The 509,818-nt window shown below is 38.4% G+C and overlaps 5 protein-coding genes and 3 pseudogenes across 58 annotated transcripts; 4 read left to right on the top strand and 4 right to left on the bottom strand.

Annotated features, from left to right (window-relative positions):
• The first annotated feature begins 34,829 nt into the window (after window positions 1-34,829).
• Window positions 34,830-35,193, top strand: LOC101328564 (cytochrome c oxidase assembly protein COX20, mitochondrial pseudogene; annotated as a pseudogene).
• A 2,617-nt stretch (window positions 35,194-37,810) lies between these two features.
• On the top strand, window positions 37,811-73,810 carry SPATA7 (spermatogenesis associated 7). 14 transcript variants are annotated; one of them, XM_073800160.1, is made up of 14 exons: window positions 42,398-42,451; window positions 44,344-44,439; window positions 44,691-44,767; window positions 47,890-47,937; window positions 51,021-51,171; window positions 54,236-54,369; window positions 62,575-63,050; window positions 64,189-64,255; window positions 65,926-66,041; window positions 67,570-67,623; window positions 68,979-69,056; window positions 69,332-69,388; window positions 72,770-72,827; window positions 73,090-73,810. In XM_073800160.1, exons 6-14 carry the CDS (start codon window positions 54,316-54,318, stop codon window positions 73,669-73,671), a joined length of 1,542 nt encoding a protein of 513 aa, XP_073656261.1. In that variant the 5' UTR covers window positions 42,398-42,451; window positions 44,344-44,439; window positions 44,691-44,767; window positions 47,890-47,937; window positions 51,021-51,171; window positions 54,236-54,315; the 3' UTR covers window positions 73,672-73,810. The 14 variants fall into 14 exon arrangements, with proteins under 14 accessions (XP_019775171.1, XP_019775155.1, XP_004316128.1 ...); XM_019919585.3 differs by lacking the exons at window positions 44,691-44,767; window positions 51,021-51,171 and adding an exon at window positions 37,813-37,987 and having other exon boundaries at window positions 42,377-42,451; XM_073800158.1 differs by lacking the exons at window positions 44,691-44,767; window positions 51,021-51,171 and adding an exon at window positions 41,796-41,820 and having other exon boundaries at window positions 42,377-42,451.
• PTPN21 (protein tyrosine phosphatase non-receptor type 21) lies at window positions 68,710-159,047 on the bottom strand. Of its 14 annotated transcripts, none has more exons than XR_012329880.1 (23): window positions 158,712-159,040; window positions 154,176-154,557; window positions 129,408-129,577; window positions 125,854-125,951; window positions 124,535-124,602; window positions 123,668-123,738; window positions 121,557-121,644; window positions 121,079-121,167; window positions 119,251-119,338; window positions 118,421-118,500; window positions 112,729-112,789; window positions 110,198-110,282; window positions 104,583-106,006; window positions 99,270-99,407; window positions 98,180-98,401; window positions 95,368-95,496; window positions 94,944-95,178; window positions 94,339-94,499; window positions 92,991-94,123; window positions 86,450-86,669; window positions 75,688-86,090; window positions 74,919-75,013; window positions 68,710-74,146 (listed from the first exon to the last, which is right to left on the bottom strand). XR_012329880.1 is itself a non-coding variant. In XM_019919552.3 (19 exons), exons 2-19 carry the CDS (start codon window positions 154,353-154,355, stop codon window positions 93,995-93,997), a joined length of 3,516 nt encoding a protein of 1,171 aa, XP_019775111.1. In that variant the 5' UTR covers window positions 154,356-154,557; window positions 158,712-159,040; the 3' UTR covers window positions 87,529-93,994. The 14 variants fall into 14 exon arrangements, 5 of the variants coding, with proteins under 5 accessions (XP_019775111.1, XP_019775118.1, XP_019775123.1 ...); XR_012329883.1 differs by having other exon boundaries at window positions 68,710-75,013; window positions 92,991-93,068; window positions 93,876-94,123; XR_012329878.1 differs by having other exon boundaries at window positions 68,710-75,013.
• LOC141277936 (HIG1 domain family member 1A, mitochondrial pseudogene) lies at window positions 135,817-154,167 on the bottom strand (annotated as a pseudogene).
• A 5,467-nt stretch (window positions 159,048-164,514) lies between the features above and the next one.
• On the top strand, window positions 164,515-202,820 carry ZC3H14 (zinc finger CCCH-type containing 14). Of its 25 annotated transcripts, none has more exons than XM_073800145.1 (18): window positions 164,515-164,673; window positions 165,157-165,199; window positions 168,641-168,721; window positions 170,145-170,259; window positions 172,721-172,761; window positions 173,235-173,430; window positions 173,785-174,214; window positions 174,754-174,914; window positions 175,311-175,411; window positions 176,647-176,802; window positions 189,785-189,859; window positions 194,528-194,687; window positions 195,653-195,885; window positions 199,348-199,468; window positions 200,374-200,510; window positions 201,037-201,125; window positions 201,947-202,053; window positions 202,542-202,820. In XM_073800145.1, the coding sequence occupies exons 1-18, from the start codon at window positions 164,638-164,640 to the stop codon at window positions 202,546-202,548; spliced, it is 2,289 nt and encodes a 762-aa protein (XP_073656246.1). In that variant the 5' UTR covers window positions 164,515-164,637; the 3' UTR covers window positions 202,549-202,820. The 25 variants fall into 25 exon arrangements, with proteins under 25 accessions (XP_073656246.1, XP_073656245.1, XP_019774834.1 ...); XM_073800144.1 differs by having other exon boundaries at window positions 201,034-201,125; XM_019919275.3 differs by lacking the exon at window positions 168,641-168,721.
• A 148-nt stretch (window positions 202,821-202,968) lies between these two features.
• On the bottom strand, window positions 202,969-365,611 carry EML5 (EMAP like 5). Of its 4 annotated transcripts, XM_019919245.3 has the most exons (44): window positions 365,356-365,611; window positions 333,495-333,654; window positions 324,970-325,068; window positions 323,083-323,151; window positions 321,494-321,679; window positions 319,450-319,585; window positions 317,947-318,148; window positions 301,588-301,725; window positions 293,643-293,899; window positions 292,320-292,532; window positions 285,952-286,119; window positions 285,169-285,275; window positions 284,534-284,652; window positions 282,981-283,167; window positions 279,962-280,067; window positions 278,460-278,553; window positions 277,371-277,471; window positions 272,597-272,799; window positions 271,487-271,598; window positions 270,279-270,406; window positions 265,800-265,941; window positions 254,559-254,711; window positions 253,700-253,831; window positions 252,551-252,639; window positions 251,582-251,758; window positions 249,341-249,542; window positions 248,511-248,637; window positions 245,505-245,519; window positions 243,774-243,782; window positions 241,885-241,963; window positions 240,634-240,763; window positions 238,264-238,362; window positions 225,493-225,513; window positions 219,592-219,765; window positions 218,572-218,780; window positions 214,798-214,955; window positions 213,279-213,393; window positions 210,990-211,178; window positions 210,644-210,816; window positions 208,825-208,987; window positions 208,409-208,512; window positions 207,493-207,646; window positions 206,943-207,043; window positions 202,969-206,653 (listed from the first exon to the last, which is right to left on the bottom strand). In XM_019919245.3, exons 1-44 carry the CDS (start codon window positions 365,550-365,552, stop codon window positions 206,617-206,619), a joined length of 5,934 nt encoding a protein of 1,977 aa, XP_019774804.1. In that variant the 5' UTR covers window positions 365,553-365,611; the 3' UTR covers window positions 202,969-206,616. The 4 variants fall into 4 exon arrangements, with proteins under 4 accessions (XP_019774804.1, XP_073656244.1, XP_019774810.1 ...); XM_073800143.1 differs by lacking the exon at window positions 243,774-243,782; XM_019919251.3 differs by lacking the exons at window positions 243,774-243,782; window positions 245,505-245,519.
• Window positions 365,612-400,652: 35,041 nt separating this feature from the next.
• On the bottom strand, window positions 400,653-402,246 carry LOC101316914 (elongation factor 1-alpha 1 pseudogene; annotated as a pseudogene).
• A 3,431-nt stretch (window positions 402,247-405,677) lies between these two features.
• Window positions 405,678-456,655, top strand: TTC8 (tetratricopeptide repeat domain 8). Its single transcript, XM_019919518.3, has 14 exons — window positions 405,678-405,843; window positions 420,929-421,049; window positions 422,148-422,211; window positions 422,326-422,485; window positions 422,699-422,788; window positions 425,440-425,484; window positions 430,185-430,270; window positions 438,019-438,106; window positions 440,448-440,558; window positions 448,884-449,023; window positions 450,364-450,538; window positions 450,852-450,974; window positions 453,755-453,838; window positions 456,027-456,655. The coding sequence occupies exons 1-14, from the start codon at window positions 405,730-405,732 to the stop codon at window positions 456,141-456,143; spliced, it is 1,518 nt and encodes a 505-aa protein (XP_019775077.1). The 5' UTR covers window positions 405,678-405,729; the 3' UTR covers window positions 456,144-456,655.
• The last annotated feature ends 53,163 nt before the right edge of the window (window positions 456,656-509,818 follow it).

Raw genomic sequence — 509,818 nt, 5'->3', positions numbered from 1 at the left:
GAACTACCTCTGCTTCCCTTGTAAGTTTCTCTACTTGGAAATCTTTTTTATTGAGATATAATTGATATATAACATTATATTAGTCAGGTGCACAACATAATGATTCTATATTGATTGGTATGTATTGTGAAAAGATTACCACAAGAAGTCTAGTTAACACCCACCACCACACATAGTTACAAAATTTTTTTCTTGTGATGAGAATTTTTAAGATCATCTCTCTTAGCAACTTTTAAATATACGATACAGTATTGTTAACTATAGTCACCATGATGTATATTACATACCCAGGACTATTTTAAATTTTAAGAAAATATTATTTAAGCTCCTATAAGGCATTGTGCCAAACATTTTACCAAAAATGTGCAGAGCTAGAATCCTGCTTATTATAAAACAAGTTTTATGGTGATTCCCTCTCTCTGAATTAACGCCAAAGCATAATCCCAGGTAATTTCTTTAAAGAGATGGAGCTGGACTTTTTTTTGGTTTTCCCCTCAAATTTTTATTTTGAAAATGTTCAAACGCACATAAAAGTTATAGTTGTCTGATAAAAACCATAGTCTCGGTGTCCAGTGGGAATCCAATCAAAGATTTCATTTGGATGTTATTTCTACTTAGTGCATTTTATTCTAGAAAAGTCCGTCCATCTTTTTTTTTTTAATGACATTGATTTTTTTTTTTAAGAGTCTAAAGTCATTTGCTTTCTGGTAATGTTTAATGTCATGATGTAGTTAAAGATAAGTTGGGTCAAAGGGAAAAGCAAACAATTTCCTGACCACAGCAGGTCGTTAAAATAACTCAACAACTTCTAGTTGAACTCAGTGTCTCTGCCAATATCCATGGAATAGAAGGCAGCAATATCCCCGCTCACTCAAGTTTCTCCCCTAGACTCAGCCCTAGCCTTAGTCAAAGAAGTTATATTTGTTTCTCATCCCCCAGTAGGCCATGTTTCAGGGATGAATGAGTGTTTTCACACATCCACACAAAGTTGACAGGCACATATGGTGTTTTACTGAATTCAAAAACAAGAACACAGCAAGGTTACACACCATAGTGAATAATTTTCATGTCATTCTAGGAAGGTTTTAATGTGAATCAAAATTCAAGGCATGTGGAAGGCATGCATGCTTTCAAATAACCTGTTTATTTATGGGCGAGTCTTATTCCCAGAACCTTTAAGTTTGGCAAAGCGTTGAAAATCCTTTAGAAGGACCTACTGTCTCCAAATATTGACAGACGCTTCTCCCAAGAAGCCAATGAAAGGCCTGGGATAGTCTGACTGATGGAAAAGGTTTTGCTCAGTAGGGAATGGGACATAGTCTCAGGGTCCAGTGGGAATGTTTGAAATACATTCATTTCATTTTTGCTGCCTTTTTTTTTTTTTTTTTTTGGCAGTACGCGGGCCTCTCACTGTTGCGGCCTCTCCCGTTGCAGAGCACAGGCTCCGGACGCGCAGGCTCAGCAGCCATGGCTCACGGGCCCAGCCGCTCCGGGCATGTGGGATCTTCCCCAACCAGGGCACGAACCCGTGTCCCCTGCATCGGCAGGCGGACTCTCAACCACTGCGCCACCAGGGAAGCCCTTTTGCTGCTTTTAAAGCAAGTATTTGTTTGGTTGAAAATGATTGGAACAAATGTAATGTTAGAACTTTCCTCTCCTACCACTATGTCATCTAAATGTTTGCTGAATCATAGAATCAGATTTGGAAGAGGTCATTTCAAGATACTTCCTAGTTCACCTTTCCACCTCTGAATAGGATTCCAATTTATATGACCATCCAAGATTTCTACATACAGCTAGTGAAAGTGATTCCAAATTCTGTATTGATAGGCTTCCCCCCAATTTAAGAAACTTTGGTGAGGTCAAATCTTTTCTTACTTCCAATCGAAATCTCTCCCTTCCTTAAGTTTTTCAATAAGTGAGGATGAAGAGCAGAAAGACCCTTGCAATAACTTTTATCTATTAGAGATTAAATTGTGCAACAGCCTCTTCTTCATGTCAAGTAATTTTTTTCACCCCTTTACCAAGACATGCAAACCTTTGGCCAACTCATACTTTTCTTAAAAGCATCTTTTTCACTACAAGTGTCAGAAAAGAAAATCAAAATCTCTCTAAGCCTTCCTGAGTTTCCCCAGCTATAAAATAGGCATAAGTAATGAGTACAAAGTATTTGGCCAACTGACGCCAATCCTTTTCAGTAGGAAGTACAACTAAGCAAGTGAATTGTGCCAAGTTTCATTCAGTTTCTTCATCTATAAAATGGGACACTAAGTATCTGGCTAGTTCCGCCTACAAGGTCACTTAAGGGGATAATAAATGTGAAAGTGCTTTGTAAAATGTGCAGGGATTCACAGATATAAGGGATCATTGTTATGATTACTGGTTCCATAAGGTTTTTCTTACGCTATGCCAGGCCCATAGCAAGCACTTTTTAAGATCACCCCATTTATTTCTCATAACAATCCTAGAAGATGGGTACTCTTATCATCATGATTTCATTTAAAACAATGCCTGACATGTATTAGGTACTTAAATATTTGTTGAGGAGGAAATTGGAACTTGGAGGGGCTAGTGGCTTATCCAAGTAACATGGCTAGTTGAAGATGGAAGTAGAAATCAAAGCAGGCCCCCACCCATCTCTAAGTCAAAGTACCATTCCTTATGCAGAGCTAGTTACATAAAGTTATTTTGATCTCTGAAGTAGAGTCAGTTCCACTTGAAATTGCAGCTGAAACTGTCTCTACCTTCCCATCCCCAACCCCCCACCCCCCCACCCCTGCTCTTTAGCATCTCCCCACCTTCTGGGTCCCTTACATTCTTCACCCTATCAAAGTGTGCTCTCTTTGCTCTCTGAAAGAGCTAATGAATGTTCTTCCCATCCCAGAACTATTTGCATTTTAACAGCAGGTGAACCTTTAAGCCAAAGTAGCGAATATGAATCTTAGATCATTAGCATCATCAAACAAATAAATGAAGTGTTGGCAGAGGTGAGCAGGGAGGGAGGTGGGAAAGCCTTTGTTATGTCCCTGAAGTTACACCAAATGCATGGCCACCTTAAAGTATTTATTCGGATAAGCAGTCTTGTTGGTATTACTTGGACTTTGCTAGGTCTTACCCAGTTCTCCACAACCACACGATGTTGGCTGGGCTGCTCTACTCTTTCAGTGGTCGATTAATAATGCTGATTATAGAAAAGAGGATCTCTGTCCAGTTCATGCAGTACTACTATATTTAGACTCTGATAATATGTCATTTAAAATAGCTCTCTAATGTTACTGACACACACTGAAATATTGACCCACTTGGACCTGCGAAATAATTAATGATATGCACCACTCTTTTCGTCAGGAATCAAAGTTAAGCTGACAACTAATTTCTAGGAGTCTTATTGTATCTCTTATGGAAGATCATTCTGTCTCATTTATTTGCAAAAATGGGGCGTTATTTTTCAAGAAGAGGTTCCAAAGAGCTGTATCATCAGGTTCCAAAAAGTTGTAAGTGACCATAATGTTTAGTTAGAAAGAATGGAACGTTTTTAGAAAACCACCATCAATTATTACCCCACTATCCATCACACCATTGTAAAATCTTGGCTCGTCTGAACTTACTAAGTTAAATCTGCCCCCAGCAGCATCCTGGAAGAGTCAAATATTACATTTGCTGGTATATAAACAAGGTCACTTCAAGTCTAGATGGACACCGCTATCCTACCTGGTAATTAGCCTGTATAAACAAGGTCCCTACTAGCTTATGTGGCAGCTAGAGAAAGGTACTCCCTCCAGTGGAAAAAGCACCATGGCATTGGCTTGATTTTCAGACAGTACCTTTGTTCAAGCCAGAAGACACTCCTTGGAGTACAGGATGAGGGCTGGGGAAGACATACTGATACCAGGAAGCCCGGTAGTGTATCCAGAACTTGGAATGGATTTCAGCCCCCACTCACCCATCAGCCTCGTGCCCGTATGCAGTGCAGAAACCACACAGCGGTATGCTCTTGCCCTCTATATAAGATACATAGATGGATACAGTGAGCAGGGTTCCAATTACTCAAGATCAATTTTGGGAAAAACAATTTAAGTACTTCGTCACACATGAATTAAAATTAATTTTAGATTAGTTTGGTAGGAGAAAATGTATTATTATGTTTATCATTAGACATTTTCAGCTTCTCTTGTTTGCCTTATTTGTCTCAGTTTGTAGAAGACCAAAATATCATAGCTCTGCAACATCGTAACCATGTTCTTTCTTGAAATACATAAAATTAAGTTTGAACTTAATATTTGAGTGATGCCTCCATTGCTTTTGAGCCATGAATGATGGAAATAATAAATTTAATTCTAAAATATCAGGGAGGAAGATCCACACTCTACCTCTGACCAGCTGGGTAACTTGTTATCTTATTGGGAAAGCTACTGAGATGATGTGAAGTTCTTAAACTTACAGTGATGTTTTGCTTTCCTCTACTCTCTCCCTAGAAGATAGCATCATCTCTTACTTTCCTCTTTGGTGCCAAGACTTTTATTTGTAATACAGACACATTGGTTATAGAGATTGTTTCTGGCAAATAGAATTTTAGAAGCTGACATCAGAGAGCTCATCTATTAATTTTTTTTTTTTTTGGCTGTGTTCGGTCTTTGTTGTGGGCAGGCTTTCTGTAGTTGCGGCGAGCGGGGGCTCCTCTTCCTTTTCACTGTGGTGGCTTCTCTTGTTGTGGAGCTCGGACTCTAGGCGCGCGGGCTTCAGCAGTTGTGGCAAGTGGGCCCAGTAGTGTTGTGGCTCACGGGCTCTAGAGCACAGGCTCAGTACTTGTGTTGCATGGGCTTAGTTGCTCCGCGGCATGTGGGATCTTCCTGGACGAGGGCTTGACCCCGTGTCCCCTGCATTGGCAGGCAGATTCTTAATCACTGCGCCACCAGGGAAGTCCCTCATCTATTAAATTTTATATTCAAAAGATGGTAACCCGGAGTTAGTGCATTTATCCATTCTTCTGCTCCTTCCCCATGGAAAGCTACAGATCCTTATAATGGATCTGATATTCTCAGTGATTCCAGTCCATCAAACAGAGATGCAGTTGCTTTAGAAATTTTGAGCTTATTCCAGTGAGAAAGCTGAATCATAGAATGTAATCAATACTCCAAAGAAGATATACAGATTGCCAACAAACACATGAAAGAATGCTCAACATCACTAATCATTAGAGAAATGCAAATCAAAACTGCAATGAGGTATCACCTCACACCAGTCAAAATGGCCATCATCAAAAAATCTACAAACAATAAATGCTGGAGACGGTGTGGAGAAAAGGGAACCCTCTTGCACTGTGGGTGGGAATGTAAATTGCTACAGCCACTATGGAGAACAGTATGGAGGTTCCCTAAAAAACTAAAAATAGAACTACCGTATGACCCAGCAATCCCACTACTGGGCATATACCCTGAGAAAACCATAATTCAAAAAGAGTCACGTACCACAATGTTCATTGCGGCTCTATTTACAATAACCAGGACATGGAAGTGACCAAAGTGTCCCTCGACAGATGAATGGATAAAGAAGATGTGGCACAGATATACAATGGAATATTACTCAGCCATAAAAAGAAATGAAATTGAGTTATTTGTAGTGAGGTGGATGGACTTAGAGACTGTCATACAGAGTGAAGTAAGTCAGAAAGAGAAAAACAAATACTGTATGCTAACACATATATATGGGATCTACAAAAAAAAAAAAAAAGGTTCTGAAGAACCTAGGAGCAGGACAGGAATAAAGACACAGACGTAGAGAATGGACTTGAGGACACGGGGAGGGGGAAGGGAAAGCTGGGACGAAGTGAGAGAGTGGCATTGACATATATACACTACCAAATGTAAAATAGATAGCTAGTGGGAAGCAGCCGCATAGCACAGGGAGATCAGTCAGTGCTTTGTGACCACCTAGAGGGGTGGGATAGGGAGGGTGGGAGGGAGATGCAAGAGGGAGGAGATATGGGGATATATGTATATGTATAGCTGATTCACTTCGTTATAAAACAGAAACTAACACACCGTTGTAAAGCAATTATACTCCAATAAGGTGTTAAAAAATAATAATAATAGAAGGGATTTTAGAGATCATGTGGTGAGAGCTTTCCAACTCACCAGGTGACATGAAGCAGATTCCATGGTCCAACTGCTGCTTCTTGAGATCCTGTTTCAGTGGGTCTAAGGACTGGGGATTTATCTCTTTACTAAGAGCCCCTGGTGACTCTTTCATGCAAAATCTGGGAATCTTTGACATCCTGGAACGCTTTGTTTTACAGATATGGTGATGAGGTCCTGAGAGGTAAGGTGACTTTCCGAGGCCAAACAGCTAGTCCATGATAGAGTCAGGACAGGAACAGAAATCTCCTGAGTGGCCTCAAGGGGCCTCATAAAATGGCCTAATGTATTTGACTTAACACTTCAACCATGGAGGGGGATGGGGATTGTGAAAAGAAAAGTTTCATATCTGAAATTTCAGTTATCCAGAACTCCTCATTTCAGAAGCATTCTGGTTAATCAAGCACGTATGACACCTTTGTCCTTTACTTGGTGAACACATTCCTCCAACCTTTTCTTTGACTGGTCCCATATGCTTCATATGGTTTACGGGCCTCCCTTCATATAGGTAACCTTAGACCTATCAACACCTGTGTCTTCTTCTTGCCTCTTGGTCAGTAGTCTTCTTCTCCTTAAAACTTTTATCAAACCAGGCATTTGTCCCTTGACTCACAATTCCTCCCCATACCATTCACTTTATCATCCTTTCATTTTTACTGCCCAATTTCTCTAGTTTTCTGTGTCTAACTCTAGTGCATGCTTGTTTATATAAGTACTAAGTTTCATATATGAGACAACTGTCATAGAGTGGAAAGTCCACCGTGATGGAGAGCAGAGCCACTCATTTCTAGTTCCCTCTGTCACTAGTAAGCTGTATGACCTTGAGCAATTCACTTAGCCTTTCTGAGCCTCTGTTGTTCAATGAAAGGGTTAAACTCTGAGCTTCTGAGTCCTTTCTTTCTACATGTCTGCTCCATCTCTTTAAGAAAGGAAGGAACCATCTTTTCTCAATTTATTTTTCTCTCCGCACTGAGCCTATTTCATAAGACTACCTAAAGTGCGCAGTCACTCAATAAATACTTACACTTCCTCCCTTGGTCCAGTTTGACTTTTCTTCTCCTGTCACAGAGTGGTGCATGAGCCACATATATGACCACAGCTGACCTTTGTTTTTGTCAAAGACTAGATTTTTTTTGTAAATAGTACAAACCGTGTGTCTTTCCATTGTCACCCTTCCTTCCCGTGAAATGGCACGTCCTGTTCCTTGGCCCTCCATGTTTGCCATTAAAACAAAACATTATTTCCACATGTCCCTTGTATCTCACAGATTTTTTAGATGTTATGTTTAGCACTTCTGATTTTTTTAAATATATTTTTCCATACTATTTATTCATATTCCTGGTGGTCTGATCTGATCACCTCTTTCTTTAGAATTTCCATTTGCAGTTAAGTCTCAACGCTACCTGTGGTTTGGGTCATATTGGTTTACGTTTTTGGCTTTGTTTAGAAGTTACTTGGTCTCACAATCACAACCATAAGCACATTTGTTTGATTTGATGATTTATTTATTTATTTTTAGAAGAGTAGCTCTTAAAACATATGGCACTCTATCACATACAAAATTGCTCTATTCAGTCTATTGATCCACATTCAAAAGTAGTAATTTTAAACATACATGAAAGAGGACATAAGTATGGAATGATGGACAGTCACTTGGAGTTCAAAATAATACACAGGATTGTAGGATAAAAATATGTGAGATTTCAGGACCTTGGACAGTTAAAAGTACTCTTGCTGTAATGCTTGATATCACCACATGAGCAAGCTTGTGGTACATTTGAAAATTTAAAAGGTCATATCAGACATGGTACCGTGAAATTTTTGCTTGTATTTTTTTCAGATGCAACATAAAGGAGACTGTCCAAAAGAAATGTAGAGAATGGGTGCCAATGTCGGGTACTGTTTCCCTATGCTTTCCTCTGACCTTCTCTTTAAAGCTAATATAACAGGGGGACTTCCCTGGTGGCACAGTGGATAAGACTCCAAGCTCCCAATGCAGGGAACCTGGGTTCAGTCCCTGGTCGGGGAACTAGATCCCACAAGCATGCCACAACTAAGGAGCCCACCTGCCACAACTAAGACCTGGCACAACCAAATAAATAAATAAATATTAAAATTAAATTAAATTAATATAACAGGAAAAATGATTACTGAATATTTTGATGCATAAAGTTATTTGAATTCCAAGCTGAAACCTAAAGATGATCAAAACCTAGACAGTGACAAGTCCAAATTGTTGGGCCACATTCTGAAACTTAGATACTAAATCTATAATTTCCTCTTTATTTCCCCATATGTATTTTGAGAAAATACAAGGAACAGGCTTTTAAAACTGAGCATGGGTGATTTTCTATGTCTCACGTCTTACAAGAAGAAAACAAAGATTTCCCTGATGAAAGCTATGAAGCCCAGGCTCTATCCTCAGGTACATGAGAGTGAACAGCTTCAAGGCACTGATAGAACTGTACACCAGGGCATGGTGGTAGAGTCACTGCAATGCAGTGCTGAGTGGCTTACACAACTCCTCCTTAGATAATTTGCCATTTCTTTTTAAAACGTAAGCAAGCACTTTCAATTACACAATTATGAAGAACTACAGGTAAGCAGTATCAGAAGCCAAAATGTTCAACTTCACTACCATCCAAGAAATGCAAATTGAAACAACAATGGGATGCTGTTTTCCATCCCTCAGGTTGGCAGAGATTAAAAAGATTTCCAGGGATGTGGGGAAAATGAGCACATTCATGCACTGCTGGTGGGAATGCAAATTGGTACAAGTCTTTGGTAGGGTGATTTGAAAATACGGATGAAAAGCCTAAAAAATAATGATGAAGCTATATAGTTAATAACATGAAAACAGATTCTCAATTCATTGTTAATTAGGAAAAGTGGGTTACCAAGGTATATAAGCACGTATTTATGGTATTTAAACACGCATTCTAAAAGGACGCAAACCAACATGTCATTATCCTATAGGATAGGATACCTGGGAAGGTAGGGAGAGAGTATTTACATTTTGTTTCCATGTTTTCCAATGTATCTGTATTCAAAGTAAATAACTGAATCTGTTTTTAAAATAACAATGTATTCAATTTTCCATAGAATTCTAGTGGTAAAGACTGCCTAGTTTCTCCTTCTTAGGGATCTACATTTGGTGTAATTGGCTGTGGCATGTTTAAGATACTAAAGGGAGGCCAGTGGGGCTGGACAGTTGTGGTCAAGAAAGTGAATGGCCCCAGAGAAGTGTAGACAAAGAGTTAGGGTCTGAATTACTCCCAGCTTTGAAGCCTTGGTAAAGACTTTGGATTTTACTCTGGAAGCAAAGGACCACCATTTCAGAGACATAGCAAAGAAGGGGCAATGATTAGATTTGTGAAGTTTTTGTTTTCTTTTGCTTTCAGTTACTCTGGCTTCTCTGTAGAGAATGAAATGAAGTGAGGCAAGATTAGAAGCCAGGAAGATCAGAAAGGAGACCGTTGTAGAATATGATAGATGAGATTAAGGCATTAAGAGTGTAGGATGGAAAGAAATAGAAAGATTTGATTTAAATTTTGGAAGTAGAAATGACAAAACTTACCTATGCGGTAAGGTAGAAAGGAAGAAGTCAAGGGAGTCTCATACATTTGAAATTAGGGATGACTCTGACAGTGATTCCTTAATATCAAATTTAGAAAGACTAAATCTCTCTTCTTGGTTATTAGTTTTCAAGTCTTTTTATTGAAGTATGTCATTATAGTGGATTGAATGGTGACTCCTAAAAGGATAAGATATATACACATCCCAATCCTAGGAATTTGTGAATGTTACCTTATTTGGAAAAAGGGTATTTGCCGGTGTAATTAAATTAAGGATCTTGAGATGTGATCATCCAAGGTTATCTGAGTGGGCCCTAAATCCAATGACAAATGTCCTTATAAGGATGAAGCAGAGGGAGATTACAGACAGAAGAGATGACAGTATGACCATGGAGGCAGAGACAGAGTGATGCAGCTATAAGTTAAGCAATGCTAGCAGCCACCGAAAGCTGGACGAGGTAAAGGATGGATTCTTCACTAGAGGCCCTGGAGGGAGCACAGCGCTGCTGGATTTCAGACTTCTAGACTCCAGAACTGTGAGAGAATACATTTCTGTTGCTGCAACCCTGTTTGTGGTAATTTGTTAGGACAACAACAAGAAACGAATAAAAACACAGATATAAGCATACAGTTTAATGAATTAACACAAAGTGTTCATTACTCTTTCCCACTTAGAAAAATGTTTAATTATGGAAACTTTCAAACATACCCAAAAACAGAGAGAGTAATAAAATGCACCTTCATGTTCCCCAAACCCAGTTTCAAAAATCATCAACACACAGCCAATCCAGTTTCATCTGCACTTCCACACACCAGTCTGTGGCTGGATTGTTTTGTAGTACATACGGTTTTTTGTTGTTGTTGTTGTTTTGCGGTATGCGGGCCTCTCACTGTTGTGGCCTTTCCCGTTGTGGAGCACAGGCTCCGGGTGCGCAGGCTCAGCGGCCATGGCTCACAGGCCCAGCCGCTCCGCGGCATGTGGGATCTTCCCGGACCGGGGCACGAACCCGTGTCCCCTGCATTGGCAGGCAGACTCTCAACCACTGCGCCACAAGGGAAGCCCCAGATGGATGGTTTTGAAGCAAATCCTAGTCATCGTATTATTCCATCTAAAAATACTTCCTAATATATCTCTAAAAGATAATAACGCCTTTTCATCATAAGCAAAATGCCATATATCACCTAAAAATTAACAAAATATTCCTAATAATATCAGATATCTAGTCAGTATTTAAATTTGCCCCAACTGTCTCATATATGGTTTCTTTTTTCAGTTGGCTTGTTTGAAATAGGATCCAAGCAAGGTCTGCATTCTGTATGTGGTTCATATATCTCTTGTCTCTTAATCTATGAGTTCTCTTTCCTCCTTTTCTTTTTCTTTCTAATTTATTTGTTGAAGAAACCAGGTCAGGTTATTTGTACAGTAGAATTCCTTGGATTTTAATCCATTCCTGAGTGTCTTCAATAGCTGCCTATCTCCCATGCTTCCTATAACTAGAAATTAGATCTTGAGCAGAGTCAGCTTCAATAATTTTGGCAAGAATACTTCATAAGGGAGGTTTTGGATTTGCATTGCATCACATTAATGCCCCCGTGTCTTTTTGTGTGACGCTGAAATTGATCCATGGTTTCAGGTGTCGTCAACCTGACCTAACCATTATGAAGTTTCCCAATAGTTTTTGCCCTAATTGTTTTACAGTCATTCGTGATCATTGCCTAGAATCATCATTTGGGGTTGCAAAATTATGATATTCTAATTCTATTGCTCTTTTTGCATATATTAGCTGGAACTACTGTATAAAGAAGAACTTTTCCTCATAAACTCTTTGATTACCTTGAGGTATAGTCCATACAAGACCCAAAAGATGCTCAATTCTTTATGTACCAGTTTTCAGAATAAGGAATTGGCTCCTTAGCATCCTCCTAAGGATGGGGAACCCAATGGGCTTTGTTCATTTTGTTTTGTCTTGTGTCGTTAAAAGTCACGAATTTTGTTTTAGTTATTAGTTTATTTTTTGGGGGGATGGGGTTCTAGCCAGAAGACATAAGTGTACTATTTCCTGTGTCTCCTGGGAGCCAGTGTCTATAAGTGAATCCTAGACCCATTCACTCTTATATCTATAGATGCATCACTGGTTTCAGCCCCCTTTATAATAGAGGAGGAAAGAGAGGGCCAGAGTGGCCTGGCATTTGCCAAAGTAATTCATTTGGTTAGTAGCAGGGTCCAGGTGAGATTCCAAGTTCATGCTGTTTTCCACTGTAACTTAACTAAGAGGGTTAAGCTGTTGAGATTGCTAAGTATTGTGCTGCCAGAAGCAGAGTAACCACAATAGTAAATACATTCATCTGGCCGATGAGGAAGTAAAATTTATATACCTTGTGGTTACAGGTAAGACTTCTTATTGTGGTTTGGTCAAGAAAGTCAGTAAATGTCAACTTGTGTACCAAAAAAGAGATTCGAGGCAATTGCTAAATTAAAGGACTTGAGTTTGGTTGGGAGAAAAATACTTTTCTATTTGGACACTGACAATAATCTGTTTTGCTTACATCTTAGAGCAGAACACAAAGTAGCATAACTAGAAACACAGCTCCCACAGTTTGTTCAATCCAGCTTTATTTTAATTTTATCTTAATTTTTAAAAACAATTCTGTAATTATTCTGTAATTAAATATAATATAATATGCAAATCTGAAGTCCCAAATTCACAGCTCATTATTACATGGATTCAGATAGAATATAGTTCAAATTATGTTTCCTTCATTAAAGTATAACTAAAATATAAATATAACTGATGACAGTCAAGTGTAATGTAATACTCCTGGGGTTGTACAAGATGGGTCAGCTCTTCTTCCTAGTGCCAGACCTATAAACTAAGTGATTTCAGTAATCATTAATTGGGCATTTGTTCTATCATATAAGAATTGAGCCTGGAGTCTTTTCACATACAAAACTGTATTTGAAATCTACATGTGTCCTTGAATTAACCCTTTATATTTTAGTATATATGGTAAATATGATAATAGAGTTGAAGAATTTAGAAAATTTTAACCTGGGGAAGACTAATAATTGCTGTTTTTTATCTATTGTATCAACTTCAAAATAGAAAATGGAGTTGATGCCTTCTTTGTGACTCCGTACAAAGACCAATGTGTGTGAAACACATTGACATATTTTGACTCAACAATGTCACAGGAAAGAGAGCTGGAACCACCTTCTCTTCATTCTCTCCCTCGTAATTGAAGCATCCAGGGAGGGAAAAGGAATACACATGCACCTTCACATTCTCAAATCAATTTATTTTTATTTCTAGAAAACTCTGATTTTTACAAAATAATACTAATATAAAGTTTCTCTTCTCTCCCATGACTCTGCCCCAGAAATCTTCACTCTTTTAGCAATTATGTTTCTCTAACAGCTGGTCTGCATCTCTCTGTCCTTTCTCTAAGTTTTCTCTTCCACCTTGTTTCTTCCCTTGCTGCTTCAGAATTCCTGGAAGAATATATAGAGGAGGCATCTGTGCCCCAGGATTTGCAGGGAAGTATTGTAATAAAGCAATGGTTCCCTAGTCTTGGAGTTTGTTTAAAAATACAGATTCTAGACACCATCCCATATCTAGGATCCGGATCTCCAGGGGTGGAGTCCCAAAATGTGTGTTTGTAACAAACTCCCCAGGGAATTCTGATAGTACAGGTCTAAGGACAGTTGTCTGGGAAGCACTCTTCTGAAGCACAGTGATTTTTCATGACCATGGACAGGGGCACACATTTCTCTTTTCCCATCTCCCCCCACCAAATAAACCCTAACCAAATATTATCACTATAATCAACTTTTAACTCCATGCACAAGCCCTATAAGCAATTTTAAACCCTGGTACCTAAATTTTAAAATGATTATTTAAAACAGTACTTGCGGAGAGAAGGCTTTGCTTAAAACCATATTATTACCTTACTTTTTATATCACATGTAACGTTGAAAACCCCAACAGGGCCACATATTCACATTAGCTAGGGCTCTTTAGGTCTCAAGTGTCAGAAAAACAATCCAACCCATCTTAAGCAGACAGGGAATTTACTGGCTCACACTACTGAAAAGTCCAGATGTTATTGGCTTGATATAATGGGCTCCCATGTCATTCCAATTCCATTTCTCTATATCTCTCAGCTTCACTTTTTCTGGGCTGGCTCTGTTTTCAACAGGATCTCCTTTCAAGGTTGCAAGGTGGTCATGGAGGTTCTACTTCACATCCTCGTAAAGTCACTTCCAGCGTGGAAGAGGATTCCCTTCCCTCTGCAGTCCCAGCACCAGTCTCGTTACATGTCATTGGTTCTGATGGGTCACATGGTTGTCCTTGAATCAATGACTGCCCTGAGAAATGTGGTGCTTATTTGGCCAAGTCTGAGTCAGTGGCATCTGCTCTCTGCTGGAGCTGATGGTAAAGTCAACACATATGGACCTACTGTGACCAGAGTGGCTCTCAAAAAATACTGGGTGCTGTTACCAAAAGGAGGGTACTGGATGGCCAAAACTGGCAAATGTCCTCCCCAATATTTAATGATCTCAAGGCTATTTTGACTAATGAAAGAAACACTAGTAAGTTGCAGGATTTTTTAATCTTTTTATGAACTTCACCATAGATGTTTCCCAAAATGAGACCTCATGGTCTATTTTAACAAGTTCAAAGCAAGATTATTATTGCCTCATGTTTTGGGTGTTTTTTGGTCCTTCTGATCTTCATATTCAATTTTAAGCAATGATTCAAACAATATGAAAAACTAAACATAATATAGATTGTAAATGTAAAATGTCATTAAATAATGATGATGCATTTTTGGGTAGCTGATTGCATATAGAACTTTCAGTTCTGGAATAAGGTTACTTTTTCTACCCAAATGTCATTAGAAACTTTCTAGACCTGAATATGCACTGATCTAAGATTCACAGTAAACAGAATACCTGAAAACATTTTTTTAAATCCTAGCATAAATATGAACACTAAAAATCACATTGTACCTAAGAAAATCAAGAAATTATCCAGTACCCATAAGTAACTCCTACAAATCAATAAGAACAAGATAGACAACCAACTGAAAATTGGGCAAAAACCCTGAACAGACATTTCACAAAAGAAGCTATCCAAATGACCAATACATGTGTGAAAGGGTGCTCAACTTTTTAGTTATCAAGAAAATGCAAGTTAAAAGCATAATGTGATACCACTACCCACCTGCCAGAAAATAACAAATGTTGGCGAGTATATACAGCAACGAGGATTCTCATCAACTGCTGTTGAGAGTGTAAATTGGTACAACCATTTGGAAAGCTAGTTAGCAGTACCTATTATGTGCTTGTCCTATGACATAGCAATTTCACTCCTAAACATGTACTCAAAAGACATGATCAAGAATGTTCATTAGGGCTTCCCTGGTGGCGTAGTGGTTGAGGGTCCGCCTGCCAATGCAGGGGACACGGGTTCATGCACCCGGTCGGGGAGGATCCCACATGCCGCGGAACGGCTGGGCCCGTGAGCCATGGCTGCTGTGCCTGCGCATCTGGAGCCTGTGCTCCGCAACGGGAGAGGCCACAACAGTGAGAGGCCCGCGTACCGCAAAAAAAAAAAAAAAAAGAATGTTCATTAGAAGCACAATTTGTACTAGTCAAAACCCAAAAACTACCAAAATGCCCACCACCACCAACAGTGGAATGATTCAGTAAATTGTATAGCTGCGCAATTTAATACTCTGCAGCATAATGAATAACTAACATGGATGAGTCCCACAAACATAACGTTAAATGAAAGAAACCAGCCACAAAAGAGTACATATTGTATCATCTCATTTATAGACAAGTTAAGACCACACTAAACTAACCTATGCCATTAGAAGACAAGATACCAGTGACTGGAGGGAGGACAGTGCCTGGAAGGCTTGGGGGTTTTCGGTAATATTCTGTTTCTTTATGAGTACTGGTTACACAAGTGTGTTACATTTGTGAGAATTCAGATAGCTGACATTTATGTGCATTTCTCTGAATACATATTATACTTCAAAGGTTAAAATAAAAAAGGGAAAAGTCAATTGTCTCCAGCCTGTCATTTCCAGCCTATCATTTCCTTCCATTACCAATCCCCCTCACGTTTTATAAGTTGACTTGCAGTCAACTTGAAAATACTTGCTCTGTTTTAACAAGTGGTGGGTGGTTGATGTGCTTTCTCTATAAATAGTTGGTAGAGTGGTTTTGGAAGTACAGTATAAATGTTAGTTTTAAGCATTTGGGGGTGTGCACAATACTTTTTCCTCATAGAGATGACATTATTAAGTCACTTTTACTCGGCTTTATTTTATCTGTGTAGCACAGCACTGCAAGCACCCATGACTGCCAGCTGCAGGTTATACCACAATTGATTCCTATGCAGATCTCAGCTACTAGAGATATTAAGGCAAGAATCAGATAAAGTCTTCATTGCTGGCCTGAAATCTTGTTTGAAATAATGAAGAAATTCTGAGAAGATGTGCTGTCTTTTTTCATACTATTACTATTTCCCAGTAATGGTTTATATCTAGTAGATAAAGAATAACCAATGGTCAGGTTTTTATAAAAATCATTTTGGAGCCCAAACTCCAGCTTCCTCCACAGGAACCCACAAGTCTTTGATCCAACCAGAGCTCTTCTCAGTGTTGCTACTTCCTCTGTAAGTAAAAGCAAGAGTTCTGCATAAATACCGAGAGAGGCTGGATTAACACTGAGAATAAAAAAGTTATCCCTATAAGCAGCATTCTATTGTTCAGAATAATGGAGTTCGTGGGCTATGCGAAGCCATAAAAAATCCAAAAGAATGTAAAAACTTTTAAATTATGAAATGATGAGTTAATGGGTAGATATTTACCCAGCAAAATAAACAGACAAAGCAGCAAAGGGAATGCGTCAAGCAGTTAATCGTTTTATTGTAAGTTATAACCAAATCAACACTGGGGAGAGGACTCACATCAGTGTCCCTGAAGGTCAGATATCAGGAGACTCAAGACAACAGTGCTTCTAACCCATAATGTTAAAAATAATAATTCCTATCTTTTGGAAGTTGCTATGCTTTGTTTTTATTGGTGAAATATGGAGAGTCCAAACTTCTAAAAATGTTATGACATTATTTTTTGAGATTTCTCAGAACTCTGGACTTTTAAAATTGAATAAGATATTAAAATTTATCTTTTATATATCTTTGATATGAAGACCAGTTGTCCTCAAATTGTGCTCTAAGGAGCCCTAGGGGCTCCTACTTAATATGTCAATGGTGTCCAGGGATTAGTTGGAGAAGAACCAAAAGAAAAACACTCAGGACACTCCCAACCTTGGGCCAACATTAACAAGTGGAACTCCACTTTTCTGGGTTTCACAACGGGCTTCCACCCGGGTTTTATTTAAAGAAAGCATTCAACGATTTTAAAATAAGAAATAATAAAAAAATTTTCAGTAGACAACTCATCTGGTCCAAGTATTCTCAAAGTTGATGAGTTTACAGTTAAGGAAACTGGGGCTCAAGCAGATTAAGTGATTTGTCCCAAATCTCAGAGCCAACCAGGGGCAGGACTGTAGCTGGAACTTTTGCTTTCTGATTCTGATTTGGATGGACTTTCCAAACTACCAGTGCCCATAAAGAGCCTCTGCAGTTTCCAGAAAGAGGGGTTGGAAATCTTGAGTTGAAATTAGTTCATGCTTATTTTTCCAGCCTTTATGGATTCCTTTAATGTCAGTGTTAAAGCCCTTGATACAGAGACCATCTGCATTTTTTAAAATTATGTGTAGCATGCTACGTGAAATAATATGGATAACAGAACCGGGGTAAGCTATTAAGAGTCCATTGCCTGCTTGCTCCAAAGTGCTATTTGCAAATAGAAAAAGAAATTAGCTGCTAAAAATGTTTAATTGGTTACAATCTAGAATCCTTCCAGAGTAAAACTGCCATGGGAACTGACTAGCTGATTTTTAAGCTTAAAACAGACTTTTAAAGTATATATATATATATATATATATATATATATATATTTCAGCGTTTTTTAATATCAGGGTTTTTGTTCAAAAATGCTACATAATTGGCTTCCCTGGTGGCGCAGTGGTTGAGAGTCCGCCTGCCGATGCAAGGGACACGGGTTCGTGCCCCAGTCCGGGAGGATCCCACATGCCGCAGAGCGGCTGGGCCCGTGAGCCATGGCCGCTGAGCCTGCGCGGGAGCCTGTGCTCCGCAACGGGAGACACAACAGCAAGAGGCCCTCGTACTGCAAAACAAACAAACAAACAAAATGCTACATAATTAGACACCAGCTTTCTCTGTGTAATGCGAGCTTTATTTTCTAAAGAGAATCTACTCATTTCTTTTTTCCAGTTTGTAGCCAAAGGGTTAATTAAAAATAGGAACCTCTTTTATAGCTGTTACTATAGTCAGCTCCCATTCAATCTAAATATACCCATACCCTTGCATTATTTTTAACCCTACAAAGCTGAGACTCATGTCTATCCAAATTAAGGGTAAGCTTAAATAGCCTGTCCTCAGTTGAAACTATGGCGACCAATACACAGTACACATCCTGCATCTTGCCCAGTAGTCCTTAAAATTCTTTTATCACAAGACAGGAAATCTGTTTTGTTTGGTTGTCATTTAAGAACAGATTTACACTACAGGATAGTCAACCATCTGCTCTTATTTAGGAAAAAAGGGATTTATGATAGGATAAGCTTTAAAATTACAGAGAGACAGAGTCATTTTTATTTATTTATTTATTTATTCACTGCCTTATTTCAAAAAAAGATCTATGGTAAGTCCCAGAACTTCCAAAATGGGAGATGAAGAAAATGAGAAGAATGATTGGAGTGTGGGCTTTCTACAGTTATGACCATGTAAACAAATGGTTTGTCAGTCAGCTAAATAATAAAATTGGATTCTGCACAGTGACACTGCCAAGTGGCAAAATTAAATTGTGAAATATGAACGAATATTTACTTTTCTGACTTTTGTTTCAAATTGAAAATAACTTTATGATTTTTTTCTGATTGTAAAGTCAATACATGCTTAAGTAGACAATCCATTCATTTTAGAAAGGTATAAGGAAGAAAGTAAAAATCAGCCCAAATCATCTGGAGGTAACTGTTTAAAATTGTGGTGACCCTCCTCCAACATCCCTCTGTGCATAGACACATGCATGCCTTAATAAATCTATATAAATAAAGTGGTATTCTGCATGATGTTTTGTGACCTGCTTTCCCACTCAATTCATTGCAAAGATCTTTCCATAACAGTTAATATGGATTTGTTATATATTCTACCACATAGATACACCAACATTAATTTAAATAATATCCTTGTTAGGAATATTAAGAGTGTGTCCAGCATTTTTGTATTATGAACAACATTACAATGAAGATTTTTTACATACATCTTTGTGCAATTGATCAATTATCTCCACAGGATAAATTTCTAGATGTGAGATTGCTAAGTCAAAGGGTATATATATATTTAAATGTTTGGTCCATATCATCAGGGCTGCACCCTGGAAAAGTTGAGCCATTGTATACATAAACAAGGCATGAGTGTAAAGTTTCTCTACACCCACACCAATATTGGATATCTCATTCTTTATCTTTTCCTATCTAATAGGAAAGAGATCATTATATTTTGATGGTAGCAGCTCTTCTCCCATCAATTCATAAATCTAAGAAAAGGAGAAATATAATTCAATTCAATGAGATAATTTAACTATAATAGATGATTTTGAAAGGGTCTTCCAAATTTAACACTGTATAATTCTACAAAATGTCCTCAGTTCACTCCTCTATCAAGCATCTACTATAAGCAAGATCCCAGGGGAAGAGAAGCTAACCTAGAACATCTAATGTGTATGAAAACAACCCTTTGAGATCATTGTTTTAATGCTCATTTTATAGAGCAAAAATATGTGAGTTCATAATGGGTTAAATAAAAGTAGAATCAGAGCAAGTTATCTGACAAGAAAGCTGAGGGTGTTTTCCCATATCATGCTGTATCTCACTGGGGTTCCTGTCCTTCAGGAATATACAGTCTACTCTGAGGCAGGGGTGGGAATTGTAGGACAGACCAGACTCACATAAAAATAATTTTAAGTCACATCTTGTGATAACTAAGGTCAAGCCCTTGTCTTCCTCCACCCACCCCTATCACCAGGTTGTGTCATTCCCTTAGCATTCAAAGTGGTGCCTTATGTATGATAGATGCTCAATAAATATTGTCCATGCTCCTCCCACTCTGTCTGACTAGTCCAAGAGGGTTAAAATTTTCTCATTGTGGATAGGGTGGTCCTACCATATGATAGTTGACCGACAGCTAGCAAGCTCTTAGTCTCGGATTGGTTGTAACACCTAATTGGTAGCCCCCTTCCCCTACCCAGCCTGACCAGGCTTGGAGCCATGAGCCCATAGAAACAGAGTGAGATCCAGCAATAGAACACTCAGCTCCGGGGCACAAGGGAGGCACATTGTACTCAAAGTTCTGCCTTTACTTTCTATACAATCTGATTAAAATATTATTATGCTTTATACTTTTGACATTTTCTCCCTGGCCCTTTAACATTTTTAGAGTGTCTTTAGACTTTATCAAGATTATTATCATAATTATCATTATTGCTATCAATCACTAGCCATGGGTAACTCACATTTTCTATGGTTCGATGTTGGTTTAAAATGGAACATCTCAATTACCACAATTCTAACTTAGTTACTAGTTCTGAGAGCTAACATACAGTATGAGAGACAGGTCAGAACCAAAATATTACTGAATTCTTATTGGTTATATTCACTTGGGGTCAACAGGTCCGAAAGTCAGTGGCTGATGTGCATTCACAATGGTCTAGGATCTAGACTCTTCATAACCATTCTTGCAAAGAAATCATATAATGCATGTTTCATATTTCACATAGTGCAAAATAGCTTTTTAATATGCTTTGTGTAAATATATGACAAGCTGCAATTCAATGGTTTCTGCAGATTAAATATCCACAAAAAACAGCTGGAAAGACATACACATTTCCTTTGTAAAGATCACATAAACCTCACTTAGTGTGTAAAGCTGGGCCATATTTCCAAACAATGACTAAGTGTTCCATGTGCCTTGGTTAAGCTGAGGAAATGTTGATTTTGATAAATGCCTATGGTTTTTGCAAGTTCTTCAATATGACAAGCCTTCGATGGTGGTCTACCCCACTGTAAGATTAACCTCTGTATAAGAGAGCACCATGGGTAAGGACACGGGCTGCAATGACAGCCCATTCCCAGGGATAAAAGTGGGCCTATTATATTTGCTACAATAGACTCATGCTCTCCTTTCCAATTTGCCATCTTTTTACCCCAGACAAACGTGTTATTATTCAACAACAAAGGGTCTGACAAAATGCCGCAGAGCTCATACTACAGAGTTACATAAAAGCAGGAGATGATAAATGTTAAGTACATTCTGGCTTGATTTGTTTTAAAGAAATCACTTCTAAGAAACACTTGGGATCAGTACTTGCGGTATTAGAGATGTGTCCTGACAGCTGGAGTTTGTTGGAACATGGGTGGCTTTGTTCTCTTTTATGTGTGTTTATGCCCATGCATTTGTTGTCAGTCACTGCTCATGGAGAGGGCAAAACAGATGACACAACAGAGCAACAGCTAAGAGGTGAGAGATTTTCTCTGACTAATGCTGAGGAGGAGGGTTGGCTGCCACTAGTTCTATTTTTAGTAGTTGCTGCTGTGATAACTTCTGGAATTCCAACCTGTCCCTACAAATGACTTCCTGTTTGGGCATCAATATACAAGTATACAAGCAAACCCATAACCTCTTCTTCCTGTGCACATAGCTAGACTCTGCTTCCCAGCCTCCCTTGAGAACAGAGCTAATGGAATGTGAACAGAAGTAATGAGGGCCACTTCCGGGCCGGGCCCATAAAAATTTCCGTGGGTAATCCTCCTCTGTCTTCTCTCATCTGCCAGCTGGAAATCCATGCCCAAGTAACCATGAAGTCATCTTGGAAGAATGGTGAAGCCTCTGGAAGCCAGATCCTTGAATGATTGTTTGAAGGTCAGCTGGCTAACATCAATACCCATGTCAACTGGAATTTACAAAAAGAAAATATAAATGTCTATAATATCAGGCCCCTAAAATGTGGGTGGGAAGGTGAGGGAGGTTTTTTACAGTAGTTATCTTACTCTGACTAATGCAGCATGCAAGAGCCTAGGGAAAGTAAATGATGCTCAGTCTGAACGTGCCTGTTCTGACCTCCTTTCTGGTCACCTTTTCTTTGACCTCCCCTTCTGCTTGCTCTCTAATAACGGACCCTGAGCTAGAGAATGATGGGGAGAAACATGTTAGGTTGTCCCATACTAGCATGTTAATCTGACTTTGGAAAAGACACTATGAAGATAAGAGAAGAACACGTATTCTTGAGGAGAGAAATGCTATCCTAACCAACAAATGTGTGTTGGACACATTCTCTAAAGGATTCATTCTGCTAGGTACTAGGAATACAAAGCCCTCATCTCCACCTTGGAATTAAAACAAAAACAAAAGATACGGTCATATCTTTCTACAAGTTTACAAATTTGGGGGAAAAACATGACTTCAAAGATAGTTGGCTAATGAAAGAAGATATGCTTTAGAGTTGAACAGAACTGACTTGACATACCAGATAAGCCACTTATTTGGTTTATGGAAAATGAATCAGTCTGTGCTTCAGTATCCTCATCTTTAAACTAGGATGATACCTGATAAACATGGTTTTTATTTCAAAATAATTTTGAACTTACAGAAGTGTTGCAAAAGAGTTCCCACCTACCCTTCACCCAGCTTCCCCTAATGTCAACAATTCACATAGCTATCACATAATTATCAAAACTAGGAAATTAACATTGGTACAGTACAAATAACTAAACAACACAACTTATTGGGATTTCTCCAGTTTTTCTGGAGAAATGTTCTTTTTCTGTTCCAGTGTCCAATCCCCAGACACCACCTTCCATCTGGTCATCATGTCCCTCAGTCTCCTTTACTCTATGACAGTTTTTTGTTTTCCTTGTATCTTGTGACCTCACCACTTTCAAAGAGTACCAGTCATGTATTTTGTAGAATGTCTCTCAATTTTAGTGTTTTCTCCTGATTAGATTAAGTTTATAGATTTGGGGAAAGAATACCATAGAGGTAAACTGTCTTTCACATCACATCGTGTGAGGAGGTACATAACATCAACAAGACTTGTTACTGGTGATGTTAACCTTGATCATCTGGTTAAGGTGGTGTCTGCAATGATTCTCCAGAGTAAAGTTACTGTTGTTCCCATTCAATAGAAGTGAGTCATCCTTATATATTCTTTGGTAAGGTGTATATTCAGATTTTTTGCCCATTTTTAATTACTACTTAGTTTTAAGAGTTTTTTATATATTCTATATTATAAGACCTGCATCATACATGTGATCTGAAATACATTTCCAAGTCTGTGGCTTATCTTTTCATTCCCTTAAGAATGTCTTTTGCAGACCAAATGTTTTTAATTTTGATAAATTCCAATTTATCAATTAGTTTTTCTTTCATTGGCTATAGTTTGGTGTCATGCTCTGTCAAACCCAAAAATGAGGCAAATTTTCTCCTATGTTTTCTTCTAGAAGTTTTATAATTTCAGGTTTTACATTTAGGTTCATAATTCATTTTTGAATTAATTTTTGTATAAGATATGAGATATGTGTCTAGGTTAATATTTTGAATATGGACACACAATTATTCCAGCACCATTTGCTGAAAAGACAATCCATTCTACATTGAATTGCCTTTGCAATTTTATCAAAAATGCATTGATTGTATTTGTGTGAGTCTATTTCTAGACTCTATTCTGTTGCATTGATCTGTGTTCTATCCTTTCACCAATACAATCCTATCTTGATTACTGTAGCTTTATAGTAAGTGGTCAAATTAGGTAGTATGTGTCTTCCAACCTTGCTTTTATGTGACAGAATTATTTTGGCTATTTTAACTCCTTTACTTTTCCATATAAGTTCCAGAATCAGCTTCTTGAGAGCAGCAAAGAAGAATAAACTGGGTCTTATTTTTTATCTAATCTGACAATCTCTGTCCTTTAATTAATGTTTAGACCATTCACATGAAAAATACATTAAAATTTACCTTCTTACTAGCTGTTTTCTATTTGTCCATGATTTCTTAGGTTTTTTTCCCCTTTTTTTTCTGCCCACTATCAGGTTCATTGAGTATTTTTTAGGATTGCATTTGTTCACCTCTACAGACATTATTTATATCTGTTTCTTAAATGTACAAAAAAGTTCATAGAAAAAGAGATCAGATTTGTGGTTACCAGAAGCAGGGGGTCAGGGGAGAGAAAACTGGATGAAGGTAAAAACTTCCAGTAATAAGATAAACAAGTACTAGGGATGTGATGTACAACATGATTAATGTAATTAACACTGCTGTATGTTGCATATGAAAGTTGTTAAACAAGTAAATTCTGAGTTCTCATCACAAGAAAAGTATTTTTTCTCTATTTCTTAAATTTTGTGTCTATATGAGATGACAGACATTCTCTAACTTATTGTGATAATTATTTCATGATGTAAGTCAAATCATTATGCTGTACACAAACTTATACAGCGCTGTATGTCAATTATACCTCAATAAAACTGGCAGGGAAAAAAGCCATATGCAGCCCCCCAAAAATGTTTAGTGGTTACCCTAGGTTTACAATATGCATCTTTAATTAATGAGAGTCTCCCTGCAAATGTAGTATACCACTTTATTTGTAGTGTAAGCAATTTATAGCAGTATATCCCCAGTGCTTTTCAAACCTAAGCACATGAGTATTGGCAGAGGAGATGCTGTATATATAGATATAGATATAGATATAGATATATCAGTGCCCAAGCCCAACCCAAATTGAATTAAATCAGAATTGCTATGGGGGAGGCCCAGGCATCAGTATTTTTCAAAAGCTCTCCAGGAGATTGTTAATAAGCAGCCAGGTTTGGCCACCAATGCCTGAAGATCATGGGTCACCAGTTGGTGCTTATGTGTGACGTGCAGCCAGGGAATGTGTTTGATTATGTCTGTTGTTGAAAATGCAAAGTACCCAGGCAGTGGTTACACCTGGCAGCAGTACCAGTGTTCAAGCACCTATTGTCCTCACACGTTTATGTCAACTGCCTACTCACTGCAGGCTTTTGTGATTTCTGATTTAGACTGTAACCACTAGAGGACCCTGAACTATGGTATAAGGAATATGTAAAAACATATCTAACAAAAGAGGGTAAAAGAAATCAGTTTCTTATAGGTTTAACACAAGATGCCTCACTCCAATCAGTCAAGAAGATACCCAGCAGAATAATTTACTTCCTCACTCTGAAACTCTTCCATTTTTATAAAATGGTAGTGTCAACAATCTGGATGTTTAAACATGATTTAAGACCATGAATAATTTTCTAAGAATAAAATATCAGTGAAATCACTAACAATAAATCTCCCATCTTCCATAAGCAGCTTGATAGCATGGGTCCTAAAATAACTCCAAAGTTTTAGAGATTTGGTCTTTGTCAGAACACTAGGAAAATGATACTCTTAAAAAATACCCTTTTTTTCATGGAATAAGGACTGGAAGCAAAACTTATTGTATTTTAACTCTTTTATTTTAAAGGTCAGGAAACTGAGGCTCAGAGAGGTGTCTTGTTCAAATTTACACAACTAGTTAACACCATGTAACTCAAGGATTCCCATCTCATGTCTTCATTCTATAATATTTCCATGCTATCATAAGCCAAAGCTTTAGAGATGATAAAACAATTATTCTGGATGACACCAAGAACAGAGAATACAGTGTGGAAAAGGCAACCTTTATATAAAATTTGAATGTGGGTTTTGTTTATTTCAAGTCAGTTCTCAAATTGCTCATATTAGAAATAATGAAAATACCCATATATATAACAGTAAAAATACTGTTATAATTTTGGTCTAATCCAGGTAGACATTTCGAATTGATTGACTATTCCAAGTGGTCAAAAAAGTTACTTTCTAGGAGAATCCATTTCCATAGTGTAGTTTGAAGTCTACAAAATTCTAATTATGTTTGGCTAGGATTACATATAACAGTGAGTAACAGAAAACGCCAAAGTTTAGTTTTTTCTGTTATGAAAGTCTGACTCCAGGATTGGTATGAAACGCCACTGTGTCAGGGACTCATGCTCCTTCTAGTTTGTTTCTATGCTGCATTGCCTTCATTCCCAGGGCCACTTCATGGTCTGAAATGGCTGCTCCAGGTCCTGCCATCACATCCACATTCCAGCCACTGGGAAGAGCAAAGGGAAAAAGAAAGGCAAATTCTCTGCTTTAAGGACACAGCCCTAGTGTTGCATGCATCTCTTCTACTTTACACACTAACCAAATTTTTGTCATCCTCCTACTTACAAAGGAGGATGAGAATTGTAGTTTAATTCCACGTGGCCCAGCTAAAACTTGGCAGTCCTATTATTATACAAGGGAAAATCGCCTATTTGGGATCAAAGTTTGGGATCCCAAACTTTGATCCCTATTTGGGATCAAACAACTTGGCAAAGTTGTTTCTGCTATAATTTGTGAGAGAATCTTGTTTGTCATATATAAATGGAAACCAACATTCTCAATTGCCAGGAAAAGCAAAAAAAAAAAAAAAATTTAAATGACCATGCTGGGAGTTAACGGTGATGTTCCTTTTTGGAACAGGATGGTGTTAAGCGCTTAGTGGAATTTCTTTCCTGGGCTCCCTATACCCAGAACAAAAGACCCAAAATCAGAACAAAAAGTTACAGGTCCCCACATTGTTATTTCTGAGAAATGCCTTTCTTGATGACAGTCAGTAAGAGGCATCATTTCAGCAAAAAGTGTCCTATCCCACTATATTAATTTCCTAGGGCTGCTATAACAAATTTCCACAATCTGGGTAGTTTAAAACAACGAAAGTTTATTCTCTCACAGCTCTGGAGGCTAGAAGTCTGAAATCAGTATTACTGGGCCAAAAGCAGAGTCTCACTACCTCTGGAGGTTCTAGGGGAGAATCCATTCCTTGCCTCTTCTGGCCTCTGGTGGCTGCTGGCATTCCTTGGCTTGTGACTGCATCCCTCCAATCTCTGCTTCTATCTTTACATCATCTTCTCTTTTACTGTCTGAGTGATCTCCCTCTGCCTTCCTCCTACAAGGATACTTGTGATTGTATTTAGGGACCACCTGGATCAGCAGTCCCCAACGTTTTTGACACCAGAGACTGGTTTTGTGGAAGAGAATTTTTCCACGAACGGGGTTGGGGTGGGGGGCGGGCGACGGTTTAGGCCGTAATGTGAGCAATGGGGGGCGGCAGGTGAAGCTTAGCTCACTTGCCCCCTGCTCACCTCCTGCCGTGCAGTCTGTTAACATTAACTGTCCGAGGCCCAGGGGTTGGGGACCCCTGACCCAGATAATCCAAGTGAATCTCCTCATCTCGTTTCTGCAAAGACCCTTTTTCCTTATAAAATAACATTTATAGGATCCAGGGATTAGGACCTGATATCTTTGAGTGGCCATCATTCAGCATACTACATCCACCAACAAGAAAATGTGAGGCTGATTGGAGAAAAAAGAAGTCACCTTTTGGTGGAGGGCATTTCTTATAAGGAGAAGCCATCCCCTGTCTCTCTTCTTTGTCGCCAGGAAAGGAAAAGCTGCTCCCACCCCACCCCACCCCCCGCTCCCACTACCGGAAACCAAGGGAGGCAGATCCCAAGAGAATCATTCATTGGTGAATTCATAAGTGCCTACAGAAAGGGTATTCTGTAAAGATGCAGGCGTACAGAATGGACTTGAGGACACGGGGAGGGGGTAGGGTGAGCTGGGACAAAGTGAGAGAGTATCATTGGCATATATACACTACCAAATGTAAAATAGATAGCTAGTGGGAAGCAGCCGCATAGCACAGGGAGATCAGCTCCGTGTTTTGTGACCAACTAGAGGGGAGGGATAGGGAGGGTGGGAGGGAGAAGCAAGAGGGAGGAAATACGGGGATATATGTACATGTATAGCTGATTCACTTTGTTATAAAGCAGAAACTAACACACCATTGTGAAGCAATTATATTCCAATAAAGATGTTTTTAAAAAAAAGCAAAGAAAGGAAAGGGGTATTCTGATTCCACTCTCTGGTTAAATGTCTGTTAGCCAGTGAATCTGCTCACCTGCCCCTGTGATCCAGGCAAAAGGGAATGAATTAAGGAGACAAAGCAGGATGGAGGGTAGTCAGACAGACAGGAGCATGCACTTCTCCCATAGTTCTACTTGCCCCCAAATACAGAAAAGGATCCCACACTCACCTGCAAGTCCATGCAACTGGAGTCTATAGTCTGGCTGGGGATTGCTACAGCAGGGGCCAAACAGGCAGGTGCACTGAATCAGTGGGGAAGGATGCAGCCAGATGGGATTCATTTGGAGTCAAGTATTGCAGCATATTACCAGCATCTGAGGAAGTTGCTTGGGACTAAAATGCCCTCAGAAGGGCATATGGGAGGTAATTCCCTGGAGGTCCAGTGGTTAGGACGTGTGCTTTTACTACCGAGGGCCCGGGTTCAGTCCCTGGTTGGGGAACTAAAATCCCATAAGCTGCACGGTGTGGCCAAAAAAATTAAAAGGCATGTTGGAGCCACTACTCCTTCACATTGAGCTCTTAGACGAAGAGCTAGAAGAACAGAGACAGCCATGCAAGAAGAGAGAAATAAAGACATTCCTTTTGCCTCTCCACCTCAGTATCAAAGGAACCAGGACAAGAAGGTAGGGAGAAGTGGTGTATAACAGCTGATAGCATTTTGAGCACAAAATGCTACAAATACGTATTAAATGCTCTGTTAGGACTCACTCAGTGCAAGTGCACCTCCAGTACCAGCCCCTGGAGCCCCCAGTCTAGCCAGTTCTGGGAAAGGCGAAGGGAAGAGCCTTAGATCTGACAAAAGTTACAATTTATTTAAAAAGCAGAACTGAGTCTTAAAAACTGATCATGCTTTTAATTACCAAAAATGACAAAAAGCTAAAGAATCAGGCCAAAGTGTCTGTAAGAGCCCTTGTGACCCAGTGGGGAACGAACTTCATTAGAGCACAGGTGAAACAGTGACTGGAAAAAAATAAAATTCTTCTATGTTTTTACCCCCAAATGAGTTGAAACTCCCCAATAAGCCAATTGTGTCCTTTAATCAAAATCACATCAGAGAATTAGCCTATGCAAATCTGAATGGATCCTTGTCTATCTAGCCTTTCTCTTTTCCCTATGGAAGCAGGGATACCTTATAATAAGCCAATGCTTCCCTCAAATTCCCAAACTTCAGTCTTTTAAATGCCACCCACGACTTTTGCCATATTGTTACACCATCATACTATTATTTACTTTATAGCTTTCCTTTGAATTTACTCACTTTTTAAGTTAAACATTTTTAAAGAAAACTAATACCTCAATTATAATTGGAAGGATGGTAGTAATTGCCATAAGCACAACAAAGGCAAAAAACGATTCCCTCAAATGCTATGGCCTGAGCTAGAGCTTCAGTACTTGTTAGAAAGAGAGATTAGCAAAGGTGAGAGGAGCTAAAACCACACTAGTCTCAAATTGAGACTTTCTTCTTGATGTGCTCAGGAGTGAAATAACTTTCTCCTGGGGCAATTCAAAGTTGGTTAATGGGGCCTTCCTGGTGGTGCAGTGGTTAAGAATCTGCCTGCCAATGCAAGGGACACAGGTTCTAGCCCTGGCCCGGGAAGATCCCACATGCCACGGAGCAATTAAGCCCCTGCGCCACTACTATTGAGCCTGTGCTCTAGAGCCCGCAAGCCACAACTACTGAGCCCACGTGCTACAACTACTGAAGCCTGCACACCTAGAGCCTGTGCTCTGCAACAAGAGAAGCCACAACAATGAGAAGCCTGCGCACTGCAACGAAGAGTAGCCCCTGCTCACTGCAACTAGAGAAAGCCCATGCGCAGTAACGAAGACCCAACACAGCCAAAAATTTAAAAATAAATAAATAAATTTTTTTTTTTTTTTAAGTTAGTTAATGGGCTTCCCTGGTGGCACAGTGGTTGAGAGTCCGCCTGCTGATGCAGGGGACATGGGTTCGTGCCTGGTCCGGGAAGATCCCACATGCCGTGGAGCACCTGGGCCCGTGAGCCGTGGCCGCTGAGCCTGCGCGTCCGGAGCCTGTGCTCTGCAAAGGGAGAGGCCACAACACTGAGGCCCGCGTACCGAAAAAAAAAAAAAAAAGTTAATGATGTGACTGAGACATGAAATGCTAAAATCTCAAATGAGGGGAAGAATATTCTGGAATATAAAGATACTGTCAGTACACACCTGTCTCCAACATCTTGCTAAGCAGCTTTCACAATTACTTGGGAATTTACACTTAATATGATGTATTAAAAGATAAGTCTTAGCATTTTAAAGCATGAAATGCCACAAATACGTATTAAATGCTCTGCTATGACTCACTCATTGCAAGTGACGGCAAAGAATTTATTGGCTCATATAACTTGAAGACCAGTTCAAATATTCAATACTTCAACCAGAGCTGTATTTGGGGGTTCAAATGATGTCTTCACAGTCTCTCTCTCTCTCTCTCTCTCTCTCTCTCTCTCTCTCTCTCACCGCCATACCACACTTCTCTATCTCTTTATCTGTTGCACATATGCTTTCCAAATGAAGCAACATAGCTGTCAGCAGCCCAGAACTCCACCCAGCTGAGCAGACCCAGCAGAAAGAATCAGTACCAACAGCTCTAGCAGCTAAGTCCTAGCAAGGGCACTGATCAGATGGGATGCTGACTAGGGTTCCACACCCACCTTTGAATCAATCCCTGAAGCTAGCTGGCTGGATATATTCCAGCCAGGCCGGGGTCACATTCCCCCTTCCTGTGATAACAGAGGGGCAGGAGAAGAGAGGGACCTGGAAAGGAGAGAGGATCAAGACAGTATTACCCAAAGGACAAGGGATGCATTTCCCATTGGAAGAAAAGGGAAAGGATGCTGGGCAGACACAAATAACAGGTGTTCATAACAAATGCCTTCTTTGTGCCATGCATATTCAATTTGAAAAGAATGTAATAAATCACTTAATAATAATAACATTTAAAAACAAAAAGAGTAAATGTGTGTTGAATGGCTACTGTCAGTCCTCAGCTCTTGCCACTTCCTTGCACGTCAATCCCTACTTCAACAGTCAGCACCTGCACCTTATTGCCTAGAGCTTTCTCTGAATACTGAAACCCACCTTACCCGCCCATGGGGAATTAACCACCCACGGCCAGTAGCCCTTAGACAAAGACTGACAATAGGTGGTAGATAAATACCCCAGCTCCCCGACCTTCAGGGAGGATAACTCTGAGGTGTTCTGTACTGTTTCACAAGAGTTCCTCGACCACTTGCTTGATAGCATCTCTTTATGGCTTCCTTCCCTTCTCGTGTCACTTACGTACCCCCCTACTGGTGTTTACTGGATGACCTCCTAAATAAACTACCTGTACTTGAATATATGCCTCAGGGTCTGCTTCTGGGGGAACCTAAATTATGGCACCCAGGCACTGTGGAAGGCCTATTATATTATCTTGTGTCACTTCACAACAATCACATGAAATAGACACTATTATTGTTATTTTGCAGATGAAGACATGCAGCCCTTGGTCAAGGTTGCAGAGCCAAGAAACAGCAGACCCAGGACTCAAAAGTAAGTAGATTCCAACACACATTTAATGGCTATTCTATGTTACCTGACACTTTATAATAGCCCTGTAGATGTCTAGCTTTCAGTGATTCTGTTCAAAGCAGGTAAAATCCAGAGGATCACTGAAGGGGTTGCAAATGACCTGGAGAAGGTAAGGTTGTGTCCTGTAGGCTCTAAGAGGGGAAATGTGAGCTGAAGAGCACGGGCCTTGCACATAGTAGGTGCTCATTAATATTAGTTGAAATAATGCATGGCAGTTTTTAGTTTACAGGAAGAGTCACGAATGTTATTCTTTTCCGCCATCCTTGCAAAAGAAAAGCTACCCCTTCTGAGGGGTTAATTCTCCAATGAAAAATGATCCCAAACTCCATGTGAATGACAGATTATCTCCGGATTATGGTAAAGTAAACATCTCCAGGGTAGGAGAAAACTGGGCTCAACTGAGCTCACTTTCATTTTGGAAGACTCATATATGCTGGTCTTTTAGAAAAATGTATGACTTTAAAATATACCTATTTGCATTTCTCTCAGACAGCTTAAGTAAGTACAGGTTTGCCTAAGACAAAGGACTTAAGCAAATTCTCATTTACCTTTTCCATTTATGCGTTCATGATTGCACAATAAAAGAAATTTTCCATTGTTTTAGGTAGTAGACGCATAAAAGAGCAAACATACATAATGAAATGTCACTGAGATAATTGTCTGGTTATCTGCCTGTTTCTTGATTTACTGGAATGAGCACTAAATCCGGAGTCAGAAAGCTGAGTTGCATGGGCTAATTACATGCTCTGGGCTCTAGCAGTCTTTTCTGCAAGATGAAGCTTTTGGCTTGGTGATTACTGGCATCCTTCCAGCCCCCCCATTCTCTGACATACAAGGAAAAGTATTTGTTTACTGCCAGCCTTGTTTAGAAAGTAAATTAATAAGGCTCAGTGCATCACTTATTCTACCTTATATGTCCAGTTATCTTACGTAAGGATCCACTCTGCATGTTGTAAAAGAAATCTTTACAACAGAGGGAATCTTTCTGTGCCCAGCCCATGACCAAAGTTTCTAGACTGTGGCTTCACTGTGGGAAAGGTCTCCTGTATTCATTTCTTGACTCATAATGTTTTTCTTTAATGTAAAGTTGCCTATGGGTATAAACTTCAGTGGACACAACGTTATATAACAAGAAGCTGTTTTCATTACATATTTTCATAATGTTGGAGAATTTCGATTTTTGTTTTAAAACACGAAACACAATGAACACTGAACTGTTGTTTGCAGACCAGGAAATGGAAGGACTCAAAGAAGGTAAGAGAAACCTTACATTTCAGCCAAGCAAGTCAGAGATTGAGCATGTCTGACGGGGTCAGTAACCCATCCCCATCTCCATTGTCTAAGCTTATTTGCTCAAAATTATAAAGAAATAATTAATGCAATATAAATTTAAATATTCCCGAATGTCCTTCATTTCTGTCCTTCATTATGTCTGGAGTGGAGATTGAATCCCTTAGGAAAACTAGGTAGGGCATTATAAAAGGATGGTTTTCATTGGTGGCTTACAAACTCAGGGCTTTTTTTAACCGATTTTATGTGGCTATTTGCTATTCATAGATGCACCTATAGGAGCTTTACTGCAACTTCCCAGAAATCCACTAATCGTTAAAACTCCAAACTCTATTTTTTTAACTGAAAGAAATAATATCAGGATAAACTAACAGCTCGGTTATGTTTTTTGCTTTGCTTTCTTTTTAGCGGTGAAGCCACTTGTAAACAGAGAGTGCATTAGGTGGAGATTATCAAAACTTCAGTCTGAGCCTCCACCCAGATATATTGTGGGCAACTGATTGGCAGTGGAAAAATAGATACAATGCTCTTCTTAAGCTATAGGGACAGGTTACATAGTAACCATAGAATGTTTAAGTTCTGTTCACAGAGACTTCTCTTAATTGGACAGAAAGATTTAAGAAACACAGCTGGGGAGAAATTGGAGCTGTGGAGGACTATTACAGTTACTAGCCGACTTAATATCTGCAATTCTGGCAGCCTTTCCAAAGGGTCACGATATGAGTGATTCTTTTCAAGAAACAAGAAGCCAGCTAAGCTACCTCCAGAGTCATAATTTTGTGCTCTTTTAAAATATAGGAAAAATGAAAATAAAGTGTGGAATGGAGCGTAAAAGTGCAGTGAACTCTGTGGTGTTACAGCTCTGATAAATTGCTATGGACAAGATGATATTTGTGTTCAGATATCAGAGTTCTTTTTCTTACGAGAACTCAAAATGGTCATTTGGGATCAGTTTATCCTATTATCACTCTTTTTTTGTCTATCTGTCCTTTTTTTCTATCTGTTAAGCACATGTTGCTTTATAGAGATTATGGTCATTACTGTTCTCTCCAGCTTTAACAGTAAAATTAAGAAAACTCAAGTTATAGCTTGACAATGATGAAGATTTTTTTATTCATGAAGGGCCTTCAGATAATACAGTAATTTCTTCCTGTGCTCAAGAAAGAACTCGGTATATATGTCACTAACAATTATTGGAGAAGCTCTACCTTGAAGTCACGTTTCAAAATGCTTTTCACTCCTTACACTCCTTGAGTAAGATTTGTAAGTTAATGTTGCCTCCTATGGCTTGACTGTCTTCCTCATAGAGATGCAGCTTAAAACTTTCCTAAAGCCCCCTCTAGTGACAAACAGCAAGTTAATCCATTACTTCATAACATGCTAATACCGCCAAGCTCTGAAGTTCCATTTTCTCATTTACTTATTAGATGAATGAATAGCTAGAGTATTTTGATTGGAGAATGACTGAGAAATAGTCAATAGCTCAAATTTCCAAGGTTTCCACCAAAACCTAAGGGATTTTGTCTTGAGACTGGGGCCAACATATAGGGCACATTGATCATTTCATTTCATTTCTTTTCTCTGCCCTGATAGGTACACCTTAAAAAATATTCCCTAAAAAAAGTCCTTCATTTTTGTCCTTCAGGGACTTTAAAGATGAAAATATGTTCATAATTAGCCATTGAATGGGAAAAGATTATCTTGGCCTTTACCTCTTGGTGCTTTCACTGCATTTACTGGATAGTTTTCATTGATGATACTGAGCATGGCCAAGCAGACAAATATAAATTCCAGGAATCCTCTGAATTATGCAAGTAATGGTACTCTATAAAGATATAGATTAAATGTAAATGTAATAATACAATATGTCTTAAAATAATATATAATAAAATAGAATAAACGAACTATATAGTATATGTATTAGGCTATATATTATGGTATGTAATAATACATAGTTTATTTTATTTATATCCCCATTTCCAAAGGGCTTCAAACTCATCTAATTAAAAATAGGCTTGATTGGGGCAAAGGCGCCGACCGTCCCCATGGCGGCTGTGCTGGAGCCCGGGGATCCCAGGAAGGGGAAGCCGTTTAAGCTCCTATGAATTTTAGATGTTGAAAACATTCCCTATGCACGGGATTCAATATTATACGGCTCATTAGGATCTGTTGAGGCTGGCTTTGGACATTTTTTGTTAACCAGTAGAACTAGAAGATCACGTGATGTTGGAAGTAGGAGGTTTTATCTTGGTAACTTTAGGATGCTGGTTCAATTGTAGGTATAATTATGCAAAGCTAAGAATCCAGGAAAGACTTGCCAGAGAAGGAATTAAAAACAAGATTTTATATGAAAGTATCCACCTTGATCCTGAAAGAAAACAAACCAACGGTGGCAGCAGCAGCAATTGAGCAGTCTTGAGCTTAGAAAACCTGGATGCAACTCACTTCAGTGTGAACAAAGCTGAGATCAACTACAGAAAGCATTTTATGTACCATAAGAAGTCTTTCAATCAAGTAAAGAAAGTATGTGTAAGTTGCAGTCTTTTTTACACATGTATGAATATTTACAAACTTATTCTGGCCCTGTATCTACTGTCAGTATAACACACAGTGGACTCATCCTTAAAATAAACCTCATGTTTAATGCTTTAAAAAATAGGTTTGATTAAACCATTAAATAAGAGTAGAAGAATAAAAGCCACCTGCCTAATAAAGGGAATTAAAGAGATAAATAGAAAAATAGGCTATGAATAGTTATTGCAACTGAGCACAAGTCTTAGTTTTGAGCTGACAAGCTAAGACAAAAAGAAGAAACTCAATAATAAAAGTAAACATAGCAATGCATTAAGGGAGAAAATTGTTTTCCTTCTAAAATACAGATACAAGCCTCCAGATATCAATAACAAAAATGTACCATTGGAATGATTTCTTAACAATGAGAAATTCATGTTTAAATACTCAACAAAAGGTCTTCGGGAATGTCTCTTCTCCAAGACTATTGCAACTGGTGGTGATTCCCCAGTGGAAGCGTGTTCCTGGAAGCTAAATCTACAATAAGCCCATATTAGCTGCATGCATCTGCCTATGATCATGGGTTATCTCCTGGGAACAGCAACCAGAAAGGATCTTCTCTCTCTTCTTTATACACATAGAGTGAAAGCCAAGGACAAATTAAAATGCACTTATGATAATATGTTCTCTGCTAAAATTGGAGAGAAAAAGACCCTATTATCCACTTCTTGAAAGAATTGGAATAAAATACTTAAAAGAAAAATAATGAAATGAGGATGGCTTCAGCTGAAGTTGGATAGCAAGCAATATAGTCTTCAGAACCCTCTCCCACTTTGCTGTCCTCGCTTAATCGTGGAGGCCCTTTCCTATCTGAAACTCAAATTTACTTTTGATACCCAAAATCTACTTTCACAAGAGAAGCTGGCATCACCTTTGTGTGAGTCAAGTCACTGTGCTGCTTCTCCCAGAGGCGTTTGCCCTTTATGTTTTGGTTGTAATTCAATCTAACAAATGCTTACTGGAGGCCTATTATATGCAAGATATTTTCCAGATGCTATTAGTGGAATAAAAGGTTTCATGTTTTTAGACAGGAATTTCAAGCATTAATAAGTAGGTAGGCAAGAGTGTTTTTGTTCTCTCGGTAACAACTGACTCTCTACCCCTGCACCCTTCTAAATGACTTCTGCTGTTGGGGACCACAGAACCATCACACACACTTCCATATTTCTCAGATTTTGAATCTAATTTTCTCCTTTCCCTAGAGTCTTAGAGAATCAGGAGTTCAGATGAATTTCTGGCTTATTCCCCTTTCCTTTTCATAGTGTTCCTGACTTACTCCCTTATGCCTGAATTACCTGATACCCAAGTTCTTCCAAGACAAAGTCTTAGAAGAGAGAAAACTTTTATTTTCTGAACATCTCATTTTGCCAGGCACTGTATGTGTTAATCCTTACAACTACAAAGTTAGTAGCATCTCTTACATCTTAGCAAAGAGGGGCTTGAAGCTTGGAGAGGTTTGGAAACTAATTCAAGAAATTTAGGAACTAACTGTGGCAAAAAACTCACAATTAAGTTCCACATATCTGACTCCAAAGCCAGTACTTTTTCCATTACAGCAGAGGTTGGGGGCACGTGTGTGTGTGTCTGTGTGCGGTTTTGCCTCTCAGGGGAACTTTGGCAACAGCTGGAGACATTTTTTGTCACAACCAGGGGTGGAGTGGGTGGGTTGCTACTGGCATGCAGTGAATAGAGACCAGGGATGCTGCTAAACATCCTACAGTGCACAGGACAGCCACCCCCCAACAAAGAATTATGAATCCAGCCCAAAATGTCAGTAGAGCTGCTGCTGAGAAGTGACACATCACTATGCTCCACACCCCATTCTGTTCTTATTTCCAAGAATTCAAAAGTAACTGCCTCAAAATTAAACAAATTGTTCAAAGTCACGGATAAATCAATGCCTGTTCATGTTGCAACTCTCTTCCATCATAAAGGAAAACACATTGGCGCCTTAAGATAAAAAAGGCGGAGGGTGGTGGTGGAAGAGGATGGAGGAAGCTCAGTAAGCAGAAAGGAAATGCAAACTGATTACTGGGGTTAAGAATTAAGATATAAATATGTAGATGTTTTTCATCCCCAGGATTTTCACTAATCCAAATGTTCACGTACTGCTTGGAAATTTAATTATTTGGAGCTGGTTAAATGTTACCCTGACCTCAACCAACAATTGCGTTTGACTTCCTTCCGGGACCCAAGGGACATGGACGCCAGATGAGACTACCATCTCTTCCCTCTCTTCCCGAAGGGATGAGGCCTGCCAGGCGCTGGTGGCTCGACTCCTGACTGGCGGCCGCTCTGTAGACTACTAGCAGAGATCCAGAGCAACAGACTGGCGCTTGGGGCTCTTTCCCTGCCCAGTCCGTCCACCCTAGCGTCCTCTGCGGCGGGGGGCGGGGCTGCGGGGCCGCGGGAGCGCACGTCCCTGCGCCGTGACGTCACAATCCCGGCGCTTTGGAGCCTGCACTTAGCAACCTGCTTTGCGTCAGTCTTCAGCTCCTGCCGCCGCCCGTGGCTTCTTTCTCGCCAAACGTCTGCTGCGGGGGCCGGCGCGGCCCCGGGAAGGACCAAAGGGGACCCAGCGTGTCCCCACGGCGGCTGCAAGAGGATCTAAGCATGGATGGCAGCCGGAGAGGTAAAGGGCAGCTGTCGCGGGCGACCGCCATCTCGCGTCGACCCGCTCTCCGACCCTCGGGTCTGGGGTCCGGGTAACGGGCCGCGCGGGACGAGGCCGCGCGCTGGGCGCTCCCCGACCCCTGCTTAGTCGCCGGTGTTGACCCGAGTGTTGCCCCGAGCTGCCCAGGCCTCTCGCCCGGGATGAAGCCCTGCTTGCGGGATTCACAGATCCACTTCTTGCTCAGAATTTGTTGCCCTGACTCCAGGAGGCCCTGTCCCCTGAATTCGGGGTCGGAGGCAGAGGAACCAAATGTGGCCTTTGGAGTCAGACCTCCCTGGGCCCAAAATTAAGCCCCGCTGCACTCCCGAGGGGTGAGCCTCAGTTTCCTCATCTCGAACCATGGGTGGTGGTAAAAACACCCATGGATTTTTTTTTACATTAAATGGGTAAAAACACCCATTTAATCTTGAGGATTAAATGTGGATAATACATACAAAGCTCCTGGCACATTGTAAGTACTCAGTAAATACAAAATCCTTCATACAGTAACCCCGTCCCCGCCCCCCCGAAAAAAAACACCATTGAGTAACCCAGGGATTCTCTAACTTTAGTGCGAATAGGAATCACCTAGGAATCTTGTTAAAATGCTGGTTATGATTCAGTAAGTCTGATGCGGGGGGGGGGGGGGGCGGGGCTGAGATTTTACATTTCTAATAAGCTTCCAAATGATGCAGCATTGCTGGCTACAGTTTTAGGAGCAAAGGACTAATCCATGCTCACTATGTATACCTGCCCTTGACTGAATACTCTGGGTTAAAATGTACATCACTGTGGAACAATTTGAGCCATATAACTTTAAATTTCTAGGAGTCAGCCCAGTCCAAATAATATGCATCTTCGCACTTTCTGAGCGAGGCAGATAAGGCAGTCTTCAGACCTCTTCTCCCAATTCAGTGTTCTTATCTATTTTAAACTGTACCTTTAAACCAAGCTGCTGGATGGTTCCTTGCAACAAGTCTTGCTTTGAATACAAGTGCACCTCTATTATGTAATCATTGATCAAAATAAGTGCTGTTCTAAATGTAGGAGATAACTATTCATTGATCACCAAACGGTATACTCTGACACCTTGCCACCTAAGTTCCAGAAAAAGCAAACGAAAGTGCTGTTAATGGTTTTCAGAAGTTTTACCACATAGGCTAACATTACTCTTGCTGTGTACCAGAAACTATTCCCAAGTTAACGTTTTTCAATCCACAGAACATCTTGTACATAGGTATTCTCATTTTACAGTGAAGAAACTAAAAGATCATAAGTAACTTGCCAAGGTCACAGTTAAGTGGCACAACAGGCTTTGAACGCAGGTGTGATGAATGTGAAATCCGAGAGCCATTGTTTTACTTAACTATCCCATGGTAGAAGTGGGAGCATGGGAAAGGATATATGTAAAATTTAGAATATAATAGACTTAGTAAGACTTAGTGTCAGTATTTATTAATTAAATTATTTTTAAAGTCAGGCTCATGTCAAAATGTAAAAAGGTTTCTATTTTTATAACTTACCCAATTTAATTAGCTTCATTTTTAGGACATTATATAATATATAGTATCAAACGTTGTTTTTTATTTTGAGTTTTTAAACAAAATGTAATATTCAACAGAGATCTAGGGTAGTCAGTTCTCCTATACCATAATTATTAATAGGAAACCATAAGTAATTTTAGCCAGAGCTAAAATACTTAATTTTAACTGAAAGTATTGCACTTTCTAAATTTCTTTGATTTCATTAAGAGGTTACCTTTGATGCTTTCAAGAGCACAAAATATTAAGACATCGAACGTTATAATTTATCTTTTGTCATTTATTCTCTCTGACATTGTGCTTTCTAACTTCTCTAGATATACCTGCTTTTTCTTTTTCTGTGAACTGAAGGGAAACACACATACATTAGAAAGGAATTTGGAGGGAATAAACTGCATACAGGGAATAAACTACATACTTCTTAGCCTGTTTCACTTGATATAGTAGCTTGGAGCATGGTTTGAGCCCTAAGCAATTTATATTGATCAAGATAGTGTAATGGTTGACTCAGAAGCCAGACTGCCTAGGTTCAGACCCGAAATCTGTCACATAGTAGTTGTGTAATCTTGGGGAAGTTACATGCGTACCTCTTTGTGCTTCATCTATAAAGTGTGGATAATGATAGTACCCCTCATAGGATTGTTGTAAGGATTAAGTGAATTTGTTTCTACAAAGTGCTTAGAACAGTGCCAGGCACAGTTAGCGGTATTCAGTAAGTTAGCATTTGACTACAGGTGAAGAAGCCCAACTCAAGATGGCTTAAGCTAAAATACGACTTTTTGAGTTCATGTACGAATAGGCTAGGGAGGGTAGAGCTTCAAACATGGTTAGATCCCGATACTCAGACGATGTTACCAGGGATCTCATTTGGTCTTGGTTACACTTCCCTCTGTGTAGGCTTCGTTCTCAGACAGGTTCCCATTGTGTTGTGCAAGATGGCCACCAGTAGTGCCACACTTATTTATGTTCTAGGAATTTCCTAAGAGTTCCAGTAAAAGTCCCATGATTATGTCTCATTGGCTGGACTTGGGTCACATAGTCATTCCTGATTCAGTCATCATTGCTGGCCAGTTTGGGGTGATATGCCCACCTCTGAGCAGTGGGCTCCACTTGAACCAGCTGGGCTAAGAGAGGGGAGGAGTGGTTCCCCAAGCAGGTTGAGGTCCTATTTCCAGATAAAGGGGCATTGGATTCTGGGCAGGCAAAAAGTCAACACTTTTTTCCCTCTGGAGAAATAAGGTTTGCTTGAGAGTTTGTTGGTTAGTTTGCTCTTTTTATGTTTAGTCTCTCTCTCTGGGCAAAAACTATGCTAATTTCATGACTGTCTTCATTACCAGCTCAAGTGGTATCACCTTGGCTTCTCTTGTCCTAAATAAGTTAATAGTTTTCCTTCTGGCTCTCTGGCCTATGATGTAGAAGGAGCTTCTTGGGTATTCTGATCTCAGATTGTTTTTTGTTTTAGTCTGTTCTGGCAGGCTTTGTTCTCTGATCCTAGACTTTAGTTCTACTATCTCGATAACTCTTTTTCTATTTTCAAACATCATATTTCTTCCAGACTTTGTGTCTTCCCCACACCTTTATAGCTTATAAAAGTTCACCTGATAGCAGACTGGCCATTTTACCCACTTAAAACATGTCTTGGGATACACTATATTTTGCACGTTAAATTCCATTAAACTCTGTAACTCAGCCTTCCTATCTTGGAGGTTACCCCTCAAAACACAATCACTTTTTCGGGAGAGAAGTTATTTTGTGATAAAGTATATATATAATTTTCTGACAGCCTATCTGGTCTGAAACATGAGACACTGACTTTAGGGGACAGAGTGAGTTTTCCATCACTAGAGGTGCTTTTAAATATAAGATGTTTAGGGACTTCCCTGGTGGCTCAGTGGTTAAGAATCCACCTGCCATTGCAGGGGACACGGGTTCGAGCCCTGGTTGGGGAAGATCCCACATGCTGCAGAGCAGCTAACCCCGTGGGCTTCAACTACTTAGCCTGCACTCTAGAGCCCACGAGCCACAACTGCTGAGGCCACATGCCACAACTACTGAAGCCCGGGTGCCTAGAGTCTGTTCTCCGCAACAAGAGAAGCCACCGCAGTGAGAAGCCCACGCACTGCAACAAAGAGTAGCCCCCACTCGCTGCAACTAGAGAAAGCCCATGGGCAGCAATGAAGACTCAACACAGCCATGAATAAATGAATGAATGAATGAATAAATAAATAAATTTATGAATATAAGATGTTTAGATAGAATCCAACCAAGAGGGTAAGTGGGTTGGACTAGATGAACCTTAAGACACCTTTAATCATTAAGTTCTGATTCTGACATTTTTATATACTTATATATAATAATATTATACTGTATAATTTATAATTTACCAAATTACTTTGTGAGAGGATTACTTAAAGTTATTTTTAAGGACAGACCAGCCTATGATTAACTGAAATAGTTAATCATATGTATCAACTGAAAATCTAGTTGTGTTCTGTCTCAAAATCATTTAAAAACCAGTAGGTCAGTGATTTACTGAATAAAGTCAGTATATATCAAATAACATAATTAATGTGTTTATCATTTTATCCAGTGAAACTTAAGCCTCAAGGCACAACTGTTTTGAAAATTACTTATTTTCCTAAAAGAGAAAGCCTTTTATCTATGGCCGCCGAATTTTTGTGTGATATATCATTGCTGGTTAGTAATATGATTGAATAAAATTTTAAACAATTTTGGTAAAGATAAGTTTATTATTTTTTATGTGTTCAGTAGTGTCTTTGTGAAAGTTGTGTTTCATTTATCCTAATTCATGTTTTTTTGTTAAAAGTCAGAGCAACCTCTGTCCTTCCCAGATATGGTCCACCCTGCCTATTTAAAGGACACTTGAGCACCAAAAGTAATGGTAAGTGAGGTACTTAAAATGGTAAAAGATTGTTAAAAGATTGACCACGTGTGTTTCCTTTATTTGTAAATTATGTAACATGATGAAAAAATACTTCATTTAATCAATATTTGAACTTCATATTATCAATTATAATTACATATTATAGGAATTCTTGAGGTTAGAGAATTTAGGAGCCCATCACGCCCTGGATGTGGACCTTGCTACCTTGTGCTCCCTGCTGCAGCTCCAGCCCAGCTCTTCTCTTTGCTGGCCAGCTACCCTGGCTGAAGGCATGCCTTCCGTGTTAAAATGGTGATTAGCAGATTGTTAAAGACACAGCACTGAAAAGGAAAAGCTGTGCAGAGGAAAAGAGCCCTTGAAAAATGCATTTTGTATCAGGAGCAAACACTTATCCAACTGGGCCTCTTTATCCAATTGGACTTCTAGATTCCATGAAAGCGGAATCTGTATTCTGTAGATGTTTTCACATTTTAAAGCCTTTAAAGTAAATTTTAATGTACATTTAAAGTATTTTTATAATTATAGCTTAAAATGTTTTAGCCTGGGTTTTTAGGCAAAATACTAATTGAAAGTCTTTCTTTCCTTACTTACATGAAAAATCCTTTATACTGATCCTCCAAATGTGAAAGAAGAATCATTTTCTGTTACTTCATTTATTTCTTTGTAATAAAGCATATATACACATAGAGCCAGAATCATAAACTTTGAAAATCAATTTTTAAATAAAAATTTTGAACTAGTTTTAAAAGATACATACATAGAAAAGCAGGATAAAGAACAATACGTCGTATACTAACTTTTTTTTAAAGAATATATGTGCAGAGCTGGTATAGGAATAGTGATTGTAAGTATGAGGTTGCCTTGGTTCACATCTAAACTGCATCCTTTATCAGCTGTGTGACCTTGAAGACCTTACTCACATCTCTCTGCCTCAGTTTGCACGTCTATTAAATGGTGATAATAATGACTAAATGAGTTTTTACAGGTAAAGAGCTTAGAGCAATATATGCATGGTACCTATTCAATAAATGTTTTTAGTAGTAGTTGTAGTATTAGTGTCAAGATTATCATTATTGTATATACTTTTATTATGCATAGAATTTCCTTGGAAGGAAATTCTGCCCTAGGGGCCAGGGCAGGAAATTCACTTCTTTTTCAATGTCTCTATGCCATTTTAGCTATAATTTTTAACCACATGCATGTATTCTCAAAAACTTTTTAATATTTAAAAAAGTTATGCCTACATTTACATTTTATACATTTAAACTAATATATACATGCTTAATTCTAAGATTTCTTTTAACAGTTTAGAGGAGGTCAAGAAGTTTAATGTCGTCCAATTTCTTTGTAATTATACTTGTCTTAAGATAGTCCTAATACTTCAAAAAGAATGCAGTAAACAGATTTGTAGGTCTTGTTTTCAGATGTAAAATTAGAAGTTTGCATCTCAGAATAGAATCTTTGCCTAGAGTTTCGGAGTTTGGGATTTGTTTGATTTCCCAGACTCCATGTATTCAAGTGTTAACAATGGTAACATTATTTTATCATCAGGCAAGCAGCTAAACGTTTTTAGTTATGAGATTGAGAGCTGTCGATAAGAAATAGTTTTGCAAATGTAATGGTAGATTATATTTCTCAGTCTCTTCCCAAAACTCTCAGGCTTGTAAAACTTATTCCTAGAAAGGTTTGAACGCAAAGTAGTGAATAGCTCGTTATCAGTGCAAGGTGACAGCTAGGACATATTCAGCATCACAGATATGATGTCAGTATCTCCATGGTTAAACTTCAGAACATTTTATAAAAAGGAGCTTAATAATCAGTAACTTGTTTTTCTCATGATGACTTTTATATTTTAAATATATAACGATTAAATATGTTTTAATTTTTAGCTTTTTGCACTGACTCCTCCTCTCTCAGACTAAGTACCCTCCAACTGGTCAAGAATCACATGGCTGTTCACTATAATAAAATCCTTTCAGCCAAAGGTAAAAACGTGCAAATGCTAACTTTCTGTACCCAATTTAAACCCTTCTCAGCTTCACTTCTAATTAGTGTAAATCTGTAGCAAAAATGAATACATTATATACCCATGGGTTTGTGTTTGGTGTAGTAAGATACCAACCACAGACTCTATATACCTAGCAAATTCAAAATGCCATTTTTATTAACTGTATTTGAATGTAATATCTATGTTGTTTCATTTTACCTGTTATTCCTAATATATTTTTGCGATTAGATGCTGATCTTAATATAACAAAAGTTTATGATCTTCTCTTCTGTTTTCAAATTTGAAGAAGCTACACAGAGAAGATGGTAACTACAATTTTTTTCTTTTTGTCAGCTTTATTGAGGTGTAACTTAAATATAATAAAATGAACTAATTTTAAGTGTACAGTTGAAATTTTTGAAAAATATATACATTTTTATGATCACCACTACAGTCATGCTATAAAAAAAGGATGGGCTAACTACAGCTTGCAGGCCAAGTCATCCTGCCACCTGTTTTTGTACAGCTCCTGAACTAAGAGTGCTATTTATATTTTTAAATGGTTGAAAAAAATCAGAAGAATAATATTTTGTAACATGTGAACGTTACATAAAATTGAAATTCTGTCGTCCATAAATAAACACAGTCACATTCATTCTTTTACACATCGTCTGGTGGCTTTTACACTAAAAGGCAGAGTTGACTAGTTGTGACAGAGGCTATATCACCCTGCAAAGCCTGTAGAATTAGCTCTCTGTTCCTTTACGGAGAATGTTCACTGACTCCTGGTATAGAACATTTTCATCGTCCCAAAAGGTTCTCCCTGGTCCTTTGCAATCACTCTCTTCCCTCCAGTTCCTGGCAACCACTGATCTCCTTTCTCTCACTATAGTTTTGCCTCTTCTAGAATTTCATATAAATGGAATTATACAATATGTATCATTTTGGGTCTGGCTTATCTCAATTAGTTAACACTTTTGAAACTAATCCATGTTCAGTATTTCTTCCTTGTTATTGCTAAGCAGTATTCCATTTAATGAATATACCACAATTAGTTTATCACTTCATCAGTTGGTGGACATCTGGATTGTATTGACTCACTTTTGGCAATTAGGAATAAAGCTGCTGTACACATTCACATAGAATCTTTGAATGTATGTTTCCATTTCACTTGGATAAATTTATTTGCTAGGAGTGGAATGGTGGCGTAATATGGTAAAGTGTATGTTTAACTTTATAAGAAACTGCCAGACTGTTTTCCAGAGTGACATTTTTCATTTCCATCACTTCCACATCCTCATCAACACTTCCTATTGGCAGTCCTAGTGGATATGTAATGGTATCTCATAGGGTTTTAGTTTCTATTTCCCTAATGTCTAATGATGTTGAGCAACTTTTTTTTCCCTTTTTTTAATTGAAATATAGTTGACATACAATATTACGTTTCAGGTGTACTACATAGTGATTCGACATTTGCATACATTATGAAATGATCACCAAGTCTACTAACCACCTGTCCCCATAAAAAGTTAATTGCAATATTATTGACCCTATTCCTTATGCTATGTAGTACTTATCCGTGGCTTATTTATTGTATAAAGGGAGGCTTGTACCTCTTAATCCCCTTCACCTATTTTGCCCCCCATTCCCAGCTCCCTCCTTTCTGGCAACCACTCATTTACTCTTTGTATCTGAGTCTTTTCATTTTGTTTGTTCGTTTTGTTTTTCGGATTCCACATATAAGTGAGATCATACAGTATTTGTCTTTTTTGTCTGACTTATTTCACTTCTCATAATACCCTCTAGATCCATTCATGTTATAGCAAAAGACAAGACTTCATTTTTTATGGCTGAGTAATATTCCATCATATATGTACACCACATCTTCTTTATTCATTCATCTATCAATAGTCACTTAGCTTGCTCCCATATCTTGGCTGTTGTGGATAATGCTGTGGTGAACATTGGAGTGCATATAGCTTTTTAATTACTGTTTTTATTTCCTTCAGGTAAATTCCCAGAAATGGAATTACTGAATCATATAGTAGTTCTATTTTTAATTTTTTGAGGAACCTTCATACTGTTTTCCATAGTGATTGTACCACCAGCAGTGCACAGGGGTTCCCTTTTCATTGAGCAACTTTTCTTATGCTTATTTGCCATCTGTATATCTTCTTTGGTGAAATATCTATTTAAATTTTTTGCCCATTTTTAAAAAATGGATTGTTTGTCTTCTTAGTATTAAGTTTTGAGAGTTCTCTTTATATGAATATGGGTCCTATGTCATATACATATTTTGCAAATATTTTCTCCCAGTCTGTGACTTGTCTTTTCATTTTCTGAAGTTTTTATTATGAAATAACTTTAGGCTTACAGAAAAGTTGCAAAAATAGTACAGAATGTCAAAGAAACCCTTCACCCAGCTTTTCCTGATGTCAAAATCTTCCAAAGCTATAATACAATTATTAAAACCAGGAAATTAATATTGACACAATATTATTAAATACAGACCTTATTTGAATTCCACCAGTTTTTCACCAGTGTCTTTTATTTTTTAATTTTATCATTAGAAGAGCTAAAGTTTTTAAATTTTGGTTCATGTTTTCTGAAGTTTATATTTTAAATGATTAAAAAATCTAAAGAAAAATATTTTGTTCTATGTGAAATCAAGTCCAGCTTTTCAAATTTTTAATAGTTTATGCTTTTCATATCCTGTTTAAGAAATCTTTGCCAAATCTTAGGTCATTAAGATTTTCTTGTGTGTTTTCTTCTAGAAGTATAAGTTTTAGCTCCTACATTTCAGTTTATAATCCATTTTGGGTTAGTTTTCTTATAAGGTATGATATAAGGATCACTTTTTTGCCTATGGATATCTAAATATTGAAGTACAATCTGTTGAAGAGATTGTCCTTTCCTTATGGAACTGCCTTGGCACTTTTTAAAAGACAATTGACCATATGCAAGAGTCTGTTTCTGGACTTACTCTTCAGTTCTGTTGATCTGTTTGTCTATTAGAATACCACACTGCCGTCATCACTATAGCATTACAGTAAGTCTTGAAATTAGATAATGTAGGTGCTCCAATTCTGCTCTTTTATTTTCTCAAGCTTGTTTTGGGACTCCAGTTACAAGTATGTTAAGTGAGTGATACAGGTAGGTTAAGTCAGTGATGCTCTGCACATTTGTTTTCCAGTCTTTACTCTGTTTCATTTTGAATATTTATATTGCTGTGTTTTCAAGTTCACTAATATTTCCTTCTGCAGTATCTAATGAGCTGTTAATCCCAACCAGTATATTTTTTATCAAAGGTATTTTTCATCTCTATAAGTAGAATAAAAATCAAAACAAGGAAGTGCAAGTTCTGGAACTTTTTGTGATTTTCGCATTTGATATTTATTGTCATTTATAAAAATTAAGAATAATATTAAACAACTGATCTTTCTTTCAGCTGCAGTAGACTGCTCAGTTCCACTAAGCATGAGTGCCAGCATCAAATGTAAGTAATTTTTAACATATTGACTTTAAAAAAAAAATTATGGTAAACTACACATGACCTAAAATTTACCATCTTAACCATTTTTTTAACTTTATTTTTTTAATAAATTTATTCATTTTTGGCTGCATTAGGTCTTTGTTGCTGTGCATGGGCTTTCGTTTTAGTTGCAGCGAGCGGGGGCTACTCTTCGTTGTGGTGCACAGGCCTCTCATTAAGGTGGCTTCTCTTGTTGTGGAGCATGGGCTCTAGGTGCGCAGGCTTCAGTAGTTGTGGCACATGGGCTCAGTAGTTGTGGCTCACGGGCTCTAGAGCGCAGGCTCAGTAGTTGTGACGCACGGGCTTAGTAGCTCCACGGCATGTGGGATCTTGCCAGACCAGAGCTCGAACCCGTGTCCCCTGCACTGACAGGCAGATTCTCAACCACTGTGCCACCAGGGAAGACCCCATCTTAACCATTTTTAAGTCTACAATTCAGTGTCATTAAGTACATTCATATTGTGGTACAACTATAACCACTATCCATTTTCAGAATTCTTTTCATCTTGCAAAACTGAAACTTCACACCCATTAAAGAGTAACTCCCCATTCACCCTGCAACCATCGTTCTATATTCTGTCTCAATGTTACCTAGTTCCCTAGGTAACTCATTTAAGTGGAATTATCCAGTGTTTTTCTTTTTGTGATTGACTTATTTCACTTGCACAGTGTCCTTAAGGCTCATCCATGTTGTAATGTGTCAGAAATCTTCTTGCTTTTTAAGGCTGACTAATATTCCATTGTATGTACTACCATATTTTGTTTATATGTTCATAAGTCAATGAACAGTTGGGTTGTTTCCACCTTTTGGCAATTGTGAATAATTCTTCTATAGACATGGATGTACGAATATTTGTTTGAGACCTTGCTTTCAGTTTTTCTGTGTATATACCCAGAAATGGAATTTCTGGACCATATGGTAAATCTGCTTTTAATCTTATATTCCCAATTTCCAATTTGAGGGTTCCAGTTTCTCCATGTCCTCCCAACACTTGTTCTCTGTTTTTTTTGATAGTAACCCTCCTAATGGGTATTGACATGCTGCATTTTGAGGAAGCATTTTCTAACTTTTAAAAATCATCCATAAAAGAAGCTTGTATTGTATTTCTCAGTATAAGAACTTACAGTTGAGCCCAGGCTCTGCCAGTAAATCACTGTGTAGCTTTGGGTAAGTAATTTAACTACTCTGAGTTTCATTTTTCCTGTATATAAAAATTCGGATAGTACTGAAAAGCTTGGCAAGGTTTAAGTTCTAGAATTCTGTGATTCTCACTGCCCTCAGCTTGTTAAGATTACTGAATTAGGGACTTCCCTGGTGGCGCAGCGGTTGAGAATCCGCCTGCCAATGCAGAGGACACGGGTTCGATCCCTGGTCCGGGAGGATCCCACATGCCACCGAGCAACTAAGCCTGTGCACCACAACTACGGAGCCTGCGCTCTAGAGCCCACAGGCCACAACTACTGAAGCCTGCGTGCCTAGATCCCATGCTCCGCAACAAGAGAAGTCACTGCAGTGAGAAACCTGCACACCGCCATGAAGAGTAGCCCCCGCTCACCGCAACTAGAGAAAGCATGCATGCAGCAACGAAGACCCAACGCAGCCAAAAGTAAATAAATAAAATAAATAAATTTTTTAAATTACTGAATTATTCATTAAAAATACCATAACTGGCACTTTTCTTCAGATAAATATTATCTACTATTTGTATCCTAATAGCTAACTGATAAACATGGTAGTTATTTGTATCTGAAAAGCTATTGACATATATTATTATAGAATCATGATATATCTCCCCTTTGTATGTACATACATATGGTATGTACATAGAAAAATATTTCTATTTTTAGAAATCTTTACTAAGGAAATAATCAGACCACAAAATTTGAAATTCCTATTTTAAAATGTTCTGAAAGATACCATTTAAGACCTTTTGAGGCCTTTGAGTCCAATCAAGAAATGCATACTTTAAAATAGCCAAAGAGCACGGATATCACAGCCTGTGCTTGTCTTATTGTAATTATATAAATATCAAATATTATAAACTTTAAGTTTAGTATTTTCTTAAGCTGCTGTTTGAACTTAATTGTTATTTACAGTTTGAGAGAGAACTTCTGCATTAAAAAATAAATAACAGCTTCAAGTAGTGCATGCTAAGTGATAAATGAATGAGAGCATAGATAGGAGAATGCCCCTTATGCGCAATCTGGGAAAGATCACAGACAACGGGATTGGTCGTACCTATCTCTGATTGTACATTTTCGTAGTGGAACAGATAGGAACAGATGGGACTTAAGCTGAGCCAGTTGCCACCAGTGAGCATAGTGTCTTTATCAGGCCCTGTGCTTGGCACTTTGTATTCTCTCTCTTCTGTGACCTTTATGTTTGCAACAAGCCTTCATGTAGGTTCTCATATCTTTGAATGAGTCTTAGGATTCGAATAATTTTATAAGAAGGGTAAAGGCATTTTAGGCAAGAGTACAGTGTTGAGTATATATTTTTAAAGACCAGTTTCACCATAGCACACAAGCTATATGGGCTAGTCATTTTATGTCTTTCCCTCCTCTTTTGTAAAATGAAAGATAGATAATCTCTAAGGATCCTTCCAGATTTTTAATTTCTATGCTGTATATTTCTCCTTCTGTATCATATTAGTAACTTTTTATAGCACAGAAAACTGGTTCAATATTTTTAGGCTTTCAAAATCTGAATCATTTGAATTAAGGTGGTTTTACCCAGTTGACATTAGATCAAATAATCTTCTTTAACTAGGCTCTAAATGGGAAAGTTTTGCTAAATTTTCATACTGAACAAATTCCTGAACAATAGATGTATAAGACAAGATTATCTCTTTTTTATTCAGGTTGTGTAATTAACAAGCCTGAATGTATGTATTAATCCTCTTACTGAACCAAATTCACCAATTTAAAATCCAAATTCACCAATTTAAAATAATCAGGCATTTTGCATATTTTGTTTAGTACACTAGAGTTTATTCAGTGACTAATTCAGCAATTATTTATTGGACACCTACTGTTTGCTTTTATAGACCTTACATTCCAGTTGAAGGAGACAAACGATAAGCAAATGCAAAGAAATGAGTAAATATAGACTATATCAGATGGTAATAAGTGCAATGAAAAAGAATGAAGCAGGATAAGGGAGATTGGGACTTTGGAGAAGAAGGCCTCACTGATAAGGTGAGCAGAGACCTGAAAGAAATAAGGGAGAAGCAAGTGGGTAAAGGAGGGAAGAGCAATCAAGATGGAGAAAACAGCACGTACAAAAGCCTTGACATGGCATTGTGATCAGTGGATCCAGGGGAACAGCAAGAAGAGCTGTATAGCTGGTGTGAAATAAGCCAGCTGAAGAGTGACAAGCGATGAGGTCACTGAGATGGGACAAAGAGGTGCAGACCACATAGGGCTATGACTATTTGCAAGCACTTTGGCTTTCACTCTAAATGAAATTGGAAGCCATTGGAGGGTCTTGAGTAGAGGAGAAGGAACAGAGCCAGTTTAACTTTAAAAGCATCTTTCTGGCTGGTGAGTTAAGAATAGTCTATAAGGGTCAGTGGTAGAAGCAGAATGACTAGTTAGGAGACAGTAATTCAGATGAGAAATAGTGGTGACTTGGACCAAAGTGCCTGTAAGTAGAGGGAATGTGAAATGGCTGGATTCTGGAAATATTTCAGATGTGTGTCAACAGTATTTACTGATGGACTGGATGTAGATAGAATATGAGAGAAAAAGAAGAGTGAGTCAAAGATGACTCCCGATACTTAGAGTCTGTCAACTAAAATGACAGTTACAACTTACTGAAATGAGGAATATGATAGGAAGATATTTAGGGGAGGAAGTGAATCAAGAGTTAAGTCTTGGTCATTTTAAGTTCAAAATAAATACCTCTTAGAAATCCAGGTGGAGATGCTGAGGAGGCAGTTGGAATACAAAGTCTGGAGTTCAGGAGAGAGTTCGAGGATGGAGATAAAAATTCAGAAATTGACGGCATATAAGTTGTATTTAAAGAATTACTCCTATTTTTTGTTTTTAGAATTTAGACTTAGCTAGTGCTTATTTATCCCATGATATTTTCTGCTTTCAGTCAGTTGAGACAGGAGTTTTTCTTTCTGGCCATGTAAATGAAGAAAATTGTGATGGCTAGAAGAATTGCAAAGATTGTAATCACCAAACCAAAGTGTAATTAATAATCATTACTTTGTGTGTTACAAAGCTGATGCTCATTATAATCAGTATGAACTAACTTAGAAACAGGCTTTATAGACATATTTTAAAAAAGAAAGAAATCTGTGGTTTTGATTCATCTCTGTTTTTATAAGATATACTCTTCTGTCATAGCAGACAACTGACTTGATAATTTCAGTCTTTATCAAAGCTAGAATATCTCTATATACTTTGTTGAATTGTCTAAATAATGCCATATTCTAATGCATTAGAAAGACTTTTTTTTTTTTTTTTTTTTTTTTTTTTTTTGCGGTACGCGGGCCTCTCACTGTTGTGGCCTCTCCCGTTGCGGAGCACAGGCCCCAGACGCTCAGGCTCAGCGGCCATGGCTCACGGGCCCAGCCGCTCCGCAGCATGTGGGATCTTCCCGGACCGGGGCACGAACCTGTGTCCCCTGCATCGGCAGGCGGACTCTCAACCACTGCGCCACCAGGAAAGCCCGGCTTTATTTTTTATAGCAGTTTTATTGGCAAATAATTTTCATACCATAAAATTCATGGATTTTTACTAAGCTTACAGAATTGTGCAATCATCACTACAAACCAGTTTCAGAATATTTTCCTCACCTTAAGAAGATCCCCAAAATGATAGCTTTGCAGCTGCTTCCTCATCCCACTCCTAGCCTTGGAAGCCACTAATCTGCTTTCTTTCTCTATACATTTGCCTTTTCTGGACATTTTATATAAATGGAGTCATATATGTGTTTTTTTGCATTAGACTTTTACTTAGAATAATGTTTTTGAGATTAACCTATATGGTAACCTAAATCAGTACTTCGTTCCTTTTTAATTGTTAAATAGTATTCTGTTGTATGGATAATACCACATTTTGTCTATTTATCAATTGACTGACGCGCTGTTTCTGTTTTTTGACCATTATGAATAGTGCGCTATGAACATTCATGTACAAGTCTTTCGTGTGAATATGAATTTTCATTTCTCTTGGGCATACACCTGAGAATAGAATTGCTAGGTCATATGGTAAATTATACTTAACTTTTTAAGAAACTGCCAAACTGTTTTCTAAAGTGGCCATACCATTTTATATTCTCGCCTCCAACATAATTAGGATTTCAGTTACTCCATATCCTTGCTAACATGTTATTGACTCCTTTTTTGATTATAGCCATTCTAGTGGGTGTGAAGTGGTGTCTCATTATGATTTTAATTTGCATTTTCCTCGTGATTAAGGATGTAAAGCATTTTTTCATATGCTTATTGGCCATTTGTATATCTTTAGTAAGTGTCTTTTCAAACCTTTTGCCCCTTTTTTTCCCCCTAAATCAGGGTGATTTGAAACTTGAAATTATCTTGTTCATTAAGTTGATATAGATTCCAATTAAAAAGTATATGTTAAATTTTAAATTTTACATGAAAATACAAGTCATTTTACTTATGGTTAGCCTTCTTTTTAACACTGAAACTTGACTAGCTTTCATTTTGCCATTTTCAGTCTTTGATAATGACTCAATACCTGACTTAATGCACACTAAAATGTGAAACCCCCTTTTTCGTTTGTATTTTCAAATGACTAGCAGTTAAGAAAAATGGAAATCAGTTATCCTAATTAAAAATAATGTTTTAAAATTTAGTGTCATTTTTTTTGACTCATATAAAGCTTAAATTTTTATAGCATATGATGGTATTGACAATAATATTTCATTTGCGGGGGAGTATATGGATTAATTCAAACTCTGCATTTGGTGATTACAGTTGCAGACAACACGGTCAAGCATTTCTAACCTTTATATCTCTATGTCTGCTAGGAATTGCTCCCTTGAGCCCTTAGGCTTAATCAATTTGTCATATCTTGTTTCTGCTCTTTAAGTAGTCAATCCATTTGAAGTTTCTATGAATTAAATATTTGTTATCTTTATACAGAAAAGTATATGGATTTTTATTTACATATCAGTAGTATAAACATTTTTAGCAAGAAAAAAGTGCCCTTTACTAGTCGTCTAACACCAAAAAATTAATTTTTCTATTTTATTCTGTATTTCAAAAGATTTTTTTCCCCTCAGATGCAGACCAACAACGAAGAGAGAAACTCAAAAAGGGATTAGCACGGTGTGAAAGGGAATTGAAATTAACTAAAACTGCAATGCAATCCAATTCTAAAAGTAATTCCAAGTCATTATTTAACACTCTACAAAAGGTAAGGTAGTACTTTTACCTTTTAAAAGTAAATGTTTCTAAGATACTTCATTGGTGGTGGAACCTGACTTTTTGATAATGTTTACTATAGGTCAGAATTGGTACACTTTCCTGTAAATAGCCAAATAGTAAATATTTTAGGCTTTCCAGGCCACAACTATTGTGTCTCTGTCACAACTATTGTGCCATTGGAAAGCAGCCATAGACAGTACGTAAATGAATGGACGTAGCTTTGTTCTAGTAAAACTTTATTAACATATAAGGTGGTGGGCCAGATTTGACCTGTAGGCTATAGTTTGCTGACCCCTGCTTTAGGTTTTTTGTGATACCCTTTATCATCTGATTAAGGGAATTCTTTTCGATTCCTAGTTTGCTAAGAGGATTTTTTTCCTTTCTCATGAATGTGTGTTAATTTTATCAAATTCTTTTTCTGCATTTTTTGAAATGATGGTACAATTTTTCTTTTTAATCTGTTCAAATGTAGTGAATTATAAGAGAGTTTCTAATGTTAAATCAACTTTGCATCCCTAGTATAAACACAGGTTTGTCATGATGTAATTCCTTTTTTTATACATTACCAGATACAGTTGCTAATATTTTGTTTAGGGTTTTAGCATCTATGTCCATTATTGATATTGACCTGTCATTTTCCCTATTTTCTGCTATGTCAGGTTTTGCTAGCCTCATAAAATAAACTGGGTGCTATTTCCTCTTTTTCCATGCCCTAGAGTAGTTTATGTAAGTTTGGAATTATTTGTTCCTTGAATTTGATGGAACTCAGCACTAAAATTATTTGGGCCTAGAGTTTTATTTGTGAGATTTTTGACTGCAATTTTTGAAATCATTATAGAACTGTTTTCATAAGTTGTACATATGTAGAAGGTTGTCCATTTCATCTAAATTTTCAAATTCTTGGCATAGACTTGTTCATAATATCTCTTAAATCATTTCATAATCTCTATTGAATATGTATTAGTTCTTCTTTTTATCCTAATGTTGTTTATTTGTGCCTTCAGTCTTTTCTTTATTATTCTCACCAGAGATTTGTCAGTTTTATTAATCTTTTTAAGGGCACATCTTTTACTGCATTGATCCTGTCTGTTGTACTTTGTTTTCTAGTTGGGTAACGTTCATGCTTTATTTTCCTCTTTTGGCTTTCTTTGAGTTTATGTTACAGTACTTTCTTCTACTTTTGTTTAGTTTATTTTCAGTCTCACTTCTTTCATAGTATGAGCATTTTTAAGGCTATATATTTTCCTTCAAGTGCTGCTTTAGCTGCATTCCACAAGTTTTGATATGTGGTATTTTTATTATGGTTCAGTTCAAAGTATTTTACAGTTTCCATTATAATTTATTCTTTAACTCAAGCGTCTTTTAGAAGTGTTTATTAATCTCTATTTTTTTTCCTGGTTTTCTCTTTGTTACAGATTTCTAGCCTAATTGTATTTTGATCAGGGAACATCTGTGTGATATCCATTTCTTGAAATTTGTTGAGACTTGTTTTATGGCCCAGTAGGTAGACAGTTTTTTTTTCTTTTATTTGTTTGGACAATATTTTGTAATGCACTATGTCATATATGTTTGAAAAGAAAATATATTCTGTAGCTGTATGTAGTATTTAATATATAGTGTATGCATTAGATTAAGTTTTATATCTTTTAGGTGTTCAAATCTTGTTGATCTTTTTGTCTAATTAGTCTATCTTTTATTAAGAGAAATCTTTCACATGATTATATATTTAGCTATTTCTCCAAGAATTAGTACTAGCAATTTTTGTTTTATATTTTTGAGTCTATATTATTATATACATACAGACTTAGAGATGATATATTTTCTTGGTGAATCTAACCTGTTGTCACTGTGGTTTGAACTTCTTTGCCTTGATGCTTTTTATAGTAAAGTGTTTTCTGATAGTGATATAGTTAAACCAGCTTTCATTTCATTAGTATTCCTTTGGTATATCTTTTTCCTTTTTTTTTTTTTTAACGGTACGCGGGCCTCTCACTGTTGTGGCCTCTCCTATTGCAGAGCACAGGCTCCAGACGCGCAGGCTCAGCGGCCATGGCTCATGGGCCCAGCCGCTCCGCGTCATGTGGGATCTTCCCGGACCGGGACACGAACCCATGTCGCCTGCATCGGCAGGCGGACTCTCAAGCACTGCGCCACCAGGGAAGCCCCCACTTTTTCCATTTTTTAATCCTAATATTTTAGATAGGTTTTAGGTGGGTCAGATTATTCACTCTGATAATCTTTGCCTTTTAAAGTGGAGCATTTAGTATGTTTTCATTTCTTCTTTCTTCTTGTGTACTTTCTATTTGACCCACAGTAGTAGGCAGGATTCTAAGCCCCACAGTGATCCCCACCCTTAAATAATCCCCTCGTCTTGAGTGTAGGCAGTACCTGTAACTTGCTTCTAACCTATGGGATGCAGCAAAGGTGATGGAATATCACTTCTGTAATTGTTATGTGGCAAAGTGAAGGGAATTTCCCCCTGTAGATTGAGAGAAAGGAAAAATTGGTCTGAGAGTAATTTCTGCAGTGGGTGCTGTTCCCCTCCCCTAGCCATGCCAAAGAAACAAGGGAAGGGGGAAATTTTCTCAGGATTCTTCCTGCTCTTCCCTGAGAGCTTTTGGCGGAAAAGCTCTTTCCTAGAGGAAAAGCCTGCAAGAGGGTACAAACTCCCCAAGTCTCAGAGGCTTCATACTCTTACACTAGTCCACACTCAGTCCTTAGCAATTAGCTAAAAACTTCTAGCATAATCTTCTTACCAGTTTATATGTCATTCAGCAGCATCTGTCCCAAATAAGTAAATGCTTAGGTTCTGTTTCTCCCTGCAGGTACCTATATCACTGTGGATTTTAGGTTAGTTGTGACCTTAGTTCTCTCAATAGTTCAAGAAAAATCATTAATTTGCAGTTTGCCCAGCTTTTTTTCTTATTATAATGGTGAGACCTATGCTCTTTCCATTTCTCTCCATCTGTCAGCTGAAACTGGAAGTCTTTTTGTGTGTGTGATGGTCTCTTTTTAAACTTTTTAATTTTGAAAATTTTAGCATCTCTAAAAATAGAGTGGTATAATGAACCCACGTGTTCTTGTCCCCTAAGTGCAACGATGATCAATTCAGGGCCAGACTTATTTCATGTATATCCTCACTCACTACCTGCATCCCAGATTATTTTGATGCAAATACCAGATATATAATTTTATCTATAAATATTTCTGTATATATCTAAATATTTAAAAGATAGACCACCATACCATTATTATGCCTTAAAAATTAATAATTCCTTAATATCATCAAATATCCACTGTTCACATTTCCCCATTATCTCTCTCTCTTTTTTTTAAGTTTGTTGGAATTGGAATCTAAATAATTTCAACTAATTGATACATTTCTTTTAATCAGTAATTTCTCTTTCCCCCACCTTTTTATCCCCCTACAATTTATGTGTTGGAAAAAACTTGAGTCATTTGTCTTGGCTTAAGGTTTTTGTGGACCATCTGGGTAATGCAAATTTAGGCTGCAAGCTTGTGTGGAAGCAGCATATGATTTCGCATTCTCAAAGGCCACTGTTCTCTCAGTGCCAGTGTTCAAGATGGGCAAGTTTCTTTGTAAGTCATCTAATTGGAGGGTCGCCATTGAGAGAATCCCAGATTCATGAGCATGGTCTCCTAGACTGTCTAGATTAGGCCCTGAGCTTTGTTTTCTGTCCCCTAGCAACTGTGATATGGAAAAACTATTGCCTGTTGGTAAAAGCCGTTTCATTTTTGACTCCAGCTCTTTCTATTGTACATGAAGATGTGACATATCAGTAGGCAGGGGTAAAGACTAAGGGCATTTGTGAATTAAGAGTGAACCTGGGGGAAAAAAAAAAAAAAAAAAAAAGAGTGAACCTGGGTCCTTTTTCTCTGAGAAGTGTGGCAGAGCCATAGACCAGTTTTTAGTTGGGAAGTTATGTCATCATATTGACACTTTACAAAGACTACACTGGCAGCAGGGAAGGACAGACTAATTGTGTGACAGTTGCAGTATAGGGAAGAAATGATTAAGATATGATCTATAAGACAGCAGAAGGAGCATAAGGAATATATATTTAGGAGACATTTAGAAAGTAGAATCCCCAGGACTTCGTGACTGATCAGATGATATGAAGAGCAAGAGGCAGGAATTAAAGAGGTTTCCAGGTTTCTGGCTTGGGCAACTGGGAGGTTTCCAGGTTTCTGGCTTGCCCGAGTTTACTTGTTCGGACCTGTTTAATTTGAGATGCCTTTGGAACATCTAATATATTCAGTAGAGAGCTGGATATAAGTATCTGTGTCAGGAGAGAGGTCTGGGCTGAAAATAGATTTGGGAGTCATCAGGAAAGCTGTAAATATGTTTAAGAGTCCCCAAGGCTGTTTTATAGATAAAAGGACTAGGAATAGAGCTGCTTCCTTTAGAATAAGCCTGCTATACACTGTACCATCTGGGAATCTGTTCATCAGTATTTGACTCATGTATGTATTTTCATTTTCAGTGATGGTACTTTTTAAACATATTTTTTAAATATGTTTCTATTATCTAGCATTTTGAATATAAATAATTCTATTTTGAGGTAAGGATGGGATTTGTTGAAAACAAAATATATAATTAAGTCTGTAAACGGACGATTTTTTCCTTCAGTCACTGTAACCCTGTAACTTTTTGCTTCTAAAAATATAGTTCATTTATGCTTTTATATAAGTATATTTTTTACTCCATTTAGACTTAATAGTAATTTGCAATTTGCTTACATTTTTTATAATACTTGATGATAAATATTTAGATACATTCAAATTAAAATTATTATTTGGGGCATAATATTTTGATAATTGGGTGGGTTTATGATTAACAGTTACCTGTAGTTATAATCTGCATTTACTGAAAAGTTTGCTACAATTCAAAAGAAAGTGGTAACTTTGGCCTCTGGACATATTAGCTGTTTATATACGTGAGACCATGTAATCAAAAACTTTTTCTTTAACTGCCCACACTGTAATATGGGCTACTTATTTTCTCTTACATTTTGACTTACATGCTATCACCTCAGACACTTTTAAGTCTGCACCTTGTACCTCACACACAGTTATTCACCACTCACTCACATCACTGGTGCAGCACATACCCTGTGATATTAAGATTAATTGAATATATGAATGTGATTCATGTTCTTAAATAAATCTATTTTAAAAGCACTATAAAACAGTGAAAATCAGAAGCTATCAGTTTCTTTTGTAAAATACAATTTGAAGCTTTTTGCAAAACAAGTGTTAATCAAAATTTTAAATAAATTGTATCTATCCTGTTCTGCACTTGAATTGATTCCTCAACTGTTTTAAAACCTGACAATTGGAAAATCTTTGTATACCATTTCTTCTGACATTATCCCTGAAAAAGATTGATTTAATACTCAGTTATTCTGTGGTTGTAAAATTGGATAGGTATTTTTGACATAAAAACATGTATGTGTTAACTGTCAATGATTATCACTTTACATAAATTCTTAAATCACAGAAACAGTTTACAACAAATTGCATTAAAGTGAAAGTGGTCAGATTACCACCAGAATTTTTGTTCCATTGACAATAATTGATGAACACTTTTCTGATTTTAGAACTTTACAGTGATCTGCTATTTTAATGTTGGTGAATTTACCAGTGTGTTACACATTTTCTATGAAAATCATATCCAAGCTTTCTGATATTCGTAGTTAAAAATTATATAATCTCAAAAAAGCAGATAGGTACAGTTGGTTTTGCACTGTGTTCTACTGGTTTCCCAGGAAAGAAGAAGTAGGATACAGGGTAGGAATTATAAGATATAAAGATACAGAAAAGTTTCATGCCTTCAATTGATTCAAGAGCAATTTTCCCAGCCCATTTCAGACAGATGAGAGTATATTCCTGCCTTTAAAGACTTTCTTTGGTATTTCATTTTGTTTATTAAATAACCATTACTGGTAAGAATTTTCTCACAGGCAATCTAATGCCTTATGCATTTCTGCCTGCTATGATCCCAATTTGTTCTGTTCCCCAAGTGTAAATAATTCCTGTGATTATTATTTAATAGCCCTAAAAGATTTTTCAGATCATACTTAGAAATTGCTTTCCGGAGAGCCAGACTCCTCTGGTACATAAGCTGCAGTGTGAACCTAGTTTGGGAACACTTTTTACAACTAAGGTGTTAAAGTCCTTAACTAAACACTACCCTAGTAACTCACAGTTTAATGCCAAAATACTTAGTTGCTTTGAGTAATTCTGCTTTATATTTGGGATAAAGTTGGAAAGCACTTGGAAAGGAAATAGGTGACTTGACCTATTTTAGGCTGTAGTCACCATATCTAGTTATCTGCAATTTCCTTGCTGAGGTAAATCAATATGTAAGTTAGCTGACTTGTTCATTACCATGAAAGGAGTTAAAATCAGCTTAAGATTCCTGGTGGTGTAAAAAAAATCTAAAAATGTATAAATTTCAAATGAGTCTGTAAAATAGATAGTGTGATATAATGGGAAGAGCATAGGTTCACCTGGGTTCAAATCTATGAGACCCTGCCCCTCAGGTTCTTCATCTGCATAGTAGAGGTACTAATTGTACCACCACCCAGAAGTTGATGTGATGATTAAATGAGTCGTACGTGTAAATTAATTAGAACAGTACCTTGCACATAGTATGCACTCCGTATGTAATAGTAGCAGTGGTAATAGTAACAGTTCTTACTATTCCTCTTTTATTTCTACTCAAAGGCAATAACAGTACCTTGTGCACAGAAAGCACTCAGCTCCTTTCTTATTCAGCTTGCTTATCTTCCTCTTGTTTTCCTCCCCATGAGCTTGTAGGACAGATATAACTGGCTAAATCCCAGCCTTTTTCACTGCAGATTACCTTCCATGTAACTTCTGCTCTACCATTTAATAAAGTGCCTCAAAGTTCTGTAAAGGATACACAGGTGTCCCTAAAGTCTGGAATCATGGACAAGGCATCTAGTCTATGGGCACCTAGTCTGTAAAAGAATAAAATATTACCTATACTCTTAAACCTTATGAATACCCTGTAGAAATAGTTCTTCCAAAGTTAAACCAAACATATATACAATGGAATACCACTCAGCCATAAAAAATAATGAAATAAAGCCATTTGCAGCAACAGGGATGCATCAAGAGATTATCATACTAAGTGAAGTAAGTCAGAAAGAGAAAGGCAGATACCATATGATATCACTTATGTGTGGAACCTAAAATATGGCACAAGTGAACCTATCTATGAAACAGAAACAGACTCACAGACATAGAGAACAGACTTGTGGTTGCCAAGGGGGAGGGCAGGTGGGAGAGGGATGGATTGGGAGCTTGGGGTTAGTAGGTGCAAACTATTACATATAGAATGGATAAACAAAAAGGTCCTACTGTATAGCACAGGGAACTATATTCAATATCCTGGGATAAACCATAATGGAAAAGAATATTAAAAAGAATGTATATATGTGTATAACTGACTCACTTTGCTGTACAACAGAAATTAACACAACATTGTAAATCAACTATACTTCAATTAAAAAAAAATTTTTTTTTAATGGTTAAACCAAAAAGAAATAGAGCAGGCCAAAATGCCTTCCTTTCAAAGCTTTCCCCACTCATGAGAGGTTGAGAAAGAAACATATGAACTTCCCTATGGCATCAGCCTTTCTTAATTATGTTTAAAATATCAGTTACTTAAATCAGGGCTCCATACATCTATACATTGTGAAGAGAAGTTCCTTTTCATTCCTTCAAAGCCTTTAAGTCACAGAGGAACTGCTGGCACTGAAGGTGGTCATGACAAGGCAGGAATGGGTGGATGCTGCCACCAGCAGTGGTTGAGAAGGGGATTAGTACTCACGATTGGTTTGGAAACTCAAAACTGAGATCTACCTCAGTACACAGGTTCAAGACCACAAATATGGTTATATGTTATTAATCATTTTTTTAGTTTCAGAAAGAAAAATGATTGCTATTGCTTATATTTAGAATTACATTTTTATATATTAATAATTCAAAAACTTGAATATAACTTCAAATACAAATTTTCAGGAACATACACACTATATTTGTAGAGCCCTGAGGCTCTACATTTTTTAATGTGTAATCTAGAGATCCCCAATTATCTGAATTTGTAAATGTAACTGATCACTGTTAAACCAAATGTTCTTAGCCTCCAGGAGAACCACAAGATGAAGATGCTATGTTAATCGAACAAGTGAACAGATTTCCATCCTTTAAAAGGTCACCAGTAACTTCTTCAGAGCGACTACACTTAAATCCACCTAAATCCGATAAAGTCCTCACAAATGGTACTGAGAAGAACTCCAGTTCCTTCCTGTCCAGCATGGATCACGCTGCCTCTGGGCCCAGGAAATCATCCTCTGGAACCTCCTACGGCAGAAGGCCCCGGAGCACATCCCTAAATTCCCAGCGGTTTCAGTTAGTAATTTCAAAAGCACCCAGTGGGGACCTTTTGGATAAACATTCTGAACTCTTTTCTAACAGACATTTGCCATTCACCCCACGCACTTTAAAAACAGAAGCAAAATCTTTCCTGTCACAGTATCGATATTATACACCTGCCAAAAGAAAAAAGGATTTTACAGATCAGCAGATAGAAGCTGAAACTCAGACTCAATTAAGCAGGTATGGCACAACAGCCAATAGTAGATCCTTCAAGATGTGGTAGAAATTAAATAATATTCCTTACTTTATATCATGTACCCTATGTGCCACACTTAAGGTCTGGTGGTGCCCTTTTGATTAGAATGAGGTTAATGTGGCTTTTCCTTCTGCATGAATCACTAGAACAACTATCAGAGTAATTGTTGAAAAAATAAATAGCTATTAAACTTGTCAAGCTCCTTATAAACATGAATGTTACGTATTTTAATTTATTGTTTCAAACATGGTACTAGAACTTTTGTATGTTTTTAAATATACTTTCAGAGAATCCGTAAAATATGTCATCAGACAGCATTTGTGTAAATATGTTTATTGATTTATGTTAGAAATGGCAAAACAATGGGCTATATTGGGGGAGAAAAAGCAACTGTTTGTCTAACTACCCCTATGCTTCCCTCCCTGCAAATACTCAGCAACAGCTCCTCAGGTATAATGTAGGCAATTGGGATAATTTCTGGAAATTAAGTATAATTTGCCTCAGTAATATTTTCATATACAGTAGTGCCTGGCACATAATGAATATTCATTAAAGGTTGCCAGATGGTTGAAGAAAGAAACAAATCTTGTAAAGTATTGAGTGTTAGCGGATTTGTGATTGTTTTTCCTAGTGTTATATAAATGAATACTTATCTGGTGCTAGGTTTTAATTATTTTTAAAAGTAAAAAACAATTTATGATTAGTATTCTTTTGTCTGGGTAAAGATAAGAGGTATAGTAAGATCAGTCTGTATACATTTAAAGAATTAAGGAATTAAATCTAATGATAGAATTTTTAAGTGAAGAAGAAATGAGGGAAGCAAATACAACGAATACTTTTCTGATTATATTTTTGACAGCTTTTGAAGATAATGCTTTCCTCTTCCCTAGTCCCATTCTGTCCAACTGAAATCTAGCTGCTATTCAAAAAAAGGAAAAAGAGGCATATGTAATCCAAACCATATCTATTTCCCGATTATATAATTAGAAATTACACATTCTACAAGAATAGATGCATTTTATCTCTCATGTTTGAAGTTTATTTTTTTCTAGCCAGTAAAGCTTATTACCACAGTGTTTATACTTTGAAGATTTAACAATAATTTCTTTTAACATATTACAGCTTTCAATCTGATTTTGAGACAGTTGAGATTAAGAACTTCACAGATTCAGAAATGAACATAAAGCAGGTAATAAAAATGAGATTTCTTTGTGTCCTACATTAGAATTATAGCTGCTTTAACAGAACATGTGTAGCTATTTGGACTGTGAAGAATAATCTCTTGATGACACTTATTGCATGTGATACAACCAGTATACAGAAGTATTGCTTGTTTACAGATGGTTATATGTCTCTGTGAGCGGCCAGGTGGATCCTGCCCAATCCGGGAAGTCATTGTTTGTTGGCAACTTTTCTAGGTGGTTGGTTGGCTGGCTGGATAGACGGATGGATGAGTAAAATACCTTATATGTTCTTTTCAAAGTTGCAGGCTTGGATCACTAAAGGAGCCAGAAAAGTTGTACAGAAGTTATTTTAGTTTCTATGCCTGTATTTTTTTTAAAGAATTGCCACTGATTATATTATTGGAAATAATACATTTTATAAAAACAGATGGATATCATTCTCCTGTGCTTGCTTTTACTTTTTTCTAGACTGTAAAGATCTTTTTTAGTGTTTGTATTTTGAATGTTTAGCAATCATTTATTTTAAAATATTACAGCTTTAAGTCTGACTTTGAGATATAAACTGATTATTTTTATTTTAGGGGTATTAATCATACACTAATTTAAATTTATTGTTTGTGAAAAAGGTTTGTCTATTAAAATGTCAAGCAGATTCAGGGATAATATAAGCATACTCAGCTTCCCTCTTCCCTTCTGAAAATGGGTAGCGGATCGTAGTTTTCCATCCCAGCCATTAATAGCTGTTTGACATAGGGTTCTGCCATTTAAGGCCCAAGGACAAATCAGTTCCTCTGAGAGCTGAGTTTCCACCTCTAGAAAAACTGTACTTAATGTGCAGGATCATTGGAAGGATTAAATGTTGTAGGTAAAGTACCTAGTCTGACCCGGGCTCAGTAAATGATGGCTATGACTAGCTTGAGATTTAGGAAGAGGGTTTTTAGCTCCGTAGATAACTGAATAAACTAAAGCAGAAGTCCGTTTTTATGACATTGTGCTCCGAATGTTTATCTAATAACCCTGTAAGAAAACGGCATGTCCCCTTACTCCATAATCAACTTGAGGAAGCTAGTAAGAGTATTAGCTACAGTAGATAGACCATCCTAACAGCACTTTTAAAACGGTAAAGCACTACACATAAATTAGCATTCTAAAGATTAACTCAGATAATGCAAGTAAATGCTTGACACAGTATCTGGCCCCTCATAAGCGTTCTATAAAAGTAGGCTGCCATTATTTTTGTTTTTTTCTTTATATTGTTGTTCATACTGCCGGAGCTACCACTGCTTCTACAATACATATTTGATAGGTAGGCATTTGAAACAGATGGGCTATTTGAGTTTCTGAATAATTGGCTATTTTCTCTCAAGTTTACTTATTTGCTTGGTTTCTCTTTATATGTTTATTTGTGGTATTCTTTAATGTCATTTAAAATATTCATCATTAAAATATAAGAAATTGTTTGACCTTTAAATAAATTTAAGAAAAAAGTCTTGATTGTATGAAAAGTGAATTCTGAAACATCCTTTGTCCTAATATATCAGTCACATTTATCTACTGGGTATCTCTGTGCTCTTTCATCAACTATTTTTGGAAATTTCCTGTTTTGCTTTAGTTCTGCTTTCATAATGTATTTTTGAAGCAAAATAAAGATTTATTCTTCTCATTGCATCCCCAGGCATCTAGCTGTATGTCGTATGGTACCAAAGGAAAAATAACCCCTTTACCTTTACAAGGACATGAATTACCATGGGATGAGGTTAAAGACAGTGCTCTTCAGTGCTCCTCATCAAGGTATTTCACCTGTTTATATCTAACTGCTTTCCTGTGTAACAGACGTACAGACTTTGCAACATGAGGGGACTTCCCTGGCGGTCCAGTGGTTAAGACTTCGTGCTTCCACTCCAGGGGGCGAAGGTTTGACCCTGGTCAGGGGAACTAAGATCCCACGTGCCGCGTGCTGTAGCGGGGCGGTGGCAGGGGACAGACACTTCAGACTTGGAAACATGAGTACTGTTTTAACTGAATGCTGTCCCATCTGTTTTGGTATTACACAATTCAGTGGCCCTGTTAGTTTTACTAAGGAAGTATTACAAAGTAGGTAGTCACTAAAAGTGTAAATGAATTCATTTTGCTAATTCATTAATAAAGGGAAAAGGGACACAGGCTTGTATTATTTACTATCCCTCTTCATTATGAGAAAGGATTTTCCCCAAGACAGATTCTCCAGCAGTGATGCTAACCAGTTTACATGGCACAGATAGTACTGAAGAACCCTACCATTTGAGGATTCAGCATTTGTGCTTTTGAATATTCGTCATGTGCTAGTGCTTTATCTGTCCGTGCTTTGTAGAGGAGGCACTATTTTTTAAAATGACTCCTCATGTTTTGGAATTACAGAACACTGCGCCTAAATAAAAATGATAGGTTAGCAGGTAGTACAGAACCTAAAAAATGCCTTTGATAGCTTCAGCTGTCAAGTGCATTTCCAGTGTCAGAGTTTGGATAATGAGATGAAGGAGGTGGAAGGAAAAAAAGACTAAAGAGCAAGAATGAGACATCCTGTAGCAGACTGGAAGCAAGCACACACAGCCCTTCAGGGCCCAGGTCTTCCCTCAGGCCTTTCCTTAGGGAGATCTCACCTGGAAAGGCTTTATGGGGGGAGGGGGTGGCAAGGAGGTTTATTGCTGACTTCTCTGTCTGGAAATTCATGATGCTTTAGTACTCATAACTTAAGATACTCTCTTGAGCCAGTTGAGCCAGTCTTCAGTGAATATAAAGAATAACCTAAAGAAAGGGATAGTTATCTTTCCCAGTAGCTTCTATCTAAAAGAAGTAAAGTAAAATATTATAATTGAATATACCTGAATAGGAAGCTTGGAATTAACTAATGATGACATAACTGAATAATGACAAAATTTATCATAATTAACAGCTTAAAACTTTTTTCTATAGGGAGATATGTTTCCAACATCATTTATGCTTTAATCTTAGTCAAACTAATTGTTTATACAAGGTAAGTTTCATAGTACAATTTTTAAAAGGATCATGAATTTGTAATTATAAGACTAGTTTAAAAATCTCTCTTTGCTACTTACTAGCACATGACCTTGGCAAGTTACTTAGCCTTTCTGCCCCAGGTGAATTGTTCAGGAAGTGGAAAAAATAACACCTACCTTATATACCTGACAGGGTTTTTCTGAAGATTAGATTAGATAATGAATGTGAAAAGTGCTTTAAAATTCTGAAACATATTATTACTACCATATTACTGTATGCCAAATCATTGTTTTGTTCAAACACTCTAATTTTCTCTTTCCAGGGCAGTATGTCAATGTTCCCTGCAGCCTCCTTCAGGGAGAAAAATCTATTCTGAGTAAGATATTTTTGACTTCTTCATTCTGCTTAGTGGAAATGAAGAATTAAGACTCACACAAATTATTATTAAATTAGCCAGGATTGAACACTAATCTTTCTTTACAACCAGCTTTGGGGTTCAGTCGTATAATGCACACCAAATCTGAGAGAATGACCAGAATTTTCTGAAATAATTATTAATCACTTCATCTTTATGTCCAGTAGAAATTTGTCCCTACGTTAATAATACTTGCTATTTTTTTTATAATTAGTACCCATAATTTTTATTTTTATAAATAAAAATAATAAAGATGAGTTTTAGAGAAATGTAGGCTTGGTAGCTCAGGATACCATTCTTGGAGGTTTCTTACTTCACCAGTTTTTTGCAGATAAAAAACCCACTTCTGGGTTTGAATGTTGTTTTAGTTAAGCTGTATTTTTTCAGGGAAAACAATCTACTTTTATAGACTTTCATTTATTCTCAAACTTGCTGCCTGTGAATTGGTTTGAAAGTGTAATTTTTATGCAGTATTTTAATCTTCTATTTGATTTGCTAATTAACTCTTTCCCTTGTATTTACTTTTTCAGTAATTGAGTAGTTGCTTGCTATTTACATTTTCTATCATCACTGATTTTTAGCTAATTAAAATCAAACCTATAATAGTACCCTAATTTTCTTGTAATAACTTGTAAAATATAGTTAACTCAGAAGATAATATAACAGAGAAATGTGTCCAAGTAATTAAAATTTATTACTGTATATACACAGATTTTTCTTTTAGAATATTTTTCCTCATCTCCAAACCTTTTGAGGAAAAAAAATAATTTTTTCTGCTCGGTAAATTTCTCAACCTTAAAACAGTATGCTCTCCTAGGAGCAGGAGAGGATTTCATCGTTGAAGTTCCTGTTTCTCTGGATGACTTTCTTCCTTCCCTTCTGCCATGCAGAGGGACTCACACCTCTGCTGCTGGACCTGGTCAGGAGCCAGAGGAAATTTAAAATGCTTGTCAAGAACACGGGCCCCCGGTGGGTCACACCTAGTTGCCCTCTTGGCGCTGCCCCTGGTTGCTTTCTGTTCTGCTTTTTGTTTTGTTTAATCCTTGCTTATTTTTTACTTCCTGATGAATGTTTCAGACATCTATGAAGTTTTACTCTATTAAGGAATATTGTCTCATCTTTAATATCAATAAATATCCTTGCATAATTTGAGAAGGTAGATGTAATGTTCATTTTATAATATTCCTCATAATAATGTGAGATGGAAGTACATTTGTAATAGTACAGATATTTCTAATTAGGTACTCATGTTTCCTATCATTTTCAGAGTAAATAAGCAGTGATTTTTTATGCTGTATATCACTTTGCCTTCACAGTGAAGAAGAACTGTTGTATCTGAGTTTCATTGAAGATGTAACAGATGAAATTTTGAAACTTGGTTTATTTTCAAACAGGTTAGATTTTTTAAATTGTATTATAGTGGTTGAATGATATATTAAATACTCTTCATTTGGTGTTAATTTTTTAAAGTTATTTCCACATATTAGGAAATGAAAATGATATTGCTTTCTTAGGGGATCATGTTCTTATAATTGTAATTGTTCTTATAATTGATAGTAAATTATAAAGGATGTTTAATTCATACTCTAAGGCGAGTTCACAGTTTGGGGAGGTAGAGAAAAGAATAGAGAGTTTGTTCATTAAATACTGTCATATCTCTTAAATACAGAGAACAAATTGCCAGAGGTGTGGCAGGAGGGGCAGAATGGTTGAAGGGGGTCCAAAGGTACAAACTTCCATTTATAAAATAAACAAGTCATGGGGATATAATGTACAACATCATGACTGTAGTTAATAATATCATATTGTATATTTGAAAGTTACCAGGAGAATAGATCTTAAAAGTTCTCATTACAAGAAAAAAATTTTCTGTAACTACATATGTTAACAGATGTTAACTAGATTTATTGTGGTGATTATTTTACAGTATATACAAATATCAAATCATTACGTTGTACACCTTAAATTAATATAATAATATGGCAATTATACCTCAATTTCAAAAAAATTTATCACAAAGAAAAAGAAATGGTATCCATATTTTTTGTTATAAATTTATTTATTTTTGGTTGCATTGGGTCTTCATTGCTGCACGTGGGCTTTCTCTAGTTGCGGCGAGCGGGAGCTACTCTTCATTTCAGCGCACAGGCTTCTCATTGTCATGGCTTCTCCTGTTGCGGAGCACGGACTCTAGGTGTGCGGGCTTCAATAGTTGCAGCACACGGGCTCAGTGGTTGTGGCTCTCGGGCTTCAATAGTTGCGGCATGCGGGGTCAGTAGTTGTGGCTCACGGGCTCTAGAGCGCAGGCTCAGTAGTTGTGGCGCACAAGCTTAGTTGCTCCATGGCATGTGGGATCCTCCCAGACCGGGGCTCGAACCCATGTCCCCTGCATTGGCAGGCAGATGCTTTTTTTTAAATAATTTATTTATTTTTATTTTTGGCTGTGTTGGGTCTTCGTTGCGTGCAGGCTTTCTTTAGTTGCAGCAGGTGGGGGCTACTCTTTGTTGCGGTGTGCAGGCTTCTCATTGCGGTGGCTTCTCTTATTGCAGAGCATGGGCTCTAGGCATACGGGCTTCAGTAGTTGTGGCACGTGGGCTCAGTAGTTGTGGTTTGTGGACGCTAGAGCACAGCTCAGTAGTTGTGGCATGCAGGTTCAGTAGTTGTGGCTCACAGGCTCTAGAGCACAGGCTCAGTAGTTGTGGCGCATAGGCTTAGTTGCTCTGCAGCATGTGGGATCTTCTCGGACACAGGTTCGAGCCTCCTGCATTGGCAGGAGGATTCTTAACCACTGTGCCACCAGGGAAGCCCCTGGTATCCATATTTTAAAGAAAACCATAAAACTGTCTTTATTCACAGATGACATTGTCACCCATGTAAAAATCCCATATAGTCTACAAAGAAACAAGCCAAAAAAATACTGTTATATCCGTTAGTTTATAATAGACTAGTAAACTAAATTTTGCTGTTTCTTTGCAAAGATCCATCATCTCTTTTTACTATTTGAAACTGTCATGAGAATCAAAAGCAAGCTTTTTTTTTGTTTCAACTGTTACTAGTAAGGTGAGGACAAATTAAAGGCTACATTTGCACACTGTGAGTGAAAGGGGAAGTTTGCAAAACCGGATTAGTATTGTATATCTTAAGGAAACTGTGTGGTCCTGAGCCAGCTTATACATTTATTTAGCTGAAATTCATTTAGATAAAACTTTATGATATGTATCATAGGACCCCATTATGTATATGCTACATGCTTTCCCTGTCATAATAATATGTGAAGTGCAGACATTTTTAATGAGTTATTTCTATTTCTATATGAAGTTTCTTAAAGCGAACATTGTCATTATTAGTATAAAAAGCTACACCAAAAAGACATGAATTTTTTTACAATAATTCTGTTTACCTCTTTATGTTAAAAAGGAATGTTTGCATAATGGGTGTAGAGTTTTAGATTTGCAGGATGAAAAAGTTCTATTGATCGGTTTCACAACAGTGTGAATATACGTAATGCCACTGAACTGTAGATTTAAAATTGGTTAAGATGGGGCTTCCCTGGTGGCGCAGTGGTTGAGAGTCCGCCTGCCGATGCAGGGGACACGGGTTCGTGCCCCTGTCCGGGAAGATCCCACATGCCGCGGAGCGGCTGGGCCCGTGAGCCATGGCCGCTGAGCCTGCACGTCTGGAGCCTGTGCTCCGCAACGGGAGAGGCCACAACGGTGGTAGGCCCGCGTACCGCAAAAAAAAAAAAAAGTTGGTTAAGATGGTAAATTTTATGTGTTCTTTTTACCACTACCACAGCAAAAACATTGATACCAACTGTAAATAAAAACAATAAAGCAAAGGTTAGAAGCCAAAACAAAAATGGTTGGCATGAAAAATGTGTATTTATGCTTAAAAAACTCACATTTTTCTTTTAGATTATAAGGCTGTTTATTATGGCAATTTTTATAGTAGCACCAAAAAATGTAATCAACCTACATGTTGAATAGTAAAGGTTCAGCTGAATAAATTGTAGAATATAATAGTAAGTTCTGTTCAGAAATTTTAAATGATGTTGTAGAAGTGAATTTATTGATGCATAAAGATGTTCAAAATATATAGTTGATTAGAAAAGCAATATAGATATCAAAACAGTATGTATTGTGTAATCCCAATTTTGGTAAAGAAATATATATGCATAGAACAGTGCCCAGAAGTGAATGGTCCAAACATTATTGATAGTTTTAAAATACAGAATACAGATTTCTTGGACTTTTTAAACATTTCAAATAATTCAGAAAAACTAAATCTAAGATTGGCTTATAACTTCACTGAGAGTAACAAATGGTAAAATGAAACCGGTTGATGTACTCCTGTGATAGCTAGACAAGCATGGTGTAGTTGAAAGAATGTGTCTGGAGCCAGACATATCTGGGTTTCATTCTCTTAATTGCTTGTGACCTTAGGGGAGAGTAAACCATCATCTTAGACTATGTCGTTTTCTCATCTTTTAAAATGGGTTTTATAATACCTTTGTCTCCCAGTATTGGTCATGATCAGAGACGTATAATGATTATTATTTGTCCAGCACAAATGTCTAACACTTAGTGGTGCTTAATAAGTGATAACTTTAGGTTTTTATGTGAATTTACTATGAGTGGAATTTTTTTCAAGTACAATTTGGAAGCATTGTAAGGTAACTCTTTACAAAATTCTTTGTAAAGAATTTTCTTTAGGGGTTTGCTTTTGGGGGGTTGTATATGTGAAAGAGAAAGAGGGGGGAAGGCTTTTGATGTTTGTGTATGTGTGTGAGAGAAAAAAGATAAAGAACTTTTTGTGTGGGGGGGGTGGAACGTCACTGAAGATATTTTATTAACAGAAATGTAAGTAGCATGCAATCTTTTTAGAAGAAACATTGGCATCTGTTACATAACTAAAACATAGCGGAAGCCATACTAGCTTCCAAATTGGAGAACTTGACAGAACAGGGAAGGATTAGTGTTTATCTCTGGAAAGAAAAAGGGTAATCTAAAACATATTTTCCAACCTTTAGTAGTTTATTGTATGGCTATTTTATATTTAGTTGATTTTCTGATTTTGAGACATTAACATTTTTATTTATCATTTGTAGGTTTCTAGAACGACTGTTTGAGAGACATATAAAACAAAATAAACATCATTTGGAGGAGGTTTGTTGTCTTTAGAACTTCATTAGAAAATTTCTAATATAGAAAGAATTTTAAAGTTTTACCATACTCTCAATCAATGCATTAAGAGCAAGCACTTTTTTTCCCTTGTGCTTTTATGTGTACTCTGGGGGTGAGGGGTGCGGGCAGAATGTGGAAGAAGAAGTATGAATCCTGCTGAGGTTAGCAGCACTGCAGACAAAAGTAATTCAATTTGACTAGCTTAATTAATATTATTATTCTTGTTTTTTTTTTTTAACTCCAGGAAAAAATGCGCCACCTGCTACATATCCTAAAGGTGGACTTAGGCTGCATGTCCAAGGAAAACTCAGTAATGCTAGATGATGTTGGTATGTTGCATTTACTTGATTTTGAAAAGGCTGAGAATTCAGAACAAAATGAATATAAAAATGAACAAGATTTAGCCATTCAACAGGAACGTCAAGAATACCAAAAAGCTTTGACTATGTTATTGTCTGTTCCAAAGGATGAGAACAAGATAGTCTCTTCACCAAATGAATTTTTCCTGCCTGTCTATAAATCACAGGATTCAGAAGGGGTTATAATTCAACAGGTAAATGATGAAACGAATCTTGGAACTTCAGTTTGGGATGAAAAAAATGTAAGTATGTCAGACAGTTTACTAGACCAAGAAACTTCTGTGAATGTCATTGAAGGAGACAAAGACAATGAAAGAGTCGAGACTTCAAATGAATTGTGTTGTTTTAGCACAGCACTCTCCCCGTCTGTTCAGTTATGCAGTGTCAACGATGGTAACCAGGACATGGAAGGACCAACTCTCAAAATCATGGAAATGAGCATTGAGGACCGATCTTTCGATGCTTGATCTTCATTAATAAATATCCCAAATGGCCAATAATTCAACATTCCTTTCACTTTTTTTTACTTTTTTTTACTTTTTTATATTAAGATTTGTTTGTTTTCTATGTTGTATAATAAATTACTGTACATTTAGCAGCTTGAAACAGCACACATGTATTATTTATCCCACAGTTTCTGTGGACCAAGAGTCTGAGCACAGCGTCGAGGGGTCCTGTGCCCTTGGTCTCACAAATCTATAATCCAGGTGTTGGCTTGGGCTGTGGTCTCATCTGGAGGCTGGACTGGGGGTAGATTCTGCTTCCACACTCTTTTCAGGTTGTTGGCATAATTTCTTTCCTTGTAACTTTAGGTTTGAGGGCTTTAGATTCTTGCCGGCTGCGGCCATTGGCCACCCTCAGCGACTAGAGGCTGCCTGCCATTCCCTGTTACTTGGCCCTCTCCATAGACAGCTCACAGCCTGGCTGCTTGCTTCTCTAAGGCTAATAGGAGAAAGAGAGAGACTGCTAGCAAGATGGAGTCTCATAAAACATAATCATAACATGATCACAGGAATGATTTCTATCACCTTTGCCATATTCTTTTGGTTAAAAGCAAGTCACAGGTCCTACCCCCACTTAAGAGGTAGGATACAAGGGTGTGAATGCCAGAAAGTGAGAACCACTGGGGTCTCCTTAGGATCTGTTGGCCACAATTTCTGAAGTTCCTTTATAGGGGAACATGTTTTGCTCAGACATAAGTGGTTTTGTAGGCAGTGGGAAAGGGCCTGTGATCTGGAGTGGCTATTGGAACATTAAGCCTCGTCTACAGTATCTGTAATTTTCTTTCTTCTCACTCTCCTGCATTATCTAAAGTGTCAAGGCCTTTCTAGTTATCAGTGAGCTAGGATGGCCTGTCAGCTATCTGAAAAATCATCCCTTCCTGTGACGGAAAACGTTCTACCAGAACTAGTCTGATACCCTCCCCTTGCCCTTGTAGTTCATGAATGGGGTCCTTACTATTCCAGTGTGCCTCAGAAGACTCATCTTTACTTATGTCTTTTCAACCACTCACGATATTGTAACTAAATATTTGAGTGCCTGTTATATACGAAGTTTCGTGCCTAGGCACCGTGGGGGGTAAAAAGATGAAACAGAATAATGATGATAACCCAAGTGTTCTTCTAGAAACTTGGCGATTTCCTCCAAGTACTGCGTTCCTCAGGCTTTTATCATGCCTTGCCCACACAAGTGTTTCCCAGAAGGTGGTGCCTACCACTGGAGATTTAGAGCTGATTTCTGGTGGTAGATGGGTGACAGGTTCGTCTCATGTGTGGGAAGCTGTGTTCAGGATCCAGGCTTAGGGACTACCTGCAAAATATAATATGCAAGTACATGTCAAGTACTGCCAACTTTTTCCATCGATTTTCTCTCAAACACTGAAAATCATGATGCTCTGTTCTGTGAATAGCCGAAGCTAATATAACATGGTGGGGCTGGGTGCCCAAGCCAATTCTGCCCCAATATCTTGTGCCCCGAGTCACGCTGCTGCAGTCCTTCCTCGGCTCCACCTACCCTCTGCTCTCACCTCTGGAATTCTTACCTTACCCCCTAAACAACCCCTCCTTTCCCCACCCTGCAGTCCTCTTTCACCGGCTAAAATATCCCAGCAGTATTCTTGGCTCCCAGCCTGGGTCTTCCCATCAGTCATACTTCACCCCTCTGCTTGCTTCTTGGACTCCTCCTTTCAGGCCCCGGGGCTACTTTCTTTAGTCTCAGCCTCACTCTGCCACAAACCCCCCACGCCGCTATCCATGTAAGTACCTCAGGTTCACTGCCCTGGTTCAGATTTTCCTCCCTGTGCTGAAGCTGGCATCCTGTTCAAGGCCTTCTCAGTAACTACCTTCTTGCTGCTCGTCCACCCTTTGGGCCCCGCTTCAGACTACTGTTGCCTGCCCTGCTTTGACATGTCCCGTCTTCTCTACCATCCAACTCTGGGTACAGCTTTTTGTTTCTGGGGCCATGAGCCATCCTAACTTTTATACCTGTTAGGGTATCCTGTTGTTATCCTCAGGTTTTCCTGTAAAATTTAAGTTTAAAGAGATGAGTTGCTTTAAAAACACATTAAGAGTGGTTCTCAGATGGTAAAAGTTGTGTAAAGGTAGGAAGTGAATGGTAAGTTTAGGAAACACTGGCTTAGACCCGAAGCAGACGTTAATTTATATCTTTCCCTCTACTTCTCCCACAGCCCATCTGACTAGTAGCATCATGATGAGTGAGCCTTTTGAGCCAAACTGCTCAGGTTTGATCCTTATGAGCTGCGACTTTAAGCTGGTTACTGAGCTTCCTTCTGCTTTTCATTTGTTGGATGGGAGTACCTAATTATAGAGCCTTCATCGCAGGGCTGTAAGGAGTTAAATAGGTTGTATAAGAATTAAAGACTCACAGGCTGTTATTATTTTAAAACAGACCATGTCACTCCCTTCTTTAAAAAACAAAACAAATCTTTGAGAGTTTCCTCTTGCTAACAAGAAAACGTACAGACCCCTCTGAATTTTTCATAAAGTCATGTTTTCCTCCCAATTCATCTCTTGCCATGTTCTCCCAAGCATCCTAAGTGTCTGTCACATCTAATTATTTGTTCCCTAAACATACAGAGGTTTGTCCTCTCTCTCTATGCCTTTGCACTTGCTATCTGCTCCAAATATCATCTCCCCTCTACTGCCCTTGGGAGCCTTTGACAGCCCAGATTGAATGTAACACTGAAACCTTGAGTGATAGTTGCAACAAATGTACCCCCTGCTCTGGGTGAGATCTTTCGTACCTACCATACGAATTATAATATTGTTTACGAACGCACCTGGTCTCTGTCTAGACTATGGGCTTCTCAAAAGAAAGGACCTGTTTTCTCTTTGGATCCCCAAAGCATGAATGCATTTGTTCATGGAGGGAGATAGTTTGACCTTGAGGGGATGTTTAGCTCCAGACAAGGTTATAGGGAAAACAGGACAGATATTTTCTCCTCTCTTTATACTCAGAGTGCCAATTTCCCATAAAGAAGGAGCAATGTAGCAAATTGCTAAATTACATGAAAATTTCCTCATTTTCTCACTTTTAAAATGGTTTAAAATATAAATTAGCCTCTTCCTGAGAAGCCTTAAAAAGTTACATTTTTCCCCATGAAGCCAGTTAGAAAAGATCAGAATAGATTTTATGGGGCAAGATGACAATTTGCCAAGTGGATTAATTAGCTGTGTGGTTGCCAATGAATTACTTTATCCTGGGCCTTTGTTTAAAAAAGTTTGGATTAGATGATCCAAAGATTTCTCTTAGTTTTAATACGCCAAAGTTAGTCTTAGCTTAATTCTTAGGGTCTTTAGAAATTATAAGTGAAATAAATTACACCTAGAAGTGGAAATTCCTCTTCACCCTTCACGTGCTAGTATAGTTCTGGAAAGCAGTCTGCTAAATTGATTCACATTTTGGTGGTAGAATATGCCACCCAGCATGATACTTTTCCCAGAACTTTTAAAAGCAGCAGATGCAGCCGGTAATGGCATAGCCCCAAAAAGCAAATCTGTATGTTGAATTCCAAGGCCAGGAAGAAGATGCTTTTGAATTGGGATAAGAAAAGTTTTGCTCCGAAGCCAACCTTGTTGCCTTGAGAAGTGTCTTGTACCAACGTTCAGGTTTTGAGGCAAAAATGCCTAGCAGTGCTGGGTGCGAGTGTTCCATACCTTCCAAGATGTTAAAACCGGTGGGGTTGAGATGGGCCAAGATGGCAGAGGAGAAAGACCCTGAGCTCACCTTCTCTCATGGGCACACCAAAATTACAGCTATTTACAGAACAACCATGAAAAATACCAGAACCTACAAGAAAAGATCTACTACAACTAAAGAGTAGAAAGAATCACGAGATGGGTAGGAGGGGTGGAGTCAAGTCCCATATCCCCAGGTGCGCAACCCACAAATGGGAGAATAATTATAATTGCAGAGGTTCTCCCCAAGGAGCAAGGGGTCTGGACCCCACATCGGGCTCCCCAGCCCAGGATCCTGCACCAGGAAGATGAACCCCCAGAACGTTTGGCTTTGAAGGCCAGCAGGGCTTACTTGCAGGAGTCCTAAAGTCTCTAATTTAGTCCTAGAGTCCTAAATAGAGACACACACAAAATCTCACATGCTCCAGGACCCAGGGAAGAAGCAGTAATTTGAACGGACCCTGGGTCAGACACACCTGCTGCTCGGGAGAGTCTCCTGGAGAGGCAGGAGGCAACTGCAGCTCACCCTGGGGACACAGACACTGAAAGCAGCCATTGTGGGGAGCTTTTTCTACCACCTGGACACTGGTGCCAGCCAGCACCGTTTTGTCATCCTCCCTCTAGCTTATTAGCCTCAGGACACAAACCTGCCCCTGCCCGCCAGCCTGTAGGCACTTCAGGCCAAACAACTAGCTGGGCAGGGACACAGCCCCACCTACCAGCAGATAGGCTGCCTTAAGATCCCCTGAGCCCACAGCTGCCCCTGGACCCAGTCCTGCCCACCGGTGGGCCCAGGACCTGGCCACACACACCAGTGTAAAGGCAGTAGACCTGGAACCCCCAGGGACCCACAGCTAGAGACCACAGGACCAAGCTCCATCCACCAGTGGGCAGGAAACAGCACCAGAATCCCTGACCCCACCCACCACTGATCCTGCTCTAGCCTCAGGACCAGCCTCACCCACCAGTCACAGGACAGTTATAGCCCCACAGCCTCTGGACCCAGCCCACCTACCAGGAGGCCAGCACCTGCCCTGGGACCAGCTGAGACCTGGCCCTGCCCACTAGTAGCCCAAAACAAGCTTTGGGACACTCGAGACACCGTAGCCAGCTGTGTCAAGAAACGGGCCCACCCACCAGTGGTCAGCCACCAGCCCTGGGACCCCTGGGCCTGCAGCCAAACCTCAGAACATGACCCTGCTTGCCAGTAGACTGGTACTAGTCCCAGGACCAGGCTTCACCTACCAGTGGGTGGGCAACTGCCCTGGAGTTTCCTGGACCCGTCTTCTGCCCACCAGTGAGCCAACACTAGCCCTGGGGTCCCCTAAGGTTCTGCAGCCAGCTACCTCGTGACTCAGCCTGCCACCCAGTAGCTGGAAGCCTCTGCTCAAAGCAGGGCCTGGCAACCAACCAGACAAGGGTCCAACCAAGCCTATCAGAATGCCCACAGTAGTCAGTCTGCCACAACAGAATGACCCGCATGGGGGCACCTGTAGAGTATATAGATCTGGTGATGAGAGGGGCATGCACTACTAGGAGGCATAGGACATCTGCAACAAAAGGCCACCTGTCCAAAGTCGGGAAACATAACCAACCTACCAGATACACAAATATAAAAAGAGCAAGTTAGGCAAAATGATGCAACAGAGGAACATTAACAAATGAAGGAAAAGATAAAATGCCAGAAGAATTAAGTGAAGTAGAGATAGGCAATCTACCTGAGAAAGAATTCAGGGTAATGTTCATAAGGATGATCAAAGAACTTGGAAGAAGAATGGATGCACAGAGAAGTTAGAAGTTTTTTAAAAAGAATTAGAAAATATAAAGAACAACCAAACATAAATGAAAAATACAGTAACTGAAATGAAAAATACACTTGAAGGAATCAACAGTAGACCAAATATGGTATGGAGGACTGGATCAGTGAATTGGAAGACAGAGTAGTGGAAATAACTGATGCTGACAGAAGAAAGAATGAAATGAAATGAGAACAGTTTAATAAGAGACCTCTGGGACAACATCACATGCACTAAAATTCTCATTATAGGGGTCCCAGAAGGAGAAGAGAGAAAGGGGCATAGAACACATCTGAAGACATAATAGCTGAAAACTTCCCTAACCTGGGAAAGGAAACATACATTCAACTCCAGGAACCACAGAGTCCCAAACAGTATTAACCAAAAAGAAACACACCAAGGCAAATTGTAATTACAGCAGCAAAAATTAAAGGTAAAGAGAGAATATTAAAAGCATCAGGGGAAAAGCAGCAAGTTATTCAGTACACACAAGGGAACTCCCATAAGGCTATCATCAGTTGACTTTTCAGAAGAAACTATGCAGGCCAGAAGGGAGCGGCAGTGTATATTTAAAGTGATGAAAGGGAAAAACTTACAACCAAGAATATCCTACCTGGCAAGGCTCTTGTTCAGATTTGATGGAGAGATCAAAAGTTTTACAGACAAGCAAAAGCTAAATGAAATCAGCATGATCAAACCAGCTTTACAAGAAATATTAAAGGGATTTCTCTAAGCAAAAACGAAAAGGCCACAACGAGAAACATGAAAATTATGGAAGCAAAAAACTCATTGGTAAAGGCAAACATACAGTAAAGGTAGTAAATCATCTACACACAAAGCTAGTAGGAAGGTTAAACAACAAAAGTAGTAAAATCATCTATAGTCACAAGCCACTGGGGATACACAAAACAATTAAATGTAAAGTATTATATCAAAAACGGTAACATGTGGGAAGGAGCATACAAATGCAGTGTTGTTAAAATGCATTTGAAATTGAGCACGGGGAGGGGAAAGGGTAAGCTGTGACAAAGCGAGAGAGAGGCATGGACATATATACACTACCAAACGTAAGGCAGATAGATAGCTAGTGGGAAGCAGCCACATAGCACAGGGAGATCAGCTTGGTGCTTTGTGACCACCTAGAGGGGTGGGATAGGGAGGGTGGCAGGGAGGGAGACGCAAGAGGGAAGAGATATGGGGATATATGTATATGTATAGCTGATTCACTTTGTTATAAAGCAGAAACTAACACACCATTGTAAAGCAATTATACTCCAATAAAGATGTTAAAAAAAAAAGAAATTGAGATCAGCAACTTAAAACAATCATATGTATACATAGATTGATACATATAAACCTCATGGTAACCACAAACCAAAAATTTATAATAGATATACACCCAAAAAAGAGGAAATAATCCAAACACAACACTAGAAATATTCAAATCACAAGAGAAGAGAACAAAAGAAGAAATGAACAAAAAAGAAACACAAAAACAACCCCAAAACAATTAACAAGATGGCAATAAAAACATATGTATCGATAATTCCTTTAACTGTCAATGGACTAAATGCTCCAATCAAAAGACATAGAGTGCCTGGATGGATACAAAAACAAGACCCATACATATGCTTCCTGCAGAGACTTACTTCAAATCTAAAGACACACACAGACTGAAAGTAAGGGGGTGGAAAAAGGTATTCCATGCAAATGGAAATCAAAAGAAAACCAGGTAGCAATACTTATATCAGACAAAATAGACTTTAAAACAAAGACTGTTAGAAGAGACAAAGACATTCCATAACAATCAAAGGATCAATACAAGAAGATATAACAATTGTAAATATATATGCACCCAACATAGGAGCACCTACATACATAAAGCAAGTATTAACAAACATAAAGGAAGAAATGGACAGTAACACAATACCAGTAGGGAACTTTAACAATCCACTTACATCAATTTTCACTTACATTGAAAATCAATAGGAAAACACTGGCCTTAACACATTAAACCAGACGGACATAATATATATAGAACATCCCATCCAAAAGCAGCAGAATACAGGGGACTTCCCTGGTGGTCCAGTGGTTAAGAATCCACCTTCCAATGCAAGGGACATGAGTTCGATCCCTGGTTGAAGAACTTAGATCCCACATGCTGCAGGACAACTAAGCCCACACGCTGCAGCTACTGAGCCTACGCACTCTAGAGCCCGTGCACCAAAACTAGACAGAAGCCCATGCACTGCAATGAAGAGACCACGCGCCACAATGAAAGGTCCCATGTGCCACAACTAAGACCCAATACAGCCTAAATAAATAAATATATTTTTTAAAAGCAGAATACACATTCTTTTCAAATGCACATGAAACATGCATCTCCAGGCTAGATCATATGCTAGGCCACAAAGCAAGCCTCAGTAAATTTAAGAAAATAGAAATCATATCAAGCATTTTTCCAACCATGATGCTATGAGTCAGGAAATCAACTACAAAAAAAAATTGCAAAAATACAAACACATGGTGGCTAAACAATATGCTACTAAACAACCAACAGATCACTGAGGAAATCAAAAAATACCTGAAGACAAATGAAAACACAATGATCCAAAATCTATGTGACACAGCAAAAGCAGTTCAAAGAAGAAAGTTTAGAGCAATACAAACTTACTTCAGGAAACAAAAATATCAAATAAACAACCTAACCTTACACTGAAGGAGTAAGTCCTTCAGTGTAAAAGAAAAAGAAAAGCAAACAAAATCCAAAGTTAGTAGAAGGAAAGAAATCATAAAGATCAGAGCAGAAATAAATGAAAGAGAGACTAAAAAAAACAATAGAGAACATCAATGAGATGAAGAGCTGGTTCTTTGAAAAGAAAAACAAAATCAATAAACCTTTAACAAAGCTCAAGGGAAAAAAAGGAGAGCCCAATCAATAAAATTAGAAATGAAAAAGAAGTTACAACTGACACCAGAGAATTACAAAGACCATAAGAGGTTACTACAAACAACTATATGCCAATAAAATGCATAACCTAGAAGAAATGAACAAATTCCTAGAAATATACAATCTCCCAAGGCTGAACCAGGAACAAATAGAAAATTTGAAGACCAATTACCAGTAATGAAATTGAATCAGTAATGAAAATAACTCTCAACAAACAAAAGTCCAGGACCAGACGGATTCACAAGTGAACTCTACCAAACACTTAGAGAAAAGCTAACACCTATCTTTCTCAAACTATTCCCAAAAAATTGCAGAAGAAGGAATGCTTCTGAATTCATTCTATGAGGCCAGCATTACCCTGATACCAAAAAGGACAAAGATAACAGACACACACAAAAAAATTACAGGCCAATATCACTGATGAACATAGATGCAAAAATCCTCAACAAAATACTGGCAAACTGAACCCAACATCATGTTAAAATGATCATACACCATGATCAAGTGGGATTTATCTCATGGATGTATGCTGGTTCAATATCCACAAATCTATCAATGTGATACACCACATTAACATACTGAAGAATAAAAATCGTATGATCATCGGGCTTCCCTGGTGACAGAGTGGTTAAGAATCCACCTGCCAATGCAGGAGACATGGGTTCAAGCCCTGGTCCGGTAAGATCCCACATGCCACAGAGCAACTAAGCCTGGGCGCCACAACTACTGAACCTGCACTCTAGAGCCTGCGAGCCCCAAATATGGAGCCTGCGTGCCACAACTACTGAAGCCTGTGCGCCTAGAGCCCATGCTCTGCAACAACACCGCAATGAGAAGCCCATGCACCACAACGAAGAGTAGCCCCCGCTCACCACAACTAGAGAAAACCTGCACGCAGCAACGAAGACCCAACACAGCCAAAAAATAAATAAATAAATTTATTTTTAAAAAATCATATGATCATCTTGATAGATGCAGAAAAAGTTTTTGTCAAATTCAACATCTATTTATGATTTAAAAAAAAAACAACAGAGTATAAAGGGAACAACATACCTCAACCTAATAAAGACCATATATGACAAGGCCACAGCTAACATCATACCCAACGGGTAAAGAAGGAACATACTGCAACATAATAAAGGCCATATATGATAAGCACACACCTAGCATCATGCCGAATGGTGAAAAGCTGAAAGCATTTCCTCTAAGACCAGGAACAAGACAAGGATGCCCACTTTGGCCACTTTTATTCAACATAGTATTGGAAGTTCTAGCTACAGGAATCAGATGAAAAAAAAAAAAAAAAGAAAGAAAGGAATCCAAATTGGAAAGGAAGAAGTAAAATTGTTACTGTTTGCAAAGGACATGATACTACGCATAGAAAACCCTAAAGACACCACCAAAAACCTACTAGAGCTCATCAATGAACTCATTAAAGTGGTAAGATACAAAACTAATATACAGAAATCTGCTTCATTTCTATACACTAACAATGAACTATTAGAAAGAGAAATTATGGAAATCACAATTGCAACCACATCAAAAAGAATAAAATGCCTAGCTAGGAATAAACCTACATAAAGAAGCAAAAGACCCATACTCCAAAAACTATAAGACACTGATGAAAGAAACTGAAGACAACACAAACAGATGGAAAGATATACTGTGTTCATGGATTGGAAGAATTAATATTGTTAAAACGACCATGCTACTCAAGGCAATCTACAGATTCAATGCAATCCCTATCAAAATACCAATGGTATTTTCCACAGAACTAGAACAAATAATTTTAAAATTTGTATGGAAACATAAAAGACCATAAACAGCCCAAAAATATCCTTAGAAAGAAGAACAGAGCTGGAGGAATCATGCTCCCTGACTTCAGACTACACTACAAAGCTGCAGTAATCAAAACAGTATGGTACTTAGGTATAAAATAAGCTACAAGGATATATTGTACAACACAGGAAATACAGCCAATATGTTATGATAACTATAAACAGCATAACCTTTAAAAATTGTTAATCACTATATAGTACAACCATAACTCATGTAATATTGTAGAGCAACTATACTTCAAAAAAAATCTTTTTAACATAAACTGTATGGTACCGGCACAAAACAGATACATAGATCAATGGAACAGAATGGAGTGCCCAGAAATAAACCCACACACTTATAGCCAATTAATCTAAGACAAAGATGGCAACAATATATATTGGAAAAAAGACAGTCTCTTCAATAAATGGTGCTGGAAAAACTGGACAGCTACATGTGAAAGAATGAAATTAGAACATTTTATAATACTATATACAAAAATAAATTCAAAATGGATTAAAGACATAAATTTAAGACCCTGAACGATAAAACCCCTAGAAGAGAACATAGGCACAATATTCTTTGGCACAAATCGTAGCAATATTTTTTTGGATCTAACTCCTAAGGCAAAGGAAACAAGAGCAAAAAGAAACAAATAGCACCTAATTAAACTTAAAAGCTTTTGCACAGCAAAGGAAACCACCAAGAAAACAAAAAGTCAACCTACTGAATAGGAGAAAATATTTGCCAAAGACATGACTGATAAGGGGGTTAATATCCAAAATATATAAATAGCTCATATAACTCAACATCAAAAAACCAAACAACCTGACTAAAAAATGGGCAGAAGACCTGAATAGACATTTCTCCAAAGAAGACATTCAGATGGCCAACAGGCACATGAAAAGATGCTCAACATTGTTTATCATCTGAGAAATGCAAATCAAAACCACAATGAGATACCACCTCACATCTGTCAGAATGGCTATCATCAAAAAGACCACAAATAAGAAATGCTGGTGAGAATGTGGAGAAAAGGAAACCCTCCTACACTGTTGGTGGGAATGTAAATTGGTGCAGCCACTGTGGAAAACAGTATGGAGGGTCCTCAAAAATTTAAAACAGAACTACCATATGACCCAGCAATTCCAGTGCTGGCTATATGCTGGAAGAAAATGAAACACTAGTTTGCAAAAATACAGGCACTCCAATGTTCATAGCAGCATTACTTACAATAGCCAAGTTATGGAAGAAACCTAAGTGTCCATCGACAGATGAATGGATAAAGAAGATGTGGTATATATACACAATGGAATACTACTCAGCCATAAAAAGAATGAAATTTTCCCATCTGCAACAACATGGATGGACTTGGAGGGTTTTGTGCTTAGTGAAATAAATCAGAGAAAGACCAATACTGTATAATATCACTTATATGTGGAATCAAAAATTACAACAAACTAGTGAATATAACAAAAAAGAAACAGAAACAGACATAGAGAACAAACTAGTGGTTACCAGTGGGGAGAGGGAAAGGGGAGGGGCAAAAGAGGTACAGGGGATTAAGAGGTACAAACTACTAGGTATAAAATAGATAAGTGGGGACTTCCCTGGTGGTGCAGTGGTTAAGAATCTGCCTGCCAATGCAGGGGACACAGGTTCGAGCCCTGGTCTGGGAAGATCTCACACGTCATGGAGCAACTAAGCTTCTGTGCCACAACTACTGAGCCTGTGCTCTAGAGCCCGCGAGCCACAACTACTGAAGCCTGCGCACCTAGAGCCCACGCTCCACAACAGGAGAAGCCACCGCAGTGAGAAGCCCGTGCACCACAATGAAGAATAGCTCCTGCTCACCACAACTAGAGAAAACCCACATGCAGCAATGAAGACCCAATGCAGCCAAATAAATAAATAAATAATTTTAAAAATAAATAAAAGGGGCTTCTCTGGTGGCGCAGTGGTTGGGAGTCCGCCTGCCGATGCAAGGGACACGGGTTCGTGCCCCGGCCCAGGAGGATCCCACATGCCACGGAGCGGCTGGTTCCATGGGCCATGGCCGCTGAGCCTGCGCGTCCAGAGCCTGTGCTCTGCAGCGGGAGGGGCCACAACAGTGAGAGGCCCACGTACTGCAAAAAAAAAAATTAAATAAATAAAGATAAAAATAAGTAAAAAAATTAAATAGATAAGCAATAAGGATATATTGTACAGCACAGAGAATATAGCCAGTATTTTCTAATAACTACAAATGGTGTATAACCTTTAAGAATTGTGAATCACTGTGTTGTACACCTGAAACATACAATATTGTAAGTCAAGTATACCTCAATTTAAAACACTAAAATTAAAAAAATATTTTAAAAAGGTGAGTTGACCTTCATTTTACCTGCAAGGAAGTTTAAACTCTTTTATTAGTTTTCTATTGCTGCTCTAACAAGTTTCACAAACGTAGTGGCTTGAAATAAAACCCCCATATTTACCAACTTACAGTTCTGGAAGCCAGAAGTCACGAAATCAAGATGTTGCCAGGGCTGCATTCTTGGAGGCTCTAGGGGAGAATGTTCCTTTTCCAGTTTTTAGAGGCTGCCTGCATTTCTTCACTTGTGGCCCCTTCCTCCATCATCAAGCCCAGCCATTTAGCATCCTTAAATCTCTCTCACCTCTGCTTCCATCATCACATCTCTGCTCAATGTGACCCTCCTGCCTCCCTTGTAGAAAGAAAGACCCTGTGGTTACTTTGGGCCCACATGGATAATCCAGGACAATCTCATCTCAAGAACCCTGATTTAATCACATCTGCAGAGTCCCTTTTGCCATGTAAGATAACATTCACAACTTCAGGGGAATAGAACATGGACATCTTTGGGGGCCCATCAGTCTACCACAATTGTAAATATCATTAACCTAATAAAACTTGCCTAAATAAACCTTAGTGCCTATTAATTGTAGCCTGGTTATGTAATGAATCCCAAGTTGTGGTCTATATTGAACATCTACGGCTTTTTAATAACTAAAGCAGTAGTTCTCCCACTTTAATATATATCAGAATCATCTGGAGACCTTGTTAAGGCAGATTTCTGGGTCCCATGCCCATAGCTTCTGATTCAGAATTTTCAGACCTGGGATGTACTTCAAGAATCTGCATTCTAACAAGTTTCCAATGTTGCTGGTCCAGAAACAACCCCACTAATAAATGAAGTGGACATTCAACCAATAACAGTAAGTTTCACTACAGGGATGATAGTGTGAGGAGCTCTGCCAACCTGCTGGGAAGTACATAAATATTTTTTCTTCAAATATATTAATTGTTCCACAAATGTCCTGATTAATGAAGTTGGCTGTTTTGATAAGATGCATTCTAACTCGTAAGTGATTGATGATGGTGGAGATGTGTGACGACAGACTGACAACTACTAAAAGAAACATCTATTGTCTGGAACATAATTTAAAATAACCCACTGGGGAAATGGGACTAATTATATGCCTCTTTGCGATCAGATCTAAAATTATAAAACAAAACAAACAAACAAAAAAAGCTTTAATTGAACTATTCACACACAAATCATATCTTGCTTCAATATTTATTTTTATGGCAAAAATAGACTATAATATATTCATTTCACATATATTACATTCATTCAAACTTTTTTGCCCATTAAATGTACACACTTTTATAAACCAATGACAGTTTAGAAGATTTAAGCTCTTCTGATTATACATTTTTACATTATTGATCATCAGACAGTAGCACATAAAATTGCTTTTTAAACTAGAAAATACTAGATAACTATGTATACAACCTGATTTCAAAAAGGTAGAATTCCCAGTGCATTGTTTGAATTATAGGGCAACTTTCTGAGGAAATGTATTTCATAAACATTTTCTCCAAATTTTTAAGTTTCTTAGGACTATTAAGTCATATTTACCGTTGGAATTTTTATTTAAATAGACTTGTTATCTAGATATTCATTTTTAAACTATGCTTTGCTAGCATAGGGTAGGGCTTGGGTTGCTTCAGTTTTTAACAAAGAAATATACAACAAATTTATGTTCTGTTGCAGTGTAATTCTTCATCTGAACTAAATAGCATCATTAGAATTCAAAATATCTCCCTCTTTTAAGCACAAAAGAGTGAAACATTAAGGTGTTTTTATAGGAAAATATTTAACATTTGCATGATAAAAACTAAGTGTTTTATATTTTAATATAAAAAATTACTTGAGAATACAGTAAAAAGCAAAAATATATTCTAATGGCCCAATGCCAATCTTTTGAGTAAGGTTTACTGTGCAACCAAGTTTTCTTAAGGCTTAATATTTCTAAAAATATTTTTATCTTTCTCATTTTCAATGTGTTGTTTAGAAACTGAATACACTGATAATTGTGTAATAGCTCAATTCTACAACAAGAAATTAAGCTGCTTACTTTTAATATAGAAATGAAAAAAAATCTAATATGGAGAGTCTAAACTGATACTAACAGAAAATCTTCAAAAACATTAAGAATCATCCCTGTACAATAACTACTTCAACTCCTCTATTGGGTCACAAAACCAAACTATGCAAATAAAACCCACTAGAGCACTACTAATCTAAAAGGTGTCACAAATTATAGCATTTTTTCCTTCTGTTTTTTTATTTCACCTTTTTGTTTTGTGGGCTTAAGATTTTGTATTACTTTTAATCTTGTTTTTATTAAATCTGTCTGGAAATAAGTTTGTCACCTCTGGAGAATATTTACTTTTTATCAGGTTATTTGTTAGACTGAACCAGTGTGGTATTATTCCAGTAAAACTACAAAACCATTAGATCCTTTTAGGACACTTAACTCTAAGATTAAATTACATTTCAATAAATATTACTATAAAGTAAGTAACAAAAGATTTGTCTCATTCAATGGTCCATTACTTTCATGTGATTTCTAATAAATTTCTGGAAAAAAATGTTTGGACAGTCTCACCATTTATGATAGCAGTCTGACCTGCGATACTTGCACTCTTATGAAAAATGAGTAACTGAACTTGTATTTCCCATTTACTTGTTCAGTTTTCCTCAGCTGATAAATGAGCAGGTGGAAGTGAAAAGCCAGTTACCATTAAATCTGTACTAGTCTCATCAACTTACCCCCAAAAATGAGGATCGACAGGTTCATGTTCCGGATAACCCAGATAATCCAAGCTTCTGAATTTCTTTGGTAGCACAGACCTGTTCCTAAGAGTGAATACTGTACAGCTTTTCTTCACCAAGCTTTTAGAGCGTGAATTTAAACTACACAGGAGCACTTAAAATGTCGGTAGTGACAACCAAAATTAAGTACTGGTCTTCATACACAGTTTAAAAACCCCCTACCAGTTCAGTTTAAAATTGCAGATTTATTACACTGGAATCATGTACTGCTATAGCCAGTATGGGTACACTATATTATAGATTCAAAGCCAAAGCATCTTCGAGATTTTAAATGGTCCTTTTATATGACACACCACAGTCATATTTAATGGAAGGAATAATGATCAAAATATCTACCTAATAAGTAATTTTCAAAAATTTGGAACAGTGGGTTAGCCAAACTGTTAGTTCTACAGGTAGTTCAAACAATTACTCCTTTCTTATCACTCATTTATACTTATTTATAATATTAAAGGATAATTTAAAATAAGTATATGGTTACTACCTTTCTTAACCCAGCAACATATTGGACAAAGTTCAGATTTACTCCAGTTTTTTAAAACTAAGTAGTTTCATTTAAACATTTTTGGAAATATGATGTGCAGCCAGGCCCTAATCATATACATGTGACCTAGAGATACTCTTTACATGGGAATATTTGCCTTGGAACTGCTGCTTCCTCAGCTGGGTGCTGCAGACCTTATACTTCCTTCTTGATCCATCTTCTACTTCCCATTTCAGGCCAGTGACAATCCAAAGGTAGATACGTAAACGGAAACAGGAAAGGTACGGGGAGGCATTGCCAATTCATCCTCCTTCACCCCGCCCCGCCTCACAGGCAGTCTCAGAGGCAGCATCCCTGCTCATCTTCATCATATATCCCATGCTGTTCCTTACTCTTCATGTGCCACTCAAGTTTCTGAGGCAAATGATGGGGCGTTAACGTTATGTGGAATTCTCTCATGGAACACTGGATCAATCTGACTCCAGTTGCTTGCTGAGGCCCTGTCCCCACTGCCCAGCAGACCCAGAGAGAATGCTTTGTGCTCTCACCAGCAGGGTGCAGTAGGGAGGAAAGCTGCTGTGTATTTTTCTTAGAGTACGGACGACGGGGAGGTGACCACCACTGTCTACCTTTCAGAGCCCCTGTGGTTTAAATAAGCTTTGGGAGGGCAAACCAAGAAAGTTGATACTGACTTATAGCAACATTTCCCCTTGTAAACAATACTCTCAATAATTTAACATATATCTGACCTTTTAGAGCATTAATTCTTATTTGGGAACTACCTGAACTATATAGAAAACTATGCCACTTTAACAACCCAAGGACCCCTTCAAATGTGTTCTGAAATCCTCTATCCACCCACCCCTAACACATGCAAACCTTAAACAACCAGACTTCCTGATTTTTCCTCATTTTGTATAAGTAATTATAGCTACTTAGGGTAAATGGAGCCCTTATCTCAGGAATTTGAAAAATTCATGTTCTTTCGAGAATTGTTTTCCCAGGCAAATTCCTAAAGTATCTATTCCTCTATTTTTGAAATGTCTATCCCTCAGTTCAAAAAAAGAGCCCCCTCCAATTTAGATTATTTTAATAAACTTTAAACTGGAAAGAGATGGTTTAGCTTATTCCACATGAAATCTTGATGGAAAGCAAATTCCCTAAATTTACATCTAAAAGAATTCCTTTAAAATGTCTGATTTTTTAAATGATTTACAATAAACAGTAATTCTTTATATTTTAATACATGTAAAGTTTCATATTATGTATAATATGGACATTTATATTTTCTTAATGTTGTGAACATTAACTTATCAACCCATTTAACCCATTATCTTTCTGGGAATTTCTAAGGAAGCACAGCTTCTGTTTTAATCCTGCCAAAATGTTTTAAAGGCTAAATTCTAGGGTTTTCTGAATATTTCACAGTAGATGTTCCAGAAGAATATATGTAATAATGATTGCAATTAACATTTCAAATCATACTCTAAAATGAATACTTCCTGTGTTCAAAACTACCAACTAGAGTATTTTATCAAAAGAGTCCACTAATCAGGAAAACTGATGCCAGAGATGCCAACAATGATCAGTGGAAAACACTGGTTTATAACCTACTTTTTGTGAAAATGTATATTTGGGTAATGTTGATATGAAATTAAGAATATCAACGAACTAAAAGACACTAAAATACTGAAGCACTGTGTAAGTCTGGCAGACAGAACATCCTCAACTCAGACATAGTTGAGCCTATGGAAACCTCATTGTTCTACAGTTTGCTCTTGAAAATCACATTACTTCAAAGTCTAGTAATGTAGATTTATTTTTATTCAGAAATACTTTCATATTCACTAACTGTTAATTAAAAGTTTAAAAATTCAAAAGGGACACAAAAAAATTACATGGGTCTTAAAGCTATGACAAACATGCAAGTTTTAAGAGTGACATTTACACAGTGTAATTTAGCCCTCATAAGTAATTTTCTTATAATCAAATTATTACAACAGGAACACAAACATACCATATATTACTCTTTAGATTTTGTTTTACAGTATGTTCTTGTCAATGGGACACTTCAAAATGTTTAAACCTGACAGAAAAGCATTTTTTAAAAAACGTACCATAGAAGAAAAAAAGCATCAGAAGTACTCTACATGGTGTGGAGATGGGAAATATTACAATAAAAAACTCTTATTCCATTCTCCTGAGGAGCTCTTCCTGAATATTTGCACTTGGGTCTATTGTTCTTTAAACAATTCTAGATTTAAGATCAATTCTTTGTTCCCAAGTGAGAAACATGCCCACTTTCAATATTCATTTTCATCAATACCGTCTGAATTTTCCTCTCAGGTGGTTGGTTTCTGGGTCAGAGTTCGGCAGATACACACACTGTATAAAGGAAATCCTGATTTACAGCTAATGACACACACTTAGCGGTGACAATAATGAGTTAAACTGCTTTAGGAGTTAACACGGGAATCAGAACTATCCCTAGGATATTGTAATTTGGGGAAATAATCCTGGATTTGACATTTCAGAAACTCTATGTTGTGGAGACGCAGCCTCAAGAAGGAAGAAAGAGATGGCTGCTCAGCTAAACGGACCAGCTCGTCCTTCCTTACCTCTTCAGCTCCCATGTGACCAGGCCATGCCAGCCTGGCCTGGTCCTACCCCCTGGGATGCGCCTACATGGGACTGGGGGGAGCAGAGCTAAAGTTGACCTCAGGTGTGAAGTTAAAGGATTAAGGAGCCAAAGTTCCGGTACATCTTGAACACCACAGTCATCTCTGGGGGCCCCGCAAGTCTGGGCCGTGGTTTTGGGAGATGAGGTAAGACTATTACTAACACTTCCCTTCTTTCAACAAAAAGAAAATAAAGCCTCTTCAAGGCTTCTTTTTTTTTCCGGTACGTGGGCCTCTCACTGTTGCGGCCTCTCCCGCTGCGGAGCACAGGCTCCGGATGCGCAGGCTCAGCGGCCATGGCTCACAGGCCCAGCCGCTCCGCGGCATGTGGGATCTTCCCGGACCGGGGCACGAACCTGTGTCCCCTGCATCGGCAGGAGGACTCTCAACCACTGCACCACCAGGGAAGCCCCAAGGCTTCTTTTAATCATCACATAAACCTGATTTGTCAAAAAAAAGAAGAGAGGTGCAGGTGGAAGAACTTCAAGGAAACAGAGCGAGTCACTGCCAGTGATGGGCCCTGAATTTCCTGGGGATACCTTCCTCGGGAGGTCAGCCCCCAGACTCTTCCCAAGCCCCCCACTCTCCATGCCAGCATCTCAGTCTGAGTATATAACACTGCATTTTCTGTAAAGACAAAGGCAGCTTGCATTTACCATCTTGCATGTACACTGCACTTACTCTTGTCCTAGTCATCCTACATACTCATTCCTGATCTCTTCCAAAACACTTTCAATATGTCCGTGGTTACTGTTTCACCTATAAAGCAACACATATATTAAAAACTCAGATTTATTGTTTTCAACAACAAAAAGTGCTTAAAACCATCTTATGCAACTGTTTTTCACTTCATTTTCAACCAATAAAATCAAACTCATTTGGGTTTATGAATAATACTGAAAAAAATAGTGAATCTGATTATTTTCATACATTTTAAATAATGTGCCTTCATTCCCAACTTTAACGTACATTAACTGACTCATCTCAGTACCTTAATGAGCTGAACTCTTGTTTAGAAAATACAGAAGGTACAAATATATAGAATTTTTAGGATAAAAAATTTTCTGAATATAAAAATGTTTTCTATGTTTCAAAATAACACTTTTAGATTCTTCTTGTAGCTTGGGGTTTGGTAACTACATTGTTAAGTACCCAAGATTTTTTTAAAATAACAAAAGATAATAACATAGTTTTAAATACAAAGTTATATAGGAACTACTCACATCTGTGGATCATCCCCATGGAAAGTTCAGTTTCTTAATAAGAAAACCCCAAATATTTTAGTCATAAAATAAAATTCCATTATCAAAAACTAGTTTAAGATAGAAACCTATACGCCTTAGTGATTGCCAGAATTGCCCAGCGTAGCTTCAGCGAAATAGAGAATTATCTAGAAAATACAATCTCCAAATGTGTGCAAGCACTGCAAATCGGACAGATCAGAGCAGGGCAACGCCCTCAGAACCAAGTCCTTCCTCTTCGGCATCTTTCCCAGGTTAAACCCCCTCTTCAGCCTTGTGCTCTGCATACTTCCTTCCATGTGCCACCATGCATCCCGTCACTTACGTCCTGATGTAGCATTCCGCGTGCACCGAGTGGAGGAGAGAGCATGAGTTCGGCAAGCACTTTTTTTTTCCGCTGTAAACGCTTCACATGATCGGGTCCCCGTAGGAAGTTGTGGGAGCTTATATGAGCCTTGAGCTTTTCAGGAACTGAATGAGAACTCGGTATACGAAAGTGTACTGGCAGAGGGTCTGCACCATCATCATTCTCTGTTGCCTCAGCATGTCCAGCACCCGTGGGATGTCCAGCACCTAGATTGAGAGAAGTAGTGATGAGGGTAATGCACACCCTGAGGGGGGGAGCGAGCGTCCTAGCAGAAATGTGGCTTCAATCAGAGCATTAGCATCTTCAATAGAGAATCCCCGAGGACGTTTGTTCAGAAAGAGCTGTCAGGTCACTAGGTCCCTCTCCTCCCTGGCCTTGTGCCCAGCCCACCTCTTCCCTCATCAGCAGGGGAAATAAGCACCTCGTTGTGTTCCAGACAGGCAATCATGATCTCTGACAAAATAACGACGCCAGTCCGTCCCACGCCAGCGCTGCAGTGGACCAGTAACGGAGGGTTGGGGCTTTTTGGTTCACTTGTACTATTTGTATGGCGTCGAACAGACTGGATCTCTTCAAGGTATGCTGTGAAATATCAATGAAACAGAAAAATACAAAGGGATTAAGGCCTATCAAATTGACAATTTTCAGATCATCTCCACTGACTGAGAAAACTCCAGATACAGAGCACCAGGTGCCAATTAACCAACCCCAACTATTAACTGACAGTGTGATCTTGGGCAAGTCCCTGACTCCTCCTGGGCTTCCGTTTTCTCATCTACAAAATGAAAAGGAGGAGAAACTCTCTAGGAGTCAGTAATGGCATTCTACTCATTACCAAATTACACTTTAAAACCTCTTCTGTTAAGCCTCCCCTAAACACTTGAAATTTTTATTTTAAAACAAGCCCACAGCTTACATGGGACAACATAAAGGAAATACAGGAAATGTTTCAGGAGCTTAAGTCTTCCTCTCTGTGGTGGATTTAACAGCTCTGGCAAAGGCTGTGCTGGGAATGAAGATCCTTACATAAAAATCCCTTGAGGTCCTCTGGACAGCCATGCTCAGGCCAGTCTGTGTACTGGAGATGCCACACCGTCCTCTCCTGCCCCGTGAGAAGGTGCTTCATCTTCAAGCCCGTGGTGGCATAGCAGCCAGAGTCTGTGCGGAACCGGGTGGTGATCTTAAACCTTCCATAGGTGACAGTGTTGTGCCTGGAACCAAGGCGTGGCCAATACCTAAAGCTCTTCTCCCTTCCACCCTCCTGTTAGAGACAAGTGCAGTTAAAACACAATACAAGAGCCAGCAAAGGATGCCCCTCACAGAGAGCATGTCTGAAACTCAGAACTGCAACCTTACCCTGCCCTTTTTTCTAAAAGTCAAGATTACACATGATCAACATAAACTGTTTTTCTGAGGCTGAGAAAATCAATTAAGAGAAATGAGTACTTACCTCTTCTGCTGTCACCATTGCTATAATTGCAATTCCCTGTTCCCACACCATCTGCCAAAAGTCCTGACAGGTATTTTGTAATGGTCCCTGAGTGGCAATATAATCCCATTCAATTCCACTGACAGAGACCTGAAATTAGAAAAGGTTTTAAAAGAAATTAATATGTATGTGTATAATACATGTATATACATTTGTTCATGGTAACATGAAAAAAGCAAACTGAAATATTCAGCAGAATAAAGAAAGACTTTTATCTTATTCTTTTTCCTTATTAGTGCCATTTCCATTACTGATATCTTTATAAACGTATGCGCTATGAATTCACATAATATCTATGTGACCTAGGGCAATTTCCTTAAGCTCTCCAAATTTCAACTTTCATCTATACAACAAAAATATTCCCTACCCTCATGTTGTCAGGATTAAGCGAGCCAATATGTATGGTGCCCTGCACATAATAGGTTCTTAATAAATTATTGTTATTGCTGCTGTTAGGTTCTTCTCATAAAAATAATATCAACGTCATCATATCCCAAATCTCAAACACAATTTTCCCTCGTGAAGTACTACACACATTGGATCAAGTACTAGCAATTGAGTCAAAACCTAAGTTAAACATCAAATTTCTAGGGGAAAAAAGTCTTCCTGCCTAAGGAGTTCACCTCTGAACTTCTGAGTCAGGATCACCCTCCATACTAAATTTCCACTTAGGATTTAACCTCCTTGAAAACAGTCTAATGTAATAATTACAGGATTTGTAGTCAGGAAATCTGGGTTAAATCTCGGCTCCCCCACTGCTGAGTGACGACCATAACCGCTTTCCGAGTGCCCCGAGTGTAAACCCTGGGCCACGCACCCTTTCCACTCATGCCCCCATTTAAGGCTGCAGCCTGAGTCACACCCCCATCCTCCCACTGGGCCCGTGGTGGGTGACCAGGCACCACAGCGAACAAGAACCAGGGAGGAAGGATCTGATGGGGAGCAAAATGGGGGAGGTCTGCACTTCCTTATTCAGAGATAAGTACAACGAGGTCCCACACTGCTAAGTGGTCGATCCACGAATTCTGAAGTCAGACTCCTTCCACTGTTCTTCGGGCTGTCTCTGAAGATTCTGAAATACCACCACAGAACCACAATGTTATTCAACCCTCATCCACCCAGTCATGGGAGACTGGCTCAGCTATTCCAAAGAGATGCTCAGTTTTTAAATAACTTATGCCCATGTTTAAAAAGCTTGTGCACAAATTCCCAAAGACCATCAAGGGCTTTCACAGGCAGACTGCTGGGCCTCTACAAAGTCTTAAGTGTGAAACGGCTCTCATCAAACATCACTTGCAAACTAAGTAAAATGTGGGAAAGAAGGAAAATAACACCTGCCCATAGACACTTACTCATTCACTCACTATAAGGAAATTTCTTCTTCCCGAAACAACGAACTGACTCTCCAGCCAGCATGGAGAAGACAGAGCATCTGGCTTTTCTCACCTTCCTGTTGTGAATCATCACTTTTTCCATTTTAATGGGTGTAACGTTACCCCAGTTAAACGGCATTATACTGTTTACAGGGAAAAAGCAGCACTGCTTAAGAACAAAATAATGTTTAAAAATGATTAAAAGAGGGACCTCCCTGGTGGCACAGTGGTTAAGAATCCGCCTGCCAATGCAGGGGACATGGGTTTGATCCCTGGTCCAGGAAGATCCCATATGCTGTGGAGCAACTAAGCCCATGCGCCACAACTACTGAGCCTGTGCTCTAGAGCCCACGTGCCACAACTACTGTAGCCCGCACGCCTAGAGCCTTTGCTCTGCAACGAGAAGCCACCGCAATGAGAAGCCCGCGCACCACAACGAAGAGTAGCCCCCGCTCGCCGCAACTAGAGAAAAGCCTGTGCGCAGCAACGAGGACCCAACACAGCCAAAAATAAACTAATTAATTTTAAGAAATTGTTCTTATAAAATATTTAATGGCTACAAAAGAAAATAAATGATTAAGAGGGACTTCCCTGGTTGTCCAGTGGTAAAGAATCCGCCTTCCAATGCAGGGGACGCGGGCTTGATCCCTGGTCGGGGAACTAAGATCCCATATGCTGCAGGGCAACTAAGCCCACGCGCCACAACTACAGAGCCCACACGCCCTGGAGCTTATGCACCACAACTAGAGAAGAGAAAACCTGCACGCCACCAACTAGAGAGAAGCCCATGCGCCACAATGAAGAGCCGGCGCACCACAACAAAAGATCCCGCATGCCTCAACGAAGATCTCTCGTGCCGCAACTAAGACCCGACGTGGCCTAAAAAATAAAAATAAATAAATTAATAAATTTAAAACTGGGAGAATGCTAGAAAGGCTGGAGGCACGGAAGTACTTAAACTTGTAACAATCTTAAAAAAAAATGACTAAGAGAGTATGCAAAGAGTGCAGATGGTACCACCATAAGGAAAAGCTTTGGTAAACACCAGACACTTCTTTTACATAAAAATGCATGTAGGTATGTGATAAGGGAAAACTAGCAATTCAGTTGCACTTGAGAGAATTTATGAGCTATAAAGAGGTCCTCAGATTTAGAAGCACAAAGTTCTCAAGTCAGACAAATGAGTGGTCCTGGAGTCCTGGTAACAATGCTGGGCGCAGAGGGATCAAACACTGTGTGTCCAGCTTTGGTGTATGGATTTCCCAACTTACAGTACAGTTTGTCCCAACGATTCAAAACTAGGATGTTTTTAGAAAACAGACATGAATACAATTCTTACCATTCTCCTAATTTAACTGGAAACTTCACATCTTGTGTATCACTCTAAGCATTCCCCTCACCTTAATATGTGACGCGTTGATGTAACCGGTATTGTTTTCTTTGGTTGGGACCAGTTCCACTCTGGCGTCGTCATAGGGAAGAACATCTTGGAACCGATTTCTTTCTGCATTTTCAGGGAGTCGTGCTGTTGAGCACTCCCCATCAACGAGCCGCTTTTTAAGAATTCTTTCATATTCTGTGAATACCATTCCTTGTTCTAACCGCTGTTCCAGAATTTTACACTGAAAAATAGAAAGTGAGGAATAATATGAATACAGTCCCATGCCACAGCTGCATTTTGACCGTACACTTGAAATCTCATTTTCTTTTTCAAGTCCAGTATTACCCAATATTGAAAATTCTAGATGAAACCAAAGTTAAATTTAACAAGTCATAACAACAAAAGAACAAATGAAATAATCTTATTGGTGAGAAACATGATGCAAAGTTCTGTGTAAACTTGGCCTAAAACAATTCGTTGAATTCATCTTCTCTAAATCTACAGTCAATTATGTGACTCCCTAAGAATGGAAAATTCTCCTGGAGAACAGTAAATCCTGAAGTAGGATAATCAATTCCAACCTCTATGAACAAATGCTGCAATTTTATAATATATATAAAAAACACAAAATATTATTGGAAACTATCTCCAGGATCCAGTTGTAAGCAAATTAATTTCTGCTTAGCATAATTCATGCCTGTCTAATTTTGATATAATAGAACCTCATAGCAAATACATCTCAGTCACAAAGTTTTGAAAAATTCAGTAACCGTTCACTGTTAAGTTTTCGATGTAATGAAAGCAGTCGATATCTGCTTTCCTTCCTATGTGTACGCATTTGCACATTTCCTCTAACTTCATGGCCAGAAGAAGGTAAAGAACAGTATTCAGAAACGAACAGACAAAAATCAACATTTAGCCTGAAATTATCTATTAAGACGTTAGCTATAAATTTGCCCCAGTTTTGAAGGCCAGATGACAAAATTCCTAACACTCATTTATAATTATCAAATGTGTTAGAAAATTCAGTAAAATCTCAAGAAGGCAGTTCTGCAACACTGTATCAGCTGTTCCAGGGCAGGCGTGCAGACCCGTGGTCTGGTACGTACCCTCTCATCATTCGTGGCTCTGGCAGGCACCTCCTTTCCTTCATCAGGCAGAGGCAGTCGAGACAGGGAGAGTCCATTTAGGGCAGCCAGTTTGAGAGGACCAATTTTTTTTGCATCTACTCGGCTCTTTTTCATTCCCTACAAAAATATTTATATGTATATATCAAATATACACAAATACAATCCCTTTGAAAAGAGATTTCAATGGACTGAAGACAGTTAACAGAGGGTGGGTTCTCCTAAACCAACAACCACAGGAGAGCTTACATTCCACACACACACACACACGTTTGTTTCACAAAGATTAGGAGGAAGACATTCCTTTTAAGGCCAAAGCCCTGATAAGTCTTCCAGATATAAGGTTTTGAAATGCAACTGGTTTCAGGGCTCTGTTGTAATGAAAGGTGAGGCTCCAAGCAGACAGCATTCCTTCACAGGACTCCTCCTCCTATCAAACCGTGACACACACACAAATCAGCTGCAATCCACAAAGAGGGTTTTAAATGCAGTCACCTCATTGCAATAAGCTTTTATACATTTTAAAAAAATACCAATTTGTTCTTTTTCAATGTCTTCTCTGGTGGCTCTGTTGTATTCTACATTCTGTTGCAGACTTGTGTGACCTGGGTTAGCTCACCACACCTCTGGTAAATGCAGTTAGAACCACCACATTTTTAAATGAGGAGAACATCATTATACCAAGAGAGGGTACAAGAGAGGGCACAGACGGAATTCTGTCTCCTGAAAACTGGTGTTTCCTAAAGTTATTATTAAAGCCAATGATTTTGCTCTCCGAGGCAAACGAGCCCAGGAATGCCAAGTCTTCTTCAATAGTCTACACCTCCTTGGAAGCCATCGTAATTATCACGACTGTAGCCCTAATTTGACAGAAATGGTTTTCTCAGTTCTATCTCATAAATGAAATCAGCAGTTCTCTTCTGTCTCATAAATAAAATCAACTTTACTGCAGCTCTGTCAGCCTTGGAGAGAGGGAGGCTACACAGACTAAAAGGTTCCTGCTTAGGCTAAAATGTCATGATTCTCATGTGTGCAGAAAACAGTGGCGTGCAGAAAGCAGGTAAATGTTTAACAATGGACTTTGTGGCAGGAGAGTGGGAACAGTTCTGATGTGTGAAGTTTGCCAGGTTCCACGGTACAAATACTCCCATCACAGCTAATTTCAATCTGCCAGTGGAACATCAGAGGCCTCACAAGAGCCTGAAAATTTAACACTCAGCTCCCACCAGCCAGCAGAGGTGGCTCCAGCACTGCTTGGCCTGAAAATGACTCAAAAGGCCCCAGCACACGTGTGCTGGATGATTGGTAAGGTCAGTTCTAAAGCCAGTATTTTTTTTTAATTTTTTTAAAAATTTATTTTATTTTATTTTATTTATTTTTGGCTGTGCTGGGTCTTCATTGCTGCGCATGGGCTTTTTCTAGTTGCAGTGAGCGGGGGCTACTCTTCGTTGTGGTGCGCTGGCCTCTCATTGTGGTGGCTTCCCTTGTCGCGGAGCACGGGCTGTAGGTGCGCAGGCTTCAGCAGCTGTGGCTTGCAGGCTCTAGAGTGCAGTAGTTGTGGCGCATGGGCTTAGTTGCTCCACAGCATGTGGGATTTTCCCGGACCAGGGCTTGAACCCGTGTCCCCTGCATTGGCAGGCAGATTCCTAACCACTGCACCACCAGGGAAGCCCCAAAGCCAGTATTTGAAGAAAGGGTCTTATAGTCAAAACTCACTTCAAATACCCCTTACTTAGCCCTCAGAGTACAAGAGCATGGTTTCAAATGTACATAAGACTAAGGGTGAAACAAAAACTCCTTATGCAGATGCACAAGCACTCAAACCAGTCTACCTTTTCCAGATAGCAATCAAGTCGCCATAGGTGGAGATGGGTGGAGAATTCTAAAATGTTCCTGCTTCTCTGCAATTTATTTCACTGTTTTTAATACTAAACCTCTAGAACCATAATTCATATTAGTATATTCGCTTGCTGTAACAATTAAAATAATGGCCACCCTGAGTTACTATGAAGGGGGTCAGAGGATTAGCAGGGGGTTGGACTCTTCAGCTCTTGGGAAGCCAGTAAGTTAAATGTATGATGCCACCTCACAGTAATAAGTTAAACTTGACTGAGCATTTTCCCCCAACTCTCTGGGGTCATCTCGGTTACAAATGAGAAAATGGGAGTCAGAGAGATTAAGTTGTTTGCCCAGTGTCACACAGCTGCCTCTTTACACATGGCACATAGGGTCAACACAATGAAAACCGTGCATTAAAATCAGTTATGCTGCATCATAGAATTTAGAAAGCACTTTTCATGCCTAACCCTATGTGGGACCTAACACAACGCCACAGCAGACAGAGGAGGGGTGACCGTCCTGTGTTACGGATGGAGAAGCTGAGGCCCTGGTGTGTGAAGGGCCCGGCCCACTGGGCAGAGAACTAATGAACGGCAGGTTCTAGACTCAGACCCAAGTTTTCCACTCTTAGGTCCTGTACCTTTTCCTGGGCCACAGCTGCCATTCACATTCCTTAAGTAGGGAGATCCCTTATGCGAAAAGAAGGGGTAAAAAAGGATAATCCAATCACATAATCTCACTAATACTATAGGTCTAGAAGTCAATGAGGGGGAAATTTTGTATTTTTAGAGAACCAAACCGATAAAAGTCCTCAGATTTAGCAGAATTCGCTGGGCCGTTCAAAACTACAGGGACAATAGCCTTGAACACTGGACTCTACTCAAAACAAGTATCATTCGGGGAAAGACTCAGGTCACACATAAAAACTATGTTCATGATGTAATCAGTGAAGAGTGTCAACTATGAGAGGGCCCCGTCCAGCTGGCTCAGGACTCAGGCAGTTACTTCGGGAGACACGTCCACACCCTGTCCTGCCCTGAATCACTGATTGTGAGCCCATGCCCTCCGCTTCAGCCGACCTGAGACACTGGCCTTTACTGTCAGACAGATGAGTAAGAATGTACTCCCAAGAAAAATTTAAAATAAATTTACAATTCCAACCCATTAAAAGAAAACACGTTTAAATTCACGGCACTACTGTAAGTAGTTTGAGCCTGTGTATACTGATCTATTTCATAACCACTATAATATTGTGTGAACTTTCCTCCTGCTTATGAAGATGTTTGTAGCATCTTAGAAGATCTAATAATACACTAGGGCAGAACCACATTTGTGACGCGCCCTCAGGTCTGAATATGCCCACCAGCAAAAATGGGGGGAGGAGTCCCTAGCTGCCAGGACACTGGGAGCAACTGGGAGACAGAATGCATAGGCTAATTAATCACTTTCACTTGGCAGGAGCGCAGGGCACAGGGAATGGAGCCCTGGGCAAGGAGGAGCCTGAGCAAGGAAGCCAGATGACTCAGAGTGGACACGCTGACATGACAATGCCACAGATGCCTGGGCAAAGCTGAGGAACTCAGAGTTAAAAGGTTTCAGTGGAAAGACAGAGAACAGCAAAGCTTAGACAAGCAATTATTACTTAATAAAATATATTACTTCGATGCAGAACAATGTAGAAGATAGGAGAACCAGTTGCGGAGATAAATATGGGTTTAAAATTTCAGTTCGGTCACTCATTAGCTGTGTGACCTTGGGAAAGTTACTTAATATCTCAGAGTCTATTTTCTCATCTGTAGAAACAATAGGCCTGTTGTAAACTGGACATGGTAAAGCAGATGGCCTGCTCAGCACATGGTAAATGCTCTGGGAATGGCAGCTAGAGATGATGTTATGCTCTTTTATATTTTGCCTCAAGTAGATAAAAAGTGCTTAAACCACGGTTATTTATCATCCTGAATATTAAGGAGCTGCATTTTCTACAAGGGACCTTCCTTGGGTTCTCAGTTCACTCAGTCTCTCTTTTAAAGAGACCTGGAGGTAGGAATGTAAATTGGTGCAGCCACTATGGAGAACAGTATGGAGGTTCCTTAAAAAACTACAAATAGAACTACCATATGACCCAGCAGTCCCACTACTGGGCACATACCCTGAGAAAACCATAATTCAAAAAGAGTCATGTACCACAATGTTTACTGCAGCACTATTTACAATAGCCAGGACATGGCAGCAACCTAAGTGTCCATCAACAGATGAATGGATAAAGAAGATGTGGCACATATGTACAATGGAATATTACTCAGCCATAAAAAGGAACAAAATTGAATTATTTGTAATGAGATGGATGGACCTAGAGTCTGTCATACAGAGTGAAGTAAGTCAGAAAGAGAAAAACAAATACCATATGCTAACACACATATATGGAAACTAAAAAAATGGTACTGATGAACCTAGTGGCAGGGCAGGAATAAAGATGCAGACGTAGAGAACACACTTGAGGACATGGGGTGGGGGAGGGGGAAGGGGAAGCTGGGACGAAGTGAGAGAGTGGCATGGACATATATACACTACCAAATATAACAGGGATTTCTAGTGGGAAGCAGCCGCATAGCACAGAGAGATCAGCTCGGTGCTTTGTGACCACCTAGAGGGGTGGGATAGGGAGGTTCAAGAGGGAGGGGATATGGGGAATATGTATACTTACAGCTGATTCACTTTGTTGTACAGCAGAAACTAACACAATATTGTTAAGCAATTATACTCCAATAAAGATATAAAGAATAAATAAAGAGACCTGGAGCTCTTGGGTTTTTTGTCTTGACAAAGTGCCACCTTCCAGCTCCAGAATCACCCTCCAGCTCTCAGAGGTCACAGCCCAGCAGTTCAAGCTGTACCCACACAGACTGCGACATAAGGAATACATTAGGGACACTTCGGGGAATGCTTCCCTCAGACCCCAAACAAGCAAACTGAACGAGAGCAGCCCTAGACCCTGCACCACAGCGGGGTATTTTTACGGGTGGCTGACAAAGCAATCCTGGCTAAAGTCGTGAAACTTTTACTCCCTTTTCCATCACACTGCATTACTAAAACTTCCCATTCATTCTTTCTCTTCCATTCCACAGAGCCTCCTACATTTACCTTTCACTTCACCTAAGTTATTACCTCCAGCAAAACCACGAAAATTCTAATCCCTCCCCATTATTTCCAGAGATACTCAAACTCAAAGTATTACAAATAAGACAAAAACTGGGCAAAATATGTGTTGGCTTGGGGGGGGGGGGGAGTTGAAACAACTTAAAAGGAAAAAGGCTGAAAAACATCAGAAGTAATGAGTGAAAGAAAAGATGGATAGAGGGCAGAAGGCATTGAGAAAAGTCAGGTGTACAGGGCATCGTGCTGGGTTGGGTGACCCCGCCAACCCCCGCCCCCCACCCCGCACACTGAACGGCTCACCCCTAACGGCGGAAGCCCTTCAACGACATTCTTCTTTCCGGAGAGGAGATCTGACACCGGCCTCTTCTTCAGGGAGTCCCTCCTGGCGCGGTACCTCCCGGACGTGGTGAGGTCGGACTCGGACATGGAGGGCGTCAGCAGCCCGTCCCTCCTGGGCCGCGGGCCTTCCCCGGGCGTGGGAACTGGGCTGCCGGCCCTCCCCTTTCTCTCGGCCTCAATGACGTGGGCCTTGGGCTCAAGGCTGTGCGTGGGGCCGGCGGCCGGGGGTCCGGGCGTGTGGGGGCCGCTCCGCGGGGCTTGCTGGGAGTAGCTGCCCCGGGGCGCCCGCACCTGCGCCCCGCGCCCCTCCTCCAAGTCCTCCTCCTCCTCCTCGCTGCTGTGTATCAGCATGGTGGCGTCTGAAAGGGACTTTTTGTGACCGTATCTGCTCTGCTGCTCATCGTCCTCTTCTCGCTTTGTCCTTTCAGTGACGACGTTTGGCTGGGAGCCCGCGGAGACGGCCCGCGGAGCCACGTCCGCCGCTGACGCCGACATGGTCCTCTCCTTGAGCCGCAGGCCCTCAAAGCCGTGGGTCAGCCCGGCGATCTCAATGCTGTTCCTCTTCTGGAGATGGGCGTGCCGGGCTGAGGTCAGGGGCTCGCTGACCTCCTGCAGGGAATGCGCCACCGGCAAGCTGTCCTCCTGGAACGTCTGGACAGAGTGATGGACCCGCCGGGTGATGAGATCGGGGTTGCTGCTGCTGATGTAGAGGTGGCGGGACAGGTCAGGGGTGCTGTTGGCGGGCCTGGGGTACGGGTAGGGGGGCGGCGGGCGGTACACCTGCGTCCTCATGATGTTGGGGGCTGGGTAGTCCCGGGCCTGGAGCTGCACGTTGGTCAGCTCGGGCACGCTGACGGCACCCACCACCGGCCGCCTCTCTGCGGGGTATGGGTAAGGGGCCTGGCTGTGGAAACTGTAATTCAGGTTGAACGGGTAGTGGGCCGACGGGGGGGAGCTGAAGTGCGCGTGCTCCCGGATCTCGGGCTGGCTGTAGACCAGCGCATCGGGCCTGCTGTACGCGTACGAGCTGCCGATGTTGAGGTTTCTCAGCGAGTGGCTCTGCCTCTCGGCGGGCGCCAGGCCTCTGTGGAGCTGCTTCATCACCGTCTCATAGTCGGGGGTCGGGCGGTAGGACGGGGGGATCAGGGCGCTGTGCCGGTGCGATGGGACGTAGTCAGGCCTCATGATGTCACTCCCGGTGATGCTTGGGTTCGAGGACATGGGTGAGGGCTGCAAGTAGGGCTGGGGGTTATTTAAGGAGCTGGTGCTGTGTGCACTGTAGACACTGCCGTTGCGGAGGCGACCACTCAGGTCAATCTGGGCTCGATCCAAACTTGTCTGAGAGTGACAGTAGTATCCATTCTGGTTGGTCACAAACAGGTTATCTGGGGGGAAAAACAAAACATTTAAAATGTATATTTTAGGGCTTCCCTGGTGGCGCAGCGGTTGAGAGTCTGCCTGCCGATGCAGGGGACACAGGTTCGTGCCCCGGTCCGGGAAGATCCCACATGCCAAGGAGCGGCTGGGCCCGTGAGCCATGGCCGCTGAGCCTGCGCGTCCAGAGGCTGTGCTCCGCAACAGGAGAGGCCACAACAGTGAGAGGCCCGCGTACCGCAAAAAAAAAAAATGTATATTTTAAAATGAGATTTTCTGAATGTACAAAAGTGGATCAATTACTCTAGACAAATACTGAGACAGGCCCCGAACGTTGATGACATTCTCAGCGTACCTCATGAAACTCCACCCTGAAGTGACCTGGCTCTAGCCACAGCTCTGAGTGACCCTGGACAGGGGGTTTCTGGGAGCCTCGCCTCCTCATCTAGAGAATGGGGATGGCCCTGCCTACTCTAAGGGTGGTATCCAGGATTTGACACCCAATAAAGAGCAGCCAAATCTAAGTCCAATATTGAGAGTACAACTGTGCCACAGAACACTGTCTTTTTCTGAAAGTCAAAAACGTGTTTTACTAGAGACACAAAGCAGGCTTTCTGGAAGTCTGGGGGACTGCAGGCAGAGATACTGTTCAGGGCTTTGGGTCTCTGACTCTGCTTTCTCCCCTCACTGGAGATGTGGCCTTGATGATGCTGAGCTAGTTCAAGCACCAACTGTCTGTAAACAGTTCCTTCAATGAAACTCTAGGCGGGCTGTATAGATTCTTCCACAGTGAAGACACAAAAGGGCAACAGTTGGGCAGGATCTGAGCCTCTTCAGGTCCAACAGTGTCACCAGTAGCTGTATACTCACTAGGGGCCAGAAGCCAAGAAGAGCCTTGCTAAGACAGCCACACCTGCCCCCTGCTCCAGCCCCCACGCTGCAGTAAGACTGGGGTCCCAGCTAGCAGAATCTAGCTTGGCTGTGTGTGTACCTGGTCGGGGCTGGTAGGAGGCATGCTTCTTCAGTCCAACCTGTAGTTCACCTGGAAAACTAACGAGGGTGATTTCTAACCATCAGAGAACAGTTGCCATCGAAAAGCATTCTTTTTTCGATTCAAAAGCCTCTTGGCGGTTTAAGTGCCAAATGATTATCAAAGTGAACATGCCACAGCCTCGTGTGTGGCACATACAGCCACAAAGGGATGGGCCTCAAACGCACCACTGTTTCTTCCTATGGACACGCAATGCTTCCTTGTTCCTGTCCATTTCCCGTATCTGGAACACTCTGCAATGTGCGTCTACGGAGTCCCCTCTACTCACTGCTGTCACAGCTCAGCCTCGTTCAAGCCCGTCCAGACTCGCACAATACCCGCCGGCCTGGCCTCCCCATCTCCAGGCTCCTCTGGGTACTCCATGAACCATTCATTTACGAGTCTGTATGTGTGAAAGACTATGCTAAGAACTAACGGGGGGAAAATGACTGGAATCCAGATAAATATAAAGGGAAAGGTGTGTACCCAAATCACCAGGATCCAAGGAAGAAGCGTGACAATGAAAGGAGATAAGCGTTACAGGAGTCTGGAGGAGAGGAGGATCGCTTCCAGCTTGGGCCAGGCTGACGGGACAGGGAGAAGACCAAGAACAGCCCCCCAGGGGATATAGCCCTCAAGGGGTATGTGGGTGGGGTTTCATCAGTAGCCGGGCTCTCTACCTCTGAGTGCGCGCGGATCACTCAGATCCCACCCAGCAATCTCCAGGCTCCCTTCTCCTTGCCACCGTGCCCAACATTCCAGATGGAAAGGGACCCCAGCCCGAGTCCCTGGGGCAGGCTGACGTGGAGCAGAGCCCTCCTGCCAGTGCACAATGGACACGGGTAACCTGAGAAAGGTTACCTGTGTAAGCCACTAAGAGTTTAGAATTGGTTCCCACACGGCAGCCTAGCCCATCCTGACTGGGCGGAAGCATGTGGGCAGGAGGGTGCATGGGATAAGGACCCTTGTGGGTGACAGAGCAGTGCGGGCAAAGCTGGGAGACAAGGCACAGAGGGTGTGCTCGGTCTGGCTGGAGCACCAGGTAGCTGGAGAGGGTAGAGAACAGTGGGGAATAAGACAGGAAGAGTAGCATGAAGAAACATCACAGAGAACGTTGAACACTAGACAAAGGAACGATCGTCAGGGAGATGGGATAAGATGAGCCTGGCTGCTGAGTGTCAGGTGAACCAGGGCAAGTGGGGATTGAAGACTGAAGCTATCAGCAGCTATGATGCAAGAACTAATGAGATGTTTAAAAAAAAAAAAAAAAAAAGAACTGGATTAGCAGCAGAGGGACAGGGCGAAGGGGACATGGAAGAGGTGTTACATGGAGTTCATCAGAGGCAATAGGGTTTGCAACTGTCGGGGTATTGAAGGCAAAAAGAGAAAAGAAAAATTACATGCAGTTTGGAATCCAAGTAACCAGGAGGGTGACTTCGTCGTAAAGAAGTAAGGAACTTGGGCAAAGGGGCTTGTGGACTAGAGTGATGGGCTCAAATGCAGGATGTCAGTCTTCAGCAAGCTGTAATGGTGGATAATATTCACTGAGTGCTTCCCACTCAGCCGGTAGCCCGCTGAGGGCTCACATGCAGTAGCTCCTTTCACTGCCCCAACAGTTGCCAGACAGAGGAAATGTGGGGCTGGAGCATAGCAGTGATGACGGGGTGGGAAACACAGTCATCCTCGCTGAAACCCGAACCATGGATGAAACGAGGCTGCTGCAGAAGCCCGCGGGGGGAGAAGAGGCACTGGGCAGACTTTGGGAGCAGTGAACACCGATGGTACAGGAGGAGGGAGAACCCAGTGCAGGGAAGAGAGGTCTGTCAATAGCCTAGACTGCTGGAATCGGATGGGAAGGAGAATGTGCGGGGCTCTGGGGACCTGTGAGAGGGCAGCTTGAACAGAGTAGCAAAGGTAGGAGAAGTAAAGAGGTAACCAGGAGGCAGAAGGAGCACACACGTGTTACTCTCAGAAGTGGGGTGAAAAATGAAAGAAAAAAATAATTCAAACTGCAGTTTGAAGAGAGAAGAGAGGAAAAATAGTAGGATGCTTACAGATGGAGGAAAAGGGATGAACAGCAAGGAAACACTAACAGTGCAGAGAGAAGAGCCTTTTCCTGGAAGTGGGTGGGAGCTGGGGTCACAAAACCAAAGGAGGGCAGTGTGCAAGGAGGAGAAGACCGTGAAGAAGGTGAAAACATCCTCAGGGGGACACTCTGGGAACCCAGAGCCCAATCCATCCCCTCCCACCCACCCGTCGCACTGCACGGAAAGTCTCATCTTACACACAAGGCCCGGCACCAGCAATGCGTCACCACCCACCTTCCAGTCCCTTCACACACCATGTTCTACCAGTTCCCTGTGGGACTGAGTCCAGCCACCCTCTTCCTTGTTTGTGCCAATGCATTCACTATCCACACCCCCTTCACAAAACCAGGAGCAGCAATCCCAACAGGAACCTGCCTCTCTCTACATATGGAAATCTACCCATCTTTTGAGGTCCAAAAAGCCTTTCTCAGTCTCTCCAGCATGATGAGCAATTGCTCGCTCTCTCTCATCACAACAATCATGTTCTCTTTGTATTTAAGTTATTTGTGTACTTGTCTTATCCTCCACCATTAGAATCCAAGCTTCTTGAGATACGGAATTACTTCTCTGCGTAAATCCCCTCAGCCTTTATAGCAGAGCCCTGTGGGCAGAGTCTGTAAAATGAATGCTGGAGACTTAGCTTCGGAGGCGCTGTTTAAATACAGCTCCCTATACCCATCATGTGAAAGAGGAACGCAAATAGATAAAAATAAAATGTTTAATACTTTACAGTGGGAAGGTCTCAGGCAGGAAAAAACAAAATGAGCTTGGGACATCCCAGAGCTGGAAAGCAAGGAAGCACTCAAAGGCTACTGGGGTGTGTTAACAGGACACGGGAACCACCTTGAAGGAGTGCCCGTGGGCCAAACTTGAGCATCAAAATTTGATATTGAATATTTTCCACCCATTTCCAAAAAACTGACTTTATAATGGCAGCTTCTTCTATGAATCCAGGTTGGCTATAATCATGACAACAACTTTGGATGTAACTTCAGCCAAAAACTATCCTGGCTTCAAGATCTCCAAGTCCTCATTAATTTACTCATAATAATTTTGTAAGGCATTTCAGAAAGAGTGTACTTTACCTTGGGAAGAAGTGTATGGTTCTGTATAATGTCCATTATAATGCAGCTGGGGTGGGGGAGGCATCACATAGGGCTGGGGTTTAGGCTGAGAAATGGAAAATTGGAAACAGCATTAAAACACATTGCCTATATAATATGTGTACAGTAATTTTCTGCTGGTTTCTTTCTCTCCATTAAAAACTTCTAAAGCAGCCAAACGTATTATATATGAAAAATAAATATGAAGACCCTATAGCTCTTACCATATCTATCATTTTCAGTGTTTCATTTCAGTGTTTCATTTTCAGTGTATCATTTCAGTGTTTCATTTTCAGTGCCAGAATGGCAATGCTAAGCCCTATGCGCTGATATCAGACATCAGACAGCACAAGAAAACAAGCTGTATCCAAAAAGTTAAGAGCAAGAAGGAATAGACAAAAATTTCCTGAATTCTTATATAAACAATTGAACATAAGAAGCTTATATGTAGTATATTTAATCTTATTAGGCAAAATCATCTAGTATTTTAAATATCTACTGATTACTCTTGGCTAAGAGTCAAAAAAATTTTTTAACATCTTTATTGGAGTATAATTGCTTTACAGTGGTGTGTTAGTTTCTGCTTTACAACAAAGTGAATCAGTTATATATATACATATGTTCCCATATATCTTCCCTCTTGTGTCTCTCTCCCTCCCACCCTCCCTATCCCACCCCTCTAGGTGATCACAAAGCACAGAGCTGATCTCCCTGTGCCATGCGGCTGCTTCCCACTAGCTATCTATTTTACATTTGGTAGTGTATATATGTCCATGCCACTCTCTCACTTTGTCACAGCTTACACTTCCCCCTCCCCATATCCTCAAGTCCATTCTCTGGTAGGTCTGTGTCTTTATTCCTGTCTTACCCCTAGGTTCTTCATAACCTTTTTTGTTTTTCCTTAGATTCCATATATATGTGTTAGCATACGGTATCTGTTTTTCTTTCTGACTTACTTCACTCTGTATGACAGACTCTAGGTCCATCCACCTCACTACAAATAACTCAATTTCGTTTCTTTTTATGGCTGAGTAATATTCCATTGTATATATGTGCCACATCTTTATCCATTCATCCAATGATGGACACCTGGGTTGCTTCCATCTCCTGGCTATTGTAAATAGAGGTGCAATGAACATTGTGGTACATGACTCTTTGAATTATGGTTTTCTCAGGGTATATGCCCAGTAGTGGGATTGCTGGGTAGTATGATAGTTCTATTTGTAGTTTTTTAAGGAACCTCCATACTGTTCTCCATAGTGGCTGTAGCAATTTACATGCCCACCAGCAGTGCAAGAGTGTTCCCTTTTCTCCACACCCTCTCCAGCATTTATTGTTTCTAGATTCTTTGATGATGGCCATTCTGACTGGTGTGAGATGATATCTCATTGTAGTTTTGATTTGCATTTCTCTAATGATTAATGATGTTGAGCATTCTTTCATGTGTTTGTTGCCAATCTGTATATCTTCTTTGAGGAAATTTCTGTTTAGGTCTTCTGCCCATTTTTGGATTGGGTTGTTTGTTTTTTTGTTATTGAGCTGCATAAGCTGCTTGTAAATTTTGGAGATTAATCCTTTGTCAGTTGCTTCATTTGCAAATATTTTCCCCCATTCTGAGGGTTGTCTTTTGGTCTTGTTTATGGTTTCCTTTGCTGTGCAAAAGCTTTGAAGTTTCATTAAGTCACATTTGTTTATTTTTGTTTTTATTTCCATTTCTCTAGGAGGTGGGTCAAAAAGGATCTTGCTGTGATTTATGTCATAAAGTGTTCTGCCTATGTTTTCCTCTAAGAGTTTGATAGTTTCTGGCCTTACATTTAGATCTTTAATCCATTTTGAGCTTATTTTTGTGTATGGTGTTAGGGAGTGTTCTAATCTCATACTTTTACATGTACCTGTCCAGTTTTCCCAGCACCACTTATTGAAGAGGCTGTCTTTTCTCCACTGTATATTCTTGCCTCCTTTATCAAAGATAAGGTGACCATATGTGTGTGGGTTTATCTCTGGGCTTTCTATCCTGTTCCATTGATCTATATTTCTGTTTTTGTGCCAGTACCATACTGTCTTGATTACTGTAGCTTTGTAGTATAGTCTGAAGTCAGGGAGCCTGATTCCTCCAACTCCATTTTTCATTCTCAAGATTGCTTTGGCTATTCGGGGTCTTTTGTGTTTCCATATAAATTGTGAAATTTTTTGTTCTAGTTCTGTGAAAAATGCCAGTGGTAATTTGATAGGGATTGCATTGAATCTGTAGATTGCTTTGGGTAGTAGAGTCATTTTCACAAAATTTTTAATATGAGGTTGGACCTAATATTTAAATATGTATAATATAATAAATATTATATATATTATATAAATATTAGGCTTAAGCTATGGAAAATCACCATTTCTTTGGTCAAATATCAGCACACTTTTGTGGTTCAAACTAAAAATTAACAGTGCTAAAAGCATATTTTATTAAGGAAGATGACATCACTAAAAGAAAAAGACCAACTGTATTTTTCCTTCTTTCTTACCAGAGACATCCTCGAAGAAGACCTCCTCCTAATTGGGTTCACTATGACGGTCTGAGTTTGCCTGTAAAATAAGACATGTCTTTGAGAATATATATATATATATATATACACTCATATATACATAACCTTCCTAATTCTACCAAAATAAGTTAATAAGAAGATAAAACAATAAATCTTCTAAAGCAAAAGACAAACTAATCCAATCATAAATTAGAGAAAAGAAAGGAGATTTTCTGTCCTTACCTGGGGCCTCGGCCCTTTCCTGATGCCCAGATCCCTCTGACCACACTCCAGGGTTTGAGCCTCATGGGGCATCGGTCACCTGGACTACCAGAGGGATGGGCAGCAGTAACTTTCCCTGGTCCATTTGGGTGGAACGTCTGGAGTGACCAGAAGCAGAGGGGAAAACAGGCCATGCCAGAGGGCCGCAAACTCATCCCAAGAGAAGCAAGATTCAGTGCAAATGCATCTCTCCTGTAGGCCTGGCTCAGCACTGACCACCTCCATGAAGAGATAAGGTTATAACTTTGGAAACTTAAGAATCTATATTTCCTCTAAGGAACTAAGGTAGGGAAAGAGAAACAGTAGGAAAATTGGTTTGGTGGGCCTGTGATAAATCCATTCACTTTTCTCAGCAAGAAACTTCTCTCTGGTTTTAAGTGTACTTTTTAAAAAGGAATGAGAATATTCAGGAGTGCCGACTAATATTTATCAGATAATCTGAGATTTTAAGATATTCACAGCAAGCTCCATCTTTGAATGAACGTAGCTCACAAACAAACAGAAAAGTCCTTTGGTAATTCAATCTTTTTAACACAGAGGTAGACATTTTTTTATTGTTGTTCTTATGTGTGGTCAGTTACATTGCAAATAAGATCTAGGAACCTAAACACATAGGATTCTTGGCTGTGTTGATGATCTAATTTTGTCAAAGCACTTTTTGAAAAAACTTTGACCATTTGTTCCTAGCTCATGAGCATGTGACACATAATTACTAATTACAGAAATATTTTGTGGGCTTCCCTGGTGGTGCAGTGGTTGAGAGTCCGCCTGCCGATGCAGGGGACGTGGGTTCGTGCCCCGGTCCGGGAAGATCCCACATGCCGCGGAGCGGCTGGGCCCGTGAGCCATGGCTGCTGAGCCTGCGCTCCACAACAGGAGAGGCCACAACAGTGAGAGGCCTGTGTACCACTAAAAAAAAAAAAAAAAAAAATTTTGTGACCCTTGGTTATAGTGTTCTAAGGACTAATTACTGGAAAATCCACAAAGTAAACACTAGCTCCATTTAATCAGTAAATTTACCATAATCTCAAGCCTCATGTCTCATAAATTAACATTATTCTTAGCACTCTAACAACTGATTTCCTATATTCAAACCCTAAATATTAGCTAACCTTTACAAGATTTTTGAGATTAAAAATATTTTACTGATTATTAGGAGCTTATCAAGTAGCTACAGTTGCTTTTAAGAGTTGACTTTTTTTGATTAAATGCTTTCTTTAATAATATCCTTTTATTATCGCTGGAACGTATTAAGATTGTTGATGAAGAATAGATGTCTCAAAAAAAAAAAAAAAAAAGACGTCTCTTTCCCAAAGGATGTTCCCCATTCTGCCAGTAGTTATTACTTAACAATAATAAAATGGATGTTAATTCCATTAGACTGCAAAAATACCTGCATCAATTGGTAAAGCATTATATATTAGTAAAGGAGGAGGCCTCCTTAGTGGAACAAGTCAGGAGGGTGTGTCTGGGCCTTTTTTTCTTAAGCACTCCTTAACTGCACATTAATATATTCTTAAAATTCGTGTCCAGAATCTGAAGACACTGCATTTTGTAGCCTTGAAATTTTCTTTCCCTTTATTCTCCATTGTTTAGGCCAACTGGGTCCTTTGAAGTTTACATTTAGTCCAGAGACTCAGTAAACTGACCAAACTTTTAAAGTACTATAAATTCAAAATTCACAGATGGGGAGAAAGGTTGCTGATAGAAACCTCCAACACCATGTCCAGGATTGCCCAGCAGAAACGAGAATAAACTTAAGCGTGTTAAACCCCAAATCCAAGGGTGCACAGCTTAGCAGCACAGGTGGCAACTCCCACACTCGGGATCTATTTTGGCACCTTGCTGGTGGCACCCAGGACGGAGGCGGCACTGCCCCCCGGAGAGGCCACTTCTGCTGAACACCAACTAGTACGTCTTCCGCCTGCCAAACCGTGACGCAGGCAGCCACACCATCGGTTCTAATATTCTAACCTCCTCTTTCTTCCTGCCAACATTCTTATAAAGGCAGTTTGCTCTGAGATCAGCTGTCCTAAACTTAGTACACAGGAGAAAATGGTGTAACTGTTGGTTGTGTTTTGGGGCAGTTACTATGCTGATGGGTGCTGCTAACACTGAGGCAGTTGAAGAACTTAGGAAAAAAAAAAAGAAAACCACTGTAATGCGTGTACTGGAGACGACAAAATAAGAAACGGCTGCTAGCCCAAGTAAAACAAATGGTATTACTTACTGAAAACAGTGCTGAAGGCTATACCTGATTACCTCATGGGATCCTAACACCAACCCCATAAAGGAGGCCAGTTATCCTGATTTTACAGATGAGGAAACTGATCCTTAGATTAAGTAAATTGCTCCTGGCCATGTGGCAAATAAGCAGAACTGGCACTTGAACCAGGCAGGTCTGTCGGACTCCTGAGCACAGGCCCCTAACAGCTGACTATCTGTCTCACCCCCTCCCAACCTCAACAGATTCGTAGGCTCCATGGAGGCAGACGACACACCGTGGTACCACTGGTGCCTGGCACACAAGGAAGGTGCCAAATGTTTGCTGAATAAATGAATGAAATAGCGAGTGAGGACTGAAGTCGATGCTCATGGCTAAGCATTTCCAGTTGAGCTGTAAAGGCTGTGAATTGCTAAGAGTCGTCCGACTTTCGCTTTGTGAGCTTTCTTTCCTATATATTTCTAGCTAGTGCAGAGGAGTGCGCTTTGGATGAACAAAAAATATGTTGGATGGTGGAAATACCTAGGAAATGTTGATCTTAATGACCTTCCTTTAACGGGATAGGGGTCACTCTCTTCTGCCAAGCCTCTCGCAGTCTCTTCAAACCCTGCAGTAGGCCTCGAAGAAGTGGGGCAACCCCATCCCCTTCCAGGAGGGCCTCCCCAGTCCATCTCCTGATCACAGAAGTCTCCAGAACAGAGACCAGCTGCCGTATTCACCCATATTCAGTTTACACGTAAACTGCAGGGAACACAGACCAACCCTCTGACAAGGCTCAGCAAGCAGCCCACTGGTGACAGAAATCCAACTTCCCCCTCTAGAGAAAGTCTGTGGAAACTTCTACCACTTGGCTTTGCAGGTTGGGGGATACCAACCTCCCCTTCCCCCGCTCCCCCCAGAGAGGAGAGGGAAAAGCCTCCCATACCAAGACCCCTCTCAAGAGTCCTCTTCCCTTCCAGGCTCTTCTCATATAAATTCAGGAGGTCGATTATAGCATGACCAGTTCTGGGGCTTCATGTGGGGAAGAGTGCGAGAGAAGTCATTTCACCTAAGAGATTGACATTACCTCATTTAATTCCTATTCCAACCCTAAAGAAATGTTAAGTAAAAGCCCCATTATCCCCATTTTATGAATTAAAAAGCAAAGAGATTGTTGTTATCTAACATTTTTAAGGCTTGGGTGACATAAAAAAGATGATTGTTACCTAATGTACTTTGAAAGTGGAGAGAGAGAGCAAGACTGAAGATGGATCACGTCATTCTATAAATTCTAAAATAGAGTCATCTAGGTCAAGATTAGAGGACTCACATGAGGCCACCCCAAACACCATTAGACAATGTATCGGGACTGAGGAGCGGGGAAGGGGACACTTAGGAGCAAAGGCCTCTTTTCTACGCAAGCAGAGTCCATCTCCTGAGCCACTGGTCACCCCAGCCTGAACCTGATGTCCAGAATTCACTGCCCAGTTCCAGGCCTGCTGCGGTTTCGTTAAATGCCCATCTGGACCATGGGAACGAGTCTATCAATACTTCAGAATCATTATCACTTTAAATGTGACTAAGCACAGTCTGGATTGAGAGCCTTAAAAGAAATGACCATAAAAATTAAAGTTATCGGACTTCCCTGGTGGTGCAGTGGTTAAGAATCCGCCTGCCAATGCAGGGGACACGGGTTTGAGCCCTGGTCCAGGTTGATCCCACATGCTGCGGCACAACTAAGCTCGTGAGCCCGCGTGCCATAACTACTGAAGCCTGCGTGCCTAGAGCCTGTGCTCTGCAACAAGTCACCACAATAAGAAACCATGCACCGCAACGAAGAGTAGCCCCCACTCTCGGCAACTAGAGAAAGCCCGTGCACAGCAACGAAGACCCAACGCAGCCAAAAAAAAAAAAAAGGCGGCTTCAGCAGTATTCCAGACGAGAACTATGGCAGCCAGCACTAAGTCATCAGCTGAAAGAGTTGTACAAATGGTCAGATTTAGATATGTTTTGAAGGCAGAATTTGCAGAGCGTACTGACGAATTGGATGTGGGATGAAAGGGCAACAGGAATTAAGTAGTACTTCTAGGTTTGGGGCCTGAGTGGCAACAGGAATTAAGTAGTACTTCTAGGTTTGGGGCCTGAGTGACTATGGTGTGCCGCCATCTGTCGAAATGGGGGACAGTAGGAAGAAGCAGACTCGGGGGCAGGAAGAGGAGCACGTCAAGAGTTTGGTTTTAGGCATATCAAATTGGAGAAGCCTGTTAGGCACCCAAGTAGAGATGTCAGTAGGGTGTGCAAGTCAAGTGCTCAGGGGGAAGACAGGACTAGAAATGAAGTCGGGTGCACTTTAGTATATCAATGCTGCTTTGAAGCCTGGGTCAAGCCAAATCCCCTAGAGAACAAGTGTAGATGAGAAGAGGTCCGAGGATTAAACCAGCAAAGCCGACTGAGAAGAAATAGGCTTAGAAAGAGAAAAAGCAGGAGAGCGTGGGGTCCTGGCAGCCAAGGAAGAGCAGGGAGCAGGGGGGAAGGGATGAGCAGAGCTTCGGTGCTGCCCAGGAGTCAAGTGAAAGAACTTCCTGAAATGACCACTGGGTGAAAGTCACTGTCACTCCGACAAGCGGCATCAGTGCCGTGGCAGCTTAGGGGAAATGGAGTGGAAGGAAGGCGAGAGAGCAAGATTATACAACTCTTTTGAAGAAATCAGCTGTAGAAGAGAAGAGAGGTACGGCACCGTGACTAGAGGGCATGTGGAACGAAGGAAAATTTTTAAGAGGTAAAATATTACAGCATGTTTGTATCCTGATGGGAATGATCCAGCAGAAGGGGGAAACCCATGTGGGCTAAGGAAAACGTACATTTAGGAACAAGGGGTATAAATTCTTCAAAAGGCTTGAAAAGCTGAATAACCTTTTTTTACTCAAAATGTTGATTAAAAAAAAAATTCCATTTTAGCTTTCATGAATTAGAATAATTCTAGTTACTAGCTGAAAGAAATCTTAGAGGCATATCTGTAGTTATTAGAGGTTGGTCCAAAGCTAAAACTGAGAAATAAAATTTTGACATCCAAAAGTAAAGAGACTATTATAAAAATGATATCTTTTCCTTTTTTAAATTTGCCTTTCTAGATGATATACTATAGTTTGAGATGAAAACTTCTAAGCTTATCACCTCCCACAGTTTCTGTGAGCAGGGTATACTTACAGGCTGCACTGATTCAATCTGTAAAACTTGTGTCGCGCAACACAGAGTCTCCACACGTATTTTGCTGTTTCCATGTCTTCCTAGCAAACAAAATATGCACAAAGTAAACAAAAGCACATCTACAACCTGATACAGAGCTTATCTGAGAACAAGACAGAACTGGGTGACATATTATTTCAAAGTCACTTTCCACACATTGGGATTCTCTCATTTTCTAAAATTGCACCCCTCATATGAATGCTGTAATTAGGACTCAGATTATGAAGACAAACAAAAAGCTGCTCAACGGTGTGATTCTTACATTAAACAGTTTCAAAATGACTTAGAAATTTTAAAATTATGAAAATGTCCACTTCTACTACTGACAATTAGATACTCAAAGACATTTTTAAATAAAACGTTTTTATTACTGACGACTAGATACTCAAAGACATTTTTAAACAAAATGACTCAGTGACTTATTGCTTTTGTCAAGAGAGTAAAAGTAACTGTGAAATTGTATTTCTAAAGAGCTGTTCACTTATCAGTGGAAGTTAAGATACCAGTGTTTACTCTCTCCCATACTTAATAGTCCCTTAAATTTAATTTAGAGATCATAATCAGATAGTATTTATCCAAAGACTCATTCATTCATTCAACAGTATTTACTGAGCAACTAATTTTTGCTAAGTACTACTATACAGAATGTTATAAAGTAGTATAAAATTTTATGTTTTATAAAACTATGAAATACTATATAATTTTAATCCTACCCCCCCCCAAACCCACATACACACAGAAGTGTTAATTTCAGGAAAAACATTACATACAGATTCCTAATGTTTACTCACAGTCTGAAACTGGATGGTCTCCTCTTTATTTGACAGCTCTAATGCAAAAAAGGACTTATTGTGGGACATGTTAGCAATATCATGCCACCTAAAGAACAACAAACAGCAAATGGCAATGTGAGTGCTCAGGTTTTTTACTAAGAGAATATATGAGTTTTTCCTTTTTGAGCTTAATATGTAAGCTACTATCTGTTTATCATTTTAGAAAGAAAACAGTGGTTTTAATCAGCTCGCGTGCATTTTCTAATTGAAGTGACAACAGCTAGTGGCAAGAAGTAAAAGCATGTATACTAAAATGAAGGCAGAGTATTTAAAAATGTAAAATCTATTTATCCTCATTGGCTGCACTAATTTGATCAAATATCCCACTCTCAGCTGGTTGCCAATGCCTCCTTCACTCATTCAACAAACATTTTAAAGGATACCCACTATGATAACACCAGAAATTGTGTTAGGTCCTAGGATACTAAGATCAGTAAGGGACAGTGCTTCCCTCAAAGGGGCACAGATGGAGGGTAGGGCTGATAGAGAACACAGAAGCAGACAAATACTGTTAAGTTCTGCAGGTATACAGGGCAAAATAAGGCACAAAACTAGAGGAGAGCTGCTCTGAAAAGCTGGTGGTGCAGGGTGAAGATAAAGTTCCAATCCAAAGAGTGAACTATTCTGGGTGTGTTCACCAGGATTCAAACTCCGATTTGGAACTTTCTAACTCTATTTTACCATGTTCAGATTTTATATATTAATATTCCATTTTATTACGTAACTGTATAATTTTATAAAAGGTAAAAATAGGTCTGGAAGAACAAAATCTATCCCTCTTTATCCTTCTCCATTATATTAGATTTATTTAAATTTAAAATAAAATTCATTTGTAGTAATTTGGTGCTTAACCGTTAAACCTAAAGATTATTAGCATCATATTAAAGAAGGCAATTTTAGAATTTCCTATCCAGTGAGATAAAGGAAGCCAGTGGGATGTCTCCCAATGTCAGGGCCCTGCCCTTCCGGTGCAGACCAGATCCATTTCTACCCCCTACCCTGCAGCTCAGCATGTCTGGAAGACGATGAGCAGCTTGGGGACATGAGAGCAATCGCCAAATGGGAGCCACCTGACCCAGTGCAGTACAGCCTGGGAGTGGGGATCTACTCCCCAAGCCGGGTACACGCTCTGTGGTCCTAATCACCATGGAGGATTCAGGGCCCAAAAGACAGTAAAGCAAAGGAAATGAAGGGTCAAAGGATACTGAAAAGGAAATTTAAATCACCTGAAATCTCATTGTTCAGAGCCAGCCACTGTTAGCACATTGCTATATATCCTTTCTGTCCTTCTTACTAGATACATTCCAAGATTTCCACAAATGGATAGTATCACTTTTTTATAATCAAGAAAAGAAAAATCAACATTATAAGAAGTAATTGAAATTTCTTTAGATGTTGGTATTTTAGGAATTTTGGTACAAACTAGAATCAGAGAAAGGCCTAGAGTTTCCACAAGAAATAGCCCTGGAAACCAGAGCTCAAATGAAAAATTCACACCAAGACAAAGAAGGACCTTCATATGGTAAGAAAAGGGTCACACATTCTTAAGCATTTCATAAGCAGGCCATCGTTACAAGCACTATTTTCTACAATTTGGTTTGAAGAAAGTATCTTATAAAAAGAACCATTGCAGTCAGGTGCTGTTTTATTCTAGGGAGGGCATATTTCCATGTTCTAGTGAGGCCTTGGGAGAGATTTACTTGTGAGTGATATAACTAGCACAGGTACTAAAAAATATCACCAACAGGAGCCACAGAAAGTGCACAGAAAGATGTAAGAAAAATACCTAAATATCACAGGAGGCCTTCCATTCTTATGTTTCACAAAGATACCTTCGAGACACGCTCCGATGGATATGTCGCTGCCTTGGCTATCCTAAGAGGAGAAAGCGGAAAAGGAAACTCGGGCAGCAGATGCATAAGAACCACAATGACCACACCTACTTCCCTACGCTTGTGTCCCAGATAGGAAATGTTCAGAAGACCTATGCTGAAGGCAAAAAGTCTGCAAGGTATAAATGTACCTACCATCTTGTAAATACATATGAAAACAGAGTTGGGCTCCTTAAGGAACTCTATTTCAAGAGCACTTCCAAGAACAAAGCACAAAACAGGAATGTGTTTTACTACAAAATTTTGGTCACAAGGACCTCAGCTTTTACGTTTCTTTGGCCTTTGCACAGCAGGGCAACCCTGGGCTTCCCCGCTCTTCTGGCAGAATTACTAAGATGCCTTTGGCAAGCCCAGTCTTCGTGCCACGCTTACCTTGGCAGGGTAGCTCTCTTCTCCATAGCCGTCCATCCTCTCTATCTCCTGCATGTATAGCATTTCAGCATCAGGAGCTGTCAGCCCTCTGCAACCCACAAGAAGTTAGTCAGATTGTTCACAAAACTAAAAAAATGTTTTACGAAAAGCTTTTGTAAAAAAACTACATATCAATTTGTCATAAAACAGTAGAAACATTTCAAGTTTCTAAGCATCTGTGATTAGTTATATCAATGCATCAGTATTTACTGAAAACCGACTGCATGCAAAAGCACTGTGCTGAATGCTGAGGGTTAGTTATGTAAGATCCTACCCCTTGTACTTTAGGCAGGTAAGGGGAAAGGCAGGAAATAAAACCACCACCTAAAAAAATCTTCAGTGAAAGCTAGAATTCTTTCTAAACCACCAAAGTATCAGGCAATACTAAGCACTGTGTGCTAAATTGCAAACGGTAAGTGCTGCAAGTAAGGGTTAGAAGATGGAAATCCTTCTTAGCTCCGGTGACAGAATTACAAGAATGGGTGTGTAGGTAGGAAGGCACTCAACTGCATGGACATGTGCCTCTCCAGCCTCATCTTCTGCTGCTCTCCCACACCCACAAGGCACCCCACACTGCGACCATCCCAAATGCAGCATTTCTTTGAATATACCACATTCCCTCATGCCTCCGGGCCTTTGTACATGCTAATCCCGCTTCCTGGTATACCTATCACCCACTTGTGTACCCGGTCAATCCCTAATACCCTTCAAGACTCAGCCTACATGTCACTCCTTCTTTGTCACCTTCTGTGACTGCCCTGAGTCTAACTCAGATGCCCTTGCTCTGGGTAGAACCACCACATTCTGTGCACACCTCTCCCCCGTACCCATTATCAGTATTACTATTACTATTACCATGGGCTGTCCTGCCTATCCCTTAAGATGCCAAAGCAGGGAATACATTCTTTGATGGCAGATCATCGTTCTATTTATCTTTGTGCCACAGCATTGAGCACTCTGCCTCATACGGAATAACAGCACTAAACTATCTTTTCAGGAGATGCACAAATGAATGAGTGAAAATAACAAAAGATAGAGTGATGTGTGCCTGAGGGGTTAATTATGCTGAAAAAAAAAAGGTTCATTTGGACAGCAGAAGGTAAAGCTGGAATGGCAGGATTTAACCAACTTGTGGGAAGCCTTTAATCCCAGGGGTAATGAACTTAGGCTGGGGGAAAGCAAGAAGAGATTCATGAACATTTGAGGAGAAGAGGGGAGACAAGTCAAAAGTGATATTTTAGGAAGATTAATCTTTTGTGAGTGACTGTATGGATTTGAGTGGGGACAGATTAAAGGCAAAAGGTTATTTTTAATGGGAGGGGATGAAGAATAGGTTATACTTAGACAGACCTGGGTTCAGATCCCACCTCTACCACATGTAACTTTGGGCAAGTTATTTAGTCTTTGTGAGCTTGATTTTCCCAATCTGTAAGGAGATAGTAACATTTACCTTAAAGAATGGTTATAAGAATTTAATGATATATAAAGTACTTGGAACTGCATGGTATTTGGTTTAGAATAAAACCTAGCATTCTCTAGGACAGGGTTTTTGGACAACACATACAGATTCACTCTCAAAGAAAGTCACTTTCTGCCCAGAAGCAGGGGTCAGGGCAATAAGCACCACAGCTCTCAGCAGAGCTCCCCCAGAAGACAGAAACACAGCTTCCAAAGGTGTAAGGTGGGGGACTAGGGGAGCGGACACAAAAGAAAATATCACATCTGCCACATCACAAAAGAAAACATGTCTCCCTAATCTTGCATTAACCTACACAGGACCGAGTCACCACCAAAACCTTTAAGACATGGGATGAAGAACTGTCATCCTTCAGTGACTGCAGCTTTCCACCTCCTCAGTTTCATCAATGATAAAAAATGAATAATAAATGAGTTAATACGGGTAAGTGCTCATAAGAACACTTGGCACGCTGTGAGAGCTCTGCAAAGGTTGGCTCCTGGTAACTAGCAGTAGTAGCAGCAGCAGTAGTAAAGTTCCAAATTTAATGGTGTCGATGCATGGTTCAAATTCAAACAGGCATTAGCTCTAACCTATTTCCACTTCTCAGCGTTACCTGTATTTCTGATGCAGTAAGGCCACTTTTTGGGTTGCTTCTTCCAATACTTTTTCATCTTGTAACCACTCCTGGAAAAAACATACTGCAGTAAGTATGTAAACAAATCAACCAAATTTCTTAGAAGGAACGTTACTGACTCTTGCCACCAGCAGGCAAAACTAGGGCTAGTGTTAATGTGTGCGAGCTTTGCTTAAGGACATAATCATGATCTTTCTAAGGAATTACGTGGCTTCTGCTCAGGAGCCAAAACACTTGCCCTGCCTTCTCAATTCATCCCAGAGAAAGTTTCAGATGAGTTATTTCAGTTTGGTAACATCATCAGCCAGTTCCAAGCCCAGCACATAACACCTTGTGCATTCCCTGGCTGGTTGTGTAGACACTCGGAAGAGCGTACCACCTCCCGTACTTGTTCCAACACACAGTTTCCCTGTCAGTTCCATCAGTAGTGACTTTAAACTGTAGAAGGCAGTGTCTTTTTGTCATCTACTCTTTAATTTGCTGATGAGAAACCAAATCCATTTCAACATAACTCTGTCAGGTTTTGAGCCTTCAGTTAAAAGCAAAACCTCTATGTGGTTCCACAGAAGTTGGAAATCTGTCCCTCTCTTTAGACTCACAGCCAAACACAAAATGAATTTCTCTGGCTGCAGTCCAATGACCACAGACCCTTCTGTTTCTGTGGGTTTACAAGGACCAGAAGACAACAGGCAAAGCATTTACACTTGAGCTGTTTATAAGAGGAAATTGATTTTTTAAACTCTATTCCTGCCTAGTAAGTCTACTATATGGACTTCATTTCAGGGAATATTAAGGGTATGGAAATAAATTGTTTTTAAAAAGGCCCAATGTCAAAAGAATTCTTACCACAGGAAGCAAGGCAAATTTCTGAAGAAAGTCCTGGGATTCATACTGATCAAAGTCACCAAAATCAGCTATATAAAATGACAAATATTCACATGTCAGTTATGCTTAACTGGAAGCAAAACATGCAGAACTAAATTCAATATGCAGTATAAAGATGGTGTGCTTATGATTTAGAAGTCAAATTTGCCTTATAGCTTATAAAGTGTATACTTTAAAAATACCTTTTTAAAAACATTAATTAGGTAGACTCATGTGTCTTGACTTGGAAAAAATGCCTTTTAATAAAGTGAAAAAAGCCAAGTTACAGACTATATATAAACCATCTCTTTTTTTGTCATTAAAAAACAAACAAAACCTACTTTGTAATCCTGTATGCTTACTTATGCACAGAAAAATGTCAGGAAGAAACCAAACCATTCATGGTAGTGATTATCTCTAGGGAAAGGAACTAGATCATCTGAATATGTTACAGCAAGATGTATTTGTTTAGAAATTTTTAATTGTTCAAAACATTGATAGTTCAGCAAAAAGCTTAGGAAAAACTAACTCTTAAAGCCAAAGACAACACTTAGGAAGCTTCAAAGTACCTTGAACAGGAATGTGGCTCCATGTGTATCAGGCATTTATTTGTCTAGAAATGACATATGTCTCCATGCCTGCTAATATCTGATGGAACTTTATTAATGATGCTTCTGATTAAATTTCAATTCCCAAGAGTAAATGCCAGTTATCATTTGAAATAATGCCCCATCAGAAGTCTTTCCAAAGTATATTACATACATGTAAATACATATAGATTAGACATGTGAAAAATGACAGTTAATTCAAAAATACTTGTGAAATGCAGAACTATCTATTATGATTGATGATATTCTATAACCTAGGACAACTGAGAAACCAAACAAATGACGTACGCTTAGAGTATAAGCGAACGTAACCTCATCAACCACATTGATCTTTCTTCTGAAAATATTAGCTAGCAGCAGATCAAGTTCCTGAACTAAAGGAATACACAGCTTATTAAATGCTAAACATGTGTGTGCATATGTGTGTATTTCCTCTCTATTTTTGGTCTGTGCGCTCTGTTGACGTAACATGCTTAACCTTCCAGAAGTCTCGTATTTCACTGAAGTAATCCAAACTCATTTTTTTCCCCACAAGGAAGCCCCTTAGATAACAGAATATTCCACTAATATAAAAAACTGCTTTATAGTAGTTATTTTCTATAAAGTCAGTTACTTTAAGAATCCCTTGCTGTTTCTGTTTAACATACATTTTAATCTGATAGATCTATTATATGATCAAGTGCCATTATTTACCTTGAACAGCCAAGCCTGCTAGCTGAATTGCTTGTTCTAATGTACAAGGAATGTTTCCTTCCAAGATATCCTTCTTCAGCTGCAGATAATACTGATACCTATAAAAAAAAGGTCAATTTTTAAAAGTCAATATCAGTATTACCTCCACTTGAGACACAATGCATTTTATCATAATTTGGTAGAGGAGCATAAACTAGCCAAAACCTTAAGCTCAGACGATTTCGAAGAACGACAGGAGCATCCTTGACCATATCTATACCGACACACACACATACACACACACACACACACACACACACACACACACACACACAATATAATCAATTTATTGAGTCACTTATCCTTAATTGTAATTATTTGAAAGCTACAAGCTACAACCATCGAGAAGACAGCTGGTCATCTGTCTTATACCCTGTAAAAGTCTCTAAGTTTTGTCCTTTTTCATTGGAGACATAGAGAATCAATGGCCAATTTTTACTTTAGAAACTGACTCGTAACTTGGTGATGTAAGACTTTCCTAGCCCTGGAGAGTAAAGCCAGAAAAAAAATGGTTCCGGACATTTCAGACCAGCCTTATATTAAAATATTCTTTGATGAAATACCAAAAAGAATAGTTTCTAAAATGCTTTCTTAATATTCTTGGGATGTGGGTTTACTTCTGTTTATGTTGTCAATATATAGGGTATTAGTTACCAGCACAAGCTTTAGTCAAGCAGACCTAGGTTAAATTCCAGATCTCTGATTTAGCATTTTGCATGAACTTGGGCAGGTCATAATCTGTGGGTTTAAGTTATCTCTAGTAAAATGAGGGCACTGTCACCCCTTCACAAGGCTGAACATGTCAAGGAATATATGTAAAGCTCTCGGCATAATACTAGAACATAGCTGGTACTTAATAAACAACTGATACTATTATCAGCAATCATCTACTTCCAGCCAGCCAGCGGTATTTCATCTGTATCACTTCTCCAATTCCATAAGCTCTATAGTGAAGATTTATTCTGCCTTCCTCTTATTTTTTCACTTAGGTAATTACTAGGGCCTACTATGCATCAAGCATTGTTCTAGATGCTGGGGATACGGTGTTGAACGAAGATCCAGCAACTCTCTGCCAATACGGTCTATAGAACCATCTTGAATCCAGAATCTCTTCCAGGTTTGACATCTGTGAAGTTCAACCCAGTTACAGTTCACATTTGAATTCCCCTGAGAGCCCACCCTTTTAATCATTTCGTATGTCCTTACATCATCCTATTTTAGCTACCTTTGAGGTTTCCATTCTTTGTTACCAAAAAGCTTGACCAGAACACCATCCTTTTAAACAAGGATTTAGATCCCACTTATCCCCTTCCACCTGCTAGTAGAACCCACAGACTTCCCTCAATCAGCAAATAGAATGCTGGTAGCTCTGAGATCTTGTCAAAGAAGAAACCTTGAAACATTCTCCCAGGCAGCTCCTTTCAAACACCTAAAGAAGTCTATCTATTGAATATGCTGTCCACATATTCCACTCTAAATATTCTTGGTTCTTTCCTTAAATCAAATCACTGGAAAGCAGGTCCACCCTCTAGACTAATGCCTAGATTATGGCATATACATTCCTAACTGGTCTCCTGCCTATAGTCTTGTCGCCTATAATCTACCTTCCATGATGGGTGCTTTGTAAAATGCACATTTCATCATTCCCGTCCATTAAAATTCAAAAATGTCTGCCCCTGTTGATCTATGACTTTATGACTAGGACATTCCTTTTTTCAAGTCTCCGTTCTCCCCTCGAAGTAATGTCTGAAATTTCCTGAAAACATCAGTTGCTTTTACTATCCCCCGACTTTGCACAAGCTACTCCCTCTAACTAGAAAATTCCTTGTAAAGTCAAGTGAAAAGTCAACTTCTTTACACCCTGTTCATGTTCCCCACATCCCACCCCTAGGAATCCAGTGCTTTAATTAAAGCATGTATTATCATAATATACTGTAATTGTTCATTTACATAGACTGTCAGTTCTACCAGATTGTGAGCAACTCCTCCAGAGTAAGAGTAAAGTATATCCATTTATATATTCATCTCCCACAGTAACCAATATAATTCTCACATACCATATTATATCTTCAATAAATGTTTAAATAAATGAGTCAAAGTGGTCAGTTGCTATTTATTCCTCCTGGCTTCTACTTCTCTCTTCAATATTTTTGTCTCAGATTTGTTTTATAGCCAGTTCATGCTTATCCCTACAACCTGATTCTAGCTCCTTTGGCTATCCACCTTCTTCCAAAAATTAACTCTGAACTCAGTACTTAAAAAGAATATTCCACAAACACAGGGCAGTACCAGGTTCTTACTATCTGCAAGGCATTGTGTTAGATATTATGCGAAAGGCAAAGTTAAAGAAAACATGGGTTTAAAATCTAAGGAAAAGACACGTACAAACATAACTGTAGTGAAAGGCTGTGACAACTGCCATCGTAAGTACAAGCAAATTCTAGAATAGTCTGGAGGAGGCAAGACTCATTCCACCCTGAGGGACCACAGAAGCTTTATGGAGGAGGTGCCTTTTGAACTAAAATCAGATGAACAGGATTCCAGTACATATTTATGAAAGAAAGGTCTTGGACACAAAGGTGAAAAGGCATGCAGCATGTTCAGCACACTAGAAGTAGTCCAGCTTGGCTCGAAAGTAATGTTAAATGGGGTTAAAAAGATAAGGTAATGGTGGATTTTGAAGAATGTGAAAGGCAGGCTCAAGAATCCATATTTGGTATAAACAACAAGGTCCTACCGTACAGCACAGAAAACTATATTCAGTATCCTATGATACACCACAACGGAAAAGAATATTAAAAAAACAATGTGTATATATACACATATATGTATATATAACTGAATCACTTTGCTGTACAGCAGTAATTAACACAACATTGTAAATCAACTGTACTTCAATTAAAAAAAAAGAATCCAAATTTGATCCCTTGTTTTTTCTTTTGTTATTGCCAAGAAAAAAAAGAACATTTAGTTCCTCTATCCCACTCCTTAATACATTCTACCCTTGCTGCCTTTGTCCCTTTTAAGTGCACTTATTGGCCAAACTTTTCTGATCTCAAACACCTCCGCCACCTCCCCTTTGCCCCACACCTATGTACAGAATACTATGGCTACTGGTGTCAGAATTAGAAGGACCCTTCTACACATTTCCTTGAGGAGTAAACGCAGATTTTGTGACAATTTTTTTTAAATCTCCTCTCTCATTTCATTGTTACAAAGGTCAGAAAAAACTCAACAAAAACATTAAAGGTGACATCACTACAAGAAGAGTTCACAGCCAGGGTAAAAACATCATTTTCCTTTGAGTCATTCCTTCATACCCAGTGAACCCATAACTCATGCAACATGCAGTAAAGCACTGTGACACACCACATACCAGCACCTCCACGTAATACTGAGGCTAAAAATGCAGGGGCGAGAGGGCAAAGTTTAGCCTTATCTCCTGACTCCAACCTTAATTTCACCTTTTTAATTTCACTGGATTTCCTAGAAACAAACAGCACATTATTTCTTACCTGGTAATCTCCTGCTGCAGCTGTGAAACTGAAGGCACATAAAACACCACTCCAAAATAGACGGTAGGTTCCAATGCATATTTATCCAGCTGCTTCTTTAGAGGTTTTTCCAAATCTACCCACCGGCGCTGGTTTTGCTTGTTGTAGTACCAGAGGCTGAAGTAAGTGATCTGGAAAGAGGGAGAATCACTGAAGGAAGCAGAAATGTACAAAAGGATTTAATTGCTCTAATCCATGACCTGGGACCAAGTGACCATCTCCTATTGCTTCTCTTCTCAGAAAGGGACCACAGCAAAAGCCGAAGGGGGGAAAAAAAAAAAGGAGGCAAGACCTATCTCTATCTAGATACTCATTCAGGAAATAGAGGCGAAAAGTCGGTTACGCTTGCAGACTGTTTCTTGAACCCTGCATAGAAAAATGTCTAGACATCAGAATGCAGCAGGTGCTACAGGATTTTACATAAGTTCAACAAAAAAACGTAACATGTTTAGTTTTTAAATTATCAAAATACTACATTACCGTAATTAATATTTTATAATAAGCATAACTGGGGTTTGACCTAGTTGAACTCTGACTAGTGTTAATCCAACTTGTCACTACGCTCAAATTTGGCATCTATGAATAAATTATTTCATGTAAATACCAAAAATTCTAGTAATAAAGATGTAATTGCAACTTTTCTTTGCCCCCTGCAACGTTCACTAGATACAAATTTAAGCAACTGTAATGCTGTGGAGGTAAATACACACACACACACACACACACACACACACACACACACACACCCCATGAGAAAAGCTATATACCTAAAGCAGTAAAATAACTTAAGTGTCTTACTCGGAGGTTTAAGAAAAATGCCCAGATATGAGCATTCAAATCTTAGTTGCTGTGTAATAAACTGTTCTAGTAAATCAATCCTAACCCTGGGCCTTGTCCATCTGAAAAAGTGCTAATGCACTTAAGGGTTGAAATGACAGCCTCAGGCCACTGCTAATATTTACCTCAAAAATCCATTTACAGATCAAGGCAATGGAAAAATCACTGCTTTGTTCTAGATTCTTAGAGTAACACTGTCAAATAGAACTTCCTACGATGATGGGACTGCTCTGTATCTGCACTCTCCAGTATAACGCACATGTGGCTACTGGGGACTTGAAATGTGGCTAGTGCAGCTGAGGCACCAAATCCCCAATGTTACTTAATTTTAACTGACTTAAATAACCGCAAACATCTTGTGGCCATTATACTGGATAATATAGCTTTAGAGCAACAATAAAACAAGAACTAACACTCAGGCCATTTCTTTAACCTGTAATCCTCAAAAAAATAAGTTTTTAATTTACAGAGAAAAAGTGACCTCAATATTCAAACATTTCCTCAGGGGGCTTCCCTGGTGGTGCAGTGGTTGAGAGTCCGCCTGCCGATGCAGGGGACACAGGTTCGTGCCCCGGTCTGGGAAGATCCCACATGCCGCGGAGCGGCTGGACCTGTGAGCCACGGCCGCTGGGCCTGCACGTCTGGAGCCTGTGCTCCGCAACGGGAGAGGCCACAACAGTGAGAGGCCCGTGTACCGCAAAAAACAAAACAAAACAAAACATGTCCTCAATATTAATAATTTCATCTTACAAGTTTTTACAAAGAAAGAATCATACCTTTAAAATGAGTCTATTAATCAAAGAAACTCAACAAGAGTGAGGAATGTATCCATTTTCCCTTTATACACAAACAGCTAGAATAGTGCAGGAATTCAGTAAATTTTGAATGAAAGAATGAATGTTCTCCGCTTCTCAGTTGCCACCCAAGTCAGCACATACGAATGGAATATTTTGGACATCTACTATGTTGGATCAGGTTCTGTTCCAAGAACTACAACAATATCATAGATTAAATCACCCCCATTACCTTATCAAATAGATACTTGTTGTGTGTGTTAAACTCTAAAACCAGTGTTTCTCCAAGTGCTGTCCTTGGACCACCTCTACCAGAATTACCTGGAGAGCAGTGAGCCCTACAGAGCTATTAAACTCTCAAGTAATTCTCGTACCCTTTAAAGTTTGAAAATCACTGCACTACAGCACACCGCCCCCCTCCAGTGTTATGTAGGAGATAGTCATATGAACAACCTATCCTTGAAAAGCTGTGTGGAAATCATTATTTCTGAAAATCCAAACACACTGTAATACAGCACAAAGTCTGAGTCCTACTGTTGTTATTTTCTGAAGTTATGATTATGTTTATAAAATAAATTATATGTTACCTGTAGGAAAAGAATAGTATAACATTTTTGGAAAACAGGTACTATTCCTATTCCTTCTTTCTTCTGAACTGCAACTTACAGAAAAGAAAAATCTGGTAACAGAAAGAAGATGTTGCTAAAAGTCCAAAGTCCTGGGTTTAATTTCCAATACTTGCTCACTGTGAAGTGGAAAAGTCAATCAGTACAATTCGGTTTTCTCAAGTGTAAAATAAGGTAATACCTCCCTCATAACTCCATCATGAGACCTAAATGTGAAACACATATGAATGCATTTTGCCACTAGAAAACCACTATATTTATAAAAGATTATTTAGTTTCACCCACTCTGCTAAACACCAACAAAATCGATTAAAGACCCTGACAAAAAAAAACTTTTCTAATTACATTTATTTGGATTGATTACAACACAATACATTTCTGTTCATTGTATTTATGTTTTGTGTTCTATTTTAGAACTAGGCTGCATGTACCATGTTTGGTCTATAAAACATACCACTGCTATGCACTTAATTCAATAAATATTTATTTTTTGCCATAAACACAGAAGACTGGATATTCTTTAGAATCTAAAACTGTTTTGGTCATAACGGTATATCACTTTTAATCAAAATCAAAAGGTCTTAAAAATACTCTTTGTAAACATTACTCTTCCCTTTAAATCTAGTTGGGCCTGAATCCTCCAAACACAAAAATTTAAATAGAATTATAAAACTATAGGTTTATTACATAATTTGTGGCTGCACCTTTTGTGAACCGATCACGATATACAAAAATATCTGAATAATCTGCTGGCATTCTAAAAATAAGCACATTCTAGAAGAAATAAACTCTTAAAAATCTGCTAAGTTTATTTATTATAGCAATGCATTTATTATGCCACATATGGATAGAAAATCAAGAAGTATATTTGTAAAATTGCATCACAATTAGCTTTTTTATTTACAAATTATATACCTTATAAAGGAGTATCAAGAACTTTGTGCAAACAGCTGAATATAGATTTGGCAAATTATTTATTGATTAGCTATTTTAGTCATAGGAAAGTCTAAGATTTTAGACATTTGAACACTAACCCACTTTATGTTGTAGTAAAGTATTTGCTTTGGTACCTGTCCCTGTGTTCAAGTTCTCTCTTAAGTGGTAGTTCAGGCTAGCCAAAATAAAGTTTATATCTTGTAAATACTTTCAAGGAGGTATCATATTTCTAAAATTGCTCCAAGAAATGTTTATATACATATGAGTAACTAAAATCTCATAATATTATAACCCTTGGACTCAATGCTTTCTTAGAATTTCTACACATACATACTGAAATAACAACATCTGATTCCAGAGATTTTATAATATAATATGGTTTGTTTCTAAGATGAGTACGTAGAGTTTGAGCAATAAAATGTTGTGATTAAATTTCCTCAGGCATAGAATTTTCTGTATAAGTCCACTTTGGGGTACTTGTCTTGGATGACAACCTTGAGAAGCTGGATAATTAATTCTCTCCCCCCACAAAAAAAGTTAAACCTATCCATAAAGAAAACAAAGGGGGAGAGGGAATCAAAGACACGTAGAGAACATTTCCTTCCTCATTCTATAGGCCAGCATTATCCTGATACCAAAGCCAGACAAAAGACACCACCATAAAAGAAATCTATAAACCAATATCGCTTATAACAATAGGTGCAAAAATCCTCAACAAAATACTAGCAAACTGAATCCAACAGCATACTGAAAAGATTATACATCATGACCAAGTGGGACTCAACCCAGGAGTACAACATAAAACAATCAATCAATGTGACATATTATTGACATGAAGGGAAAAAAACAACCATCTCAATTGACACAGAAAAAGCATTTGACAAAACCCAACACTCTTTCATGATCAAAATACTCAAACAAGGAATACAAGAGAACTTCTTGAAAGCATTTATGAAAATCCCCAGCTAACATCACACTGAATGGTAAAAGATTGAAAGCTTTTCCCCTAAGCTCAGGAACAAGGCAAGTATGCCCATATTCAACACCACTAGTCAACAGTGTACTGGAAGATCTAGCCAAAGCAATTAGGTAAGAAAACGAAATAAAAGCATCCAAACTGGAAAAGTAAGAAGTAAAACCATCTCCATGCACAGATGACATGATCCTATATATTTTTAAAAATCCCAAAAGAGCCCTTACCAAAAAAACAAACAACAGCAACAAAACTACTAGAGCCAATAAACTCAGCAAAGTTGCAAGGTTCAAGATCAACATGCAGAAATCAGTATGGATTCCATATACCAGCAACGGAAAATTCAAAAAGGAAATTAAGAAAACAATTCCATTTATAATAGCATCCAAGAGAATAAAATACCTAGAAATAAATTTAACCAAGGAGGTGAAAAGATGTGTATACTGAACAATACAAAACATTGCTGAAAGAAATTAAATGGAAAGATATTCTGTGTTCACAGATTGGAACACTTAATATTGTTAAGATGGCAACACTACCCAAAGTGACCTACAGATTCAAATGCAATCCGTATCAAACTTCCAAGAGCCTTTTTCACAGAAATGGAAAAGCCAATCCTCAGATTCATGTGAACTGCAAGGGGACCCAAATTGGCAAAACAATATCAAAAAAGAACAAAGTTGGGAGACTCACACTTTCTAATTTTAAAACTTACTACTAAGCTACCATAATCAAAACAGTGAGATACCAGTATAAGGAGAGACGTTTAGATCAGTGACATAGAACTGAGTCCAGAAATAAATCCATGTATCTATGGTCAACTGATTTTCAACAAGAGTACCAAGACTATTCAACGGAGAAAAAAACAGTCTCTTCAACAAATGGTTCTGGGACAGTTAAAGATCTGCAATCAAAAGAATGAAGCTAGACCCTGACCTCACACCATATACAAAAATTAACTCAAGCTGGATCAATGACCTAAATGTAAGGACTAAACCATAAAACTCTTGAGAAGAAAACATAGAAGTAAACTTTCATGACCCTGAATTTGGAAACAGATTCTTAGATATGATGCCAAAAGTATGAGAAACAAAGGGAAAAACATATTTGACTTCATCAAAATTTAAAACTGTGTGCATCAAAGAACCAAATCAAGAAAGCAAAAAGACAACCTACAGAATGGGAGAAAATATTTCCAAATCATATATTTGATGAGGGTCTAGAATCTAGAATATATAAAGAACTCACACAACAACAAAAAGACAAACAACTCATTTTTAAAAACAGGCAAAGGACTTCGATATTTCTCCAAAGAACACAAACAAATGGCCAAGAAACACATGAAAAAATGCTCAATCACCAGTAGTGAAAACCAACCCAGAACCACAATGAGATACCATTCCACACCCATTAGGATGGCTATAACTTAAAACAGAAAATAAGTGTTGCTGAGGAAGTGGAGAAATTGGAACCCTTGTATATTGCTGGTAAGAATGTAAAGTGGTTCAGCTGCTATGGAAAACAATTTAGCAGCTCCTCAAAAAATTAAACATATAATTACCATGTGACACAGCAATTCCACTCCTATATATTTTCCTGAAAGAACTAAAAACAGGCACTCAAACAAATACATGTAAACACATGTTTATAGCAGGACTGTTTGCAGTAGCCAAAAGGTGGAAACAAGCCAAATGTCCATCAGTAGATGAAAAGATAATTATGGAATATACATACAGTGGAACATTATTCAATCATTTTTTAAAAAAGTAGACACATGTTACAACATGGATGGACTTCAGAAACATTACGCTAAGTGAAAGAAGACAGTCACAAAAGGTCACATGTTGTATAACTCCATTTAAAGGAAATATCCAGAATAGATGATCCATAGAGACAGAAAGTAGACTGGTGGTTGTGAGGTGTGGAAGTAGGGAGGAATGGGGAGTAACTGCTTAATAGGTAGAGGATTTTCATTTAGGGTAATAAAATTGTTTTGGAACTAGACAGAGGTAGTATTGTGAATGTACTAAATGCCATTGAATTGTTTACTTTGAAATGGTTAACTTTCTGTTGTGTGAATTTCATCGCAAAAAAGATATTTTTGAGGATCAGAACCACTCAAAATCAAATACACAATTTTAAAACTTTATTTTTAGATGTTTAAATACATCATATTCAGTGTATTTGAAAAAGTCTAAGGGGAAAAAAATGAACCAGAAATAGATGAACCTAGCTACGGGTTAATTATATTTTCTACTTTCTAATATCTATACTTAGGTCAAGATTTTGTACAGTTTGACAAATACCTGGCAAACTCAACTATGTGAACATAAATGAAAAACACAGAATAAGCAAGAATGTGTTTGAGTAATGAAAAATTTGTCAAAATCAAAGCAATAAAAGTATATGCCCTTGACAAAGAAGAAATTTCTCCTTCCTCTTTTACAGAACTTTTTTTTATTTTATTTTACACATACTTGTAATGAGTTTAGTAATCTGGTTATCCAATTAAAAGCAGATTAAAAGATGACAAATTACTGAAATCCCCTGGCAGTCCAGTGTTTAGGATTCTGTGTACTTTCACTGCCCTGGGCCTGGGTTCGATCCCTGGTTGAGGAACTAAGATCCCATAAGCCTGCAGTGCAGACAAAAAAAAAAAAAAAAAAAAGACAAATAAAGGGGAAAGACTGGTTAAGTAGCATGTTGGCAACAGCAGGAAGTGATGGATAACACTGTTTCACCAAGAGAGAACACATACAAACAAAAACCCTTTCAAAGGAAGTTAGAAAGAATTACAAAGGCAAAGTAGCCTGGAGTTATTTTTCAAAGGAACAAATAACTCTAAACATTAATTAGTCATGTATTTAATAACAACCATTGTTGCTAAAAATTAGTCAGTGTCCTTTTGTAGACACTGAGGGGTAGAGAAGTTTATAAAGTTTTCTAAAAATTGGCATTATAAATAGTTTGAAAAATAAAATAAATAAATTTATTAAAAAAGGAGGCTTCCATGGTGGCGCAGTGGTTAAGAATCCACCTGCCAACGCAGGGGACACGGGTTCGAGCCCTGGTCTGGAAGGTTCCCACATGCCACGGAGCATGCCATGTACCACAACTACTGAGCCTGCGCTCTACAACCCGCTAGCCACAACTACTGAAGCCTGTGCACCTGGAGCCCATGCTCCGCAGCAAGAGAAGCCACCGCAATGAGAAGCCCACACACCGCAACAAAGAGTAGCCCCTGCGCACCGCAACTGGAGAAAGCCCGCGCACGGCAATGAAGACCCATTGCAGCGAAAAATAAAATAAATAAATTAAGAAAAAAAAAAAAAGTCTGGACCAAATCGTTCTCCTTAGTTAAAAGGCAAAGTTAATTATTTCATTTCCCAAATATAGTTAGAAAAATAACTTATTTTATATACAGCTTTACAGTACTTGAGCCAACTGTGGTTTCATTACTTCACTTGTAAGTTCAACCATATTTTCCAAAGCCATGAAAGATATTTCCGTTTTTTGCTGTTTGGGGAACTGCTGTTATTTCTATTGATGTTTCCTCCCGGGGGCTACTGCAATTCCCATAGCTGCCACTAGCACGGTGTAGTGCCAAGAGCACAGACTTACGGTCCAAAGGCTTTCGGCTTCTGAATCCTGGCTCCACCACTGACCAGCTCTTGAGCAAGTCACTTCCTCACTGAGTCTCAGCTTATCCATAGGGAAAATGACACGGACTCTGCCTTCCTCAAAACGTTGTGGTAAAGTACCTTTGCAAGTTTTAATTGTGTTGATAAACTTAAAAGCACTCAGAACATTTGCTATGAGTACATTAAATTTAGCAGATAGGATCTCTTTAGGTGTGTCTGAGAAAGCAGAACAAAACTTGAGTCAGTTATGCTTCTTCCATGAAAATAAAAATGTCCAAATAATCGTCAAACTAATGTCTTCCTTTTATTTAAAGTTACCAGGACCTTTTATTTATTTATTTTTTAAATACAAAAACTTTGGTACAGACAGGCTCCCCTGTGTGCCTTAAATTTCAACTATTACCAGTCATTACTTGATCTAGATGTTTCCTCAGAATCATGTTTTCTCTTCCTTGAGTCCAAATTTTTGGGGTTACGCACATCCTGTATTGTTTATGGGCTTGGTTTAATTGTAATAAAAATTTCCCCATAGCGGGGCTTCCCTGGTGGCGCAGTGGTTGAGAGTCCGCCTGCCGATGCAGGAGACACGGGTTCGTGCCCCGGTCTCGGAAGATCCCACGTGCCGCGGAGGGGCTGGGCCCGTGAGCCGTGGCCACTGGGCCTGTGCGTCCAGAGCCTGTGCTCCGTAACGGGAGAGGCCACAACAGTGAGAGGCCCGCGTACCGCAAAAAAAAAAAAAAAAAAAAAATTTCCCCATAAACCAGCCTTTAATAATTGGCTTTTGGGGGACGTCCCTGGTGGTCCAGTGGGTAAGACTCCACACTCCCAATGCAGGGGTCCCAGGTTCGATCCCTGGTCGGGGAACTAGATCCCACATGCATGCCACAACTAAGAGCTCACATGCCGCAACGAAGATCCCGCGTGCCGCAACTAAGACCCAGCAAAAATAAACAAATATTTTTTTAAAAATTTTAAGATAAACACTAATAATATTTATATGTAATATAAATATTAAAATAAATATTTAAAATAAATGAATAAATACTTAAATAATTCTTTTTAATGGTTTTTGGTTCATGCCTCCCACCACTCCTAACTACCCAGTACCTTTCCCAATAAGAAACTTTACCTCCACTTGGCTTCTCTTTCTCACAGCTCTCTCTACTCCCACTGTGACTAAATCAAGCTGACTTGACCTGTGGGGAAACTCATTCCAATTGAAGCCTCTCAATATCTGAGTCTTCTAGCATCCTCTAGATCAATCCTCAATTATCACTGAATAATTTTTGTGAAACTTCCTCACTGTCATGTTTATATTCACCCTTTCCTATTTTGTTCTGAACAAACATATCAGGAGTTTTCATAAAGTTATTCAATGATTTTTCCATAAAAACAAAAGTTGCACAGTTACAAAACTTGGCTTCTTTCCAGACACAACATAGTTGACTTACTTTAAAAGAACTAACATTTACTCTGAAAACAAGGTGATTTTGATAATTCAGCTTTCTGTTCAGATGAAAAGACAGTTTACAAATTTTAGAGCTTGGATAAAAGGTGCAGTACCCCAAATCACAGTCATTTAAAGAGACACCAGCTATTATAAGTAGGTCCAAATCCTGTCAGAATGTAAACCCTTTCCAAATCCAAGTCATTTCTTGTCTAATTATTTTAAGAGTCTTTTTAGTTGTACTATTTTTAAAGTAGAGGGACATACAAATTAGCCAAAGGGTTTTTTAAGCCACTGATGCACTGAGTTTGATAAAAGTTAATCCCATATAAAATTGCAACTATAATTTTATCCCGATGCTTTTCTTAGACTAGGCAGAAGTCAGAAGACTTTTCATCAGGAGGGAGATGAGAGGAGACAGCACTAGATAAAGCCTATCCCTGGCAGAGATCATCTAACAAGGGCAGTTAACAAGTATTAACCTAATTCAAGTCTAGAGCTTACCTCTACACGGTGTGTGCCATAAATAATGAAGCACTGCACTTCTTCCTTTTGACAGATACTGTGATGGTCACAATGCCTCAAAGCACACAGTATTTTTTTTTTCTTTTCTGTTTAATTTCAATCCATTTTCTTCTATCATTGGTTAAATAATACATTACCTATTTGACAGTCAAGGTTACAATATACAATACCACTGTACTCTACACATATGAGGATTCAAGAAGATGACAATCAAAAGTACATCTTAGTCTTGAAATTATACTGAAACTTATTAAACTGAAGCCCAAGTAACTGAAGTCCTTAAATGACCAGATTTTGTTGTTGTTATTGGAGCATTTAACTTCCAGGAAAAAAGTAAAACGGTAAGCCAATTTCTTGAAAGTCCAGGACATGAACTGGGATCACTATTTACACAGAGGACTGCTCACAGCTTTGCTACTTACCATCCTGGACAGTAAGATGCTATGAAGAAACAATGATCCTGAAACACAGTAAGATCACTCTTCAAAAAATATACTTTCTAAGAAAAATGGACTAAAGTCTTAGAAGGATTCATCTTTTCATTCAATGAATATTGATTGAATACCTACTGTGAGTCAAACACTGTTCAGGGTGGTAGGGATACAGCACTGAACAAAAGAACACAATTCCTGCCCTCAAGTAACTTACATTCCAGTAGGAGGAGAAAGACAAGCAAAATTATCTGAGAAGTTAGATACTGATAAATGCTATGAAGAAAGATATTCAATTATAAAATTAAAATGTCAAACACGTTTTGACAGAGTAAGCTAGAATTAAACAGGAAAATTTAGTACATATAACATTTTACTGCACAAAAATGACAGAAATAACAGATGTTACTGCACACACTTTCAACATCAAAGGTTGATGTTCTCTATTTGTATTACCACATACGAGGTCACTTTGTTTAGGACCCACGAAACTGAGGGTAAAACAGAGCCTTCCATTCTTCAATCATTTTAGTTAACTAGTTTGTTATATTGCAGGATCATGTCTTATATGCCATTCCAAGAAATGAATTAGTTAGATTTCTTTTTGTTCAAATCTCCTAAATTTGGGCCTTTGGGGGCTTGCTTATTAGCTTAATTCACAAATGCTTGTGTTTTAAGGCAATGAATAAATAGTAGCTGTTCTCTTTTTATTGAGAGGACAGTGAAAAAAACCAGATAACCTCAGTCTAATTTGGCCCATATTCCAGTTTTTAGATTTCAATTAAGTCACAGGAAAAAAATACTTTTCATGTTTTCTTGAACTCAAGTCATAGTTATTCCTTCTATCTTGTCTCACCATAGACAGTTAGGAGTGTGAGCAATATTCTTAGAAGTTGGAACCACACAATATAAAAATGAAAAGAAGGGCTGAAATGGGTATATTTAGGAATAGCTGCTTATTTTTCTGACATTCACTTTTCTCAGGTTAAAATTATAGCTGTTTTATGTTATACAGAAATGGTTATGGGGAATTCCCTGGTGCTCCAGTGGTTAGGACTCCGTACTTCCACTGCAGGGGGCACAGGTTCAATCCCTGGTCGGGGAACTAAGATCCCAGACCACACATGCTACAGAGTGTGGCCAAAAAAAAAAAATTATAACCCCCCAAAACTATAAATGAATATGGGCCTTATACATTTCAAGAAAGAATCTAGTCACATTTAATATCTATTGCCTAAAAGAATATTACCCAACATATTTTCCATTGCCTTAAAAAAATATATATATAGCAGCTCCACTGTTCTCAATAGTATTACCATGAAAAAGCTGAGGATGATAAAATCAGGGAAATTACTTTCGTGGTTAAAATCCTAAACAGATACACATGAAGAAACTCATAGACTTCTGTTACTAAAAGCTGTATTTGTTTTTTCTTCATGAACCAAAATTTGCAAATCATGCTTTCATCATACAAGAAATAACTTTCTATCCCACATATTTACGAGGTGGTTTTCTACTTATAGCAAATACTTCTTCCAATACTCCAAGAAAAGAGTAAAACTGTTTCCCTTTTTAACATACAAAAGCTACTTCCCTTTTCTATCAGTAATATAAAGTTCCATCTAATAAAGGCCACACTTAAGGCTTTAATGGATTTGCTTTTATATGCTCCTCATTGAGGATCAAGGAACAGGGTGGGGGGTTGGAGGTACATAACTCAGAAACATACATTCGATATATTTTAATTGTTTAAGTACCATAACACCAGTTACATTTTATTAGAAGTTCTACTTAAAAATACATAAGATATTTTCATTACACTTAAAAGTAGAAGAGGATGAACTACCATTAATATGTATGTGCTAGCAAGGGTAATAGGAATTATTCTCTATTATTCTATATCCAATTACCCTATATTCAAGGTATATAATGATAAAAGTCTCAATTAAAAAAACCAGATGCAAAGGTTAAATGATAGAATCATGACTTGCAGAAGAGGAATTAAAAGTGGAATAACAATTTATAGTGGCCCTGTCCCCATGCTCATAATTCACAGATGGTAGAACGGAAACACTTGGGTGGTGTGAACTGCCGTAACGGGTGGAAATAATATCTGTGTGCACAGCAGCTAAATCACAGTGATCCAGTTCTATCAATAAAGGCAGCAAGTGCTTCAACAGGCTCACTGGTTCTACCACTTTTTCTTGTCTGGATGCAGATTCTGACTCTAGAAGCTCCCAAGTTCATCCAACAGCAGTGCAACCAGATCTTGCTTTGGAAAATGTCTCGGCAGGGAACTCTCCTGGGGTGTATTTCATCAGACTGCTACTTCCAACTCTGCCAGGAAACAAGCTCGCAAAAGGCTTCCTATCAAACAGCTCTGCCCTCAGCACTTCAGACATTCCCAGCCGTGTCTTGCGGCCTAATCATGATTCATGTTCCTTCTCAGACTTATCTTTCTTTGCCTGATGTGGCTTCAAAAACATATTTTAAACAAAATAAATTGTAGTAGTAATTAAAATAAAAGATAACAAATCTCAAGAGTACTTTAAACAATCTCCATCAGATATGGGAGGCTGCACTGTGCCAGGCTGTCCTTAAGGGCACACACTCCGTGGCAGGCCACCTGTCACTGGCCCAAGGTCACATACCGGGAGGAAAGATGCTGATCAAGAAGGCAGAAGAAGGGGCTTCCCTGGTGGCGCAGTGGTTGAGAGTCCGCCTGCCGATGCAGGGGACACGGGTTCGTCCCCCGGTCCGGGAGGATCCCACATGCCACGGAGCGGCTGGGCCCGTGAGCCATGACCGCTGAGCCTGCGCGTCCGGAGCCTGCGCTCCGCAGCGAGAGAGGCCACAACGGTGAGAGGCCCGCGTATCGGAAAAAAAAAAGAAGGCAGAAGAACTAGTCCCGTTGTGGTCTCTGCCACATAACCATGAGCAAGTTACTTAACAACTCTTTGTCTCTGTTCACCATCTGTAAAATTAAGATGGATATGAGTACCTCACCCATAGGATTGTTGGGGATCAAAATAAGCGAAAACATTAAAAACACTTAAAACAATGTTTCATATGCAATAAGTGCTCAAGTAATATTAACTCTTATTATCAGAGTTTAAGTCCCCTTAAACAGTATAAAATTTCATATTACATCTTCTGTAGTATAGAAAATTCTACACTTAAATGCTTCCTTCACTAATGGGGCTTTCTCTTTGGCAATTTTTCTTTCTCTTTCTTTCCTTTTAAAATAAATTATTTTAAAAAAACACAACAATTGTATTGCTTTTCTTTAGAAAAATGGCAATGGCTCAAAGGAAAAGTAGAGCATCGTTGAGGGAAAAGTGTTAAACCTGCAGCTGAAAGACCTGAACTCTAGCTGGGGGCTGTCACTTACTAGTTGCCCCAGCCAGGCCCAGGGGGTACTGTAATGGACAGTGAAGTCTGCACTCTAGCAATGGGTCACAGATATTGAACAAATAATAATATGTAGTTTTAGATGTAGTCTTCATTATTAAACATGCTTTACTTTTCTTTCTGTTATCCTACTGCAACATAGAATGTAGAAGTGTTCTTTTCCTTAAGTCACCATTCAAACATAAACCTGACTTCAAAATACGTGCCAGACATAAAAGTACAAACAAATATGCATTTGCAAAATATGGGTGAGAATTAAGGTTATTTTCTAGATGATTCATTCCAAACTCTGGGAAGAAGAGAAAGGGTATTATAAGGAATATCTTTATTCTCAGTGGTATAGCTGTGAACTTAATTGGCTGACTTAATGACAACACTTTGAGTCATTTTTCTCCAATCCATCTTTCTCAGTAAATTATTCCAGCCAACGAACAAATCTACATGATGCAAAAGAAAACGGAAATGACTAAAGAAAAATAACTCTATACTACAACAAGTGACCTGCACCAGGACCTCCCCTTGGTCTGGACACTGCCCATCTTTGGTCCACTCCATCTCTGAGATGGTGGGAGGAGGAAGGAAGTCAATTAACTCAGGATTAAATTAAATATACGTAAAGCATCTAGTACAGTGCTAGGCACCTTGTCAGTACCCAACAGAAAGCTACTGTTACTATCCCGTATCATATATGAAAGAAACAAAATCCAGAGAAGTTGGTTTCCTTGGGCCACACAGGTAGTGTACAGGGATTTGAACCCATATTCAATTAGCACCAAAACTCCACCTTGTTGCCTACAAAACCCCGTGCTTTGCCAACTGCAGTTGAATTTGATGGTACAAAGTTCAATCTGCTAAAAATCCACTTGATATCGAAATTAATTTGTCAAGTCAAAGTCTGAGCCGTCTAAATAATTGTAACATGACTGAGCAAAGACAAGTTGTTTTTATATTCACAAGGAAATGAGCTGTTTCCACCCAGCATGAAATTACTTGTGTATTTTCTTAGCCTGCTCAGTTAAAGCTTGTTCAAAATAACACACTCTGTCCTATTTATAAATAAAAACTCTGCACACCTGTTAGTGATTTCATTTGGATGATCTATATAAGGTGGCACAAACCCTTGATAGAAGTTATTTCTATAACATGCTGCTACTTCTCATATAGGATTTGTGACATGCGTGTTTCTGCTAGTGAAATTAACATCTTTTTCTTTTTTTTTTTGAAATTAACATCTTAAGCTGATTCTTTTTTTTTTTTTCTTTAATTTATTATTTATTTGGTTGCACTGGGTCTTAGTTGTGGCAGGCGGGCTCCTTAGTTGTGTCACGTGGGCTCCTTAGTATGGCATGGTTGCAGCATGCATGTGGGATCTAGTTCCCTGACCAGGGATAGAACCCGGGCCCCCTGCATTGGGAGCGCAGAGTGTTATCCACTTCACTAGCAGGGAAGTCCCTTAAGCTGATTCTTAAGAATGTAAATTGCCTCTGGGTATCCTGTCAGTTCATTAAAAGATAAATCCAAGTGACATTTATTTATGAACAAACTGCTTGGAGAACCAAATAGGAAAATATTTGCTAAACCAACATATTGTTAAGGCAGTGATATGAGCAAAGGCTTTGTTAACAGAAAAGAAAATGCCATGTTCAGGTAGGATGTGTGTCTGACAAGACAAATGAAGTACAGCGCTCAACAACTGGCCGGGGGAATTGGTTAATGCGTGAAGGAAATATGAGTCATCCGTTCATTCACTGGAGAACTGTCGCATACCTACTGCCTAGGTGGGCACAAAGGTGCTGTTTGGTAGGGAAGACAGACTTGGATCTACCATCAGAGGTACAATAAAGGAACGACCATTCACAACCTCCTCCCTTTCCTCCTTGAAGGGAGATTTTTTTTCCTTAACATTAATTGTCCAAGTGAGGAAATGAATACCCCACATGGCCTTTTTTGAGATCTAAAGATAAAGGCCATTCAAAACAGGCATTTGGGGCTTCCCTGGTGGCGCAGTGGTTGAGAGTCCGCCTGCCGATGCGGGGGACACGGGTTCGTGCCCTGGTCCGGGGAGATCCCACGTGCCGCGGAGCGGCTGGGCCCGTGAGCCACGGCCGCTGGGCCTGCGCGTCCGGAGCCTGTGCTCCGCAACGGGAGAGGCCACAACAGTGAGAGGCCCACATACAGCAAAAAAAACCAAAACAAAAAAAAAAAACAGGCATTTGCAGGGGAAGTGGGGGAGGAGTGATACTTCAGAGGCAAATTATTTTCTTAAAAATATGAAGGTCTTGAATTTTTCACAAATCTTCCATCCTACCACCACCTTCACTCTGGAGAAAATAAAGATTAGGGAAGAAAGATCCTGTTAAGCCGAGAGAAGGGGAAAGATTGCCTCTTGCATGAGTACAAAGCCTGAGCTCATAGACGACTGTACCCACAGTCAACTGTACCCACTGTACCCACAGCCTGAGCTCATAGACGACTGAAAGAGGGGTGTATCCAAGACCCACGTGAAGTTGTATGCAAAATTCTGCATTTTGATCACAGTCTCAAAGGGGTCCATGTCATTTATAATTTTAAAAGTTAAAGTTCAAGCAGAAGTGACAGATACAAACTCAAATTCTGGCTCTTCTGCTGTATGATTGCCCAGATTTGCACAGCAAATCACCCAATTTTTCAGAACTTCTGTTTCCTCCTTTTAAAATGGAAAAACAATGCCCAACTCATTGTGAGGATTAAATGAGATAAGGCAGGTCAAGCTTCCAGCATGACAATGTTCATCCACCCGCGAGGAGGACAGCAGAAAGCTGTTAGAGCGTCTAGCATTATAAGGAATTAGATCTGGAACCATATACGCCAAGAACAATGGACAGAACTTAGAGCCCCTAAAACACCGTCAGTTCCCCATGTCTGCCATTTTGTAACAACTCACAAACCTCCCCATATGAGCAAATGCATCTCAATTCCATATGGTCATGAGACCACACTATTTTTTATTTATTTATTTTTGTGTGTGTGTTCACTTACTTTAATAACACTACATTTACCATGTTATCACCATGGAATGTAAATTCAGGTTAGACAAGAGAATTTCACAAGTACAACAAAGCATTCTGTAGTATACCAAAGTTGGTATAATGTCTGACCAAACCAACTTGCTCATAAATCACTTCCATTACAGGCAATTTATTTAGTTTAACATTTATGATTCTTTCAGAGAAAATAAACAGACTGCACACATTTAAAAAGTATTTTTCATTTACCTTTGCATTAGCACTTAAAATACACACTTTTATTTCAAAATGCCATTTCAAAATTATTCTACTATAACAGCAGCAAACTATAATTCTGCAATTACAAAACAGCTAAACGGGGATCTACAGTTAAGTTACTCTCATGTTTACAACTATGATTCTGAAACAGATACTACTTCAAAGCAGCTGTTACCAGCTCTTTAGGTTTGGTTTAAAAACACACACATAGTTGCTGGGAGGTTTATAAGGTTGTATTCCGTGCACTGTTCTGAAAGGGTTCTTCAAGAGCCAACCAGACCTTAAAAACAGTACTCAGTCCACAAGGCAGTAAGAAAGAGTTAAATTAACTGGGGTAAATAGGACTCCTACATTACATCAAAAGCATATGACAGTCTGCAGCAACTGGGAGCATTTACAGGTTTGGCATGTTGTCCTCTTTACAACTAATTTTATCAGAAGAGTTTAAGAAGGTGGACATTGTACCACTATCAAGTGCATTTAAAAGTGACATGTTTTTGTGCTCATCTGACTCCCCTGAATGACCTAGCTAGTGAACTAGCCACTAGGCAAATCAAGCCTGCAAGAAAGGAAGCCAATATTCAAATTACCATGTTATTGTCCGACCCACAGAATTTATTTTCAACATAAACATATAACCTCAGTATGAGATGTCTAACTAAAGCAAGCACCACCAAGACCAAGACAGCATCTCCTCTTCTAAGGTTTAGGTTCTGCCCAGATTTCTTGATACATGGAATAGCCCATACCAAGAGTCACTGCTCCCACAACAAAGCCTTGGGCTGCCACACGCATGTGGATCAGGTGAACAGACATTTTAGTATTGCCCCTGTTCTTCAATTTATATAATCCATATGCAACGATTGCTGCAAAACCTGCCATTCCAATGCGGACAAATGGTGCCTCTCTAGCTTTTAGGGTAAATTTAGATCCCTAATCTTCACCATATGAAGAAAGAGAAACATCTGTGTCACTTGACATAGTGATTGAAGAATCTTCAGACAACGGCACAACGTCGCAGGCTCCTACCGGCTTCTCGAGACCACACTATTATGATAGATCATTGGTGACAGAGATTCAAGGACATCTCCAATGTCTCTTAGGTGAAAAATCCAGCACTGGGAGAAAAACATCTCAGACTATTACCCCTTAAATTTATTAGAAATTAAGTGAAGGTTGAATATTCCATTTCTTTAAGTAAACAGGTATCCAAATTCTATAATACCTTGTGTGATAATACATTATTCTAAAATGCATAATATCTCCATGTTTATGTGTATAGTTCCTCTACTTATATATATGACTAGTTATTAATTATCTAGACCAAGTAAGACAAATAACAGAAAATCTAAAATCAAGAAAAATCCTTGCTCATTTATAATCAGGTTTGGACTTTGGAAAGCTTTCTTTATCTAGGTAGAGAGGCCAATCTAAGATTTACATTTGCTTCAAATGGTCCAATAGATCTAACTCAACTATTTACTGATCCTTGTCTATACGTCAATCTTACCTGTTTTATAACATACATACCTGAATGAATAACTACTCAGCCCAAAGGTTAAAAAGTTTGCAGGTATTATACTCTTACCGTACACATATTTCAGCTATTTTTAGAGTCCAAATGAAAACAGCTAGTACAGAAGGAAATGTGCATGAAATTCTTGAGGTCTGCTCAGATAACAGTCAAGATAGGTCAGTGGATATTTGGAATACCTAAGACACTGATTTAAAATAAAACACTCTGAGGGCCAAGAACACTTTCTAAAGTTGTGCTTGAGAGCAATGGTTTGTATTAAGTGCATGATTCCTCTCTATTCCAACAAATCCCTTAGCCAAAAAATTTCTCCATTTGTCAGAAAACATAAGAACCTGTTCAAAGTTCAGCAGAGAAGTTGACACTCCCCTGATAGAGCAATCTAACCTCAGAGAGTCTCTAAAACCCTTTTTCTAGGTATTTGAGAAGAAGGCCCAAAATGAAAAAGAAAATCTAACGAAGAAAGGTTCTTTTCTACCTCTGTTCAAAGTTGGTAAATGTTCAATTCTCTCCAGGAAATAAAATCATACAGCAAATAAAGGCTGACTTAACTGAACTGCAGTCTGTGCTTATCAGTCTAAATTCAAAACAAGAACCTTAATTTTTAAACTAAGTAGGCACTGATTCAGCAACCATGTACTATGAGGTACAAGGCACTATTCCAGACACTGGTGATACCACAGTCCTGCTCTGATGGAGTTTACATTCCAAAGGATAAAAACTTGACATATGTGTGATGCACTTCAAATACAATTTTAAAAACATTTTCTGAATATCTGTGATAAACCACAACAGAGTAACCAAATATCAAAGCCTATAATTAGAATTTTAAAATGAGAGGCCAAAGTAAGTTTTGTTAGACTTTTCAACTTATTCATCAAAATGCCTTGGAGGGGGCTTCCATGGTGGCGCAGGGGTTGAGAGTCTGCCTGCCGATGCAGGGGACACGGGTTCATGCCCCGGTCTGGGAAGATCCCACATGCCACGGAGCGGCTGGGCCCGTGAGCCATGGCCGCTGAGCCTGCGAGTCCGGAGCCTGTGCTCCGCGAGGGGAGAGGCCACAACGGTGAGAGGCCACAACAGTGAGAGGCCCGCGTATCGCAAAAAAAAAAAAAAAAATGCTTTGGAGGTAATCTTAGGGGTGGCTTAGGATCCATCTCAATTTCAAACCTGTTATTTGAAAAAGTTATGTATGTAGGCCATACATGCAGACAACAAGGACCCTCCTTCCCCTCTACACAAAACACTCAGAAATAGCTGAAAGAAAACTGCCCTCTAAAATTTAAGTTATAAAACTAACACATAATGTGTGTGTTATCATATCATAGCAGAAGCACGATAAAGTTACCTTCAAAAGGTTTCCAGGATATTTTTTTTTTTGGCCACACCACATGGCTTACAGGATCTTAGTTCCCCGACCAGGGATCGAACCCAGGTCACCGCAGTGAAAGCGCCCAGTCCTAACCACTGGATGGTCAGGGAATTTCCCAAAAGGTTTGAGGATTTTTAAAATGTCCCTGTTTCCTAACTGAAGATTTTAAAACTTAAAATAAAAACTCCAACCAAATGTAAATTTAAGCCGAATAAGGACATTAAGATAAAGATTAAGATATATAAGAAATAATATTTTGCAATGAATCTAATTAAAACCCATGACAGCATGATTAAAATGTGATTATCAAATGTAATATAAGATTTTAAAAGAATTCTTGAAAAAGACGTACCCTAAAGAAAAGATATAAGCCTTAATCCAAAATCTCATTAAAAAATTTTTTTTTGTTTAAATCCTAGGGGTTAGGTTGAGGGCAAGAGGGAAGAAACAGAGAAGTAAAACCTATCAGAGAAGTAAAAACTTACTGAAGCTCTATTTGAGGGCAATGAGGCAGTGACATTGTACAAATTAATTTCAGCTGGCATGAAAATAGAGGTTCAAATATGACTGCTAAATTACAATGATATACTAGAAATTTAAGTTTAGCAATGTAAGAAGTGCAATTACCAGTGGCTGCTGTACTTATTTGTACTATAAGAACGTCTTATAAAACAAGCATGTATTCATCTCTTAGTAAAAGGAAGAAACAAAGATATTTACAAAAGCAAGAAAAGAGTTAATTTGAAGAGGTCAGTCACCACAATGTGGAAATGGGAGTCACAAATAACAATAGCAGTGCTGAAGAATAACACTTACTGAGTTTCCTAAATACTAGGTCCTCTATTAAATGTTTTACATTTAAGATTGTATCCTCACAACCACTGTCAAATAGACATTATTATCATCCCCAATTTACAGATGAAAAACCATTGGACTTGGGGAATTAAGTAAGGTGCCCAATGTCACACAACTGGTAAGTGGCAGCTGGGATCCAAACCCAGGTGTTTCTAATCCAACTGGCAAATGTCTTAACCACTCTATTAAACAGCCTTCTCAAGAGGCCAGTAGAGGCAGTGCCCACCCTAGCACAGCCCACAAATGATACACAGAGGAACTTGTCTGGTCCGTGAGGCAGTACTACTCCCCTTATGAAGATATGGAAGGTTTTCTGGGCAATTTCCCTTCTCTGATTCCAGGCTCACCAAGCAATTTCTGGTTTGCTCCAGCTTCCACATGGCCTGCCTGAAGGGAGATCATGGCCTGGCCAGAGGGCACACATTCTTGGGGCCCCTGGTAGTTCCAAATCTCATCGTAAATTACTGAACTTGCAACCTGGTTTTACAAATTCTCAAGGAGCTGGGGTAACGCAGGTCTTACTCTCTGAAACAGGTTCTTAAGGCTGACCACCTCATTCTAGATTGTGATATTCTTTCAAGGACACACCGCCCATGGGAGTAGTTATGCCCAGCTGATACACTCCTCTCTCACCACCTCCATCAACCCTCTCTAACATATACTTTCAAAATTAGAAAGTTTTCTAATTCCCCTTAAATTCTGTAAAGACTCCCATAGCTTCTCTTGAAAAAGTGTTATGAAACTCAATGAATGATATGCAAGGAACTTCAACAGGTCTGAGAGGACGGTGCTGTAATGACCAGCAGTATTTTCCTGCAGGAATCATTTTTCCCCCCATTTTTAAAAGCCACTTTCCACAGTGCAAATATGGTGGGTTTTGAAAAAAGTTGACAATCTAAGTTAACTATATTGGATACAAATATATTAACCTTTCTGTTTGTAGTTCCTTAATGTATTATCAAATACCTCACACAGTCAAAAAACAATGAAGACTGACAAGCCTCATTTAACCACACATTCAGCTTAAGCAATAAAATGTTACCCATATAGTTGAAGCTGCCAGGTACAGCATTACAATGGGATTATCGTATGGCCCTTATAATTGTCATAATAGAAGTGAAATGTTATTCAACGAAGCAAGGAAAGTAAAGATTTTTCCCCCCAGCTTAAATTTGGGCAATAGCAAAGCTTAGCAGCCAAATCTACATGCTATGATAATTCTGAGTTTTCTTGACGGGAGAACACTGCAAGATAACATACCACTCTCTCTTGGTATGAATCTCCTAAGTGATGTATGGACACAAACTAAGAACAGGTGTTGCCCTGACTCAGATGATTTCTAAACAGTCATTGGGCAAGATTAGGCCTGGGCCTAAGCCATCTGTTTACATGCTACAGAGCAGAGCTTCTGGAGCTTTGAAAAGTTTGCTATACAAACTTTCTAACCATGACTGTCCTTAAATGTTGGAAATAGTGGGACGGCCTGTCCAGGGGCAAGAGATTTTCTAGAGACCACACCTGTTCCCATTTAGAGCACTCTTCCCTTCTGTTAAAAATCAGTCTCGGCTTCCCTGGTGGCGCAGAGGTTGCGGGTCCGCCTGCCGATGCAGGGGACGCGGGTTCGTGCCCTGGTCCGGGAGGATCCCACATGCCGCTGAGCGGCTGGGCCCGTGAGCCATGGCCGCTGAGCCTGCGCGTCCGGAGCCTGTGCTCCGCAACGGGAGAGGCCACAGCAGTGAGAGGTCCGCGTACCGCAAAAAAAAAAAAAAAAAAAAAAAAAAAAAAAATCCATCTCATTATATACCCATAGCTGTATGAAGCTGCTTGTTCCTGAGTCTGATAACCTCAAACAAGGGATGGCAATTTCTCTGGGCTTCTTGACTAACAGAGAAGCAAAGCAATGCCTGTGGGTTCAGTTCAACCTGTATTTATTAAGCCCATTCCACGTGTAGTACTTTGGGTACAAAAATAAATTAACCACAGTTCCTCAAGCAGTTGACTCTAGTGGTTGTATGCAGACCTGGTGCATGAGGAAGAAATTACAGGAAAAAGAAACCAAAATAGGAAAAAAGGAAAAATGCGTGAAGGAAGCAAAAAAGATGGAATGGATGCAAGTAGGCAGGACCAGTCACTGAGGTCGGCGCTCCTGGTTTACTTTCTCCTTGGGCCGCTCCATTTTAGTTTCCTTCTAAGGCTCTCCCTCTGTTCAACTCCAAGGAGTATGCTAAATTGTCTTCTTCTCTCATACCCTCTCCCAGGTTAACTGGCCTAGGCTGAGGATCTCCAAATCTCTTTCCTCCAGCCTGGATCTCTCACCTGCACTCCAGACCTGCACATACTCTACCTGCTCAACGTCCCCAGTTGGCACCTCAAACTCAGTACGTCTGAAACTGAACTCACCACACGCCTCTCCCAGCTCCCCTCAAACCTGCTCTTCCTTTTGTGTGTCTTCCCTCAGCTATATAGTCCCCACCATTTACTGGTAACCTTAGGATCCACCTGGACCCCGGCGAGTGCCTCCCCATTACTTGATAGGTAGGTCCTGAATATCTCCAGATGCCACTCACTTCTCTCCAGCCCCATCCAAACCCAAGTGACTATCATCTGAACCGCAACTCTCTTCCTTTCTAGTCATTCTCCAAAGGATTCACGCTTCATAAAAACAATCACACCACACGCCTATTTAAAAACTCTTCACTAACTTCCCCACTACTTTCAGGACAAGCCCAAACCCTTTAACAAGAACCCCGCATGAGGTGGCCCCTGCTCTACAACCTTTCCTCTGCCTGTGTCTTGGGCCTTGTGCAGTTCCTTTGCATAGTCTTTTCCAGCCCTTGAGAGGCCCACCCTGCCCCACCTTCAGGTCCCAGCTCAGACATCACTCGCCCTGGGAAGCTTTCCCCTTTGCTGCCTCTCCCTGCTGTCTATAGCACCCTCTACTTCCCCCATCATCGCATGCATCACGCCTGCTTTCTTACTGGTATCAACAGTAGGGTGAGCTCCTAGTACGTATGAGCTTGGCACTTAATAAGTCTTTAATAAAGACCGATCAAATGAATGGATGTTCACCAGGGGCACAGCTTATCTATTCCTGACTTTTTACGAACTACACCATTAGCAGGATTTCCAGTCAAGGCTACAACATAGGCATTTAAGTGAAATAACCCGTTTTTTTCATCTTTCTCTTACCCCAGAACCAGGCAGCCAAAGACTGGAAGGGACCTGGGTTTAATTAGAGCTCTTTTCTTCACAGGCCTTACACAGCATTTTGAATTTAAGACACTGTATGGGTACTTGAGGACTTCACAACTTCCTACAGACTGGATTAGGGGTTTCCCAGGGCAAACTTCCCTATGATTACTGTAACAGACTATAGTTATTAGAGCTTTGGCGTTACATGCACATTAAATCACAGCCACAGGCACCACTGTTATCCCATGGTTCAGATGAAGGAACCAGAGCTCAGACAGGTCACATAACTCACGTAATGTTAAACAACTAATTGATGAAGAAACCAGAATTCAAACCGGGGCAATATGTCTCTCGAATTTTGGCTTGGCCTGTGCAAAACAATCAATGAATGTTGAATGAATGAATGAAGTCAGTAAACTGTACTAGATCAGGACAACCCATGTGGCATTACACCAGAAGACCAGAACTACTTGGATAATCCAAAATGCATTCCTTTTTTTTTTAACGTGGCTTCAAACAACCATTTTATTTTGCTCACAATTCTGTGGGTCAGGAATTTGGGAATGACTTGGCTGAGTGCCAGCTGGATGGCTGCGGGGGCGCTGAAAGGATCCATTTCCAAGATGGCTTCTTCACTCAGATTCCAAAATGCATTCCTATCTCATTCTGGATAACATTTTGGGGGAACATATAAACATTTTCAAAACTCAGGCATTGGTAATTCTCTTACGGGGCACACCCAAGGAAAGACCTCTTTGCTCTGTATTATTCCTTCCTGGTGGGGAGAAGGGCTTACAGGCTCATACTTTGAGAAGACAGCGCGCACGATAGTAGCTGGAAAGTAAGGAACAAAGCCCGCCCAGAGAAGCCTGCAGCCTTTTCCGGGGCTTACCTCCCGAAGCTCCAGTCTCTGGGCCACAGCCTCTAGGCTCTCCTGGCCAGTGCTCTCCACGGACAGCGTGAACTCTACAAACTCATTGTTGAGCAGCTGGATCCGGGCAACCAGGCAGCTCTTGCTGGATACCGTGTAGCGCCGGGTGCGTTTTAGTTTCAATCCAAATGGCAGTGGCATCTTCTTCTCCCTTCAAGAGTTGGAGGGGTGAAAAGGGAAAAGCACCGCCACCAATCCAGTGGTGGTAATGGCGAGAGAAAGCAATCCTGTCCTGAAGGGAGGAGTACTGTACAGTCTCCGGCTGCTCACCCAGCAGCTGCTGCCGCCATTAAAAAGCAACTGAGTCTCCAAAGACCAGGTGATGGGAGCACCCACGCCAGTGCTGGGGAAAGAGGAACACCGGTTACATAGGCAATAGCAAATCTGGGCTTTGTTTTCAAAAATAAAAATTAATAAAGCTGTATCTAAGCTTTCCCTCTCTTCTGGAAAAATAAGGCATTAGCAGGATCTGGGAGGCAGTGGGGAAGTTTATCATCAGAGCTGTGTTACGCCCTGGGTCAGATTCCACCCCTCACTCAATCCCACAGATAGTAGTGACAACGTGTGGCTAACTTCAGGATTAAATGAGATAATGGCTGACACTACTATAACGCCAAATTTAGTAGCTAGCATTACCGGTCCTCTTTCTATTTTACATAAGTTTTGTTTTTTCATAGTTAACTCTTTTTGGCTCCCCGATACTCCAAATGTTAGGGTTCTTTAGTCCTTAAGTGAGATAATTGCAAAAAACCTCCAAAAGAGCTACGTTCAAGTCTCAATCCCAATTAGGCAAATTCACCCTGAACCCGAATGGAATAATCCCCTGTAACACAGGGCAGCTGTGAGGTTCAAACGAGGTGAACACTTAACAAGCATTTGTAGAACTCTGGTTTATAAATATTTACGTCACAAAATCGATTTATTTATAAACAAATTATAAAAGACCCTACAAATGCTTGTTATCGGATTACTACCAGACGCGTGGAAGTTCTGAAAAGCGTGGCCCTGGTCCCGGCCCCTTTCCGGATGGGGACGCCTAAAGAGGCGGTGCGCCTTCACCTAAGCGGGGCCGCAGCCCAGAAGAGGAGGGGGGCAAGGCCCTTAAACGCCCTCCCGAGTTAATGCGGGGAGGACGCTGCTCAACAAGCCCGTGAGGCCAAGAAGACTAGGGATAGCTCTGGCTCCTCCCTCGTCCTCCCCCCCACGGAAAAGCAGGCGACGTTGCCCGAGCAACCCACAGCCGCAGAGGCTCCGGAACCCTCCGCCTGCGACCGCGTTTCCGGACGGATGCTCTAGGAGAGTACAGGCTCCCGCTGATGCCGGAGGGAACACTTAAAGGACCCGGCTAGAGCCCCAGAGGCGAGGGGGAGGTTTGGGTGGGGTCCATTTGAATCCCGATTTGGAGCTTCAGGACCTCCGCCAAAATACGCGACTTAAAACTTTCTAAACAACACCCGTTGGTGGTACCTCCTGGGCTGAAGCAAACTGGCCTTGAGCGGCAGCTTGGAACTTTTACATTGGCTGGATTTTTGTTCCCCTAAACGAGTCGACAAAATCCCAGATAGTTCCAGAATCCCGGGACGGTTCCCACTCTCCGTTATCTTCTGAACAGAGGCTTCCCCCGAGGATGAATCGTTTGGCAAGGCTCGGCCGCGGCTGGTTACCCTGAACTTGGGCCGGGAACCGCGCGGAGGGGCAAGGGCAGCCCCCAACCCTCTCATCTGGCGGACACAGAACCCAGGCCTCGGGAGAAGCGGCTTTCTCAGCCTCACACTAGGACGGGCTGAGTTGGGAACCGATCCCAGATTCCTCATTCCCAGTCCTCTGCTCTTTTCTGCTTTTTCTACTGCGTGTCAGCCCCAGAGGTGATGGGCACTCAGGGCTGGGGGGTGGCAGAGCTAGAGTATATAGTTTAGCTATTACACTAGGCTTTGCCAAACTTAACATTTTATAATTCCATTCCACAAAAGTGTATTGCGTCTCTGAGTACAAGGCAGTGTAGTGGCCCTTTAGAGAAATCTAAGACGAGTCCTAATAAGCCGTCTTTGCTCTTAAGGAGATTACAAGCATGCTATAATTACATACATGGCTGTATCTCTAATAAGGACCCAACCACGATTTTCTGTTTGTTTTTTGGATTTTGTTTTGGTTTTGAGCTCTGGTTATCTCCAGGTAGTAAGAAAAATAAAAGTTAAAAACCAGGAATAGAGGAAGAAGGCCAGAGGAAAAAAAGAAAACTAGAACTACATAAAGAATTGTGTTAACATTTGTTGTGTACCTTTGTAAGGTAAAAGCACCATACTAAAGGGGGGAATAGAAAATAGATATTACGAAAAGACATGGGCTCCACCTGCAGTTTTCAATGCTCTTTTCTATGTCAGGGTATAAACCAAATAGATAGCTGAGGCAAAATGAAAGAAAAAAAAATCAAGAAATGAGAACTTTAAATAATAAGCTTTCAACTAGAAAATTGCCTGATAAGTTATGAGTGTCTGTATAAATTTTAAAAGATTATATATACATATATATACTAAATACCCTTTCAAGTGATTAGATGGTGAATTTAAATTTTACATAGAAATTGTGATAACTGGAAAGAGGACAGATTAAGTACAGAGGAAAGATGAAAATTTGCATTGGGGGGTGTTCAAATATGGTATTCTCTTCACTGCCTTGAAGGCAGTAGATACTACACTATATAAAACTATGCCTTGTAGGCAGTAGGTACTACACTATATAACTTAATCATTAACTTAAGCTCTGATGAAGCAAACAGAGTAAAACTTTCAGTTGTCCCTGAGTGTGAAATGTTTTACTGCATCAAGGATAAAGAAAAGCCAATGTTTTCTCTTTTTTATTTTGGTAGATGTTATAATGTAATTGAAAAAGCTGAAGGGTGTGTGTGTGTATCAGATGCATTTTTTCCCCAAGATCTATCCATAAGAATAGCTTGCTTTTTGTTTATTAAGACGTGTAAAAATAATGTTCTGCTTAATAATTTACAAAATTAACAATTGACACATTTAATTTTCAGTTATGTGCAGTATTTGCTACCAAATGATGTCATAAAGTTATGAATGTTTGGATAGAGGAGTAGAAATTTAAGATGCTTTGGGGGGATGTCTATTTCGGGTGTAAAATAATATGAAACGATTTGAAAGGTAGTTGGATCTGGAATTCTAACGTATCTAACTACTAAAGTAAACAGAAAATTCATAATTAGCTTTTGAAGGAAAATACTGGGAGATATTTTGTTTCTCTACAAAATCACTTTGTTATGAAATAAAAAACAGGTATATATTAAATTCTGTTCAAGGTTTCAAAAGGCAGTCCGAGATATTTGTGAATTCATTTTAATGTTTTTACATCACCTTTCAGAAGTTCCTCAAATACAGTTTAATTCTGAATCCTGTAGTTTCCCGCCTTGTTGCTAAAGTCCTCACTACACGTAATTCTGCTAATGATGCTTTCAAATAAAACAATCACTAAATGAGTATATGACATTTTTAGAATAATATATAGATCTATAGCATTAAATCAAACGCATGTTTCTCCTGAACAAAACATTTATGCGTAGAACTCGAGAATAAAATGTGCTAGGAACAGCAGACAACTACTTTCAGAGTAAAAATCTATCATATCCCAAACTTAAAAAAAAAAAATCTGGGGCTTCCCTGGTCGCGCAGTGGTTGAGAGTCCGCCTGCCGATGCAGGGGACACGGGTTCGTGCCCTGGTCCGGGAAAATCCCACATGCCGCGGAGCGGCTGAGCCCGTGAGCCATGGCCGCTGAGCCTGAGCGTCCGGCGCGTGTGCTCCGCAATGGGAGAGGCCACAACAGTGAGAGGCCCGCGTACCGAAGGAAAAAAAAAAAAAAATCTGTCAGCAACCATTAGGCATACAGCGCTTGTCACCTGGAGCACACGGAGTGTTTTGAACGTGTTTGCGAGCATATTATTATAAGGCTTTCTCAGCAAAAAAGAAAATTAAGACGGGCATGCCAAGAGCGGCCAATCTAATCAGGATTTGCAGAAACCACAAGTCGGAATTTGTAGACCCAAGAATTCTTTTTTCCAGAGTAAACAATCTTTACTCCAAAACCAAAACAAGTCATCACCACGAAACAGTCCTTCCCTACTCGCCTTCTCGCCAAAGTTACCTAGCAAATCTCGCACTTAATATTCTAAGAGGCACAAATATGCCTAAAACGTTTAAAACTCTGATCCAGAATTAAGCCGCTACAATCAGCCGAGGAGTTCAGAATACAAGTTCAAGACCCCTTTAGAAATTACTCAAGTAGATCAGAGAGAACCTGGAAAAGAAGACTTTTTTCTTTGTTACGCTCCTGCCTTAGGTCTGGGAGCTGGGACCCATCCTCCAGGACTCCGGGGCCGGCCGACGCGCTCCGGGGTCCCGGCTCGCGGACACACGCCAGCGCTCGGCCCCGCGCCCGCCCGCCCGCCCCCCGCCGCCCGCCGGCCCGGGCCCCGCGCCCTCACCTGCTCCCGCTCCCGCATCCTCGGGGCCGCGCGCCCAGTTCAGCGGCCCGCCTCCCAGGGCCCCGCCGCGCGGCCGCCGCAGCCGCGCCCGCACGCCAGCCCGCGCCGCGGCGCGCTCATGGGGCTCGCACGCCTCACTTCCTGTCTCCCCGAACTCGGCCCGCAGAGCATTCCCCCGCGCAGGGTCCCGCGGCAGCCGCGGCGAGGGGAGAGGCCCGGAGAAGGGACACGCCGGCCGGCAGCGCCGCACAAAGAAACCGGCCGGGGGCCGGGGCAGCAGGAAGGCGGGCGGACGGGCACAGGACGCGCGGCCGGAGCAGCGGAGCGGCCGGGGCCGGGCGTCCCTCCCCCTGGGCCGGGCGGGCGGATCCGGGGAGGTGTTGGCTGCCCGTGACCTCAGAGAGTTGGAATGCGGGCGGGGGAGGCGCGGACAGCTGCGCCCGGCCGCAGGGGAGGGGGCGCGCCGCGGCTTTTTTTAATCCTATGACCACTTATTTTAAGAGTTTCCAAATAAAGCAACGCTTTTAATAAAAATGAGAGGAGGGGGATATTATTTCGGTGCCATGTAAAGGGTTTTATTCCCGTGTTGTTCTTAGGTGTTCTGTAAAATTCTATTATTGCTGGAGTTGTTCGTTTACTCTTATACATTTCTGAAAACAGTTCAAACATTCAATTTCTTCCTCCCATGCTTACGTCTAAGGATATAGCCCATAAAAAAAGGAAAAACACTGATTGGTAGTACAGGGTGCCAAAGTCCCCTTCCCCTGAAAAAGGTTATGCCTCAAATAACCTGTAGGTCTTCAAAAGAGCTGTGTGCTTAATGCAGTACAAAGTAAAGCTCGTAAGGATGGGGAACTCCAGAGTCAAAATTGTCTGGGTTCAAATCTCAGCGCCAACGCTTACTTAGCTGGGTCGCCGTGTGCGAGTTTCTTAACCTTTCTGTGCCTGCTCATCTCCTGTAAAATGATAATAATAATCATCACTATCTGGGCTTCCCTGGTGGCGCAGTGGTTGGGGGTCCGCCTGCCGGTGCAGGGGACGCGGGTTCGTGCCCTGGTCCGGGAGGATCACGCATGGCGCGGAGCGGCTGGGCCCGTGAGCCATGGCCGTTGGGCCTGTGCGTCCAGGGCCTGTGCTCCGCGGCGGGAGAGGCCGCAGCAGTGAGAAGCCCACATACCGAAAATAATAATAATAATAATCACTATCCAGTAACTTGTGTGAAATGTTTCATTCTAAGCCCTATTAGCAATTTTTATTATTACATGGTATTATTACACTGCATTATTATTTTTATTACTGCATGGCAACACTTAAGCCAAGGAATAAAATTGTGTCCCTAACACCATCACAATAGGGTGTTTCGCCTTTCCCTGGCATATGGTTTGAGTGATTGGAGCAGAGAAATTTTTATTATGTAAATTTTATTTAAATGATTTTTTTAAAAAATATGTTTCTGGAAAGCTTTCTTATGTTACATTTCATTTAGATCTCATTTTCTTCAACAGTTAACAGACACTTAGTGAGTACTTACTCATGGTCCCTGCTCACAAAGGACTTCTAGTCTAGTGGGTAATAAACCTACACACCGCACATACGCATGACAAACAAGGCCTAAGTGGAAAGCGCCATCCTGGAAGTAGGAGTGCGATGGAAGAAAAACCCTAGGCAGGACTCAGCTTGGGTAATGGAGCTCAAGGCAAATAGGATTACATGTGTTTCTATATGGAAGAAAATCAATCAATTCTGCTTATAATTGAATTTCAACTGGACACCATGAGGGGGTCAATTCATGTGCGAAGAAAAGAGAAAATGAGTGGCTCTCTGGTTTCCCAATATAGAAAAACTGAAATTACGTGTGAGTCTTCTCCATCTCCAGCCTAACATCAAGGCCTGCCACTTCCTCCTTTGAAACATCTCATGAATGCTTTCTTTCCTCTCTGTTCCTGAATGCCCCCCTCCCCCCGCATTCTAATCCAAACCTTCATCCCTCATCATTTTACATCTGACTTACTGCAACAAGGGCGGTCTCCATGCCTCTGGTTTGTGCTCTCTCTTCTTTCCATGTGAATACCAGGCTTACGTCTCCTTGAGGTTTATCACTCCCAATGGACCCCTAAGGCTAAGCTGTTCTGCCTGACCTTTTAGGGCCTTTCTAAATCGGCCTCAGCCTCTTATGACCATCCTTATTCCCCTCTTCTCCCCTACTGCCCCCATCAAACCGTTTCTCCTGGCCCAGAGCACCTCCGCCCCCCCCCCTTCCCTTTGTCTAAGCCTTCTGTTGCTCTCCAAGCCTCAATTCAAGGCTCTGCTTCCAGCACAACTTGCTAGCCACCCCATTCCACAGTGATCCCCACACTTGGCAAGAACGTTAAAAACTGTTTCATGTAGGCTTCTTTTATATCTCCTAGAATTCCTAGGACACTACTGGGCAGAGGGTAGGCACTAAATAAAAACTTGTTAATTGAATCGGGAAGAAAATAAAAGAATTTTAAAAATAGAAAATGATTGTAAAACCCAAGTGATGTTATACACTGAGCTGAACTTCCTCCCTCACGGTCCACAAGTGCCACTTGCTGACCAAGTCCTTAAGCTCTATTTTCCTGCAACCATGTTAATTTGACAGTAACAGCCCCATGACAAGCCACTTGAACAAAGGCTTCAAAGTGTTCGGCATGAAATTATTATTGGCTTCTGTTTGTATGGAAGGAAGTGAGATAATTTATATGGTTCAACCCCAAAAGATACAAAACGGTGCAAGGAAAAGTCTCCTTCTTACTTTCCTGCACTCCTCCTGGGGGTAACTGGTGTTACCATAATACTATGTACCCGTCTACAGAGAGTGTGTAGATGAATAAGCAATTACATATCTGTCTGTATTTTTACCTCCTCTTGCTACCCAGAAGTGATACACATTCTTCTTCCTGTGAAGGTAATTCTCTTTAAAACAAAGTAAAAATTTAAAAATTTCTACAGTGAAAAGATGTTCAATAAAGGGAAAGAAATTGTGGTTTTGGTGGTACACTGACTGATACTTCCTTAGGGGTTAAGAAATTAATCTGCTTTGATACTTGGTGAGTACCCACTATCTCTCACTATATAAATTACCATGATGATGCTGGCAATATATTTGTTCAATGGACAAGAAAATGAAGAAAAGTATGTCAGCTTCCATAGCAAAAGCAATTGCTGTGACTGGAATTCCCAACACTTAAGGGCTTTTGATCCAAGGGTAGACATGCCATGAGATATTCACTAATGAAAAAACTTGTCTATTCAAACCTCATCTCTTGGAAGCCAAATGCTGCAAAGAGAAAGATAAATAAGATGTATGGCCCTGTTCTCAAAGACTCACCATGTGAGGAACAGGTGAATATATAATTCTAGTAGGCAAATACACTTAATGGGTAGATATTCTAAGTGGAGTGATATTCAGTTTATCACTATGATCAGCTTCTGGCTGTGTCTGGAAGGACAAATAAAAAGTTCATTAGGCATTCAAAGAAAAAAAGAGAAAAGCATTCCAGGCTGAAGGACACCCCCAAACACCTCTCTTCTGCCCTCCTCTCCCCCGACACTTGCAAATGATGTGCAGCACCCAGTTGGAATGTTGCCCTGAGAGGAGGCTGGAGATGCTAGGGGGCCAGTGTTAGAAGACAACTGACTCCATGCAATTGGGGTTAGTACTCGACCTCTTTGACTTCAAAACCAATGCTCTTTTTAGTAATCTTCTCTCTTTGAAAAACAGCCCAGAGCCCTCAACTGGGATTCATTGAAATCTAGTCCTCATTGTCTCCTAGAGCAAAATATGTCATTCCTCCTGAACTGGAGAGAACTTCCACGCCGGAAAATAATTCTCATTGTCCTGCTTAGTCTTTTTCAAGTTGAATACCACTAGTCCCTTTAATGGTTTCTTTCAGGCATCATTATGATCATCTTCCTCTGGATGCAATGTGGTTTATGAAGATGCATCTTACAGGGAAGCACCTGTAACAATGTCAGACCACTGAACACCATCGGTTTAGTGGGGTCATCCCCTCTGTGATCCAGACACACTCCTGAGATCTAAATATGCAAGTTCTTAAGCAGCCTGCGAGTCTCCTTCTGCAGTTTTAAATGGATTGTCTTGAAAGTTGCCTCTTTCTTGAATACATTTTAAAAAAAAAGTTTTACCTATTCTGAATACATTTTAATGAAAACATTCTCTATTTTTCATAAAATGTTCTTTCACTATTATCTAAATATTGACTAAGGATTTTGTATGCAGTAATGGCAAAACATGTGTTTGCATTCTTAGTTCTGAAATGGTGGGTAAAGAGATAGAAATAAGGTGCCTGTCTTTTGGATTGTGAATGTTGTTAATGCAGGAACTCAGTCTCACTCATCTTTGTGCTCTGGCTCGTAGCAGAGCATCTGACTCAGGGTAGGCATTTAATTTTTAATCAACAACCACAGTACTGCAATGAGCCAAGCACAGTTTAAAATACTTCCCAACTATGAACTTACCTCATCCTCATAATAACTCTATGAAGGAGAAACTGCTATCATACTTATGTCACAGATGAGGAAACTAAGGTAGAGGGGATAAGCAACTTGCCTAAGGTCTCAGAGAGGGTAGCAGAGCTGGGATTCAAACCCAGACAGTCTGGCTCCAGGGTCCCTGTTCTCAGTCACTCTGCTCTGCTGCCTCTCATCAATGTTGAATGAGTGCATGATCATTGGATTTATCCGTGAGGAATGCTTTTGTAATGTAGGTCATTAATTAATTTTATCCTTCAAATATTTAATAAGTGCTTACTATGTGTCTAGCGTCCCAAAAGAAATTCTGGAGAAATACAGACCTACAAGGAGTTTATAATTTTGTTAGAACAAACGCACATGTGCCCACACACATACACGCAAATGAGATGAACATTACAGAAAGGATAGTGTCATACTAGTAGCTCCCACATAGACGTTATAGTAATTCCGAAGAAAAAAAGGATCCTATGAGATGAAGGACCGTGTGGCCGACAGACCCTAGGTGGCCTCAAGATTTCTGCCGCTGCTGTTTACACCCTTTGTAATCCCCTCCCCTTGAGTGCAGGCAGCACCTGTGATTTGCTTGCAGCTAATGAATATGCATGGTTGAAGGATTTTGCAATCTAATTTTGTAATTAAGACCCTAAATCAGTTGATTTGGGGGTCAGGCCCTGGGAGGCCCTGGCTTAATCAAATGAAAGCCTTTAAAAGAAGGACTGGGCTGGGATCCTCTCTTCCCGGGCTTGATGTAGTGAGCAGCCATGTTGGTGAAGCCCTCGGCAAGGAAGTGTGGGCAACATCTCTGACCTGAGGGTGGCCTCCAGACAACAGCCGGGAGAAAGCTGAGGCCCTCACTCATAAAGCTGCAAGGAGATTAATTCCGCTTACAACCTAAATGAGCTTGAAGGTGGCTTCTTCCTCGGTGAAGCCTCCAGACTAGAACACAGCCTTCCTGACACCTCAACTGCAGCTTTATGAGACCCTGAGCGGAGAATCCAGCTAAGCTGTGTTAAGATTCCAGACCCATGGAAACCACAAGATGGTAAATGTGTGCGGTAATTTGTTATGCAGCAATTAATAACTAATGATACCACTTCAGGAATTAGCAGATATGGGGAGAGGGGAGTCCTCCCTCTACGCTTACTTTGATTCTAAGGTTTTATCGCGGCTCTCCTCCCGGCCAGTAGAGGTCGCCAGAGTGCCGGCTCCCCGGGCCCGAGTGCGCGCAGGCGCAGGCTTAGGCGCAGGCGCGCTCGACTTGGCTCGAGCCGGTGGGGGCGGGTCACGCAGAGCGCGCGGCCGGGAGCGGCGGTGGTGGAGGCGGTGAGGCTGCGGGCTGGCAGCTGGACTCCGGCTCCCAGTAAGCGGAACCCTTCGCGGTGCTGAGCCCACCGCCGGCCCCGGAGCCATGGAGATCGGCACCGAGATCAGCCGCAAGATCCGGGTGAGGCCCGCGTCGGGCGGGGGCGGGAAGCCGGGCCTCGGCGGGCGGGCGGGCGCGCGGTTGTCAGGAGTAACGGGGGGTGTGGGGCCCGGCCTGGACGCCGCGGCCTGCTCGTCGCCGACGCTTTTGACTGGCCGCGGGGTCGGCGAGCAGCGCCTCCTCGGCCAGGCCGCCTCGGGCCTGGGCGCAGCCGCGGCCTCAGAGAGCGGGCTCGCGGCTGAAGAAGGAGCCGCCGGGAATCTGAGGGAGGCGTTGGGGTCCCGGCGAGAGCCGCGCGGGGAGCTGGAGGGGGCGCCGCGGGGGGCGCCGCGGAGGAGGGGTTCCGGGGTGGGACTGGGGGGGCCCGAGGCGTCTCCCCACCCCCACTCGGGCGCCCGGGGGGCAGGAGGTGTGCGCGCTCGCGAAGTTGCCTCTGCGCTGCAGTCGGTCTGTTTTCCCAGGGCCGCCTTTCTCACGCGCACGATGGTTTTTTTCTTCCCTCAGAGTGCCATTAAGGGGAAATTGCAAGAACTAGGAGCTTACGTTGGTAAGTCTTCTGTTGTTAGCCTAATAGACTTTAGAATTTGCAGCGAATTTAATTTTAGGAATGCATTTTTCCTATCATGCCTTTGACTTTGGAGAGACGCCCTTTTACCTTCGAATCTGATACTCCCTGGTTACTTCTTTTCCGTACTATCTTTCCATTGAAAGCTTTATATGCAACATTGTTTTTTTTTCCCAGATCCCCTTCTAATAGGGTGTTTTGAAATCGTTTAGCTTCCTCTGTTGAGGCTCTGTCATATTTTCCTTAATATTTGTCTGATTTCTGTTGTTTTTCCTATTTTCTTTCCTTTCCTCTTGAACTTCATTTTTCAGAATTATTATTTTGCATGTGAATGATGCTGTCTGGCATTTACCTCTCTCGTGGTTCAGTGAGTTTTATTTTCAGATCTCTTTATTTTTCCTGCCCCTTTTTTTCTTACCTCCCGATGGTAATGTGTCTTTTTTCTTTTTATTTTTTTATAAATTATAACTTGAGTGTTTACTCTGGGCCAGGCACTGTGCTTAATTATTGTCGTATATGCATTAGGTCACGATAATCCCCAGGAGAACACTGGAAGGTAAGTGGTAATATCCCCAGTTGTACAAGCAGGGAAACAGGCTTTGGGTGCTTGGCTTGAGCAAGGTTTTATGGATTGAGACCTGCGTCTGTTTGGCTCCAAAGCTGGTGCCTCCTGTAAAAATAATAGCTACCACTTATGATAGTGGTTCTCCAGGTGTGGGAGACCCCAAGGGTCTCTGAAGTCAAAACTATTTTCATATTAATACTGACAGGGTATTTGCCATTTTCACCGTGCTGACATTTGGACTGTGCAAAAGTGGTGAGTAAAACTGCTGGTACCTTAGCCCGAATCAGTATCTCACACCAAACTTTACAAGAAATTATCGTATTCTTCACCACCCTTCCACTTGCAATTACAAAGAAAAAAAAAAAAAAGAGGCCAGTTTCATTTATGAATGTAAGTGATGAAGTAAAATATTTTTTTAAACCCTGGCCCTGACTACATCTTTTTAATATGTGGTGTTAGGAAATAGGAAGTACTCATAGTACTTCTGCCATACTGAAGCATGATGGGTTGTCTTAAGGCAAAGAATTTGTGTGATTGAGTTGAGAACTGACCTAGCCACCTTTTTCATGGAATTTTTTTTTCTTTTGTTTTTTTTGGAACTATTTTTTAAAGTTTAGTTGATTTACAATATTGTGTTAAGTTTTAAGTGTACAGCAAAGTGATTCAGTTTTACATATATATGTACTTTTTTCAGATTGTTTTCCGTTATAAGCTATTAAAAAATATTGAATACAGTTCCTTTTGCTATACAGTAAGTCCTTGTTGCATATCTGTTTTATTATGGTAATTTATCTGTTAATCACATACTCCTAATTTATCCATCCCCCTCCCCCCTTTTACCCTTTGGAACATCATTTTTAACTTCTAAGAAAGACTAACGGGCTAGTTACATAATTTGGATTTTCGGCAGACATTTTCCTGAAAGTGAGCAAAGGTAAAGAACTAGTAAAGTTTGTTGCCAATGACAAAGTTGAGCTTTCAAATGAAAATCAGAATTTTGGAAAATTTGTCTTCCTCCATAAATTTGACAGCGTGGTGATATTAGCAAATGGTTCTTCTATACTGTATAATGAAATGTATCCGTATGCCAGTGGTTTGTTTAGCTCAGTGAACCAGTAATTTTTCAAATGACCAATGCATGAATATTTTTAAACTGTACAGGGATAAGAAAGATCCATTAAAAGTGCAGGATGGATCAATGGATTTTCATGTAACAGAGTACAAAAAGGTCATTGATACAGTTTTTAGATTCAGTATTGTTGCTTACCTTCAAGAAACTACCACTCGTTGAGTTTTGGTGTAGTATCACAGGAGAATATCCACATTATCTGAAAAGGGTACTAAAATACCCCTTTTCCCGTTGCATACCTGTGTGAGACCAGATTTTCTTCACATTCTTTTTTTAGAACAACATAAAACAGGTTTATTGTTTATGGCATAGGTGTATTATTTTAAACGAATTAAGAAATCTAAAAATTCTGAGTTGCAGTTTCTAGTATGGTAAATATCAGTAGCTATACGCACATGAATAAAAGCTGTTTGGGATCATCAGTAATTTTCAGTAGTGTAAAGGGGGGCCTGAGACCAGATGGTAGTTTGCCACATACTAATTATTTGTTGTCAGGATTGTTGTAAGACTAACAGATAAGAAAATTGAGGCTCACAGGTTAAAGATGAAGCTGAACCAGGATTGTTTATTCTTTTATTCATTCAACATTTAATGGATGCCAGCTTTGTGCCAAGAACTTGTTTTGGGTCAAAAAGAAATCCACAGAAAACCTACAGTGAGAACTTTAGTAATTCTAGCACATGAAAACATAAACACATATTACTTGGGTCTAAATTCAATCTGATGATTCCTATCATTTATCAGAAACCTCAAACCAAGAATTTTGAGCCTATTAATATTAAAAACCTGGTTACAAGCTTGACGAAGTCCAATGGGAAGTGTAATTGTAGTAAAGATATCATGTATTTTATAGTTTTCAAAATATTTTCATAGAGTTCTATTTGTACCTGAACACAATGCTGGAGTGGGGATGGCAGGTAATTTACTTTTTTACAAATAAAGAAATGGAGTCTTGGGAGGGCTAAATACAGCTGGTCAGCAGCAGATTTAAGACCCAAGAATTCAGGTCTTCTGGGTCGTTGATGTTTCTATTATGGTTGCTTCATAATAGAAACTTGGTGAGTGAACAGAAGGATAGGAGTCACTCCCGTATGCTCCTCTTGAACTCATCTGTCCCAGCTGTTAACATATTAGCACAGCTTCTCAACTTGTTTGCCTCTACTTCTTGACTGGAAGTTTCTTGAGGGCAGAGACTTCATATTGGTTGTGTCTCAGTGGCCTAGCAGAGCACCAGATATTTTCATAAATGTTGATTAAGTGGGTAAACAGGGATCACCATTAGACTATTTGAAATATACATTATTTGTTTACAGTTAGCTACCTAATTATTTGAATGTATAGGCATCATTGTCCTTCTGAAAAGGGTGACTTTCTAATCCCTTTCTTTGTGCTGAAGTACTGGAAACCTTTTTATGGAAACAATTCTTTAGTAAATATTTGAATATCTATTTTCAAGGCATTGAGTGGGATATAAAGATGAGCAGCTGTTTGTTAAGAGTTGATACGGTTTCATTTGTGTTTGTTTAAAATGGAGTACTTTAGTGAGATGGCAGTTATAATTCAGAGCAGTCTTAAATTCACATTTTAGGAAGTATGAACTTGCAGGAACCGTCAACGTTTTACTGTTTTTCAGTACATAGATTTCAGATGAACTTGAGAATGCTATTAGAATTCTGTAGGAATGTATCATGAACACTTTATTTTATTTATTTTTTGGCCGTGCCACAAGGCTTGCGGGATCTTAGTTCCCAACCAGGGATTGAAGCACCGAGTCCTAACCACTGGACTGCCAAGGAAGTCCCAGAAACACGTTAGTTTTCATTAGATTCTTATTTCTCATTTTGTGTCTACTGAGAGAACGATGTTAGAATTTCTAACAGCCTTGTTGAAATGTAATTGTTATAAACTCCACCTATTTACAGTTTGCTATGTCTTGATATGTATACACCATAATCAAGCTAATGAACATATCCATCACTTCCAAAAGTTTCCTTTTGGGTTTTCCTGGGGCTCTTTTGTATCCTTCCCTACCGTCTGTCCTTGTCCCCACCCTGTACCAGAGCAACTGCTGACCTCATTTACATAAAATTTTATAAAATGCAAACTAATATATAGTGTCAGAAAGCACAGCCTATTTGTTTTCATTACTGACATTATGAGGGAGAAAAACTGTCAAGACTGCCAAAGCACCCCAACTTTGTTTTCCTTTCCTGGGTTACCAATGGCAGCCCATGGTAGGGACACTTTGTGTAAATAAGCTGTGAGGCTTATTTACTAAAGTTGCCAGAAAGCAGTGGAGCCTTTTGATACTTTACAAAGAAAATAACAAATGACTGGCTACTTGTTCTTTTATCTCCTCACATTGAATTGCATGCTTCTAGCAAGTATTCTGATTTCTCTGTTTCCATTTGTAGATAGGGCTTTAGTGTATTTGTGCTTTTCTTGAACTGGATTTTTGATATTTCTTCTTGAAACAAATGTCTGATAGTAGTTCTGAAATGAACCTTTCTGCCTACATAGAAATGTTGTGAATATTTAAGGTATTAAAGAATCTAAAGGAATTTTTTTTGGTAGGGATCAAAGTTCCTGATAAATAGCTTTTGCTTTTGCTTTGGGGTTTTTTTGTTTGTTTTTGGTCCTAGACCTCACCCTCATAATTCACTGTTAGGAGGGTATAAGAATGAAACAGTGAGTTGAGTAGAAATCATTTAACTAATCTTAAGATTAAATTTTTTAAATGATGTATAATTTTGGGGTGGTTTTAGTTTATTTGATGTTGCTGCAAGTTTGTTACCCTAATTAAAATCTGCCTTTACCAAGGATAAAGGTGTTCCTTGAGAAATGAGTGTCATTTTGAAACAGACACGCACAAAACTGAACAAAACTCAGTATTATTCTTGAGAGATGTCCAGTATGCTTTCTGGAAGCTTTTCTGAAGTTAATGAGCATTATTAAAAAAGATTAAAGGAAATGAATGCACTCTCAAGTTTGATACCGTAATTCAGCATATCTAGTTATGTAAATATTTATTAGTTATTCCTAGTTCCTGTTCTTCTAGTAATTGAAATACTTATGGAATAAAGAGAAAGAAAGCTATACTTTTTGTCCAGCATAATTCCACTAGAGCTGACATTCTTAGAACTACATCTATATTTTCAAGCACATCAGCTTCAAGTAAAAGAAAATATTAAGGAAAGCATAAAAAGTTTTTATATACTTTTCCTTTTAAATAGATGAAGAACTTCCTGATTACATTATGGTGATGGTGGCCAACAAGAAAAGTCAGGACCAAATGACAGAGGACCTGTCCCTGTTTCTAGGGAACAACACAATTCGATTCACCGTATGGTATGTTTCTGAATATTTACCCCTCAGACCAAAGTTTGGCTCAAGTCAAGAGTAGGTGTTCTGTCTGAAAAGAGGTTCTTGAGAGGAGAGTCAGATTCAGTGTTGTGAGGCAGGTTGTGAGTGTTGAGAGCACAGCCTCTGGAGCCAGACTGCCAAGGTTGAATCCTGGATCTGCCTCTTTCCTTGGTTTCTCCATCTGCAAAATGGGTATCGTAAATCACCTTTATAGGGTGGTTGTGAAAATTAAATAGCTAATACATGTAATGTGCTCACAGCTGTGCCTGGCCCATAACAAGTCCTTAGTATGTGTTGACTGTAGTTAATACGTTTCTTTTGTAAACTTCAGCATGTTATCATTCCTTTCCCTCCACCAAAACCAGTTATAGATGTTTTTTGGACTGGGTTGACTTCCTGAATTGCTTTCTTCAGTCAGCTAACTTAGGAGGCAAGGTTTTTTGACAAAATTTCAAATCAATTTTTTAGTTTGGAGCTTTTTTTTTTTTTTTTTTGCGGTACGCGGGCCTCTCACTGTTGTGGCCTCTCCCGTCGCGGAACACAGTCTCCGGACGCGCAGGCTCAGCGGCCATGGCTCACGGGCCCAGCCACTCCGCGGCACGTGGGATCTTCCCGGACCGGGGCACGAACCCGTGTCCCCTGCATCAGCAGGCGGACTCTCAACCACTGCGCCACCAGGGAAGCCCAGTTTGGAGCTTTTTGAAGTCTGGAATTTTGAAATAGGCAACTTTGTGTTCAAATATAAATCAGTATTTTAATTTCCAGTGTCCTTTTTCAAACCACATATTCCTTTGGTTGAGAATACTGACTAAAAGCATGAGATTTAATTTATGAAGGCAGGCCAGGTTCTGGTACCAGATTTGAGGTAGAGTGAGAGCTGGGGGAGGGTAACGATGTGGCTGAGAACAGAGCAGGAAGGATCATATAAAGGTCCTCACTGGGAACCACCAGTTGCAGCACAAGTTGATAGATGGAGCAAAAGTTGCATGAGCAGTGGCCTGCTTAATTTGAATGGCAAGAGACTGGGAGACCAGATAGGCAATAAGGAGGAATATGAAACTGGTTAACTTGCCTTTAAACCAAAGTTTGTCTTAAAGGCATTTTGGCCCCAATGGGAAACTGTATCCTTTATAACTCCGGTGAAGCTTTCTTGAAATTCCACACAGAATTCTCTGGGTTTATATTACACATTTTTGAAGAACATTGAGTGCAGTGGTTGTTCCTTAAATGTTTTGGTACATACACTCCTACAGTGTGGGTGACCTAACCCACTTATTATGGTTTGTCCCCAGAGTTTACCAAAAGAAGAGAGATCATGGTGCTTTTGACTGGGGAAATTACCATTATCAAGAGTACTGCTTTTTTTTTTTTTTTTAAATGCTTCAGCGGTCCAGGTACTTGTTTTGTTTCATGTACGTTTTTTATGACTAGACTTTTGGTTCAACATTTGGATCACTTTGAGTCCTAGTAACGTAATATGGGACATTGACCTAGTAGATCCTTTCTCAGATAACTTGAGGGAGTGCTTTAGACAAATTTCTTACATAAGCAGACTGCCAACTGAATTTGAATTTAAAATCACATTAATTCAACTCTTTCATCTTGCCATAAATTTTATTCTTCACCATGTACTGATAAAAGTGATGGTGTCTCTGTTTTGACACTTTGCTTTCTTAAGTGTTCATTTACACCTGCCACAAACAGACTATTCTGATTCTTTGGAGCCCTGCAATAACTGTATCCTAGGGGATAGTGGCATGTGACTGGGTTCTGGGTGAAACATTATTATAATGAGATATTTCCGGTGTTTTTAGGATGCCTGGCCTCCTGGAAGGATTGTAAGACAGTTTTGCCTTGTACATAACTACTAAAATAGGTTATATTATAATTAAGGTTGTGGCTTGTTTACAGCATTAGTTTTGAAAACAGTAGTTATAATGAAGTGATATAGTATATTTTGAGATTATTTTTAAAGTTTTTTCACCTCTCAGGATAAAGTTCTTCCAGGAACCATCTAAGTAGATAAAAAATAAATTTAAACTGTGCTTAAAACAATTTTAATAATGTTACTTTACATTTATGGTATTTTATCTCCTTTTATCTACCTTGAATCTTTAGTTCTTTTGAAACAGAATGATATTCTTTGTGGATCAGCGCTGTGTGGTCAGATGATAATCATTGCCCTTATTTTTGCAGAGGCTAGGTGTTGAAAATAGTGATGAAAAAATAAGATTTTTGATTATTCTACAATATTCATGTACAGCCTTTTTAAAAAAAATGTAAAACTTAATTTTAATACTATTTATCCATTAAATTCCATTCAGTACCATCTGTCAGTGTTTATCTGAAGACTAGATCTAAAATGTCATCAAATTTAGAGTGACAGTTGAAATCCAATGTTTCTTGATTAACAGAAGCTTTAACTTTTTTGGTTTTTTTCTTTTAGGCTTCATGGTGTATTAGATAAACTTCGTTCTGTAACAACTGGTAAGGTTCATAAAGATGATGTGTGAGTGTTTTTGGAATTTGCTATAGCATATGATCGTTTTTCTGAAGTCACTTATACTGCTTTGGGGAAAAAAACCATAAATTTGAAAATGGTAGTTCATTTGAAGTTTTTGAGGAAGCCCACATTTTTATGAATTTAAAAGCAATAAACTTAATATAATTCGAAGGTGATTTGAACAAGGGAAGGGAAAGTATGCAATTTATTCTAAGGAAATAATTATGGATGTGTGCAATGATTTAGCTTCAAGGATATTTCAGTGTTTTATAATTGAAAATTAAAAGTCCAGTAATAATAAATTAGATATATTATTATATCACTATGTATGGAATAATATTCACCCATTAAAAATGTTGTGGAAGAACACATTTATTGCTTTAAAATTGGTGGTGAAGAAGGGGAAGGTTCAAAGTAATAAAAATAGCTTCAAGGGACTGTGTGTTTTTCTTTCTAGACCCCTCTAGTCTAAAGTCTTCCGATACCAACATCTTTGATAGTAATGTACCTTCAAACAAGAGCAGTTTCAGTCGAGGAGATGAGAGAAGGCATGAAGCTGCAGTGCCACCTCTTGCAGTTTCTAGCACTAGACCTGAAAAAAGAGAATCTAGGGTTTCTACAAGTTCACAGGAGCAGAAGGCTACTAATGTCAGGTAAGAGTCTTGTGTAGACCTGTGGGCAGGTGGGTGTGTGTATGTGACATTTACATTAGTTAATATGTCTTTAAATTGCTGTTTTCAGAAATTTTTGGAAATGAGGTGGTCATGAGCAGTTTTTTTGAATAAAATAATGAAGGATAAGTCCAAAGTATGATTACCTTTTATATAAAATGTAGTAAGTCAAAGTTTAAAAAAAAGAATGCAATTTCAAAGTAGTTTTTAATGGACTACGTAAAGGGATTATCCATACTTTTTCATTAAGATGTATCTAAATATCCTTTGAAGAGTTGAAGATACTGCTCTAAATTGGTAACACACCCTTTTTGGTTTTGTTTTCCTTTTTAACAGACAGACTTATGATGATGGAGCTGCAACCCGACTAATGTCAACAGTGAAACCTTTGAGGGAGCCAGCACCCTCTGAAGATGTGATTGATATTAAGCCAGAACCAGATGATCTCATTGATGAAGATCTCAATTTTGTGCAGGAGAATCCCTTATCTCAGAAAAAACCTACAGTGACACTTACGTATGGTTCTTCTCGCCCTTCTATTGAAATTTATCGACCACCTGCAAGTCGAAATGCAGACAGTGGTGCTCATTTAAACAGGTTGCAGTTTCAACAGCAGCAAAACAGTATTCATGCTGCCAAGCAACTCGATATTCAGACTAGCCGGATATATGAAACAGGACGTTTGTGTGAACCAGAAGTGCTTAACAGCTTAGAAGAGACTTATAGTCCCTTCTTCAGAAACAGCTCAGAAAAGATGAGCATTGAGGTTTGTATATACTTTTAAATTCTGACTCATTAGGCTGAAAATTGTCAGTTCTTAATGCTAAATTGTACATGGAATAACTAAACACATACTGCAAGTTTGTTTTAAACTGATTTCTGTGCTGCTCAACATAATACATCAGTCAGATTTTCCTCTCCACAACTGGCTACAGATACTTTACATCTTGTTTACTTTCCTGGATGCTAACAGTTGAGATAGCTTTAACCTTACCTTATCATTTTGCGAGGATTTTAGGTCAGTATTAGATCCTTCACAGCAACTGCCAGTAAACAATTGAGTAACTCCATTTTATTGGTTTCCTCAACAGTGCTATATGTTGCTGTTTATAAATGAATTAAAGCACTGGTTTTTGTTTTAGCTAAAGGTTGGCTATTGGAGATATTACTTGTATTTTTATAAGAAACCAGGGAAATAGCCCATGAATTCTTAATGTGCTTGGCGTTTTCTTGAAAAGAAGCAAGTATTCTGTAGTAGAATTTTATTTTCTGAGACTAGGTAAGTGGAAATTTATCTGATTGCAGGAAGAAAACTTTCGGAAGAGAAAGTTGCCTGTGGTAAGTTCAGTTGTTAAAGTAAAAAAATTCAATCATGATGGAGAAGAGGAGGAGGAAGATGATGATTGTGGGTCCCGTACAGGAAGCATCTCCAGCAGTGTGTCAGTGCCAGCGAAACCTGAACGGAGGTACCCGAACATGTCTACATTAATTTTCCATCGCCTGGTGGAGTCTTCTGGGTTCCTTGAAGAGGGTATCATGAAAATATAAATTTAATACCATGTAAGACTTTTCCATTGGTTTTTGAGCAACACTTCTATTAATGAAAGAGAAGTTGCCTAAAATTGGAGAAGATTGCAAAGAATATTAAAAACTGTAATATGGGTGGGAGGAAGGTTGATCCAAATTCATTATTTTAAAAAGTTATAAGGTTATAAGGTTCTCATCCAGTTGGCATTTCCTAAAAACTACAGCTAGTCTGTTCCAAACCTAAGAGAAGGCTGTAGTAAAGGTATAATGGATGGCTAGCATGTAAAGAACTCAAATCTAAAATTTAATCAGTATACCTTTCTTAACTTTTTTAGACCTTCACTTCCACCTTCCAAACAAGCTAACAAGAATCTAATTTTGAAGGCTATATCTGAAGCTCAAGAATCCGTAACAAAAACAACTAACTACTCTGCAGGTAATTTAAATGTATTATGTTGACATTAAGTAAGAGATTTCTGTAAGTCTTGAGTAAGCTATAGATGATTGCTCCTCAAGTTGTGATAAAATACAGATGCCTGCCAGATGTCAGGACCAAGGTGAGGTTCAGAGAATGATTAAAAGGAGATTTGACCAGTTTGAGAAGCTTTCCCGACTGTCAGTGGAACTTAGTTCTCTGAGCAACTCTAATGCCTTTTACTCCCTCTTTCTAATGTATGTGAAATATATAACGGAAATCTTAAAGGGAGTTTTGATAAATATGAGACTTTTCATATTTATAGCATTAGAGTCAACATTAGATATGAACTTATGTTATTTAAAAGGGAGCAAAATTTGAAAATATTAAGAGCCTGAAATTAGAAAAATTTGTCTAGTATATGAACAGGTTGGTTTCTTTCCTCTCAGTAGAACCCATTACTCTGTGCCCCATGTGCTATAGCCAATATGTAAAATTTTCTGTTAATAAGCTGTGATGATTACCCACTCTAAATTTTTAAATTTTATTTTTGCTGTGGATTTGATGACTGTTCTTTTCGCATTGTTCTGCTTTTCTATTCTCCTTTGCATCTTTTTATATGACCGCTTTCTAAAGTGAAATAAACTGTAAGCTAGCAACTTTTGAGCCTGATCGTCACCTGTCCCCTTGCTTCTCCTCATCCCTAATTTAATCCTGAACATAAACAGCTTTTGGCTTATAGGGTAAGGATTATCAGGCAAAGGCCAACACTTGACATAACAGTTCATCTGTTTACATTTTCTTTTTTGGTCTGTCAGCAATATTGAGTGTTTACAATGATGAGAAATTCAGACTTATCACTGTGACCTTAATTTCCTGCTTTTGTCATTGGAGAGTTTTCCAAGTTTTTTGAGAGGTAGCATTGAAATTCTTTCTTCACCTAGGTTATCTAGATTACAGTTTGAAATTGTTATAGAACCATGAGGCAGAACCCAGACTACATTTGGTTAAAAATGAATACATGTGTGCTGCAGTGTATTTATGGCATGTAGTTTAAAATGTATAAATGTTGTTTACATAAGTATGGGTAACTGAGTCATAGAATATTATAAGGAAAAATGAGGTGTCTATGAATTGTTTCTAACTCCTCATATTCTAAACCCAAGGAGGCATTTATATTTAATGTGATATTCACTGTTGAGTTTTGAAATATTACTTCATTTGGATTTCCATCTTTTTTGCTTTTTATATAAAAGTCTCACAGAAACAGACACTTCCAGTTGCCCCCAGAACTCGAACTTCTCAAGAAGAATTGCTAGCAGAAATGGTCCAGGGGCAAAGCAGGGCCCCCAGAATGAGTTCCCCCATTAAAGAAGAGGAAACAAAAGGAGATAATATAGACAAAAGTCAAGGTAATAATTTAAATGATATTTCATTGCCTATTACACTTTTTTCATGAGGCATTAAGTATTTTCCAGTGGGTATTTATGAAATGTTGGTTATACTATGAGAAAAGGGCTTATTAATAGGCCCCCAAATAGAATAAGGGACCATGAGGAAAGTCTGTACCTACACTTTTTAGAATTTAAATCTTATCATTAGGGAAATTTTTAGTGTTCTCAGAAGTGGAGAGAATAGTGCAATGAATTCCCATGAACCCAGTCACCTAGCATTAATAATTGCTAGTCTTTAGAAAGCTTCTACTTAAAGATACATAGATACCTACATTCTTCCTTTTCTTCTTTTTGTTAATCCTACCCCTCTTCTCTTGAACTTGAAATCTTTAAATCTCCCCTCTCTGAGCATCCTGTCTCTGACCTGCCAGAACTGCCTTATTGTCCCAGTGATACTACTTTATCCCCTTGTGCCTGACATACTTCCAGCTGATCTTTCTGCTTCCTTTCTCTCAACCTCCCACCCTCAACTCTTGCACAGACTCTCCTGTCTGAAGTGTGACTCTGATCATGTGACTCTTCTGTGAGAGCATTTATAGCTTCTCTTCCTACTGTGCATTATCTAGGACTGATGTCATCAGCTTGGCCTTTAGGCAGCTTCTGGTCCCTGGGCCTGCCCAGCCCTTCTCCACTGCTCTCCAACCTGTTTCTTCTGTTCCCATCAGGAAAGAGTCTAGTTCTTTTCCTCTTCTACTGAGATCTGATTAAAAAACCCCACCAAAACTGTATGCTCGTCATGACTTAATACTTTTACAGTGCTGGAATACATTTTTTCATTCCTCCTCAGCTGTGTCCTTTAAATTGTTCCAGGTTCATCTCAAATTTACTTGTTTTGTGAAGCCTTAAGGATTCCATCTTATATTTGTCTGTTCTCTCTTTTTTTAAAGAAGTCTTTGACTATGGTGTGCAATTTGCTGTGTCAGCATTATGTGCAGTTCCAATAAATCATGGACCTGAAAATGGGAAAACCCTTAAAGTAGCCAGTAGGTACTAACTGGGCCAATTTGTGAAGAGTAGTTGGAAACTGGGATTTGAGCTTTAGTAAGGATTTCCAGTGAATTGAAGTCTGTCAAACGGTTTTGAATCTGTGATTTCATGATGGCATTTTTAAGTAAACAGTCGGTCCTTTTGGAGGATAATAGATACTAATTCATTGTCTTGGAAACCAGAGAAATAAAATAATTGAGCATTTATGCTGTCTTTCCTTTAAGGATGGTACCACTGGGTATCAAAGTAGTATAGGAGTTAGTACTTGTTTTTGTAAGTGAAGTTTTATTGGAAGTAAACTCTGCCCATTTGTTTATGTATTGTCTGTGGCTACTTTTATACTACAACCACAGAGTTGAATAGTTGCAACAGACCATAAAGCCCACAGAATTTAAAATAGAAAATGTTTGCTACCCCTTGTGATATAGTAGATGAAGGAAGCATCTTTTGAAATTATTCTAGCTAAGAAGTGAAAACAAAATGATAGAATTCTAGTGGTTTTTCCCAACTAACAGTGAATTAATGAATCTAGGCACTGATAATGGCTACTAAAATGGTTTTTAAAGTGAAAATCAGCCATTTTGTGCCTCCCAATGAAAGAATAAAACACTACCTTAGTCTTGCCAGAGGATTTGAACCTGAGTGGTCAAGCCTCTGATGCAGCAGTCAGCTTGCAGGAAGTACAGAGGCCAGAGGAATATGTTAATTGCTGCACCATGAGTGTGCAACAGGCAAAGTACCCTCTCTGGGGCACTGTATAGGTCAAACAGCCTGAGAATTCTAGATTAAAAGACTTAAAAGACAAAAGGGGTAAGATTAATCTATAGTGTCTAGGTTCATACACTTGTGTGATAAAATCACAAACTGTCGATATTACTATAAAAGGCATATGGTGGTTACTTTTGAATAGGACTGATTATATTGGAGTACATGAAGTGGGGCTTGTGGGGTAGCTTACATAATCTGTTTTCTTGATCTGAATGGTGGTTATAAGGGTGTTTTGCCTTATAAGAACTCATTAAACTCTTACTTTTGTGTGGCTTTCTATATCATCGTTTTGTTTTAAAGTAAAAGTTTAAAAAACTGAAAAGGTATCAAGTATCTCTACTGATGAGGACTGTTACTACTCTTACCGGTACCATTTGTTTGCAAGCGTGAAGTGACACACTGCGAAGTCATTAATTAGTGTGCTTACTCACTGTTTTGTAGCTTTGTCTGTGACAGGGTTTTTTTTTTTTAATTTATTTATGTATTTATCTTGGCTGAGTTGGGTCTTTGTTGCTGCGTGCGGGCTTTCTCTAGTTGCGGCGAGCGGGGGCTACTCTTCATTGCGGTGTGCGGGCTTCTCACTGTGGTGGCTTCTCTTGGTGCAGAGCAGAGGCTCTAGGCGCGCGGGCTTCAGTAGTTGTGGCATGCAGGCTCAGTAGTTGTGGCTTGCGGGCTCTAGAGCACAGGCTTAGCAGTTGTGGCACACAGGCTTGGTTGCTCCGCGGCATGTGGGATCTTCCCTGACCAGCGCTCGAGCCTGTGTCCCCTGCATTGGCAGGAGGATTCTTAACCACTGCGCCACCAGGGAAGCCCTGTGACAGGTTTTTAAAAATCTATGCACATGTATTGGCATGAGTTGTTGATAGTGTTCTCTCATCGCTCTGACCTCTGTAGTTTTACTGGGCTAGCCACCTCAAAATATTTTGCTTTTTCTCTTTTTGTCTTGGGTTAATCTGTCACTAGAAGTGTATTTTGTCAGTCTTTTCAAAGGTTTATCATGACAACAATTCTGGCTTTATTGATTCTCTTTTGGTGTGTTGTCTATTTCATTGATTTCTGCTCTTATTTTTAATATACCCATCTATATTTTTCTTACTAATTTATCTTAGCCTGTCCTTTTTATTTTGCAAATGTAAACATTTAAGCTATGAAATTCTCTTGACGTGCCATTTTTGCTGCATGTCACAATTTTTTTTTTTTTTTGTGGTATGCGGGCCTCTCACTGTTGGCCTCTCCCATTGTGGAGCACAGGCTCCGGACGCGCAGGCTCAGCAGCCATGGCCCACGGGCCTAGCCGCTCCGCGGCATGTGGGATCTTCCCAGACTGAGGCACGAACCCGTGTCCCCCTGCATTGGCAGGCAGATTCTCAACCACTGCGCCACCAGGGAAGCCCTCACAAATTTTGATATATACATTTTTCATTATCATTTGAATTATCTTTAATTCCCATTATGATCTTCTTCGACCTGTAAGTTATTTAAAAGTGTTTTTAATTCATAGTATATGGAAGTTTTGGGTTTTGTCTGTTAACCTTTTTAATTATATACTATGGACTTAGTTGTACTGTGGTCCGATAATGTGATCTGTGTAATACATACTCTTATGAAAATAGTTAAGATTTAAGGCAGTCAGTTTTGTACGTCTTTCATGTGCATTTTGGAAGAAAGTGGACTCTAATTGTTGAATTGAGAATTTTGCATTTAGTAGACAAAGCTATCCAGTTAATATTGTTCAGATCTTGACCTTGCTGAGTTTTCGGTCTACTTATCGGTGATTGAGAGGGTTTTGAAATTGCCTGTCAGGATGACAAATTTGTCTTCATTTCTCTGTACTTCTGGTAGATTTTGTTTCAGTTACTTTGTGGCTCTTAAACTAGGTGCACATATACTTAAAATTATCCTGATGAATTGAATCAGGAAGGTACATCTTCCTGATTAATTGAACCTTTGATCTGTATCTATAATCCTTTATGTACTAAATGATGCTTTTATCTTCAACTCAGTTTTGTCTGATATTAATATAGCTATTTAGTTAGTATTTGCTTCATATATACGTGCTTCATGCATTTTTCAGTCTTCTCTGACCTTGTTAGGCATACGTATCTCTTAACTATCATAAAGCTAGATTACTGTTTTAAAATTCAGTCTGAGCTTGCTTTTATATGAGTTTAAACCATTCACATATATGAGAATTATTGATGGAGTTGGACTAGTTTCTGTCACCTTTTTTTGGTTTGTATTTGCCTGCTTTCATTTTTTGATCTTTTTTGTCTTTTTTAAAGATTCATTAATCACTATTGTAATTGTTGTTGGTTGCCCAGCTCTCCTTTATTTTGTACTGTTTTAAACTCTGTTTCTGTTCTTTTATTGGTTACCACTGAAATTTTACCATACAGATTTAATATTCCAGAAGTTAATATTCTGACCCCATCCCCAAACAGTAAATAGATTTTAGAATACCTTAGCTCCAGTTTTACCCCCTCAGACTTTACATTATGTTTCCAGTGTTTCCATTTTGGCCCTTTTTTTAATGGATAAATTGGGCACCATTACTGTTTTACCCAGGCAGTGTTTGTTCACATTTACCTACATATTTATTGTTTTTTTTTTTCTCATATCACTTGAATGTTATTTGGGGATTGTCATTTTCCAGTATTTTAAAGTATTTTGAAGTGTATTCTTTGGAAGTTTCTTTGGAACAGGTCTGTTGGTGGTAAATTTCCCCAAGAGTCTGTTCACCTACAAGAGTGTTCATTTCTCCTTGTTCTTGTGCAGTAGCTAGCTTTACTGCATACACAAATCTAGGTTAACAAGAGTTATTTGCTCTCATCACCTTGTTTATATTATGCCATTGTCTTCTGGCTTCCATGGTTGTTGAGTGGACTTCTGTTATTCTAATTGTCTGTTGTTCCTTTGTAGGTGATCTGTCCTTTTTCTGGCTGCTTGCAGGATCTTCTGTCTGTCTTTGATGTTCTGCAGTTTCACTACAATGTGTCTAGGCATGGATTTCCTTTTATTTTTCCTATTTGGTATATGTTAAATAAAATTTTATATTTAAAGTAAAATACGGTACATTATGAAATATATGCTCACCATAGAAAATTTGGAAAAACAAAACAAATCATTGCAATACCTGCTGATAGATTAGAAAATAATCAAATAGTATAGAACAATTTAGAATAACAAGTAACATTCTTTGCTTCATTATTTTCCACACTGGTTCTCCTGGAGGCCACCACTTTTAAATGCTTCTGTTTATGACTTTCTTTCATTTTCTCCATGTCTGTAATAATATGCTTATACCGCTGTTTCTTAATTCACCAACTATAGATGTTATGTTTTGATTTCTTGCTACAGTATATCAGTATCTAACTCTCACTTTTCCTTGCCTCCAAGCCCATGTAGTAAATTCACTATTTTTAGTTCATCTACGGATTACTTTTATAATTTTAAGTAATACACCTATTTCTTGTCTGATTAACTGTATCAGTATATTTTGACTCCTGAAAGATAAGGATATTTATGTCCTTTAATTCTTATACATCTTATACATCTTCTAAATTCTGTCACCCGTACTTTTATATTGCTGAAGATCTAATTTACATTTTGTTCTGTTTTTCTAGTTACAGTTGCCATGCTTTGTAGATTGACTGTAAAAGTAGAGAACCAGTAAGCAGTGTTTAAATCATTAAGACTCAAAATGCTTCTCAGGGCCAAGTTTACATCATCTTCTAGAGTTCTTCATTTAGGGGTTCCCTAGCGTTGTTTACATTTTTCCCCTTATGTACAGTGTTTTGTTTTTCTTTGATTCTTCTTTTTTTCCCCCTTCTTGCATTGCCTACCTGTATTATAGTCTGAAGGTCTATCATTTTATACTATTAAATCTTTGGGTTTCCCTTTTTTCTTAGGTACCTTCCTCCTAGAGCCTCTGTCCTCTTCTGATCATCCCACTGGTTGCTCTCTAGGTCTGGTTCAAGGCTGTCATCCCAGGATTTACTCCTCCCCCGAGTTTGCTCTGCATTTCCTGGATCCCACTTTATCTTCTCAGTATAGTCTTCTGTTTTGTCACCACATCATGAAGAAACTTATATGGGAGGTAAATTTTTTGAGCCCTTAGAAATCGGAAGTATTTGATACTTCGACTAGGTACAGAATTCTGATCCTCAAAAAACTTTGAAGGCGTGACTTCATTATCTTGAGGCTTCTAATGTTTATGCTGAGAAGTTGGTAGCCCATCTGATTCTTATTCCATTATTAATACTAGGGCTTTTCCTCTGGGGATATTTAGGATTTTCTCTGTGGTGGTTTGTTTTTTTGTCTTTGTTTTTTTTTTTTAATGGAAGTATAGTTGATATACAGTGTTTCAGGTATACAGCAAAGTGATTGATTTACACACACACACACACACACACACACACACACACACACACACACACACACACACACACACACACACACACTCTTCAGATTCTTTTCCATTATAGGTTATTAGTCTTATGTGTTCTTGATGTCTGAAATCTGCTGTGATAAGTCTAGGTACTAGTTAGTTACTTACGGGCTGGATACCCTGGGCACCCTTTTAATTTGAAAACCCATGCTTTCAGTCTGGGAAATTCTCTTACATTATTTCTATTAAAAAATTGTTCTTTTCATTGTTCTCTTCTTCTGGAAATTCTGTTAGTTGGATGATAAATTTCCTGCCTTGATTTTTCTCCCTTTTCTCTCCTCAATTTTAACTTGATCTTGTTCTACTCTGGAATATTTTCTTGACTTTATCTTCAGTCCCCCTATTTTTTCTTTTTTAAGACAGGCATATTTTTAAATTTCCACAAGCTCTCTCTTGTTCTGTTTTTCATAGTATCTTGTGAATACAGGATCATTTCAAATTTGTCTGAAGAACATAATAAGAGGTTTTTTTGGATTTTTTTTTAGAGAATTCTCTTTTGTCCCCTAATGGATAGTTTTCTATCAGTGTTTGTTTGGTGTTTTTGCACTTTCATTTGCAGGCTCTTTTTAAGAAGTCTGGACACGTGGTTACTAGTATAAGAAAAGGCAGTACGAAGACGTACCTAGTGTTGTGGCATGGGCTGTAAGCTTTACTGTGGGCAGGTTTTGTTTTAAATAAAGCAGATAAGGAGCTGCTTTATTGGTCTTGAAATTGCAGAGGAATTTCCCTGGGGGGCCCTTAAACACTCCCACTAGCTGCCTAGATTCTCCCCATATCATTTGCTGAGTTTATTTAGAAAAGAATATTTTTTTAAAAATTAAAAAATTTTATCTTTTAAATGTTTGTGCCTATACACAATGTTTTCTTCCAGATGTCCACATAGCTTGCTCATCTCTGTGAGGCCTTCCCTAGCCCCCCGAGCCACACACTTCCTACCACAATTTTCCTTTTTCTTTTTTTTTTGGCCGCGGTATGTGGCATGTGAGATTTTAGTTCCCAGACCGGGGGTAGAACGTGTGCCCCCTGCTGTGGAAGCACGGAGTCTTAACCACTGGAGTGCCAGGGAAGTCCCCCAGCCCCCTTTTCTAAAACTTAATTTTTCTCCATAGCACTTATTGCCATCTAATACATATTTTATATTTTCATAGTTTGGATACTTTTATCTAGACTTGGAGCTTTAAATATCATCAACATAAAATGTGTTTTATTTGTTTCTTTTTGAGGCTCATCTCCTTCCCCTCAACCACCACAATACAAGTTCTTTGACTGGGGGGGGGGGGTGGTGGTGTGTGTGTGTGTGTGTGTGTGTGTGTGTGTGTGTGTTTCATTGCTGTTATCGAGCACCCAGAACAGTGCCTGGCATGTGGTAGGAGCTTAGTAAATATTTGTTGCCTTAATGAATGTGTCACTCCTGCTTGCATCTTACTTGTGGTTCTCCCAGTGTCTCATTTATGGCTTTTTTGCTTGGTCAGTATTTGTGCATGTATTTTCTATTTTCCAGAGGTGGTTGAAATCTCATCTGCTATGATCCCTTCCTAACCCCCATCTCTAAATCAGGGATCTCCAGATTTCTGACCATACAGTTTTTTGTATTCTAAAATTATTTTTCAGTGTGTACGCTAAATGTATGTATTTAGTTTACATATACACACTCAAATGCTCTTATTGATATGTATGTTAGAACAAAGTGGATTATCCTCTTAGAGACCCAATTTGGAATCCATTGCTTTATGTTAAGGATTTGTGCCATTTTTAAGTTCTTTACTTCATTTTTACGGACTCTCCAGAAGGAGAGGCTGTAAATGCATATACTTAATATATCATGTTGGACTGGAATCACTGTGAAAGACTCTTAGTAAAGAGGAGTTTTTGTATTCAGAGAAAACAAGGAAAATTCCCCCTTCGTTCAGCCCACTGCCTTCCTCAGAGGTAAGCACTGCATTTACAGACTGGTGTATGTCTGTAGTCTTGGCATTTTTTTTATATGTATGTACATGTCCATCCTTTCTGTATAGAGTAGAATTATCTGTATATTTATATGTACATATGTATGTCTGTATAAAGGAATTACACCACATGATTTTCTTTGTAACATGTTTTGTTCCATTTAATGTATCATAGAAGTATAATAACCTAGTGATTATGAATACAGGCTCAGGGAGAGAGACCGCTTGCGGCAAACCCGGCTCTGCCACTCACTAGCTGACCTTCACCTTTCTGTGCTCTGGTTTCCCAAGAATATGTGAACTTCCTCTGTTGATGGATATTGACGTTGGAATCTATGGAAGGATCTTTGCTTATTTTGCATTCTAAAGTTGGGCTGGGCCCAACTTTGAAGGGCCCAGGCTTTGAAGCCTCAAATGGCCTCTTTTTAGGCACTTTGTTTCTTTGTGACCCATCCCCTGTTAGAGCACTTTTCTACTTTGCTCGCTGAAGTTGTGTTTGCTGCCCAGCTGATTTGCAGGTGGTGCTTGGCTGGGGATTTGCCACTCTTCCTAATATTGACTATACATGTCCTCTGTTAGCTAGTGCTCTTAAAAAAATTCCATGCAACTCTAAAGCCTTGTAAAATTTGAAAATTATTTTCTGTGTAAAGATTTTGAAGAGTTTAGGTTAATTTACAGATGTAATGGAGAAACGAATAAAGATTCTTGTATAAATTTCAGCACTTTTTCTCTGTTCTCTAACTGTGAATGACATCTATTTAACTGGGAAGTCAAAGGCTACAGTTCTTTATACAAATTCTTTTAGAGAGGCTGTGGGGAGTTGTGTTTACCGTCTTGCATCCTTATATTTTGCACAGCTTATTTGTTGGCTTGGTGAGTAAACCAAAGTAAAAACAACCTTTCTCAAACTAAAGCTGTGGAGAGACATCTGTGATCTTGGATTGGAAGACTTTAATATTGTTAAGATGGTGATACTCCCCAAATAGATCTTGAATTCAACTCAATCTTTGTTAAAATCTTTGCTGGCTTTTTTGTAGAAGTTGGCAAGCTGATTTTAAAATTCACATAGAAATGAAAAGGACTTGGAATAGCCATAACTATTGAAAAATAATAAAATTGGCAGACTTATATTTCCCAAGTTCAAAACTTACTACAGAGCTACAGTAATCAAGACTGGCACTGGCATAAGGGTATACATACAGACCAATGGAATCAAATTGAGAATCCAGAAATGAACCAGTATTCTTATGATCAATTTGAATTTCAGTAAGGATGCAAGGACAGTTCATTGGGGAAAGAGCAGTCTTTTCAAAAAATGTTGCTGGACACCTGGATATCCACCTGCAAAAGAATGAAGTTGGACCCTTACCTTACACCATATATAAAAATTAACTCAAAATGTAAGAACTAAAATTATAAAACTCTTAGGAAAAAATAGGTATAACTCTAAATGAGCTTGGATTAGGCAGTGGTTTCTTATGGCACCAGAATCACAAGAAACCAAAGAAAAAAATAGTTAACTTGCACTTCATCAAAGTTAAAAACTTTTGTATTTCAAAAGATACTATCAAGAAAAAGAGAAGACAACCCACAGAATGGGAGAAAATCACATGTCTAATAATGATCTAGTATCAAACCAAGGCCAAGTCCTCATTTTCCCTATCTTTAAATTTCCACCATATCTTATATCAGTACAGTTGAATTCCATTATTACCACACATATATATATACATTTTTTTTAAGATTTTTTTGATGTGGACCATTTTTAAAGTCTTTATTGAATTTGTTACAATACTGCTTCTGTTTTATATTTTGGTTTTTTGGCCATGAGGCGTGTGGGATCTTAGCTCCCTGACCAGGGATCGAACCCACACCCCCTGCTTTGGAAGGTGAAATCTTAACCACTGGACAGCCAGGGAAGTCCCATCACCACATGTGTGTGTGTATATATATATATATTTTTTTTTTTTTTTTTTTTTTTTTTGAGGTACGCGGGCCTCTCACTGTTGTGGGCCTCTCCCGTTGCAGAGCACAGGTTCCGGACGCACAGGCTCAGCAGCGACGGCTCACGGGCCCAGCCTCTCCGAGGCATGTGGGATCCTCCCGGACCGGGGCACGGACCCGTGTCCCCTGCATCGTCAGGCGGACTCTCAACCACTGCGCCACCAGGGAAGCCCACCACATATATTTTTAAAGAGATTTGTCTGTGATCATGGGTCCAATTACCCTCCCTATCCTCTCCCTAGAAAGGAAGTGTCAAGTACTGTCCTATTACTATTTTCAAGGGGAAATGAAACTCGATACTAGATAAAACAATTTAAAAATAATCTGAAGCTTGAAAATTATGGGTAATTGATGAAGGGGCAAAAGTACATTAAGTTCACATCATATTCAGGTATGAAGTATGTCATGCTGTTTTATTGCTTAGTTTATGCTTCAGATCTTCAGTGCTCCTCATATGAGGTAAATAATAGAAAATTCTTTGTGTGTCACATGTCTGCTTCCAGCCAATCAGAAGCCAGAATTATTTTGTGTGTAATAATAGGGTTTATTGTTTAGAGAGGAGCTATAAGTAAGACTCACAGGATACAGGGGCCTGCATATTAGGGCTTCTTAGTTGTGGCAAAGAGAACATTGGTCTGGTTTGTTTAGCATTTTCAGATTTACTTTGGAGCTCTGACTCCAGAAATGTACAGCTCTATCTTTTAATTTATAGGTTTTAAAATGTTACTTTTAATACTTCTTAAAGTAACAGCCTTAGTGATTGCTTTTATTTTTGATGAAAGTTTAATGGGCTGTGAAAGAAAAATTACCAAATACTAAGAAGGAAAGAGAATTTTATGAAAATGTCTTCAAGGTTTCCATCACCATCTTTACCAGTTTTCTTTTCACCTGGGCCAATTGACTTAGGTTCTGTAACAAGTTCCTCTTGTTCACTGAGTGAGCTAGACAATATTTCCCAACTTTTAAGGAAAATATCAACTGATATCAGTGAAATTAAAGGGATGAAAGCAGCAATTTTGACAGTGGAAGCAAATCTTCTTGATTTAAATGTTAGAGTGTCACAGAATGAAGCAAAAATTTCATCTTTGGAGGTTAAAATGAATGAATATTCAATGTTAATATCTGAATGCAGCAGACAGTTTGAATATCTTCAAGAGGTAGTAGATTTTGAATCACAGTCAGGAACTACTGATGTAAAAATAATTGGCTTCCTTAGAAACATTGAGAAAGGTAAATTCCTAGTATGTGATATCATCGTGTAGTAGTTTTCATCTGGAGGCAGCAAGGCACAGAGAACTTGAATTTTTCATGGACCTTTAATGACAAAATCAGACTCTTCTACATGATTTAACTTAGAAGCCTAGACTTTAGAATTCCGTCCATTTTAGTGGATCTCTCTAAAATGGTGGTTTGAAAAGGTAGATGAGTATAGAGAGATGAAGCAAAACTTAAAATGTCAGAGAATGGTCCTCTTTCATGTGTCTGTCTTGTGAAATTACTTGGAAATGTATAATTCTTCCATTGTTCACTGTTTATGCTAAAGAGACCTGTTGTTAGTATTTGAATTCCTGTAACCTAATTACACATCAGTTTCCCAAGCTGTCCTACAGGAATACAATTTGACCAAATGATATCTGTATTTCAGGTCAGCTCCTCAGGATTTACTGTGTTTTTAACCATGATAATTTTGAAAGGAATTAACTTTCTTTTTGCACACCACTAAAATGTAATATAATATAATATGTTTTAAAAGAAAATAGCTGATAAAACTTTGGTAGGTTTTAAAATTTTTACTGAAGTTGAATTTTAATGAAACATGATAGTTGGCAAACAGTTGCCAACTTACATGTCGGCACTGAGTGAGCAGACTGTCCTTGTGAAACTGACAGTAATAGATTTACTAAGAATTAGCATGCGTGCGTCTTACTGATATTTCAGTATTTGGAACCCTATCAATTACATGCCCTCGTACACCGTACTGTAACACTTCTGTTCTGAATCAGCAAGTGAGTACCTAGTATCTGCTGAGCACTGGGCTGGGGAGGTTTGGAGAAGTTATGATATTCTCCCATCACTCAAACTGAAGATAGAAAAATCAATTCTGTGTCTCTGTTTTATTTCATTTTGCAGTGTAACTATGAGGAAATTATGAATGTGTTTAAGAAATAATACATACTCTAGCTGAGCATCTTTTCTTACAGGAGATCCAAGTGATTGTTTACATGCTTTGCTGGTTTAGGACCTGGGCTGTAGAGCTCTGAGTGTCTACTTACTTGTTCATTATTCTTTTTGTATCCATCCAAGCCTGTAGTTTGTCTTTTGGGAACTCTGATCAGATAACTCTGGGGTGTTGTTTTGCACTTTTGTGGGTGGGGGATTGACTTATAATGGTGAGAGCCTAGGTGATTGAGAGAAACACTTCTCATGTTGATCTTGCAGTTGGCTGTTGCCTGTCTCCCAGGACGCAAGCTGAGGGTCCTTGCAGCACCTCCCCCTCGCTTTTGCACCCCCTTTTTCTTTAGCACCAGGCTTTATCTCCAATCCAAGGAAACCAGCTTCCAGACAGGGAGAACCATTGCCATTTTTGATTTAACCTGAGTACAGATTTTTGTCTTACAGACCTTTGGTCTATAAATATTATTAAATTGTATTGTTGAAGCTTTAAACTATTTTAAAGACTTTCAATTAAGAACCCAGAAAGATTATTTTGGTCTTAATTTCTGGGAAGCACACGTGCTGGTATTGTTTGTTTTTTAAGCTTAGTGAAGTTTTAAAATTTGTATTCTAGGAACTCAACAGAGGCAGTTGTTATCCCGACTGCAAATTGACCCAGTAATGGCAGAAACTCTGCAGATCAGTCAAGGTTGGTAATAATCTTAAATTTTCTTTGTAATCTAGCATTTTTCAGTTGTTATTTCCATTCCTTACACCTCATTTAATGTATCTTGTATGTCTTAGATCCTGCCCTAAGATTCCATATTAAGATCTGTGAAAATATTTTAGGGCCAGGAGATAAGATCTGCATTTTCTTCATGCTATGTGGTGTTTGTATTTTTCACCTCATGCAGAAACTTTCTTCCTTTGATGCCATTTCACCCAGATCCCTGCAAACTGTTGGCTGCTCATGCCCCTGCTTTAGGGACCACTTGAGTCCCTACCCTACTCTCCATCCAAATTTTGCCATTGCCCTGAGCTGCTTTAGTGTCCTCTGGCATGTTCAACATTATCTCCTCACTTGTGCTTCACTTTAGAATCTCATGGCCAGGGCTATACCTAGAGCTTACCATTCTTAGAGCCACCGTAACTTGTTTACCTGTCTCCCTGACCCCCAGCACACAGACAGAAATACCATGGGCTACCTCAGGACTGGGGTGAGTGCCTTATTTATCTTTGTGTTCTCAGTGCCTGGCCCCTGCCAGATGCGTGTAAGTGCCTAATAACTGTCTGCTGAATAAATGAAAGGAGCCATTGGATCCCTGGAATCGTTAATTCAGATCCTGTTTTCTCCTGCATCTGTTTCCTGTAAACCTGCCCAGTGTTGGAAGCTGTGGTCCCTTGACCCCTCCCTGTTGGCTCCTAACTGAATTTTCTTCACCCGTGTTCAGGATTCCACAGTCAGCAACTATATTCCCTGACCCTTCCTGGCCTCTGTCTTAGAAAGGTGTGCTTACTGTCTCTAAGGGTTACCTTTTACCCAGATGCCAGATCCTACTCAGTTGACGAACATCCTGGTGTCGCCACACTTCTGTAGCTTTGGGCTCTACCCTCTTCTGGCTTCTCCCTTCTGTCTATAAAGGTGTTGAGGTTTTCTTCATCCTTGATGTTGCCCTCTCATCTCCCCACATTCCATCCTGCTTTCTACATAAGAGTATTTTCAAAATGTTCGGCAACTAAGGTCTGTGTATGTTGTATTTGCGTCATCAACTCTTAAACTTTTTTTGTTTCCTTTATTTTTATCCATGATGCGTGTACAATTTGAAGCATCAAGCAGTTCTACAAGGCTTATGAGTTAGTATATCCTTTGCTTACCTCCTATCACGTTTTTTATTTCTGAGAGCCCTTTTGTTTCTGCATATTCCTTTAATTTATTTTTTAACCTACTGATTTTATTTCATGTATGCAATACTTTCTCTTATTTCTCTGAAGATATTAAAGGCAGTTTTGGACATTTTCCTCCCCTCCCTCCTTGGTCTTGTTTTCTCCAGGTTGTTTGCTTTGATCACTGTATTTCATGACAGGTTCTCAGATGTCTGAGGATCCTTGGTTGACCTACATTTAAGAGTGGGGCACTTAAAAAGCTGGTTGGTGTTTTGGGTTCATTAATTGGGGGATGAGGTAGGGGGTTTTGACTTTTGAATGTAGATCCTGCAGTGGAGAGTGATTTGTCTTGCCTGTTTACTTTGGGGACACCATGATGTCTGTGTCTTTGGGTCTTTTCTATCAGGTTGGTAAGCTTCTCCAAAGAAAGATCTTTCAAGAAATGGAATGGCTGTCAGGGTTCTGGGAGCTAAGTGGGGACAGGGGGCTGAGGGACGCACCTCAACATTAACTACTATGTAATGTTTACTTAACCCACACGTTTTCAGAATCGTACTTCTTTCAACATGGCTGGCATTCATTGGTCCAGAAACCCTCTCTGTTTTTACCTTTTCAGGAGTCTAAAGCTCCACTTTTCTCTAAGAGAGAAGTGGTCAAAGGTTACCAGGAAATCTAACTGATTTTTAAAACTAATAGTATATACCTTTAGTTAATTTTGTTGTGGCACCTTTCTGTCAGAGACCATGATGCTTCATCATAAGCTTACCTAGCAATGATCGATGGGAAAGCACATCTCCAATTATTCCAAGTATCTTTAATATAAAGGTTAGGGGAATAGGTGTGGTAAGGATCAGAAAAGAAGAAAACAGATAAATAAAAGAGAAATGGACACTTGAACCCACTTCTGTTGTACCCTGTTTTCTCCCAACCCCTTCCCAGGGTCCCCTGTGCTGCCACTTTCTTAGCCTTTGAAGAATCTTGGGATCCACATTAGATTGCTTTATTATTGGCTTACGATTCTGCTTTTCGAGATCTACTAAGTTAGTTTTCTACTTTCAAAATATGGTTATCTCTTCTTTTACAATTATTTTCTCTGTGAGTTTTTAAAAAAATTAACCCTTTAATTGACATTTTATTAGAGTTTCAGGAGGAAACAATGCGTGGGTTCAGCCTGTGGTCTTTACCCAGAAGATGTCACTAACTCTCCCATCTGTCTGCCCTACTTGACCCAGGCTGCTCTCGTGAGTCTTGCAGAGGTGACCAGTGGCTCGTGTGGAGTGTATAGCTCTGTTTTCTGTGCACAGTTCTCTAAACTCTGTGGTGTGTGGCACTTGAGTTCCAATGTTTTCTTCCATCTTTGATCCTTTGGCTTCCAGGACTTCACTCTCTCTCTGTTTTTCTACTAATTCCTTTTCATTCTCCTTCAACTCCCCTTCTCCGCTACTGCCCCTTAAAATGTTAACTTTATCCTTTGTCGTGCCCTCAGCATTATTTCCATCTCTACTGTATTCTCCCAAGATGCAGACTAGTAGAACTGCTGTGCCTCAGAAAGAACAGGGCGGTGAGAAGGGGCAGCAGCCCGTGGACTGAACTGCGGCCCTCCTGTTGCTATAGCTCTGAGAGCTCAGTAAACCATCTGAGAGCTTGGAATTGCAAAGTGGTCGTCTGTAACATGGAGGAAAACCTGCTTCCCAGGCTCCCTGTGAGGATTCAGTGAGAAGACGGCAGCGCCAACTATGTGCAGTTTATTAAATGTCCTCATTTCACCTTCAGCTTCGACTCCGCTTCTCTTACTTCTCTCCCCCTCCTGATAGTCTCGAATCTGAATTTTCAACTTCTTTCTAAACACCTGAGTGTCCCACAAAATCCTCAAACTAAAGAAATCTAAAATTGAAATTTATCTTTGCTCTCTTTTAAAACTGTTCTTTCTCCTGTCCTGCTTCAAGGACAAGCCTCTCTTCCTACACTTGTCTTACTGTTTCTCCTGCCCTTGCAGGGGAAAGCAGGTTTGCCTCCTTCCTGGGACAGTAGTTGAAAATGCATCTGCTGTGAAGTCTAGTGCCAATTCGAGTGTGGAATGTGTCTCCTCTTCCTCTGATGTGTGTGAGGAGAGGACAAAGGGTGAGAATCTGGTATTTCGGAGTCTCTCCGTCTCTCTTGGGAAGAAGCCTCATAGCTGAGATCTGGGACTCCAGTCCATTCCTGCCACTGTGTTTTTCCAAAAACCAACTTGCTCATGTCACTTCCCTACTTAGAAAACTCTCTGGATTACTTACTTCTTCTAGACCAGATTCCAAACTCATTGGCACATACAAGATCCTTTACGCCTCAGCCTTCTTGCCACTTACCTACTCAGCCCTCCGCATACCCCTCCAGTCACACCACGTTTCTCACCGTGTCCCTAGGAGAGCCCCTGCCTTTCTCCAGTGACTCTACCTGAAATGCTCTATTCTCCAGTTCTCTCTCCCTCTTAGTTTATTCCTGATCATTCCTTTAATACCTGCTTCAAATGTTCATCCTCTGTAAGCTTTTTTTTTTTTCTCTGTAAACTTTTCCTTGATTTCCCAGCCGGAGTAGGTTACTTTGTATTCTCCCAACACTTTGTTCATACCTCTTTTGGATCACCTTTTGGGGCATGCTGTTCTGAAATTATGTATACATCTATTTTTCTATTTTTTCTTTGTGTACCTAGCACAGTGCTCTCACATGTTCAGTTTGTTCAGTGAATGAACGTGAATAAATATCCTGTGAATTTTGGTTTCTGTTATTTCCCTGGTAATTTTAAGAGAATTGTGACTTACTAACTTCATTCTGTTGATTGCCTATTGATAGGTCAACCAACTGCATCCTGGGCTCCAGGGCTTGGTGTATTGTATAAAGTAGTTTAGCTTAAAAATCATATCGTAGATGATGTGATCTGTGGCTGCTTACATTAAAGGTCAGTTTTCCTTGCTGTATTTTTAACAATGTCAGTTCATCTTAGAATTCCCTTTCAAAGTAGTCCATCTACAACCAGGCAGAAATTATGCCAGTTGTATTCTTTTCATCAGGGTATGTTCTGCTCTGTAAGTGTGCAAAATGAACAAAACAGATTTTAGAAAGATTGTTTTTTTTAAAACAGCCTTGGTATCATTCTAGGGTGCATTAAGAGTCTCTATTCTTTATGTTTTTAGAAAATATTGTTGTACTTAAGTAAGTTTTATTGTTAATAATATCCCATTAGATGCCTCATGGAAGAACCTTTCTATACTGTAGGCAGGAAGTGTTCATTAGAATGCCTTGATAATATGCTGTATGAGGAAAGGAAAACTTGACTTCTTTGAAAAGATGTTTGGCATAGAATTGCAGCCTTATTCCTGAGTAGAACCATTGTAATTTTCCTTTGAAAATAATTACAAATATATAAAAGATTGACATTCTTCTCACGTGTGTGATGTTGGGAATGCAAGGTATATTCAAAAGTAAACATTTGTGGCCAATTTTTTTGGCTCAGATTACTATGACATGGAATCCATGGTCCATGCAGACACAAGATCATTTATTCTGAAGAAGCCAAAGCTGTCTGAGGAAATAGTAGTGGCACCAAACCAAGAGTCGGGGATGAAGACTGCAGATACCCTTCGGGTACTTTCAGGACACCTTATGCAGACACGGTAGATGGTTTCTTTTTCTTGTGTAGCTAATTTGTGTTGATTAGAAGTGGAGGTTAACCTTTAGTTCCCAGCTTCCCCCCTCCCCATCCTAGCCCCCAGTGTAGAGTGCTTTATTGATTCTGTAGTTAGGCCATGTATCATAAGGCACATCCAGTTTTCAAAAACTCCAGTTCATCTTTCTTATTCAGAAATCCATTATCCTGCAAATAAGTCAGTATATGATTTAGCTCTTTTCTTAAGAGATCCTTAAGAATCTTAAGAGGGGCTTCCCTGGTGTCGCAGTGGTTGGGAATCCGCCTGCCAATGCAGGGAACGTGGGTTCATGCCCCGGACCGGGAAGATCCCACATGCCGCAGAGCCTGTGCGTCTGGAGCCTGTGCTCCTCAGCGGGAGATACTGCGACGGTGAGAGGCCCGCACAAAAAAAAAAAAAAAAAGAATCTGAAGAGATTCTTTTCTTTATGCACATTCAGGAAATGAAATTTAAAAAGCCAGGTGATCAAAATCAGGAAGTCTAACCAGAGAGTTAGCAGATTGGGTTGGGGTGATTATTTCCTTAGATAATGGACTGAATGTTCTGTAAAGAAACAAACATAGAGTTAATAAAATCAGTGTAAATATAGAACTGCTGGCTCTGTGTTCTGAGCATAGATGCTGGTTTCTCCGTTTATTTCCATTTGACCCTATGAAGGTCAAACGGATGCCAGGGGTCAGGGTTGAGGGGAGATTGCCCTGAGAGCAGCCTGAAGGGTCGGTGGTGTTGATGCTGCAGTGATTGGCCGTAGTCATTGTGTGTTAGCAGGAATCCACTGATGCTGTACCTGTAAGTCCTACCAAGTCTTTTTTGTTAATGAAGAAACCGCAAACCAAGGAAGGGACTGATAATTCTGTTGAAGAGCACTCTAGGAGGCTTGGCTTTTTGTGCGTGTTTCCCTAATTCTATGGTATTTTCTATCTGTCTGGCAGAGATCTTGTACAACCAGATAAACCTGCAAGTCCCAAGTTTATAGTGACGCTGGATGGTGTCCCCAGCCCCCCAGGATACATGTCAGATCAAGAGGAGGACATGAGCTTTGAAGGAATGAGACCCGCACACCACACTGCAGCCTCACACGAGGGACTCGCGGGTCTCCTCCACCCACAGCAGTTGCACTTGCTGAGCAGGCAGCTTGAGGACCCAGATGGTAGCTTTACAAACGGTGTGTTGGGAGCTCAGACTTTCCCTCCTCAGGGTGCTGTCATTGTGAAGGATGTCTTTGACATGTTTCTCAACCTTGAATGAATATTGGTTGTAGGCCTTGCTTTTATTTATAATTCAGTAGTGGCCTTTTTCCTTCTCTCAGACAAAATGACCAGTTAAATTTGAGACTGTTTGTCCCTTATGTGTTCCATAAGTGGGCTGTTATTCCAGTGCTAAAATGGAGTTCAGCCATGGAAGCCAAAAAATACCTCTTCAATATACTTGTTAAAGGATGAACCATCGTTCTTGGTGCCTTGTTTACCTTTTTTTCCCATTTAGAAACTATACTTGTTACTTTCCACTTGAACCAGCAGTAGTCTCTCGTAATTAGCTTGACAGAAAAGTCAATTTGGATTTCGATGCTATTTCTACCTCAGTGAAATTCCCTTGAAAGGAGTTTCTCACCTAATCTGTCAAAATACTTCTTGGAAGTTTAGAAAAGACCTTATGTTTAAATTAATTGATATAGAGGCACAGTAGTTACTGGAAATCAGGTGAACTCAGTTCAGATAGCAGCATGCTTTTAGGCATTTCTTATCAGTGCTTCTCTCACTGGACACCAGTGGCAGGTGCAGTGCCACTGAGCATTTTCATTCATGCTAGAGAATGATAATCATGCTCCTCATAGCTTGTAAAAATTTTAGGGACACCTTCATTGGCAGGGGAGACAGTTACTGAATCTTAAATATGAAGAGTATCAAAGAAAAAACAATAATGGGTTTTGATATTTTTGCAAAGTAATCCTCTTTTGGTAGAGATACGAAAATGTACCAAATACCTTTTTCAGTCGCTAAAAATAGCCTTCAGGGGGAGATCATGACTGAGCAAAGGAGATGGTGCTGTTATCTTTAACTGAGGGCTTTTTCTGCTGTGAGTCAGTAGTGTAGTGTCATGGTTTTGATTGGTGGAGGGAGTTGAAATATTTGACCTTTCTTTGAAAGGAAGAAAAGTTGTACATGTTAACCAAGGTGGTAAGAACTATAGTAATCAGGCAGTCCAGATTTCTTGATCCTGTATATATTTGTCTAAAATAAGAGAAGATTCTGGTGTTTTTAGTACTTTGGTTTTCAGTTTGGTAGTTTAATTTTTGGTGTGTTAGGGTCTAATTTTGTTTAAATGTAGATGTCCACGTTAGGCTTTATTGGTATACGTGTCATAGCAGTGACAATCTAAATAACATGTTAGTAGAAATTCTTGCCTGGGTTACACAAGTGCTGTGGCCGTTATGGAGACAGCTGTGATGAGTGGTGAGCCTTCTTTACCATTGCTTTGATCTGGGACTCTCAATTTTTCATGGCTGCTCAAAGATGAAGCTTTGTAATGGTAGTTAGGACATAAGTGAGGCTGGAAAAACTCCACAAAGAGGCTCTGGTCTCTCTTGCTCTCCACCTCCAAGTAGGGAGGTTGAAACTTGGTGATTGCTTTTGGTGGCTTCTGTTGAGTGTTTCAAGGAGGCCCCCAACAGCAGCATATGTTTCAAGCCGCTCCCACTGGCCTTCTATGGCAGCACAGATTTTATAGCTTGCAATAAAAAGTGAATTTGCCTCTTAAAACTTAAATAGGAAGAGTTTTAATAGCTTATGAAGTAAATGTTAGGGAAAACCAGCATTGTGACCTTTGTGTATATATGATGTAATTTTTTCATCAGAACGATAAAGTTTCCTTATAAAGTGTTTAACTTCTTTAATATTGCTCATGAGATCTAGCAACTTTACTCCATTTTCCAGCCAACCTGCTCTTGGGTATTCTCTTAACTTCTTTCACATGGTCTGCATTCTCATGTATATGGGTTTAAAGTATGTTCTTTAGGAGGGGATGGTAAAACATATTTTCTCTGCAGGAGTTACGCACAAAAAAATTTAAAAGTGGAGAAAACTCCTCCTTCCAGACTATCATATTGGATACTTTTATATCCTGGAGCTAAATAATAAATTTTACTGTTTTTAAAGTAGCATGGAAAATTCGTCAGGCACAGTCCTGATAGCTGTCTGATTATGCTCCTAGCTGGGCTTCAGGACGGGATTTGTGTGCCTTGTTCTCCTTCATGAAGACCGAGGTTGGGTCACTACAACAATGAGTACTCCTGATACTGGCTGTTGCGTTGTTTGGTTTTGATTGGTTGCCTGTTTTACATTCTTCTTTCCATTAAATCATGAAACTCTTAAGGAAGACATTATTTTCTCTTGGTATAGATGAGGAAACAGTTGTTCAGAGATGTTGGATAACACATGCCCAAAGTGTCTAGTTCAGCCAGTAAGTGACAGAGCCAAATTGCAGCTGCAGGAGGACTAGGTGATGTGCTTGAAGTGCTGTTTGCTCTGATGAACATGAATACGAACCATAATATGTAACACCCTTGATTCTTTGTTTTTTTGGCTAGGGTGTCTTGGGCCAGAAGCTGGCAGCTTATGGCCTTCAGGTGTAATTTTATTTGGTTTATTCTGTGTTTTAAGTTTCAATTAGTTGCTAGCATTTAAAATTTAGATCTCATAGGGGAATTTCTTGGCAGTCCAGTGGTTAGGAGTCTGCACTTCCACTGCAGGGGGCATGGGTTCGATCCCTGGTTGGGGAGCTAAGATACTGAATGCCGCACAGCCTGGCCAAAAAATAAAATAAAATTTAGATATCATATAAAAAGGTCTTTGGCTTCCTGAATTGGGAGGCAGTCTGGCAACACTAGTTCCATTTTCCCACGTCATAGTAGTTGACATTGTATCTGGGACATGGCCTCCTGAGTGGAGCGGCAGTGAGCGCCATGGGTGGTCACACACAGCTCTTTGGGCTGCTCTTCCGAACCTCTGTTTCCTCCAAGAGGCTTTCTGCCATTTGATCACCTTACACCCAGCCAGCCTCACTCTGTTAGGTGATCTGCCAGGTCCCTGTAGGTTATGACATTTGTGACTCATTTTAAGCAAAAATCTTTTCTTCCCTTTATACATTGATGTGAAGTTATCACCTGGACTTAGAAAAGTGCACATACCCCAGCGAGTGGGAATACTTGTATTGAGACACTTATCATCTTAACCTGAATATGAGAATTAGTTCACATTTTTTATCACCTGGTGTGCTCAGTTCTCATTTCATTTTATTGGCTCCCTATTTGACATTCTTTCCTGTTTTATACTTAATTCAGCTGAGATAATTTTGAGAGAATTTTTCGGTGAGAACTTGGCTCTAGTTGCAGCATCACTGTCCACTTTACTCTTCACAGTGAAAACCGTAGTCTACTTCCTAGTAATCTTTTATAGGATTCTAGTATCCGTGTTAGTCAAATTAATTGGACTCATTTATTTTGTGTAACTTATACACGTAGAAGAACATAAGATTGTAAGACTGGGTTTTGAGGGAAATTTATTAAAGGTGCCATGTCCCTGAATTGATCAGAATTAATGAGATCCTTTTAATTTGTTTACCTTTGTAGCTGAGATGAGTGAACTGAGTGTGGCACAGAAACCAGAAAAGCTTTTGGAGCGCTGCAAGTACTGGCCTGCCTGTAAAAATGGGGATGAGTGTGCTTACCATCATCCTGTGTCGCCTTGCAAGTGAGTAGCAGCGCACTAATTCTGTTTTCAGGTTAATTCTAGATACAGCTGACTTTTGTTTGTTCTTTTCTGTGGACAAGTTTGAGTTCTACAACTAAATGCAGCAGTGATACTTACTCCGGCGCTCGCAGGACAGCATTCGCTTGTGTCTGTGTGTATTTGGTGGCGGAGGTAGGAGGAGGCTTCTTTGGGCCTCATACCTTGAGATACTGAAATTCCTGGGTTTCCTTGAGGATTCTGTACACTTAAGGAGATGGGTATATGGTAACCGCCCCAGTTTGCATTGTGTTCACACACAGATTTTAAGACTTTGGGGAAAAAATTAGTTAATAGGTAATGAGAAAATATTCTGGACTTCAGTATAATTTTTGCTTGCTAGCTGGCTGGTTCTGTGGAGTGAGCTTTGAGAGATGAATTTTTTTTTTTTTTTTGGTCCTGTAGGTGGAATCTCATCATGTTTTAACTTTAAGGAAATTTTGATGTGAGAATTTTATGGATGTGCATATAGAGGGAGACCATAGGATGTCTCATTTTTTTTTTTCCTCATAGTATGGTGCCTTGCATATATGTTGTGCTCACATAAATTGAGTTTACTCCATACAGTGTTACATAGACCTTAATTAGAGAGTAAGTGGTGTTTCTTATTATCACAAAAAACCCTTCTACCTTTCATGGTGGCTTGGCTTGAGTTGAATTACCAATTACCCCAGGCTTTGGAATAGACAGTTGTGTCCTGTTTTGATATCTGGCATCATTTAGAAATGGAGTTTCCTTTTTTTTCTGTTACTTCTGTGTTTCTCAAAACAAGTAGTGATGAAATTAGGAGTATAATGGACTCTCTCTACGAAAAACTAGTAATGCATTGAGGAGATTAAATGTGAGTAATATGTCTTTTTGTTTTATAGAGCCTTCCCCAATTGTAAATTCGCTGAAAAATGTTTGTTTGTTCATCCAAATTGTAAATATGATGCAAAATGTACTAAACCAGAGTGTCCCTTCACTCATATGAGTAGAAGAATTCCAGTACTGCCTCCAAAACCAGGTTGGTGACTTTGTGCCCTACTACATTTGGGTGAAAAATGACATTTTGTGACTATAAACTGAATTAAAAAGAAAAACAAGGAATAGTTTCAGAAATCATTGTGCCATAATCAGTTATTCTAACTAATCTTTAAAGAACAAGTGTACCCATCCTATAGTATTCTAAAGTTTTTTTGTTTTTTTTGTTTTTTTTTTTGTGGTACGCGGGCCTCTCACTGCTGTGGCCTCTCCCGTTGCGGAGCACAGGCTCCGGACGCGCAGGCTCAGCGGCCATGGTTCATGGGACCAGCCACTCTGCGGCATGTGGGATCTTCCCGGACTGGGGCACGAACCTGTGTCCCCTGCATCGGCAGGCAGACTCCCAACCACTGTGCCACCAGGGAAACCCTAAAGTATTTTATTTTAACTAATGAATATATAAATCTTGTGTTTTAACTTAAAAGTGGGTCCCATAAAAATATCAGCAGACTGCATTAAAAATTATTTTGCCAAATAAATTTCACCTTTGTCCTTATTTTTGTCAGCAGTTACAACACCAGCACCACCTTCTAGTAGTCAGCTCTGCCGTTACTTCCCTGCTTGTAAGAAAATGGAATGTCCCTTCTATCATCCAAAAGTAAGAACTTTAATTTTCCCAAAAATGAATTTAGTGGTAACTTCTCAATTCTGAGCTTGTAAGGTCACTAGCAAACTATACTGTCTTCCTTCCCCCAGCCCCCAACGTTTAACATTTTTGTTAGAGTTCATGTTATGGTTTTTAAGATCTTTAAGTTATTCCTTAGTTGTCCCTGAGCCCGCGTCTGGCCCATTAGGCCAAGCTGTCTGAACCGATTTAATGTCAGTAGCCTAATCTCTTAGGAGAATGAAGCTCACTTTCACCGGTCACTTTCCATTCTTCTTTGCCCCTGTGTGTGTTCCCCCTCCCGCAGCCCCCATGCCAGAACTGAGATGATGAAATCCAGTAGTATTTAATGATACCATCCATACTTCTACCATGGTTTTAATTGTCTGGGTACTAAAGATTGGTTGATGTGTCTCCAGCTGTTTAGTTGCTCAGCATGAATCATCTTCTCTTTGGAATAGCAGTCTGGAAACCGTACGAAAGGCCTTTACTTCCCCAACTGCAGTTGGGCACAGATGGGGGTAAAATATAAGGGATGTTGAGCAGTATGTGCAAGGTGGTTAGTACATTGATGAGAGGCAGTTTGTATTACATACTAAAGTCCCTTTTGAAACTTAACTTGCTGTTATTCTTTCATTAGGATTTTGTGTCTTGGTGGGGGTCCATTTTTCAGGGCTTCAGTGGTGTATTAAAGCGGAAGTTGCAGATCATCTCTGCTGCCCCATTAACCTTATGGTGGGCTGGTTACTGTCATCTCAGATTGCTGTGTTTTTTGTATTAGCTTTGCAGATGCTGAAACTATTCTCTCTCCTTAGCACTGCAGATTTAACACTCAGTGTACAAGACCTGACTGCACATTTTATCATCCCACCATTACTGTACCACCACGACATGCCTTGAAATGGATTCGACCTCAAACCAGGTAAAGGTTAACATCAGTTTTTCTAATGTCACTTCAAATGCTTTTCTAGTATCTAGTTTCTTAAATTTATAAGCATACAAATTTGGGGGAAACTTAATCACTTTGGTTTTTCTCTGCTGTTCAATTAAGGGTCCTTTGGAAAAATAATCTACTACATAAACCAAATTTTGTTTCATTCAGCAGTTGCTTGTGTACCTAGATCATCTCCACATCAGATTTTTCTTTAACTTCTGAACATACTATGTGAACATAAACTTAAGGCCTTCAAGAGTTATACTGCTTACAAATCTCACATCAGTTTTCTTAGACATTAGTAATTGTAAAACACTGAAAGTAAATTTCAAAATATTTTTACTGTGGCCTGTAAATTTAAATGCATATGTTAGTATTAGAACCAAATATTCATTGTCTGAAAAAACACAACTTCTCTTAACTGATGTTAATTAAAGCAGTTAATTGAAAAAATTTTTGGTTTTTTTTTTATTCAGTGAATGACACCCAGTCCTACTTGGCAGAAGACTGTGGAGTTTGAAAGTTTCCATTACTGATGAAAGACATTCTACAGAATTTGTCAAATCTTTGAAACTTGGAATATATTGCTTTCATAATAATGAAGTTTATTGCCTATCTGAAGTGTCTAATTTTTCAAGTTTGTACGTTTATTAAGTGATTTTAACATCGGGTGTTTTTTTTGTTGTTTTGTTTTGACTATGGAAAGATAGATAGTTTCAGGAGAAGATGAATTCTATTAAAACATTTGAGGCATGTTTGTGTGTGAAACTGCTGTGTTCAAGTATCAGCATTTACAATGTTGGTGATATCATTGTTAGTACTGATAATCCAGTTTCAGGCTACAGCGTTGCTATGTGTGTAGAGAGATGTATGAGGGCATTGTCCTTCTTCCAAAAGTTGGATTGCTGTTTTCTTTGACTCTGAAAACAGGAGTGGCCCAAAGTGTTGAGGTGGCTTAAGACAGTTATTCAGCCTGACTTTTAAAGTGAATTTAGTATGAAAAACATGATAACACAAGCTTCTTGGGTTGACTGACTGCTGCTTTGGTAAATGGTTCCCAAATATCTCAGTCCCTTGCTTTCTGAGAAAGGATGAGTGAGCTGGGGCGTGTAGGGTGAAACAGTTGGAATGGCAAGGGCAAAAAATAGGAACAGTTCCTTAAAATGCCTTCATTTACTGTTAACATACGTTTTTTAAATAAATATTTTGGGATCTACATTATCACAAAATTATACAAAATATTTTTTACAAGTATATACATAAGGTATCAGAACAAACTTTAAACTCACAAGGTTATAGCTATACATATATATTCTCACATTCTGAAAAATAACATTCTAAGAAGTAACTAACTCCACAGAAAATATAGTTACTACTGAAGATAATTTTTTAAATGTAAAAGTTAGATTTTTTTAAATGACAGACTGTATAATTACAGAGATCAGATGGGTAAACTGCAAAATAGGACTAAACTTTTGGAATACTGAATGAAAATAGGCTTTTGTATATGTGGTTTTAAAACTGTTAAGGCAAGAAGTGTCCAATGCTTTAGAATTAAATAACGGATCACTGATTTTAAAGACGATGTAGTTTTTTAAAAAAGTAAAGCTAAAAGTTGGTTAGAAAAGAGTTAATGCAAAAGGGATAGTAAAGACTCAAAATATTCTCAGGACCAAATTAAACTATTAAAAAAAAAGTTCATTGACTTGCTTAGTCATATACCCAAGGGATAATAAAACTACGTATGTAAAAGTCCACGTTTCAGAGCCTAAAACCAGCAGCCTTGTGGCCATCTCTTTTCCATTGAGAGAAGAAAGAATTATCCAGTTATTAAAGTTGCACTTAAAGTCTTTCTTTTAAGTTGCACTTTGCTGTGCTTATAAGACTTGAAACATTAGAAAAAGACAGTGCACACAAGAGCATGCATAAAGCTATCAATCATGTAGTTAGTTAGGCTTGGGTGAAATGAATGACAATTCCACTTCATTCTAAAAAGTTTTCTTCATTGAATTGAAGGTATTTTTTCATTCCAGTGTTAACTTACTTGAGATGCTTTACATCTGTGCAGAAGAAATTTGATTTAAATTGTATTTCCAGAAATTTAAACAGACTTTTTAGTATCATTACTTATAAATGGAGTATAGTTGCATTCTCATAATTTCACTGTAAAGAACGTAACTGGGAAACAAGAGCTTAAAGTGGTTTTAGTTCAGCCATTTTACAGGGAAATAAAAACATGCTAAAATCAGATTGTTTTTTTGCTATTTAATAGACACAGCCTGGAGACACATTTAAGAGTTTTTTCCTTCAGTTGCTATGGCTTATGGGCAAGCTAAGGTTGACTCTAAAATATCTGTTGGGTAACTTGGTCCAAAATGAACCATCATCGAAAAAGATCACCAAAAATAAGGGAACAGACGTGGCTAGCATTCCACAATGGAACCAGGGTGCAGAGGGTGCTCTGGCATGCATCTGCCAGAAACAGGACTAAAGGTGCTAGGAGAAGGCTCAGGTTACAAATTCGGGAGTTTAGTCAAATACTGCACACAGAAGTAATTCTCTGGGTTAAAAAAACATAGGTCATAATCTACATGGCCTACTGTGGTTATTCACCTTCCCGTAGTTGATGGCTGCTATAAGCAAGGTGGCTGTGGGATGACTACTTAAAATCAACGTGACCTTTAATCGGGAAACTGACAACAGTGATTCAGGCTGGCTTATCAGGTTGGCCACTGGGAAGAACAAAAATGCAGTGGAAGCAATTTTATCCTATATAGTTTATTTGCTTAAGGTTATAGTTGAGTTTCTACCCGCACTGTAAAGGAACTGGAATTTCTCTTTAGCCAAAAGCAGGTGAACTTGACTCAGAAGGAAAATTTGAAACTGCAACAGCCTCAAAAATAGAGGGAGAGGAGAGTGTGGTTCATGGGAATTTTTTGCTCTAATTTATTGGCTGCTCCTTTATAATACACGTGAATAGAAACTTAATATTAGTGTTTTCTCAAATTGGGCTTAGTTTAGGAGAATCCATTGATAAGAAAAATGAAAGAAAATGACCTTAATGTTTCAAGCTTCTTAACAAACACCCCAATCAGTCCTTCAGACACAGCTATTCAGAGCTTTAAAACTGGCCAGGTTCAATCACTGCTTAGGCTTTCCATGATAAAATTCAGCCATATCTGTTTTTAATATTTACAAGGTGTTGCACATAGAAAACAGATTTCCAGAAACCTGAAGAAGGGGTCTATTACGCTACGAAGATATTTAACACATTAAAGTAAAAATTATAGGACCAAAAGAGCATCTTAAACTTCTTCATACTTAGAAAAATATATTTTTAAATAGCAGTCTGCATAACTTCCAGTCTTCAGGAAACTACAGATAAGCTAAACAGCAAGTTCCTGAATGGCAAGTACTGATCTTTGGCAGCATTTAAAGTGAATAGGAGTAAAGATCTAAGAGTTCAGCCCCAATCCACCAAAAAGGAATTTTTATAGACAAGTTTTACAAGTGGACCTATCTTCATTCCTTTTGAAGTCAGCCGATGGGGTGACATACATCTAACTAAACAAGTTTTTCCAATAGAAAAAAAAGGCTATAAAAATTTTATTTCAAGAGTTAACTAAACTGTATAACTTCGTAAATGTGAACTTAACGCTTTAGTTTACATGTTAAACAATGTTTCTATTAGACTACATCTTTAAATACTCAGTATTCTCTGCCAGTTAAATACTATTGCTATATAAAACCTTAAACTGTACACCACTGGAAATGACTGTTCATCATACTGCTTTTTCATTAATGAGGCCATGATCATATTTTACTCTTTCAATTATAGGGATGAATTCTGAACACAAGATTGACAGCTCAAAAATGAAAATGTAGCGATCATACACTACTAACTTTGGATTTGTTCCTGAATTTAAAATTTCCAGGAGAAAAATGTCCCTTATAAACAGGACTTTATTAATGCTTAAGAAGCATCATGTTCTCCAGTAAAGCCTGTGTGTGTTTTCTTAGGGAAAATAATGTTTGCCTTTTAAAACCTGTGATCCTTTAGGGTGATGGTGTATTTCCTTATGTGAACACAAGGATAAAATATTTTATTAAACAGTTGAAACTTGAAAATAAAATATAAATTCTAAAAAGAAAAAGCTTTGCTAAAAAGAGGAAGAAAATTATCCAAGTTGCATTTTTAAGGTTTTGGTTCATTTCTTTGAGGAGCACTGTCTCCCAAACCTCCCCAGGAAGTCTGCCAAATCTGCATCCTCCCTAAAATGGGGGGTGGCTTTTACCATCAAATAGTTATTCAGTCCCTCCTTGAAATGTAATTATCTGGCAGTGTATGGATTATGGACAGTTATTTAGTGCATGTAACAAATATTTTGAACTTATCAATCTTTCTACTTTAACAAATTTGGATAAATCCCTGTTACAGTCTTAAGTTAGCACCACATGACCATGCAGCGTTTGGTTCTGGTTTTTTCCTCTTGTGTAGTTCTGCTTTCTCAAGGCTGTTGCTTTATGGATTCTTCTCAGCGTCCATATCTTTCAATGAGGCATATGTACACATTTCCAGACAAACAAACTGCAATCAGAGAAAGAACTGCAGTGAGTTCACTATATTTATAGATTTTCAGAACAGTTTACAATGTTTTAAATTAAGCTTTCAAATCATACATGTGTAAAAACTTTACTCTTTCAACTCCTTTTATTCTGTATTTACATAGTATGTGACCCCAAGGAGCCATATGGTTAGGCGACCTTTTTATGATGACTAGCTGAGTCCACAAACTGAACCTGTCAAAGAAATAGTAATAATCTCTTAACTAGTAAAAGACAGTCCCTGCTCTTCGTGGGCTGAGAAAGTTACCAACCTGCAGTCATCACCTCCAGCACTAATAACATGTCGATCACCACTGGTAAATCGAATATTTGTCACATGGGGTGAATGACCCAAGAACCTTTTGTGCTTCGCCTAAAAAACAAGAACAAAGCTCAGGGTGTGTGATGAACACAGAAGTCAAAGGTTCTTAATCAGGAGCTATTATCTCCATCATGAGTGCTGTGGAGAAAGCAGTTTGGAGCACAGCTAATGATGAAATGCTTTCTCAGAATCAGTAATGGATCTGCATTGAAAAGCATTTGAAATTTGGTAACTGATTAAAGGTTTGATAAAAGACTAATCACAGGATAGTCTGCGAAGATGGCGCAGCTTGGGGGCAAGGGGAGATAATTTCTAATAGCTTTTATTTCAGAGTAATGGATTTAGGAAGTTTGGAGAAAATTTTAGAATCACAAATTTAAAAGTATTTTCAAATCATGAGACAATAACATTTTAGCTATTATGTGGGAAAAAGTACTAATGATCAGAAGTCTAAATCAGGAGTAAAGTTGCATAAAATACTAAACCCAACGTAAACTTACAAATTTTTCAGGACATGGGAAGTCAAATAACTTAACCATGCCAAAGTCATCTCCTGTTACAAGGCTGATTCCTGAATGAGAGACGCAGGCACAGGTGACATCGGCTTTCTCAGCATGTCTGGACCAGATTCCCATAACTTCATCTCCTAGAATGCTAGAGAGAAGGAATAAAAAAATCCACCATAGCACACACAGGTTTACCATACTGAAAAAGTTTCTTGGTACTTAACCTCTGAGTACCTAGTTATGTTATTTAAACACAGGGATAAGTTATGACAAGGTGTTACCTTGTCATAAGCCTGAACCTGCCGGGATGGCACTCCCTCACCCCCGATACACACACCTTTTCTCAATGAAGTTCTATAATTTTAAGGGTTTATAGATTAATCCTTTATAAAGTCAGTTAATACTTTATGATAACTGATAGAACTATCTTAAAATTAAAAGTGTTGATGGCATTTTTCATTTTCATTGATGGTTATGCATGGTTATCTGTTCTACAGCCAGCAAATTTGAACCCATTTTATAAGGTTTCATTTCTAACAGCTGCTATCAATAGCATTCCTTTAGACAGGGAAATAATACAGTTGCCTAACAGTACCCAATACATGTTTTCATTGTCTGTTATTAAACCTACTTATGTTAAGGAAGTATCAGGGCATCTTTAAAGTCACAACTTTGATTTCCTTTAATTAAAAGAACTGATAAAGCATAGAAATATATTTGATCAAAAGGGGTCCCAGCATGAGTAAGTATATCATTGTCTTCTTAGGAAGAATTCAGGATGGTAACAAAAACTTAAAACTCAATTACTGTTCCTTAGTGGGAATGGCTCTAACTGTTCAGAAATAGGATTTTCCAGTTTTCCTTGCTGACCTTCAGTCAGCTCTTCCCTTCTGATACATGAAATATTTACCTAGTCCATGTAGCCCAAGTAATTCTGTCAATGGCAGCCTGATCCATAAGATGTTTTCCTGAAGGCACTTCATAGACATGCCGTTTATAGCAACCAGTGGAGACCTTTCATAATATTAAAATGGAACAATTCCATCATGTGAGAGGCAAAATCCAGAAGTAGTTTATAGTAAACTGGCAAAGTGCTACTTGATTTACATTTCTAACATAATATTAAGACTAAAACATGACTACAAAAATCTGTGAGCAAAAAAAATGAAGAAAAGGACTGGTAAGAATAGATTAGTAAAGAATTTATGCAGAAACAGTGAATAGTAGTGAATAAAAGGCAAGAGTTGAGAAGCTCTGGAACTGAGGAGTTTTAAAAGCACTCACTAACAAAATGTAAAGACTATTCGAATAGTCTTGGTACTGTACCTGGAGATGTCTGCTATCTGCAGAGAAGTCCATTTGAATGACAAAGCTTGGAATGTCTTTGCAGTAGCTGATTCTATTAAGGGTGGGACCCAATGTTAGGTCATAAAAATCCACTGAATTCTCACTGGAACCCACTGCCAGAAACCGGGAATCTGGACTAAATCTGAACATGTAACAAAAGATTCCATGTAAAAATGCATTAGACCACATGAAATAGTATAAACATTTAAGACCACTGACTTTTCAGTTCTCAAAAATAAGTATTTGAGACAAATAATGTGTGATATGGCCTCAAACAGATTTACCTGATAGTCACAACTGTGTACACTGATATTTGTCTGTGTTACATAAAACAGAAGGTTTATATTTTACTTCAACATTAAGTGGTTCCTGAATTTTCATCTCCTAATTTCTTTAAAAATAGCTCAGTTTTTTAAAAGCCACTAACAATTTACATATATTCCTAAATTACATAATTCAGTACGATAGGATCCTTTCATCTGGAAAGATCATATCTTAAGAGCAAGGGACACAGACCAGCTTAACTCATGTAACGTTATTAGATGAAGTGATACTACTTGAAGCTTGGAAGAAGTTATTTTAAAATAATAAAGTACTATTTGCCTATCGATGATGCAAAGCAGTATGGGACAGTTCAGTTTTTTGAAAATACTCCATAAGTCTTGCTGATGTACCTTTGGGAAACTGGAGAGCTGAGGGAAGCCATAATTACTGTTTTATATACTGAAGATCTGAGGAAGGCTTCATTTGTAAAAACGGTTTTACTGGTGAAAACAGTGCAAGCTTTTGACAGACCTGGATTCAATAATCTATCTTGATCACATAGAAGTGCTCAGTAAATGGTAACCACTGTTAATATAAGCTTAAGCACTGAAAAAGGCTCAAGAAAAGTTTTAATTAATTCATAATCTGGGGCATAGATGTTCAATGACTATGGATTAAATGAATGAACTATATAGTCAGTGGAGATGAAGAGAAGTAAAAGACGTTTGGGGTTATAAGTTTAATTTTTCAGGCTTTCTAAGAGATGTTTGGGGTTATAACTTTAATTTTCCAGGCTTTTTTGGGGGGGGCTGCATTGGGTCTTCGTTGCTGCATGCAGTCTTTCTCTATGTGGTGAGTGGAGGCTACTCTCTGTTGTGGTGCGCGGGCTTCTTATTGCGGTGGCTTCTCTTATTGCGGAACACACGCTCTAGGCACACGGGCTCAGTAGTTGTGGCTCACGGGCTCTAGAGCACGGCTCAGTAGTTGTGGCGCATGGGCTTAGTTGCTCTGCAGCATGTGGGATCTTCCCCGACCAGGGCTTGAACCTGTGTCCCCTGCACTGGCAGGCGGATTCTTAACCACTGCGCCACCAGGGAAGCCCTTCCAGGCTTTTTTTTTTGGCCACGCTGTGCGGCTTGCGGTATCCTAGTTCCCTAACTAGGGATTGAACCCGGGCCATAGCAGTGAAAGCGCCAAGTCCTAACCACTGGACTGCCAGGGAAGTCCCTAATTTTCCAGACTTTTAAGGGCAGATGGAAGATAATTCTTGGCAGGATGAACTTACTGGACATGTCCAGTGTGACACTAATTCATCAAACATTCCCTGAATACTTGCTATTATAAGGCACTGTGGCTGGTGCCCAGTGGACTCATAATGTGGTAAGGAGAAGTAGCTAAGTATACAGACAGCCATATTTCAGCATACAATTTATGATGTGTTGAAATGCTACAGGCACTAAGGACCTTTTTTTCCAAATGCAAGCCGGGTCATTTAAAGAGTATCCTTGACATACCATTCCATTTGTTGACTAACCTGATATCGTGGATTGCACATCGTCTATCTCTCTTCTTTCCCCATATCTTTAGAGAGCTCACAAGTAAAATAATAAATTCTCCATTTTTCATTCCAATAGCCACCATGTCCCCTTCAGGGCTATAACACACAGTACGAGCAGCATGTCCCAAATTCACTTTGTTCAACATCTTCTGCATAAGAACCAAAAGAATCACAGAGAACTACATTAAGCAGAGTACTTACAAAGTAAACCAGTTTCTCCCCCAAGTTCTCAACACAATGCTGAGATAGTTCTTTAAGTGCTAGCAATTTAGAACTTTGCTTCTTAGAAATTGTAACATCTTTTAAAAAAAATTATACCTACTTTATCAGCGATGTCCCAGAGTCTCACTGTCCCATCTTCTGCAGCAGAAAGGAAAAAATCCCTGGAAGGATGTGTCGCCAGTCCCCATATAGGTCCATCCACATGACCGTTAACTAAAATATTACATGCTGCATTTTTCTCTCCAACTTCAATTATTTCAGCATTCCTTGTCCCTACTAGTATCTTGCCCTGAAACACAAGTGGGGCCAATATATTTAATGGAATACCACAGTTGCTCTTCTTAATAATATGAGAACGACCTTCTGGCCTATGTGATACTGTGACTTAGAATAAGAAATATACAGATCTTCCTCAACTTATGATGGGGTTGCATCTGATAAGCCCATCATAAGTTAAAAATGTCATAAGTTAGAAGTGCATTTGACACACCTAACCTATCAAACATGATAGCCTGGCCTACCTTAAACATGCTCAGGACACTTACTTGAGCCTCTAGTTGAGCAAAATCATCTAACACAAAGCCTATTTTATAATAAAGTGTTGGATACCTCATGTCGTTTATTGAATACTATCCTGAAAGTGAAAAACATAGTGGTCATCTCAGTACAGACAGCATGGCTGTAAGTGAATTGATTTTTGGCCCTTGCGGCTGACTGGGAGCTGTGGCTTGCTGCGCTGCCCGGCATCACGAGAGGATTGTACCGCACGTCACTAGCTGGGGCAAGATAAAAATTCAAAATTCGAAATATGGTTTCTACTGAATTTGTATCATTTTTGCACCATCTTAAAATCGAAAAACTTTAACTTGGGGATGGCCGATATATTTGGTCTGTCCCCGCTTACTGGCATGAAGCTCCTAAAACCCTTGGGATTTCCTAAGTGATGAACAAAAGAGGGGTATCTTTTGTTATGGACCTCACCAAAGGATGGGGGCTGGTTGCCAGGAGACCCAACTATGTGATTAGGGGTTAGGAACTGGCAGTTTCACTCTCTCCTCTCCCCACCTCGGGGATGGGAGAGGGGCTAGAAGTTGAATCAGTTACCAATAGTGAAAGATTTAATCAATTATGACTATGTAAGAAGCCTCCATAAAAACCCAAAAGGTCAGGGTTTGGAGAGCTTTCAAGTTGGTGCACACGTGGAGATGCAGGCTGAGTGGTCATGGAAGTTCCTCTCCCCTCCCCATATACCTTGCCTTGTGCAGTTCTACATCTGGCAGTTCATGAGTTATATCCTTTTACAATAAACTGGTGATCCAGTAAGTAACATGTTTCTCTGAGCTCTGTAAGCCACTCTAGCAAAATAACTGAACCCGAGGAGGGGTCGTACAACCCTCTCTAATTTACAGGCAGTGGGTCAGAAGGACAGGTAACTGACTGGTGTCTGAAGTCCAGGAGGAGTTGTTGGGAACCCCAAGCTACAGCCGGTCAGAAGCATAGGTAAGAACGTGGCATCTGAAGTGGCGGTGAGGGGAGCAGTCTTGTAGGATTGAACCTTCAACCTGTGGAATCCAATCCCTTCTCTGGCAGATACTGTCAGAACTTAGTTGAATTTTTGGACACGCTGCTGGTGTTGGAGAATTGTTTGGTGGTGTGTGGGAAGCACCCCCAAACTCAACATACACACATTGGATTTGGGTCCAAAACCAAAATAACATACTTTCAGAGAATTTTTTGCTTTGACTAATTTAGTAGCAAGCCAGCCATTAGCTCATGCAAAGCTTTCTATGGCCAGAGGCGCATCTGCAAGAGCACTGAGCCAGGCTGCATGTGCAAGCCCACGCTAAAGATAATACACCTCGCTTCTCCAGTCATCAAAGTTTTGACTTTGACTATGATATATTAGTCTGAAGATCTCCAAAGAGGTGTAAGTGCATTGGGATACAGGAAGAAAGTATTGGATTTTAGTTAAAAATAACTATAAGTAAAAGTAAGCTTAACTAATATTTAATACACAGGATAACACATGTATGTAATTTATAAATACACTTATTGTGAGTGCATGCACGGTCAAATTTTTTAGAGCAATGTGTTTTTTTAAACAAATGGAGACAGCTGCTTTAATCAAAACGAGTCAACTGGCAAATAAATTTAGCTGTCTACCAGAGTTGAATTAGCAGATGCAAGAAAATAAGGAGGTTTAGATACAGTGCTTAGGAGAACAGCTTCCTGTCTTTCTGCAAAGAAAGCAGCAGAGAAGAGGCAGAGGAAAAGCGGCAAGCAAGTCCATCTTTGAGTTATTATTCATCAAGTTGCGAAGGTGAGAGAATCACAGGAATAACTGTTTTCTACTGTCTGCTGCACTGTAATGCCTCAAGAAACATCTTACCTTGCCTCTGCACACAGAACGGACACAATCTGTGACTTGTCCTGTCTCAAGCCTGAAGGCGCGGCATCGCCTCAGTTCCTGATCCCACAGTTTGACTGCTCCTCCTTCTTTTGACCTAAGAAAATAACAACCCAAACCAAAAGAAGCATTTATTATTGGCTATTACAAATAATTTTTATTATAAACAAATACTAAATTATAAGCAGAACAGAAAAAGAGGCTCCAATCTTATATTCTTCTAAACTTTCTATGGCAATTTTTAGATATAGTGTCTCAAACATTCAGTTTAAGCAAATTTTATTTTATGAACACTTATTTTTCTGACATCAGCATAAGTTTACTTAGCACCGCCCCCTGCTCATACATCATATATCCTCTCTCATAATACTTCTTGACTGAGGAAACGTGCAAAATGGATTTTTTTGGCTGTGCATGTGGCTTGTGGGATCTTAGTTCTCCGACCAGGGGTTGAACCTGGGCCACAGAAGTGAAAGTGCCAAGTCCTATCCACTGGACCGCCAGGGAAGTCCCCAAAATGATTCTTAATGTTAAGAGGATAATGGAAATGCAAGGCTAGATAATAGGATTACAGATGCTGTGCTACAGAATATATTTTCAGGGCCAAAAGAGCAGCACATTTCTTTCCAACCATTATTATTAAATATGCTACTGAACAGTTTAGTAGGTTACTAGTGAGTAGGAGTGTGCAAGACTAGATGAGGTGTGGAAACACGAGTGTCAGAGTAATATGCAAAAGATAAATATAGCCCATTTATGTTTTTTTCTCTTATACAGTCTTCCTTTATGTGAAAAGCAAAAGCTGCTGCATATTTGTGGTTCTTTCAGTGCTGTATAGGAATGTACTTACTTCCTGGTCACATATACATTCCATTTTAACATGCATATGAATATGCTAGTAGGAAATCAATGATAAGTATCTGGTTTCCACTGGGAGATTTGAAAACCACTCAGAAAAAGACCTCTCCTCACACATTTTGAGGTCTTGTCTTAATTTTATCTAACAAGTTTGCCTCAAGCAAAAGCAAACACGGCAAAGTTTATTTTTAGTATCCTCTCATCCTTTTCTAATACAGCAGTATGAATTTTATCCCTTAGTATCCAGTTTGAACCAAAAAGAAAGCAGGCAGTCGAGATGCATCCTGAGTCCAATGGCAAAGATTCCCCCATAGATCACCACCTGCCACTCAGCCAGTATTTATACAGGCAGAGAGGCATTAAGAAAATCAATTCCTAACCTGCAAGATAGCTACCTATCCATACCTCAGAAAAATGATCACCCAGTTGGAGTTTAGACTTACCTACAATGTGAAAAACATTGGGAGGGATTTAAGACCAGAAATAAAAATCAACAAGCTGGTGCATAAAAGGCAGTAAAGGAGAAGCATATGAGGAGGAAGGTCAGAGGATAATCCATGTGGCCTAGACATAACTAACTGCAAACCAGAGGCATCACAACGCATGAATATTCAGTAAGGCTGTGAAAAGAAAGAGGACTCACGGCCTCTCCTTGCCACCAGTGACAATAAGTCCGTCTCGAAGGGTGGTGTACATGGCAAACACAGGCCCATTGTGAGCTTTGGCCACGATTCTGCACAATATGTGGTCTTTCCACACACAGACATCTCCACTGATGGTACCTGTAAACGTCAAGTTATTCTGAAAAGGAGTGGGGAAGGGGGAGATAAACTCATGAAAAGTTCAAATAGAGTTCAAACAGCAATTCTCTATGTAAGTGTGAGCCTATGTCACTTTTTTTTTTTTTTGGTAGTGAAACAAGTTGTTTATTAGGAGGAAAAAGGGTACGTGTGGAGAGACACATGGGTGGACTCAGAGAGAGAGTCACGCTATGTCACCTTTTTGATACACAGAGCATGGGTGGCGGGAAAACAGTAGAGTCAAGAGTCAGAAAACCTGAAATCAAGGCTTAGCTTTGCTAGGGCCATTTCCTTTTCCAGGTCTTTTGTTTATTAGCTGGAATAACTTTGGTCAAGACTTTTAACCTCTATGAGTATCAACTTTTTCAGTGTAAAATGAGGGATCTCTAAATCCCTAAGGTCTCTAAGGTCCCTTCCAATTCAAATATGCTGTAATTCTAGTTTATATCACCTCTTTGGATTGCTTCCCTCTAGCTGCCCAAGAAATAACTTAAAAGTCATTAGTAACTGAGAGTAAAAAAAAAAGAATAGGAATAGGGAGTGAAAATAACTTTTATTAGGTTTGATAAGGTATTTTGTCATGGAAAGTAAAACTATTATCTGTAGCAAAGTTGTAGTTTTTCAGAAATTGTATATGAAAATTAATATTTGCCATGATTTCTTAAAATCAAAACAGCAAAAGTTACTGCCTTTCTGCAATGAATCCAAACTAATATAAACGTGTTAAGGCACCGAAAGCTTAAGAATGACTGAGGTGCCTGAGAACTGCAGTCCTGATGCAGTTCATTTATGCAAAAGCTGGAGAAAGCAAATCCTGCGTTATGTGCTAGTTTCGTCTCATTTTAGCTTCACTTTTAGAGCAACTTGTATAAGATCCTTCACCAAAAACAATATGGAAAGAACCAATAAGAAAATAAGATTTTGGATTGTACCAAAAACAGATTTTCTTGAATCTTCCTGAGAATACTAGTTTGTAGGCTTAATTTCCCTACAATTTAATATTACTTCAAATTCTTCAGCATTTATACTTAATCTCTGTATCTTTTATTTGGAAAAAAATGATTACATTGGGTTGGCCAAAAAGTGCCTTTGGCTTTTAAGTAAAAATAAAAGACACATTTTTCATTTTCACCAAGAACTTTACTGAACAACATATTCACCTTTTTGTTCCACCACCTTCTGCCATTTTTCAGGCAACTTCATAATTTCATCTTCCCAAAATTTTTTATCTTTTTGAGCAAAGAACTGTTCCAGGTGCCTTTTACAGTCTTCCAGGGAATTGAAATTTTTCCATTAAGAGAATTTTGCAAATACCTAAATAAATGGAAATCCGAAGGTGCAATGTCTGGTGAATACGGCAGATCAATCAGAACTTCCCAGCCACACTGTAACAGTTTTTGCCTGGTCATCAAAGAAACATGTGGTCTTGTGTTATCCTGATGGAAGATTATGTGTTTTCTATTGACTAAGTCTGGATGCTTTTCGTCGAGTGCTGCTTTCAGTTGGTCTAATGGGGAGCAGTACTTGTTGGAATTAATCATTTGGTTTTCCGGAAGGAGCTCATAATAGAGGACTCCCAATCCCACCATATACACAACATCACCTTCTTTGGATGAAGACCGGCCTTTGGTGTAGTTGGTGGTGGTTCATTTCGCTTGCCCCACGATCTCTTCCATTCCACATTATTGTACAATATCCACTTTTCATAGCCCATCACAATTTATTTAAAAAATGGAACACTGTCATTATGTTTAAGTAGAGAATCGCATGCAGAAGTACGGTCAAGGTTTTTTTTCGCTTAACTTATGTGGAAGCCAAATACCAAAGCGATTCAAGCTGGTGCAAATGATTTTCAACACTTGATTTGGATATTTTCAGTAGTCGGCTATCTTCCTCGTGGTATAACGTTGATTGTTCTCAATTAATGTCTTGATTTGATCGCTATCAACTTCAACTGGTCTACCCAACCGTGGAGCACTGTCCAGCGAGAAATCTCCAGCACAAAACTTCACAAACCACTTTTGACACGTTCGATCAGTCACAGCACCTTCTCCATACACTGCACAAATCTTTTTTTTGCATTTCAGTTGCGTTTTTACCTTTCTTGAAATAATAAAGCATAATAGGCCAAAAATGTGGCTTTTTTCTTCCATCTTCAATATTAAAATGGCTGCACATAAATTCACCAATTTTGATGTCTTTTTTTAAATGCACACATGTGACAGCTGTCACATACAATCTAACAAAATTGTTTCTAATGACGTTAACGACATCTAAGTGCTAATAGAGCCATCTTACAGAAAAAACTGAACGAACCTTTTGGCCAACTCAATACTTGTCACATAGGAGCATCTTTAATTCACGCCTTATCTGCGATTGGAATGTAAAAACTAACATTTTACTTCGCCTGCTCTTTTCATAGCCCCTAGCATAGAGGATGCTCAAAAAGGCTTAAACTGAACATCAACCCATCTTGTTATATAACAAAACATTCGCACTGATTGCACTGTTGCTTCAAACATAAAAAGTCAATTATGACTAATATTCTTTTTTTTATGAAAATATTGAGAAGGTTTTTATTTAAGCAAAAGAAAAATGAACATGCAATAGTACCACTCTTTTACTTATAATTTCTAAAGGCTCCTCACATATGACTAACAGTCTAATCTTCAAGTTTATTTTCTATTGGGAATGGGCAATTGACTAAATAAGGAATTTTATACACAAAGATTAGTTAACGTACATGGGCATATTAAATGTATGCAAACGCTTGAATGCATAAGCTTTTCTTCTGGAAAGAATTACTGGTCTTGTATTAAGAATCTCCACAATATTTAACTGAAGTTTGACACGGCACAACCAGCACTTTCAATGGTCTCAAAAATGTAAGTGTGCTTTAAGAATCTAGAATTATAATTTTCTTCCTTCGGGTATTACATACCCACATAAACACTTTAGTAAGAAAACCGACTTAGTTTTTTGATGCACCAAAGGATTTAAAAAGCCTGGCCAGGGCAAGGTATTAAAGGAAAGAGATGTGTCTTGTAAACCACAAGCCCAGGTGGAATGGGGGAGGGGAGGGGAGGAAATGGCTCTTGAACACTCTTTCTAGTAAACTAGACCAGGAACTGGGCTCGCCTTCTTCCCTTTAATGAGAGACACTGGCCAAGAGCACTTCCAACTACATAATAAGCAGTGAGTTAAGATGATAGGAAGCAAAGGAAATCCTAAACCAAGTACCACCTTAAATACTAGAAAAATCACGTTTCATGATTTATCTTTCTCCTATTCTGACAAATTATTATTAGGACCTAGGAGATTCAGGGTGACAGTTATAAAATTAATGAAGGTTTTTGAGAATGGCAGTGGCCCAAGGACTCAGATGTTTTATAATCCTTCTCCCTCGTTAATTCTCTTTCCCAGTCCCTGATTTCTGAAAGTATCAGAATTTGAAAGCTGAAATATATGCATGACCAGGACATATGTAAGGATTAGGGGACTAGAGTGCCATATAAACAACATTCATGTGGTTCATCTATCGTAAGGCAAGAAAATTCAAACTCGTCCAATTTGGGTAATTCACAGTTACACTACCACATGCATTTTAAGAGACATACTGCACCAAATGCAACAGCAAGCATGGTCTGCATCCGGGCATCTTGCAGTGTGCTCAGTAGCCCTTTTTTGCTAAGAAGAGCTCTTCCTGCCAATGTCCAGAACTTAACATGCTTTACTCCCACAGAGACAAACTGGGAATCTGAATCTGGTCGGAATTCTGCCACAAAAATACGTTGGTTGTGACCAGCTCTGCTGGCAATTTTGGCACCTGATAAAAAAGATACAACAAAATTTTCTAGGTTAGTATAAGAACTAAGCTAATTTTTACAGGATCAAACGGTTATTGAAAATATATAGTTCAAAAAATAAATGCTTATAAAAAGAGAGAGCAGGGAATTCCCTGGCGGTCCAGTGGTTAGACTCAGCGCTTTCACTGCTGAGGGCCCCCTGATCGGGGAACTAAGATTCCACAACTTGCGCCGGCACGGCCCCCCAAAAAAGGGAGAGGGCATGTCCCTTGCACTGCTACCTAGCAATCACATGACATACAATTAATAGTGTAGAGGCTCCTTTTTACATATTTTTGCAAGTGATGTGTGATTTATGGAAAGCTTTATTATAATTTAAGGGGCATTTTAGAAACCATATCTTATTTTTTTCTGTGTAGCTCTATGAATTTCACTTTTTTATAATGGCTATGTAACTGAAAAGTTTTGTCCGAAATGTGTTAAAGTAATATTACCCTATTGCCCTTCCATTATCACTTAACAATATAATTCACCGCATTCTCAAGTAAGATCCTCTATAACCAAATAATAATTAGCAAGACACTTACATGCATAGTTTCTTACTGAAAGAACAGTGAATCATTTATAATATTAATAACTTTCATTAGTTTATACTTTGTTTACAATTTCACTGGGTTTTGAAAGTAGAACATACCTACAACTGTGTATGGGTATTGAGTAAGGCTTAATAGTGAATAATGGTTTCAATCACCAAGTTAACACAAATATGAAATAGAAAATTCCTATCACCCCATTTTTATTTTTTAAAATTACAAAGAAAAAAATTCCTACCTTCCTGCCATCTCCAAATGGTAATTGTATGTTCTGGGTCTAGCCCCACAGATAGCAAGAGTTTTCCAGTAGCACTGAAACTAACTGAACACACTCCCTTTGAATGGTAGCATCTTAGTATAGATAAAGTCTGCTTGTTCACTGCATCCCAGATGTGGATAGAAGGAGCTGTAGCTAAACAAAGATAAAATCCCAAAGTTGTAATACACCTATTACAAATGTTTCCATTTCTAAGGCTGATGCATACTCATCTCTGAAACACAAGAGAAATATGTACCAAAGAAAGACTGTACTTAATAAAAAATAGCTCAAAACTAAGACTGAATTAAAAAGAAAGAAAGAAAAGGGAAGAGAAAGGAAAGGAAGGGAGAAAAATACAGACTACTTCCTCAGGCTATAGTCCAACTTGCACTTTTGAGAAAATAGCATTTAGACAAGCAAATTAGGTAATCATAACTTTAAACAACTTTTCAAAAAATAATGTATGTTTTAGATACACGTTAAATCTTTATATAATTATGTGGAGAAATATAAAAACATTATACACTTATGAAATACCAGGATATATTTATTACCTATTTATATGAAGGAGAGAGAGAAAGTGAATACAAATTGAGAAAGGCAGTAGGTAGGAAACCATGTGAATAGATCACAAAGGAAATCTTCAACTGCATAGGCATATATCTGGTAAAAAACTAAGTTCATATCACTTTATAAGACAGTAGTTTTGTTTTTTTTAAACAGGATTTCATGGAAGAAATTAAACTGCTAATCTTTTTAAAAAATTATATTTGTTGTTTTTTTTTTTTTTTAGATTTTTAAATTTATCTTGTCCAGCCTTTTTCTACTGCTTAAAATGTCTTCCCAGTTCTCTGTATTTCCTAGGTTAAAAAACCATAGCTTTGGACTGTCCTTTTTTCAAGAACTGCACCCTATAAAAAGGAATAGGTAAGTTCATTCAGCAGCTAATTCAGTCTCAGAACATAAGTACTTTTAGTAAAATAATCAAAATATGGAAGAGCATTTGCTTCAAATTATAAATGTGATTATAAATTTAATCTCTCCAATGATGGACTCTGCACTTAGCACGAATCCACACTCCTCTCCATGATCGGCAAAGCCCTACATGACTGACTCCTGCCCCTCTCTAGGTTCATCTCAGAGGCCTTACTGCAGTCACACGGACCTTCCTGTTTCTTGATTCAGCTTTAGGGCCTCCCCAGGAGGGAGTTAACAGACGCAGGACTGAGGTTACTATCACTAGAATGGCCAGCTTGCTAGTGTGTGAGAACTTGACTTTTGAAATGTTCCCTATGTTGATAAGGTTATTTTGTCCACGGGGGGCACTGAATACCTGCTTTCTTCTGGGACTATGGTATTTTACTAGTTGTGGCTTTGTGTCTATGTGACCAGCCCCCAGTAAAAACCTTGGTCTCAGAGTCCTCAGTGGGTTTCCCTGGGCAGAAACACTGCACCTGCATTGATATATCTGGCTGCTGGTAGAAGAAGCAGGTTCTGTGTGACCCCTGGAAGAGTGTGTTTTGTTTTTTTGCGGTACGCGGGCCTCTCACTGTTGTGGCCTCTCCCGTTGCGGAGCACAGGCTCCGGACGCGCAGGCTCAGTGGCCATGACTCACAGGCCCAGCCGCTCCGCGGCATGTGGGATCTTCCCGGACCGGGGCACGAACCCGTGTCCCCTGCATCGGCAGGCGGACTCTCAACCACTGCGCCACCAGGGAAGCCCTGGAGGAGTGTTTTGGAAGAGACATAGAAAGCCTGTGCCTCTATCCTCTAGGCTCCACCTGATGTGTCTTTTTCCCTTGCTGATAATTGTAATAAACTACTGCACCGTAACTATCTCTGGGTCCTGTGATTCCTTCTAGTGAATCACTGAATGTGTAGGTGGTCGTAGGATTCCCAAACCAGGCCTCAGCCTACAGCCCCCAGGTCACCCTTCAGGTATCACTGTTTTGTATCATTCTTGGCCTAGCTAAATGTTACCACCTCTGAAAAAACACTCTGTTTTGTGGCCATCGCCCTATTTGTTGTTTTTATCACATTTATCACCATCTTAGATCATGTTATTTAGGAAAAAAAGTACTTATTTATTGCCTGTCTCCCTCTAAAGCAGAAGTCAGCAAACTTCCACTGTAAAGGGTCAGAGACAAAATTGAAGGTATTATGCAGGTACTTGTGTAATAAAACAAATTTTCACAAAATTTTTATTGATGAAATTCATTGAGTGAATTTTTTTATAATATAGATCTACTAATGAGAATGAAATTTTTTGGGGGGGATAATTCACTTAAGTAGGGTTCAAAATCAGAGTTCTTTATTTTTTAAAAAAAATTACAAATGTTCATCTGATAATGATCTATAATAATTTTCAACTTTGAAAATGTCTCACACAGATAGGTACTGTCAAATATGAATATCATCCAAAAGCATATGATTTTTTTTTTTTTCTTTTGCGGTACGCAGGCCTCTCACTGTTGTGGCCTCTCCCATTGCGGAGCACAGGCTCCGGACGTGCAGGCTCAGCGGCCATGGCTCATGGGCCTAGCCGCTCCGCGGCATGTGGGATCTTCCCAGACCAGGGCACGAACCCGTGTGCCCTGCATCGGCAGGCGGACTCTCAACCACTGCGCCACCAGGGAAGCCCCAAAAGCATATGATTTTAATTGAGCATATTAATCACTTGGAAGGCATTCAGAAAATTCTATTAGAGTCTTATCTTGATATTTGCATTTTAGCATGTATTACATTGCAGAATAATAACTTTAAATTGAAGGTTAGGTGGAAGTTCCTCAATTGTACAGTTAAACAGATTTTTTAAATATGGAAATTTTCTCTACGCTTGTATCAAGATCTAAAAAATGCTGCTGGAACTGTAACTTGAGCCCAGAAAATACATTTGCTGCAAATTTGTGTGGGAATGGGAATCTCAGTTCTCATCTTAATTTTTGACAGTATGAGAAGCATATAGTGAAGTTTGGTGTTACTTGTGATTCAAAGATTAGTTGCCATCAAATGACTTTCCTGCAGTATAAGTTTCACATATAAGCACTGTAACTGAAATTGCAGGTTGTAATTGTAATTTCCCTGTTATTTCAGGTTGAATCATTAAGAAACATTATCAAGTATGCAGCAAAAACTAATTTCCAAAGCCACTGAGTTTTCCATAACAGAGACTGAGGGCAGTTCTTCTCACTCAGAAAAACTTCAGTCCTGGCTCTGAGCTACAGAAATTGCCAAAAAAACAAAAAAACCCAAAATGTTACCACTGCTAAACCACTGAACTGCTGTGGGGATAGGGCAAGTCAGGACTTTCACCTTCTATTTCTAACATAAATTAACAGAACTGATGATGGTTAAGTCTATGAGAGCAAACAAAATTAACTGTTGACTCTAAATAACAAAATATTGAAGTTCAATTACACATGATAGATTGAAATATTTTCCACAAACCACCTGCTGACAAAGAACACAATGAATAGCCATAAATGCCTTAAATGATTATAGAGGCAAACTTCAGTCACTTAAAAGTCTGCACTGATTCCTCAAATAAACAACTGGCAACATTTGTCACCCCATCAAGAGCCAAGGGAAACCATTAAAAATCATCTGCCTTTTTTTGGCTTTGTTTTTAGTGACTAGTGATGTTGTTCCCAATGTCCTCAGTTCTTTTAGCAATGGTTTTTGCCAAAAAGCTAAGAGTCTTAAGTTTATTTTCTCTGGACACTTGTCGTTGTAATCAAACATGATTTAATTAACTCACAGTAATAAACAGCTTTTCTTGATTAGCTAACAAATGAGTCATTCAGAACCTTAGGTTGTAGCCACATTTTATTTTATTTTATTTTTTGAAGAAATTCTGTTGTGATGAGATATTGTCTTAAAGTTGCTAATTTTTTCTGATTTTTGCTTTCCTGTGAACTGGGAATACTGTGATAAAGTTTAGTGTGAAAATGTTGACATATATTGTATTCTTTCAGCACAGCTATAGTATCATTGCATAATAAACACAATGTTTTACCAACTAATTTCATAACAACATAATCCACACTTCACTGTGCCTTTTGAGTTTGACATTTGAAGTCTATTTTCCTTTCCTCTCTCTTGTTTTGACATGATAGATATACCCTGGTTAAAAACCAAAAAAATGGCAGCAATGTGGATGGACCTAGAGAGTAGCATATTTAGTGAAGTAAATCAGATAGAGAAAGACAAATACGGTATGACATGACCTATATGTAGAATCTAAAAAACAATACAAACAAATGTATATGTAAAACAGAAACAGACTCACAGACATAGAAAACAAACCAGTGGTTACCTAAGGAGACAGGAAAGAGGGGAGGGGCAAATTAGGGGTATGAGATTAAGAGATGCAAACTGCTTTGTATAAAATAGGTAAGGATATACTGTATAGCACAGGGTAATTATAGCCATTATCTTGTAATAACTTTTAGTGGAGTATAAGCTGTAAAAATATGAATCACAATGTTGTACACCTGAAACTAATATGTACATCAACTATACTTCAATAACAAAAAAATGTTGTGGAATAGCAATACACGTAGCACTCAAAACCTGTCAAGTTTTAAAAGAGAATCACTGCAATTTGCAGTGTGCTAAGCAGCAGTGGAAAGCAATGAGAGTGTTGTAAATAGTCTCTGTTGCAACTACTCAACGCTGCCATTAAAGCACAAAAGCTGCCATAGACGATATGTAACTGAATGAGCATGGCTGTGTCCAATAAAACTTTATGGATACCGAAATCTGAATTTCATATACTTTTCATGTTTTGTGAAATTTTATTCTTCTCGTGTTATTTTCCAACTACTTAAATTAATAAAAACTATACTCAATCATGGGCTGTACAAAAACACGTGCTGGACCCGATTTGGGCCAAGGGCTGTAGTTTGCTAACCCCTGCTCTTGAGTGTAGACCAAGAGAGCAAGGACCTTGCCTGTTGTGTTGAATAAATTTGTAGTTAAATAGTCAAATCACAAAATCATGCTTTACCCTGGAGGAGGGGAGGGAAATGGATACAAATCACATAAATTGGTATAAATCAAATAAATGTTTTCTTATCAAACTGCTAATTCTTACTATATTATGTAAACTGAAATACAGTTGAAAAAGCCTAGTTATTATAATATCTAAAAACAACAGGCATGCATTGTTCATCTAACAGCTTTTTAACTTCACAAAGCCACGGTCAAAATCAATAATAGGGCTTCCCTGGTGGCGCAGTGGTTGAGAGTCCGCCTGCCGATGCAGGGGACATGGGTTCGTGCCCCGGTCTGGGAGGATCCCGCATGCCGTGGAGCGGCTGGGCCCATGAGCCATGGCCACTGAGCCTGTACGTCCGGAGCCTGTGCTCCGCAACGGGAGAGGCCACAACAGTGAGAGGCCCGCGTACCGCAAAAAAAAAAAAAAAAAAAAAAAAAAATCAATAATAAAAAGTTATTTTCAAATCTTTAAATGCTCTGTTGATCTAGTATGTGCAATAATTAAGATGGTTACATAAAAATAATAAATTTTTAAAAATTTTATTTCTAGGCAATACAATTTATTGATTCATATTTAAGATCAAGTTTTAGCCCCACCTTTATTCTTACCAGCTATGTGATATTGGCAAGTTAATATCTACTATGAAGAATTCTTGTGATGACTTACAACAATGCTGGGCACACTAAGAAGGTCAAAATATATTACCTTTTTTTTAAAAAAAACTTATTATTGCAGATAGGGCTCAGCATCATGACATTAAAATGCTGTATTCTTAATTTAAAAGAAATCCAAAATAGGTTCAAGTATCTTATTACTCTATAAAAATTTGGGCTATCATTACTTAACAATATGACTAAAATAGAAAATGATTAATTTCCTTACCTGACATGTCTGCTGAATCACCTATAATGGAAATATAGCAGAATAATAATTATCCATAAATACTATAAGCAAAATTTGTAAAAACTCAATTATCATAAAATGATGATTTTAAGTAATTTAAATAACTGTTATATAAAAATTAATTTTATTATGCAAAATTGAGTACACTGTAAGTAAAGCCACTAATTTCAATTATATATGCATATTAACATTCTATGCATATGACCTTTCAATCTTTGGATCAATATTTTCTTTATATATAGTGAGTCACATGAAATTTTAAATATAACAACTTAAAATAATATTGATATGGTATAAAATTGATATGACTTTATTTTGGTTTAAAAAATGCCCTGTTAACAGATCCTTTGGGCTTTAATGGATCTCTACATGCAGGGAAGAATTAGATCTAAACCTTCTGAGAGAAATGATGGCAAAAGTTAGCATGTAACTCAAGAAAAAAAAAAAGCTCTTAATTCAGGTCACAAATTAACCCCTTTCTTATTTTTTTTAATTAAACATTTTCTGTATGAGTAAAAGATTACCAAAAAAGAAAACACGAAACTCATTATATTTGCAGTGGAAATATTTATTAACCACAATTGCAGAAGCAATAGTCTATTGCAAGAAAGAAAGCAGAAAAATTTAGCAATCTTTTCAAAATAGATGATTGTTCTGTGCTTTGGTAGAGCTTTATATCCCTATGAAATAATTATTTCAATGACATATGTAGACCTATCGTATCCTGACCTGGAATACGAGAGAAAAGGTAATGAAGTACTTGACTCTGCTGAACAGACCAGTCAGGATATACCACTTTTAGTTTTGAACATGCTCTGATAACAACCAAATGATGAGAGGACTTGAAACTATGTCACATGAAGAATGGTTTAAAGACTGAGGGTGTTTGGTTTTGGCGATCAGGCTTATCCCAGAATATCTGCAGGGCCTGGGACAATTAAGAGTACAGATAAAGATCTAAACATCACAGGTCTAAATATTCTGGGTGCCCCAAAATGAGGACCAGTGAATTGCAATGAAAGAGAAATAAATTTTGGTTCTATATGAAGAAGCACTTTATAACAGAGCTTCCTGGGCTTCCCTCGTGGTGCAGTGGTTAAGAATCTGCCTGCCAATGCAGGGGACATGGGTTCGAACCGTGGTCTGGGAATATCCCACATGCCATGGAAAAACTAAGCCCATGTGCCACAACTACTGAGCCTGCACTCTAGAGCCCACAAGCCACAACTACTGAGTCCATGTGCCACAACTACTGAAGCACGCATGCTTAGAACCCACACACTGCAACGAAGAGCAGCCCCTGCTCGCCACTCGAGAAAGTGGCGCAACTTGAGAAAGCCTGCGTGCAGCAACGAAGACCCAACACAGCCAAAAAAAATAAATAAAATAAATAAGTTTATTTAAAAAAACAAACAAACAGAGCTTCCTAAGGAGAGGTTAGGTTACTCTGTTAGGCATCAAGTGATAATGGGGTTCAAGCACGTGTAGGAGGATCCTTAATCAAATATGTAAAAAAGGAAATTCAAACATCTAATGATGGACAGCTAATGATGGATAAAATGATATATTTGGCTCTGAGATTCCAAGAAAAAAGAAAAGTTTGAATGTAACTGGCTAAAATACCACAAAAGCAAATATTTCAGTTCCTCTATGATTTATATGACTTTTTAACAAAGAGAACCATATGCATTTTAGAAAGTGTTTTCGTGCTTTGTGGGTTTTAAACAAGCCTGGCATGCAAAGTACCTACTGATTCAATTTTCTTTAGGTTCAGAAGAGAAAAAGTCTCTTACTCTTTGATCTTCTCTTGAGTCTTTCTTACACTTAATTAGGCATCACTAAAGATTTTTATGTCTTGTGGAATGGTACAAGTAGGGCAAGGCACAGAACTACATACATGATCTAAAATCCATCTCTGTACTGGCTGAACTTTGACGTGGAAGGAGAAAGAGGGGGAGATAATTAGCCATTCCACATTCTCTATAGTGTTGCCTTTCAACAAAAGGGAAAGAATACAAATATCAAATCATGCATTTGAAACTAACATAATATTTTATGTCAATTATATCTCAATTTTAAAAAAGGAAAGAAGTAGAGGTCAAATTTTATGAAAGATTAATTTGTGACATTTCTTAATCAAAAGAGAAAACTATAGCCCTAATATGTTAAACAAAGTTGCTTTTTTTTTTTTTTTTTTTTTGCGGTACGCAGGCCTCTCACTGTTGTGGCCTCTCCCGTTGCGGAGCACAGGCTCCGGACTCGCAGGCTCAGCGGCCATGGCTCAAGGGCCCAGCCGCTCTGCGGCATGTGGGATCTTCCCGGACCAGGGCACGAACCCGCGTCCCCTGCATCGGCAGGCGGACTCCCAACCACTGCGCCACCAGGGAAGCCCCCAAAGTTGCTTTTTTAAAGGGAGAAAAGGGGAAAGAAAAGGAGAAGGAGCAAAGCTGGGAAATGGAAGAACCATGCCTTCTAGGATTCCATTCATAGAATGTAAATTCCACTAACAGAGATTTTGTCTTTTTGTAAGCTGCTTATACCCCGAGCACCAAGAACAATACCTTGCACGTGGCAGATACTCAGTAAATTTGTTGAATAAATGAACTTAATAAAAATTAACTGATCAATAACTATATGCCAAGAGGCACTAAACATGATGCTTTCATGACCAAAATGGTAACTTGGTCTCTCATTCCTCATGCAAAGTGAAAAGAAGACTTCAATTTCAAAAACTTAGTGTGAAAATGGGCTAGATCTACGTATTTATATTCAAAGATTAGAAAGGCTGGATCAAGAGGCAGAATAGAAGGATGTGGAGCTCACCTTCTCCTACAAATACATCAGAACTACATCTACATGTGGAACCCTTCTCACAGAATACCTGCTGAACACCAGCAGATCTCATAAAACCAAAGTTGCAAGAAAGATCACCACGTAACCAGGTAGGATGAAAGAAAAAAAAAAAAAAGAATCAGGACAGGACCTGTGCCCTGGCAGAGAGCTATGAAAGAGGAAAGATTCCCTCACCCTGGGAAGTCTCTTCACTGGTGGTGAGATCAGCTGGGACAGAAAGGGAGCTTCAGAGGCTCAGAGAAGAGTAGAGCAGCCGGTTTACAGCAGGCAGAACAGATAGAGACCAATACAGAGGGTCCTGGCCACCTCCCTGCCCTCCCCAGCCTGAGATGTGCATCTGCTGGTGTGTGCGGGGGTGCTGGGCACTGAAACTTGGGTTTCAGAGGACAGATCTGGGGAGAGGACTGGCATTGGTTGTGTGGAGACAGCCTGAAGGGGCTGAAGTGTGGTCCAAGCCACAATCAGGGGTGTGCGCAGGAAGGAGCTTGGGTCTGCCACTGAAGTCCCATTGTTAATGCTCAAGGGGAGGGGCAGGGCCCCTGCCATAGCAGCCTCCCCTTCTTGGAGTGCTCGTGGTGGTGCAGCTCTGCCTCTTTGAGCTCTGGGAGAGTGTAAGCACCAGAGGATTGTCCATACTTGGAGGCAGGGCTGAAATCCAAACCGATCCCCAAGGGCCGTGTGACTTTGGAAGCAGCGCTGAAATCTGAGTGTCCCAGAGGTTGTGGGATCTGTGAATTTAGGCACTTTGTAAACTCAGTGCCCGTGGGACATCCGAGCAGATTACTGGTGATCTTGTGGATGGGGCGGGTCCAGCGATAGTGGCTGTGGGCTTTTCCACAGTCTGGGCTGACTCAGTAGCTCTACAATGGGTCCAGGTGCAAGACTTTGGCAGTCCCGGTACCTGATCTCAGCAGTTCTGCACCAAGCGATCTGCGCTAGTGGCTTTGTGAGCACAGCACCTGAGGGACACCCAGGACAACTGCCTGAATTCCCACAGTTGAGGTGGGGCCGAGGGCAGTGCCAAGTGTACTTTGTGAATCCACACAACGGGTGACAGGCAACATCACAGAGCGCACTTCCTGGTGGACAGCTCCTACAAAGCAATACTCAGTGGCTCCTCTCCCTGCTCCAGCCCTGCCTACCTCACACCGCAGTTCAGAAACGGATCTGGGGGTGTCTACTCCAACAAGTGGGGAGCAGACTTTGCCCCCAACAGGGCTGTGACAAGCACAGACCAAAGAGGAGGGCCCATTCAACATCCAGTGCAGGCTCTGGTCACCACAACAACAATTACACCCCCTATCAAGGGGATAATGGTCAACACACACTGAGGAAAGATGTGGCAGGTATCCATACTAAAAACAGCCCTCGCACTAAAAATATTAGACTCATGGAGCATACACAGGGACAATTCCACATAAAAAGAGCCCTTCAGGACCACAGTAGATAGCTGTTTCTCTTAAATTCATAAAGCCAGAGAAATATGAGTAAAATGAAGAAGCAGAGGAACCACTCCTGATTTAAAGATCAAGAGAATTCCCCTGAAAGAACAAAGAATGAAGCAGACCTCTCCAGTTTACTAGACCCTGAGTTCAAGAAGGAAATAATGAAAATACTGAAGGAATGAAGAAGGGCTATTGATAGAAATGCAGATTACTATAAAAAGCAATTAGAAACTATAAAGAGGAGCCGATTAAAATTAGAAAACTCATTTGCCAAGACAAAAGCTGAGCTAAAGGCAATAAATAGCAAACTGGATAATGCAGAAGAATAAATAAGTGATCTGGAAGACAGAATAATGGAAATCATCCAATCAGATCAGCAGACAGAAAGACAAATGAAAGAAACAATGAAAGCAATATACAAGACCTATGGGATAATATAAAGCATCCCAATCTATGCATAAGAGGGATCCCAAGAAGGAGAAGAAAAAGGGATTGAAAATATATTTGAAGAAATTATGGTTGAAAATTTTAGAAGGAAACATATATCCAGGTACAGAAAGCACAGAGGGTCCCAAACAAGATGAACCCAAACAGACCTATACCAAGACATATTATGACTAACATGGCAAAAGTTTAAGACATAGGGAGGATTCTAAAGGCAGCAAGAGAAAATAAAGAGTAAATGACAAGGGGACACCCATAAGGCTCTCAGCTGATTTCTCCACAGAAACATTGCAGGCCAGAAGGGAGTGGCAAGATGTATTCAAAGTCCTGAAAGGGAAAAACCTGCAAAACAGGATACTCTACCCAGAAATATTATCACTTAGAATAGAAAGAGAGATAAAGAATTTCTCAGACAAGCAAAAACTAAAAGAATACAACAATACTAAACGAATCCTAAAAGAAATATTGAAAGGTCTTCTCTAAATAGAAAAGAAGCAAGAATCTACAGGAAAGAGAAAATCACAATTGGAAAGTAAATCAAATAAGCCAACAGACAGATTTTTAAAAAATCAAAAAACAATTTGTGAAAGCAATAACTACAATGAACATCAAAAGGATAAACACAAAGATGTAAAAGATGACATCAAAATCATATAATGTGGGGAAGGAGAGTAAGAAATGTAGATTTTTTGTAGATTGTTTGTTTGTTTGTCTCAAAGTCTCTTTATTCCTTTGCTCATTCTTTATTATGAAATGCTTGAGACATGTCAAGTGGTTTTTTTTTTTCTTTGTGGCCACACTGCACAGCTTTCAGGATCTTAGTTCCCTGACCACAGATAGAACCCAGGCCCCTGGCAGTGAAAGCACTGAGTCCTAATCACTGGGCCACAAGGGAATTCCCAATTTTTTTTTTTTAGAATGTGTTTGAGTCTATAGAACTACCAGTCTAAAGCAAAAAGATATAGTAATGAGTTATCATACTTGAGAAACAGTGAAAAACAGAGTAACCACAAATCAAAAACATACAACAGTTTCACAAAAACCAAAAAGAAGAGAACATAAGCATAATACAAAAGAAAATCATCAAACCACAAAAAGAAAACAAAACGGAACAAAGAAGAAACACAAAAACAACTGCAAAAGAAGGTTTAAAATGGTAATAAATACATATCTATCAATAATTACCTTAAATGTAATGAACTAAATGCGCCAAACAAAAGACACAGAGTGGGGAGGGGATAAATTAGCAGTTTGGGATTAACATATATACACTACTATATATGAAATAGCCAACAAGGACCTATTGTATAGCACAGGGAACTATACTCAGTATTTTATAATAACCTATAAGGGAAAAGAATCTGAAAAAAATAGATATATGTGTATGTATAACTGAATCACCCTGCTGTATACCTGAAACTAACAAAACATTGTAAATCAATTATATCAATAGTTCAATAAAAAAAAAGAAAATCATATGTACTCTCAAGTACAGCTGTAAATTAGTAATTATGCTCCTAAGCCTGAAAAATCTCAACCAAAGCCTTAATACAGTGTGAAAAACATAAGAAAAGTCTCCATGATACTAAGAAGAAAAAAAAAAAGGACACAGAATGGCAGATTGCATACAAAAAACAAGAGCCTACAATATGCTGCCTACAAGAGACGTGAAAGTGGTTTCAGGCGAAGAATACAATAAGTCCCCTATATACGAACAAGTTTTGTTCTGACAGCGTGTTCGTAAGACCAACAAAGTTAGCCTCGGTATCCAACTAACACAACTGGCTATATAGTACTGTACTGTAATAGGTTTATAATACTTTTCACACAAATAATACATAAAAAACAAACAAACAGAAAAAATAAAGAAGACTTTTTTAATCTTACAGTACAGTACCTTGAAAAGTACAGTAGTACAACAGCTGGCATACAGGGGCTGGCATTGAGTAAACAGGCAAGAAGAGTTACTGACTGGAGGAGAGAGAGGAGTTAGGAAGGAGAGAGTAGAGCTGAAGGATCGTCAGCAATAGGAGATGGAGGGCAAGCTGCAATTTCACTCACATCTGACGCTGATGGAAGGCATGTTCGCATCTTTGAAAGTTCACAACGTGAAGGTTCGTATATAGGGGACTTACTGTACACATAGAGTGAAAGTGAGGGGATGGAAAAAGATATTTCATGCAAACAGAAATGACAAGAAAGTGAGGAGAGCAATATTCACGTCAGACAAAATAGACTTTAAAACAAAGGCCATAAAAAAAGATAAAGAAGGCCACTATATAATGATAAAAGAATCAATACAAGAGGAGGATATTACACTTGTTAACATACATGCACCCAATATAGGAGCACATAAATACGTAAAACAAATACTAACAGACATAAAGGGAGAAACTGACAGGAGTACAATAATAGTAGGAGACCCCACTCACATCAATGGACAGATCTTCCAGACAGAAAATCAATAAGGCAATGGAGATCCTAAATGGCACAATAGACCAATTGGATTTAATTGATATTTTTAGGACATTACATCCAAACAGAATACACATTCTTTTCAAGTGCACATGGAACATTCTCTAAGATTGACCACGTACTAGGACACAAAACAAGCCTCAACAAATCTAAGAGGACAGAAATTACTTCAAGCATCTTTTCTGACCACAACAGCATGAAACTAGAAATCAACCACAGAAAGAGAAACGAGAAAAAATGATTACATGGAGACTAAACAACATGCTACTAAAAAACCAATGGATCAATGATGAAATGAAAGAGGAAATTTAAAAATACCTTGAGACAAATGACAATGAAAACACAATCATACACAATCTATGGGATGCAGCAGAAGCAGTTCTTAGAGGGAAGTTCATAGCATACCGGCCTTCCTCAAAAAACAAGAAAAATCTCAAATAAACAACCTAACCTACCACCTTGTTCTTTAGAAAAAGAACAAACAAAACCTAAAGCCAGCGTAAGGAAGGAAATAATAAAGATCATAGAGGAAATAAATACAATAGAGATTTTAAAAAACAATTGAAAAAAATCAATAAAACCAAGAGCTGCTTCTTTGAAAGGGTAAGCAAAATCGACAAGCCTCTGGCCAGGCTCACCAAGAAGAAAAGAGAGAGGACCCAAATAAACAAAATAAGAAATGAAAGAGGAAAAATAACAACCAATACTGCAGAAATACAAAGAACCGTAAGAGAATACTATGAACAATTATATGCCAACAAATTGGAAAACCTAGAAGAACAACTTTCTGCAAACCGAAGCCCAGGACCAGATGCCTTTACTGAGGACTTTTACCAAACATGCAAAGAACTTATACTGATCCTTCTCAATCCCTTCCAAAAGACTGAAGAGGAGAGAACACTCCCAAAGCCATTCTATGAAGCTATCATTGCCCTAATACCAAAACAAGACACAGACAATACCAAAGAGACTTGCCTGGTGGCGCAGTGGTTAAGAATCCACCTGCCAATGCAGGGGACACAGAATCGATCACTGGTCCAGGAAGATTCCCACATGCCGTGAAGCAACAAGCCCGTGTGCCACAACTACTGAGCCTGTGCTCTAGAGCCCGCAAGCCACAACTACTGAAGCCCACATGCCCTAGAACACACGTGACACAACTACTGAGCCCACGTGCCACAACTACTGAAGCCAGCGTGACCTAAGGCCTGTGTACTGCAACTACTGAGCCTGTGTTTTGCAACTACTACAAGAGAAGCCACTGCAATGAGAAGCCCACACACCACTACAAAGAGTAGGCCCCGCTCACTGCAACTGCAGAAAGCCCGCGTGCAGCAACCAAGACTCAATGCAGCCAAAAAATAAATTAAAAAATAAATTTAAAAAAAGAGACAATACCAAAAAAGAAAACTACAGGCCAATATCTTTGATGAATATAGATACAAAAATTCTCAACAAAATATTAGTAAACTGAATCCAACAACACATTAAAAAGATCATAGGCCTTGATCAAGTGGATTCATCCCAGGGTCACAAGGATGGTTCAACATACACAAATCAATCAACATGATACACCATAACAAGAAAAGAAGGGAAGGGGAGGGGAGGGGAGGGGAGGGGAGGGAAAGAACAGAACTACATGATCACCTCAATAGATGCAGAAAAAGCATTTGATAAAATGCTTTTGGATGCTTCAACATCCATTCATGATAAAAACTCTCACCAAAGTGGGTATAGAGGGAACATATCTCAACGTAATAAAAGTTATTTATGACAAACCCACAGCCAACATAATACTCAATGGTGAAAAGCTGAAAGCCTTCCTGCTAAAATCTGGAAGAAGACAAGGATGCCCACTCTCACCACTTCTATTCAACACAGTATTGGAAGTCTTAGCCACAGCAATCAGACAAGAAAAAGAAATAAAAGGTATCCAAATTGGAAGAGAAGAGGTAAAACTGTCATATGCAGATGACATGATATATATAGAAAACCCTAAAGACTCTACACAAAACTACTAGAACTGATAAATGAATTCAGCAAGGTAGCAGGATACAAGATTAACATACAGAAATCTGTTGCATTTCTTACATTAACAACGAAATATCAGAAAGGGAAAGTAAAAATGCATTAAAAAATAAATTTATTTATTTATTTATAGCTCATTGGGTCTTCATCACTGCGCATGGGCTTTCTCTAGTTGCAGCAAGCGGGGGCTACTCTTCTTTGTGGTGCGCGGGCTTCTCACTGTGGTGGCTTCTCTTGTTGCAGAGCATGGGCTCTAGGCGTGCGGGCTCAGTAGTTGTGGCTCACAGGCTCTAGAGCACAGCCTCAGTAGTTGTACGCATGGGCTTAGTAGCTCTGCGGCATGTGGGGTCTTCCTGGACCAGGGCTTGAACCCATGTCCCCTGCATTGGCAGGTGGATTCTTAACCACTGCGCCACCAGGGAAGCTCATAAATTCTCTTTTAAAATTGCATAAAAAAAAATTACTTGGGAATAAACCTGACCGAGGAGGTGAAAGACTTAATATGCTGAGAACTATAACACACTGATAAAGGAAATTGAAGATGATTTAAAGAATTGAAAGATATACCATGCCCTTGGATTGGAAGAATTAGTATCATTAAAATGGCCATACTACCCAAAGCAATCTACAGATTTAATGTGATCACTATGAAATTACCCATAACATTTTTCACAGAACTAGAACAAATAATCCTAACATTTATGTGTGACCATAAAAGACCTAGAATTGCCAAAGCAATCCTGAGGAAAAAGAACAAAGCAGGAGGCATAACCCTCCCAGACTTCAGACAATGCTACAAAGCTACAGTAATCAAAACAGCACAGTACTGGAACAAAAAACAGACATATGGGTCAATGGAACAGTACAGGGAGTGTAGAAATAAACCCACACACCTACAGTCAATTAATCTTAGACAAGGAGACAAGAATATACAATGGAGAAAAGACAGTTTCTTCAGCAAGTGGTGTTGGGAAAGCTGGGCAGCTGCATGTAAATCAATGAAGTTAGAGCACATCCTCACATTATACACAAAAATAAACTCAAAATAGCTTAAAAACTTAAATATAAGACATGACACTGTAAAACTCTTAGAAGAAACCACAGGCAAAACATTCTCTGACAGGGCTTCCCTAGTGGTGCAGTGGTTGAGAGTCCGCCTACTGATGCAGGGGACGCGGGTTCGTGCCCCGGTCCGGGAGGATCCCACATGCTGCGGAGCGGCTGGGCCCGTGAGCCATGGCCGCTGAGCCTGCGTGTCCGGAGCCTGTGCTCCGAAACGGGAGAGGCCACAACAGTGAGAGGCCCGCATACCGAAAAAAACAAACAAACAAACAAAAAAACATTCTCTGACATAAATTGTACCAATGTTTTCTTAGGTCAGTTTCCCAAGGCAATAGAAATAAAAGCAAAAATAAACAAATGGCACGTATGCAAACTTATAAGCTTTTGCATAGCAAAGGAAACCATAAATAAAATGAAAAGACAACCTATGGACTGTGTGAAAATATTTGCAAATGATTCGACCAACAGGGCTTAACTTCCAAAATATACAAACAGTTCATACAACTGAATAACAAAAAAATGAACAACCCAATCAAAACTTGGGCAGAAGACCTAAACAGACATTTCTCCAAAGAAGACATACAGATGGCCAACAGGCACATGAAAAGATGCTCAAATCACTAATTATCAGAGAAATGCAAATCAAGACTACAATGAGGTATCACCTGATACTGGTCAGAATGGCTATCATCAAAAAGTCTACCAATAATAAATGCTGGAGAGGATGTGGAGAAAAGGGAACCCTTCTACACTACTGGTGGGAATGTAAATTGGTGCAGCCACTATGGAAAACAGTATGGAGGTTCCTCAAGAAACTAAAAATAGAGTTGCCATATGATGCAGCAATCCCACTCCTGGGCATATATCCAGAGAAAACTCTAATTCGGAAAGATACATGCACCCCAGTGTTCACAGTAGCACTATTTACAATAGCCAAGACATGGAAGCAACTTAAATGTCCATCAACAGATGAATGAATAAAGAAGATGTGGTATATATACAAAATGGAATACTACTCAGCCATAAAAAAGAATGAAATAATGCCATTTGCAGCAATATGGATGGATCTATAGATTATCACACTAAGTGAAGTAAGTCTGAAAGAGAAAGACAAATACCATATGATATCACATGTGGAATCTAAAATATAACACAAATGAACTTATTTACGAAACAGAAACAGACTCACAGACATAGAGAACAAACTGATGGCTACCAAAGGAGAAAGGGGGTGGGGGAGGGATAAATTAGGAGTTTGGGATTAGCAGATACAAACTACTATATATAAAACAGATAAAAAACAAGGTCCTACTGTCTACCACAGGGAACTATATTCAATATCCTGTGACAAACCATAATGGAAAAGAACGTGAAAATAATACATACATTTATATATAACTGAATCACTTTGCTGTATACCAGAATCTAACACAACATTGTAAATCAACTATATGTCGATAAATAAATAAATAAATAATATTCAAAGATTAGAATATTTTGTATATAACAGGTGAAGTATTGGTCTACTTTCTTTTTAAAAGTAGAAAATTTTACAGAAAGGAAGATTACAAAGGTCTTTGTGGCATAACTGTAGAACTAATTGATCCAGAGAACAAGTTTCTAACTGATCAATTTAGTAATTTATGAAAAATAGAGATATTAGAAGCAAAAATTATCTTATTCAAGAAGAAAAAGACATCTGGAAAGCTGGCTTAGCAATTGAGGCCCACTGAGATCCAATAAACCCAATGATTTTGATAATTTTTACAAATTATACCAGGGTTGTGACGATGTGACTGACCGCGTCTATTATGTAGTAGTCATAGTGATCAATGACTGGTAGATATGTCCTAAAGAGACCTACTATCCTCTCAACATTTTGCTTGTGGAGTTACAGCCTTCGTTTAAGTTTTCTATAGAGTTGAAAGAAAACAGCAAGATAGGGGATTTCAAAAATAGTTGGCAAATTAGATCACTGCCAAAGAAAAGGGCAGAAGGGCTCTACTAACATGGAACAGACTCGGCTTCTCTCTTCTTTCTAGATTATGCCCTGCTGAGGCAGATGTGCTCCCCCTCTCAGTCCAGTTACTTCTCGGCTCCTCTTATTTACCATTCTCTCCTCAAGTTCTTCTTTTCTGCTTTATATGCTATTGAATAAAAACTTTTTGCTCATCAGAAATTTCTGCTACAGGACTAAATCCAACTATTTCAACTACCACAGAATAGCTTCTTCTTAATTCTGAACCATCTGAGCCAACTCAGATAACCCAAGTGAGAGAAAGGTGCCTGGAAGCAAATAATATGGTAAAACTGAGTATCTGCTTTATGTATAAATGCATTTTGAACAATACACAAATATGTTTTAGTTTTTTCCTAAGATATTAAATTAATTTGAACAAGACAATTACTTAAAATTGTTTCTTTTTAAAATATAGAAACATACCTACTTGGCCAGTTGCCACTATGTTGATAAATTTGGGGTGCTGATTTACAGTGAGGCACAGAATATCATCATTATGTTCCTGATAAAAACTCTGAGTCCCTAGAAAAAAAAGAATTTGAGAATTAAATCTGAAAACTTTAAGGTGAAATAGTCAAATGCACTTACACAGAGTAATAAACTGCTGTGTTTAACTTACTTGCTTATTTAACACACATACATGCATATATTTTTTGTGGCCGTGCCGTGCGGCTTGCAGGATCTTAGCTCCCCGACCAGGGATCGAACCTGTGCCCCCTGCAGTGGAAGCGCCAAGTCTTAACCACTGGACTGCCAGGGAAGTCCCAACACATATTTTTTGAGCACAACATATACACTTCATCCTAAGGATGGAAACATGACCAAGAAATCCTTAAAGTAACGAACCCTGAAATGCATAAAACCACGTAATACGAGGTTGAAGACATCAAGTGGCACAAGAGAGTTAAAGATCAAAATGCTATGGAAATTTGTAGCAGATTCTTCTTCTTACGAGCAGATGGCACTTCTGGACTGACACGACAGATTCTGTAAATGTGAATGTGAGTGGGGAAGGGCCTTCCAGGGAGAGGGATACTTGAAGCAAAGGTACAAAGGCAGGAAAGTACTGGGTATGCATATAGATGGCTCATTTGGCTGAAGTGTAGGGTAACAAAAAAGGAAAGAAAGAAATAGGTTGCGCAGGCAAATTGGAACTAGAATTACAGAGCATTTTGAAAACAAGCCTATTATTAAATTTCATACTTATTCTGTAGTCAGTGGGGAGGTACTGAAGAATCCTGATCAAAGAAGTAATGTGATTACTCTAGCAGTAGTGACAGTGAAGAGACCTTAGCAGACTATGATTGTGCAGGAGGCAGTAAAGGTAGGCTTGTGCAAGTAAAACGGAGGGGTGGGAAATGAGGTCAGGACGGTAGACTGGGTCCAGATGATAGAGTACCATCAATACTAGGTCCTCCGAAAAGCAAAACAAAACCAAAGAAAACATTTTTAAAATGTCATTTAACATATCTAACATTACTTTAAAGGAACTTCTCGAAGTGAAATGGGCTTCATATTTCCCAGGGCTGAGAGTTCAGTTAAAGGAACAAACAAGTAATTATATGTGCTGTTGGCTAAATTAGTAGATCAGCTAATAGGTCAAGACTTCTTAGACTGTAAACAGAGCAATGTATCTCCATAATGGTGAGGGGCCAAATAACCAGGACTGGAGCAGGTGCTTAGTCTTCCCTCTGCCATCTCTCGCTACATCCCATCATTAGAAAGATGATTAATTAAAAATCAGGAAATTAAAAATAAAGAAAATTACAAGTGTAAATATGAAAGTGTATTTATACTTTCATCCCTATGTAATTTGTCTTTTGTTATCGTCCCTATTCTCTTTGAAGGATAAGTGAAGCCTCAAAGAGGATTTTCTTTCTAAGAGGTATTTTTTTTAAATGACCCAAATTATTAAATGGAAAATTGCCATTGATTTGTGTAATACTGATAAATCTTTTTCTTAGGGCAACTAAAACAGAAATATCATATTAATTATTAATACTGACCAGGGGTTGGGGGATTATGACTCACATAATCCACTCTACCTAATTAGAATGAAGCTACCAGAGGAAAAAGCCAGAAATGTTTGGACTAGATAATCTATATTTTTACTTCTAACTTTTAGACTTTTATGACGTTTACAACTATATGTAATAAAATAGAATTCAAAATTAATACTATTACTAGTAGAATTATCACATCATTGGTCATCAAATGATGCTCAGAGAACTTTCTTTGCTTTTCAACAATCCAATCAGTTAAAGAGAAATCAGGAAATATTTTCTCATTTTCTTGAATCTAACAAGGTATCATCAGTCAAGTCACCGGCAAGCAGCTTTCTTAGTTAACCTCCTCGGCTTTCCGAGGGCTCAGTGTGAACATTGCCACTCCACCCCGCTCCCTAGCAATCACTCATCCAACGTGCTGCTTTCAGTCACTAACCGTCAAAGACAACCATCCAAACCATCCACTTATGCGTTTACGTTATGGGGAAATAGAATAAAGTCACAAACGGTTTCGCTATAAAATGTGCTTTCAACATACAGTAATCCTTTACTTCTCATCGAGATCTTTGAGCACTTTGCGTTATGAAATCCTTTTTTGCCATGTTAAATGTCTTCAAAACTGTAAATTTGTTACTTAAAATATTACTAGAAAGTTCTACAGTATGAAATATTTATATTCTAGATTCACATATTTTAATTATTTATATTTTTAACAAAGAGTTTTAAGATGCTAAATTAAAAATTCTAAATTTTAAAAAGTGGGGAATGGAGAATCAGGGTTTCCTACCTGTAGCAATGTTGTGCACAATTCCCACGGATGCAGTGTGATAAATTATATCATCACCATCATTTAAATAATGAACATTATTCCTACAGTCTCTGCCTCGATAGCCAAAAACAAGCTCCAACACAAGGTCCTATAACAATGATAAAACCATTATACAATTCCTCATGTCTAAATGTTCACCATTATTTTGTTATATAGAGTACTGGTGTCTTCAGTCAAAATGGAGGATGCATTTTTGATGTTTTACAAATTTCAAACACAAAATTAACCTAGATATACCTCTCTGTGTAACCCGTTTTGGGCAGCTGAAACACACATTCCATACTTTTCTACATAAAGTCATAAAAATGAAAGGAGAACCACAAGGTCATCTGATTCCAAGAATTTTAGTTCTTGAGATTTCATGTGTTAAACATTGAGATACTTCTTGTGTCCAAAAGAAGAATATTTCGATTTGTGTTAAACTGTTAGTCAAAATATTTGATCTGCGTACGTAACTCAGGATAACTTATATCCAAGTGATGTACTTTCAAGGATCCAGACAGTCTATCAGCTTTGTGCACTAAGCAGGCTGTCTCTGATAACTCATGCTAAAGTTCTAGCAGATAATTCTGCTACTCCAAGTGTCCATTTTATTTTCACTGACCCTGTGAGGCTGAGTGGGGTAGGAAGTACAACAATCACCCTCCCACAGCTTTATGCCTTGTTGTAGACCTCACTTAGCACAGTTTGCTTGTTGCTGCTGATACTGAGATTATGAAATGCCTTCCTTTTTTGCTCAATTATTGTGCAAAGGTTTCTTTGCTTTGAAGCAGAACCTTCATTAAACCCTACAGTGAATACATCACATGGAGTAAAAGTTCCTGATTTGGTGTAAGCATTAAACCTTTAACTTATAAATTCAAACTGCTAAGTATAAGACACTGCCAAAGTGCCTATGCTTCCATAAACCACAGATCATTTCATACATTTACATTTAGAAGTTCTCTGAGATACAGTTCAATTTAGGGTATTATTCATAGAAAACTAAAAGAAAGACTAATAAAAAAAGGAACAGGATATCCATCCAAGACTCAGATTTGACAGTTAAGCAATCAATTTTTACAACCAAACAAAAAAGAATATTCATCAGTACATTTATTTTCATAAAGAATAAAGAAAAGATTTAGATGTTTTCCAAAAAGGAAACAAACTAAACCCTGTATACATTTTAAGGTACCAATTAACACCGGGGAGTGGGATTTTCCTCACCTCTATGGGTCTCTTTTTCTTGCCGACATTGTTGGTCTGGAGTTTCACTGGCTGTGGCGGGGCCCTGCTCACAGGAGGCCTGAAACAGGTAAGTGGGAAAGAGGAAAGGAACCCATCACTGGCTGCCTTCACTGGGCTTCTCTCACCTGCCCTCCAGAGGCAGATGTCTCTGACACACCTTCACAAAAATGAACCCAATCTGTGTTTCTCACTAGACTCCACCCTCCTTATCTTGATATCTTCTAAAGCAGAAAGGTGGAAAGAAAATATTAGAACTTCTATTCATTTTTCTTTTAACTTCTTTGGTGTATGCTTCATAAATGTAACTAATATAATAGCACAAGAACATATAGATGATAAAAATATACAAATGTTAGTTTTACACACTCAAAAACTTCTACATGGTGTACATTATCAACAAAGCCTAGATTACTGCTCTAAAGTAAGCTACCTCAGTATCTTTCACATGGCAGGTACTCAATACATTCTTCTTGAATTTTGAAAATATTTGTATAAACCTTCCATACTGTTGGCAACATAAGTCATGTGTGAGTTCAAATCTGTACTCTTTACCTGCTCCTCTGTGCCCTTTATCTTCTCTTCTTCTGAAGTCCCTAGTATGGTTATGGCATCACCTTCAGTTAGTCAAGCAAGACATTTTACAGTTACAAAGCACTGTAAACCATACAACACTCTGTAAAAGGTTATTACTATTGTCTCCAACTCCTTCTCTTCCCTTATTCTCACTATTAACTACATATTTTTCAACTTTACCTACACAGTAGCTCTCAAATCTATCCCTCTCCTTCTCTGTTTCCATCACTAGTTCAGGATCTATTTATAATGAATGTGTCATTAGGTGTATAGAGTTCCCATTTTCTATTATTTAAATGTGGAGACTCTTCCCTAAAAAAAAACCCTTTGTTTAATTTTTTAAAAATCCACACACATCATTTAGTTTAGTTTTAACTCAGAGAGCCGTTATTCAAATGTTTAGTAACCTAAATACTGAATCTAAATCAATCATATATCAACTTCCTCTTTCAAATTTTAATATTAATTTTGTAACAACTAAATCAGAAAATGATGTAAATTAACTTTCCAGTGGAAAACATTCCAACGTTTCTGAATAAATCCATAAAATTAAAGGCATAACAATATATTTGCATTTTCAAAATGATTTTCAAATTATACATCTATAAAAAGTAAATGAAGTGTTATATCTTGAACATGTAATATAAGAGAAATGTGTATTTTCATATATAATGTGAAGCAGTACGTAGAAGTATAGAAGCATGACTGGTGACATAAAAGTTAAATGCACTTGCAACACTCTATAAAGAACTTTTCAAATTATCACAAAATTTTTTGGTTTCAAACCTTTTTCATATACTTTTTTGAATATCTGTATGTAATAAATATAACTCACTTTATAATATTTAAAAATATTTCTGCTAAAATCATTTTGAAGAATGACAGAAGCTTTGGCTTTACTTCCAAGTCAATTTTGTTGAACTTTATTCAACATTATTGTCTGAGAACTTTAATAAATGTATAATTTTTATCTATAAATCCTGTAAAACGGTTAAGCATATTTTAATTTTTATAAAGATAATTTATATAAGATATATTATTGCTTGAAATTCTACAACTTGGAAAATTATACAAGTTGAATGAATAAAGTTTTAGTAAAGCAGTTACTTATATAGTACAAATCCAATAATTAAGATGTAGTCATTTCACGCATACTGATTTCAAAGGAGAAAAACATGGAAAACTGTGAATAGAAGTAAAGAACACCAAGTAACATAGCTTATTAATGGTAAATATGAAAGATAACAAAGATACAAAATTGGGTCGCATAGAGCATAGCAAAGAGAGAGGATTACCTGGAACCTCTTTCCAGCAGCAGATAAAAAAGGGAAAAGATTACAACACAGATTTGCATTTAAAATAGTAGTACAATATTTCCTGTAATAAAATATGTTTACAAGTTTAATGCAGATAAACTATATTGTATATAGTAAAGGGCTATTGTTTTTATTTATTGCTATATATAAGAAAAGGCCTAGGCTTAGGGCTACTGCATTCATGGCAGGGAAATCAGAAGAAAGAAGATGAAAAAGAAAAGAATTCAATATGTTCTATGTTGTAAACATTAAAGCTTGCCATTCTTATTTTTCCACAGTGCAATCTGAATTTCAAACAAAATATTTAAGCTTACTTAATGTTTATTAACTTAAATGGCTGGTAGCACTGGCCCTGCTATTAAGGACTGCCTAAGGAACCTAACTAAGCTCCCCCTCCCCTGACCCAAAAGGGATTCCCAGTCAGCCAGTCTAACCAAGTAGGCAGAGTGAGTCTCGGGACCATGCTGGATTTGGGACTTTTCTAGCAAAGGAAGTAACTTAAAAGAAAAAAAATTCCCCTTAACAACATAATGACTGAACAGAACTGGAAGGGATCACAGAAGTTAATCTTATCCATCCTCCCAGTGAAAACAGGAATCGTCTTTACATGTCTAGAACATCCCTTCATAGCACTGATGACAAGTGGTCATTTACTAAACTCTGCATGAACACTGCTCGTCACAAGGAGGTCACTCCTACAGAAGTCATTCATACCTAAGACAGCAATTATATCTCCACTTTGTTTTCTTTTTTTGAAACTAGTGATTCCCAAAGCGATGAATTATTCTTTGTGTAAAGTGGCCTCCCAACATTCCTTTACCCTCTGTTTCCTTCTAGATCACTGTAAACTGCCAATGTCCCTTTAAAATGCAGAGATCAGTCCTGAATAAGCTACTCCAGATCTGACGTTAGGTCTGAATGTTGTATTTCTTTTAAAATAGTATAAGATTATGAGGGCTTTTTTAGAAGTCACATCACAGTCTGGACTCATACCTTTGCACACATCACCTCCTGCTTAAAACAGATAATGAAGTCCTGATATCTGCCAAATTAATTAAGGAGTGCCTTATATTTGATGTGTTGTACAATCTGATCTCAAATCGACTTTTTCATCCTATCTGCCAGCATTTTCCTACTGGTACCTTTTTTACTTCTAAAACAGACTAGGCTTTTCCATATTGTCCTGTTTCAGAAACTGTCTGAAGACATTTTTATCTCACTAAAGGTAGCTACAAAAGCACCCTAAAGAGTCCCTTCTTGCACGTATCATTTTATTAAACATACAAATATCATTACTGCCCATATGTGAATGTTTTGAAATTAATGAATACATTAAACAAGCATTAAATGAAGCTAACAGGTTTGTTATCAACTGAAAGAATTTTCACTGATAAATATGTGTGACTAACTGTTTTTATGAGTCTTTGAAATTTAAGGAAAAACTAAACTATTAGAGTATAGGAGTTTGTGAAAAGTCATTTGTAAAAACACTGATTATAATGAAGACCCTCATAACAACACCCACATATTGTATCTATAAATGCAACTTTTCTGTAGGATTTGTCCTATTTCACTTTCTGGTTCTTTCTCAACAAACGTAGTTCAATGTTTTATAGGGGAAAAAAACAAAACAAAACCGTAAAATACCACAAAGACCAAAATAGAAGAATAAATTTTTGAGTAAAGTATTTTCTTGAACAAAATACTTACCTTACTACTCCCTGCCTTCAAAAGGAGCAAGAGGAAAAAAGTAAGGAGATATACATGAAAACTGATGATGAATAAAATGTAGCAGTTTACTAAACAGATTAAAGATAATATGTCAACAGAATTCTAATGAAATACAAAAAGGCCTAAATTTTATGTCACATTGTTTTGAATATTTTTATTCAAAAATACTGGAAATTTGATTGACAAGTAACTACTTAAAATACATAAGATTAGCTATAAAAATATTTATAGAAAAAGAAAAACATAAAATTACTAATGTCATTTAGGAAAAAGACTCCATGAAAGTGTCAACTAAATAAAGTTGTCAAACTGTCATCAGAAATATTTTCCTTTTAAGTGGATATTTGACAAGCATCTGTTTTGTTTAAAAAGTGCTTTGTTTTGTATATGACAATATACTTTATTTAAAACATGAAAACAATTATGTATACAGACCATTTTATCTCCTCACAAAAATTCAAAGCTGATGAAAAGAAATATCTCTTCATTTTTATCTCCTTTGATTCCTGCATTTTATGAAAATGAAGGCTCCTAACTATGAATCACAATAATGACTTCTTCTGCGTTGGCATTTTCAGAAGAATTTAGTAGAGGTGAATTGTAAAATAATTTGAGGACAAAATGCAAAATAAAAAATAATTTTGAGAAAGTTAGCTATAAAAAATGCAAGCTAACAGCAAAGATTACAATTATGACAGTGTCAACCATTCTTTGTGAGCAGTAAAATGTTTCCATCTATCAGAACTCAGGTCTCTTCAGCAATGAAGGAGGAAATTTAAGTGTTTTACCATGAGAGATGGCCTACAGATTAAAATTAGGTCACATTTTCTGACATACCAAATTTATCTGATAAGTGATAATATTTTCTTCAAAAAATCAATATAATAAATGAAAAAGATTAATGGGAATGTCTAGAGTTCCTTCTTCCCTATATTACATTTTTCATTACCTGTGAGGTATAATTTCTTTTAGGTAATATTAAGTACTATACTGCAAATATTCTAATTATGAACATCTATATTTGCATACTGATATGTACTCTTCTGATTAATAAATATATAGGTAGTGTTCATTACTTTGTGGATATTTAATTTCAGTACCAAAAAGAAAAACTGTTAGAGAGTTCCCTGGTGGTCCAGTGGTTAGGACTTGCCACTTTCACTGCCGTGGCCCTGGGTTCAATCCCAAGCCATGCGGCGCGGCCTGAAATGAAATGAAATTCAATTCAATAAAAAGGAAGTGTGTCAGTATTAACCAGGTATCTCCTTAGGTTACCTTGTATTTTATTCCAAGGAAGGGGCGAGTGAAGACTTACTACTTAAATTCTTATATACATTATTTCATTTCATGAAGTACTCCATAAATTGGGGATTATAATGCTTATTTTTCCTTTGTGGAAACTGAGGCTCAGAGAGAATGGTTTCTCAAGGTCACACAACTGGCAAATGATAAAAATGAATATTTTAACCCATTTATCTGATTCCAAAAACCATGTCATTTGCACTATATGACGTAGCCTTCTACCAAGTCATTTCAACCTTGCTCAGCTTTTAAAAAACATACCTCTAGTTTAATAACTTGCCTCTTTATAAGTGATGAATAAACAGATAATCACTGTCTACCCTCTTTCTGTAAGGTGACCCCCCCATTGCTATTATCTGAGGTATACCACCATCAGCAAATGGGGCACCTGGAAGAGGAGCTGTGGAGGCATCATGACCTCAACCTTCTACCTAGAATTTCAGTTCAACAGCATCTCTAGTTCTCCCCCCTTTTCCATCAATAACATGTATCTCACCCTTCCAACTTCATTCTTTTCCCTGGATATTAAATCCATAGGTGCAAACTCAAATTCCTCTGCCAATGCTTTCTTTTAATATTATTTCTATCTAGCTGGGCTCCAATGGTCTTTAGCACTATCCTCACTAACTATACATTCACTTGAATTTTCCACAAATTCTGTTCACTGTGAATGAATTCCCTTTCATTTTTAGCTTTTCCCTCAAATACTAACTTTTTATAATAACATTTTCCTCACCACAGCTTTCTACAGAAGAGGTCACTGCTGTTCCTACCTCCCACTGCTTCTTTGTTCTTCAATGTAGTTTCTGAATAATTTTTCCTTTATCATTTCTTTTTTTTTTTTTTTTTTTTTGCGGTACGCGGGCCTCTCACTGTTGTGGCCTCTCCCGTTGCGGAGCACAGGCTCCGGACGCGCAGGCTCAGCGGCCATGGCTCACGGGCCCAGCCGCTCCGCGGCCCGTGGGATCTTCCCGGACCGGGGCACGAACCCGTGTCCCCTGCATCGGCAGGCGGACTCTCAACCACTGCGCCACCAGGGAAGCCCTCCTTTATCATTTCTTAAAACCTCTTCATTTCTGAAATCCATGCCATTCACTGATCCATATGCCTCTTTATTGCTTTCTATCTTCTCTAATGATTTTAAAAGCATCAGGCTCACAGTTTCTCTCTTTCCTCATAAAACTGCAGTGCACATAGCCTTACTTTTGATTTGCTGATTCTAGACAAAGACCAATAATTCCCATTAGAGACAAGCTATACTTCAACTTGCCTTTTTGGAAAAATTTTAAAATAATGACTTTCTATTCTTGATCAAAAAGGCACATGGATAAAAAGGCCTTTTAAAAATTTAATCATCTCTCTGCTCATGTGCTTCCTAAAACATAATAGGTATTGGATTCATCTTGAAACCCTATCACATATATTTATAAAAGTTAGCAAATAAGATTCCTTTAATCACATAGACTTTATATGTAGCATCATTCCCTAAGCTACTTGCAAAAGACAGTGTCATTACCAAAAAGTATTTAAGGACAAACATGCTTTCTAAGAGGTGCTGGGAACTGTAAAATGCAAGAGTACCACTGTTACTGAGTTTTTGCAAAAATTCATTCAGTTAAACAATCAATTCAAGTTTTAATACCAATATCTTTTTCTTCATCTAGTTTTAAACTTGATTGTTACCTCTCATCAACTGAGGGTTCTTTTTGTTGCAAATGAGGCTTGATTCCAAACACTGGGCGAATATTTGTTGATAAGGCTCTGATGGTGTAACTGATTTCATTCTCCCTTGTGACATCACTGTCATAGCCTAACATCAAAATATAAGAATTATTCTCTATGTTATAACTGAGGAGCTCACGTATGATCTTAAAAATTGGATACAAGGATGTTCAACAATATGAAATAAGTTTAATACACTGTGTTATAATCAAATTATGCAATAACATACAGCCAGTAAAAATGATGTAGAAGAATATTTAATGATAAAATTCTCAAAGTATTGCTAAGTGATAATAGCAAGCTACAAAAAATAAACTCAATATGATATCATTTTTGTTAAAAAAATATAATGTATATAAATACACATACCCCTATGGGTATACCCCAAATGTTAAACAGAGATTACCTCCAAGTGGTCAAATTATGGATGCTGTGTTTATTTTTTATTGAAAACACACTTTCTAATTTTTCTGTAATGAGCTGGTATTACTGGTATATTAGGAAAAAACCAAAATTAAAGTATGAGGCTCAATGCTATAAATTTATTTTAACAGTACTAATTTAAAGTATGATTATCATTCATTGGTAAATGAAGAATATCTAAGTTATTAGTATATGACAGCCTGTTGTTTTTGATTCACAAAACAAATTCTGTTGTTAAATAGACCGAAAGGACTAAAACCACAATTATTCAAGTATTATTATTACTTATTTAACTTCCACAGTTTAAATCAGTTGTGCTAAAGTTTTTCTATGTTTTCGTTAAACTAAAATATTTTAAAATGACATACCCCCATCTTCTTCAGAATCTATATCAGATTCTTCACTATCACAAGGCCTTTTTTCTCGATATCCCTCCATTTCATTTGTCCAAACCATTAAAGACATATCTGTACCTCCTAAGGTAACCAACATGCTGTCATCAAAAGTCCAGCGCACATTTGTGACATGTGTACTATGGGCCACATACCTCTTAAACTTTCCAAATTTTCCCTAAAGGTAAAAAAAAAAAATTCAAAAAATCTTTCTGAGAAATTTTATTACTTGAAAACATTGTTATAATTTTGAATTTATTTCTTAATCTGTGATTGGAAATTAATCATTACAAGGCACCTTGTAAAAAAAAAAAAAAAAAGAAAATACTGAAACTCACTAAAATAAAAAATAACAATTCCCAAACCTGATGAGGACAGGATAAAACGAGTAGTTTTGCACATTGCTAGTACTATGGGCATAACTTTTTTGGAAATCAACTTGGCATTCTACATTGAAAAGCATGAAAATGCTGACCTTTGTCTCACCAATCCCTCTTTAAGAGATCTATGCTAAGACATTTTCTGTGCAAAAAATAGTTGCTACAGTATTTACTTATAGCAGTGAAACATTTTAAATACCTTAAATATTCAATAGAGCAATAGCTAATTACAGTGGATATCTTTGGAATAGTACATATCTGTTAGAACAATGGCTAAGCAGACATATTGTTGGAAATAGACACAATAACTGGGAAAATCAGTATATAAATGCCTATGTACATAGAGCACGGCCATATTAACAAAAAGTAATTAGCAAACATTTTGGTATATACCCAAGTAAATATCTTTCATCGTAGTTCATTACTGTTTTTGTTTATAAGCAGATGTTACACATAGGAATGTATTTTTCTTGTAAATATGAAGAAAAATCCAAGTTATAGATACTGGCAACTTTTAAATCTAAACACTAGCATTACCAAATTTCATAAGTAAATTTCAGATCAACATATCATAAGCAGGTTTTAGATGGACATCTTTTCAAGGGTGTTAAAATAAGAAATGTCTTAAATATACAAAACACAGTAATAGCTAAATCAGTGAATTCTTTGGAAATGAAGACTCTTAATAAAAATTAGCTGAAATAGAAGGTGAATCTGTCATCAAAACACTGTAAGAAGGTAGCTTCCCTAAGATTTTGTGGTTCTTGCTACAGTAAGGTGAAGAAGGAATCTGCAGACCAATATCCTAGAACGTATTTTTAAGGTTCCTATACCATCTAGAATATTGAGAATGATGTTTTTGACTAATAAATGTTCTATTGGAACACATTCTTATACAGAAGGTACTACTACTTAAGTGTATCTAAAACAAGGATTTGTGAAATATTTTCTTGGGTGCCTGAGTTCTCTACAGGAATTTTTAAACTTGTGTTTTCATTTAGATGCTGATCTAAAAATATTCATATGAGCAGTTAATTAAGACCACCATGCACTGAATATCACGATTTCAGTGCCATATTTCAAATTTATATTTATGTTCATGTTGGTACTAGATTACAACATATATTTGAATTTGTGACAATTAAGAAATAAATGCATCTATACTTGATATATGAATTTTATTTTTGTGCTAAGTGAAAGCCTAATGTTTCCCAGTGGTTTGAATAAAGGAAAGCAATAAAAGAATTTAGTCATCACACAGCACACAGTAGCATGGGCATGCACATTCCAAAGAATCTCTACAGTTTGGTTTTAGGAAAATAACATCACTCATTCACATTAAACCAAAGTTATTTTGACTTTATAGGTAGTGTCATTTATAGTATTTTGTATTTAATTTGTTAGAACATTTTAAATGTTAAAGTTGTAAATATCAAAAGTTTATATTTCCTGTTAATGGTATATATTTAATCAAAAGAATACTAAAATTCTTTAATATTAGGGCTAAAAGAATGTTTCTTCTAAAAGGGCTATGGATACTCCTCAATACTGAGAAACTGTACAATATAATATATAACTTAAGGTATAGGATCATAAATTATAATACTACTTCATAAATTATAATACTACTATTATCTATAGATAATACTTTTTATCTATAGATAAAAGCTATAAATATGATGTCAAGAATAGGAAACGTAATTCTGAACCTTTCATATTACAACATTACATATTCCATGTGTAATATTCATATTACAAAAAGAAATGCTATGAAAGGGCATTACTTTAACCATTTTTATAATTATGATCATTAGGAGAATTAAAGAAAAACACATACTTTAGCAGGATATCTAAATAACTTCACAAATCCCAAATCATCCCCAGTAGCTAGGACTGTTTTGTCACTGGTGAGGCAAGAGGCAGTTACATCTGTGACTTCTCCAATTACTGGCCAAATTCCCTCACAACATAAACCAAGCACACTTGTCCATGATGCCCAACCAATTTTTTCCACCTAAAAAAGAAAAAAAAATGCTCTAAGGTTATAACATCTAACCCTAAAAAATTAACAACAAAAAATCTGAATATTTTTCTTTGTAATTAATATATGTCACAAATAAATTAAAAATTTTAATAAAAACAGTTAAACAAATTAGTAGCTGTCTTGGTTTTGTAGCTTCCCAAGTCCACTAGTTCCTACAGAAAAATTTTAACATAACATTATTCAAGATGTATTTATTATATATCCACTGTGTATTCTAGATGCGGAACGTACAGTGATAATATATGACTTTTTCTGCTTTTAGAATAATCAAGAAATTTATTCTTACACTTCATGTCTAAACTTCTACTAATAGTTTATAAGCATATTTTCCAATTAATCATTACTGGAAATTAAGAATTTTACTTACAGTCCCACTCCTTATTAAGCTACTTTCACGTTATATTTGTTTAGCTTCTCTTCCTTGGCCATGTCAAAAAATTTTGCTAATATATCAGCCACAAAACCAAACCCATTTTTTTCTTTTTTTTCCCCCTCAAACGAGAATTTGCCAATAAGCATCTTAGGCACATGGGTTCCAAAAGATTTGACAGACATGCAGTACTCCAATCTTAGATGGCATGTCTTTTACATGCTATTGCATGCTTCTTATCCTTTGAGGAAAGTAATTAGAGAAGAGCTAGACATACAAGCAAGCAATTTATTTCTTTTCTTAATATAGAATCTCTTCCTTTACCCAGATAGGCATCAGCTTTCTAACCACTTTCTGTCATATCAACATTACAAGCACTACTATCTTCCTACCTCTCCACTGGGGATGGTTTGTTTTTTCCCTCTGGGAGCTTCAAAGAATAACTGTTCTTTAGCACCAGTGTTGACCTGTAAAAGCTTCCCTTAAAAAAAAATTTTAAAATATACACATATATAAAATATAAATACATATACAGTTAGTATGATATTTAACTTTTATGGGAAAAATTAAGCTTAAACCCTCTGCAGTCAACCATATATATAATAACGTAAATAAACTCATAAATGGCTTAATTTGTGTGTGTGTGTGTGTGTGTGTGTATATGTGAACTATTTCTGTTGTTATACATCCCAATCAATATGGGTTATGTAATTGGTAGTGCCTTTGCATATTCCTACTCGTAAAAATCCTAGAAATAAAATTTGAAACCTTTTTTTAAAGAGTATTTTGTTAAACTACATTTGGAAAAACTTTAATTTACAACACGAGATTTATATAGGTGACTATCTGAAACAAAAATTCCTAAAATGGAGCACTGAAAATATTTAGCATTTATCTAAATTATTAAACATTGCCATATGCCACGCATTCTGCTAAAAAACAGATACTCATTAAATTCTGTATGTTATACAACTATGACAATTTTAGGGAATGTATTTTATTGCTGGGAAAATTACATTAAAACTGGGAGTTCCCTGGTGGTCTAGTGGTTAGGATTCCAGGCTTTCACTGCTGTGGCCTGGGTTCAATCCCTGGTTGGGGAATTGAGATCCCGCAAGCCGTGGGGCGAGGCCAAAAAAAAAGTGGGGGCAAATACTGTTACTAAAAAAAAAAAATCCTCATTAACATAACTATTTTCCAAAATTTCAGTTACTATTTATATCAAGCTTATCTGACAAAACCAGGACAAATGACTAAAAAAAATTTGTATAATATTTAAATTACTTTACAAATTAAAGAATTTATCACTTACTGTACTATCATCTGAATTACATTAGAAGTATTGCAAAGTCTAAACTCACAGCATTCATCTTTAGGTGTGAAATAAAGTAGTGGAAATCATTTTGAGAATAACGTTTGTTTTTCACAATGCTTTGGAACTCATCATTTGAATTCAACAAGTTGAATTACTTGTTTCTCCAAAATAGCTATACTAAGTCAAATGAAACTTTTATCAAATAGTAAGTTATTTAGAATCTTACCTCTAACATCCCAATCAATATGGGTTATGTAACTGGTAGCGCCTTTGCATGTTCCTACTCGTTTACTACTCATTACGTTGTATATATCTATAAAGCTATCATGTGATGCTACAGCAAGATATTTCCCAGAACCTGTAATAGAAACATATTTGCTTGAAATTTTCTACCCTTAGAAATATTTTTTACACTCTACAACTAGGGTCAATTTTCTTAATTTTTTTTTGGAGGAACTCTTAGATGTTTCCTAAGTTATAACAAGACATATGAGTCAAACGACAAATGGTAACATTTTCATGTATATTATAATTAACACAATTAAATAAAATTTTAATGTAGTGAGGTAGTTCAGTGGAAAGAAAATATCAAAAATTATATACAAAGTAATTTTCATATTCTTTGCATGTAACCAGAAAAAAAAAGAAAATCTCTAAATTTACAAAAAATATAAGTAAGCCAACATAAGTAAATTTTGCCTTAACATTAGTAATCCTGTATTATAGTAGGTTTTGTCATTGGTAATGAATATATGGAAATTGAAGAAGCAAAATTCATGTAATTTCAAACGCATTAAGAATATAATGAAAACAGTTATCCAATCTGTCTTACATTATAAATGAGGAAAATGAAGCTCAAAGAAATGCCTTGGCCCAAGTCACACAGAAAATTTAGGGACAGAATTGGCACTAAGCCAGATATTTTGCCACTGATCTAATATAGGGCTTTTACCTCTCATTATACTGCCTCTTCTAGTAAAAAACTAAAATTCTGAGATAAAATAACAGCTAATAAAAATCACACATTGATACATTCACTGCCATACTCAAGTTAATAATCAAGTATGATTTCAATGAAATCTTACCTGGTGAAAATCGAATATCTGAAATAATGTCTTTTCTGTGGTGAAAAGATACAAGATCCTCCAGAGTATCTGCATTTGCCATTAAGAAACTTCCATCATTGAGACCTACAGCTAAAGCTTTACCATCAGGAGAAAAACAGCAACATCTCCCACCTAAAAGAGAAAGAGAGCATGTATCAGGTAATTTTCTTTTATTAAAAAAAAAGTATATGCTTAAGGAAACTTTAATTCAAGAGGATTCAAAGAGGATTCCTATATTTATTTATTTAGGATTCCTATATTTATTATGGTTTCTAATCAATATTAGAAAGAAATAAAGATGCAGATAATAAAGTTTTCTATTGAGATCAATGGTATGGCATTCCAAGCGTGAGTTAATACAAACCATTTCCTTTTCTGAATGTAACAAAAGTGAGTACTGATATTTACCTTAAAAGGAATTAAGCTGATGAAAAGAATGAGAGATGACTAACATAAAAAGTCAATGATATATGTGGAAAAGTTGTTGTTCGGGGAGTTTGCTACCTTAGTAGTTTCTATCCAACAAAACAGAAATTTAAGAAATAAGGTCATCTTTATAAAAATGTTTTCAAATTAAAAAAAAATCTGACAATAGGCAATTATCAGTTTAAGCTCGGAAGATTTATACATATTTCAAAACTATACATGAAGAAATAGTGATGTTAATATTATTAATTTAAAAAAAATAAGGGTGAATGCTGTATTGGCAAACACAAAAAATGGGCTTAACTTGACGGCAAGGGATGTAGCAGGCATATTCAAAGCCCTAAGGCTTTTGAAGTCTTGCATAAAGTTTGGAGTGGGAGGGATAGGGTACACCTGTTATAGAATGTAAAGTTATAGAATGAACTGAGAATAAGCAGTCATGTAATTATCAAGCATACATTAGAAATCTAGGATGTGATTTCTGATACTTAAGCGTCAAGAGATGATGGTGACCTGAAGCAGGGTAGCAGCAGTGGAGGTAGTGAGAAATGGTAGGATTTGTATATATTTTGAAGAAAGAGATGGCAGGACCTTGACCAACTGGGAGTAAAGTAGGAAAAAGAGAAAAGTAGAGGCTATTTTTTCGTTTGATTGATGATGTCATTTGCTGAGATGGGAAAAACTAGGGGAGGTACAAGTGTTTGGTTTTGTACCTGTTATGAATGCCTGTGAGAAGTTCAAATGAAGACATCAAGGAGCCAGTTTGATACATTAATACTTCTCTGGAGTTCAAGGGAAAAGATATATACAGGCTAGAGATATACATAAGGGAGGTAACAGCACACAGATAGCAGTTATAGCCATGAAACTGGAGAAGGCCTGATATTAATTTATTGCCTCTCAGCTCCAAATCCACCCTCCTTGTTCCTGCTATGTGATTACTGGAGCAGGACCCTATGGACATTTTTCCATTGCTAGTTGACTTGGTTTTGGCCAGTAGAGGGTGCTGGAGGGTTCCTGCAAGGCCAAAGAAGAAGGAAGGGACTTTTCTTCCTTCTGCTGTGCTGTAACCAGTGGATCAATTAGCGGACAGGAACTGGGGGAACAGGGGGGTTTCTCTGCCATCATAGCAGATCTCCTAGATCAGCCCTCCGGCAAGTTTCTTTTCCACTGGCAGGTTGTATGTTCCTGAGGCACCTACGCCCTCTCCAAAGAGATCTGAATCTCAGCCTGGGGGAAGAGGGGAGGGTCCACCCTGTAAGTTCATTCCTTGATCACCATCCACTAGCCCTATGGGTAGTAGCTGCTTTCTGCATCTGCTACTTCTATACCCCTTAGAATCCTCTTTCACACCTTTTAGTAGTTAAATCACCGTTCATTAGCTAACACTCCATATTAAATTTTCCCTGTTCAAATTACTGGGGTGGTTTCTGTCTCTGATTGATACAGAACTGGTACTGAAGTGGTCACAGGAGACAGACCATTAAAGATGGGGTTTGCAGAACTGGTTTAGTCATGCCTTTCTTTGGGCTTGAGCATAGTGCTGAGCCCTTGTCAATGGGAAATGGATGCTAGCAATCCAAGGTATGCACTGGCATAACAATTAACGAAGCTATCTCCTGTGGTTGACTGTGAAGTATCCACTGAAGCTGAGTGCCCTGGGAGTCCAAGCGGCTGCTGCCCTTGACCATTACAACAATAATGGTGACCACAAGTTCTGTGTTTGTACAAAAGATTACACTGAATACACAGAGCATTTACAGAAAGAAGTAACAAGCGCAGGTTCTTTTAAACTCTCAGCACGAGTCATGGTCTGAGTAGAGAACTTCCAAGACAAACCTAGAAGAATTTCTGACAGGGCTGATATTGCTGAATATTTACAATGTCAATTGAATTCACACACTCACCAAGTTTTCTTGTGTGAAAGTTAGGCCGCTGATTGGGAAGAGAACCCTTAACCGTGGAGTGGGAGCATCTGGCTGGACTCAGACAAAACTGAGAATCTTGAACTTCTGAGTTATTTGGAGTTTCACTGGCCAATGCAAATAGCTTCCTCTCCAGTGTCTGAGAAGACACACCTTCTGAAACAGATGCCTTGCAGAGGATGCTTAACCTTCTGAAGAACCATCACAATCATTCCTTTGCTGTCACTAGACCCCTAACTCGGATCAAATCTCAGCATGCCCTAAGGCAGAGGTTGGCAAACTTCTTAAAGGACCAGAGAGTAAATATTTTCAGCTTTGCAGACTACTCAACTCTGCTACTGTAGTGCAATAGCAGACCTAGACAACACATGAAAGAATGAGCATGGCTGTGTTCTGATAAAACCTGATTTATAAAATCAGGAGGTGGGCTGGAGTTGATGTATGGGCTGACCTCTGATATACGGGAAGAAATCCAAAACCCTAGGGAGGTAAGAATGTTGGAGGAGATTTTTCACATGCAAACTGCATACCCTCCCATCAATTACAACCCTTGAAAAAGTCTAGAAAATAGTCCCTTCATGAAAGCACTGAGAAATACATTAATTAAGGGCAGCACCTGCATCACTGAAAAGCTCTGTGACTGTCCTCCCATAAAGGTCAGGAATGGGAAATGTGACCATTAATATGGGCTCCCTGATTCAAAAGATAATCCTGGAGAAGCAGAGGTCAAGCAGCAGCACTTAACCAACAAAAATAAGGTAGATTATTTTATCAAAAAGGGCAGCAGGGATGTACTAATAACCAGAATGTGCTGGCCTGTGGAGATTTCTGTTGGTGGCTAATTAATCATGGTGTCTCCAGGAACAAAATAAGTAACTTACTAGATTAGTGTTTGATCTATAAGTAGGAAAAACTCCAGACCTGGTGGCTAAAACACCTGACTTAAATCACCACAATGGAGAGTCACAGTTTCTCAACCAGTTTTCAGACCTAAGCCAATTCATATACTCAGAGCCCCCTGATTGAAGGAGGGCCAAGTTCCAATGAGGAAGAACCCTGTAGCACTGTCACAAGTGTATAACATAAATCTTTCTCCAAGGATCTGTGGCCGCTTAGTAGAATGACTGTGAACTGAAGGAAAGGAAAGATCCAAACTTTCAGGAATTACTGGACATGGGCTCTGAACTGACACTAGTTCTTAAGAACACTAAAAGCTGCTGTTGTACAAGCAGTAAAAGTGGGGCCTTATGGTGATCATGTGATAGATGGAATCTAAGTCCAATTTTGAATCATAGTGGACCCAGGTGGTCTGTGGACCCCACCCAATTCCTGAAGTTGAATAGATATACCTGGCAACCTGCAGAATGCTCTACAGCTGGCTCTGTGATCCATGGGGTAAGGGTCATTACAACAGGAAGAAGTAAGTGCAAACCCCTGGAAATTCCTCTCTACTAAGACAACCAGAAACAAAACCATAAGCCTGAGAATTGCAAAAATCAGTGACATTACCAAGGACGTGAAATATGCAGGGGTAAGAATACCTATCACATCATCTTTGCTTGTTTGGTCTGTACTGAAATAAGATGGATTTTAGCTAATAACTCTGGATAATAAATTTAATCAGGTTATGATTCCAATTGAAGCTACTCTTCCAGATCTTTACTAGAACAAATTAACACAGTCCCTAGCATTTCGCTGCAGTTATTGCCCTGGTTAATGCTTTTATCTCCATACCAATTTGTAAAGACCACCAGAAGCAGTTTGCTTTTACCTGGCTTGTATCTGTGGACACCTTCAAATCCTTGCCTCAGGGCTATTTCAACTCTCCTGTTCTTTGCCATAATACAGTCCACAGAGATCCTGATCATCTTGACATTCCATAAAACATCTCAATGGTCCACTACATTGATGACATTATGCTGAATGGATCTGGGGAGCAGGAAGCAACAAGCATAATACTTTAGATGCCTTAGTAAGACAGAAGTGAATCAAGAGAGTGGCAGATAATTCCCACAAAAATTCAGGAACCCTGCCACCTCAGTGACGTTTCTGTGGATCCAATGATCTGGAATATGTCAAGACATTCCCTCCAACTGAAAGACAAGTTGCTACACCTCCCATCACCTACCACGAACAAAAGGAGCAGAATGCTTGGTAGGCCTTTTGGAAAGCAACACATACCACATTTGAGTGAGCTGCTCTCTCCATCTATCAAGCCACTTATAAGCTTCCAGTGGGGACCAGAACAAGAGAAGGCAAGCTGATCTTCCACTTTGGTCTTATGATCAAGCAGATTCAATGATACTCCAAGTGTCTATAGTAAATAGGGATGCTGTATGGAACCTCTGGAAAGCTACCAAAGAAGCATACTTCGGACTGGGAGAAATTCCATGCCCTCCTTTACAGATAACTATTTTCCTTTTGAGAAGTAGTTTCTGGATTGCTACTAGGTCTTATTAGACAGTAAGTAAATGCCTAACTATGGAATATCAGGTGACTGTATGTCCTGAGCTTTCTTTCATGAACTGAAAGCTACATGACCAACCTAGCCACTGACTGGGTGTACACAACAGGAATCTGTCATCAACTGGACACAGAATAGAAAAGACCAGGCTTAGAGAGATCTGGAAGTTACAAGTAATTTATATGAACAACAGGTGGCTCAGAATCTTTCAGCAATAAATCCTATAGTGCAAGGCCTCTTCTCTCTCTCAATCTACACCTATGGCCTCATAGGTGTTCATTATGATCAGCTGACTGAGGAAGAAGAAATCCGAGCCAGACTTACAGATGTTCCAACACAATATGTTGGTACCTGCCTGAAAGCATCATAGCCCCACTCAGGGGTGACCCTGAAGGACAGCAGTAAAAGTAAAACTTCCCAGTGGGCAGCCCTTCAAGCAGTACATCTGGTTTACCACTTTTGTAGTGAGAGACAACTAGATAGACAGATTTACACTGATTCATTAGCCACTGTTAACTATTTGAATGAACACTCAGGGATGGAAGAAACAGGATTGGAAGATCAGAGACAAGGAAATCTAGAAAATAGATTTGTGCGTAAAACTCTCAGAAAGGGCATAGGCTGTGAAGATTTTTGTGGCCTAGGGAAAGCCCAATAAGGGCATCCACTGCAGAGGAGGCTCTCAATAATCAGATGGTCAAAATAATATGCTCTATGGACATCAGGCAGCCTCTTTTCCTAGCCAGCTAGCACTTGCTTAGTGAGCCAAAGGTGGCAAGGACAGAGTCTATGCTCGGGTTAAAAAAACATGGACTTTTCTTTACAGAGGCTGATCTTGCTACCACTACTGCTGAGTGTCCAACCTGCTAACAGTAGACCAACTGAACCTCTGATATGGCACCATTCCCCAGGGAAACTAGCCAGACACCTGGTGGCATGCTGATTACATTGGACCTCTTCCATTATGGAGAGGACAAAGAGTCATCCTCACTGGAATACACATCAACTTTGGATTCACCTTCCCTATTCACAGTGCTTCTGCTAGCACCACCACCTGTGGACACACAGGATACCTTATCCACCATCACTGAATTCCGTGTTTCTGATAAAGGAACTCATTTCAGAGCGAAGGATGTGCAGCATTCAGCTCATACCCATGGAATTAACTAATTTTATCACATACCCTCATCACCCACCGAGGGCTACTAACAGAATGATGGAATGGCTTACTGAAAACTAATTTATAGCACCTTTTGGGAAACAGTATGCTGAAAGACCAGAGTTTTGTCTTATAGGATGTGGTATATGCTTCACAGCATAGACCATTATATGGTGCTGTCTACCTCACAGGCAGAATACATGGGTCTGGAAATCAAGAGGTGGAGGTGGGAATGGTTCTTCTCACTATTATATCTAATCATATCAAGTATTTTTGCTGTAAGCTTCTTTGCCATAGACATTTTGCCGCAAACATCTTTGGTACATAACTAATTGACTGTGAGGCAATTCTGCTGTAGAAGATAAAATAACTGGTTGACAGTTTGGTTTGACATATACAATACAAAAAAATATGTATGATGATGATTTCTTATTTTGAAACACACTACATTGGAGGAGAAAGAGGCTGAGGGCCTAGAAGGCACAGAGTTGAACCCACAATTCCTATGGAACTTTATAATGTCTATCAACAGGTGTGTGACAATCCATGCTCATGGATTAGTAAAATATCTACACTACCCTAAGCAATCTAGAGATTCGATGTAATCCCTATCAAAATTCCACTGGCAGTTTTCAGATACAGAACTAATAATCTTACAATTTGTATGGCACTACAAAATACCCCGAGTAGACAAAGCAATCTTGAGAAAGAAGAACAAAACTGGAGGCGTCACACTCCCTGATTTCAAACTATAGTACAAAGCCATAGTAATCAAAACAGTATGATACTGGCATAAAAACAGATGCACAGATCACTGGAACAGAATAGAGAGCCCAGAAATAAACCCATGTGCACATGGTCAATTAACTTACAAAAGAAGTCAAGAATGTACAATGGGGAAAGGAGAGCTTCTTCAATAAACTGTGTGGGGAAACTAGAACAGCCACATGCAAAAGAATGAAACTGGACCACTATCTTATACCACACACAAAAATTAACTCAATACGGACTGAAGACTTGAATATAAGATATGAAACCACAGAACTCCTAGAGGAAAACTTAGGTGTTAAGCTCCTTGACATAGATCTTGGCAATGATTTTTTGACTGACAGCAAAAGCAAGAACAACAAAAACAAAAATAAACAAGTGGGACTACATCAAACTATAAAGCTTCTGCACAGGAAAGAAAACCATCAACAAAATGAAAAGGCAACCTACTGAACTGGAAAAATAATTGCAAATTATATATCAGGTAAGGGACTAATATCCAAAATAAATAAAGAACTCATAAAACTCAACAGCAAAAAAACCACATTGATTTAAAAATGAGCAAAAGATCCGAACTGACATTTTTTCAAAGAAGACATACAAATGGCCAAAAGGTACATGAACTGATACAGAGAACAGATTAGTGGTTGCAAGAGTAGTGGGGGGTGGGGGTGGAGGAAAAAATTCAGGTTTGATTATAGTTAAAAGCTAAAGTCATAAATAAGAGTTTTTAACAGGAATTTTCCAATATGTCATTATACAGAAAAGTGCAAAGGCTAGCAAATATTTGGAAAATACTGACTTTATACACATTAAGAATTCAGACATTAATTCATGTTGCATATTTATACTTTGGTTATCCTATAACTAGTTACCATAAAATTGGATAATTTGGCAAAATTTTCATAGGATAGTTTATATTAACTATAACGACTTAGGGCTTCCCTGGTGGTGCAATGGTTAAGAATCCGCCTGCCAATGCAGGGGACACGGGTTCAAGCCCTGGTCCGGGAAGATCCCACATGCCGCTGCCGTGGAGCAACTAAGCCTGTGCGCCACAGCTACTGAGCCTGCACTCTAGAGCCTGCGTGCTGCAACTACTGAAGCCCGTGCACCTTGAGCCCATGCTCTGCAACAAGAGAAGCTACCACAATGAGAAGCCTGAGCACCACAATGAAGAGTAGCCCCCACTCGCTGCAACTAGAGAAAGCCCGCATGTACCAACAAAGATCCAACACAGCCAAAAATAAAAATAAAATAAAAAAATGTCTTAGTTATAAAATGTTAAGCCTCAGGACCATAATCCTTGCATGTTCATTTTCTGAAGAAAACAGTATTTACTTACTGAATGTTTGAAAGAGATAACTGTGTTTTATAATATTTAAACCACTATGACTTCAGTATTTTGTTATAATTACGTCAACCAGCATGTCCCTTTAAGGTTATGAACCATACATGTCCCTTCAAGGTTATGAAAATCCACTTGTCTTCCTCTTGAATTAATGATGATGAAGGAAAAATGAAGTGAGTATAGAAGAATATTTAAAAACAAAAATACAGAATCATGACTTTTCTCTACAACCTAATATAAAGATCTACTCCTAGAAGGAGCCAGTAATACTGGTAGACATTTTTTCTGGTCTGATATAAGTCCAAAGATTCAGGAAACACAACAAATCCTAAATAGAATAAATAAATAATAAACCACATACATGCACAATGTTATTAAACCTCAGAACTGCAGAACGATGTAAAAGAGAACAATGGAAACCATAGGAATAATAATTCTGAATCAAGAACTCTAGAAGCAGTTAAATTAGCATTCAAGAATGAGAGTAAAAAATGAAAACATGTTCAGCCTAGTAGTATACCAAGGGCAGGGCAGTGGAAACAGTTCCCCCGAGGGGCAATATATTGCCAATCAAAAATTTTAAAACAATAAAACTGAATAAAATTTCTTTTGCTTTTAAAGAATTGCAATGTCAGTGATAAAATATTTCTCCTGCCGAAATAGACCACTCCCACTGTCCTAGTCTTATATGCCACTGGTTCATCCAGAGGAAGATGAGAGAATTTCCAACAAGTCCTTATTATGGATATTCTAAAACTGTATTTTAGAAGAAAATGACAAAAGAAAAAGTTTGAGATACAAGAAGAAAAGGTGAACAAAGAAATGCATAAGCATAGATAAATCTAAGTAAACACTGCATGAAACAATAATAATGTCCAATTGAAGGGAGGTTAAAAAAACAAACAGAGATCCTCAAAAAGTTACACTCCTGGGTATTTATCCGAAGAAAACAAAAACACTAAGTCAAAAGGTATATCAACCCTCATGTTCACTGCAGCATTATTTACAATAGCCAAGATATGGAAACAACCCACGTGTCCACGAATGCATGAATGGATAAAGAAAATGTGGTATAGATATGTCTGTATGTATATACATATATATGCATACATACACACTGTAAGATTACTCAGCCATAAAAAAGAATAAACTCTTGCCATTTGCAACAACATGGATGGGCACTGAGGGCATTATGCTAAGTGAAATAAATCAAACAGAGAAAGACAAATACTATATCCCACTTATATATGGAATCTAAAAAAAAAAGCTCAAAGATACAGAGAACAGACTGGTGGTTGCCAGTGGGGGGTGGGCAAAATGGGTGAAGGGGGTCAAGAGGTACAAATTTCCAGCTATAAAGTAAAGAAGTCATAGACATGTAATGTACAGCATGGTGACTTCAGTTAGTAATACAGTATTGCATAGCTGGAAGCTGATGAGAGAGTAGATCTTAAAAGTTCTTCTCGGGCTTCCCTGGTGGCACAGTGGTTGAGGGTCCGCCTGCCGATGCAGGGGACATGGGTTCGTGGCCTGGTCCGGGAGGATCCCACATGCCGCAGAGCAGCTGGGCCCGTGAGCCATGGCCGCTGGGCCTGCGCATCCGGAGCCTGTGCTCCGCAGCGGGAGAGGCCACAGCAGTGAGAGGCCCGTGTACTGCCAAAAAAAAAAAAAAAAAAAAAAAAAATTCTTCTCACAATAAAAAAAAATTTGTAAGTATGTGTAGTCATGTTATTATGGTGATCATTTCACAGTATTTACAAATATTGGATCAATATGTTGTGCACCTGAAACTAAAGTAAAGTTCTATGTCAATTTAAAAAAGGAAAGAAAATCTGATAGGTAATAAAAACAAGTATGTTCCAAATCTGACTGGTCAGGACTTCCAATGGACTTGGGAAGGAAAGAATCTTTTGACACAGTGGTTTTCTGTGCACAAAGAGGTGTGACTGTGGTTTTGAAATCTTACTATAACCCTTCACACTGAAAGTTCATGTACACAACCACTGGTAATTCTCCCTAGTCTTTCAGAAAAAAACAAAGGAATACAACACACACACACACACACACACACCCCAGAGAATGAAAATGTTGAACATCAATAACTCAAAAAAAAAAAGAAAAAAAAGGGAAGGACAGTGACTAGAGCGCTAGAGTTCCAGAGATTGTGATTAACTTCAGATTTTTAGTTAAGCATATATGTTAAATATTTAATAACAGCACTAGAAAAAGAGAATAGACTTCTATTGACTTAAAAGTCAATATAAGGAAGCAAAAATAAATCAACTGATTGAATTATAACATGTTACCTAACTTCAGCTTGGTCTTTACATTGCTAGCAATTCTTACTTTCATCTGCTTAAGCTATCACATTTCTTTCAGTCACAATTCCCAACTTTTTCAGCCAGAGCTCCTCCTACAATATCCTCATGCTATAAAATAATATTCCCTACCACTTTACTAAGAAATTTGAAGCGGGTGGGATAGGGAGGGTGGGAGGGAGGGAGACGCAAGAGGGAAGACATATGGGAACATGTGTTTATGTATGACTGATTCACTTTGTTATAAAGCAGAAACTAACACACCACTGTAAAGCAATTATACCCCAATAAAGATGTTAAAAAAAAAAAAAGAAATTTGAAGCTATTGTGTATCCTCATCTGGCCTAAGTTAATAGTAACAGTCTTGCTCCAACAATTGAAGCTCCTGTCACTCTATATTGATAGGGTAGCCTCATTTACCTCCTACAAATGTGTTCAGTTCTGTTTCATCCCAAAATATCCTCCTCTCAACTCTGCTACCCCTTTTTAAGTTAAGGCCTTCCTGATTTCTGATTCTGAATTATATATAATCCATAGTCATAAAGGGTAGAAAACTTAGCTTCTGTTTTCATCCTATATTCTTTTTTCCAAAATGATATTAAAAACTGACTCAGCGTAGGCATGATCATAGTAGGTCCCATAAAGTAAAGACCAGGTATAATTAATTTTCTTCATATACCATCATGAGCAAGTAGACACAGAATAAATATTTTAAGTCTTTTTTATATATTTACTATTGCTTTCTTACATTTGTGAGGGTTAAATAATTGTGACAATTTGATCTATGCTCAAGTCTGAGAGGCACTTACCTTTTTTAAGTTTCCGGACAGCCAACATACAATGACTAGGAGAGAGATCCCATATTCTTAAGGTCTTATCATCACTTACAGTAGCACAGATGGGCAGATAAGGATGTGTAGCCAAACCCCACACCTCTCCTTCCATGTGTCCCTGTAAATAAAACATAGTTAAGATCAATTTAACCTAAAGATACTTGTATTTAGAAGAAAACTGAAGACAACATTCAATAATATATAATAATGATAGGATAATGAATAATAGATAAATCTAATAAAACTTTTCTCTTTATCTTTGGAATACACCTTAAAATAACTTCGTAGCAGTTTTATCTCCACAGTTACAATATAATCAAGTTGCTGCTGAAAATTAGCTTCAAAATCCTACAACATTTAATGCAGAGAAAATAGGAATTGGCTGCCCTGGAATGCTAATAATTGTCATACAGGAGGGACTTCCTGCATGACAAAGCAAGGGAGTACTGCAGACCTGTGCACCAGTGAAACTGGTAGAAATTATTAAAAAAAAATTAAGTCTCTGGAAATGGTTTCAAGGAAATAGAACAAATGAAGAAACATTTACTCAAGAAAATCTGCTAAAATTCAGTAAGAACAGTGAGTTTGCTGTATTTGAACCGAGACACCCCTTTTCTCCCTCTTCCCCACTCACTGACATGAAAACTCCATACCAGATTGATGTAACCAAGAACAAGGGTTGTCTCTCTCCCCAGCCACTAGGGGAGCTTTCTTCCCAGAAGGGGCAGGGGTCAGCATTTCTCATCCTCCCCCAGCTACCTGCTATTGAGGCTAAATTCTTGGTGATTGCTGCTGCGAGGTGGGAGCTCCCTCCTTCTATCCACCCCCTATTCTGAGACGGAGGCTCTATCTTAGGTGCAGTGGCCAGTAAGAATACTGGGGCCTCAATGTCAACTCAAGAAGACCTGAGGCCACTTGCTCCCTCCCCACCAACTGAGCACTGAGATCTAAAGCAACGGACACTCAGAAAAAGGAAGCATTCCACTGTTTTCACCCTCAACTACAGAGCCCTGGATCAGAAATTTTTCCGGGAGAGAGAGAGAAGCAAGCCATAAAACAGCTCCTAGCCTCTTTTCAAAGCAACTGATTTCATTTACTACAACGTGGAAAAGTTGAAGCCTAAAGGTGCTCTTGAAAACAATGGAGGTTGTTATGAAAGTTAATTGGGAGGCAACTGACAGACTCACTGGACATGTCTAAAATGAAGGCCAGCTAGTCTGTCTAGGAAAAACAGGAAAATCTCATAGACAACAGGAAGAGACTGCTTGACTTCAGAACAAATCTCAAACAGTAACCTAGGGAACTGTCCCTTTTAAGAAGCCTGAATTTGATTGGTTTAGCCTCTAAAGGAATTTATTCTCCAGGAAAATGCTGGAAACAATAGAGTAATCAGTGAGCAATTAATAGAGTTTAACAGCTGGATGTGGTTAGGGAAAGAGGCCATCAAAGAGGACAGAATACTTCCTAAATCATTTTATGGAGCCAATATTATCCTGATACCAAAACCAGACACATCACAAAAAACTACAGACCAATATCCCTTATAAACATGGATGCTAAAATCCTCAACAAAATACTAGCAAACTTATTCCAACAACATATAAAAAGAATTATATACCATGACCTAGTGGGATTAGTCCCAGGAATGAAAGGTTGGTTTAAAATCCCAAAATCAATTAATGCAATATACTAATTGCTTTTGACAAATGACACAATCTTTTTTTTTTAGCATCTTTACTGGAGTATAATTGCTTTAGGTTGTTGTGTTAGTTGCTGCTGTATAACAAAGTGAATCAGCTATACATATACATATATCCCCATATCTCCTCCCTCTTGCGTCTCCCTCCCACCCTCCTCATCCCAGCCCTCTAGGTGGACACAAAGCACCGAGCTGATCTCCCTGCACTATGCGGCTGCTTCCCACTAGCTATCTATTTTATATTTGGTAGTGTATACACGTCCACGCCACTCTCTCACTTCGTACCAGCTTACCCTTCCCCGTCCCTGTGTCCTCAAGTCCATTCTCTATGTCTGCCTCTTTATTCCTGTCCTGTCTCTAGGTTCTTCAGAACCATTTTTTTTTTTAGATTCCATATATATGTGACACAATCTTTTATGATAAAAATAAGCAACAAACTAGGAATAAAAGAGTAATTCCTCAACCTGATAAAGGGCAAAGATGAAAAATCCACAGTTACCATTATACTTAATGGTAAAAGACTGGATGCTTCCTCCCTAAAATCAGAAACAAGACAAGGATCTTTACTCTCATTACTTCTGTTCAACATAGTACTGGCAGTTCCAGGCAGCATAATTAGGTAAGAAAAGGAAATAACAGGCATCCAGATTGGAAAGGGAGAAGTAAAACTATCTCTATTTGCAGATGACATAATCTCTTACAGTATACAGAAAACCCTAAAAAATTCACCAAAAAACTATTAGAAGTAATATGAGGTAAGTTATTTTAACAAAATAACTACAAGACATGTACACTGAAAACTATAGAACATTGTTGAAAAAAGTTAAGGAAGATCTAAATAAATGGAGAGATCCACGTTCATGGATCAGAAGATTTAATATTGTTAAGAGGCGCTAGTCCCCAAACTGATCCACAGAATACTGCTGCTACAAACATTGTTGTACGTGGTTTTTTTTGGTATATACATGAATGCACTTCTAATGTACATACATTCCCGCACTTTTAATTACTATAGTTTTATATTATCTTTATTTCTAGCACAGAGAGTTTCTCAAAAATTTCTTGACTATTTTTGAATAGTTTCTCTTCTAGATGATTAAACAAAATCTTTCCAGAATTTGTGAAAAATCTCATTAGGATATGGATTATGATCATACAGAATTTATTTACAACTTTTATGCGTTTAGTACAATTTTATAGTTTTCTTAACACACGTCTTGCATATTTTTAGCCATCTTTATTTCTGGTTACTATATAGTTTTCTTTGTGAGTACCATTTTGTGTCATATGTGTTAGCTGATCATTGCGATATGTAGAAATACTACTGACTTTTACATGTTGACTTTGCATATATGCAATTTGTAGGACTCTTTAATTAGCTCTAATAATTTTTCAGTTTATTCTCTTGAATATTCAAGGCATAGGGTTATAATATCCGCAAATACTGATATCCATCCAGCGTCATCCATTTGCTTCCAACATGTACACCTTTAATTGTTTTCTGTTTTGTTTTGTTTTACTGGACTGGCTAAGACCTCACATACAATGTTGGACAGTAATGGTGAGACCTGGTATCCTGTCTTGTTCCTGACATTTAGGAGAGAGTAGATATGTGAAATCTTAAACTTTATAATAAATATTAAAAAAATAATGTCATTTATGACTTCTAAAAATCTCTTCTTACAATTATGAACTTGTATTTTTGAATAGGTCCATCTATGGATTCATCTGTAAAAGTGTATTTGTGTTTATATTTTCCAAGAGACCATAAATACGTTAAACACCATGACTCTAACATCTTTTTACTTTAAAGGAACATCATGTGACTGAAATTAAAGAGTAATACATGAAAGTTTGACAGTTAATTTAATATAAAATGTTTTTTTATTTGCTTACAAATTCTCCTTGTTACATCAGGATATTATGTTAACCTTAAAGCATGTGCAATGTTCTCATCTACATGTGCTCTTTGGTGTCTTAACAGGAGTGAAGTGGGGGGTTGGAGAAGAAATCAGTCTGTATTAAGAAAGAACATAATTCTTTTTCAGGGTAAAAGGCAAACCCAAAATGTGTTACTATACAGAGTTGCATGAGGACAATTTTTCATTAGAGTAAATACTACTTCACCTGCTGTGTTTTATAGTATCAAAAACCATAATATACATAGGAAATGTAAACCTGAAAAATTAATACAGCATTCCTGATGGAAATGTTAAGGATTAGCTAATCCTGCTGTTTTATGTTATATTTCTGCCACACAAAGTGTGTACTTCTGGATTTTCAAAATCACTAACATATTTTCATGGATAAATGTTTTCAGCAGTAAAATTTTAGCGTACATTCATTTTTTACTTTTCTAAGTTAGAAACTTGAGAAAGAATGAACTAAACTGAAGAGTTTCATAGGAAAACAACTGCCTTAGGGTCAACAAATGTACTTCAAAGAAATAAAATTAAATATGAAATAAATGGACTGGGTTAAATTAATTACAACTGGCTTTTCTTTCCATTGGTTTCTTGCTTTGCAATAAGAAATTACTGAAAATATTGGCAATTATTCTACATGATAATATGCATATTATTTACAGATACTACTCATTTAACTATGATTAAATTTATGTTTTGTAAATATTAACATTAACAAATATTTCCCTAAATAATTTAACATTATTTTTCACCACTGCCAACTTCTGGCTCTTATGTATTGAATCAACTGTATACAAAGGGAAAAGAAAGCATATTAACATTTAAAATTACCTGGACCAGAAGTGTTATTGGGCCACTTTTATCCACTTCTAGTATTTCACCATTCTTTGTACCAACTAAAAGATGACCATGTCCTAATGATATGGCACGTATAGATGGGTTATCTTCCAAGAGAAGACCTAAAATGTTAAACGGAGATGTTCTTCTAGGTATGAAGTTACTATAATACAAGGGTGTATATATTGCCAATGATGCTATTTTGACAATGCAAATCATGTTACACGGTTGCTTTCTCCTATATTTTAAGTATTCTAATAAATGTACCACATTTTCCCCAACCATTCAATTTACTAATCTCAAAAGTAAGTACCATTTATATGCTACAATTCCATGATTCTATATTATTCCAGATCCCCTACTACCAGTCTGACAGCCGTTTATTTTCCTTTTACATTTGCTCCTCATCCACCTCCTGACCCTCTTAGAGCATGTACAATATTCTGGTTAGTAATTTTAATTCAATTTGATTTAAGATTAATTCATTTATGTTTACTGTACCCTAGGCAGACTTCAGAGATATACTGGTAAACGTGATAGAGCCAAGCTTCTGCCCTCACAGAGCACACAAAGAGGAAAACAGACCTTGTGTGAGGAGCATATTGAAAATGGAACAAAAGGGAATTCAACCTTTTGTGAGGGGGAGAGGGGATGGGAGTGTAAGGAATCATTCTAGAAGAAACGGTGTTTGAGATCTGAAAAATGAGCATATGGTCAAGAAACTGGAGGAAGCAGGAGGGAGGAGAAAGGAAAAATTCTAGGCAAAAGTGACAGCATACAGGAAGGCCTGGAGGCCAGAGACAGAGTGCTGTAGTGCCTTAACGCACCATGAGAAAGGGTAAAGGAAGAAGGGCCTGCAAGGCTAGAGAGGGAGAGTCAACAAAACACTAAGATGAAACAAAAGGCCAAGTTTGAAAACAATACCCTGACTGGTGGAAAATGTGACACTCACATGGCGATTTTCTTTGAAAAATTAACATTGATAATCTTGTATTTGTTTATATATTACTATGCGTATCACTGAAAATGGATTTTGAAAGGACAGCAATGATTCTGGCATCCAGTTAAGTCGCTTCTCTTACTGAACTCTGATGCCTGTCTAGTAAAGAAGGAAAAATATACCCTACGTGCTCCACCTCAGTGCCCACCATGTTAATAAGCAATTAATCTTTTTTCCTACAAATCTCAAAATCTCAAATCACCTTTAGATCCTGGGGCCAAAGCAGCTCTTTTTATAGCATAGGTCTTGAGACATCTTTCAAAGGAGTCATCCCAAAGAGCTACTACCCCATCTTTCCCTCCAGTTACGAATCCCTACAAAAGTAAAAGTTTTAAGTTAATGAAGATCTAAATATTTAAAAAATAATAACCTTCTTTTATATTGAAAAACTCTGGAGGAAAGAATATTTATAGCCAAAAGTTACAGCTTGTAAAAAAACAGAAATTAGCATAGAATCCATTATGTTTTTTTAAACATCAACATAGAATTTGCAAAAATATTTACCATGACACAAAACATTCTACTTTTAGAATAGGACTTTAAAAACACAGTTTGCAATTTAGAACCATAAAGTAGCTCTACCACTTTCAGCACCTTCTCCTGGAGGCTTCATAATCCCATCCTTTAAAAAGAGGGGATAATAATAATAGCTACGGGACTTCCCTGGTGGCTCAGTGGTTAAGAATCTGCCTGCCAATGCAGGCGACACGGGTTTGAGCCCTGGTCTGGGAAGATCCCACATGCTGCGGAGCAACTAAGCTCATGTGCCACAACTACTGAGCCTGTGCTCCAGAGCCCGTGAGCCACAACTACTGAGCCTGCATGCTGCAACTACTGAAGCCCACGTGCCTAGAGCCTGTGCTCTGCAACAAGAGAAGCCACCGCAATAAGAAGCCTGCGCACTGCAACGAAGAGTAGCCCCCGCTCGCCACAACTAGAGAAAGCCCACACGCAGCAACGAAGACCCAACACAGCCAAAAATAAACAAATAAAACAAATAAATTTATTAAAAAATAATGACAGCTACCTCACAGGATATGGTGATAACATATAAAGTACCTAAACAATTTTTGACTCAGAATAAAAGATTAATAAATACTAAGTTAAACTTTTTTTTAATAACAGCAGACCTATTTCACTCTGGGTTCAGGAGTTTGAAAAGAGGAATAAAATACAGTCAGGAAGACTCTAGCTCACATATTATTATTGGGTAGCTCAGCTAAGTAGAAAGGTAGTGTCCCTGTACTTGTGAAAATGTTCTGCACTCCATGATCAAACTATGTTTAACTTAAAATTTATTTAGGTTACTTACTTTTTCCAATGCATGCATACTGAACACTGGTCCATCATGTGCTTTAACTGTCTTTACAAGAAAGATGTCTCTCCAGATACACACGTCTCCTGTGGATGTTCCAGAAAAAGCCATCTCTTCAGTCCATCCATATACTGCACACATCATTGTGTCATTTTTCCCTGGTGTGCCTACGTAGCCTTTTCTTCCAATCAATCCTCCCCCTGGTTCATAAAAAATATTATGAAAGTACCACTCTCAAAACGTATAAAATTCAAAGCAATAAAATTTCTTTTCGGCTGTTTTTCTTGTTTAAAGAGAAAGACATGTAACAGTAAGGAGAGTTAAAAAGAAAAATAAAGGTCTCTCAATCAGTGACTTGGGCAACACCTTGCTTGGCTGCGGTAGGCATACCCATGGCTGCTTTCAGGTCATAGCTTTTTGGATAAACAAAAATATGTATTAAGTCAGTTTAAATCAGTCTTTTGATTAATTTTTTAAACATTATATTATGACATATTTAATACAAAAAGTAAAAAAAATACAATAAGCTCTTCTATATCCATTATCAATTTACATAAAATTACTAAACAATCAAAACGTATGCCAATCCCATCTCCCTTCTTCACCCGCTACTATTCTGAATGTGATCTTGATTATTCTCACACATTCCCTTATACATATTTTACTACTCATTTTTGAATTCTTAGGTAACACGTCATTATTTTTCATGTTTAAAATTGTCTATAAATACATATCCTGTATGTATTCTTTTGCAACCTGCTTTTTTCACCAACAATTTGTCGTGGAGTTTTATACATGTTGATTTGTACCCCTAGAAAACTCATTTTCCTGACTATATAGCATTCCATTATATAAATACAACATTTTCCTATTAATGGGGACTTAATAAAATTGCTTCCAAGATTTTGCTATTGAAAACAATGCTGCTTTAAACACTGCTGCAAGGGCCTCTTCTATAAAAGTGCTAGAGATTCTCTAGGAATGCCTAGGAATGGTCATAGCGTATTTGCAAAAGGAACAGCATGTAGATGAGAGGTATCATCTCTATGACCAAATCGTCCTCCAAAGTCGATACACCAACATATACTCCCATTAATAGTGAAAGGAGTTCCTGTTGTTTCCTACCTTTCAGAACACTTGGTATTATCAGACTGGGGATGTGAAATATCAACTGAGTTTTATTGTGGTTTTAATTTGCATTTCTCCAATTATTCATAAGCTTTATCATCTTTTCCTATTTTTATTGGTCATTCATTATCTCTTGATATCTTTTGCCCATTTTTCCAAATGAACTCATTCACTCATTCATTTATTCAAGAAATATATATAGATACCAGACACTATTTAAGGCAATGGGGGCAGAGCTATGAACAAAACAGACAAGACAACAAAATTCCCTGCTTTCATGGAGCTTCCTGGTGAGAGACAGTCAATAAATATGACAAATAAGTAAAATGTGCGGGATGTTAGATGATGACGGGTGTTATAGAGAAAATGTAAGCATAAAAGGGAGATAAGAAATGAGAGGGGTCCATTTTAAGAAGGGTGGTTAAGAAAGGCCTCATTGAGAAGGTGGTATCTTCATGAAGACCTGAAGGAGGTAGCAAGAGCAAGCCATGCAAAAAGAGCATTCAAGACAGAGGAATCAGCAAACGCAAAGGCCCCAAAGCAGGAACGTGACAAGAATCTTCAAGGAACAACTAGGGAGGCCAGTATGGAGTAGCAAAGAAAGTAAGGGAGGCAGTAATGGGAGATGGGGTCAGAGAGGTCAAAGGCAGCATTACAGACCATTGTAAGGATTTAACTTTTACTCTTTATGAGATGAAAAACATTTGGGTGGTGGAATGACAAGACTTGGCATATTATTTATTACCGGGTTCATTCTGATTTCTGGGTTGAGGGTAATTTGAATAGTGGCAAGGACGAAAAGAGTTAGAAGGCTATTTCAAGCATCTGGGCAAATGCTAAGGGTGGCATGGGTCTGGTGATAACATAGAAGATGATGAAAAGTAGTCATATTCCAAATGTATTCAGAAGATTGTCTTTTCTTAACATAGCAGCCAGAGTTGTTAGTGCACTTGGAAGGGCAGTTAAGTCAAGTGGTGAAGGGGAAAAAACAGGTTAGACTTCTCTCAAAAGAAGGAGAAGATAACTCACAAATTTAAAGTGTAAACAACTGTGTGGATGTGTTTTAGTACATAGGTAAGAAGAGAAATTGATTAGCAAATGGAAGGTAGAGCTCAAAGAGTAGTTTTGTTTGGTTTTACTTACTTAAGATGGAGAAATAACACCACATTTATATACTGAAAGGAAAGAGTTGGTAGAGAGGGAAAACTGATAATGCAAGAGAGAAAGGGAAGAAGAGTTGGAATGATGCCCTTGAATAGCTGAGAAATGGGATCTAGTGCACAAGTGGAGGGGACTGGGTTTCACTAGAGCATAGATTATCCATCCAGAGCAGGGTCAGCAAACTATGGGCTGTAGGCCAAATCCTGCCATCACCTGTTTTTGTTCAGTGCCCACTGGAGCACAGCTGCAGTGGCTACGTTGGTTTTCTTCTCTGCTCCCAGAGCCTGCCTCCCTGACTTTTGGCTGCCAACTAGCAGCTGCCTAGGGCCCGAGCTGGTCACCATCCACAAGTTGAGGACTTTGCTATGGAAACTTCTGGGCACCCAGCAGTGAAATCACAGTCCAGGAGTTGCCTTGCCTCTGGCCATCTGCCGAAGTTGAGAAGGTAGAGTTCTCCAGGAGGAGAAGACACACTAGAATCAGTGTGTCGCTAGGGCAGAGTGAAGCTGACTATGGTCTCCCCCGAGTCCAACCTGCAAGTCCTGTTCACTGCAGCAGGCTGATCTTGGAGGGAATGTCTCCAGTTAACGGCAACTGGGTGCAAACTGGGTACGGCAAGGCAGGAGTTCTCTCTCTTGTTCTCTAAGTATCTATATAATATTCTTGATTTTGTTTCTGTGTCTGGAAAGTCTAAAATATTTACTATTTGGCCATTTACAGAGTTTTTCACCTCTGGTTTAGATAATCATTATTGAGTTTTCTGATACACACAGCATAACATGTTTGTATTGTACAAGGTCATACCAGCCATGGAATAGAGTTCAAATTCCTTAGAGATTAATAATTCATAACTTGCAATTCTCAAAGGCTATATCTGGGATAGGAGGTAAGAAGCTCCCTTTTAGCCTTAGTCCTAAGTCATCTTTAACTTAGTTTACATAAAGCTATGCATTTAGAGGGCAGACAGATGGCATTTATTCAGATTAATAAAGTGGTTACTTATTTCCCAGTTGACTACTGAACTCTGGATCAGAACCTCAAAGTGAGGAATGCTGAAATGCACTAAAGTCTTAACATTTATCCTTTTATGGCTCAGTTTCAGGTCTACTTTATGTCAAATCAAAGTTAAAGAAAAAAGTTATTCAATTGCAAATCTTTTCACTTTAAGGCTATTTACTTTCTTTAAGTCTCTTATTTCAGACAAACTTATAGTTGTTTTTTTTTCCAAAACCTCAATAATAGCATTACTTGCTGGGTATTTGCAAGTCCAAGTGACTAAGATACTCAAAAGTTTCGTTTAAATGAATGGGAATGAAAATGACAAATGTGAAGATACTTCTTTTTACTTTGTAAATGTATATACACTATGATCTGATGAGTCTGTGATAAAGTATTAAAACAAGTCTGAAAATCGACTCATGTCCTATGTAGTTTACAATTTGAAAGTTAATTCAACTTGGGAAATATCTTCACTAAGCCTATTCTTTTCTAACCTATGTCTCACTTCTCTCTATAGCTATGTATTTTATCTGAAAGGTTTAAGTGTACTAAGACTTTGTCAAATTGCTGGAATTTATAAGTATGCTATTCGATTTGGAAAAGAGACTTTTTAATTTTAAAATATGAACTTCTACAGTCACTAATTTACTAAATGACTAAAGTAATATAACATTCCATTTCTATATCATTTTATAGCACATAAAGAATTTTGACACAATTTCTCATTTTTAGTTTAGACTAAAACACATGTCTTCAACAGAAGAACGAAGTCTGGACATCACTTGATTAATCTCATAAGTTAAATTCTTTTGCAAATATGAATGCTATATCAATGCAGCCAATAATGATAAAATAAATCTTAACTTTGTTTAAAAAGTATCAAGACAACTGTGAATCATTCTTTTAAAAAAATAAACTTTTCACTTTTGAGAATTTTAGATTTTCATAAAAGATGCAAAGATAACACAGAGTGTTCTCATATACTGCTCGCCCACCCAGTTTCCCATAACATTAACATCCTACAATACTACAGACTACTTGTCAAAACTAAAAAATAGACATATTTGATATATTACTATTAACTGAACTCCAAACTTCATTCAGATTTCATCTATTTTTCAACTAATGAAACTTCTGTTCCAGGATCCAATTTAGGATACCACATTGTACTTAACGCCAAATCGCTTTTAAAAGTAATAGTTTCTACCAAATGTAAAATAGATAGCTAGTGGGAAGCAGCCGCATAGCACAGGGAGATCAGCTTGGTGCTTTGTGACCACCTAGAGGGGTGGGATAGGGAGGGTGGGAGGAAGACGCAAGAGGGAGGAGATATGGGGATATATGCATATGTATAGCTGATTCACTTTGTTATATAGCAGAAATTAACACACCATTGTAAAGCAATTATACTTCAATAAAGATGTCAAAAAAAAAAGTAATAGTTTCTTAAATTTCAAAGGAGCAAAAAGAAGCACTTCCTTACCTGCTCTACGCCAAAATTTCATGTGTTTAATTCCAGCAGTAATTAATTTATCAGGCACGTACGGGTTCATCTTTACAACAAAAATCTTATCTTTACTTCCTCTGAAATAAATACCAAAATGTTTTAACTCTGAAGATAAATCTCTCCTGTAATAACCTTTTGCCTAATCCAAACCCTATCTTGATTACTCCATTACTAAATGCTTGGCCCACTTGTCTCTTAGGTTTAGGCTACGTAATCATGCATTTGTACATTTGTTATTTTGTTATTATTTTAATTTATTAACTCCTCTCAACAGAATCTTAAAAGATAGGAACCGTGAGAACTGAACTTCTTTTGGATAGCACCAACTATAGTACTGTACATAGAGAATGCCATTTGTGGCATGAATGAGTTAAAGAAAAAAAATTTTTTATGGTACTCTGTTACAGCTTAATATAGTCTTTCCAAATACAAAATCCTCTTAAACTATCTTTTATTTGGGTCCTGTCTATATACTCTGCAGAAACCATTTATCTATATTTTAAAGTGCTTTTATGTATCACTTTAGGGAATAGGAAGTTAAAAAAATAGTCTCTGAAACTGTTGACTATTTCCTCCTTTAAAGCAATTGCTAATATTTTTTAGTATTATAGAAATAATAATGCTCACTGTAGAAAATTTAGAAAATGAAAACTATAACAGAGAAAATAAAAATAATCTATAATTTCTTTGTGATACATGTGTGTATGTATCTCCTTTCACTCAAATATATAAAATGAGTATTTTACCATGTTTTCAATGACTACAGAATAGCTTATCTTACAGTGGAATTCACTCTACCTATAAATGGAGATTTTTGATAATCACTACTTCGAATATCATATTACAGTTACATTAAAAAGTGTGTGCACAAGGGATAAACCTACAATGAATCATGAAATCATTTGTCTTTTTACCACAATTATACTATTTATTCAATGGTAATAAAGACGGCAACAATTTAAAAAGTTACGTTTGCTTGATTTCAAAACCGTTATAAGTAAAAAAAATTTTAAGTCCAAGGTAATTTCAGTATTTTGCCAATGTGATATCAAGTTTTTTCCCTACCTTGCTATCGAAAGTTTCTCTCCTTTTTTCCAGTCCCATAGCACAATAGTGTGGCTATCATCTATTCCAACTGAAGCCAAACGTTTCCCATCCGCTATGAAAATTAATCACAGAGATAGACTGATCATTAACATTCAGAAGATAAAAAACACTCAGTACATATTCTGATACCACAGCACTATATTTAAATTTTTATAAAATAAAATATTGTTAAATGTTAGGCATGCATACAGCTATGAAACAAAAAGCAGAATTTATAAGGAAGGGGAAGAATAGTGTCTCAATGCATCTAAACCTATCTGCTGACTTCTTCCTCTGACTTCACTTACCTCATCTTCTACCAGCTTAAGACAGGGGAAAGGAGGAAGATAAGAAAAGTAGAAAAAAGATATTTAAAAGATGAGAAGGAAAGGGAAAACTAAGAAAGAAGGAAGGAAGAAGTGATATACGCCAATGAATTTCACCATAGGAACTCTACTGTGATATAAGAAGTCATAGGGATTACAAAAAGCGAATCAAATGCAAAAGACACAGGTTACAAATACATATTGCTGTTTAATATGACTGTTTGTAGTGAAGGTCAATTATTTCAGTTGTTACTACCATCAAGCAACAAGTAATGACTATTAGACAAGAGATTGCGCTAAGTCAGTCATGCTGGCAGGTGTGCATATGTTTATAGGTTGTAAAGGCAATCTATAATAAAACATTTGCCACTCTGCCACACTTTTTGCAAACCTCAACTAGTATGTTATCGCTACCAGTGGTATTTTTCTTGCTGACTCCTTTACCATTCAGTTTCTTCACCTTTGGCAGATTTTAATATGTGTATATACAATTCCCCCCATAAACTATAGCAATTCACTATCACTTCAGTCAGAGCAGCAGGAAGCACAAATTTACTGTTTCTTAATATAAAATTCTCTATTAATGGTATTTCCCCACTCTTCCCAATCCATACCCCAGCTTTCACTGTAGATCTACCTGTAGTTGTTAAACTTTTATATATGTAGCAAAGAGTTAACATGATCTGAAATTATTTTGATAAGACAGATTGGAATTGTCACTTCATAGAAATGTTATACAACAAATATTTCAGTTCTCACCTCTTTCTTAGCTTTCACCCTAAACATTTTCAAAGTTTACTCTGTGGCTGCAAAACATTAAATGAGATCAGGGTTTGCCCAAGGTTGGAAATACATACCACTAGTGGTAACTGAGACGGTTTCAGAGGTTATGTAGACAAACATTTTTTATTTTAATAGAAACATCTTTATAACAATGGGTATTAAAATTACATTTCATTAAATTATTATTATAAAACAGCTAGCAAACCCACACTTTCAGAGCCTTGATTGGTTAGGACAACAGTATGCACATTTGATAAAAAATTGTGAAGGTCACTATTAAATGACAAGTTTAGGCAACACTAATTTAGACTAAAATGCCATGTATTGCCTCTGCATTTTGATCATTCTTACTGAGACAGAAAACTGCCTTACCTGAGAAATCAACAGCACAGACACCATATTGGTGGTAGCCCTTTAATATCGACAATGGTTTAATGGTCTCTGTGTCCCATATGTGAACTGAGGGATCCCTACCTACCTAAAATAGAAAGAATTATAAAAGTCATTTTATGCAATTAAATTGTTTATTTTCATATCTATAAAAGGAAAACAGGAGATTTAACAACCTTTGTCATATTTGCTATAAATATTTATCAAATAAAAAGTATAAAGCAGACTGTATACGTGATCAACATTTTTCCCTTACATTTGTCGAAAAGCTAATGAGACTAGGCTCAGTGTTTCAAGGAATGTTCTACAACTACGTAGCTCCTAAACCTTATCCTATACTTCATCAATAAAGATAATGCTTACCAAGCATCTATTATTGGCAGCATTACTATGCTAGGTACAATGAGCACTAAGACAATTAGACAAATTTTGCAAACTCATTGGGAAAATGAGATATTTTCCGTTAAAATATGAACATCTGGTAATACATGCTTAATGGGGATGAAAAGGTTGTAGAGAAAATCTTCATGGAAGAGATGCTACTCGACGTGGGCCTTCAAAGAGTGTAGGTCTTAGATAAAAAGAGAAGCAAGCAAGTATATTCTAGGCTAGGATAATAGTGTAAACAAGATACAGAGGGGTTAAAGCGCCAAACAGGTTAACACAACTTAATTCTTTATTCCTTTAGACTCAAGTAATCACTTTCTTTATACAGATTAAGAGATATAATAACTTTGCTTATGAAAGCAACTCCTGAAATAACTAACATAGCTGCCAATTACTGTTAATTTTGAGATTGGTTTTATATAAAGACATAACAAAAAACAATACTGCAATCGATCAATATTTCACTAAGTTATTAACTGCTTTCCTCTGTCCTGTCATTTGTCTACAGATCTACTGTTTTCTATATAAGCTGGAGTTCTAAACCATTTTGAGTTACTTTTGGTTTAGGTTTCTCCCAGGTGATATGAATTGCACCAGTTAATAAACTTTTTGTTTTTCTCTTGTTAATCTGTTTTTTTTCTTTGGCTGTGCCTCATGGGTTGTGGGATCTTAGTTCCCCGACCAGGGATCAAACCTGGGTCCCCTGCAGTGGAAGTGCAGTGTCCCAACCACTGGACCACCAGCGAATTCCCCTAATCTGTCTTTCTGTTAGAGTTCTGGCTAAAAGTCTAGCAGAGGAAGAGGTCATTGGGTATCCAGGGATGTCCTGTGGGCATACTGACTTATAGTTTAATTTGGCCCAAACTCCCTAAAATTCCAGAATTATGGTAGTAAATGACCAGTTTTTACAGTCTTCATTCCAGTAGTAGCAGAATAATGTCCAAACTCCTTGCAACAGCACAATGGGTACATAATCGTGTTTTAAGAGGAACCATTTATATAAACTAAAGGTGAAAGTAAATGGTGCCCCTGAGGCCTCTGCCAGCCCATTTAATTAGTTCTTCCGCTAATGTCCATCATGCACTCTAAGATTTGAATACTTTGCGTTGCTCACAGTTATTTAAAGAAGTTGTATTTTTATTTTTTTATTTTTTCCCCCACTGTTACACGTGATATGACACACTTAAAATACATTCCCCAACCTCCCCTCTATCAGGTAAACTACTCAGCTCAAATGTCATCTTCTCTATGAGGGTTTCCCTGATTCCACTAGGCACAATATATCAGTCCTTTATAATATTTCAAGAGAGCTTTATACATATCTCTAGCCTAGTGGTTCTCAGCAGGGGGTGACTTGCCTCCCAAAGGCTGTCTGGAGACATTTTTGGTTGTCACAGCTGGGGTGGGTGGTGTTAACTGGCCTCTAGTCCGTAGAGGCCAGAGATGCTGCTAAACATCCTACAATGCACAGGATGGCATTATACACAAAAATGCAATTATCTTTACAATAAAGAATTATCTGGCCCAAAATGTCAACAGTGCCAAGGTAAGAAGCCCTGATCTATACTTATGACACTGTATCACAATTTTCTTGCGTGTTTGTCTTCCCCCACAGAGTATGAATGTTTTACCATGGCAAGGTGTTTTATTTATATTCCCAGAGTCTTTCCTGGTACACAGCACATGCTCTATGAATGTTTCTGAATGAATAGAAGAAAGGAGGGAGAAAAGGAGGGAAGGAAAGGAAGGAGAAAAGGAAAGAGTCAGGGGAGGTACAAACAGAGTGAGGGAAGATGGGAGAAAGAAAAAGGGAAGAGCTTTCTCTCCTTTCAGGGAAGCTACATAGGATGATGCAAGTTTCCTACCCCCACCCTCAATATATCCCAGAAGGTATACTTACACAGTATTTAAAGCCAAACAGACTAAGGGCTTTAGGCTTTACCACTTATTAGCTGACAGATCTTTGAGAAAATTATCTAATTTCTTTAAACCTAAACTTCTTCATTTATAAACTGGGGGAAATGGTTTTACTCTCATAGAGATGAGGTGAGAATAAAATAAATATACATTAAGAAACTAGTAAAGTGCTTACACACAGTGAGAATTTATAAATATCACCCTTTCCCTTCCTTCTCTAAGAATATCCATATAGAGAGGTATCAGTTATGACTTTTCTCCATGTTTTCTACTTTGGTAAACCCGAATATGTTACTATCATGATTGTAAAATAAAAACATAGTCATCCTGTTTGTCACAGAACATTTCTTAGATAACTTATATTATTTAAAATAATTAAAAAACCAGATTTCTAGTCTTTACGGTTTTTGTAATTTTTACTCATAAATTTAAAAAATTAATATTATCCTGACAGAAAGGTGTCAAGCCAGAGCTCATAGTTCCAAATTCAAATTACAATAAGTAAAACAATAAAACTCTAAGGAAAACTATAAGAAAAAAGTTTTATTTGTAATATGAAAATAAAATCCCATTCTAAAGAATTCTTCATTTCCTAGAATACAAAAGATAAGGAAAAAAATGGACTAACTTAACTTTAAACCCAAACGAAGGTCTAACCTATCTGGGCTGTTGTCGCATAGTCTTTCAAAGGACCTACCTGGCCTGTTGCCACATAGTCTTTCACAGGATGAATAGCCAGGCAGAGAATATCATCATCGTGACCCAGGTAAAAGCGCTGTGTGTTCTGTTGTCGATTATAAATGACACCCACTGCTGCCACATGGTACACAATTTCACCAATTTGAGTATAGAACAGATTACTTCGACAGTCATACCCTCTGTAACTAAATATAGAAAAATCATATAACATTAACTTTGGCCTTTTACTGATAAATATGGACTATACAGAGGACATTCAATTTCCAGCTTTACAAGATACTGAACAATTTTAAAAAATACAAATATCTCAGATCCCATAAACTTTTGTGAACTGCTCTGATTACAAATAGCTAAATCCAAGCATAATACTAAATTTGTATACTATAAAGCAAAAAGTTGCTTTTTTACAAGTGAAAGGGTATAGAAAAGAATATATATTTGTATTTGTTTGTACTATATTATACATAAATATTTCTGAAACTAGGTAACAGTGATTCCCTTTGGGTGGGGGGGAAATGATGGCTGGGAGGGCAGAGGTAGGAAGATGATTTTCAGAGTGTATCCTTTTATACACACTGTTCAACCATGAGAATAAAATATATCAATATATATTACAAAAATAAGTTTTAACAACAATTTAAAAATATTATACACATCCAGAGAACAAGTAGTCAAATCCCCTCAAAAATGATCAATATAGATAAAATAGATAACTAATAAGGACCTACTGAATAGCAGCACAGGGAACACTACTTAATACTCTGTAATGGCCTATATGGGAAAAGACTCTAAAAAAGAGTGGATATATGTATATGTACAACTGAGTCACTCTGCTATACACCTGAAACTAAAACGACATTGTAAATCAACTATACTCCAATTAAAACACACACACACACACACACACACACACACACAAAATGCTTCCAAACAAACAAACAAAAAGAAGTACTGTCTATTTTAACACTGGAAGAAAAATATTTTTACTAAATAAATCTGTTTTTTTTTCAAATTCTTGAAAACATTATAAGCCAGGTAAGACAATGATTACTAGGTGAGGGGAAGGAAAGAGTTGGACTGGAGACTCTGTTTGTCCTGGGATAAAATGTGAGATCTGTATTGCCAGATATTCTAAGAGAATCCAGAAACTGTATTTTATTGAAATTATAATATATAGGCCAAAATGCTTAGGCCAAAACAAGCCACAATATCATTATAAATTAGACATATTTAGGGGAGATGATAATCTCTCACATTTCACTTATTTTGTTTAAAGAGATCCATTTCTATAAATATAACACTAAATTTTCATAAGACAAATTAATTTTTTATTTAATAAATACTTATATAGTGCCAGAAAACATTCTAAGTCACCACAAGTATTGACTTATTTACTCCTCACCAGAATCCTATCAAGAAAAATACTGTTATCTCCATTTTACAGATGGTAAAACAGAAACACAGAGAGGTTAAGTGTCTTGCTCAAAGTCTCATAGCTAGTAAATGTGAACCAAAATTCAAACACATAAATGAAAAGTAGTCGTTTTGTACCCGTGAACAAAGTGTAATCGAATACTATTTCCTGGAGCCCGCTCTCTTCTTTTAGAAGTACCACTTTTTTGTTTCTCTTTGTATTGTTCTTTAAGCTGAGGTAGATCTTCCGTGTAAACCTTTAAATAATGTACATAAGTAGAAATATTCTTAGAACACAAATTTATAGAGGTGTTATATATTCCTAATGTAACTTCAGACATTGTGGTTACTATGATCGCTAAAGTTTTAACAACTGTCTTCAGTAGGAAGATTCTTTATGAAATTTACTTCCTTGGAAAGACAAACGTATTTACATTTTCTAAGTATCACACTGACAAATACACATTTAGTTTCCATGAAATTTTTATACTTCGTAAGAGAGTATTTTAAAGGAAATAAATGGAAGTGTACTGCGACAAAAAGCACATATAATATATAATACAATACAATACAGGCACAGTTAGTATATCAAGCACTTAATATAAATAACATTTTACACAAGTATACTTTAACTCTTAAAGGGGGAAACAGCCATACATTTCTTGGAAAATTAAAAACTGCAAAAGATAACAATAGATGAGTAAACAACAGGGAGCAAGATAAAGAAGAAACTAGAATTTTTCAGGAAAAAATCACGTGGTAATAAAAATTACCTGCCGACGGTAGGTGAGCTGTGTCTCTTGTTCAATTTCAGAGTCCAGTTCTGGAACATCAGACAGATCTGAATCTGATTCATCACTATTAGAGTCAGCCAGATTTTCTGTAATTTAAAAAAATGAAACATTACCTGTTTAAAGAAGATTCATTTTCAAAACAGCACAATAAAATTAATGATTAAGAGCTGACTGTGCCAACTGACATGGAGACAAGCCATAAAACAAGCAAATGAAATTACCTATTCAAGTGACACAGATGTCAGTAAACTGTACTACAGATTATCTTCCTCTCCACTCACTGCAAACTCAATAGTTCCTTTAAATCCCTTCACTGGCTCCCCAATGACCGCTACATCAAATTTAAATGTCTGTGCAAATATAAGTGAATATAACCTATAATTAACATGAAAAATAGCTAGAAAATACCATAATGCAACAGATGAACTGACATTAGATAATTTTTCTTTGTCAAAAAAACCATACTGAAACCTAGATACCCATCTCCCAGAGAATATATTAAATGTTTGTTTTACTAATGCATGTTTTTTACTCATCATTTGATAGACGAAAGTGTAACCAAAAGTACTTTGTAGTCCATGCTCTGTGACAACTGAGTTTAAACATATAGACCTAATATTTTATTTAAAATTTCCACTAATAATAATAATCTATACTGTTAACATACGAGGCTTGTGTATGTTTCAAGAGTAAAATTGTTATTTGGGGGTTACTGAAGAGTTATTTGACAGAGAAATTGTTTAGGCAGTGTGTTCTACTCACCTTGGGGTGCTATGTGAAGAGCATCTTTTAGTTTTCTTTCAGGAATAAATTTCCACTGAAAGACAGAGTGATCTGCTCCACCAATAGAAATAACCCACTGATAATCATGTGACCATCTGACATTAGTTACATGAGCTGAATGGCCAATGTATTTTTTAAACTTGGCCCCTATAACAAAAATATACCTTTAAATTGATAAACAAATGCCAATACACACACACAAAAACACTATAAACAACAATTTCTATACCTGAACCAATGCATCCTATTTCTATTACCTTAATTATGATGAACGGGGAAAAATGTTAATTCAAAAATTCACTGAGTGAACAAATGAATGAGTGTACATCAAGGGACATAAATCTTTGCTCTACTGATTCACAATATAATTTGGTAAGAACAACAAGAGCTGTGAAGCATTATCTTACTGCTTTGAGAAAAGCCTGCAGCTACAAGGGGATCAATTGTTTTTATATTCAGATATTTGAATGTTTTGGCCTGACACCTTTGATCTTAAGTGATATTGACCAATCTCCTCCCCCACTATTCTCAGCCTTAGCTGCGAAGATCCTTTTAAAGCTTAAGCCATCAAGAAAATATTAGCAACATATAAAAAGGACTACACACCATAACCAAATGGGATTTATGCCAGGAATGCAAGGTTGGTTCAATATACAAAAATCAATCAATGTAATATACCATACTAACCAAAATAAAATACATCCAGTTGTCCCAACAACTATCTTTTATAGTCATTTTTTTAAACCTAAATATTTGGTATAATGTCCTTCAATGTGGGTTTGTCTGATGTTTCTTCATGATTAGATTAAGATGTGTTTTTTGCACAGGCAATGTTGTGTCCTTTTGGATACATCATTTTAAGGGGCACCACAGTTCTATCACTAGTGATGTTAAGTAGCAGCATTTGGTTAAGGTTTTATATACCAGACTTCTCCAACTGTAAAGGATTTGTTTAACTTTCTGGCTAATTTTTAAAAAATCTGTGCAATGATAGGAACCATTTTTGTGGTTCTAAGTTCAGAATACATTTTCTATATCTTGCTTAGATAAACTTGATATTTGGCAATATGTATATGTTCCTGGTAGAGTACACTAAACACAATAATGTTTGGTTTCATTTTGATAATGTTTTAGAAGTTTTATTTGAAGCTACAGAAGGCTTGTATTTCAGGATGGCAAAGATCCATCAATTACAAACTGGAGAAAAACCTTCACCTTGGCCATGAATTTAGGGATAGCCATCTAATCAAAGCATAAAAGATGTGACCCAAACTATATAGATTACAATTTACTGCTACCTGACAGTAATGTTATTTTTTTAAGAATCAATTTTTTATGTAGCTTAACAGAAGTCAGTAACTTTCTAGATGGGTAACTTGCCACAATTCACTCCACAAGTCCAATAAGGTAAGATTTAGTCCCATCCCTCTTATAAGAGAATGCATTATTTGCCTGTCAAGAGGACTCTGGCTATTACTTCCTTTGACGGGGCCCTGTACATACTCTTAGGCAACAGAGAGACTTACAAGGTAAAACCAGAAATTTCAGCAAATAAAATTCCAAGTTTTTAAGGTGTACTAATTTTGTTATGTTTAGAGCAAATGAAGAAGAGTTATCTGAGCACCTATTCTAATTGACTATATTGGGTGATAGTTCCAAGAGAGGTGTAGATAATCCTGTAAGGCCTTCCAAATGATTTTCTCTGTGACTTTTCAAAGATCAATTCCTCTGGAAGAACCAAGGCAATTCAACAAGAAAGCTATGGAATAAGTCTAAGGGAAGCCAGTTATTTCTAATCAAAGTGACTTTATTAATAATTATTCAATAGCCAGCACTGCTTATCTAACTATGATAAACAGTTTATCTTAAAAGTAAACCTAGATATCACATCTTTTAAGAAGTGACCATGACTCACCAAGACCAATCATATCCTCTTATCATGCTTCCAGAATTCCCTGTTATTACCCCATGTATTTATAACACTCAAATGTAATAGTCTATTTACTTGTTAACTCCTCTAATAAACTATAAGCTCCTTGAGGGCAGGATTGTATCTTGTTTATCATACATCCCTAATGCCTGATACATAGCAAACATTCATTAGGTATCTGAAGAAAGGGAAAGAAAGGAAAAAAAAAAAGAAAGATCATATTTTCCCTTACTCTGCCTATACACTTGAGTTGAAATGCTAGATTGTAGAGGAGGGAAGAAGAGTAGTGAAGGAGACTGAGAGGGCATGAACTCCAACACTTACAATTCATTAAAGGGGACAAAAAGTCTGATGTAAAGAGTATTGGAGTTGAAATCAAAAGACTAGGTTTGAGTGTCGTCTTGACTACTTAATAGCACAGGAGCTTGAGCACATCAGTTAACCTCTCTTAGACTCCATTTCCATTTTAGTATAAATTGGATTATAAGCTCTCAAGGTCCCTTCATTATTAAAAACTGACATATGATAGGAAATGATAAAAGAACATTTAAGGTCTAAACAGTATGTCATCAATTAGGACTAACATCTCAGAGAAAAGATTTATCAAAGCAAGCTAGAATGGTCATAGAAGCATTCCTAATTTAAATGAGAACAGAATGATAATTCTTGGTGAGGATAAAGCAATAGACTGAAATATTTATGCTTCAATGATCCCATGTCTTTTCTAATTTATTTTAGGGTATATTTTAACACAAAGTTAATATGAGTTATATCTCTTCAATAAATTGTAGCAATATGACAAAAGATTTTTTTCCCATTTAACAATGTTTTGATGACCTTAAAACTTCTAGATATAAAATATATGAGAATATCTTTTTTGACCCTAGTAAAAAGTAGAATTCCTTAATACATAAAACAGCATTGTTCAGAAAAAAAAAGAGAAACTGATTTGACTACACTGAAATAAATACTAGTCAACAAAAGACATCATTAAAAAAAATAACTAACAAACTCAAAAAAAGGCATCTGTAATCCATAAAAATTACAAATCATTTGTATCTATAGTATATAAAATTATTTCGATAAAACAATAAAAGAAATAACTCTAAAACATAGGCAAAAGATATGAACTTGTGTTTGATAGAAGAGGAAATGCCGAGAATCAAAAAATATTGGAAAAGATGGTCAATCTTATTAGTAATTAGATAAATGTAAATTAAGACAATGTGACACCATTTACACCAACTAGATTTACAAAAATAAAAAGTGTGGCAATGTCAAGTGCTTAAGAGGATGTAGATCAACAGGGTTTGTAAAATGGTATAACCATTGTGGAAAACAATTTGGCATTTTCTTATAAATTCTCTATGACCCAGCAATTTCACTCCTAAGTATACATCTTTGGAAACTTGTATATCATAGCAAAAGACTAAAGAACCCAAATGTCCACTGACAGGAGAATAAACACATGAACTGTACCACATTTTCACAAGTATTTTACAGCAATGAAAAACAAATACACTAGAGCTACATGCAACAATATCTTAGAAATCTCAGAATCTTAGAAAAGCGGTGTTGAATAATTCCCCATCACAAATCTGTTTTATTGTTTGATATTTGTTTTTCCAATGAATTTTCTTCTGGAATCTAAAAAATATTTTTACCAAATAGAAATGTTCATTTGTCAATAAGTACTGAAAGAGTCTTGGCAATTATTAACAGTGATGAAGGTGTCAGATTAAAGCAACCATGCCCTCACCTCTCCATCCTCCCCCACCCCACCTTCTCACCCACCACCACAGCCTCTGTGCTGCTGCCTGGGAACAGTCTGATTATTTGAGAGATTATGGTCAAGAGCAGGAGAATCTAGAAAGAAAGAGGATAACAATGGACAAAAAAAAAAAAAAAAAATAAGAGGAGTAATACTCCTTTGGCCTGGGATTTGAGGGGGCTAAATGTGGAAGAGGAACATTCTGGGCTAATCTCACACATTTTGTGCTGCAATTACAATGATTCTATAACGTAAGCTACTTCTATTATTTAACTTCTTTCCACATTTTGTAAAAGCTTCACTTCTTAGAATGTAATGGATATTACTTAAGTGGATATCTAAAATACATTAATACATCAGACACAATCCTTTCTCAAACTTAAGTTGGATCAATAGTACAACTTACTGTAATGAAATAATGTACAACTTCATAACTAATCTAAAAGAAAGAGAGTTTTTCTAGTAATACTACTAGCTTTATGCAACTATGTAAATTCAATAAATACAGAATCTTAAAATACTTCTACTAATCTTTGTCTTCTTCTCTCCCAATTACCTACCAATAGTCTCAAGCTGACTCACAAGTGCCTAGAAATAAAAACCCTTACCATAAAATAAATGTCTAACAAAAATCTAAAAAAAACAGAAAATAAGAAAAACAATTTATATTCTTGAAGCAGTAACTGAACAAGACTAACTTCTCTTAAAGACTTTGGTAAAATATTCCTACAGCAATTCAGAAGACTACTACACATTTTGTAAATGAAACAAAATTATTGAGCAACAAAAATATTGTCTTCCCTGTTGCAGAAGATAAAGCTTGTGAGTAAATCCCATGCATTTGACTATGAAAACTCAGAAAATTACTCTTTTTCTGCAGAGAGGTCAGTGTATGAAACAGTGAGTAGAAGCAATGTCTAAGATTAATATCACCATGATTAATCTTACTAAATCTCACACCTTCTAACTAGGCAAGTATCATTTTGAGTCACAATACAATTTGTTGTGCCTGGTGACTCTCATGTCCTGGCTATGTGGTGGGATCCAGAAATACGGTACTTCAATTGCTAGAGATTTGTTAGCCTTTATTAACACCCTTAGCATTACTTATGGAGGTACTTTCACACGCACCTAGGAAGCTGACATGTTGCAGGCAGGAAGTGACAACATGGCATAGCTGGCAGGATCTGGAACTCACCACTTTACTGTAGAGGTATAGCAATTAGCAGTCTAGACTTCTGGGAAACTTGCACCCTTAAGTTTAACATCAAGGGGACTACCTAAACTATTTGAATAAAACTATTTCTGCTGTTTCCAAAATTACCTTTTTACTAAATTGCATTTTAACATTTGTCCAACAGCTTTTATTAATCGGGTGAAAATCATGACTGCATCTGCTATAGATGTTGATACTCTATGAATATACTCAGTGCACCTAATATGAGGCCCTATATTATGAGAGAGTTCTTTGAAAATTAAATCTCAGAAGAAACTTGGCTTTCTCTGAGTAGTAATAAGTATGCTTTTTTTTTTTTAAATAGCTAAAGTGAAAATTATTTTGTGCCCTGCTTTATTTTATTTTTGGTTTCCAGGAAGCTCAGATTCAATTTTGATGTTTGACTACTGAAGAAGAAAATGTCAAACATTTTCTTTATCTGATTTTAATATAGTATTTCTATTTATACTTCCCCTGGTATGAATTATTTACTCATATAATTATTTTAGTACTTATGGACTTGTTATAAGCTGACTCAAATACTTTCTGGAACAAGGCATGGAACAAATAAATGACTAATAGAGCATTTCATTTAATTATTCTCAGGTCTATTAACAGAATGATTAATATCATCACTTTAAAAGAGGTCCAAGAAAGAGAGGTGATACATATTATATATAGAAAATAACCAGTGATAAGACCCCTTATTTTTCTCCCACCCCCAGTTATGAAAAACAAATGTCAAAACAATACATGTTAAGGATTTTAAGCAAAAACACACTCTCAGATAAAAACCAACAAACAAACCAATAGATTCCAAACTGTGACCTGTACTCGCACAGCTGACTACTTCATCAGAATTCTTGAGAAAATGACATAAGAAAAATGTCTCCTAAAAGATATATGTTCAACAAGTTAAATGATTAAAGATAATAAGCCATAAGAAAAGTATAACTATCACTGTATATCCCAACTATATGAAGCAATTCTGGAAGTGGGGAGAAAAATGATTCTCTAAAAAGAAAGAGGTAAAGTATTAGCCCATTTATAATATATGAATTCAAAAATAATTTTCTAATAAAAACTTCATATCCAAAAATAAATGTAACATATGACAATAATTTCTGAATTATCAAAATACTATAAATAATTCTGTTCATTTTCATGAAATCCTTCACCAAACCAACAGCACCTCTCACTGCTGTGGCCTCTCCTGTTGCGGAGCACAGGCTCCGGACGCGCAGGCTCAGGGGCCATGGCTCATGGGCCCAGCCGCTCCGCGGCATGTGGGATCTTCCCAGACCGGGGCACGAACCCGTGTCCCCTGCATCGGCAGGCAGACTCTCAACCACTGTGCCACCAGGAAAGCCCAGAACTTAAGTCTTTTATAAGACAGAGGTTAATTAATAATATTTTGAAAGAAAAGATACCTTTTCTTAAACAAGGATATCGAAATAATTTTACAATTCCATAGTCATCAGCTGTAACTAAAACTTGGCCAGTATAGTTTCCATCTACTGAGTTTATATCATTGATATCTGAATACTTGGGCCAAATTCCATTTACTTCAAGGCCTGAAACACATGTCCATGAAGCCCAATGAACACCTTTTATTTCTTCTTTATTTGTCACTTCTTTTCCTCCTAAAAATAAATCACAGTATTAATTTAAGAAGTTATTTCTTTTGATTTTTACTCAAGCATAAACTGTACTGATAACATGGTAAACTCCAAAATTTAAATATCTTCTCCATCCTGTTAAAGGATAATACATGAATAGGTAAGTGAATATAGTAAGGAAAGGAGGAAATTAAGTGCAAGGAGTTGTTAAAAAGCCATTACCAAAATTATGCTGATTCAGGGACATACAGATTTGATGATGATGTAGCTTAGCAGGTTCATGCATGTGGACAGTAAAACTGAACCCTATTAAAATCATGCTACAGATCAGCCACAATGGGGTAAGTTAGAAGGAAAAGTAAAAGCTATACAAAAGTGGCAAATCAGGTATTGAAAAAGAAACCTAAGAAGATACACGGTTGAGAAAGATAACTGAAAGGATCGCAAAGGAAGGATGAGTGACAAGTAATACATTTATGTTAGGTAATAGGACTTCAGGATTCAGTCAATCTTCATTACATACAGATTGTTAATGAAAACTTTTGGAGCGATGCATTAATTTAAATATGCAGCTACTCTTGTTAAATAAGTTATTTTAATATAGTGACTAATTCACTAAGCATCATACTAAATAAAGGGCTGAGAGATAATATTTTGATGGTTGTTTTTATTCTTCTCTTTTTAAATCTTTGATAAAAATTCTGTTTTTCAAAATTAGTTTGTTAGCTATATTATTATTAATATTTGCAAAGTCTGAGATAACAACAAAAACCCAACTTATAGTCAGACATCTGTATCAGCTGTATTTAGTTAATTAGTTGTACCCATTAAAAATGGCATTTTGACTTTCTAATATACACTAGGACTTTACCATATACTACTCATATGGCATGGACTTCAACATAAAATAGGTCTTAGCTCCTCCAAGCAATTAAGTTTTAATTAAGAACCAAAAGGATTTCAAATGATAAGGCAGCCACAGAGAAAAGATCACAATGCCTGAAATATTAGCTTGTATCTTCTTTGATTTCCTATAATCAAATGTAACTTACACTCTGCCTCTAATGAAATTCTAAGATATTTTAAAGGAACTAAAAATCTACAAATTATAAATAATTTATAGGAAATTTTTACCTGGCATCCTATAAAAAAGTCTTTTACCATTCCCATCATTTGTTTGTAAATATCTACTGTCTGAGGACCAGTCCAAGTGAGTGATGAAACTAAGTGATCCAACACATTCCCCACATTTTTTATAACGCTGAGAAACTCCATAAATATCAACTGAGCTGTCATTGCATCCAACAGCAAGGTAAGTTCCATCTGGTGAATATTTTAACTCATGAATTGCCTCCTTCCGATCTTTAATATGTACAACTTCCGTCATATCTCTGTAAAGAGAAAAAAAATGAGATCATAAACAAAGAAGTCACTACAGAATTAGTTCAGTTTTCAAATGTGTCTAAAATGACTGTGAGGCTGTATCAAGTATTTATAAACCATAAAACAAATGTAAATGAGACAAGTAGTATTAACTCAGGAATAATTTTGCCTAACAGAAATATATGAGGACAATATATGCTGGAAGTAGAGAAAAATGCTAAATTTCAGTTCCTAAATTACTTAATTTTAAGTAGTTCAGAGATTCATACTAAATTTCTGGAGTCATACAATAAAGGAAATAAAGCCATGGATTTTTATGACAAAGTTCCTTATAAGTACTGAGTTTATGAAAAATGCTTAATTATAAAAGCCATGATTTTCAAATTAAATTTTTGTAATGAAGCAAATGCACAAAATTGCATGCAGGAAATAAAGAAAGGAGAAATTGATTTGTATTATTTTAGTAATACATTTGAATATATATCTTTACATAGATACCACTAGTTACTTTTATTTCAACCTCTTTGACCTTTTTTAATAGAATACAAATTCTTCCCAATTAGCGACCATGTCAGCCAGCAAAGTTAAATATTTTTAATGATGCCTTATAACTGACTTTCCAGAAAAATAACAGGTACTGGTAATAGCCATAAAAATGGGTAAACACTTAGTTAAACACTACTGAGTTTCCAAACATGTGGAGTTGGTGGAGAGGTGGAGAAGAGAGAGGCAGCAAGGGAGAAGGGGCAGGAGGAAGTGAGAATTCTATTTCTAACTAGTGCCAGGGACTTTTTCCAAATAAATTTTGCATTACCCATCTGAAACGTTATCAACAGATAATTCAAGAATAAAAGCTTAAATGGTTATTTCCCAATTTTTACAGTTTCTAAATGGACAATTTAAAGCAATAAAACTCATATTTCTTTCAGTAACATTAAGTATTTAACTGTTTTAGGCACATGACACACAAAGATGAACTCATCTTCTGTGAGAGACAGAGATAAAGTAATTATACTTTATAATTGAGAAAATGTAGTGAGTGCTCAAAAGGTTATGTGTGAAGTTCTATAAGAAACACTGAAAAATGGTTAAGACTAAAGGCAGGGGACTTCCCTGGTGGAACAGTGGTTAAGAATCTGCCTGCCAATGCAGGGGACACGGGTTCGATCCCTGGTCTGGGAAGATCTCACATGCCAAGGAGCAACTAAGCCCATGCACCACAACTACTGAGCCCACGATCTAGAGCCTTCGAGCCACAACTACTGAGCCCATGCACCACAACTACTGAAGCCCATGTGCTTTAGAGCCCGTGCATCACAACTACCGAGCCCACGTGTCACAACTACTGAAGCCTGCGTGCTCTAGGGCCCACGTGCCACAACTACTGAGCCCACGTGCTGCAACTAGCCACCGCAATGAGAAGCCCACACACCACAACAAAGAGTAGCCTGGCTCGCCACAACTAGTGAAAGCCCACGCACAGCTACAAAGACCCAGCGTGGCAATCAATCAATCAATAACTAAAAGACTAAAGGCAGGAAGGGACCAAGGAAGAGTGATACCTATTTGAGCATAAGACCTGAGGGGCTGGCTAAGTATAAAAGATTGAAGGTTTTCCAGAAAGAAGACACAGCATGAGCAATGCAAATACATGGCACATTTGAACAAGGTGGATACAAGATAAGTGGGAAAAGCAGTGACTTGATGGGGTTAAAGAGATAAATTGAGGACAGTGTGTAACAGATCTGATACATTGCCAAGGAACTTGGGCTTCACCCTGGTGTTAATCATATAAAGAAAGAGACGAAAATCATCCCCTTAACTACAAAAGGGAATCAGAACAAAACAAAACAAAATAAATGAAGGAAAAAAAAGTACTTTTTAAAAGAGCTTTCCTGGTCAACGTCACTTTTGCCTTAGACCCTGCAACTTGCAAGGTCCTCTTCCTAAGCACAGAATAATGTAGCTACTTCTACCTTTCCCAGTGACTTCTTCCTTTCAGTTTTAATTTAAATCCATGCATCTTACCTCCCTTTCTTCATACCATTCATCCATCCATCCACTCAGCCATCCATTAGTACATCCAGCCATTCATCTATATCTATATGGAGCAAGATTTTTAAGAAAACATCTAAGACACTATTTGAAAGCTTTTCTTTTTTATACCTTCTTTATTAAAATATAATCATTCCAGTATCAATCATGAACATTAGTTAAAATGCTCCTGGAAAATTCTTCAGAATTATTTTGGTAATTTTTTTACAGCTTTTTTGTTCTAGGGACTTAACTGCTCCCAGTTAACAAGAGAAATAAGTGTGGATATCTGAGGTTGTCTCTTGCTTTCTACCACTGTGGCCCTGTCCACCAACCAACACACGCACACAGAGAAGAAACCAACAGTGAGGGAAAGAGATTCTGATTGACTGGTTTTATAGTATGTATTACGTTATTACATCAACACTATGAATTATAACTATCTTCTCTGACAAAGTTTCTTTGACAAATTTACAGGTAAGAAGACTATTATTAGATGAAAATGTATTGATTTCTAAAAATTCTGAATTAAGTCTTCTGGGAAACTGGTATGCAAATTCTGTGATTTCTTTAAGAAGCAGAGGGAGGTCAAAGCCTGGGAATACTCATTCATTAGCAGTCTGTAACACATCACAAAAGTAAAAGTACACAATATTAATAGAGCATATATACTGATAGAGCATATAACAGAAGAACCGTTCCTAGGTGAAGGTGTTAGAGGAAACAGACCAAAAGAAGTGGAGTTTAAACTTCATTCTGAGCAATTAATGGGACTTAGCTCAGCAGAAGACAGGAACTGGGAGGAAAAAGCCTACATTCCAGCAGAGCTAAAACTATGTGAAATTGCTGATGGCAAGAGAAAGCATTCAAGCTCAGCTTGAGAAGCCCAGTACAGTGGTACTGAAACAAGCAAAGGGGGCTTGATGTGAGCCAGAGTCTCGCAAGGAAGACTAAGGGAAAATTATAAAAGTCCTCATACATCTAAAGATTTTTGGCCTTAACTTGTAAATATAAGCTAGGGTGGGATGAATCAATCAGATCACTAATCTGGTTCGAGAGTAAAAAACAAATTGAAGGAGTATAACAGCAGGATTAAGACCAATTAGAAGACTACTACAGATGGTGGTTGCTCAGACTTCAGAAAGAAGTGAAATGATCTGAAATATACAGTATTATACAATCCATACTATTATATTTAGTACATGTTAAAGATATTATCATTCTAATCTTATTCACAAACCTTAACTAAAATGCTCCTAGACAATTCATCAGGTAAGTAAAATCAACAGGATGTAGTGATGGATTATAAATGGTGGTTACCTCCTAGAGAAATGGAAATAAAAACAAAAATAAACAAATGGGACCTAATGAAACTTAACATCTTTTGCACAGCTAAGGAAACCATAAACAAGACAAAAAGACAACCCTCAGAATGGAAGAAAATATTTGCAAACGAAGCAACAGACAAAGGATTAATGCTCAAAATATACAAGCAGCTCATGCAGCTCAATATCAAAAAACAACCTAATCCAAAAATGGGCAGAAGACCTAAATAGACATGTCTCCAAAGAAGATATACAGATTGCCAACAAACACATGAAAGAATGCTCAACATCACTGATCATTAGAGAAATGCAAATCAAAACTACAATGAGGTATCACCTCACCCCGGTCAGAATGGCCATCACCAAAAAATCTACAAACAATAAACGCTGGAGAGGATGTAGAGAAAAGGGAACCCTCCTGCACTGCTGGTAGGAATGTAAACTGATACAGCCACTATGGAGAACAGTATGGAGGTTCCTCAAAAAACTAAAAATAGAACTACCATATGACCCAGCAATCCCACTACTGGGCATATACCCTGAGAAAACCATAATTCAAGAGACATGTACCACAGTGTTCACTACTGCACTATTTACAGTAGCAAGGACATGGAAGCAACCTAAGTGTCCATCGACAGATAAATGGATAAAGAAGATGTAGCACATATATACAATGGAATATTACTCAGCCACAAAAAGAAACGAAATTGAGTTACGTGTAGTGAAGTGGATGGACCTAGAGTCTATCATACAGAGTGAAGTAAGTCAGAAACAGAAAAAATATGCTAACACATATATATGAATGTTAAAAAAAAAAAAAGGTTCTGATGAACCTAGGGGTTGGACAGGAATAAAGACACAGACGTAGAGAATGGACTTGAGGACACAGGGGAGGGGGGAAGGGGAAGCTGGGATGAAGTGAGTCAGAAGCATTGACATATATACACTACCAACTGTAAAACAAAGAGCTAGTGGGAAGCAGATGCATAGCGCAGGGAGATCAGCTCAGTGCTTTGTGACCACCTAGAAGGGTGGGATAGGGAGGGTGGGAGGGAGGCTCAAGAAGGAGGGGTATGGTGATATATGTATACATATAGCTGATTCACTTTGTTATACAGCAGAAACTAACACAACATTGTAAAGCAATTATACTCCAATAAAGATGTAAAAAAAAAAAAAAATGGTGGTTAGAGAGAGAGAGGTATCTATGATAATGCCTAGGTTTTTGGCTTATACAAGAACATGGACAGAATAGGGCCCAGAGACAGAAGATCAGTTTGGGAGGGGGGATGCTGGGTTCAGCTTTGGACATGCTGAATTGCAGATGTCTTTGAGATACCCAAGTGATGTTAAATAAGCAACTGAATATGCATGACTGGAGTTTAGAGGTGATAACAGGGCTAGAACTATGCATCTGGGATCATCATGCTATGGGTAGTAACTGAAGCTACAGGCAGGATGCGATTACCTAGTGAGAAAATACAGAGTAAAAAAGAGCAGAAAGCCTAGACTCTGAGCTTTGAGGGACTTCAATTTTACTGGGTAGACAGAAGATAATTAGCATATAAAGAAAATGGAGCCAGAGGCTGCAAAGACAAAGAGAATTAACATCTAAAGCCAGGGAAGAGCATGTTTTGAGAAGGAGCAAGTTGTTCAAGGGGTCAAATTTACTGCTGAGAATCAATTTAGATGAGAACTGAAAAATATCTCCTGGTTTTAGTTACAGGGCACTATTAGTGAGGGTTTTCCAATTTAAAGATGAAGGCAAAAGCTATATTGGAATGGGGGTAGAAAGTTGATAAGTTAATTGGAAGGAAAGAGAGATAGTAAAATAGGCAGGTTTTTGAGATTTTTACTGTGAAAGAGAAGAGAGTAGAGATGTGATATAACCAAAGAGGGCCTCAGGCTCGAGGTAGGAATTTTAAGATAAGACATATTTGAGCATGTTTTAATAGTGCTCTTGGTTGGGGCAGAGAGACAAAAACACCTTCGATGTGAAAAAATAATGGACATAAAAGAGTTACTTTTTGAAAGCCAGGAAACAACTTTCAGAACTTATTACTCCCATGAAATGAGGCAGACAAAATATAAATATGTTGAAAAAAATTAAATGAATGTGTGATTAGTTAGGGGAAAAACTGTCCTAATCCTTTTAAAGTTGATATAACTCAGCAGTGACACTGTCAGAAAAGACAACTGGCTAAAGACTGGTAGAATCTAAAATGGCAACGTTAATATTTTTACAACTAAAGTCTACCCCATACACTGCAGGAAACCTTACTCCATCTTCAGCATAATTTATTAACCATGCTCACCAAGCTCTTCCACTGAAGTCTCCCTAATTACTTATGAGAATGAATTAGCGCCTCTGAAGAGTTTGATGTTGATAATACCATGCAGCCCACCACCAAAGTTTTATATGTATTCATATGTATCTTCTAATTTGAAAAATATTTGCAATTTTTCATTTGACTCCATGATATTAGTGTTTGTTTTAATATAAAATTATTTAACATTTTTATCACAAGAAAAAGAGACGTTCTAAGAAGTTATATGATTTTGCCCTGGCACATCACCTTGTACCCCAATTTAAGAATCAGTGTGTTAGTTTCTAATCTATGCTATGTTCCTCTAATCATAACATAACCACTCCTGTGAGGGCACTTTACTACTGCTATACTTATAAATTCTGCTCTATGATACAGAGAATATACACAGCGAACCAAGAAGAAACAGTGACCAGGTAAATTAAGAAGGATTAGGAATATTTTTGAGGGAGTTCCCTGGTGGCCTATTGGTTAGGATTCCAGGCTTTCACTGCCATGGCCCAGAGTTCAATCCCTGGTCAGGGAACTGAGATCGCGCAAGCTGTGTGACGCATGCCTCACTTACCCCCAAAAAAGAATATTTTTGAGTTGCTAAAATACTGACTTATTAGAGATAATTTATTCACCCAGTTTCTTGCATACAATAATTGAAAGGACAAGTAAATGTACAAACGAAAAAATAACAATCACTATTTTTAATGCATACCAACTATCTGACAGAAATTCCCAGGTGTTTTACATGCATCTTAAATTCTTGGTTGTAAAACAACCCAAATGTACTTAATGACACTGAGTTTTACACTTAAAAATGTTTAAAATGGTAAATTTTATATTATGTATGTTTTATCACAATAAAAAATTAGATTAAGAGAAAAATCTCAGCATATCTCATTATAGAAACCTGTCCCAGAAAGAAGAGTCATATCTATAGCAGCTCAGAAGTACAAGAGAACATGATGTATCTGAAAAAATGAAAGATGTTTTATACATGCTAAAAGAAAGAGACTGCAGTAGAAAGAAATAGGCTAGAGAGATGGGCAGGATATGCTATGTTAAGAATTATGAACTTCATCCTAAGGACAGTGCGATGCTTTTATCATACTTTAGAAAGACGAGGGATGCAAACAAATGTGTTTTAAAGGCATCACTATAACTGTAGAGTGTTAAAAAGGACTTGAGGAAGCAAAATAGGAGGTAAGGAGACCAGCTGAGATGCTATTCCACCAATCCAGGTAAGACATGGCAAAAGTTTATAAAAGAGTACAGTGGTGAGAGTGGAAGGAAGTAGATTAATTTGAGAGCTATTCAGGAATTAGGTTCTCCAGAATTTAGTGATTAACTAGACATGAGAGACAAAGGAGAGAAATGAATCAATGGTTTCTGGATTGGGCAACTGGGTGGATGGCCCTATGATTCATTAAACTGGATGTGGAAAATTTCATAGATACTTATCGTGAACACGTGTGGATCTACAGCAAATTTTTAAGTGGCTGTATAGAATTCAACTGAATGCAATAATCCAACATATCTACAATCCAACAAAAGATGCTAACTGCTTTAACAAATTCTTTAAACTTTTCTAATTACCCAAACAAAGGGAGAGATGCAGGCATGTTTTTCAAAGCATAGATCTGCAAATGACAACAAAACCATTCACTCATTTTTAACAGTTTCAAGGTCTCATTCTCCCTCTTCTATGTCAGAAGATCATTACTGAAAATCAATACTACCAAGAAATGGAAATCAAGACCCAAATTTAACTCAAAATTTTAGTCATTAATCTACTAAGCATTCTTAATCCCCCAAACCAAGGGTTTTGAGTTAACTTAATTTTCTGACAAAGCCATTTTTAAAAACATATTTTTTATACTTAATGAAACTAATATTTGAGAAAATGTATGTTAATAAGAAGGGAGGGGGGTTAAAGGAAATGGGTAAAAATAAGTACTATGCACTCTATCTCACTTAACAGAATTTACTCTCTCTTTCTACTTCTACCCTATTACATACCTTACTCTAAGTACAGTGAATGAGCCATCCTTCATTCCAAGGGCAAGATGGATCCCATCTACATTTACAGCTGCACAACGAATTGGTTCTTCCATATTACACCTTGCTATTAGTGCATGATCAACTAGGCTCCATATCCTGTAACATTTAATTAAAATAAAAGAACAGTTAACTAACATATGCTTAAAAAATGATAGACTCTATGAAAAAACTGTTGGTTAAAATAATAATTTCATTTTAAGAAGGCAAGATAAACCTAGATTTTTAACTGTATGCTTGTGGCTGGGAATTCTTATCTACGAAACAGAAGTACTCTTAATGCTTAAAATGACAAGGGTTAATAGAATCTTTTATTTATTTATTTACTTTAACATCTTTATTGGAACATAATTGCTTTACATTGTTGTGTTAGTTTCTGCTGTATAACAAAGCGTATCAGCTACATGTATACATATATCCCCATATTCCCTCCCTCTTGCATCTCCCTCCCACCCTCCCTATCCCACCCTTCTAGGTGGTCACAATGCACTGAGCTGATTTCCCTGTGCTATGCAGCTGCTTCCCACTACCTATTTTACATTTGGTAGTGTATATATGTCAAGGCCACTCTCTCACTTCATCCCAGCTTACCCTTCCCTCTCCCCATGTCCTCAAGTCCATTTTCTACGTCTGCATCTTTATTCCTGTCCGGCCCCTAGGTTCTTCAGAACCATTTTCTTTTTTTAGATTCCATATATATGTGTTAGCATATGGTATTTGTTTTTCTCTTTCTGACTTACTTCACTCTGTATGGCAGTCTCTAGGTCCATCCACCTCACTACAAATAACTCAATTTCGTTTCTTTCTATGGCTGAGTAATATTCCATTGTATATATATGCCACATCTCCTTTATCCATTCATCTGTCGATGGACACTTAGGTTGCTTCCATGTCCTGGCTATTGTAAATAGAGCTGCAATGAACATTGAATTATGGTTTTGAATTATGGTTTTCTCAGGGTATATGCCCAGTAGTGGGATTACTGGGTCATATGGTAGTTCTATTTTTAGGTTTTTGAGGAACCTCCATACTGTTCTCCATAGTGGCTGTATCAATTTACATTCCCACCAACAGTGCAAGAGGGTTCCCTTTTCTCCACACCCTCTCACGCATTTACTGTTTGTAGATTTTTTGATGATGGCCATTCTGACCGGGGTGAGGTGATACCTCATTGTAGTTTTGATTTGCATTTCTCTAATGATTACTAATGTGGAGCATCCTTTCTTGTGTTTGTTGGCAATCTGTATATCTGCTTTGGAGAAATGTCTATTTAGGTCTTCTGCCCATTTTTCGATTGGGCTTTTTGTTTTTTTGAGATTTAGCTACATGAACTGCTTGTATATTTTGGAGATTACTGCTTTGTAAGTTGCTTCGTTTGCAAATATTTTATCCCATTCTGAGGGTGGTGTTTTCGTCTTGTTTATGGTTTCCTTTGCTGTGCAAAAGCTTTTAAGTTTCATTAGGTCCCATTTGTTTATGTTTGGTTTTATTTCCATTTCTCCAGGAAGTGGGCCAAAAAGGATCTTGCTGTGATTTATGTCATAGAGTGTCCTGCCTATGTTTTCCCCTAAGAGTTTTATAGTGCCTGGCCTTACATTTAAGTCTTTAATCCATTTTGAGTTCATTTTTGTGTATGGTGCTAGGGAGTGTTCTAATTTCATTCTTTTACATGTAGTTGTCCAGTTGTCCCAGCACCACTTATTGAAGAGGCTGTCATTTGCCATTGTGTATTCTTGCCTCCTTTATCAAAGATAAGGTGACCATATGTGCGTGGGTTTATCTCTGGGCTTTCTATCCTGTTCCATTCATCTATATTTCTGTTTTTGTGCCACTACCATACTGTCTTGATTACTGTGGCTTTGTAGTATAGCCTGAAGTCAGGGAGCCTGATTCCTCCTGCTCCGTTTTTCTACCTCAAGATTGCTTTGGCTATTCAGGGTCTTCTGTGTTTCCACAGAAACTGTGAAATTTTTGTTCTAATTCTGTGAAAAATGCCAGTGGTAGTTTGATAGGGATTGCATTGAATCTGTAGATTGATTTGGGTAGTACAGTCATTTTCACAATACTGATTCTTCTAATCCAAGAACATGGTGTATCTCCATCTGTTTGTATCACCTTTAATTTCTTTCATCACTACCTTATAGTTTTCGGCATACAGGTCTTTTGTCTCCTTAGGTAGGTTTATTCCTATATATTTTATTCTTTCTGTTGCAAGGGTAAATGGGAGTGTTTCCTTAATTTCTCTTCCAGATTTTCATCATTAGTGTATAGGAATGAAAGAAATTTCTGTGTATTAATTGTGTATCCTGCTACTTCACCAAATTCATTGATCAGGTCTGAAGTGGGTCTGATAGGTCTGAAGTGGGTCTCTTGTCGTCACCATATATATGGGTCTTGTTTTTGTATCCATTCAGCCAGTCTGTGTCTTTTGGTTGGAACACTTAATCCATTTTCATTGAAGGTAATTACTGATATGTATGTTCCTATTACCATTTTCTTAATTGTTCTGGGTTTTTATTGTAAGTCTTTTCCTTCTCTTGTGTTTCCTGCCTAGAGAAGTTCCTTTAGCATTTGTTGTAGAGCTGGTTTTGTGGTGCTGAATTCTCTTAGCTTTTGCTTGTCTGTAAAGATTTTAATTTCTCTGTTGAACCTGAATGAGATCCTTGCTGAGTAGAGTAATCTTGGTTGTAGGTTTTTCCCTTTCATCACTTTAAATATGTCCTGCCACTCCCTTCTGGCTTTCAGAGTTTCTGCTGAAAGATCAGTTGTTAACCTTATGGGGATTCCCTTGTATGTTAATTGTTGATTTTCCCTTGCTGTTTTTAATTTTTCTTTGTATTTAATTTTTGATAATTTGATTAATATGTTTCTTGTCTTATGTATTGAGGTGCATGTTTCTCCCTGGGTTTATCCTGTATGGGACTCACTGCACCTATTGGACTTGATTGACTATTTCCTTTCCCATATTAGGGAAGTTTTCAACTATAATCTCTTCAAATATTTTCTCAGTCCCTTTCTTTTTCTTTTCTTCTGGGACCCCCTATAATTCGAATGTTGTTGCATTTAATGTTGTCCCAGAGGTCTCTGAGACTGTCCTCATTTCTTTTCATTCTTTTTTCTTAATTCTGCTCTGCAGTAGTTATTTCCACTATTTTATCTTTTAGGTCACTTACCCGTTCTTCTGCCTCAGTTATTCTGCTATTGATTCCTTCTAGAGAATTTTTAATTTCATTTATTGTTTTGTTCATCATTGTTTGTTTGCTCTTTAGTTTTTCTAGGTCCTTGTTAAACATTTCCTGTATTTTCTCCATTCTATTTCCAAGATTTTGGATCATCTTTACTATCATTACTCTGATTTCTTTTTCAGGTAGACTGCCTATTTTCTCTTCAGTTGTTTGTTCTGGTGGGTTTCTACCTTGCTCCTTTATCTGCTGTATATTTCTCTGTCTTCTCATTTTGCTTAACTTACTGTGTTTGGGGTCTCATTTTTGCAGGCTGCGGGTTTGTAGTTCCCATTGTTTTTGATGTCTGCCCCCAATGGATGAGGATGGTTCAGTGGCTTGTGTAGGCTTCCTGGTGAAGTGGACTGGTGCCTGTGTTCTGATGGATGAGGCTGGATCTTGTCTCTCTGGTGTGCAGGGCTGTGTCCGGCAGTGTGTTTTGGGGTGTCTATGAACTTATAATTTTAGGCAGCCTCCCTGCTAATGGGTGGGGTTGTGTTCCTGTCTTGCTAGTTGTTTGGCATGGGGTGTCCAGCACTGTAGCTTGCTGGTTGTTGGGTGGAGCTGGGTCTTATCGTTGAGACGGAGATCTCTGGGAGAGCTCTTGCCAAATGATATTACATGGGGCCAGGAGGTCTCTGGTGGTCCAATGTCCTGAACTCGGCTCTCCCACCTCCGAAGCTCAGGTCTGACAGCCAGCCAGAGCACCAAGACCTTGTCAGCCATACGGCTATTTTGGACTCAGCCGAATATGGAGCAAAGCAACAAAATGGATTGGATCAGTGACTCTCAATTTTTAGGGCATCAGAACCACTTGGAGGGCTTGTGAAAACACAGGTTGCTGGGCCTGCACCTCAGAATTTCTGGTCCAGAATTTTTCATTCAGACTTTTCTGATTCTGACCTTTTGGCCTAGAGAAAAGTTTGACTGTTTCTGAGCTGTCTGGCTCTGCAGAACGTTGCTCTCTCCCCAGCTCTAGGAATATTCTTCTGCCTTCCTCACTGGGGGCTGTGGGAGGATGAGCTGGGGCCCTGTACTCCCAATTAGCCAGATGAGGAAACTGAAGTTGAGAGCAACCAGAAAACTTGCCCCAGGTACACAGGGTGTAAGAAGTAGACTCGGGTGCCAAATCAAGTCCTCTACCAACAGGGCCACTGTCATGCTGCCTCTTCTTGCCTTGAAGATAATGAAGCAGAGTCTCCGGTCCAGGTGCTCTCAACATCACATTACTCTCTAAAGGCGAGTCCTCAGAACCAGCTCCTACTGTGGGAGCGGTGGGCAGAATACCAGAATCTTTTATTTTTAAGACGATGTAATAACATTAATTTTTTCCAATCATTCATTTTAGGTGGATGATTTCTACCCTGGTTAAAGGCGAGATACATATATAGTATAGTGGTGTATGGTATATACCATATTTAGTCTTTTAAGAATAACACTTCAGATTATGCAAATTTAGTCTTTTCCAGACCCTAATGTTAGAAAACTGTAACAAGAAGTAAAAAATGCCCATTGTTTGAAAGTTAAGTATTACACTTCCAAATAACATAAAGGACAAAGACCAAAATTCTAATGAAAACTAGTAACATTTTAGAAGTAAATTACAACAGAAGTATTTCATATCAAAACTTGTGGGATATAGCTGAAATAGTACTTAGGGAGAAATTTAAATGCAGATATTATCAAAATAAAGGCTACAACTTAATGAACGAGCATCTACTCTCAAAGGTTAGGAAAAGATCAGCAAAACTAAGTATATTTTTAAACATTTTATAGCAGTATCTTATTTTTAAAAATTCTGGGTTTTTTTGCTGTTTTCTATGATTTTGTATATTGTTTCTATATCTAGGAATTTTGCTAAATTCTCTTTTTAATTCCAACAATTTCTCTGTATTTTCCTTTTAATTCTCTACATATACAATTATAACACCTGCAAATGACAGTTGTTTCTTCCTTTCTATTCAAAAATCTCTCTCTCTCTCTCTATATATATATATACATCTATTGAAAATATATACACATATACACACATATACATATACATATATATATACACATATATATATATTTAGGCTCACTGTGCTGACAAACACTTCTAGTCTGTAGCTGAATATAATGGTGAAGAATAAAATAATGAAAAATATAATGGTGAAAGTGGGCACCATTTTCTTCTTCCTCATTTTAAAGGAAAACTTTCAGTGTTTCAACATTAAACATGATACTTCCTGATGACTTTCTATGCCCACAGATTGTGGGCCACACTGGGCCCACTGCCTGTCTTTGTATAGTCTACAAGCTAAGAATGGTTTTGCATTTTTTTAATTGAAGTATAGTTGATTTACAATATTGTGTTAGTTTCAGGTATACAGCATAGTGATTCAGTTATTATTTTTTTGCAGATTATATTCCATTATAGGTTATTATAAGATATTGAATATAATTCCCTGTGTTATAGAGTAAATTCTTATTGTTTATTTTATGTAGAGTGGTTTGTATGTGGTAATACCATACTCCTAATTTGTCCCCCGACCTGCTTTGGTGACCGTAAACTTCTTTCTTTTTTTTAAGTAAATAAATAAATTTATTTATTAATAAATAATTTTATTTTAGTTATTTATTTTATTTATTATTTATTTATTAAATTTATCAAAATAAATTTATTTATTTATTTTTGGCTGCATTGGGTCTTTGTTGCTGCACACGGGCTTTCTCTAGTTGCAGTGAGCAGGGGCTGCTCTTCGTTGTGGTGCAAGGGCTTCTCATCACAGTGGCTTCTCTTGTTGTGGAGCACAGGCTCTAGGTGCTCAGGCTTCAGTAGTTGCGGCCCGTGGGCTCAGTAGAAAACAGAGAAAATTCTCTGATTTATGTCAGAGAATGTTATGCCTATGTTCTCTTCTAGGAGTTTTATGGTATCGTGTCTTACACTTAGGTTTTTAAACCATTTTGAATTTATTTTTGTATATGTTGTCCGGGAATGTTCTAATTTTATTAATTTACATGCAGCTGTCCAGCTTTCCTAACATCACCTGTTGAAGAGATTATCTTTCCTCCATTGTATATTCTTGTCTCCTTTGTTGTAGATCAACCACAGGTGCATAGTTTATTCCTGGGTTCTCTATTCGATTCCATTGATCTGTATGTCTGTTTTTGTGTCAATTGCATGCTGTTTTGATTACTGCAGCTTTGTAGTATAGTCTGAAGTCTGAAAGAATTATACCTCCAGCTTTGTTCTTTTTTTCTCAGGATTTCTTTGGCAATTCTGGATCTTTTGTGGTTCCATATACATTTTAGGATTAGTTGTTCTAGTTCTGTGAAAAATGTCATAGGTATTTTGATAGGGATTGCATTTAATCTGTAGATTGCTTTGGGTCGTATGGACATTTTTAACAATATTAATTTTTCCAATCCAAAAGCATGGTATATTTTTCCATTTCTTTGAATCATCTTCAATTTCCTTTTTCAATATTTTGTAGTTTTCAGTGCATAGGTCTTTCACCTCCTCCGTTAAGCTTATTCCTAGTTATTTTTTCTTTGATGTGATTTTAAATGGAATTTAAAAAAAATTCTTTCTGATATTTCATTATTAGTATAAAGAAATGCAACAGATTTCTGTATATTAATCTTGTATCCTGCTACCATGATAAATTCATTTATTAGTTCTAATAGTTTTTGTGTGAAGACTTCAGGGTTCTCTATGTAGAGTATCATGTCATTTCCAAATAGTTACAGTTTTATCTCTTCCTTTATAATTTGGATACCTCATTTCTTTTTCTTGTCTGATTTCTGTGGCTAGGACTTCCAATACTATGTTGAATAGAAGTGGTGAGATTGGGCATCCTTGTCTTGTTTTTGAATTTAGTGGGAAAGCATTTAGCTTTTCACTGTTGAGTATTACATTGGCTGTAGGCTTGTCATAAGCAGCTTTTATTATGTTGAGATACGTTCCCTCTATACCCACTTTGGTAAGAGTTTTTATCATGAAAGGATACTGAATTTTTTTAAATGCTTTTTCTGCATCTGTTGAGTTGATCACGTGGTTTTTGTCTTTTCTTTTGTTAATATAGTGCATCACAATGATTAATTTGAGTATGCTGAACTATCCTTGTGACCCTGGAATGAATCCAATTTGATCATGGTGTATGATCCCCTTAATGTATTGCTGGATTCGGTTTGCTAATATTTTGTTGAGGATTTTTGCATCTGTATTCATCAAAGATTATCGACTGGTAATTTTTTTTCTGTAGTGTCTCTGTCTGGTTTTGGTATCTGGGTGATGGTTGCCCCACAGAATTAATTTGGGAATGTTCCCTTCTCTTCAATTTTTTGGAATAATTTGAGAAGGACAGGTATAAATTCTTTGTATGTTTGGTAGAATTCCCCAGTGAAGCCATCTGGTCCTAGACTTTGGTTTGCAGGGAGGCTGTTTTTTTGTTTTTGTTTTTACTACAGATTCTATCTCACTTCTAGTGATTGGTATGTTCAAATTATGTGTTTCTTCTTGATTCAGTTATAGCAGTTATGCTTCTAGAAACTTGTCCATTTCTTCTAGGTTGTCCAATTTGTTGGCATGTAACTGTTCATAGTATGCTCTTATGATTTTTTAGTAGTTCTGTGGTATCAGTTGTTATTTCTCCTCTTTCATTTCTTATTTGTTTAGTTGGATCCTCTTTTCTTCTTGGTGAGTCTGCCTGGAGGTCTGTCAATTTTGTTCATCTTTTCAAAATACCAGCTCTTGGTTTTATTGATCTATTGGTTTTTTGATCTCTATTTATTTCCTCTCTGATCTTTATTATTTCCTTCCTTCTGCTGACATTGGGTTTTGTTTGTTCTTTTTCCAATTCTTTTAGTTGGTAGGTTAGGTTGTTTGAGATTTTTCCTGTTTCTTGAATAAGGCCTGTATCACTATGAACTTCCCTCCTAGAACTGTTTTTGCTGCATCCATAGATTCTGTAAAGCTGTGTTTTCATTTTTGTTTGTCTCTAAGTATTTTATGATTTCTTCTTTGATTTCATTATTGACGCATTGGATTTTTAGTAGCATGTTGTTTAGTATCCAAGTGGTTGTTCTTTTCCTGTTTTTCATTCTGTGGTTGATTTCTAGTTTCATACTGTTGGGGTCAGAAAAAATGCTTGAAATAATTTCTATTCTCTTAAATTTACTGAGGCTTGTTTTCTGACCTAATGTGTGGTCCATCCTAAAGAACATTCCATGCACAACTGGAAAGAAAGTGTACTCTTTTTTGGATGTAGTGTCCTGTAGATATTAATTAAGTCCAACTAATCTACTACATCATTTAGGACCTCTGTTGCCTTATTAATTTTCTGTCTGGATGATCTGTCCATTGATGTCAGTGGAGTGTTAAAGTCTCCTACTATTATTGTGTTATTGTCACTTTCTCCCTTTATGTCTGTATTTGTTTTATATATGTAGGTGCTCCTATATTGGGAGCATGTATGTTAATGAGTATAATATTCTCCTCTTGTACTGATTCCTTTATCACTATACAATGCCCTTCTTTATCTTTCTATTTATTTATTTGGTTGCACCGGTTCTTAGTTTCAGCAGGCAGGCTCCTTAGTTGCAGCCTGCCTGGTCCTTAGTTGCAGCACGTGGGCTACCTAGTTGCAGCAGGTGGGCTCCTTAGTTGTGGCTTGCTGGCTCCTTAGTTGTGGCACATGGGCTCCTTAGTTGTGGCATGCAGCCTCCTTAGCTGTGGCAATGTGAACTCTTAGTTGTGGCATGCATGTGGGATCTAGTTCCCTGACCAGGGATTGAAACCGGGCCCCCTGCATTGGAAGGTGAAGTCTTAACCACTGGACTGCCAGCGAAGTCCCCCTATTACGTGTTTTTGATTTGCGGTTACCACAGTGTTCTAGTGTGTTGACTTATAACTATATCTAATTGCTTTAAACTGACAGTCATTCAAGTTCAAACACATTACACAAGATCTACATTTTATATTCCCCTCCCCCACATTTCATAATTTTGATGTTCTATTTTACATTTTCATCCTTTTATTTTACTGTTTATTATAATCATAATCACTTATACAATTTTTTTTTACTGTTTTTTCATCTACATCTTGCTCATTTAAGCGACCTTCAATCCTTACTATATATTGCCTTTCCTATAGATTCTTGCTTCTTTTCTATTTAGAGAAGCTCCTTCAATATTTCTTTCAGGATAGGTGTAGTATTGCTGAAATCTTCTAATTTTTGCTTGTCTGAGAAATTCTTTATCCCTCCTTCTATTCTAAATGATAATCTTGCTGGGTAGAGTATCCTAGGTTGCAGGTTTTTCCCTCAGGACTTTGAATATATCATGTTATTCCACTCTGGCCTGCAAAGTTTCTGCAGAGAAATCAGCGTTATCTTTATGGAAGTTCCCTTGTAATGGACTCTTTGTTTTTCTCTTGCTGTATTTAGAACCCTCTCTTTAACTTTTACCATTTTAATTATGATATGTCTACATGTGGGTCTGTTTGGGTTCATCTTGTTTGGGACCCTCTGTGCTTCCTGTACCTGTGTATGTTTCCTTCTTTAGGTTTGGGAAGTTTTCAGCTATAATTTCTTTAAATACATTTTCTATCCCCTTCTCTCCCATTTCTCCTTCTGGAACTCCTATTATGCATAGGTTGGCACATTTTATATTATCCCATAGGTCTCATATATTGCTTTTTTCTTTTCATTTGTCTTTCTCTCTGCTGTTCTGATTGGGTGATGTCCATTATTCTATCTTCCAGATCACTTATTCATTCTTCTGTGTCATTTAGTTGGCTATTTGTTGCTTCTAAATTGGTTTTTACCTCAGCAATTGAGATGTCCTTTTTTTTTTTTTTTGAATTGTCTATTTTTGACTGGTTTATCTTTACGGTTTCTAGTTCCTTGTTACAGTGATCTGCTTTCCTATCAATAATCCTTCTTAATTCAGTTAGCATTTTTATTATCACCTTTTTGAACTTGGGGTCTGGTAGACTGGTGAGCTCTCTTTCATTATTTGTTCTTTCAGGGAATTGCTCTTGTTCTTTCAGTTGGGAGTAGTTTGTCTGCCTTTCCATTTTACTTAACTTTCTCTGTCTCTATGAATTTAGGAGAGAATGTTATTGACTACAATCTTATAGGGATGTTTTTATGTGGGAGTGTCCCTGTGCAGACTATGTGTGTCCAATGCCTTTGGTGCAAGGGCTGGTTTTGGTGTGAATGCCAGCCACATCTTTCCTCAGGGTATGCTGGCCATTATCCTCTTGATCGGGAGGGGGTGGGGGTGGGGGGGAGGGGGGTGGCAGTTGGTGCTGGAGGATCTAAAGCCTGTTCAGGGCATAAGGCAGGACTCCCTCTCTGCTCCATGGCTATTGCCACCCTGTCTGGGACAGGGTCTGCTCCTCAGTTGTCGGAGTAGAAGCCCTGAGGGTCGGGCTTGACCAGGCTCTGTTGCCCCTGAGTGTGTGCCCTGCCCCAAAGGAAGTGAGTGCTGAAGCGAATGAGGCCTGTGCACTCACAGAGGACCTACATGCCGCCTGTGTAGGCATCTGCGGCTCCACTTAGAAGCAGGCTGAGGTTGCATCCCTTCCTCTGTTGTGTTCATCCCAGATCTAGCACAAGGCTATAGTGTGGAGTAGGCTGGGGGTCAGGGTACTGTGGCTGCAGGAATTGAGGCTGCACTGCTGCCAGAGATATGGGCTGCCTCTGTGGCAGTCTTCTCCCAGGACTTGTCTGCCCCAGATCTAACGCTAATCTGCAGTGTGCAGTGAGTGGGAACAGGGCACTCTCACTGGGAGACCAACTGCTGCATGCTCCTGTGTGTGCTGACAAGGGTCACCGCCACCCCAGGCCCACAGTCTGTCTCTGCGTCTTTTCCCAGAGCCTGGTTGGCCCAGATCTCATGCCAGGCTGTGGTATGGAGCAAGCGGGGCCAGGGTGTTTGCCCCATTCAGACTGGGGAGTATGGTGAGGTGGCAGACACCAGTGCAGGGCTCTCTCCACCCTGACTATTGGCAAGTCAGCATGTGCACGCTCCTTGCAAGTAGAGTCTAGGCTGCTCTAGCCCTTCTGTCTGTCCCAGTGGTTCTCTCAGAAGGTAAGGGGGCTTGTCTCCTCTGCGCAGTATCTTAGGACTGGGATGCCCAGATTGTAGCTCAACCTGCTTGCTCTCCAGGGCAAGGGTCCTTCCATGCAGACCTTCTCCTTTCAGATCCTTCCCAGGGGTGCAGGTCCTGACCTGATATCTTTTTTTTCCATCCTACCCAGTTATAGGAAAATACTTCTTGCAGCTTTGGTTGTATGGGAGTTCTGTCAGTTTCCAGTTAGTTCTCCATGAGAATTACTCCACATGTAGATGTATTTTTGACGTGTTTGTGGGGGAAGGTGAGCTCCATGTCTTCCTACTCTGCCATCTTGATCCCCCTCCTTGCTTTTACATTTTTAAATGGTTGAAAACATTTTTCAAAGAATGACATTTTGAGACATGAGAAAATTATATGAAATTCAAATTTCAGTGTCCATAGATCAATTTTTATGGGAACACAGCCACACTGGTTTGTGTTCATATTGTCTATGGCTCCTTTCATACTACAGAGGTGGACCTGAGTGCTTGCAAAACAGACAGTAGATGGTATGTGACACAGATCACCTTGCACTACTTTGGTGCACTACAAATTGCAGTGACACAATTATAACCTGATAGAATTCTGAGTCCTATGTGTATTGTCACATCATGGCATTTTATTATTTTTTATTTCCAGCAGAAACCCATCATGTCAAAACAAGAGAAAAAAAAGAGAAAAGTGAACTTCGAATGTTGTGTTTTTAAGGCACAGTGGAGTGTGGATTACACCGCTATTGAATTAGATGGTAATGCATTATGTTTATGATGCAATGACAGAGTACTAAGATACATTAACATTACCAGACTAAGCACTCATCACAATATTTTCAACTCACAGGAAAGCAATGGTCAGAAAAATCAGAAATTTAAAATTATAGCAGAATGAGGTTTTACTTACAAAAGTAAGTTTCTGAGTGGCTCATTTGTTAGACAAGCAAAGAAACTGTCTATTGGTAATGGATTAACTAAATCATTTTAGATTGCAGTAGCTGAAGAAATGTGTCCAAAAAAAAAACTTGTTTAAGACAATTAGCCTTTTGGCAAGAACAGTTGCTTAAAGAGTTGAGTGTGTTGGGAATAACACCAACAGTTAATTTAAAACAAGGCAAATACTTTTGAGTGGTTTTTTTTGAGTCTTGATAAGTCAACAGATGTTACTAATACAACTCAGTTGTTTATTTGAGGAGTCAATGGCAAGTTTGAAGTGATAAAGAATTAGCTTCTACGAATAGTTTGCATGAAACAACTACAGGCTAGAATATTTTCAAAGACATTACTGAGAAAGCAATAATCCAATACAATGTATTTTTATACCACATTGGGGTATAAAAATATGTATGGGGAAAAATGGCTTGGACAAATTTACAATTTTACTTAAAAATGTAAGTTGTTTAAAGCCTATGAGTATTCACTGTATTATTCTTTTGCAAGTATTTTGCGCGTGCACACACACACACACACACACACACTTGAATCATGTGTTTTAGAACCAATAGTGTTAATGGTGAACTTCATCTTCTCCAGTGGATTTAACCATTACTATTTCTGAGTTTTTATCAGGAACAGTAGCTAAAAATCCTGACTTGCCCACACAGCAGGTTAATGGCTTAGCAATGGTAAAGTTTTATTATGATATTTTGATCTCAGAGCCGAGACTGAAATTTTTCTAAATCAAAATTGCCCTCAACTACCATTATTATTATTATTATTATTATTATTATTATTTTTTTTTTTTTTTTTTTTTGGCTGTGCTGCATGGCATGTGGGATCTTACTTCCCTGACCAGGGATCAAACCTGTGCCCCCTGCATCAGGAGCACATAGTCTTAACCACTGGATTGCCAGGGAACTCCCTCAACTACCATTATTAAACACTGAATGGCTTTAGAAATTAGCTTTTGCTGCACATTTGATACTGTTTCTTAATAAATTCAACCTAAAATTATAAGGCAAAAGCAGAACTTATTTGAAACCGTTGGAAGGAAGGAAGGGAGGAAGGGAGGGAGGGAGAAAAGAAAAGAAACAACAGGCCCAAAATGGAGTCACTTGTGCTAAGCCTCACATCAACAAACCAAAACTTAATAACTAACCTAACTGCAGTTTCAGCTTCTCCCAGGAGTGGAATTTTAAATCAATCAGTCTGGAATTTCCTATCAACAGTAATGAGGTAATGTGCATGATAGATTGATCACCCCCACCCCCCCACCCCCACCCCCAACCCCCACCTCCCTCAAAGGAAGGTGACCTTGCCTGAAATAATCCTTTCTTTTGTTTTTGACTTTCTTGTCCCACTCTTTTTCTGCCTTCAAAAACCTTCCATTTTGTACAGCTCCTCAGAGCACTTTTCTACTTTCTAGATGGGATGCTGCCCAATTCATGAATCATTTAATAAAGCCATTTAGGTCTTCAAATTTACTCAGCTGAATTTTGTTTTTTAAACAACACTGTGGTAAAGTTATTGGAACTATTAATGTTGTTTGAATAATAACATCAAGCTGCTTTATTTACTTCCTGTGCTATCAAAACTTGAAACAAGAAGTAAGATCTCCATCCCCACATAAATCTGCAAGGGATATTTTTTCATAGCCTAATCTATAGTTCTAGCATGGTGTTTTGGACTACTCCCCTTGGGCAAGCCCTGGTCTTGACTTCTGCCCCTATGCCCCAGTAGAAAGCCATAAACAGCCCAAGTTTAATCAAGGGAAGAAAAATGCCCTCAGTGCAAAAGTGGCTTTGGCCCACAACTGCTCCTAAATTCCCTTTTTTTTTCGCAACTTGTCTGATAGTTCCTTTAAACTGTTCAAAGAACAGTTTAAAGGTGATTTACATTTTAACCAGCATTTTTAGTTGTTTTCAAAGGAAGAGTTCTTTCTGAATAACTTGCCCACCAGTAATAGAAACAGAAGTCTGAGCAACTGCAAGCAGATAGAATAGTGAGTCTCCAGAGAAAGAGAACCAGGCACGGCCTTGACAGGTCATTTTTGGCCTAGGTCATTTTGTGATCTAAGCCTGGCCACACTGCTTGTCCTTGTACAGGTCTCAGTAATTAATGACCTTAAGGAAACAAAAGAATGCAGAATCAAATGACTGTTATCAATAGCAAAGATAATAAATCAATTGTAAAATCTCCCAGTCCTGTTTCAGTGGTAAAGATTAGCCAGAAGTGCTCAACTACCAGATCAACTGGAACCTAATGGATGATGATTTTGACCTTTTCTGACCCTTGTGATTTCAATCAACTAAAGCTTGGACTCTGTTGACTTTTGCCCTAATTCTATGCTGAATTCTCTTCTGCCCAAGCCCCTTCATGAATATATGCCCTTATCTTAAAACTTCCCCAATTTTGCTATTCGGGGAGACACTGGTTTGGGAAAGGTCCCTGGTGTTCTCCTTACTTTCTTCAAGTAATATAAATCCTTCTCCCAATCTTTGGCTTGATTGTGTCTTTTGGTTCGACACCCACCAAGAGGTGAACCCAGTTTACAGGTAACACAGTTACTTTTTAAAGCACCAGTTGTCCTTTTTTCATAGTTATGTGGCAGCTAATGACAGCAGTCCTCCTAAAATGCAAGAAACTAAACAATAGATCCTAGCAAGCCATGTGGGTGAAGTGTAGTCCCACAGAGAGTTTCTATGTGAACCCAGAGCTATGGCATCTCCCACCTACATAAAACTAAGTAACACAGAGAGAGTAAATGGCATGATTGATTAACATACCATTTAAAATATCAGTAGTTATCTAGAAAGAATTAGGTTGCATCCCCACCTCACTTCTTATACTAAAGTAAACTTTACACAGATTAGGAGTTAAACATAAAAAATAAACCCACTAATGTACTAGAAAAATATATTGGAAAACTTGTTAACTTTAGGGAGGATTTCTCTATGCTAGAAAACTCAGAAGTCATAAAAGAAAATGCTGATAAATTCAGCTGCATAAAACAAAACAACAACAAAAACTTCTTCATAGCAAAAAACCTAAACATAGTAAAAAAGCAAGTAACAAAGACATCAAAGTGGAAAAAATATCTCAACTCACATCACTGACCAGTAGTTCCCAAACTTTAGTGTGTATCAGAGCTACCTGGAAAACCCCAAATTGGTGGATTTCTGATACAAGGTCCTGTATAATGCATGATAATTTGCATTTCTTACAAGTTCCCCTGTAATGCTGATGCTGCTGGTCCAGGAATCACACTTTAAAAACCACTCATAGACAAAAGGCTAATTGCTGCTTTCATATGTAGACAGGTATTAGAGCCTATATTAAAATAATTAGAAAAAGACCAATGTACTAATGGAAAATACGCAAAGAGCTTGAACAGACAGGTCAAAGAAAAGGAAATACAACTGTCCTCCAAATGTATGAAAACATACTCAAGACCCCTCAGCATGAGAGAAAAGCATGTTTTCAAAACATAACAAGATATCATTTTTCACCTTTTGGGGTAATAATTAGTGTTGGCAAGGGTGTGGGAAAACAGGCACTGTCACACATTGCTGTAAGGTATGTAAATTGTTATTGCCACTGTGCAAGGCATTATCTACCAAAATTTTAAATGCATATGTCTTTTGAACACTGTGAAGAATTTACCATAGAAATATTCATATTTACACATGTAAAAAATGGCAAAGGTATAAAGACATTTGCTGCAAGCAGTGTATTTAGAAGCACAATACTGGAAGAACCTAAACTCCCATCAATGATAGATTAATTGAATAAATTACAATACACAGTGGAATATTATATAGCTGTTAAAAAGGTAATCCTGTACATTTTGATATGGAACAAACTCCAACTTAGGTTTTTAAGAGAAAGCCCCAAATCTTATAAATAGTTGTTAATTCTATCAATTTTAAGCACCTATTATGTTCATTTGTTACACCATAAGCAGATAAAATTTTAAACTAAGGGTTTTTTTTTTTAAGTTTTTCTTATGTTTCCCTAAGGACAAATTCAAATTCCAGCCTATGCAATTACTTTATGAATTGCTTACCTGACTGAACGATCATCACTTCCAGTCACGGCCAAAGGTTTAGTAGGATGGACGGCAAGTGCCCAAAGTTCACCTTCACAATGCCCTTGCATAATTAGGAAAGGTTTGTTTCTTTCATGCACCACAATTTCAAAAATTTCGCTGTCCTGTGTTCCAACTAGAATGTGGTCACCTCGCCAACAAACACTCCTTACAGACAAACCTAGTCAAATTGAATTGTATTTAAGATCAGTACTGTAATAACAGAATGCCAATCTGCCTAAACCACTGTTACCTTTTATACCTTAGATATAAGATAAAAGGAATCTGAAAGTCTTGGATCCACACATTTTCTTCATTTATCTGTACTGTTTTCTATGTGGACTATTTCTATTTTTATATACTTAATTTCTACCCATCCTTCAGGGAATACACTCTTCTTCCTTACTGGACAACATCAGTCATAGTCTGATCACTTCCTCAGCCAAAGGCTTATAACAACAGTGTGCATCATCCACAGAGTAATTATTCAGAATTAAAGAACTGTATTATTTTTCTCTTATAATAATCTGACTTTTCTCGTGTTTATATTTCATTTCTTCAATGTGCTCATAAAATCATTAAGAAGAGAGACTTCTACTTTTTCTATATACAATCCCTTTTGTAACCTCAGGAAAGCTAGTGTCTTCCTCAGTTTTCTCATCTATATAGTATGGTCAACATTAAGCTCCTGTGTAACTTACAATGTAAGAATCAAATAAGAAAAAGTGTCAAATTATTTTGTAAACTTTAAAGTACAATAATGCTCAGCAAAACTAATGAAAACGGTATAACAGTTAACACTGGATGATTGTTATGTGCCAGACACTTCTAAATATTTTACATATATTAGCCCATTTAATTCTCTGAAATAGCTACTCTTATTCTCATTTTACAGATGAGGTATGCAGCTCAAGGTCACACATCTAATACTTCCAGCCCTCTCTTATAATTCCACACTAGTGTATAATACGTTTACTTTTATAGTGAAAGATTCTGTTTTATTACATCAATTTTTAAAAACCCTCCCAAAGAAAAAATTATCTCCTGATCGCTGACAAATTTGGATGAAGGAAAAACACATATACATGAAATTAAATAATCCTAAACAAAAGTTCCCCTAGCTCTCAACACACTATTTTCAACAGTTTATTTGCTAAACAGTTATATTTAGCGTTCTAATAGTAAAGTATTTTCAAAATTTAAGGTTACCAAAGTAAGTACCTATCACATCTCTCTGTAGGTTCCATTATAACAGGCATTAGACATGAAAAGAACCTCTGTCATAACACTAAACATAGATGGTCTTCAGGCAAAATTTCTCCTCTTCAGCAGAAGGATTTTAATTAAAATGTATATAGTATGAAGGGGCAAATATAAGTCTTATTTATTTTACAAAACATACTTTTAAGTTTACTGAAAGAAACCAACAACCTTGGTATATTTAGAATTTGCCTAGTAATGAGATATTTGTTTTGCTATTACCTTTGTACCCCTGGTCTGTCTCCCTGAGATCAATCACAGTTATTGGTTTAAAAGTTAAATCCCAAAGACGAATACAGCCATCTCTGCCACCAGTAGCAAAGCCTTCTTCACAAGCATTCATGCTAAAAATTCCTGCCTAGAAGAGGGAATAAAATAATTTAACAATATATACTTTTTAAGAAAATACACTATATATGATGGTAGAAATCCACTTAAAAATTTTTTATATGGCATAGGAATAATCAAATACATCAGAAACATAAAGGATAATCTAGAAACAAATCTATGCATATATAGGAACTCAATATGTGACCAAGGTGGTATTTAATGAGATGGGCATAACATAAAAGAAAATTCAGTTAAACCTTATACCATATATAGAAATGAATTACACAAAAACAAAAACATGAAGACCAAATTCTAAACGTAAAAAATGAAACAAATATATTAGAAGAGTCAGAACACTTACGTAACTTTGGGCTGTGAGAGAACTTTTTTTAAGCGTGGCAGGTTACCCACCAAGGCATAAAGGAAAAATTTTCAATTTTTCATATGAGAAAAGATATCGTAAAAAAACAAACTGGGGAAATATTTGCATTGTATATGACTGTCAAAAGGTTAATATCCCTAATATGAATAATATTGAATATGAATAATATTGAATAATAATATTGAATATGAACAAATGAATAAAGGAAAGAAAATCCAACAACAACAGTAACAAAAAAAGAGTACAGGATAAGAAAAGCCAATTAACAGAAAAGGAAATTCAAGTACAGCTGACCCTTGAACAATGCGGGTGTTAGGGGTGCCGACCTTTGTGTAGTCGAAAATTCTAGTAAAACTTAGAATTGGACCTCCACATCCAAGGTTCTCCATATCTGCAAGTTCTGCGGTATCCATGGATTCAACCAACCACAAATTGTGTAGTACTACAGTATTTGCTATTGAAAATAATTTGCATACAAGTGGACCCTTGTAGTTCAAACCCATGTTATTCAAGGGTCAACTCTAGTCAATAAATACATGAAATTTCACAAATAGACAGGAAAGCAAACTAAAACAAATAGTTATTATTTTTCACCCAGAAGACAAGCAAAAATTTCCAAGAGTGGACACAACCTCTGCTGATGAGTATGAGGAAGAAACTGGTATTTTTATATATTGATGGTAAAAATGTGAATTGCCACAACCTTTGTTAGAATCCGCTATTTCTGGTCTTTAGGCATTTTGCTTAAAGCAAGTCCTGCTCTAAGTGGTTCTTTAATATACTTAATATGTAATATATATTGAATAGTGATTCATATTAATATATGTATCACTTTTCTACTTGAGATTGTCCTGCTACCAATATGGCAGCTCTGTGCTCTCTAGCTCCCCTCACTATGTGAGGGACTCAACTGCTAAAAAAGCCCAAATCAAAAAACACTGAAAGGTTTTTGTTTGTTTGTTTTTAAAACTTTTTTTGGCCATACCGCATGGCATGCGGGATCTTAGTTCCCCGACCAGGGATCGAACCTGGGACAGCCAGGCAAGTCCCTAAAAGGGACTAAACACTAAAAGGCTTTAACAACAGCTTTTTTTTCCTGATAACTTATTTATATGAAAATCTCATGAAGTACAAAAATTAAATTCCTTTGCCACTCACTTAATGAATCAATGATATTAAAATTAAAAAGTTAATTTTATCCTAGAGCTATCCCCAAATTTCCCACTGGTAAATTGGCTACAAAAGCACTAGCTTTATTCTAATGTGGTTAATCTAGGATACTTTTAGGTTAAATTTAACAAACTTTTTTTCAACAATGAAAAAGACACCATACTAAAGCAATGGTTTGAACAAAATAATAATTATACTAATTTAATTGCATAATGTTTCTTCATTGAAATCTTGAAAACAAAAACAAATTAATTCAATTGTAATAGTAGTTTTCAAGTTACTGAATTGAACAGAAAGTCTGCTATATTATGGAACCTTTTGTTCTAAGACAGGAAGGTAAGTAATTAATACCTAAAAGTATTTAAAATATTTAAATATACTTACAGTATGAGCTCCTTGTATTGTTCGTATAAGATTAATTCCTTTCCAAACATATATATCCCCATTGAGTGCACCAGAATATGTTAATTCATCCCTTGCACAGGCCAGGCACAATATTGTCTGAAGGTCACCAGTCTTACCAAAGACCCCTCGTTTTGGGGTCAGAGCATTTCCACATAAACTCCAGAACTAAAAAGTACATAGTATAATCGAATTACCAAAGAATGCTCATAATATAACCAAAAACATTTCCAATACTTTGATGCTATATTAGAGCAGCAGACTAGAAATTACCTAAGAAACTCCCTTATGATACAATAGCGTTCAATGTTCACATCCTCATCTTAGTGTTGTCATTAGCTATGTTATAGCAGATAAATCACTGTTTCAATCCTTACTGTAATAAGGGGGGGTTGAACTAAACTATTTTAAAAATATGCTGTGTTTCCCTTAGGTTTCTGGAAAAAAAACTACATAATCTTTTAGACAGATTAAAAAGTTGGGAAGGGTTAGCAATGAAAATGAAGCTAATGTTCATTTCTTCAGTCACACTGGCAGTCACATTTCAAACGCTCAAGAGCCACATCTAACTAGTGGTTACTCTATGGGACAGCACTGATGTGGATTCTAGAACAATGGTTCTTAACTCCTGCTGAGCATCAAAATCATTTGGATAGCTGGGCTTCACTCTCCAGAGATTCTGTCTCAATTTATTTCAGGGGGGGGTTCAGGTATATTGCGTCATTAATTTCCCCCAGGTGATTTTAATATGCAGCCAAAATTGAGAATCACTAATTTAGAAGAAAAAAATAGACTGAAATTGGGACTTACTGAAAGGAAGAGAACCAGCTATACTTATGCACAGAAATCACGGAGATTTTTAAATTTAAAAATCATACATTGATTAAAGCATTCATTAGCTATTTGAATGGATAAGTGATCATTTTTAGTTCTTTAAGGCTTCAGATTTTAAACTTAGATCTTTAGGTCTTAGAATAAGATCTTGAAGATCAGGTAAGATCTTTTAAGTACATAATATTAATAAATCATATTACTTTAAGTGGCACAATTTACTTATTATAAAGTTGAACTTATTCTCTGGGCCTAAATTCTTTATGCAGAACTATCTAATGTGTATACTCCTGCCCTGCCCCATATTCATTTCTTTCTTTCTGCAAACATTAACTTTACCTGAATCCACATAAAAGAACAAAAACCCTCATCATGAAGATTTATGTTTGACTTCCCTATCTTCTTCCAAAAATGAACAAATCATTCCAAATGTGTATCTTTCTTATTTTTAAGCTTTACAAGTAAAGGAACTGCTCAGCTTTGAAAATATCAGAGAGCAACATACTAATCTCTTTTTCATCCACCTCTGTTTCTCTCTGTCTCTCTCTCACTCTGTCTCTCTCTCTCTCGCTCTCTCTCTCTCTCTCTCTCTATATATATATATATACACCCACGCACGTTGTGTGTGTATGTGTGTGTGTGTGTGTGTGTGTGTATATATCCTAAATTGTAGTGTGATGTGTGCTTAGTGGCAGAGAATAAATAATCATGACTATTATAAAGCAAGACCCTTCTAGTACCTTGATATGTTTTACACCACAGCTGACCAGTTTATTTGGCTGGTACACATCCCAAGAAATATCAAATATCTGTAAACAAATCAGATTCATGGTTAAAATACTTATTTCCAGAATCATTTAAGAATCCTGTCCAAAAGCCCAAATAGCCCCAAACCCTACATATCATAAAACAATATTCCTCAATAAATAATAATCAGAACCCTACACTTCAAGATCCTATGAGAAATAAAGTATGTAAATGATAAGGAATAAAAACTATTTCTTAGTTTCTATGAACCATATGAAACTACTAGTGGAATGGAAATTAACATCTCTTTCTAATTTTTAAAAAAAATTTGGTCTATAAATAACAAGAATGATTCAACAGAAACAGGGAATGAGGCAGGTAAGTGCATAATTTCTAAAGAGGAAAGATAATTAAGAGAACATACACAACACTTATACAGCCAGAAATAGAGAACATTTTTGTAGCTTTCTATCACACAGAATTACTTACATAAAAGATCCAAACATTTATTTCACAGTAAAAATTCTGTTTCTAGTTTTCAGTTTTTTTAAATTGTTTATGGGTCAAACAAAACTAACTTACATTTTGGAGATCCCCAGGCTTCATTTTTTTCTAAGGTTCCATAAATTATAAATACACACAAACAATTTTTGTTACAAAATCAAACAAGAAAAAACCCAGCTGAAATAAAATATGCATTAAATATATACTTAAAGATAAATGAAAGAAAAATTAATATTTGAAAAATAATCTCATAACAGATAAAAAACAATTCTGCTATCTGGTAGTCTTTACCATGTTTCTTTGATATCTGCCTGCATAATCACCTAATATGCTTACTACCTCTAAAAATTTACCAAGTGATAGTCTTTAGTGATAATGAAGAAAGAATACATCTTATAAATTAACATTTAACAACTCACCATACATTTAATATACAGATTAAATGAAAAACATACTGATGCACCTTTAAAATACTAACCACAAAAATACTTTTCAAAAATTCCAATGACAGTACCATTTTTCATAGTAATCAGTCTACTAACTAAGTCCAAAGTACTAATGTGTGAAATGCTTTGATCTAAGTACGTCAGAATACACAACTGTCTAATAAAATGTACCTAACACTTTAATAATTATCTAAATCGTGTTTGCGTATAACAGGCCCCTCTGAGAATCTGCTGAAAACCAAGTTTATTTTCCAAAATGCAAATACATTAAAATTTTTTATACAATTTTTACAGATTCATAGATTTTCCCCAAATAGAATCAACGACTGTAGCTCCTGTGTTGGTTCAGGTTAGGTGATTATGCAGACAGGTGTCAAAGAAACATGGTAAAGACTACCAGATAGCAGAATACAGCAGATACACCAAAAAAATCACACATTTTAAAGAGTTTAAGACAAAGTATTCATTATATTAATTTCATACAACTTGGAATAAGGAATGTATTTTTAACAAGTTTCCAAAGTGAAAAATGTTAGGTCTCTAACATAATTTCAAATTCATATGTGCAACAGTATTCACCTTAACTATGATGCGTATGTGATAAATCAAACTGAATAATAAATAGAGCCTAGGCATGAACCATTCAATTTTTAAATTTAGGTTTGAATAACTTAAAACTCATCATTTTTGCCAAAGCAAACACTGGGTTAAAGGTTTTATGCTAAAACTATACATATCAAGTCATGTTTTTGAGTACCACAATACATATACGCATTCTAAAATTTTATGAGTATTTATAACTGCATTTAAAATTTTAAATTACACATGAGCAACTGGCAATAACAAAACACAGAAATATAAAATCTCCTGACTCTTCTCTGGCTTTTTCCCACGCAGTACCCATTAGAAACTCCAAAGGAGAATACTTACTCTATCTGTGTGACCTGGAGCCATAGATAACATTTTTCCTCTTTTCCAATCCCAAACGCAAACTGCATTCTTTGAATCAAGTCCAACTGAAACCAAGCGCTGAATTATGTCCAAGAAGACCAGGGAGCAGGGGGAATAAAAAAGTAAACAAATAAAAAAGGAACCAAATTATAAATGGCAAACAAATTCTACTCATGGGTATTATAAACATCAAAACTTACACACTTATATTTTATAGACCTCATAGAGAAAGGCTGGATGTATTTCATCTTGTTCATATTTGCATATATGTGTAGTTCTTCATATGAGAAACAGAAGAAAGACTTCCATTTCTAACAGTAGGATTGACAGAACACCCTAAACATCTCTCCTGCCAAAAACTAAAAATGCTAGATAAAATTAAAAAACATCTTTTTAAATGCACTGTTGAGCTGTCAAGGAATTAAGAAATCTGAGAACAAAAACAAAGTGATTTCCTATGGGAATCCTGGAAGTAAGAGAGCTCCTATACCCACTTTACTCTAAAGGTATCAGCTAACTCCTGGTAAGCCTAATTTTTGTTCTTCAGGCTAAAGAGGAATAGGAGATAAAGTTTAGGGCCTGCCCAAGGTAGGGATTTGAATTGCAGACATTTGACTAAAGCAGTAACTCCTCAGAGTAAGGGAGAACAAGAAACCATCCCTTTTCAAAGAAAGGGGCAGTGATGCATGAAGGGGAAAAAAACCCTCCTGAAAATATGTAGCCACAAACAACCTTCACATGGTTGTAGGGCCTATGTCCACATGAATCATGAATCCTTCAAATGAAAAATTTCATTCAGAGTGGTCCTAAGGGTTGCAGAGTTTTCAAGCATTTTCAACTATGTGGCACAGGCAAATATAAATCCTATATGGAGGACTGATACATCAATCCATCCCTCGAAGAATTCCTACAAGTAGCAAGTCAATAAAAAATAAACTTAAAACAAACAACCCCCACACCCAATAACCAGAGGAAATAAGGGACCATGAGTGAGAATCAGCAAGTCACCAGAAACAGAACAATCAGTCTTGAAAAGTATCAGACATTGGAATTATCAGATAATATAAAATAAGCTTAATATGAGTAGAGAAATAAAATTAAGGCTTCAAAATATCTTCATATGAGACAAGAATGGGAGACCATAAAAAGTATCCCAGCAAATTTAAGGAAGCAAACAATTTCTAGAAATGAAAAATAAATGAAATTAAAAATTCAGTGGAAAAAAGAAAAAAATACCTCAGTGGAAGAGTTATATAGGAGATTAGAGGGAGATGAAGAGACTGAGCTGAAAAGAGGGGACAGTGAGATGAGAAGTATGAGAGAGGTTAGGAAACATGAAAGATGGCCTTTGGTCATGAAGGAGTATTAGGGTCTGAACTTGCCCCCCTGCCATAAACAACTAGAAAACTGTACAAAATTTATAAAACAAATATTTTTGGACATTCTTAACAGGAAGTGAAGCACTGTAAACCGTGAATGAGGGGGAAGCAAACAAGGTAAGTTCTGCAATTGCCCCAGCCTTCATTTAGGTGGCATTTTCCAGACTATAGCACAGAAAGGTGGAAGCCAAACAGAGCCCAGAAGACTTGCTGATTTGAGAAGACAGAGCCTGAAGTTCAGAGAGGCCAAGATGGCTAGAATTTGCAGAGCAGAAAAAGAACTCTAGAAAATCTGTTTATGGGTCCCCTTGAGAACACCAGTTCTTGCATGTATAAGGTGAAATCCATGAGGCCATGAAAAGAACAAATTCTGAAAAAAAGAACAATTACTGGGGAGCTAAAGCCAAACAATTCCCAGAGATCATAAAGGGTCAGGATCACTCAAATTCCCAATAGCAAGAATGGAGGTATATCCTCGAATTCACCGTGTATTCAGTAGAGATTCCAGGAGGGTCACACCATAGTAGTGAAGTTAAACCAGTGGTCCTAGAGGAAAAGCTACTCTAGCCTTGACCAAAAAAAGCTTGAAAGCAAGCTTTTCAAAAGGACCAAACTGATCGACAAGGAACTTAACTACCTACAAAAACAATGTCCAACATGCTTTAAAGGGATACAACAAAATCCAGCATTCAGAATGTAATATACACAATGTCCAGCATCCAATAAAAAAAATTACTGAACATGTTAAAAAAGAGGAAAATGTGACCAATAACCAGGAGAAAAATCAGTTAATAGAAACAGACCCAAGAATCACAGAAATGATTAAAATTAGAAGATATTGGCTGTTAAGATGGAAATGTTCAAGATGCTCCAGAATTATTTTAAAACAAACACATAAAGAATAAAAAGAGAAATGGAAGATATAAAAGAAAAACATGTTGAACTTTAAATATAAATGTTAAATTATCTGAAATGAAAATTCACTCCAAAGGATTACCAGCAGCTTAGACAATGAAGAAAAAATAAATGAACTTGAAGACACAGCAACAGAAACTATCAAAAATAAAGCACAGAAGGAAAAAGGGAACAAAGTAACAGAGCCTCAGTTACCTTTAGAAAAATTTCAAGGGGTCTAACGTACAGGTAATTGTGATTCTAAAAGGAGAAGAAAGATGGAAGAAAAGAAAAACAAAACTGAAGAAATAATGGCCAAAACTTTCTCAATTTGATAAAAAACATAAACCCACAAATCTGAGACGCTCGATAAACTTCAAGCAGGATAAATCACACACACAGAAAAAACACATCCACACACATGGGCATCAAACTGTTGAAACCAGTGCTAAAGAGAAAAACCTTAAAAGTGGCCAAATAAGAGAGAGAATTTTGGTGTGTAAGGACAAAGATTTAAAAATAATCCTGGGCTTCTCATCTGAAGCTATGCATATCAGATGACAATGAATAACCTCTCTAAAGTGCTGAGGGGGAAAAAAGTCAACACAGAATTATATACTTACCAAAAATATCTTTTGAAAACTGGGTCAAAATTAAGTCTTTTTCAAATAAACAAAAGATGAGAAAATTCATCAACAAATCAGCACTATAAGATATGATACCAGAAGTTTCTTCAGGCAGAAGGAAAATGATACCAAAGAGAGACTTAATTTACACATATCAATGAAGAGTACCCAAATGGTAAATATGTAAATAAGACTTTTCTTACTTTTAATTTTCTTTGAAAACTAACTGTTTAAGGAGAAATCACAACAGTTATAATGGAGTTTACAAAGCATGTAAAATGAATGAAAATGAAAGAAGTAAAATGAATGACAACAATAGCACAATAAACAGAAGGAGAAAAAAGAAATAGCAGAATACATATTTTCCCGTATTTTTTCAAAGTGCACAGGAAACCTCATGAAGATCACAAAATTGTGAATTACAAAATAAGCCTAAACAAATTTTTAAAAATTAAAATACAGAGCATGTTCTCTGACAAAGACAGAATGAAATCAGAATAACAGAAAGTTGTGCAGAAAGTCCTCCAAATATCTGGCAACTATCAGTACAATTCTAAGTAACCGCAGAGTTAAAGAAGAAATCACAAGGACCCACCCACAACACGTACTTTGAAAAGCACTGGTTTAGAAGCAGGGGTAGGCAAATTATAACCCTCAGGTCTGTACCCTGCTTTTCGTAAATAAAGTTCTACTGGAACACAGCCACACCTATTCCTTTATAAGGTGTCTATGACTGCTTTCACACTACAATGCAGAACTGGATTAGCTGTGACTCCAGCTACTGGAGTAGCTGAGACTGCATAGCTCAAAAGCTTAAAATATTTACTATCTGACATGTTGTAGAAAGTTTTGCCAATCTCTGGTTTACAGCACAGATTCTGGTACCAGACTGCCTAGGTTTAAATACCAGCTCCATCTCTCACTAACTGGATGACCTTGGGCAGTTATTTAGCCTCTCTGTACCTTAGGTTCCTCACCGCCTAAATAGGGATAATGAAAAAAAACCTCATAGGGTTAACATATATAAAGGAATTAGAAGAGTGCTTGGCATAATTATATAAACGTTTGTTATCATCATCATTATTATTATGTTCCCATGACCATAATTAACTTTAAGAACCCATGCCCTTCACCCATCTGAATGAGAAATGTCATTTAGTACCTAGCTAGAAAGTTTCCACATAGTAAAATTACTATCTAAGTCCCCAAATGGGTAGAATGAATGGCTTGCATAAAAAGATACAGAATATATTTTGTATCTGGCTCTCCATGAAGTCACACTTGCAGAGAGTCCAAATGAACTAGAGGAGATGATTTGCTCCTCCTAAGAGTCTTTAATATTTGGGAACTAGAGAGTAATCAGCAAATATCTAGCTAAAACAAAGATATCTACCTCTCGCTATAGTATACTATGTAGAGATTAAAATTCACAAGACACGTATAAAGTGAGGAACAGTCAGAGAGGCACTGCCCTTTCTATCAATGCCTCTTCTCTCTGGCTAAGTTCATCACACACAAAGTGAACCACAACTGGTCAAAAGCTTTAAAACTCCATGTACCTCAATAGAGCCCCAGAGCATCTGGCTCTGCACAGGCAGTAACAAAATAGACCTGGGAGCACTTCCTCTGTAGCCCTGATAAACATATCATGGCCAAAATCAACCTCCCTAACAACAGGTTAAGTAACAGCAGAGAGGAAAAGATAAAAATAACTAAGCAAATACTACCCACTCTCTTAGCTTTCTATCATTTTTTACTTCATCATCCTTTCTCACAGGTGAGGAAGAGCATAAAGAAAGTTTTCCAGTGAAAGCAATGCTGGAACCATATCTTAGAAGATAGAGACAGTCGGGTAGAAAAATAAGAGAAAATTCACTTAAGGCCAAAGGATACCAAGATCAGACAGCTCATGGTGCTTTCAGGAAAGAGCTAGTACTTTGGTGTGGCTGAGGGGAGGAGTTGCCAACGGGGAAGTGGCAGGAGACAAGACTGGAGAGGTAGGCCAGAAACAGGAGAAAGAATGAGCTTTGTTTTTTAATGAGTTAGAATAAAGAGAGAACTCAGTTTGAAACATGTAATAAATGGTATATCTATACGACATTCAAGGAGAGTATATGGAGGTGAGGAGAGAAGCTGAGGCCACTGTTAACTGACACAGGAGTTAAAGTCATGGATCTAGTAATCACCTAAAGAGAATAAGTGAAGTGAGGGGGGCTGGGGAAAGGAAGGCTACAGACTCCTAGGAACACTGACATTTAAGAAGCAGACAGAAGGAACAGCTCCTTTCAAGATAACTAAGAACTAACAGTCAGATAGGGAGAAAGAAAACCAGATAAAGAAGGCTCTATCCAGCTTCCCAAATTCCTCCCTGATCCTATTCCCAAACAAAATCTTGGTTGTGTCCATTAATTAAACCGGAAGTATAGCTGACCTTGAACAACATAGATTTGAACTTCCTGGGTCCCCTTACACACATATATTTTCCAACAGTAAATACTACAGTACTACAGGTTCACAGTTGGTTGAATCCACAGACGTAGAGGAACCGTGAATACGGAGGGCCGACTACAAGTTATATGCGGATTAACCCCTGTGTTGTTCAAAGGTCAACTGTATTTATTAAAAAGTTCTAGCACACTAAATACTCAAATGAGAAAAGTATCTTAATAGGCACAACTAGACGAATTCCATGAGTTCCTGCAAGTGTGAAACATATTCAAATAATAGACAAACGTAAAAGATTCTAATATGGGGGTGGGGGGTCCTTGTGATCTCAGTATTTATTAAGTGAGGACTAGTTGTTACAAATGTTACAAAGTAAAAATCACAAATTTTGCAAAATATCCAGGACTTAATGTAGTAAATATTGGTCAATTCATAAAGAAAGCCATCAGAAATTAGGATCTGGCAGAGCAATGGAAAAGATGAAAACTCGAAACTAATACAATAGGCACTTGAGATATGTCTAGATATCAAGAGATTACTAAAAGGTCCTTGGAAAAATCAGTGAACTCCTTTAATATTTTTGCAAATACGACTCTTCATAATCATGTACCAGCATATAATCGACAAAGTTAGGCTAAAAAATTAACATTTTATTCTTAGTTCATTCTATAAATTAGCAGAGTTTTAACTATAACTTAGATTTTGTTAAATATGGGAATGTGTTTTTATAAATTATCATTGTGTTTTCAAGATAAAGTATCAAATTCTCCTCCTCCTACCCCTCTCTACCATTTACTATGAAATTTTAATCTCTGTTTGATGTGGATTTATATAGCCTTTTCATGCCCTAATTATTCTCAATGAGGCAGACTTCCAGTATTAGCATGGATAGTCAATCCATTTAGAAGAAACCCTCTGGGGAAAGAAAATTCAGCATACTACCAACAGGGAGACTCATTCATTGGATAAACCTTAACTGATCATTTACAGTTTCAAATCTAGTAGAAAATGCAAAAATTATACAGTATTTCCTAATTGGTATTTCATAAACAGTTTACAGATATTAGTGAATAAATAGATATGTTCCCAAATATATTTCTTAACTAAAGCATCTTTCATTAACATAATTTCAGAAATACTCTTAACTTAATCTTCAATTGGCAGCAGTTCCTTACAAGTTTTAACTGTACTTAAGATGGATGAATTCCTTCTGAAATATAAACAACCACCTCCTAAGTTCCATGTTTGGGAAGCAGTAGAGCATTGCGGTTAAAAACATGAGCTTTGGAGTGTGACTGACCTGGGTTCCCGCTCTGGCTCCATTTACTAGCTGTGTAACCTGGGGCAAGTTATTTAACCTCTCTAAGTCTCAGTTTCTTTATCTGTAAAATAGAGATAATAATAATATCTATTTCATAGGGCTGTTGTGAGGATTAAATGAGATAATGTAGGCTTAGCACAATGTCTGGCACTTAGTATGTGCTCAATAACTTTTAGCTATTATGTTTTTTATAAGCTTACATTTTAAAGTAGCACATTCTTATGAAGATCTGTGAAAATAAAATGCATGTACCCAAGACTTTTCTTATATGTTGCTTAAAGTAAGCAAAATTTAAAGCTTCAACTAGTAAAAGCTATGGGCATGATTTCTCCTTGTATGTAAGAGAATTTCCTCAGCCATGCAATGCACTGCATTTAGAAAGGGCAATTTTAAAATTAAGAAGAAAACATCTATATTTAAAGTATACAGACATTTATAGTTAAACCATTGTGGATATCATAATACCTTTGGTAAATAATTCTAAAAAACAACTTTGTTGGTTTGTTTCATAAAATATAATTTCCTGTGAAGTAAGCAAAGAGTGTTATTCTCTTCCTTTTAAAAAGGAAAATGAAATTTTGATATGAGGACATTAAGGGACTTGAAAAATAACAGAAAAATGGGAAATGAATTAAGGTTCTGGAATTGCCAATCACTGCTACACAGTGGTTCTAAACCTAGAAACACATTTTTTCCCCAAATGAGAGGTTCGAGTTACATCTTTATAGATCTCTTACCGGACTCTAAACAGAAGGTATATTAATCTATGCTACTCAAAGAAGCTATTTCTCAGAGTTGAAAATAAAACATCTACTGGCTGTCATTTTCAAGTGACTAGAACAAAACGTAATCTGTTTCTGTAAAATATAGATCTACAAAATTAATTTTAAGAATTAAAAAGCAGACAACCAAAATTCTTCTAAAAGTTAAAATAATTTTTAAAGTCTAATTTCACTATAAAACTTTTAAAGACTATAAGTTAACTAAATCTGCAAAACCCAACTTCTTATCACTTCTTAAATATGTTTTAGGTACAACAAGTTCCATGAAAGCACCACAAAAGAGCTGTTGGCTTAATTTTTTAAAAATCGATGACTAGAAGTAAATAATAATTTGCAAATTGATTAGTAAGTGGAACAAAGATTACACCTTTTGTTATGAACTTTGATTTTATATAAAATAGCTCATATTATAAAAACTGCATTATTTTCAATTAAAAATATAATTTTGGGCTCCCCTGGTGGCACAGTGGTTGGGAGTCTGCCTGCCGATGCAGGGGACACGGGTTTGTGTCCCAGTCTGGGAAGATCCCACATGCTGCGGAGCGGCTAGGCCCGTGAGCCATGGCTGCTGAGCCTGCGCGTCCAGAGCCTGTGCTCCACAACAGTGAGAGGCCCGCGTACCGCAAAAAAAAAAATAATAATTTTAATAGAAACCTTTAAAATAACTAAAAATTAAAATGTTTACAGCTCTACTTAGAGAAAGTGAATTTTCCTAAAATATCTTCCATCTTTCCTATTAACATATAATACGTGGAAAAGAGTTACATGTAAAATTTTCAAGAACAACCAGGTAATGTTCCACCGAGTCAGAATCACTTTGGCTCTAATAGTAGTAATTAATTCAACTGAAAAGTTCTTGATACAATGAAATAAAAACTCATTATTATTCTTATTTTTCTTATATATATCTACCACCCACCCCCTCTACCCACCTCCACCTTGAATAAATGCTTTTTGTCAAATGCTTTCCAATTTAATATTTACAGATTTATAATAATTTCTTATAGTATACACTTTAAAAACACAGTTTACAAAAAGAAAAAAAATTATCACATACCTGTCCATCTAAGTCAAATGCTAAGCAAGCTATACCATGTGTATGAACATCCTTTAGAACTGATATGGTCTGCACAGTGTATGAATCCCAAACACAGATATAAGGCTCTTTCCCAACTTGTCCTGTTGCCACCAATACTCGTTCAGGATGCAATGCAAGGCTGCAAAATAAATAAATAAACAGATTTAAAACTGCTTACAGAGCTGTTATATCAATGTGAAAATTAGACTTTAGTTACTTATTTACTTAAAATAATTTGGCCTTAAAATAACTTGCATAAAAATCAATCTTAAGAGTTACTACTTCAGTGGTATATGTAATAAACAATTATGATAGACTTCATAATCTTGTAATATGATATAGTGTGTGTAAACTTTTCAAAAAAAGAATTCTCACAAGTAGTCAACTGAACCACAGCAATGAATCAGTAGCAACCCTACCACGTGCCAACTTCTCATCTGGTATTCATCTCATCTGTTTCAAGCCCTCTCTCCCATTTACTCTTTTATTGTATAAAGTTAGACCAAATGTTAGTGTCCAAAAATAGCACTGAGTAGCCCTCCTATTATAACATTAATATTAAATTACAAATCCCATTTAAAAAAACAGAAAGGTCACCCATAATTCACAGAAAGTAGTCTGTAAGTCTTTAAAAACAAGACAAAGACCAAATAGTTGGTAATGGTTTATGTACATCAGTAGAAGGCAAGCAATGAATATAAATTTCTCCTTGATAAATTATTCCACAAGTATATTTAGATGATCAAATTCTCCTTTGGGAGAAAAAAAAAATCACTCCGAGCATCAGGGTGGAAGATGAACTGAAAGAGGGAAAAGTTAGGAGGGCATTAAAACAGAATTAACAGGTTTGATGTACAGAGTAACAGAAAGGGAACAGTCTAAGATGACTCTTGGGTTTTTGGCTTGGGCATCTGGATGGCCTGGAGTGGTATCATCAAGTCAGGGAATACTAAGTGAGAAATTATGGAGAGAAAAGGTAAGCGGGAATGGAAGGTTGGTTCAACATATTAAAATCAACCAATGTAATAAGTATATCATGTTAATAATAACACCCAAACCCCCACACATGTTCATCTCAATAGATGCAGAAAAAGCATTTGACAAAAATCTAACCTCTTTCATAGTAAAAAACACAACAAACTAGGAATTGAAGAGAATTTCCTCAACCTGAAAGGGCATCTATGAAAATGCACAGCTAATATCACATTTAATTGTGAAAGCCTGAAAGTTCCCACTATAAGTACAGGAACAAGACAAGGATGTCAGCTCTTGCCACTTCCCTTCAACATGATACTGGATATTTTAGCCAGGACAATTAGGCAAGGAAAAGAAATAAAAGAGAGAAGTAAAACTCTCTCTACTTGCAAATGACATAATCTCATACATAGGAAACCCTAAGGAATCCACAAACAACAACAGAATAAATCCCAAGTAGAGCTAATAAATGAGTTCAGCAAGGCTGAAGGACATAAGATCAATATAAAAATACAAATTGTATTTCTATACACTAGCAACAATCTGAAAATTAAATCGAGAAAACAATTCCACTTATAACAGCATCAAGAAGAACGAAACACTTAGGAATAAATTAAACAAAAAGGTACAAGACTTATATACTAAAAACTACACAATACCATTAAAGAAATGTTAAGAAACTAAATAAATGGAAAGAAATCTCGTGTTCTTGGAGGGCCATATTATTAAGATGGTATTACTTCCCAAACTGATCTACAGAGTCAACACAATCCCTGCCAAAACACTAGTTACCTTTCTTGAAGAAATTGACAAGCTGATTCTAAAACTCAGAACAGTAAAAACAATCTTGCAAAAGAACAAAATTGGAAGACTCACACATACCAATTTCAAAACTTACTACAAAACCACAGTAATCAAGACAGTATGGCACTGGCATAAAAACAGACATGCTGATCAATGGAACAGAATTGAGAGTCCAAAAGTAAACTGATATATTTATGGTCAATTGCCTTTGCATTAATAAGAAAGGTCTTTTCAATAGATGGTGCTGGACATCTGAATATCTAGAATGAATCTGGACCCATACCTCAAACCATATACAAAAATCCACTCAAAATATAAAAGCCAAAACATAGGCATAAATCTTACTTAATTTGGATGAAACAAAGGTGTCCTTAGATCTGACACCAAAAGCAGAAGTGATAAAAGAAAAAACAGATAACATGGACTTCATTAAAATTAAAAACTTCTGTGCTTCAAAGGACAACCATCAAGAACATAAAAACACAACCCACAGAATGGGAGAAAATATTTGCAAAGCATATATCTGATAAAGGACTTGCATCCAGAAATCCAGAATACAAAAAAAAAAAAAAACAACCACTCAACAACAAAACCACAAACAACCCTATTTTTTATGTGGACAAAGGATTTGAATAAACATTTCCCCCAAGGAAATTACCAGTAATGAAACTCCCAACAAGCAAAAGCCCATCACCAGATAGCTTCACAGGTGACTTCTACCAAACATTTAGATGAGAGTTAACACCTATCCTTATCAAGCTATTCCAAAGAATTGAAGAGGAAGGAATACTTTCTGAACTCATTCTATGAGGCCAGCATCACCCTGATAGCAAAACCAGACAAAGATATGACTAAACAAGAAAATTACAGCTCAATATCACTGAAAAGCATAGATGCAAAAAATCCTTAACAAAATATTAGCAAACCATGATCAAGTGGGATTTATCCCAGCGATGCAAGGATTTTTCATTACCTGCAAATCAATCAGTGTGATACACCACATTAACAAAATGAAGAATAAAACCCATATGATCATCTCAAAAGATGCAGAAAAAGCTTTTGACAAAAATTTAACATCCATTTATGACAAAAACTCCAAGAAAGTGGGCATAGAGAGAACATACCTCAACATAATAAAGGCCAGATATGACAAACTGACAAATAATATTATACTCAATGGTAAAAGCTGAAAGCATTTCCCCTAAGATCAGGAACAAGACAAGGATGCCCACTCTTACCACTTTTATTCAACATAGTAATGGAAGTCCTAGCCACAGCACTCAGACAAGAAAAAGAAATAAAAGGAATCCAAATTGGAAAACAAGAAGTAAAACTTCACTGTTTGCAGATGACATGATACTACACATGGAAAATATTAAAGATGCTACCAGAAAACTACTAGAGCTCATCAATGAATTCGATAAAGTTGCAGGATACAAATTAACATACAGAAACCTGTTGCATTTCTATACACTAACAACGAAGTATCAAATAGAGAAATTAAGGAAACAATCCCATTCATCATCGCATCAAAAAGAATAAAATACCTAGGAATAAACCTACCTAAGTAGGTAAAAGACCTGTACTTAGAACTATAAAACAGTGATGAAAGAAACTGAAGATGACACAAATTGATAGAAAGAGATACCACGTTCATGCACTAGAAAAACCAATATTGTTAAAATGATTATACTATCCAAGGCATTCCACAGATTTAATGCAATCCCTATCAAAATACCAATGGCATTTTTCACAGAACTAAAACAAATAATTTTAAAATTTGTATGGAGACACAAAAGACCCTAAATAACCAAAACCATCTTGAGAAAGAATAGAGCTGGAGGAGTCAGACTCCCTGACTTAAAACTATAGTACAAGTTAAAGTAATCAAATCAGTATGGTACTGGCACAAAAACTGGCACAAATCAGTATGGTACTGGTGGGATTTGTGCACAGATCAATGGAACAGAATAGAGAGCCCAGAAATAAACACATGCACTTACAGTCAATTAATCTATGACAAAGGAGGCAAGAATATACAATGGAGAAAAGACAGTCTCTTCAATAAGTGGTGCTAGGAAAAACTGGACAGCTGCATGTAAAAGAATGAAATTAGAACATTCTCTAACACCATATACAAAATAAACTGAAATGGATTAAAGACCTAAATGTAAGACTAGATACCATAAAACTCCTAGAGAAAAACATAGGCAGAACACTCTGACATAAATCGCTGCAGTATATTTTTGGATCCATCTCCGAAAACAAAGGAAATAAAAGCAAAAATAAATAAATGGACTGTACACCTGAAACTAACACAACATTGTAAATCAACTGTATTCCAATAAAAAATTTTTTAATTAAATAAAAAAAGGAACCTAATTAAACTTAAAAGCTTTTGCACAGCACAGGAAACCACTGACAAAACAAAAAGACAACCTACTGAATGGGTGAAAATATTTGCAAATTATATGACTGATAAGGGGATAATATCCAAAATATATAAACTTAACATTAAAAACAAACAAACAACCCCATCAAAATAGGGGCAGAAGACCTGAATAGACATTTTTCCAAAGACGACATTCAGATGGCCAACAGACACATGTAAAGATGCTCAACACTGTTAATCATCAGAGAAATGCAAATTAAAACCACAGTGAGGTACCACCTCATACTGGTCAGAACGGCTATCATCAAAAACAACACAACAGGGCTTCCCTGGTGGCACAGTGGTTGAGAGTCCGCCTGCTGATGCAGGCGACATGGGTTCGTGCCCCGGTCCGGGAAGATCCCACATGCTGCGGAGCGGCTGGGCCCATGAGCCATGGCCGCTGAGCCTGCGCGTCCGGACCCTGTGCTCCGCAATGGGAGAGGCCGCAGCAGTGAGAGGCCTGTGTACCACAAAAAACAAACAAACAAAACAACACAACAAATATCGGCAAGGATGTGGAGAAAAGGGAACCCTCGTACACTGTGGGTCAGAATGTAAATTGGTGCAGCCACTGTGGAAAACAGTTTGGTGGTTTCTCAAAAAACTACAAATAAACTACTGTATGACTCAGCAATTCTTCTCCTGGGTATATATCCAAAAAAACCAAAAATATTAATTCAAAAAGATACATGTACCCCAATGTTCACATAGCAGCGTTATTTACAATTGCCAAGATATGGAAGCAACCTAAGTGTCCATTAACAGAAGAGGTGTTTTATACACACACACACACACACACACACACACACACACACACACATACACAATGGAATACTACTCAGCCATAAAACAGAGTGAAATTTTGCCATTTGCAGCAACATGGATGGACTTGGAGGGCATTTTGCTAAGTGAAGTAAGTCAGACAAAGACAGACAAATACTGACTGTATATCATTTACATGCAGAATCTAAAAAATACAACAAACTAGTGAGTATAACAAAAAAGAAGCAGACTCACAGATATAGAGAACAAACTAGTGGTTACCAGAGGGGAGAGGGAGGTGGGGAGGGGGAATATAAGGGTTGAGGATTAAAAGGTACAAACTATTAGGTATAAAATAAGCTACAAGACACGGGGAATATAGCCAATGTTTTATAATAACTATAGAATATAACCTTTAAAAACAAAACCCCATGAGTTCATACTGATACCTCCAATTTTATTTTATTTATTTTTTTAACATCTTTATTAGGGTATAATTGCTTTACAATGATGTGTTAGTTTCTGCTTTGTAACAAAGTGAATCAGTTATACATATACATATGTCCCCATTTCTCTTCCCTCTTGCGTCTCCCTCCCTCCCACCCTCCGTATCCCACCCCTCTAGGTGGTCACAAAGCACGGAGCTAACCTCCCTGTGCTATGCGGCTACTTCCCACTAGCTATCTATTTTACATTTGGTAGTGTATATATGTCCATGCCACTCTCTCATTTTGTCCCAGCTTACCCTTCACCCTCCCCATATCCTCAAGTCCATTCTCTAGCAGGTCTGCATCTTTATTCCCGTCTTGCCCCTAGGTTCTTCCGACCATTTTTTTTCTTTTAGATTCCATATATATGTGTTAGCATACGGTATTCGTTTTTCTCTTTCTGACTTACTTCACTCTGTATGACAGTCTCTAGGTCCATCCACCTCACTACAAATAACTCAGTTTTGTTCCTTTTTATAGCTGAGTAATATTCCATTGTATATATGTGCCACATCTTCTTTATCCGTTCATCTGTTGATGGACACTTAGGTTGCTTCCATGTCCTAGCTATTGTAAATAGAGCTGCAATTAACATTTTGGTACATGACTCTTTTTGAATTATGGTTTTCTCAGGGTATATGCCCAGTAGTGGGATTGCTGGGTCGTATGGTAGTTCCATTTTTAGTTTTTTAAGGAACCTCCATACTGTTCTCCATTGTGGTTGTATCAAGTTACATTTGCACCAACAGTGCAAGAGGGTTCCCTTTTATCCACACCCTCTCCAGCATTTATTGTTTGTAGATTTTTTGATGATGGCCATTCTGACCGCTGTGAGATGATATCTCAATACCTCTGATTTTAATCCAAAACCACAGGGTTCATTTAATAAGGTATGCCTGTAAATAAGGTTCTTTCCTTATTTACAGGCATACCTTGTTGTACTGTGCTTCATCGATAGTGCGTTTTTTACACATTGAAGGTCTGTGGCAACCCTGCATCGTGTTAAGTCTATCAGTGCCATTTTTCCAACAGCATTTGCTCTCTTTGTGTCTCTGTATCACATTTTGGCAATTCTCATAATATTTCAAACTTTTTCATTATTATATGTTTGTTATGGTGGTCTGTGATCAGCAATCTTTGATATTACTACTATGACTCACTGAAGACTCAGATAATGGTTAGCGTTTTTAGCAATAAATTATTTTTAAATTAAGGTATGTACATTGTCTCTTTAGACACATGCTATCACAGACTTAGACTACAGTATAGTATAAACATAACTTTTATATGCACTGGGAACTAAAAAATTCGTATGACTAACTGCTGCTGTTTTCGCTTTAGCAGTGGTCTGGAACTGAACCTGCAGTATCTCTGAAGTATACCTGTATAATTTCTTCCTCCAAGAGTGGAAGGCTTATTAGGCTCTCATAATCTGAAGTCTATTTATTTATTTAATTTTAGTATATATAAAGCTGTTTCAGAATTGCTAGCCCTGTGAGAAACAATTTTACTAACCAGATTATAGCATTATCTACAGTTATCTTTGTCTTCATTCTTATAGTATTCAGTCCAGATATTTTTTCAGATTTTTAGGTTAAGCTTCTCCCTGTAAAGCCCAGCAGTGGAGAGGAGAAAGCTTGTGAAACTGTGGTTGGAATTTGTTTTTCTATTTTTACTTATAGTTATTTTTTCAGTTTTGGTATTCTCTGTTTAAATAATGGTGAGACTAGGGTTTTGCATAGAAACATCATAGTTGTGAAGTGAATTCTGCATTGTTTAGGGAAAAGATTCTGTGAGGTTACTACATACCTGCCTCTGTCCTCAGTTACCTGGAAGTTTGAAAAGTTTTAAATTTAATGAGGCTCAATTCATAATTTTCCTTTCTGGAAGTCACACTTTTTATGCCCTATTTCCTATACTTCTTCTCAGAAATATTATAGTGTTAGCTTTTACATTTAAGATATATGGCTCAATTTGAGTTAAATTCTGTATATGGTGAAATATAGCTAAGGTTCACTTTGTTCCACATATGGATATTTAACTGTTTTCAACATTACTTGTTGAAAAGACTATTTTTTGAGCATATTTTATATGCTCACAGAAATCATCCAGTAGAAAAATCATCAAAAACATTGATACAGGAGACAGAGAGAATTTCTGGAACAGGGAAAAAAGGGTGGGATTTGTGCACAAGTAGAGGGATTAATGTGAGGAAGGAGCTGCATGTATTGCTGATGGATGGGGGGAATCTGAAAGTTCTCTTCTGATAGCTCCAAGTTTCTTAATGAGAAAGAAAGCAGGAGTGTTTTTCCAAAAATCTTGAAGTTAACTTAATATATTAGAGTTAAGTTTTATCCCACATATTGCCTACTAAATTGCAGAACATATAGGGGTACTCAACAATGCTACAGATTGATTTGGGAGAAAGATGGTAGAAGTAACCATTTCAAGGCGTATTCCTAGCCTAAAACATAGGTGACTACCCATCCATATTGTGACATCATCATTTGAAATACATGGAAAGAACAGATTCCTTTTAAGTTCCTTTTCCTATTACTATTCCTGAATATTAGAAATTAGGTAAGAGCACTGTCATCAGATCTGACAATCACATAAGTTATTTTAAGCATTTAATCTCTAAATTTATCATAACTATAAAGTAGTAACACAATAAACAAACATAAAGGGGGCTGTCTCCTTCAAGACAGTTATTTTCATATATTTCCCTTCTTATACACAATTGTGCATCAGTTTCTTTAAATCTATGCTCACAAATCTTAAATGTGCATTTTTACATGGTAACATAGTCCTTTTAAACCCTTAGCTGATAAATTTTGTGTTTTCCTCTCAACCTCCAAGCTCCTCATGAGCACAGTCCTCCACCATCAACTTCCTCCTTTGCAGCTGATAAAGCTGCCTTGTACTCAATGAATAAATATAGATGGAATTAGAGAAGATTACTTTGCCCTCAACAAATTCACTAACCTAAGTGCAACAGTTACAGCTGACTCTGCCCTCCCTCTTGTAAAATGGAAGAAACGTCTCTAACCCACACACTCTGCACTTGTGCTCTGGATCCCGTTCTCTTTACTTTCAAGTAAAGGAAACTTATTTACTTTATTCCTAGAGCTATGTTTTCTGGAATTATTGCTTCCGCACTACTGAGTCATTCCTATTAACACTCAAATATACTTAGTGAAAAACACTCCCTTGACCCTTCACAGTAAAACGCCTCAAAAGAGTTGTCTCAATTTTTCCACTCCCTTTACTTTCTCCACATATTCCAACTAAGCTTCCACCACTTCTCCTTCACTAAAATAGTTGTTTTCAAGGTCATGTGTGACCCTGTCAAATCTAATGGTCAACTGTATGTCCTTATTTTCCAACACTTTTCAACGGTATTTAACACAAATGACCACTCTTTCCTTTTTAGAAACACTTTCCTCTCTAGGCTTTCCTGATTCCATAATCTATTAACCCACCCTTCTCTGTCTCGTTTGCTAGGCCCTATCTTCCACACCCAACCTCTCAATGCGAAAGTGTCTGAGGGCCTTGTCTTGGCTGTCTTCCCTTCCTTTCCCAGCTGATTTCATCCAATCCCATGACTTTAAAAGCACATATATAGTGATAACACCCAAATCTATATCTGCAGCCAACAGCAACAGATGTGTCACGGGCAACTCACACTTAACACATCCAGCATTTTTTTCCTCCTTAATTACCCCCCAATCCACTTCTCATCTTAGTAAATGGCATCACTATCCGCTCAGTTGCTCAGACCAAGAATCTAAATTTAATTCTCACCACCTCTCTCTTTCTTATTATTCATCACACACATTCTATTAGCCTGTCCTATTGACTCTATCATCACCCTCATCTTCTCTGCTACAACCCTAATCTGAGCCACCTGCCCTTCTTCCTCTATTGCTCCCCTTTAGGGTCTTCTTAACATAGCCAGAGTGATCTTTTAAAAGAATATAAATTTCACCTAGTTAAAATCCCCCAACAGCTTCCTATTACAATTAGACTAAAATCCAAACTATCTAACTTGGCACTTACAAGGCTCTACAAGATATACCCTCACCTACTTCTCAAACCTCAATTTCTACTATTCTCCCTTTTGTTCACCACACTCCAGCCACACCGGCCTTTCTGTCCCTTGAAAAGGCCAAACTCATTATACTCGCAAGGTCTTTGTCTAGAATGATCTCCCAAATCTTGCGTCGTTCATATCATTCATGCTTCAGGTCAATGTAACTTGCTTAGAGAAACCTTCCTAGTCATCCTAACATATTCTACTCCATTACCCTATTTTATATGTAGTTATCACTGTCTAAAATTACTATCGTGCACTTATTATCTTACTCTCCTCCACTAGAATGTGTACTTCATTAGGACAGAGGATTCCCCTTTTTCTTCATATTATACCCTAAGCGCCTCGAACAATAATGAGCACACAGCAGGTATTCAATCAGTATTTGTTAACTGAATTTCCAAAGGAGCTGCTAGTGTTAAAAGAAATTTTTAAAAATGAAATAATCCTCAATACAGAAAAATCCTTATGTAGCTTTTTTGTTCTTGAATCCTTATTTATAACAGTAAAAACCTGAAAACCACCTAAATGTCCAACATTTAGAAATGGTTAAATAATTATGGTACAATCACAGGATGGACTCTCATGCAGTCATTAAAAATGTGATTTTTCACAGTACTGGAGAAAAGTTATGCTATAATGTTAAATAAAAAGCACAGAATCCAAGATTTTACATATAATGTAACCTTAATTACTTTAGAATACATGTATCAGACACAATCTGCCAAACTCTCACAAGAAGAAATCGATGATCTCAATAGGCCTGTATCTATAAGTTGAATCAATAATTAATAACCTTGAAAACAGAAAGCATCAGGCTCAGATGGGTTCACTGGTAAATCCTACCAAACATTTAAGGAAGAAATTATACCAATTCTCTACAATCTCTTTCAGAGAACAAAAGCAGTGGGAATGCTTCCTAACTCATTTTATGTGGCCAGCATTACCCTAATACTATAAAACCAGATAAAGACATCACAAGAAAAGAAAACCACACATTAGTACTTCTCATAAACATAGATGCAAAAATCTTCAACAAAATATTAGTAAATCGAATTTTAAAAAGTATAAAAAGAATTATACACGACAACTATGTGGAATTTATCCCAGGTATGATTAAAAAATCAATTGATGTGGTCCATCATATCGATGGACTAAAATAAAAATCACACAATCATATCAATATATGCAGAAAAGGCATCTGACAAATGCCAATACCCATTCATGATAAAAACTCAAGGGAAACCAGGAATACAGAACTTCATATCAACCTTATGAAGAGTATCTACAAAAACCCCACAGCTAACATCATATTTCATGGTGAGAAACTCTTTCCCACAAAGATCAGGTGCAAGTCATGAATGCCCCCTTTTACCACTCCTTTTCAGTACTGTGCTGGAAGGCCTTGTTAATGCAATAATGCAAGAAAAGGAAATAAAACGTATACCGACTGGGAAGGAAGAATAAAACAGTCTTTGTTCGCAGATGACATGATCATCTATGTAAAAAAAATGCAAAAGGATGAGCCAAAAGAATTTCTGGAACTAAAAAGCAACTATAGCAAGGTTGCAGGACACAAAGTTAATATACAAAGTTAACTGCTATCCTATACACTGAGAGTGAACAAATGGAATTTGAAATTTAAAATGCAATACCAGACTCCCTCTTGCGAGAGCACTGGAATCACAACTAACTGCTGAACAATCATCAACAGGAGGACACTGGAATTCATGAAAAACATGCCCCACATCCAAGGACAGGGGAGAAGCAGCAATGAGATAGTAAGAAGGGCGCAACCACAATAAAATCAAATCCCATGGCTGCTAGGTGGGTGACTCACAAACCGGAGAACATTTATACCACAGAGGTCCACCCACTGTAGTGAAGGTTCTGAGCCCCATGTCAGGCTTCCCAACCTGGAGGTCCGGCAACAAGAGGGGGAATTCCTAGAGAATCAGACTTTGAAGGTTGGTGGGATTTGATTGCAGGACTTCGACAGGACTTGGGGAAGCAGGGACTCCACTCTTGGAGGACACACACAAAGTAGTGTGTGCATCAGGACCCAGGGAAGGGAGTGGTGACCCCATGGGAGACTGAACCGTACCTACTTTCTAGTGTTGGAGGCTCTCCTGCAGAGGTGGGGGGAGGCTGTGGTACACTGCAGGGACAAGGACGCTGGCAGCGTAAGTTCTGGAAAGTACTCCTTGGCGTGAGCCCGCCCAGAGTCTGCCATTAGCCCCACCAAAGAGTGGGTAGGCTTCAGGGCTGGGTCACCTCAGGCCAAACCACCAACAGGGAGGGAACCCAGTCACACCCATCAGCAGAAAAGTGGATTAAAGTTTTACTGAGCTCTGCCCAACAGAGCAACACCCAGTTCTGCCCACCAACACTTCTCCAATCAGGAAGCTTGCACAAGCCTCTTAGAGAGCCTCATCTACCAGAAGGCAGACAGCAGAAGCAAGAACTACAATTCTTCAGCCTGTGGAACGAAAGCCACAATCACAGAAAGACAGACAAAATGAAAAGGTAGAGGACTATGTCCCAGATGAGGGAACAAGATAAAACCCCAGAAAAACAACGAAATGAAGTACAGATAGGCAACCTTCCAGAAAAAGAACTCAGAATAATGACAGTGAAGATGATCCAGGACCTCGGAAAAAGAATGGAGGAAAAGACCGAGAAGATGCAAGAAATGTTTAACAAAGACCTAGAAGAATTAAAGAACAAACACCTAGAAGAATTAAAGAACAAACAAACAGAGATGAACAGTAACTGAAATGAAAAATACACTAGAAGGAATCAATAGCAGAATAACTGAGGCAGAACGGATAAGTGACCTGGAAGACAGAATGGTGGAATTCACTGCCCTGGAAGAGGAGAAAGAAAAAAGAATGAAAAGAAATGAAGACAGCTTAAGAGATCTCTGGGACAACATTAAATGCACCAACATTCGCATTATAGGGGTCCCAGAAGGCGAAGAGAGAGAGAAAGGACCCGAGAAAATATGTGAAGAGATTACAGTCGAAAACTCCGCTAACATGGGAAAGGAAACAGCCACCCAAGTCCAGGAAGTGCAGAGTCCCAAGCAGGATAAACCCAAGGAGAAACATGCGGAGACACACAGTAATCAAACTGACAAAAATTAAAGACAAAGAAAAATTATTAAAAGCAACAAGGGAAAAATGACAAATAACATACAATTAACATACAACACATGACAAATAACATACAAACATACATTTGTCATATAAAAATGACAAATAACATACAACAGCTGATTTCTCAGCAGAAACTCTACAAGCCAGAAGGGAGTGGCATGATTTATCTAAAGTGATGAAAAGGAAGAACCTACAAGCAAGATTACTCTACCTGGCAAGGATCTCATTCAGAGTTGACGGAGAAATCAAAGGCTTTACAGACAAGCAAAAGCTAAGGGAATTCAGCACCACCAAACCAGCTCTACAAAAAATGCTAAAGGAACCTCTTCTCTAAAGGGGAAACACAAGAGAAGAAAAGGACCTATAAAAACAAACCTGAAACAATTAAGAAAATGGTAATAGGAACATACATATCAATATAATTACCTTAAACGTAAATGGATTAAATGCTCCAACCAAAAGACAGAGGCTTGCTGAATGGATACAAAAACAAGACCCATATATATGCTGTCTACAGGAGACCCACTTCAGACCTAGGGACATATACAGAATGAAAGTGAGGGGATGGAAAAAGATATTCCATGCAAATGGAAATCAAAAGAAAGCTGGAGTAGCAATACTCATATCAGATAAAATAGACTTATAAAGAATGTTACAAGAGACAAGGAAGGACACTACATAATGATCAAGGGATCAATCCAAGAAGAAGATATAACAATTATAAATATATATGCACCCAACATAGGAGCACCTCAATACATAAGGCAAATACTAACAGCTATAAAAGAGGAAATCAACAGTAAAACAATAATAGTAGGGGACTTTAACACCTCATTTACACCAATGGACAGAATCATCCAGACAGAAACTTAATAAGGAAACACAAGCTTTAAAGGACACAATGAACTAGATAGATTTAACTGATAATTATAGGACAGTCCATCCGAAAACAGATTACACTTTCCTCTCAAGTACACATGACACATTCCAGGATAGATCACATCTTGGGTCACAAATCAAGCCTCACTAAATTTAAGAAAACTGAAATCATATCAAGAATCTTTTTGACCACAGTGCTATGAGATTAGCAATTAATTACTCGGAATAAAACATAAAAACCACAAACACATGAAGGCTAAACAATACATTACTAAATAACCAAGAGATCACTGAAGAAATCAAAGAGGAAATAAAAAAATACCTAGAGACGAATGACAATGAAAACATGATGATCCAAAACCTATGGGATGCAGCAAAAGCAGTTCTAAGAGGGAAGTTTATAGCAATACAACCCTACCTCAAGAAACATCTCAAATAAACAATCTAACCTTACACCTAAAGGAACTAGAGAAAGAAGAACAAACAAAACCCAAAGTTAATAGAAGGAAAGAAATCATAAAGATCAGAGCAGAAATAAATGAAACAGAAACAAAGAAAACAACAGCAAAGATCAATAAAACTAAAAGGTGGTTCTTTGAGAACATAAAATTGATAAATCTTTAACCAGACTCTTCAAGAACAAGACGGAGAGAACTCAAATCAATAAAATTAGAAATGAAACAGGAGAAGTTACAACAGACACTGCAGAAATACAGAGCATCCAAAGAGACTCCTACAAGCAACTCTATGCCAATAAAATGGACAACCTGGAAGAAACGGACAAATTCTTAGGTAAAACCTACCAAGGCTGAACCAGGAAGAAACAGAAAATATGAAAAGACCAATCACAAGCACTGAAATTGAAACTGTGATTTAAAATCTTCCAACAAACAAAAGTCCAGGACCAGATAGCTTTACAGGTGAATTCTATGAAACATTTAGAGAAGAGCTAACACCCATCTTTCTCAAACTCTTCCAAAAAATTGCAGAGGCAGGAACACTCCCAAACTTATTCTACGAAGCCACCATCAGCCTGATACCAAAACCAGACAGAGATACTACAAAAAAAGAAAATTACAGATCAGTATCACTGATGAATATGGACGCAAACATCCTCAACAAAATACTAGCAAACAGAATCCAACAATACATTAAAAAGGATCATATACCATGATCAAGAGGGATTTATCCCAGGTATACAAGAATTCTTCAATATATGCAAATCAATCAATGTGATACACCATATTAACAAACTGAAGAATAAAAACCATATGATCGTCTCAATAGATGCAGAAAAAGCTTTTGACAAAATTCAACACCAATTTATGATAAAAACTCTCCAGAAAATGGGCACAGAGGGAACATACTTCAACATAATAAAGGCCATATACGACAAACTCACAGCAAACATCATCCTCAATGGTGAAAAACTGAAAGCATTTCCTCTAAGATCAGGAACAAGACAAGGATGTCCACTTCTGCCACTGTTATTCAACATAGTTTTGGAAGTCCTAGCCACGGCAATCAGAGAAGAAAAAGAAATAAAAGGAATCCAAATTGGAGAAGAAGTAAAACTGTCACTGTTTGCAGATGACATGATGCTGTACATAGAGAATCCTAAAGATGCCACCAGAAAACTACTAGAGAGCTAATTAATGAACCTGGTAAAGTTGCAGGATACAAAATTAATGCACAGAAATCTCTTGCATTCCTATACACTAACAATGTAAGATTAGAAAGAGAAATTAAGGAAACAATCCCATTCACCACTGTAACAAAAAGAATAAAATACCTAGGAATAAACCTATCTAAGGAGGTAAAAGGCCTGTACTAAGGAAACTATTAAGACACTGGTGAAAGAAATCAAAGATGACACAAACAGATGGAGAGATATACCATGTTCTTGGATTGGAAGAATCAATATTGTTAAAATGACTATACTACCCAAAGCAATCTACGGATTCAATGAAATCCCTATCAAATTACCAGTGGCATTTTTTACAGAAGTAGAACAAAAAAATCTTAAAATTTGTATGGAGAGACAAAAGACCCCGAATAGCAAAAGCAATCTTGAGGGAAAAAAACAGAGCTTGAGGAATCAGACTCCCTGATTTCAGGCTATACTACAAAGCTACAGGAATCAAGATAGTATGGTACTGGCACAAAAATAGAAACACAAATCAATGAAACAGGATAGAAAACCAGAGATAAATCCACGCACCTATGGTCAACTAATCTATGACAAAGGAGGCAAGGAGTTACAATGGAGAAAAGACAGTCTCTTCAATAAGTGGTGCTGGGAAAACTGGACAGCTACATGTAAAAGAATGAAATTAGAACACTCCCAAACACCATATACAAAAATAAATTCAAAATGGATTAAAAACCTAAATGTAAGACCAGACACTATAAAACTCTTCGAGGAAAACATAGGAAGAACACTCTTTGACATAAATCACAGCAAGATCTTTTATGACCCACCTCCTAGAGTAATGGAAATAAAAACAAACAAACAAATGGGACTTAATGAAACTTAAAAGCTTTTACACAGAAAAGGAAACCATAAACAAGACGAAAAGACAACCCTCAGAATGGGAGAAAATATCTGCAAACGAATCAACGGACAAAGGATTAATCTCCAAAATATAGCAACAGCTCATGCAGCTTAATCTTTTTTTTTTTTTTTTGCAGTACGCGGGTCTCTCACTGCCGTGTCCTCTCCCGTTGCGGAGCACAGGCTCCGGATGCGCAGGCTCAGCGGCCATGGCCCACTGGCCCAGCTGCTCCGTGGCATGTGGGATCCCCCGGACCGGGGCACGAACCCGCGTCCCCTGCATCAGCAGGCGGACTCTCAACCACCGCGCCACCAGGGAAGCCCATGCAGCTTAATCTTCAAAAAAAACAAACAACCCAATCAAAAAATGGGCCGAAGACCTAAATAGACATCTCTCCAAAGACGACATACAGATGGCCAAGAGGCACATGAAAAGCTGCTCAACATCACTAATTATTGGAGAAATGCAAATCAAAACTACAATGAGCTATCAACTCACACCAGTTAGAATGGGCATCATCAGAAAATCTACAAACAACAAATGCTGGAGAGGGTGTGGAGGAAAGGGAACCCACTTGCAGTGTTTGTGGGAATGTAAATTGACACAGCCGCTATGGAGAACAGTATGGAGGTTCCTTAAAAAACTAAAAATAGAATTACCATATGACCTAGCAATCCCACTACTGGGCATATACCCAGAGAAAACCATAATTCAAAAAGACACATGCACCCCAATGTTCACGGCAGCACTATTTACAATAGTCAGGTCATAGAAGCAACCTAAATGCCCATCAACAGATGAATGGATAAAGAAGATGTGGTACATATATACAATGGAGTATTACTCAGCCATAAAAAGGAACAAAATTGGGTCATTTGTAGATACGTGGATGGACCTAGAGACTTTCATACAGAGTGAAGTAAGTCAGAAAGAGAAAAACAAATATCGTATATTAATGCATGTGTGTAATCTAGAAAAATGGTACAGATGAACCAGTTTACAAGGCAGAAATAGAGACACAGATGTAGAGAACAAACGTATGGACACCAAGGGGGGGAAGTGGGGGTGGTGGTGGTCATGGTGGTGGGATGAATTGTGAGACTGGGATTGATATATATATACTAATATGTATAAAGTAGATAACTAATAAGATCCTAAGATAACTAATAATAAAAAATAAACAAATTTTAAAAAATGCAATACCATTACATTAGCACCAAAAATTGAAATACTTAGGTATAAATCTAACAAAATAGATACAAAACCTATATGAGGAAAACCACAAAACTCTGATGAATGAAGTCAAAGAAGAACCAAATAAATGAAGAGATATTCTATGTTCATGGATAGGAAGACTCAGTACCACCAAGATCTCAGTTCTTCCCAACTTATCTGCATGTTGGAGGAGGTCATTGAGAGGACATGACCACTGGTTGACCTGAGAAATGGACCCAGGCAATCAGAGGCTCCTTACCCTCTCCATGGGATGTCCATTCTGCCCACTGTTCTCATACAAGGAGCCACTTCAAGGACACAGCCTTGAGGCAGTAATGTGCTATGGAGACCATCTGGACTATATACATGACTGAACCCCCATTAAGGTCTCTAGAAAAATGCTTAAGATTCTGGCGGGTGGGTACGGAGATCTACTTGTCATGCAGCTGCCCAAGACATGCCTTGTATGTAAGTTCCCTTGTTTATTAAAACTGCCACCCTCCAAACTGGAGTGGTCTGCCTTTCTTCAGTCCCTCCTTGCCCTCTATGTATGGGGGCCAGTTCAGAATTTCACTCAGGGAACTCGTGAGGTTGTGAACCAACAATGCAATCTCAATCAAAATCCCAGCAAGTTATTTTATGGATATCAACAAACTGATTCTAAGGTTGACATGGAGAGGCAAAAGACCCAGAAAAGCCAACGAAATATTGAAGAGGAAAAACAAAGTTGGAAGACAGACACTACCCAACTTCAAGACTTACTATGAAGCTATAGTAATCAAGATAGTATGGTACTGGGGGAGTGGCCAAGATGGCAGAGTCAGAAGACCCTGAGCTCACCTCCTCCCATGGCACACCAAATTACAACTATTTACACAGAAACTATTGATGAGAAAGAAGGGAATACTAGCAGAAAAGATCTTCTACAACTAAATATACAATGAAGGAACCACAATGAGATGAGTAGGAAGGGTGGAGATGTGGCAGAGTCAAGATCCACACTCCCAGGTGGATGACCCACAAACAGGAGGATAATTACAACTGTAGAGGTTCAGCCCAAGGAGCCAGTGGTCTGAGCACCATATCAGGCTCCCCAGCCTAGGGGCTTCTGCACTGGGAAGATGAGCCCCCAGAACGTTGGCTTTGAAGGCTAGTGGGGCTTACTTTTGGGAGAGCCAGAGGATTGTGGGAAGAGACTCCACTCTTAAAGGGCACACACAAAATCGCACACACTTCAGGAGGACCCAGGGCACAAGCAATAATTTGAAAGAAGCCTGGGTCAGACTGACCTACTGATCTTGGAGAGCCTCCCAGAGAGGCAGAAGGCAACTGGAGCTTATCTTGGGGACAAGACAAAGGTAGCAGTCATCTGGGGGGAGGCTGTTCTACTACATGGACGCTGGTGCTGGCAAACACCACTTCTGAACCCTCCTTCTAGCTTATTAGTGTCAGGACCCAACCCTATCCACTAGCCTTTCAGCACCAATACTGGAATGCCTCAGGCCAAGTAACTAGCTGAGCAGAGACACAGCCCCATCCACCAGCAGGCTTGCTGCCTTAAGGTCCCCTGAGCCACAGTCACCCTGGGATCCAACACTGTTTGCCAGAGGGCCCGGGACCCAGCCATGCACACCAGTGGGCAGCACTAGCCCCAGAACCAGCCTCACCCACCGGAGGATAGGCAACAGTCCCAGGATACCTTGGGCTCTGGCCCCAGCCACGAGTGGGCAGAAACACAAACTCTGGGACCCCCAGCTCTGCCCACCCGTGAACAGGCACTAGCCTGGAATCCCCTGGGCCTCCCCAACCAGTAGCAGGCTGACACCAGCTCTGCAACACCTAGGCCTTGCAGCCAGAGACCCCAGGACCTAGCCCTGCCACCAGCTGACTGATACCAGCTCCAAGACACTCTGGACCCCTCAGCCAGCTGTCCCAGGATCTAGCTCCTCTCACCAGTGGGCCAACACAAGCTTTGGGACACCCCAGACCCTGCAGCCAGCTATGTCTGGAACTGGCCCCACCTACCTGCAGGCCGACACTATATCTGGAAGACCCCAGCACCATACCCACTCCAGAACCCAGCTCCAACCACCAGTGGGCTAGCACTAGCCCCAGGACCACTGGGCCACAGTCAGCAGCCTCATGACCCAGACCTGCCCACCAGTGGCCAGCATCCTCTACACAAGGCAGTGCCTGGCAACTAACTGGAGTGTGGGCCAGCCACACCTACCAGACTCCCATAGTAGTCAGTGTGCCACAAGACAAGGACCCACACAGCCCACGCAGCAGGCACCCCTAGAGCATACAGCTCTGGTGACCAGGGGGGATTGTGCTGTTGGGGTGCAGAAGAACTAAGTGACAGGAAGTAGGCAATTTACTTTATAGAGAGTTCAAAGTAGTGACGGGTGAACAGAGTGAGAAGTTAAAAGTTTCTAACAAAGAGTTTAAAAATATAAAGAAAAACCAAGCAGAGCTGAAGAATACAATAACTGAAATGGAAAAATACACTAGAAGGAATCAACAGATTAAATGATACAGTGGAATGGATCTGTGAGCTGGCAGACAAAGTAGTGGAAATCACTTAAGCTGAACAGAAGAAAGAATAAAAAGAAATGAGGACAGCTTAAGAGACCTCTGAGACATCAAGCATACTAACATTTGAATTACAGGGGTCCCAGAAGGAGAAGAAAGAGAGAAAGTGGCAGGGAACATATCTGAAGATATAATAGCTGAAAACTTCCCTAACCTGGAGAAGGAAACAGACATCCAGGTCCAGGAAGCACAGAGAGTCCCACAGAGAATCAATCCAAAGAGGACCACACCAAGACATAAAAATTAAAGATAGAGAATGTTAAAAGAAGCATGGGAAAAGTAGCAATTTATGTACAAGGGAACTCCCATAAGGCTATCAGCTGACCTTTCAGCAGAAACTCTGTAGGCCAGGAGGGAGTGGCATGATATATTTAAAGTGATGAAAGGGATAAGTCTACAACCAAGTATACTCGACCTGGTAAAGCTTGTGTTCAGATTTTATGGAGAGACCAAAAGTTTTATGGACAAGCAAAAGCTAAAAGAGTTCAGCACCACTAAACCAGCTTTACAAGAAATGTTAAAGGGACAACTCTAAGTGAAAAAGAAAAGGCTACAACTAGAAAGATGAAAATTGTGAAAGGAAAAAATCTCACTGGTAAAGACAAATATACAGTAAAGGTAGTAAATCAGCCATAGTAAGAAGATTAAAAGACAGAAGTCATAAAATCATCTATATCTGCAATAAGTAGTTAAGGGATACACAAAAGATATAAAACAAAAGATGTAAAATATGATGTCAAAAACAGTAAACATGCGGGGGGAGGGTAAAAATGCAGGGTTGTTAAAATGAGTTTGAACTTAAGAGATCAGTAACTTCAAGTAATCATACATACACATGCGTGCACACACACACATGCACAGAATGCTATGTACAGTGTGGGGAATATAGTCAATAACTATGTAGTATCTTTGTGTGGTGACACATATTAACTAGACTTATCATGGTGATCATTTTGAAATGTATAGAAATATCAAATCACTATGCTGTGTAATAGAAACTAACATAGTATTGCAGGTCAATTATACTTCAAAAACAAACAAACTCATAGAAAAAGAGACCAAATTTCTGGTTACCAGAGGCGGGGGGGAGTGGGGGGGAATTGGATGAAGGTGATCAAAAGACACAAACTTCCACTTATAAGATAAATAAAACTTAATAAAATTAGAAGGAAAAAAAGACAATATGGTATTTGCAAAAGAGTAGACAAAATATATCAATGGAACAGAATACAGAGCCCAGAAATAGACCCCTATAAATATAATCAGCTGATCTTTGACAAAGGAGCAAAGGCAATACAATGGAGCAAAGATAGTCTCCTTCAACAAACAGTGCTGGAACAACTGGACATCTACATGTAAAAAATGAATCTAGACAGAGACCTTATACCTTTCACAAAAATTAACTCAAAATGAATCAGAGACCTAAATGTTAAACTGTAAAATTCCTGGAAAACACAGGAGAAAACCTACATGACCTTGGTTTTGGTGATGCCTTTTTAGTTATAACATCAAACACAGGATCCATGAAGGAAATAACTGATAAGCTGGACTTCATTAAAATAAAAATCTTCTGCTCTGTGAAAGACAATGTCAAAGACAATTGTCAATCCAGACAATACAATATTATTCAGCACTAAAGAAATGAGCTATCAAGCCAAGAAAAGGCATGGAGGAACCATAAATACATATTACTAAGTGAGAGAAGGCCATCTGAAAAGGCTACATACTATATGACTCCAACCATATGACATTCTGGAAGAGGCAAAACTACAGAGTCAGTAATTACATACACTACCATGCATAAGATAGATAGCTAGTGGGAACCTGCTATAAAGCACAGGAAGCTCTGCTCGGTGCTCTGTGATGACCTAGATAGGTGGAATGCGGGGGTGGGAAGGAGGTCCAAGAGGCAGGGGATATATGTATACATATAGCTGCTTCACTTCACTGTAGAGCAGAAACTAATACAACATTGTAAAGCAATTAAACTCCAATTTAAAAAAAGGAAAAAAAAAATCATTTGTTGCAGGGAGGGGCAGTATGTGAACAGGCAGAGCAGAGGATTTTTAGGGCAGTGAAAATACTCTGTATGATATGATAATGATGGATATATGTCATTAAACATTTGTTCAATCCCATAGAATGTACAACACCAAGAGTGAACCCTAAGGTAAACTATAAACTTTGAGTGATTATGATGTGTCAATATAGGTTCATCTTTGGATAAAATGTACCATTCTGGTGAATGATGTTGATAATGGGGAGGCAATGCATGTGTGGGGGCAGCAGAATATAGGAAATCTGTACCTTCCTCTCACTTTTGCTGTAAACCTAAAACTGCTCTAAAAAAATAAAGTCTTAAAGTCTTATGATACATGTATCATAAAGACTTCAAAAAAAATAATCTAAAACACAATAGTAATATCTCTAGGTTACAAGACTGTGGGTAAATTTTTTCTCCTTTTTCTATATTTTTCTATTTTCTATTATAAATATGTATCAATAATTTTTAAAATATAATAACCACCCTCTAAGAGGGGACCTACCAAACCTCTCATATTCCCTATTATGTCAATTTCAGAATCCTACATGGTCTCTTTGTATGCTGCAAAAATTGTCTTTTGCAGGTGCATGTCAACTTGCAATCTAAATCTAACATCCAGACTCCGGTAAAACTTCTTACCATGTCAGTAGTGCCACCCTCTTTGGTGCTTTGTGTGTTATATACATTGTCCACGGGTTAACTAATAATTAGAAAAGTCACACTGCAACCAGGTAATGATGACCAGTCTGTGGACTCTGTAATTAGTTGTCAACTATGTTTTAAGACTTAAAATAGCCTTCCACTTTCCACTCCTAATTGGGAATTATACCCTGCTTCCTGATCAACCTTAATATCTGTAAAAATATGGACACTGAGGTGGTTAGACCTGGTTACACCATCATCTTGTGGCTAATTTAATATTATCACAAGCAACATCATACTGAGTAAAAATTGCAAAATTCTTAGGAGTAACTGCCTGTGGCAATTGTCATTACTCTCCATAGACTGAAATGAATATGTAATGTGAGCTTCCACACCAGAGGCAGTAGTGTCTAGTACTGTACTCCTGACCAGGAAAGAAAGTCCTCTCATAGTAATGAAAAAAAGATAAAGAATGAATGTCCTCTTTGGTTGGGAGGTGAGATAGGTACGTGATTCCCAGGAACAGAAAGAGCAGCAGGATTTCCTCAACAAAGAGACCTATGGCAACCGTGCATCTCAGTTCTTCTAACTGATTTGAGGAACAGGTTATATACATTTCTCTTAACAAAAATTTATTTCTGGGCCTTTAAGTTCAATTAGGTGCTCCTGTTCTGCCACACATTCCATGTTTCCAGCACCCATGACTATGACCTCTCCCTTTCTTGGGCTCCATTGAGAGGTTGAACACCCATCTATACCTTGGCAACGATACAATCCAGAATTCTGACCTCACATCCAACCTCTTTGCTTTGTTTCTATATCCCCAGCCCCTGTATTAAACTAAAATCAGGTATCTCTCCCTGATTGTTAAGAACAAGGTAACTTTTAGAGTGAAATGAGTTAACACCTCCTACAATCACAACCTCTTATTAGCCAATCCAGCATTATGAGCCACCCATCCCAAAACAAAATTTTTTTTAGAATTTAGTGGTGTTATGATGAATTGAGCCTGCCTGTGGCCTCAAAAACCGCTAGATCCAGGGTCCAATGTCCATCTTCAGTCCCATTGCCTATCCCCTCATTCCAAGAATTTTTTAGTATTTTTCTGCCATGCTTACTAATACAGATGGATATGCACGCCAGTGTTGTAAGGTGGGCACTATATTTCCCTTGATCTTTTAATAATCCAATACACAGAGGGTGATATTGTAGACAGGAAATCCAGGATCTATTAAGCCTTTCATACAAGTTCTTGCTGTCTTTGGCCAATATGGTGATACCATGTGCCACCTTATAATTAGAATAGATACCACTGCAGCCAAGGCAGCTTGTTTACACTGGCTAGGTGTAACCCCTTGCCAGTTCTTATACTGTTTCAGAATATTGATTCATACTGAAGACACTTGGAGGACACTTGCTGGCCTAAAGAGAAGCCAGTCAGCTGTCAGTGGCAACATGCAGTCTCAGCTACCTTGCCCTCATTGGACATGAATCTAGGGTGCTATTTCAACTGTCCTTGTGAATATGTCCACTTTAGAATTTCATAGAGGGGGGATGATCTGTCCTTCTGAGGGGCATTTAGATGCTTCTTCAAATATTAACATATTGGATATTTGGTCTATTTCTGACTGCAGATCCTGGCTCCAAAATGGAAATTTATTAATGGACAATCTTGGGCTTTCCATGGTCCAAATCATGGGCCCAAACCCACTACTACTGATCTAGGAGTCTGCTGAAATCAACACCTGGGGCATGGAGTTACACCTCAGTTGGTACCATCCAGGATGCACATAATTTTGCTCATTAAGTGAACCTTCCAGGTCCCCAGTGAGTAAGCATTTTTCCGGACTGATGATGCAAAGTATCTGTCTTTTCATGTTCTCAGCCACTGATGACACGGCAGATCCATTAATGGAAAACAATACAAAGGGTTGCTTTTTTTGATAAAAAATCTCCAAATGGACCTTAGGTAATAGGCCCAAATTTTTAAAGGGGTCTCAATACTTGGTAAATGATCAATATTGTGATATAATGCATAATAGTAAATGAATAAATTTGGGTAGGCCCTGAGTTTTTTGAGTTTGACTTCCCAGCCCACTACCATGGATTACTTCTATATCTAGAGCAGTGGTTTTCCACCCTGGCTGCTTATTGGAATCATCTAGGAAGCTTAAAAACAGAAGCAAACAGCAACAAAGAAACTATACCTGAGACCCACCCTAAATAAATTAAATTGAAGTTTCTAGGGATGAGACTCAGCCGTTGGTGGTTTTATTATGTTTGCTTTAACTCTCCAAGTGATTCTAATATGCAGCCAGGTTTGAAAATCAAGAATCTAGAGCAATGGTTCTCAAACTTTAGAATACATCAATATCACATGTAGGTGATTAAAGCAGATTGCTGGGCCCCCATCTAGATTTTCTGATTTGGTCTGGGGTGAAGCTCAAGAATCTGCATTTCTAACACCTAGTTAAGTGCTAATGCACTGGTTAAATGCACTGGCTAATGCTGCTGGTTAAAGGACCACACTGAAAACCACTGATCGAGAGTGTGCTTTTCAAACTTTGATATTAAACCCCACAACTTTAATATTTTAAACCCAAAACATTACCTGAGAACGTTGTTAAAATTCAGAGTCTAATCCAGTAGGCCTGGGGTAGGGTCTGAGACCTGCATTTCTTGCTGGTCTAAGGACCACATCTTTGAACAGCAGGGATCTAGAGCTGCCATTTTTTAAATAACCAAGCAAACTAGAAGCTGCTGGAGCAAATCTTCAAGGAGGCCAGTTTTGCATACTAATAATGACATGACTCATTTTGATGACTTCTTTCTTTGTTCCCTGATCACCTGAACATACACAGTCTCCTGGACAGCCTCGTGATTACAATGTAATTATTGCAAAACAGCCAACATCTCCACTAATGTGAAGCTCTACTCACCTTACTTGATACAGCTGATCACTTCCTTCTCCCTGAAAAACTCTTTTTACTTGACTTCCATGACCCCACACTCTCTTGGTCTTCCTCCTGCCTCTCTAGCCACTTTTTTGTCAGTTCTTTTTCACCTCCCCTATATTTAAATGTTGGAGGGCTGCCGTAATCCATTTTTCAGATTCTTTATCCATACTCACTCCTTCAGTAGTCTCATCCAGGCTCATGGCTTTAAATACTATCTAGATGCTAATAACACTCAAAGCCCAGAATGCTTCCCTGGATTATAGACATGCATGTTCAACTGCCTAATGTACCACCCCACTTGGTTGTCTATTAGCATCTAAAACAGAACACTTCTAAAAGAGCTCATGATCTTCCCTTTCTCCCAAAACAGAAAATTTGCTCCTGCCAGTCTTTGCTAATTCAGTAATTGGCAACTCTATTCTTTCAGGTGTTCTGGTCAAAAACTGCAATCACCATTGATCTTTCTTTTCTGTCACAATTTATACCTGGTCCATCAGTAAATCATGTTGCCTCTATCTTCAAAATATATCTAATCCTTTCTCACTGCTTCCACTGTAACCACTCTGGTCCAAGCCACCAATATGTCTTAGAACAGTCCCCTAAGTGGTCTCTCTGCTTCCATCCTGTCCCTCTCCCTCAGTCTGTCATCAAAATAGGAGCCAGAGTGACCTTGTTAAACCATTAACTCAAATTATGTCACTAATTTGATTAAATTGCTCCAATGGCTTCTAATCTCCCTCAGATGGGAAAGCTAAAATCCTCTCAAAAGCCTGTAAGGTCGTACACAATCTGTTCCCACCACCATTACTTCATCAGACCTCATTTCTTTACTACTTTCACGTGAATTCACTGCACTCCAGCCATGCTTTCACATTGTTCCTCAAGCACATGAGGCATTCCATTTCAGGGCTTTTGAACTTGATAGTCCCTTTGACTGAAATGTCCTTCCCTCATAGCCACACAGCACATTCCCTCACCTCCAAGTCTCTACTCAAGTGTTAAATGTATACTTTACAGTGAGGCGTTCCTGGCTACCCTATCCAAACACCTATCTAAACTCTTCCCAGTAGTCTCTATCTCACTTTCCTGTTTTTTTCTTAGCCCTTACATACTATATAGATATAGATAGATATACACACTATATATACAAAAATAATAGATAATATGTACACACTATATACATATTTATTATGTATATAAATATGAAATTTACCTTGTTTATTATCTCCCCCCCAGTAGATACAGGTTCCATGAGGGCTGGGAATTTCACCTGCTTGGTTCACCACTATAACTCTAGTGCTAAAAATAGTCCCTGGTAAATACTAATGGGTGCTCAATAAATATTTGCTGAAAGAATAAGTAAAGCAAGAAATACCTATTTTTACACTAAGATGTGTCCCAGACACCAATTAAGAAAGTGTCTTAAGGGACTTCCCTGGCAGTTCAGTGGTTAAGTTTTCGCTTTCCAATGCAGGGGGTGCAGGTTCGATGCCTGGTCAGGGAGCTAAGATCCCACATGCCTCGGGGCCAAAAAACCAGAACATAAAACAGAAGCGATATTGTAACAAATTCAATATAGATTTTTTAAATGGTCCACATTAAAAAAAATCTTTAAAAAAAAAGAAAGTGTCTTAAGAAGGTGGGTATAACCAATTGTGGCAAATGATGATAAATCAAATAAAATTAGAACAGAGAATTGACCACTGGATATAGCACTGTGGAGGTCACTGGTGACCTTGACAAGAGTTGCTAGGGTGAAATAGAACAGAGCTAAGACTGAATGGGAGAAAAAGAACTGAAGATAGTGAGTACAAACAACTTTTTCAGATATTTTCTCTTCACATAAGACGATTGCATATGATGTTACCTCATCTCAAAATGCTATGCCTTCACTCATTTCTTCTGATGACGACTTCTCTGTTTTCCTTAAAGATCCAGACAGCTTACGTATTCTATTCACTAGGTAACATCACTGTAACTGTTATGCGCCCATGTACATACCACTATCCACAGTACACATAGTATTCTAAGTGATTCTTTACTTGACTGATAGTGTCTTAAACTCCTAATACGTTAAAGCTGGGATCCTTCCACAAAGATGTTCAATAAATATTTCTTTGATGAGTGAAAAGACCTTGAAAGAACAGTAAGTTAATAGTTTCTAAGAAACTATTCTTATTTCTTAATAGTTTCTAAGAAACTATTACTTCTTAATAGCTTCAAAGAATTTATTTACCATGTTTTCCTTAATTTATATCCAAATATATTTTACTAGTTATCTATATATTAGACACTATAAAATAATAAAGGAAAAGTTATTATAACACAAATGTAAAATTTGTCTTTTCCCCAAGTAAATAATAAAGATACATTTAATGTACATTTATGACAATTTGAACTATTATTCTGGATAATTCAAACCTTTGACTGAAAACATCTTAATTTTATCTCTTAAACTGTGCAGTATTTGAAAAACAACCATAAATATTTTGATATCCAAGTACATAAAGTGAAATCTTACAGAACAGAATTATTAAATAGTCTGTGAAAGTTCAGGTCACCAATTCTAGTTACTTAAACACAGGGACATTTTACTAAATCTGTATGTAATCTAATACTTTCTGAAGTATTGCTTCTAGATATTACACAATGCTTAAGAAAATTCTGGTATCAGGTTTGAGGGCAGGGTTTCTACCCATTTCTCAAACTGCTTATTTAAGAATTCTATGCGTACATGTTTTGCGATACAGATTGGCAACATGTTTCCTAAACAGAATCATCTGGGGCACTGTTTGAAAAACAAATTTCTGGGATCCAGCTCTAGAGGATTCTAGCTTAGCACATTTGATGAAAAGGCTAGAAACTGGCAAAAAGCTCCTTAAACTGGCAAAAAGCTCCTGATTCTGTTGATCAGTCAAGTTTGGGAAATATTGACCATATATCTGGAAACATTAAGTAGACAACAAGTAGGTTTGCAGCAATTCCTGCCAGACCTTAAAAAGTTGCTACCCTCAACCCATAAACACAAAAAGTACTGATCCACCATGGAGACATCATACATTCTGAAACGCTTTTTCAAGACAATTTTGATTTGTGTTGAATAAATGAAATTTCCATACTATAAATACAGAGCTGTTAAAAACCACTTTTACTAGATCATGATGAAGCTTGATCAGTTTTCTTTCTTCAAAACACCACCTACCACAATTGAAGAGCTACTACACCTTTCATTTTGTCTAAAGGAAAAAAAAGTAGTAACAAAATGCACCAAGCTAACTACATTCCATCAATGGTCTTCACTGGTGATATATGACTTGAAAACTATCAATAACATTCACTACTTCAAGCACAAACTTGTCAAAAATGTGTTGATGGGTAGTATCTAGAAAAATTAATTTTAAAAGCTATTGTATCCTTTGGGAAGACAGCTGGCAAAAGTTTCAAAATATAGACCAAGCTACAGATGTTCATCGTATATTAAAACTACTAGTAGTCTATTTTATAACTTAGTCTTAAGCCTGTAATAAACACTTAATAACTAGAGAATTTTATCAATATAACTTGGGACACAGGAAAAAAAAACCATTAAGAAAGAAAAAGTGACTCTAAAATTCCTGTGTTATTTCTGACAGTGAAACTAATTTCTACATAAGTCAGTAATACTGAAATAAATATAACTAAAGGACAAATTACTATATATATACATACCTAATAAAAAGAAGTAAGACAACTACATGCAACACAGACAAAATGATAAAGTCATGTGGCACCACCATTGGCAATGCCAGATGTAGTAAGATGATAGAACTGGTAAGCAACTGATCATTATTTAGTCTACAACCAATATGGCACCTACACTTTCAAAACCTAAAGACAACGACTTGCTCATTCTGGTATAGTCAGCTGCAGACTAAGTTATATTCAATTAATATGTTTTACCTAAGTTTCAAGCAAGTATGAAAACAAAACAGATGATAAAAACTATACTTTTTACTAATAAGGCTAACGTTACAGCAACAGTTTTCCACCATGCCATCACATTTATGAATATTACATTTTCTGCTGTGACAGAATTGAAAAATTACTGGAGTAGTAACTATATTTGTATTTCAAACACTGAATTGAAACAAATTTGAAAGCTTTGAACATTTTCCTGATCTATTTCATAAACAAGAATGATCTCTACCATTATTGTATGAAACAAAATTTCCAAAACAGTTTGAGTGATTTCTAAGTTATAGTCTTAGTACTGTACTAAATTTGTGCCACAATTTCAGGATGCCATATATTCAGATTTTACTACCCCATTGAAATTTTCAAGAAAACTTTTTATTGTTATAAATTATTTTAAGGGTGAATCCTTTGCATAAAATCATAAGCAAGTATCCAATTATGACAAAAATTAGAGTAATCTCACTTTTGAAACACGTTGAGATACTACATATATGGTTGTGCAACTAGGTATATATTATATACCAAAGGAAGGCAAAGCATCACCTCCTTACAATTTACTGAAACACAATTATAAAAATTCAAGCGGTGTGACATAATATAGCTTCAAATTACTGCTGGAAGAATAAACAAAACATCATTTACCCCATCAAATAAATCATATCTAGTTTCAGAAGATCTTCATACCATATTGCTCTCAACTACCAAGTAGTAAAAACAACAGAAGTGCACCTCAAAATCCTTCACACCTACCTACCCCACCTACTGAATCGAACCTAAGAGACTGACTATCTGGAGGAGGGCTTCTTCAGTCAAGGCTTCTTCAACTATATAAGGCTACTATCCCCTGAACTGTCAGAGAACTAACACATGGAAAAGAAGAGGGAAACGGGAAAGGATCAGGGAAAAAGACAAAGAACTGGGGTAAATTCTACTCTTGGGGTGAATAACAACAAACCGAACACAAAACACTATCTCATTTCCTACTCCACAATCTCAGCTTCTGGTCTCCTTATCTTTACTCCATCTTGCCCTACCTATTGTTTGTCCTAGGCCTCCTTTTCCCTCTTACAGAGCATAAAGGTACAGACTTGCAAAATAGAAGATCTTCTTTATTTACAGAATTTAAGTGCCAGAGTTTTTTGCCTACAAGACATCAAACCATGATACTGGATTTGAAATGCACAATTTAAATCCTGTGGAAAACAGACATGGGGATAAAACTGAGTAACCAAATCCAATCATAGAATCTCTTTTAAAAAACCCAGAAGAAGCAAGCGCAAGTGCGCGCCCACACACACACAAACACACACATAGTCTCAAAATGTTTTAAAACACATTCTCCATCATCAACGACAAATATACTGTGCTTGAGACAATAATCAATGGACAAGAATAATTTCTGCAGCTTTTAACTTTATTTGCCACAAAAGTTCTGCTGAGACACTGATTGAAAATTACATTTCAAATACACCGCTCACTAAAGAAATGTAAACAAGCACTGGGACCAACTTTAAGATGCCGCCCACAAAAGAATTAAAATGAAGACAAAACTGTGATTTAAGTTAAAAATACAAAAGTATATTTATTTAGCATTGCTTTATTGAAAAGGAAACAGAATTGGAAATCAGAATTATTTTTAGCACCTTCCTCGGATCAAACCTATCCCCAAACTGCCTATAGGTGTGCACATTTTAAAGTCCAATGAATTGTCTGAAGGTTGCCAGGGTTTCTTTTCTATCTGCTGATAACAGCAGGGAGTGAAACCTCAACTAATCATTATGGCCAAGAGATGAGAGCCCTCCAGGATGCCATCCTGGGCGCGCTCCCCAGGACCAGCCTAGAGCTTAGGGTACTTTTATCAGTCCTCTACTAGGTAAAGGACTTCCCTCGGGCGCTTTAAGAATTCGTTGAATAAGAAATCAACGAAGGGATTTAAAGGAGTAAAATGCTACCAAAATAACCTTTCGTACATTTCACAAATTTGATGGAAGAAGAAGGGTACACAGCCAGAAAACCGAGCGCCCAGTGGATAAGCGGAGTTGGTGTCACCGCACCGACCGAGGGGGAGAGACTCTAGAACGCGAAGATGGGGAAAGGCATCTAGAACGCGAAGATGGGGAAAGGCATTTCTCCGGTGTTAACAGTGGATTCGGGACCAGATGGCTGTGGATTTCTCTCCCGGGCGATACGCCCTGAAGGAGCGGGTCACGGGCACCCAGAAGGACCGGCAAGTGCAAACTCGGCGCGCGGATCTCAAGGGGACGGCGGCCGCCCCCGCCCCTCCGTACCTGATGATGTCGTCGCTGTGGCCCCGGTAGAACTTCTGCCGGTGCTCCCGCGGGCTGTACACCACGCCGACGCCCGCCACGAAGTACACGATCTCCTTGGCCGCCGTGTAGTAGAGGTTGTTGCGGCACTGGTGGCCCCGGTAGCCGTACACCCACTCGAGCCGCAGGTGGCAGCTCGGGGCGCTCCGGGCCGCCATGTCGGGGCGCCCACCCCGCCGTTCCGCTCGGGCCCGCGGCGGCGGCGGCGGCGGCGGGAGACAGGAGGCGGCGGCGTCCGGGCGAAACAAGCCCTCCCGCGGGCGGCCGGGACTCGCCGCCTGCCGTGTCCTCTAAGCCGCGCCTGGCAGGTGCATGTCGCTTCTCCTGCCGCCGCCGGCGCCGCCTCAGCCCACGGGCGGGAGGAAAACCCTAGCCTCGCGGAACATGCTGAGGGCCGCGGGCGCCGCCGGCCGTCAAGAGGGTGCCGCGCGCCCTCTCTTCGCCCACCTCGGTCGCCTTGTCTCCTCAGGCCGCAGCGCCCAAGCCTTGAGCCGAGCCGAGCGAGGGCCCGCCTCCCGCCTCCACGCCTCCGCCGCCGCCCTGGAACCCAGCTCCTCGCCCGGGTCACCTGCGGCGTTCACGTCCCGCCGCGGCCTCGTCCCACAGCCCGGCGGACCCGCGCCGCGCGCCCCCCAGCGCAGGAAAACGGCGAGCGCGCAGCCTCGCGCGGCTCCGCCCCCTCGCCGCCGTCGCAGCCAACGCCCGCGCTCGCCCTGCCCAACCCTGCCCCGCCCCTCCCAGCGGGGGAGCGCGAAGGCGCTGGGTGCTCCTTGGGTACCGTTGCCGAGTCGCGGTTCCCGTCCTCTTGCTCTCACCTAACGTCTAGTCCCTCTATCCTCGGCCAGGACCAGCGACCCCAGCCGCCCTGACCGCGTCCCGCTTAGGCCCCGGCGGGACTCTGGGCCACCCTCGTTCCCTGCTTCTGGGAGGTCTCGCCCGGGAAGCGCCTGTCTCACAAGGCCCCTGAACCCGGCCAGGGCTACGTTTATGCGTGGAAGAATCAACACTAGGATGTTAACCTCATTTTTTTTTTTTTTTCCTGATACCTTGTGTGCGTGTGTTTTCTAGCTGCTTCGTAGTGCTCACTCTACCAAACACTGAGTGGGAAGAAAACCTGACTTCCTAAGCGCACATTTTCTTATTTGTATACGTGACCTCAAAGCTTAAAGTAGAATTTAAATCGTAAAATGACACACCAGATCCAATTTCTTAAGAAATAGCAGTGGTACCTGAATTTTTTAAATTACTGTTTTGAACACCAATGAACTCGATACTTTTTGCATTGCAGTGATGTTGAAAATGTCTTGAGTCATAATTCTGGAGAATGAGCCTGTAAACACAAGTACTGGGAGCGATGACTTCCTCTGTCAGTTCCCCTCCTCCTCAGTTTTCTAAGTGCCCCCTCTCTCACAGGATTTACCAATACCTGTAAAATAATTTGAAATCCATATTTTAAAAGGTTTTAAATGCAGAATGATAACCATAAGGTTTACAACGAGAAATAATAACTTATAAAATACAAATATGAATCTTTCGTGTCTAAAAAAAATCCGTTTTGATTTCCCTGGGAAATACCAAAACTTGGAAACCTGAGAAAAGCTAGAATAAACTAACATCCTTTTAAGAAATGTGACTGCACAGAGGTGATGATTCCTAGATGGTACACATACCTTGCAATGGATGTTACCCAATCTATGCTTCCTCAAAGATGCAAATTACCAGTTTGAGACAAGAGGATACCTTTTTAGTTTTGGTTATGACTTCTAGTCTACATGCAGGAAAGAAGGGCCATTTCAGAGGAAGGAATTTGCATAAATGTCATGAAAAGTAAACTCTAAAGGAGTGAGTAGATTTGGTGAGCTCCACCAGGAAGGCTGAAAGTAGAAATCCAATCTGGTATAGTTCAGAATAATCATCTAACAGGGTAGTGAGGAGCTATGATGCAGGAAGAACTGACTGTAAGAGATTTATACAATTACCAAGCTTTCAGACATTTTTAAAAGTTTATTAGTTTTGCTATTCCCAGAGTGATTAGCTATAAAACTGTCAATAGAAATAATCAATAAATCAATCTATGATAGAAATAGAAAAGAGTTTTATTTGAGCTAAACTGAGGGCAATAGCCTGGGATACACAGATTCAAGAAGCACCTGAATTGTGTTCCACTGGACTACAAAAAGGGGGTGGCATATAAAGGCAAAAACCATAAAATTACATAAGTTGTTTGTCAAGAATTAGGATGGGAGCTGGCAAGAAGTAAGGGTGCTTGTTAAGCAAGAATTCGTTGGGGTCCGAAATGATTGCAGAGTTACAAGGGGAGACCTTGGGACCATTAGACTGTGGCTGGCAGCCGCTAGCAGATGATTATTTTGAGAATGGCTGGTGGTGTCCTTGAGACTGATACTGTTCAGAAAATTCAAGTTCTAAGAAGTTCTAAGTGATGCACAACATATCTGAAACCACATCCACAATGGCCACCCAGCTCCATTTTGGATGCCTGAACCACAGGTTTTCCATTTTGATTTTTAAATGCATTCTTTTCTTTAATGGTTGAAGCAGATGTACAATGCATGTTTAATAGGCCACAAAACAGACTGTTCTAGTTAGCATAAGGTTTAAGTTAAATCATGTATGAGCCAGAATGACTTCCACATACCTCAGTATGTGAAAATTTCTTCCATCAAAACTCTTGTAATGAGGGCAGCCAAAAATTAGAAGGGGGTGGAGAGCAAGACTGGGGGAAATGTGCCACACTCAACAGCTTGTCTTTGGCTTCTGATAACAAGAATCTTAGCAGAAAGCGAAGAGGAATGCAGATTAGGCTTCTGGCACTTGCTGGGAAGCAAGAAAGAACTCAGGCTTGAGAAGTGGCTCTGAAGCCATTAAAAGGCCTGTGTGGGGTTCCCTGGACAAAGGCACATACAATTTCTCTTTGTCGCATGTATTTGTTTTTTAATAAGAATATGTTTTCTAACTCACTACTGAGTTCCTTGAAAACCCCTGGTGAGAAAAAGAAAAAGTTGTGGCTTATTTAAATTTAAGCAGTGAACTTAGAAAAGATGAAATATTTTGTTGCTGTACAACTGTGGTACATTAATTACTGGTTACATGTAAATTTTATGAGATGTAGGATAATGAGGAATAAGACATACTTTTCTCTATGTTTCGGGCTTTTTCAGTACAATGTCTTATGGATCCCACGATATATATTTAAGTAGTACGCATATTAATAACAGATTGAAATAATTTATTTTTCCATCATCATATTTTCCATTGTATTTTTTTTTTCTTTTGCGGTACGCGGGCCTCTCACTGTTGTGGCCTCTCCCGTTGCGTGACACAGGCTCCGGACGCGCAGGCTCAGCGGCCATGGCTCACCGGCCCATCCGCTTTGAGGCACGTGGGATCTTCCCGGACCGGGGTACGAACCCGTGTCCCCTGCATTGGCAGGCAGACTCTCAACCACTGCGCCACCTGGGAAGCCCCCATTGCAATTTTTAATGACCCAAGGGTGGAGTGTGAAGGAAAATCATTCTTAATTAAACCATCCTCAACTGACAACTCAAGACCAAAAGAGACAGCTGAGGCACAAGGGTGGCTAAAAAGTAAAACATTCATGAATATTAGAGAGGAGAAAAAAAAAACCCTGATTAGTTCTTACCCCTACAACTTTATATATAATCTGTTATTACTAATGTCACATCAAAAAGCTTAATCAAGCTTTTATTGCTAGATGTGATTTCATCATCTGTACCTTTTGAAAGTAATGCAAATAAGGATGCAGGAGAAAGACCCCCAGATTCTACATATCAACAGGTGGGCATTTTTTAGTCATTTTATTTTATTTTGTTTTGTTTTGGTTTGTTTTATTTTATTTTATTGCCATACGACGTGGCTTCTGGGATCTTAGTTCCCCCACCAGGGACCGAACCCCTGGACCCAGAAGTGGAAGCACGGAGTCCTAACCACTGGACCGCTAGGGAATTCCCTTAGGCATTTTAAATATAAGCTACACTACCCATTGGTAATCTATATCTTGAAACTTGAATTCCTAGTATGGAGCCTTTATATTCCGAACATTTGAAATATTAAAGTTCAAGCAAATAAATTTTTTGCTGACTACTACTTTTAGCTACCCTCAGGTCTTTACAAAAGAAACGAAAAGCAAAGTATATAAAGCATAAAAGCCAAAATTCATGCTATTAATTCTAACTAGCTAATTCAGCCAACTTATGAATTATAATGATTTTTTAATATGCTGTCCATAAAAATGTTTCTGTAACCATACCTTTAATTAACCTGTTTTATGTACAGAGCATAACATAGTGCCTGACCCTACAGTAGATATTCCATACATATTTGTCAACCATTAAATACAAAAGAGAATACATGTGTAGTCATAATAGGTTTCCTCTTAGTTTTATTTTGAATAGTTGAAACTTTTGAAAACTTGAACATTTTTCTGATCTTCAATACTGTATTAGTCAGGACTTTTTTAGTTGTATGTTACAGAAACCCACTCAAAATGGCTTAAGATAAAAATGGAATTTTAACGCCAAAAAGGACTGCAACTAGAACTGGTATCTATGCACTTGGATCCTAGGGCTCAAGAGATAACATCAGAACCAGGTCATCAGAATTAACTCAGTTCCGTTTTCTTTTGGGTTGAGTCCATTGCCAGATCAGCAAAATAGCTGCTAACAACTCCAGTTCTACCGTCTTATTCTCTCAGCAATCCCTGTGGAAAGAGTATTTCAGCAGTTCCCCTGGAAACTCCTTGACTTCAACCCCATGGACTCTGATTGGCTGACTTGAGATACATGCCCATCCTTGGATCCACAGAGTAGTGCCAGGTGCGCTAAAACCACAGGAAGCGGGAGTGGGAGAGGGGTGATTCTCCCAAGGAAAATTGAAGTGGTATTAACAGAATGAGAAGCAATGGATGCCAGCAGTGGCTATCCAGGGCTGACTTAGAATCTTTAGTGTTCTCCAATCTCCGTTTCCATAACTAAATACACATGCTATCTAAATTAAAACAAAAACAGGAGTTTGCTAAAAAAAAAATGCAGCTTTAAGACAAGACTTCTTCTAACCAGCTTGTCACCCCAATGCCCTCCTTTTAAAAAAATTCTAAAGTTAGTCCCATATTTAGGGGAGGCAAAAATTACAGATGTTCCCCACCAGTAAACATATTTCCAAATGCCTATTTGATTCCACTTAAAGCCATTCAAAATAGGTGTATAATTGAAATAAAAAAAAAAGTCTCAAACCAAATTATCCTCTTCTACACATCTACACACCTTGCCATCTTCTCTTTCTGTATTAGCAACTTCAGTATTCCCCCAGTTAGGCAGGTTGGAAAGCAAAGCAGTTTTCTTTGGTTTCTCACCTCCATAATCAGCAAGCCCTTTTGACTCTATTTTACAAATATCCCTAAACTGCATCCCAATCTCTATGTCTACACCCTCCCAATCTCCATTTGCCATTTAACTTCTAATTATCTTTTCCCAAGATTCTGAAACCCGAGTTATCTATAAAGATCGTGTATCTGATCATGCCACTCCCCTGTTTCAAGAAACTTTTCTAGAAGCAATGAAGGCATCTTGAGCCTTGAAATATTCCTATCCTTTGACTCAATAATGTCTCATCTAGTTATCTGTCATAATGTAATAATTAAAAATCCAGATCAAGATTCATGTATCAAAACATTTACCATGGCATAATTTACAACAATAAAAATCAGGAAACCTGGGACTTCCCTGGTGGCGCAGTGCTTAACAGCCCACCTGACAATGCAGGGGACACATGTTTGAGCCCTGGTCTGGGAAGATCCCACGTGCGCCACAACTACACAACCTGTGCTCTAGAGCCCGCAAGCCACAACTACTGAGCCCACAAGCCACAACTACTGAAGCCCGCGTGCCTAGAGCCCATGCTCCGCAACAAGAGAAGCCACCGCAGTGAGAAGCTTGCACACCACAATGAAGAGTAGCCCCCACTCGCCACAACTAGAGAAAGCCCGAGCACAGCAACAAAGACCCAAAGCAGACAAAAATAAATAAATACATAAATAAATGTTTAAAAATCAGGAAACCTAACTGTCCAACCATAGGGAAAACTCTAAGTAAATTGATTCAGCCCATATTAAAAATACTAGAAAACCATTGAAAATTAGGTTTTCAAATATATTTTGGCAACATTGGAAATTTCCCATAATGTAATATAAAAATTTTTTAAAATCCAGTTACAAAAATGTACTAATATATACAGAATGAGCCCAGTTATAGAATATATTAACAGCTAAAACAAAAGATACCAAATATTAACCGTTTTATAATATGATGGGTAATTTTTACACTTTTATTGGTGTGTTTTCTAAGCTCTTTAAAACATACATGAGATGAGAGAATTTTATTTCTGAGATGGGAAGAGAATTATATTTGTTTGGGAAAAAATACTCAAATGCATGCTTGGCACAGAAAATGAGATCCCAAATGAGTTGAATGTAGGCAGAACTGTTCCTCGTGAGGAATGAGAAATGATTTGTTGCTCCAGGCAGATGAGAAAGGAATGAAATCAGAGAGATGGCAAAGCTGCAAGTTTTGCCATGCAACCATCTCCAAAGCCTCTCAAAGTTTCTAAACACTGAAATGTTAGTTGTTGTTGTTTTTATTGGAAACTAGAGAAACAGGGCTTCTAATCTAGATTGATGTAGTAGGAAGCAACACCCCATGAAGAGAATTATAAAGTTGCTGGGGAGGCAGTAGGGGAAGCCCAGGATTCTAAGAGGTGGTAAACTTGGGGGTCAAGCCATGTTAAACACTCCAAGTGGCAGGGAAGTCCCAGCTGACATGTCAGTTACACACACCAGTTGCTTCTATAATTAAGAAGATGTAACAGAAGTAATCTTTAACAGGCATTGGGTAGCTTCCAACGGACTACGGAATAAAGGACCATCTCCTCATTGAGACACATGAAGCCTCCAACCTGTTTGCCACAATCATCTCCAGTCAGTTCCTCCCTGCCTTGAACTAGCCCTACTAGCTATATTCTGGTCTTCCCTAAAATTAACCAGACATTTCCAAAGCTCCATGCACCCCTGTGTCATCCATGATGTGTATAATCTCAGCTCTCCACTGTCAGCCTGGCAAATTCCTACTGAAGATTTGAGGTCCAGCTCAAATGTACCATCTTCTTATGGGTTGAACTGTGTCCTCCCAAAATTATATGTTGAAGTCCTAATCCCCAGTACCTTAGAATGTGACCCTATTTGGTAATAGAGCCATTGCAGATGTAATTAGTAAGATGAGGTCACACTGGAACAGGGTGGGCCCCTAATCCAAAATGACTGGTGTCTTTATAAAAAGGGGAAATTTAGAGAAAGACAAATATTGTATGATATCACTTATATGCAGAATCTGACAAAAATGATACATATGAACTTATTTACAAAACAGAAACCAACTCCCAGATCTCAAAATCAAACTTATGGTTACCAAAGGGGATTCACTTCGCTGTTCACCTGAAACTAACAGAACATTGTAAGTCAACTCTACTCCAATAAAAAAGTTTTTAAAAGGGTTAGTGGAGGAATTTGGACACAGGCACCCACACAGGGAAAATGTCACATAAAGATGAAGGCAGAGATCTACATGCCAAGAAATGCCACAACCACCAGAAGCTAGGAGAAAGGTATATAACAGATATATCCCTCAGAGCCCTCAGAAGGAACCAATGCGACCAACACTTTCATCTCAAACTTCTTGCCTCCAGAACTTTGTGAGAGTAAGATTCTATTGTTTGTGCCACTCAGTTTGTGGTAGTTTGTTACAGCAAACCAAACAAACTAATACACACCTCTTCTCTGTGGTTTGCTGTGACATCCCCATCCACTCTCCAGAATTAATCAGCTTTCATTTAAGTCCCTAGTACATTATATAAAATCATACATATTTTTTAACATCTTTATTGGAGTATAATTGCTTTACAATGTTGTGTTAGTTTCAGCTATATAACAAAGTGAATCAGTTATATGTATACATATATGCCCATATCCCCTCCCTCTTGCATCTCCCTACCACCTTCCATATCCCACCCCTCTAGATAGTCACAAAGCACTGAGCTGATCTCCCCATGCGATGCACCTGCTTCCCAAGCTATCTATTTTACACTTAGTAGTGTATGTATGTCAATACTACGCTCTCACTTTGTCCCAGCTTACTCTTTCCCCTCCCCATGTCCTCAAGCCCATTCTCTAAGACTGTGTCTTTATTCCTGTCCTGCCCCTAGGTTCATCAGAACCTTTTTTTTTTTTTAACATTCCATATATATGTGTTAGCACACAGTATTTGTTTTTCTCTTTCTGACTTACTGCACTCTGTATGACAGACTCTAGGTCCATACACCTCACTACAAATAACTCAATATTGTTTCTTTTTGTGGCTGAGTAATATCTCATTGTATATATGCACTACGTCTTCTTTATCCATTCATCTGTTGATGGTTGCTTAGGTTGCTTCCATGACCTGGCTACTGTAAATAGTGCCTCAGTGAACATTGTGGTACATGCCTCTTTTTGAATTATAGTTTTCTCAGGGTATATGCCCAGTAGTGGGATTACTGGGTCATATGGTAATTCTATTTTTAGTTTTTTGAGGAACCTCCATACTGTTCTCCATAGTGGCTGTAGCAATTTACATTCCTACCAACAGTGCAGGAGGGTTCCCTTTTCTCCACACCATCTCCAGCATTTATTGTTTGTAGATTTTTTTGATGATGGCCATTCTTACTGGTGTGAGGTGATATCTCATTGTAGTTTTGATTTACATTTCTCTAATGATTAGTGATGTTGAGCATCCTTTTATGTGTTTGTTGGCAATCTGTGTGTCTTCTTTGGAGAAATGCTATTTAGATCTTCTGCCCATTTTTCGATTGGGTTGTTTGTTTTTTGGATACTGAGATGCATGAGCTGCTTGTAAAGTTTGGAGATTAATCCTTTGTCAGTTGCTTCATTTGCAAATATTTTCCCCCATTCTGAGAGTTGTCTTTTTGTCTTGTTTATGGTTTCCTTTGCTGTGCAAAAGCTTTTAAGTTCATTAGGTCCCATTTGTTTACTTTTGTTTTTATTTCCATTTCTCAAGGAGGTGGGCCAAAAAGAATCTTGTTGTGATTTATGTCATAGAGTGTTCTGCCTATGTTTTCCTCTAAGAGTTTGATAGTGTCTGGCCTTATGCTTAGGACTTTAATCCATTTTGAGTTTATTTTTGTGTATGGTGTTAGGGAGTGTTCTAATTTCATTCATTCTTTTACATGTAGCGCTCCAGTTTTCCCAGCACCACTTATTGAAGAGACTGTCTTTTCTCCATTGTAAATGCTTGCCTCCTTTATTAAAAATAAGGTGACCATATGTGCGTGGGTTTATATCTGGGCTTTCTCTCCTCTTCCATTGATCTATATTTCTGTTTTTGTGCCAGTACCATACCATCTTGATTACTGTAGCTTTGAAGTTAGTCTGAAGTCAGGGAGCCTGATTCCTTCTGCTCTGTTTTTCTATCTCAAGATCGCTTTGGCTATTTGGGGTCTTCTGTGTTTCCATACAAATTGTGAAATTTTTTGTTCTAGTTCTGTGAAAAATGACATTGGTAGTTTGATAGGGATTGCATTGTATCTGTAGATTGCTTTGGGTAGTATAGTCATTTTCACAGTGTTGATTCTTGCAATCCGAGAACATGATACATCTCTCCATCTGTTTGTATCATCTTTAATTTCTTTCATCATTGTATTATAGTTTTCTGCATACAGGTCTTTGTCTCTTTAGGTAGGTTTATTCCTAAGTATTTTATTCTTTTTGTTGCAATGGTAAATGGGAGTGTTTCCTTAATTTCTCTTTCAGATTTTTCATCATTAGTGTATAGGAATGCAGAGATTTCTGTGCATTAATTTTGTATCCTGCTACTTTACCAGATTCATTGATTAGCTCTCGTAGTTTTCTGGTAGCATCTTTAGGATTCTCTATGTATAGTACCATGTCATCTGCGAACAGTGACAGCTTTACTTCTTCTTTTCCTATTTGGATTCCTTTTATTTCTTTTTCTTCTCTAATTGCTGTGGCTAAAACTTCCAAAGCTATGCTGAATAATAGTGGTGAGAGTGGACAACCTTGTATTGTTCCTGATCTTAGTGGAAATGGTTTCAGTTTTTCACCATTAAGAATGATGTTGGCTTTGGGTTTGTCATATATGGCCTTTATTAAGTTGAGGTAAGTTCCCTCTATGCCTACTTTCTGCAGGGTTTTTATCATAAATGGGTGTTGAATTTCGTCGAAAGTTTTTCTGCACCTATTGAGATGATCATATGGTGTTTCTCCTTCAATTTGTTAATATGGTGTATCACATTGATTTGCTTATACTGAAGAATCCTTGCATTCCTGGGGTAAACCTCACTTGATCATGGTGTGTGATCCTTTTAATGTGCTGTTGGATTCTGTTTGCTAGTATTTTGTTGAGGACTTTTGCATCTATGTTCATCAGTGATATTGGTCTGTAGCTTTCTTCTTTTGTGAGATCATTGTCAGGTTTTGGTATCAGGGTGATGGGGGCCTTGTAGAATGAGTTTGGGAGGGTTCCTCCCTCTGTTATATTTTGGAAGAGTTTGAGAAGGATAGTGTTAGCTCTTCTCTAAATGTTTGATAGAATTCTCCTGTGAAGCCATCTGGTCCTGGGCTTTTGTTTGTTGGAAGATTTTTAATCACCGTCTCCATTTCAGTGCTTGTGATTGGTCTGTTTATAGTTTCTATTTCTTTCTGGTTCAGTCTTGGAAGGTTGTGCATTTCTAAGAATTTGTCCATTTCTTCCAGGTTGTCCATTTTATTGGTCTATAGTTGCTTGTAGTAATCTCTCATGATCCTTTGTATTTCTGCAGTGTCAGTTGTTACTTCTCCTTTTTCATTTCTAATTCTGTTGATTTGAGTCTTCTCCCTTTTCTTCCTGATGAGTCTGGCTAATGGTTTACCAATTTTGTTTATCTTTTCAAAGAACAAGCTTTTAGTTTTATTGATGTTTGGTATTTTTTCCTTCATTTCTTTTTCCTTGATATCTGATCTGATCTTTACAATTTCTTTCCTTCTGCTAACTTTGGATTTTTTTTTTATTATTCTCTAATTGCTTTAGGTGTAAGTTTAGGTTGTTTATTTGAGTTGTTTCTTGTTTCTTGAGGTAAGATTGTATTGCTATAAACTTCCCTCTTAGAACTGCTTTTGGTACATCCCATAGGTTTGGGGTCGTCGTGTTTTCATAGTCATTTGTTTCTACATATTTTTTTATTTCCTCTTTGATTTCTTCAGTGATCTCTTGGTTATTTAGTAGTGTATTGTTTAACGTCCATGTGTTTGTATTTTTTTACAGATTTTTTCCTGTAATTGATATCTAGTCTCATAGCATTGTGATTGGAGAAGATACTTGATATGATTCAGTTTTCTTAAATTTACCAAGGCCTGATTTATGACCCAAGGTATGATCTGTCCAGGAGAATGTTCCATGAACACTTGAGAAGAAAGTGTATTCTGTCGTGTTTGAATGGAATGTCCTATAAATATAATTGAAGTCCATCTTGTTTAAAGTATCATTTAAAGCTTGTGTTTCCTTATTTATTTTCATTTTGGACAATCTGTCCATTGATGAAAGTGGGGTGTTAAAGTCCCCTACAATGATTGTGTTACTGTCGATTTCCCCGTTATGACTGTTAGCATTTGCCTTATGTATTGAGGTACTCCTATGTTGGGTGCATAAATATTTACAATTGTTATATCTTCTTCTTGATTGATCCTTTGATCATTATGTAGTGTCCTTCTTTGTCTCTTGTAATAGTCTTTATTTTAAAGTCTATTTTGTCTGATATGAGAATTGCTACTACAGCTTTCTTTTGATTTCCATTTGCATGGAATATCTTTTTCCATCCCCTCACTTTCAGTCTGTATGTGTCCCTAGGTCTGAAGTGGGTCTCTTGTAAGCAGCATATATATGGGTCTGGTTTTTGTATCCATTCAGCCAGTCCATGTCTTTTGATTGGAGCATTTAATCCATTCATGTTTAAGGTAATTATTGATATGTATGTTCCTATTACAATTTACTTAATTGTTTTCGGTTTCTTATTGTAAGTCTTTTCCTTCTCTTGTGTTTCCTGCCTAGAGAAATTCCTTTAGCATTTGCTGTAGAGCTGGTTTTGTGGTGCTGAATTCTCTTAGCTTTTGCTTGTCTGTAAAGGTTTTAATTTCTCCGTCGAGCCTGAATGAGATCCTTGCTGAGTAGAGTAATCTTGTTTGTAGGTTTTTCCCTTTCATCACTTTAAATATGTCCTGCCACTCCTTTCTGGCTTGCAGAGTTTCTGCTGAAAGATTAGCTGTTAACCTTATGGGGATTCCGTTGTATGTTATTTGTTGCTTTTCCCTTGCTGCTTTTAATATTTCTTCTTTGTATTTAATTTTTGATAGTTTGATTAATATGTGTCTTCATGTGTTTCTCCTGTATGGGACTCTGTGTGCTTCCTGGACTTGATTGACTATTTCCTTCCCCATGTTAGGGAAGTTTTCAACTATAATCTCTTCAAATATTTTCTCAGTCCCTTTTTTCTCTCTTCCTCCTCTGGGACCCCTATAATTTGAATGGTGGTGCGTTTAATGTTTTCCCAGATGTCTCTGAGACTGTCTTCAATTCTTTTCATTCTTTTTTCTTTATTCTGCTCTGTGGTAGTTATTTCCACTATTTTATCTTCCAGGTCACTTATCTATTCTTCTGCATCAGTTATTCTGCTATTGATTCCTTCCAGAGAATTTCAAATTTCATTTATTGTTTGTTTGTCATTGTTTGTTTGCTCTTTAGTTTCTCTAGGTCCTTGCTAAACACTTTTTGTATTTTTTCCATTCTATTTCCTAGTTTTTGGCTCATGTTTACTGTCATTAATCTGAATTCTTTTTCAGGTAGACTGCCTATTTCCTCCTCATTTGTTTGGTCTGGTGGGTTTTTACCTTGCTCCCTCATCTGTTGCATATTTCTCTGTCTTCTTATTTTGCTTAACCTACTGTGTTTGGTGTCTCCTTTTTGCAGGCCTCAGGTTCGTAGTTCCTGTTGTTTTTGGTGTCTGCTCCCAGTGGGTATTGTTGGTTCAGTGGCTTGTGTAGGCTTCCTGGTCGAGGGGAATGGTGCCTGTGTTCTGGTGGGTGGGGCTGGATCTTGTCTTTCTGGTGGTCGGGGCTGTGTCTGGTGGTGTGTTTTGGGGTGTTTGTGAACTTATTATGACTTTAGGTAGCCTCTGTTCTAATGGGTGGAGTTGCGTTCCTGTCTTGCTAGTTGTTTGGCCTGGGGCATCCAGCACTGGAGCTTGCTGGCTGATGGGTTGAGCTGAGTCTTAGCTTTGAGACGGAGATCTCTGGGAGAGCTCTTGTTGATTGATATTACATGGGGCCAGGAGGTCTCTGGTGGTCCAATGTCCTGAACTTGGCTCTCCCACCTCAGAGGCTCAGGCCTAACATCAGGCTGGAGCACCAAGATTCTGTCAGCCACATGGCTTAGAAGAAAAGGGAGAAAAAAAGAAAGATAAATAAATAAATAAATAAAAATAATTAAAATTTAAAAAATTACTAACATAAAAAAGTAATAAAAAAAGAAAAGAAGAGATCAACCAAATCAATAAACAAATCCACCCGTGATAACAAGTGCTAAAAACTGTACTAAGATAAACGTAAAAATCAGAAACAAATCAGTCATAGACAGCAAACCTCAAGTCTACAATTGCTCTCAAAGTCCACTGCCTCAATTTTGGGTTGATTCGTTGTCTATTCAGGTATTCCACAGTTGCAGCGTGCCTCAAGTTGCTTGTGGGGCTTTAATCTGCTGCTCCTGGGGCTGCACGGAGAAATTTCCCTTTCTCTTCTTTGTTTGCACAGCTCCTGGGGTTCAGCTTTGGATTTGGCCCCGCCTCTGTGTTTAGGTTGCCCTCAGGCATCTGTTCTTGCCCAGACAGGACCGGGTTAAAGCAGCGGCTGATTAGTGGGCTCTGGCTCACTCAGGCCGGGGGGAGGGAGGGGTATGGGAGTTATAACTGGAATGCAGGGCGAGCCTGCTGGCGGCCAGACTTTGCAACAGCGTGAGGTGCACTGTGTGTTCTCCTGGGGAAGTTGTCCCTGGATCATGGGACCCTGGTGGTGGCAGGCTGCAAAGCTCCCAGTGGGGGATGGGGTGGGGGGCATGTGTATAGCTACCTGTGCTTGCACACAGGCTTCTTGGTGGCTGCAGCAGCAGCCTTAGCGTCTCATGCCCGCCTCTGGTGTCCACACTGATAGCCACGGCTTGCGCCCGTCTCTGGAGCTCGTTTAGACGGTGCTCTGAATCCCCTCTCCTCCCGCACCCCGAAACAATGGTCTCTTGCCTCTTAGGCAGGTCCAGACTTTTTCCTGGACTCCCTCCCAGCTAGCCGTAGCACACTAGCCCCCTTCAGGCTGTCTTCACGCAGCCAACCCCAGTCCTCTCCCTGGGGTCTGACCTCCGAATCCCGCGCCTCAGCTCCCAGCCCCGCCCACCCCGGCGGGTGAGCAGACAAGCCTCTCGGGCTGGTGAGTGCTGGTCGGCACCGATCCTCTGTGCGGGAATCTCTCCACTTTGCCCTCTGCACCCCTGTTGCTGTGCTCTCCTCCGTGGCTCTGAAGTTTCCCTGCCATCCACCCCTCATATCTACCAGTGAAGGGGCTTCCTCGTGTGTGGAAACCTTTCCTCCTTTACAGCTCCCTCCCACTGGTGCAGGTCCTATTCCTATTCTTTTGTCTTTGTTTTTTCTTTTCCCTACCCAGGTACGTGGGGATTTTCTTGCCTTTTGGGAAGTCTGAGGTCTTCTGCCAGCGTTCAGTAGGTGTTCTGTAGGAGTTGCTCCACATGTAGATGTATTTCTGATGTATTTGTGGGGAGGAAGATGACCTCCATGTCTTACTCCTCCGCCATCTTGAAGGTCTCCTAACTGCTTCTTAATCAGTCCATTCTGCTTTAAGTCATTTCTGCCTTGAGTCATGTGTACTTTGTCCAGATGTTCTCAACACCATAGTGCTCTCTCAGGGCTGCTTCCTTGAAGCCAATCATACATATTTCTATAGTAGCACTTACCATACTGAACTTTTGGAAATTGTTTATTTATGCTTCTAAAATGTGTGTTCCTGAGAGCATATTTTTACCTGTTTATCCTTTTACAATCTATAGTCCTCCTTCTTTACTTAGCCACCACCTCAGCCTGGATTCTCAAGAAAACTGAGACAATGATTAAGGAATGGCTTTTTCAGTTGGGAAGGGCAAACCCAGGGCAGTGAGGTTGAGGAAAAGAAAGTGAGGTAAGAAAACTTGAAACAATGTGTAGTACATTACTGCCTGGCTACCACCTTAGAAGATGCCTTCAAGAGACGGAGCAGACCACTATGCAGGTGCATCCACCAGGCACACAGGATTTCCCTTAATGGGCTGCAAGGGCAAAGTGTGGCCTGGAGTAGTCTATGGGAAGAAGGAAGGGGAAGGAGGGGGAATTTATTTGTCCAGCTCCCTCTTGTCTCGTCTTTCCCACTGGTTAAAGTTCACCCATGGGGAGTTGGAGTTAATGCCCACACTTCCAGGTGGCATCATCCAGTTTATTCTGTGATCTCTGGGCCACTGGCTCCCTGAGCCCCATTTCCCACAGGGTAATAGAAAGAGGGCTGCACAGTAACTACACACACAGTGAGTTGCATCACAGGGAGGAATCTCTGCCAAAGTCAGGGAACCTAAATCTTTCATAATGGGCAGTAAGCCTGTTTGCCCTGAAGGGAGGTACCATCTTTATTATACTGGACAATAAACAGACTTACCTTTTGCTCCAAAGGGAGATACTAACTTTATCTTCCAGGGTTGTTCACTACACAAACATCCTTGAGAAGATTGTCTGGAACAAAGGCAGTCAGTGCCTCTGTAAACAAGTCGTGCAGAAACACAGGAGACCCATAGAGCATTGTCCCCTAACACAGATCCAATATGTGGCTGCCCAGTGCTTATTTCCTGAGTGGAAATGCTACTAAATTGTGATCAACATATAAAATACATTTCTGCAGCAACTGCAGGTAATGCAATATAATATCGTCAAAAACAAAACTGGACAGTAGTCAAAGCTGTGAGGACAGATTTTATTCAGTAATACTATTGCAATAGGAAAGAGGGTCCAATGTGAATTGAACTCACCTTTCCTGAAACAAAGGGCTGGAGACTTAAAAGGCTGGGTGTGTTCAGGGAAAGGCACTGCAGGGGTATTAAGGGGGGTTAGTTTATGTGACTAGGACACCTGGAGTTGTTCACTGGAGTTTATCCAGAGGAGAAATAAACATCTACCTTTATGGCAGGAGGCGTTGGTGCAAGGTGAAGCCAGACAGCCACTGAAGTTAGGCGGTTATCCCCAATATGATAGCACTTATCATATTGAATTTTAGGAAATTGTTTATTTATGCAGATGCAGGGACTGAGGATGAGAGAGAGAGAGTTATCTCCCTGGATGTTTACATTTCAAAGAGACAGCTCTCAAGTCTTTGAAGAAACAGTTTTGGGTGGTAGATTTACATCTTAGAGGGCAAAGAAAGGATTTATAATTGCAAACATTCTCAAGTAACTGCTCTAAGAGGGAGTTCAGGGCTCTATCACCAGGTTTTGGCTCGAACAAACAGTAAATTCTCCTGGGAGCACTGATCTTTCTCAGGGGTCTGGGGTCCTTCTAGGGACATGGCCTCAAGCTGCTAGAGCCAAGCTAGAGTTTGTTGTCTCTCTCTTTTTTTTTTGGCCGCACTGCGTGGCATGCAAGATCTTAGTTCCCCAGCATGCCCCCTGCAGTGGAAGTGCAGAGTCTTAACCACTGGACCACCAGGGAAATCCCCCTAGAGTCTGTCAAGTCTCTTAATGCATAGGTTTGGATGGAATTGCTATATGCCAAGAGTTCTGCAGTTTCCAGTATAGCAGTTGCACAACTAGCTACCAGTAAGAAATAAGAAGCATATCTTGACATCAATGTAATAACAGAAAACATGAGAATTTTTTGTTCAACGAACTTTTAACAGAACACTTTCAGGACCATAAATAACTCTATTCAAACAGTGAAGTAACTGTAAATGCTCGCACAGATACTGAAGACATTTTTATATACTGTAGTAGCAATTATTCTGTAATAATTGTTGACTTGTTTCAAGTTGCTTCATGTTTCTAATGCCCTCAAACATCACCCAAAATTCTATTATTTGAAAGCATGCCACAGAAAGAAAAAGGTTAAGAACCACCACCATAATCTTCCCTAAACATAAATTGAGCACCAACGTGTGAATCACTGGGCTTGGTACCGTGAAGGAGTAATCAAGGAGAATGAACTCACAGTCTGTGCTTTGAAGAATTTACTCTTGAGTGAAGAAAACAAGGTGAAGCCATACAGACCTTTAAAGACAAGTGAAAAATATATAAACAAGTGAATTATATATACAAATTTTTAATACAATTAAATGGCATATCTAAAAAATTACAAAAGGATTATAGAATAAACATGCTCTTATCAAGAGAGACTTTATTAATTCTACTCATCATTAACACCTACTACATTTAAAAGATGGATGTAGGGATGATAAGAAAGAAAAGTAAATGTATCATAGTTTGTGCAAAAAAGTAAACTTAGGTGCAAAGTTTCTATGAAAAAATAAGTCTTAAGCTAATTTTTTTTTTCTTTTGCGGTACGCGGGCCTCTCACTGTTGTGGCCTCTTCCCGTTGCGGAGCACAGGCTCCGGACGCGTAGGCCCAGCGGCCACGGCTCACGGGCCCAGCCGCTCCGCGGCACGCGGGATCCTCCCGGACCGGGGCACGAACCCGCGTCCCCTGCACCGGCAGGCGGACTCTCCACCACTGCGCCACCAGGGAAGCCCCTTAAGCTAATTTTGATGTAGGAGAACATTTCCTAGAGAGGCAAATACAGTTTCGTTGTAGATAGGACTGTTCTAGAAAAAGGAGATATGATAATTAGAGCTAAAAGTAGATAAAGCTGGGACGTATAAAGGACAGGACAGTAATAAAATGCCATATATATTTCAAAGTTACAGCCTTTACTGCACTGGGAAAATATTTTGGTCAACAAATGAAATACCGTCTCTAGGTAATATCTTTACATTTTGTAATATTTGTTTTTACTTTAATCCCTGCACCCTATGAGTATTCAATAAATACTTGGTTTACATATTTTGTAACTCTTTTAAACAACTTATATCCATGCAGTATGGTCTGGAGAGGTCAGCTGCCTATGCCCATTCTATAACCAAGTACAAAATACTGGCATATCACTGAGTAGTTCAAATGTTGTTTACTCTCTTATTTGTGATGCCTTCTAGCACATCCTGGTTTATCTTCAAGAACTTGGAGGCTTTAATATGCAAAATACAAACATTGTAGGATCTGAACTGTATGTTGCATTAACTACAATTACTCCCCCTACCATCACCAACCCTAACTTGAAATTCTCTAAAGGTTTCCCACTGCTTAAAATAAATACCCAAATCCTTAGCAAGGCCAACGACCCCAGCAGGGTCCTATCTCTCCACCTCCATTTCAGGGATTAGTGACCTTGAAGTTAAAGCATTAGAAAGTGTCTAAAATGAAGCATAAAAAGAAAAAAAGAGTGGCAGAAGGAAAATGGAGCATGTAAGAGCTGTGAGACAATATCAAATCGTCGAATACAGGTAATTGGAGTCTCACAAGGAGAGAAAACAGAGATGAAGACACATTTGAAGCAATAATTTTCAAATTAATGAAAAATTACAAACCACAGATCCAAGAAGCTCAGAGCATCTCAAGAAGGATATTAAAACATACACACATGTACTCCTGGACATATCACAGTCAAACCACTGAAAATCAAAGCTAAAGAGAAAATTTCTGAAGAAAAAAGATTACATTCAGAAGACCAGAGATCCTGAAGAGTCTACCCAAAAAAGCTACCAGAGCTAATAAGTGAGTTTAGAAGGGTCACATAAACAAGGTCAGTATATTAAAAAAAAATCTTTTTACTAATGGTTATTGTAATTCAAAAACAGTTTGTTAAACTTTTTTGATGAAGGTCTTTGATGAAACATTCATTAAAAGCAGTGTGCAAGCAAATAGTCAACTTTGCAGAGGCATAATTCCTCTAAGGCTCTATAAAAATTTTAGGTACTGTAATTTGGATAACAATAACAAATGATTTAAAGCAGTATTTCTCATTCTGGGGCCTTCAGATCATGAGAAGTCTGTGAAAGTAACAATCTTTCAACTATAGAAAGGTAATTGTATACTTTCCAGCACAAGCTAAAATATCAACTTGTTTTGGACTGGATCTCACCTTGGATACAATGGTTACTTAATTTCAATAAGAAGTTTTTGTGTTCTAATTTTTAATTTTAACTTTGAAATAATTTCAGACAGATAGAAATGATAAAAGAATTCCTGTATATTTTAATATTTATCCATATTCCTGATACCCTGAATATTAATTAGCACTTATCATATTCTCGTTACCATTCTGTCTCTCTCTCTCCATATGTGTTTATGGAAATATGTATATACATGTAGGTATGTACATACATATGTGTATATATATGCACATATATATGTATATGTGTGTGTAAATCCTTTCAGAGTAATTTGTTGACAGAATTCCCCTTTTTTAGTGTGTATTTTGTTTTAAAAATGACATTCTCTTAATTATAGGATAATTATCAAAATAATCAAATAAACATTGATACACTACTATTGTTTAATCTACAAGTAATTTAAATTTTGCCTATTGTCCAATTAACGGCCTTTACAGGAGAATTTTAAAAATCTGATCCAGGATTCTATTCATGTGTTGCATTTAATTTTCATGTCTCTTTTAATCTGGAAAAAGTTTCTAAGTCTTTTCTTTTCCATTATCTTGACATTTTGAGGAACACAGGTAAGTTATTCTGCAGGATGTTTCTCAATTGGTTTTATCTGATGTTTCCTTCTTACTAGATTCAGGTTATACATTTTCGGCAGTAATACAAAAAACAATATTCTATCCATCTCAGTACATCATATCCAGAGGCAAATGATATCTATTTGTTCTCTTACTGGTTATACTAACTTTGACCACTTGGTTAAGGTGGTGCCTGATGGGTTTCTCCTCTATAAAGTTACAGTTAATTAGTATCTTGTGGGGAATTAATTAAAAAGTTTTTATATGAAATTTTGATTCATAAGCACTGGAAAATAAATTGACAATAACTACAGTTTGGTACACATAATCTTTCAAGCCATGCTATTCATGAGAGGTATTTGAGGGGTAATAAAAAATTATAAACTACTGATTTAGAATATAATTATTTTAATCTCTGATTGACAATTGCATGTGACAACATCTTTAGTCAGTTTGTTAAATGATGTTTGTTAAATTCTGTAGAGCATTTTCTATGAATGTTCAGAATAAAAATCTCACTCTTATAGTAATTAAATTTGTTCAAAGGACAATCAGCTAGTCTATTACAGGTTGAAATTTTTTTAAAAAGGTAACAATGGAGCATTTTGAATATTGGCACATCTTAAAACACATTCTTTCCTGAAAATTAATTTTTGTTGCTGAGGTTTTAAAAATCCTTTTCTATTAATTTTTAAAGATCAGATAATACACAGGACTGTAAATAAAAATTTGCTTATAGAAAGTAACCAGTATGAATATCTGATCATTTCTGTTGACCAATATTCCAACAGCGTTCACACAGTGACAGCGGTAGAGCCGCAGGATTCTTGGAAGACTACAGGATAAATAGGTCCATTTAACTCATTATTCAATGAGTTATTTGATTTTTCTCTGTTTCTTTCCTGAGCAAGACTGTGAAAAAAATTTTAATTATAACTCGAACAATTTTGAACAGTTATTCAGAGCATTAGCCAAAAGCAGAGAAATGGGCAGAGGTTGGAGTCAATGACTAGAGTGAAGGGTGAAAACTCAATGTTGAAATTAGATTATAAAATGTATATACAAGAAAAGCAGTTTTAAAATTATAGCATTGCTATAGAAATTAGGTAGTAAATTAAAGAACGCACTTATGCAATATAATCATTTCAAAAAGGAACTGTGGAATATTCCAAAAGGAAGTAATGATTTGCTTAACTATTAATCCTATCCTCCCTGATTTCAAACTATAATACAAAACTATAGTGATCAAAACTATACACTATTGGCATAAAAACAGACACATAGATAAAGGGAACAAAATAGAGAACGCAGAAATAAACCCATGCATTTATGGTCCATTAATTTATGACAAAGGGGGCAAGAATATACAGTGGTGAAAGGACAGTCTCTTCAATAAGTGGTGTTGGAAAAAAACTGGACAGCCACATGCAAAAGAATGAAACTAGACCACTGTCTCACACCATACACAAAAATTAACTCAAAATGGATAAATGACTTGAATGTAAGACCTGAACCCATAAAACTTCTAGAAGAAAACGTATGACATCAGACTTGATGAATGTTTGTATCTGACTTGAAAAGCAAAGGCAACAAAAGCAAAAATAAACAAGTGGGACTAGATTAAACTAGAAAGCTTCTTCACAGCAGAGGAAACCATCAACAAAATGAAAAGACAATCTACTGAATGGGAGAAAATGTTTGCAAATTGTGTATCTGATGGGGGGTTAATATTCAAATTTATCAAGAACTCATAAAACTCAATAGCAAAAATAAAACAGTCAGATTAAAAAATGGGCAGAGGATTTGAATAGGTATTTTCCCCAAGAAGATATACAGATAGCTAACAGGCAAATGGAAAGATGCTCAACATCTCTAACCATCAGAGAAATGCAAGTCAATACCACACCTTACATCTGTTAGAATGGCTATTATCAAAAAGACACGAAATAACAAGTATTGGTGAGCATGGGGAGAAAAGGGGACCCTCAAGCACTGCTGGTGGGAATGAAAACTGGAAAACATTAAGGAGTTTCCTCAAAAAATTTAAAAATAAAACTACCCTATATCCAGCAATTCCACTTTTGGGTATTTATCTGAAGAAAACAAAACAAAGCAAAAAATTAATTTGAAAAGATATATGCACCCCCATGATCACTGAAGCATTGTTCACAATAGCCAAGATATGGAAACAACCTAAATGTCCACCGATGGATGAAGGGATAAAGAAGATGTGATATATAAATAACATGGACTACTTCTCAGGTGTAAAAAAGAATGAAATCTTGCCATTTGCAGCAACATGGTTGAATCTTGAGGGAATTATGCTAAGTGAAATAAGTGAAATAAGTCAGAGAAAGACAAATACTGTATGATTTCACTTATATGTAGAATCTCAAAAACAAAACAAACAAACAAATAAAACAAAACAAAACAAAAGTAACTGATACAGAGAACGGTGATTGCCAGATGACAGGGGGGTGGGGAGCAGGCGAAACAGGTGAAGGGGATCAAGAGGCACAAATTTCCTGTTATAAAATAAATAAAGCATGGTGATGTAATGTACAGCATGGTGACTGCAGACAATAATATTCTAGAGCATACCTGAAAGTCGCCAAGAGAGTAAATCCTAAAGTTTGACTTTGTACAGTGACAGATGATAAATAGACTTATTGTGGTGATCATTTCACAACATATACAAATATCAAATCATTATGTTCTATGTCTGAAACCAATATAATGTTATATGTCAATTATACCTCAATAAAAAAATTTAAAGATAAACCTTATCAAAACAGGAATTAAACAGAACAAAGTATTGAAGTAAAGTAATTCAATAGCATTGATTGCTCCTACTTTGTTAGACATTAAGTGAACTTGACTCAGGTTCCAGTGAACTGGCAGATCACAGAGGAGGCCAGAATCACATAAGGAATTATATAATACTTATTGTAATTATGTTGTTGTTGTTATCAGAGATGAAGAGTAAAGATTTTTTTCAAGCAATATTACACACAGGGACTGGGAATACACCTAGAGGAAAATCTGTGCCATAGAATGAAAGTCTGGATTGGTTACATATAAGCACAGGATGCACCTGCTGGAATAGAAATAACAAACATAAAATATGATGTATTAAGTTTGGATTTCAGAAAAAGTGTCAGAAATCACTTAAAAAAATAATCTACCTTAGTAGGAAGAGAACATGGGATAGCTTTCCATTACATAATCATATATTGAGGGGTTTGTAGCCTTTGAACACAAGGCACCTTTAAGAAAAGCTTAGGAAGTATACTGTTGAATTATTGACATTATCTGATGCAATTTAAAAAAATAAATAAATTTATTTATTTTTGGCTACGTTGTGTCCTTGTTGCTGTGCGTGGGCTTTCTTTTAGTTGTGGTGAGCAGGGGCTACTCTTCGTTGCAGTGCTTGGGCTTCTCATTGCGATGGCTTCTCCTGTTGCAGAGCACAGGCTCTAGGCGTGTGGGCTTCAGTAGTTGTGGCTCGTGGGCTCTAGAGCGCAGGGTCAGTAGTTGTGGTGCACGGGCTTAGTTGCTCCACGGCATGTGGCATCTTCCCGGACCAAGGCTCGAACCCGTGTCACCTGCATTGGCAGGCGGATTCTTAACCACTGTGCCACCAGGGAAGCCCTGACGCAATTTTTGAACAGTGATTAATTTTTCTAAGAGTTACTGCTTCTTGTGAAATATTATTTAGCTATATCATAAAAGAGGTTGAAACATTATCATTGAGATTGTCTTAATGTACGTAACAGAAACATAAAATGATATAAACGCTAGTAAAATTTGTTGTCTTCCTTTCGTGTCAGTGGCTTAATGTGCAATTAATAAAGTGACAGAAAAATATGTATTAGCTTTGAACTTTTTCCTAGAAAGCAAGCAATTTACTGACTAGTCACTTACTTGCATTCTTAACGACAGGAGCTCACACCTCTAATTTTATTTTTCTTTCTAAATATAGTCATATGCTTTTCTTTCAAAACCTATAAACATGTATTGTGATTGGATATTCATTCATTCAACAAATACGTATTGAGTGTTTATCATGTATCAGGCTCTGGTCTAAATCCTGTGGTCATGACAGTTTATAAAACACAGAGTCCCTGACTTCACAGAGCTTATATCCTAGTGGGGAAAAACAGATAATAAGCACATAAATACATGTCTCTACAAAGCAAAATAAAGGAGAATAAGGAGATAAGGAATGTGGCAGTGAAGTTGCTTTCTTATGTGACATTGTCAGTGAGGCTGGCTTCATGGGTGTGTGACTTTTGTGGTGGCACAGGGCCCCATGCTTAGCAGGGTCTCGTGCTTAGCAGAGTCCCGTGCTTGGTTTGATGTTGGGTTGCTGTCTTGAAAGTCTTGATAGCAAGGGGTCCTGAATTTTCATTTTGCACTGAGCCCTGTAAGTTAGTTAGCTAGTCCTGGTGGTCAGGGATGACCACTCTAATAAGGTAACATTTGATATGGGACGTGAGGGATGGGAGGAAGATATTCACATGGACCTCTGGGGTTAGAGCATTCCTGGTAGAAGAAAGAGTAAGTGCACATGACTTGAGATGGGACCATGTTTGATCAGTTCAAGGAATAGCATAGAAGCCTGTGTGACTTGGGTACAATAAGCCAGTGTAAAATGGCATTAGATAAGGTCAGAGAGCTGGGTACAGTGAGTGGGTAGATCATGTAGGGTCTTATGAGTTAGTGTAAGAACTCTGGCTTCTAACCTGAGTGAGATAGCCAACATTGCCTGGGGCAACATGGTTTAGGTAGAGGTGGATTCTAGATCTATTTTGGAAGTAGAACCAACAGGATTTGCTGATGAATTTGGATGGGTGTGTTAGAGAAAGAAGAGACAAATATATATGTAAGGCTTTTGGCCTGGACAACTAGAAGGATGGATGGGCCATTTTCTGAGATTGGAAGGACTTCAAAAGGAACAGGTTTAGCAATACAGAGAGGAAATCAAGGGTTCATTCTGGATGTATCAACTTGAGATGCCTGTTTGTCTCAAGTGTAGATGTCCAGTGATTCTTATGAGTCTGGGGTACAGGAGAAACATCTGGGGGGGAAATATAAGCAACAGGTGGATGATATTTAGAGCCTTGAGGCTGGATCATACCACCTAGCGGATAAATATTGATAGAGAGATAAGACCCAGGAACTGAATGCTGGGGTACTCTTAACTTTTAGGCCTGAGCGATAAAGGCAAACTGATGAAGGACACAGAAAGAGCCAGTGAGGAAGTAGAGTTCCAGAAGCAGAGAGCTTAGGGACTGAAGGCATGGTCAACAGGGTCAAATTCTGCTGAAATATCAATTATGATTGGCCACTGGATTTGGCAAAGTGGAAGAGTGCAGTCAACTAACAAGTAATTTTTTATGGAGCATCTAGTGTCATGGTGGTCAACACTGGCTACACCTTAGAATCACTTAGGGAACATTCAAAATTTACTAATACCAAGGACTCAGTTTTAGAGACTCAGACTTAATTGGATTTGAGTGAGATTTGAGCATCTGTATTTTGTGAAAGCTACCCAGATGATTCTAGTGGGTAGCCAGGGTTGAGAATCTCAGGTCTAGGTGTATTCAGCAGTGACTACTAATAGTTAGGGGGACAACGCTACTATATTTTTTTTAAAAAGTTTAATTATAAAACCATGTTCAATTGGGGACATAAAAACTGCTGTTAAGGTAGGATCACAAGTATACTCTGCAGGAATAAGTAAAAATTTAGAGAGTAGAAGCAATTTAAGCTGGGCCTAAAATTTGGTAGGTAGATAACTTGTAAAGGAAAAGGAGGACATTCCTGGAATGTGTAAAGCTATTGAAAAGAATGGGGTGCACATGAGGTGGAGGTTGGAAGTGTGATATTAAATTTTAAAATTTATATTATAAAACTAATACATTGATTTTCATTATAAAAATTGAAGATATATTAAAAGCATGCTTTTTCTTTCCCTGAAAGCTAAATTTCCAAAAGTGAGATCAAAGGTTTTTTCTATTTTAAACTTTAGGTTATTTTCTAAAAAGGTTGTCAAAATTCCCAGTAATCCTACAGTGGATGAAAGGGTTTCTTTCTTCGTATTCTTGCCAACACAATTTTTATCTTTCTAACTTTTCCTAACCTGCTGAGTGAAAAATAAGTGCTGCTCTAATTTTTATTTCTCTGATTAACAGGGAGGTGGATCAACTCCGCATATGTTTATACTTTATCTGTCATGTGTTTTACAATTTTTTTAAACTTTATTCTTGGTTTCTTTTGCTTTATAGGAGTAAAATGTGTTACATAGTCAAATAAGCCAATCTTTCAATGACAACTTTTGGGTTTTTGTGCCTGTTTGGTAAAAATTTCTCCTGCTGAAGATTAAAAAAAAAAAAGCTTTCTAACTTTTCTTCTTTTACTTTTGGAATTTGTTTTAACCAGGAGGTCTTTATTTTTGTACACTGGTGAGTTGACTCATTTTTTTTTTCCCCAGAAGGAAAGCTAACTATCCCCTACACAATCTGTTGGAAAGGCTATCTTTTCCTTACCATTTTGAAATACCATGTTTGTCGTATGTTAAGTTGTCATATATCTGCAGCCATTTCTGGCTTCTCTATTCTAGTCCATTGGTCTCTTTGGTAACCTGTTCTAGTACCTTCTTGTTTTGATTACTATAGCTTTAATGTAAGTTTTTGATATCTTGTAAGGCAAATCCCCCCTTATTATTATTCTTTCTCAATTTTGGAGGGGGCTGTTCTTCCTGATGATTGTCAGACTCAATAATTCTAGTTACTAAAAACACACAGCATTTATAGGGTAATTTGAAGAGAACTGAAACTTATCACTATCTGATCTTCCTATCTAGGAACATGGTATATATTTGTATTTCTTTTCATGTGCCCTTCAGGAAAATGTAGCAGTGTTCTTCCTGTGGAAGTTAGCTGCATCTTGCTAACTTTCTATCAGTGGATGTCCAAAATCTAATCGTGGGAGAAAAAAAATGAGTGTGAACGTATTAGCATTTGTCAGTTTTGCTGCAATAACAAATGACCCAAACTTCTCAGGAACTTACAACAATCACATTTCTTTCCTGTTCACATTGCATGTTGGCATTTGAGGGTCAGCTGCAGTGCTGTCGCTTGGCTGTCCTTTGTTCCCCCTGTCATCTCACTCTAGAACTCAGGCTGAAGAAGCAGAGGGAAAAGAACAAAAGCCAACCACACAAAGGCTCTTAAGGATTCTGGTAAAACATGGAGTGTATTTTTTCTGCTCATAACCCATTGACCACAGCAAGTCACATGGCCAACTCCAATGTCAGTGGGGGCAGGGAAGTCACAGGGCAGTAGGGGGTGGATGTTTAATCTTCCTGTAGAGAAGGGATGAATGAATAACTGGGGACAATAATACAGTTTGCCACAGTATCCTAAGGAAAAGGAATAATGTCATGGAATTCAAAGCCCTATAAATACTTAAAAATTTGGAACTTCCAGAGTAAAATGGAAAATTTCTCAGAATATGAGGGAAGGAAAGGGGAATGCCAGTAAGTATAAATATGAGACTTTCACAAGAAGACAAAAATATGTTCCACCTTGCAGTGAGATGTTAACTCTAGCCATTCCTCCTCTTCTCAGGTGCCAGCGGGGGTTCAGGAATGAGTGGTCAGGATGTGAATGAGGTAGGTCTGCTGGGCAGATGACTCTTCTGGATTCCCTTTTCATTGTGTTTCTCTCCTAAACCCATCTAGTAAGAATACTGTAGGGTAGCACTCTGTTATTTCCTCTAACAATGGAGGGAGGGCCAAGGCCAAGCACTGTGAAGAGAATAGAATAAAGGTGCAGAGGTTCTTGAGATGACAGTTTTCTGTTTGGTTTGATGAAGAGGTGTAGGTTTTATGTTCAGTTAAATAATCTACACTACCAAGTCTTAATATTTCTCAAGATACTAATTAATAGTTGGATCTTTAAACTCAAATAGTGATCCAGAACTTGTATTATTAAGTATAATATTATTGGAAAGAAAGCCATTTTCAGCAAGTATTTTTTGAGTACATATTATGTGCCAAACACTATTCTAGGCACTGAAGATGCAGCAGACTTTCTACTCTCGGTGCTTGCATCCTGGGAAAGAGTGGGTAAGGGTAGAGAGAGACAGTAAATATATATACGCATACAAATGAAATATATCAGGTGGCCATAGGTGCTGTGGAGAAAAATGTGGCAGGGAAATGAGTTGGGAATGATTTGCAGGGAGAACCTCTTTAATAAAGTGACATTTCAGTGGGGAACTTTATGAAGTGACAGAGTGAAGCAAGTGGCTACCTGGGGGAAGAGTGTGGCTGTCAGCAAACACTATTCTGCTAAGCCCAGTCAAGGACCAATAAGGAGGCCATTGTCACTTCAGTGGAGTGAGCAAATCAGAACGGGTAAGATATGGCCAGAGAAGTAGGCAGGAGCTAGGACCTGTAGGACCTTTAGACCTTGGTAGGGAGTTTGGATGGTGGTGTTAGAGCATTACAGAACTTAATTTTTTTTAAAGAGCAGTACTCTCGCCAAATCAAAGACATTTAATTACACACTGCCCTCCTGTCATAGGTGTATATAAGTGTCCTTGTGGTAGATCAAAGTATTATAGCAGGCAGGGATGTAAGCATATAATGTATATTGCATTTTAAAAACCAGTACTTTTAGTTTGCATTTTAAATATTTATACCAGGATTCCCTGTATATAAATGCCATATGATAAGTAGATTTTGGTTTGATCACAATGTCATTATTTTAGCTAAAAAAAAATCTAGGTCTATTTTTCTTTTTAAAAATAATTTGAAAAGGATCTGCACGACCACTTACCAATGAATAGAAATAAGGCACTCTTTCGTATCATGTTCAATCGAAAGAGTATGACATGGAGCCAGAAGTGATTGTCACATAAATAGAATTTATATCAGCAGAGTTCTAAGCTTACTTCAATTATTGAAAATTAATTCATTTTCAGACTTCAGCATCCGATTTTCAGAGTACAAGAAGCTTGATGGAAAAAGCAACTGAATGCAATCAGCCTCTCCTTATGTGTTTGGTTTAAAACTGTTTAGGCTGTCGTATGTGATATGAATCAGAGAGACTTGATAAATATTCGTTAGAACACCTAGATGCTCACCTTAGTGGATGTGTAATTGCCTGTGAAATTCAGACTGAAACAAGCAAATTTAGAATAAAACGAAATGTTTAATAATTGTACTTTCACGTTTCTAAGACATTTGCCAAAATAACAAGTGATGACTTCATTGGGAGAGCCGCAAGAAGAAAATGGATCTTGGCAGATGGTCAACAATTTGAGGTTAATGAAACGCAGCTCATGTACAGAAATTGAGAAGCATTTTATTTATTTTTAGGGAAGTCACTAGTTTTACAGTGCTTTTCAATTTGGAAATTACAATGGTAGTAGCAGAGTATTCAGAGAATATTTCCCACCAGGCTAGGAAAAATTATTTTTCAAATATTTGAAACGCCAGGAATATTAGATTGTGACTAACTTCATTGCATAAAGTAGTTTGTCTATGAATAAAGTTTTACATAAGTTTGAAGACTTGAGAAAATGTGAAGATTTGTAAATAGAGCTGTAGTAATTAAAGTTGTGTTATATTTTCATAAATATTGACCTTCATATCAATGGCCTTGAATAGACAATCCAGAAACAGCATTCATTCTATCCTATAATTTAGCACATAATTAAGGTAGCATTCAAAATCACTGAATCAAAGTGTCTAATAAATTATGGAATACTAAATAAATATTTTTAAAAGCCCAAGAGCTTTCCTGTATAACAAAATTTCCTAGAAAGACAATTATCAGCAATTGGCAAATAATAATTACTTTGGCTTTGCCTTCCAATAGCCAAATGTCTTATTCTGTTCATTGCATTGACTATAATTTTCTGAACAATATTAAATAATAGTAGTGCTAGCATGTCTTATGCCAGATTTTACTGGGGATGCTTCTAAGGTTGTACTGTTGAATGTGGTTTAAGATAGCTATACTTTAACATGCTATAGCTATACTTTAACAAGGACATAAGGAAATGTCCTTATATTCCTAGTTTACCAATAGTTATCACTTTCTCTCCCATCCATAAGAGGAGAGAGATTTTGCTCTAGTCTGTACTGTATCCCCATAGTTTAGAAAGTGCCTGGCACAGGTGAGCACTCAATAAATGCTTGGCAAATGAATAAGAAATTAAGAGGATTGTATCAAGAAAACATATGAAGTATCAATAAAATTTTCCGAAAATATTTGAGATCTTAATAATTTATCTAACAATATTGGAATTATACATATAGAAAAGTTATATTGCTGGGATTGACACAGACACACTACTATATATAAAATAGATAACTAATAAGAACCTACTGTATAGCACAGGGAACTCTTCTCAATACTCTGTAATGACGTATATGGAAAAATAATCTAAAAAAAGAGTGGATATATGTATATGTATAACTGATTCACTTTGCTGTACAGAAGGAACTAACACAACATTGTAAATCAACTATACTCCAATAAAGATTTTAAAAAACTAAAAAAAAGAGAAAAGTTATATTAGAAAAATATATCCATTATCTTAAAATAAGAGAAATTTTTCATAGTTTGTACAATAATTAAAGTACCTTAAAATGCACAAAGATCTTTAAACTGGTCATTAAAAAAAATAAAGAACAAAAACCAGTTTGACTGACTTTTACCTCCTTCAAGTGAAAAATAATTTTCAAATTGCTTTAGGTAAACGCTACTTACATAGACTGATCTTCAGAGACTTTGGCATTTTAAAGAAAAAGTTATATAGCACTAAGTTTTGAAATGGTTAAAATTAGTTCCCTAAACATTTAAATAGATGGCAAAGTGTATATTCAAACATTAAATTATTTATTTAAAAATATAACTGTTAGGGCTTCCCTGGTGGCGCAGTGGTTGAGAGTCTGCCTGCCGATGCAGGGGACACGGGTTTGTGCCCCGGTCTGGGAAGATCCCACATACCGTGCAGCAGCTGGGCCTGTGAGCCATGGCCACTGAGCCTGCGTGTCCAGAGCCTGTGCTCCGCAACGGGAGAGGCCACAACAGTGAGAGGCCCGCGTACCGAAAAAAAAAAAAATATATATATATATATATATATATATATATATATATAACTGTTAGTTCTGCATTTAGTAGAAAAGTATAGTATTTATTGAACTTTATTCAGCTAGTCATTCAACAAACATCTACGAAATGCCTACTACTATGTACCATGTGCTGGGCTTTTGGAAAAGGGCTAAATGACATTAAAGTCTGCTAGGGAGACAGACATTACAATGTAGCACAATAAGTTTTATAAGAGGGCTACTGAGAGTATCGGTTTTTTTTTAAATTTTTATTGGAGTACAGTTGCTTTATAATGTTGTGTTAGTTGTTAGTACAGCAAAGCAAATCAGCTATACATATACATATAACCCGTCTTTTTTGGATTTCCTTCCCATTTAGGTCACCACAGAGCACTGAGTAGAGTTTCCTGAGCTATACAATGGGTTCTCATTTAGTTATCTATTTTATACATAGTACCAATAGTGTATATATGTCAATCCCAATCTCCCAATTCATCCCAGCCCCCCTTTCCCCATTGGTATACATATGTTTGTTCTCTATGTCTGTGGCTCTATTTCTGCTTTGTAAATAAGATCGTCTATACCAATCTTTTCAGATTCCACATACATACATTAATATACAATATTTGTTTTTCTCTTTCTGACTTACTTCAGTCTGTATGACAGTCTCTAGGTCCATCCATGTCTCTACAAATGACCCAGTTTCATTCCTTTCTATGGCTGAGTAATATTCCATTGTGTATATGCACTACATCTTCTTTATCCATTCCTCTGTTGATGGACATTTAGGTTGTTTCTATATCCTGGCTATTGTAAATAGTGCTGCAGTGAATATTGGGGTGCACGTGCCCCTTTGAATTATGGTTTTCTCTGGGTATATGTCCAGTAGTGGGATAGCTGGGTCACATGGTAGTTCTATTTTTAGTTTTTTAAGGAACCTCCATACTGTTCTCCATAGTGACTGTATCAATTTACATTCCCACCAGTAGTGTAAGAGGTTTCCCTTTTCTCCACACCCTCTTCAGCATTTATTGTTTGTAGTATTGAGAGTATCTTGCAGACAGGTCTTTGAAGAATTGGAGCTCAAAGTAGAGTTGAAATTTGGCTTGGATCTATACCAACAAGACACAAGGCATGGGGGAAGGAGATAAGGACACTGCAGGTATGGGACAGCATATGCAAAGGCACAAAATCCTGAAAGTACATGAAGTGTACAGAGAATAGGGAGAAATGCAGTGTGACTAGAGTATTTGTACTTTCAAAAGTTCACGTTGCACATTTGGTTGAGGGTGTAGGATCTTGAGTCAATATGAGTTCAAATTCTGATTCTGCCACTCACTAGCTGGATGACTTTGAGCAGATAACTAAGTCTCAGTTCTTCCCTCTGTAAGATGGAGATAATAACAGTACCAAGGGCTAGTAGGAAGACTACTAACTAGAGTAAGACTCAATAAATGTTAGTCATCTTTACATTGGTATATAGATAAATCGTTAGTGACTCCTTTAAGTAGTATCAAGTAGTGATTTGCTTATGTAGTGCTGAGAATTATTTACCTCGTTTTTTTTTAACTTAAAAAGCAGAATAATTCTTATGTTAGTGCTAATAATGAGCTCACTTTTCCGTAAAGAACCCAAGAAGAAGTATCACTTCTTCCTGAGCAAAAAGACTGTAAACACGTTACCTCGGATCCTATCCACTTTAGAGAAAAAGTTCCACCCCAGAATCAGCGGTTTATGCAACTGCCAGTAATAGAACTCTATAGCTTTAAAATTCTGAAAGAACATCTACTACGTGGTAAATAGCCAAAAAGCATAACACTTTTATTAATTCACACATAGGCATGTGGCTTTGCAAGTATTTTAAAATCATTTGCACTAGTGTCTGTCCCTTGGAAGAGTAAGCTGTATTTATATGTCTATTTCTTTAGGTCTATTTCTTGCCTCAGCCTATTGCACTCAGATTTCTGCGCCTATTCTCTTTTGACTTCTCTGACAAATATTGTAAATAGATGATTAATGACCAAATCTAGTGATTTTTTTTTTTAGCTTTTAGTTTCCATCATCTCTTTACAGAATTTAACATGGTTGAAATGCCTCTGCTTTTTTGAAATTCTCTCTGTGCTTTGGCTTCATGAAGCCACACTCACCTGGTTTTCTTACATCTGCTTTATTACATCTCTGACTGTTTCTTCTTGGTATGGTTCATCTTTCCTCTTTTCAGTAGCTGTCCCTGAATGCTGGGGGTCTGCAGGGTTCTTTCTTTGGCTGTCTTCTCATTCCACAAACTCTCCATGGTGTATCTCATCCTCTCCATTGCCTTCAGTGAGCAGACGTATGATTAGATGAGTCTCAAATTTTCTCTCTCTCCCTGACCTCTTTCTATGGCTTCTGACATGTATCTGTCTCCAGTTATCAAGAGAACATCTCCATCTGGCTGTCCTAGAGACACTTAAAATCATTATGTCCCATTTGAATTTAATCCCTTTTTTTCTCAACTTATTCTTTCTCCTTCATTCTGATCTTGGTGACTGGTGCCCCCTCATAACCTGGAAACCTGGGAGCTAGCTTAGATTCCTCTTTTTCCTTAGCCAAATGCCCTCCACATATCCAATCAAGTGTCCAAGTCCTATGGATTCTACCTTAATATTTTTCGGCCTCTTCTGTCCATTCTCCTTACTCCCAGCTTCTCACACCTTGACTCCTGCCATAGTGTCCTAAGCAATCTCCTGTCCTTCACTCTTCATCAGTCAAGTTGCTTTTATTCCCTTATAAAACTTCTCTGGGGGCTTTTCATGCAAACTCCACTGTATCATGTGTCACATTCAGCCCACCTTTGCCTCTTCTTTCCTTCCACACTTTCTTTCCTGGTCACATGGCTCCATGCTGTTGTGAACCTTTTCCTGAGCTGCTGACTGCAAAGCCCTTCACCAACCATGTGTGCAGAAGTAGAATTGCCCAGTCCTGTGTCTTCACTTGTATCCATTACCCGGATAGGTTTTATTGAACTTGTTTACATGCATTATTCATTCTGTATCTCTGGCATCTCATAGTTTGTATTTAAAACCATTTTTTTTGCATCAACATCAATATCAACAGATATTTATCAAGCACTTCCTCAAATGGGAAAATGAGAACTACCTTCAATGTTTTTGACATTGTCTCAAAGTGCTCTATCTCTAGCATGTAATAAATCTTTTCTGACTGAAAATTGATGTGATCCCTGGTTGCACATATTGCTGGTTTCCACTCCAATGAGTCTGTATGTTCTTTGAAAAGACAATGTAATTATGCCTTACTTGAATTAAATTGACTTGATCTCTACAACCTTCCCATAAAATATTTACTATTATCATCATCATTGTCATCATAACCCTCCTCCTCAGCAGTAGCATCACCCCCATATTATACGTAGTAGGGAAATGCTATGGTGGCCTCTAAGTATACAACCTAGCAGGCTATCCCAGAGGTCCTGGAACTGAAATGCTCATAAACAAAATTAAGATGCTCAAATCATTTTGTTTGTTAAATCTACTTAAAACATACAGTGAGAAGCAAGAGGAAAGAGATTAGGTAGGTTAAGACATTTAGTGAAAGCAGGTAGAATGACCACACTACTTGTGGGTCACTTAAGGCTCCTATATCCTGACTCTTTGCCTCAACTGCCTACACCACAGATTGTGTGGTTACAAGAACGAGTTGAGGGCAAACAAGCAAGTTCAGAGGTGGAAGGTTCATGGTCCCAAAATGCTTGTTCTACTGGAGAGATGAAAAGGCAGGCATGCTTGGCCACAGCTATAGCTTGGTGATGACTTGGTGGGCAGCAGTGCATGCTTTAACCACAGGATAAGTAGGCTAGAATGGGTAGATACCAGTGGGTGGCCAGTTTGAGGTAGGTAAAGCTGAACCATGCTTTGTGAACATTTAAGGTTTTGCTTTCCATCGCTCTCTATCTACAAATTAACACTCTCATTTGTTTCATCAGTTTAATCTACATTTAACACATAAGTGTCCATTTTTTTTTCTTTTTTTTTTCTCATTAAACTTTTTTAATGGGTCTCAAATTCTGTGACAGATTTTTGGTCAAGTTGTTTCCATTAAAAAGTACTGGGTTTAAAAACTAATAACTTAAAACTGCCACACACAAAACAAATGGTCCACAACACATTCTCCTTTCCTTCTGAAGGTTTTACGATGCATTGTTATCATTAACCAGTCTTTTGCTATTAAACTTAAATGGCCAATTGAGACAAACAGTCCTGAGACCATTCTTCCACCACTGATTAAGACTGGGGTAGCAGATATTGGGGATAATATTCATTTAGCCTTCTGAGCTTTCTGGGCAGACTTGGTGACCTTGCCAGCTCCAGCTGCCTTCTTGTCCACTGCTTTGATGACACCCACAGCAACCGTCTGTCTCATGTCACAAACAGCAAAGCGGCCCAGAGGAGGACAGTCAGAGAAGCTCTCAACACCCATGGGTTTGCCAGGAACCGTATCAACGATGGCAGCATCACCAGATTTCAAGAATTTGGGGCCATCTTCCAGGTTTTTCCCAGAATGACGATCAATCTTCTCCTTCAGCTCAGCAAATTTGCAGGCAATGTGAGCTGTGTGACAATCCAGCACAGGTGCACAGCCAGCACTGATTTGGCCTGGATGGTTCAAGATAATCACCTGAGCTGTGAAGCCAGCTGCTTCCATTGGTGGGTCATTTTTGCTCTCACCAGCCACATTGCCACGACGAACATCTTTGACAGACACGTTCTTGACATTGAAGCCCACATTGTCCCCAGGAAGGGCTTCACTCAAAGCTTCATGGTGCATTTCAACAAACTTCACTTCAGTTGTCACATTGACTGGAGCAAAGGTGACCACCAGGCCAGGTTTGAGAACACCTGTCTCCACTCGACCCACAGGGACAGTGCCAATACCACCAATTTTGTAGATGTCCTGGAGGGGCAAACGCAAGGGTTTGTCAGCTGGGCGAGTTGGTGGCAGGATGCAATCCAGAGCTTCAAGCAGTGTGGTTCCACTGGCACTGCCATCCTTATGGGTGACTCTCCATCTCTTGAACCACAGCATGTTAGCACTTGGCTCCAGGATGTTTTCACCACTCCAGCCAGAAACTGGCACAAATGCTGCTGTGTCGGGATTGTAGCCAATTTTCTTAGTGTAGGTGCTGACTTCCTTTACAATTTCCTCGTATCTCTTCCGGCTGTAGGGTGGCTCGGTGGAATCCATTTTGTTAACTCCAACAATTAGTTGTTTCACACCCAGAGTGTAGACCAGAAGGGCATGCTCACGGGTCTGCCCATTCTTGGAAATACCTGCTTCAAATTCACCAACACCAGCAGCAACAATCAGGACAGCACAGTCAGCCTGGGATGTGCCTGTAATCATGCTTTTGATGAAGTCTCTGTGTCCTGGGGCATCAATGATGGTCACATAGTACTCGCTGGTCTCGAATTTCCATAGGGATATATCAATGGTGATGCCACGCTCGCGTTCAGCTTTCAGTTTGTCCAAGACCCGGGCATACTTGAAGGAGCCCTTCCCCATCTCGGCAGCCTCCTTCTCGAACTTTTCAATAGTTCTCTTGTCGATCCCACTACATTTGTAGATCAGATGGCCAGTAGTGGTGGACTTCCCGGAATCTACGTGTCCGATGACGACGATGTTGATGTGCGTCTTCTCCTTTCCCATTTTTGCTTAGGTTTAGCGGTGGTTTTCACGACACCTCTATGCTGGCGGCAAACCCGTTGTGAAAAAGCCATAAGTGTCTATTTATTCTATGTATGTTTAAGGTGTCCTATAGGTTAAAGGTGTACTTACTATGTATTCTTAACGTTTCTTATGAATTTCATCCATCCCATTGTTTTTCTTGTTCTTTAAAGCAGAGTCTAAAATTCTTAAAGCAGAATCTAAAATTCTTAAAGCATACAGAAAACACTTATTCTGTTATGGATGAAGCACATTTCTGAGGTACAGGGCCATTAAACCACTTGCCTAAGATCCTCACGTTTAGTGCATGGCAGAGACAGGGTTTCAAATATAGGAAATCTAGCTCTAGAGCCCACTTTTTAATCACCATCCTATCTTGATTCCTAAGTTGCCTGAGAAAACACAGCTAGCAAGTCTAACCGCAAGCCCAATGCTCTTTCCTGTAACTACTCTTCATGTATAAGTACCCTTGGGGCAGATCTGTCTTTTTCTTCTCTGCATTCTTATCACCAAGCATAGGAGCTGTTGATCAAGAGAATACCTCATGTTACATTTCTATTTTTGTTTTGGGTTAAGTTTAAATGGCCTGAGCGATTCCAATTTAACATTTAAGAAAATTTAATTAAAATTAAGAAAATCCGTATCTGATTTTAAACTGAATTAACCTAAAGAGATCCAGTTGCTAGAAAGCAAAAGATAAGGATCCATGAACTGAGATCTAGCTCTGATTGTGAAATTGACCCGTTCAAAGAGATTAAGTTGTTTCTCTATGCTTCATTTTCTCCAGTAGGAAAATAGCCCTAGTAATTCTTATCCATCCCCTTCACCAGGAACTGTTACATCTACTATTTTTCCTATCACTAGCATGTCATTAAAAAAAATAATGGTTGGGAATTCCCTGGAGGTCCAGTGGTTAGGACTCCACACTCTCACTGCTGAGGTCTCAGGTTCAATCCCTGGTCAGGGAACTAAGATACCACAAGCTGCATGGCATGGCCATAAAAAACAAAAAGGTTTCTGCATTATGGATTAGTAATTATAAAATATGTAACAAAATTTATCTATATATTCATAAAATTAACTATACACATATTAACAAGATTAAAAAAACAAATGTTTATAAGCTTTTAAAGTAACATTTTATGCCACATTTGGACATGCTTAACAATCTGCAATATGCTAAGATTCTACAGTTTTTCTCGTCCACTTGACTTTTCTGAAAGAAAAAAAATTAACAGCCTTCTGGAAGAAGCTAAGATGAATTACATGTTCTTAAAATTATATATATATATATATATATATATATATATATACACACACACACACACACACACACATTTTTTTCTCTAGGAAGTTGACAATAATCACAATGTATACAAAACCATTTAGAACTCAGCACAGAGGTTGTTTAACCCTGGCTGCCCATTAGAATTACATGGGAAACAAAAACAAAACAAAACAAAAAAACCGATGCTCCAGCCCTATATCAAGCCATTTAAGTCAGACTCTCTAGGAATGGAATGTGAGCAGTTGTATTTTTAAAAGCTCCACAGACATTCTACTAAATACTTGACCAGCCCTCTTCAAAACTGTCAAGTCATCATAAACAAGAAAAGTCTGAGAAACTGTCACAGACCAGAGGAGGCAAAGGAGACATTGATGACTAAATGTAATATGGTATCCAAAGTGGGATCCTGGAATAGAAAAAGGGTATTAGGGGAAAACTACGGAAATCTGAATAAATTGTGGAGTTAATAGTAATATACCAATGTAGGTTCCTTTGTTGTGACATATGTACTGTAGTAATGTTGTTAACAATGGGAAACTGGGTGAGGAGTAGATGGGAACTCTCTGTACTATCTTTGTAACTTTTCCATAAATCTAAATATATTCTAAAATAGTTTACTTAAAAAAATCTATCTAATATGGAGCCAGGGTTGAGAATCACTTACATAGATTCCACTTACATTTTACCAGAAAACAAAAGGACCCTGTGAAATATCGAGCCCAAGTGCCAGTTCCAGCATGTACGGTCCTAAAGTCCTGACCCCTAGAAACAGTGGGCTGCTGCATTAGACTGGTTACATTTCTAGAGGCACCTCCAGGGAAACACAAATGGACTAATTGTAGTAAACGTAACTGGAATAATCACAATCCTGATAATTAATTGCTTCCAAGATACAAAAATTCAAGAATGACTGCTTAGTAAAGGAGAAAAAACTACTCACAACCTATTTTTTATTTTAGAAAGCTTTCATTTTGATATATATGAGACGTATATATATCTGGATTCAATATAATGTCTTCATTATGGTACCTTAGTGGTTTGAGAAAATTACGAGTGATTTACCTTTACTAAGAGCTGTTAGTTCGCTTCTTATCTGTAAAGGAGATTTAGAACTGATCAGAAAGTTCTTCAATATCGAGTTAACTTTTCCTCTCCCGCCTCTCTCACTGTGGTAGGAAGAAGGCAAGGAAAAAATATCCCCTAGTCCTCCATAATGAAGTCAACCTGGACTTAGCTTGGTCACACTTCTCTTTTCCTAACCATAAAAGATATTTGTCATCTGTGTAAATCTCTAGAGGAAAGTCAGAATTGTACCTGAAAAAATCACTCTGCACAAGTAAACATTTGACAAACAACAAGTACGTGGAGATGTTGTTTCAAAACCTCCTCAAAGATTTTTTTTTCGTACATTATTTTGTTTGGCAAAAATGTCACCGATTTATAATCCAGAACCCCTAGGCATCGTGGAATTAACAAATGGTATTAACAGTTTGTAGTCATCTGGATTACAATCCAGCTCCCTAACTCCACGCCACACTAGGTTAATAATTTCTCTGAGCTCATCTCAGTTTCTTATCTGTAAAACGAACGGTTTGGACTAAGCGATCCTCAATGTACCTTTTCATTCGGACACCGAGATTGGGTGAGAGGGATTTAGAAAAACAGACTGGGAGTTTTAGGATTCAGGTCTTTGGGTTCTGGTGGGCGAGATGGTATTGGAGAAACTGTTCTCATGTTTGTGTTTCTAAAGTCGGAGGGATAAGTGATAGGGGTAAGAATGCCTGAAGAGTAAGAGTATGACAACGACCGGCCGTACGGTCAACTCTCGGGATTTTTCTGGGACTGGCAGAGTACGCGGAGAGTTCGGTTGCCAGGCAACCGGTCCTCCTCTGGGTGGGTGGAGGACCCCAGTTGCAGGTGTCTAAGTCACTGCCTCTTACGTTAGCCACGGTTCCTTCTTCTAGAAAATTAATGAAATATGTAGTCTTTAAAAGTATATGATTTTTAAAGCCAAGGTTTGGCAGTCCTATAGCTGAGTTCTACTCGAGGTGGGTTTTCTTTTTCCTATTCTCAGGCGCGACGCGGGGCGCCTCTCTGGCAAGGCCCCTGCCCCCGCGCGTTGCCGGGCAGGGCTGGACGCCGCCTGCTCCTCGCCCCCCGCCCTCCCTGAGCCGGGCCCTGGTCTTTCTCGGAGCCGCCATGGGCTCGGAGATGGATCCGCTGCTCCTGGCCTGGAGCTATTTTAGGCGCAGGAAGTTCCAGCTCTGCGCCGATCTGTGCACGCAGATGCTGGAGAAGTCCCCTTATGACCAGGTACAGGCCGGACCCCGCCAGCCCTGTGGATCCCGGCAATAAGGCTGAGGGCTCTGGGGGATTCCCAGGTCCCCGGGAGGGGTCTCCAGGGAAGAAGGCGCAGGGCGAGGTTAACCTTGTGGTCAGCACAGGCACCTGGAGCGAGACCCCCTGGAGCCTTGGCCGGTGGGTCCTTGCCCGCGGGACCCACGAGTGCTGTGCCACGACCGCCCCCTCCTCAAACTTCAGCAGGCCCTTTCCTTCAAACGTCGCTTAAAGGAACAATTTGGTGACGAACTTTGTTAGTTCCTTTATACTGGCATGTGGATGGGCTCTTAAGCTCGCTGCACGTACGGTATTGATTTCTAAAACCATTATGTATAAACATAAAGATCTGTAACTTCCCACTCCCTGTTGAAATAGCTGCCTTTTTTTCTTTTGATCAAACGTGTAATCCTTCTGGTTCATCTTAAGACTGTTGTCCAAGAGTGGGGAACCCTCGATGCTGGGGCTTGAGTGCAACTTGAGGCAAATAATGCAAATTAGAGGAATGAGAATCTAGGAGAGGATAAGATACATTCATTATTAGGAGGGAGGGATGGGAAAAAAGTTCCTGTAAAAGAAGGAAAGATGGCATTGATTATAGTAGTTTATTTAGGGTTTCTTAAATAAAATATAATATTAAATAAAGTGAGTGAAAAGGCTTTTATGCTAGGTATAAGAGAGGTACAACTCTGGGGGTCAGGTAGTTCCTGGAAGAGACAAAAAAGGAGAAAAAGGGAGAGCAGAACTCTGGTAGTTTGTGAGTACGTCTATTAAATGCAGAACGTACCCATGTAGTTATAGTTTCCCAGCTTTTCTTCTAGTGGTGTTGCCTTGGAGATGTTAGAAAAAAAAGGAAAATTGAGGGGGAGTTCCGTAAACTGAGGTGTGAAAACTGTCACTAGGCTCTGCCTTAGTGCCCAGCAAATGGATTGAGGATAACCTATTAAAGTGAATCTTTTGGCCTTCAGATAGATAGCACGTCTCCCACAGAGCAATCTGTGTTAGTAGGAATGCTAAACTAGGTTGTGCTTGTGTTAGGTCACATTGGTTAATAGGACTGCATTTCCATAGACAAGCACGCTTCCAGATATGTTTCCTGGCATTGTAGTCCCACAAATGCTGCTTAAAAAAAAAAAAAAAAGGATTTCACCCTTAAATATGTTTGGGAACCACGACAAAATATGGACCCCTTTACATTTGTACAACCAAAGTTTGTTACAAACTAGTGATGTACCAGACATTGTTCTATTTTTCCATTGAGTTAGGATAGTTTCCATTCTGTGTTCCAAAGAACAACAGTCCCAAGAGTGCTCAGTGAAAGAAAGTTTCCTCATTAAATGCATTTGGGAAATGTATATTCCCTACTTAGAGATTCGTACTAAAGGTTCTGAGGAGTTCTGCAGAAAGAAACTTTGCCTAATTTTGATGAATACAATAGTTCTGAAACTTATTTGATCACTGATTCCTTTTTTGGCAGTGGGCGAGGCTCAGATATCTTTGCTGTTATCATCCTAGGGAGATGTTGTCACATTAGGAAATGTGTTATAGGCAAAGCAGCAGTGTTTTTATTAATGGTTAAGACCTTATAATCTTTTTTAAACCATTTTTAACCATTGAAGTATAGTTAATTTACAATGTTGTATTAGTTTCAGGTGTACAGCGAAGCAATTCAGTTATACATACATATATTCTTTTTCAGGTTTTCTATTATAGGTTATTGCAAGATATTGAATATAGTTCCCTGTGCTATACAGTAGGTCCTTGTTGGTTATCTATTTTATATATAGTAGTGTGTATATGTTAATCCCAAACTGCTAATCTATCCACCATCACCACCCCCCGCACCCTGCTATCCCCTTTGGTAACCATAGTTTGTTTTCCGTGTCTCTAATCTTAATGATGTAATCATAGTGACATTCAGTACTGCAATTCAGGTTTAGTTTGTGCTAGACACTGTGATCAGGACTTTACAGTGTTCAATGACCTTTTATTGAGTGCTTACTACTTGCCAGGGATATATTCTATAAATTATGTGTATTTCTTTGCTTAGAATAACCTTGCAAAGTATGTAACAAAGATAATAGGTAACATTTATTGAGTATTTACTCTGTGTCAGGCTTGATTCAGAGGGTTTTATATGTTATCTCATTTAATCCTCAGCTATTTTAGGAAGTTGGTACTATTTCCCCCATTTTACAGATAGAGCACACTGAGGCACATGGTGAAGTAATTTGTCCAAAGGTACAAAGCTGATAAGCCCATTCCCTTTGTCTATCCTGTGCTGCTTCTTTGGTGCTTATGTAGCCTAATTTTTCAAAACTCTGTGTTTCTGAACTTTTTCCAGTACATTTTCCCATGTGCTGTTCCTTTTTCAAGATTTTTAGCTAAATGGGAATTTGACATATCTGTGTACTTGGATTAAAGGCTCTGAGAAGTCCTGAAGGAAGGTAACCTGCCTAATTTTGATTAAGACAGTATTCTGAAACTTACTCGACCGCTGACTGATTCCTTTTTTGGGGGAGAGGTACAAATTTATCTGGGGAGATGTTGTCACTTTGGGAACTGCATAGGCAAAGCATCAGCGTTTCTATTAATGGTTAAGAAGGAGCTGTCGCGGAGATCTTGACCCCTTTCCTTGTACCTAGGGAGAACAGGGTGAACAAATTAAGAACTTCATTTAAAGTCTCCAAAATTAACAGCTAAACAAGGTAGTAACTTGGATCGTTTTATTTGGCCTCTTATATAGTTCCCTTTAGGCCTTGCTGGCCCTCTTGGAAAATTAAGACTTGTTACAGGGAATGGTTAGTGGATCTGAGAATGAGAATGGTGGTGAAGAATAAAAGATACAGGATCATACTGGGAAATATTGCTGTTGTCATTGGTTAACCATCTGACATGGTTAAGATCATTATGGCAACAGATCTTGTTAAGTCCTGGCCTCTTCCACTATCCTATTTATTGTGGATTTGAAATAATACTTCGTAATGTGATACATAATTAATTTTAATATCCTAGAAATGTTTTTTTTTAATGTAATTCTTTGTTACTGTTTTATTGTTATAAGCAGGCGTTGATATGTTTAGCTCCTACAAGTATCAAAGGCTGCCGAGGAGAATCTACCAGAAGAAATTTATGACATTTTTTCCCTTTTCTAATCCTTTTTCTAATCCTTTTTATTTGTTATGCTGAGATAGTTTATTTAAGGAGGAACTATATATATTGTCAGAATGACGAGTAGCACTTCACCAGGAACATAAGTTTTGGTTTTGTTTTGTTTTGTTTTTTGCGGTACGCGGGCCTCTCACTTTTGTGGCCTCTCCCGTTGCAGAGCACAGGCTCCCGATGCGGAGGCTCAGCGGCCATGGCTCGCGGGCCCAGCCTCTCCGCGGCATGTGGGATCTTCCTGGACCAGGGCACAAACCCGTGTCCCCTGTATTGGCAGGCGGACTCTCAACCACTGTGCCACCAGGGAAGCCCGGAACAGAAGTTTTCACTTGATGTTACCTTACCAAACCGGCCTTTGGATTCCTGGTTAGGGCCTCTGAAAAGTTTACATGGCTCACTCCTATTAGTTATTCTTTGATCCAGCCTTTAAACACTGCGCTTCTTCTCTGTATGCTTCTCTTAGCACCGATTTGTGCATTTTGTATCCAAGTGTTATTTCATTTTGGAAATATTTTCCATTATGATTTCCCCAAGCTTAAAGCAATCCTGCTTTTTTCTTAATTAATTAAAAAGAATTTAAATATTTATGTTAGAGTGCTGATGCATTTAATGAGGAGCTTCAGGAAGCTTTAGGAGGTTCCTTTGATTAAAAGCTTGAAAATTCTCATTCTTTCTTTTAGAATATGAGTCCAGGATGGCAGATCTGTATGGAATGGCACAGAATCTGGCACCCAGGTGCCGTCATTATGTATTTTGCTGAATGAGTGCCTTGATCATATTCATATATGCATCTGGATGGTGTTATTTATGTGTGCCAACTTCTACTCTGTTTATGGAGATCACCCTAATTGCCTGGTGGTCTTTGCTTCTCCCTGCCCCCCATCCTAATTCTCAGCACCATAGGTTCTTATATGTATTCACCTTTTCATACACATGTAATTGCATTATGGACATTCTTAATTCATTTCTTATCTCGAGGGTCAGTTTTTTTTTTTTTAAATCAGTTGAGCAAATTCTTCCTGGATCCCTCCAGGAGAGTGTTTCTGATAGTCATTATCATCATTGGTATTTCTTCACAACGCTCTTGTTTCAGTGGAGGAAGTTAAATGGAGAGACTAGCAATCTATGAAAAGCTAACGGTAATGTGATCAGAGCAGAGGCAGATGACTCTCAGCCCCTGCGGTTTCCCTGGTTTATCTTCATGTACCCCTTTAGCCTCATGGGCTTTTTTTTTTGAGGCTTCTACATTTTAAAGTAGAATATTTTTCCTCTGCAGCTTCTTGAATTACCATTCCTGTGCCACGCAACTGATTTGATTACAAATGAGTGACTTTGAAGCAGTGCCTGGACACATGGAAGAGAAAGGAAATTAAAATATTTCTCCTGAGTGCCAAATGGATTCATTTTTGCTCTCGCTTTTTTTTTTCTAGAACAAAAATAGCTTTTGTTTTTTATGTTAATATTCACTTTGGGTTTTGCTTATTTTTCTCCTGGATGAGGAGAACCTCTCTAAAGTGATTTGCTGTTTGCTAATCTTTTTATAAGCTGGTCCAGGGAGCTTCAAAAAGACGTTTTGGTGGTGATACATTAACCTTTTGGAATGAAGCCCACCTCTAAGACTATTTCTTCTACGTTTAGTTCTCCTTTAAGAGATACCATTTTGGTATAGTATCATCAAAAATATTTAATTAGTGCCTTGTATTTTCTGTTAGGACATGTGGATTTTATTTGGTTTTGATTCTTGCCAAAGTCAGCATAGTCAGGTTGGCTGGAGAGGTATGATATACTACGGACCAGCTTGTTTCCTTAGCGTTACACAATTTTATTTGGATACGGGAGGACTGAAGGGTAGGTTGAAGGTAATAACATGATGTTTGGGAAGGGTTCCTGAAAAAGATGGATTCTGGACTGCTTTTCCCAGATGCAGAATGGTGTGAAACAGAGGGCAGGGTCTGTAAGCATGAAGGACGTTAAAGTTCTGATCAGTTAAGAATAAAGAAGGATAACTGGTTAATTCGTCATCGTAGTTTCCCCATTTGACAAAAGACAGTAGGAACAATCAATTCATAGAGAAGTGCTATCTTTTTTCAAAGTTTTCTCTAAATCGTGACTAGAAAAGTGGTTAAAAGTTAAAAGACATAAAAGAGAGAAATGCAAAATGGCCTTCCATGCAGCCAACATGACCTAGAGGGAATGCTTGCTTTTACGGCTCATGTCGGTCATCCTGATTAGTTGCTTAATCTGATTACTGTTCTTTGTGTTCCATATGTCAGATTCATGGCTTTAAAAGCAGCCCCGATTTTAGCTCCAGTATAATTCAACAGTTCATAAAACATAGAGGTAGTCGTTGATTTTTTTTTAAAGTTAATATACTTTTCTTAATGAGGTAGATTGCTGATAGATTTTTAAATTGTTAAAATCTGTGATTCTGGGAGTGGGAGGGTTAGCTGTTTATCAGAATGGGGGTAATTCACATTTTTCTTGCCACCCGCAATCTCTGCTTATAATGAGAGAGAAGGGGGTTATTACTGTCAATAGTTTGAAGGTGGAGAAAAGGCTGAAAGCCACTGGCTTAGATGAAAGGTCGAGAAGCAGGGGTCCCCAATGAGCTGTATGTTAGTAGTTGGTTGAGACAATGATCTGGTGATCCAAGCCAAATAAACATCTTTCTGTATGATTATCTAATTTATTTCCTCATTTGGGCCATGGAGACTTATAACCAGGCATTCTTTTGATTCTGTACTCTGCAGAGCAGTTCACGTTGCTGAATTTTAAAGATTACATTCCCACTTGGCTCCTTGGTCACTAGATTTCCCTAAACCTTCTGAAATCCATTCATTTCTCTGTTCTCTTACATTCTTTTCCTTCCTGTTTTTGCTAAATTCTGAATAATGACTCTGTAGTTTAAGAGCAGAGTTGGGCAGACTCATTAGCCAGAGTAAGTATTGGTGGCAATTTGGAAGTTGCATTCAGAATCATCTGGAGTTTTAATTCCTTAAAGTAATAGCAACAACCTAAGAGAAAGCTATACCCTAGGGAGGAAGGAAGGAAGCAAACTACTGTGAATTGAAGTTTATGCTGGTGAGTTTTTGCTGGTTCTAGGCAGTGCCACTGTACTTTCCCTGTCTTCTTACTTTCACGGAGATTCAAAGGGAAGTTTTAATTTGATGTGCCGTAACTGGGAGTCAGTTCTGAGTTCTGAAAAAGGAAGTAATAGAGAGTTGGGTGCTTTTCTGTTCATTATGTACATGTATTTATAAAGAAATTCTGTGTGGTTAATACTTCTTGTTGAAAGTACTACCACCTTATACTTCATGAACTACTGTGGTATAAGAACTCTGAAAATTATGAAATAATCTTCAAGGTTTTATTTTTAAAGCTATCCTATAAAGTAGGCACTATTGCTCTAATTTGAGAGGAGGACTGGGTAATGGAGGTTGTTCAAGGTCATGCAGCTAAGTGGCTCCCTGAGGATCAAGCCCAGGTTTTCTGACTCTAGGCCTGGGCCTGGTGCTTTCTACTCAAACTATGCTGATAATACCCATGGAAATAATTTGCTAGACCAAGTGAACCTAACTTGTGGTTTCCTGTGTATGTGGATTAATTTAAATCATAAAAACTATAATTGAGAGAGACCCAGATGAAGGTCTTAGTGATTTAAAAATTAAATCACTAAATTTGGGCTTCCCTGGTGGCGCAGTGGTTGAGAGTCCGCCTGCCGATGCAGGGGACGCGGGTTCGTGCCCCGGTCCGGGAAGATCCCATATGCCACGGAGCGGCTGGGCCCGTGAGCCATGGCTGCTGAGCCGGCACGTCCGGAGCCTGTGCTCTGCAACGGGAGAGGCCACAACAGTGAGAGGCCCGCGTGCCGCAAAAAAACAAAACAAAACAAAATCACTAAATTTGCCCTGTCTCTAAATTAAAATATCCTGACTCTTTCCTCCATCGTTCTGCTGCTCCTGGTGGATCTCCAGACCAGCCATACCTGGCCTTGGTCTTCCCACACTCTACAGTAGTCTGCGTTCCGGCCTTGCTATGGTCTCATATGTAAAGCAAAGTGCATGCTCTTGACTGAGAGTATCTAGCTTCAAATACTGCCTGCACACTTTGACCTCAGAGTTATCCATAAAATGGCCATGGTAACATACCTACCTCAAAGGGTTGTTGTGAGGGTTAAGTTCATTAACACATGCTAAGTGATCAAAAAAGTGAGCTGCTATTATCTCTAGTTAGCTAGAGATATTTGCAGGTGGGATTCTGTCATATCTTTCTGAAAGGATTGTTGGTAATCTGGAGAGCATCTGTGAGGAGTGTCCAGTGAAATTGATGATAAAATGATGTTGAATATAGTTCATAGATCATTGGTACACAATCATTTCCAGAATAATCTCTCTTTTTACCCTGACTTCCTTATCTCTCATGTTCTGCTTTTCTGTCCTCCATCTAAGTCATCTGTGGTTGGTCCATGCTTGAGTATGGCATTTAACACATTGTACTGTAATTTATTTAATTATGTGCCTTCCCACATAGAATGTTTTCAGTGCCTCTCGGGGTTCCAGGGATGCCAAGAGAATGTTGTGGAATTAATGTATTCTCTGCCGACTCGTGGTTAAGCCTTGCCTCCATCTTCCATCCGTACCACCTCACCGGTCTCTACACCTTTCCATCCTCTCCCTTCTCATTTTCTTCTCATTTCACATCAGGTCCCTAATGTTCTTTACCTGCCTGGTAAGTCGTAAGTGCAATCCTGCGGGGCAGGACGAGACACAGAGAGCATGAAGGCGTTCGTTGGTGAACAGAGCGCTCTGAGGCTGAGCTGCCGGGGTCAGTTTGGGCCACTGGAGGAATCTCCCTGCAGACTAACAAGCGTCCAGCATTTACTTACTTTCCGTGGCTCTGTCTCCTTTCACTGTTTTCCTTTTCAAACGCTGTCTACAATCACCTCTAGTAAACTTTCTAACCTGTTTCTATATGGAACTTATCTTGTATCTCTCCTACACTTTACCCTTCAATCCTGCCTTATGTATCTAACTCATTTTTTTTAATCTCCAAGGTGGACTGGCAAGAAAGAGCTCTGGCTTCTTTGTGTGACCTTGAGCAAATTACATGACATCCCTGAATTTGTTTACTGATCTGTAAAATGGATAATAACACTTACCTGCCTCCCTGAAATGGTTGTTGTGGGACTCAAATGAGATGATGGGGGGTCATTTAGACACGTATACAAATAAATAGAAGAAAGAATAGAAGGGGTTATTTCTTCTGTCATCTCATTGCCTGTATCAGTGTATTTCTCTAAATATGGATTGTGGGATCTAGGAAATCTATTCTGTTTCCAGCTCTTTCTTCTGCACGCCGGCATTGAAAACCTCCAATTGCTGTGTCTTCTTAGTTGCTGTTTTGTGTTCTGTTCAGCTGATTGCCAAGTATTCTCTAACTCCCACCCGCTAGGACTCTCACTTTCTAGCTTAGTTTAGCCTTTTCCTCTCTTGTTGCTGCTGTGTGTCATGTGAAATTGCTTATCCTTGCTTGGTGACCAGATGGTTTACACATTGCTTGCACACATAATATATTCTTTAAAAAATATTTCGGGTATTCTTTTTGGATTTTAGAGCTGTAGAAAGCAAGGATTTTTTTTTCTTTCCTTTTTCTGTTTCTTAGTAGCTTTCCCAGTAAAACATGCTGCAGATTGAGTGTTCAGAGGCTGCTGACTGTAGATGTGAAAGTGTAGATCTTTTATAAATAAATTTGTTATAAATCTGTGTTTTTAACCAATGCATTTCTATTTAATTTTGGACAGAAAAAAACCCTGAGTTTATCAGCACCTGACCCTGATATATATTATATAGTCTATTTACAAAAATTTCTCGGAAGACATTGCAGTCAGAATTAATTTCTTATCTTTAGCCACTGATCCCATTATGTTTATGGGGAATCGAAGGGTTTATAGTATGTGGATTTTCCTCCTCCTCCTCAAGGGATTAAAGTCTGAATGCTTTAACCACCATGAACTTGTTTTTGAATATAAAAATAGCTTCCTTGGTATAGTTGTAAAATTATTTTTAATTCCTGAGATACTGTGAATTCATTAAATATGTAAAGATCTCTTCTCTGTGCTCTAAATGAGGTAACAGTAATTAGAATTTTCTGATCATAGAAAATTTAGCACTCTTCAGTGGATAGGGTGTTACTTGTACAGAACTTGTAAGGGCGCTTTTGGGGAAAGATTAAAGTTCATGTTTGGGTTTTTATTGAATGAGTTTGAGTCCACCTACAAATACTTGGTTGGTCATTAAGACTTTTAATTTTAGAAACTGTATTATCCTAAAAATGTTTACAACCTTCTTAATGCTTTCCAGGAACCAGATCCAGAATTGCCAGTGTCTCAGGTAAAGGTTTAGCTGCAACCTTTAGTTTAGAGAACAGTTTAATTACTATTGCTTAGTTGTTGCTATAGATTAGAAAATTTGCTGCCTATCTACTTGTGCTGTTATAAAATTAGCTATATCTACCAGTCATTCTGTAGATATAAACTATTATATTTCTAATACTTTGTGTCTATGGATGTAAAACTAGGGCACTCTACTCATTAAGACTTGTAGCTTAAATAGAAATGACCAATATTGACCTAGAGGATGAGAAAAATAAAGGCGGAGGCAAGGGGAGTCAGAGGCTTAGAAAGGGAGCCAAGATGTCAGGAGTGTCTGTGATGGATTGGATCATAGGTCTTGAGTAAAGAGTAGGCCGACTCCGCTTGGGAAGGTCTTGTTTTTAGAGAGAGGTGCCTGCCACTGTGAGGAAGAAAAGACTTGGCCAGACAGCCACGTCTACCAAATGAACTTTGTTAGACATGAGAGGTGGCCAGAGAGACCTGCTAACTGCATGAGACAGTAGATGAGTGGAAAGGGAACCCAGGAAGAGGAGGTCTGGTTAGGGGGCCTCCTGGCCAGTGAAGCTTTTAGCCCAAGAGTGTTTCCAGTAAGTCTGGGAATAAGGAGAAGGGACGAGAGAGATGTAAATCAGAGAACTTAAATATTGTCAGGGATTTGCCCTGCCACGCAAGAGTGAATTTTAAGTGTTTTTTAGATAAATAAACAATTTGAACCTCATGGGGTTTACATGTGTAATTATCAGACCTTTTAGAAGAAAGTAGTATGCAAAGTACTCTGATGGAGGCCTGTGCAGTTTCAAACAAACATGGTAAATAGGTTAAAATGTAGTACTCTGTTCTTTAAAAGGATGACATTTGTCATTGGAATGTTCATAATCATGATTTCCAAATTGATAGAGGGTGGAAAACTATTTTTTGTATAATACATGTACAAGTCATAAGAATCACCTAAGGTATAAAGAGAGTAAGTAATGTGCCTTTTGTTTTCAGTAATTTTGGAAGATTTTGATTAAAGTTAAAATTAAATTGAAACATCAATAATTTGCATTGTTGGTATGGTTTGAAAACTTTCAATGGTATTTGAAAGTTTCCGACCAGCACAGGGACTTCATGAAGGACCTGTATTTGACATGTCCTGCTCTGTTACTATAGACTTAATTGGATAGTGATCTAAAAGAATCAGAAGGGAACAAGGCTGACTGGATTCTTTTGAGCTCACTATTCACACTTTTTGCCTTTCCTCTTTTGCAGGTTTTTATCACTTCAAAATAAATGAGGCTTTACAATAGCAATTCAACATTTTGTGCCTAAATTTTCATTTTCATAGAGTAGGCAGAGTGTCACATGTTACTGATTCTCATGATGTCTAAATCAGGTTAGACAGACTGTTCTTTTGGTAGCTTTATTCTAAGAATAACTTAGTAAAATTGTTTCTTACCTGTCTTAAAAGGCTTTACATAGCCTTGCATTCTGTATTAAGAGGAACAAAACAGTGTAAACCTGCTTTGCTCAGTCAGTAGAGCTTTAACCTTTTAATTTGTCTATTTTTATCACTAAAATTGGATTACCCTCACAGAAGGTAGTACAGGGAAGTCAGTATTTTCCTGATGTTAGCTGGTAGATAGTTGCCTCAAGAGTAATGTCCTATATATAGACTAACTAAGCAGGTAAATGAGATGGGATTATGTTTCGCAGATAAAAAAGGAAATAATTGATGTGATGATTACTCATTTACATTGGGAGGATCTATGCTTTTCCCTTAAAAAAAATTCCTAAGCATCTATTATTTTTATCGATTTTACAGAACTTCCAATACGTAGGTATTCAAATTTATCTACATAAACTGCATGACCCTGTCATTTATTAACAACTTAAGTACTTCTGATAAAAACCAGTTTATAGTTTTATTCAGATTCAAGTGGCAGTGTAGGGTTACCAATTTGCTTTGTTATGCATTTTATTTTTAAAAATTTTTATTGGAGTGTAGTTGATTTACAATATTGTATGCATTTTATTTTAATCACTGATTAGTTTTGAACTTAAAAAAAATTTAAACAGGCAGAGGAATTTAGGGCTGTAAAACATGCTTGGCTTGCCTCCAAAATAAAATGTTTTCATTAAAATTCCGAGAATTGTTCCTGTTGCCCAGAGCAGTTCTTTGAATACAATCTGATGTTTAATCAAGCGGTGATACATGATTTTCAAGGTCATTTTTTGTTAGGATAGAAGGAGGAAAGTCAGGAAAATTAATATTCTCAAATACTGATGAAATTTAAAATTAAGTAATGGTGCAAGTAGGTCTTATTGCAGATCTTTAAATATCAGAAATTCACCTCATTATTTCTGCTTCTTAATAATGAGGTTTTAGAAACTGAAACAAATATTCACTTGAAAAAGTGAATTCTTATGGAATAAAATTTTAAAAAAAAGATCTTCCTATTTGGCTTCTGAAGCATATATTCATTTGGTTGGGAGAGAATAGTGGATTTACATTCCTATGTTTTGCTTAGCCTGATGTAAAATAATTTGCACCTTCTTAATATTTGAGGGGTTAGTAGAAGGATAGAAGTCAAGAAGCATGATGGATTGGACTATGAGATAACAGAATGGGTATGAAAATAGTTTAAAAAATATGTGCATGGATAATTAATATCCAACTGTATAAATGATACTATAATAATAAAAACTTGACTTTTAGAGAGTCAATTTAACTAGGACTCCAAATCATACTCCTGAAGCTTTATTAACTCCTCATCATGGCATACAGGTGGCATACAGGATCCCTCACTGGCCCCTGCCTTTTTCTCCAGCTTCTTCTCAAGCAGCTTCTCCTCAGCTGAACCTGATTCTTCTACCACACTCTTGTTTCTCCATATGAGCCCTCAAGCTGGCCTTCCTTTGCCCTATGCACTCTACCTGGCACGCACTCTCCTGTCTTGGCCGTGGGGCAAACTCTCCTTTACCTTTTCTTCCACCCCAAGGCAGCTGCGTGCCTTTCTTTGTCCTTCTATAGCATGTTCCAGGTTTTCGTTTTTACACTTTCCCCATAACACTGAAATTCTTATGAGCTAGAACTTGGGCTGTGACTTACGCATCTCTGTTCCCAGGACCCGGCATGCAGTAGGTGCTTCCTGGGAATATGGGAATGAACTAGTGAAGCCCACATCCTGTTTTACTGTGTGAACAGAAAATGCTGCCGTCCTTCCTCCTGTCCACCAGAGGTGCTCAGCAAAGAATATGCCCTTTTGAAAAATTAAAGCCATCAGATACAGGCTTCCTATTGCAGGGCAATAGGAACTGTGAGGACTTAAATCAGGATTACTTATTTCCATCTTTAAAGTTAAATTAAACCGTTAGTCCAAGCCAGTGATGAGTGACGACTTCCTTGACCCCTGAGAATAGCTGTATCAATCTGGCAACTTTCCTAGTCTTTGGTGGCTCCCACAGTTAGATGCAGTTCCAATTGGAACTGACTTTTTAAACAAACAAATTAGTTCTTTGGGTCCATATTCTTCTCATTCAATTGGGTTAAATTTACACATAACGTTTGAAATATTTTATTCTAAGTTATCTGTTAAGAATCCAGTAAACCTCAACCAGAAAAGTATAAGACAAAACCCCAATAATCTAATCAAATGTAATTTCACTTGAGGAACCTAAATATATTGTGAAGACAGCCTTCTTTTTTTTTTTTCCCCTGTGGTAGGCTGTCTCTTGTGATGACAAGCTCTGTGGACAGCTGATACTATATATATCTTTTTTTTTCATTTCAACATTATTTTTTTAATTTATTTTTTTATACAGCAGGTTCTTATTAGTTATCCATTTTATACACATTAGTTGTATATATGTCAATCCCAATCTCCCAATTCATCCCACCACCACCCTTCCCCTCCCCCACCTCCCCCCACCACTTCCCCCCCTTGGTGTCCATATGTTTGTTCTCTACATCTGTGTCTCTATTTCTGCCCTGCACGTTCAATCCCCTCTTGGCATCTGCTTCTGGGAGGACCTGGACTCACACAGGGGAGATAATACCTCATGGTGAGGATCAAAGGCAACAATGTAATTTCCTTTTGTTCCCATTAAAAGGAAAGCATGAAGACTTTTAAAAATTCTTTTTCTTTAAAAATTTTTAAAAATATACATTCCAATTACTTTAGCCCACAAAAGGATCTCTGCCTTCTAATTCTCGTAAAACCATTTTCCATGTAGCTCATTTGTCACATATCATGCATTGCTTTGCCTTGTTATTTAATCCAGTAGGTGATACGTTCAGGAAAATTAGGATCCATGTCTTTATCTTCTCGCATTTCCTTCTCAGAACCTAGCCCAGTGCTACATAAGTAGGAGGTGCTCAATAAATACACGCTGATGCTTCAGTGCATCTCGATATCCTTATGTGAGGACTCTCTGGTCCTCTTGTAGCCTCCATCTGTTCCTCCCTCAGTCCCTTGCCTTCATGCAGCATGCTTCACAGACAGATTCCTAGTATGATGAGGCCTAACCCCTTTCCAGATTTCCCTTGCTGCTGCTCCCCCTATAGTATAGAGTCGGTCCTATACTGCTGCCTCAAGGCTTGCCTTCTCCCCAGATCTGCCACAGGACACCAAACTTTATTGCTCTCTGCTTCTATTGAAGCAGAACGGTAAACTTTTCTGATAAAGCAGTTTTAAATATTTCACAAGGTATTTAATCGTGCACACCTTTACGTCTAATTTCTCAGGGTAAAGCAAAGCTGATGAGATATTTTCTAGGTTCCTTAATTACCTTTCCATTTTTTTCCCCACTTTCTAGCAGGTTTACTAGCTGATCTACTGGCTAGATCACAAAGCAACCAAGATTGTGTTGATTAGTTATTGGGAAGTGGGAAAAATTAATCCTAGTTCAAGTTAACATTTTTGGAATACCTATTGTGTACACAAACCATAGGTGTGATGGAAAATTCAAAAGTGAACAAGGTAAAAAAGCTTGTGTTCTGGGGGAAGGGAGGGCAAACATATGCCCAAATAATTATAGTGTTGGTTGAATATAGTAAGTACATAATAATAGAGGTATAAAAGAAAGTGCTTTCTAAGAAAGACAAGAGGGAAGTAGGTTCAGAGTTAAACTATCAGGGAAGTCTTCACGAAGGACTTGTCCCTGAAGGAGAAAGGCAGAAAGAACACGTGGTTGTAGCTTTACTCATCTGTTTTCAAATTATTATTCTAGTAAAATTTTCTATAAAGATCTTCTTTCACTTATAAAAAGGCATGTTAGAAGACTACTAGGTAATTACCACACTTTTGTTTACTAGGTAATTGATCTATTGATTGTTTCTTGATTAATAATGACCTTGTCTTCTTGTATTAGTTCCTGGACATAGCCCTTTAAATTAGTATCATGCATTAAGTATGGTAAACATGTTTGATAAAAAATTAGATAATAATAAAGGATGGCTGATTTCTATAGGCCACTACTTCTAATGCAATTTAAGATATGCTTTATCTTATCTATGCTTTTTAGGCAGCCTGGATTTTAAAAGCACGAGCACTAACTGAAATGGTGTACATAGATGAAATTGATGTAGATCAGGAAGGAATTGCAGAAATGATACTGGATGAAAATGCTATTGCTCAGGTTCCACGTAAGTACTGGTTTTTCAGTTAAGTAAATGAAAAGCCATTAGGAGGAGGAATACTCTCTATGTGTACTTTTTTATAATAAAAATAAGACACATACATGAAGCACGTGTATGCATGAAAAAATATTACCTCTATTCTGCCTTATAGTACAAAGGCACAATTATATTATCTTGAACTTAAGGTGTGAGATTGATGTATAACTATTTTTCAGTAGAAGCTATATTATGCATTTTAAAATATTTTATGAAAAGGCATTCTATCTGAGCTGCTTATCTAATATACCAAAGATTGTTTATCTGAGAGTCTAAACACAGGAAGCATCCAAACAACAGAAGTGTTCTAAAAAAATGATAATTTGAAAACATCACTTCATTGTAATAATCGATGATTTGCTCTAATGCATGATGTGAGGTGATGGAGTGATTTGCTAGGCAGTGACTGTCCATCAGGATTGTCACAGTGGCCTAGTCCCAGCTTGCAGGTGTGCTGCTGTGAATGGTATTGGATGATTACCATGACGTATGGTATCTTGCTGGTAATTTGTTAGTTGTGACAGTTATCAGTCATTTATATATGTTTGGAAGGTAATAGCTGTTTTAATGCTTCAGTGGAAATTGAGAAAAAAAGTACATATGTTTCATGTTAACATGTCTTTTTTCCCTATCATTTTGCTCTTTTGGAGTTAAAATATCTAAATTCCAAATATTGGGGGTAACTGATCTTTTATTGGGAGAAGAAGTTTGTATGAAAAATAAACTATGAGTATAGAACTGTCATTTTGATGTGTTGGAGCTTTGGAGCCTGCCTGTCTTGAGTTTGGCTCTACTAACAGGTTGACCTGTTTATTTAAATCTCTAAGCCTTTGCTAAATGGGTTAGTACTACCTACCTTGCAGAATTAGTGTGGAGATTGAATGTAATAACAAAAGTAACATGATAGGTACTCAGTAAATATTAATCTCAAACACATTTTTCTTGATACATTTCCTGTTACTAATGTCTTTTTCACCAGACTAGCACATTTGTGAAAATTGCGTTAGTGGACAGTTTTTACAGATCAATAAATAATATACAAATTGAATTTGCCATCTCATCTTATAGGTCCTGGAACATCTCTGAAACTCCCTGGAACTAATCAGACAGGAGGGCCTAGTCCAGCTGTCAGGTATGTTCAGTATACTCCTATTTCATTCCCTTTGCCACTAAATATTGACCGGGCTGCATGAGAATCTTCCTTTATTGATCTTCTTTGTATTTTAACAATTTACAATCTTCACAGGCCGATCACTCAAGCTGGAAGACCCATTACAGGTTTCCTTAGACCCAGCACACAAAGTGGAAGGCCAGGCACTATGGAACAGGCCATCAGAACACCCAGAACTGCCTACACAGCTCGCCCTATTACCAGCTCATCTGGAAGATTTGTCAGGCTGGGAACGGTAAATTCTGTCAGCTTTACCATAGCCTTGTATGACCAAAGTAATTTATGTTATGTTAATCATTTTTCACTATTTTTATAGTAGACAATTCTATGGAAAATTTTTGAAGGTGATTCTTTTTACTTGTGTTGGCTTTATAATTTTATGCACATTAAACTCAATTTGTGTTTCGAGAAAGTTTCAGATTTCTTGTTCTATCATTTTTCCCCATAGGCTTCCATGCTTACAAGTCCTGATGGACCTTTTATAAATTTATCTAGACTGAATTTAACAAAATATGCCCAGAAACCTAAATTGGCAAAGGTATGTACTTAAAATTATTTTATGTTATGAAGTAATGTTCAAAATGTTATCATAACATTACAGGAAATGGATAAAAATTTGTGAAGAAAAGACCTTGTCTTGATTGAAATGGAAATGTTTAATTATTCTAATATCTAAAATTTCTCTTAGTATTGAGTTAAGGAAAGTCAATCAGAAATAAAGCATATATACCATTATAATAGGAAATTCTTTTTCTCCTAATAAAGAACAGCAATTTATAACAAAGAAAGCAGGTGTTACCCATTACCCACCATCTTTGGGTAATGAAGTTTAGGAGATCATCTGTATGTGTGTGTATTTTTCTTTTTCAGCTTGGACTGTTCTCAGAAAAATAATTTTCTATCCTTGTAGGATTTTAAAACTGTCAAAAAGAAGATAAAAAAATGTTCTCTTTCTAATTAGTAATTAATCAGGCATCTCAATAAAGATTACTTGAGCCAGACAGCAGCAAGCCAACTACGTTAGTACTTCTAACTATTAAATGCTCCTCTATATTAAAGAGAAAGTGAGAGCAAGAGAAAAAGTGATAAGAGAGTGAGGAGGGAGAGGGAGAGGGAGAGAAAGGAGGATGTTCGTGACCTTTCCAGTACAGAAAAGTTTAGAGGTGAGCATGGAATAATGCAGAGCCAGGAGCAGTTAGCTTCTGGAAATTGGTGTAAGCCTAGCTCAGGTTTTTAGCTGTAATATCTATGAATTCTGTGCATGAGTGCTGAGCTCATTCCTATTATCAGTTCTACTGGCGTTTAACATATTTAGTAAATATTAAACACTCTAGGGAAAATGAAAAAGGACACTAGCTATACAGACTTGAAATTTAAATCAGGGAAAGGAATGCCAGTTGGCAAACAAGGAATCAGACTATAAGAATGCCAATGATGTTTTTCTTTTTCTTTTTTTTTTTAAATTTATTTATTTATTTACTTTTGGCTGTGTTGGGTCTTTGTTTCTGTGCGAGGGCTTTCTCTAGTTGTGGTGAGCGGGGGTCACTCTTCATTGCAGTGCGCGGGCCTCTCACTGTCATGCCCTCTCTTGTTGCGGAGCACAGGCTCCAGACGCGCAGGCTCAGTAGTTGTGGCTCACAGGCCCAGTTGCTCCGCGGCATGTGGGATCTTCCCAGACCAGGACTCGAACCCGTGTCCCCTGCATTGGCAGGCAGATTCTCAACCACTGCGCCACCAGGGAAGCCCCCCAATGATGTTTTTCTTAATTTCTTATTTGATAGCAACCCAGTCAACTTCATTTAGCAAAATCATAAAGTTTTACTTATTTCCCTTTCCTTTATGAGGAATATCTGATTCCTTATCTTTTTAGGCCATTTATTTGAGGTGGCTGAATGGCTACTTAATACCATTGTTGTTTTCTAACCAGGGAGTGTAGTCAGTAGAGGCATTTCCCTCCAATTAGGATGCTTCCAGGACAGACCTGGTCCATGTTACTAGATTTAGACGAACTAGATTTTGCACTTATTTAGTGTGTTGTAGAAATAATGCCAGGTTTCTCTGTCTTTGGTCCCCAACTTGCCTTGACTTATCCGGACTCATTACTAATATTGGCATATTGCTTGGGGTGGCTGGTGACCCCTTGACACTGCCTTGGGTGTTATAACATCCTTTTCATGGCAGTGGTAACACCAACTGCTCTCATAACTTTTTTTTTTTTTTTTAATAAGAGAACAAATGGAGGATTAGGAATAGTTTTCTAAAGAGGGCCTCATCCTGATTTCTTTTTTTCTTTTTTTGGTTGCCTTCAGGTCATCTCTGTTAATAATCTTGATATCTTTCAGGGGTGCTAGCCTCTTTGCAAGTATAAAATAATGGTGTTATGGACAAATGTAGTACCACCAAGAGGTAGTCTGGTAAATGCTTATTTATCCAGATAGATTAGGGGCAGTATTAGAATAATGATTCTCAGCCCTGGCTGCACATAGAGGCATCTGCATATTAAGGAAAAACTCCCTACTTTACAGTTAAACTCTACTTTGTTTCAGAAAGAACTTCCAGATTTTCCCATGTCTAAAGTGTCATTATTAATATCATAATCACTGTATAATACATGCAGTTTTATGACAGTCCTAAAGTTGGTCTTTTCATTTGTCTCTTTCTGATAAAATAGTATGTGTAATATGAAAAAAATTGTTGAATTATTTGAGCTTTCCAGTTCGTATTCTGTGAAAACAGGAATCAGTTATAAGTAGCCTTATTTTAAAATGAATGGTTGTAACAAATGATGGATGGACCCTTTACTTATAAATCCCAGGCACTTTACAGTACTTTGTTATTTTGGTTCAATCTAGCTGCTGTCAAAATGGCCTTTGAGGGCTTCCCTGGTGGCGCAGTGGTTGAGAGTCTGCCTGCCGATGCAGGGGACACGGGTTCATGCCCCGGTCCGGGAAGATCCCACACACTGCGGAGCGGCTGGGCCTGTGAGCCATGGCCGCTGAGCCTGCGCATCCGGAGCCCGTGCTCTGCAATGGGAGAGGCCACAACAGTGAGAGGCCCGCGTACCGCAAAAAAAACAAAAAAAACCAAAAAAAACCCCCCAAAAAATGGCCTTTGAGTTTTGATATGACAATAAAGTACCTTTGTTAAAATAAACTCTAATGTATTTTTTTGCATGTTTTTTCTTCACAGGCTTTGTTCGAGTATATCTTTCATCATGAAAATGATGTTAAGACTGTAAGTTTTGAATTTGCACTATTTTTTAATGTGATTTTTATGACTTTGGGGATTTAGATTCTGAAATGTTCTATTTCTTACCTTATAAACAGATGGAATTATGAAGATTGGAGAATTACTGATACTTTCAAATCCACTGTCAGTTTCAGTAGGAAACTTTGTATAACTATAGAAGTCATAAGACTTGTGCCTGATCTATAGAGTAGTAGATCTCCACTAAAGGGCAAGATATAGATAATGGAGAATGCTGCGTAGTATGTTTGTGTTAAAGTTTATTTTTTATACTAATCGTTAGCATTGTTGATCCGTTTTCTTCTTTGGTCCATATAGTGATTATAGGTTTACTAATACATGTATTTCTGGTCTCTTTGTAGTGTTCCCCATCTCCTCCCCTTTAACATTTTATGATAGAAAATTTCAAACATGTGCAAGTGGAGAGTATAATGAGCCTGTATCAACCATCACCCAGCTTCAACAATAATCAATAATCAGTCGTCTTGGTAGCCTTTCAACAGAGAATTTTAAGGTTACATGCTCAGGACTTCTCCATTTGTGTCATTTTTCAACATGCTAATATGCAAATGAGCAGTAACTTCACAAATCTTGTCCAATCAAATGTAGTTAATTCTACAGTGTCTAATGATAGTATTTTCTGTCATTTTCTTATTCAAGGAAAAAACCTTATACATTAAGTATTCAGGAAGACAAAAGCATTTTTCTCAATTGTGTTTTCTATGTGTCAACCATTATGTTATGTACTAGGAAAACTAATAAAAATATGATATTTGTTCCTGCCTCTACAAGCCATGTAATCTAGCTGAGGAAATAAAATTGACATAATGAAACAGTTAAAAAGGTAATTGCCGGAATGTGAAATTGGTACCGAAGATCAAGGGGAAAAATCAGGGGATAATATTAGTAAAAATCCATAAAATCAGTAGGATTTTTTGGAAAGGGTGGGAAAAAATGTAAAAAAAGGGTAAAAACATGAGCAAGGTATGGAAAGAGAAATAAATAAACCACATTCTCAAAAATGGGGGTGTCAAAGAGACATTTTAGAGAAAGAAGTGACAGAACATGATGCTAGATTTGATATGGGAGCCAAAGGAAAGACACAGCTCAAACTTGCCTCTTAAAGATGCTGGAAGAATGACCGTTTTACTAACAGAAATGGGATTATTAGGGAAGGACGTCAGTTTGTAAAGAAGCTGAATAATTCACTAGAAGGCATTTTTAGTTTGAAATTGTGAAAGGCTATCCAAGTGGAGATGTCACTGCATGTATTGGAAGCTGTGACACTAAAATATAGGGGTCCTGGGCCAGATACACAGAGTATGGGAGTTATCGATAATGAAGTGATAGTGGATGTGGTCACATCGAGAAAAGAGAAAACTAAGGTTGGGGCAACTGAGAAACCATGCACATTTCTGTAAATAAAAGTCAGTACATGCCATTTTCACTCAATATAAAGCTGGTCAGAGAGCTGCAGGGTGATATATAAAATCATGTAGTTACACTGTCATTAAAAAGAAACATTCAAATACCATCCCATTTTATAAATGAGTAAATATTTGTAATTACTAGAGTATCATAAAGCTATATCCTGACTTTTTGAAGATTAATTCATTTATTGCAGAGACATTTATTCTTTCATCCAACATATTTTGAGCCACTACAGTGTGCCAGGCACTGTTCTAGGCCCTGAGATTACAGAGTGAAGCAAGCAGACAAAATCTCTGCTCTTTTGGAGATTACATTCTGGTTGGGCAAGGAATAGAGACAGTTAGCAAACTTAAAAATATATAAAATGTCATGGGATAAGCAGTATAAAAATAAAGCAGGGAAACCAGGTAAGAGAATAGATGACATGGGGGAAGATGTCCTTTTATATGGGCTGGGAGGTGGTCAGTGAAGTCCACTCTGAAAAGACATTTAAACAGAGACCTGTATGAAGGGAGACAAACCATATGGTTAGGTGGAGGAAGAGCACGTAAATCAGAGAGAACTTTAACTGCAAAGGCCCTGAATATTAGCATTCTTGGATTGTTTAAGGAACAGTGAGGAGGCCACTGTGGCTGGAGTGAGGTCTTTGAAGGGGAAGAGTTGTAGGCAATGGGTTCAGAAAGTTGACAGATCATATGCTGTTTATAGGTCATAGTGATGATGTCTTTATTCATCTTGAAGATGTTGTTCTGCATCTTGGCATTTACATAATTTTGTTGAGGAATGTTGTTTTTTCAGCTACATTGAAAAAATAGAATTTGTTCTATGGAAAACTGTATTTCTGCCTTTGAGTTCTTAATAACTTCCTTCCTCTCCCTTCTTGGGGCAGTATTGGCAATGTTGACAAACTGAAGGGACGTGTGGGTTGGTGATTCTGGAATCTTTATTTCCATATGCTCTTTAATTTCATCATGCTGAAGTTGTCGCAACTCTAACAATAGTGAAAGGATGACTGTTTTTTAAACTTTAGAGGTTGGAGCACTATTACTTAGGAAGGTCACTGGGATGCCCAGGTGGATGTATTCACAAACATGTTGTCGAGATCTGCCAAGGTTCCCTAATGGACTTTTATAAACTTACGCCTTTTATTTATGACCTTCTAGGTCTTTATTAATATCTAGATATCAGATTGATTGACTTATTCAAAGATCCTTAAATATAAGTATATAGTAATTTATTTTAAAAAACCGAGGAAGACTTTAAAGAAATATAGCTCTCTGTAACCTCTTTAAAATTTTAAAATGTTAATAGCTTTTAATTATGAATCTTATTACTATGACAATTTTGTTTGGTTCTTAAGTTATTTTCAACGTAAGTCAGAAGTAAAGAATAGAATTAATTCAGTCAACAAATAATTCTTGAGGGCCTCTTAACTGCACAATGACATTGCAGAACAACAGAGATGTGTTAAGAAGTGGATGCCTGTCCTCGGGGAATTTAGAGTCCATTTGAAATAGTCACAAGTGGTTTTGTCTAGTGCAGCCCCAGTCTTCAAATGAAGAGTGATCATTAATATGTAATTTTTTTGGCCATTTTTATTCTACATCAGTAATCATATCAATTTCCTTAATTGGTTTAGACAAACTTGTGGGTCCTACATAGGAACCATATCTGAAAGCAAAATCAGCAGCCTGTAATCAGCACTAGGTCTAATCTTGGAAAAATTAGAAGGTGTAAAAAAAATTTAGAATGACATTTTTCTGAAAAATAGAAGACCTGTTATATTAAACATGAAAGTGAATCTGATCTATTCGCTGGAACAGGTCTTTTAAAGGATTAAGTTAAAATGAAAATATTCAGATATTTACAATTTACTCCTGAACTGAGCTGATTGAAATATGGTTCTCTGGTATTTCCAGAGATAATGATAATTGAAATTATACTTTTTTTCTGCATTTTTCACTTCCATTTTTACCTCTTGCTTGGGGAAAAAAAGAAAAATAAGCATATGAACATAGTGTGTAGTGTGCTTTTAATTTCCATAGCTTTCAAGTAGAGGTGTTGATTTTTCAAGTCCATTAGAACCTCAGCATGGTGACACCATTCCTTTATAAATAGTTTGCATATTTAGAAGTCTCCCCTGGAGCGAGGGAAGATGGGGAACACAAGGAAAGTTATTTATTTTGCAGTAGGAGATTCAAGGAGCTCTTCTGGCATTCATTTCAGAAAAGCGTTAGTATTAAGAAATGGGCAATAATATGGGATGCATTCTGAGATTATAGAACTGAAAATCTAAGAGTTACTTTAACTGAGCTGTTGGATATCATCATGATGTTAACACTGACTAAAGAATAAAAGGTTTTCAACCTTAAGAGCAAGAATAACAAGTATTATTAAAAAATCGGAATTCTTTTTAAACTAATAACCTGAGTTTTTATTCACCAAATCTTTATATGAGCTTCAGATTTCTGTGAGCTTTGAATTTGTATAAAGATTGATTTACTTTCCTCTTTGTCCAAATGGTTTCCACTTTTTTGGTATAGAATCCTAATTCCTAATGAGATGTCTCTTGTCTGATCTTAAATAATCACTAGAAGGAACAAACTAGAAGACGTTAGAGAGAAAGGGATAAACACATGTAAAATGCAAAAGCAGTTAAGAAGATCTTTTTCAGTCTGCAGCGAAGGAAAGTCTGACCTTTAGAATTACTGGCATGTGAGGTAATGTCAGAATAATGGAATGATGGTTGTTAAAAGACGGCGGTTACCCAAGTACCCCAGCTCCTTTCACTCTTCTTCATGACCCTGTTTTCAAACCTTTCACTATCTGCATACTTGATCTTTCTTTATTTCTCTACACCTGTCGTTAAAGTGGGGCCTGCAGTTGGGCCTGCCTTACGTGGTAAAGGGTTGACTCCCACTGGGTTTGGAGGCATTTTGGTTGGGAGAGGGTAAAAACTGAAGGATTTTTAAATACCATTTTCGTACCTTGTATATTAAAATTGTATTCAAATAGACTGTGCATCTGCTTCCCTTTGATCACTGTTTACTTCTCATCTGCTGTCAGTCCTCTGGTCTGGAACTGATTATTTAGGGAAGATTGGTGGGGCCATCTGGAGACATGAGCAGCTTGAGTTTCTGTCTGATTTCTAATGCATGTTTTGATTGATGCTAATTATATAGTTTATTTCATTATTTTTTGTTTCTGTTTATTGTTAGAAAAGAAAATCCTAATCTAAAATGAATTGTTTTTCAAAGGCTTTGGATTTGGCTGCCCTTTCCACAGAGCATTCTCAGTACAAGGACTGGTGGTGGAAAGTGCAGATTGGAAAATGTTACTACAGGTAAAATTTTGATTATTTGGAAAAGGCTTAGAAGCAGCAACATATTTTAGAGTCTCAAATCTGGTAACCTTTTCTGGGGGATAGATTTCCTCACGAAGAAAGGAGAACTGTGTCTTTGGCTTACGTGAGGAAGCATTTACTTAGCAATCACATGATGGCGCCAAGAACTGACACCTTTAGAATAGTAAAATTTTAGAGCTGGGAAGGGGAAACTTTGAGACCATCACATCCAACACTCCTTTTCAGACGAGGAAGCTGAGGCCAGAGAGAGGTTGTGATTTGCATCAGGAACTAGTCAGTAACAGACCTAGGACTAGAATCGAGTCTGTTCGTTCTCACTCCACTCCTCTTGGCTCTCAAGTCTTTCCTCCCTCCCTCCCTCCCTCCTTCCTTCCTTCTTAATTTTTATTGGAGTATAGTTGATTTACAATGTCGTGTTAGTTTCAAGTGTGCAGCAAAGTGAATCAGTTATGCATACACATATATCCACTTGTTTTTTTTTTTTAGATTCTTTCCCCATCAAGTTTTTATTTCTACTGATGCCTCACGTCTGTAAACTGCTTTATGGTTGAGATAGCTTGTCCACACATTACATTATCTCACTTAAATCTTATGGCACTTTGGATATAGTTGCTATTATTAGCCCTTTGTCCAGATGTGAGAAACTGAGCCTCAGAAAGATAAAGTGACTTTCCCAAATTCATGTAGCTAGTATGTGACAGAACAAGAATTTGAGCTCAGCTTTCTGATGCCAGTTCTTTTACTATTTGCACAATCCCATGGTGTTTCTCTAGGATCTAAATAGTCTTACACTAACTTACTTAATGTTTAAACACATTTTTAAGCAAATTAATTGAGAGATAAAAAAAGTTGTAATAATTTATGCATATTATATAGCAACTGGTAAATAGGATCTGAAATGATTGCTTGATATTGAAATGCACTAGGAGCATTTGAAAAATAGTGACAAATGAAAAATTATATTTTATAAAGATAAATATGTCTTTTATTATTCAAAAACAAGGTAGACTAGGTACTGTGAGTATCCTTCGATGGTTATTAACTTTAGTTATTAGTTAAACACTGTGAGGAAAAGGAAATATATAAATAGAATAAAAAGGATGCTTATTCTTCTACTATTGAAATTAAGACTATTTTCCATTTAGATATTTCACATAGAACTCTGAAGTATTTTTTCCTACTGTTAGATTGAGGAAGTATTTTCTGCTAAAAGGTAATTTTGGACAATTATAACATTAAACTCTTATGAATATAATTTCTGAAGACACGCTTGAAATCTTGAGCTTCTAAGCAAAACTCTCAGAAATCTATAATAATGAGAGAAAAGCACAACTTGGATTCCTTCTGCCATCCATATAAGATGGCATTTAAATGAGTATATTTTGTCATATTAATTATTGTTCTCCTCTGTTCCTTAATAGCTTCTTGTCTTATTATGTATTCAGCATTCATTCATTTATTCATTTGCTCAAATGGCTTACATTTGAATGGAGGAGAGAGAACAGGAAACAATTATAAATGTGGTTCCCATTATGATAGAAGCAAGTGCAGGGTGCAGTGGGAGCCCAGAGAAAGATGGCAAGGATGGATTGCCAGAGGATGTAGCCCCATATTGACTTCTGTCTCTTTGCTCCTGATCATTAAGTTCTACTGGTTCTTCCTCTGCAGTATCTCTTACAGTTGCTCCACTGCTACCCATTCCCACTCCAGTGCTTTAATCCTGGCTTTTAGTGTGATTTGTTTGAATTGCTACATTAGGTACTTATCTGGGTTTTCTGCCTCCATTTTCGTGTCCCATCAATCCTTCCTGTATACCCCACTGTCAGAGTAACTGTTGCAAAAAAAACCAGCTCTTGTTGGATTCTTTGGTTAATCCCCATTATCTCTGAAATGAAGTCTGGATTTTAAGTGTGGCACCCATGACTTTGTCCCAGTCTACAGCTTTTCACTTTTCTGTTACTTCTCTCATTCCTTGTTGTGTTTTCCTTTTCAATTAAACCCAACAACTCAGCACTCCCCTGACATGCTGTGTACTTTCCTGCTTGTGTGCTTATGCTGATAGTTTGCTTCCATCAGAGATATTCCCTCACCCCCACCCCATCCTATCTAGCTGTCAAAATCTTGCCTGTTACTTCCCCGCTGAAACTTAGTTTGCTCCTCCGCTGTGCTCTCAAAACACTTTTTTTCTCATTGGCCATAATGCAATTAAATTTATTTTAAAATATGTTTTGTTTCAATCTTTACTGGTGCCTTCAGAACATGGTTGTTATCTTCATTTTTGCAACTCCTTACCATCATTAAATGTGCATGCAGTTGATCCTTGACAATGTTTATTGAATTAAATTGGAGAGAAAAAGTTGGCAGTTGGTGGAGATCATCTCTGGACTCTGATTCTTTGATATTGTCCTGTGTTTGTGAACTTGACTGATGTTTTCATTATTCCTAGACAAGGGTACAGTAATAAAACACGTATGACTCATACTTCTTTCCTTTCTTTGGTTTCCAGGTGATTCAATAGCTCTGATTGCTTGTTTGCTTTTTAATTTGTTTATTCTCCATTTTTTTTTATAAATCTATTTCTGTTTTCATATTCTTATTTTACATGTATCTTGTTATTGTAATCCCTTTTAAATCATTTTTCGAAAGAGACAACTTAGTTACAAATATAGACTCTCATGGATAATTAGGTGTTCATGGAATTCAGTGACTGAACTTCAGCCACGTGTTTAAGACTTGAATGTTCAGTTGAAGCTTTGTATATAAATATAAAGCCGTTCTTCAGAACTTCAGAGTTCTCTGATAACATTTTATGAATACTCCTTGTAAAAGTTGTGGGACCTTTGAAGCGGTAGGGGCTTCTACTACATCACACATCCTCTAACTTTAGGCCAGATTTTGGGGTCACTTTTAACCTCATTGTCCCACATTGTCCATTGTCCCACATTGTCCATTGTCCCAAATAGCTGGGTATAGCCATGCCAGTACTTGAGGCTTAGGTTAGGAAAAAAGAACAAAGCTATTCTTTCAAGAATGAAAGTAACATAATGGACCATATTGTATGTTGTTTTGACTTTATTTTACAAAATAAAAGCATTGTCATAAAGTGCTAAGTAGCTCTTAGATGTCTGGGGATGAGTAGTTATGAGAAAGCCCAACAGATCTATTAAAGACAGGCTGAAGTGCGCTTTAATGATTGATTTCATTTCCCTGGGCAGAAGAAGTGCGTGTTGACATCAGAGCAGTTATATTTAGGCAAGGAACAAGTCTGAAGTTCATAGACTAGATACAAAAAAAGGAAAAGAAAATGTTTGTAGAATAATAAAATGGTACAGCTGTTTTACTCGAGTGGCAATTACTATTTACCTCAAAATTGTTTAAAGTTTAAAAATGGGTTTATGCAAAGTCAAAAAATACCTTGAAATAAGTGAAAATGGAAATACAACACACCAAAACTTATGGGATGCAGCAAAAGCGGTCCTAAGAGGGAAGTTCCTAGCAATAAATGCCTACTCAAGAAACAAGAAAATTCTCAGATAAACAACCTAACTTCACTCCTCAAGGAACTAGAAAAAGAAGGATAAATGAAACCCAGAGTTAGTAGAAAGAAGGAAATAACAAAGATCAGAGCAGAAATAAATGAAATAGAGATTAAAAAGACAGTAGAAAAGATCGATGAAACCAAGAACTAGTTCTTTGAAAAGATAAACAAAATTAACAGAACTTTAGCTAGACTCACCAAGAAAATAGAGTACTCAAATAAATACAATCAGAAATGAAAGAGGAGATGTTACCACTGATACCACAGAAATACAGAGGATCATAAGAGACTACTATGAACAATTATAGGCCACCAAATTGGACAGCCTAGAAGAAATGGATGCATTACTAGAAACATAAAATCTTCCAGGACTTTGTCATAGAAATAGAAAATCTGAACAGACCAAGTACTAGTAAGGAGATTGAATCAGTAATATAAAAACTCCCTACAAACAAAAATTCAGGACAAGAGAGCTTCACAGGTAAATTCTGCCATTCAAAGAAGAATTAATACCAATCTTTCTCAAACTGTTTCACAAAATAGAAGAGGAGGGAACACTTTTGAACTTATTTTATGGGGCCAGCATTACCCTGATAATGGTAATGTCCTAAACCAAATAAGGACACCGCAAGAAAAGAAAATTACAGGCCAATATCACTGATGAACATAGATGCAAAAATCCTCAACAAAATATTAGCACATCAAATTCAACATTACACTAAAAGGATCATAATAATGATTAAGTGGGATTTATTTCAGGGATGCAGGGATGGTTCAATATATGCAAATCAACCAATGTGATACACCACATTAACAAAATGAAGGATAAAAATCACATGATCATCTCAGTAGATGCAGAAAAAGCATTTGACAAAATTCAACATCCAGTTATGATAAAAATTCCTAACAAAGCAGGTGTAGAGCAAATGTACCTCAATACAGTAAAGGCCATACATGACAAGCCTGCAGCTAAAGTCATACTCATTGGTGGAAATCTGAAAGATTTTGCTCTAAGATGAGGAATAAGATAAGGATGCCCACTCTCACCATTTTTATTCAACATAGTATTAGAAGTCCTATCCAGAGAAGTTTAGGCAAGAAAAAGAAATAAAAGGCATCCAAATCAGAAAGGAAGAAGTAAAACTGTCTGTTTACAGATGACATGATACTATATATAGAATATCCTAAAGACTCCACCAAAAAACTATTGGAACTAATAAGTGAATTCAGTAAATTTGTAGGATACAAAATGAATATACAGAAATTTGTTGCTTTCTGTACACTAATAACAAACTATCAGAGAAATTAAGAAAACAGTCCCAATTACAATAGCATCAAAAAATAAAATAACTTGGAATAAATTTAGCCAAGGAGTTGAGACACCTGTACACCAAAAACTATAAGATATTGATAAAAAAAATTGATGAAGGCATAAGTAAATTGAAAGATATTTCACATTCATGGATTAGAAGAATTATTATTGTTGAAATGTCCATACTACCTGAAGCAATCTACAGATTCAGTGCAATCCCTATGAAAATTACAATGGCATTTTTGAAAGAAATAGAACAAACAGTCCTAAAATTTGTATGGAACCACAACAGACCCTGAAGAACTAAAACAACCTTGAGAAAGAAAAACAAAGCTGGAGGCATCACATTCCCTGACTTCAAACCAAATTACAAAGCTATAGGGATTGTATAAAGTAGATAACTAATAAGAACCTGCTGCATAAAAAATAAATTAAATTAAATTAAAAAGTTATAGGGATCAAAACAGTATGCTGTTGGCATAAAAACAGACACATAGATCAATGGAACAGAATACAGGGCCCAGAAATAAACCCATGCACATGTGGTCAATAAATTTACAAAAGAGGGACTTCCCTGATGGCACAGTGGTTAAGAATCCACCTTCCGATGCAGGGGACACGGGTTCGAGCTCTGGTCTGGGAAGATCCCACATGCCGAAGAGCAACAGTCCTTGCGCCACAACGACTGAGACTGCACTCTAGAGCCCATGAGCCTCAACTACTGAGCCTGAGTGCCACAACTACTGAAGCCCGCATGCCTAGAGCCTGTGCTCTGCAACAAGAGAAGCCACTGCAATGAGAAGCCCAGGCACCACAACGAAGAGTAGCCCCCTTCACTGCAACTAGAGAAAGCCCGCACGCAGCAACGAAGACCCAATGCAGCCAAAAACAAATTAATTAATTAATTAATTTAAAAAATTTATAAAAAGTCAAGAATGTACAATGGGGAAAGGACAGTCTCTTCAATAAATTGTGTTGGGAAATAGGACAGCCACATGCAAAAGAATGATGGATCACCATCTTAAACCATATACAAAACTAACTCAAAATGGATTAAAGATTGAATATAAGACCTGAAATCATAAAACTCCTAGAAGAAAACATATGCAGTAAGCTCCTTAACAGTGGTCTTGGTGATGAGTTTTTGGATTTGACACCAAAAGCAAAGGCAACAAAAGCAAAAATAAATAAGTGAGACTTTTTCAAACTAAAAAGCTACTGCACAGCAAAGGAAACCATGAACAAAATGAAAAGGCAACCTACCAAATGGGAAAAAATATTTGCAAATCATATATCCAAAAGGGGTTAACATCTAACATATATAAAAAAACTCATGAAAGTCAATAGTAAAAAAAAAAAAATCCGATTAAAAAATGGGCAGAGGCTCTGTATAGATATTTTTCTGAAGAAGACATTACAGATGGCCAACGGGTACACGAAAGGGCGCTCAGCGTCACTAATCATCAGGGAAACTCAAACCAAAACCGCAATGAGATATCACCTTACATTTGTTAGAATGGCTATTATTGAAAAGATGAGAAATAGCAAGTGTTGGTAGTATGTGAAGAAAAGGGAACCCTCATGCACTGTTGGTGGGAATGTAAGTTGGTGCAGCCATATGGGAAACAGTATGGAGCTTCCTCAAAAAATTAAAAATGGAACTACCATATGCTTCAGCAATTCTAGTTGTGGGTATTTATCTGAAGAAAGTGAAAACACTGACTCAAAGAAAAGATATCTACATCACCATGTTCATTGCAGCATTATTTACAATAACCAAGATATGGAAACAATCTAAGTGTCCATCAACAGATGAATGGATAAAAAAAATATATATATATGTATGTGTGTATATATATGTATATATGCAATGGAATATTATTCAGCCATGAAAAAGAATGAAATCTTGCCATTTGCGATGGTATGGATGGACCTTTAGGGCATTATGCTAAGTGAAATAAGTCTCATAGAGAAAGACAAATACTGTATGATCTCACTTATGTGAGGAATCTAAAAAAATAAAATAAAGAACAAAGCTCATAGATACAGAGAACAGATTGGTGGTTGACAGAGCTGGAGGGTAGGGGGTGGGCAAGTGGGTGTAGGGAGTCAAAAGGTACAAACATGCTGTTACAAAATAAACAAGTCATGGGAATATCACATACAGCATTGCAGTAATAGTTAATCCTGTATTGCATGTTTGAAAGTTGCTAAGAAAGTAAACCTTAAAAGTTCCCATCACAAGAAAAAATTCTGTAACTATATCTATATTCTGTAACTATATTAACAAAATGAAGTATATATTCTGTAACTATATTAACATATGTATGGTGACGGATGTTAATTAGACTTACTGTGATGATCATTTTGCAATATATGCAAATATCAAATTATTACATTGTACACCTGAAATTAATATAATGTTGTATGTCATTATACCTCACTTTAAAAAAATGGGCTTTTATCTCAAAGCAGATGTTTTCAAAGAAATGTCATCTTCAGTTCTTCCAATAAAATGGAGGCTCCAAGCATTTATTGAGGTCATGTGACATATGTCAGCTGATCATAAGCTCTTTGGGTGGTGAACTGGTGTGACCTTGCTCCCTGGCGGCTATTAGTCCTGCTGTGACTAGGCTTCAGACAGACGCTTTACATACCATTTAAGCATTAGGCAGTGAATATGGGAAAACAGGAATCTTTTTCCTAAACTATATAAACATACATGTTAATATGTATGTGTGTATAACATCACCTTCTTTGCTACATGCTTGCTCTTACAGATGTAATTTGTCTCTAATTCATATCCTCAAGGTATGAATAAATGCTGTAGTATTTATTTTAAATTGAATGTCTAATTTTTTAAATGGCTGTTCTTAGGTTAGGAATGTATCGTGAAGCAGAAAAACAATTTAAATCAGCCCTGAAGCAGCAGGAAATGGTAGATACATTTCTCTACTTGGCAAAAGTAAGTATTCTTAATTTGAGTAGAATTTGTCTTCTCAGGGTAAATGTTTAAATTCTGACAAGTGCATGGGGAGAGTTACCAGTTTCTTTAGGAATATTTGACAAGTTAATGTGTTCAGACTTAAGTTTGTTGTTGTTGTTTTTCTTTTTTAATAATAAGGGAAAAGGTGAGAACATATGGAGAATACCCATCTCAGGAAAAATTGATTGCCGTGAAAAATAAGACAACACCTTTGAAATATTGCCCATTAGAACAGAAGAAAATGCCCCAGGCTTACTACCCCCATGGGTAACAAGCCCCAGAGAGGCACTTTTCTGCAGCACACTTGTCTCCCACCTAAGCAGACTATAGAGAGCAGGGATTGTTTTTATATAGGTCCTTCACTTTTTGGCTCTGCCATTATTACAAAAACAATATTTCCCATTTACTGAGCACCTACTCAGTGGTAAGGTATCCTATCGGGTCTGTTCCATATGCGATTTAACCCTCATAGCAACACCACGAGGCAGATTTTAACATTTCCTTTGTATTCTTAAGGAAAGGGAGACCTAAAGAGGGTAACTAAGATTTTCAAGCTCACTTGGCTATTTGCCAGCATTCAAACTCAGGAATTTCTGATTCCAGAGCTGACTCACTGCCCTGTAGTACCATCCACAAACCACAACAGAAGTGAAGGGCCACCTAGAATTTTCAGTATTGGAATAAAGTTACTTCTTTACCCTCACCGGGGCTACTTTAAAGGAACATTTGTTGAAGTGGTGCTTAGGATATCATCTTGCTATATCTTTAAGAATTTTTTAAATTTAAGAAGTGTGGTAAAAAAAAAAAGTGTGGTAAAGGAGGTTGAAAAGAAGATGAGATGTAAAAGGAAGTGCTACTACTTTCTAAATATGGTATTGCACTAATACGTATAAAATGGATAGCTAATAAGAACCTGCTGTATAAAAAAATAAATAAAAGAAAATTCAAAAAATATGGTATTAACGTTTGCATACTAAAAAGAAACAAAATGGAAGTTCTGCCGTATAAACTTACTGTGATAATCTTAGTATGTTTATAGTGGTTTTTCAGAAATATTTGAAGCTATCTGGTTCTAAGTATCTTCTATACATTATATGTTAAAATTCTTAAAGAGTTTTCTAAACATCATAGTAAAATTTTCTGACAGCTTGAAATTATAACTCAGGTCACAGTATTTGACTATTATCTTAATTGATAATCACTTGCCACATGGTTAAAAAATGTACTTTTTAACTATTGTTAAATATGACTAGAGTCATATTTAATAGTTCTAATTTGACTATTTTTTCATAAATTTATTTGTTTAAATCCACTGTTGCCTACATGACTATATAGAGGTACAATTTACTTATTTTCTTTAATATGTGAAGGAATTATTGCTCAGTAATAGAGACCAAGCAGATTTTAGGAACCACATTATTTCTTAAAATTTTAGATTGTTAATTTAAAAATTATTAAATATTTTATATTACATAGTATATGGAATTATATACTTACTATATTTTAAAAAGCAGTTCAGAAGCATGTAAGGTAATAATTGAAAAGTTTTCATCCATACCCTTCCCTCTAATCTCATACTTTAGCAGTAAACACTGCAAGCAGTTTTTTGTGTATACATTTGGGCCTCTTCAAAGCACAATCTGAATGTTTAGGAAGAAACAGAGGATCCAAGGTCATGAAGAAAAAAATGTCATAATCTTATGTTTCTATACATAAAACTATAATTCTCTTATTTTAGAAATTCCTAATAAGTATATGGTTTATCCACGCTAATGTTCCAGTTGCTAATTAAGCAGAAACTATCAAGTGCCAACCCTCTCAACTCCCTGACCCTGTACCCTACAAATCTGTTTCTCCTCTATTTCCGAGGGTCCTTCTCCCAAACCACCATCTCCAGAGGCTCTCCCCGGCTGCTCCTTCTCAGACCTTCTTCCATGGGTCGTCCCTCTTTCTCCAGCATCTTCAAAATCAGCCTCATAATTGGTCTTTATAGTGCCAGCCTATAGATATACTTATGTCTGTTCCATCCTAGAAAGATTTTCCCTTGATCCTTTCTTTTCTAGTCCTGGCCAGTCTCTGTGACAATAGTAAGTCCACAGTAAGTGTTTGCTGAATGAATAAATGAATGAATGCTTCATATACAACATGTGGATATAAAAGTATAGTATCATTATTGGAAATTAATCCAACAGATTTCTGAAATTTTTATACTGTAATATCTAGGAGATAATTTGTTACTAAGCAATAATTATAAACTTGTCATAACAAATGCTATTATTTTAAGAACCAGTACTTTTATCGAAATGTATCTTGGTTTTAGGTTTACATCTCATTGGATCAACCTGTGACTGCTTTAAATCTTTTCAAACAAGGCTTAGATAAGTTTCCAGGAGAAGTAGCCCTACTTTGTGGAATTGCCAGGATCTATGAGGTAAGGTTCATATCATTCAAAAAGTTATTGTAAAATTGAGGTTGTATGCTACTTAAGTAAGGTCATAGTCCCTTGGGGTCTTATAAAGGATAACAGTTTATAAAATTATGATTGTTGGCCTGTGATTTACCAACAGAATAAGAGATTTTAGTGTATGCATTAGTCAAACTAAGTTTTTATTATGAAGTATTTCAAACATATAGAAGGGTATAGAGAATGGTATGAGATAGGGATTTAAATGTTTCTAATTTCAAATATCTTTTAACATAGAACAGTTCAAATAAAGGTCTTCCTTTCAAATGAATAAACAAAAGGCCCCAAGAAAAATTAAAACCACAACCAAATAAAATTAGCAAGGATAAATCATTTTAAACAAGTTTCTGTACAGAACAAGCAATGAACAATAGGCAGCACAACATGTTCATTTAGAAGAAACAAGACCAAAATGAAAGTGATAAATTTAAAAAAGAGAACATAAAGGGAAAGAATCCCTCCAGAGAAAAGTATGATAGACATGCAGAAATCCCTTAAGGCATATGTTGTGTAGGCTGCAACGCTAAGGAACAAACTTTAGTAATTAACCCTCAATCCATTGTCACATAAGGAGAAAAGGAATACACTGGAAATCTTTGTATGGTAAACTTTATTTGAATTGTTCTATGTTAAAAGGTATTTGGAATGAGAAACATTACCCTAGGAAATATTATTCTTGTGGTCCTTGAACTTTACTGTGAATAGAAGTGACTTTGGGAGTGTTTTGAGAGTGAGGCCCATTTTCTGCCTTCTGAATCAGCTGTCCTGGAAGGTGGGATGTAGATTTTTGTCTGCTTAGCAAGCTCACTAGGTGATTCTGAAGTATAACAGAGTTTGAGGATCATTGCAAAATTCACTTTCTTATTTGCAGTTTTGTTTTAAATAACTAAAAATCTAATTAGAGTTAATATTCTGTGAATTGGTTCAAAAATAACCACTGATAGCTACTATAAAATCACTTAAATGATACCACGGTTGTTTATACACTTGAAGTGACATTTATATGCTTGAAGATATTATTTAAAGGACAAAAATAGAAACTGTGTTTATTCATACATATGAAAATTTATGTGCTAAAGATTGTCTATTAAACCAATTGGATTATTGGATTATTGAATAGTTTAGAAATAGAGCTGGATGAGTAATGATTTCTTATACTAAAAGAACCCATTGCTACCAGGTGCCTCAAAGATTTAAAACCATGAATGTTCCAGAAGAAAATACAGATGAATTATCTGTATAAACTTGGAATGGGGAAGACCCTCCTGAACATGATACTAAGTCAGAAAGCCATAACAGAAAAAAATTGATAAATTTGAGAACGTAAAAGTTAACTTTTCTATATTGTAAAAACAAAAATACCAATAAAAGCAAACTCAAACAAAAAAAGGTAAAAATATCAAACAGGGCACATACTTGCCATACCTGGGACAGAAAAAAGGGCTTCTTTTCATTTCCTCAGTTTATACATTGCTTAACAATTGCTGGGTTTCAGGTGGTTTCCAATTGATGGAGAATTACACATAGACACATACCTGTGCATACACAAACTTATAAATTCTCATTTTGGTCAAGCATGTAAACACGGAAACTCGGTATTTCCTCAGAGCAGTTGTGGAGGTGAGATCACAGTGTGACCGTTGTTGTCCTTCCAGCCCACACAGTGGCTGCTGACCGTCTCCACGCCGGTAAAGTCCCCCCAGAGATGAGACAACTGCCAAACCCCAGCTGCATTTCAGCTACCCCGCTGCCCTTTCATACCGGCGCCGGTTAACACACATCTGGAACAACTCAACCAAACCATCTGTGCTTCTCCTCTGAAGGGAATGTTTATAAACACAGGGCCTCGCTGGGTTTTGAACTGAATTCAGCATCAGCACAGGCTCATTGCATCCGGAAGGAGAAAACAGTCGGTGTCCAGGGATCCCCGAGCTACAGCTGTGTCTCCAGCTCTCCTGAGCCCAGGAGGGTGGTTTCCCACCCAAGCCCCTCATACACATAAACAAATAATAAAAGGACAAGAGGCAGGATAAGAAAACTGGCAAAAAACACGAATCCACAATTCACAGAAAAAGAAATGTAAATACCTGGTGTGTTGAATGTCTAACCTCAGTAATGATTAAAGAAATAAAAATTCAAACAATAGTGTCAGTTTTTACTTAATCAGTTAACAAAGATGAATAAGTTCCGTGGCATTTAAGGTTGTCAAGGGTGTGGAGGAACAGAGGTCACGTATTAACATTGTTGCTGGGAGTGTACATCGGTACAAGCCATTTGGAGGCTATTTGTAATTATGAGATTTTTAAACATGCATTTAAATTTATTTAACATCAGCACGTATTTTATAATAACAAATTTGAAAAACTGCATGTAAGGTTGTCAAAAACATGTTAGTTTCAGTCTAAAATTCCTAGAGATTACATAAATTAAGTCCATACCCATCAATCAAGTATACAAACATTCTAAGATGTTCTTTTTTTTTCTTTTTTATTGAAGTATAGTTGATTTACAATATTGTCTTACAGGACAATATTGTCTGCTCTGAGGAGCAGACTCACAGACATAGAAGACAGACTTAGGGTTACCAAAGGGGAGAGGGAGTTGGGAAGGGACAAATTAGGAGTATGGGATTAACAGATACAGACTACTAAAGTAATTTTATAGAACTGAAAGCCTTGAAACAATTGACCATTGAGGCTGGAGTCTTCTTTGAATTGGACATTACCACCTGTTTCAGACTGAGTTATGTCCCCTCCCCCCACCTCCCAATTCATATGTTGAAGCCCTAACCCCCAATGTGAGGGTATTTAGAGATAGGGCCTTTGGGAGATAATTAGGATTAGATGAGCTCACGAGGATAGGGCCCTTGTGATGGGATTAGTGCCCTTATAAGATGAGACAACAGAAAGTACTTGAGCCCTCTCTCTCTGTCTCTGTTTCTCTCTCTCTCATGAGAGGACACCGTGAGAAGGTGCAAGCCAGGAAGAGAGTCCTCACTAGAACTCGACCATGCTGACACCATGATCTTGGACTTCTACCCTCTAGAACTGTGAGAAAATAAACTTCTATTGTTTAAGCCGCTCAGTCTATGGTATTTTGTTATGGCAGCCCAAGCAGACTAATACACCAAGTTTGGCAGCTGTAACGCTGAATGAAGCCTTGTACTGTGGGGCGCTGTTGCCCTGGAAACCAGATAAGTCATGTTCAGGGGGCCCCATGGTTCATGGGGCCATTAAGGCTCACTGGTCAGGTCACATCCTGAGTGTGAAGATTATTCTTTGGAAGGAGAAAGTCTTAGTCTGCTCGGGCTACTATAACAAAATACCATAACCTGGGTGACTTAAACAACAGAAATTTATTTCTCACAGCTCTGGAGGCTAGGAAGTCCAAGATCAAGGTGCTGGCCATTTCAGTTCCTAGTGAGGGATCCTCCTGGTCTGGATACCTTCTTCCTCTATCCTTATATGGTGGAGAGAGAGATCATCTCTCAGGTGTCTCTTCTTTAAGGGCACTAATCCCAATAATGAGGACTCCACACTCATGTCTTAATTACTTCCCAAAGGTTCCACTTCTAAATACTATCACATTGGGGATTAGGGCTTCAATATGAATTTTGGGAGGACACAAACAGCCCATGTCAGGGAAGGACTTATTGTATGTATAGGGGTGGGGATTACAGGGTCGTGAGTTAAGATGCTCATTTGTTGTTTCCTTTTAGTTTTACGAGGCTTTTGTTTTACCAAAAAATAGAAAATATACTTCTATTGAAATTATTTTTTATACTTTTCAATGGGTTCTTATGTTGTTAAAATATTAAGAACGTGGAATAGTTGTGTATAAAAGCAGTGTAGAATTCAGGAGAAAATTAACTCAGAGTTAACTAACAAATGTATCAACATCCCTGTGTTTTGAAAATAGTTTAGTTATTTTTCAGCTATAAGCAATGAATGAAAAAGCCTCTTTTCTTTAGGAGCCAAATCTTGGAAGCACTTTGAATAAGAATTTCAAATATAAAGCATGTGAAAAAATATATATAAAGCATGAGTTTGGATCAATCTGTGGATGTTATATCAGGGTTTTATGGGACTAATAAATAACACTCCTGTTTCTCCAATTTGAGAACCAACTGAAAAGTAGATACAAGATTCACACAAATGGAGGATAAACCATTAATTTTATTATTGATAAAAGCAGAATTGGAGCATGTGGCTCTAGATTATGACCAAAAGGACTTAATATTGTTCTATCTCTGAGTTATACAGACTAATCCATCCTGTAGTGTACCCTACCCAGGAGAGCCTGCTCTACACAGCAGGGAAGAGAATGTGGGCATCTTATAGGAAAGTTGACTTCTAAAGAGACCCAGAAGGGGCTGAGACAGCCATACTCATTTGCCTCATGGGAATGAGGGAATGAGTGGGAAGAAAGGCCCCCAAATCATTCTAATTATCAACATTTCTCAAAGTGTGGTTCAGAGATTCCTGGGGAAGTCCTTTCTAGGAGTCTATAGGGTCAAAACCATTTTCATAATACTAATAGTATTGATGAAATTGGTGATAAATTTAATAGATGTAAGTTTTTAATTGAGATATAGTTGATATACAATACTGTATAAGTTATAGGTGTACAACATAATAATTCACAATTTTTAAATGTTATATACTCCATTTATGGTTATAAAATATTGGCTATATTTCCTGTGTTGTACAATATATTCTTGTAGCTTATTTTATACATAATAGTTTGTGTCTCTTAATCCCCTGTCCCTGTCTTGCCCATCCTTCATTCCCTCTCCCCACTGGTAACCACTAGTTTGTTATCTATATCTGTGTCTGTTTCTTTTTTGTTATATTCACTAGTTTGTTGTATTTTTTAGATTACATATATAAGTGACATCATATAGTATTTGTCTTTCTCTGACTTATTTCATTATGCATAATACACTCCAAGTCCATTCATGTTGTTGCAAATGGTAAAATTTCACTCTTTTTTATGGCTGAGTAGTATTCTATTGTGTGTGTGTGTGTGTGTGTGTGTGTGTGTGTGTGTGTGTGTGTATATATATAATCACATCTTCTTTATCCATGCATCTATTGATGGACATTTAGGTTATTTCCATATTTTAGCAATTGTATGAACTTTGGGGTGCATGAATCTTTTCGAATTAGTGTTTTTGTTTTTTTCAGATATATACTCAGGAGTGGAATTGCTGGGTCATATGGTAGTTGTATTTTTAGTTTTTTGAGAAACCACCGTACTGTCTTCCACTGTGGCTGCACCAATTTGCATTCTGACCAACAATATACGAGGGTTCCCTTTTCTCCACATCCTTGCCAGCATTTGTTAGTTATGGTCTTTTTGATGACAGCCATTCTGACAGGTGTAAGGTGATATATCATTGTGGCTTTAATTTGCATTTATTTGATGATTAATGATATTGAGCATCTTTTCATGTGTATGTTGGCCATCTGAATGTCCTCTTTGGAAAAATATCAATTCAGGTCTTCTGCCCATTTTTTAATTGGGTTGTTTATTTTTTGATGTTGAATCGTATGAGCTGTTTATATATTTTGGATACTAACCATTTATCAGTCATATGAGTTGCATATATTTTCTCCCATTCATTAGGCTGTCTTTTCATTCTGTCAGTGGTTTTCTTTGCTGTGCAAAAGCTTTTAAGTCTATTTAGTTCCCATTTGCTTATTTTTCCTTTAATTTCCTTTGCTTTAGGACAGCGGCCCCCAACCTTTTTGGCACCAGGGACCAGTTTCGTGGAAGATAATTTTTCCACAGATGGGGGCGGGGGGGGGGTGGTTCAGGTGGTAATGCGAGTGATGGGGAGCAATGGGGAGCTGCAGATGAAGCTTTGCTCGCTCGCCCACTGCTCACCTCCTGCTATGTGGAGCAGTTCCTAACAGGCCACGGACCGATACTGGTCCATGGCCTGGGGATTGGGGACCCCTGCTTTAGGAGACAGATCCAAAAAAATATTGCTACGATATATGTCAAAGAGTGTTCTGCCTATGTTTTCTCCTAGGAGTTTTATGGTTTCTGGTGTTACATTTAGGTCTTTAATCCATTTTGAGTTTATTTTTGAATATGGTGTGAAAAAAATGTTCTAATTTCATTCTTTTACATGTAACTGTCCAGTTTTCTCAGCACCACTTATTGAAGAGACTGTCTTTTCTTCATTGTATATTCTTGCCTCCTTTGTGGTAGATTAATTGACCATAAGTACCTGGTTTTATTTCTGGGCTCTCTATTCTGTTCCATTGATCTATATGTCTGTCTGGTTTTATGCCAGCACCATACTGGTTTTGTTTGTTTGTTGTTGTTTTTGGCTGCACCGTGCAGCTTGCGGGATTTCCCTGACCAGGGATCCAGGGATTGAACCCGGGCCACCACAGTGAAAGCCCAGAATCCCAATCACTAGGCCACCAGGGAAGTCCACCATACTGTTTTCATTACTGTAGCTTTGTAGTATAGTCTGAAGTATGATTCCTCCAGCTCTGTTCTTCTTTCTTAAGATTGTTTTGGCTATTCAGGGTCTTCTGTGTCTCCATACAAATTTTAAAATTACTTTTTCTAGTTCTGTGAAAAATGCCATTGCTATTTTGATAGGGATTGCATCAAACCTGTAGATTGCCTTGGGTAGTATAGTCATTTTAACAGTATTGATTTTTCCAATCCAAGAACATAGTATATCTTTCCATCTGTGTCATCTTCAATTTCTTTCATTAGTGTCTTATAGTTTTCCAAGTATAGATCTTTTACCTCCTTTGATAGGTTTATTCCTAGTATTTTATTCTTTTTGTCGCAATGGTAAATGGGATGTTTCTTTAATTTCTCTTTCTGATAGTTTGTCGTTAGTGTATAGAAATACAACAGATTTCTATGTATTAATTTTGTATTCTGTAATGTAACTGAATTCATTGATGAGCTCTAGTAGTTTTCTGGTGGTGTCTTGAGGAATTTCTATGTATAGTCTCATGTCATCTGCAAACAGTGACAGTTTTACTTCTTCCTTTCCAATTTGGATTCCTTTTATTTCTTTTTCTTGTCTGGTTGCTGTGGCTAGGACTTCCAACTCTATGTTGAATAAAAGTGGTGAGAGTGGGCATCCTTGTCTTGTTCCTGATCTTAGAGGAAATGCAGAAATCTTCAACAAAATATTAACAAACCAAATCCAACAATACCTTAAAAGGATCACACCATCATCAAGTGGGATTTATCCCAGGGATGCAAGGATTTTTCAATATTCGCAAATCAATCAATGTGATACACCACATTAACAGCTTGAATACTAAAAACCATATGATCATCTCAATAGATGGCAGAAAAAACTTTTGAGAAAATTCAGCATCCATTTATGATAAAAAACTCTCAAGAAAATGGGCATAGGGCTTCCCTGGTGGCGCAGTGGTTGAGAGTCCGCCTGCCGATGCAGGGGACACGGGTTCGTGTCCCGGTCTGGGAAGATCCCACATGCCGCGGAGCGGCTGGGCCCGTGAGCCATGGCCGCTGAGCCTGCGCGTCTGGAGCCTGTGCTCCGCAACGGGAGAGGCCACAACAGTGAGAAGCCCGCGTACGGCAAAAAAAAAAAAAAAAAAAAAAAGAAAATGGGCATAGAGGAACATACCTCAACATAATAAAGTCCGTATATGACAGACCCACAGATAACATCATACTCAGTGGTGAAAAACTGAAAGAACTTCCTCTTAGATAGTTGTTCATTTGTTTGTCTTCCTACCAGATGTAACCTCCTTGAGGACAGTACAGCCGTCTTCCCGTATCCAGGGGGGATTGGTTCCAGGACCCCTTGGTTGCCAAAACCCATGGATGCTCAAGGCCCTTATATAAAATGGCATAGGATTTGCATATAACCTACCCACATCCGTCTGTATACTTTAAATCATCTCTAGATTGCTTATAATACCTAACACAATGTAAATGCTATATAACTAGCTATAAATACAATGTAAATGCTATATAAATACTTGCTAGTGCAGCAAATTCAAGTTTTGTTTTTTGGAATTTTCTGGAATTTTTTTCTGAAAATTTTTGATCTGTGGCTTGTTGAAATCGTGGTTACAGAACCTGCAGATACAGAGGGCTGACTGTAATTTTATCTTATTGTTCACATTGTGTCCCCAGGGCCTAGAACAGAGTCTGGCATATGGTAGGCTCTTAATAAATATTTAATTGAATAAAATAATCTAAACCAGTCAGAATAAAAATAATTTCTTGTCCAATATTAATACAGTATTGCTCTTCTGTCTTGATGGAGAATAGGAAATGAACAATATTTCATCAGCCACTGAATACTACAAAGAGGTTTTGAAACAGGACAATACTCATGTGGAAGCCATTGCATGCATTGGAAGCAACCATTTTTACTCTGATCAACCAGAAGTAGCCCTCCGGTTTTACAGGTGCACTTTACATTCAATTTGTAGAACTGCTTTCCTATGAAATAGTGATGCAACAGTAATAAAGATGGGATGAAAATGTAGAGAAATAATGTTTAGGCCATGTCTATATGAGACTAAAAATTCAAGCACCCAGATGTTTTATGAATATTAAAGCTATATCTAATAATTTGGAAATGCACAAGTATTTGGCATCTTGCAGAAACACACCTGGATAATTGCCTGAGTTTTAAACACCTTGTCATTGTATAAATTGGCCGTTTTGTTATCCTCCAATAACAGTTCCTAGAAGCACTTCCACATCACTGCCTCCATTAATACCACTGTACATAATATCAAGACCCTGAAGGTAAAATAGTAATGTGATTTGCAAAGAGCAGTGGGCCCCAGGCCCTAATCCTGACGAGGACCTTAAACAGGATTCCGGTTTTGTGAAGTATTGTCAACTCTTGTCCAAATATTTTTTCAAAATCTAAACAAATTATTCTCACTGGTTCTTTGAACACGTACTTATTTTATCCTATAGATGGTTCCTGAAATTAATTTTTTAATTATGATTTCCTCTTTAGCCCCTGGGTAGTATACAAGGAGATAACTGGCAGCTGACAAGAGTTCTTTCCAAATATATGTTGAAGCATAAAACAATAAGATGAATGTAGCCTGTGCACATACAGCTGACTCCACTCGCCTACCCCCACAGTGGCTCATGGGTTCCTTGGGGCAGCTGGGGTGATTTTCATATGCTTATTTGAACTCTCATCCTTTGGGATTAATGACACGTAGAAGCAAAATGAGGTTCTTGAGCTGCAGTGTGAAAGCTAAGTGGATAACATGAGGATCCTCTGACAATCTTGTCTTCCTGAGTAGAAGCTCATCGGAGGTCGTTAGATGCAGCTAAACCACACAATACAAATAACCAAAAATAGCATCCAACTCAGCTGAAAACTTGGCGGTAAATGCTAAACACAGGCCTCAAATTGACTAGAAGCTCTTAGAAATTTACCTACAAGCACCAAAGCTGTATGAGGCAAAAATGTGTGGGTTTTACTTTATGTGACTATTTATTGATTATTTTGACTCTCTAACAAAGCTTTTGGGGAAAAAAAAAGTGATGTAAGTTATTTCTGACCTTGCCTCTGGATGCATTTCCTATGACTAGTACCATTACAAAAGACATGCTTTTGTATTTGCTCTAAAATATTTTTCATTTACTATAATACTTTATGTTCTTTGGAGGGTATTAAAAATTATAAAGTGAATTCATTTCTAACTTTGTAAAAAATATGTCTTAATATTTATAAAGTTGGTCTGACACCAAACTATGTGTGCTCTTTTTCCAAAAGGCGACTCCTGCAGATGGGTGTCTATAACTGCCAGCTTTTTAACAACCTGGGGCTCTGTTGCTTCTATGCCCAGCAGTATGATATGACTCTGACCTCATTTGAACGTGCCCTTTCTCTGGCTGAAAATGAAGAAGAGATAGCTGACGTCTGGTACAACTTGGGACATGTAGCTGTGGTATGTTGTTTCTGTAATATAATTTCTGTAATAGAGAAGATAGCCACATGTTAGTTTGAAGAAGTTTTCAGATATTGGAAATCCAGGTTTGGTTACAGCCTTTGTAGCAATTTGGAGATTGCTAGGGGTCACTGCAGCTCACTTTATCTTCTTAGGTTAAATCCTCTTATGTACAATTCACACTTGACTCCTGTGTTGGTACTATGTTGTTTATTCTGTGGTGGCCACAAGATTTGTATGAGGAAAGGAGGACAGAGGTGGCAGGGGGAAGTGAATGGATTTGTGTGTACGGGTTTGTGCTTTTCTTTTGTAGGGAATAGGAGATACAAATCTGGCCCATCAGTGCTTCAGGCTGGCTCTGGTCAACAACAATAACCACGCAGAGGCCTACAACAACCTGGCCGTGCTGGAGATGCGGAAGGGCCATGTCGAACAGGTCAGTGAACTACTGGGTTACTGTGGACAGTCTTCTTTCTTCAAAGAAAAGCTGTCACGTGCAGCTCTCTTTACGTTATAATTTTAAAATGAGCTCTGGAGTCTGACTGGCCTGGGTTTGATCCCAGCTCTGTCACGTGTTAGCAGTGTGACCTTGGACAAGTTACTTAACCTTTCAGTATCCAAAATAGAGCACTTGATTTTATTAGGACAAATCTGCACCTCCCCAGGCTTCCCTATCTTCGTGAACTGTTCCACCACTCACACCGCCCCACATCCGCCATCCAGCTGCTCAAGCCAAAATCCTAGGACCCACCCTCGAAACCTGTCTTTTCTGAGTGCCTTCCCTGCCACCCTTTGCCTCCGTGCTGTCCAGTGAGCCCTGTCAGTTCTACCCCCACCTCTTCAGTCCTCCCCTCCCGGCCCCCTTCTCCAAGCTGCTCTCATCTCCTGCCCGGGTGACTACAAGGGTCTCCTAGCTCTTGCTTTTGTTTCCACTTCCATCAGCAAGGAGTAGCACCCTATAATACATCTCCCTCAGAGCAGCCCAGAGCAGGGGTCCCCAACCCCTGGGCTGAAGCCCGTTAGGACCTGGGCGGCACAGCAGGAGGCGAGCGGCGGGCGAGCGAGCAGAAGCTTCATCTGCCGCCCCGCATTGCTCCCCATCGCCATCTGAACCATGCCCCCCTCCCTCACCCCCGCCCGTTGAAAACCTGTCTTCCACAAAACCGGTCCCTGGTGCCAAAAAGGTTGGGGACCGCTGGCCTAGAGGATATTTTCAAAAAACAAGATTATTTATTACTACATTGCTTAGCATCCTCCAAAGGCTTCTCCCTGCACTTGGAATAAAATTTGAACTTCAAACCTTAGCCTACGGGGCCCCACCTAATCTAGCCTCTGGGTCCCGCCAGACTGTATCTTTTGCCACTACTCCTTCACTACTGACCTCCAGAAACATTAGCTGCTTGCTGCTGGGCAGTAGCACTTACTGTAGTGCCTTTGGAAAATACTTTCAGATCCTGAAATGACTCTTTTCTTTTTATCATTCAGGTCTTAGCTTAATTACCGCCTTTTTAGAAAGACCTGCTTGAACATCAGTCTAAAGGAGCCCTCAGGTGCTATCACATCTCCTACTATTTTTTTCTTCACAATACTTATCATTTTACCAGATATTTTCATCTTTATATGTAAAATGTAGAATGCTAGCTGCATGAAAACAGGGGCCTTCTGTGTCTTCTAACTGCTATATTTTCAGTATCGAAAACATTGCCTGACACTCAGTAGGTGCTTAGTATTGGTGGAATGAGTGGATGATAAATAAAATAGGGTAATAACAGTACTGACCCGAAGGTGTGCTTGTGAAGATGAGCAGATTGTGCATGCAAAGCCCTTGGCCTAGTAAAAGCACATGATAGATGCTTAATAAATTTTATTATTATTACTATTATTATTTACATAACAAGACGTTTAAAATGCTGAATACGCTCATACAATATTAATGGCAATCAACATCGATAGATATTACATCCTCTGTTTTACAGATGAAGAAACGGACTAGAGGAGGGTAAGTAACTACCCAAGGTCACAGACGTAGTGAGCAGCACGCCAGGATGTTAACCTCCAGCCTGGTCTCCTAAGCACGTTGATAAACTTAATAAAACAAGCAAAGAAACGTCACTGGATGCTGCCTTTGTTTCACAAAATTTTCCCAAAGTAAATAAGATGGATTTGTATTTTTTAAACAAAAACTAACTACTCTAAACTGGGAACTTGTTCTGTCATAGAACTTTGCCTGTGTCCATTTGAAGCAAGTGTTCTTTATGATTTTCTCTGTTTCCATGTTGGTGATTTTCTTTCCCTCCTACTTACTGTAGTTTCTCTAGCATACAATTGATTGGAAATGTTTTGGTGAAAGGTTTCATTATTATTAAAAATTATAGCTCAATTAAAAAAAATAGCAAATCATAAAACAAAATTTAATGTCCACTATCCTATTTAAACTATTATTTATTTTCCATTAAAAAAAGATAAAAGAATTTGTCCTCAGGGTCATACATAGAAGATTGGCTACAAGTTGAAAGGCTGTTCGGCAGCTTGGAATGCTGAGTTTGTGATCTTAACAATGAGTGTACGGGCATCTCGTGTCTCTCAGTGGTCTCTGCAATGTGTGATCCTTTGAGTCTAGAGGGGACAAAAAAATGATGTGAATTTTGTCTTTTGAGTACTTTAGAGAACAGAAAGCTCGTCATTTTCAGTTGCCTTCAATTGTCATTTTCAGGTCAGCAGTATAATAAATGCTTGCTCAGTGTCATCCAGCACAGAAATTGGGGATTTGAATTTACAGTGGTTTTTTGGTGGTTTTTGTTGTTGCATTAGAGAACAGGTAATTAGAAGCCTACTGAATCAATCAACATCAACAAAAACTAGATTAATAAGACTTTTTAGCATTGAGAGCATTATTTTTCAGTTGTACATCATACTGAAATATAAACTTTGTAAGATCAGTGTTTCTCACATAACTTTTGGATTCCATCATTTTTTCCATATTTTGAAGCATTTTATTATTAATATAATTTTGGCAAGATATAGGTAGTTCCTGGTTATCAGTAAGTTGTATTTCATGAGGAATTCATCTTATTTATTACAGGGTTTTGTTTATTAAAGTCCTATCCTGGGTAAAGTATTCTTTTACCAAAATAAACCAAAAAAATCACAAATACAGTGCTAATATATGCTCATATAGCTTTGGTTTCTCTTTTCTTTCCTTTTTTTTTAACACAGGCAAGAGCACTGTTACAAACTGCTTCATCTTTAGCACCCCACATGTATGAACCGCATTTTAATTTTGCAACAGTTTCTGATAAGGTATTCTCTTTCTTTGTCAATTTATCATCTGACCTGTTTGTTTTTATTTCTTGCTTTTAGAACAATGTGCAGTTAAATAAGGACATTCTACCCATAACTTCCTGAGAGATTATTTTTTTCAACACTTAATTATTATGTACACATATGTCTTCACTTCGAGGGACAGTTTAATACACTTTAAGTATATTTATCACTGAATATTAGCTAAACTTAACACCATTATAGATTGCAGAAGAATTATTTTATGTTTTCAGATATGACATTTAATCATTGAAAAACTATTCATTAACTCCTGGTTTGGGAAGGATTTAGTAATTAGCGTTTGCAGCAAGGAAATCCTGTATATTATTTGTAGGTCATATTGCCATCAAGTCTGGCATGATGCTGTAAAATTAGGGATATTAGTGAAAGCTGTTTTAGCTATGAACAATATGGGGAAAATGCAACCATTGATACTGTGTTACAAGTCAGTTAACATCCAAGAGCTAAAAGGAATCATGTGCCATTTTAACAATAAGAGGAAACAAACAAAAGTCATCTAATAACTTTGACTTGGAAACCTTACTTTAACATGGAAGGTGAGTTTTGAGGATAAGGAAATGGCTAAAAATGTTTGCTGATGTAAAGACTCTTTATAGACCAAAAGACATTATAAAAATCATTTTTCATAGCATGAATGTGAAGTCATTTGCACTTTCATTTCTGTTTTGAAAATAAAATAAGCTGTTATTCATAAGTTGTCATTTTTGAGTGCGTGTTAAGTGCTGGCCACTGTTCCAGGTGCTCTCTGAACCGCTAATTCTCTCAACAACCCTGCGATGTAGGTAACACTTACCTCCCCTACTTACCTCATTTTTTCATACAACTGATGTTTCATTTGTTGAGCCTCTGCTACGTACCAGGCACTGTTGTCGGCACAGAGGATGTTAGCAATGAGTAAAACAGAAACCTCTACCTCGTGCAGCTTATATTCTAATGGAACCCAGGGCTTCTGGAACTTAAAAGACTTCCCTGGAGTCCCATGGCAGAATTCATGCCCAGCTCCCAAGGATTCCCACATATTTTCCACTGCACTGTGCTGCCACTTAGTTAAACCACAAAGAAGCCTTGATTACTTTCTTTCAGGACTATTATTACATTTTAATAATATATAATGCAAATGAAATATTTCTTTAAGCCAAAGACTACATTTCCATAAGAGAAAATTGCATGTTGAAAAGAAATGCTATGATTTAAAAAAGGAAACTTACGTTTTTAATTCATATGCATGTTACCAAAAAACTACCAGAAGTGAATGATCTAGATTTGTTTTGGATTTTTTTGGTGTGTACACACTAAAAAGCTTTCTCTTTGTAGAAATGTATACATGAATCAAAATACATTCAGATGGATTTGGTTACTGTGTGTGTTTTCCTTGGGGACTGGACTTTAACATAAAGTTTATTGAAAATCAGATATGTTGGGCTTCCCTGGTGGCGCAGTGGTTGAGAGTCCGCCTGCCGATGCAGGGGACACGGGTTCATGCCCCGGTCCAGGAGGATCCCACATGCTGCAGAGTGGCTAAGCCCGTGAGCCATGGCCGCTAAGCCTGCGTGTCCAGAGCCTGTGCTCCGCTATGGGAGAGGCCACAACAGTGAGAGGCCCGTGTACTGCAAAAAAAAAAAAAGAAAAGAAAATCAGATATGTCCTTTATAAACTTTTAAAACCAGGTTATCTGCCCAACATTACTGTGTTAGCAACCATTTAAAAGCTCCCAGAACATGTTATTGTATCTTAAATACAATAGTTTTTACTTGAATTTTCTGTCTAAAAGATAATACCCTAATCAAAATATGTCATTGTCTGTGGTACATTACAAATAGTTTTCTTACCGAGCTGGCTGTTTTAGCATGCAGACATCAGTTTATTTTTATGATAACTATCAGTGACAGGAAAAGAAAACACAGGTTTATGAATTCATAACTAGACAACTGTAATAGAGCAGAAATTATTTATTAATTGGTTATTTTACTTTTCTCATGTTTTTTCAAGATTGAGTTGTAATCTAGGTGAAAAAAATTTTAAATCAAAGTAGCACAATCAAGCAATTCACCTTGGGTTTCTACATTGTGCAGATACTATGTCTTTTTTTTTTTTTTTTTTCTGGTTCTCATTCTGTGGTCTTATTCTGGTCTGGTCTTTCTTACAGATGGGAGATCTACAGAGGAGCTACATTGCTGCTCAAAAGTCTGAAGCAGCATTTCCAGATCACGTGGACACTCAACATTTAATTAAGCAGTTAAAGCAGCATTTTGCTATGCTCTGAGTTTTCCTCAGACTAAAGATATTCTTAGGGAGGAACATTATGCAAGGGAAAAAGTAGTGTATATATATGTGTAGTACAGACCTGTGCTTGATATTAGTGAAGGTGACATAAGGAAATCTAAACCAGAATGTTTAAAACTTTATAATAATAACTTTATAAGATAGTGTTATAAAAGACAGGATTTAAGCATTTGTAAGCAGATTATGAAACCTCCCACATTATATGGTAGATGTTTGTTTGTAATGTTTACAAAACATTTTCATGAACTTCCTCAAATTTTTATAAATGCACATTTTTAATGTCCTGGCCATTAGCTATCATGTAGCTTAAGAGGTCTGAAATCTGCCTTTAAAATTGCACTTTTATGACTAAAAGTGTATATACTTATCCTTGGTAGAGACTTTAGAGATTAAAATTTGTCCTGAAAGCTATTTTTTATCAAATGCTTTGTGAGACACTCTACTTTTTCTTATATATTATGCTTTAAAATAAATGTGTATAAAACACCATCATTCCGTTATTTTTCAGGAGTTTTTATTTCAGTCATGTCAGTTTAAAAAAGTTTTCCAGAAGTCCAGGAGTCTTAGAAATCAAGTCTTTATTCTAATTTTATTTGAAATGATGTGCGATCAATTTTGCTTTTTCCTGAGAAGCTATTTATGGGCTATCATGTTGTCAATATAAGAATATCAGGATTAGAAATGGAGTCATAGGCCAGAAGTCCCCTGTGGTCAGCCCTGAGAAGGCTAGGCTGGACCCAATACTGTGCGTTGTAAAATCCTAGACGGGCTCTCCTCTCCAGTATTTAGTGGAATTCTCATTGAGGTGTTCATACAACAAAATGCGTTAAAGGGCCAAGGCCACTCACATTCATATTTTGGGCTTTGGGCTCTATCTATGTTACTTTACCTTTTTTTAACTTTATGAAAACTATTTTGCAGGTATTTATTTGTTTCTGTTCAGATTATACAAATAGTACTACTCAGCTGACAGAACACAAAAAATGTGAATTCAAGGAACAGACTGTTTGAGGCTGGAAGTAATTTCAGAGACTATGTAGATGAATCTCTCCATGGGACAGGAGGAGGCCACGCCCAGAGTCACACTGCTGGTTGGTAAGGCTGGAAACAAGACCTGCTCCTGCACTTCAGACTTGAACCTCCCCTGGTTCTCCATGATACGCCAGTGCTTGTTCAGCTTGCAAGAATTTCCTCAAGCACTATCAGATTTCCTAACACTGTATGCAATATTTAGGTTCAAATTTTATATTGTGAATTATTTTCTTAGTTAATTTAAAATAAGAACTAATAACAGTGGCTAGCGTTTACTGAGGATGTTGTATGTACCCAGCACTGTTCTGGAGCACTTGATATGGAGTAATTCATTTAATTCCCATTGCAGTCCTATGAAATGCTGTTACTCCCATTTTACTCATGAAAAAAATGAGGCACAGAGCAGTCAAATTACGTGCCCAAATTCTAAAGCTATTAAATGGCGGAGCTGGGATTCAAATGCACATTTAATACAGTGGGTAAGAGCACATACTCGGGAGCCAAATGCACATTATAAAGGAATGGGTATAAGGGTAACAGCAGATTTCTGTGTGGCCCTGGAGTATGTGTTCTTAACTACTATGTCAAATCTCCTCTTAGTGTTTCTCCTGTAAATAAAGCTACTGTTGTTTAAAATGAATGTTACATGCATTAGTAAGGTTGAATTATAAGGGACTATTAACACAGCAAAAAAATTAATGAGCCAGCATTCCTAAGGTGATATGGAGAGATTTTTGTCTTGAATTTATGTTAATTCAATGTGAACACCAATGCAAAGAATGAGTCAGGATGGCTAAGGGCAGAATGATGACATAACACTGCATCAGAAGCTACATATATTTTGTAGCAAAATTATTTCTGGACCGTATAACTTCTGGCTTCTGTGCCAACGTTTCTATATCAGGAAGGTTAACAATTGTCTTCTACCATGATTAAAAAAGTGTTCTATCCATATATAAATTGTTCAGCTGAAACTAACATTATTGAGCTTTCAGCTGATGAAAACGAGATATGGCAAGAAGGCTGCCTACAATGAATAATTGCCAAGGTTAGACGTTCTTCCTTTTCAAAAGGGTCATATCTGAACCAGTTCCCTATGGTACTACTGTTCTGTTACATTTCTGAATGGTATTTCCCTGCATCAGAGCACCCATCAGGATATAATTTATGGCCTAGAAATAGGAAAATTAATAAAGATAACACATTATTATAGTTTCCACCACCAACTCTTTATTAATATGAGGGATTTAAAAATTTTATTTATTTATTTATTTTTGGCTGCATTGGGTCTTCATTGCTGCGTGCAGGCTTTCTCTTGTTGCGGCAAGTGGGGGCTACTCTTTGTTAAGGTGCGCAGGCTTCTCATTGTGGTGGCTTCTATTGTTGTGGAGCACGGGCTCTAGGTGCGCGGGCTTCAGTAGTTGTGGCTCGCGGTCTTAGTTGCTCCGCAGCATGTGGGATCTTCCCGGACCGGGGCTCGAACCCGTGTCCCCTGCATTGGCAGGCGGATTCTTAACCACTGCACCACCAGGGAAGACCAATATCAGGGATTTTTATCAAGAGCTTTCAGCTGGAATTGAATTTAAGCATTCAGAAAAATAACAAAGATTTTAGAACTACCACAGGAGGACTCAGTCTTGGAAAATAATGAACCCAGAAATTAAGTTTTGGTAAAAGGCCATTACTGGATAGTTTTAAATTCTAGGGAATAGGTAAATTGGAATGATCCATGGATATGTTCCAGAGTTCTAAAATGGTTATCTAGGCTCAGATATTAGGGGAAAAAGTTTATCTATTGATTTGAAAATAACCACAGTTTTACATCCTTCCATATTGATGGCCTTAGTCCTATCTTTGGCTGACTAAAAATTTAACATTTTTGAGAGATGCTGTCATTTTACATCCTCAGTATTAAAGTTCTGGAGATAAAAGAATAAGGATTACATAAAGATTAAATTCTAATCCTTGGAGGCTATATTTCTTGCAATGTGATACTTTCCATTACCTGAATCCTGACTAATAAGGAGTAATTGGTAAAATGTAAATGATGGGAACTCTTGGAGAAAGCCACCACATTATCTTAGGGAAGAAAAGGTCATATTTAGACAGATATTAGGAAGAAATATTTTTTCTGTTTTAAATCAGAGAAGATAGATCTTCTTCCAGTGTTTGAAACTGAAGTTTCCATGGGCTCCAACATTTTCTCTCTATTGGATTTTCTCTCTTTTTCCTTTTTAAAACATCACAGTCCCTGTAAACCTTCCCCTTTCTAGAACTCCTTTATCTCCTTTGTCAGAACATCTAGAAAGGGCAGGTGATGTTTGTTGCCTACGTCCTCATCTTCCATTTGTTTCTTGACCCTCTTCAGTCTGGCTTCAACCCCTACCACTACTCAGCTGCTCTCGCTGAGGTCATTAATGACTGTCATTAGCAAATCCGGAGTTTTTGTTGTTGTTTTTAACATAACAGTTTTTAAAGATAATATTCATGTACCACACAATTCTTGCTTTTAAAGTGTACCATTTATGGCTTTTAACATATGCACAGTTAGGCAGCCATCACTATAATCAATTTAAAAACACTTTTGCTATGCCCAATAGAAACTTCATACCCATTAACAGAATTTGTTCATTATTATTATTTTTTAACATCTTTATTGGAGTATAATTGCTTTACAATGGTGTGTTAGTTTCTGCTTTATAACAAAGTGAATCAGTTATACATATACATATGTCTCCATATCTCCTCCCTCTTGCGTCTCCCTCCCTGCCACCCTCCCTATCCCACCCCTCTAGGTGGTCACAAAGCACCGAGCTGATCTCCCTGTGCTATGCGGCTGCTTCCCACTAGCTATCTATTTTACATTTGGTAGTGTATATATGTCCATGCCACTCTCTCACTACGTCCCAGCTTACCCTTCCCCCTCCCCGTGTCCTCAAGTTCATTCTCTAGTAGGTCTGCGTCTTTATTCTCGTCTTGCCCCTAGGTTCTTCATGACCATTTTTTGGTTTTGTTTTTAGATTACATATATATGTGTTAGCCTACGGTATTTGTTTTTCTCTTTCTGACTTACTTCACTCTGTGTGACAGACTCTAGGTCCATCCACCTCACTACAAATAACTCAATTTCGTTTCTTCTTATGGCTGAGTAATATTCCATTGTATATATGTGCCACACCTTCTTTATCCATTCATCTGTTGATGGACACTTAGATTGCTTCCATGTCCTGGCTATTGTAAATAGAGCTGCAATGAACATTTTGGTACATGACTCTTTTTGAATTACGGTTTTCTCAGGGTATATGCCCAGTAGTGGGATTGCTGGGTCGTATGGTAGTTCTATTTTTAGCTTTTTTTTTTTTTTTTTTTTTTTTGCGGTACGCGGGCCTCTCACTGTTGTGACCTCTCCTGCTGTGGAGCAACAGGCTCCGGATGCGCAGGCTCAGCATCCATGGCTCACGGACCTAGCGGCTCCGTGGCATGTGGGATCTTTTCGGACCAGGGCACGAACCCGTATCCCCTGCATCGGCAGGCGGACTCTCAACCACTGTGCCACCAGGGAAGCCCTATTTTTAGCTTTTTAAGGAACCTCCATACTGTTCTCCACAGTGGCTGTATCAATTTACATTCCCACAAACAGTGAAAGAGGGTTCCGTTTTCCGCACACCCTCTCCAGCAGTTATTGTTTGTACATTTTTTTTTTTTTTTTTTTTTTTCTGTGCGCGGGCCTCTCACTGCTGTGGCCTCCCCCGTTGCGGAGCACAGGCTCTGGATGTGCAGGCCCAGTGGCCATGGCCCACGGGCCCAGCCGCTCCGCGGCACGTGGGATCTTCCCGGACCGGGACACGAACCCATGTCCCCTGCATTGGCAGGTGGACTCCCAACCACTGTGCCACCAGGGAAGCCCTGTACATTTTTTGATGATAGGCATTCTGACTGGTGTGAGATGATATCTCATTGTAGTTTTGATTTGCATTTCTCTAATGATTAATGATGTTGAGCATTCTTTCATGTGTTTGTGGGCAATCTGTATATCTTCTTTGGAGAAATGTCTATTTAGATCTTCTGCCCATTTTTGGATTGGGTTGTTTGTTTTTTTGATATTGAGCTGCATGAGCTGCTTGTAAATTTTGGAGATTAATCCTTTGTCAGTTGCTTCATTTGCAAATATTTTCTCCCGTTCTGAGGGTTGTCTTTTCGTCTTGTTTATGGTTTCCTTTGCTGTGCAAAAACTTTGAAGTTTCATGAGGTCCCATTTGTTTATTATTGCTTTTATTTCCATTTCTCTAGGAGGTGGGTCAAAAAGGATCATGCTGTGATTTATGTCATAGAGTGTTCTGCCTATGTTTTCCTAAGAGTTTGATAGTGTCTGGCCTTACATTTAGGTCTTTAATCCATTTTGAGTTTATTTTTGTGTATGGTGTTAGGGAGTGTTCTAATTTCATTCTTCTACATGTAGCTGTCCAGTTTTCCCAGCACCACTTATTGAAGAGGCTGTCTTCTCTCCACTGTATATTCTTGCCTCCTTTATCAAAGATAAGGTGACCATATGTGTGTGGGTTTATCTCTGGGCTTTCTATCCTGTTCCATTGATCTATATTTCTGTTTTTGTGCCAGTACCATACTGTCTTGATTACTGTAGCTTTGTAGTATAGTCTGAAGTCAGGGAGCCCGGTTCCTCCAGCTCCGTTTTTCTTTCTCAAGATTGCTTTGGCTGTGCGGGGTCTTTTGTGTTACCATACAAATTGTGAAATTTTTTGTTCTACTTCTGTGAAAAATGCCAGTGGTAGTTTGATAGGGATTGCATTGAATCTGTAGATTGCTTTGGGTACTATAGTCATTTTCACAATGTTGATTCTTCCAATCCAAGAACATGGTATATCTTTCCATCTGTTTGTATCATCTTTAATTTCTTTCATCAGTGTCTTATAATTTTCTGCATACAGGTCTTTTGTCTCCTTAGGTAAGTTTATTCCTAGATATTTTTTTCTTTTTGTTGCAGTGGTAAATGGGAGTGTTTTCTTAATTTCACTTTCAGATTTTTCATCATTAGTGTACAGGAATGCAAGAGATTTCTGTGCATTAATTTTGTATCCTGCTACTTTACCAAATTCATCGATTAACTCTAGTAGTTTTCTGGTAGCATATTTAGGATTCTCTATGCATAGTATCATGTCATCTGCAAACAGTGACAGCTTTACTTCTTCTTTTCTGATTTGGATTCCTTTTATTTCTTTTTCTTCTCTGATTGCTGTGGCTAAAACTTCCAAAACTATGTTCAATAATAGTAGTGAGAGTGGGCACCCTTGTCTTGTTCCTAATCTTAGTGGAAAAGGTTTCAGTTTTTCATCATTGAGGACGATGTTGGCTGTGGGTTTGTCATATATGGCCTTTATTATGTTGAGGTAAGAGCCATTCCCTGTATGCCTACTTTCTGGAGGGTTTTTATCATAAATCGGTGTTGAATTTTGTTGATAGCTTTCTCTGCATCTATTGAGATGATCATATGGTTTTTATTATTCAATTTCGTAATATGGTGTATCACATTGATTGATTTGCGTGTATTGAAGAATCCTTGCATTCCTGGGATAAACCCCACTTGATCATGGTGTATGATCCTTTTAATGTGCTGTTGGATTCTGTTTGCTAGTATTTTGTTGAAGAGTTTTGCATCTCTGTTCATCAGTGATATTGGCCTTTAGTTTTCTTTCTTTGTGATGTCTTTGTCTGGTTTTGCTATCAGGGTGATGGTTGCCTCGTAGAATGAATTTGGGAGTGTTCCTCCCTCTGCTATATTTTGGAAGAGTTTGAGAAGGATAGCTATTAGCTCTTCTCTAAATGTTTGATAGAAGCCATCTGGTCCTGGGCTTTTGTTTGTTGGAAGATTTTTAATCACAGTTTCAATTTCAGTGCTTGTGATTGGTCTGTACATACTTTCTATTTCTTCCTGGTTCAGTCTTGGAAGGTTGTGCATTTCTAAGAGTTTGTCCATTTCTTCCAGGTTGTCCATTTTATTGGCATAAAGTTTCTTGTAGTAATCTCTCAGGATCCTTTGTATTTCTGCTGTGTCAGTTGTTACCTCTCCTTTTTCATTTCTAATTCTATTGATTTGAGTCTTCTCCCTTTTTTTCATTGTTTTTAAATAAATTTATTTATTTACTTATTTACTTTTGGCTGTGTTGGGTCTTCGTTTCTGTGTGAGGACTTTCTCTAGTTGCGGCGAGTGGGGGCCACTCTTCATCGTGGTGTACGGGCCTCTCACTATCGCATCCTCTCCTGCTGCGGAGCACAGGCTCCAGATGCGCAGGCTCAGTAGTTGTGGCTCACTGGCCTAGGTGCTCCACGGCATGTGGAATCTTCCCAGACCAGGGCTCAAACCTGTGTCCCCTGCATTGGCAGGCAGATTCTCAACCACTGCACCACCAGGGAAGCCCTCCCTTTTTTTCTTGATGGGTCTGGCTAATGGTTTATCAATTTTATTTATCTTCTCAAAGAACCAGGTTTTAGTTTTATTGATCTTTGCTATCATTTCCTTCATATCTTTTTCATTTATTTCAGATCGGATCTTTATGATTTCTTTCCTTCTGCTAACTTTGGGGGTTTTTTTGTTCTTCTTTCTCTAATTGCTTTAGGTGTAAGGTTAGGTTGTTTATTTGAGATGTTTCTTGTTTCTTTTTTTTTTTTTTTTTTTCAGTCGTGGGCCTCTCACTGTTGTGGCCTTTCCCGTTGTGGAGCACAGCCTCCGGACACGCAGGCTCAGCAGCCATGGCTCACGGGCCCAGCCGCTCCGTGGCATGTGGGATCTTCCCGGACCGGGACACAAACCCGTGTCCCCTGCATCGGCAGGCGGACTCTCAACCGCTGCGCCACCAGGGAAGCCCTGTTTCTTGTTTCTTAAGGTAGTATTGTATTGGTATAAACTTCCCTCTTAGAACTGCTTTTGCTGCATCCCATAGGTTTTGGGTCATCGTGTTTTCATTGTCATTTGTTTCTAGGTATTTTTTGAGTTCCTCTTTGATTTCTTCAGTGATCTCTTGGTTATTAAGTAGTGAATTGTTTAGCCTCCATGTGTTTGTATTTTTTACAGATTTTTTCCTGTAATTGATATCTAGTCTCATAGTGTTGTGGTCAGAAAAGATACTTGATACAATTTCATTTTTGTTAAATTTACCAAGGCTTGATTTGTGACTCAGGATATGATCTATCCTGGAGAATGTTCCATGAGTACTTGAGAAGAAAGTGTATTCTGTTGTTTTGGGGTGGAATGTCCTATAAATATAAATTAAGTCCACCTTGTTTAATGTATCATTTAAAGCTTGTGTCTCCTATTTATTTTCATTTTGGATGATCTGTCCATTGATGAAAGTGGGGTGTTAAAGTCCCCTACTATGACTGTGGTACTGTCAATCTTCCCTTTTATGGTCATTAGTATTTGCCTTATGTATTGAGGTGATCCTATGTTGGGTGCATAAATATTTACAATTGTTATATCTTCTTCTTGGATTGATCCTTTGATCATTATGTAGTGTCCTTCTTTGTCTCTTGTAATAGTCTTTGTTTTAAAGTCCATTTTGTCTGATATGAGAATTGCTACTCCAGCTTTCTTTTTTTTTTGTTTTTTTGTTTTTGCGGTTCACGGGCCTCTCACAGCCGCGGCCTCTCCCGTTGTGGAGCACAGGCTCCGGATGCACAGGCTCTGCAGCCATGGCCCATGGGCCCAGCCACTCCGTGGCATGCAGTATCCTCCCGGACTGTGGCATGAACCCATGCCCCCTGCATTGGCAGGCGGACCCCCAACCACTGCACCACCAGGGAAGCCCTCCAGCTGTCTTTTGATTTCCATTTGCATGGAATATCTTTTTCCATCCCCTCGTTTTCAGTCTGTATGTGTTCCTAAGTCTGAAGTGGGTCTCTTGCAGACAGCATATATATGGGTCTTGTTTTTGTATCCATTCACCCAGTCTATGTCTTTTGGTTGGAGCATTTAATGCATTTACATTTAAGGTAATTATCGATATGTATGTTCCTATTACCATTTTCTTAATTGTTTTGAGTTTGTTATTGTAGGTCTTTTCCTTCTCTTGTGTTTCCTGCCTAGAGAAGTTCCTTTAGCATTTGTTGTAAAGCTGGTTTGATAGTGCTGAATTTCTTAGCTTTTGCTTGTCTGTAAAGTTTTTAATTTCTCCATCAAATCTGAATGAGATCCTTGCTGGGTAGAGTAATCTTGGTTGTAGGTTTTCCCCTTTCATCACTTTAAGTATGTCCTGCCACTCCTTTCTGGTTTTCAGAGTTTCTGCTGAAAGATCTGCTGTTAACCTTATAGGGATTCCCCTGTGTGTTATTTGTTGTATTTCCCTTGCTGCTTTTAATATGTTTTCTTTGTATTTAATTTTTGATAGTTTGATTAATATGAGGCTTGGCGTGTTTCTCCTTGGATTTATCCTGTATGGGACTCTCTGTGCTTCCTGGACTTGATTAACTATTTCCTTTCCCATATTAGGGAAATTTTCGACTATAATCTCTTCAAATATTTTCTCAGTCCCTTTCTTTTTCTCTTCTTCTTTTGGGACCCCTATAATTTGAATGTTGGTGCATTTAATGTTGTCCCAGAGGTCTCTGTGACTGTCTTCATTTCTTTTCATTCTTTTTTCTTTATTCTGCTCTGCAGTAGTTATTTCCACTATTTTATCTTCCAGGTCACTTATCTGTTCTTCTGCCTCAGTTATTCCGGTATTGATCCCTTCTAGAGAATTTTTAATTTCATTTATTGTGTTGTTCATCACTGTTTGTTTGCTCTTTAATTCTTCTAGGTCCTTGTTAAATGTTTCTTATATTTTCTCCATTCTATTTCTAAGATTTTGGGTCATCTTTACTATCATTATTCTGAATTCTTTTTCAGGTAGACTGACTATTTCCTCTTCACTTGTTAGGTCTGGTGGGTTTTTACCTTGCTCCTTCATCTGCTGTGTGTTTCTCTGTCTTCTCATTTTGCTTAACTTACCGTGCTTGGGGTCTCCTTTTCCCAGCCTGCAGGTTCGTATTTCCCATTGTTTTTGGTATCTGTCCCCAGTGGCTAAGGTTGGTTCAGTGGGTTGTGTAGGCTTCCTGGTGGAGGGGACTAGTGCCTGTGTTCTGGTCGATGAGGCTGGATCTTGTCTTTCTGGTGGGAAGGTCCACGTCTGGTGGTGTGTTTTGGGGTGCGTGTGGCCTTATTATGATTTTAGGCAGCCTCTCTGCTAATGGGTGGGGTTGTGTTCCTGTCTTGCTAGTTGTTTGGCATAGGGTGTCCAGCACTGTAGCTTGCTGGTCGTCTAGTGGAGCTGGGTCTTGGCGTTGAGATGGAGATCTCTGGGAGATTTTCGCAGTTTGATATTACGTGGAGTTGGGAGGTCTCTTGTGGACCAGTGTCCTGAACTTGGCTCTCACACCTCAGTGGCACAGCCCTGACACCTGACTGGAGCACCATGAGCCTGTCATCCACACGGCCAGGTACGTGGGGAGTTTCTTGCCTTTTGGGAGGTCTCAGGTCTTCTGCCAGTGTTCAGTAGGTGTTCTTTAGGAGTTGTTCCACATGTAGATGTATTTCTGATGTATTTGTGGGGAGGAGGGTGATCTCCATGTCTTCCTCTTCCACTATGTTGAAGCTCCTCCCTCAGCAGAATTTGTTGAGCTTGTAGATTGATTGGGGGACTATTGCCATCTTAACAATATTAAGCCATCATCACTCTGATGCAAAAATCGTCAACAAAATATTAGCAAACCAAAGTCAACAGTATGTTAAAAGGATAATGCACCATGATCAAGTGGACTTATTCCAGGGAGGCAAGAATGGTTTCACATTGGCAAATGAATCAATGTGATACACCACATTAACAAAATGAAGAATAAAAATCATATTATCATCTCAATAGATGCAGAAAAAGCATTTGGCAAAATTCAACATCCATTTGTGATAAAAAAAAAAACCTCTCAACAAAGTAAGTATAGAGGGAATGTACTGCAAAATAATGAAGAGCATATATGACAAGCTCACAGTTCACATCATACTCAACAGTGAAAAGGTGAAAAATTATACTCTAAGATGATGAACAAGACAAAGATGCCCACTCTTGCCACTTTTATTCAATATAGTATTGGAAGTCCTAGCCAGAGCAGTTAGGTATGAAAAAGTAATAAAAGACATCCAAATCAGAAAGGAACAAATAACATTGTTTCTATTTGCAGATAACATAATATTATATAAAGAAAACCCTAAAGACTCCACCAAAAAAAAACTGTTTGAACTAAAAAGTGAATTCAGTAAAGTTACAAGGTACGAAGTCAATATACAAAAACCAGTTGTGTTTCTACACACTAACAACAAGCTGTCAGAGAGATTAAGAAAACAATCCTATTGACAATTTCATAAAAAGAATAAAATACCTAAGAATAGATTTAACCAAGGAGGTGGAAGACCTGTGTACTGAAAACTATAAGACATTGATATAAGAAACTGAAGACACAAATAAATGGAAAGATATTCCACACTTATGGATTGGAAGAATTAATATTGTTAAAATGTCCATACTATCTAAAGCAGTCTACAGAGTCAATATAATTCCTATCAAAATTCCAATGAAATTTTTCACAGAAATAGGACAATCCTAAAATTTGTGTGGAACTGCAAAAGACCCTGAAAAGCCAAAGCAATCTTGAGGAAGAAGAACAAAGCTGCAGGCATCACACATCCTGATTTCAAACTATATTACAAAGTTATAGTGGTCAAAATTGTATTGGCATAAAAACAGACACATAGATCAATGAAGCAGAATAGAGAGCACAGAAATAAGCCCACATAAAGATGGTCAATTAATTTATGACAAAGGAGGCAAGTATATACAGTGGGAATGGACAGTTTCTTCAATAAATAGTGCTGGGAAAACTGAACAGCCACATGCAAAAGAATGAACCTGGACGACTATCTTAAACCATACACAAAAATTAACTCAAAACAGGTTAAAGATTTGAATATAAGACCTGAAAACCATAAAACACCTGGAAGAAAACAGGCGGCAAGCTCCTTCGCATAGGTCTTGGCAACGATTTTTTGAATCTGACACCAAAAGCAAAAGCAATGAAAGTAAAAATAAACAAGTGGGACTACATCAAACTAAAACACTTTTGCTCAGCAAAGGAAACCATTGATAAAATGAAAAGACAACTGACTGAATGAGAAAAAGTAATTGCAAACCGTATATCCAAAATATATAAATAATTCATATAAAAAACCCCAACCAAACAATAACAATCTGATTTAAAAATGAGCAGAGGATCTGAACAGACATTTTTCTTAAAAAGACATACAGATAGCCAATGGTACATGAAAAGGTGCTCAACATCACTAGTCATCAGGGAAATGCAAACCAAAAACCACAATGATATATCATCTAACACCTGTTATAATGGCTATTATCAAAAAGACAGGAAATAACAAGTGTCGGTGAGGTTATGGAGAAAAGCAAACCCTTGTGCACTATTGGTGGGAATGCAAACTGAGGCATCCCCTATGGAAAATAGTATGGAGGTTCCTCAAAACTTAAATATAGAACTATTATACGTCAGTAATTCCACCTCTGAATATTTATCCAAAGGGAATGAAAACATCAACTCAAAAATATACCTGCACCACCATGTTCTCCAAAGCATTATGTACAATATCCAAGATTTGGAAACATTAAGTGTCCATCAATGAGCAAATGGATAAAGAAAATGTGATATATACAGATATAGATATTAGTCAGCCATAAAGAAGGAAATCCCACCATTTGCAACAACATGGATGGACCTTGAGGGCATTATGCTAAGTGAAGTAAATAGACAGGGAAAGACAAATAAGTTATTATTCCATTTATGTGTAGAATCTTAAAAACAAACAAACAACAATAGATACAGAGATACAGAGAACAGATTGATGGTTACCAAAGGAAGGTGAGGGGTGGGGTGAAATAAGTGGAGGGTGTCAAAAGGCACAAACTTCCAGTTATAAAATAAATAAATCATCAGAATATAATGTACGGCATGGTGACTATCGTTAATAATACTATATTGTATATTTGAAAGTTGCTAAGAGAATAGATCTTAAAAGTTCTCAACACAAGAAAAAATATAACTATGTGTGATGATGGATGTTAACTAGCTTTATTATGTTGCTTATTTTGAAAAATATACATATATTGAATTGTTACATTGTACACCTAAAACTAACATAATGTTATATGTCAGTTATATCTCAATTTAAAAAATTTTTTAAATTTAACAGACGTTTTAGTGTTTCATATTATGTAATGAAGACTTTTTGCTTTTTAAAGGGCTATCCTACCAGATCAGAGACTTGCAGACTCCTACTTTTCTTGTAGGAATTGCTTGGTCATTCTCACTAATTTTATATTTCAGAGCTACCTACTATATTATATTTTGACTGACATTTTTTTTTCTTATCTAGGGGAAAACATATATAGGTAAAACTCAGGTGCAAGTAATAATTTAGGGTGCTAGTGGCAGAGTAAACAAAGGAAAAGTTAGAGAAGTGCATTTTCTTCCCATGAAAAGACTTTCAATATTGTGTGTTGGCTGAGTAGACTCTAGGCAAGTTATTAATTTTGCAAAATTTCAAAAAACCTATATAGTACTTAAATCAAATGGAGTTTGTTATAAATTGAACTGATGTCTCAGGTATTTTCATTCTGCCAGCATTTGGTTCAAACGTACTTTCAGTTCCACCCTTTACGTTATTTCCTTTATGTCACCTTTGTGCCAGCCAAACATAAGTGTTAGTTCTCAGAATATTCAGTGCACCTTTGAGGTTTGGGGTGTGATTTTCTGTCAGCCTTGGATGCTCCTAACCTCAACCTCTGTATGTCCAAATCTTAGGACCCCTTCGGATCCAGCTCCCTCATGAAGTGCTTCCTAATTAGGTGTCACCTATCTCTGAAGTCCCACAACAATGTATCTGCACCTTCCTGTACCTTCAAAATGAAAACCAACGACAAACAAAAAGTCAAAATAAGAAAAGGAAGGCAGAAAAGAGGGAAAAGTAGACAAAGTAGAGATGGCACAAGTTGAAAACAAGTAGTACAGCACATTTAAACCTAGCCACATCAATAATTGTATTATATGGACTTAAACAACAGAATTTTATTTTCTTACAGTTCTGGAGCCTGGAAAGACCAAGATCAAGGTTCCTAATGAGATCTCTCTTCCTGGCTTGTAGGTGACTGCCTTCTTGCCATGTCCTCACATGGCTGAAAGTTCTGGCCTGTCTTCCTCATCTAAGGACACCAGCTGTATTGAATTAAGGCCCCACTCTTATGACCTCATTTAACCTTAATCACTTCCTTATAGGTCTGTCTCCAAAGATAGCCACATTGGGAGTTAGGGTTTCACATATGAATTTGGCAGGGGTTGGGGGCTGGGGGCACACAATTCAGTCCATAGCGTGGTCTAAATTAAATGTAACTATCCCCAGTACAAGGCAGAGATTTTAAGACTGGATAAAAAAGACCCAGATACATACTACCTACAAAACACACACATTAAATATAAAAACATGAATAGGTTAAAAGTAAAAGTACACGAAAAGATATACCATGCTAATGCAAATGAAAGGAAAGCTGAAATTCTGCATTAATATCAGATAAAGTAGATTTTAGAGCCAAGAATATTACCACGGATAGGAAAAGCTGTTTGATAGTGATAAGGGGGTCAGTTCATCAAAAGGACATAAGCAAAAACAAATGCAAGGAGAAATATACAAGTCCACAAATACAGTTGGAAATTTGAATAGACCTCTCTCAGTAATTGGTATATCAAGAAGACAGAATATCAGTAAGAGTATAGCAAGCTTGAACAACCAGTATCAACCTGACATTTATAGAACACTCCACCCAACAACAAGTTTCAAATGCATATTAAACATATTTCTATTGAAATTATAAATCAATACCAGTATAACAGCATCAAGAATTTGAAAGGCCAAGTAGACTGTATTCTGGGTCATCAAGTCAATCTCAACAAACTTAGAAAGATTTAAGTCACACAAAGTGTGCTCTATGACTATAATAGAATTAAATTAGAAATCAATAAAAGGAAGATATCTCAACACCCCTCCCCTTAAATATTTGGAAACTAAATAACACACTTTTAAACAATATAGTGTCAAAGAAGAAATTGAAATGGAAATTAGAAATTATTTTGCACTGCATGAAAATGAAAACAAAGCATAAAAATAATTGTGGTAATCTGTTAAAGTAGTACTTGGAAGAAAATTTATGGCATTAAGCTCCTGTATCAGGAATGCAAGGTTGTTAAAATATTCAAAAGTCAATCAATATAAGTCACCATATTAACAAACAAACAAAAAATCATCTTAATAAACTGAGAAAAAGCATTTGACATCCATTTTTTATTTAAAAAACCACTCATCAAACTACAAATAGAAAGGAACTTCCTCAATTTGATAAAAGCACCTACAAAAAGCCTGTAGCTAATATAGTCAATGGTGAGAAACTGATACAGTTGTGCTTTCCCCTATGATCATGAATAAGGCAAGGTTGCTGGCTCTCACTACCTCTAGTCACATTGTATTAGATGTTCTAACTAGTGCAATAAGGCAAGAAAAAGAAATAAAACAATGTTTAGTTACAGATGACATAATTGTCTATGTTGAAAACTCTATGGAATCTACAAAAAGCTACCAGGACTAAAAAGTGAATTTAGCAAGGTTGCAGGGTAGAATCTCAATATACAGAAATCATTTGTATTTCCATATCTTTGCAATTAACAGTTGGAAATTGAAATTACAAGTCAATACCATTTATAACAGCATCAAAAATATATGTTTAGGGATAAATTTAACAAAATATATATAAGACTTCTAAAAATATTGCCAAGAGAAATTAAAGAAGACCTAAATAAATGGAGAGATATACTATGTTCATTAGTTGGAAGACTCAATATTCTTAATATGTTATTTCCTTCCCAATTCATCTATAGATTCAATACAATCCCATGCCAAATCCCAGCTTTTCTGGGTGGGAATTGACAGGCTAGTTCTAATATTAATATAGAAATGCAAAGAACTAAGAATAGTCAAAACATGTTGACAAAGAACAAATTTGAGACTAACATACCGGATTTCAAGGCTTACTTTAAAGCTACCATAATTGGTACAAGGTGATATTAGTATCATTACAGACAAATAGATCAATGGAACAGAAAAGCAAGTTAGAAATAGAACCACAGGTATATGGAAAATGATTTTCAACAAAGGTGCAAAGGCAATTCCATGAAGAAAGGATAATCTTTTCAGCATGCTGAAACACTTAAATATCAAATGCAACAAAATAAAACAACAGAAAAAACCCAACTTTGATTCATACCTCTCACTGTATACAAAATTTAACTTAAAATGGATGATAGACCTAAATGCATAGCCTATAAGTATAAAACTTTTAGAAGAAAACACAAGAGAAAATTTTTGTGAGTATGGGTTACACAAAGGTTTCTTAGCTATAGCACCAAAAGCACACTCCAAAAAAGGAAAAATTGAGAAATTAGACATAATGAAAATTATAAACTTTTGCGTTTTGAAAGACATTGTTAAGAGAATGAAAAGACAAACCACAGGCTAGAAGAAGATATTGGCAAACCTTATATCTGATAAAGAATTTGCACCCAGAAAAAGAGCTCTCAAAACTCAACAATAAGAAAACAACACAATTTAAAAATGGGCAAATAATTTGAATGGACACTTCACCAAAGAAGCTATATGGATGGCAAATAAGCACATGAAAAGATGTTCAATATGTTTATTCATTAAAGAAATGCAAATTAAAATTAAATTAGAATGGCTAAAATTAAAAAGAGAGACCATACCAAGTGTTGGTTAGCATGTAGAGCAACTAGAACTATCATATTCTGGCAGTGGGAGTGTAAATTGGTTCAGCCACATTGGAAAACAGTTTTGCAGTTTCTTACAAAGTTAAACTTACACCTCCCATATGATCTAGGCATCCCTATTCCTTGGTATTTACCAAAAAGAAATGAAAGCATACCTTCAAAAAAAGAGTTGGACATGACTGTTTATAACAACTTTATTTGTAATAGTCCCAAACTGGAAATAATCCAAATGTCCATCAACAGCTGAATGGATAAACTGTGGCATATTCACACATGGAATACTATACAGCAGTGAAAAGGAACGAACTATTTATATATGTGCAACATGGATGAATATCAAAATAACTGCTGAGTAAAAGAGCCAAACAAAAAGAAGCACATGCTATATCATTCCATTTATATAAAATTGTAGAAAATGCAAACATCTATATTGACAGAAAGCAGATGAGTGGTTGCCTGGGGAGAGGAGTGGGGTGATACAGGGAGGAGTAGGAGGGATTATGAGGATTACGAAGGAGCATGAGGAAACTTGGGGGGTGATAGATATGTTCATTATCTTTTTTTTTTTAATGATGTGTTTTAAAATCTATATATTTATTTATTCGGTTGCACCAGCTCTTAGTTACGGCTCATGGACTCCTTAGTCGTGGCACATGTGCTCCTTAGTTGTGGCTTACCGGCTCCTTAGTTGTGGCATGCGGACTCTTAGTTGTGGCATGCGTGTGGGATCTAGTTCCCTGACCGGGGATCGAACCCAGGCCCCTGCATTGGGAGTGCAGAGTCTTAACTCTTCCCTGCTCCATCAGGGAAATCCCTCATTATCTTAATTGTAGTAAGAGTTTCATCAATGTATGTGTATGTCAGCCTTATCACATTTTACACTTTCAATATTTACAGTTTGTTGTATGTCAGTTATACCTCAATAAAAAGTTTTTTTAAAAGAACAACAAAAAACCTCATAGAATTCTACACCGTTACAAAAAAATCAATTTTACCATATGTAGATTATACTTTAATAAACCTGATTTAAAAAATAAATATATCACAGTTAACTGAAGCGCCATGCTTTTTTTTTTCCCCAAATGCTTTAAGGCTGTAAAAGTTTAGGAGCTCTATAAATGGTTTTTAAATAACAAGGGTTGAAAGCATAGGGGAGAAATCACTGGATGAAGGATCAGTAGGATTTTGACAACCAGAGAGCAGAGATAGACTATGGAGGGGCATTCCAGGCAGGGCTTTGGGGGCCATTAGAACATGAATTTGGCTGGATGGGAGCTGGGCAGTAGAAGCAGGAGTAGGCTGGTCATGAGAGCTAGATTTGGAGGCTCAGGAAGGACTGGCACAGAGGAGGTTTTGAATCCCAAGTTAAGGAGTTTTTACCTGAGGGTTGAAAAGGAAGCAGGTATTCTGTAAGAATTGACCTGGGGACAATGTTTAGGATTAGTTGGAGAATATAGAGTTGTATATAGATTTTAAATCAAGTTTTCGCGGAAGAGTGTGAAAATGAATATATTTACACTAGATAATAGACAAAAATCTCTCAACTGCATTGCATATGCAGCCAATCAGATAGTTCATGCCACACTTCTGCTTGGTTACACACTTTTCTCTTTCCCATGAGTGCTAAAAAGCATAAAAAATAGCCTAGTCACAGCTTATGCAAAGAACACTGAGTATCACAGATGGTGCTTCATTAATTACGGTTTGCAACAAATAGTTTTCTTAAGATTTCTGTCTTTTCACAGAAGTGAGTCTATGAGTTATGTGATATTTTAACATTTCACGAAACAGGAATTTGGGGGAAAGAAAAACATTAATACTTACTACAGTTTCCTCCATTACAATATTTGTTACAACTAGTGTCTGGGGGTAGGCTGTGGGGATTCTGATGTGCCCTAAATTTTGAGAACCACTTTGCTACATGGTTTCTAAGAGCACTTTCACCTCTAAATTCCTCAGAAGACACAAACTACAGAAGATCCCTCAAGATGAAATAGATAACCTAAATAGCCCTATATCTATTAAAGAGTCTACCTATTAATACAATTCAAATGGGAGAGATCCAGTACAGTGTCAACGAGAGGTGTCCCAGACTCCTTGAGAGAGGGTTTTAAACTGAAGGATCTAGGCCATCTTTTGAGACCCTCATGAAATACTTGTGAACAGAGGTGGGGAGAAAGGACAACAAAATAATAAGTAATTATTATGTATCAGGGCTGCTGCTTGTAATCTTTACAGTTCTACACATTAACTATTATGACTCCCATTTTCCTGGTGAAAACCTCAGAGAAGTTACATAACTTGCCCAAGGATACCTAGACAGTAAAAGGCAGAGCTGGAAATCTCAGCATCCTGGCATGCTATCTTCTTTCAACCAGTTAAGAACAGATAAACTAGCAAAAGTAGAAGACGAATTGGTAGCTCCTCACAAATTTGAGAAATGAGGTGTGACAGGGAACAGATGGTCCACAAACAATGAGATGTCTCCCATCAGAACGGGCTCCACAAATTCTACGGGTCACACGATCTTCTCTGATCCTCTCAGCAACCCTGCGGGGCTAGCAACCCAGCGGTTCATATCCCCATCCTCCAGATGAGAAAACAAAATTCAGAGAGATACAATGATCCACCTAAAGTCACATAGCTGGTAAGAGACAGATTAGGGACTTAACAACAGGTCTTCTATTCCCTTCTACACCATTCATTTCCACTTTCCCAACCACGCAGACTGTTAACAACACAGAGATGAACCGAAAGGCAAAGCTGCATGCATTAAACTTTCCAGGCAAAGGAGACCTGTGTTGAGAAACACGGTTACCTCAAATGGGTCTGAGTACATCTTTAGATAACATCACACTGAGTAAGCGTGGAGGATGTTCATTGATTCCAAAGGAAGAAACAGAAGACCCCAAATGGCTCTGACAGAAACGGGCTGTGTTTCAAACCCTGCATTCTGACCTGTGCAAGCTTACGGCGGGCTTACTTTGGTTTTATAGTCCCTGATAGGATTTCAGTTAGAAAAAAATGTCTCAAGAACTTTGAGTGAAAAGAACCTGTGTTCTTAGTACTGAGCTATGCTCTGATATGGCTTCCCAGCACAAGGCTTCTTAGTTTCACATTCATGAAGCTCATCAGCTTTTCCAGGTGTTACAGTGACACTCAGTAGCAAGAGGAGGGGAGGTGACTGAGCTGAGAAAATCTGAGTCCAGGTCCCCACCCAAGAGGTCCACCGTAAGCAGGACATTTGAAGTTGGAGCCTCCTGGGTTTTTCTCTTTAAAATAGTGGACATAGAGATTATCATACTAAGTGTAGTAAATCAGACAGAGAAAGAGAAATATCATATGATATTACGTACATGTGGAATCTAAAAAAGATGCAAATGAACTTATTTACAGAAATAGACTCACAGACATAGAAAACAAACTCATGGTTACCAAAAGGGAAAGCGGAGGGGAAGGGATAAATTAGGAGTTTGGGATTAACAAATACACACTACCACATACAAAACATATAAACGGGCTGAGTGGCCAGCAGCAAGGGTGTCTGTGGAATTCAGAAGGGGATTCCAAGGAACGTGGCTCAGCATGTATTACATAGTGCAAATTATCAAGTCTGTGCAATAGGAACCAGTTTTCAAGTGTGGGGACTGGAGTTTGAATGATGTGCGTTGAAAGACGTTCCTCAGCCTACCATCAAAGAGCGTCACATCCTCAACTCTTTCCACCTTTGGGTAATAGTTTGGATTGTTGTGCTATATATAAAAGGAAAGGGATGCTGAAAATGAGGGAGGCTGTGTACATCTGGGGGCAGGAGGGATATGGGAAATCTCTATACTACCTTTCTCTCAATTTTGCTGTAAGAGAAATAAACAACAGGGACCTCCTGTATAGCACAGGGAAAAATATTCAATATCTTGTCATAACCTATAATGGAAAAGAACCTGAAAAAAAAAATATATACACACACACACACACACACACACACACACACACACACACACACACACTTGTGTATATAGATAGATAACTGAATCACTTTGCTGTATACCTGAAACATTGTAAATCAACTATACTTCAATTAAAAAATAGTCACCTGGATTTTGCAATTATCCCCAAAGCAAATCTATATTTGTTTTAATATAAAAATAATATATTTCTCACATCTTCACATAAAGCAGCTGTTCCAGGGCAAAGGTCTATAATTTGACCTGTGGTTTCCCCAGCAGTACCCACGCTCTATCCTTCTTATTTCTAGTTCTATGTAGAAGAATGAAGTGGGTGAGGTTTGCCTTTTTTAGCACCTTCCTGTCCCCACCTCCCCCTCTGGCTCACACAGCCTCCTTTCCCCCATGCTCAGGGCTCAGGATTCTATCCTGTCCTGTTCGGCAGCGTCTCCTGTTCGGGACCTTTATGTCCTTTTACCCAAATCTGCCAGTTCTGCATCTTCTTCCAAGATTATGCCATATTCTGTCTAATGTGTACAACTTCGTGTGTTTCTCCCTCCTAAGTAAAATACCTGTAGTTTCACGTGGGATTTCAGACATCATGGCAGACTTACATGAGACTTACTTGGGGCCCAGGAGAGCTCCACGGCAGCGGTCCCCAACCCTTTTGGCATCAGGGACCAGTTTCATGGAAGACAATTTTTCTACGGATGGGGGTGGCGGGGCGGGATGGTTCAGGTGATGCAAGCGATGGGGAGTGGTAGATGAAGCTTTGCTTGCTGTGCAAAGCAAAGTTGGGGGTTTGGGGACCCCTGCTCCATGGCATCCCTGAGCTCACACCCTGAAAGCTGCTGTAACAGTTGAAGAACAAACCTGACTCCATAATGGATCTGTTTCTTTTACTTTTACCTTTGTATTCTGTTGCTTTTGTTGCACTAAAGGAACGTTGCCTATAACTTAAAGTACACACAATGGCCCAACTCTGGGAACTCTGCCTCCCATGCCTGAGCCTTAAGCTAAAATACCTTTGTTTAGCTCACAGAAAACCTCCCGACTAGGGTGTTTAAATGGCTGTGAATGGCTGTAGGAAAGAAGAAATGAGCACATCCCCTCTGGACTCTGGCCGGAACGAGGAAATATTTGCACAGCTTATTGCCTTTTCACTTTACAGCCTTACTTCCCCTTCTTTGCCCTAAAAAGAAACTAGCGTCCAAATCTGGGCAAGACGGTTCTTTGGGACAGTCGTCTACCATCTTCTGTGTCTGCTCGCTATTCCCTGTCCCAGCAACTTGTCTACTTATTGGCCTGTCATGCGGTGAGCAGCACGAACCTGGACAACCAAGCACAACCATCCCGGGAGGGACACCGCTTTTGCAAATCCCAAAGCCATGAGAGTGGCTGGCGAAGTTAGAGCAGAAAGCCAGAAGGTTTTAGGTCCTGGTCATTTAAATAGACTTTTGGGGTTTTCACCATGGTATTGCTTAGAGCTGTACTCGGCGGGGTTTAATTTACCAATCTGATGGAGGGATATGACGGCAATGACAGCGGGATTTAAAGAAGGGTTGGCCTACGCCCATGCTGGTCTCCAGATTCCCAGAAGACCAGGAAATGGTGGCTGCACTTGGTTTATCCTTCTGGTAAACCTTTGCTCATTGAGATTTGAATCGGTTTCTAGTATGTCCTGTTAAAATTCTCAGGACCTACTCTCCCATGAGTAAAAGTGTTAATTACAGTTTCAAAGCTGTAAATGCAACACAATGTTTTTGGAAGGCAGTGGGAGGATGAATAAGTGTTTGGAGACACTTTCTGTGCTGGCTCCGCTCACACATCCATTTCTGCCCACATGGTGCCACACAGATTACACCTTCAGGGTTCTGTAGGGTGGTTTCTTTGTGCATTCGTGTGTGTGTGTGTATGTGTGTGTGTGTAGGTGTATGTATAGTGGAGGACATCATATTCTTTTTTTTTTTTTTTTTTTGCAAGTTAATCTCATCCTGAGAGTTGTGGTGTAGGTGCCTCTTGGGAAATCAAAATCTTCTGTTTGCTTTTAATACAGAGACAATCTTTATAGTCATGGGGGCTCACATTAGCAGCATCACTCAACCATATGCAATAGGCATATTGTTAAGGTCCATGATCTCTCTGGGAAGAATCTGCTCCGTAACCACAGACACTGTTTAAAGGGCATGACACTACCCCCACCCCTCCTGCCTCAGCTGCAGGGATGGGGAGTAGCAAATCCATTGGCTGGCTTGCTCTCACTGTGGTGTGAACTGAAAGGCAGAGATGAGTTAAAGTTGCCCTTGAGGAGAGTCAGAGAATATTCCGCTTAGCTTCTCTCTACTGATCTGGAAGTTTCAGAATCACTTTCTGTGTCTTTAGCAATTGTTCTTAATATTAAGAGACATACTCAATTTAAGCCTATTTTAAATTTAATATTTCCACCCTTTCCCTGCATACTTCAAAATCCTCCAGTTTTACGTGGTAACATGTTACAAGTACTTTAATCTCACCTTGTATCTCTATCTCTCAAAAAAGTCATTTGTTACTACTGTTGCTAATGCTTGCTTAGATATACCTGTGTGATGACCAGTTTCTTTGTTCACAGTTCTTCTTGTGACTTGTGGCATCTGGTTATAAATTCTCAGGGAGACTTACCTTACATCTGATATGTGTTCATGGACATAAAAATGTCTATTCTCTACATAAGAGATATCAGATTTTTTTCTCTTTCTCTAATGTACAAATATTTTTTTCTATTTAATTTATTTTATTATGCAGTATACATATGTCCTTACTGCCTTTTTAATCTATTAAATTTGTCTGATTCTTGAAAGCATAGTAAATTGATAAACTATCTCACAGGGTTTGGATTTGGGTAGTAAATAAGATTATGTGTGTTTACGTCCTAAATATCTAGCTCAGTGCTTTTCTGTTGAGCCAGTGTGTGCTCGATCTCTTTCCTTCTCTTTCTCCTCCTTTCACAATGGTCCCAGCTTTTGATGGCCAGTGGTGTCATGGTACAGAATGCAGAACAATATTGTCTTACCTTAATATAATTTTATTTGGGGAATCCTACAGTGTTGGAGCTAGAAGTCCAAAATCAAGTTCTCAGCAGGGCTATGCTCCCTCTGAAGGCCTCTTCCCAGGTGGCCATCAATCCTCAGCATCCCTTGGCTTGTACCTGCCTCATTCTAGTCACTGCCTTTATTGTCACATGGCCTCCTTCCCTATGTGTCTGTATGTGTCCTCTCCTCTTCTTATAAGGACACCAGTTACTGGATTGAGGAGCCACTCTACTAGTTATGACCTCATCTTAACTGATTACCTCTGCAAAGACCCTATTTCCAAATTACTGAGGTTCCAGGTAGACATGAATTTTTGGAGGACACCATTTAACCCCCCATAGGGGATGATGTGTATGGGTGTAATGAATGGTCTAAGCCTCTGAATGAAGTCTGTTACTTCCCATCACCTTACTGGGGCCAGTCCTCTCTGAAAGAGAATTTTAAGGTACCTTTAGGAGCAAAAGTCTTGGTAGATTGTATAGGACAGAATGGTGCTTTGGGCACATTGGGCCATGACAGGAAAGGTATTCTAATAAAAGAGAGATTGATGTTCCCTTCTGCAAATTGGAAAAGCACTGGCTGCACACCCTACAGGGTCTGGAAAAATGAACCTCTTCCTTACTCTCTTTTTTATATTCTTGATGAAAAGCTCTGACTCAAAGGAAGAATACACTGCCAGCCAAGGGCCATGTTCATGGTGAAGTCCACATGGCAGAAATACAAGCCTGCTGGGAGGAATAAGGGCTATTAGAGGTATGACAGAATCAGTGTAAAATTGGGGCCCGCCTCTTTGTGTGTGGTGAACACATGGGCTCAAAGTTCTGGGGCAGGAATGGCCAGCAAGTGAAGGGATGTTTGCAGGCAGTGGGGAAAGAGAGATCTTGGTAAGAATATTTAGAATCCAGTTATTTATTCGTTCAACAAACCTTTCTTGAAGGCTCACTCTATGCCAGGCACCGTATTATATTGTGTATCTCTTCTTCAGCATAACTCAAATACCAATTATAGGCATATTTTCTTACAGTTATTTACCCAAAAAATGTGGGAAAGCTCATCTGAAGATGATATAGTGTTGTTTCAAGCATTGAGTTAACTAAAGCATGGAGTGTTGATGGTAAATATCTAGGTAAATGTCAGGGTTTGTAAGAGGCTCAGAGAGTCAGACAAGACCAGCATGAAATACAGGGAAGATGATGCTCAGATCTGCCAGCCGAAGATGATTCCTAAACGAGGTCACATTAGATGTGTGGGAAGGTCAAGAGAAAAGAAACAGTGAGCTTTATCAAATATTCAGGAAAATGTGTTGTTTTTTGGATTTATGTAAAAAAGCAATTGCTAAAAGGAAAGAAGTGGAAACATCTTCCACCAAAACAATTTTGTACGTCTACCTCAACAGTTGTGCTTCTCAACTGGATGATTTCTTTTATCTCAAAATTGTGACTTTTGATAAAGGATCTGGGAAGCTCCTAGAGGCCAGAGGATTTCTTTTTCTCCATAGGCACGCAATCCATGTATTCATTCATTTGGTCACATTTTGGAGGGCTTACCAGGAGCTAGACACTAGCTGATCATGGAGTCATAGCATGTGGAAGCCAGAGAACTTATACAGAGTGTTCAATCCTTCCCTTTTGTGTCTCAGATAAGGTAATTGTCCAAAATGTTGAAAGGCCTGGCTTGAGATCATCAATGGCCAGGGAAGGTGATACCCAGATCTGCCAGCTGAAGATGATTCCTAAGCCAGGTCGCATTAGATGTTGTGGGAAGGTCAAGAGAAAAGAAACAGTATGCTCAGGTCTTCTGAGCCACATCAAATGCTCTTTCTACAAGGCCGTTGTTATGGACAGAATGTTTATGCTCCCCCTAAATTCATACATTGATGCCCGAACTTCCAATATGATGGTATTTGTACACAGGGCCTTTGGGAGGTAATTAAATTTAGATGAGATCGTGAGGATGGAGCCCCCACTATGGGACTGGTAAGAAGAGAAAGAGAGACCAGAGATCTCTCTCTCTCTGCCATGTGAGGACACAGTGAGAAGGCAGCCTATGCAAGCCAGGAAGACGGCCCTCAGCAGTAATGGAATCTTCTGGCACGTTGATCTCGGTCTTCTCAACTTCAAGCACTATGAGAAATAAATGTCTGTTCTTTAACCCACCCAGTCTATGGTGTTTTATTATAGCAGCCCAAGGTGACTAAGACAGCCTTATTATCCCTTAAAAATTATTTTTCTTTCTTTTTTCCACAGTCCTGGTATCAGCTTGTTTTTCTATTATTCCAAACAACTTGCTTCATCTGACTCCATTCTCTAAAGCAAAACAAAACAAAAAACCCCAAATGGAGTTTGAAAAATAGAAGTCAAATCCAAATACTAAAAAGCAAAGAAATTACAAACAAATAAATAAAACCTGAATGGCAAAGATATTTGAATACTAGGGAAACCTATTTCATTATAATCAGCAAGATAAAACTCTAGTACAATATAATTTGGGTAGTTCTGAGTATCCGTGAATGTAAATAATGGAATAGAGGATCTCTTAGGTCTTTTTCAACCTAAAATTCCATGATTCTTTTTTTTTTCTGTTTGAAACCCATAATTTTCTCTATAAGTTATAACTGACCTATAAGGTTGTTCTTTTTCAAGGGATAATTAGCGACAGATTTAGCTCAGTTCCGACAATTAATTCAATTCCATCCATTTCTCTGCAGCCCAATATAACCATATATGTAATGATTTTACATCTTCCACACCAAAATGTATATGTATATCCCCTTAAGGCAAAGTAATAAAAGTTTTCATAAAATCTATATTACTTCTTATTACACCTGCCCTGGAGACTCAGAGATATAAAAACACATTTCTTATGCAATCTCAACATCAAGTTAGGAGACTGAACTTTCCTTTCACTTGAGAAAAATCATTATTGCAACGTTTCTGAAAAAATAATGTCTATTTTCATACAAACCAGACTAGAATTAACTTTTTTTTTTTGCCTGCCCGTGTATACGTTTGATATTCAGGGGTTAGTGATTTTGTATTAGCTATTCATTCATAAGTAGTCCAAGTATCCCTGCATAAAGGAAATATAGATGAGAAAACTGAGGTCATAACTAGCCCAAGGGCACATACTTAAGTAGCAGACCCTACTGGAGCCATGCTCTTCTGCCTCCAAATCAGCTGGTACCCGCTGGCATGTCACCACACCTGTACTGGTGGAGACTAACCTTACTCGCAGGGGCAGCTTTTGGAAGTATTGTTTCTCATAGTGTGTTCTGAAGACCATACGAAAAAAAATCTGCTTGGGGAGAAGGTGTTTTTTGAAAACACAAATTCCTGGGCCCTATATCTATCTCTTCTGAAAAAGATACTGGGGAATAAAGGGTCCTAGGAATAAACATTTTAGACGTGCTCTGTAGTCGATTCTTAGGCTTATGAAGGTGGTAGAACTGTTTTTAGAAGGGACATTGACTCATAGCTGAGTTATCACCATAGCAACGGAAGAACCCATCACCTGAACCATATTTCACATGATTTCGTGTTTACTGCCTTCTACTTTAAATGATAGATCAGAGAGAAAAAACCCCACAAAAATCTGGTCGACAAGTCATCATTTATTCGTTAACACCACCTCAAGTCCAGAAACTGCCTGACATGACAACTTTTCTATCTTGGTTATGGTCCCTTCCAGACAGTAGAGTGACAGGGTCATGGATCCCCTTCAACAGACCGAGATGTGCTCGCCCCAGTGTGACCTCTTCAGAGACACACCGTCATTCTGCCAGCCTTGCCAACATGTGACACGGGGGGTCACACCCAAGGAACTGCCGTGTGCTAAATCTATCCCAATCCCTCACCTCATCAAGCACGAACATTCATGAATCAGACGGCACATCAAAGACAGAAATAAAAGGCACTGAGAATAATTTAGGAGGAGAAGGGATGGGCCACTTTTAGAACTCCAGTATCAAAACACAAGAAAGGAGGAAAAAAAGAGAGAGTGAGAATATGAATATCCATCTTTCATTTTCTGAGATTGTCTGCAGTTCACTCCTGATAAAGCAGTTTGGAGTAAAGCTCAGGTGATGGGCCTCTGGTTGCCATGGCAATTACTCAGCTGCGTGCAGTGTTTAACGCTCCTCTGATTTCCCTACAGAAGTGCACACAAGGTCAGCAGAGGATGAAGCCGAGTGCCTGTCCCAGACTCCTGGGGACAAAATTGGTCTCTGCCTGGCACATGATCAAAATGTCTTTAAAATTCATTCCATGCCTTAAAATATTAGTGCTTGTTTTGACATAAAATAAAATGAGGCAGGTTAGAGCTTTGGCATGCAGAAATAGAGTTTTATTTTTACACAACTTAACTTAGTTATGGTTTTTACTTTTATCCCAATAGGATGGTGGGAAAATTTAATGTCTTTTGGGATCGCTTCACTTTCTTAGGGTTATATGAAGGCTTTGCGGAGGGATTGGTTACATACTGTCAGGTTTGGGGAGGGGACATCTGGGGACACAGGTTGTCACTGAGACCTCCCTCCTTTCTGTCCACGTGGCAATCTTTGGTCCTGTACCTCTCTCTGCTGCTCTGCTCGCTCGTGGGTGTGTGCTTCTCTGAGATGCTGTTTTGGTCCTTTCTACATGGATGCAGCACCCAGGCATCCTCCTCAGGGGTCTGAGGCCTGAGTCCATAAGGCAAGACATAGGTTTCACTCTCCAGAACTCACCAAACTCTCTGCTTTCATCACTCTTTTTCAATCCCCTCAAATACTTTTCTAATAAGTGAGAAGAGAGGAATCCCTCTCCCTTTCAAGTTTCTTCCAAACGTTTTGTCTACACCCTACCCTTCCTATTGCTCAGTGGCTTAGAGTTTTAAAAACTGAGGAAGACTTTCTCTATTCTCTGTCTGGTTGTATATCTCCCCTGAGACATTCATTCAGTTTTTGAGCATCCTCTAAATGCTAAATACTGTTCTAAGCTATGGGGATACAGTAGAGGAAAAAATACACAAAATTCTTGTCAACGTGGCACTTATTGGGTTCAAGAAGAGAAGACGGACAATAATAAATCAATGTAACAATAAGTAAAGTATATAGTGTATTAGGAAAGGACACATATGAGGGAAAAATAGAACGTGAGAAAGGGGTCAGGAGTGTGCAGGGGAGCAGAAAGTTGCGATTTTATTTATTTTTATTTTTTGGCCATGCCACGCAGCATGTGGGATATTAGTTCCCCGACCAGGGATCGAACCTATGCCCCCTGTATTGGAAGCGTAGAGTCCTAACCACTGAACCATGAGGGAAGTCCACAAGTTGCAATTTTAAATAGAGAGGATGGGGTAGGACTGGTGAGGAAGACAACATTTGAGCACAGACTTAAGGAAGGTTGACGGAAGAAGTTAAGTGGGTATCTTGGGGAAGAGGGTTCCAGGCAGAGGGAACAGCTCAGGCTTGGTGTTATTGAAGAAGCAATAAGAAGATCAGTACAGCTGGAGGTGAGTAAGGGGGAGAGCAGCACAAGGTGAGGTCAGAGGTGTGTGTGTGTGTGTGTGTGGGTGGGTGGGTGCGTGTGTGGGGGGGTGTGTGTAGGGAGATATTGACAGATCATTAGGGTCTTCTAAGCCATTGTAAGGACTTTGCTTTTTTTTCTGAGTGAGGTGGGAAATCATTGGAGGGTTTGATTAGAATCATAAAGGTTTTAAAAGGATCACTCTGGCTGCTGTGATGAGAATAGACATAAAGGATAAGAGCACAAACAAGGAGACATTAGAAAACCATTGCAGAAACCCAGGTGTGAGATGGACCAGGAGATGATGACAAGTGGTCACCTTCACCTGCTTTTTTGTTATGTTCACTAAGTTTCTTCTTTTCCCCACTGCTAGAGGGGACCGTCAAACCCATATTTTATATATAACATGTGATAGGTTTTCCAGGAGCTTTGCTTCCTGACCAGCAGAACCCCCTTCAGGGATAATTCAGGGAATCATTTGTGCTACAGCCCTTCCTGGTAACATGAGTCATTTTGAAAAATGCTGTCTAGTAACTTGATGTTGCAAATGGCCTCACAATTTGATTCACATAATCTAAACTTCATTAAATCCTGGAAGACGTGTCCCATCATATACTGCACCAGTTAAGTACCTTCCCTCCCCCACCTTTTTTTTTTTTTTTTAAGAATTTAACTTCTATGTTCTGTAGCAATTTATCTCTCCTGGCTGCCATATAACAGCCCAGCTTTTATCTCTGGGGGCCTGCTATGACTTTTGGCTTACATCTCAGCTCTTTCCTAGGCATGTATCTCTATCCATTCCATACAGTGACTTGGATATTATTGCTCTGGTTTAAACCACAGGAATATAAGGAGTATTGGAGCAGGATGGGCTGGCATCTTACTATTATTCCAGCTGCTGCTTTTTGTGAACATTCCTTCTGAATACAGGGATTTCTGCCAGGGAAGCTTTTAAAGTATAGGCGCAACTACTATATGCTTGGAAGAAAGTTTCTCTCTTTCTTTTCACAACTTCAAGTTCTTCAGGTAACAATCAAATATCTTGGGTTTTGTTTCTTTTTGTTTTTTGACTTATTTTATAAGTCTCTTTATTAGGTGCTGGGATAGTCAGGGTTCCTGGCTGCAAATAATAGAAATAAGTCTGGTTAACTTGAGTGGAAAGTGAATGTATCTGAAGGATGTGAGATAGACCACAGAAATGGAGGGATGGCTGGAGAACCGGGCTCCAAGGACAGGCAGGAGGAGCCAGGGGAGAAAAGGGAGGGTCAGGGCCAATGCCATGGACTGAAATTTTGTGTCCCCCCAAATTCATATGTTGAAACCCTAGTCCCAATGTGATGGTATTTGGGGGTGGGGTCTTTGGGGGGTAATTAATTCATGAGGATGGAGCCCTCGTGAATTGGATGAGCTCCCTTGTAAAAGAGACCCCAGAGAGCTCTCCAGCCCCCTTTCTGCCAGGGAATGTTACAAACAGAAGTCAGCAGTCTGCAGTCCGGAAAAGGGGTCTCACCAGAACCCAGTCATTTTCTTTGACTCCAATAGCCAATCTGTTACCAGATCCTCTTGGTTCTTTAAAGTGTCTCGTGGCTCCTTATTTCTCATTGTAAATTACACCATCTTTGTTTAGACCCTAGTGACATGTTGTTTGGGATATGTGCATCTCCTAATTAGTCTCCTTGATTCTAGCTTCTCTCTACCCCAATGCGTCTTACACAGTGTCTGCCAAGCCCATATAACGACCTGGCTTTTTAAGAGTGCCTGTAACAGATGCAATCCAAGGTCTTCAACCTGACGTTAAGTACCTTCTCCTTCCATTGTCTTTATCTCTGCAGATTGGTGTCATTTCAGTGTATTTCCTTTCACCTTTGGTTAGAACCTACCAATGGCTCCTCACTCCCCGCAGGAATGAGTTCCCATCCTTCAGCACGGCACACAGGACTCTCCTGACCTCTGCCTGCCTACATTTCGCCTTTTCCTCGAAGTGTCGAGCTGTTTTATTCATTAGTGCTAATTACACACACTCTTCTGTTCTCTCAGATTAGAATGCCTGTCCCTATTTTCCTTCTTTACAAACTTTTACTTATCCTTTAAGGTTTAAATCATTCATTCAGTCCATACCTATTAAGCACCTAATGTATGCCATCAATTGTCCTGGGTGCAGGGAGCTGGTCAGACAAGATTCCTGCTCACGGCTCTTATGTTCCAAAAGGAGAAGACCAACAGTTAACTGGAAACAAATAAATGAAGTAACTGCCCATCATAACAGTATGTACTCTTAAAGAAATAAAACAAGCTGTGAGTCTAGCCCTCCAGGAATTTCCTTAAGTGACCGTGTATCATTTAATACATTCCTTTCTCTGTGTAAACTGCTAGAATGTCTTCTATTTTTCTCAGCTGAGAACTGACTGATGCAGGTAGGTTAGAGGAGGCAGAGACACTTTCAGTGAAGTGTTAGGGTTGAAAACGAATGAGGAATTAGAAACAAAACCTCTGCAAGTTATAATTTAAGCCAGTGGGGGGATGATAGCTGATTTATAAAAATCCAATTTTCTCACAACCTCTTGGAGAGCAAAACTATTGAAATAACATTACCGTTAAGCAGAAGGCAGGTATTTGGCAACTAGAAACCTGTAAAGACATTTGGACTGTAAAATACCCCAGGGGGACGCTGCGTAAGCATGTCAAATAAGGCTACTTCTCACTTACACGCATACTGGCACACCGCTTGATGGTATGATATCCATTCCCAATATGAGCTGTTTTCCTTTCAACTTCACACCCCCAAGCATGTATAATGCCTCGGGAGTGTTTCTACGTTGAATTCCTGGCAACTGAAGGGGAGGTTTTGAACTACTTGGCAGAGCTGGTGTTCTTATATTGTAAACAATTAAGGTTTCTTTTTTTCCCCTTGGGCTGTTTTCATACCCTCTTCTTCATTTTAATGTAATCATACTACTAGGTATGATCTAATCCTGTCAGTTGGGTTTCAGGGATAAATCTAACATCAACCCTGGGCTAAACCCTGAGCCAGAATTAGTTGTTACTTAATTCTATCAATAACCCTATAAAGGAGGTATTATTTCTCCCATTTTACAGATGATGAAACTGAGACTCAGGAAATGGATGTTACTTTTCCCAAGTACTTGGGTTTTGAAATCTATGTAGTAGATTGCTGTCTTAGTACGTTCAGACTGCTAAAACAAATTAAGATAGACTGGGTGGCTTAAACAACAGAAATTTATTTCTCACAGTTCTGGAGGCTGGAAATCCGAGCTCAGGTTGCCAGAATGTTTGGATTCTGGTGAGAACCTTCTTCGGGGTTGCAGACCACCGACTTCTCTCTGTGTCCTCATATGGTAGAGAGACAGTGAGTGAGAGAGCTCTCTGGGGTCTCTTTTATAACCCCATTCATGAGGGCTCCATCTACATGACCTAGTTACCTCCAAAGGTCCCACCTCCAAATACCATCACATTGGGGGTTAAGATTTCAACATATGAATTTGGAGGGGAACACACACGTTCAGTACATAATAATTACCAGGAGCGTTTTAAAAATAAATAGAATAAATAGAAAAAAATCAGAGTACATTGTGATTCTTAAGCATCTTATTTCATGAAACGATAATTTTAGTTTTTTATATACATGCAGATGTAAGTATTGGGTAGTGATATAAAATATTTTTCTTTTCGTGAGTTGCAATAAAAACTGTTTGAAAGCTAACGATTTTAGCCCAATTGCTTCATGTGGAAAGGAAACTGAGGCATAGAAAGATTAAGTAAGTGGGCCATAATCACTCAGCTGTTCAGAAGAAAAGACAGGACCTGCAATGAGGTTCCTGCTAGTCTCTCTCTTTTTCTATCCGCCACATAAAAATGGTCACCATGATCCCTGTCCTTGCAACCTTACAGAATTGTTATAGAATTTAAATAAGATAATTAAAAGATTTAAAAACACTATAAACCATTAAACAAATGGATGATACATATTTTTATCAGTCAGGGTTATCAGTCAGAAGACAGAAACCCCTCTAGGATATTAGGCGGAGAGAAATTTAACGTAGGAATTAGGTCACAAAATGCTTGGGAGGTGCTGTGGGAGCAGAAAGCAGCGAGGCGTGATGTTCCCTAGAGTCCAGACAGTGCAGAACTCTGCTGCTGCCCCAGAAGGGGCCCGTGGTCCTTGCCTTCCCCCTGGTTAACCACTAACAGGACCAGCAAAGAAACGGCATCCACTCTCCTCCCCGCTCCTAGCCTTGGTGCGCGCTTCTTGTCAGCAGAACCTAATGGAATTTTTCTGCTTTGCTGAGAGCACATGAAGGTGGTTATGGACCACAGACAATGTTTCATCCAAGCACGACGTTTAATCCCAGTGTTCTCCTCTGTACCAGGGCTCTGTTAACAAAACCAGCGTTCCTCTGGCTCTTGCCCCCTGCACAGTTACGGGGTCTTCAGCTCTCTCTAAGATACCCTCCTGATATTCCCGTGGGCCTTCTGGAGTATTTCCGAGTGCTGCTATCCATAAACGCACTACTCTTGGGTATCATCTGTCAACTGATGGGATCTTCTTTGGGGCTCTGTTTGGTGGTATATGCCCCGGGGATTTTTTTTTTTTTTTTTTCGGTACGCGGGCCTCTCACCGTTGTGGCCTCTCACCGTTGTGGCCTCTCTCGCTGCGGAGCACAGGCTCCGGACGCGCAGGCTCAGCGGCCATGGCTCACGTGCCCAGCCGCTCCGCGGCATGTGGGATCCTCCCGGACCGGGGCAAGAACCCGTGTCCCCTGCATCGGCAGGCGGACTCTCAACCTCTGCGCCACCGGGGAAGCCCTGCCCTGGGGAGTTTTGAGGCTGGTGCTCCTGTGGCTTTCCCATTGGCTCTGCCACTAAAGGGTCTGGCACCCACTAAAGCTCAGGTGCTGCCGTGCATGGTTGCACCTGCCGTCCAGGGTGCTGCTGCCATCATCCACAGGAGCTATTGGCTCCCATGATGTGCCAGCTGAAGGCGACGGCCTTAGCTGTTAAAGCTGTCTGAGCCCCAGCTCTGCCCTTGCAGAAAGGCCTGCCACTGCCATCTAATGAGTCAGAATGCTCTCCTGGTGCTAGGTCACCACCCAGCCCTGCCGCTGCTGTTGCTTCCATCCCCAGGCTCTGCGGATGTCACAAAAGCAGCCTTGTACCCATACCACACCCCGCTACTTTATTCTGGAGATGGCTGTGTTCGTTGCCCCAAACTTATTGCCACATATGACCCTGCTCCCCTATGACACAGAATTTTTGATTGAAAAAAGTGCCCCTTTTGGCATTCTTTGTTTCTTTTAAGTTCACTACTCATCTTTCCCTAAGGACTGGACCATGGCACAGAACACTACGCCCATTCGTTCGCTCATTCCTTTGGGCAGCAACTATTTATTGAGACCTGGTATTGCCAGCCCCATTTAGAGGCTCTGGAGATAAAGCAGCAAACAAGCAAGATGTTGGCCCTTGTGGAGCTCATAGTCAGGTTGGAGGTTCACAATAAAGGAAGACCCCAAACAAACAACTTTATAATGTCTCAGGGGGTGATGAATATCATAGCAGAATAGGGAAGACAGTGATCTGTGTTTGTGTGTGCGTGTGATATTTTAGCAGTGGTTAGGGAAGGCCTGCACGATAAGGTGACTTCTGACTCTGCCTTTGCTATGGACTGAATGTCTGTGCCCCAGGCTCCCACCTAGTTCATACGTTGAAGCCCTAATCTCCAATGTGGTGGTATTTGGAGGTGGGATCCTTGGGAAGTGATTAGGTCATGAACATGGAGCCCTCATGAGTGGGATTAGTGCCCTCGCAAAAGAGATACAAGAGAGATAATCTCTTTCTCTCAGCCGTATGAGGACACAGCAAAAAAGGCAGCTGTCTGAAAACCAGGAAGGGATTACAGCAGACACTGAGTCTGCATCTTGATCTTGGACTTCCCAGCCTCTGGAACTGTGAGAAACAAATGTTTGTCGTTTAAGCCACCCAGTCAATGGTAGTTTTATCATAGCCTCCTGAGCTGCCTAAAATAGCTGTCTATCTACTGACTGTAGCCATCGATGCTGTTTCTGTCCACATCCAGTCATCTCAGCGACCTTCCAGTCCTCAAGGATGCTGCTGGCACCATACTCTACTGGTCAAATAGAATATAAGACAAGCACAAAAACTGCAATCACAGCTCCAACAGTTAACATATTTTGAGCATCTCCTATGTGCCAGACACTGTTCTAAGTGCTCTGCATATGTGATCTCATTTAAACCTTATCTTAGTTCTATGTGGAAAGTACTGTTATTTCTATTTCATGATAGGAAAATGGAGACATAGAGAGATGGAGTTCCTTGTTGACATGCTATGTCTGGATCTACCTTTAAGAGGGCCACCTTATAAAGACATTTCCCCCCCCCCGCCCCGTAGCACTAATACATTCTTACAAGCATGCTGATTCACCTGAGTTGTCTGTTAATTAGGCTATTAAAAACCAAACTACACTGTGAAAAAGTGCAGCCTCAATTTAGGTGCCAACTCATTGAAAACTTGGCATTTATAGACTGTAATCAGGAGAGAAAGAGCCCACAACTGATCCAAATGGAATAAAGGAGCAGATGAGTGAATTGAGGGCCAAGGCGACAGGGAAGTGTCGTCCATGGATCTTCTTTTCCTTCTCAGTGGTGCTTCTTTTCCTTCTCTCCCTATCATCTCAGCCAGAGGCAGACCCCGCTCCTCAGGAGCTGCCTCCATCCTTGTGGCCCCTCCACTGAAGCCTCAGGGTGCAGGGGGTTAGGGAAGAACCTAACATCCAGTGCTGTTGTGAGGGCGTGAACCTGGGGCCCTGCTGAAACTATAGGGTAAAGCATAGTGGAAACCTCCCTACTCTCTCCCTCTCCACTTCCAGGACTTTGAACCAAAGCAAAAGAGGCTTCACTGAACGTCAAAGTCAGCCTTCAGAAGAAACTGAACAGGGAAGTGCAGAAGAACAGGCATAGATGTAGGAATCTCTCATGAGGCACTTTCCACTGCAATCCGGTAGAGCTGGCTCTAGCCTCAGTCCCTGGCGTACTTTCTCTAAAGGAAAGAAAACAGAGCTGAAGAGGCTATGCCCAGGGGCTGCCACACCCAGAGCTTCTGTCAGTCTCCCAAATGACTTTCACATCATTGTGTTCAATTCCTCACCACCAACCCCAGTTCTGCGCAGAGGTGACTATCACCTAGTTCTTGGTGTTCCCTACTTCCAGAGTGTTCTTATGACGGTTATGGCCCGCTGAGGACAGTTGTGAGATATGAAAAGTAAGCCCAGTTTTCCCTTATCACCTCTGCACATTTTCAGTTTTCAGTTTAATATTCACAGGAGAAATGAGTTCAACTGGCTTGACCACCAAACCCAAGGAAGCACACCTGCAGACAGGTAAGAGGTGCAGCCTATCAGGAGTGGGGTGTGTGTGGGGTGTTGGTTCATTATCTCCCTGGTATCTTTTCTGGCACTGGAGATCACACTGTCTTAAGCCATGGAATGGTGACTGAACCATTTGGTGCCATTTGAACCAAGCAATGTTTGGCTGCTTCTCCTGTATCTTGTCAGGAAGGGTTCCCGTCAGAGAAGTGAGGCAGGTTTCCCAGGTCAGACCCCATAACAGAAAACAAAGAGAAAGAAGCATCTGGGACTGCAAAATAAGAGTCCTCCAAGTAATTCTAACTTACATTGGGTACCATGTCATCTCCCCACAATTTCTGCACCCAGTGGTGTGCTAGTAAATGTTTAACAACTGGCTCTCTGGGGGTGGGGGAAATCAGGGAGCCCTGACTTATTGCATGTGCCAATTGCTGTGGTGTAAATACCTCCACCATGGCCAACTGCGAGCTTTCCAATGTGAGGTCACTGAATGCAGAGTTGGGAGGAGATATTCACTACTGGCTCCTGTGAGCTGCTCTGAGCTGGCCCCAGCACACCATCAGTGTTCTATTGTCAACAATGTGAGGGCAGGCGGACTTCAGCTCTTGCTCTAATTAAAGCCGTGGTGGGACCCAGAGAAGTAAGAGGTATAGGGATGCACACCTTGAGGAGGTGGGCAGAGATCATAAAAAAAGAGATATATTGCGGGAGATCTCCGTAGTGGGTGGCCAGGAAGAGAAAGACTTAGGAAGAAATATATGGGATATTTTGGGGGGGTTAGGAGTGGGAAGCAGGTAAAATCCTATTTGTCATTTACCACCTGTGTAATTGAAAAATGAAAAAGAAAATTAATAGTAAAAGTGCTCTCTGTTATGTAATATAAACTTCCCCTTACCATCTTTTAAGAAATCTTCAGGGCTTCCCTGGTGGCGCAGTGGTTGAGAGTCCGCCTGCTGATGCAGGGGACATGGGTTCGTGCCCCAGTCCAGGAAGATTCCACATGCTGCGGAGTGGCTGGGCCCATGAGCCATGGCCGCTGAGCCTGCGCTTCCGGAGCCTGTGCTCCACAACGGGAGAGGCCACAACAGTGAGAGGCCCGCGTACTGCAAAAAAAAAAAACAAAGAAATCTTCAGTAAAATCTTCGGATTAATTCTTCACTTATGGTTATCTGAGTGGCTGTGCTCTGGGGAGATATAACGGAATGTTGAGTTCCACTGTAAGGCTGTCATAAAATAAAGTTAGAGTCTATTTATGGGACAGCAGCCATGTCTACGTCCATCTAATAATGATCTCTTATGTTTTCAAATCAATAATCACTAAAAGGTAAGCTCCGTGAGAGCAAGAATTTTAGCTATTTTGCTCATTGCTATTTCACAGGGGCCTAGAAAATTTTCTGGCTCATGGAACGTGCTCAGTACATACAGTCTGAGTGCTGTCGAATGGCTCTCTAACATCTCTGTGATGCTCTAACACAGTAAAGGTCAGTAGGACTTCCTGTAATGATGGAAATGTTCTAGATCTGTGCTGTTCAATATGGGAGCCACTAGCCACCGACGGTTATTGAACATTTGAAATGTCCTCACTGCAATTAACAAACTGGATTTTAAATGAATTTAAATTTAAATTAATTTATGTCTAAGTGGCCACAAATGGCCAGTGGCTACCATAATGCACAGCACAGAAAACACCCTATGACTCAAGTTATGGTCTATGGACCAGCAGCTTTGGTGTGACTGGAGAGATTGTGAGACATTCAGAACCTCAGGCTCCAGCCCCGACCTAGAGAATGAGCCTGTTTTCCATTCCCATGTATTGGTACACAAATCCATGTCTTAGAAGCTCTGCTCTAACAAACACGAGCACTTTCACATACTTTATTTCACTCGATCCTCATAAAAACATCTGCACTGAGGATATCGCTCTCCCTATTTTACAGATGAGGTAATCAAGCCTCTGAAAGGTTATGTGATTTGCTCAAAACCACAAAATGGAAAGGAGAGACTGGGTCTCCAAGCCCGGCAGTTCTTCTATTATGTTCTCCGTACTGTTGGGATGGAAGCAGCAGGTGAGTTCCAAGCAGTTTTAGGACCACTGTTTCTTCCAGTACCGTTTTTAAGTGGAGTAAGATTGTAGCACTTTACTGTGGAAATCTATCATTTCTGCAGATAATGAGCTAGAGATGCAGGCGATCGTGGAGAAGGGCTATGGAGAAAGATGGAAACGGAAGGGTGGGTAGAGAATTAGCTCTTAGCTTCTAGTCTCTTCCTCAAGCACAGCTGATTAAGGAAGAACTAAGTCATGGCCAGATGCAATGTCAGGCTGGCTTATAATCAGAAAAAGTAGTCCTTTTGTTGTTTAGGATTTATTTCTATACATAATGCCAAATGCAGCTATTTAGTTTTCTTTTGTTTGTTATTTCATCATGTGAAAAGGTTGGAGAGATTTTTTTTTTAACAATTTGGAGATTAAATATTGATTGGCTTGTTTAAAAATTTCCTATGGGAAGTCCTAGGAGTAAGGGCAGAGGGACTCCCTCAAGACTGGCTGAAAGTGAGATAAAACGACAGAGAGAGATGAACAGTGGTTTCAAATATGAAACCCAAATCAAAAGGTCAAAAGGACTGAGACTCTAAATTATAAGACTTGTTTTGCTGTCTAGCAGGCTCTCATGGAAGCATCTCTCTGTAAGAAGCTCCAGGTTCATATCAAATAAACAAATGCATGTATTTAGTTATGGTAAAGCAATGTCCTAAGCAAAGTTAAGAAGTCTGCAGTATGTATGTGCTGGTCAGTCATTGAATTGTCACTGTGGTCATTTTCTTCTTCAGAGCAACTCACTCCTGACCAGACTACAGTATTTCATTGGCCTTATCTTTGCAGAAATCACAGCCTCAAGTGAAGGGCCTTGTTATAAAAAACAACAGTTAAAGTTAGATGTATGTACCCCTGGTTTGTAAACTAGTAGTAGGAAAGAATAAGCAAAGGAACAAATAAGTAAACAAATGAACAGGGAAAAAAGTAAAATCATAATGATTCAGAGTTATCAACCAAGCCTTGCGATGACAGGCATCACCTCCTCCTGGCCCACCCACCCGATGGCCTGATTCTCCTCTGTTTCTTGGGGTGGAGAATGGTTACTCCTTCACCCAGACACCTGAGCCGGGAGCCCTGCCATCACCATGGATTCATCTCTGGAGGCATTCTTGACTCACCACCTCTCTCTCACTCTTCACATGTAATTGATCATCAAGTCTCGTGACCTCTAGCTTTTAAGTAACTCCATGATATCATTTCTTTTTTAAAAAATTAATTAATTAATTAATTAATTTTTGGCTACATTGAGTCTTCCTTGCTGTGCACGGGCTTTCTATAGTTGTGACGAGCAGGGACTACTCTTCATTACGGTGCACAGGCTTCTCATTGCAGTGGCTTCTCTTGTTGCGGAGCATGGGCTCTAGGTACTCAGGTTTCAGTAGTTGCAGCACGCAGTCTCAGTAGTTGAGGCTCACGGGCTCTAGAGTGCAGGCTTAGGAGTTGTGGTGCACGGGCTTAGTTGCTCTGTGGCATGTGGGATCTTCCCAGACCAGGGCTTGAACCCGTGTTCCCTGCATTGGCAGGGGGATTCTTAACCACTGCGCCACCAGGGAAGTCCCCATGATATCATTTCTATGCTTAGTCATGGTTCAGGTCTTTATCATTTTGTCTGGAATTCTACCTCCTAATCGCCCCCTCCCAACTCCATCTTTAATGTCTTCCCAGATCAATCTATCATTTCTGCAAAAGTAGAAAACGAAGTCCCAAGGATAATTAAACAATCATCCCTATTTCCGTCATCCAGAACTGTCATATTTGCATCCAGTCTTTTCTAAAATTATGCCACAGTTCTAGATAACAACCCCTCTATTCACTAACTCCTTTTTTCATTCTTCCTGCTCTTCCAGGGGCAATTGCCCTCAGAAGTTTGATGTGTAGAGTAGTCCGTGTTATTTTCCCACAGTAATTTGTTACCTCCTCATCCTCTTGTTCTTCCTAGAGGCAAGACATAGCTCATCACAGTACAACAGAGCCTGGCAAAGTTGAGCAGAGCCATGGCCGACCTGCAGCCTCCAAGTAATGTGAGTAAAAATAAACATTTGTTATTGTAAGCCCCTAAGATGCTGGGGTTATTTGTTATACAGCAGAAAAACAAAACAAACAAAAAAACCTAATTCAAAATATTTATGCATGTGAAAATTTACAAAATGAACACAAATGTGTCTATTGTGTTCATTTTGTATATCTTGATACACACACACACACACACACACACACACACACACACACACATATATATCCACATATGTGGATATCCAAGCAATATATGGCTGTGTTTGGTATGTGTTCCAAGGTTTACACAAATGGTTACATTCTAGATATATTTTTCTACATTCTGAGTTTTACCCTCAAGATTTGTTTTGGATAGTTCTCTGTGTGGATGTGTACAGATCTAGATTATTCTTTTTTTTTTTTTTTTTTTTTTGCGGTACGCGGGCCTCTCACTGTCGTGGCCTCTCCCGTTATGGAGCACAGGCTCCGGACGCGCAGGCTCAGCGGCCATGGCTCACGGGCCCAGCCGCTCCGCAGCATGTGGGATCTTCCCGGACCAGGGCACGAACCCACGTCCCCTGCATCGGCAGGCGGACTCTCAACCACTGCGCCACCAGGGAAGCCCCAGATTACTCTTTTTAACAGCTGCCAGAGAAATGTCTCTAAATCGCAGATTTGGTGCTGCCACTTCTTTGTCCCGAAGGGCTGACAGCTAAAGGCAGTCACCAACAACACTCCCAGAAGATGGACCACAAGCCGTTCCCGAAAGGGGACATAGGTGATGCATCACAGCAACTACCCTGTGTAGTGAGATCCACACTTCATGTACTTGCTGGAAGCAGCTCCTTCCACAGCTCAGGGGGCCTCTTTCCAGGGGGAAGCTTAGAAGAGGAAGGTTAGGAAGACAAGCTAGAGTCCCTGCTGTTGCATCTCATCTTAGAATCATGACTGCTATTCATCATCATCTCTCTACCATCCATTTCAGCTTCCTCTCACCCTCAGCCAGCACCTCTGCTTCTTGGATGGCTTGCCTGGTGGTCTGACTAAGATTTGCATCCCAGAGGGGTCTGTGCCCCTGTTGCCCTTCTCAGGTTGGGCTTGCTGCACTCATATACTTACTGTCAAAATGGTGCAGGTACCAAGAGGTGTTCCAATGAGTCACCTGGGTGCCAAACCCACTACTCCTCACCCCCGTTGCATGGCAGCAACCCAAGTTGGTTCTGCACAGAAAAAGCAAGTGAAACCCAGGAGGCTAATACTAAACCATTTCCTGACTCCACCCTCAGATAACCAGCCCATTAATTCGATTTCCTTTTCATTGGTCAAACTAGGCTTATTTTATGTGTATATATGTATAAAAGTATATGTGTTTACATATATATGGGTAACTATATATATCAGCGTCTATAGAAAAATATAAGGGATATCATAAAAATCACCCAGAATACCACCATCCAGAGAGAAATATTGCTAGCTTTTTATATCTTTCTTTGCAGTGTCTTTCTCTATATATTTCTTTGATTTTTCTAAAATGAAAACTACGTGTATGTATATGTAAATTATTATCCTGCCTCTTTAAAAAGATGTAACAGTATATCATGAATACTTCCCAACCCCTCTGCCTTTACATTGTATTCAAAAAAGGGCAAAAGAATCAGACTGATTGTGATTACTTCTCAATAGCATTCTCAAGGTAATTTTTATGATAAGAACTGGCTGATTTTGAAGAATTAGAACGATCCCTCTTTAGAAGGCAAAAAGCAGCATACCTAACACAGAGCATAGGTAACAGCGACCACCAGCACAATAAAGGTATTATCTTACTTAACTCAACAGTCATGTTATGAGCTCAGTGTATATTATGACTGTTAACACAGATGAGAAAATTGCGATGCAGAGAGATGAAATCGCTTGCAAGGATCACACAACTAGAACCTTGAACCAAATTTCAAATCTAGATATCCTGACCCCAAATCCTACACTCATAACTACTAAAAGTGCTTAAGACAAGTTTGCTGGGGTGATGAAAGCCCGGGAGCAACAGCTATGAGGGATGGAAGGAAGTCTGGCAGAGCAGGAGGATCATGGCATCTAGTGAAGACAGGGACAGGCCAGAGTGTCGGTCGGGGCTGGGAGTCTGCCCTCAGAGGGCTCACCTGAGGTCCCAGGAACTCTGACCTGCAGGGGAGTGAAAGAGGTTGTGGCAGCACCTCTGCACAGGAGCTGGAGCTCCAGGGAGGAGCTGCAGGAAAGCACGTCATCAGGAAGGCGGCCACCGGCTGGGGTAGGACAGAACCCCAAGTATGAGGGATGGGGTGGGGAAGAAGGGAGGTGGAGGCTGGAAGTCAGGCAGTCAGGGTCTCCCTTTCCTTCTTCCTCCTACCCTCCACCCACTCTGGGCTACCCTGCCTCACTGCGACAAATGGAGGGAGGCTTGTTAGAAAAAGGGGGAGCTAAAACAACCGTACCCACAAGATAGATTACACGCATTCACCAAAAGACATATATCAGAAGGTTCCTAGCAGCCCTATTCAAGACAGCCCCAAACTGGAAACTCCACAAATGTCCATGCACTAGGATGCATGAATAAATTGTGGTATAATCACGCTGCGGAACACTATGCAGCAGTGAGAGTGAACAAACCACAGCTACACGTAACAATCAAGTGGTCAAATCTTGCAAACCCAATGTGGAGTGAAAAAAGACACAGGACCATACATTGTGTAAGATTCCAATCATGTAAAGTATCAAAACAGTCCAAACTCTTCTGTGCCCTTAGAAATACGGTGGGGGAGTAGCGACTAGAAGGGGTCATGATGAGGCTTCGAGGGGCTTGTAATATATATATTTTTAAATTGGGGTGCAGGTTGCATTTGCGCATTCTCACTATTTTATCTAAAACTCAAACAGGTTTATTAGATTAAAAAAATAAGAAAAGAAGTAGGAGAAAGAAATGAACAAGAGCAGCGATGACAACAGGATAACCCAAATCATTATGATGAAAACATTTAATTTCAACTCACCTTCAATCTGTAGTTAGAAAATAGCACACTTTGGGCATTTATTTCTATACAGTTACCCCCCAAATTGTCCTAGCCCGGTGATCATAAGAGAATCGGCAAAGGAGAAGTTTCATGCTCTCAAATAATTTACGATTATCCCAATCCACTTTGGAAGATTCAGAGCTATGGGCTGCAGGGCATGGTTCCAACTAGCTTTGAAGTCCTATTGCATTATTTCTATGTAATGCAAATTGACAAGGTCTCTAAATTAGGCAACTAACTAGGAAATGAGGTCTGAAAGCCAGCTTTATTAGCAGCCAGGAATCTAGTCTGAAAGATTTATCTGTTTGTGGTCAGGACATGAGCGGGGAGTACATTTTCCACTCAGGGAATCCGGATGATAGGAGGAATGGGGAGGGAGAGCAAATGGAGAAGCCAGGGAATAGATCTGGGGGTTACAAATTTTTCTGGACTTTATTTAACATATTCATAGAGCACTTTCTATATGCCAAGAGCTCTCCGAGTAAAGACTCGTTTAATCCTTATGACAAACCTATGAGGTGGGTGCTGTTTTCACCATCCTCATTTTAAAGTTGAAAAGCACAGAGAGGTTAAATGATAAGTGGAAGACCACACAGCTGCTAAGTGGCAGAGCCAGAATCCAAATCCAGTTAGTTGGGTTCCCGTGTCCTTGCTCTTAACCCTAAGCTATGATGCTTATCACCAAAATGGTGGCATGACTTACGGATAAGGACCTTGTTTTTCCTTGCTGACTTCCCCATTGGCAGAATGGTGGTGGACCTAGCATCTGCCTGTGTGCTGTGATTCAAAGATTGCTGAGAAGTCACAATCCTTTCTTCTGCCCCCTTCCCCAGCACGTCTTCCACATTATGCTATCATTAGTGCCTGAACTTCCATCATCGGCGTTTATTCTTTTGGGTAAGCGGTCTGTTTTCCCCAGTGTATATGGAACTGCAGATACCCATGCAAGATATCGGTGAACAGAGATCTGAGTGTAAAACTTTACCTAATTTTCTGGGAAGGGGTGAATGAGAGCACTGAGGGTCTAGGGGGGTAGGAAGATACCCAAACCAGGTACCCAGGTGGAGCCTGAAGACCAATTTCACTAACCTCACTGTTCTGTCTCAACACAGTGGGTCAATGGCTGTCCAGGGCACATCTCTTCATCCATCCCTTCATTCCCTACGTTTGATCCTTAATAGATGCGAGATCTTGTGCTACGTGGTGTGTGGGGTATAATGGCTTCATAATCCTCATTATCTCTTAAGTGCTATTCACGTTTTATTTCACAGAACTCTTCTCACATGATCCTCCAGGGTCACTATTATTATTCCCAAGTACCCATGAAGAAAGTTAGGCTCAGGAAGCTTTTGTGAGCTTCACAGTGTCTTTGGGTTTATGAATAGCAGTTCTGGTATCAGGACCAGAGCTTCAGTGCATCTCAGTGGAGTAGCTGAGGAAACAAAGAGGAATTACTCAACAAGTGCTTTTTTCCTTTTTGTTTGTTTTTATTGTGGTAAAATAAACATAACATAAAATTTACCATCTTAATCATTTTTAAGTGTCCAGTTCAGCAGTGTGAGATATATTGACACAGTTGTGTAACCAATCTCCGGAACTCCTTTTATCTTGAAAAATGGAAACTCTGTACCCGTTAAACAATAGCTCCCCATTCTCTTCCTCCCCCAGCGACTGGAAAGCCCCATTGTGTTTTCTGTCTCTGTGAATTTGACTACCCTAGTACTTCATATAAGTGGAATCATACTGTATTTGTCTTTTGTGACTGGCTCATTTCACTTAGAGCAATGTCCTTAAGGCTCATCCATTTTGTAACATGTGACAGGATTTCCTTCCTTCTTAAGGCTGAATGATCTTCTGCTGTATGTATGTATCCCATTTTGTTTCTCCTTTCATCTGTTGGTGAATACTTGGGTTGCTTTACCTGTTGACAATTTTGAATAAGGGTGCTATGAACACAGGTGTACAAATACCTGAGCCCCACTTTGCATTCTTTTGGGTCAACGAGTGTTTTTAAGATCAAGTATTAACATGAAGATTAGTAAGCCTACGATGAGACCTTAGAGAAAGTGCTGTGAAAGGCAAGCCGTAGCTGATGCGTGTGTGATCGCACCTTTAGGGATCAGGCTATGAGATGCAGGGGGAAGCGGTCAGAGCGCGGTGCATTCCTCCTTTCTGCGCTGGTGACCCCACCCTCCCACAGGGCAAGGTCCCAGCCCTGGACTTTCTCCTCCTCATGGTTGGATTGCCCAGTGCCACTACCACAGTTCAGTGCCCTCTGCGGTGAGCAACTTGTCCATCTGAAGATATAGTCAGGACCCCAGTTGCTGCCCTGGACATCTTGGCTTCTGTCTAGTCCAGAGAAGCAATCCTCAATCATCTGTTTTGAGTCCCAAGTGGCTGACCCATCATGTCCAGCCTGGCCCCAAGCCATGGTACACAGTCGGGTGTGACATTTACTGAGGTGACATTCCCTCAGCAAAGACACCACAGAGCTCAGGCTCCAGATTAGCTGTGCCAAAGGACCATCATCCGAGTGAACAACACTACAGTAGGACAGAATGCTGGACAGGACTAGCCCTTGAAATTGCAAGAGGAAGAGAAAGAAAGTAATGTTTTCACCCTGTATTATCTGTAATGGGCAAGCTTTCAGACTCTCATTAGACCCATTGTGCCCCAAACACAAACTGTTTATGGTGTAAGTGAGTCAGAGTCACACTTCCCATTTCTGCCTTGGCTACTTAGCTTGGCAGCATGAAACACACCTTTTTCACCGTCACAGACTTGACAGAGAGGCTTGGAGTCAAGGAGCAGGCTGGCCATGGTAGAGATGCAGAGGCAGGAGTGTGGATGGCTCGCCAACTGTGGAGAAAACTCCGAGCACACATCCTCCCGAGAGCCACAGACGCCTCCGTGACTTTCTGAAATCTTCTGCTCATTTGCTTGGACACGTGAATGTGGCCTTGTTTGGGTGTGGACTCACAGAAGGCAGGAATCCCAGCCATGTGTCTTTTTTGTCTTGGGCAGATTTTTTCATCTTATCTCATGACAATACCCAAGCTTTGTAGCATCTCTGTAGCATCTCAGCATGGCAAATGGCCCCAAAAATGACAGTCTATAGAGTGTTTCCCTTTCGGTGCAGAAGTTCCAAGCAATCACTTTTCAGGGGCGTTTTGATCAAGGCCTGGTCTTTGATGTACAAAGGCTGCAGAATTTAGGCTGATGTTCAACATTTCCTTCCCCTGCAGCTCTTCTAATGGTTCAGAAGTGGACCCTCAAGACCCCTCTGCAGGCAAAGGAAAGCCTGCAACGAGGGCAAGGAACCAAGGAGAGAGAACTCTCTGGTTACGGATCAAAGGAGTGAGTGTCCAAGGCTCCATCCACCATCAGATGTTTGGGCTTTGGGTCCTCAGCCCATCTCTTTGTCTGAATATTCTTTTATGTAGTAGAAATACTGTTCTTTGGAAGCAGCAGACATAATAACGGACTGGAGAAACACTGTTCCAAGTGGTATCTGCACTATAAGAAGGTGACCATGACCCCCTCTATGAAATCAGTGGGGTTGTTTTAAAACCACCCTCCAACCCGGCCGGTGTCTGTAGCTCTCATTAGTCTTCTAATGAAACACTTGGAGATAGCTGATAGTCATGCCCAGAATGTGTGTTATCACCATCTCTTCTTGAGCAAAACAAAAATAGCTTTCAGGTCAAAGGGAAACAGAACCTCTGCAAAAAGTGAAATTTAAATAAAAATCGGTGATAGATACTTTGAGAAAGGGCACTTTATTTTTAGAAAAGAAAGGGAATTAGGGGAAGACAGGTTGCCATGGCGATGGCTGAGCACTGCATATATTCTATAAGCCTGGCTTTAAACATGATATGGGGAACAAAACGGATTCCCTGGTGACTTTCTGAGAAAATAAGGACAGAAATAAAAAGGCTGCCCAGAAACAATACCTTACATTAGTCCAACTGCCATTTCACTGCCATTTTATGTGCTCTTTACTCCACAGCCCTGTATTAACGTAAAAACCCATTTTTAAAGTTTGACACAAAATCCATGTTAAATGAGAGTCTCTGTTTCTTTTCCATTTCTAATTGTGCTTTAAAAATTGAACTGAAAGTAGCAGACCTAGGAGCATGGCTTGGAAACCTGTGAGTCTTCATTTAAACAGGGAGAAGATGTTGTCAGTGCCTGCAAGCCTTTGACTCAAACTTGAAGGACAAAACGAATTTGTTGCTAACATTTAAACATCTGGAGATTGCAACAAAAATTCAGATTTCTGTCTTCTCTTACAAATTTAGAAAAACTGACCATCCTGGATCTCCCTTTTCACATGGTAAAAATCAGCCACAGTTCACTCCCATCTCCACCACACTCCCTTCTGCCTACTACCCTTTCTATTACCACCTGTCTCTATGGGCATTGGGTTTGGAATCCCCACCTTGTTACAGCCAAAGTCCTACTTCTAGATCGATGCTACTCAAACTTTAGTACACAGCAGAATTACCTGGAGGCCTTGTTAAAATGAAAGATGCCGGATCCTATCCCCAGAGTTTCTGTTTCCAAGGGTTTGGGGCGGGGCCAAGAATTTGCATTTCTAACAAGTTCCCAGGTGATGCCCTTCCTCCTAGTCTAGGGACCACACTTTGAGAACCACTGCCCTAGATTAACAATTCCTATATTTCTGTTTGCAAAGACCCCTTTTCTTTTCTTTCTTTTTTTTTATTGAAGTATAATCGATTTACAATGTTGTGTTAGTTTCAGGTGTATAGCAAAGTGGTTCAGTTATATATATAAAATATATTCTTTTTCAGATTCTTTTCCATTTAGGTTATTACATGATATTGAATATAGTTCCCTGTGCTATACAGTAGGTACTTGTTGGTTATTTGTTTTACATATAGTAGTGTGAATCTCTTAATCCTGAACTCCTAATTTATCCTTCCCCCCCTTTCCCCTTTGGTAATCATAAGATTGTTTTCTATGTCTGTGAGCCTATTTCTGTTTTGTAAATAATTTCATTTGTGTCATTTTTTTTAGGTTTCACAAATAAGTGATATCATATGATATTTGTCTTTGACTTACTTCACTTAATATGATAATCTCTAGGTCCATTCATGTTGCTGCAAATGGCATTATTTCATTCTTTTTTATGGCTGAGTAATATTCCATTGCATATAGGTATCACATCTTCTTTATCCATTCATCTGTCGATGTACATTTAGGTTGCTTCCATGTCTTGACTATTGTGAATAGCGCTTCTATGAACATTGGGGTGCATGTATCTTTTCGAATTAGACTGTTCCTGGATATATGCCTGGGAGTGGGATTGCTGGATCATATGGTAACTCTATTTTTAGTTTTTTAAGGAACCTTCATAGTGGCTGCACCAATTTACATTCCCACCGACAGTGTAGGAGGGTTCGCTTTTCTCCACACCCTCTCCAGTGTGTATCATTTGTAGATTTTTGATAATGGCAATTCTGACTGGTGTACAGTGATTCCTCACTGTAGTTTTGATTTTCTAATAATTAGTGATGTAGAGTAGCTTTTCATATGCTTCTTGGCCATCTGTATGTCTTCTTTGGAGAAATGTCTATTTAGGACTTCTGCCCAGTTTTTTATTGCAAAGACCCCTTTTCTTGATGATTTTCCTCAAAGAAATTTATATTAAGCTTAATTAAGTGGGAAAACTTTTTATTTCTTGCCATTCATTGGAGGAAGAGAGCCATATTTGGAGGGAGAAAGAAGTTATGCTCTAGCTACAAAGGATGTGGCTAGACTTCATGGCTGAGACTAAGTGAGAAATGAGAAAGGAATGGAGGCAAGAGGGAGACAGAAAAGAAAGGGGGTTTTAGTGTGAAGTCAGCAGGAGGAGGGGTCCTTGCCCGTGACCCCCATCATTGTGACCCCCAAACCTTAGCGAGGTCAACTAAACTCACGAAATCCACGCATGTTGTGAGTGGACAGTGTATGTGTGTGTAAATGGCGATTTAGCCCCAGATTGAAATGGAGTCAAAGAGGAGGCAGCACGGGAGACAGAGAGTGAGGTCATCATGGGAACCAAAGCCCCAGAGATCTGCAGACACCTCAGCAATGGCCTTGGACTTTCTCACACTATGGAACTGAGAGACTTGAGCCAGGTTTCCCCAGATCTCAGAGGAGCAGGGAGGCCCCAGCTGACCTCTGGCTCCCATAAGAAAAATTTCATCTGTGCTGTGGCCAGAATGTTTGTATCCCCCAAAATTCATATGCTGAAAGCCTATCCCCTAAGGTGATGGTATGAGAAGGTGGGGCCTTTGGGAGGTGATGAGGTCATGAAGGCAGAATGGAATGGAATTAATGCCCTTATAAAAGAGCCCTAGAGAGATCGCTTGCCCCTTCTCATGTGAGATTACAGAAGAAAGATAGCTGCCTAGGGAGCGGGCTCTCACCAGCCTCAGAGATCTGTCAGCATCATGATCTTGGACTTCCCAGCCTCCAGAACTGTGAGAAATACATGTCTGTTACTTACAAGCCACCCAGTCTATGGTATTTTGTTATGTCACCTGAATGTACTAAGACAATCTGAGAAAAAATGTATAATTCACTTTGCTTATCTTTAATCATCAAAGACATGAACATGTCTGGCGAAGAATCTGAGGTCCTGCTCAGCATGAGTTAACACCTGGACTGTCTTAATTCCAGACAGAAGCAATAACACTTGACCTTTTAGATAGTCTGTGCAGATTTATACAAGGCAAAGCCTTTGTTGGCCTTTTCTTGAAATACCAACGATAGCTCCTGAGACCTCATTATTTCCTTTGAAGGCCTTTGGGGACCTGGAGACTCTTGCGAATGCCTCCTGGGCTGGCATGAGGTCTCACATGGAAGAAGGTCCTGTGACAATGGGCCTTTGGAGCATCATGTAGGAGGCCTGGTGGAGGAATATTCAAAATGACCATTTTACTTGATGTTTCCAATACGTTTTGTTATTATCGAGTGTATACAATTACACATATGAAAGCATTATGTAGATGGTAAGGTGTTGTTTGAATATCTTGTTTTATTGAGTACCTACTATGTGTCCAATGCTTTATGGGCACTTTTTAGTTTAGTATTCTCAACAACCCTGAAAGATAAGCATTTTATCCCTATTTTACAGAAAGAAACTTGGCTCAGAGAGGTTTAATAAATTTCCAAAGGTCATTCAGCTGATAAATGGTAGAGCTGGGATGTGAACCCAGATCTGTCCAACTCCGAATTCCCTGTTATTTTCTTACAGCCACCCCACTGCTCCCTGCTTTTCAGATAAAAGGGAGTGCCTTTCGTATTATTTCTACAGCATTTGAGTGTAATAAGCAATATTCTGGTTTGCTTATACTTGTTCGATGTTTAAAACCTATTCCCCAGCCCCCCTCAGAAAGCACGAAAAAGAATTTGTACTCCACTCCTTTGAATGTTACACTGAATTCCTGAGCTTGAACCCGGAAAGGGGTCTTCTCTGACACGGTGGTATTTGCAAATGGCTGTTTGCCCCCAGGCCTCTGTGATTTTTTCAGCGATGAGTTGCAACGTCTCTTTGAAACTAAGAAAGCTCCATTTGACTCTCAGTGAATTTAATCTCTCAATTTTCCTCTGTTGTTTGGACACGCTAGAATGAAATTCAGATCAGATGTTATGATAATGACCCTTCTTTCGCTTGCCTCGCTCACAGCTGGTCTTCATTCGTGTGCCATAAACCAGCTCCTCATGGGCACATGGGAGTGACTAGGAGCTAGGAAACTGGGCTAGACCCAAAAGAGCAGCCAGACCCTCCCGGTTCTGCTGTGCTCTGCTCCGGTTGCTATTTTGTTTGAAGAAAAGGGGGGAAAAGGTCCATGTCGCGGGCAGCTGTTCATTTTGCCTCCGTGTAAAACGCTGTGAGGAAGGGCTGAGGAGCATGCTGTCATTCTGCTGTGCGGATTCTGTCGAGAAAGCCCTCTGGCATCGGGCATCCTGTTAACCAGAACTCCCAACTCGTCAGCACGCCCATCTGTCTAGAACAAGCTGTTTATAGATGCTTAGAATGTTGATCCTGGGGAAGATTTGGGTCTTCTAATGGCCACTCACCTGGTTCCTTGCCAACAGTCTCCTCCCTACCCACTCTCCACTTCAGGGTCATTCTCCACGCCCACCAGAGGGATCTTTCTAAAATATGAATCTGAGCAAGTAACGTCCTGGCTGTAAGGTCTTTAATGACCATATACCCCTGCTGACTTTTCCCGTCATGTACCAACATGTCTTCCTGCTTCCACGTGCTTCAGAGAGCCTAAATTGGGTCATGTCACTCCCCTGCTCAGACTCTGCACCCCCTTGTCCCCCCACGGAGTCCCAGTGTATGCAGGCTGAAATCCCAGGCCCTCACCTTGGTTGGTCCTGGAGAGTCTCTGTGATTAGCCCCTTGATGTTTCTCTAATGTCATCCCTTACCGTTTCTCTCTCTCTCATTCTACCAGCCATTCTGGCTTCTGCACTGTTCCATAGCCCACCTCAGGGCCTTTGCACTTCTTAGTCCCTCGACCTGGAGCCCTCTTCCCCGGATGTCCACATGGCTCCCTCCTTCAGCTCCTTCAGGTTATGGACCAAATGTCAGAGAGGCCTTCCTGGACCTCTCTTCATGAAAATAGCAACTCTTGTCACGCTTATCTTTTTACCTTGATTTCGTGTGTTTTTTTTCATTACACCTGAAATCACATGTTTGTTGGTTATTTTTCTTATTGCTGTCTCCTGCACGAAAATGCAGTGTCCATGAGGGCAGGAGCCCTTGAGTCCAGACTGCTAGTGCCCCATAGTAGGCACCACACCTGGCACTCGTTAAATGAATGAATCTCCTCCCATACTGTCCTCGGCACCACACATTCTAATAAGTCCAGAGCACTTATAATCCCCAAACTTGTCAGGTGGTTTCACACCTCTGGACTTAAAAAATGCTTTTTAGATTGAGGTGTCCCTTCAAGTAAAGCGCATAGATATTAATTGTACAGCTTGATACGTGTTTACACACACATATGCATACATGTGTATCCATCCAGATTGAGATATAGGCCTTTTCTATCATTTCTGAAGGCTCCCTTTAGTCCCTCGGCAGTTAGTACCCCTTAAAGATAACTGCTATTCTGACCTCTAGCAACATAGATTGGTTTTTCTTGCTTTAGACCTTGATATAAATACAACCATACAGTGTGTGTTGTTTTGTGTCTTGACTCTTTCTTTCAATATGGTGTGCTGGTTTATTATTTTTCATTGCCGAGTAGTATTCCATTATATGACTGCACCACAATTTATTTACTTGTTCTTCTGTTGATTGACATTTGGGCTGTTTCCAGTTGTTGGTTACCATGAACAATGCTGCTATGAACATTATTGTACAAATCTTTTGGTGGACATGAGCGCTTGTTTCTGTTGGGTATGGATCCAGGAGTGGAACTGCTGGGCCATAGAATGTACGTATGTTTAGGTATAGTAGTTACTGTCCAAATTTTTCAAACTGGTTGCTCCAATTTACACTCCCACCAAGAACAAAAGAAAGTTCCAGTTATTCTACTTTGCAGCCCACATTTGATGTTACTAATCTTAAATGTTAACCACTTAAAAGTATAATGGTATCTCCTTGTGGTAGTGGTATC

Source organism: Tursiops truncatus, chromosome 2, assembly GCF_011762595.2.
Source record: "Tursiops truncatus isolate mTurTru1 chromosome 2, mTurTru1.mat.Y, whole genome shotgun sequence".
Taxonomy (NCBI): Eukaryota; Metazoa; Chordata; class Mammalia; order Artiodactyla; family Delphinidae; genus Tursiops; species Tursiops truncatus.
The sequence above is the reverse complement of the archived record's forward strand: the minus strand, read 5'-3'. Positions and strand labels throughout refer to the sequence as shown.

Excerpts from the sequence above, each read along its gene's own strand:
- SPATA7 (XM_019919585.3), top strand. Across the intron at positions 47,938-54,235 it reads CATGAGTGCCAGCATCAAAT|ATGCAGACCAACAACGAAGA; the intron begins GTAAGTAATTTT and ends TTTTCCCCTCAG. Across the intron at positions 66,042-67,569 it reads CTTCAGTGCTCCTCATCAAG|GGCAGTATGTCAATGTTCCC; the intron begins GTATTTCACCTG and ends TTCTCTTTCCAG.
- PTPN21 (XM_019919552.3), bottom strand. The coding sequence starts at position 154,355 with ATGCCACTGCCATTTGGATTGAAACTAAAACGCACCCGGCGCTACACG. Across the intron at positions 118,501-119,250 it reads AGACCATCCAGTTTCAGACT|GAAGACATGGAAACAGCAAA; the intron begins GTGAGTAAACAT and ends TTTGTTTGCTAG. Across the intron at positions 95,179-95,367 it reads CAATGGTGACAGCAGAAGAG|GAGGGTGGAAGGGAGAAGAG; the intron begins GTAAGTACTCAT and ends TGTCTCTAACAG.
- ZC3H14 (XM_073800144.1), top strand. The coding sequence starts at position 164,638 with ATGGAGATCGGCACCGAGATCAGCCGCAAGATCCGG. Across the intron at positions 165,200-168,640 it reads AGAACTAGGAGCTTACGTTG|GCTTGCGGGATCTTAGTTCC; the intron begins GTAAGTCTTCTG and ends CCGTGCCACAAG. Across the intron at positions 195,886-199,347 it reads AGATGGTAGCTTTACAAACG|CTGAGATGAGTGAACTGAGT; the intron begins GTGTGTTGGGAG and ends TTACCTTTGTAG.
- EML5 (XM_019919245.3), bottom strand. The coding sequence starts at position 365,552 with ATGGCGGCCCGGAGCGCCCCGAGCTGCCACCTGCGGCTCGAGTGGGTG. Across the intron at positions 278,554-279,961 it reads CTGTGCTGTTGATTTCTCAG|CGGATGGGAAACGTTTGGCT; the intron begins GTAAGGCAGTTT and ends TAATTTTCATAG. Across the intron at positions 254,712-265,799 it reads TGTCCGGAAACTTAAAAAAG|GTGGGAGATGTTGCTGTTTT; the intron begins GTAAGTGCCTCT and ends TTTCTCTTTTAG.
- TTC8 (XM_019919518.3), top strand. The coding sequence starts at position 405,730 with ATGGGCTCGGAGATGGATCCGCTGCTCCTGGCCTGGAGCTATTTTAGG. Across the intron at positions 438,107-440,447 it reads CATTTCTCTACTTGGCAAAA|GTTTACATCTCATTGGATCA; the intron begins GTAAGTATTCTT and ends TCTTGGTTTTAG. Across the intron at positions 440,559-448,883 it reads GAATTGCCAGGATCTATGAG|GAAATGAACAATATTTCATC; the intron begins GTAAGGTTCATA and ends GATGGAGAATAG.